The sequence below is a fragment of the Sarcophilus harrisii genome, chromosome 2 (genome assembly GCF_902635505.1).
Source record: "Sarcophilus harrisii chromosome 2, mSarHar1.11, whole genome shotgun sequence".
Lineage (NCBI taxonomy): Eukaryota > Metazoa > Chordata > Mammalia > Dasyuromorphia > Dasyuridae > Sarcophilus > Sarcophilus harrisii.
The window spans coordinates 138398711-138975426 of NC_045427.1; the positions used below are offsets into that span (position 1 = coordinate 138398711).

A 576716-nucleotide genomic window follows, 5' to 3' on the forward strand; every position below is an offset into this window, starting at 1 on the left:
CCAAAAAATGATCTTTGTACTGAAGAGGATAGACAGACACACATACCTGATATTGGGAGTTAATATTCATCAAAAGAAGCTAGTAAAATTCAGTGTCTGAGCTTGCCACCCCAAACACGGCAGAAATGATGAAACTGATGCTTGAGGCACTGCTTGTGATCCTTGGAATATTGTGAGAATTACTGAAAGGCTGTAGGTCTGGAAAGGGACAGATCTCATTTCCAAGATTAGATAAAATAGAGTTTACAAAATACAGTTCTATGAGTTTGGCCTTGATTTTGAGCAAAATTCTAGAGATATTTTTAAATTGTGTTTAAAAAATGTCTTTGATTAGTTTATTATTTTTATTTTTCCAATAAATATTTAACTTGTCTATCCCACTACCCCATTGAGCAAAACAAACAAACAAACAAAACAAAAGCAACAAACAAAATGCCTGTTAAATCCTTCAGGGCATGGTCCAAAAAAAACAAATTCCCATGTTAACCATGTGTGTTCAGGAATGTTGTCTCTTCTGTGTTTTTAGGTCATGTTTCTTGGGAGAGTGACCCATTTCACCTTCATTTGGATTCCTTATTTATTATTGTGTTGGTCACCAATCTAAGGTCTTTTGAAAATTGATTTTTTTGATGTTTGTTATTATATAAATTGTTTTCTTAATTCTGCTCACTTCACTCTGGAATAGTTTATAAAGGTCTTTGCAGTTTTCTTTGAAGCTGTCTGTTCCTCGGTAGCACAATGACATTCCATTACATTCATATTCTACAATTTGTTTATCCATTCTCCACAAAGGAGGTATCCACTTAGTTACCCACTTTGAGAAACTTTCCCTTTGCTTTCTTGGGGCCGTAGTCCCAGCTGGACCAAGTGGTGGATGCACAAGTTGACGTCTTTCTGGGCGTATTTCCAAATTGTCATCTAGAATGGCTGGAACAACTCTCAGCTCCCCAGACAGCATCAGTTCACCTGTTTTTCCTCAACTCCTCCAACATTTGTCATTTTCCTCTTCTCTCAACTGCCAGTCTGGTAGTTGTGAGGCAGAAAACTAAAGGATAATATAATTTGCTTTCTCTAATTCTTAGTGATTTACAGCATTTTTGCCACAGGACTGTTATCCTTCTTCTGAAAACTGCTTGTTCATATTCTCTGACCATTTATTTATTGGGGATTGCATTCACTGAACATCTAGGAAAAAATGGTCATGGTTTCATCAAGAGTAGATCGCTTCAGCGTCAGTTCACTTAACAATAATAGCTATCATTTAAGGTTAGTAAAAGACTGCATATTTCTTTGTCTTAAAAAAAAAAAGAGAATAGATGCCGTTATTATCCCCAGTTAACAGATGAGGAAGCTGATGTTGATGGAGGTTGTGACTTGCCCAGGGCCACACATCTAGTAAGGAGCTAAAATAATTTGAATTTATTTCTTCCAATGCCAAAGTCCAACCTAATAGAGTTTATTTTTGTTAGGTTAACAACTAGACTGCTACATCAGGAGAAGAGCGGAAAATAGACCTTAGCCAATCTGAACCCAAAGGGCAGTCGAGAATAAATCGGTGTCAACTTGAAATTCCTAGTGTGGTACTTCTAGGATCTGTCCTTGGTTCTGGGCTGTTTAATTTAATTTAATTTAATTTTTTTTGACAGTCATTTGGATGAAAGTGTAGATCTCAGGTCTCCTCTACGCCTGTAAAAACAGCCCTTCCCCCACCCTGCTTATGGAACATACCTACGGAAATTTACCATATCAGAAATTGACATCTTCATAGTCTTATGAAAATAGTTTTAACTTTTAAAAACCCTCCTAAGTAAGGGAGCTGGGCGGCGCAGCGGGGAGAGCGCCAGCCTGAATGAAGTCAGCCGGACCCGAGTGCTAACCTGTTTCAGACACTTAGCACTTCCTGGCTGTGGGACCCGGGGCAAGGGATTCTGGAGGCCCCCACCCCACATGCGGAGGCGCGGACCAGGGGGTGGGCGTTCCACGTTCCCGGAGTCCCAGACTCGGAACTGGAAGCGATTCCGTCACCCTCGCGCTCACTAGGGAAGGAGCCGATAAGGCCCCCGATAAAGCCCGATGGCAGATTAGCACCAAGTGCTGTGCTAGAAAGGCTGGAAAATGAGACGGCCACCCCGAGGCGGCGCGCGTTCTGTCTGCGGGGCGTCCGCGCCTGGGGAGGGGGGGGGGTGCGGGAGGGCGCGCTCACCACGCTGGCAGATAACACAGACTACCCAATACCAGAGGACAGGTTCCAAAAGCATCCTGGGAGATGAGAACAATGGGCCGCGTCTCACCCAAAATGCAGCTTAATAGCGCAAAGTACAAATTCCCACACAAACCAATTCATCAAGGACCAGGTCGGGTATTTGTGACTAGTTTAGCCGTTAAATTCTGCATGTTTTAGCGGACCAAGCTCAGCGGGAGGTCAATGTTGTAGCTCAACTGGGGGGAGCCAGAGCTTCCAGCGCTTAGGGCAAAGGGCCTTGGGACAAAGAACCGACTAAACTAGCCTGGAGCTCTCCGGACCCAGAAGCGGGGCCGCCATTTTGGCAAATGGCAGCTCCCCCCACCGACTCCCGCGCCCAGCCCCCAGGAGGGGGGAGGGTACTGCCCGGCCGTTACCCAACCGCCCTCACACCGGCCCACGCCGGTCGGATAACGCGCCCCGGCAGGGGGCGGGCTGACCCGGAAGCGGGATGCTTTTGTGAGCAGCGTGCCTGGAGGAGGAGCTTGGGGGGCCGAGCCGGGACCTCCTGGGCCTTCCTCCGCCGCCCGCCTTTGTCCGGTCACGTCAGTCCGGGTGTCCGTCTCTGAAGCGTTCTGGGCGCGAGGCGTGCGACGTAGCGCGCGGTCCCTGGGAAAGCGTGTGAAGCGGCTCCTCCGGTGGGTGAACGACTGCCTCAAGCGCTTCCTCTGGGCGGCGCTCTTTGCTGGGCCCCGAGGATACAAAAAAGGCGGCAAGATGGAGGTGAGAAAGGGCCGCTGTGGGCACCGAGCAGAGCAGGAGGCAGCTTTTTAAGGCCATAGAACAGCGTCCGGTTATGACGTCGAACTCCTTCAGCCACAAGGACTTCCTCCTGCCGGGGACCCTGTCTGTGGGGCGGGGGAGGGGCGGCCGGTCCCGGCTGGGGGGGAGGGGCGGCGGTGACGCTCTGGTCGCGGAGGCCTTTGGGCCTTCCTTGTGCGTCGGTGGGGGCAGGGCAACCTCGCCTCCGAGAGTGGGGCTCTGCGGCCCGCGAGGTAGGACTCAGGGCGTGTTGGGGAGGGCCGGGCCAGTCACGGGGTGTAAGAAAGGACCGGCAGGATGAGGTCCGCGGAGACCCACAGGAACTGGTGCCGAGGGAAGCGCGTGAAACCCAAAGCGCATCGGCCACGGAAACGGCGAGATTGCGCGGGGATCAGTTCCCAGTGAGATGGTTGGGGCCAGGCCCATGTTCAGTGAGGAAGAGCGCCGTCCGCACCAGAGAGAGGCCCTGGGAGCCGAGTCTGGGTCACAACCTGGAACTGTCACTCGTGTTGGCCCGCTTTTCATTTTCCTTCTCGTTGTACTTCCTTTCTGGGCGGCACGGTCCACATGGACACTTATCTAGAAGAATTGTGCATATTTAACCTATATTGGATTACTTGCTATGGGGGGGGGGGAGGAGAGAAAAAATTGGAACACAAGGTTTTGCGAGCGTGAATGATGAAAACCATCTTTGCATGTATTTGGGAAACAAAGATTAAAAAAGAAAGTGTAGCTCTCCTTGGTGACGGCTGCAGGGGCCGGGCTGGAAATAGGACCAGCGAAAGATCTGTCATAGGGAGTGATGGCGAGTATGCTGTTCCTGTCAAATGTCATTGTTACAGAAAGGGTGTCACCTTCAAAAGGAACAAATACCGGGCCCTGGGCAGAAATCTCCGTGGAGGTTTGTATGTGTAACTGGATTTGAGTTAGTCTCAATGTAAGTGAGACTAGGGGTTCTCAAGCTCTTCTTGCCCTCTCCCCACAAAGCAGTTTCTACCAGGGCTGCAGCCCGGTCTCCTGGGTCACTGTCTCTGTTTGGTATTGGAGCATCCTGCCTTCTGGCGGCAGCGCTTATTAGTCTTCTCTCACCTTTTGTCAGGGTCTGGCACATGTTATTAACTATTGTTAATTCTGTCCCGATCTCCAAACTTTCTCACGTAACATGCTCTCTCTTCTGTCTGTCTGTCTCCCTCTGTCTTCTTTCCAGGATGCCAATTAGTTAGCAAATCACATAAAATAACTGCCCTACTGTGCTAATGAAAGATATCATTGGATTTAAGCCAGAGTTCAAGTCTGGTCTCGTTCACTGAGTGACCCTGGACAAGTCACTTAGTCTCTGCCTCTGTTTCCTGAACAGTAAAATGGAGAGTCACAACATCTACCTTTCAGGATAGTAAGAATCAAACCAGGTGGTAGTATTTAAAAGTGTTTAGTGTCTGATAAATGGTATGTGCACTATAAGTACTTATTCCTTTCCCCTTCACTGAATCAATAAGCACGTATTTATTAAATACTTACAGTTTTCTAAGGTGCCAAGCTATAGGGTTACAAGTGCAAAGAAAAAAAAATCAATCCCTATTGGCAAGGATCTTATATTCTAATGGGAAAGACAAACACACACACACACACACACACACACACAGAGAGAGAGAAGAAAAGCATAAGTATAAAGTGAATACAAATATATGAAAAATATTAAAGATCTAAAAGTCAGAAGGGTCCTGAAAAGACATGTAATTCAACGCAGACCTGACAGAGAGCACCTTCTCTATAATTTCAATGACAAGCTCTCCACTCTCTACTGAAAGATCATGGGGAACCAATTGCTTCCCACTTTGAATAGCTTTAGTTAGAAGTATCCCATGGAGTAAATCTTCATGGTTAGAGCTTTGTTCTCAGCAACCAGGAAGAAACTGTCTACTCCCTCTAACACATAATGTCCTCCATCCCCCCAAGACTTCTCTTCCCCAGGGTAAGCTTTGCTAGCTTCTTCAACTGATACTTGCATGATCCAGTCTCCAGCCAGCCTACCATTTTGGCCCTCTCTGGGATGCTCTATTGCTTGTCTCTGTCTAACATGTGGCACCCAGAACTGAGCTCCCTGCTCCGTTGTGCTCTGGTACAGTAGATCTGTTATCTCCCTTGTATTAGATACTATGTTTTTCCTATCACTTAAGGTGGAATTAATTTTTTCAGTCACTTCATCTCACTGTTGAATTATGTTGACTTTGCAGCCCATTTGTCCCTTTCAAAGGCACTGTTTTTACATTGACCTTCTCTTTCTTCATTTAACCATAATTTTTTTTAACACTCAAGTATAAAACTTTACATTTATCTCTATTAAATTAAAATTAAACCCATAAAATTATATATTTCAAACTGGAAGAATCCAACATCACATCATTCTGTTGAGCTCTTTTTGTCTTGACTTGTCTGTTCTTCCACTGTATCACCCGCATACCATTAAAGACTTTCCTCTGAGTCGATACCATAAAGGAGGGTACTCTAATACCTAAGTAGCTTATACTATACATTATAACAAGGGCCTCCAGAAATAATAAATGGTTATTTGGACTTTTTTTTTTATTGTATTAGCTTACATCAATTAAGTACTTCATGTCAGTATCATAAATAAAAATAATAAAGCTGCATAATCTGGTACAGTGAAGGTGGTATAAATTGATTTGTCATTAATTGTAATAATAGCTCACATATTTTAGAGCACTTTATGACTTACAAAGTGCTTTACACATATACATAAATGTGATGTAATGCTGCTCTTCAAAAAGTCATATTCTAGGGAAGTGTTGGGGAATTAGCAATAGTGATGCCAAAAAAAATTTTTTAAAGCAATTTAAACATTTTTCTAAAATGTACTGAAGAGAAATGAAATTCAGACAGAAGGACAGATAAGCAGGACTGTTTGGAAAGTATTGTCAACTTTATTATATACTTTTAAAAAAGTCAAAGGTATGGAATGGAGATTCATGGTTTCACAGAGAATTCTCCTTTTGTGTTTAGCTATGTGTAGGCAAAAACCTATTTTTTTTTTTTTTTGGTGTTTAACCAGCGTAAATTTTTTAAAAATTATGATGTTCTAAGAATAACAAACAGGTTGGTATATCTTGACATGAGGAGAATTAGAAGTCTTGGGCAATTTTGGAGTTGGGCAATGGCAGGAGTACAGAGTTGGGAAAATATGGGCAACAAATTGGAATAAGAGATTTGGATTCTAAATGCTATCCTGGTTATGAGATATTCCCCTTTGCCACCTTTAAATGGAACGTAAGCAAAAGAAAGTCTGATGTGACGGAAAACATTGGCTGTTGGTTTAGAAGATAGCATCTAGCCTCGGCTCTGCAACTCTCACCTTTGTGATCTTGAGCAAGTCACTCAGTTTCCTCTCTGTTAAAGGAGGCAACATGGAGATCCTCCCGGACCAGACACGCCTATTCATGAAGCGGCGCTCCTTGGTGAGTTTTGTTCCACACCAGTAGGGAATGCCGACCTTTGACTAATGCAAAATACATTTGTCAGCTGAGAGCTGCAGCTGCCCTCAGGTCTGATGAGAGGTGGCCATCAGTCAGAGCCCATCTTTACGGGGTCTTGTTTATATGCATAAGTGCCTCAGAGCTGCTGTCTGAGAGAAGCACTGCCAAGCCCTGACAGAAGCTTGGCAGCCAGGAGCTGCCCTGCCCTGCAAGGAGAAGGCATCTGAATGTGCAATGGAGTCGTCTTCCCTGCTACAGAACTTCCTTTTCTGACCACTGCTTTTGCAGCTCAATGAGTTTTGTCCCGGCAGGCTAAGGGTGCTGCTTTCTCCCTGACTCTCAAACATAGAAGTGAGGCAGACTCTGTAGCCCTGAAGGTGATGGCAGGAGGAAAGGGGGGAGAGGGGAGCCCTTGTGCCTTCCTGCTGTCCTCCCTGTCCCCAGGTTTTATGGAGATGGGGTGAAGGACCACAGTTTCACACGGCCTTCCCATTCTTGCCCTCCTCAGAGAGGCTCAATAAATGTTAATCATGACCCCAACTCAAGCTACCCAGAGTCAAATTGCCCCTACACCAGTCAGCTCAGCTAGCTCCGACTTCGTTCTTTGTCTAAGATATGTCATGACCTATTGGGTGGCTGGTGCTGCATTCCAAGGGAGCTGAGGATCATGGGCTGCTCCAAGAAAGGGGAAAAAGAGGTGATGGCTGTTGCCAGCTCAGGGAGCATGTTTAAGATCTCAAGGAATTTTCCTTGGGTGGTTATTCAAGAGAAACTGCTTATCTCCTGCAACCTCATAGGTGCTTTGGGAATTGCTGTGGCTGAAAATGTCATCACCCGGTGATAAGCTCTTCCTAGCTAGCTGAGCTGGTCTTTAGACAACAGAGATTGTCATCTGACCCTTACCTGAAAGTCTTTCCAGCTGTGTAGGGCCTGTGAGAGCCTTGGAGAACTCAAGGCCACATGGGCAGTCCAGGGAGACTTTTACTAAAATAACATGTTTCTGTTGCTTCAGATATAGAGCTGATTTGGTCCTCACGACCATCCTAGAGTAGGTAATTCAGCTCTCGGCTCCTTTAGGAAAGTACTAAGTTCAAAAACTTAGCCTTCTGCATTGAGTCTGAACTCCAAATTCCAATCTCCTAATTCTCCCCAAGTGGCTTCTGTATTCCTGTAATGCCAGAGAAACTGAGGCAAGACAGAGATTAGTTTTTAATATTTTAATTGTCGAGAGTTTTAGATTAGCTAATGTTGGAATCCTTACAAAGTGTTAAGTCATTAGAGTTGATAGAGACAATAATTATCTAATAAAGTTAACTTTGTAAATCTCCCATACTTGTGAACTCCAAAGAGTACTTAAATACATTAGTGAGCTAGAGGATTTGCTAAGTACCATGCTAAATTAGATAATTATTGTCTCTATCAACTCTAATATTAAACTTAATACTTTGTGCAAGTTTTGGGCTAGCCAGCTGTATGGGACTCTTGCCCAAAGTATTCAGCAGTGAACTAAGGCAGGGAACTTCTATAGCTACAGTCTTATAGGGGAAACAAAGGCAGATAAGGGGTGTGTGTGTGTGTGTGTGTGTGTGTGTGTGTGTGTGTGAGAGAACATTGGGTGAGCAGACAAGCCCCAATTCCAGGAAAGGGCCATAACTTAGTCCTGATAGGATAAGGATCAAGATAAGAAGCTGGAGGGCAGGAGACAGTGAAGCAAGAGGTAATACTCAAGAGGAGAGGGAATTATCCTACCAAGGATGGAGATAATGCTCCTGGAGTCTATGACTCAATGATATGCCAAGGATTTTTTTGACTCAATTCTCCCAGTTCTAATGGCAAAGAAATGGGGGGGGGGGGGGGGGTGTCCTATAATAACTTGATTCAGGGCATAATATTCCTGTGTAAACAAGGACAACACAAACACACCAGAGACCCGAAGAGCTGAGACCTGCTAGAAGCTGGGGCACTATTTCCTGTGCCCTGCTTCTCCCAACCATCAGGTGGCCAAATCCTACATCACATGACACTCCTCAGCAGGTGGTGGCAACCCAGGATGAGGGGCCTTTCTGCCTTACCCAGATAATTCTTAGCTCCGGTCTCCTTGGGCATTGCTGAGGTCCTGCTTCTCTCCCTTGTTTACCGTCTGCCCACAGCGCTAATCAATCAAACTTCCCAGTGATAGATTCTGGCCAGCTCCCACAGGCTTGGCTTTGCAGAACAGCCACCTCACTATACGAATGTCTGCAGTAAGGTGTGCTCCACAGAGGGCCCTTCCTCCCCTTCTCCCAGGTGATCTCACAAACACCTGCTTCCTTGTTCCTTGAGCCCATGATCTTGTGCTGCACAAACAGTCCTGCCCCAAATGAGAACAAAGCCTATAGCGCTTGCTCTCAGGTTAGAAACCCCAGAACCCTTCTCAGGTTATCCCCATACTACCAACTGATCCCTCACTTTGGGGTCTCCTCTCTCCTTATACTCTGTTTGCTGACTGGCTGTGGAAGAGGTACAAATGTGAATTTTTTTGGGCAGGAGGGTCAAAGCAGCTGCCATCTTAGGGCAGTGCCCATGCCAACCGGGAAGGAGGGCTGGTCTGGATAAAAGGCAATTGGAGATAAGCCTGACTGATGAGTACTCCCAGTTCTAGAGCCCCTTTACAACTCACAAAGGGTTTCCTTCAAACTGAATGTGGAGTACAAGTAGTCGTATACTTTTATAGATCAGAAAAGGGAGCCTCAGAAAAGTAAGACTAGACTAATTTGTCCATAATCAGACCACAAGGAGGAGAAAAAGCTGGGACCTGAACCCAGATTTTGACTCTCTGGTCCTCATTCACTCCTCGGGTGCTAGGGATGGCTGTTCTTGGGAGGGATGGACCCCAACTCCTCCAGAGTCCGCTAGGGTTTGAGAGCCAGGCAGTGAAAGGAGAGTCTTCTCTTTCAAACAGTTATTGTCTCTGAACACACTTGGTGCGCTTTTCCAGAAAACAAACATAACAAAGCAGTTGATCATCAAGGATGAACACTGGTTGTTCTCCCTCCCCCTTTCTGTGTATTCATAACACCCAGATAGTACAGCACCACCCAAATAAATTCTGGCCAGGGTCATCATTCAGTTATACGTTTTATTCTCTAATAGGTACAATACTAAAATAAACACAAATTAAAAAAAAGTTTTATTAAAACAAAACTGTACAAAAAAGCAGTATATACTACATTTTAATTACAGAACAGTCTACTGTCCAAAAGGCACTAATCCAGAATAGGAGATACAATGATACAGGACTCATTGGAACTATTTTAATCAATACAATAGAGCACTTGTTTCCTTGTTCATTCACATCTAGAAACAAGGGCTTTTGCTACAGTCATTACACATTGTTATAAATATGAGTCCTACAGGTGAAGGTGCAGTATCACTCTCCCTAGAGCAGATTAACGCTTACAGGGGTCACTGGGGAGTTTTTTGGTGTGGATGGAATTGAGGAGTGGGATTATTAGCCTGGCCCCTTTTCTCTGGGGTGGGAGTATCCGGGCCCAGAGTGGCAGGACACTTTCATGCTTTCAAATGAAGGCTGGGAGGGGCTTTTGGTGGCATCTGCCTTTGCTCTGAACCTGGACTTTTGGATTTCTCTGGTAGTTCTTCCTGCCATTTCAACTACCTCATGTACTTTAGTGTGGGAAACTTTTGGTGCCTTTCTCTACTCCCCAGATTTCAAGAGATTTGCAGCACGGTTTTTTAGGATGACTAATATCACCTGCTCAGCCTGAGTTGTCTTTTTGGTATCCAGATAGGAAAAGGAAGTGAAATTCTGCAAAGAAAACTGTGGTCCCTTAGCAGACCAGGGTGCCCAAGCAAGGGGCCTGGGGCACCTTCTTTTGGCGGCTGACCTGCTGCTGCCGATCCAGAGCATGGGTGATGTCCTATCTCCCGTGCCTGGCGGGTGCCCCAGCCCACATGAGTTGCAAAGGCTCATGACCCTTTTGTTCTCTTGGGGTCGGTATGACAGACTCCTGCTTCAGAGGCGTTTTGAGGTGCTGCTTATTCTAGGTCAAGTTTGTCCATAGCCAATCACAAAGCGGCTGGGACTAGTTGGTTGGGTCCTCATTCTAGTTCTGCAATGAGGAATTATACATTACATAAGCAACTTTTGTTCAACAAATGGACCTTCCAGAAACTGAGCTTGGTCAAAGGGGGCCACTGACTTCGTTTTTGTGACCTCAGTAACTCTCTAAACCCCAAGTTTCATTCTGTAAAGGCCTCTGGCCCTAAGGAGGAGAGATACTGCAGCTTTCAAAACAGTGTCATACACATAGAAGACGAAGACAGGCATCTGGATGTTAACAAAAATAAGTAACAAAGAAATATGATTAAACCAAATCTCTTCTCACATCATCCTATACTACATCCTCCTTCTGCTTAGCAGAAAATTGTACGTACACAAAAATACAAATACACAATTTTGTAGAACAGTCTGATTTTAATATATTTATATATATTTATATTTATATGAGTGGCAGGTTAGTTCATTATATAGAGCTTTTTGCACTTTTGGCTCATATGCAACAAGGCTTATAAATTCAGCTTTAGCTTTCATTCAGGTTTTATAGCTTTTGAACAATTGTTTTCACATTTAAAGCAGCATCCAATTTGCAATAGGAGTTTGTGGTGGTTATAGGAAAGATCAGGTCAAGAGGTTATTTAAGGGAAAGGGGGAGATACCAGGGTAGGGAAGATATACATTCCAGTGTGTGTGGTAATGTAAAAAGGATTGTATGTGTGGACTAGAGCATACCATGTTGACCCCTTGAGGTAGACTGAACACCTTACAGCAGACTCAGACACAGGTGTGATTTGCCCTCAGGGACACATGGTGTACAAGATATGGAGAACAAAGACTAGGAGACTCCCAAATGGAAACACAAAGACAGAAAACACACAAATGGCCAAGGCAGGGGGAAGGAGGGAATTTTTTCCCCCTCGACCCTTCTGGCAATGACCCAACACAGGTCATCCTAGACTGTTTTGGTGAATGCAAAATACTTTCAGGCAATCGATCCTCAGTCATTGGGCCTACGGTGTCTCATCTGATTACAATCATTACATTGGCTTTCCATTTTCTAATTTGCTGTGCCAGCTAGTTCCTACCCCTACTATGAGACATTAAAACAAAGCCGCACATCTTTCTGCAACGAAAATTCCCTTCCCCCTCTGCTCTTTACGGAGTGTCCAAGTCCAGTTAAGTGATTTTCCTTCTTCTAATGGCATTTCCTTGTCATTTCTCCCTTATTCCCCACATTCCCACTAATGTCCAGGTCTTGTCAGTTACAACCGTCAGTTACAACTGACAAGCCACTTAGTAAAACCGATAAGAATAGCACCTGGAGACCGGACGACAAGGCCCTGACAAGTCATCCTGGCTGGCTTCAGGGGCCCAAGGATGGCCTTGTCTTTCTTATCACAATGCTATTTCTCCTCTTTCATCATTTCTTTAGCAGCCTGCCAGGTGACCTTCCATCCAAAGCAGAAATTCCCCCTGCCATATTGCCTTTATTTATCAACTTGGTGGTGTCCTATGTTTGTAAGTGATCGCACTGTCAAAGCAGAAATGCTAAGTAATGAAAATTGGTGCCTGGACAACAGTCATTGCTTTAAAAAACAAACACAAATTTTTAAAGGATTTGAATCAAGTGCAATCACAAAAAATACCTGTCATGTTCACCATGTGATAAAGGCCCCTTTACTTAAATCAAATTTAAAATATCTTTTTAGACACTTTACACACACCTTTTGAAGATGTGATTTTGATGTGAAGACCCTGCCAATGGCTGTATTTTGAGGACCACGATCCATAGAACCTTGACACTGGAAGAACCTCCAAGAGCACTCAGCCCAACCAGTACCTGAACAGGAATCCCCTCTACAATATTCCCACCAAATGGTTGTCTAGACTCAGCTTTGAGGACTCATTACCTCCTGAGCTAGCTTATCCTACTTTTGGATAACTCCAGTTGTTGGCAAGTTTTTTCTTACATGGAGCCAAACTCTGACTCTCTTCTTCAAATCTAGATAGAGAGGATGAAACAAGACAGTGAAGATTCTAGTAGCTAACAATTATAAATGAATCATGTTTAATCATCACAGTTACATGGAAATTTATCCTCTTAGATTAGCGCTGTTCTGACTGCTGTCAAAAGATAGAGACTCCACTCTGCTCTGGAGACGGTATGAATCTACCTGATTGGAGGGCTATTGGGATTTAAATGAGCAATACAAGACTCCTTAAAAGTTCTCAATGAATCAAGACCATGACCACATGAATGAAAGAAACAGCCAAACAACGACAAACAAAGCCAGCATCAAGAAGCAATGAAGTTTTTTCTCCTGCTGGCTAGACCTTGAAGTTGTTCTGCCCGCAGAACGCCAGTGACATTGGGTGGAGAGGTACTTTCCCTCCACCTGCCCAGGAGGGCTGTGCATGGGCCAGGGAAGGAGAAAGGGCCAAGGGGGAGAGGGGAGAGTCAGGCCTGATTCTCTGGTGGGCTCCAGAGTTATGTCACTTGCTTAGGCACTTAAAAAAAAACCCAACAACAAATAAAAAATATATCCTTTAAAGGTACTGAACACTGATCTTGGTTATGATCATGGAAAGGACAGGGAGCCCATGGGGAATTAGACAAGGCTATGGGCTCTTCCAGGGGAGACAACTATGATGTCCTTGGCATCTTTCAATGAAGGCATATTTCCAACTCCAATGGCTTTCTTGCATGCCTCAGAGACCCAGAAGAGAAAAATACTCTATTGACTCAGGTGATAGGTCCAGAACTCTTTCATAATTGATGATTCTCACTGGGTCTTTTTTTAGGTAGCTTACTTCTAGCCATAATGGGAACTGCATTAAGAAGCAGGATGGGCTCAAGAGTGGAATTAGGAACGATCCAATCTGGAACACTAGAAGAATCATTCATGAGAATCAGGGGTGTAAAATGGGATAACATGGGGCATCATTAGCAAAGAAAATGACCTTTCATGCAATCCAGTAAAAGTAAATATGGTGCTGAAGTAAAGTCATGAGAAAGTTCCCACATTTTGAAAATACAACTCTCCTGAAAGAAAATTATTTTTGGTACACTAATGTGCATTACTAGTAGCACAAAGAAGCAATACATGAGTTTGCTGATACTAGCACACTAAAATCCAGGTTTCCTGACCAAATGGTGCTGCTTATTTGGAAGTACAAAAAGCAGTATGCTGTCTATCTCTTTCTTGTGCGCGCACATGCACGTGCGCGCACACACACACACACACACACACACACACACACGTTCTCCTCCCATCCCCACTTAATCTGGTATATGAACAAAAAAGTTCAATGTAATGTCAAACAGCTATTGTTTACATGAATAAAGCATTGGTCTAGTCTTGTTGTTCGGGCTAATAGCATAAGTGATGATAAAGTGGAAAAATGGCCCTCCCTAGTTCCTAGTGGGCTCTAGATCCTCAAAGAAAAAGTAAAGTGTTTTAGTGATTCAAGGAAGTCACAAGATCACTACAATTTATGATATGACCTGGAGAGAGCTGATTGGGAATTGAAGCAGTTATAAAGCAAAAAATTAAATGGGCTGGGGTTGTCATCTCTTTTAAATGTCTTTTTATGGAATCCATTTGTAACTTCTTGATGAAGGTGTGTAAATGGAAGAAAGGAGAGAATTTCTCTCTCTTGAAATTCCTTGCTACCTTAGACTGTTCAAGGAATGGGGCTCTATGTAGAAAATGAAAGAGGATTTATTTTCATTATTTGTAGTTTGGGTTTTTTAGTGAGAAAACTGTCCAAATACCACTAATGGTAAGAATGATCTATTAAGTGTTTTGGGACATCTCTACACCTGTCCCTCTACTTAGCACTGGATCCAGTCAGGAACTATTCCCAACACTGCAAACAGTTAGTTGACGGTTTCCATCAGTCAACGCAAAAGCTCCTCAAAGGGTATTCAATTTCTTGGAATTCAAAAAAGGAATTAAGATTTAACTGACTTGGAGAGAAAGACAGTTAAAAGGATCACAAACTAGCTAGCTAAAAACTAAGTACTTATGTTCCTGAGAGGGAAGGAAATCCATCAGGGAGAAGGGAGATGGCAAGAAATATTCATGTACCATCACAAAATTAGATAATTCATAATTAAGACTTAGAGGTAAATTAGTACAACCTTTGAACTAGTATGTAAATCCTTCTAAAACTTCCCTGATAGATGATCAAGTCACACCTGAACATGTCAAATGACACTTCTAAGTCATCTCATTCTAATATTGCTCTAATTGTTCAATAGTTTTTTTTTTATTATTATGTTGAGCAAGAATTACTTTACTGTGACTTTTTACTCACTAACCTACAAGAATGAGAATAAAAAGGTATGTGTAATACAAACAAGGGTACATATAATACAAATAAAAGGTAAGCAAGTTTAAGGAAACTTTTAGTGAGAAAGGAATAAATAATTTTACTTACTAGCTCTAACTAGGAAGAACCAAGAATCAAAATTTTATGTTTGGGACTAAAAATCATTAGAATGTCAATGGAAGCCAGTTGCTACAAAGAATGTTGATCTGTTCATTCTTCATGATTTTATATTTTAAAAAAAATCTTCTTGGGATATAATGCCAGTTTTTGCCCTAATTCTGATATCTTGGGGAGTGGGGAAAGGAATGTCAACAGGAATATGTGGCAAAGATTTAGATATCACTAATGTGGCATATGGAAAATCTTAAGAACATTAAAATAGAGGAATGAAGAAGTAACTCATTTCCAGCTCAAGTCCTTTCTTGTGTGTTACATTCCTTTAATTAAGCACATCTTTACTTATAATCACTAGAGTATCAGATCACATTGGAAGGTTTTAACTGTAGTACCAATTCTATTTCCTTTGAACACTAAAGAGATAATCAGGGTTGTCTCACAAATCATAGAATTATTCTCCTTGGTTCAGATTTCAGAAAACCTAATCTTTTGACATGCTCTAAATGCTAATGGAGATACTTAAATACTTGCTTCTCTCTCCAAATCTGGGAAAAACTAGAAAACAATGCCTCCTCTTAGTGGTCATAAAACCATGCTGACTCCAAATGTCAGAAAGAGATGAACGATTCTGAGCACAAGTTCCTCATGTTTCTTTGGAAAAAAATAAAACAAAAGCCCCAAAGATTATAGATATGTCTCAAAACAGATGCTATCCAACTCTTTAAAATATGGGAGCTTCATGTAAGAAGCCTCTAAGGGAATGTATAGTCTGACCCATCCAAACTATTATATCTGATTAGTGTTCTAAGAATATGGTTAGGCTGAACAAGCAAATGAATAACAGCCTCCATATAATTTTACTTTAAACCTCAATATTCCCATAAATTAGAATTTCATCCAGAGATTTTTAGGCTAAATGAGAATATTTCCTCTCTAATGTAATGAGAAAGAAAAGTTTGTTAAAGAGGAAGCAACAAGATCCATCATAGCTGAGGATGTTTTATTTTCTCTAAGAGCTGGCACAGTAACTGTTTGGCCATCAGAGGTAAAGTATATAAGGTCTTATCTACTCAATAAAATCATAAAAAATATATTGGAATCAACCAGTCACTTTCTAAACAAAGATTGAATATAAGCCTTTATGAAAATTAAATGGGACCTTGGAGGCATAGAGAAGACCCTTAAACTGGCCCCTCATCAGTACCTTGTCATCACCCAAATCCTCTCGAGGTAGAAGTTTATTCCTTCAAGCCTTAGAGCAAAGCCAAAATGCAAAGATCCTTGGGAGGACAATACTCTGTAAGTTATTAGCCAACATTTCTATTTCAGGAAAAGGATAGGATTTCAAAGTGGGTTTTGGAGGAGGTGTAAAGAGAACATGTACAGACTAGATATCTGAGACTGGCAGAGAAGGGTCTAGCTTCACTCTTTTGCCCATGGCTGTTCGGTCTTGTCAGAGATAGAGGTTTCTGGTAGATTCTGGCATCATCAAGGGGTGCTAAACTTCATCGGATAAAGGCATTTTAAAGCAACTGGCAAACCAATACTATAAGAATAGAGAAACCAATTATTTGGGAGAGGATACTTTACTAATAGTGTCAAAAGATACTTTAATGAAAATCTGATGGACAAGGGATGGCTCAGAGGTTATTTTTGTACCTTTCCTAGCACAAGGCCATTACCCCTGATTCTAATCTAAGATTTAGCAAAAAGTATGGTGAACACTGTGGCTTTCAAAGGTTGTGATACATTAATTCCAGGTAATACTTTTAAGAAAAGAAAAGAAGTGGTATCCTGAAATAGAAAAAGAAGGTTGAAAATTTCTTCTGTAGGAAAGGAAGATTCAAATATAAAAAGTTAAGGACCCACAATTAGACATCAGAAATTTATTCTATTCAAAAAGAGAAACAAATTGTATTCCTTCTGTATGCTAACTAATAAAACATTTTTATGTAACTTACATTAAAATCTGTAGAGTGGCTCTACATGACTTAAGTTGTATATGTGATTTACGTCTCTTAGAAGAGATATTTTATTTAATGAATGAGTCAATTGTTAATAAATAATATTTGATGATGACAAATATAAAATTAGCTGGCCTTGGAGCATAATTTAGAAGTTCTGAAACTGGGATTTTTATCAAGATGGAAACTACTTTATGCCAAATAAACATAAGGCCCCAGCAAAAAGTAACTGGTAAGGTCTTATGTGTGGCTGTGGCTGCCTACTAGTGATTTATCTAGGGGTCCGGCTATGGATTCTGCTTATTCAAGTTATAATTAATATATATATATATGTATATATAGTTATGATATATAATTAACAAACAATTATGAAGTGACTAGAGTTGAAATTAAAAAACGAATAATTTGCAAATAATCCTAAGAGGTGAATCGGGAATTATAAAGCAAAGATACTCATTTTGGCTGAAGGAAAATGAAAATGAAATCCTCCTCTTTTAAACAAAGAGTAACATGCATACCATGTCATTATTTGAGTTGACCGAATTGCTATTCTAAGTGTTCCTGAGAACATTGGCACTAAAACAGAAGTAGGGAATGAGAAATCTGCTATTTTCAGTCCCACAAAGGACAGAAATCCTTTTAATTATGACCATGCCAATCTACATCTTGCTAAAACAGCTAATTACATGTCAAAAGGACACCCAGTTATTCATAACAATTATCGTATTTTTATGTATTCCTTCTACCCAACCAATTACCATGGTTACAGTTTGAAAAGACTTGGTCAAACTTTCTTCTGATCACACATCAATATGAACTGAAGAATAAATTAGGGCATCATCCATCCGCTATTATTTTGAAAAGGGCAAGAAAATGAAAATTTTAAAAAAGGAGAGTGTACTCCAAGATGTAAGAACAATCTTGGTGGCATACATGTACACACACATCCACGCACACACGTGTACACACATACAATCAAAATAATTTTACACTTCTGGCCAGCACTCTTCCATCCATTTTTATCATCTAATTGGCACCATGATCACCAGAAAATAGATAGGAGGTCACTGCATCAGCCTCCAGTTACCTTTCAAGTTGTTTTAAATAAATCAAAGATCTTGTCATAAAAAGGAGATGGGAAAAATACAGGGTTTCCCCTCTACAAATGTTTCTCAAATTTTATTAGAGAAAGAAGGAAGCTTAAGAGAATAAATTATATTTAATTTAGCTTCTTAGTTGACCACAGTTATATGGAGTGGCACTTAGAACAGAAGAGAAAAGATGCATAGGGCTGCAAACACATATCTTTGTCCCATTTCTATTATGCCTACTGAATATTTGGATAAGAAAAATTAAAAGCATAAAACACTTGCATACATGTATAGTCTCCCTTGAAACTTTACTATATTTGTAGGATAAAGGAGAAAAAACAAGCCAGATCACAAGAAGCTGATTTCTTAGATCGTGAGCCTTCACACTTCATTCTCTTCATTGCTCAAAAAAAAAAAAAAGAATCAAGAGGTTAATACATTGAAAGTGTACTTGTTGATTTTATTCCACAATCTCAATAAGGCCTCTCTAATGCTCTAGTTATAAACTGTATTTAAAAAAAAAACAAAAAAAAAAAAAAACAACAACCTAAGGAAATCCTTCTTCTTAAATGTTAGTCATCCCTTATTGAGCTAAAGGATGAGTAATGACTGTTGTATGTTTATGAAACATAAGACATTATAATAAAAAAGGAAGGACTCGTGGCTGAACAAGGATGCTCCCCACCTGAAAGCAACTGTCAAATTGAGGGATTATTGCCATTCATAGATGCCTCCTCTGGAAGACCTTCCATTCTCATTAGTGCACAATACCTTTAAGTGGGATAAATCAGGCATTACTAGATACTGTAAATCAAACGATAGAAAAACTGAGAAAGGGGTTTCGGATCGTGCAGCTCAGTTTGCCAAATTCTCTTTGGCGGACAACTGATCCCCAAATCCTGAGTAAACAACCTTGCAATTAAGGAGCATAAAAAGGAATGCTTTCCATGTGCAATTCCCAGCCAGGCCCCTGCTTTAAATGCCATAAACTACACAGTAGGAGCTGGTCAATGCATCAAACTTCTGGGAAAACCTGACAAACAAATCCGGCTCAGTAAAGCTATATATGGATTTGGCTGGTCTTACTTCAGCCCCATTGAAGATAGTAGTCAAATATTAACAATTACAAACAAAAATAATCCCAAATGACACAAAACCCACCATGCTCTGACACGGTATCTGGTTCACATGCAGAGCCCAAGACATACAACCAACGACAACATACAAGATCAGGACCTGCCAAGGACAACTTTGCCACGGAAAGCAGAACCAACAAGTAAAAATTATTGCCTAAGAGTTTGTTGAGACTTGTTGCGAAAGGGAAAGACAAGAGACAGAGAGACACATCTAGAGGAGTGAAAAGAAAGCTAAATGTGTCCTCTGAAAAAAACAGGAAAGCAGTTTAAGGGCATGGCAGTTTGTGAAATATGAAAAGCTCTTCTAACCAAACAAGAAGAGAACCTGGAAATCAGTGTTAATGGTTTGGTTTTTTTTGGGGGGGGAGGGGAGAAGATCATTTGTGAAGAGAGACATTTCTCTGGTTGGAGGAATGAGGCTTAAAAGAGTATGATGATACTAGAGAATAAAATGAGGAGAGAATAGTCAGACAATGAATGGACCAGCACAGGTATCTGCCCATTGGCCCGGTCTATAGGTAGACAGAGCCAAAGGGCAATTAGGACTAGAGGCAGAGCTAAGCGCTGGAGCAGGAAGGACAAAAGGGACAGGATAATATGAGTCCGACTCTAATTCTGCTTCATATCAATGCCTGCCAGGGTTAGTGTGATGGAGTATGCTGAGGGAGCCGCTAAAACCTGTCAAAGACAAATGTCAAAACTTGGAAGCTGAAAATCTTGCTGAAATCTTTTGTTTTTCCTTCAAGGTGAAAATACATCAAGCTATCTTGGCACAATACAGATGGATCAATGCTTACTGATTGATTGATAGATTGCCTGTCAATATGAATCTCTTGATGCTGTTCAGATCAGATTTCTATACTTGAGCCTAATGAACACCTCCACTACCCCACACTGAAACACAGACCATTTGAAATTTAAAAAGAATCCTCATTCAAATTCTATAGCATCAGAAATGCTTGCTATTCCTGAGTGACTTTTCAAGACACTAGGTACTTAAGATGAGGACCAAAAGATATCTTTAGATTACTGTGATTATTATTATTTTAGCCAATACATAAAACAGTTTTCATCCACAAGGAAGATAATGCTAAATTCAAATTCACAATGCTGAGTGAAGAGTTTAAGGGCTGGACACAAAAGTCCAACACAATAAACCTACTACTGTGAGATTGCCCTTGCATTGAGGATTTCATATTTCACTCTAAGTATTAAACTGTATTGGACTAAAGTGAAACACAAGTTGAAAGGGATTCCTTTGCTGCTTGCCCTGGGTCCTTCTTATTCCTTGTCCCAGACACCTGGACCTGGGATCATTTTCACTATCACCATTCAGGGAGTATACCAGAGAATGTCCTTTCACCTTTCTATAGTGCATCTATTTTGTGACATGAGGTAACTAGAAATTGTCCAGATCCTGTGGCTCAAATGGCATGCCTCTTCCCAACATAGAACAAAGAAATCTAACAACTGTTGAAAGTTTCTAGAATTGGAAGACTAAAACTTTCCTCGGGAGTTCTCCCTGGGTATAAGTAATACTGAAGCAAGCTAGGTTGTATAAGTGTTTTTCAAATAAAAGCATGGGGTCTCAGATGTGTATGCTTAGTATTGCTCCTTTGAGAGGTGGCTAGAAATTTAGTCAGGAAGGATCTTTACAAGGTTCTCAACAGGTTGCCAAAAACACGGAAACTTACTCATCTGCAGTGAGTCTACAATTCTTGAAAGAAGAGCAGATAAACAAATTGTAGCCAGGGATTTTTGGCTTCTTCCATTAGCAGAAAGGAGCAGAGACCTTAAAAACTTCCTGTAGGGGCTGAAGTACAGTATGTGGTTTGGAGAGAAAAGGCCAGTAGACCAGAAAAGGAAAAGAAGTTGGCTACCCAAAGAGCTGAAACAAACAATCTTAAAGCAATGTGATTGCTTGAATAACCCCCTTAGGAATAACAAAGTTTAAGGTCTGAACAAAATTTCTGATGGCTTTCAAAACCCTGGGAGGTGGGAGGAGTACAGCCCCCAAGTCCACAATCCAGAGTATTAGAAGTCAAATCTAACTAAGAACCTCACTGGAGATATCTACAGTAGCTTGGATAAGAAAGCAGAATTCAAATTTATGGCAAACAGAGAATCTAGATTAAGGATGAATCTAGATACAAAGGAAATCTCTAATTCAGGTGGAAATGTGACAGCTAAGAAAGGCTGGCATTGTTAATTTGTTTCAGTGTTTCTTTAGTTAACATCCTCTTCCTTTTTTTCAGTAAGAAGGAGAGGTGGCAGCATGATGTGGTGAGAAGAACATTGGTTCTAGAGTCTGGAGGACTGGCTTCAAGTCCTGGCTCTACTTAATGCCTGCCTGATTGTGGGTGTCACCTCTCTCTCTCTTTCTCTCTGGGCATCTATGTCCTCATGGATAAAATCAGAGTTGGTCTCAATAATTTCTAAGGTCTCCTTCCAGCTCCAAGGGTTTTAAAAGTCTGTGGTTTGAGCCTCCCCTTTTGTAGCACTCTTCCACAGGAGCACAGGATGACCTTTGTTAGTTATCTATCCTAAATGGAAATTTTTCCTTGATTCCAGCATGCTGCCAGAGGTAGAGAGAATTGGTGTTGCACTTCTGAGACATCCTAAACTCCCCTTTATTCTCTGAAGGATTCTTTCTCCTTCATTCTTTAAAACAATGCAACCTTTCTGATAAGCTATGGCAACCAGTGTATTTCTTTAGAAACTGCAGCTGTCTTTAACAGTTTTAGTCTGTTCCATGAAAAGAAAGAGGAAGAACAAATGATAGTACAGCCCCAACATAAAGAAGCTATCAATTATCATAATCTCCTTACAATAAATCAGAGATGTTGCTTGTCAGAGAGTGTCTTCTCTGTCCTTTTCTCTCTGACTCAAATGGAGAATAAGCATATAAAACATTCTACCCTAAATAAAAAAGCTACAATTTGTTATATTTCTTCAGTGAAAAATGAAAAGAGGGGAGAACAAAAACTCTCCCTGAAAAGAGACTTACAAACTAGGAAGGAAAACTGGTGGTGGGATCAAATGATTTAATTCCTGAGCATAAGTCATGCTACTCAAATTTGTCTTTTCAAGTAATATAAATCAAAAGAGGGAAACAGTTTTGCTTTATTTCTGTTGTCCACATCTGTGAAAAGCATATATAAATTTTCCCCCTGAAATAGAGCTCTTCAAAACCACAGATAGATGTGAACTGCATGTCTTCTGAAAGTGCTGACTCTTACTCACACTCAGCTAGCAAGACTGGCAGATGAAGAGATGATTTGGTTAGTGTGGATCTTAAAAACTTGATGATGCTCGAGAACTCCACTCAAAAGGAAAAAGAGAAGGAGAAAATAAGGGAGTTCTGTCTCTCTAGCAATGGTTTGAAGTTCAAGACATTTGTGTCAGAAGGGGGAGGGGCAGAGAAAAAAAGAGAAGAAATGGCACCTTCATTCCCTATTGGAAATAGTTCATGTGAAGAACAAAAGATCTAGAAGCCCTGCTTAACAGCTAGTCTCTTATTCCCCATTAAACAAGGTTTCATTGTATATGGACAGAAAAGGTGGAATGAGGCAGAAAATGTACAGCACTTGTGCCTACTTCAGGCACATCCTCTGCTGCTTTCTCTTACCGGCTATGACACGATGTCATTTAATCGGGACGCCAGGAGATCATTTTCAGACAATGCCAGCAGATGTAATTTTCTTCGATGCATGGATAGTTCATCATTTTACTATTAGATGACAAGGTGATTGCAGGGTGACTCGATAATGCAAGTTCACTGTTTGGTATTTTGAATTCTCAAAACGAAAAAAGGATTTATCAAATATAAATATCTTTAAAAAGTAACAAAAGTGCTACATATGTGATCAAGGAAAAAAATTCCATTAGTTACTGCTGCTTAAAGTAGATTAAACTTTACAAATATTACCACATCCATTATCAATATGGCTTCCAATTATTAATTAAATTGCCTGTGGCAGTATAACTTTCTCATACCTTTACAAGGACAGAGTAAAGAAGAACACCAAAGCAGTCACATCCCATTATATCTCCTACAATGTAAGTGGCAAATGATCCCCTGCCTTTTTCCTACTCATATTTAAGTGAGTATTTGCATTTATGAGACCCCATATAACTGTTGTAGCAAAGTCTTCTATCAAATCATCTTACTTTGTAGATTGCAGGCAAGAATTACAAAGACAAAGTTATAAGCCCATTCACTCGTGACCTTAATCCATTCCTTGAGAGCTTTTGTTTTTAAAATTTTTTTTTCTTTTTGGTGGCAAGGGAAGGGTAATGCAACTTTGATGGTGAATCCTGGATCTTTTCCGGTCAGGCACTAGTAGCTGTGCCCATAATGTATAGTGGTTCTAAGAAGTAAACTTAGCCTCCATTAGATAGTCAGCTCATTTCCCCCAATGCTCTCAGGCTGGGCTTTTAACATGGTCCCAAAGGCAGAAGGCAGTATTTTATCCACTAAGTCACACAGCTTGTGATAGGAGAAGATGTCTGTGTTGGGCATGTTAACATCAACCAAAATCTGCGAATATATTTTCCCATTGACATTCTTAGCACAGCACCCAGAGAAGTATAATCTAGCCACAGTGTGACTATAATGAGGCACGGCTTATTGCAGCTGGAAATCCATTATTCTCACACGGAGGTGGGGATTGTAGTGTTCTTTTTACTCTTTGCGGATACTCCCAAATGGTGTCTGTCAATCCTGTGCCACACTACCTCAGTTTGCATCCTTTCAGTCTTAGAGAAGGAAAGAAGGGTAGATAGACTAGTGTGACATGATATCTAAGGTTATCCGAGATTTTACATGTAGTCTAATATTTGAAAATCAAGGCCTATCTAAAATACCTGGAAGCACTTTCTTGGAATGCTAAGACAGAACAGAGCAGCAAGATTTTCGAGCCACAGGGGCTAGGAGAGGGAAGTTTGGTTGGTTGATTGATTGGTTATTAGTTACTGGGAATTAATACTGAGAGAGTATATGCAAAGGCTGAGGGCACCATGCCATCTTCACAGAACAAGACCCTAACAGCTAACTGACATACAAGAAACTGCAAAGTTATACTGTAAGAACACATATTAAGGACCGAGGAAAGTCTGCTAAGGTGCTACGTCTAAAACTAAGTTAACTTCTTGAGTTCGACCCTCCCTCTATCAGTCAGTCAGTCATCATCCAGGGCCTCTGTCTTGATCTCACTGGCTCCTTGCCGGGCCAGGGCCAATATGGTATGGTTGACTGCTGCCATTTCCACAGCTAGCGAGATGGGGTCTTGGTGGTCACTATGGCTAGTGCTGTCATCCTGTAGAGATGGGACGAGAAGGAGAACAAGGTTAATGTCCTGGCACATGTCAGCTCACAAAGGGACATGCAAGAAAGCACAAGCAGAAGATGGACATTCGGGGTCAGAAACGAAGATATGGGGGAGGGAGGAGTTGGCTCATGACAGGGTGAAAATGAACTGTATCTAAGTAGACATTGAACGGATAAAGGCGAAGGAGCACCCCAATCTGGTCTGTGAGTGGGCACGGCCTGCAGGCTACTGGGAGTTCTCTTAGTGGTCCTGAGTATAAGTGGTGAAGACTGGCATGAAACTGCCAGAGGGGGTCTGTGCTTAGGAGCTGCAAGGTGTGACTTACAGGATTGCACTAAAGCGCTTGAGCAAATGAAAGCAAGACTGAGGCCTGTAGTGTTATAGGCTAAATGTCCACCAGCCCACTGATGAACATATATTTTCAAACACAGACAAAGAGAAAATTTTATTATTGACTGTGATAGGACCCAAACCTGGAATAGGTGCATATGTAATTTTCCTGTCCTCAGTCAGTTGTCTAATAAGAATATCTGCAACCTCATTTAGAGGGGGTATTCACGCCTTCTGGTGGCACTCAACGTGCTCAGCAATAAAGCTCTCAATGGAAATTTGCATTATGGGTTTATTGCTACAGATATCGAATGACCATTTCACCCAAAGTTTTATTCTGGAGAAGTTCATGCAAAAAAGCTTTTAATAAAGGGTCAATTCCTCAGGAAATGACATATGGGAAGTAGTCTCAAGGACATTTGTAAAAAAGATAGCCATTGGCAGATGTGGGTCTGAAAACAATGGAAGATGGGACATACTAAAAACTTAGGGTTTTAGGTTAGCTTTCTTCTTCTTATAGATAAAAAAAATCAGAACAGTGTACTCAGAGCTTGATGTGCAATTTTATCTTGGACACTCAGAGAGAAGGAGTTACTGAGATGTCTTTGAGTTTGCAACTGTTTACTCCTTTAGGGATCAACACTGCTGTTCATCAAAAAAAAAAATTACATGAGATAAATTTCTTAAGCATCATTTGTACTGCAAAATGGTTGTGCTCAAGCTGAGAGGTAGAAGCTGTGAAATAAATCACAGTAAATTGATGTAGGGAAAACAGTTTTAAGCACATATTAGAACATGGACTTAGGAGTCTTTCTTTCCCAGCCATTTTGTGAACTACAGTCAAGAACTCTGTAGGTATTAACTAAACAAGAATCAGTCCTATTGCTTCTAGTAGAAGCCATAATAAGTAAAAATCTAGCTATTTAATAATGGAATAGATTTTCAGTGACCCAAAAGTTTACTGGGGCCAATTTGGAATTATGTGAGAGAAGCTATTCTATTAAAATCTGGAATGGTATACTATATATATGAATATGTGAATACCAAGATGAAACTATTTATATTTCCAAGAAATTGAGCAACACATGTCAAGGATTTTCCTACATTAATAGCTAATGGATTTATCCGATCCAGTGACTACTATTAATACATTTCCTTCAATCAATGAAGAAAAAGATAAAGGTGAAATGGAAAGTCATGCAGGTAGAAAGGATGTGTACGCCCAACATGCCAGAGAGATCTGGAAGAACCACTCATTTTTGCATGAGGGTTACCACTGCAATGGTACCACAGTGGGTGGGCCTTTGATTTGTACTCTACGTTGGTACACGTTTAGGCATGAATTACTGCTGCCCGGTTGCTCCTAATATTTTTCAAACATTAGGTGTGTGCATGTGGTGAATGGTGCAACTTGCTTGTTTGGATCAGATCCTCCTCTCTTCTTCTACCTTCTCTGCTTCTCTGCCTCCCTCAGAACTTCGTCCCTCCTCCTCCTCCCCATTGCGTACTTGCCAAGTGTCCTGTTGTATGACAATAAATCCATGTGGATGAATATTGATTTCTCACAAATTAAACAGGACAACTGAATCTCACCACTTTCCTTTTCAAATTACATGAAAATCTGACTAAACACATGGTGGGGATTGGGGGAGGGAGAGGCGGCAGGAGAATAACCCCTCCCTCCCTCCCTGTACAAAATGGGCTCACAGAATTGAGCCCATTTTGCAATCAATGACCTCTGCTCAGATGCTCACCTGCTCTGAGTAGTCATTTCCATCTACATCATCACTGTTGGAATGGCCTCCTGGACTCTGTACATCTATCCCATGACTCTCCAGGATTGCTGCTTCTTCGAAAAAAGCAAATGGATCCCTAAATTATCTGATACGTTATTTTAATTGTTTTAGATACAAAATTAGCTATGGCTGAGAATATTGCAATGTTCATCTTTAAATCACTTACTTTTAAAATTGTTAAACAATAAAAGAGGTATCTAGGTAGCTAGATTGTTCATTCACTTATTCATTCAAGATAAGAATGAAAAAATAATGTTTTTTATTCAGCAAACTCCTGCTAGTCAGCATATTACAATGAAAAAGTTGAATGCTACTTAATAGACACTTGCTAATGATTACTACTTATCCTGTTTCTGGTTCTATAAAACTTCTGTAGAGGGACAGTGATAGGCAAAATAGCTAATTAATATTGGAATGGATTTTCAGTGACTCAAAAGTTTACTCTTCAAACCTGGCCACTTCAGATTCCTTAATGCTCTACTGGGTTTGGCTGTGTACCATGAGACAAATTCTTCACAGTGCCTGAGTCACTCTCTAATGGTACTGTAAACAATTGGGTTATAAGTATGCATCATTAACTCTTTCAAAATAGTAGAAACAATATTTGGTGGCAGTAATACCTTATTTTGGAATTTAAATTGTGAAATGTTACTAACTACAAAATAAACAGTGATAAAAATGTCATTGCTTGTCCATTAAGAAATAAGATAAAGGAAAACATAATATAAACCTGTCTAAGAGATTAGAGGTATTTATTTTCAGGTATTCATAAAATCACAGGATTTATAGCAGGAAGGAACCTTAGAGATCATGTAATCCAGCAGCTTCACTTTAAAGATACTGCAATACAGACTAGTAGAATAACCAGCTAGTTATGCAACAGAACTGGTTGTTTCCAACTGGAGTCTTACTGAGTTTGCAACTATTGAGAAGGAGGAGGAAGCGGCAGCCTCTCTGATACATTACCGATATTGGCTCTTCTCTTGATCTCCTTCCTTCTGTTGGCAAACCAATTGTAGACTTTTAGGGAAGTAACTCGTTCCAGGTCAGACAGTTTTTTGCCTGTGAATGCATTTAGTATAGTAGAGATGACACAGCTCTGTAGATGGTACTGGGATTCAAGTTACTTTTTACCCCTACATCTAGTACAGATTAGGCACTTGATAAAATGATTTTGGAATGAAATATGAACATTACTCAAGATATGCTTCTTACAGGAGTACATACAAAATACACATTTCTCTAGAAAGTATTTACATAAGGGGTCAAGTACTTTTTAAGCTTTATGATACACATACAACCTATACCTGACTACTTTGCTGTCTTGGGGAATGGGGAGATAAAGAAGAGGAAAAACAAACCGGAACTCAAAATCTTACAAAAACGAATGTTAAAAATGATCTTTACGTGTAATTGAAAAAACAAAATACTATTAAAAATAAAGTGAGGGATACCTACATCCATCCAGTATCATTAAGAAAGGAGGTCTTTTATATTAAGTGAATTTTTCAGATACTGAAGAAAATCCTTTCCAGTCCCCAACTTTTGATATTACAAGCATTTTGATAATTTCATTAAAGTATATCGGTATACTTTATATACTTCACTGGCTTCTCAAGTCAAGAAAATAAAAATAATGTAAACTTTTCTTGGTAATGCAGGGTCAATTATAATCCTGAACATTCATTTTTATAATATAATACAACACATTATAAGCAAATGTGCTTTTTTAGTTTAGTTAGTTTCTTTCTTCTTCTTCTTTTTTTTTTTTTCCTATTTTCAGATGTCAAATTATGTCTGCTTCTAAAACCTACCTACTTAATTTCTAGCTTGCATCTTCTAATTTGCCACGAGGTAAATTTGTTAAAATTCTGGTCTAAGGAAAAAAACCCTAATGAAGTAAAACCAAACAAACAAACAAAAAAAAACTATGAAGGAAAATAAGTACAACTAGTATTGGAGATTTGGGAACACAGTTTTAGTTCTCATAGGTCTTTTTTGCTTAGTTTTGTTTTCTGAGCTATATTCCAAATGTATGAAGTTGTCTGAAGTCTGAATTCCAAGTAAGTTGAATATTCCTATTTTTCCTCCAATTTATCAATATTTTCAGGTTAGCATTTGTAAGTCAACAAATACAGCTGGCTGAGCTCAGCAGAGATCATTTCCACCCAAACCAAAGTAGGCATGTGCTAAGATTGATATCTTACTCTCCAATTCAATAGTATGAAAGAGCCCTCAGTGGGACAAGTAAGTAAAAGTAGGTGATGAACCTCAGAAAAGGAGAAAGAACATAATGAAGGGAGAAGGGATAATGAATTGCACATAAATAGCATGTTTATTTGAATAAGAATAAGGAAGGTAGTGCCTACAATGGAATCTCACTAAAAGAATCCTCAACTTAAAAAATAGTTATTATAAGATAGGAACTTGATGGATACTATGCTGGTTGGATATAGACTCTTTTTACCTTTACCAAAATGAAAAAGCAAAATTAGTGAATCATTAAATGTCCATGATTATTTTAAATTTATACAGAATTCTAGCTCATGCAATATTCTTAAAAGGGAATTTTACAAAATCTTTAGGAAAAACAAATATTTTCTATTTCCCAAATGTTGTTTCCATCAACTTAACAGGAATTTTTGGTATTGAAAGCCTGTAGGTCCAAGTGATGATCCTAAAAATGTTCCTTGAAGAAATTAAGACAATGGGTTGGGAGTGCTACCTTAACAGGGGTTGGGGGGTAAAGTTTAGAGGAGGATAACTTTAGTTGCCCTAATCGAAGGTCACAGCCTCACCTGGCTTCTGTATAACAGCATTGCAAGCATTGGCAATTTCTTCTCTCTTTGCCTCATCAGGATACTGATTTTCATTGAAGTAACTGCAGAAATAAACAAGAAATAAGAATACAAAGTTAAAAAAAAATTTAAAACACCAAAAGGTCCTTATCAAAGTACTGAGGTATCTTCCCAAGTTGTAATACTCCACTGGTTCTCCCCAGTGTAGGCACTTTTATCAGGAGAGGTCCAGCAACCTGTGCAATTTTTCTTAGGCTGTAATTTTTGCCCATGTTCTTCCATATGAAGGAAAATAGTGTAAAACAGCTGCTTTTAGTTACCCAGTCAGTATTACTTTTCATTAGAAAGGAATGGTGATAATGAGTGGTATTTGTTTCTTTGTGTATGTTGCGAGACACAAATAAAAGCTAAGTTATTCAATATGTGCTATGCTGTGGTACACATTAATATGAATTATACATTATATGTTAAAGTAGTACTGAGGTAAGCAGTCTGAAGTATCAGTAACAGTTCTTTTTAGCCTTTTTGAAAATTTGAAAATTTCTTTTTGAAAAGAAATTAGTATCACCCAACCAGAATGGTCTAAACAAAGAAGTTCTATGTGAATGTGTTGTGTCTAACTCTTTTTATTTATTTATTTTTTTAGTTGTGTCTAACTCATGGCTTCATTTGGGTTTGGTATTTCTTTTTCTTTTTGGCAAAGATACTGAAGTGGTTTGCCACTTCCTTCTTTAGATCACTTTACAGATGAGGAAACCGAGGCAAACCGATTTTAAATGACTAGAGGTGAATGTACTATATTTATTAAACATCTAAAATGAGAGAAGGAACATTTGCATTTTTTGTATAAGATCAAACCAAGACTATTTGCCCAAAATCACAACAATAAACCACTAATTCATGAAACTCTTTTTGCTAAATAGAACATAAATCTCAAACTACAGTCGAGGAGATAGAGAGATCCCAAGGAAATGACTCCTCTTCATTACTACTAGCCATGATGCATTCCCCCACCCCCTTTTAAGGTATAAGAATACATACCATTTATTTATTTATTTATTTTTAAATAGTACTTTTATTTTTCCCAATACATGTAAAATAGTTTTTGAATTCATTTTTGTAAGACTTTATGTTACAAATTTTTCTTCCTCCCTTTCCCAAGACATCAAGTAATCTGACAAAGGTTAATTAAATATGTACAATTCTTTTAAACATATTTCCGTATTTGTCATATTGTGCAAGAAAAATCAGACCAAGAGGGGAAAAAACATGAGAAAGAAAGCAAACAAAAAAAGGTGAAAATACTAGAGGCAATTCTTTTTGAGGATGATGTTGACATACAGAATTAGCCACATATTCAAACATCAAGAACCTCAGGAAGAACTACTCTTATAATGATGACCTGTACAACCCCTGCACAAATATTCTGTACAAGGATAAGGTAGCATGACATCACAAAAAATTGTGGATGGGAGAAGGAACTAAATGGAAGGTGTCAGGGCTCCTTGATCATGCATGACTCAGGAAGCAAATAAAAATCTAAACATTTTAGAATTCACTAATTATGAGTTTGTGATCCAAGAGTCCATATAAACTTAAATATAAACTAACTGAATACACATGACATGAGATATGGTTACAAAAGGGAAAACAACCAGGTACACAATGAAGAAAAACATCATATAGCAATATATCATATATAACAATTTACAACATATTCAGATTTCATCTATGGCAGATCTTGTAAAGGAAGTGAGACCTCACATCAGACCAATGTACTTGGTCTACCAATGTACTTCCCTCCCTCTAAATGTTCAGGTTCTTGTTTCATTATACAGGGAACTGGGGTCAATGTGAGCAGTTTTTTCAAATCAAGGGATTAAGAAATTATGTATTCTTTCAATACACCTGGAGAATTCAACAATCTGACGGACTATGTGTAAGCAAGCAGAACAGCCTGCTTCAACCTCTGCATCTTCTGCACTTTTTCCCCTTTCTAAGATCAGAAGGTCCTCAGAAGGACCTCTAATTTAAAAGCATTACAAAAGCCTCTGAAATATAATCCTGAAACAATTGAGTTATTCCTTTTCCAATTCATCTTCTTTTTTTTTTATCACATTTATTTTTTTTTAATTATAGTAACTTTTTATTGACAGAATCCATGCCAGGGTAATTTTTTTACAACATTATCCCTTGCACTCACTTCTGTTCCGATTTTTCCCTCCCACCCTCCACCCCCTCCCCTAGATGGCAAGCAGTCCTATATATGTTGAATATGTCCTAGTATATCCTAGATACAATGTATGTGTGCAGATCCAAACAGTTTTCTTGTTGCACAGGGAGAATTGGATTCAGAAGGTAGAAATAACGCGGGAAGAAAAACAAAAATGCAAACAGTTTACATTCATTTCCCAGTGTTTTTTTCTTTAGGTGTAGCTGCTTCTGTCCATCATTGATCAATTGAAACTGCAATTCATCTTCTTTATGGTGGTCTAATTTATGTTCCCAAAACACAGATGTGACCATTTCATTCCTCCAGCTAAGAAGCTTCAGTGGCTCCCTATTGTCTTTACATAAAATACATGCTCTTCTGTTGGGCATTTAAAGGCCTTCCCAAGCTGGATTGGGCTTTTCTTTTTAGGATGATCACACATTACTCCTCTGTAGACTATCTGTACTCTAAACAATCTGGTCAGTGGAACATTTACTTTCTATGACATGGCACCTTCCATCTCTCTGCCCCACTTCTGCTTCTCAGGACCTCTATCTCCACTCAAGAGTTTAGCCAGAGAGCCACACCCTATAGAAGGCTTTCCCTGATTCTCTAATTCTTATTCATCCCACCTCCACCTGCCATAATCACTTTGCATTTATTTTGTATAAATCTCATATTTACTTCTCTACGTATTGTTTATTCCTTTAAGGATCATGGCAATTTCAGTTACATATTTTTATCAGTGTGACTAATGCCAGGCACATTGTTGGTGCTAAATAAACATTTGTTGATAGATTAACTGAACCTGAAGAATGCAGCTAGCACAAAGAAAGCAATGGAGAAAAGAAAACATTAAGTGTGTTGAGATATAGTGAAGAGATCGCTTTACTTGTAATAGAAGGTTTATATTCTTCACTTTTACTGTGTCATAGACCTTTTTGGCAGTCAAGAGAAACCTATGGACTGCCTTTCAGAATTACATTCTTAAGTGAATGAAATAAAATATTTAGGATAACAAAGGAATCTAACATCGTTATCAACAATATATATATATATATAAAACAAACAAACATGGAATTTTACATACTTTAGGTTAAAAACCCCTAACATAAAGAACTGAGGAGGAGATATGGATAGAAAGGCAAAATTAGTTAGAGTGTGGAAAAGTCTTATTAACTGGGCTAAAGTGCTTAGACTTCATCCAATAGGAAATGGAGAAGTGAGGTACTTGTATTCACAGAAAGGACACAAACAAGGTGGTATTTTAGGAACATTACATTGGCAAATCTGTGTAGGTCAGATTAATGTAGAGGGAAGCTGAAGAGATGTTATGAAACTACAGTGTCAAACACCCTATTATGGCATCCATTTGTGACCTATTGTATAATTTAATATGAAATACCGAAGGGGTTACTTAAGAGGCCATATAATTAATCTAATTTTGTTTCTGAATGTATTAAAAACAATTCAAGATATTCAAAGGAAAACTAGAACCTTGCTATTTGCTTTATATCCTCAGAGGTTAAATTGTTTACATCTGACGATTAAAAGAAACTGAGGCAAAGCTTTGTCCTTTCCAAGATTTCAGAGGGAACTGGTTTCTGAAATGAAACTCCAGGCATCAGAACATACATCTGTTCAATATAAGGAAGTTTATGACTCTAGACATTTTCTAAGACAGAGGAAAGGGGGAAAACATAAATAGAAATCTACAGGTAGCAATAAAAAAAAAGTGATAAAATAAATCCCAGGGGCACTACACTTTTGTAGACAAAGGGCAGTTGTCAGTGGAATGATCAGTGAGCAAGCATCTTAAACAGGGAGAATCCAAATGATCTCTTTACCAGAAAATGACAGCAAAGAATTAAAATGAAAAGTGGCAAAATAATTTACACGAGATGAGAATCTGTAAGTTGGAAATGAATGGATATGTCCTTGAAGCACTTTCATTTCAATAACACTCAAGTCTATAAAAATTGCAGATAGCACATTCCTCCTTTTGTGCCTAGATTAGTATACAGGGATAGCAGAGGCTGCATTTGTAAGCATGAGGTGATACCACATCAATGTATATTTCCAAAGTCTCTCTTTTCCTCATCTGATTTTTTTCTCCTGAAGTAATTGCTGACTAGTTCCTAATCAATGTTTATCAGAATCAAGCCTTCTGAATTTCTAGACACTACTCACAGCCTTGAATTCCATTGTATATAGTTATACAAAAGAGCAAAGTTAACAGAGAGCCAACAATTATATGCTGAGTTGATAGTCAATTTAAGGGTAGGTTTACTTTCAGAAGACTGGTCCCTGCACAAAAGCAGGGACACTCTGACACTAAAGGATGTTAATTTGGTTTCCTAATGTCATACCACTATTTTAGTGGAAAAAGCCACCTTATCTCTCTGAATGATAAGACTATATGACCATATTTCCAGAGGATCAATCAGCTAAATTCAGAAAGGTTTATGTCTGGGTTGGTTAAAGACTGATAAAAAATTTGGACACAGCAAATGTGGTATAACAGAATCACAAGTTCTTAAACAGTGAAACTAGCAACTGTGCAAGGTTAGAAAGGGTGAAGAAAATGTCTACTATAGTTCTAGAAGGAAATGAGCCCAGGAAGCATACAAAAAAAGGATAACCATTATTAGGCAATAACATAAGACAATACTTGGAAACCTATGTACTAAATGCTTGGGAAATACAAAACTTAGTTATGACAGTCCCTGGCCTGAAGGAGCTTACAGTCTGCTAGAAAAAGACAGTAATAAATAGATCACTATAACCTACAGGATTTCAGGAAAATTTCATAAGTGCTTTGATAGGATAAAGGAAAAAGATAAGTTACCAAACAGAGGGTCAAGGAACTCTTCCTAAGGGAGATCACATTTGTACTGATGTTTAAAAGACAGGGAGTAATTGAGACAAAGATAGAATGAGGAAATTTCAGACACTGACATCTATATCCGAGTAATAACACTGAAGATAGAAACTTTATGATTTACAGCTCAGAGGAGGAAAAGTTCACAGCATGTCCAAGGAACAAAGTCAAGTTTGGCTGGAGTGTATAGACTGAGGAGATATATAATGTAAGATAAAAATCTAGGGTAGTAGGATGTGTGTGGAACTGTAGGATGATGTGTGTGGACTACACTTTGAAAGCTGTAAAGTACTCTACAAACCTAAACTATTATTAACATTACTAAATGTTGGGGGATAAAGTTACCTCAATTTTTTTTGGTAAAAATAGAAAATAAGGGAGAGCTTCATATGACAGGCAATGGAGTCTGAACTTTAGTTGGGAAGGATTGGGGAACCACAGTTCATGTTTGAGGTATTGAGAATGATGTGTAAAAAAAAAAAATTATTCCAGGTCAAGGTGAAGTTAAAAATAAAAAGAACCAGAACTTTTTTTTTTCAAGCAGAGATTTGGCTTCTCTGCTTTGGCATGACTGTATGCATACATCGTCCCTTCCCCATACCCACACCCTGTTATAAATATCCATGGGTTGAGCAAAAAAAAAAAAAAAAAAAAAAAAAAAAAAAAAAAAAAAAAAAAAAAAAAAAAAAAAAATCCTTGCATGGGCCATGTCCAAAATCCAAGTTCTTCATCACTTTATCAGAAGACAGATGGGCAGGGCAGCCTTGTTTCATCATAAGTGAAAGTGAAATTTAACAACATGAATTTTTAGGAAGTCTAATTTAATTTAGATGCTGTAATTTAAAGATGCTATATTTGGAGAGACATGATAGGGTGCAAGGCCCCATTTTGCCATTGTGTACCACTGGGCAAGTCATTTATTCATTTCTTCAGCTGTAAAATGAAGGAACTGGATTTAAACATTTCTAAGGTTCCTTATCTAGCTCTAAACTTCTGATTCTAAATCAAGATAATTCTTCATTTTCCTTTAGTCATATTTTGCACTCCAGGAACAGAAGCATACATGTTAATAACCCAAGTTTGGGAATTTGTATCTTGGGGGCTGTGATATATTTATTTTCCTCTGCATAGGAAGTTCTTATTAATAAATTTCTCCTACTGATGTTAATCTGAAATTTATAAACTTGGAGAGTTGCCATATAACTCACATAAGTCAGACGTGGGACTTGAAGCCAGATCTTCTTGATTTCAAAGGGAGTTTTCTCCATGTACTCTCTACTCTTAAGTGAAAGGTACATAGGAGCTACCTAATAAGGATTGGTTGAACTGAATTTCACCATGCCTGAGATTATGCTTCTGTTCCCCACACTTTATACTTTCCCTAAAATTTTACAAATGGAATTATTATCTTATGGATAGTTATCAAAATAAGTTCAAAGATAGGCAGGCTGTCTCAAGCCAGGCTTTGGGGATGGCTGTAAGGCTCAAATGAACTTATGCACAGAAAGCCCTTTATAAACCAAAAACTCCATTTAGCATCAATTGTCACCTGTTAGTTCACTTTTTAAATCTTTTTTTTTCTGATGGGTTTCATACAGAAACGAAGGACATGCCTCTAAGTTGTTATTATTCTTTAAGACTTAATGTTTTGTGGACTTGAGCAGGTAGATAAAATGATGGGAACCTATCATCCAGGAACTCATTGAATGAATGGTTCCAGCAGCCTAGATGATATATCCCTTGTTATGTTCCCGTGTAGTTTTAACTTCTTCCTTTTAGTCTCTATATTTTTGAACCTATCATTCTGTGTTGTTTAGAAATTAACACACAACTGAAAAGGGTCAAGGATCTGACTGGAATCCAGGTTCTCCTAGCTCCTGGGGCTAGTTCTCCATCCACCATACACAACCCATCCCTATCTTTTGACAAGTTTGTAAAAGTGATATTTATTAAAAATATTATCCTTCCATTTTTTAAATGAATAAATACCATGTTTGGGTGCTTGTGGCAAACAATTTTGTCTGTAATGATGTACAATTTGCCATATTCTCAAGATCATTTTGGGGTTTGCATCTGTAGAACAGGGATTGTCATCTGCAAATTTATAAAAGATAGCAGCCTTCTGATATAGAACTTAAACCACCTAATCATGCTTTTTTATGTATCTGGTAGATGCTAAATTTTTGCAAGCTGCAGCAATATGTTGCACAGTTTCCACCACTTTATGGCATAATTTGTATCGAGTCAATAAGTCTGTGACCTTTAAGTATAATTTTTCTGTCATTTCTGGTGACAGTGACCTGATCCTATGAATAGCTACCATAAACACTCCCATTTCTATAAACAGATAATGCCTGCCTTGGTCATTTGGTCAATGCTTTGCTGACACATTGTTGTTCCAAGTTCATGTGGATGTTGCCCATGGAGCACCTGACAGTACTTGTGGATCTTAAGTCACTTCATAGACTCCACTGAGAGAGAAAGGACTTTTCAGTTAAATTCAACAAATACAACAATAAATACTTGTTTTGTCAATCTTTATGATTGCTTTGTGAAGCAAGGCCTGTTTATTCTAAAAGCATTTCTGTAAGCTTATAACCTGCATATCATCTACTCTGAAAACACCCAACAATCCTCTTTTTCCTTTTTTAATAGAAAATGTAGTAGTATGCAATTTACTTGGGAAAAGCAATGATTTTAAAGTTTCATTTTATGAATGCTTCTCTTAACTGATCTTGACCAGATGAAACTAGATTAAAAGCTAGTTTACTCACCCTTACATTCTCTTTGAGGTGAGTTTTGGATTTCATGCCATAAATAAATGTTTATGTTTTTAATTTAGGAATGGATATTGCCCTAGAAAACATGCAAAAGTCATTACAGTAGCTGTTGGTATGGGGAAATTAAGTGTTTCAAGGATCATTCAAGCCCAAGTGAACAGGATTTGTCACACTGAAGGTGTAGGAAAAAAAAGCCAAGAATTGTCAAACTATTGTCACAAAACAGCCTAATTAATCTTCAGAAAACTAGAAAAGAATCCCGGAAATGGCTGATAGGGATGTTATTGATTCTTCTTATAGGCTTCCTGGATAACATGAGGACCAGTATGAAAGAGATGCTAATGAAGAAAATAAATGCTTGTCATTGGCAAGACAACACAAAGTCTAGAGTACTGAAAAATGGAAAAGTTTATTTTTATTTAAAAAATATTTTTCATTTCATGTTATAACAAAAACTGTTGTCAGGAGAGCATGTAAGATATGAGTTTCCTCATTAGTATGTAAAACATATACCCAGAAAAATACTTGGGAGATGTTTTTTTGCTTTCAGCAGACCTGAAAATCTTGTTCCATTGAAAAAAATGATGAACTCTGATCACTATGCTGAGAAGTAAACATTTTTCAGAAATTCTCAAATAGAGATGGAATACTGCAATGGGGCCTTGAACCATGCCATACATCATGGATAAGAAATTTATTCAAGAGATATAAATAAAAATGCTTCAATAGCCTGAGAGCTCACATGAATTTAAGGCTTGCTGAAACCCTAGGGATTATAATTAAAACTACACTTGAAAAATATGACTTGTTAACAAAAGTATGCTTATTATCCAGTGATAAAAATGTGGTTTCATGAGGAATTAAAGAGTATGTGTCTATCAAGAACAAAATGTGTAAAGCAAGTGATTTTATCAAAAAGACAAGTTTCATATGAAAAGTTTTTTTTTAATTTTATATAAGTTAATAAATATATTTTATTTTGTTTCAAGTTATTCATACCCCACTGTATTAATCCTTTCACAGCTGTTTTGGGTTGATGAGTCCTATGTTTCACTAATATTGTCTAAGTTTTGTGGGGTTTTTTGAATACTTTGAACCACTGTCACCTATTTTACTTTGCTGAAATTATGTTATTAGCAAAGATATTAATTGCTCTCAATGCATTCTTCCTATAAAACTTTCATTTCAGGATGCATCACCATGACCACCATCATCATTTTATCAATAGAGCCAGGATAAAAACTCAGGTCTCCTCATTCCTAGACTGGTAGTACTTTTTTTTTTTTCTTCATGGCATCTATCCTGACGGGAAGGCTGATTAATTGGGTACAGACTAATTCAAAGAAAATGTGTGGTCACTAAATGATTTTAGACTGAAGGGTCCTCCTCTACTACAACCTGTTAAGGAAATGGTAATTTTTTTTTTTTTAATGAAGGTTCTTTTGTTACCAGGCAATATTACAGAGACAGTGACATATTCTTACTTTTTAATTCTCTTTTTTAGATTCCAAGATAGCTCATTATTTAACCACTAACATTTGACCTTAAAATATTATTAAGTGGGAAAAGTTTTTAAAAATGTTTTTCACCTTATGATCTCACTCTTTTTCACTTTTACAGACTTCTAGTGTTATTGCTGTTCAGTTGTGTCATAACCTCTATTGATATTTTTCTAGGACAGCAGTCAACTAGCTCTGTAAGAACTACAATCCCCATATACCAAAGCACTCATAGCTATAAAAAATACTGAAGTGAAGTTCTCACCACCAATTTCTAATGGTTTGACATGAGAAATAGATTTTATTAGCATTAGATGCATGTCCATCTGTTTTGTTGCTGTACCCTAAGGACCACTAGACCTTACCATCTGGCACAGAGTTGAAATCGCCTTTATGTACTGTCTCCCTCATTAGAATGTGTGTTTTTTAAGGCCAGCAACTCTTGCATTTCCATTTGTGTCCCTAGTGCTTAGTACAGTATTTTGAACACAGTAAATGCTTAATAAAGATATTCTTTTATTCATTTTAAACCACTGTTACCATTGCTGGGAGTAAGGAGAAATCTATTATTTTCATTCTCTGAGATTTTAGCATTGTTTTCTTTAGCACCATATTTATTAATTATATTAAGGTCTCTTTTTGGTTGTTTGTTGTTTTTTCTTTGGTCTGGATGGGACTTTCTTCGACCCCCCTCTTTATTTTTTTTTTTTTTTTGATGCTATCCTTTTACATTATTTGGCACATTTTCTGCTTTTCACAAAGTGATTAAAGGGAACACAGTTCAACCATGTTTCCAAGTATTATACAACAATGTACTATGTTATGGACCATGAAATAATAGGTTGAAATATATTCACTGAAGGTCTATGAGATATATGACACTGTGGGAGATAAAAAGAACTTGTCTAACAGTACTAAGTGGTATGTGAATCTATAAGAACAATATATCAGAGCTAAGAGACACTAACATGGTCTGGAGTGGTGAGCAAAGGCTTTCTTAAAGAGATTGTTGATTTACAGACTACAACTGTGAAAGAAAAATAGTCCTCAAGCATGTGAAAGAGATAGGGCGCTCTGGTGAAAGGAAGAACACAGATAGGGCCCAGCAGCAGATATTATCCAATGGTAAACTATTGAAGAGTTTTGAATGAGTGGCATGATTATAATAAGCAACATTTTTGGAATATTAATCTAGGAGAGTATTTAGAACAATTACAGAAAGGGGGGGGGGAGAGGGAAAGAGACAGGAAGAATCAGAAATTAATTTCAGCAACCTAGGTATGAAATGACAAGTACCTGAACTAGGATAGTGGTGGTGAGAATGGAAAGAAAGGGTTTATGTGGCATACAACAGGAATAAAAGAGTAATAAAACTTCTAAATGGGAATGAGAGAGAATTAGATTTCTGAGATAAAACTGAGCATTCAGGATTGGATAACTGGAGCAATTGATAGGTATATAGCAGTCAGCAAGGGAGTCTTTTTAGAGACTGCAATGTTTATTTGTAGATATGTTAGTTTTAGACAGCAGCCCCAAAAATAGTAACTAAATTTACTAAAATTTTGAGGATAAATAGGAAATTCTGGAATTCCCACAGAAGTCAGACAAACCAAATTCTTTTTCCACTAGTTCAGAATTAATCACTATTAAATAATAAATAAGAGGTAGTGCAATAGAAAAAACACTAGAATCTGCAGTTCAAATTCAGACTCAGACATTCACAAGTTTTGTGATTCTGATTAAAACACATAATCTGAGTGTCTTTATCGGTAAAATTGAGATAATAATAGCACCTACCTGCCAGAGATGTTGTGAGGATCAAATGAGATCTCTGCAAAGCATTTAGAACAAACACTGCCTATCACATAACAGGTACTGTAAATAAATGTGATTATTATTATAACAAATTTTATACAATCTATAGATGTGGCTTAGTAGTTTACATGTTATTATTTGCCAGATGCATTTTTTTCAAAATAGTAACCTTTTGTGAAATAAACTTCATATTCTTAAAATTCTTTGATATTAAATGTGACAGAATAAATTCTGAATTGACTTACTTTAACTATTTATAAGTGGTTGAGAAACTTTTTATTCTCAGAAAATAAATGCTTTTTTGTTTAACAGCAGGCTGATATTCAGGAGGTGATAGTTTAATAACTTTTCAAACTAACCAAACTTAAAACTTGTAAAAAAAAAAAGTCCTTTTTTAACGTATTTGTTTCATTTGTAAAATCACAACTTCCGTATTGTAAGTAGCATATAATTGAGGAAATAAATTTAAAGATCCTTTTAGTTAGTTATAGTTTTATTTACATATATTTTAAAACAACTAAAATAACCCAAAAAGATGAATTAATATTTTTAAATTGAAACCATTAGCTCACAAATTTGGATCTAGAAGGAATATTAGAAATCACTGAATCTGCCTCATTTAACAGATGAGTCATATAGCTATTGTCTGAGGAATGATCTAAACTCAATTATGTCTTTCTGCCCAAAGTCATATAGCTATTGTTAGAGGAATGATCTGAACTCAATTATGTCTTCCTGCTTGAAACCCTGTGTTCAACCCACTATATAACCCACTTAGCACGTCATGGATGGATTTAAAATTTTTCCTGAAGGGTTCTCTAATCCTTGGTCATGCTCTTTTGGCTACAAATATTTTTCCTTACCCATGAGACCTGATCTACCAATTCATAAATAAAAGTACAGGAAGTAAAGCCTTTAATCCTTCTTCACCTTGACACCCATACCTATCCTCCCTAGTTTAAAAAGATTCACTTTCCATAGCCTGCTCTGATTTATTTAAAGCTTGATTATTTGCAAAGAGGGAATAAATTATCTTTAAAATAAAATGAAAGGCTTTATGATCATTTTGCTTCTTCTTACCTTTAAAATCTTTTTAATTTCTTTACAAAACTTAAATCCTTACAAAAACAGAGTTTGTTCTAGTCAATCTATGTTCCCTTAAAATATTCTACATGTGTACTATAAAGCTTTATACAGTTCAATTGGGACAAAAGTATCACCTATTTTAGAAGATTTAAGTTATCCCATATTCATCACAAAATTTCTTTAAAATCTTTAAAATTTATGTTTAATTTGTTGAAATTTCATCAGTCCTATGTTAGTGTAGTTAGTGTAATCTGTTAATACTTTGCTGCAGCATCCATTTTGTAGTATAAGGTAAATTAAAAGTCAATCACAGTGGTGATAACTGATGATTTACAGTTGCAAAGCACTTATTATCATATATATATTATCTCATCTGACTCTCACAACAATCATGTGATAGAAATAATCAAACAGTATTACTGCCATTTTATAGTTAAGAAAGGTGAGGTGTAGACAGTTTTAAATGACATGCCCATGGTTAGAAAACTACTAAATGTCTGAGATGGAGTTTGAACCCAGAGCTCTCCTGATTCCAAAATATTCTTTCTTCATGTGGAAGAAATTAAAAAAAAAAGATTGTATTCTCTGCATTTGAGGCACAACCCTGCCAGCAAAAAATTATTTATTAATATTAATTCTAAGTATTTTTGTTTGGAGGGAACAGTCTCAACAGACAGAGATATCTCTAACTCAACCTATTCTGAATTACAATTTGTAGTGTTTCTAAACAAAGTCCACAGTAAGAGAAAAACAATGTTACAGAGTTTAGGTGAATTCAAAGTCAACATGTTTGCTTCACAAAATGACAGTTAAGATGTCAGTACTTCCTAACCCATGCAATCCCTTCAAAGGTGGCAAAAGATCATCACCTTATCTACATTAAGATATTTTAGGTGGTCTGAGTCTTATACTTTTAATCCAGCTTTTAAGTAATATCTGTGAGTTTGTTCTTGAACTTTAATCCGGTCTCCCAATATGTTTTTACCAAGGGAGGAAAAGGTTTAGTGAGAACAACTGTTTTCCTAGAAATTTGATTAGGTATTGATATGGTTCTCTAATTTTGAAAAGAAAAAAAAAAACTTTAGGTTGGAGAAATATTTATTTCAAATTTTCATTTACAGAAAAAATAGTAACTTTAATGTTTCCACACACTAAAATTGCTATATTTCCTTAGCTCACCCTCGTGATTAATAACCACAAAACCTTCAATTAAAAAAAAAAAATCTGCTTTCGCATAAAGGCCAGAGATTGGATTTTGTGATTTCATTGGAATAGAAAGATCCCTAGGGAGGAACAACTGATCATCTTAAGAACGTAGCCTGTAATGGTACACCATTTCAAAGTCCGATTCTGTTTGAACAGCAAAATAACTGTTTGGACATGTATATTAATATTGTATTTAAACAATTTATACTTTAACATATTTAACATGTATTGATCAACCTGCCATCTGGGGAAGTGGATGTGGGGAAGGAGGGGAAAAATTGGACCAAAAAGTTTGACAATTGTCAATGCCGTAAAATTACCCATGCATATAACTTGTAAATAAAAAGCTATTTAAAAAAAAAAATGTAGCCTGGACCACTGAGGCATTAAGTGACACAGCCAATATGTTGTCTGAGGCAGTATGACAATCCGGATCTTCCTGCCTCCAAGACTAGTTCTCTACACATTCTATCATATTGCTTCTCTTTGCTAAAATAAGAAAAACAAATAGATTTCCTGCAGTCAAATATTTTCCAAATTCAGATCCTCTAGTCAAACAATATGGCCCTTAGAGCTTTGGATGCAACACAAAAACGTTCTCCATAGAGAATGTTAAATTTCAGACATGAACTTGGGAGAGGTAGTATAGATGGCAGAAAAAGTAGTGGCTCTTGAATTAAAAGAACCTGACTTAGAATCCTGGTTTCTCCACTTTTTACATACATGAATTTATTTGGGTAAATCATTTAACCTTTCTGGGCTTCAATTTTCTCACCTATAATATGAGGGGTTTGGAATTAGATAACCTTTTAATGTTCCTTCTGGTCCCAAATTTACTATCTTATGATACTATGAACCTTTCCTTAGGTTCAAATTCCACTTTAAATGCTTTTTCAGGAATGAGGGTGGAGGGGGGAAGTGACTGATTCTTTTAGTAAGTAAGATAGATAAGATGGAGAAATGTTAAACCAAATTTCAAGGGTAAAAGACTTGGAGAATTTGCTTTTCTTTTAACTGGGCTGCAAACTCAATGTAAGTTAACTTAGTAAGTTGATGTGGTTAGTTTCTAGCAGTGAGTACCACCTTATGGGGAGGATATTGTCAAGACAGAAAATTCAAGATGCTTGCTGAGGGTATGCAAAGCTATATAATTTGAAAATGTATTAAAGAAGATCAGTGTGTTTACCTTGAGGGAAATCAGACTCAGTGAGGACAAGAGAACTATTTTCAAGTGCTGTATGTGGAAGGCTCTCATAGGAAAGAAGACTTGAGACATGTTTTTCAAAGGTCTTAGAAGGCAGAACTAGGAACCACAGGTGAGGCTTAGAGAGTTTCTTCCTGCTATTTGCACTCAAAGTAATGGAAAACTTCCTAACAATAAGAACTGTTCAAAAGTAGAATGGGCTGATACAGTAGGTGGCAAATTCCCTTTCACTGATGATCTTCAAACATAGGTTAGATAACTAATTTTTTTGGAGATATTCTGCAGGAAACTTCTGCTCAGGTATGTGTTGGACTTGACCTCTGGAATCCTTTTCAACTCTAAAATTCTATAGATCTATGAGTATTTTTTACAAAGTGTCACACATGAGTTTATTTTGCATTCTAAAAGTTTAATTTATTTAAAGAACCAAACTGCCCTCTTAAAAAAAAATTTTTTTTTAGACAGCTGACTTATTAACGTTCAGCTATCTTCTATAGGTTTTAAGGCTCTGTAGCTTTGCAAGGACTGAGAACTGAAAAAATGATTTTAAAAAATTCAGACAAAGAGTAAAAAACTATCCTATGAACAAATAAAACGTTGACATGACAAGGAATAACTTTATTATTAACAACTTCTTACATTTATATAAAACTATATTTTACAAAGTACTTTCACATACATTATTTTCTTGGATCCTCACAACAACTCTATGAGGTAAGTAGTCACATTTTTTCTGATAAGGAAACTGGCTCAGGAAAAGTAAATGATTTGCTCATGTTTATAAAGGGAGTAAGCAGAGGATGCAAGACCTGGACCCTAGGTCTTCTAGTTCTAAATTCATTATCTTTCAATCAACCTACAATGCCATCAATCCAAATATAGTAGGCCCCCCCTATTGCTTGTATATAACATATGGAATTCAAATACACCACAGGTCAAAACTTGTCATAGAATTTAAGAATTACAGATTTTGGGAGCTGGAAGGAACTGTGGGGATTATCCAATTCAACTCTTTCATTTCTCAGATGGTGCCAAGAAGGCCCAAAGATGGGTAATCACTTCAAGGTCACAGGACTAGCTACTGGTGAAGCGGAGGCAGGAGTAAATGTCTTGACTCTTATTCCAATGTTCTTGATCACAGACCACACTACCTAGTTCATATGGTATTAGAAATTAGGACCTTAGGGGAATTGTCTTTAAGTCAGAAATAATATTTTATACTTTAAATCTAAAAAAAAAAATGTCAGTTTCTATACCAGAGAGCCTACAAACTATGAATGGACACATAAGTGTAGCAGCATCAGCAGAAGACTAACAACAGACCTAATAACACATCCCAATATAAATCAGAGCCCCCTCTGTCCTTTTGAAACATAAAATAGATAAAATTTCACATCCTAGAAATCACCTAGCTACTAATCCTATGTCTTCTGTGAGAGAGACAGAGCCAGGGGGTGGGGGAAGGGGAGGAGGGAGAAAGGAGAAGAGGGAAAGGAAGAGGGAGAAGGAGAGGGAGGAGAGAGGTCCTTGACCAATATACCCTGGGATTACTCATGCAAAACAGCATCTACATGCAAAAAAAGTCTTTATACAGAACAGTTAATCCATAGCAACACTAGCATTATAAAGAAGTTCTGGTTTAGTTGCAAGGATGGTAAGACATTTCCCATCCTTTGCATAAAAAATCCAAAGTATATCTATATATATGATATCAGTTCATTCAAGCCATGAATTATCTTTCTTGATCTCCATGATTCTTCATATTCTATATTCTTTGATTCTTTACTGACTTGTCAGATATTGGTTTAAACAAGACACTGTTAAACTATATGGTTCTATGAATGTGAATTAATTCTCTGAGGCTATGAGAAGTTTGAATACTTGGCATTTATGAAAGTCTTGGAAAAATATGCAACAAGATCTTTCATGGGCTTATGAAATAACTTAAAAGTTGCCTGTGAATTACCAGCCTAACTTATTTTGGTGGCAGTTTGATTACTGGTGTGAGTGAAGGTCTACTGAGAGAAAATCTCACTGGGCAAAATTCCCCATCAAAATATGCCACCTTCTAGTCTGAAGACTGCTTCTATGAAGGTAATGAGAAAAGGAGATGAGACAAATTCTGGGGGAATCCAAGCAAGTATTTTAAAACCTACACATACACGCCCACACACACCCCAAAACTGAATAAAAAGTTTTGGCTGAATAAATTATCCCAGTTAGTTCATAACACAGTTTGAGTTCACTCCCAAACTGCTGAAATATCCGTTCATTTACTCAGAACAAAGATTAAATAAAAGTAAAAGTTTTGCAATGTCTCTATTTCACCAAATTCTTGGTTTTCTACTCAGCCTGTCAAATGTGGATGCAAACTAGTGAAAACTATAGTCCCTTGGTAAAAACGCATTATGACTACTAGTGTGCTTCTAAACTCCTTGAAGAATACACTGATGATGCTGGTGAGCTTCTTTGATGCATCTGCTTGACTTCGACTCTCCTTCACTTCGACTGGAGAGAAGTTGCATCTTCCTCATCTCTGGTTTGTCAGGCTTCACTCACTGGTGGGAAGTTGGTCAGAAGTGGAGATTTTGTTTGGTGACCTGGAATTGGTAAGTTGCTCATTTTACACTTTGTGTATAAGTTGACACAGTTTTGGGGTGGTTATTTTTAGAGTTAAAAAATAATCTGATTTCGAGACTACTATATACAAAGATAATGCTAACCTAGTTTCTGTTGTGGTGGTGGTTGTTTTTTTTCCTTCCAAGTGGTGATTATCATATATCAAGCTATTCTCTCTTGCCTGGTTCTCCCACCCTCCTCAATGACCAAAAAAAACCAAACAAACAAACAAACAAAAAAAAAACCATGCATTAATCTGGCACTCAAGATATAATTTGTGGCCCCTAAAAAGAAATGGTCTACCTGGGAAATAAATCCAATGCCCTTGGTGTCTCATTGAACAGGCATTTCTTTTCTTTTGCCTTTTTTTTTTTTAAACCAAATGAATTAACTGGCCAAGGAAAATATAATAATAGTATTTATATAGTGCTTTTGGTTTTGCCTGTACTTTACAGATATTTTCTCCAATATAGAATATTTTCTTGGGATTCTTACTAATATTAGTCTGATCTGATCCTGACAGCAAAAAAATGAAGTAGATGTCGTACTAATTTTTTTTTCTAGCCCTAATATGGCCTAATACATTGAAAGTTCCTAAACACTGAGTCAGCTTTTAATGACATTTATTTATCACAATGACTTGGTTTTCAAGCAAAGTTTTATAGGATCGCAAGTGGATGGTAATTTTGGGATCATTTAGTCCAACCTTCTCGCAAAGACCTAGGGAAATGAAGTGGCTTTCTTAAGGTCATTCAATTAAGTAACGGAGGCAGGGCTGGAATCCAGGTTTGCTGATGCCAAATCCAGTTGTCTTTCTGATATACCAGAATGCTTTCCCCTAATTACTGTTCCATTTTTATTGATATATGATGGTTAAATAAAGCAACACCAATCAATCTATTCAAAACTTCCTTAAGAACATATTTTGGATACCAGCAAAAATTATCAGATATTTCCCAAGCTGTTCACTGTACTTTAAGTAATAACCTCTGATCAACATTTTTAGACTAGCTGCAAAATCTCACACTCATTGATGTTTTTGTTTTTGTTTTGTTTTGTTTTGTAAAAGGTTTTAGTGGGGTTTTTTCTATTTCAGTAAATTCCAAATATATCACTCTCTCAATCTCATTAAACTCTGACTTATAACAAAGGAAAAGAGCTAAGCAAAACTGACCGATAACACAGTTGTCAAATGGAGTATACAACATAATTCTGTGGTCCCTTGCATCTCTATTGTATATGTTCTCCAGGAACAAAACTGGTCAATACAATGTCTCTTTTGGCCTTTGGTATTTTTTTTTTTTTTGCATTATTATAGTAATTATGTATACTTTTCTCCTTGTTTTGCTTAATATAATCCATATCACTTCATATAAGTCTTTTCTTCTCATTACTGTCCATAACTAATCAATCACTGATTCTACCTTCACAACACTGCTTGGCATCTGTCCTGTACTTGATGAACTTAGCTTCCATTCTAGTTCAAGCCCTCAATCACCTCTTACCAAGATTATTAAAAACAATAACAACTATCAATTGGTCTTTGCCTTATTGATTTCTCCCTTTCCAATTAGTATTTCTAAAATTCAAGGTTGGCCATATGATTCTCCTATTCAAGATGATTCACTAGCTATTTCTAGGAAAGAATATAAACTTCCTCTATCTGACATTTAAAGCCCGTTATGATTTAACTTCAATCTCCTTTTTCTAGCTTATTTCACACCAGTTCTACTTGTGTACTCCCAAACTGATCTAATTGTTATTCCTTATGTAAGATATTGTCTCCCATTTCTTGGCCTTCACATAGGCTTTCCCTGATTCCTGGAATACCTGACATAAAAGAATATGTATCATTAAAATCGCACCTGAAAGAAATCTCTTCCATGACATACTCAATAACTATTCAAATAGTCTCTGCTAGAACACTTCAGTTAGATAAAACTCATTATCTTAATGGCAGTACATTCTACTTTTTAAGAGCTCTAATAGGAAGTTTTTCTTTACATCAAGTTTCAATTTGCTACTTTTCAACTTCTATGTGACTCTTTCTGGGACCCAGAGAGAATAAATCTAATCTTTTTCCCACATGACAATTCTTCAAATGAAAAACATTATCATGATCTCCATGGGTCACTCTGCTCTTCTCCAGGTTAAACATCTCTAGTGCTTCTAATCAATTTTTATATGATGTGGACTCTGGGACTTTTTCCAATTCTGATGGTCTTCTATATATTCTACAGCTCATCAATGCCTAATTTAAACTGAAGGGCTCAGAACTGAACATAGTACTTCAGATACAGGATGACCAAGGCAGAGGACAGAGAAATCATTAACTACCTATAGCAGTAAGGTATAGCTTTTTTTAATATAACCAAAGACCATATTAGTTGTTTTGGTTGCTGTTACAATACAAGTACTTATATAATAAATTTACAGTACACTAAAATTCACAACTCTTTTTCAGACAAACTGCCTTAGATCTAAGCATATTCCTCCCAATACTTCTGAAGCTGATTTTGTGAACCTAATGTAAAGTCAAAATTTATCCTTACTGAACTTATTTTTATTAGATTTAACTCAATCCTCTTGTCTGTCAAGATGACAGACTTTGTCAATAATAACTCTGTCATTAATCCATCTCTTTACTTGTTCTCCTACTGCTCATACCTCACCAAATACTATGAATTATTCCTTAACTCCTATTCAGATATTGTTGAGTGGTAAGTGGGAAATCACACAATGAAGATGATTGAATGCACTATTCCAATCTCCCACATTACCCATTCTTCTTGGAGTTTTCTTGATACTGTAATCTCCTGGTTACTTTTCTATCAGTTCCCCTGTTCCTTCTGGGTCTTGTTTATTAAACTATAATCCATATTCTGTCCCCTAATTGTGAGTAAATTCTAGGGCTCTCTCTTTGGCCTTCTTCTGTTTCTTTAGACTCCTTTGGATGCAATTATCCTTGCTACACAAATGACATCCAGGTCTAGATACCTAACCTTTACCTCTCACTTGAATTCAGCTGTACATCCATCACTAACTGTCTGTGGCCATGCCAAACTCGAAGTTCCAAAGACATATCAAAAATCAATACTGATCTTTCTCCTCAAACCCATTCTTTCTAAACTTCCCTTATTCCTTTGGGGACGAGGGACATCTATCACGACATCTATCCAGATGTTTAATCTCAAGAGTTATATTTGACTAATTGCTCTTTATCCTACAAAGTCAATTAGTTGTGTCACCAAATTTTGTTTATTCTACCTCTACAACATCTCTCAGCAATCTCCTTTTCTTTTTTTACATCACCATCACTATAATTCTGGTCCTTAATAATTATGTATTATGGCAACAGTTTTTTAATTGGTCTTTGTCTTTACCTCTTTCTCTTGAATCAATCCTCTATCATCAAATAAGCAATGCTCCTAAAGTACAAGTCTGATTAGGAAATGAGGGTATTCTGCCAGTAGCCATTCTTGATTAAACTATGCTCATTCTTTGTAATTACTTTTGCTTTCACTATTTCTTTTATGATTGACTATAGAACTTTTCCAAGAATTTAAGTCAATTTTACTGGTCTAAATTCCTCTTCCTTTTTTTTTTTTTTTTTTTTTTTGAAAATCAGGATGACACCTACCTTTCTCCATTCCTGAAGTTCCTCCCCCAATTTCTACAATCTTTCAAATAAGAGTATGTAATTCACTTTAGACAGGCTATAGACTCAAAATACTTTTTTCATTTATTCATGGCACTCAGTAAGATTTAGCCCTCTTTGCACTTGCAGGTTTCTTTTGCTACAGCTTTTTTTTTTTTTTTTAAACCTATTACTTACTTATTTATCTTGTTTTAGAATCATTTTTGTTCTGTCATTGCCAAAGCAAATGACAGAGAAAGAAAACCAAAGCAAACTAAGAATTGAGCAACTCAGTTTTCTCCTATTAATTGTTGTCATCTCATTTATGCCAAACAGCAGTCTTATTGTTTCTTGGATCCTCCTCTTTCCCCTAAAGATCATATTCTCATATGAAACTAGAATAGTCTATTTACCTTTATTATCACTATTATCCTTTATCTTGTTAAGATTTCTTCCCTGCCCCTGTAATCAGACATAAAGATAAGCCCTTCCAAACTCTACTTCTGTCTGTGTCTGTGTGTCTGCAATAATTTATAATACATAACAATTTGGACTTGTAGTATATGGTATAAGATAATTGCTTAAACATATTTTCTTCCAATTTACTTTACTAGCTAATATTTTGAAGTTGGTATGAAGATCCACAAGAAAAACTAATGCCATTCCCAAGCTTTCAACATGATGCATCTGCTTATAATGAATGTTTTGTGGACAAATAATGCCATTCTAGGAGAGTCACCATATTGATTTTTTTTTTTTGTATTATATAAGTTTCTTCTTTTTAAAACTGTTGTTCTTTTTTCCTTTTATGAGACAGTAGTTATTAAGATTTTTTTTTCCTGGTTCTGCTTATTTCCTAGAGACTGGCCACATAAGTACTTAGTAAATGCTTGCAAATTGAGTGGTTCTTGAGTTTTTTTTTTTAAGTCTTCCCAAGTTTCTTTGATGTTTTATATTTACCCTTTCTTCCAGCCCATTAATATGTCATTATATTCAAAGACCACAATTTGTTAAACTATTCCACAATCACTGGGTATCTACTTTGTTTCCAGGTTTTTGCTACCATAATAAATGCTGCTATGAATATTTTGATTTATAAGACATGTTTTTTCTTTTCTTGATTTCAGAATATGTCCCTACCTATGGGATATCTCGGTCAAAAGGTACATTTATTTTAGTGAATTATTTAGGATCATTAAAAATTGCTTTCCAGATGAGTTGATCAACTCATAGTTGCAATGTTGTATTATTTATGCCTGTCTTTTTGCATAATCCCTTCAATATTATTTCCACAGTGTTGCCATTTTTATCTATTTGCTGGATAGCAAAGAATGACTCACATTTACATAATACTTTAAGGTTTGCAACCTTCTGAGTTAAATAGTATAATTATTAGTATTCATATTTTACATATGAGGTTTTTTAGAAGTTTTTAGAAGTTAAATGATTTGGCCATGATAGTAAGTGTCAAAGGTGGGATTCAAACACAGATCTTCTGACTCAGGGTCTTGTACTCTTTCCACTAAAAATGCTATATGACAATATTCAAGCAATCAGGTAGGTATCTTTTAAGTACCAGAAAAGTCAAATGAATATATTTGAGAAAGTCATTAAAGTACCTATTCCAGGCAGTCTTATTCTATCAAAAACATAAGCTGTAATGACCCTTACCATTATGAAGTCACAGTGAAAATTCTAAAGTCCATTCATTGCAGTTTATATGTGGGCCACAAAATTAAGGTTACCAGCCAAGCCTTAATTAGCACAAATATTGAATCCTCTAACACAGTGGCATTATCTGAATGTGCATGGCACATTTCCTTGCACTAGAACTAATGACCATATTTTACATAATTATAATTTCAAATACATGCAATCACCTCAGGGGATTTATCTTCTGGCCATATAGGAATGGACTGCTTAGGAAAGATCCTAAATGTATATTATGACCACCAAGTTAGGCATTGGTATCCAAAAAAACAACAAAACTTTTATTTTAGTTTCTCAAAATGAGGAGAGGGAGTCAAATACCAGCTTGTACTTCTAATAGGACAACAATGCTTGGAGTAAGCAATGTATTGATAACTAACACACTGAAGTTCTCAAAGGACCACTTGGTATTCCTCAAAGGCCCTGGCAATGGTTCATAAGTTGGTCTTTGGTAGCATATTATATTAATAAATCAACACATATACATATCTTTAATTTTGTCAGTTGATAATTACAACAATGTATAGAATGGAGCTTCATATAACATCTCAGAGATTAATCTTAAGAGTTGGCAGGGCACTCTTATTTTAGAGAAAAGGAAATAGATGGTATCAAAGATAAAGTATTTGACTAAGATCAAATAGCTAGTAAGTGTCAGAGGCAAAATCTGAAACAAAGTCTTACCAACTTCCTAACTGGAAACAGCACTCTGTCTCATTATTATTTCTTACATTGTCTAAGCACAAAATTATAGCTATTAACTTATTTATGCTATCATTTCTTAATGTCATTAAAAGCAATAAGATTCTTTAATTTGTTCTTTTGTCTATTGGGAAGCAGACTCCTTTTTTTCATTAAGTTTTATAGATTTAAAAAAATGCTTTGTTCATTTCTCAACATGCCATCTCCCAACACTGAGTCCTTTTTTTTTTTTTTTTAACCAAATAAAAATAATTAAACAAAACTGACCACCAAAAATGACTTGAGAGGGAGAGAGAGCAAAAATCTGTGAATAGACCATTGCTTCTAACAAGAAGAGGGATGTGTATTTTTCTATCTGTTCTCTAGGAATAAGATTATTCATTGCAAGTATTCTGAATTCATTTGCTTCTTAGAATGATTTTTTTAACAGACTTCTTTTACATTATTATAATTGTATAAATTATTCTCCTGTTCTAAATTTACAAATGTGTCCCATGCTTTTTTGAAATTCCTTATATACTTTGTTTCTTACAATACAATGCTATGGCCCTACATTTTGCATTCATGGCTGTTTGTTTTCAGTTATTGAAGCAAAAATATATGGGGCTCTTTATTTCTAAACTAAGGACCAGAAAAAACTGAGAATCACTGTTGGCACTAGTGTATCATGATATCACTACAAACATGGACTGATAATGTCTCTTTTGGTTATTTTTACTTCATCAAATAGTAACATGGTTAATTTATGGGATTTAACTTTTATGGCATATATCCCATAATGGATATGAATAAAACAGAGATAACTTTACCTGTTAATAGCTAAAAAGTATTTTTTCCCCTTCCCAAATGATCTAATGAGTAGATATCTAGGTTCCTGTTGTATAAATCAAATGTTAAGAATAGTATTTGTAGTAATGAGATACATAGCTAATAATGTTCTGATTCAATAAAGAATTCTAAATCTCTTTTTAAAATATTCTACTTCTAATTCATTTCAGAGTAGCTAGGTGACAGAGTAGACAGAATGGTAGGCCTGGAATCAGGAAGATTTATCTTTCTGAGTTCAAATGGGGCCTCATGACACTAGCTATGTAACCTTGGGTAAATAACAACCCTATTAGCCACCTCCGTTTTCTCATCGGCAAAATAACTCGAGAAGGAAATGGCAAACCACTCCAGTATCTTTGCCAAGAATGCAGTCACAGTCAGACATGACTAAAAATGAATGAATAACAACAAAAGTTAGCCATTTTAGAATTCATAAAATGTATAACTCTGTGAACTTCAATCAGTTTACATATAAAAAAAGAAACTGTATCAGAAGAATGGGAAAATTCACTGTTTAAGAACAGCAGTAGTGACAGGACAATATAATTACAAAGAAGAGGTGATATAATTTAGGTCTTGCTTTCTATTATGTACCTAGTATATTAATTCATTTTAGGTCATGAAATCTTGATTTTCTTTTCTGCTTCATGGGGTAGCTTTAAAATGACACAAGGGAAATGGCAACAGCCAGGCACAGATCGCTTTCCACAATTGAATGTCATTTACTTTCTATTTCTGAGTCATTTGATTGTTTCATGTTGAAGTTATGAGGCAAACATTGCTCTTCTTTCCTATCTGACCAATGTTGTAGGTCTTCAGTTAAGTATAAAATAACTACCACTAGATATCTAATTAGCACATCAACAAAAATTTAGTTGAACTCAGAAACTGCAATTTTACTAATTAAGCCACAACTTTGCTATATAGAATAGCATGATTCAAACTTTTATATTTAATTCATTCATTAATAAGTTTTTATTAACTATTGGTCTAAATTTTTCCTGATACAATGAAACTCTAATTTTGCAATGTAAGTCAGTAAGAAAGAGGATTCATATATCAGAAATTCACTTTATTCTAAACTCTCCTCATTATGAATACTATGTTATCTCCTCAAATATTAACAACAAGGGAATGTGGTTGGGGTTTTTTTATTCCCTAAAATAACAACAGATGTTATTCTAAGTAGTCTGAATTTTTTATGTTATGAATATTGACCTAGGGGTATAGTATTTAAAAAAAGATACCATAAATATGGAGAAAATAAATTTCTCAAAAGTTTTGTTTATTATGATAATTATGCTAATTTAGACAGTGGAAAGGAAAACAACTTTTTACTACTTTAAGAGGAACAGAAATCAGTGAGGAAAACTGTAAGGTACAGATGCACCTCAGATTCACTTCCTTCTGACCTACATACTCAAAGAGTTTTAAGACATCATCCTTTGATCCAGATATGTTGTAGATTGGTATATATCTTCATGAACGTAATAAATAGAAATATCTGAGATTAAATCAAAATATAGCAGCAAATTTTATAGTAACAAAAAAAACTGGACACAAAGTAGAAGTCTATCAGAAAAGGAAGAGCTAAACAAAACACAGCATATCAATGTAAGGGAGTATTATTGCGCCAAAAAAAATGACAAGTACGAAGAGTTTAGAAAAATAAAGGAACTTATATGAATCAAAACAGAAGTAGAGAGAACCAGGAAAACAACATATACAATGACTAAAACAATGTAAACAGAATGTTGCATAATTAATATGAACCAATCTAGACTTGGAAAAGAGCTGAGAAAATGTACCTGTCCATTCTTTGAAGAGATGGAAATCTTATGGGTATGGAATGTTGCATATACTCTTAGGCTTGGTTAACATCTTGGTCAACTTTACTTTCTTTTTCCTTTTTTTTTTTTTTTTTTTTTTTAAATCCTTGTTGTAAGTAATGGCTTGTTGGGTAATTTTGTAAAAATGGTTAAACATGTAACACATGAAAAGAACTGCAAAATAGTTGAAATGGTAATTCCATATCTAGTTATTAAACTTAGAATGATAATTTAAAAAAAAAAGGAAATTGGCTTACTTCAGTGTTTCAGAGAAGCCATAATCTCATCAATGTGGATACTTGATCCAACTACACAGATCACATCTCATTCACACTTGGTTACCCTTGCTCTTTGCTTAGGAAAGCAGCAAAGTAGTCCCTTGAATTCCCCATCTATTACTTCTGGATTTTTATATGACTAGCCTCACACAGTGTCAGACACAATACGAGGCATATTGTAAGCACTTCAAAAAAATGTTTGCTGACTAATTTCATTGTATCCCTAAGGGAATTTTTATTCAACAATATATCAACAAAAATTTTATCAAGTTCCTATTATATTCAAGGCACCGGTAATACAAAGACACAAGTGAAAAAGTGTTTCTGCCCTTGAGAAGACAACATAGGCTTAAATACCTATATATAAAAATGCATGTATGTTTGGGGAATTGGGGAGAGATGAGTAGCTGAGTGAGGCTCATGATGATCAGCAAAGGCATGATTCAGCCTTCCAAGAAACTAGGGATTTTAAGCGTTTACATTAAGAACAGAGTCTGTGGCGAGCATGGGAAGCAGCCACAGAAAAGGCAGAAATTGGAGATGGGATGCTACATATGAGAAATATGGAAGAATTTGAGTTTGGATAAGTATAGTGTCCATAAGAGAGTTGAGGAAAGTTGTGGAAAACTTTAAATGACAGAGGAATTTATATATACGTTAAGGAGTTACTGGAGTTTTCTAAGCTGTGTCATACTTGCAATTTAGAAAAAGCACTTTGAGAACTTTATAGAAAAGACAAGATTTAGCAACTGACTTAATATGTAGGTTGAAAGGAGACAAAGACAACACCTAAGGTTGTAAACCTGGTTGACTAGAAGATTAATTATGCCCATGGAAAACAGAGAAGTTTAGAAAATGGTTTTTTAGGGGGTGGCTGGTGGGGTGATCATAGGGCTGAGAAGGGATAATAAGCTCTGTTTTGGGTATGTTAAATTTGAGATGCCTGGGATATCAAGTCTGAAATGTCAAATAAGCAGGTGATAATGTAGAATTAATAGTTCAGGTAACAAGCAAGGACTGAATATTTAGATTTAAAAATAAATTTTGATGATAATTAAGAAGTTAACATATGCATGGGAAACACCATACTAGAAGGACATTTAGAATAATTAATTTTAAATAATCAACAATTCAGTGTTAGTCTTATTTTCTGAAACTATCTATCAGTCAACTGTGTCAATGTGAAGATACGCAACGGTCAAGAAAACAGTTCTTGTCAACGACTAGTGCCTTCCCTTCTTGAAATACCTTCCATTTCCTCTGGATATATCTTGTATGAACCTAATTATTCACATGTTCTCTCCCTCATTAGACTTTAAGCTCCCAGAAAACTTGAAAAAAAATCCCAAGTGCTTAGAAGAATGTCCAAGACAAAGTGCTAAATAAATGATTGCTGGCTGAGTATCTGCCTACTGAAGATACATTTAATACATATAATTTATTTTTATAAAGGTGAGAAAGTGTGCTGATAGTTATAAAAGCATGTTATTTATATTTTTAAAAATATTTTTTGGGATTAGTTATAATGTGACTTTTCCCAAAAGATTTAATATATCATTCCTAAATATAGGATAATCAATTCTTCAATACTTTGAAACTTATTTTATCTTCAGGACAGATTTCTTTTACTTTTCTTTATTCCTCATTTTTGGAATCAAGTCTATTTTTAACAAGTCTGCCTGAAGCTACTACATTATAAATTAAATCTCATCTTCTATCCTTTCTGGTTTTCTGTTGTTTTTCACTTTTGTTCCTACCAAGTTGATTGCCTTATTGAACACAGACAGATCATTCAGAAATTACTCCTCTCTAATAGTAATCAACTGTTTCCCTTTTGATAAGATAGTCACCTTCATCATTTCTTTTGAGGTTTAATACTTTGCCATGTTCAAAGACTTCTGATTTCTTGAATTTTCATGGCATAACCAAAGCAGTCTACATAGCTTTGACCTTTCATCTCTTAATCATTAATAGTGTTTTCCAACATACTTTCTGCCATCCTTCCATAAGTCCACTCTTACACTGAAGTCAACAAGTATTAAGGTATATATTGACTGAATTTTGAGAATCTAAATAAATTATTCACAAAATTTCTCTACCTTTTTATTCTCTGCAACAGGGTTTGGCATACAAGACTTAATTATTTTCATGGAGTCCTCTATATCTATCCATCTGTCTGCCTGTCTATCTATCTATCTCAGAAGCACTATAAGGTACAATGAATGATTGTCTATTTTAATTGATGCTTCTTGGTCTATTTGGGTCTATGTTGAAATCAACTCTATTAAATTCTTTATTTATTTCTCCATAGAAAACCTGACAGGTCATTTTCCCATTTAATAATAACTTAATTATATTTTCTGGTTTTATTTGTAATGAGAATGCCAATATTGATGTGGTTCAGTTTAGTAATGTTGTCATGATATGGATCTCTCAATTAGTGTTTGTCATTGGTTTGAAAAGTTTGGACTTTTATAGGGATTTCAGAGGATTTTCATATGAAAATCATTAGCTTGATTCATATGTGGACTTTTTATCAGTAACTTGGGGAATTCATGAAAATTCAGAAAAAGATTAAACATACAATACTATAAATTTCTGTTTTTTCAAGAAGCAGGTCAGTCTCACTAAAGAAGAAATAATAAATTTTTAGTTTGCCCAGATTACAGAAAGAAGAAACCAAGTATTTAAATAGTAAAGAATAATGTTTCTGTTCCCTTTATCAAATGACTTTTTTATATAGAAAACCTTAAATCAAATCACTAACTCCAATTTATAAATTATAAATTATAAACTTCATCCGAACAGTCAGAACACAAACGATTAAAACATGACTTCCTTGGCTCTGGGACAGAACATTTAGGTATATCTTTATGACAGCATTACAGGAGAAGTGCTCTTTTGATATAACATAGTTATCATGTAGGAAGTTCTGTTCTTTGGGATCAGTCTTTAACTGTTAACTTTAACTGCTAAATATTTTTTGAAAGGCTTAAATCAGGAATGGGAACCTGTTTTATGAAGGGTCCATGAATCAAAGGGGAAAAAAAATCAAGTATTCTATCAAGCAAAAACAACTTAGAATCACAGATATACTCTTAGTAATGATCTTAGGGTTTCTTTTTCAAAAGAAAATGTCTGTTTTTAGATGAATAATAAATATAAAACTTTGTTACAAAAATACAAACAATTTATAAAATATCAAATATTAAAATATACTAAAAAGTATATTTCAGTTCTACATAATGAACAGTTAAGAAAAAGGGCAGAGAAGAAAAGAGTGAAAGCAGAAGAGAGTCACAGAAGGGATTGAGAGAAAGATAAGAGTCAGATGTAAACCCACTAAGTCAGGCAACAAGCATTTATTAAACACTTACCAGGTACAGAGCACTATGATAAACACTGAGAATGAAAAGAAAGACAAAAATAATCCCTGTCCTGGAGAAGCTTACACACTAATGGGGGTGGTAACATGTAATAAATATTCCTTTAAGATTTACACAGAATAATAATTTGAAGTAGAAGGCACTACTAGCCAAGGGACCAGATCAGCCCTCCTATAAAAGATGACATTTGACCCAAATAAAGTCAGAATTTTGGCATGAGGGATAACCTGTGCAAAGGCATACAGATGAGACAAGCAGTGTTGGGTATAAAGAAGTATAAGCAGGTTAGTGTAGTAGCAATGTGGAGTGTGTGCAAGAGGACTGAGAAAAAAGGAAGAAGCAGGGTATGATGATCTTTCAAAACTAAACTAAACTGTCAAGATGACTTGACATTTGACCCTAGGAAGCATTAGGGAAGCCCTCAGACCTCACTGAAGAGGGCAGGTAGTAAAGGGTAACATGATAAGACTGATCACTTTGTTGGCTTGATAAACAATGGAGAGGAACAGAGGAATACCAGTCAAAGAGAAGAGTTAAAAGCTGTCAAGGTAAGGGGTGATGAAGATGTAACCTAGGTTTGTGGTGGTCTGAGTGGAGAGAAGAGGACATACTGGAGAGATATTGGGAAGGTAGAAAACAACAGAATTTGGCAATAAATTAGATATGTTGGGTGAATGAGATTAAGGAGTAGAAAGTGTCACTGACAATGACAGCCTGAATCAGAGTAGAATGTTGTCCTCAAGGGTAAAAAAAAAAATCAAAGAAAGTTAATTGAGGAAATAAGAACTATGGTTTTGATATAGAGTTTGATAGGTTTAAAGAACAGCCAGTATGAGATACCCAAATGGCAGTGGAGTTTAGGGGAGTAAATAGGATATACTGAACATCCAGACTAGGAATTGTCTTCATAAAGATGTTAATGATTTAAATCCAAGGGAGCTGAGGGAAAAGACCAAGTAAGACAGTATAGATGCTATTCACTTCTGTCTTCTCCAGCCATTGGACAAAAGGACAAAGTTATCTAGAGCAAAGGACATTGTACAAATGAATTACTTCACAAAGTGATTTAGATAGAGAAAGAAGGAGAATTTGGCTGGTACAGATGGGAAGAAATAATTAGGGACAGGAGAAGCATTATAAGAGTTTTAAAAGCAGAGTAAGAAGAATGATGAAATGGGATAACAGTATAATCAGAAAAGGACTGAAAAGGAGGGAAGAGAAAATGTGAAGGATGATTGTGGGAAGATGGCAGGGTAGTCTGGAAAATTTCAAACTCTCCAGAATTCCTCCACAAATAGAACACATGTACACCTCAGGGTGAACATAGATTGGTGAAAAATCAAGAAAACTTGGGGCAGAACACGGGTCCTCCAGGTACAACCTGAGAAAATCTGAAGCAAGACCCCAAGCTGAGGATTAACGTATGTGAAGTACAACACCCCAGGCTAACTCCACAGAAACACCAACTGGGGATCCCCAAGGGGCAAGCTGGCTGTGGCTGAAGCTCCAGCTGGAACTACAGAAATTTTCACCTCCTGCAATTGTGAGAGGCTGGATCTGAGTCCTGAAGATTGAGGAAATTAGGAACAGGCCTGGCTGTGCTGTAGAAATGAAGCTCTGGGTGAGAAGGAACCAGCACACCGATAAGTGCAAAAGCCCTAGGGCAGGGATTCTGTGGGCACTTGAAGGAGGACTGAGCTCTTGGTTTGGGGTTCCAGGTCAGAGGGGAGAGCTGAAGGGAGGCTTGAGGCACCATCCTCTCACTCCATGATTAGAGGTGCTTATACTAATACCTCTTATTAAAAAAAACTGAATGGGCAAAGAAGAAAGAACCCCACCATTGAAACATATTATGGGAACAGGGAAGACCAGGGTTCATCTTCAGAGGAGGACACTGAAGTAAAAAGACTTTCCACCCCAAACAGTAATGTGGGGACAGCTAGGTGGTACAACCGATAGATCACCCACCCTGAAGTCAGGAGGACCTGAGTTCAAATTTGGTCTCAGATACTTAACACTTCCTGGGTGTGTGACCCTGGGCAAGTCACTTAGCCCCAAGTACCTCAGCAAAAACAACAACAAAAAAAGACCAAGAAAAAAAGAGTAATGTGAAATGGCTCCCTGCCCAGAGAAAACTTTTAGAACTCAAAAAAGAATTTAAAAATCAAATGAGACACCATGAGTAAAAACTAAAAACCACCCAAGAAAAAAAATATTATGAAAAAAGTTAACAAACTAGAAAATTCTCAAAAGAATTCTCAAAGAAGAAAATAATGCTTTGAAATATTAGAATTGGGCAAGAGGAAGTCATTGAAGCTATGAGAGACCAAGAGACAACAAAACAGATTATAAAGAATGAAAAAACAGATGTAAAATGTAAAACATAAAAAAAAAAAAAAAATAGATCATGGAGAACAAATCAAGATGAGAAAATTTAATAATTGGGGGAAAAAAAGAACCATGACACAATAATGCAAGAAATAATCCAAAAAATTTGAACATGATGGGAAAGTAAAAATAGAAAAAAGTCCACCAATCACTACTTTAAAGAAATCCTTTGTGAAAACACATCAGAATATTACTACCAAATTTCAAAAACCCTAGATCAAAGAGAAAATTTTGCAAGAAACAAGAAAAAAAACTATTCAAATACCCTGGAGCTACAATTAGAATTGTACAAGACTTATCAGCAGTCACAATAAAGGACAGCAGGTCCTGGAATCTTATCTACTGACAATCAAAAGAAATTAGGCCTGTGGCCAAAAATACATACAGCAAAATTATTTATATATTGAATGGAAAAAAAAAATGGACACTCAACAAAGTTGCAAGTTTTTTGGGCTTTCTATCAACTAAACCTGAACTTAGTAAAAAATTTAACACCTAAGAGCCATATCAAAAATCAATTTCAAGGAACTCAACATGGACAAATTGGTTTTTTTACATGGAGAATATATAGCATATATTTAAGATTGACATCAACAATAGGGTAGCGCAAAAGAAAGATTGGGTTGGCATTAAGGTAAAAATAGTAATCATGTTACAAAAATGAGGTATAGAGGAAGAATAGACACAGAGGCATTACAGAGGAGAGGAGGGCTCATAGTTCTGAAAACCTACTCACATTGGGAAAGGATTAAATAAAATATGCCATGAAGCACCATCAAAATTTATAAAGAAATAAGGGGGGGGGGAGCAAACTGGAAAGCAAAAGGTGGGGGAAGAAGAGATGGGAGGGATACAAGAGTGGAAGGTGAGGATGAAAGGGAAGGAAAAGAAATAAAGTAAAAAATATGCTTAGCAGAGAACAAAGGAACAAACTATAAGGAAGTAAAGATGGAAACTCATGAATATAATTTCTTCTACTAATACATATATATACTTTTGTGAACTGGTAATTTGTTTTTATATATTTTGAATACTCTGGGCACGTGATAATGTTCTCTTTTGTTTTGCTTTATTTTGCTTTGGATTCCTTTTCTGTTTTTCTTTTTTCTTATTGTTTTTTTTAAAAACAAATAAAAGAATGAAATTAAAAAATGTGGAGAAGCACAGAAGAGAAAAAATGAACCATGAAATAAGGGGGTAGGAGTGAATACAAGGAAGAAAGGTATACAGACTATTCTCATTTATATTTAGACATATACAGAGGAAGAATAAGAGAAGAAAGGACAAAACAAGGCTCCCTAGAATATCAAGCTTCTTTCATAACTGGACTATGAGTTTAGATCAGGGGTCCTCAAACTATGGCTGTGGGCCAGATGCAGCAGCTGAGGAGATTTATCCCCCTCACCCAGGGCTATTAAGTTTCTTTATTTAAAGGCCCACAAAACAAAGTTTTTGTTTTTACTATAGTCCGGCCCTCCAACGGTCTGAGGGACAGTGAACTGGCCCCCTATTTAAAAAGTTTGAAGATCCCTGGTTTAGAGTAATATGCCACTGGGTAGTTCTGTGACTCTAGACAAGCCACTTAATGCCTCTCATTTATAAAATGAGAAAGTTCAGGCAGGTAACTTCTTAGGGCTCTGCTAGCCCTAAAGTTTATAAAATTACGAGTTATCTGAAACTGCTATTCTCATAGTATTGATGTAGTATTCATAACTGCAGGCACTACTTGGAGCACTATAAGAATAGATAACTTGCCCCAAATGACCCAACCAGTATGTATAGGGGACAGAACAATTTCTATTTTTATGAAATGAAATCAAATAAGTCTATTGTTCACAAGATGAAACTTCTCCAAAGAACCACCAAAGCAAATGCTCAATCTAACAGAAGGGATTCATTAGGGAGATAGTATAAATGATTTCTATACTACATTATTTCAAGATACAAACTTTTAAAGATTATTTCTCATTCTGAGCTTGACAAAACCAACATAGACACTTCTATATAGAAAGTTGAAGATTGTGTATGAAAACATAAGTCTCATTATATACAGCTTTTTTTTTTTTCTTTTTAAATCCTTACTGTAGTAGAAGTGGGAGGGCAGAGGGCAGACCTTCAAAATTTGTTATGTCGCTATTTTAATCTAACGTCCTATCCAAGCGCAATCTTAGGGAAAAGAATAGGGTTCCTTGCTTCAGTTACAATTGAATTGTTGAGATGGCACTGGAATGTTATGCAACACCTACAAGGTAAAGCTTTTACTAAGGAAGACTATACCATCAGTGTTTTAAAAATAGCAGTAAAGTCTTCTAAAAGATAAAATCTTACTACAAAATACAATATATAATCATTGTGAATGTCTCAGCTAATAAACAATGTAAAAAAGTTACTAAGAAAATGATATTGGTTTTGGGAAAATGCTTAATTTTCCTAATTTATAATTCTGACAATGAGGCAATACTTCAAAGTTATTCTGATCCTCTTTTCTAGATTTCTTCTCCTTTTGTATTGTGCCAAGTACTTTCTTATCCTGAAGAAAAGTGCCATAAGGGACTAATTCCTGATTGGGAAATCTTTCAGCCAGATTATTGTTTCAGGAAAGGCCACAGCTATGTTTTAGCTTACTCCTGTTTTGAGCCTTCTCTGGTCTTATGCTTCTCACCAATCATTTCCCCTCAATCAACAGCCCTGCATTTTGCTCTCCTTTATGAACTACCCTCATGTTCACTAAAGTGTAAACTTTTTTGATTGTAGGAATTATCTAATTTACTTGTATATAAATGACCAGAGTTAGATCTGGCACAAAGTAAACACTTTATAAATGCTCTATTTAATCAGTTTCTGCAAATATTACAAGTTAAAAATTCAGGAAGGGCATGGTAATCTAGAATTCTAACCATAGTTTCCAACTTTGCTATTACTTCTTTTGTTTCTCCAATACTAAATTCGTAACAATAATAGATCATGTGCTATGAAATATTATTTAATAAGTTTAAATTAGCTGACAACACAAATTACTGCTGTTTAAATCACTTATAAATCTGATAACACAATTTTAAGAAGCACCTCCTACAAGTTAAAGATTTAAAATGTTCCATTTTTTATGGAACCTTTTTTTCTTTTGATTTCGATAGTAGCAACTTACATGTAAATCACTGAACTTTTAGAGGTCATATTATGACTTAAGGTTTGTAACAATGAAAACTAGCATTTAATCAGCATTTTAAGATATGCAAAGCACTCTATATATTATCCTCTTTGATCTTAGATCTTAGAAACTTATAATCTATTAAGATTCAAAAAGTAAAGTCTCATACCTACGCATCATAAATACTTTATATGGATATGACATACACCTTGAACTTATTGTTAATTTGCTTCACAGGAAACAGTTACCAAGGTAGTAATCATTTCAGAACCAACTTTCCATAAAAATTGCTAGGACAAAAATCAAAATCAGTATTAAATATAAGAGAAAGAAGAGAAGCTGACAATACAGATGACTGCAACAACTCTTTGAGTAAGTTTTTTTATTCTGGGGGAAAAAAGGAAAATGATTCAAAGTAATGACATTGCTTCTAAATACTATTGTTTCTTTGAGAAGTGTAACCAACTAAAAAAAACTTTTTGAGAACAAAAGTAACTATAAGTGATTTTGGTCTGAAAACTACTTGGACTGCTTAATAAAAGAATAACAAACAAGAATACTATTACTTTATAGTAGAAGCTAATTTGAAGAATACTGCCAAAGAAGGCAATGTTTGATTATAAGTATTGGCTTATAAACCAATTAGTAAAGAAAATAAATGTATGGATTGTTTAGTGTGAAACTTGTCTACGACAAATGACAATGGGAGCATCTATTGAAGAAATTAGGAAAATGGCAAAGATATATGAAGTAGAGATGATAATGATAGTGTTCTAAGGTAATAGATAGACTGATACATAGATAGACTGCACCATCACCTTTGAACATCATTATCTCTCAATATCAATGTATTGGAGTTAGAAGAAAATAACCAAACAAACAGATAAAAGGAATTTGTGCTGAATGTGGTACAATGATAAAGGCATTCAGGGATTAATTATCAGGATCCCTAAGAGTAGAGACAATTCCAAAAGAAGAGTCCCAAAGGGTTCTGCTCAGGCCTTCTTCTCTTCTACCTCTCCACTATTTCATTTGGTCCCATATATTCAATTTTCATTTCTGTGTTGATGATTCTCAAATCTATTTATACAATTCTAATCTTGATAACTGCCAGACTTATTCCTCCAAATGTCTATTAAACATCTCAAATTGGAAATCTGCTAGGCATCTTGATCTCAATACATGCCAAACTGAACTAATTATCTTCATCCCTAAATTATCACTTCTTCCTAACTTCCTTGTTCTCCATCTATTATTTACAAACATCTAGTATTATGCATTTTACATCTTCCACATATTCTACAATCCAGTGGCATTGCTTCCCTTGCTGTTCCTTAAAAAAAGACCTTGTATATTTCAAATGGCTGTCTCCCATAACTGAAATGCTCTCCCTCATCTCTACTTCCTGGTTTCCTTAAAGTCTTAGTGAAAGTGCCACCTTCTACAACAAATCTTTCCCAAACTCCTTTTAATTCTAGTGCTTTCTTTTTCTTGATTATTTTCTCTTTATTCTGTATTGTACATACTTATTTGAATGCTGCTTGCCTGGACTATGAGCACTTTAAAAGCAGGAACTATTTTTTGCTTTTCTTTGTATTTCTAGCATGTAGTTCAGTGCTTTTCACATAGCAGGCACTTAATAAATGCTTATTAATTGACACATGGTAAAATTACATAAAATACCCTGATAGATGCGATCACAGAGATAACTAATTAGCAATTCATTGAGTACTAATATAGACCAAGACATAAAACAGAAACTTATATTCAACTAAGATACATGAAAAAGGAAATAATATGCAAAAGTTCAGAGAAAGATTCTCTATCAGTGCCAATGCTTCTATATATCCTCATTTGCAAATAATACTGTACTAACTATATCAAGTCTAAGAATGCAACATAGCTACCTCAATGAGTTCCAAAGCCATTTAAAAGAGGTATTTTGACTGGTTTGCCAAGGGATTAACAAACATTTACTATTCATTTTATAACCAATAATCATATAGACATCAACTGAATTTGTTCACTGAAGTATATACATTTTGGAGAAGTGCTAAATAATGAGTGAGGCCCCAAATTAAAATGATAAGGTTAGGGTTGGATTACATTTTGGAACTATGAAGTACCTTTCAATGATTGCATGTTGCTTGTTGCCATTCTCTCAGTGATAATATAAAATTACATGGAACATGATCTCAAAATAATCTAATTCATAGCTGATTCAGAGGTAAGTCAAAACGTGCATAATAGCTATAAGCAACCCACAGCTCATTGCTAGTAACTTATATGTAAGAAGCACCATATAAGACATCATTTAAAATGTTTATGACGAAAAAGAAAGTGGCTGGGTGATTTGAAAGTAAAGAATTAGAAAAACCATGCAATCAAATATATACACTCCTATTACAATAAGCAGTTAATGGAAAAAAAAAACTATCTAAATCCTTTACAAAACAGAATGAAATAAAAACCTTTACACTACAAGTGAAAGTCAATCCTCTGTTTTTGTGGATAATTTGAAAGGTCCTACAGCACTTAGAAATCCCACAAAGTTAAAATCCAAAGAAGAATAAATACCAAGAAAAAATAGCCTCATAAAGAAGTTAAAAATAATAAAAGGGGCATTAAATCACTTTTGGGATTTTTAATCTTATAACAGTAATAAAATATAAAAATAATACCCTAAATATAAAATTATGTAGATTATAAAATTATATAAAATATTATAAAGTAAAATAGTAATAAATGGCAAGAGATGAAAAGGGAAAAATGGATACAAGGGGCACTATGAAAATAATTTACAGGGTACTATAAGATTACAATGAAAATACATATCAGAAACAGATTTTTAAGTGCAGTTTGATATCTGAATCTATGTGATGATTATAATCTGCTTTATTCCCAGAGGAAAAGTAAACAATATCATATTATCATTATAATAATCATAATTCAGCATATTTTATAATCAAAAGACTAAGGAAAGGAATGTGCCCTTGCAGGTCAAGGTTGTGATGACTAGAAAAAAAGAATAAGCAGGCTAGCAGTGCCGTTGTCTGAACCACACCTACTCTGCAGTTAAATATAGAATTTAGTTTCTGGAACTTGGTCTTATTAACCTTTAAGTATTCACTGAAAAATTTAAAAGAAAAAAAGAAAGGAAAGAGACTGAAACCAAAGCCTAACAACTAATAACCTGTCCTTGGAAAAATTCCAAAAAGCAGTAAAGACCAAGAGAATTGAATTACAGAAACCTCAAGTAACATTCTGGAAATACACTGCACAAACTCATTAGTCCCTTTCACTCTATACTTTTACTGTCACAACAACACATATATATAAAAAGCATTTGCGAATGAAGACTGTGTTTCTAACTAGGATCATATATATGTCAAGTTAACAGCAGTGGCACCAAATTTAGACCTATAATTTAATTCTGGCTTGTTACAGTACTGTGGTTGTGATGCTATTTTTAAGCTGGAAGCAGCACTTTTATCCTAAGCCCCTATTTTCAGACGTATAAAATTTTCTGGGAAAAGGCAGGCTGTTTTCTTGCTGAGAGGTAGAAATATATTGGGGAGAAAGTTCTGATCTAATTCTGTTTAGCTGCCTTAGAGATTTCTCTAGGATAGAAAACATTTTATTCTATGTGATTTTTTTTCCTCTCCAAAATTTGAGCAAAGTGAGATGGGAGCTATGTTTTATTAATCACTTTTGTTTCAAGGGCTTAGATTTAGCTCTCTTTTAATAATGACTCTATACATAAACAGGGTTCTTAATCTGAGAGCTAAGGATCTAAACTTACATAGGAAAATGATACTTTTTTAGTATCTTAGTATTTAATATTAGTATTTTCTTCAATTATGAACAGGGGAAAATTATTGAGAAGGGGTCTACAGGCTTCATTAAAATCCCAAAGGATCCATGACACACAAAAAATTAAGAATCCTTGCTTTAAGGACAAGTCAATAATATACATTAGAAGGGGTGGGAGGAGATTGACCATCCCCATGTTACATGTAACATTTCAGAAAGGAATGTATTTGTATATGATATACTTAAAGCGACTCAACCACTTTGACCACCAGAGATAGGATCAGGAACTCACCATTTGTCTCGCTACAAATAAGTTTGATTTATGCCTCCTCATCCTTTAATTCTATTACTCAGCAGAGCTGATAATCAAAAACAGAGAACCCACTACCACTGTGAAGGAAGTGACTTTAACTGCACTTAGAATCCCTGTTATTCAGTTACAGCCTCCCTTTTCTAGTTCTTTCTTACCCATTCTATACAAAACCATCTACCCCACATGCTTATCTCACACTTAACTTAGTCTTTATTGTGCTCTCTGGGATCCCTTTTGTAGAACTAAAAAACTGCCCCTCATATTTTATGAGGAGATGTAACATTAAAGAAAAGGTATCATAACCTACTTTACTGCTCCATCATGAGGACCATGGGACCTGTCCATCATTTCCATCTAATACATTTATATTTCTATCATTTCCAGCTAAAACCTAGCATAACAGCTAAAAATATTATGTCTCCCTATTAGAACATGACCTCCTTGAGAAAAGAAGTGGTCTTAAGTTTTTCTTTATATTCCTAGTGCTTATTAACATAGTGTTTTGTATAGAATAATCACATCAAATATTTCATTTACTTGTTCATTCATTTATATAAGAGCTATTCCTTTCATGCTTCTTTTCCCTTAGAATTATGAAAAACTTGCTCTCTACAGAAGACACTACAATCCTGGACCTGTGCTTTATAACAAAGAAGGCCAAAAGGAAGGATAGATATGTTTTTTGCTTCTTTCAGACTTTCTCTACATACAATTTGTGACACACAGACCTGGAAGGGTAAACATGTTTCATGGCATCTGGAAGGATGACAGAGAGTGAGGAATCCAGGATGACTTCTAGATAATGAGCTTGGGAGACTGGGAGGATGGTGTTGCCTTCGCTAGTAATAAAGCAAGTAGAGCGTGTTTAGGGGGAAAAGATAACAAGATCTGTTTTGGACATGTTTAGTTCATGATGTCTACTGGAATCCAGTTTGAGATGCCTGAAAGGCAGGTGAAGATGCAAGAATGAATGTCAGCAGGAAGATTTGAGAATCATCAGCATAAACATAAGTAATTAAATCCATAAGAACTGATGAGGCCAACAAGTATAGTCGTAGAGAGGGAAAAAATAAGAGGGCCCAGGACATACTGTAGTGAGACACCTATGATTAAAGGGTACAATCTGCATGAAGATTCAGCAAAGGAGACTGAGAAATAGCAGTTAGATGGGTAAGAGGAGAACCAGAAGAGTGATATCCTGAAAACCTACACTGATATTCTCATCAGTGTAGAGAGTGGTCAGGGAAACTGAGGACTGAAAAAAGGCTATCGGATTCGGCTGGTAACTGGAAGCACTTGCAATGGATTAAGGTCAGAACCCAGATTACAGAGAATTTAGAAGAGAACAATAGGAAAGGAAGTGGAAGCACAAATTGAAGAGGACTTTCTCAAGGAGTTTAACCATAATGGCCAAAAAATATATAGGATAATAGTTGAATAAATTGGAAAAAATTAACAGAGGGAAATTACTAACATTAATGAGGATTGGAAAAGACTTCTTGTAGATAGTGGTACTATAGTTGAAACCTGAAGCAAGTCAGATAAGGAAGGAAGCACAGATGAGGAAGGAGAAAACTCCAAGCATGGGAGATAATCAGCAAAAATTCCTGGAGTTGGGAAGATTTATATTCTCCTGTCTCCTTAAATACCTTGTCTCTATCCTAGTGGCATTCATTTCTTTCTAAAGTACAACTGGGAATTACTTTCACTATCTCTTCTTTGCTTCTACAAGCATGTTGTGCTGACTGAGTCTATCATAAATTTAAGTTACAAAAACTTAAATGGACCCCTACTGATACATCCCAGTAACTGTCCTTTGCTTTGATTAATTAAGCTTCCCAATTCCCTTAGCACCTATTTCAAACATTCTCCTTGTTCTTCAATCAATTTATATCACCTTCTCCTCTGCCCTAACATCTAGGTAAATGGTCTTTTCAAATATTTCTCTAAAAACAAAACAAAACTCAAACCTTTTCCCCTATTCTATAAACCAAATCATTTTAACACCAACTCCCTACTTTCTGCCAGGAGGGAAGGAAGGGAGAAAAAAATTTGAAACACAAGGTTTTATAAGGATGAATGTTCAAAATTATTCATGTTTTGAAAATAAAAAGCTTTAATTAAGAAAAGAAAAAAAATCTATATTTTCTAATATATTTTCCCCTTTAACCCTGTCTAAAGAGCCATACCTTATAACAAATAACATTAAAAAAAAAAAAAAAGTGTTTGGCAAAACTAACCAATACATCAAAAAAGTTCAATTTTTTTTTTTTTTGTTGTGTTCCATACTCATAGTCCCCTATTCTTAGCAAAGAAATAGGCAACTACTATATACTTTATAGTGGTAAAACTTGGTTATCATAATTTTGCAACATTCAATTTTGAAAATTTTCTGTTCTTTCCATTTACAACATGGTAGTCATTTTATATTTTGTTTTTGTGATTCTGCTTACTTCATTCTGGACCAGTTTATGTAAAACTTTTCTGCTTCCCATACTTCTCTGTACTTATAACAATCATCATTCCTTATGTTACATTAATATTCCACTTTGAGTTACCACAATTTCTTTAGTTCTTTCCCCATTAATGGACATTTATTTCATTTCTAGTTATTTGCTTCTACAAGAAATACTACTATAGTATTTTCAACCTTTATAATGTATGATTTATTCCACCAGTCAAACATATATATAAATAGAAACAAACACCACCACCCTCCCCCAATAGCACCTTACCTTCAGAAAATTATATTTTAACAAGCATATAAAACATATATACAAAATAAATTAAAAGGGGGAGGGGAGAAAACTAGAGTGATCAGGAAAGATTCATGTGAGTGTCACTTAAGAAGTTTTGAAGGAGACAGAGAATTTCAAGAGGTAGAAGTAAAGACATGCATTAGCATGAAGAATGTCCAAAACAAAAAGACAAAGACTTCATGTGAGAAACAATAAGGCCACCAGTTTTGCAGGTCTATAGACCAGCACAGAGGAAGAGGAGTGAGGTACAATTAAAGCTTAAAGAAGAGAAATGAGTGTCTTCTGGTTTAACACCTCCCACTCCTCTTTGTTATCACACCAAAGTCTCATGACGCTTTCATTCAATAGTCCCTAAAGTACTTTCCAACTCTTTTATGAACATAGATCAAGAATACACTAAGGGGCAAAGTTAAATGTTGCAGCATAAAAGTCAAATGAAAGTTTTCTGACCTTTGTAAAATTATACTGTGCTCCCAGAATTCTCTGGAATTCATAAAAAATGCTATAATTTTAGTCTAAGATCTAAATAAGGGGGTTAAAAACCCGGGTTCTGATACTCCTGATCCTCTTCCTAACATTTTCTTTTCTCTGGGTTTTTAGGACACTGATTTCTTTCTTTTCCTTTCCTTTCCTTTCTTTCTTTCTTTCTTTTTTTTTTGGTGTGATTTTCTTCCCATCTGTTAAAAATGATCCTTCTTGGCCTCTTTTGGATGCTCACCATCAACATCCTGCCTAGGACTCTGTTATGGATCCTCTATTTCTCTAAATTCTCTTGGTGATTGAATAGATTCAAATTTTATCACTATATGGATGAATAGTAAATATTCATATCCAGTCACCTCTCATTTCTCTACTCTACTCTAACATCTCCAGTTATCTATAGGACACCTATACCTGGACAGAATACTGTCATTTATTTACTATCTTGGATGTATGCATACATGCCTGTGTGTATGTATGTAGAAATACAGTTCCTTTTATTGCCAAATTCCTTAAATCTGTAGCCTATATCTAATGTAAATATTTGCTACCTATTTACTCTTAATTCTCTGAAATTTGGATGGTGCCACTATAATTCCAGAATTATTATTTTTTTCAATCTCAATGATTTGTGTATTTGTATCCTCAGAATCTAGCATGGTGTCTTGTACATATTTTCACTAAATTGACTATTTAAATGCCTCAAAGTTTTTCTAGATATGTAGTCATTAAATCTGAAAATACAAATATTTTAATATCTTCAATGCCATTATGCCTTTTAATTTCTTTTTTCACGTTACAATAGTTTTCATATCTGAATTGAGGAATGTTTAATATGTATAAGACACTATGCTAGATTCTGGGGATACAAATACACCAATAAATCAAATGAATATAAACTCCTTTAGAGCAAAGGTTGTTTTATTTTTTTTTTTTCTTTTAACTGCAAGCACTAAGCACAATAGCACAAAACAGGTACCTAATATTTGTTTGCTGATTGACCAAAACAATCTTTGTGTTCAAGATTCATTTTATTGAGGAGGGGATATAATATACACACATAAATACAGCACCAGGAAAAGTGAGGGAGGGATGAATATTAACAACCAGTGTGTATGTGTTTGGGGATGAAGGAGGGATCACAATTAGTGAACATATCCTACAGCTAGTAGCACCTGAGGTTAAATCCTGGAGGAAAAAAAAAAGAATTCCACTGTCATCACACCACTTACTTTAGTAGTGAATTGTATTAAGCCTTCAAAGTTCTATTTGCAAGGTATATAACACATGTCCATAAACTCTTTTGTCTGTCCATTTTCAGGGATGCTGACTCTACTATATAGCTTACTGTATTTCCCAATACTGTTCAACACTCCATGATCATTCCTACTTTCCTTCATGCTGCTTCCCTCACTGAAAATTCCCTCCTTTCTGTTCATCCTTCAACTTCAACTTAAATGCCAATCTCTCTATGAAGTTGTCCCTGGCTACTTTAGTTCTCTATGTTCTCCTATCACCTCAATTCCTACACAATTTATAGAATAGTATATTTAAATAAAATGTCCTGAATTCTTTTTATTTATGTTAATTATATTCCCAGAGTAAAAAATTCTTGAGGGGAAAATCAAGATTTCTTCTTTTCAAAAAACTACACACAGGAATGACAGAAACAAGCATTATTAAGATCTTATTATATGCTAAGCATTATACAAATATTGTCTCATTTGATTTTCATAACCATCTTAGGAAGTAAGTGCCACCATCACCCCAATGTTATAGTTGAAAAAACTGAGGCAGAAAGAAGTTAAATGACTCAAGGCTTCTTGACTCAAAACCCAGTTCTCTACCCACGATGTCCTCTAGCTGCCAGTAGGCAGAAATACTGAGATCAAATTGAGGAACAGACTGTAGAATGGAAATATGATGATTTTGGAATAGTATGTTTGAGGTACCAGCCCAATATTATGATTGAGATGGCTTGTAGAGAGCTGGAGATATGAGCAGATGTTTTAGAAGAGAGATCAGGAATAGAGACATCATCCCAAAGCACAAGATGGCACTTAATATTTTTTATTGGCTCAACTCAACATCCTCCTGAAAGTTTTTAGCTATTTTAAGCTATGCTAAGTTCTTCTTTTCCTAAACTGCTATGGCATTTGAAATCACTTTAACATAGTTTCACATTTTAGTGCTTTCTGAAATTTTTCATAATTGTAAGTTTTCTAAAAACAAGGACATAGATTTCTCCTGTATCCCTCAATATGCTGAGCAAATAAAAGCATTTGTTAAAATACACATGGATTTTGAATTCGCCATTTGTAATAGCAATTCTATCCCATTCCCAAGGTGCTCATCTGGAAAATGATAAGTAGTACATTCTATCTCATTTAACAGACAAAAATCCTGTTTTCATGGAATATCATTACCATCTCATGGCCTTTAAAATACTATTCCTAATAACTTTGAAAGCCATTTGGCAGTTTTTGAACTAGAGGAATAAATTATATAATTTTTGCAATTTGTTCCAATGAGCTGGATGAAATTAAACTAACTGCTAAAGATATACAACTCTTACTCTACAGGAAATATCCTCTCAGTTAAAAATACAAAAGTAGGGAAAAAAATTAAAAATATTCCCCTAAACATCCAGAGTTGAAAATTTCAAATGCATTAGCAGCATTATTAATCACTATTGCGGCTTTTATTAATGTTTTATAGCACCAATGCCAAGCATTTTCATTCAGTATTCTTCACATCAAAGCTGTATGAAGTATTTGCATTATTAACAATGTCTCCCATAGATTGCATAGATTTGCAAGGTAAAAAGTGCAATTTGACTGTAATCTGAATTTAAGTTGGTATCAAAAAAGAGGGTGGAGTGAGGATGGGGAAAGGGGACCAGATGAACTTGACTGATGCTGCAAATAACTGAAATCAAAACATGAAAACAGTTAAAATATTTTATGAATCCTGCATTACTATGGAGATGGAAGCACACATTGTTAGGAATTCTGAAAGAATTTTATGTATAATAGTTTCATTTTTTCATTTGGGGAAAATGAGATAAGATTTGAAAGTCAATCATAAGAATCTTCAGGTCTCTAAGAAATTAAGTATTATATATTACTTATGGTGAGAAGAGATATACTTCAATTCATAATCCTACTACATGAAAAGCACTATGTTTGGTATTAGGAAATATACAAATACTAGGTTTTTATCTTCAGGATTATTAAATTTGTTAGGAAGATAACATAAAAAAACAAGCAGCTAAGCATTTAATATTACATTATAGAGCAGAATTTAATTAAAGAGGCATCAGGGATAGGAAAAACGTGTATATGTGGGTTGTGAGCGTGTGTGTGTGTGTGTGTATGTATATGTATACATTAATATATCTTAACTGTAGCTTGCTTGGGAGTAGTGGGGCGGGATGAAAGGGGGAAAAAAGAATAAAGTTAATAAGGGGCACAGCAGAATACCAAAGACTAATTTACAAGGAAGAAATTACAAGGAAGGAAAAAAATGAACATTTTAGAAATATTAATATTTCTAAATTAGAAAACAACAGAGTACTATATGAAATCTGAAGAGGAAGATTATGATCTACTGTGCCTCATTTCAGTTACTAGTTTGAACTTTTTTAGGATAGAAAACTTTTTACTCCAATTTATTAGCAATAAGATATGAGTTTTTAAGTTTTTCCCTCTTTTATTTGCTTTCTTCTACTGAAGATAACAATGAACAGTGAAATAATTCCAAGGAAGCATGTAATAAAAAGAACATTGGATCTGCAGACAGAAGAGACTGAAATTTAAATACCACACATACTGAGGAAAGTCACTTAACCTCACTATATCTCATTTTCCTTGTATATAAAATAGGGATAATAACATTTATCCTAACTCATAAGATCATGGTAAAGAAATAATTTCATAAACCTTAAAGCACTACAAAAATATGAACTACTTTTATTAAGACAGCAGACAGGGAAAAAGTGATAAATGAAGGGCGTGGGTAATTTAGAAAGATATTGCAGTTGAAAGTTATATAATTTTAACTCTGCCCTTACCACATCAAGGCTGTCCTTTTGTTCTGACCTAATTCTCTATCCCATTATCCACACAAACTGTTCCAAATCTTCTTTCTTGTCAACTCTCTCACCTGGTCCCTTCTACACTTTCAGCTGAAGATATGAATTAATATTTTACTGAAAAAATAAGAGGTTATTTGTGGTGAGTTCTCTTTCTACTTCTATATGTCTCAAAATTTCTTGGCATGAACACCATTCTCTCAATCTATACTACAGAGGTGACTTTTCTCTTTGCCAATTGTTTTTTTTTTGTACTTCTGATACATGTTTGTCTATACCTCTGTTTCTGTACCATACCCCTCTCTTCCTCCCTTGCTCCCCCCCAATCATCTTTAACTTTACCCATCCTTTCTTCCTTGTTCTTTCCTTGCTGCTTTCTTTCTTTTAAATTTATTTTATTTGAAAAAAACAAAGAAAAAAAGAAAAAGAGAAAAGGAATACAAAACAAAATAAAATGAAACAAACGAGAACATTGTCATGTGCCCAACAGAACATCAGGGAGTATTCAAAATACAGAACAACAAATTACTCTGTCCAAATTACCAGATCAAGATTAAAAGAAATTATATTCATGAATGTTCATTTTTTTCCTTCCTTGTAATTTCTTCCTTGTAAATTAGTCTTTGGTATTCTGCTGTGCCCCTTATTAACTTTATTCTTTTTTCCCCCTTTCATCCCGCCCCACTACTCCCAAGCAAGCTACAGTTAAGATATATTAATGTATACATATACATACACACACACACACACACGCTCACAACCCACATATACACGTTTTTCCTATCCCTGATGCCTCTTTAATTAAATTCTGCTCTATAACTTGCATTACTATTACTTAAAGAAGACAAGAGAGGGATTCTTGGATGGGGAAAGGTGTAATGGGCTGAAGCTTGAGTTGATGCACTGAGGTCCCAAGCACATGAGGCTAAATAGTAATTGGACCACACTCTATTAATATATATGCTTGGAGAAAGAATGGCCCCCGCCCACTCTCCGTGCAAGTCCTGATGTATTGTATAGGAAATGACGACTTTGGTGGGTGGAGGCAGAGGGGCAGAGAGACTGCTGGCTGGCTTCTGGACGCAGCTGCTGACATTGCTAATATCCCTTTACCTCTGATCCCTTTTTACCTCCGATCCCCCTTTAACTCTACTGAGAATAAAGATTAAAGATTTTCTCTTAACCTGAATTCCTGACTCAGGCTGATTTTAAAATATGCAGTCATCATAGAAAGATTAAAATATTATATGCTTCCCCATCTGCCCCTCTCTCGCCCCTTACTTCTTTATAGATTTTGAAGGATGCTATACCCTTCATGATATATATGTAGTGCTGCCTATCGAACCCATTCTCAATGTGAGGTTTTCAGAATTACAAGCTCTCCTCCCCCTTCTAATGTCTCTTCTTCCTCTGTACCTCATTTGTATGACATACTATTTTTATCTTAACTCTGTTAGTCTTTCTTTTGAGCGCCTTACTGTTGATATGAATCTTAATGTATAATATACATTTCCTATATAAAAAACAAAACAATTTGTCCATGTTTAAACAGTCTGTCCATATTGAGTTCCTTAAAACTGATCTTTGATTGGCTCTTATATCTTAAATATAAGTTGTTTGTGTTGAGTTTATGTTTTGTTGAGAACTTGTAGATTTTCAAGATTTGCTGATTGAAGATCCATTTTTCTCATTTAAAATTTTTGATAATTTTGCTGGATATAATATTTTTGCCCACAGGCCTAGTTCTTCTGCTTGTCTATAGATATGATTCTAAAACCTGTGCTCTTTTATTGTAACTGCTGACAAGTCTTATAAAATTCTAATTGTAGCTCCACTTTATTTGAATTTTTTTTCCTTCTTTTTTCTTTCAAAGTTTTCTCTTTGATCTTGAGGTTTCAAAACTTGGTAATAATGTTCCCATGCGTTTTCCACAAAGGATCTCTTTGTGGAGATTTTTCTATTTCCATTTACCCCTCATGTTCCATCACTCCAGGACAATTTTCTTGGATTACTTCCTGCATTATTGTGTCAAGGTTCTCTTTTCAGTCACAACTTTCTTGTAGTCCAATTATTCTTATATTTTCTTTTCTCGATCTGTTAAATACAATATATGTATACATGTCCAAACAGTTATTTTGCTGTATAAAAAGAGTCAGACTTTGAAATAGTGTACAATTAGCCTGTGAATGAAATAAAAAATGCAGGTGGACAAAAATATAGGGATTGGGAATTCTATGTAATGGTTCTTAGTCATCTCCCAGAGTTCTTTCGCTGGGTGTAGCTGGTTCAGTTCATTACTGCTCCATTGAAACTGATTTGATTCATTGCATTGTTGAAGAGAGCCATGTCCATCAGAATTGATCATCATATAGTATTGTTGTTGAAGTATATAATGATCTTCTGCTCCTGCTCATTTCACTGAGTATCAGTTCATGTAAATCTCTCCAAAAATCTCTTCAGATTTTTCTGAAATCTGATCTGCTGGTCATTTCTTACTGAACAATAATATTCCATAATATTCATATACCACAATTTATTCAGCCATTCTCCAAATGATAGGCATCCACTCAGTTTCCAGTTTCTGGCCACTACAAACAGGGCTGCCACAAACATTCTTGCACATACAGGTCCCTTTCCCTTCTTTAAAATCTCTTTGGGATATAAGCCCAGTAGTACAGGTTCATTTTTAAATAAGAGGTATTAATGTAAGCACCTTTAATTTTGGGGTAGAGGGATGGTGCCTCAAGCTTCCCTTCAGCTCTCCCCTCCAAACAGGAACCCCAAACCAAGAAGTCCACCCTCTTGCAAATACTCGCAGCCAGCAGTGTCCCTACCTCTGCACTCACTGGGTGCTAGTTCTTTCTCATCTAGGCTATGTCTCAGCAGCACCACTGGACCTGGCATTCCTAATCAGTCAAGGTTCACTCAGTCCTTCTGGATTCAGAACTCTCTTCCACAAACAATCCTGGACATAAAAGTCTCTGTGGTTCCTGATGAGGCTCCAGCCACACAAATCGCTAGCCCACCGGGTCCCCCACTAGATATTTCTACCAAGCTTGTCTGAGGTGTTTGCACTTCAGACAGCCCAGCTTGGAGTCTGTCTTTAGATCTTCTTTGGTTGTATTGAAAGGATCTTTGTTCTTCCCCAAGTCTTTTAGATTTTTCACTAGTCTATGAGGCGCAATGGGGAGAGCATGAAATTTACCAACCTACACATTCCCAGGATTCCTCTCTTTGCTACTTTTAAACACACCCAGGTTTCTCTTCCCTTAAAAAAATTCCAACCAGGTCATACCATACCCTTAACTTATAACCCTACACCTCTCCTGTCTTTCAGTACCAAACCCAAAAAAAAGAAAAAAAAAAAAGGAAAAGGAAAAAAGTACTACATATTTTTTGGTCCCACTTCCTCTGTTCTCATTTATTTATCAACCCTTTAGATTCTGATTATATCACTCAATTAAAAACTTCTATCTTCAAAGTCACTAGCTGTCTACTAAATGTCAAATGAGCTTTTACCAACTCTTACCCTTCTTGACCTCTTTGCCACATTTGGCACAACTGATCACCTTCTCATTTAGCCTGCTCAATCTTCTTTATAACATTTGACAGTTAACTAACTGCTTTATTCTGGATATTCTCTCCTCTGGGTTTTTATGATATGTCTCTCTCGGTTACCCTACTGCCTGTCTTGACTGTTCTGGTTCCATCATCTCCTGGTTGATTATTCATGTCACAACTACAGATGCACACTAAGTTTTTGTATTGTTCTCTCAGCTATTTCTCTTTATACTTGTTCATTCAACTTATCACCTTAGTTGTGGTTTTTATCCCTTCTTGCCTAAACTTCTGCAATAGTCTCCATTCTAGTCACTCTGCCTTAAGAATTTCCCTACTGTAGTCAAGTCCTCATATTATTGCTAAAATGATTTCTTTAAGCCACAAGTTTGATCAAGTCATCCCTTAAGAAAATAAATTCTAAATCCTATCACTGCTGTTTTGTTGTTGTTGTTGAGACAGGGTCTCCCTATCTTGTCCAGGCTAGAAGTGCCACTCATGGACTAATTCTATTACTAAACAGCATGGCAGCTATATAATTTCTTCTAGCCTGTGGGGGTTTTGTCACTCATTAGATCTCCTAGTGACCCCCTGATACCAGATTTAGTGAGAAGATCTGATCAGTTTGGCCAATTACAGTTCAGAACTCAGGAAATTCATGAACTTCAGTCTCTTCAAGTAGCAGGGATTACAAATGTATACTAACTTGCCTGGTTTCCTATTGCATTTAGGAACATAAATTCCTGTTTCACTTTTAAGTTCTTTACAACTTGGTTTGAATATACCTTTCCAATTTTGATTGATTCAGATTTGGTTTTTTAATGATTTACTATGAACCAACAAAAAAAAATTCCATACATAACACCCCCCCCTTGAAATGATTTGTGTAAGGAAATCACAAATCCACTACATACAGCTTGTAATTAATAATATATATTAAGTTAAACATGGTAGCAAAAACATTTCCTTGCTTCGGTGTTCCCCTTTGAATCTCCCTATAGTCTCTATTGTGTATTTTTAAAATGTCTTTATACTCTTGTCCTTCTTTTTCCTATTTTTTTTTATAGTATCCCTATCATTACTTCCTAACAAAATATTTAAAATTTTTCAGAGGTACCCAGCCCTTACCTACCCAACATGTGGTTATAACTTAAGTAATTCTCCTCACTTCAAAATTTGTATCAGTTTACAAAAGTTTTCCTATCTCTCTCTGAATCCATCCCTTTTGTCATTTCATATAGTACAACAATATTTTATTACATTCATATGGCATAACTTGTTCAATCATTCTCAAATTGGAGGGTTTCTACTTTGTTTAAAGTTCACTGCAACACAAACTGCCATTATAAATGTATGTTGTCATACTTACAAATAAAATTATTGTATATATATAGCACTCCATTTCTTAAATCTTTTTCTTTTCACTGGCTGCTTCCAAGCCTGGAATTCATTATTTTTTCATCTCCTAAAACCCACTGTTGTTTCCTTCCTTTCCTTGACCTTTATGTAGCTCCAACTTATGCATGAAGCCTTTCTTGATCCTCAGTGGTTAGTCTTCCTACTCCTCCACAATTACCTTCTATATTTTGTATGTATTTATATGTACTGGATCATAATTACCAGACAGAAACCAAAAATCTTGAAAGGAGGAGCTTTTTCACTTTTATCTTGGTATACATAGCACCTATTATAGTGTCTGACACATAGTCGGCAATTAACAAAAATTTGCTGATTATTTAATAGATAATGAAACCTGTGAAAATAAGGAGAGCAACTTGCAAAAGGTTGGAGTTAGAATTCAAACTAAAAGTAGGTTTCTTCAATCTCAACCAAATATTTATTTTCTAAAATCAGATAATCTTTTTTTAAAAAACCTAAATTCTATATACAGTTTTAGTATGTTATACCTGTTTTCTTGGTTATATTTGTAATGCACTGTACTTTTCCACAAATTACCATGGAACTTTAAATTTATACTGCATTTTTAGTTTTCCTCTGCTCCTCTGGCTCACATATTTTGTCTTTCTCTTAAAAGAGATAATAAGGTAGAGCCGAGTATGTGAAATTAAGAAGGCATGAATATGAGTCCTAGGGGTGGGAACAAGATGACAGAGTGAAGCCAGGAAGCTGCTTGAGCTCTCCCAATTTCCCTCAACAAACCACATGAAACCAAGCCTCTGAACAGAGCCTGATGGAATGAAATCATTTTCCAGTTCAATATGAACTGAAAAACTTCAAGAAAAGCCATTCTCTTTGAGGGGAAAAAGGTGTTCAGTCCAGCTCAGACAGACTTTGGGAAAGCTGGGAAGAGGGTCTTAATCAGAATTAAGACCCTCAGTCCTGGCTCAGTAGAAATAAGTAGAAAGGGCAGCCTCTAGTCCCAGCTTAGAAGGCAAACTTTAGATACTAGGCTATTTCCTGAATAGAGCAGGCAAAGCTACCCCCAGCAAACACAAGAGGCTCCTGTGCTCAGAGCCAAGCCTCAGACATGCACAGGGAACTTGGAATAGCCCTACCCTTGCCCCAGAGGCAGAGTAAAGAACCTAAACCACAGAAAGCTATTATGGTGACAGGACAGAGCAAAACACAAACTCGGACAGAATGCCCACAGAGAAAATCTCAAAGTGTGATATGAATTGGTCTCAAGACTAAAGAGCCTTCTTGGAAGTCTCTTGGAAAACACTTTAAAAGGCAAATAAGAGAGATAGAAGAAAAAATGAGAAAAGAAATGAAAGGTATTCAACAAAGAGTCAACTACTTGGAAAAAGGAGGCAATTCCTTAAAAAAATACAACTGGCTAAATGCAAAAAAAAAAAAAAAATGCAGAAAAGAACACCTTCAAAAGTAGAATTAATCAATTGGTTAAAAAAAAGACACAAAAGGTAACTGAAGAAAATCTCACATTAAAAACTGGAACAGGGCAAATGGAAGCTAAGGACTCTATGAGACAGTAAGAATCAGTTAAACAAACTAAAAAGAATGAAAAAATGGAAAAGAATGTGAAATACCTCATTAGAAAAATAACCAACTTTGAAAACAGATCCAGAAGAGACAATTTAAAAATTAGTGGTCTACCTGAAAGCCGTGACCAAACCAAACCAAACCAAACCAAACCCTGGATAGCATTGTTCGAGATCATCAAGGAAAATTGCTTGGAAATTTTAGAAACAGAAGGGGAAATACTCTTGTCCTTCTCTTTCCTTTTATTATTATTATTTTATTTATTTATTTTTTTTTTTTTTAGCATCCCTACTTCCCTAACAAACATCTTAAATTTTTCAAAGGTACTCTGCCCCTACCCACCCAATATGTGGTTATAACTTGATCACCTTTGGAAAGAGATCCCACAAGGAAAACCCCAAGGAACACTGTTGCAAAGTTCCAAAACTATAGTCTCGAGGAAAAAATACTGCAAGCTGACAGACAATAGCAATTCAAGTATCAAGGAAAAACAGTCTGAATTATCTAGGATCTGGCACCTTCTACAGAAAAGGATCAGAGGGCCTGGAATCACATTTCTGGATGGCAAAGGACCTGGGGTTACAACCAAGAATTAACTATCCAGCAAGACTCAGGATCATTTTTTAGGGGAAAAGATGGATCTTCAATGAAATAAGAAACTTTCAACGAACATCTCTATTGAAAAAACTAGAACTAAACAGAAAATTTAATCTACAAACACAGGACTCAAGAGAAGCATAGATAAGTAAACAGGGGGAAGATGTATATTATTTAAGGGTACACTATTTACATCCTTAGATGGGAAATTAAATCCTTAGATGTCCATTGTGAATGGACTATGAAGTGATGATATCAAAGAAAAAGATATTAAAGGGTAGAAAAAGATCTGTATTAGAAGAAGAGGAAAGAGGAGGTATAATGAAACAAATTAGGTCACATGAAGAGGCACAAAAGACAATCAAGGGAAAGAAAGGAAGGAGATGAGCATTGTCTGAAGCTTGACCGCATCAGCTTTGGCCCTGAAAGGGAATAACTTAGTCATTCAGTTTAGCACAGAAATTTATCTAATCCTATAAAGAAGTAGGAGGAGAAAGAGGAAAGAAAAGGGAGGGACTTGATAGAAGGGAAGGCAGAATCACTAGGGAAAAAGGTAAGAGAAGGGAAGAGGGTGATAGAAGATAAAGTAGTGGATGGAGTGAGTCAAAAAAGAAAACAAAACACTAGTAAGGACAGGGTGGAAAGAGAGAACAAAAGTGTATACAGGGGAGAAAATAGGATGGAGGGAAATATAAACCTGGTAATCATAACTGTGAATGTGAATGGCATGAAATCTCCCATAAAAAATGGAAGGGAACAGCACAGTGGATTAAAAAAAAATCCTACAATATGTTGTTTACAAGAAACACATTTGACAGAGAGATACATACAGAGTAAAGGTAAAAGGCTGAAACAGGATTTATTATGCTTCAGCTGAAATTTAAAAAAAAAAGCAGGGATGGCAATTCTGATCTCAGATAATACAAAAGTAAAAACAGATCTAATTAAAAGACATAAAGAAGGAAAGTACATCTTGATAAAGGGTGCCCTACACAATGAAGAAGTAAATACATTAAATGTATATGCACCAAGAAGTAGAGCATACAAATTCCCAGAGACTCTATTAAGCCAGTTTATAGGAAGAAATAGACAGCAAAACTATACTAATGGGGAAATCTCATCCTTCCTCTCTCAGAATTAGAAAAATCTATCCATAAAACAAATAAGAAAGAAACTAGAGAGGTTAATAGGCTCCTAGAAAACCTAGGTATGATAGATCTCTGGAGAAAATTGGAGAGAGAAAGGAATACACATTTTTCTTGGCAGTACATGGCACCTACATAAAAACTGAACATGTATATTAGGGCACAAAAACCTCACAATCAAATGCAGAAAGGCAGAAATAGTAATTGCTTACTTTTTAGAACCCAATGCAATAAAAATTATATTCAATAAAGTACCAGGGAAAGATAGACTAAAAACCAATTAGAAGTTAAATAATCTAATTCTAAAAAATGAATGGGTCAAACAATAAATCATAGAAACACTCCATAATTTCATCTAAGAGAATGAGGCAACTACCACAACTTATGGGAAACAGCCAAAGCAGTTCTTAGGTACAATTTTAAATCTCTAAATAGCTAAATGAATACAATAGAGAAAGAAGTCAATGGATTGGGCATGGAATTAAAAAAGCTAGGAAAAGAACAAATTAAAAACTTCCAATTAAATACCAAATTAGAAATTCTGAAACTCAAAGGAGAGACTAATAAAACTGAAATTAAGAAAACTATTGAATTAATAAAACTAACAGTTAGTTTTATGAAATAAACAACAAAATAGATAAGCCTAAAGGAAAGAGAAAACCAATCACCAGCATCAAAAATGAAAAGGATGAACTTGCCACCAATGAAAAAAATTAAAGCAATAATTAGGAGCTTATTTTGCCCAACTGTATGGCAGCAAATCCAACAATCTAAATGAAATGGATGAATATTAAAAATATATATATAAATTGTTCAGATTAACAGAAGAGAAAAATAAATTACTTAAATAGTCCCATTTTAGAAAAGGAAATTGAACACGCTATTAATGAATTCTCTAAGAAAAAATCTGGCCCAGTTTCCTGCAGGGGATGAATTTCTTAGGTAACCGTGGGCTGGATACTCCTTTTTTTTTTTTTTTAAGCTGAGGCAATTGGGGTTAAGTGACTTGCCCTGGGTCACACAGATAAGAAATGTTAAGTGTCTGAGGCCAAATTTGAACTCAGGTCCTCCTGACTTCAGGGATGGTGCTCTATCCACTACACCATTTAGCTGCCCCGGGTGCCCCTTCTTCATCTGGCTGTGTCTTTTATGCCCATGATATTTCTCACTTTACCTTCAGCACCTTAATTTGTTTCTGCCATATGTCTAACAAATTTTTTAGCAATTTTTGAATCAAGAGAAGGAACTTATAACTAATTCTCCTTGAATTTCTTAATAACTGTTATTTTTGGTAAGCTTTTAGAACTTTACTGGGATATTTGTGTGGGATCAGGGTGGAAATTATGACTAAAGAGAAAAACTAAAAGCAGAATGTAATGGAAGAAATATTTTAAAATAGAACCAGATTTAAAAAAAAAAAAACAGAAGAAAGTAGCTTAACAAGTCTAAGGAGAGAGTCATGGAAAAGAATATCTGGTCATGATGACTACAAAAAAATTAAATGAAATATAAAAAATGGAATTGTAAGAAACAAAAAAAAAATGGCAAGGAGAATTAATACCTAAAAACACTAATAGCAAATTTTACCTAAGACATAACTTATAACTCTCTGAAAATTTAAACAGGACAAACGAAAAAATTATCAAAAAAGAAAAAATAAAATGAGAATACTTAAATAGCAAAAAAAGATATGATGCATTTAAAAAAAAATTATCTGGAAAACAAATGAAACAGAGATAATATCAAATTACTCAATTTACTTAGCTGCCACAATAAAAAAAAAATCATAAATGAACATTGTCAAGGATCAGGAATAAAAAGTGAAAATAGAAAAAATCCACCAGTAACCTCCTTAAATAAATTGTCAAATGAAAACTAACAGGAAAATCAGAGGAAAAGTCCAGAGATAGCAAATCAAAAAAAAGTATTGTAAACATTCAAATAACAAGAATCCTTAATCAAGATCACATAAGATTTGGAAGCTAAAAAGGGTGGCTTAATAAGACATTTTGAAAAGTAAAAAATAAAAGGTTAACAACTAAGAAGACGTTATCTAGCAAAAAAAAGTATGAATCCACAAGGACAAAAAATAGACCTTTCATGACACAAAGGATTTTCTGATATTCCTGATGAATAGTTAAAATTGACTTTATGCTTTGAAATGGAGGAGTCAAGAAAAATTTAGAAAGATACAGACAATTTTATTAACTAGAAGGGGATATAATGGGGAGATAAACTGTTTACATGTTAAAAATAATCTCCCAGTACTGTGAGCTCCACAATGGTAGGACTGTCCTTTGCCTCCTTTTGTATCTCCAGGACTACCATATAGTAGCCATCTGATTAATAGCAAAAGAAATAGACGTGTCCTCAGATAGATTCAGTATCTTCAAAGGTGATAGAAAACATTTATACGAGCAGAGAATTTGGGAGTGATTTTGATTTGTCTGATGGACTTAGGAGAATGAAACAGAATGAACCAGAGGATCATGATGCAGGATAAAGGATAGGATAGAGAGAAAAAAAATCATTCTTTCATTTAGTAAGAGTGTATGAAATGAAGAGTATACATATGTGGAGGAAGGAATGGGGAGAACGGGCTATTGTGAAACTCACATTTATCTAAAATGGACAAAAGAGGGTTGACAAACTCAAACACACATAAGCAGACACAAACATACAGACATTAATTTTGTAAAAATGCATTAAATTCAAATGGGAAATAAGTGGGGACAGGGAAAGAGAGGTTTAAGAGGGAACGCAGGACAGGAAAGTGAACAGTCATTAGCTCACAAATAAATGCAGAAAAGTAGAAATATTAAGCATAGTATTTATTGATTATAATGTATATTGAATAAACTTATATGCAATAAAAAACTTTTTTTTTAATGGTCAGTAATTTTAATTGGGTCATAACCAAGAATTCAAAGGACAATTAAAAGAATAGGTAATATATTGGCAGACTTCCAAGTTCCAGTGATTTTCATAAAGTCTTAAGCTGTTTTGGTTTCTCTGGTGAGGCAATTGTAGTTAAATGACTTACTAAAGGACACATAGGTAGTAAGCATGAGGTATCTGAGGTTGGATTTGAACTTATGTCCTCCTGACTCCAGGATCAGTGCTCTGTCCATTGTGACACCCAGCTTCCCCCAACCTTTAGCTTTTAAGTTTTCTTAAGACAAAATTTCACCTCTCATAATGTGTTACAGAATGTGGATGCACTTAATCTAATGACACTGTGATCACTACTTTGATTTCATTCTGGATCAGTTGACTCTCCTCCATTCCATTGGCTCAAAATACCTCAATAAAAGGCCTTTTAAGGAAGAATTTTAAAAAATAGACTAAATAACAAAGAATTGGTGGGCTAGAGACCAAATTATACAAAAAAAATTGAGTATTTTATTAAAGAAAATTACAACATAATAGCTCATGAAATGCAGCTAAAGTACTGAGAGGTTAAATAGTCATCTAGCAGTCTAAACTCTCTGATTTTAAAGAGTGATCAAAAAATAAGAGCAAGGAAAAACAACGAATTTGGCACAAAATTTTAAAAAAATAGAAAAATGATAAATCAAAACACCCTAAATACCAAAGTAGAAATTTTGAAAATCAAATAAGAGATTAACAAAAATGAAAAAAAAATGACTGAATTGAAAAATAAAGCTAGAACTCCAAAGCTTCTATTTTGATCCAGTTATGCATGCCACTAGTTGGCCTATAATCCAAAGAGATCAAAGAAATAGAAAAAAATGCCATATATACAAAACTATTTACAGCAGCTCTTTGGTTTTTTGTTTCTTTGTTCATTTTTTTATAGTATTAAAGAAGTAGAAACTAAAGAGGTTTTCATTTATTGGGGAATGGTTACCCAAATTATGGTATGTAAATGTAATCAAATTTTAGTAGATATTAAGAGATTAAGAAATGGATGATATCAGAGAAACCTGGAAAGATCTATATGAATGGAGAATGAGCTGAACAGAACAAAACATTTGATACAATAACAACAATATTTTAAAGAAAAACAATTTTTAAAGATCTAAAAACTCTGAATAGAATGACCACCTAATATTCCAAAGGGCTGATGATGAAACATACTAGTTACCTCTTTATAAAGATATAATACTCAAGATGCAAAATAAGATCTGTTTTTTTTTTTTTTTTTTTTTTGGACAAATGGGAATTTGTTTTGTTTTACTACACATATTTATTAAATGTGCTTTGTGGTTCTTTTTTTCCCCCCAAGACCAGCAGTGAAAGAGATAGTGTTACATCAAAGGGTGGATATGCTTGAGAGTACGGAAAAAAAGGGGTGGTGGTGGTGAAAATTGTGATTTTTAAAATGTGGACATGAGAAAAACAATGAAAGACAAATAAACATTGACTACAAGAAACATTGAAAGCTATAGGTTGCCTATAATAGATAAAAATGAGAATGACATTAACAATAGAGACTATTTGGAAAAGAAAAAAATAGGATCATGAAGTCCATGCCATATAAAGATTATTTCAGAAGCTTAGGGATATTATGTCTAGAAAAGAGAAAACTCAAGGGAGATGTGCCACCTTTCTTCAAGTATCTGAGAACTATAATGGAACAAGTATTAAGCTTATTCTCTTTGCCCCAGAAGACAGAATTAGGAAAAATGGTAGGAGCTGTAAAAAGGTAAATTCAGTCTTGACATGGGGAAAAAGGTTTCTTTTTTTTTTTTTTTTAAATAACAACTAGAACTCACACACATTCAATATTTCTATATTTCAATACACTTTATAACCCACCTAAAAATCTGAAATTTGAATGCAAATATGCCATTTTGAAGTCCTGCCTTTTTACCAATTAGTATAATTAGTGAAAATATAACACCACTCCCAACCACAAAGTACATATAATTATATAATTACATCTTTCTTTCTTTCCTTCCCTCCTCCCTTCTCCTTTCTCCCTAATCCTCTCTCTTTCCCTCCCCCCCACCCCCCCACCCCCGTCTCCCTGTCTCCCTCCCTCCCTCCCCCCTCTCTTCCTCTCCTTTTCCCTTTCGCTCTCTCATCATATCCACATTCAAGCCACACATATTTATTTGCCCCTAGATTTCTGAGACCTCTTTATTTTTTTTTTAACTAAAGCTTTTCATTTACAAACATATACATGGTAATTTTTCAACACTGACACTTGCAAAGCCTTCTGTTCCAAATTATCCCCTCCTTGAAATATTCTTAATATATACAATTCTAATGGGTACTCACATTTTACTTATCTACTGTACTACATAAATTCTATTTAATCTGTTAAGAATTTTCCCCAGTACTTAAGAAAAGCTTACTTTTATTTATTTTCTTGTTAAAATTACTTAAAAATTCCTGCTTCTACTTCTAGTCAGGGATCCTAAACTTGAACACCTGACTTCTTAAATTTTTATTTTAAATGATTTTATTTAAAATGATTCAGTGAATATTTGCTAAGCCTGTTATATTTAGACTATTCAATAACAGAGAACAGTAGTAGGCAATCCCTTCCTGAAAGAAAAGAACTATTTATTTTTGCCTTTGTATTCTCAGTGCCCACCTCATAGGAGATACAATACTAATTAATTGATTTGTATGTAGAGAATATAAAATACATGACTCCCCTCAATGAATTCATAGCCATCTACAGAAAAAAATAAAGTTACAAAATGACATATAAACATTTACAAAACAATAGCAGTAAAAATGTTATAAAATAATCTGAATACAACGGCACTGAAGGACAATGAGTAAAAGATTAATTTGGTAGGATTAATAAGATAAGCCTTTTTGAAAGCGGCAGAGTTGGAAGTGAAAGAAGCAAGAGATAGGAATTGAAAAAAGTGAAACTTTTCTAGGAGAAAATGATCTTCCTAAAAGATAATTCCAAAGAATTTCAATGTATTTATAAATTATTTCATTCAGAGCCAATTATTAATAAATTATTAATTAGAACTAAATAATATAAAAATGAAGAGAATATTTAAAATTCAGTTTAAAATGTGACATAAGAAAACAACTCAGGATAAGACCCAAAAGGAGAAAGTCATAAAAACAAAATGAAAATTAAGTAAATAAATTATGACCTAAATCCCCAAAATTCAAAAACAATTACTCATCTGTGAAAAACATTCAATTTAAGGGCCATGTAAGATTCAGATTGTAATATGACAGTACCTACAATACTAAACTATTTCTTAAATGGGACTTATATGGAAACTAGTAGATAACCTCAAGAAAAAAATAAAAGCACTTGTTGGATTCTAATCAAGGATTTAAATGCTTTTGGTAATTTCTCTTCTAAGTTTAGAAATATCTCACTCAAACTATTAAGAAGAGGACAAATGTACCTTTCCATGACAGCCAGGCACTCTTTTCTCCAAGTAAATCGGCTACCACGCCTTAGTCTGAAGGTGCCAGATGTTGCAGTGACCGGGGGAGGTGTCTGTCTCCATTCTGGGTCTTCTACTGGAATGGGAGCAGGTCTCATACTTAGAGTAGCACCTAAAATAAAAAAAAATTTTCCTTAACAGGATAAAGATTCTTTAGTCTTTAAAAACACTAAGGAAACTATGTCATGTAATCCATGAACAAATCTATCATATTCTTCTGTCCTAAATTAACATACTAACTTATAATATCTGGTTCACATTTATTTAGACTTTTAAAGGATGCAAAGTACTTTTCATAAATTATCTCACTTGATATTTATGATCACCCTGTAAAATAAGTTTTATTATTTTTCCATTTCATACATGAGGATTCTGACCTCTAATTTTATTTAAATGATATAATTTTAGATAAAAAATATTTTGGTAGGGAATTACCCCCATCTTTCCAGAGAGAAGTAAAAAATCTTAGGCAAAACAAATTGGGTAAAAAATAATCTAGATTCCTCCACAGTTTCCCAGAAGAAGTAGAATTTAAGAATATTTTGAAGGACTTTTTTCTTGAAGATGTAAGAATATCTTGAAGTAATTTTTTTAATGTTGATTGACCCATTTGGTTCTTCTTGTTTAGAATGGGTTTAATTTTACACCACCTGAATTCTGATAGTAACAGGAAGATTATATGAGGATCAACTGTGATGAATTTGGCTCTTTTCCACAGTGAGGTGATTCATTCAAGCCAATTCTAGCAAACTTGTGATGCAGAGAGCAATGCGCAAGCACAAAGAGGTCTATGGGGGACTGACTGTGGATCACAACATAATATGTTCACCTTTTTTGTTGTTATTTGCTGTTTTTTAAATTTTTTTTCTTTTTTGATGTGATTTTTCTTGTGCAGCATGATAAATGAGGAAATATATTTACAAGAATTGCACATGTTTAACCCATAATGGATTACTTGCTGTTTAAAGGAAGGGATGGGGAAAGGTAGGGAGAAGAATTTGGAAAACAAAGTTTTACAAGATGCAAAGTATCTTTGCATGTATTTTGAAAATAAAAAGCTGCTATTAAAAAGGTTTTTTAAGAAAGAAAATTTTCCTTAGTAAGCAATTTTTATTTAGTAGAAAAAATGGTAAAAAATGGTTTATGGAAATTCGTCAATATACTGTAGACTTACTTCAAATTTTTACATTTGTAACCTTTCATTTCCCTCCTCAGGTATTTTATGTTTTCAATAAATAAAAACTCATTAATAAAGAAAGTGCAACAGGAAGGGGCCATTTTTCTTGGCAAATCTTTTCTTCTGAAAGATAGCTAACTAAATGGATATGAGCTGTTTTTAAATGTCAAGTACTTTAGTAGAAATGTAAACATTTGATATAGTAATTATAAGTCATCTATAAATTCATTAAATCAGATTTGATTGGACTACTAATCAGTACTTTACTGACCAAATTCCTCCAACTATGTACTGAATATATTAAATTATGTTTTTAGAAATTATTATCCAAAATTTTCACTGTTCTCCTCCCCACCCCCCCATGGCCTGAATTTTTTTTCCTGTATATTTCTCTTGGAATGAAATTTAGGGTAGGTAAGAATTATTTCAGTCTTTGTATTTGTATTTCTAGTGTATAGCTTAGTGCCTGCTATATAGTAAATTTTTTTAAATTCTTATTTTTAAGTGTTTTTATACATTTTATTTATAGATTACTTTCACCCTGTGAGGGCTCTTATTACAAAGTAAAACAATTAAGTAAAACAAATACTATTGTAATGCCATTTAAAAGTGAAATAACTCAAATTCCACTCCACTCCCTCCACACTTCTCTAATTTTTAAAAAATTATATTAATTTAATTATATATTATAATTAATATTATAATTATATATTATATAGCATATTAATATAATTATATTTTATATAATAATATAATATTATTTGTTAATTTTATTAATATTTATATTAAATATTTGATTTTCTTCCTCCAATATTCTACCCCAATGGGGGAGGAGGGAGAGAAGAAAAATATATTTTTTTCTTTTTTTTTTTTTTTGCCTTTTTTTTTCCTAGAGCAATTGGGGTTAAGTGACTTGCTCAGGGTCACACAGCTAGGAAGTGTTAAGTGTCTATGGTCAAACTTGAACTCAGGTCCTCCTGCAGTCAGGGCTGGTGCTCTATCCACCGCGTCACCTAGCTGCCCTGAAAATTACATTTCTTGTAATAAATATGTAGAGTCAAAAAAACCAAGTTTTGTTAATAATGGCATACAAAAATATATGTCTCAAATTCACATGCTAAATTCATCACTTCTCTATAATGAATAGTATATTTCATCATCATCAGAATCATGAATAGTAGTTGTTATTGATCAAAGTTCTTAAGGCTTTTGAGGTTGTTTTTGCAGTGTTGTTATTTTATAAATTGTTCTCCAAGTTCTACCCATTTAATTTTTCACCAATAAGTACATAAAAGCCGTTAAAATCATTCATTTTTATAACAATGTTGTTATCATATACATTGGTATACTGGTTCTGCTCAATTCATTTTGCATCAATTCATTAAGTTTTTCTCTTTCTTCTTGAAATATATACTTCATTTCTTACAGAACAATAGTAGTACCACATTCACATAACAAAAATTATTCAGCCTTTCCTTGATTGTTTGAACCTCTTAGTGTCTATTTTTTGGGGGGAGAGGGGCCTACCATAAAAAGAGCTACTGTACATAATTTTAAATATGAAAGGGTCTATTCCTTTAGTTTGATCTCTTCTGGGAACAGGCTTAGTAGTGGTATTCCTGGGTCCAAGGACACAAGTCATAGGAGATGTTTAATGTGTTCACTGATTGATCAAAAGATATCTTATTATGTAATTTGGCATGTTTTTATATAATTAAGTATATGTATATTGCCTTAAACACACACACAGAGGAATGTCTTATCTCAAATGCTAAATAGCCAAGGGGTCTTCTACTGTGTACTTACTTCACTAGAACTATAAATAGTTTATGCTGCCAGTTGGGAATAATGCCTTACATACAGCACATTGCAATAAAAGTTTTATGAATTAATCTCAAAGTGCCTTGCATATTAGACAGATATATAATCAAAATTATATATTTAATTTCCTAGCCATTTATCTTTACCTCTTGTTTGGTCACGAACTCTTCAATCCATTAATAATAGTGATAATATTAACAAAAGGTAGCATTTATATAAGCACTGTAAGATTTGCAAAGTTATTTCATATAGGTTATTGTTTGATCCTCACAATAATTCTGTAGGGGTGGATGGCAGCATTATCCTCTTTTTTTTAGAAGAAACTAATTTGAGAAAGATTAAGTGACTTTCCGGGAAATAAATATATAACTGAGTTTCTGAGATCAAATTTGAACTCAGGGATTTCTGATTACATGTTGTGGTCATTCTATTCACTACACCAATTCTAAAAGGTATGTATCTCCTTCCCTATGCCTCTAATTTGTTTATGATGAAATCTTTTATATCAAAGTCTTGTATTCATTTGGAGATTTTATTGTATTATATGGTATGAATTCTTTATTTGAACTCAATACCAGCAATTCTGCTCTACCATTCTACCAGCAATTTTAACAGACTACACTACCTGTGTAATAAAAGTTTATCAAATACAATGTATATTCATTTGCTTCTGTTAAGTTGTGTACTTAACTGTACTACAGATAAACTTCTGTTTTGTTTTGCTGAGGCAATTGGGTTAAGTGACTTGCCCAGGGTCACACCTAAGAAGTGTTAAGTGTCTGAAGTGAGATTTGAACTCCTGACTGCAGGGCTGGTGCTCCACTGCTCCACCTAGCTACCCCAAAACTTTTGTTTGTTTGTTTTTTTAAACAAGCAGTTTTGATGATTACTACTTTTTGCAACAGTTTGTAATGTGGTACTTTAAAGGACACTTTCCTCACCACTTTAAAATACACACACACACACACACACACACTATATCTTTTGAGATCCTTGACTTTTTTTTCCTCTAGAAAAATTTTGTTCTGTCCCCAACCCCCAATTCTATAATGAAATCTTGTGGTAGTTTGATTGTTACGGCAATGAATAAGCAGCTAACCTATTATCATTTTTATTTTACTGGCTTAGCCCAGTCTTAAAAAAAAATTAATATTTCTTCAATTACTCCGGTAGGTCTTTATTTGTGTAAAAATTATTAAGCAATTGCATTCCTATAATTTCTATGTGTTCTTGGCTGGCAGAACAAATATTTTTAAACACTTGATAGTTATTTGAATGTTATTTCAGTTCCTGTCTTTCTCCTCTGAGCTGGGTTGGTAATATATAGAAAGATTGATTATTTGCCTGGGTTTATTTTTATCTTTTGTTGAAGTTATCATTTCAATTACCTTTTTCTGTTTTCAAATTCTAAAGTTTTTTTAAAATAGGCCATCATATCATCTACAAAAAGTGATGTTGCCTCTTCTTTACCTATATTTATTGCCTCAATTTCTTTTTCTTATCCTGTTGCCATGGTGAACATTTCAACAACTATATCAAACAATTACAGTGGCAATGGACATCTTTGCTTCTTATTCTTATTTTACTGCAAAGACCTCAACATTTTTCCACTGCAGATAATGCGTAACTCTTGGATTTAGATAAATACTGCTTATCATATGAAGGAAAGCTTTATCTATTTATATACATTTTTTTACTGTTTTTTTTTTTTAAACAAGAATGGTTATCATATTCTCTTAAAAGTTTTTTCTTTAGTCTTTTGATATAACCATTTCATTTAAATTAGGTTTCTTTTTCTGGCTATTTTATACTTTTTCTATCATTGGACTCAAATTTATATTCTTAATAGAAGTCCAACCAGGTTTTGGTGTATAATCATATAAGAACGTTGCTATGATCTATATGAAAATACTTTCTTCAATATTTTTAGGTTCAAGTTTATCAGAAATAGTGGATTACATTTTTTCTGTTTCTTCTCTTCCTACTTTAGTCATTAAGATCATATTTGTTTTTTTGTTTGTTGTTTTTTTTCAGAAGGGACCTCTAAAACTATTTAATCCAATGTTTATATGAACAAGATTCCATCTACCATAGCTTTTAAAAAGTGGTCTTCTAATCTTTATTTGAAGACTTTTAAAACTTTTCAAAAAATTTTTTTCTCTTTTTTTATCATAGCTTTTTATTTATAAGACATATGCATGGGTAATTTTTCAGCATTGACAGTTGCAAAACCTTTTGTTCCAACTTTTCCCCTCCTTCTCCTCAGCCCCTCCTCCAGATGGCAGGTTGCCCAATACATGTTAAAGTATAAGTTAAATACATATATTGTCCATACAGTTATTTTGCTGTACAAAAAGAATTGGACTTTGAAATAGTGTACAATTAGCTTGTCAAGGAAATAAAAACTACAGACAGACAAAAATAGAGGGATTGGGAATTCTATGTAGTGGTTCATAGTCATCTCCCAGAGTTTTTTCCCTGGATGTAGCTGGTTCAATTCATTACTGCTCCATTGGAACTGATTTAGTTCATCTCATTGTTGAAGAGGGCCATGTACATCAGAATTGATCATCATATAGTATTGTTGTTGAAGTATATAATGATCTCCTGGTCCTGCTCATTTCACTCAGCATCAGTTCACATAAGTCTCTGCAGGTCTTTCTGAAATCATCCTGCTGATCACTTCTTACAGAACAATAATATTCCATAACATTCATATACTACAATTTATTCAGCCATTCTCCAACTGATGGGCATCCACTCAGTTTCCAGTTTCTGGCCACTACAAAGAGGGCTGCCACAAACATTTTTGCACATGTGGGTCCCTTTCCCTTCTTTAAGATTTCTTTGGTGTATAAGCCCAGTAGTAACACTGCTGGATCAAAGGGTATGCACAGTTTGATAACTTTTTGAGCACAGTTCCAAACTGCTCTCCAGAATGTTTGGATGTGTTCACAATTCCACCAACAACGTATCAGTGTCCCAGTTTTCCCACATCCCCTCCAACATTCCACATTATAAGATCATATTTGTATCATATAAGTTATTTTGGTCTTTTATTTCCTTACTTTTTACACACAGCTTATGTGTAGCATTATAATTAACTTTTTTCATATGTTTGATAGAAATTATATATACATTTTGTCATGGGTTTTTTCCTATGGAATTTATAGTTATTTCTTTTTTTCTTTGGCAGAGTTATTTGAATTTCTAGTTCTTATTAATCTGAACATTTTATATTTATAAATCTTTCAAATTATTAATTTTGTTGGCACAATAGTTTCTAATATTTTCATTCATTTTCTCTTGTGAAAACTTCCATTTTTTTTTTAACTTTGGGAATTTGGTTTTCTTCCTACTCCACAATATAGGGAACAAGTAAATCTTTAAATCTCCAAATCTCCCAGGCCACATCCAGTATAAGGTCTTCATTTCTTTTCACCATCTTCCCTTCACTTTTCCTTTTTTCATGTATTCTACCATGTCGTAATGTAGTCCCATCAAAAAAGCAATGATTCACCTGTAGGCAAGTTGTCAATAGGTTTTGTTCATAATTCCCTCTGTTCACCTCTTTCCTGTTACCTTTATCACATTTCTACTTTTACTCCCGTTTTCTTGTGTACAGTTTGAAAGAATTTTCTTGTTGGTCTCTCTGCTGTTAAAACTCTGGCTACTTTCATTTCTGTTATTTGGGATCTTTGAGATACAAATCTCTTTAGTAAGGATTTTCCTTTCTAAAAACAGTTCAACCTCTTTTGTATTATTAGATGCCCATCCATCTTTTTTTCCTATATGGTTAAGCTCAGATTTGCAGGGTAGGCCACTCTGGGCTGCATCCCAAGTTCCCACTCTACTTTAGAACACGTTACTCCATTAGCCTGTTTTATCTAAATATACTTTAAAGGTTTTTTTCTTTATCATTGTAAAACTTACTGTTTCTGAAATAAAGCTTCAAATATAGCCCCAATATTTAGAGTCCCCTCCTTACTTAACCCAGGCTCTCTGTGATTTCTCAAAACTAAGCTGCTAATTCAGGTTTACATACTCAATACCTTCCCACCTCCCCAGCCTCCTTTGCCTTCTGAGCTTTCCTTTCAAGAGGGCAGAATGTGTACTTTCCAGTTCATAGTACTTTCCATTTGCAGCTCTACTTGGTTTTTAAGCTGCACAGAACACGATACCTCCCTCCCTGACAACTTTTCAAATTTCCTTTTATGTGTAGTTATTCCCCATTAAGCCATAAGCTCTTTAAGAGCAGGGGTTGTCATGTCTTTTTCTTATTTGTATTCCCAGTGCTTAGAATAGTACCTGACACATAGTATTTGTTAATAAATGTTTACTGAATTGACCTGAATTCTTTCAAATAAAGTTTCATTTTTCACATTCAAAAGTTCTAGAGAGTCTATACTTCCATCATTAAGGATGGTTTTCTTTTTTTTTGTTGTTCTAGAAGATCTATGATTCTTGATAAATTGTCCTTTAGTATTCTGTTTTTTATGTCTATACATCCGTATCTGAGATCACTATATTTGCTTTCACAGTGAGCATATTTTCTTTTAAATTTAATTTTTATTTTATTTTTTGCTGAGGCAACTGGGGTTAAGTGACTTGCCTAGGGTCACACAGCTAGTAAGTGTTAAGTGTCTTAGATCACATTGAACTCAGGTCCTCCTGAATTCAGAGCTGGTATTCTATCCACTGCACCACCTAGCTGCCCCTGAGCATATTTTCTTTTAATGTTAATGCTTTATTTACTTCTCTTCTTCTAGCCTGTCCTTCACTTTTACATATTTGCATCCTCAATTTATTATTCTTGTTTTTATTTCTTTGGTGAAGTACACCACTGCATTCCTGTTTTTACATTCTGCCCATTATTTTTTTCCGTGCAGCTGAAAAATTCTGTTCTCAAAATTCTCATTATATTTTTATATATATTAATATATTTATATTAATTATATATTTATATATATAAATATATTATATTTTTAAAGCATTCAGGAGCAGCATGTGTGGTTCCATGTTCTCAAATTCCACAGAGTCCTCTGTCTCTTTAAATGTTGGATCATTTCCCTTCATTTGGCAGTATTTATTCAGATGCCTGAACCTGTTGTTAACAGTTTTTTTTCTTATTGTAACTTTTTTTCTATTGTCTGTTTATATTTAAAGCTTCTAAGTTTCGTTCCTCCTGAAATCTTTGGAAATTTGCTTTTTTTCCCCTTTTATTTCCCTATCATTCACTTTCTGACTCTCTCTCCTCTGACTGTTAGATCTCAAAGCATCTTAGCCTCTTCATACATGAGGCAATTCAATTTACCAGCCTAGGTTTTTGTCCCAAATACCTTTAAAATGGTAAGAACTGGCCCCAGTTGGTTTTTTTCTTTCAGATGTGGTGGAGTATTGCTTCTCCCTGCAAATACTACTGTATCCTATCCTGATGATCCACTCCTTTTTTTCAAAAGCTCTTTAATGATTTTAATTTTTATTATTTTGTGCTCAAAAAAGAATGTGTTTAATATTTTTGATTTTCTTCGCTTGTTTATGAGGTTTATGTTCAGCACATAGTTAATTTTTTTATTCAGTAATTTTTGTATATCTATCATATTTAACTCCGTTAAGTCCTTAATTTCTTCCTTGTTTTTGGCTGGAAAGATTTGGTTTCTCTAGGTTTTAAGGAGGGATAGTATGTTTTTCTCTGTGTTCTTGTTTTGAAAGTGTAAAAGGGGAAGTTCCTTGTTTCATATAGACAAATATCAGAACTATATATCTTAAGTTTAAATGTATTTAAACTTATATATTACATATATATATATAAAATGTATAGGATTCCTTTTCCTCTTCGGACATTTTCATTGCTCAAGGAAAAACCACTTATCTTAAGAAATCCAAGCAATTGACTGCTTAATAGTATTAATCTTTAGAGACATGGAAGCTAGAAATGGCAAACCACTACAGTTGTCAAGAAAATACCAAATGGAAGCATGAATAGATAGACAAGGCCAAAATAACAGAATGACAGCAAATTTCTATATGATTCCTTATATATACTTTTTGATGTTTCTGTTAACTTTTCTATTCAACTCTAGACTTTATCAAAAATGCTTAAAAGTTCTTTATTTCATTAAATATTCATTTTCTCCCCATTAGTATTATACTCTATTTTTGTTAAGTAGATTATTCTTGCTTATATTTCTAGAACCTTTACTTTCTAGAACACCATATTCTAAGACCTGTATTCCTTTTAAGTGGTAGATGCTAAAATCTGTATGATCCTGAAAAGGCTACATGATACTTGACTTTGTTTTTTTAGATTGGTTACTGTATTTTCTTCTTGACCTGAGAGTTCTGGATTTTGGCTATAGTATTCTTTAGCGTTTTCATTTCGGGCTTTCATTCAGGTGCAGACCAGTAGATTCTTTCAATTTCTATTTTGTCCTCTAAGATATATGGGAATTTTTCATTCATAATTTCTTTAAATATAATGTGTAGACATTTTTCTTGTTCATGGCTTTCAGGTAAATCAATGATTCTTAAATTATTTCTCTATTTTCCAGGTCAATTTAAAACAATTTCAAATTTTCTTTTATTTTTTCATCTTTTAACTTTGTTTTACTATTATCTAACAGAATCATTATCTTCTATCTGGCCAATTATGATTTTTAAGGAATTATAATTATTTTCATAATTTTATTGCATAGCTCTCATCTATCTCCCCCACTACTACTCTTATTCTAGCACTAAAAAACAAAAATCAAACTTCATTAATTCTTCTAAGAATTCTTTTTTGGGGGGCACTTGTGTCTGATTCACATTATTCTTTGAGATTTTGCTTTTAGATATTTTCAAGATATTGATTTCTGTGCCATATATTGAACTTTCTTGTTTCCACAGTAGCTGTTTATGGTCAGGTTATTTTTCTTTTCTTTTATGCTCATTTTTCTAGGCTACTTCTTTAGTTTGGACTGTATGGGTTCTGTTCTCTTCTGGGGGAGAAAGAAATAATGTCTGGCTTGAGTTTCTGTCCTTTTTCTGTTGCTTTCACAGCTCAATCTGGAGATACTTAAGTTTTTAGTGTTTCCAAAATTGTCTGAAATCTGCAATTTCCTGACTAGGTTTGACACTGTTGACTTGTGTGTGGTTGAGTTTCAGGAGACTGCTATTGGTTCAACCACTGTTAACCTTCTGGGAGGATCAGCAGGTTTAGAATGACTTGGTCTTTTACCTGGTTATTCCATTGGAGGCTGTGCCATGGCATGGTAACCCAGAACTGGGTAATGGGGCATAGAGCTTTCAAATGTCATGTGTGAAAAATGGGATATATGGGATATATATATATCAGTACCAAAACACTTTTGAGGAGAAACAGGTAAAACGAGAGAGAAAATAAATGGGGGGAAATACAGTTAGCAATAGTAATTGTAGAAAGAATTTTGAAGCACATTTCTCTGATAAAGCCTCATTTATCAAACATAGAGGGAAGTGAGTCTAATTTATAAAAAAAAAAAAAAATAAGAGCCATGCCCCAAAAGCTATAAATTCATGTATATTCTTTCACCTAACAACACCACAACTTGAAGTGAATAACAAAAGACATTTAGGGGGAAAAAAGGAAAATGACCCAAATGTACAAAAATTATTCATAGCAACTCTCTTTTCAGGGAAAAAAAATTAGAAATTGAGGGGATGTCCATCAACTGGAAAATATCTCAATAAACTGTTCTTTGAAGATCATTTGCTCCCCCCACCCCCTCTCGGTTTTATTTTTATTAGGATGGCAAATCTATGTTTATTTTTTTTCTCAACTTGACTTTTATGGAAATGTTTTGCATTATTTTATGAGTGGTTTCTTAACTGTGGTGGAGATAAAGGAGAGAACCTAGAACTCAAAAACTTTAAAAAAAAATGTAAAAGAAAAAAAAAATTTTTATTTTAAATATAACAGAAAAATATTAAATAAATAAATCAAATGGCATGCATTCCTGCTCCCAGTGCTAATTAAGGGGTCCCCTGGGACCTCTTATTGTCATGGTGCTTGCTGTCCTAATATTCAGACTGTGCCTCTTTACAATTCCTAAGTATTAGAATGCACTTTTCTGCTACTGGGCTATACTCCTTGGCAGCCTCCTCTACCCAGCCCTACACTCCCTCTCTGTTCACACCACTATATATTCCTAAATTACCCTGAGCTGGAAAAATGAGTCACAATGATTTTCTTTTTTTAATTTCTCTGGTTAGATTACAATTCAGACAGGTGCATTTTCTACATTTTTTTGGGAGGAAGTATACTAGATGAATCGGGTAACACAGTTTTCTCTTATTTTGCTATCTCGATTCTACCTCAAAATTTGTCTTCTATTTTGATTTTCTGCTCTGTTTCCCACAGAAAATATTTTAAATCCTTTCTTATTGCTTCAAATCTCCCATATCTTCCTCTAACATACATCAGCTAAGGACTTCCACTCTTATTTTTTTCAGAAAATATGAGTCCATTCACAGAAAGTACCCATTTCTTCCTTAAAATATTTAAAAATTATCCACAGTGCCAGTCTCTGGTAATAGAGAAGCTCTTCTTACAAGGCTAATTGGTATATCAATATGACAGTGATTTCTGAATTGCTAAATTTGGTAGTCTTTTTTATTTCCACCATTCTTCCTGACCTCTCTGTAGCATGCTTCGCTGCAGAAAATCTTATTGGAGACCCTTTTCTTTGCTAGGTTTTCAGTATGCTACTTTTTTCAAGTTCTGTTATCCATATGGCTTCTTCTACTCAGGTTCCTTGGTTAGTTCATTATCCTTAGCATGTGTCCTCATTTCAGGTAGAGTGCCCCAGCTTTGACTGGAGGCATCTGCTCTCCTATTCTCTATATTTTATTATTTGCTAATCTCTTCAGCTCCATAGATTATCACGTTTATGTGATAACTTCCAAATATATATGTCCAGCTTTGGTCTCTTTCTTGAGTTAAATGAAAACATATCTAACTGCCCATTCTAAAGTAAATGTCCTATAGTTGTTTCAAATGAATATATGTGAAAGAGAGTTCATTATCGTTACAATAAAATCCAACCCTTTAATGATTATCCCTATTTCTTTTGAAAATACCAACATCCAAGCTTTCATTTACCCAAGTTTGCAATTTAGAATGAATTTCTAATGTCAGTTATTTCTACTCTATCTTTACTGTGTCTTCAGCATCTAGTTCCTTATCATTTTATATCTGGCTACCAGAAACTTTACCTCTTGCCTGGAGCATTGTAATGTCCTCTTAATTGATTTACCTGCCTCAACTCTTCTGATTCTAATCCTTTCTTAAAAAATACTTATCTACTTTTAAAATCCTATCAAATTGATTTTCCTTAAGTACATGTCTAACCAAGTCATTCCCCTAGTCAATAAACTTCAGTGGCTTTCTATTATCGCCTAAATTCAATTATAAATTCCTCAGTTTAACTTTTACTTTTTATTTTTTTTTTTTGTTTTTATTTTTTTTATTTTTATTTTATTTTTATTTAAAACTCTTTTACAACTTAACTGAAGCCAACCTTACTAGTCTTGCTTTATTATTCTATGGCCTAACCAACTTAGCATTCTGTTGACCCTCACTAAAAGCAGTTCAACTCTATGCTAGCAATTCCTCACACCTAAAATAGCATTCTTTATTTCATCTAAGATTCTGCTAAAACTATATTACACATCACATCTGCTGGAACTTCTTTACTAAGCTGCTATATATTTAATTGACATATGCAGCTAAGTATATAGCCTTCTGTCCCCCACTCTCTCATAAACTTGTAATCGTCTTAAGAGTTATACTTTTGTGTTTATATCCCTAAGCTCTCATGTACAGTTTGTAGGCCTCAGCTTAATAAATGCTTGTTGAATGATTGATTGATAGGAATATCCTCCTATAACCAAGTCTTTCTAGCATCTAAAGTGTATCTTTTTTTGAAACACTTATTCTCAGTACTTATGTGTTACTTATACAACTTGATTAGTAACCCTTCCTCCCCCAACCACATACACTTTCCTAAATGTCTTGCCTGGAAATGTTTCCATTAAAATTTACTTTTTATAAAGAAACATTCAGAAAATTCCATTAAAATGAAGTGATGATTTTTTTTCCCCATCCAGTTTCTATTAACTAAGAATAAACCACCAAAATGAGCAATGATTAATTAAGAGTGATTATACCTCTGAAGGGTAGGTTCATTTGACTACTATGTGCTATGCAGAGAGATGGCAAGTCTAACCCCATGTGTGTTCAAAGTGTACAAAGAAACACCAGGCTGATTATCGTAACCCTACTCCAATTGGGGACCCTAAGGAACTTGGCTTCAATCCCAATTCCTACCCTAGCTAAAGAATAAGACTAGACTGTACCCCTAAGGATATCACAGACACTCTTTTTCAGAATTATGTTCTTCTGTCAATATTCACTCTACAAAAATAAATCCAAAATTTAGGAAAAGGGTTCTGGAGTATCCTCACAGTGATTATGACTTATACCATTTTCATGAAAATGTCTAGCTAAGCCACCAAGATATCATTTGGAACCACAAATTCAACAAGAATAAAATTCTAGTTAGGAAAATATTACTTTAATATCCAAAATGCTTCTATGTAATACATTTAAATATATGTACCCACATATGTGTATTTGTATGAGTGTATGTGTATAAATGCAGCCTAGCACAGTGGGCAGAACACTGGCTTCAGAGAAAGGAAACCCTGGGTTCAAGATCTATTTTTGATAGACTGCCGGTGGGACCTCAAACAAGCCACTTAACTCTTAGTACTTTAGGCTCTAAGATAAAAAGGTACTGAAGATAAATAAAAAATAGTATTTAAATAGCATTTAAGGTTTAGCAAGTGCTTTACAAACATATAGGAGTAAAGGAGGGCAGGAAGATTCTAGGCAGAATTTGAATTGAGATTTTCCCAAGTCCAAATCCAGTATTCTATCCACTGAAACAAATACCTGGCTGCATCAGTAAAGAGAATTTTCTAATCTGAGAGATCACATATCAATGAAATCATCCATCTAGTCCCTTTCTCCACCCTATACATTTACTTACTTTTTCAAGGTCATAGTTAGATGTCTTCTAGAGATAACATCTTTTCATAAGATAAAAAAATTATATATTATCTTAGCCACAAGGGAAGAAAATATTCTAAATTCTGCCAATATGTGATTGAGAGTAAAGAAATTGTTGGAATCCTTACAAAGTGTTAACTCATTAGAGTTGATAAAGACAATAATTATCTAATTTAGCATGGTTCAGTATGATTGATCTGATCTTACGAGATGTTATGGGCCAGAACTTGAAACAAGATACTAAGTGGAATTGAGGAGACAATGTTTAAATCTAGTTTAGCATTGATTTAATCCTACAACAAATAATGGTTTCTCAGTAATATAATGATTGGTGTGTACTCAGTGAACAGCATATAAGCAAGAAATTCTCGGGGCCAAAAAGCACTCTGGGAGATTGAGAGCCAGAAGCCATCTCTCGGAGGCAAGACAGATTCATTCCATCTTCTACCTTTGTGCTGGTTGGAGGCTAAAGAAAGCAGAGACAGAGGACAAGCTGCAAGAGCTCTTGGAAGCAAGCAGAGAGAGAGGCCTCTAAGAAAGCTAACCGGGCCCAAGGAAAGAGATAAGAAATAAACGTTTGGATTTTATCAGCTGGCTGTATTTGGAGTGATTATTACTCTGAACCGAAATTAAAGCTGCCTCCAGACAACCCCCCCAAGAAACCTGCTCCCAGAGAGAACAATCATATATTATATAAAAGAAGAGAACACCACAAGAAGTAAACTAAAAAGATAACATATAAAGCTTGACATTTGACATTAATTGGAAACCAATGTATTAATTATAAAAGCTCTTCTAAAAACCTGAAAAGGAGTTTTCTTGTAACCAGTGTTTTCTTGCTTCCTTTATTATTAAAGTAGTCATTACTCACTTAAATTACCTTCAACTTGGTAAAAATGCACTGATTTGGGATAAGTGCTATTTGAAGCTAGTGGCAGAAATAAAGGTATAGGCCTGGGAGAGATTAAAGAACCAAGGGAATTACCAATTTTGAATATCAATATGATTACAATTTAAGGCATCAAGAAAACACACAGGTAGTTAATATGGAAAAATCTCTTTAGAATCTAGTCATTGAGAATTATTAAAATAGCTGATACTGGAACTCTGGTTTGGACTTTATTTAATAAATGCTGTTGACTGATGACATAAATCAAATTTATTAGATATTCTTCCTCTCTTAAGACATCTGAACAGACTGGGCCAAGAGGAGTAAAGACATAATATAGTAATTATGTTTCATGAACACTTCTAGATTCCATCACTGCTGTAATACTTAGTAATCTCTCATTCTTTGAGGTTTATATCTCATATGTGTATCATCCTACCCAAAGCCTGAACATATTTATTTACTGACCTTCAAGTCATTCTTCTACATTTCAGTAAGTGCTTAACATTCCCTACCAATCTATCTCTCTACTTGAGAATTTAGAAAATAAATATATGTAGATATCACCAAAGTCTTCTGCACTACACCTCAGCCACACACTGTGAAATGTTCTACCTTTATTTTTATCATTCCCCACAAAAATTGCAAGTAGGCAACAAACATTTATTAAATACTTATTATGTACACTTGAGGAAAACGGAGATCCAGAGTGAGTAAGTGACTTTCCTAGGGTTAGTTACAGAGATAGAAAATGGTAAAGAAAAGATCTGACTGAACTTCACCATGTACCCCCATCAAAAACAGAACTTATCATCTTAACTTTCCAATTTCTGTCCAGGGAAATATAACCTAACCAGTCACCCAGATTTAATACCTTGGAGTCATCCTCAATTTTACACTTTTTCTTCATTTCCCCTAGTCAATAAACTGGAATATCTACTTGATTCTACCTCTACAACAATTTGGGCAATTTATCCTTTCTCTATTCACTCAGTCAAGGAGTCATAATTCAGAACCTTAACACCTCTTACAATATTTCAATGGCTTCCTAATTGGTTACTGAAATCCCAAATTTTTTTCAACCTATTCTCCAAATAGCTGCCAAATTGATATTCCTAAAGCTCTGGTCTAATGATATCATTATCCTGTTCAAGAAGCTTCAGTAGTTTCTTATGGAACCTCAAAGCCCTTTATATCTATATCTAACTTGTATTTCCAAACTATTCTTCCCACTAATGATCAATATCCACATATTAAGTGCTTATTATGTGCTTAATCACTCCGGTAAACATTGGGGATACAAAAAGGGAGTAAAACTAGTCCTTGTCCTAAGGGAATTCTACTTGGAATTTTTTAAAAATCTAAATTATGTCATTTGCTTTAACAATTCTTTATAGATATTACTTTTTAATTCTAAGCATATTGGTTACTCTTCTCCATTTTATTTTTAAGTATATGTGTATTTAGTACTTCACTGCTATGGGGACTGATATAGCTCCTGTGAATTCTTATGATTTGCAAAGTAATAGTTTTGGAGATAATGATATTTTTTACAGCATTTTGGTTGTGACAGTCAATAATGGGGAAGGAATTCCTCTCTCTCTATTCAGTTCTTGAGATTTCTTTGACCTGTCCAACCCCCCAAGAAAAAAGGTCTTAGAACCTAAGAGTTGAAGGCAATGAAGAATCACTGTAAGCATCTGAGTAAGTGATATAATTAAACTTGCTGGCAATTTGTAAAATGGATTGAAGGGGAGACATACTGGAAAAAGAATATAGAGGGAAGAGGTCAGAAGATTTGTACTATGCCCTTTACAAATATCATTTAATCCTCACAACAAACCTAGGAGATAAGTGCTATCTATCTATCTATCTATCCATCCATCCATCCATCCATCCATCCATCCATCCATTGAAGTTTCCAAGATTTTAGTAAAGAATTTGATAAAAAACAATTAATTTTTGATAAGCTCTTATCCTATTCTTATGGAAAAGACAGAGACATGGTGAGGTAGGAGTGAGTATATTTAGCTTAAGTTTGCAGTACAAGCTGGATTAAAAAAACAGTAAATAAAGGTTCTCTGACAGTTTAGAAAGAGGTCTATTAAGGAACAACAGAGGTACCTCTATTTGGTCTTGTGTAGTTTAATATTTTCATCAATGACTTAGATAAAGGCAAAGTTGGAATATTTATCAAATTTATTGATGGCACTTAACTGGAAGAGATAACTGACATAGCAAATGCAGAATCAAGATCCAAACAAAATAAGATCCTAAGAGGACACAAACTCCCCATTTCTGTCAAAGACACTAATATTCAACAGTTTCTATTTTGGTAACTTAGTTTTATCTTTCATTAATCATTCTTCCTCATCTCACAAGTCTTATCAGTTGCCAGATATTACCATTTTTACCTTCATCTTTTACATCTACCCCCTTTCTCAGTACCCACCTGGCTCTTATTACCTTTTTCATTTGGTCTATAATAGTCTCTTAATTGACTTCCCTTTCTGAACTCTCTCTACATTCTAATGACACAAAGTTGTCAGGGATTTCCCTTAAGCAAAGGTCTGATCACATCATTCCATGACTCAGTAACTTCAATGATTCCCTATCATCTCTAAGATAAAAAAAAATTAAAACTTCCCTGTGTTTAAAAGTTTTAAAATGTGGTTGCAAAATATTTTCCCAGTTTCATTATACACTACGCACTTTCCCACATTCTTTGGCATTTTTGCTATTATTCCTCATAAATGGCAATTCATTCATATTTTAGTGCCATTGCATTGTCTGTCCCCTGTGGCTGAAATCTACTTTTCCCTCAACTCTGCATCACACATAATACTTCACTTTCCTTAAGATACTACTGAAATATCAAATTCTACATTAAATCTTCCCAACTGCCAGCACCTTTCATTCTTATATTTAAATAGCTTTTGGGGGGAGGGGTTTCTATTTATTTAATATAAACTTATATATTTACAAATTGTTTCTCCTGAGAGTAAGCATTTTAAGAATAGCAGTTTCAGTTTTGATCTTTGTATCATTAAAGCCTTGAACAATGTATAGCACTTAGTAGACACTTGATCAATTAATAAACATTTATTAAGTACCTACTATATTCCAGGTACTCTGTTAAGTTCTGGGGATACCCCCCAAAAAATGGGGAGGGGGGATTAGAGACCTACTCTCAAGGAACTCACAATTTAAGGGGAGGAGATGATATGAAAAACAAATGATATATAAGATAAATTGAAAATAATTAAAAGAGGGAAAAGATTAGAATTAAGATGGGTGGGGAAAGGTTACCTGTAAAAGAATGTATTTTAGCTGAGTCTTAAAAGAAGCCATAAAAGTCTATAAGAGGAGCTGAGGAGGAAAACCATTCTGAGCATGAGGGACAGCCAGATAATAAGCCCAGAGCTAGAAGATTGAAGAGCTTGTTCATGGAATCGTCAGAAGACCAGTGGCATTGAAGAGTACGTGATGGAGAGTAAGGTGTAAGAAGATTAAAAAGTACAAGAGGGCTGAACTTTGAATGCCAAACAAATCATTTTGTATTTTTTTCTGGAGATATGGAGTAGGAAGATTTCATGGCTTAAGAAAATCACTTTGGGACAGCTAGATGGGGCCGTGGATAGAGAGAGCACCAGCCCTGAAGTCAGGAGGACCCGAGTTCAAATCCAGTCAAAGGAACTTAACTTCCTGACTGGGTGACCCTGGGCAAGTCATTTAACCCTAACTGCCTTATAATAAAAAAAGAAAGAAAAGAAAATTGCTTTGGTGGCTGAATGGAGGATGTATCAGGGTGGAGAAGACAAAGCCCACTAATAGAATGTTACAACAGCCCATGCATGAGGTAATAAGGGTCTGAATTAGAATGATGGCACTGAGAAGGGAACATATTTGAAAAATGTTGCAAATATGAAATCAATGGGATTTTGCAACAAATTGGATATGGAAGTGAGAGAAAGTTGAGGATAACTACTAGTGACTGGTAAAGACGGTGTTGTCCTCTACAGTAATTGGAAAAGAGGAAAGGAGAGTTAAAATGATAACATTCATTTTGAATTTAAATTGTTTACTAAACATCCATTTTTCAAGATGTCTGGAAGGAAACTGAAGAAGCAAGACTGAAGACATTAAAAGGTTGGGGCAGGAAAGGTAGATCTGAGAATTATCAGCTTAGAGATGAATATTAGATTCATGGGGAACTTAATAAATGTCAGTTGAGTGTCCAGTTGAAGTCAGACACTACCTAAATCTAATCCTCTCAATTTAAAGAAAAGAAAAATGAGGTTCCCGGAGATTTAGTAACTTGATCTACACCACCCAAGTAGTAAGTGTAAGATGAAGGATTTGTAACCTCATTCTCTGACTTCACAAGAAGCACTCTATTATAACATACTTTATAAGATAGGTCGTTCTACTAGTCTCTTTAAATCTTCATATGAGAAAATAAGGCAAAAGAACAAGAAACAGTCTAGAATTTAAATTAGAAATAGTTATTGAACAAAAAGAAATGTTTCCAAATTTTTATCTCAGGATTAGTTAAACAGAACAGAGAGTTAGCTCAATTATTTTTCCTGCTTAGCACTGAAGGCCACCTCTTATGTGATTCTCTTCCAGATTCCCCAAAGATTGAGAAGCAGATTATATAGTCCCCAAATACATAAAAAAGTCAGATGTGCAAATTCTATGAGAATTTATGTGGGTATAATTCTTATTTGTCCTGCATGTATGATTTTGTTTTAGTAGCAAGTACTCCTATTAAAAGTGCATTTTATTGTTGCTTTTGACATTTATATAAATTGTTTCATCATCACTTTATGACAAAAGAAAAGAAAAAGAAAAAAACAAAAAACTGACATAGTAACTGTCTGGAAAGATATACAATATTTTAAGACCTCTGTCGTCTCTGTGTTTCCTTGTCATATATGTAAAGTTCCTAAAGATAAGTCTATTCCATTTTTACCTTTGTAGCTCTAATATTTAGTACAGTGACAGGTAAATTGTAATCACTTAATAAATGCTCACGTTAATTATTTGGAGAGGGGTTGTGTTCATTCTCTAAGACGATTACTGTTTTTTCAAGTAGTCAAGAGTTCCATTTTCTTTTAATGATTTTTATCTACTTTTATATTGTTATAATAGACAATTTTCTCTCTCTCTATCTCTCTACTTGAGTTCATGGTATTTTCATATTTCTCTGAATTTCTTATATTTTCAATATATTACTGAACAATAACATTATATCACATTCATCTATTGTAGCTTTTTTGATCATTCTCCTCTAGAAGGACACCTATTTTATTTCTAGTTCTTTACTAACACAAAGAGTGGGCTTTGCATACTATGCACACTCTTCTCCCCTATCTAGTTAAGTTACATGCCTAGTAGTGGGTTTTCTGGATCAAGAGATTTGGACAGTTTAGTCACTTTTCTTACATAATTCTAAACAGATACTCAAAAAGTTGCACCACTGATGAAAGGGACTCCTCATTTTACTATTCTTCTAAATTTAATTGTTATTCCTCCTGCAGCTATTTATAATTTCTAATTGTTCTTATTTTAAAATTTTTCATATTCTTTGGCCACTTAGTATTGGGAAATGACCTTTAGACATATATATTTGTCAATTACAAATGTCATGGAAATTATATTTTTATTAGTGATATTTCAAATACATCTTCCTATAATACTATTTATTTTACTTTATTATTTCTGCAAATGCTTAACTTTACATAGTCAAAACTGTCTTTTACTTTTTAGTAATCTCCATGTGACAGATATTTATATTGTAGTCATAGTTATAAAAAATATATGAACTAATTCTTCTATATTTTATATGATATCCTTTTTTTATTATAGCTTTTTATTTACAAGATATATGCAGAGGTAATTGTTCAGCATTGACAGTTGCAAAACCTTTTGTTCTAATTTTTCCCCTTTCCCCCTACCCCTTTCCCCTAGATGGCAGGTAGACTAATTAATACATGTTAAAAATGTTAATGTATATGTTAAATATAATATATGTATACATGTCCATATAGTTATTTTGCTGCACAAGAAGAATTGGACTTGGAAACAGTGTACAATTAACTTGTGAAGAAAATAAAAAATGCAGGCAGACAAAAATAAAGGGATTGGGGATTCTATATAGAGATTCACACTCATTTCCCTGAGTTCTTTCGCTAGGTGTAGCTGGTTCAATTCATTACTGTTCAATTGGAACTGATTTGTTTCATCTCATTGTTGAAGAGGGCCACGTCCATCAGAATTGATCAACATATCCATTTTTAAGTTTATTACAGCATAGAGTGAAAAATGTTGATCCAAATCCAACATATGCCAAAGTATGGAACACATATGCCAGTTTCCCCAGCAGCTATAAAAAATGATGACCATCCTCCAATCATTTATATTTATAGCTATCTCAGGCCAAGTTACTGTTCTTGCTGATTTAATCTACCTCTAATCTTCCTTTTTTTGTTTTTGTTTTTTTGTGTGTGTGCTTTTTATTTACAAGATATATGCATGGAATTTTTCAGCATTGACAATTGCCAAACCTTTTGTTCCAATTTTTTCCTCCTTCCTTTCACCCCCTCCCCTAGATGGCAGGTTGACCAATACATGTTAAATATGTTAAAGTAAAACATAAATATAATATATGTATACATGTCCATACAGTTATTTTGCTGTACAAAAAGAATCAGACTTTGAAATAGTGTACAATTAGCCTGTGAAGGAAATCAAAAATGCAAACAGACAAAAATAGAGGGATTGGGAATTCTATGTAGTGGTTCACACTCATTTCCCAGAGTTCTTTCCCTGGGTGTAGCTGATTCAATTCATTATTGCTCTATTGGAACTGATTTGGTTCATCTCATTGTTGAAGAGGGCCATGTCCATCAGAATTGATTGATATAGACTTTTTTAAGTTTATCACAGCATAGAGTGAAAAATGTTGATCCAAAACCAACATATGCCAAAGATGGGAAAACATATGCCACTTTCCTAAGCAACTATAAAAAATGATGACCATCCTCCAATCATTTATATTATTATAGTTATCTCAGGCCAAGTTAATGTTCTTGCTGATCTAATTTATCTCTAATCTTCCTTTTTTTTTTTTTTTTTAAATGCTATTGCTTTATAATATAGTTTGAAATCTGGTAATGCTATGCCTTAACATTCATAATTTTTTGTATTCCTTCCCTTGAGATTCTAGACCTTTGTTTCGTTTGTTTTTCCCCTAGTGTATCTGGTTATTAAAAAAAGCATCCTGTCAATTCAATCTCCCAAAGCATACACAAAAACTCATGTAAATTTAATTACTCCTTAAAGAAAGTTAGGGAAGTTAGGAGTCTACTTAAACAATGGTCATAGGATATGAATCTCTTATGTTGGAATGACCGGGGGAAAAAAAAACCCTAATGGAAATGTAAGAAAGAGGAGAGGAAGAATAGAAAATATTCTTACAGAAAGAAGTATGCAAAGAAAAGTTTATTATGTAGTTTGAGGTTTGGAAGTGCTATTTCCCCTTCATTCTTCTTTTCATCACTTTTCCTAAAATTCCAAAACTTTTGTTTTTCCCAAAGAATTTTGTTATTCTATCAAACTCTGAAAAGAAATCAATAAAAGCCTAAATACCTGGATGAACATTAAGGGTCATGGCTAGACTGTGCCAACATAATAAAAATGACAATACTACCAAAATTAATCTATACTTTTAATGTTAGTCAAAACAAATTACTCGTTAGTTGGAACTGTGACCTAGATCTGGGTAATGAGTGACTATTTCCAAAAGGCACTCTTTCCTGCTAATAATTAGTACCCTGTTAGTACCTTAGTTAGTTCCCTATTAGTACAGGGAACTCATTTGGACAAGGTATTCAGTCCCTTTACCTCTTACCATGGGCTGTTCTTGGTGCCACCACCATAGTCCATAAACAGTGTTGCTGCTTTTATTTCAACATGTCCCCAGCAACTCTCTACTTCAGTGTCCAGAGAGTCTTTTTCAGTCTTTCTTAGCTTCTCTGAGCTACAAAGCACTTTTATTTTATTGGCAAGGTCCATCACAAACAGTGAATATCTCCTCAATTAATTTAAGTTTACCTTTATTCTGAAAAGTGTATTTTGAATTACAAATACCCATATGTAATAAATATACACTCACACCTAAAATCTTGCATGTCTTTTGACAGGCTCACCTCCATATAGATTATATAATTGGTAGTTATCTCTTATTAGTACCACTTTTTATTGGTATTACATAGATATGCTAATTTTTATGGACTTATTTTGTAACATGATATTGTTGTAGCCATTATTAATCTCAATTTGTTTCTTTGTTGATTCTATAAGGTTTTCTAAATATAAAATCAATTCATCTGCAAGCAGGCATATTTTTTCTTTGTTGATAGTTATACATTTAACATTCTCTTGTTTTACTGTTTAAGCTAGCAGTATAGTGGTAAAGTGGAAAATCTTAAGAGTTACAAATTCTACCTCTGTTCAAAACTATTGATGTGATACTGAGTAAGTCACTTAGCCTCCCTGACCTCAGTTCACTATTTATTTTTACTTTTAGTCACCATTTGTTAAATTAAAAGTTAAAGTAGACATACTAACAGTTCTTTTTTTTCCAGCTCTAAATCTATGATTTTAAGATTGGGGAGAGGAGGCACTTTTTTGTTTGTTTGTTTTCATCCCTATTTGAACTTATAAAGCTTTAAGTGTTTTTCTACAGCACACAATGCTAATGTTTAGTTTTAAACATATGCTTTTTAGAATGCCTAAGTCATTTAGGTATTTATGAACTAATGCTATATTTTGTTAAAAGCTTTTCATTCTATTGAAATAATTAACGAAGAATTTTACTCACTTGCCATGCAGAAAGAGTTTTTAGCCAAAGACATCCCCCGTTCAAAATATAAATTCATTTATAAAATCATACGAATAAGAATTATGAGCAATGACATTTCATAAACAAAAAAGTAGTAGAATGTTAAGGGATTTAAATTTGCTAAAAGGTCATAGGCAATGAAGTAATATAAAAAAATTTAGGAGCAAGTTTCTCTGATAAAGGCTTCATTTTTCAAATACATAAGAAACTGAGTCAAATTTATAAAAATAAGAGCTATACTCCAACTGATATATGGTCAAAGGACATAATGAGGAAGTTTTTTAATGAAGAAACCCAAACTATCTATAGTCATTTGAAAAGTGCTCTAAATCACTAAAGATCAGAGAAAGATAAAACAATTATGAGGCACCACTTCGTAATATAAGAAATGACAAATGCTAGAGGGGATGAGGGGAAAATGGGTACTTCAATGAACTGGGTCAACCATTTTGGAGAACAAACTGGAAATATGCACAAAGAACTAGAAAACTGGGTCTACTCTTTAATCAATCCAGGAATATTACTATGAGGTCTGCATTCTAAAGAGAAAAAAGGAAAAGGAAAAAGAAAAGAACCTAGAAAAAAAAAATTTATTTATAGTAGCTATTTACTTCGTGGCAAAGAATTGGAAAATTGTGGGGATGTTTATCAATGGAGGAATGGCTGAACCAGTTATGGCATATAATTGTGGAGTATTATTGTGCTGTAAAAAATAAATAAGGGAGTGAGTTTCAGAAAGAAAAAAAAACATGGCAAGACTTGTATGAACAAAGTAAAGTGAGAAGAAGCAGGAGATGCAGTGCACACACACAATCCAAAAAATGCTATAATGATGATCAACTGTGAAAGACTTGGTTATTTTAAATCAACATAATGATCCAAAACAATTCCAAAGAATTCATGATTTTTAAAAAAAATTCATCTATCTCCTGAAGAAGAACTAATGAAATTAAAGTACAAATGAAGTATAATTTTCTCTTTATTTTTCTGCCTTTTTTGTGATACAGCTAACATGAATATATTTTACATGATTTAGCATATATAATTGATAACACACTGCTTTTTCTGTGGGTGGAAGAAAGGTGAAAGTAAGAATTTGGAACTCAAAATTTAAAAAGAAAAATATTAAAAGTGAATAATTTAAAAAATTTAGATGTGGAAAAGAATCATTCTAAAGGAAGAAACATCTTGCTTTTTCTTCTGATACCGTGGAATTTGATAGGTGTGCTCTTATCTTATATTAACAAGAAACAGGCCAAAATGTTATTTCCTAGTAATTTCCAATCAATGCTTTCCTCCCATTTCAATTTCTAATTCTATTTTTTTCTGTATGTTTTGTCTACCCCATTAAAATATTAGTTTCTTTAGGTAAGGTGATTTCTAGATTAGCAATAAATGCTCATTCAGTCAATCAGGAAGAAAATAAGCAGGACAACCTGAAATCATCAGGGGGAGCATGATGCTTTGCTATTACTATCTCCTTAACTACCTAAGACTTCAACTTTCATTTAGTCATTCTTAAGCAATTCTTTTCAGTTTAAAGATTATTTTCTTTGATAAAGACTTGACTGATTCTATCTTCTCCCAAGTCTTCTATTAACATCATCCCATTTATTCTCTGTAGTCTTTCTTTCATGTTCCTGCCACATATTGTGTACCAGGCTGATAAGTATGGTTTAGTTATATACTATTCCTTTTATTTTCCTTTTCTATTTTTTTTTAAAAACAAATTTAAATAATTAGGAAGATTAATTTTTATTGTACTTTAAAATCTGTTCTTTCTAATATCCCATCCATTCCAACTATTTTCTTTCATGATATTCTGTTGAAATTTTTGACGTTTCTGTTGAAAATTTCTGTTGAAATTGTTGAAATTTTGAAATGCAATATATGCTTATTTTTGTCTGAAATTATGAAAAACTATAATAGTTTAGTATATAGCTAACTTAGGGCACATAATAATCTTATAATGATGTATACTATCCACAAATAGTAGATAATATAACAATATCTTTCCAATCATTTAAGACTAACTTTATTTCTATCTAGTATTTTATAATTTTATATAAGTAACTATTTGTATTTTGGTATTCCAAGACACTGTATGTGCTTCCAATCATTTGAGGAAGGAGATAGAGGAATAAGGTAATGAAAGAGATTGATATTTGCAAAGCCAATTTCAAAAAAAAAAAAGGGAATCCATTGGTAAGAAGCATACTATATTTTTTTCCTATGCATCTATCTCCCAGTTGAAAAACAAGAGTATTAAAAAACTAATTTTGAAAATGAATGTACTATAATCAGCTTTATGAATAAGCTATTTTACATCAAATGTATCAACAATGGTATGATTAAAATTACATAATCTTTTTATTTTTAACCATTTATACATTTTATAATTAGAAAAATTACTTAGAACTAAAGAGTGGGAATTATACTAATGTGGACTTCAGCATAAAACAGAGAAAACTTTTTAATAATATTCCAAATAATATTCTAAAGCTTAGCATGGTGTTTGGAACTAAACTGCTTTTTTGATTTTGTCTGAGAACTATTTTTGAATCTTCTAGCCCAAAAGTTCCTTAGTTTTTTTTTTCTTTAAGGGGATAGAGGAAGGGGAGAAAAGTAATAAGCATAATGGAGAAAACAATATAAACAATGACTAATATAAAGAATTATAATGACCAACCTTGATTGCAGAGAAGAACCAAGAAAACTGTCTTCCTTTCATTAGAAATGTGTAAAAAGCTGCATATGTTGATAATTGCCATGATGTGTTGGTTGGCTTTGGGTTTTTTTTTTTTTAATAGAAGATTCTTTAAGTAGGGGAATAGATAATTGGAAATTAAGGTGATATAAAATCAAAAGGTCTCAATAAAACTGAGTGATTGGGAGTAATGCTTCTAAATTTCATTTATGCATTCTTTTACCAGTGTACCTTATGGTAGGGGTAGAATAAGAAGATTAATTCAGGAAAAAAATATTTTTGTAGCTACCTTTAGTCACAAAAAACACTTTTATACTTTTTATTAAAGAATCAATCTGCTGTTTCTTCACTAGAGTTTTATGACATTTTCCTTGGATTTTAGAAAACACCTTGTACAGACAGTTTTCACTTTACATAAGTAAAGTCTCACTAAGGTAAAACTGTTCTGCAGATCTCTACATAAAATGATTTTTACATAGTATAGATTTGCCCATGGACATGGGGAAGGGAAGGAAGGTGACCAATGTATTGTAGGAGAGACTTGCACATATTTCAAGGACCTATGGAGCCAAAGACAGACAAGCAGGAAGAACATGTGGGGACTAGAACCAGCCACTTATGGCACTTGGCCAGAATCAAGAAGAAGAAAACATGGGAGGAGACATGCCCAAGCACAGAGAGATAGAAGATAGATATGAGACAAAAGCAGATCAATGGAGTGGAGCAAAGGTTTCTTCTCTCCACACTGGCAGTAGCAGTATCTTTGCACATCTATTCTCCAGCTTTTACTTGGAGTTTTTTGTACACAATACCATACAGTAAAATTAACATGGGTTATTTGGAATGCAGATTTAAGAATTCTTTATATAAACTCAAATTTGCATAATATGAATTTATATAAAATGAGAACTGGCTGTATATCCAAACAGAAATTATACTAAAAGCAGAAATTTATCATCAGAGAATACACTCACCCATACATATACACATAGAATCCCATTACAAAATACTTCAAAATTTATTTCTTATTTTAAAAAGTATTTGTTTTTTAAAAAAGAACTAGTCATGGAATCTTATTATTTGTGTACTTCTAGATAAAGAAAAGAAGCACAACAACAGTGTTGTATAGTGTCGTGTCAGACTCAAATAAAAACAATCTCTACAAGTCACACAGAAAAATATCAAATTAACATCATTTGTGTTGTATTATATTTTCATTTTTAAAAATTCCCAATTATTTTTAATTTGATCCTGTACTAAGGACGGCAAGCAGTTAAGTCTGACACCACCAAGAAAGCAGGACTCATAGACTCAGAAAGATTTGAATCACGTGACACTTAACTCAGTCCCTTGAGCAACTCTATTAAGATGAAAAATTATAAAACAATTGCTTATCCGCAGGGATTGGCTTACTAGATTCTCCCAAAGAAAGTATATTAGGATCTTTCCCACTTCCCCAATCAATACAGAAAATAATAAATAATCTCTCTCTTTTTTTCCCCTAATGCCAAGCAAAATCAAATCTTTTCTCTCTCAAAACAGTGGGTAGAAAATAATGAAATTTCACAGAAACAAAAGAAGGGAAAAAAGAAACACAAAAATTGGAATAAAGAGTAAAAGGACTTGGATGTTATTCTTTCTTATCAAACATTTTAATTCCATTCTCTTTCTTCTTACTGTCTCTCATTGTCTCTGTCTCCCCCCACACTTCCACACATCCTAAAAGAAATAGGAAAAGAAAATATGCAGCTATCTTTAAGAAAGCAAATCGGCATAAAGTACTATATGAAATAATCACACAAATTAGTTTAAAAAGAAATAAATTGAAAGAATAATTATTTACCAGGGTTTGTCTTCTCAAGCTGATACCATCGATAAAATGCCCTTTTCTTCTGTTCACTCAAGTCTGATCCCTGCTGCAACAGCCAATGGGAAATCCGGCTCTGACTGATACCTATATAGGGAAACAAACAACCATTTTTTGGATGTTGTAAATTTAAAAAATAAAGTTGTTACAAGTTGATTCTGTGTGAGTGAAGAAGAGGTATGCAGGTTTAAAACAAGATGCTGTCATATGCAGAGTTCAGAGGAAAAGATTTGTACTCAAATCTAAAGAAAATCTTAGACATCACTTAGAGTTCAATCCCCTAATTTTATATTCAGGCTGAAATAGGAAAAGTAATTTGCTTAAGTTTATAGAAGAAATAAGGAGGAGACTCAGAATTCAAAACCAGATCATCTGAATTTAAAACCAGCTCTCTTCCTATACTAGATCTCAGTGGGGCAAAAATCATTCTAGCTAAGACTGTGTGGACCTCTTGACATTTAGACCCTTTTTAACTCATAAAAGGATATCTTCCTCACTTCTGCATTAAAATCACATACAAGGAAAATAGAGAATTAATTAGCAAAGATTTGATAATGGGTTCTGGAATTAAATCTGACTCACTACTGTAATGGGCTGAAGTTTGAGTTGATACACTGAGGTCTCTATTAATATACATGATTGGATAAAAAATGGTCCCTGCCCACTCTCTGTGCAAGACCTGATGTGTTGTAGAGGAAATGACGATTTTGGTGGGTGGAGGCAGAGAGAGGAACAGGAAGAGAAGCTGGGAGAGATTGGACCTGAGCTCTTTTCTCCTAGCTGCTGGTCTTGTGGCTGCTGATCCAGCTAGCTTCTTGACTCAGCTGCACACATTGCTATCGCCGATTCTCTTACACCTCCGATCCTTCTTCACTGAGAATAAAGACTGACGATTTTCCCCGAACCTGAATTCCTAACTCCTGCTGATTTTAAAATACGCGATCTTCACACACTACATATTATATATGTCACCTTTCAATTCTGTGAGCCTATTTCCTCGCCTAGAAAATAAGGAGGCTCATTTTAAGAAATAGTATCCGATATTTAATTTATCTAGCAACGAACCACACATCTTATTCTATGAACTGTTGAGGTCTGAGTTTACTTGTAGCTTATGGCTATGTTCATATAGTTCCTATATATTTTTTAGCACGTATATGCTTAAGTTTTTATTTTTTTATTTTTTTCAGGTCTTTTCTCAATGGTCTAAACCAACACTGAATAACATTGCCAAACTAGTATCATTTTAAAAAAACTTTTGATTAAATCTAGTTAAACTTTTAAAAAAATGTTCTCTAGGTTAAGTTTTTTGAAAGGATAAAATTGGGATATAATAAATAGGCATTAGACCTGTGATTTCATTGACATAATTAACTTTCATATGAAGAGGCTCTATCCTATTGCAGGTTGGCACTTTTTCTGCAACTAATTATCTTACAGATGCCACAAACATTGAGAGATTAACATGACTTGCCCAAGGTCAAACAGTCAATAAGGCAAAGAAGTTTTATACCAGATATATCAAACTGTGAAACAGTTCTCTGATCACTCTGCCATGCTAATTGTCACACATTTTAAGATAAAGTTCATATTACTGAACTCGTTATCTAATTCCTAAACCTGTCCCATGCAAAAAAAAAAAAAAAAAAAAAAAAAAAAAGTCCTCATTTCCATTAAAACCACTCTTCCAATCATCTAGATTCCAAACCTAAAAATCACCCAATATTTTTCCTGTTTGCTTCCGCTAGCATATGAAAAAAATTAACAAAATCTTATGAACTCTACCTTTAAAACTTCTCATTTTATACAATCCATTCTTTGTACTCATATAAGCACTACACAGTATCTTGTTTGAATTACTACAATATTTTCCTCATGTTTTCTTCCTCCTAATCCAAGTCATTCTTCAAACAGCTGCCAAAATCATCTTCCTAAAGTATAATTCTAACTATATCACTCTTTATATGAGCTAAAGAGTGATACATCTCAAAATTCTTCAGAAAAAAAAATCTTTTATATTCTTTAAGAGGAAAATGTGACCACCACCTGGCATTTAAAGCTCTTAATTTGGCTCTGACTATTAGTGTGGCACAAAGAAAATAAATAGTGACATTTGGAGCTAATGTATCTGTCCAATTCCTTGTTAAATTATCAGTCACTTGTGTAAACTAAGGAAATCACTTCAACTCTTTCATCTCAGTTTCCTCATTTGTAAAATAAAGAGGTTAGAAAAGGTTCCCCAAGTTCTCTCTTAGCTATACAATATCTACGAAATTATGTATTTCAATGTATTTCATATTACTTCCCTTCACATACTACATTCTCCAACAAAGTGGGCCCACTTGCTAGTCCATTTTCTACCAATGTATTCCCTCCAGATCCCAGCCTCTTAGGATTCTTGGCTTCTTCCAGGGTTTAGTTAATATATACCTATCACATAACACCTTTGCTAATCTCTCACATCATTAATATGTTTAATTAACATATTGATTTAACATAATTATCAAATTATTTTTTATTTTATTTGTTTACAAGTTGCACTCCTAAGGAAAATGGAATATTCAAATATCTACAATGTCTAGGAAAGACCACAATAAGAATTTAATAAATATATGTTGATATTAGATGTTTCTTAAATTATCTAGTAATCATCAGAACCTGGGCAAAAAATGAAGAAGAATAAGTTAAACAAGTTAATGAAGTTTACTAAGAATTATCTAATGTGGTAAAAACACTGGTAAAAAAGTCAGACAGGATATATTTGAGCTCTAATTAAGTCATTTGGATTTCTTACAATTATAAGCAAGAAAGTAACAGTGATGCATATATGCCAAAATCTGTTCCAGGGAGAAATTAGGTACAAAAATTATATAAAGAACTTGCTAAAATTCTTGGCTATGGCCTCAAACTGGGCTTGATTTATTGTTTGGGTTTTTTTTTTTTTTTTTAATTGTCATTAACTTGAAAGAGTGAATATAAATTACCATCAACCCCACCTTTCTCAAAGGGTTTAGTTGTAAAACATTTGCCAGCCCATTTCTGATTCAGGAGTAAAAGTAAGAAAGATCAGTATTTTGTTTATGAACCATAAAGAGGGGACAGCTAGTTGGTGCAGTGAATAGAGCACCATCCCTCAAGTCAGGAGCACCTGAGTTTAAATGTGTGACGCTGGGCAAGTCACTTAACCCCAACTGTCTCAAAGAAGGCTATTCCAAAGAGATAAAAAAGGGAAAAGGACCCACATGTATAAAAATGTTTTTCACAGCCCTTTTTGCAGTGGCATGATGGGCTGAAGCTCTTGAAGCTCTCATTGCACTGAGATCCCAAGCACTTGAGGCTAAATAGCAATTGGACAATACTCTATTAATATATGCTTGGAGAAAGAATGGCCCCGCCCACTCTCTGTGCAAGTTTGATGTGTTGTATAGGAGATTGTGTAGAGGATTTGGGGGGTGGAGTGTGAAAGCCAGAGGCACTTCTGGCCAGATTCTATCATGATTGCTCTAACTTCTTATCGCCATTCCCCTTCACCTCTGCAAAGAATAAAAATCAAGGATTTTCCCTTATCCTGACTTTCTGACTCTGGCTGATTTAAAATACCAGTCATCACAGTGGCAAGATACTGGAAACTGAGTGGATGCTCATGAGTTGGAGAATGACTGAATAAATCAAGGTATATGAATGTTACGGAATATTATTGTTCTATAAAAAATGATCAGCAGGATGATTTTAGAGAGGAGTATGGATCATAACACAGTATTTTCACTTTTTGTTACTGTTTGCTTGCATTTTTTTTTTCCCCTTTTTGAGCTGATTTTTCTTGTGCAGCATGATAACTTTGGAAATATGTATAGAAACAACGGCAAATGTTTAACAAAGATTACTTGCCATCTAAGGAAGAAGGTGGGGAGAACAGGGGAAAAAATTGGAACATAAGGCTCTGCAAGGATGAATGTTGAAAATTATATATATGCATATGTTTTGAAAATAAAAAGCTTTAATAATAATAAAAGAAAACTTCTAACAGTACTATCAAGCAAGATAATGAAACAGAAAAAATGAATTCACCAAAGATGTTTTCCAACAACATGAAGGACATGCAAAGGATATGAACAGACAATTCTCAGATGAAGAAATTGAAACTATTTCTAGTCATATGAAAAGATGCTCCAAGTCATTATTAATCAGAAATGCAAATTAAGACAACTCTAAGATACCACTACATACCTGTCAGATTGGCTAAGATGACAGGAAAAAATAATGATGATTGTTGGAGGGGATGTGGGAAAACTGGGACATTGATGCATTGTTGGTGGAGTTGTGAACGAATCCAACCATTCTGGAGAGTAGTTTGGAACTATGCTCAAAAAGTTATCAAACTGTGCATACCCTTTGATCCAGCAGTGTTACTACTGGGCTTATATCCCAAAGAGATTATAAAGAACGGAAAGGGACCTGTATGTGCACGAATGTTTGTGGCAGCCCTTTCCATAGTGGCTAGAAACTGGAAACTGAATGGATGTCCATCAGTTGGAGAATGGCTGAATAAATTGTGGTATATGAATATTATGGAATATTACTGTTCTGTAAGAAATGACCAACAGGATGATTTCAGAAAGGCCTGGAGAGACTTACACGAACTGATGCTGAGTGAAATGAGCAGGACCAGGAGATCATTATATACTTCAACAACAATACTATATGATGACCAGTTCTGATGGACCTGGCCATCCTCAGCACGAGATCAACCAAATCATTTCCAATGGAGCAGTAATGAACTGAACCAGCTACGCCCAGAGAAAGAACTCTGGGAGATGACTAAAAACCATTACATTGAATTCCCAATCCCTATATTTATGCACACCTGCATTTTTGATTTCCTTCACAAGCTAATTGTACAATATTTCAGAGTCTGATTCTTTTTGTACAGCAAAATAACGGTTTGGTCATGTATACTTATTGTGTTATCTAATTTATATTTTAATGTATTTAACATCTACTGGTCATCCTGCCATCTAGGGGAGGGGGTGGGGGGTAAGAGGTGAAAAATTGGAACAAGAGGTATGTCAATTGTTAATGCTGTAAAGTTACCCATGCATATAATCTGTAAATAAAAGGCTATTAAAAAAAAAAAAAAAAAAAAAAAAACATGAAGGACATGAAGAACCTAAACTGAAGGGATTTCCCAAATTTAATCAATTATTCCATGGAAGACATTCTGAGGGCAAATGATCATTTGTGGGACATTCTAAATGAGAGCCATCATCACTGGAAAGAGTTCTGTTTAACTGGCCAGAAAGGAAAATCACAAAGGTAACCTCTGTGTATATCTATGGAGATACTTATGTATAAAGACATACATATGAACAATAAAGTGGGTGCAGAAATCAAACAAAACGAGACCACTGTTGATTGAATTTTCATTTTTTCTTTTCTTTTTTTTTTTAATAAAAAGATCTGGATTCTCTCTATCCCCACAGAAATCTGTCCCACACTAAGAAAAACAAAATGTCAACACAAACATGTATAGTTAAATTAAGAAACAAATTCTGCCAATGGCCATTTCCTCAAATAAAATGTTTCCATTTATACTCTGGTTCTATCATCTCTATAAAGACATAAGACAAGATGTTTTTATTATACATTTTCTAGAATCATGGTTGATCACTGCATTGACTGGTGTTCTGAAGTTCTTCAAAGTTGTCAGCCTTCTTACTGTATTTGGATAAATTGTTCTCTATATTAGTTCATATGATTTTTTACCCCCCAGCATTAATCCACAATCTTCATATATCATAAGTAATACAAGCATTTCCCAAATATAGGTACTTTCTCACTTTCCAATTCTTTATCATATTAATAAATACTGTTACAAATATTTTAATATATTCCTTTTTCCATTAGACATTTTTGTGTACAAATCTAATGTTGGGATAATTAGATCAGAAGGGATTACACTTTAATAACTTTGGGGCATAGTTCCAAATTACTTTTCAGGATGGTTGGGCCAGTTAACTATTCTACCAAATAATTATGTTTTCCCATAGACTCTCCAGTTTTTGTCATTTTCCTTTTTGTCAATTTTGCTAATCTGATGAGTATGAAGTGGAACCTCAAAGTCATTTTAATTGACATGTCTAATAATTAGTGACTTATAGAGCACTTTTTTCATAATTTACTGAAAGTTTAGATTTCTTCCTCTAACAATTAAATAGTTATGTCCATTAGAGGCTCTTATTTTTATCTCAGAGAAACTTGGTGTATCATGATCCAATTTTCTACTATTCTTCTAATTTCAACTGCATTGGTTTTGCTTATGCAAAATCCTTTTACCCTTTATCCATAATTCAGATAGACAGTTTCTTCCTTGCTCTGCTAATTGGATTATGTTGTCAATCTTTATGTTAGTGTTAGGTAATGTTTAGACCTAGTTCTGCCAGACTGTTTTTCAGTTTTCCCAACAACTTTTTATTGAATACTGAGCTCTTATCTCAATAGTTAAGATATCAGGGTTTATAAAATAATAATTTACTATTTATTAACTATTAATTTGTTAATTATTTAAGTATTTATTAAATTGTCCCAAACATGATAATTATTTTGTAGTACAGTTTGAGATATAGTACTCCTTTTCATATTTTTTATTATATCCCATGAGATGCTAGATCTTTTGTTCTTCCATATGAATTTTGGTGGGGTTTTTTCTAGTTCTATAAATTATAGTCTGGAATGGAAGTGACTAGGTAAATTAATTTGGCCAGTACTGATAATAAACAATATTTCTTCAATTATTTACATCTATCTTTATCTTTGTAAAAATAATTTTGCAGATGTATTCATAAATTCTTGTTAAAACGACTCTAGAATATTTTATATTTTTTGTGTAGCTAAATAATATTATGGATAGAGTGCCAGGCCTGGAGTTAGGAATATGCATCTTCCTTAGATACTAATCACTTGTGTGAGCCTGGGCAAGTCACTTAACCCTAATGTTATCAGTTGCTTCATCTGTAAAATGAGCCAGAGAAGAAAATGGCAAACCACTTCAGTACCTTTACCAGAAAACCCCAATTGGGATCATAAAGAGTTTGACATGACTGAAATGACTTAAACAAAAATAGTTATTTTAAATGCAATAAATCTTTCTATCTCTTCCATTTTGCTGGCAATATATAGACATGCTGGTAATTTACCTGCATTTATTTATTCAGAAACTTTGCTGAAACTTATTTCAGTTGTTTCCTCTGTGCCTATGCCTAATATTTCAATTTCTTTTTCTTTTCATTAGTTAGTATTTCAAGTATTACATGAATAGCAAAAGTGATAATGGACATCCTTGCTTTACCCTTGATCTTACCGGAAAGGTCTCCAATTTATCCCCATTACAGATAATGGTAGCACTTAGTTTTAGACAGATAGTAATCATAAAATATTAACATATTAAGAAAAGATCCACTTACTTCTTTGTATTTTGGATTTTTTTTTTTTTTTGAAACATTAGAAGCTAATTTATCTTGTTGAAAAGTTTTTTCTACATCTTTTAATACATTATTATTTCTGCCCTTTGTTACTATTAATATGGACAATGATATTTATACTTTTCCTAATACTGAACCAAACCTGCATTACTGTGGGATGTTTGTGATATGATGCTATAGTCTCACTGCTAAAATTCACTTAAAATTTTGCATTGATATTCACAAAATAGTAGTCTATATATATGCATTTGTTGTATTACAGAGAAAGCAAGGGAGTGCCACAAAACATCTATTTCACTACTTACACTAAAGCCTTTGATGATGTGAATTCACAACAAAAAGTGGCAAGCCCTCAAAGAGATGGGAATACCAGACTGTCTTATTTGTCTCCTGAAGAACCCATACACAGGTCAGTCAAGAAGCAATGGAACAAGTGATTAATTTAAGAGGAATACAATAAGTCTGCATATTAACACTTTATTTGCTTACTTTATATACAGAATATATCTGTGAAATGCTAGGCTAGATGAATAAGAAGCCAGAAGTAAGGCTGCTGGGAGAAACACTAACAATCTAGATAAGTAGGAGATACCACTCTGATGGCAAAAAATGAATAAGATTTAAGAAGCTTCTTGATGAAGCTTGAAAGAGAGCTTGTATAAAATTAGCTTGAAGTTTAACATGAAAAAGAAGCTAAAATCTTGACAAATGGTTCTATCAATTCCTGGCAGACAGAGGGAAAAGAAATAGAAGCAGTATCTGATTTTATATTCTTGGAGTCAAAGATCACTGCAGACAGTAACTACAGTCATGAAATTAAAAAAAGGCTTGCTCCTTGAAAGGAAAGCTAAGGAAAATCTGGATTGTATACTAAAAAAGTACCACCTTGTTGACATATGTCTATGTAGTCAATTATAGTTTTTATAATAGCAATGTATAGCTATGAAAACTGGACTATAAGGAAAGCTGAGTGCCACAGAATCAATGCTTTCAATTTGTGGTACTAAAGATTTGAGAGTCCCTTGTACAGCAAATGAGATCAAATTAGTCAATATGTAAAACAATTAATTTACACTAGTCAAATACTGAAGCTGAAGTTCAAATAGTATGGTTATGTAATGAGAAGGCAGGACTCACTGGGAATGACCCTGATATTGGGAAACCATCTAAGCCAAAAGGAAAAGGGAATGGCAGAAGATGAGATGGATAGATGGTATCAGGAAAACAACTAATATGAACTTCAAAAGATAGTGGAAGGGTGTGGAGTGCTATGATCTGTGGGATCATGAAGACTCACAAACAACTAAGTGATTAACAAATATAAATGTTAGTCTTTCCTATTTTTTATCTTTCCTGGTTTATGCATCAAGATTACATTTGAAAGAAGAAATTTGGCAGGATCTCTTCTTTTAAAGATAATTTATAAGTATTCAAAATAATTACTTGGAAGAAGATTCTGAGAAGATAGCAGAGGTCATAAAGTTCCAAACTCTCCAGATGAACACCACTAATCAGACAAAACTATATCTCAGGCAGAACACAGAGAGGTAAAAATAAACTAAGATTTGGGGCAGAACGGTGGTCCTTCTGGAAAAATCAGAGAAGACCCAAAGAAAAATTTCAGGACCAAGGTTTGTCTTGTGTGAAGTGTAAACACCTCCAGGCTACTTCGGATGAAACAGTAACAGAGAACTAGGGGAGTAGCTGAGTTAGGAGGTAGTTTCAGCTCCAGACATACTTTCCACAATATAGGGAATTGGGAATCTGAGTCTGGGAAGATGAAGGGAAACTCTGCCAAGAAGGAACAACAAGTTCAGTTGTGCTGAGACACAATCCTGGGCAAGATGGAATCAGCACAGAAGCAGTGTAGCACGGACAGTGCTGGTTGCAGGTACTTAGAGAAAGGTAGAGTTCTTGGTTTAAGATTTCAGGTCAGAGGAAAGAACTGAAGGAGGATCTGAGACCAGAGACACCATTCCCTGTAGCCTATATCAGGACTAAAAGTGATTATATCAATAACCTGTAATCACTACTGTTAATACTAATGAAAATGAGCAGACAAAGGAAAAAGAACCTAACCATAGAAAGTTACCATGGGAATAGGGAAGACAGGGATACATTTTCAGAGGAGGACAATGGAATTTTTAAAAGCCTCTTCTATCCCAACGAGTAACATTAAATGGTCAGCTGCCCAAAAAGAATTCTTAGAATTAAAAAAAAAAATATAAGAAAAACAAGATTATGAAAAGAAAGCCAATCATCAAGAAAGGGAGATCCAGAATCTGAAAGAAAACGACTCCTTGGAAACTAGAATTGTGCAACAGAAAGTCAATGAAGTTTTAAGAGACCAAGAAATAATAAAACAAAATAAAAAGAATGGAAATAATATGAGAATATGAGATATGGCATAAGAAAAACAACAGATATGGAGAACAGATCAAGAAGAGAAAACATTAGAATAATTGGACTACCTGAAAACTGATTTAAAAAAAAAGAATCTAGATACAATAATATAAGAAGCAATTAAAGAAAATTCTCCTGAAATGTTAAAACAAGAGGGGAAAGTAGAAATAGAAAAAAAATTCACCATTCCCTATCAGAAGTTCTACAAGGGAAATCTATTGGAACAATCTAGCCAAATTCTGAAACCAACAGCTAGAAGAGAAAACTCAATGACCAACAAGTATTAGAATCACACAAAACCTTGCAGCAGCTACATTAAAAGACCGTGGGTCTTAAAACAGATAATAGTATCTTAGTACTGAGTAGACAAGAGACAGTAGGATTTCAATATTCTTCACCAATTGATTCTAGAAGGCAAAATAAGTGGCAAAAACAAATAATAATAAATGAATTTTTGCTGTAATGAGTATACCTTTAGTTCAAAACCTAACCATCCTTCCCCATCCAATTCCTGAAAGGGGCAATTGGAGCTTTCGGGGGCAGAGAAACAAGCCAGTCCAGCCCAGCCCACCTCCCTTATTGGCTCAACTCACTTCTGAGAGGAATCATCACTCTCCTCCCACCCCACAAGGTCAAGTTTCTTTAGTGTATCCCTTGATATGGAGGTGGAAGCTATAGTTTCATGCTTTCCACAGCCCCAGTCTGTGGTCACTGTGCAGAGGCTGGGGTTACCAGGAGTTCTGGGTCAGCCTACACCAAAGCTCCTACCCTGCTGCTTATCCTCCAGTTCTGTGCTCCTTCTAGTACTAGTATTTGGGAAGCGAAGAAATTATACACTGTAGTTACATTGTTTTACAGGAACTACTCAGTAACCTGCCCAGCAACACACAAAACATCAGCATCCTGGGCACCAATCTGACAGTCCTACACATTGCTGCCTCAGCCAAGAGAACAACCAAGTGCAATGAATGCCAAATAAGTGTCAAGTGCTGAACTAATTTTTTTTTCTTATAAAAATTTGTTGAGTGCCAAATTAACCAAATTTTAAAGCAAATGAGTGTTGAAGTACCTCTGTTATCTTGAAGTGCCAAAGAACTAGGGTTGAGGCTAAAAATGTCATATATAGCAAATTTAAGCATAATATTGAACACATCCCAAAAATGGACATTCAAGAAACTGCCAGACTGTTGGGATTATGTCGTAAAAATACTTGAACTTAAAAGAAAATTTGATGTGTAAGATGCAAAAGACATATAAAGTTAACATCAAAGACTAATTTCATGGAACTCAATAAGGAAAATTTTTATGTTTTATATGTAAAAAAATAAATGATATGTTTAAGATTGTCACTAGTAATTGGGCAGTTCATGGAAAGATCTGGGTGGAATTGAGTATGATGTAATTTTATTTTTATTTATTTTTAATTAATTTGGGGAGGAGGCTGAGCTAATGAGGTTAAGTGGCTTGCCCAAGGTCACACAGACACTTAACACTAAAGTTAAGTGTCTGAGAGATCCTATTTGAATATTTGAACTCAGGTCTTCCTGACTTCAGGACTGCTGCTCTATCTACTGTGCCACCTAGCTGCCCCTATGATATATTTTTAAAAAGCAAAATTTTAATTTTAAAAGCATGTAGGAAAAAAAAAGAATAAATATTTTATATGAATGAGGTGTGAGAGTAAAAACTGATATAAAGTGAGGAGGAGGAGAAGAGTTGGTAGTTCTGGAACTGTACTCTCATCATGAATGGATTAAAGGGGGAATGTGTGAATATCTATATCTGTATCACTATCCAGAAAGGCATAAAAGTCTTCTAAATCTATAAAAAAACAAGAAGGGAAGGGAACAGGATAAATGGGGGTTTAGAAGGGTGTATAGATTAAGGGGAATAGAATAAAGAAAAAAAAGGTAGGGGAAAAGAATAAGGGAGGGATCCTTGAAGGTAGGGTAGATTAACAGCAAAGCAAGTTAAGGGTAGAAGAGGAGTCAGCAAGGATACAAAATAAGAAATATCAGCAGCAAAATTTATTAGAGAAAAAAATCAGGGACAGTGATCAGATTTCAGACAAAGCTAACTCTAAAAAAGATTAATTGAAAGGGAAAAATGGGGAATGTCATCCATATTAATCAATATAGACTATTTAAAATAACTGGATAGCATAAAGTGGGAATATTACTGTGCATAGAAAATAATGAGTTGGTAGATTAAGAAAAATATGAAAAGATTTGGACTTATTCAAGAACAAAGTTATCTACTTTCAGAGAAACAGGACAAATTAGTGTAGTACAGCCTGACGTAAATATATATGAATGTATATGTGTATATACATGTATGATTATAAATGTGCATGTATGGGTAAGTGTATGTATGTGTATGTATGTATGTGTGTGTGTGCACGTGCCTAATTCTTGGGGGAGGAAGGAGAGAAAAAAGAATAAGTAAAAAATGTACATCAGAACACAAAAGAAACAGTAAAAGGAAGCAAAGAAAAGATGGGAAGCTCTGAACACTTCTGTGAGATGTATTACATAGGCTTTCTTGAAATAGAGATTTATTGTCTCATATTTTGAATCCTCTTATTTTTCTGTTTAAGAGGCAGTATTTTCTTTTTTTTCCTATTTTTCATTTAAATCTTAAATAAATAAATAAATTGTTCTCTGAATGTTTGAAATTTATAAATTCATCTGGCACTGAGGCATTTTTCTTTGTGAACTCATTTATAACTCATTCAATTTTTATTCTGAAATTAAATTATTTGTCCTTTATTTTTCAGTGAATATGAATACATTACATTTTTATAAATATTAATCCATTTCATTGATTGTTAATTTTATTAACATGTAATTGGATAAAATAATTCCTAAAAACTTATTTCTTCATTTTTTAATAAATTCACCTTTTTATTTTTGATTGTAGTAATAACATTGGTTTTTTAAATCCCATTAGAATTGTGGTTTTTCACAAAATAACTGTTCACTTTATTTTTTAGCTTCTATTTTTTTCCTTTCAATTTTGTTTTTTTTTTATTTTCAAGATTTCTATTTTACTGTTTAATCTGTTGGTTTTTTAAGTTGTATGATCGATTATTAATGTAGTTCTTTCTTTTACTGATGAAGGTGTTCAGAGGTATAAAATCTCTCCCAAATTTTGGTGTGTTGTCTCGTTGTCAATGACCATTTTAAATGAAATTTCTAAGTGTTTCTACAGTTGTCTTTTTAAATTTTAATTATTTCTTCATTAGTCTTTCTTTGAATAATTTTTACTACACTGTGGTCAGAAAAATGTCTTTAATATGTCTAATTTTTTATGGGTTTTTTTTTTTTAATGCTCCAATATGGGTGGGACAATGTGGGTAAAAGAGAGTAATATAAGATTATACAATGAGTTTAATGATTCCAAGTTTCTCTGGAAATAAAAGTCCAACTTTTAAACATCATGTTATAGAATAAGTCACGGAATGCCATAGTCTCCCAAAGAATTGTGTCCCCTACTGCAAGGGGCAATTTAGAAGAACAAAGTGGGTATAAGTATGCAACATTTATCAGTTAATAAATACACAAAAGAAGTGATATAATGGATGTCATTTAAAGAATGTATGACTATAAAAGAAAATAGGTCAGTTATACTGCAAGAGAGAAAGGCATAAGAAATTAACACCCTACATGTTTCATTGAATCCACTTAATTTCAAGAAATCTAAAGAAAAGTTCCTAGTGTGCTGAGTATCTGAAAAGAATTTTTCAGGAGGGCGTATAGGGTTGTATAGGAGGAAAATATGGAAAAATTGCAATCAGTACCATTGGAGAAAAATTCCCAGATTAATAATAGTAGTATGTCACTTCATAAGTAACTGTGGCAGATTTTAGAATTATGCAAAACTATCCTCATTAAAACAAGTTCCCACACCTAGAAATACTCCTTCAATATTTTCTCTATTTGAGGAACTGAATGGCCATTACAGACCAACAGATATTGTTTCAAAATACAAGACCTTAAAACACTCTCAAATAAATGTAAAGAAGCAGATTTCAACTTAGTGGCATGAATAACACATGCCTATCTTGGATCATAATAGCTATTCTAGGAATACATAAATTCATTGTTGAATTGCTAAGTTTTACAAGCCATAATGCACTCCTGAAAAAACTATTCACCTATCACAAGAGTTAACAATATGCAAATTCTCCCATGAAATTACTTCTAGTATCTAAATATCAGTAAGTGCTATAGTAAGTGCTATAATGATGTGACCATCATTATAATGTACCAATGAGTATAGGGCAAAAAATGCCAAAAAACCAAACTCAAACCCTCCCCAAAATCAACAACAAACTAGTGAACAAAAACCCCCTAATGATTTACTAACAGTAATGATTATATTTAATGCATTAAGAATAGTAATCCGGAGTTCAATGCACTTTTGTGCACTGAATGGGATAAAATAATGAAGTCAAGAACATTCACTTTCCCCACTGCCACTGCAAGGTTTTCTATCTACCTCCAACACCCAGTAATCTTTCTTCCATTTAAATTCATGATATTCTTATCTACCATCCAATCAAAATCCTGGTAGCTGGTATATACAGAATCTCCAGGTTACTTCCTTTCCTTCTTCAATGAGTTTGATACTTGGCTTACAATTTTTCTCTCTTCCTCAACTCCCACTTTAATTTTAGGAAATTTCAACATACATATTGATTTTCCCTTAAGTACTTTAAACTCCAATTTCTAAGTATTCAGTAGGTTGCCAACCCAAATAGGATCTTTATAACTAAATGTAGGGGTTGCAAAATTATGATTTATCAGTAAATGTTGATTTTTATACCTATTTAATATATAATGTAAAATTTTTCAGGCTAAAAAGGGTTATAAGTGACAAAAAAGTGTAAGAGGCCCTTCCTAAACCATTTGGTTACTTCATTACACTTCAGCCACACACAAAGATGGTCATATCCTTGATCTTGCCATTAGCCACAAATGAACTACCTCTATGTTCAAGAATTTTGAAGTCTCTCTATCAAAACATAACCTATAGGCTTTTCAATTTTCCCTTTACCTTCTCTTACATAACTCTCCAATCCCTTTACCCCTCAATTTTCTCCCAGGACAATGCCATGCACTAGCCACTTTCTCTTCTCCTTATCTTGACTCCTTGTTGAGTCTCCATAGTCTTCCTTTCTTGATCACCTAGCCCCATTTAATATCACCAATTATATCTAGCCAACTTTCAGTCTTAGTTCACTTCCATCATTCTTTACCTTCACTGTTACATGTACGCTGCTAAAAAAGATGAGTTATATATGTTACATAATCTCAATTGGGTCTTCACTGCTTCTATACAATCATTCTACTATTTATCTTCTTTCTCAACTTATTATCCCAGTTGTCATGGCTTCCTCTTCCAAAACTTTTCATTTTTCCTCAAACCCTTTCATGTCTTCCCTTCTCCATCATGGTATCATAGCTAAGAATCTGGCCTCATATTTTACAGGGGGAAAAAATGAAGTTGTTTGCCATGAACTCTTTTTTTCCTTCTTTATTTTCTTCTTCTGTCAACAGATGCCTTTTGTCAGTTTATACTCTCTTGGTGCAGCTGGATAATGGTTACCATGGCCAAAGAATTCATCACCCATGGCCAGCTTTCTGGTGATAAGTTTCTCCATATTTATCTAACCTGATATTAACAGGAAATATAGTCTGTTAATTATAATCAAAGACTACTGAATTTTCTACAATCCATCAAAACTTTTAATCAACTAGTATGATCTTTAGGGACTTATGGTTTCCTCCATGCCATAAAACATCAAGGCACAAGATGTAGAGGGCCAGAACTCTGGAGAAATATACTTGAAACAAGGTGTTAACTCAGTGGAATTGATGAGATGACGATTCTTTCCCCCTTTCCTGAGAAATCAGGGAGGGAGTGATCACCTCCTTTTTGGTGTTTTTACCGCTCTTCCTGAGAAGTCAGGAAGGATGTGACCACCTATGTTCTAAAAACAAAAGAAAACGGGAGATGTAGAGGGCCTGACCTCTGGAGAAGTATACCTGAAACAAGCTGTTAAGTCAATGGAATTGATGAGATGATGGTTCTCAGCCTTTATATACCTTAGTGCAATTATATCATTACAGTATACTGAATATGTGTGAACTAGAGAACCTTTATATACCAGCCTTTATATACCTTAGTACAATTACGTCATTACAGTATACTGAGTATGTGTGAACTAGAGAACCATCATCTCATCAATTCCACTGAGTTAATACCTTGTTTCAAATATACTTCTCCAGAGTTCAGACCCTCTACACAAGTAAAACAAATATGCAATTCAGAAGGGGCATAAAAGACATAGAATGAAGGAAATGAATACTTGGAGTAGGGATGAAAAACACTGGGGAGAAGCATATATTGAAAGTGAGGAATAGATGGAAAATGCTTCATTAGTTTCATGGATAGTTTATAATAAAAATAAGGGATTGTCCCCAGTGCATCATTAATTCTTGTGTTAAAGATTTTTGGAAAGACATTGCAAAACTGAACAGACATTGACAAGATTAGAAAGCATGAAGAGACTGTAACAGGAAAAGTAATATCTTTTGTCATTATGCATACTAAGCAATTCTATATTTGACTATGAATAAAATGTCCCTATTTTTAAAAAATCAACAAGGGGGCAGCTAGGTGGCACAGTAGATAGAGCACCAGCCCTGAATTCAGGAGGACCTGCGTTCAAATCTGGTCTCAGACATTTAACACTTCCTAAATGTGTGATGCCAGGCAAGTCACTTTACCCCAATTGCCACCTGAGCCAAAAAAAAAAAAAAAAAGCAACAAGTACTTGGGAATAAAAACTGGACCTAAGATTTCTCAGGGGTAGGGAGCTCCCAGTAAGATAACTTCTATGCCAGCATTCAAGTAAACAAACACATTCTCCGCAACTTATAGTCATAGAAAGCTGCTTAAGATGCTGATAGTTAAATGACTTACTAGGAATCACTGGCAGTATATTGAAAATTTCCCTGGTTACAAAGTCAGTCCTCTGATCTCTATGGCACATTGCTTCTCTCTTTTAGTTTTAATTATCCCTTATCTTAGAATTAAATTCTCATGAATACCGAAAAACGTGATCAAAAATTCATACAAGTTATCTGAACTGTCTACAAAATTTCAACTTAGGAAATCATTTGTGTGAGTACTAAAACTAAGGTAGTATATTTTAATAAGCTTTTATTGGTGTCTTTTGTTTTTCTGCATCATTCAATCAATAAACATTTATTAAATACTTACATGCCAGACACTGTTAAATGCTGGGGAAACACAGAGAGTGTAAAAGAGAGTCCTTGTCATCAAGAAAGTTACAATCTAAAAGGGGAGACAACATGCAAATAAATACAAAGCAAGCTATATAAAGGAAAGAAAGAATTAACAAAGAGAAGGCACTGAAATTAAAAGGAGTTGGGGAAAGTTTCCTAAATAAAATGTAATTTCAGATGGTACCTAAAGGAAGGATTAGCAGTCAGAGTGGAGAAAAGAAAACATTCCAATAATGGGGTATAGCCAGAAAAATGGCTGGATCCAAGAGACAGAAGTATCTTTTGTAAAACAGTCAAGAATCCAGTGTTACTGCACTGAAGAGTATGTTATTAGGGAGTAAGTATAAAGACTGGAAAAGTATAAAAAGGCTAGATTAAGAAAGGCTTTGAATGTCAAATAGAGTATTTTGTATTTGATCCTGGAAAGTCATTGGAAGTTCCAGTTGAACTTGCTAAATAGGCTGAATTCACTTTTGTCTGAAATCATGACTACAATTTCTAATTTTCTAGGGTCAGCTGAAAAATAATTTTTCTTCAACTCAGCACTTTAAAAGCTAGAAAATTAAGTGAAACTAATAGAGATAAATGTAAAGTTTTATACTACTTACTATCCTACAATGACTCTGTACATATCACATTTTAAAATGATGGATTTTTAACAAAAAATAATTTGTAAACCTTACAATACTACTAACATGGGAGTGATGATTTGTTTGGGGTTTTTGGATAATTAATTATTACTTCTACATATGCTTAGCAACTTTTATCACCCTCAACCATTTCTAGCTAAATTCAGGTCAGCACGGATATAAGGACAAGTATTTAAGATCCAAATACTTAAGTAGTACTAAAAGTATACACACGCATGTCACCTTATACCTTTATTCCAGAGGTAAAGGTTGAAATATGGTTTATAAATATAATGAATGATCTAGCAAGTCAAGAATAAATGAATTTAAGGGGCAGGAAACATTTGAGAACAATAAAGAAATATTGAAAGTTTTCTTTAAAAAAATACTAATAAGCTGAAGAACATCAGGAAAAAGCCAGTCAGGACCACCATATGAGACTAGTTTGAAAGAACTGTGAATATTTATTGAAAAGAAGTGAAGGCTCAGAGGGGAAATATAATGGTCTGCAAGCACATGGCAGGTTGTCATATGGAAGAAAGATTGTACTTTTCCTGTCAGCTCTTGAAGACGAAATGAGGAACAATGGGTGGAAGATGCAAAAAAAGAACATTTAGACTTTAAGTCAGGAAAATTTCCTAACAAGACCTCTCCTAAAAGGCTGTTATAGGAGGTAGTTTCCTCCTTGAACAAGAACATTCAGCAGAAGTCAAAAAAATCTTGTTTGGGTATATTATGGTGGGAATTCTTTTTAAGGAAGGGCTTGAAATAAGATATTTTCCAAATCAGAAGTTCAATGAAACAATCACAGTACTTTCTACTTTCCTCATCTGTAATTACTACAGCTTCACTCGTACCCATGCTCTACAGTCCAACCAAACTGTTATTTGTTTGATCCAACCTTATGCCAAAGCATTAAGATTCTATAATCATAGATTTAAAAGTAGGAGGAACCTCATCAGTGTCCTCTGCCCTGGTGGCATTCCCCTTTAACTGGAGGGTGCGGAGTTTCCCCCAGAATCTCTGGTTAAGGAGAGTATCTGGTCAGCAATCTCTTCATTTCCCATATAGCTAAACTCTTCTGGACTTCTCCATTATACTATGACATTGGATACCTCCCTCTAGTGCTTTTTTCAGTTACTTTTTGTGTGCTGTTTTCCCTGTTAAAATTATAAGATTCTTGAGGAAGGGACCATGTCTTACTTAACAAAATGTTTGGCACACAAAAGGCACTTACTTAATAAATGTTCACTGATTGACTGTCCTGAGTCTGATTTTTATTCTTCATTGAAGGAAGGTTGACTCTGATAAAAGAAAAGGAACCTATTAAAGTTTTGATGTCCAGCTTCCTCCCTGTTCAATTTCTATATACGAAAGTAGAGGCACTTGCCAGCTAGCTAATGGACAAATCTTAGATCAATCACCTGGAAAACAGATGAAGCCTAGTCACCTTGGTCCATTCAGTTACATATCTAAAGGTATCTCTCTCTCTCTCTCTCTCTCTTCCTTCCTACTCTCTCCATTCCAACTTCTATAAACTTTCTGCTATCTTAGACCCACTGCTTCGATTTAGGATTGTTCTAAAAATGCTGTCCCAAATAATGTCCAGGTCATGCCACCTAAACTCTAATACCCCTTCTCCCAAAAATGGAAAACCAAACACCCACCTACTGGTGTGCCCTGGGCTCTGATTGATGATTTTTAATTTTATTTTAGGCTCATCACACATGGTCTGCAGATATCCAAAAGTAGTGTAGAGTAGTGAGTCTAGGATTGGGTAAAATAAAAAGATCATTCACTCAATAATACTAAGAGAAAGAAACTAAAGGCAAAAAAAAAAAAAAAAAAAAAAGGGATAAAATTAGCCCTTAATACTAACATGTTAGTTTAGTTAGAGAGTCAACAAAAGAAGCTAAAGAATTAAGTTAATAACTTCAGGAAACTAGTAGCATATGAAATAAAAATCACAAAAAATTATTTTTTTTTTTGGGGGGGGGGGACAACAGAGCAAGTACAGTGGATAGAGAACCAGGTTTGAAGTCAGAAACTCATCTTCTGAGTTCAAATCTGACCAGACACTTATTATCTGTGTGACCCTAGACAAGTCATTTAACTGTTTCCTGTTTTCTCATCTGAAAATGAGTTAAGAGAAGGAAATGGCAAAACCTTTCCAGTAACTCTGCCAAGAAAAACTCAAAGGATGATTAAGAGTTGGATATGACTAAAAACTATTAAACAACAAATACAGCAATAGCAAAACATATGAGGAAAAAAATGGCAAAATCCTATTTAAATCTACCAAATTATAAAATACATGGATGTCAATTTATCAAACACACTCTTAGAAATCATAAATATAATCAATTAATCAAATAAATATTTATTAGGTATGTGAAAACAAAGAAACAATCAAAAATCCCTTCCTTTTAAGAGCTGACATACTAATGACAGAAACAATATGTAAATAATAAAAGTATATATGATGAAAAAAACTACCAGATAATTTTTTGGAAAATTACTAGAAATTGGGTAGATCAGGAAAGAACTCTCATAGATTTTGAAGATTGAACTGAGACTTGAAGGAAAATGGGATTTCTAAGTGACAGAGGAGAAGCAACATTCCAAGAAGGACAACCAATCAGTGCAAAGGCACAAAGACAGTCTATAAGTAATTATCATAAAAGAATTTTTCTGGTTTGGCTATTACTGCCATTTGCTTAAAATCAGGTCATATAATTAAGTGCAGAATGTAGCTGAGACCTTAGTTCTGATGATCAACTGGTTTAGTGATAAGAGAATTTCTGGCTCAGCTTTATTATATCTATTTCAGATGAACATGTCAAGTAAATAGCTGGAGCTCTGATGGGATTGATTAGTCTACAAATTCCAGTAATATCCCCAATGTTTACTGACCAATTTATTATTTTACCTTATGTAGATCTTCCCCTTCTACTACATGTTCACCATTATTTAAATTCTGCCCCTTTTTTTCCTGCCTTTTATAAATTTGCATTATACCTATCTTACCCATATGCTACTCAAGGCCCACTGGTTTTTGTATACAACAGGTCTACTCTCTGATCATATAAAAATTGTTTTTTAAAATATTTGAGTGTTGATAAGTTTGATTGACAGTGGTATCTCTTTATGAAGACTCTTAACAATGTCTGTACTAATGAATCAACCAACATTTATCTAGTACTTACTTTGTATCAGCCAATGTGTCAGAATAATGACAAATTTAAACTAGTAGATCTGAAGAATAACATAGAATAGGGTTAGAGAGGCAGGGTGAAGCAAGACTGTGAAGGGTTTTAATATCAAAAGGAATTTGTATTTGACTGTAGAGGTAACAGATAGGTCTTTGAATTTATTAAGTAGGGGAGTGAAATGTTCAGATGTGCTTTGGAATAGTTGGAATGAAACAAAGTAAAAGGAATGTGATGAGAGAGGAAAAAAACTAACTTAAGTCTTGTCCTGTATCAGAGACTAGAGCTGTGGACAGACAAGCACACTAATATAAATAAATTGATGAGACTCTCAATAACTAGATGCCATTGGCAGAGGGAAACTGGGGCACTGATGGAATTGTTCTCTTAGGCAGACAGGAAAAGATTGACAGATATCAATTTGGCTTCGTGGATTCATCCTCTGTGGAGGTCATCCAGTCAGAAATCAAAATTATGTTAAACCTTTGAGGTCCACCCTCTGTGGAGGTTGTGGGCAGCCCCACCTTGCTGTGTCTATTAGAAATCCCAGTAATGTTCAATTTCCCCTATAATCCTGCTTACAATCCATGTCATCTTTGCGAAACCCTTTTGGGTCAACATGGCACTCTTGCCTGGTGCTGTCTTTCTTTTTATCCTTCCCCTATGTCATATGGGGTCTCTCCTCTCACCCCCCACCATGCTTCATGATGTCTTTCTCCTTATAGTTAACTAACTCTTTTACGGTACTGCCAGCTAAGAACATGATCCAACCCCATCAGGTGTTTCCTTTTCCCCTCCAAAGTTATTTCCAGCTAATTGTGAATTCCACTAGGGAACTTGTCTTTTCCCTTACTATTTTTTTAAAACCCCTTTCGATGGTATGTGCTCTCCCAACTTTATTTCATATTTACCACTCCCTTCATTTCATCTCTTCATTTTGTCTGTAACCTCTTCTCCTACATAAATCTACCTTTTGCCAAAGAGAATGGCCACTGTGAATTCTTCATGACCAAACCCCAACATCTGGTGCTTTCCTAAATGACATCATCTGGTACTTGCAAACCACATCATTTGCTACACCAACCACAAGAAAGTAAAGTAAGCAAAACTAGGAAAACAACATATACAAAGATCACAAAAATGTAAATAACAACAACAATAAAAACCCTGAATATGATAATTATATTGATCAAGTTGGTCCTAAAGACTGAATGAATGAAAAAGCATTAATTAAACGGCAATCATGTGCAAAGCTCATGGATACAAATAGAAAAGCAACACAGTCACAGATTCCAAACATTACATTAAGAGGAGAGTCACCAAAAAAAGAACCTGGCTATCTTATTTCAAGAAAACTGACCAGACCTATTAGAACAAGAGGACAAAGGGAAAATAAAAAGAATTCACTAGTCATCTCCTGAAAGAAACCCCCATATGAAGACTGCCTGGGATGTCATAGTCAAAATCCAAAGTGCTTAGGTTAGAGAAAAAAATTATACAGGCCGTAAAAAAGAATTCAAGTACCAAGCAACCCAAGCCAGGATTACGCAAGATTTAACAGCTATTACTCAATGCAGTAAAGCAATGCAGAATATATGATATGATATTCGAAAAGACAAAAAATAGATGCTTACAAAAAATAACAACAATCCTGTGGGGGAAAGAGAAATTGCCAAACATTTCTTATGAAAAGATCAGAGATGAATAAAAATGTGGAAATACTAATACAGGAGTCAAGATAAATACAATGCAATAAATGTAAACAAATAAGCAAAGGGACTATACAGAGATGAAATGTTTATATTCTAATGGGGGAGGAGATACATGATTTTCTGTAGTCAGGGGTCATAGAGGGTGCTAAATAACAATAATAAAGTTGATGATGCATAAAAAGGAAAATGAGGCATAAAAAGGAAAAGAGAAGGAGAGGGAGTAGGGAGGGGGAGAGAGAGAAAAGAGAAATTCACACACTTATGTTCAGGCAGTCACACTGGGACTAAGGCTGATATAAAAATAATCTGTTGGTAATCCTCTTGATGGGGAGAAAGGGATCCTCTAAGGAAGTAAGAGAAAGAAGTAATTATTTCATATGTCAGGGACACAAGTATGGATCTATACAAATGAGGACAGAATATAGGTAGAGTATCATTTGAAAACGTCTTCTGAATTTGTCAAAGCAGGAAAGGACACACACACACACACATATACACACACACGGAGTGAGATGCATAAAAATATTCAATTCAATAAGGAAAGAGAATAGTACAGGAAAAGGAAGATAAAATAAGAGAAAGGATTAGTCATAGGCAAAATGATCCTCTGACAGTACTAACTTGAACATTTATAGATACTATAGGTCGTCTGACTCTACCATAAGTTTAAAAGATATAATACAAAAATAAGGAAAAGGAAATCATATTAAATGACAAGAGGCATAAAATATCTACCCTAAATACAAAAGGTGAAATTAAATTTGAACACTGCTCAAAACCTCAGCAAAGATACTAATAATAATTGTTTAATTTTTTTATTATTATAGCTTTTTATTTACAAGATATATGCATGGGTAATTTTTCAGCATTGACAGTTGCAAATCCTTTTGTTCCAACTTTTTCCCTCCTCCCCAACCTCTTCACCCAGATGGCAAGTTGACCAATACATGTTAAATATGTTAAGGTATAAGTTAAATACAATATATGTATACATGTCCAAACATACTAATAATAATTGTAAAATACATGAAAATGGTAATATCATTATGTTATATAGATAATAATATTTAAAACGTAGAAAAAAGAATACAATTTTAAGTAGAGAGAGGATTGAGAGCTACAAGGAAATATAATTTAGTATAATCCCTTCATCTTAAAGATAAGAAAATGGGGTCCAGAAAAGCAATTTATGCAAAGTCTAGAATTAACAGCAATTAAGACTAGAATCTCAGTCTACCATTCTTCCTGTGACACCATGGTAATTTAAGAAAATAGAAGAAATTAAAATGAACTGTAATTGTAAAGAATTCAATTATTGGAAACTTTGAAATTTTAGAGATGATAACCATTCTTCAAGAAATAGAAATATAACTAGTTTTACTCAGTGGCTGACAGACCTTAAATGAATGATTATTTGGTTTCATTATTTGAAGGGAAAGGTTATGACTTAAAGTTAAGTGATGTCTATAGTTATCCTATTGAGTTTTTCAGAAAATTGAAAAACATATCTCATCTTTAAGAGATATTAATTTATTTTCAAAAAAAAAGAAAAAAGTTTCCTCTCAAATGAGATTTGTAGTATTGCTATTTACTATTAAGACAGGGATAAGTCTTTAAGAATCTATTCAACCTAATTCTCATCACTGTTAATAGCAATTTGGAATTCTGTTGATCTACTGCAAAGGTAAAAACCTACCCCTGGAGGGAACAGCTGTGAGTAGGTGAAAAAAGCTTCAAATAACAAGCTAAGAAATTCAGTAGGCGCTATGATTATCTCCTATTTACACTGTCATTTTTCCTATCAGTAGGAGATTATTTATACAGACCCCACCCATGAACTTCTTGTTTATCTTATTTTATAAATCCTGAGTGTCTATAAAAACAAGCCACTATGTTTCTTTCTAGAGCAGGCATGATATTAGAATTTTGCACCTTAACTTTGTATTTTTTTTTTTTTTTTTAAATTGCTGCTACTTAGCATTTTCTTTTGCACTCAACCACTAGCTGGTTTTCAGTTTAATTTATAAAGCTGACTTTATTTTATTGTTTCATATCTTACCATTATTGATTTTAAAGTAAACCACAGTAGAACTATCTCTGACCACTACCCTTAAGGTTCCAAACCTAAGATTCATAAAGTTTAGAGCTAGAAGAATCCACACAGTAGGATGAGAAAATTGAGAATCTGAGAGTTTTAATGACCGAATGATCGCCATCTACATAGGAATATTCTACATAGGAACCCAGACCTGCTCTTTCCAAATCCAAGGCTTAACTGGTTGATTCCTTTATTGGCATATTTGTACAAGTAGATAGATGCTCCTATTAAAAATGATTGCAGCATATGATATCTATTTGTTCAGAGACGGTAAAATTTGCATATCCACACTGACCACACTGACAACCAAAAACAGAATTGGTTGGCTCTTCTTTGCTATCTGTGACAAATGTGTTTGAAATTGACTACTTTAAGCTGTAAAATTTTTCATAAGAAATCTAAAATCAGGTGGAATTAAATATGCTAATATGAAGCTGTTTCATAATACAATATAACAAAATCAAACTATTGAAGGAAAAAAATCTAACACTAATCTACTAAGACAAGAGAAATGGATGGATTTAGTTGCTGGGTAGAAACAATAATAATGAAGTACATATTCAGGTGCCAAAGAAAAATTTTTAGCTCCTGAAAAAAAGTATATAGGTACATATCTACATTTCTTAATTTGGATTATAAAATCTGCACCAATCTTAAAGCTATGAAACCATGGATACATAACACTGGGAAGGAAAAAATGGCAGAACTTGGTGACAAACTGTTCTCAGGTTGAAAAAGGACAATTCAAAAGACATTTCCCACAGACTTAGTCTGGGAGACTAAAGATCATGGACAGAAATGTGATCTTTACAAAAAGAAGTTGTTTTGGGATTGGGGAGAAGAGGGAGAGAATATTTAATTCTATTTGAATCAATGGGAGTTTGAGATAATAGCCAGAGTTTAATGTCCAGAACTGAAATTCAAGGGAGAGGTCAATATCTTGTCTTGACATATTCTCTAATCCATTAAATAGTTCATATACTATCCAGGGACAGAATTTTATTTCCAATTAGATAAGAAGAAGCAAGAATAGACGGGGGTGGGGGGAAGGTTACTAACATGAAGAGAAATTGAAAGAGAAAGGAAAATAAATATTTTAGAAGTATAAGCAAATCAATAGAATCAAAGGCCATGTTGATAGAACTATGATGTCCATCACTAGATAGAAAACCAGTAAATAATCTTGAATCAAAAGTGAGTAATACAGGAATGGGAAATACTAAGAATAATAAAACAAGCTCTTCTTAATAGGCTATGGTTTTAGGAAGGGACATAGAAGTCATAACAGAACGCTTTCTCCATATATGCATTTAATGTGATACTGAAGGCCAAAAGACTTGTAAAATGTTTAGTATTATCAAGAAATATAATAGCCAACATGAGGCAAATATCCTGCTGCTGAAGAAAACTATAGTGCATTTAAAAATTCTCAAACAATTCTATTTAATACAAGTCAAAAGATAGTAAAGCATGAAAGAAAACAACAAAATGTTTCAGGAGAATCGGGAATTACTATATGCAAACAGGCTAACACAATGAGTTAGAACATGATTAAAAGTTATAAAATTATGAAAGGTATTCTGAAGTTAAACACTACTAACTTAAGTTTACTAAATCTAAAAAGACAACAATTAAAAAAAGATACTACAAGTTTGAAAGTGATAAGCTGAGGACAAATAAAATATTACATCACATGGCAGATCATGAAACATTCCTCAGAAACCAAAAAAAGGTGCTTTCCATAGCCTTAGAAAAAATAAAAGATACAATCTATGTTAATTATGGAAGAAAGAGAATGTTCAGGCAGAGGAAAAGCAAGGGTCAATCTTGTAATTAGAACAACCTGGCTTCTAGTCCAATTTCTGCCAGATGCTGGCTACCTTGGCAAGTCACTTAATTTCTTAGTGTCCCCAGGACAAGAATACAAATTGCAGAACAATTGTAAATATCAACAGTCTCATATCATAGGTAAAGGCCCATATCCCCCTAAAGATAATAGGTTTCCATTTTATAAGTTATTTGTCTGTATTTATGTATGAATGTATTCTTTCACACTTTTAAACATCATTTGCATTAATATTGACCGGATCAACTCCAAAACCTCCTGTGCTAGAAATCCAAGAGAATCTAAGCATTTCTCTATGAAAGCACAGTATTTCAGTACAGAAAGAAAGTGAAAGTATGTGGAAAAAAAGGCTCAACCTTTATGTATTTTAATACAAGACCTCATGGCATACCAAGGAACAGTATTGGTTCAAAATGCTTTTTCAGACCTAGTCAATGTAATAATATTATACTGAGATTTAAAGCCACATGTGGCAATTTTTTTCTCCTAATAACTTGGAAGATGTTCCAGGATGTCTTCAAGTTTAGGGCTACAATCCAAATAACAAAGAGTAAAATCTTGTCATCCACGTGAATACTACATGCTGAACAAAGATCTTTAGATATTTTACTTCATTACTAAAGATAAAAGCAGCAAAATCCTCTGAAATATTTGAGTAAAAAGCCTGAGCACAGGCTACTATAGTCATTAACAGTAATAACAGAGAATCATACAGTGGGAAGAGTGCCTAGAAAACTAATGAATTATCCATCTCTTGACATGTCTATTCTTGAGGTAACTATAATTATAAGTTCATGCTCTGAACAAAGGAATAAGGCTTCTTGTTATGAAGTTCAAGATCTGCAAAATCCAGTTTAATGTTTCATGGTAGTTTCATTAAGTAAAGCACAATATTTAATTTTCATTAATTTAGAATCAAATAAGTGAATACTGGTACTTGTGCATACATTGTTGATTTTGGAACATGGCTTGCTAAAAGATTCGGTTGGTTTGATGGCAATCTGTTACAGTCTTACATATAACTAGAAGGCTTTATGCCTCAATTCTCTCAGCATAGTGCATTTCAAAGATAACAACTCTATATAAGGTAATCAAAATTCAGACAGGCATAAAGTATACAAATAAAAAGGAAGAAAGAAATGGGGGAAAAAACAACCAAAAGATAATGTAATATTTAAGAACTTCATAGAAATGTATTTGGAATCTACATTTAAGAAACTAAAATAATGAACTAGTTATAAAGATACTTGTAATCTTTTCTACTAAAGATCAGGCTAGGGGATCACTTGAGTATGGGAATTCTGGATTTTAGCAGGGCTAACAATAGTAAGTCTAATACCAATATGAAGAACATTCGGGAGCAGGGTCCACCAAGCTGACTAAGCAGGAACTAGTTTTAATCATGTTTAAAATGAATAGGTCAAAGCTTCCTTGACAATCAGTAGTAGCATGGGACTGATGAACTAACTCTCAAAACAAACAAACAAAAAACCAAATAAATAAAAAGGGAGAGGACATAAAAGCACAAAAGGCATTAATGATTGTAATGACACTGACCTTAACCTTTGAACAAATGTACTAAAAAGGGTTCACAGACAGTAACATAGTAAAGCCAAAAAACATACCTCCTTTCCTTGCATATCAGATTCACAAATTTAAGGGCAAAGGGATTGTAAAAACTCCTAAATTATCAGGATTAGTGTAAATGAATATAGAAAAATGAAAGCATAATTTATGACATTATATGAATCTCTAGTCAAACCACTCACAATGTTTAAAAAAAAAAAAAAAAAACCTAAAGGAACAAGTTTGATTATAGAAAATAATCTGTGATTATTACTTTGCTAAAACAACAAAACCAAATGAAAAACACTAATATAAGTCAAAAAGAAGGAAAAAAAAAAGGCGAAGTTCTATGATGTTTGAGAAAGGAATATGTTAATCAAGCCTAAGATGACAGATCTGCACTGCAATGCAGAAATATAAGCCAGAATCAAACATCTGCACCAACCCACTGAGACTAGACAAGATTCCAATATAAAGGGTCACTTCAGTTCTTACCTGTTACCTGTGCAACAACTGCTTGGGAAATCCTCCGATTGGCAAGAAAAGCTTTGATTTCCTCTTTTATCACACTACTGTCCCGCCTAAAAAAAAGAAAAAAGAAAAAAAAGACCAACATATGTTTAAGTTAAAAATAGTAATCTGAGCTAAGAATGGTAAAGATAGGAAGTGGAGACTAAATAGAGAAGAACAAAACAGAAAGAAGAGAAGGGAGAATAGACCAAACCCATAGGAGAATATAAAATTAAATCTTAGAAACATCACATTTCCAAGTTCAAAAACATAATATCTTACCTAATTCATAGTGTGTTATCCACAAAGTTTCACTTCTGAGAGTGGAAAGGTGAAAATCAAAAGATTTAGGGCAGAAAGGATGTCAGAAATCATTTAAGTCAGAGATCCTTAACTGTTTTGGGCTATGCACTTTTATGGCAGTATGACTGGAAGACAATTATGAACTACTGCTCAGAATAATAATTCTAAATGCATAAAATAAAATATACAAGACTACAAAGGAAACCAATTATATTGAATTACATTTGCCAAAATATTAAAAAATAAATGAACAGATCACAAGTTAAAAACTCTTGATCTATTCCAATTTTACTTTGGTAAAATTGAGGAAACTCACAAATAGAGAAATTAAGTGACTTGTTCATGCCAGTAAGCATCAGAAGCAGGTTTTGATTTGGCTCTATGGCCAGCATTCAGAATTAGAGTTTACATATTTGGCTTTTTCTTCATTATCACCTATTCAACGATCATTTAGAGGTTCCCTCCCCCCACACATATTCTCAATAAAGTTGTGAAACTACATTTAAATGCACCTTCCTTCATTTTAATGAAGTTATTGATGACATGACTGAATAAAAATAACTTCTTGTACATTTAAAAAACTTAAAATCTCAAGTTGGATTATGTATAAAGGAAATAAAAAATGTCTATGAACTATATAACCTTGATATAATGTAAATACAAACAAATGCTAAAGAAATAAAGATTGTATTAATTTAATTAATGGTCAGAGCTCAATGATAAAATGATGAAATAGGGATAGTTTTAAATTATATAATGAAACAACAGTTTGACTTAAATTGTTAAAAAAAAAAACCCAACAAATACACCGTATTCCACAGAAGCATGGACTATATCTAGCGACATTAGGACCATTTCCATTAATTCTTTTTCCCCCCCCTAAGGCAATTGGAGTTGTGACTTGCCCAGGGTCACACAGGTACAAAGTATTAAGTACCTGAGGTCAAATTTGAACTCAGGACCTCTTGACTTCAGGGCTGGTGCTCTATCCACTGCGCCACCTAGCTGCCCTTCATTAATTCTTAAATGAGAAAAACAATGTAGCCAATGAGAATCAATACTAAGTCAATATAAAAAGGGTTCCCAATCATTTCTTTTAAAAAAGCTACTCATTTTTCTAAGGGATAACTAACTAGAAGGAGAGGAATGGAGATGTTTCTGAATGAGGATTCTTACCAGACATGTTAAGTAGTACCCGACTTTTATCTTCTCCTCACAAATATTTACTAAGTTCCTTTCATGGCAGGCCAATGTGCTAGGAGTTGCCAAGAATATTACTACTACTATCATTGTCAGTGCTGTTGCAACCGTCTCTCCCCGCCCCATCACCAACCACCACCACCACAACTAAGAGCTCTCATTTATATAATGCCTTAATGTTTGCTAAGGTTTTTGCAAATATTATCTCATTTTATTTTCACAACAACCCTGGAAGGCAGGTGCTATTATTATCAATTGACTTGCTCATTTCACAGAGCTAAGTGTTAGAAGACAAATTTGAATTCTGGTGTTCTTGTCCCTAGGTCCAGCAAATAAATTACCTGCCCTAGGAAAAAACTTATATTCTGATGAAAGAGATAAATAGTTAACATACATTTTGATTTATTCATTATGTATATGCAGATAACCAACATACATTCATATTTATAAAGATATATGTATAAATACAAAATAAATATAAAGAAGATAATTACCCAGCTAGAGACCCAAACTACACACTACAGAAGAAGCATGGACATGTTTTGCCTTTGAGGTAAGTTTTGAGATATAATGGGTGGTACCAACTTACTGGATGAAAACTATTGATATGGGAAACTATAGGAGAAATTCAAAAATGAATTCTCTATTAATATTTAAAGTTAATCATGTTGATCTGGCTATATATATTTCACTTTTGTTTAAAAATCAAATGACTGACAGTTAAAAATTCAAAAGTATATAAATGACTGTATGTTTTAGAAAAAAATATCCAGAATGTATGAGGTTATAAAAGTTAAATAATTTGAATGCCTACTTTAGTAAAGGATACTTCAAATATCTCTATAAATCAGTATATCTGCTAAAATAGAGATGAATTCACATGTATCTATTTCTAAGTTTTAAGGTAACTAAAAGCAAGCAAATCATCTTTGTTTTCTAACACAGCTGCAAGATAACAACCAACTACTGCTCTGCAATATTTAACATGTATGCAGTTTAAATTTTTTGAATGTCTATATCTACATAACTTTGAGTTATAAAGAATACAGAGTGGGGTAATATCAAAAAATGTGTTTTGCAAGGGGGAAAATGAGCCAATTTAATCTCCCTAACTTATTTAAATCAGTCTGCTTTAAACAAAATCCATCCTGACATCAAAACATAAAGAAAAGGCAACTCTCAATAATTCAAGGGTAAAATATCCAGTCTGTGAATTATTCATAGCTTTGCAGTATGATGATGTTATCAATGCCTGCAGGAGTAGAAACAAGAGCAGGGAAGGAATTCCCCAAGATTGTTAAGGCAATAGCAGTCAAAGATCTGCTAAGACTAAATTTCTAGAAAGCTGGGGGTTGGTGAACTACTCTTTACATGACTCCTGCTCTCCCTCTAATAATTGGTGAAAATGATTTTCTTCTAGATGAATGTAAATGGCTGGGTAGTGAGCTAAAATGGAGTCTTAATGGTTTAATGGTTAATGGTTAAAGTTCTCTCTAAACTCTTTTCCATTTTTCTGTGGAGTTAACATTTTTGTTTTAACCCTCAAATTAATATTATTCCCATTCTAATCTGGTTCTCCCTGTCATCTCACACCTAATTTCCACATATTCCACTGTGATTTGACCCCCTAAACCTATTTCTTTTATCCAGTTTTCTTAACTGAAACCTGGCCATTCCCTGAAGGAACTACCTTTCCTATTCTCTTGTCAAACTTCCCACTTCTCTCTTCCTCAATTGTATCCAAATCCCCAAATGAGGAGGGGGAAGAATAAAATTTCCAACTATTGTAACATTCCCATACTCTGTAGATATTTGTAGGAAAACGGCACAGATTTAGGGCTAGATTATTTAACCCAAACTCTTGGATTTTACAGGTGAGTAAACTGAGGCTCAAAGAGGTTAGAGATATGGCCATAAACTCCAGGATAATGTGGTTCATCGCACATTCTTAGCAATATTTCACTCAATTTCCCGAAGCAGATCTTACACCCTACCTAAATTTTTCTACCCGCAATTCCCAGAAAATATCTGAAGCTTTCCTGTCTCTTACACCATGCCATTTCTAGGCCTAGAATGCATATAACCTCTTTGAAGGAAGTGACAGCCACATTCGTTGGGCTTTGTATCCTAGCACAAAGGACATGTGTAATGCTTAAAAACTGAATTAAATCCTCATCTTATTCCTTATATATCTAAGTATATCCTAAGCATTCATCATTCAGAGTTCAGATAAAAGACTACTTCCTGGTCTATATTCATGCCATATCTTTCATTGTGGCCATCACTTCACCTCTTCTCTGGAACCTATTCCCTGCACTCTGTTTAAATAGGAGAGCTTTTGCTTTATCTTGCCTAAGCCCGAGCCCCCTCCATGACTTCCACCTGGTTCTACCTCCATGCCATACTGCTTCACACTTCCATTTCCCTTATACAGTTCTTAAAGGCAAATCATATCTTGCTTATTTGTACTGTATCTCTAGGCCCTCAGCAGTTCCTGGCATTCGGTAAACATTTAAAAGCTGTGTTTATCATAAATGTAAAAATTTACTTTCATAACATCTCTTCTATACAACTCTCCTCTCCTCTTGCCATCTCTCTTTTTATCACCTCACACCTGGACTCTGGCAAGAACTTACTGGCTGGTCTTCCTTCCTCAAGTTTTCCCACTCTAGTCTATTTTCTGCTCAAATGTGTCAAAGTGATCTTCCTAAAGTCCTAACCAGGTACCACCCTCACATTCTAAATTCCAGTGGCTCCCTATTATCTCCAGGATCAATTATAAAGTCTTCTTTTTATAACCTGTTCTTTCAATAATCTTTGTAGTCTTCCTACATCTTATTATCCATTATCCCAGAGCTCTCCAAGCCTCAGCTTCATCAACTATACAATTTACTGTATTTGCTTCTTCTAAAATCCTCTGCTTTCAAACTGCTAACATACAATACACTATTTTTAATTAAAAATGAATTGCTGTGACAAATTAAAAGCTACTCTATTTGGGTTATGATATGAGCTAGAGGATATGCAGAAGCAACTCATCATTTCAACGGACACCTGTCTGATTCATGACAAAAACTTCCTGACCTTTCTGTGGAAAAAATAATCACTTCTGATCCCAAATCAATTAAGAGCAATAAATCAGGATTTGTAAAAAAGGCCTGAACTTACAAAATTCAATCTGAAATTCAATCTGATAAAACAAAGGTAACCCAGTCTTATATTTGATTAAAGAGAATGAGTGATATACCTATGATACTAATGAGAGCTCACATTTATATAATGCTTGTTTAAGGATTTCCCAAATATCTTATTTTTTCTTCAGCCACACTGGGAGGTAAGTCTCTTTATCATGAATCACATCAGATGAGAAAAATAGACAGACAGTAGTAAGTAACTTGCCTACGATCACGAAACTAGTGAGTGTCCAATCACAGTTGGATTTGAACTCTGGTTTCCTTAACTCCAGTGTTTAGTCCTCTTTCCATTGCTCTTTTCCAGTACATAGGATATCAGTCCCTTGTCTAGAAAGCATCAACGGGTTTTCTACCTCTGCTTGAATATGTATAATCAAAGGGTCATGGGATAACCAATTCCATTTGCAGAAAGCTAATTGTTAGGAAATTACTTCTTTTATTGAAAGCTGCCGTCTTCAAATTTCCACTCATGAAGAGAAAGAGCTTTAAAAACGATTATAAAGTACATCATAAAAATGGTCAGCATTACAAAACTAGGAGGGATTTATATATATCTCATGTCTCTAATTTATTCCAGTATTTTTCTACTAGACTACAATGTCTCTCTGTAACTAATTACTGTTTAACACACAAATAATGTAATTTCCTATACAAAAAAAAATTTTCCCTTTACAATATAAAACACTGCAGGGACTGCAAGTAAAAATCCTGAAAGATAATCTTTTAATTTTGTCTAAAAGAACAAAAAAAAAAAAAAAAAAAAGAAAAGAAATATTTATAAAGTATATTTTTCCTTCTTTTTCACTCTCCAATCTGCTACAATAATAGTATTTAGATTTGCTACAAGAGTAGTATTTAGATCTCATCTCTTCAATACCAAAATCTTTGAATCTGATCATACTACTCGATCATACTTCTGATCATACTACTAGATTAAAAATTATTTTTTAAAAAGCTAACTCAACCTACTGTCAAATAAAAAACTACCTTTTGTTTACATTCACATTCACATTTTCTTAGGCAGCTAAATTCCCACAGAATTGTGTTTGACTTCTTTAGCCCCACATGCAATCAAGCCCTTTTGAGTCTATTTCTGAAAGGTCTTGAATTTTGTTCTCCTTAACTATTCTCACTGTTATTATGCAGGTTTAGGACCCTTTCTTACTTGTGAAACTATAATAAATACCAATTAAATCTTCTCTGCACTTTCAATCTCAACATACATACACACCTCCCAATCATCCTATACATTTGTACAATATTCAATTCAATTCAAAAACTTCTTACTAAATATCCCTTTTGTGCTAAGAATTTGATTTTACTAATGCAAAATTGTGGTTATGTTAAGACATTCCCTTTGCACAAAATAATCTCCTCCAGCATCCAGCAATTGGAATAATTTTACTTTACTAATTAAAGGATAAATCACTATCTAAAATATGAGATATTATTTACTCCTCCTCAAAGATTAGTTACACAATTCTAAAAGTAATATGTTAAGACGTAATGTCATTTACAAAGAGTTTTATGGAAGCTCTTAAAACAATTATCAATACAATATAAATTTATCATCTTGACTAACCTCATTAATTCCTCCACTTTATCATCTACATCTAGGTCCTCTTCTGAGGCTTCAAAACTGTATGATCTCTGACCCATGCTGTTTGCATGATAACGAGTAGGAGACATCTTTCCATTTGAAGTGGACAACCTTTCATTACTTTCCCTACCATTTTGATTGGTAGTACAAGGTTGTGGGGAAGTATCATAACTGTTGCTGGGTGATGGGGACATTCCCGAATGCTGGGTCTGTGTGGAAGCAGTAGCTGTAGAGGAAGATGCTGGGACATTGTTGGTACTATTTCCATAGGAACCACCTCCATAGCTGGGCCTTCTCCCAAATTTGTCATTATGCTCTTGATCGAGACGATCCAAAGTTTCCAAAGCATGGAGAATTTCATGTTTGGTCATTCCAGTACGTCGAAGGCGCTGAAGGAGGTCTATTTGCTCTATAGTAAATCTGGGTTCATCTGTGTAGTGAGACATGGTTTCCAGCAAACTAAAGAAAAAGTAATAAATAAAAAAAAAAAATTTGTTAAGTTACTAGTCACACAAAATAACAAAGGATGCTTTAAAAAGGTGGAATACATTTTCATATAAAATTATATTTAGTTTAAAAATCTCTAAAATCTTTCATATAATAAATCAATAATATTAGAGTTTGATGTGGTTGAAAATATAACATAATGAAGTGTTAACTTTTGTTATTTTCTCCAATTTTAATATATTAATAAAAAATTCAAGTATAAAAACAAGTTTATAAACATTTCAAATGAAAGCAATTTTAAACTTCCCAGAGAATGATTTTATGCCTCAGAGACCTTTTTCAACTTTTAATTTGTAATTCTGGATGAAAAGAATAATAACTTGGATTTATAACAAAAACTTCATTTATGAAGAAAAAAAGACTCTAAACAATGTGATTCACAATACATAAAAACAACCAATACAGAAACATTAAAGAAAGACTATGAGACATAAGCAGCTTATTATGTCTTGTCTTCCAATCCATTGCGTAGATTCTTAAATATACTCTTCTTTTATGCCTTGTTCGTTATTTTTATAAAGGTTAAAAAAAAAATGGAGCTTCTAAGAACAAGAAAGAGAGTGGGAAAAAGAGTATTTCTAGCTCTTTGGAAATTACTTCCATAGCAAAAGTTTCCTTGAACCATTATTGGATATGGATGTGTGTGTGTATTCTTTTTTCTGTATACATGCAAAATATAGACTAGGCAACATATACTGCATTAAGTAGAGATTCTTTCTTTTGATTTCTTTTTTATTTTAATATTTCCCCCAGTATATTCCAAACAAAATTTAATTTTTTTTTAATTCTAGGTTTTTTTCCCTTATCCCCACCCATAATTAAGAAACGAAACACAGATCTCCCACATTAATGAAAATAAATACCCTCAAGAAAAATCAAGTTAAAAATAAAAAGAGAGACAGAGAAAGAGAGACTGCTTTAATCTATATTCATTCACAATCAGTTCCTTATCTGGGTATAGTTAGAATTTTTCATCATAAGTCCTTCAGAGTAGTCAGGGATGATTGCACTACTGAGAATAATAGCAAAGTCATTTATAGTTGGTCATATTACTTTATATACATTTCACTTTGTTTGGGTTCATAGAGGTTCCATGATTCCAGATTTTTTTTTTCTGAGAGCATCCTGCTCATCATCTCCCATAGAACAATAATACTCACAAACACATACCGCAGTTTATTGAGCCATTCCCTAATTGACAGGTATCCCCTCACTTTTCAATTTTTTTGTCCTCAGAAGAGAGATGCTATAATTTTTGTATATATAAGTCATTTTCCTTCTCTCTTCCCCATCTCCCATCATCTCTTTTGGTATGCACACCTAGTAGTGGTATTGGTAGGGCAAAGGATATGCATGAATGCGTAGCCCTTTGGACACAGATCATATCTTTTGATCATTGTACATGGTTCTTATTTTTTTTTTTTTTTTTTTGATGATTCTAATTGTAATTTTTAGCTCCATTGCTCTCTGGAATATCACATTCTAAACCTGCCTGTCTTTTAATGTTGAAGCTGCTAAATCTTGTGTTGTCCTTGGCCCCACTATACTTGAATTATTTCTTTCTGGATGTAATATTTTATAATATTTTTGCAAATATTTACAATATTTTCTCCTTGACCAGCCATGTTCTGGAATTTGGCTATAATATTCCTGGGAGTTTTCATTTGGGGATCTCTTTCAGAAGATGATCAATAGATTCTTTCAATTTCTATTTTACTCTCTGGTTCTAAAATATCAGGACAATTTTCCTTGATAATTTCCTGAAAGATTATGTCCAGGATCTTTTTTTTTTTTTGATCATGATTTTTAGATAGACCAATAATTTTAAAATTCTCTCTCCTGGATCTATTTTTTAGGTTAGTTGTTTTTCCAGTGAGATATTTCACATTTTTTTCCCTATTTTTTGGTTTTATTGTATCTTGATTTCTCACAAAATCACTAGCTTCCATTTGCTCAATTCTTTTTTATTAAAATAACTTTATTACAGAACCCAGCCAGGTAATTTTTTAAAATTATCCTTTGCACTCCTTCTGTTCCTTTTTTTCCCTCCTTCCACCCTCCCCCAAGATGGCAAGAGTCCATACATGAAATGATTAAGAGATCTTGGAACAAATATGTGTCAGAATCAACAGTTTTCTTTTGGCCCGGAAATTGGATTTTAGGGTATAAATAATGGGAAGAAGAACCAAAATGCAAGAGCACATTTCCTAGTGTTCTTTCTTTGGGTTTAGCTGTTTTCCATCCTTGATAATTGAAATGTTAGATCTTTTTGTTGAAGAAATTACTTCCATCAGAATACATCCTCATACAGTATCGTTGTTATATAAAGATTTTGGTTCCCTTTGCCTAATTAGTTCATGGTCTCAATCCTCTGTATTGCCCTCGGTCATTTCTTACAGAAAATAATATTCCATAACATTCAATACCACAATTTTAAACCATTCTCCAAGATGGGCATCCATTCATTTTCCACTTTAGCCACTACAAACAGGGTCCACAAACATTTGGAACAGGTCCCTTTCCCTTTTTAGAATCTCTTTGGGGTATAAGTAGAAAGAGACACTTTGGATCAAAGGGTATGCAAGTTTGATAACTTTTTGGGCATGTTCCAAATTGCTTCCAAAGGGGGTTTCACAATTCCACCAAAAATCAGTGTCCCTGTTTTCCCCATCCTCCAACATTCTGATTATCTTTCCTGTCATTCTGGGCAACGAGGATATGGTATCTCAGAGTTTCTTAATTTTGTTTCTTGATCAATAGTATTTGGAACACTTTTTCATATGAGTAGCAATAGTTTAATTTTATCATCGAAATTGTCCTTTGACTATCAATTGGAGAATGGCGATTTTATAAATTAGAGTCATTTCATATATTTTGGAATTGGGTCCTTTATCAGAACCTTTTGAAAAATGTTTTCCTTTATTGTTTTTAATCTTTCATTAGTTTTGTTTTACAAAACTTTTCAATTTGATATAATCAAAATTTTCAATTGTGTAGTCAATAGTGCCTCTACTTCTTTGGTCCAAATTCTTTTCCTTACAGGTCTAGAGGAAACTATCCTATTCTTCCAATTATTTATGATCTCATTTTTATGCCGATCATGAACCCATTTTGACCTTATCTTGGTTCGGTGTTAAGGGGGTCTTCCTAGTTTCTGCCATACTAATTTCCAATTTTCCAGCAATTTTGTCAAATATCCCTTATCCCAAAACTGGGGTCTTTTGGGTTTTCAAACACTAGATAAAAAGTTATTTTGTTTTGTCCTTTTAACCTAACCTATTCCATTGATCAACTAGTCTATTTCTTAGCCAATACCAGATAGTTTTAGTAACCGCTGCCTTATAATATAATTTTAGATCTGGTACAGCTAGGCCACCTTCATTGCTCAATTCTATTTTTAAGGAATTATTTTCCACAGTGAGCTTTTTTCCCCTTCTTCCTCAATTGGCTAATTTTGCTTTTTAAGGCATTTTTCTCCTCATTAGCTTTTTGTATTTCCTTTTACACCACTACTCTCAATTCTTTTCCCTTTATCTCTTACTTGATTTTCAAAATCCCTTTTGGGCTCTTCCCTGACTAAGTCTAAGTTTTATGTTTCTTGGAGGCTTTGGATGTAGGAGCTTTGACTTTGTCATCATCTTCTGGGTGTATATTTTGATCCTCCTTATCACCATAATTACTTTCAATAGTCAGAAACTTTTTCTGTTACCTGCTCATTTCCCCAGCTTATTACTCAGCTTTTAACTCTTTGTTAAAGTAGGACTCTGTTTCTAGGAGGGAGGGTACACTGTTCTGAGGTTCAGGGGTTTTTGCAGTTATTTTCTGCAAGCCTTCTAGGAACCTAATGAAAAGCATTCTTTTCTGTCCTGGAGCTATTAGAGGTTAGCCTGCCTCACTAAGCTGTAAAATTTATTGTACTAAAGCAACAGAGCCCTGCTTTGCTGATGGGGGTGGGGCTGGGGCTGCAGCAGCACTAGCTCACTTTGTGCTGGGACTACACAATGGATTCCCACCCTGTTGCCACAGACTCTCTCCAGTGATCTTCTGAGTCCTTGAGCCGAGAAGTTCAGAAACCTTGAGCATTGCTGCTGATTCAGAGATCCTGCCAGGAGTTGGGTCTAGGGCTGAGGATGTACTGGGCTCACATGCTCGTTCTACAGACCTTTTCTGTTGACCTTCCAAGTCCTCTTTGGTATCTCTGAGCTGAGAAGTCTGGAAGCCACCAGTACTACTGCTGATTCAGAGATCGACCTGGGTTCAGTCCAAGGCTGGGCTGACACTGAGCTGGTGTGGTCTGCACCTATATTGCAAGATGGACTCCCACCTTGGTTCCACAGACCTTTTAAGCTGGAAAATGTTCTAATCCGTCTTTTTGGTGGTTAGTGTCATTATTTAAAGAAATTTGGATCAGTTTGGGGGAGAGGTTGGACAAGTTCCTGTTTTTATTCCACCATCTTGGCTCTGCATACATTTAAAATTCTAGTAGTGCAGCAAAGTCTATTGTCTAAATATTATAAAATACCCCCTGCTTCCTAACTGTAGAAAGATTACAACAGAATTACTGGCATGTAAATTGGCTCATGTTAAAATTTTATATTTATTTCATGAAGAATATTCATATATGTACGTTCTGATTCTTAGTTTTCTGCTTCAGGTTCTTTTTCCCAAAAATGAAATTCCCTCAGTTCCTAAGTCTACTGGACTTTATAAAAATGTATTATGCCAAGCCAAACTGGGATTATATTTCCTTAAGTTAATTTAAAAAATGTTCCAATGAGGGTCCTTAGAATCTGGCACTTTTTTCTACTCCATGGTGGCTTCTCCAGAACACTGGTTTCAATAGGAAAACCCAAGCAGCACAATGTTCTTTTCTCCTGCCCTAGAGAGAAATAAAGTATCTTCTCCTCAATGGAAAATGAACTGATTCTGAATCGGAACAGTGTTCCTCTCTAATGCTGTGCCTTTTCAGTTAAGCAGTAGGCCTCACTCACTATACAACACAGTGGTCAACAGGGTAGGGTTTGGGATTACTTATATGGATAATAAGATTTCTGAATCAGGGGTTGAAAATTTCAATTGGCTGTGACCACTATACCTATTTTTTAGTAAGTATTTACCTCAAATACACTCCAGCCTAGTCAATCTGACCAGCTAGCTTTTGCTTAGAGAGCATTTTATTTTCAGCCTTTATGCCTTTGCATAAGGGGATCCCTATATCCCTATATACTCCCCCTCCTGAAACGAATTCAAAAAGGAGGCTGTACAGAAAAAGAAAATATTCAATTATTCACTTATTAAGCATTTATTATCTGCTGACTTGCCAGTCATTATGCTAAGTGCCAAAAGTACAAAGAAAAGTAACAACAAAAATCCCTGTGCTGAGACCCAAGAGAAAGCATCATCACAAAAACTTCAACAAAGGAAAGTATCCAATATGAGGTGTTCAAGAGTATCAAAGGTAAGAAATGTTTAGAGGATCAGAATTTAGGTCAATTAGATTTGGTAATTATATAAACGTTAGTAACTTTGGAGAACAGTTTCAGCTGAATGATACAGCTGGATGCCAGATTACAGAGGGTTTGGAGAGTAAGATAATAGTACCAAGAATAGAAAACTTTTAAAAGTTTACTTGAGATGGGGGAGAAAGAAAGTGAGATACAGGCAAACAAAGAGAGCTAGGATGTATAGGATGATAGTGGAAGTGGTAGGCCAAGGGGACCTTTTATTGGTGAATTTAGGATGAATTTTGAAATAATTTTTATTGATTAACTTGATGATGGTAAGATCAAATGATGTGTTTTAAAAATGATAAATAGTATGAATATGCATTAAAAAATCCCTCACTTTAACCTAATCATCTCTACTACTTATCATCCTATAACATATTATCATATTATACTCTCTCATCTCAGCTAAACTTGAAAAAGCCATACCATTAAAAATTTAAGTTGGAGAGTATTTTTAGATTGGACAGAAGAAACTGGTAGATAGGGAAATAAAATTATAGAAAGGAAATAACAGACTATAATCTTCTGAAGAAAAGGGGATTAAAACCCACAAAAATCACCAGGATTTCTATATGTTACTAACAAAGCACAGCAGCAAAAGATAAAAAGAGAAATTCCATTTAAAATAACTGTAGACAAAATAAAATATTTGGATCTCTACCTGCCAAGTCAAATCCAAGAACTATAGGAGCACAATTACAAAACAGTTTTCATACAAATAATGGATGTAAATAATTGGAAAAGTATCAATTGCTTGTAGGTGGTCTGAGCTAATATAATAAAAGTGGCAATTCTACCTAAATTAGTCTACTTGTTCAGTGCCATACCAAACTGTCAAAAAAATTAATTTACAGAGCTAGAAAAAATAGCAATTAAATTCCTCTGGAAAAAGAAAAGGTCAAGAATATCAAAGGACCTCATGGAGAAATAAAAAATGCAAAGGATGGTGGCCTAGCAGTACCAGATATAAAACTCTTATAAAGGAGCAGTCATCAAAACTATTTGGTAACAGCAAAAAAAAAAAAAAAAAAAAAAAAAGTAAAGTAGAAGAGGTTAGATACACATGACACAATAAACAATGTCAGAAAATCAAGATAGAACTACACCTCATTCCTATACCAAAATAAGGTCAAAAGGGGTAGATGATTTAGATGTAAAGGGTTATACTACAAATTAGGAAAGCAAAGGATAGTATATACCTAAAGGTCTTTGGAGAAGGGAGGAATTTGTGTTAAAAAAAAAAACCAAGATAACATTATGAAATGCAAAATGGATAATCTTGACTACATTAAATTAAAAAGGTTTTTGCACAAACAAAACCAATACAGCCACAGTTAGAAAGGAAGCAGAAAGGTGGAAAATAATTTTTACACAGTGTTTTTGATAATGGCCTTATTTCTAAGTTTATGGAGAACTGACTCAAATTTATAAGAATACAATCATTCTCAAATTGACAAATGGTCAAAGGATATAAACAAAATTTTTAGACAAAATTAAAAGCCATCTACAGTAATGTGAAAAAATGCTCTAAATTATGACAGATTATAGAGAAATGCAAACTAAGACAACTGTTGAGTTACCACTTCATACCTCTGACATTAGCTGAGATTACAGGAGGAATGTGGGAAAACTGGGACTCTAATGCATTGTTGGTGGAGTTGTGAAATGATCCAATCATTCTGAAGAGCATTTTAGAACTATGCTCAAAGGGCTAAAAAACTCTGCATACCATTTGATCCAGCAGTGCCACTATTGGGTCTATATCCCAAAGAAATCATAAGAGAAGAAAAAGGACTCATATGTATAAAAATGTTTGCAGCAGCTCTTTTTGTGGTGTCAAAGAATGAGTAGATGCCCATCAACTGGGAAATGACTAAATTATGGTATATGAAAATAATGGAACGTTACTGTTCCAGTAAAAAAAAATGATAAACAGACTGATTTTAGGCAAGTCTGGAAAGATTTACATGAACTGACACTGAACAAAACAAGCAGAAGCAAGAAAACATTGTATACAATAACAGCAAAATTATGTGATGATCAACTATGATATATTCTTGGTTCTTCCCAATGGTTCAGTGATCGAGGCAATCCCAATAAACTTTAGATAAAAAATGCTATCCACCTCCAGAAGAACTATGGAAACTGAATGCAAATTAGATATACCTGCTATGATCATTTTTTCTGCTTTTTTTTCCTCTTGTGGTTTTTCCCATTTGTTCTTATTTTTTTTCTCCCAACATAATACATATGGAAACATATAAGAAAGAAATGAATATACATATATAACTGAAAAAGTTGGTTTTTTTTTTTTTTTACATGTTATTTGGGAAAATAAAAACTAAGAAAAAAAGGAGGTCAGGAAGATATACATGCATGTGCACACTCACACAGAATGAAGTTTAGTATGATAGGGGAGAGACACAGACAAATAAATGGTCAGATGATAGCCCTTGCTTAAGTACTTTTCTTTCCTCAAAAGGTGGAGATTAGGCAGGAAAAAGGAACAGCAGGAAATGGAAGCTTTTTCATCTTTTCTTTTTGAAATTCTAATTGGTCCTCTAGCTAAGAGATTTGCGTGGAGACTTTTATTTGTAGGTGATTTGGACTTATTTTCTTCTTTTCAGTTAATATCTTGGTCATCCCAGGGGACACCATCATTATGGTTCCTTTTGGGGGTTTTGTTCATTCGTTCCTTCACCTTACCTGAAAATTCTAAAGTGGAACTTTTTCTCAGGGTTTAGCTATGGTCACTTGTGGCAGGATCACTTGCTAACTTTGGTTGACCTGGCTCTTTGTACCTTATCAGGAAGACAGTGCCTGTAATAGGCTGAAGCTTGAGTTGCTGCATTGAAGTCCCAAGCACGTGAGGCTGAATAGTAATTGGACCACACTCTATTAATATACATGCTTGGATAAAGAATGGCCCCTGCCCACTCTTTGTGCAAGTCCTGATGTGTTGTATAGGAAATGACGATTTTGGTGGGTGGAGGCAGAGGGGCAGGAAGAGAGGTGGGGAGAGACGACTGGCTGGCTTCTGGTCTGGTGGCTTCTGGCTTCTTGACTCAGCTGCATACATTGCTATTACAAATTCCCCTTTACCTCCGATCCTTCTTCACCTCTACTGAGAATAAAGATTGAAGATTTTTCCTTAACCTGAATTCCTGACTCCAGCTGATTTTAAAATACGTGGTCATCACAAGTGCCCTCTTCTGCTCCATGGCACTAGCTCTCAGGTCTCTTCTCCAGGTTGAAAGGGATTAATGCCACAACTGTCTTATGCTCCACAATTGTTTCTTTTAGTTAATGACAACTCCCTGTTCCATAGTTCCTATTTTTGGTTGCTTACTTGTCTGTGGTTTGAATCTGTGATCTTTGGCGGAAGAAATGACCTGGTTTCTTCTTCAATTCTGACCACTTCTCTAATCTTTGAGTAATTGTCAAGACAGCTAGGATTCCATATTTTTTGTTTTTCCTTTTAAACTATATGCCTTACATCAATTGGAGAATGGTTGGGTAAATTGTGGTATATGAATGTTATGGAATATTATTCTTCTGTAAGAAATGACCAGCAGGATGAATACAGAGAGGACTGGAGAGACTTGCAAGAACTGATGCTGAGTGAAATAAGCAGAACCAGGAAATCATTAAATACGTCAACAACGATACTGTATGAGGATGTGTTCTGATGGAAGTGGATATTTTCAACAAAGAGAAGATCTAACTCAGTTCCAATTGATCAATGATGAACGGAAGCAGCTACACCCAGAGAAGGAACACTGGGAAATGTTGCATTTTTTTCCCCCAGGTTATTTTTACCTTCTGAATCCAATTCTCCCTGTGCAATAAGAGAACTGGTCGGTTCTGAACACATACATTGTATCTAGGATATACTGTAACATATTTAACATGTATAAAACTGCTTGCCACCTAGGGGAGGGGGTAGAGGGAGGGAAGGGAAAAGTCAGAACAGAAATGAGCGCAAGGGATAATGTTATAAAAAATTATCCAGGCATATGTTCTGTCAATAAAAAGCTATAAAAAGTAAATAAAAATAAACTATATGCCTTGGTTGATTCTCTGCAGTGCTAACTATTTGAATTCTGTATCTTTTTTTTAGATGTTCACTCACAATTATTTGAATTCTAAGGTTGTTGGTACTGTAAATACATATAAAAAAATCTTGGTCAGAAGTGTTAAAAAGTGTCATTTAAACTACTTTAAATGTGTCTAAAATTTCTTTGAAAAAATTTTAATAGCTTTTTATTTTCAAAATACATGCAAAGATAATTTTCAGCATTCACCATTGCAAAACTTTGTGTTCCAAATTTTTTTCTCCTTTCCCTTTTCCTATTCCCCATAGACAGCAAATAATACAATATAGATAAAACATGTGCAATTCTTCTGTTATGTTTTACATTTATCATGCTGCATAAGAGAAATCAGATCAAAAAAGAAAAAAATTAGAAAAAAAAAAGAAAGCAAGCAAACAACAACAACAAAAAAAAATAGGTGAAAATACCATGTTGTGATCCACATTCAGTACCTATAGTCCTTCTTCTGTATCCAGAAGGCTCTCCCCATTACAAATCTATTGGAATTGGCTTGAATCACTTCATTGTTGGAAAGAACCCCATATATCAGAGTTGAACATTATATAATCTTGTTATTGTAGACAATGTTCTCTGGGTTCTACTCACTTCACTTAGCATCAGTTCATCTAAGTCTCTCCAGGCCTTTCTAAAATCATCCTGCTGATTGTTTCTTACAGAACAATAATATTTCATTACACACATGTACCATAACTTATTCAGCCATTATCAAACTGATGGGCAGCTTCTTACCACTACAAAAAGAGCTGCTACAAACATTTCTGCACATACGGGTTTTTTCCATTTTTAATGATCTCTTTGGGATACAAGGCCCAGTAGAGACATTGCTGGATCAAAGGGTATGCATAGTTTGATAGCAGTTTGGACATAGTTCCAAATTGCTCTCCAGAATGGTTGGATCAGTTCACAACTCCACCAATGTAGTTATTAGCATTTTAGTTTTCCACATCCACCCAACATTTATCATTATCTTTTCCTGTCATTTTAGTCAATCTGAGAAGTATATAGTGGTACTTCCGAGTTCTTTTAATTTACATATCTCTAATCAACAGTGATTTAGAGTATTTTTTCACATGATTAGAAATGGCTTAATTTGCATATTCAAGGAAAAAAAGCAAAATGAGAGTCAAATATCTCATGTTCTTTTATCTATTATCATGATCATATATATGCCATGAAGTGATTCTATTATTTCAACCTATTTTCTTCTGTGGCCCCCCTACCCCACTTCCTTCTTTCCTTTATTTCATACTCTAGACCAGGTTAGCATGCTCAGATATGGATGCCTTCTATTCCTTCTACCTTTTTTCAGTTTCTGGCTGTGTGTTGCCTTCCCTTATTAGAATGTAATCTTCTTGAATGCAGGGACTAGCTTTTTTTTTTGCTTCTGCATATATGTGTTTAATAAATGCTCTTTTGCTGGTCTGCTTCTAAAATCAGTTTAATCTTCTAAATACAATACTACTACAAAGGAAGTAAAAGGATTCTAAAATTATACTTTTTTTAAACGAGAAATCTCATCACTGTGGGTAGAATGAATACAACAGGAAAAGTGACATTTCAGAATGTTTCTTCTCTAGTATTTATCAGAGTCTCTTCTTCTTATCTCTTGCTTATCCAGGAAAAGGCATGATGATGTTCTCTGAGGACTTCAGTTCAAAGAGTACAGAGGTAAGTCATTCAAAGTAATAACCATTCAAAGACAGAACTTAGTTGTCCCTTTCTTCCCTCCAAAATGAATTAACAAGAATAATAATACAAGATGACCAAATGTCCCAGGAACATTGCCATTGAATGGATGACACACTCAACTATACCAGTTTCTTTACTTGATTCTCAAAGAACAGCTTAAAAAAGCTTCCTTTCATTTAATTTTAACTTCTTTTTGGTTAATCCCAGCATCCTGCAGAGTATATGGCACACTGTAGGTATTGAATTTTTTAAATTGACTGATTATTTAATGTAATAATGTTAAGATTGATGCAACTTGGTTCTTTTAATAATAGATCTACTTTCCAGTCATTAGAAGAGATAATATAAAAAATACATTTATATAAGTTAATGTTTATAAACTATCCAAAAGCTGGATTTTCAGAATTTTTTTTTAAGTCAAAACACATTTATTAAAATCTATTTAAATCTATTTGGAGAAATAATTTGTAAATAACTGTGTGTGAGTAAGATATATACAGGATAAGTTGGAGATAATCTTAGAAAGAGGTTCTGTCATTGAGAGAAAATGGAAAGGATTCTTTTTAAAAGCAAGACTTTAGTTAGGAGGTAATGTAATAAGCAAAGGAAACTAGGAGGTGGAGATGAGGAAAGAAGGAGTTCTAGGTATTTAAGACAGCCAGAGAAAACACTCATAGCTGGGAGAATGGGGGTCCTGTGCAAAGAATATCAGAGAGGGCAGTTTCAAAGAGTATATGAAGGGAAATAAAGTACAAGAAGATTAAAAGGATAGGTGGGGAACAGGTTATGAAGTTTTAAAATGCAAACTGAGGGTTTTATACTGGATTTTGAAGATAATGGAGAAAGGCTGGAGTTTATTGAATGAAAATATGGAAGGGAATATGAGCAAATGCTTATGCAAGGAAAATCATTTTGATATCTTAGTGAAGAACAAACTAGAGAAGGGAGAGGTTTGAATCAGGGAAACCAATTAATAGGCTACTATAAAATTCTAGGAGTAAGATGATGAGGGCCTGTACCAGGGCAACCAAAAACTAAAAATGTAAATGACAGGACTAGGCAACAGAGTTGATATGGGTGAGAGAGGGAACAGGAAGTCAAAAAACATATTTAGCTTTCAAGTCTGGGTAGCTAATGATTTTCTTGATAATGACAGTGAAAGTGAGAAATAAAGAATTTGGCAGAAATAGACAAGTTCAGTTTTAGATAGGCTGAATTTAAGATAGTACATATGTTTTGAGATGCCCAATATAAGCAGTTGGAGATACAAGGCGATAACAAGGAGATAACAAGTTGTATTGAAGATACAATTTTTCTAAGACAATTCAAAAAGAAGTGATTCAGTTTCTTGGTATGGTGCTGGTAGATTGTCCAAGTTTCACATACATACAATAATGAGGTCAGCACAACAGCTCTATAGACCTTCAGTTTGGTAGGTAATACCTTTTCAGTGAGGAAGAAAATGACATCAAAATCAGCTACCACACTGATGGTAAATTACTTAACTTGAAAAGGCTCCAAACCAAGACTAAAGTACAGGGAGAGTTGATGTGTAACTTTTCTTTTTATAGATGACTGTGCTTAATGAAGCCTCTCTGGCTGAAATGCATTATAAGTCAATTCTCTCTGACTTTTAGCTGACAATGAATAAATTGTACTGGTGGAACACCTTGTGGAGTTCTGAGTTTCCCCATCATTTTTGCCAAGACGATCTTCGTGTTTGCAAGTGTTCTGGCCCAAATGTGAAAATGAAAGATTATACATCAAACCTCTGAAAGCTGCCCATTTTTGCCTGCTCGACTGTTGCAAATGGAATATTGACTCAGCTTTCCTTCTAACTTAGTAACAAACAAATCTATTCTTCAGCTTGGAAAAACTCTTATTGACACTGGTAGTCCCTTCTTGGGGCTAATCCTTTTGTTGAATGTGAATGTTTAGCTATGGAAAGGATAAGTCTATGATTGGTCTTACACTTTGCCCCACCCTTCACTTTGGTCACTCTCATATCCTGTCTGTCTCTTTTCCTTACAGTGTCATGGTCTATTAAATGCCAATGTTTACTGCAAGGATGCATACATGAAGTTGTGTTGATTTTAGATAAACAAAAAACAGTGTTGGCGATGAGGAGATCATGAGATGCACAAGCCTTCAATAGTAAATGACCATTGCTGTTGCAGTTTCTGACTCCATTTTTCCCAAGGACTGCCTGCTGGCATTAAAGTCACTTAGAATTATAAGCTTGTCTTCTTTTAGAACATTGATGATAAGGGTCTCCAGGTTTACATTAAAATTTACTTTGATTTCATCAGGGTTCGTTTTAATGAAAGCATACCCACTGATGATGGGGGGCATGGCACTTTCCAGCAAGGAGCAATCGCAGTGTCATGGAAGCATACAAGCATGTGAACTACATTAGTTTTTTTTTTTTTTTTTAAATAGCTTTTTATTTACAAAACATATGCATGGGTAGTTTTTCAACACTGACCCTTGCAAAACCTTTTGTTCCAACTTTTCCCTTTCTTCCCTCACCCCCTTCCCTAGATGGCAGGTAGTGGAATACATGTTAAATATGTTAAATACAATATATGTATACATATTTATACAGTTATCTTGCTGTACAAGAAAAATCGGATTTAGAAAGAAGATAAAAATAATCTGAGAAGGAAAATAAAGATGCAAGCAGACAATAACAGAAGGAGTGGAAATGCTGTGTTGTGGTCCACACTCAGTTCCCATAGTTCTCTCTCTGGGTGTAGATGGCTCTCTTCATTACTGAACAACCGGAATTGGTCTGAATTATCTCAAGGTTGAAGAGAGCCATCTCCATTAGAATTAATCCTCATATAGTCTTGTTATTGCCGTGTATAATGATCTCCCATCTGCTCATTTCACTCAGTATCAGTTCATGTAAGTCTTTCCAGGCCCCTCTGCCTGTCATCCTGCCGGTCGTTTCATACAGAACAATAACATTCCATAACATTTATATGCCACAATTTATTCAGCCATTCTCCAAATTATGGGCATCCACTCCAGTTTCTAGTTTCTTGCCATTACAAAAAGGGCTGCTATAAACATTTTTGCATATATGGATCCCTTTCCCCTCTTTAAGATCTTTTTGGGATATAAGCAACTAGATTAGTTTTGATTGGGAAACCTATGCCAGCATCATGGTGCTCCCCATCACTGTGGTCACTCCTGGAAATTGTGTATCCAGCTCTGACTTCAAAATACTGGCTTTCATTTGCTAAGCTTGTTTCACTCAGGGCTACTACTTGGATGAGATACCTGCTGAGTTCTCTCACAACAAGAGATGTTCAAGTCTGCTGGCTTTAGTGTTGTCCATAAATGCATGTGTATGTTATATGTGCCAATGGTGAGTGATTCTCACTCACCATTCTCAATTAAGTTTTTGTACATTTTGCCACAGTAAACAGGCTAGAGAAACTTACTTAGGTTAATCAGGTGGTCTTAGGTGGTCTTTTCCAGCTTCCACTTCGAAAATTGAGTAGTATTAGTTCTTTAAAAAGATTTCTCACATACCCTGAATCCCATTGCTGCTTCAGTTTAGTTGAGATGATTACCTTGTGGCCTGGCTGTCTGGGAGCAGGATTGAAATTACTGCTCCCACTTTATTTGTACCTGTTGTTTCATAGCCTGACTGTCATCACAAGATTTGAGATAGGTAAAAATGGTAAAATAACATTGGTATATCTTCTGCTTCACATAAGTTAGATTTGTTAGGTAGAGTTGCACAAAGTCAACAGCCTTCTCTTCTAAGAGTCACTGGAGTCCAGTGGCAAGACAAAAGTCAAGACAACTGATAATGACTCAGAATGAAGTGGATGATCTTAGTGTCTTTAATATCTACTCAAGCTCTACCCACTCCATAGCTCCACTATTTTTATGGTCATTGAACACAATGTTCACATCTGATCATTCCACCAGAGGAAGTCTTTACATGCTTAGGATATATACACCCTTTTTGGGGAGCACAGTTGAGAGTTAGGTGACCAGATGGATATCAAAAGTGAAAAGCATCCCTGAAAAGGGCTTAGTAATCTTCATACCAGAGATACTAGACTTCCCTGGACATCAGTATACCCCGAACACTCAGAGAGCAGGTATAGTTGTTACTGAGAGTGTACTTAAAGGCTATTGCTATTTCTTTCTCTCTTTCTAGTTTCTTTAAATAAATTCACTAAATCATTTTGATGTCAAATAATTTGCAGTTTGATTTATCAACTTTTTGCATTAATGTATCCTTTTGTCTCAAAACTTATATTTGCACAATAAGAAAAACTAAATTTCTGTACGATACCTTTCTTCTTGCTGTCATATGCAAAAGTTCACATATACCTGAGAGGTAATACATCAAGAATTACTTTACAGAATGAAACTGATATCAATTAAGTCTGCTATCATATTTTTACTGAAAGACAAATAAGTGAAAATAGATCTATTTACTATTTACATAAGTAATAAATTTACTATTTATTATTCACATACATATACATAATATATAATATACATTATATAAATAATACATATATCATTCACATATATAAATATATATTTACAACATATATAATATGTTATACAACATATTATATGTGTATTATATATACATATATAATGTATATATTATATACATACAGGATACTAATCTGTAAGTAATCTTTTAGAAGCAGTTTCTTAAGGATAGTAACAATGAACATTATAGTGCAATCTTACTTACAATAAAAGAGTTGGCCACCTGATATTAAAATATTCTAAGATTTTAATTAGGAATTAAGAATTCCACTGAACTTACAATTGGATAGGTGCAGAGGATTTGCTACAGAGGAAATACATTTTGTACCAAACATTACTGAGAGGCTCTGTTACCATTTAGAGTACCATCAGCTGCTTGGGTCAATGAGTATACTAAAGTAAAATGCTTTCTTAGTACAGGGTATCAGATAAAGACCTCAAGAAACACAATCAAGCTATATCTAAGTGAGACTGAAGCAGAAGTTCAGATGAAAAAATGCATACAAATAATCTACTGAGTAACAAGGATTATATTCTGGTATGCATTAAAAAACCCAGCAATAAAACACCCATGCTTATTTACTCATAGTTTGTACTCCATAAACTATTTTAACTGTTTAACTAGTTTCCACTGGAAAACCTACTTCATCTTTCTTAGTCAGAAAATGGGCAAGTAAGTTGTACTAGACAATCTATAAGGTACCTTTTAAAATCAATATTCAAACTGCTATAAAATATACAAATATAGGATCGTATCAACTATCTTTAAACAAAACTTCATTCTTGTTATAGATAAATAAATGAAGCCAAAACCCAAACATGTAAATAAATTTTTAATACTTTATATGTGGATAAACACAAATTCCAAGCTTTTATGACAAGAACTTATTACTTGAAATAATTGCTGGGAAAACTAGAAAGCAGCTCAGAAAACATTAGGTATAGACTAACATCTCACTATATACTAAGATATGGTCAGAATGGATACATGATTTAGATACAAAAGATGACATCATAAGCAAATTAGGGGAACATGTTAGATCTATGAATAAGGGAAGAACTTATGACCAAATATATGGAGAGCAATATGGGATATAAAAGGGATAATTTTGATTACATTAAAATTTTTTTTGCAAGCTTCTCTAATAAAGGCCTCATTTCTCAAATATATTGAGAACTGAAGTATATTTTAGGAATACAAGTAATTTCTCCAATTGATTAATGGTCAAAGTACATAAACAAGCAATTTTCATAAGAAGAAATCAAATCTATCTGCAGTCATATGGAAAAATGTCCTAAATCACTACTGATTAGAGAAATACAAATTAAAACAACTCTAGGTATCACCCAAAACTATCAGATTAACTAATATGACAGAAAAGGATATTTTCTTTGTATTTGTATTACTGAGAAGAACATATTGCCATTAAGTTTATCATAAGCTGCTTAGGTCAATGAGTATTCATCTTGGGGAAAAGGAAAATAGCAAATATTGGAGGGGATATAGAAAAATTGGAACATTAAGGCACTGTTGATGGGAATTTTGAATTGATATAACTGGAGAACAATTTGGAACTATGCCCAAAGGATTATCAAACCATGCAATACTGTTATGTTTGTATCCTAAAGTGATTTTTTAAAAAAGGGATAAGGACCAGTATGTATAAAAATATTTATAGCAGCATTTTTTTTTTTTTTGGTGGCAGCAAAGAACTGAAGTTCAGGGAATGCCCATCAGTTGGAGAATGGCTGAATAACTTGTACTGCATGATTGTGATGGAATTCTATTTACTATAAAAAATGTTGAGCAGGATACCTTCAAAAAAACTTAGGAAGATTTAAATGAATTGATGCACAGTGAAGTGAGAAGAATATTGTACACAGAAATAGCAGTATTATATGAAATCAACTGTGAATGACTTAGCTATTCTCAGCAATACAATAATCTAAAACAATTTAAAGGACTCATGATGAAAAGTGCTATCCACCTCCAGAGAAAAAAAGCAAATCAAAGTTTACTTGATTTTTCTTTTCTTTTCTGGTCATTTTACATATTAAAGCATATTAACTTTGATTTTCTTTCTTTCTCTGGAGGTGGATAGCATCTATCTATCAAAAAAACAAAACAAATTAGTTTCTATATAAAAAAGACCAATAACTAACAATGAGTTAGTTATTGGTGTAGGGGTAGTAGAGACTTTAAGATTTTAGTAAGTACAAATTTACCTGTTAGTTACTAACACTATTATTAAGGAGAGACAAGTTGCATGGTAATATCATTAGGAAAACTAAGGAAAATCTAAGTATAACAACACCCCATGATGGCAGATTATGATACTAAAATGAAAAATTCAAACATTAGAGTCATACGACCATAGATCTAGAGCTAAAAAGTACCTCTAAAGATATCATAGTCCAACTGTCTCACTTAACAGTTAAATAATAAACTGAGACTTACCACTTAAATAACTTTCCTTACGTAACATGAATAGTAAACATAATTTAGGATTTAAATGTAGGTTTTCTGACTCTAGAGGCAGTGCTCTTTCAACTAGTTTACAACTTGATTACATAATAATACCTATTTTCTACATTTATTATTCACACTATATTCACATACCTATGCTCTATAATCATGACCAAAGCCCACTTTTTAAAAAATTTCTGACATTATAGAACTAACCTGAAACATATTTAAATTCCATTCTTAAATGTCAATGTCAAAGAAGGTCCCAATTCTCCCAAGTTTTCCTATGAAAGAGTGAAAAAGCTTACAAAAGCAAATGTAGCTTTCAACATTAATGACTAAAAATATGAAGGCATTTAAATGACATGATGCTAAAAACCAGAAGGAAATGATAATATTTTGTAGAATGTGAATATTTATAAACTAGTTAAAACCTGGAATCACTAAGTAATTTTCCAGAAACTATACAGATAAATTTTAGTTTGTGATCAGCAGAAGGAATTTATGGTTAAGTCTGCATCATTCCAAGAGGTCCCTATTCCTCTTAACTACAAATCAAGTGCCACGTGACACTGGTTGTATACTGGACAAAGATATCAACAGCATTTCTAGTGATGGTAACCTACCTATCAGTACATAATTACACTGCATTAACAAATTTCACCTCAACTCCATACGTCAAAAAAAAAAAAAAAAAAAAAAAAACTCACTGATTTTGAAACCTTGATACTAATTATTTAGCCACTTAGGTCACTTATAATATTGAGTTCATAAGAAGCAATCTGAGTGCACATAGCCAAGCTGCCCAATAGCCTTTCACTTTCAAGAAAGCTGAATTAAATGTCACTGAATATGGTACTGACATATGTCATAGAAAATAGACTTTGCTCTGTTGAGTTTGGTAGCTTTTCAACAAGCATTTATTAAGTGTCTACTCTGTGTCAGGCACCAAGGTAAGAACATGTCCTACTGTACTTGAAACTAAGCCCTTGTATTAACTCTTTTTGCTTTATTTGTGCAGTCTCTCCTCAACTCCATAAAGAAAGAATCACACTAATTAGGAAAAATTACAGGTGATGGAATAGGAATATTGTATGCGTGGGGATTATACTGTTGATGTCCTCTTTCTGTTTATCAATAATGTTAGGAAAAGTTTTATATATGGCACTGATGAATCTAGTAACAGAATATAATATCAGGATAATTTCTTTATGGGAAAGTGATATTCACTACTCTCTTCATGTACCTTTTTTCTCAGATTCTTCTTTTCTTTTCATAATGCTTCCAACTTTCTTTTCATTCCTAAGTGGCCATATGATTACTCTTAATTCATTTTAAATCACACTGATGTCCATGTGGAATAGAGTTCTGAGGATTTACCCTTTGTAAAAAGTGTTCAAGTCTTTGATCAATGCAGGTATGAGAAGTGTGAGATGGAAAAGGGAAGAACAGGTAGAAATGGGAAGGAAGATGGAATAGTAGAGCAAATGGAAAGTCAAGGATAAAGCCAAGAAGAAGGAGGACACGCAATTCTTATCTGCAGGAGGCCTACAATCTGGACAATTACAATTTTCTAAATACTTAAAATTTAAATGTAGTGTATAAATTTTGGATATATGAAAAAAACTGAAATAAGGAAAAGAATTAAGTCTGTAAAGGAAATTACAAAGAATAGAATCAGAATTTTAGAGCTGATTGGATGTGCTCTTTTAAAAAAGTTATTATTTTCCCCAGTTACATGTAAAAACCTGTTTTGGGGGGTTATACACACATGTTCATTCATTTTCTACCTATTCCCATATGAATCATGTTGGAAGAGAAAAATCAGAACAAAAGGAAAAAAAAAAACATGAGGAAAAAAAAGGTGAAAGTAGTATGTGTTGATCTACATTCAATCTCCATAGTTCTTTCTCTAGATGTGATTGGCATTTTCCATCCAAAGTTTATTGGGGGGAGGAAATGTTTATTGGGAATGCCTTGGATCACTGAACTGCTGGAGAAGTACCAAATCTATCTTAGTTGATCATCACACAATCCTACTGTTGCTGTGTACCATGTGTTCATAGAATAATAATATTCTGGATGGATGGGATTTTAAGAGATTATCTATTCCTATTCATATTTTAAATGATGAGGAAACTGGACCTAAGAAATGAATAACTTTGCCCAAATCACATAGCTACTTAGGATTTATGGCTGGAAGTAATCTGAAAAGTTTTTTCAATGCAATAACCTCATTTTACAGATAAATACAATGAAGCTCAGAGCAACAAGAACCCTTATCCAAGGTCACACAAACAGTATCAAGTGGTCTTCTGTTGACAAATCCAGAACTCTCTCTCTGACATCATATGATTAAAATCCTGATAACCATATTCCAAGCCCAGAGTTTTTTCTTATGTGGCACACTGCCAAAACCATGAAGTTTTGAAAATGAAAAGGGAAAATATTTATCTAAGATTCACTACATTGTATAACCATCTCCCCAATGCAAATAATGGATATTTTACGTGAAAAAATGGAATCAAAAAGAGATTCAACATATGGCCTAATAGAAGCTCTCTAATGAGCTAAAAGTTTTCCTTTTGCTATTTTATAAAATTCTCAGAATTCTATCTTAGGACCCTATTTAATATTAACTGGGGGTAATAATACAACTAATATGATGCCCTATTTATCTCCTGTCAAAAAAAAAAAAAAAAAAAAAAAAAGCCAACAACTACATGAATGACTAGGCTTCCATCTTTAAACCAGAGAATAAAATCATGTGTCTGAGGTGGTTTGGAAAGAAATTGAAACAAAACATGAATGTTACATATGTACTGTTCATATACTACTTGTTAAAAGGGTTTTACATCCAATTAATAGAATGTTCAAGCTACTACATAAATTCTTATATACCTACTCTTCAGAAGAGAAATTCAAACTGATTTCCAACTTAAATATGTAAATGCTAATACTCAGAAATTTATTTAGATTCAAAATATGTGAAAAAAGAAATGGAAAAAGAAGCCAAGTAAAATTGAAAATTTATCCCCTGTAATGAGAGAAGCAACTAAAGTAATAGTTTGCTTATTATTACTTCATGCTCATCAGGCAAATCATCTAAATGTTTATTCAGACTTCTGACCAGGCATGCTTCTTTAGCTAAATTAAGATTAAACAACACATATCAGTAATAACCATTTTTACCCTTCCTTAAAGAAGCACAGCAAAGTGAAAATAAAACAAATTTACAGAAAAGCATTGTGTACTTACACCACTGGAAAGGAACTGAGCATACTTTACATGAGGAGGGGAAGTCAAAATGCTTCTTGAAATCTGTCAGCGTTAATTACCATTCTGCTGTATAAAAACAGAAAATTCAGAAAGAATATTTACTCAAAAGTACTTTATATTACTTTTAAAAATTAATTACATAAGGATGATCACATTTTTAAACATAGTCAACTATACTTCAAATAAATTAGCTTGTCAAATTACACGGGAGCATTTGGTTGAAAGATTTTTAAAAATCAACTTCTAAAGACAACTTGAGTATTTAATTCTATAAATTACTCAGTCGGGAAAAAATGTCTAATATTACTTCCTTAGAATTAAAATTACTACAATTATAAGGTAGAACCAATGTTATTTAAATATGGAATTCAACACATAATACAATACTGTTTACCTATCTTAACTCAAAACTTTTGAAGATAAGAAACTTACAGAGAGATATCAAACTACAGATTTTTGAAATTTTATTCCCATCTCCCAAATCTATCATTCCCTTCTAATTTTCCCTGACTTCCAAATCGAATCATCTAGTAGACTCTAAATCATTCTTTTTCAAAGAAATTAAAAAATGGGCTCACTGTCTTATTCTTCACTTTAAATTCCTCACAGTCATCCAGTCTTGCAACTTAACTATCATGTCATCCTCAACTCTTCATTTTGCCTCCATAACATCTCTTATCACCCTCCTAGTAGAGGATCCTCTACTTCTGCATGGACTACAACAATATACCCTGCTGGCTGCTTTCTCCGCCAAATATCCCATTCTAATCGATCCTTTACTCAGATATCAAATCTCCCTAAAACATTTCAACTCTTGACGCCAGATATTTTTACTGTTTCTCATGCCTAGAATGGTCTTACCACCCCATCTCTGCTTCCTGATTTCCCTGTCAAGTTCTAATTAGTTGTATCTTCTACAAGAAGCCTTTCTTATTCCCATTTAATTCTAATGCCTTCCCTATGATAATTATTTCCAATTTATCCTTTAGACTGTGAGCTTCCTAAGGAAAGGGACTATCTTTTGCTTTTCTCTGTTTATCCCAGGTTCTTACGCACCGTAGGTACTATTGACTGCTCTCCAATGCTTGCACTCATACTCTGGCACTTCAGGGTATACAGGTCCCCTTAAACACCCTAGATTCCCAATTCATCAGTTTCTTCAACTCATCCATCTTTACTCCTGGCCAGAAGGCCATAGGAACAGTCAAGTTTTTGATCACAGCATTGCATATGACTCTGAAATTCCTCTCTCCTATCATTTTCATGGACCCTTAATTCTTTCTCTACCCAATTCTTCCCATATATTCTTGGCTTTTCCATTCTTTCTTCAGGGCTGCCTCTTATCCTTCAAAATAATAGTTATAAGGCCCAGGTTTTGCTATATCTTGTTGCTCAAAAGCCTTAAATGGCTCTCCACTAGACAATGAACAAAAGCATAAAATCTCCTGCCTACCACATTGGGGACCTCTACTTTATGACTTCAGGATTCTTTAACATCACTGCATTGCACAGTTATGATGCACTCTTATGATCCAGCTAAGCATAGTAATTTCACTGAAGGTGATAATATATCTTCTACTTTTATTTATATGCACAAGTCATTTCAATACTTCAAATGTATAGCCTCCCTCACCTCTACCCCTGAGAATCCTTATCTGTTTTCAAGATTGAATTAAAGCTTTAAAAAGTCTTTAAGCAAGATGTAAACACTTTTACGTAAACTTCCCTGTTTTTCCACTCTCCAAATTAAAATGTTATTTACTTATTTGTGTATCCATCATATCTCCACAACAGAACATCAACTCCTATAATAATAGTCCTCGTGTTTTTAAAAAGGAGCTGGAAGTGTTGGTGAATAGAATTAATATCCAACACCGAGTCTCCCTCCCCAACAAGGACATTAAGCATTATATCTACTTAAGAGATCAATGAAGGAGAATATGAATTACAAATGTTCCCAGAGTGAAGTATGGAAATGAAAAGTAGACTAATACTCATCGTACCCATTGTTACATACACTGTTAGTTCAGCCCCAACCCCACAGAAAGAAGGCAAAGCTGAATTTCTTGAAGATAAAGTGTTTTTTTTACTTACCACCACTTTAGTACAATTAATCTCTTTTTTTCTCTCTTTCCCTTTACTGCTTCCCTCTTTCAAAAAATCTTATTAGCAAAATATGCCCAATTTTCTCATTGTTAAATTGGGTTTATCTGGATGACTTCTAAGGTTCCTTCTGCTACAAACAGTCTGATTTTGATTTTATTAAGACATCACAAACCAAGAAATCTTAAAGTAAGGCATTAATCACAGACTGTAAGGACGTTATAAATCAAATACTCTTCTCCTAATGTGTATTAGTCACCAAATACTTCAGAATGAAATTCTATTCTTTCAAAAAAGAATAATCATCATCTCAATAAGTGACATTGAAAGTGAATGAATGTTTAATATGAATAAAGGCAGTAAGGCATAATGAAAAAAAAAAGTTGGATAAGCTGCATGGAATCAATGATAAATAGGAAGAACCAATACAAATCAAAATACTTATAGTATATATAGTACTTATATTGTAGTGCAGCAATGCTAAACCTTCTGGCCTAGGTGAATATGGATACAAGAAGTCAAGTCAAAAAATCTTTATTAAGTGATTACTATGTGCCAAACATGTGCAAAGCGGGGAATACAAATACAAGGAAAATTAAAAATAGGAGCTTACATTCAAATGGAGGAAGTCAACACATATCTGAGAGCTGAAAAGCTAATGGAGATATAGGAGTGAGATAGTGGAAAAGTACAGAGTCTCAGGAGCACAGCCAGAAGAAAAATGAGAGCATGACATTTCCTCAAAACAGTTACTCCAGGAGGAACTCACCAAGAGAGAAGGGGAAGATCTTAGAGCCAAGGAATATTCAGGAGTGAGAAAGCTGCTAGTAACTGGAAAACTGTGGCTTACCTCCTCAGAGATATGATTGCTGTTAGGGTTGTTATACAGCAGTCACAGTGTTACGCTTCAATCAGAATCAAAAATCAAATAGCCTACTATCAGACACTCACTGTGGTCACTAGGGAATCAAGGACAAGGAATGTAGCAAATCCTGGGTATAAGTAACATTCCAATGGGAGAAATAATAAGTACACATATACAGCAAAAACATAAAATAAATAGAAATCTACACCAAGAAGTGAAAAATAAAACAAAACAAAAAAACAAGGTAGTCTGAAAGGGATGACACTAGCAGAAAGATGGTGCCTGAATTACTCCTAAAAAGATAAAGAGTGAACTCTATGATGTAGAGGGAAAAAGGGAGAACATTCTAGACATGCTGGAAACAGGGAAGGTCAAGTTTGGCTTTATGTAGGAAGTGCAGAAACATAAGTCCAATGAATCTGCAAAGATAAGAGAGAAGGCAGGCTGTTCAATATTCTAAAAGATAACAAAAAAATGCAGTTTGGCTTTTTCCTCTAATTGCAATAGGAATGAGGATACATGGGTCCAGGGTATATAGAACTTTGTGGTTTAGCTCCTCCCAAGTATGCCCTCTAGTAGTCTTCTTTTACAGGGTAAACGAACAGTAAAAGCAAAGTGGATAATGCCCAGGATGAAGAGGAAAACCAAAAGAACAAAAGAAATGCACAGCCAAGTGACTAAGGTCTCCAGTGGTATGACAAAAAGTAAGCAGGTTAAGTTTTACCCAAAAGCCTCTAACTTTTAATACATAATATTTCTACCTAGAATGTATTGCTTTTACCTAAAAACATTTTAAAAGTGCAGTTATTATAATGTAACATGGCTGATTATTTTGAAACATCTAACTTTATCCAATTACTATTTATCTTATTTTTAAGAATATCAATTCTATGAGAAAAAAATTCATATCTTATATATGATATGCACAGTGTTTAGCACATACATACTGCTAATAAAGAAATCACTTCCGGTCTATCTAATTCACAATAGCAATAAGGGAAATATTCAAGTTTAATCATATATTCTCAGTGTACTTTAATACCTACCATCCAGTTCTATAACCACTTTACAAATGAAAAAAGATTCCTAAAAACTAAATGGCTAACCTTATATAAAAATAATTCAAATCAGTGGTAAACTGAGAAAGAGATACATATTTTCTGACTTGGATCTACTAATTTTTTGACTGCATACAAACTCAGAACCTTTCCAAATAGACTTCATCTGAAACAGTCCAGACAAAGATTTTTAAAAATTAAGTCTGTCATTTGGAATTTGAATGCCAGATGTTAGTGACTCATATCACTAGCAGTTTTAAATTACTATATGAAAAGAGAAATAACTCTGTTAAATATTATAAATTAGAGACAAGACAGGAAATGTTGAAGTCAAAAACTCTCATTTTAATATGTACATATTGCATATGATTATATACATTTAGACAGGCTAAAGTGTCTAATAATGAACAATGGTATATATAAAGGGTTCAGGGTAAAGTTAGAAACCTTTTATATTTGCATTTCCTGACTTCCGGCATTTAAATTTCATTTTTAATGGATGCTACCATATTAGTAACTTTCTTTGCTGCTTTAAGAAACACTGAACTTAAAAGGGAAAAAAAGGACAGAAACTCTACTAAACATGCTGTTTATCCATCTTTTGAGTAAAAAAAATCAACATTAATCCCACAGCTATGTATTTGCTAGTCTCTCTGTAAGTAAGTACCAGGTAAAATACTGTACGGACTCATATTACCCTGAGCCACTTAAATACTTTATAGCTTATACCACTTCAGCTATAAAACTAACTGATCGTCCTTCCTCTTCCCACCAAAAGTCCCTCAAAGCATAGTTTACAAATAGAAACTATTTATTCTTGTGAAAGTAAAGCTTACATTTTTAGATCTTTATCAAATATTTTTATCCTATTCTCCTTCTTTGAAGGTATAAGCTATTCTCTTAGTACTCAGAATATACAGCTGTTAAACGAATAAGCAAGTAGACTGCATGTCTAAGAATTGATTTTCACTTAGTTGCCTAGATTAGGAAGTTGAATCAAGTGAAGAACCCAGAATGATAAAAAAAAAAAAATCAATGAAACAGGATCATTTATGTTTGCATCCCCGTATAACAGTTGAGATGATGCTTAATGATTGCAACAACAACTAAAAAAATTCATTAAAAATATTTGCAGTTTTTATGACATTGCCAGAGACATTTGCTTTGAAAGTAGGAAGGACACAATGGAAGGAAAAAAAATCAGTACTGCAAATAATCAACGATGAAGTCCTGGGTAGCGGTTTTAAACTACATGAAATAGGGTTTTGATTAGCTAGATAGGATGGACACATGAGAGAAGCAGAAAAAGCAGGAAAAAAATAGATGATGTATATACACATCAGAAGATGGAAGAAGTGTAACAGGTAAAAGAGGAAAACGGTTCATCAAACACCACAGTTATAGCAAATATCTCAAGTTGTAGATTTACAGAAAGAGCCAGGTAACCAGTAAACACTGGAGCTACAGTTGATATTTCACCTTAATTTTGTAGACCTTATCTAGAGTTAGATAAATATCCATAAGCAACTATTCTTAGTTTGATTCCAGAGAATATCATGTCCCAACCAAATAAACTAATCAACTGCATTTTCATTATCACAGTGATGGATTCAGTTTTTAATACTCAACACTTTCTGAATATTCTCAGTAGTTTCTTTCCTGATTGGAGAGTTACAGAGTAGACCTAACCTTCTCAGAAAACATTATAAAATGCTGGAACTGAACTCTTCATGTTCCATCAGCATCTTTGCTTGATTTCAATACCATTCCACAGAAATTCATACATCCTAATGCATATTCCTAACTCCCTGCTTTTCAGCTTCCTTTTCTAGGTTCTTTTCCCTCATTAAATTATAAGCTTCTTGAGAATAAGCATGATCTTTCATTTTCTTATTTGTGTACCAAATGTTTAGTAAATTTAATGCCTTGCAGATGTCCTTGAGTTGGTTTTCAATATGTCTGCCTCTTCACAATCCCATTTAGGGTATTCTTATTAAAGATACTGCAGTGGTTTGCCATTTTCTTCTCCAGCTCATCTTACAGGTCAGGAACTGAGGCAAACAGTGCTATATTATTTATTCAAGGTCACATAACTAGTAAGTGTCTGAGGCCACATTAGAATTCAGAAAGATGTGTCTTTCATGACTTCAGGTCAGGTATTCTATCCACTGGTACCCCAATATTTAATGAATTCAACAGAATTCCAAGTTAATTCCAAATTTTTTAATCTTAATCAATCAATTAGTTTATAATAACTACCTATTATATGCTAGACACTAAAAAGAGACAAGAAAAAAAAATCTTACACTCAAGAAGCTTATAATCTAATGGAGAACACATGCAAATATACATCAAGCAAGTTATGTACAAGACAAATAGGAAAGACAAATTGGAATTAAGGAGTTTAGAAAAAACTTCCTCAAGAAGGTGAGATTTTAAGTGGCTAAACAAGTATTGGTATATGTTTTTAATGGAATACTACTGTGCTGATGAGCAGGATGGTTTCAGAAAAACCTGGCAAGAGTTACACAAAGTAAAGTGAGTTGAACCAGAAGAATATTGTACATAGGAACAACAATAATGTAATGATCACATGTGAAAGGTTTGGCTACTCTCATCAATACAATAATTCAAGACAATTCAAAAGACTCATGATAAAAAATGTTATTCACTTTTAGCAAGCAATCTAATGAATTGAGTGAAGACTTTCTTGCAACATGTCTAATACGAAAATGTTTCGTGTGACTTCACATTCATTGTCATTTCAATGGACAGGGGAAGAGCTGGAAGGAAAGAGAATTTGAAACTCAAAAAAAATATAACATGTTAAAAATAAATTAATTTTTTTAAAAAGGAAAATATAAGTGAAAATGGGGATGATAAAGGGGGTTTTATTTTGGAGGACATAAATAAGATGAGATGGGATCACTTGAAAAACATGGACTTGGTAAAGAATATGACTATTTCATATGAGAAAGGTATAAAGCATGAGAAAGTAGCAGAAGACATGAGTATGTAAAGAAGAAAAGACTGAATTCATGACGAATGGTCTCATTTTTCTATAAAATTGGAGGTAAAGTGCTCAATTAAAAGAGTAGGGAGGGGCCTAGGAGCCACTGTAGATTTGAGAAGGAATAAAAAGGTTTGGAAGGGCCATTATGGATAGTGGGATAGTGAGATAGTGAAATGTTAGTAGTATTGCTAATAGCAGCAAAAGTCTAATTGGGTTTTATAACATAAATTCATACTAAACTCAAAACAACTGAATGATTTTTCTCCACCTGCATTCAGCAGCACATGTGTAAAAGAAGTGATACAAGGCAGGAATGATGCCAGGCTGAGACCCGGTTGTGTATAATTGGTGATACAAAAAGTGGGCTAGGGAATCAAAAGAAGACAGTAAACAGGAAAAGGAGAAAGTGAGTAGTACAAGAGAAACTGGAGTGTTTAGAGATTGGAGGTCACAGTGCAGAAGAAGAGTGGGATTATATAAAGGACAGCAGAAAAAAAGTAGAAAAGTTTACAGATTACAGTAAAATAAGGATACTTCAAAAGTCTTGAACATAGAAGTGCTTTGGGGTTGAATAAAAACAACTTACTGAGAATCTCTTGGAATCCTTAGCTCATTACTAGTTTCTGTTCAGCTAGCAGATTTCTCTACAGAGACTTTTCCTGATTATCTTTTACAGTATCTGATTGGAGGGGTGAGCCATGAATTCCACAACATTAATTAAAGAAAGAAATTAAAGAAAGTCCCCCTGTGTGGGACAGTAGAGGTATAAAAACCATCAGACTCTCAAAGTAAGAAAAAGCAAAAAGGGATTTATTAGATCTCGCACGGTATCTTCCATCTGACAAGGTGTTTGTCAGCGAAGAAGTGAAAAGCATAAACTGCAAAATACCAGATAAAATAGACTGACCCCAGAAACTCCCTCCCCTCACCTTGTCTCCCATAGTTTTCAGTAGTCCAGGCTTATAATTTAATCCCAGAAATCTAACCTAGAAACAAAAGAACAAGTAATAAACTCTTAAGAGAATTCAAAGGCACTATCACTTTTCAAAGAAGTAATTAAATGCTAATTAAGAGGTGGTGGGAAACCAGGAGGGCATACACACCTGTAACTTTTAGCTATATCTCTATTTGTTATTATAAAGTCTTAAGTTACAATTATAGTTTAAGGCTATATTCCCATAAGAGTGTCTTCACTCAGTTAATTCCACACAGAGCTTACCTCAAAACATCTCGTTTCTCACTAGTCTATGTTGGGACCTATCTTATTTTCCCACTATTCCTCTTTATTAGGTACTTTCATCCTTCCCCATTTGCTTTTCAGTTTCTTTTTATGTGGGCTTTCTCCATCAGACTGTAAACTCCTTGAGGGAAGGGATTGTTTTTCATTTTTGTGTTTCTATTTTCAGAATTGAGCACAGTGCCTAGCATAAAGCAGACACTTATTTAATAAATGTCCACTGACTATTGAGACAAGGATTATCTGTGCTCTCCTCATGATTCTCTCAAAATATTCTGTCTGCATTTCATCTGAATTCATCTCTGAATTTTCACCTCTGAAAATCAAGGAAGAAAAACTAGAACTGAAAATGTCTTGATTTCAAAGAAATGAAAAAGGTAGATCCTTCAAACTTCAAACCATAGATTTGTAAAGCTGGGAAAATTGATACATTATTAGAACAGCCTGTAAGTACATCAGTAGGAGGTAATATTAAAATAAAGTGACTTATCTTTCACCTTTCCCCATATGACAAATTCCACATTAATAACCATAATAATCTCTTTTATACCTATCTACTTCAACTTATCAATATCACTCTTAAAAATTGCTATCCAGAACAAATTTCTAGTGGCAAAGCAATATTATCATCTTTATACTGGATTTTATTCTTCTATTAATAAAGTTTAAAATTGCTTTAAACTATAGTTCGTTACCTTTCATCACAGCATGGAAGTGAACTTAGGTTTTCAATCATTATGGTCAAAGAAAATAAGCTTTGACAAAAGCTACTGTACTCTACTACTCTAGATGGAAAGACTCTGAGTCCAGATTTTGGGTCTATGTCTCTTGCTCAAGGACTAGCCTAACAAAGATTAGAAAAAGACAGATGCTAATAAATGTTTTAGCCACAGCAATTCTCAAAAACCATCTATATAAAATAACAAAGGGGAAGCATATATATTGATAAAAAGAATACAGACAATGACAAAACTAAATTCTTAAGGAAAGGTCATAGTTTTTGTTTGCTTTTCGGAAAGTGTAATCATGTTACACAGGTGACATATTTATATTGTAATCAATTAAAATGCCTAAGTCTATAGCAGCTATTAAGCCACCTTGATTTTGTCCTCCAGGAGCTGAATTTTTTAAACCCAAGTAAAAAAAATGTATTTATCCCCTATTAAATTTTATCTTGGTCCATTGAGACCATTCTTCTAGTTTGTCAAAATCTTTTAAAATACTGATTCTGTCATCTATCAAATGCATTAATTCTCAGTTCTATGTCATCTATACATTAGATAAGCAGGCTTTCAATGACAAGGTCAAAACATGTATTTAAAGGTTTATGGCAAACTACTAGATAGGTCTCTAAAAGACTTAAGAACCCAAAAGGTTATATATAGGATGATGGCTAGGACTTGCTGTTTCTTTAAAGTTCAATTTTCAATTCAAAACCTTGTCTTCTAAGTCTAAAAATCTGGAACCTCAAACTGTTCACTTTTCCATGGATAATTCTGGGGGGGAAAAAACTATTTCAGGTTTATTTGCTTGACTTAAATGGGAAAAACTAATATCAGAATTGCTGTTAACTATACAGAATTATAAATAGAAGGCATTTTTTTATTAAGACACCTGCTTGAACAGAACTTTTCCACTCAAAATTCTAGAGGTACTCTGCTTAAAACTTCTTTGCCAAGCTATCCTTTTTCAACATACCAAAATAATTTTTAAAGCTTTTTATTTTAAAAACATGCACAGATAATTTTTCAACATTGTCCCTTCCATAGTCTTGTGTTTCAGATTTTCCCCTCCTTCCCCACCCCCTCCCCAGATGGCAGTAATACATGCTATACATGTTAAAATATATGTAAATCCAATATGTGTAAACATATTTATACAATTATTTTGCTGCACAAGAAAAGTAAGATCAAGTAAGATCAAAAAGGAAAGAAAATGAGCAAGTGAACAACACAAAGAGTGAAAATGCTATGTTGTGACCCACATTCAGTTCCTATAGTCCTCTCTCTGGGTGTAGATGGCTCTCATCATTACAAGATCAACTGGCATCAATCAACTCATTGTTGGAAAGTTCATCAGAATTGATCTTCTTATAATATTGATCTTGCCATGTAAATGATCTCCTGGTTCTGTTCACTTTGCTTAGCATCAGTTCAGTTGAATCTCTCCAGGCCTCTCTAAAATCATCATCCTGGATTGCTTCTTATAGAACAATAATTTTTCATAACATTCACATACCATAACTTATCTCCAACTCATGGGCATGCACTCATTTTCAGTTTCTAGCCACTACAAAGAGGGCTGCCACATTGGGTCCCTTTCCTTCCTTTAAGATGTCTTTGGAATCCAGACCTAATAGAAACACTGCTGGATCGAAGGGTATGCACCAAAATAAAAAGTAGACTTAAAAATATGTATACACATTTTGAGACCCGGGTAATTATGGAACCATCCTTTGTAGCTCTCTTTTAAAGCAACAGGCTCCTCCCTTGCTCTGAGGTTCTGGTCAGAAGACCCTAAACAAAACTACACAACAAAACCTCCCTTCCATGAGCCTCTAAAACAAGAATGAGTTCTTTGCTCAAGTTTCAGAAGAATTTTCTTTTGCAGACAGAGCATGGCTAAATGTAGGAGACTCTGGACCAATTTGTGCAATTTGAAATCCTTCTGCCATCTTTGTATATGTTTCCCACATTCTATTTATTTGTCAGAACACACACTACCTACTGCTGCCTCTTGAGGATATTATATGCTCCTTTCTGTCTCTGTCCTTTAGTGAATAAGAGACTGAGCAGGAACTGAATGAAATGGTCGTCTGGAGAGGAGAAGATGGCGGCTACATTGCCACTATGGTTGCACAAGCACAAGTTATTCTCCCTATCCTATTTGTTCTTTTCCAAAATGATGGGGAGCAAAGGGAAAGAAGGAACTTATTCCAGGGCCGGAGCAAGACTCATGGTCAACAAATTTCTCTCATTCCACCTTGGTAAAAAAGAATTGTTGGGGGTAAAAAGAAATAATCACTATTTTCCCCCTTTTCTGATACATAATTAAAAGAAAACATAAGTTATACATATATGTATTTATATATATTAATATCAACATTTACATCAAAATGTGTCATTATATAAAGAACCTCTTGGCTAGATAACAAACTTAAGAGGAGAAAAAGAACTTATCAAGAATTGACTATTTCTTCCTAAAACAACAATTTCATCAGTATCTCTATTCCCAATTTCTCTCCCTTTCAATCATCCCTAGATTTCTTTTTATTTCCCTAATTGAATAACTTATGTCAATGGATTCTAAAATTTCTACTTTTAAACTGTCCACAGGAACATTTTTTTTTACTCCAACATTGGCTTCCACTTAAAATAATTTTCTATTTTACTCAAATATAGCTAATATTTTAAAAAATTATATTATGCTTTCTCCACTGGCCCATGCTGTCTTCCAAAAGCAAAAGGGAAAACATTACAGTGCTTGTCTGTCCCCTTAATCTTTAAACCTCTATGCCTAAAACATTAGACATAGAGGAGGGTTAGAAAAACATGTAGAAGCATCATTCCTGCCTTGAAAGGAGGCCTATATTAGGGTCTTTGGCCAGCAACCTGTTCAGCCAAGGCTCTCCCAAACCTCTTTTATTCACGAGGAATGGAAAACTCATGGCAAAGCTGGTACCAAAGAGGTAGTACCAGTGTAATGTACTTAAAGAAAGCAATATGGCTCCAAGGAATGTAGGGTATAGTTGACAATTATCTGATTAGTATGCAATGTGATACTGTTATAAAAGGAAACTCTTAGAAAACTTCTAATTCCCGGACACAACTGAAATAACGTTTATAGAAATTATTGGATTAGGCTTCAGAATTTACTAGTGAAATCTTAATTTACTTGTTGAAATCCTTCTAGTGCCCCAGCAAGAAACTAGGAGTAGAAACAAGAGGAAAAATTTGGTAGACTACCTGCTTCCTGTCAGAAATGGTCAAAGAACCAAGATGCTTTCTAATTAAGCATTACTCTGTGACAAATTCTTCCTCCCTTACTAGCAAGGTAACTGAGATTGGTCACTTTTCCTCTCTTGGTCCAGTTTCCTTGTAGTGCCCTATGTCCCTATTTCACAAGGCTATTGTGAGAATCAAATGAAATGACCCATGTACAGCACTTTGTAAAACTTAAGGCATAAGATCAGTGTTATATATATTTAATATTGGTAAAATGAGAGATTGTATCTATTAAGTTTTCTTCCAGCACTCAAAATATGATCTTGTTCTCTAGATACCGATCCCTTTAACAACATTTTAGAAAAATCATAACCTTACTGGTCCTGAGTTCGCTCATCTATAAAATAAAATTAGATGAACTCTAAAGTTCCTTCCCGCTATAATGATCTATTAGTGGAACAGTTCACATCCAAAAGTTGTTTCTGATTACTCTGAATAGAAAGCCTTTAGCATTAAGATGTTTTTTAATGCCTCTTGATTTCTGATTATTACCCCTTTGGAAGGATATACTTCCAGCTAGCACAAAGCCTGTCATTTGATGGTGTACTGGAAAGCTATGACTAGTGTGTCTTGTTTTTTATCTCTTTATTTTGTCAATACATTCAGTGTCAAAAACAAAAAAAACAATAGAACCAGATAAAATAACATGGCTTTCTCTGCTCTCTTTCTCAAAAAACTAAAATATAAAATGTACCTGGCCAAGTGAGAGAAATAGGCTGAATAGATAGTTTTCTAATAGAAAGTCAGTATCTGGCAATCAAAACTGATTATTTAAAATTTATACTTAATCAAAATCATAGAGAGGTCAAACTGATTTTGGTGATTTTATTTTCCAATGTAGTTTTCAGTAATTCACTGTGGCAAAAAAAAAAAAAAAAAAAAAAAAAAAAAGGCTGACTGTATTACAAAGACATGACAGAATGTAATAAGTGGTTGAATGTGGAATATAAAAATTAAGCTTAAGAGACTAGAGATCTTAGAGATTTAGAGATTTAACAAAATAGACATAACATTTTTTGATTTTAATAAGGCATTTTATAAAGTTTACCCCAAAATTTCTGTGAAGAAGAAAGGATATGCATTATATCATAACAGTAAGATAGATCTGAATTTGAATAATCAATCAACAAGCATTAAATTAAGTTTTTACTACTTTTAGACATTAAGGTACAAAGACAAAAACTAAAGAATTTCTCTCTGTTAGGATTCACAGTATATCAGAGACTTCTTCAGTTCATAGTGTAGAGAAGATCCAATGGAAATGTCAGTCAGTAAACTTAAATTTAAGGGCTGGGAAAACAAAGAAAACCAAAAGATAATTCCTACTTTCAAGGAGGCCACATTCTAATGGAGAGACTACTTGGCAAACCACTATGTACAATTCAGTAATACAGAGCAAATCAACTAAGGGAAGGCACTAGAAGTGCTGGTAAAAAATTAAAGAGAACAGGATGCAAAATCTAAAAGGACAGAAAGACTATGGAACAATACAGTAATCAGAGATATAGATATGAAAGTCTAGCTGAAGTTTAACTTCAGCCATCATTTAATGAACAGGAAATAAAAAGAGAAAAAAACATGGAGAAAGACGGAAAGAGGTTACTCAAGGCTTTGCTGGGAACCAAGATACTTATTTATGCAGTAGCTGCTTTCCAGAGTGAAGTCTTTCAACTGCTCTAAAATATTTCTTTTCTAAGCCACTGAAAGCAATGAGATCATGTTTTTGATTAAATGCCAATATTGTTTCTTCAATCCAGACTGTTAGAGTTAAATAGAGAAAAAATGAAAAAAGAGAAAAGTTGAAGATGGGGTGTTAAGGGAAGTGGAGAGAAAAAAGGAATAGGATGAAGGTAAAAGAAAAATATCTTCATAAGCAAATGCTGGGAAATATGGAAATGACTGAATAGGAGTAATTTTTTTTTTAAGTTGAGGAGTTAGAAATGTAAAAGCTTGGTCATTTGTTCAATTGCAGAAAGAAGTGACAATAGTGATTCATTTCTTTTCTTGCAAATGGCTTCCTAATGTAGTACAAACTAACTCAACTATTCAGGTAAACGATCAAAAAAATTTTTTTTTCCTCTCTTGTTGTTTACTAGACGTTTACTAGATTTAAGCATAATCAGCCTATAAAAAGAAAAGGATTCTTGGTGGGGGACCTCCATTAATTTAGGTATTTTAAGTTCATATTCATACATTGTTTTCAGAACCACAATCTGATATCTTGTACTCAAAGAATAGCCTATAAATATATATACATATATATATGTATACACACACACACAGCTATGCATGTATGTATATATGTGTATGTATACATATTTACACACATTTATTCTGGTTATCATAACCAGAATTTATATAGAAAGACAGATATAGATATAGATTTATATAGATATAGAATTTTTAATTTTCAAAGTGTTTTAAAAATATCATCTTGTTTTACTCTCACAACACTCTTAGAAAATAAGTGCTATTATTACCATCATTTTACAAATGGAAAAACTAGGTAGACTGAGGTCAAGTAATTTTCCCAGGATCACATAACCAGTAAGTGCCTGAAGCTAATTAGAACTCAGACCTATACAAGACAATTTACAGGTAAATTCTTTTTAGTCCCTTTTATACATGTAAAATTTCTTTTCCCAAAGATACATCGCCATTTTTATAGCCAAAATCAGAATCAAAGTCCTAAGAATTCCCAATTCAGCACTTTCCCCCCCCTTTTCCCAAATTAACTGCTTCTTGTAGAGTGGATAAAAATTAGGAGTCACTATATTCCTTGGAATCCAATCTCAAAAACAACAATGTTTACTCTAGGAACTAAGTCAAACTATTTTATAAAAAGTTAATCTTTAATCTTCACATAAAAGTTGGGGAAATTAACTACTTATGAGAGCTAACATTCGAAGTACAAAAAGCAGCAAGTGGTTGAAATAAAATTCTAGACTGGAGAAACAAAAGTTAATTAACTGAAGGACTGAAACAAACATATTAAAAGGAACGCGACACATAATAACAATGAACAAAAAAAATTTTTTTTTATAAAAATAGAAATAAAAACAAAACCTTAACATTTCAGATTAACTAATTTAGATCCTAACCATATCTTTCCCTTTAGTCTTTAATAAATCTCACTTGAATATTCTGGTAAATCCTAATCTTCAAAAAAGATCTCCATTTCTCTATGGTTCTTTTTTCTCCTTTATAGAATACAACCATAGGCATCAAAGTTTACTGAACTTAATTGAGATAAAAGATAACCAAACTAATATCAACAATTAAAAAGCCATTCCCACCTTAGAATCAGACAATTTTAAGCTAGGAAAACCTTTAAGGTAATTTAGCTTTTATTTAAAGATAAAGGAAAATGAATTTCAAAGAAGTGCCTTGCTTCACTAAAGGTCACATAACTGATTAGTAGCAAACTACCTAAATCTTCTGACTCTTTAAGACTTTTACATTGATGCAATTCACATAAAAGAAAATCATTTGGCCTTATTTTCATTGTTCTTTTGGTCAATGGATAAAATGAGGTTTTATTTTCTCCTTTCCCTTATTTACAAAGGAGGGATTTGGGGAAATATTGGGAAGAATCAACTAAAAAATGAAAAGACAATTCAATATTAAATGTAAGTTCTCATTATAAGGTATTAGATATAATTATCAAATTAACTTATCTCTGAAAGATACAGGACCTATAGCAGGGGTCCTGCATTACCACCCAAGTTAGGGCTAAACTTGGCTTGATTTTGCTGAGATCTGGCAAGTATCCAGAGGCAAGAATACTGTTGTGGTTAAAGCATTAATATCCTACCAAAAAGTTCCAGTCTGTACTAGCTATTACATTTAAAACTAATATGATTCAGTTTTGATGAAATAACCAGAATTTCAAAAGAAAATATTAGGTAATAACTTATGATGATAATCACAATTCAAATGAAGTTCTAGCTTTTAAAAATGCAGTTTTAATTGACTATTCAATTTCAAAATCATCTATGCCAAAGTTCTGTCCCTTCCCCCCCAAAAATCCCAACCTTTGTATGCTGATGTACCTTTTCCTTAAGTGAACATAAATCTTCTATACTAAAATTTTATGTCACTTGACATTAATTTTAGCAGGATTGAAGGTTAGGACTTATTGTGCAAAAAAAAAAAAAAAATTTTCTTTCAGTTGTGTATGGCTCTTGATAGATTATTCTTCTCTTCTGAGGCAGTAGCCCTTGATAGAAAAAAAGGCTTCCTATCTCTGATATAAAGAAAGCTTAAATGTACAGTGGATGAATCTTAAAAGCACTCTGTTTTTAAGATATTAAGAATCTAATTTTCTTGGTGCCAAGGACAAGTGGTTCTGTGAAGCAATAGAGTTTGTCTCACTTGACATGAAATCTTTTTTTTTTTTAGTTCAGCCTTTCTAATGTGTTATTGGGAACCACTTCACTTTCTTTCATTTTTCACTTGTATAATTAGGTGGCTGAAGTACTATTCACTCTAGCCACAACTAGAAAAAGTGGAAGGAGGAAGTTTCTTGAAAAAAAAAAAAAATTGCCTAACAGCAAGTCAATTTTACTATTAAAAATTTCCTTGCCCAACTCCAGAGAGTTCTGGATTCATTCTTTAAAAGATATAGCTAATAAATACACTGCTAATAAACGAACTGGTTTGGCACACAAAAAGAAATCATCTGTACATCCAAATGATATGTATAAAAACAAAATCAGTAGTTTTTCTGTTAGGGAAACTGATCAAATGATTATGTGGCATTGGAAAGAATTTCTGGTTTTCATAGTAAGAATAATTCAAAAGCTTAAGTAGTAGACTAGGAAACAAATGCTAATCATAATATTTTCAAAATGTGGTAACTAAGCAGATATTGTTTGCTTTGAAGAGGAAAAACTCATTAGCTAAGGGTGCACATGCCAATGATTCACTTTGATAGGCTGAAGACCTAATTTTCCATCCTTTTGCATGGCATGATAATTTCTTAAATGTATCCTCTGTGTCAGGAGTTCTAGATCCAAGATACATGTACTTGTTTGTTTTTTTGTTAAGATTTAATTTTATTTCAAAATAATTAGCTTCCTCTGCAATTCTTTGCATTTGGTTATATTAATTTAAAAAAATATATTCTTAGGAGTCCACTGGCCTCTTTGGATTGCTAAAGATATCTTTGCACAAAAAAGTTTATGAACTATTTCATGCTTTCCATGCTGTTCTAGAATTTTCATATTGTCCTAAAAGGGAAAAAAAATAGATAAAATCTCTTTTTAGTCTTAAGTGAGTTTTAAAAAGTCTTTTAAAGTCTCTTTAGTCCCCTACCTCCCAACAGGAAGTAATTGGGATTAAGGACTTGCCCAGGGAATGAGGCCACATTTGAATTCAGTTTCTCTTGATTCTAAGATGGTTGCTTTATCCACTGTGCCACCTAAAGTCACTTTTATCTTAAACCAAGAAAATAGTTTCCAATTCTAAAGGAACTGGCTTAAATGTCAAGTAGTATCAGGTTAAATCTGAACAAAAAAATTTTCCCTCTTTTTTAAGGAAAATTATTTTTATACTTTTGTAATTTACTCTTGACAAATATGACTTGACATAGTAAGATTCCTCTATATAAAAGGGAAAGGACTGCATACAATTCCACAAATCAATAAAAATCCCTTGCTTTAAAAAAAAAAAAAGCACAATGAAATAAATGTTTTACATTTTTAAAAACTATCCTCTTATCTGTTTTTTCCTTCCAAGCCTTAAAATGCTTCAATGATCCTTTCTTTTCTTACTTACATCATTAACACTACTTCAGCACCTCTCCAAAAATAGTTCCATTGCCAATTAAAAAAAAAAAAATCTTCCATTGTGATAAATAAAAAGTCACAGAAAACATAATGGTCATATCTCATTCTGCAGCTCAAGTCTGTCAGAAGAAGGTGGAGGCAGCAAGCTTCATCATCAGTCCTTTGGAGTTATGTTCACAGTATTAATCAGCATTGTCTTTTAAAGTTCGTTTTCTTTATAATGCTATAAGCATTGCATTTCAGATTCCTCTAATTTTAATCTACATTAGTTCATGAAATTTTTCCATGTGTCTTTGAATTTATTATTTCATTATTTCTTAAGACATAATTTTCCATTACATTAACAAATACTACTTTCAATCATACCTCAATTAATGGATAAGCCCTTTATTTTGCTATTCTACAGTGAGAAGTGATGCTGTAAATATTTTTGCACATAGAAATCTTTTCTCTTATTTAAATCTCAAGTTTAAGCATAATAGCAATAGAGCTAAGTTAAAAATTATATCTTCTGGCAGAAATTGCCTTTCAGAACAACTAGCCAATTTCACAATACCAACACTGTATCAGTGTGCTTGGCCTCTCATGGCCCCTCCAAAAATCGTCATTTTTCTTTGTTTTCATGTTTGTCAATCTGATGGATGAGGCAGAACCTCAGAATTTCTAAAATTTATATATCTCTTGATTATTAATGGAACACCCCATCTGATTTTAAAATTAAAAAAAAAAAAAACTGCAGTGTTCAGATCATTGACATTATTTTTTAGGCTTGCCTCCAAGTCATATCTATTTAAAAATATAAATTCATTCTCAAAGAAGATTTCCTGCCATTAAGAATTCTTTTAAAAATATGCCAAAGATTATTTCAAAAATAGGAGAAATCCAAAAAAACATTTTGAACAATAGTAGGATCTGTGAAATAAATAAATAAGGAAAAAAAGAGAAAGAGAAGAGTTATTTTAAAAATGAGAAATACTGATCCAGATGTATAATTTTGAGTAAATTTGTTTAAAAACCCAAAATAAAATAATTAACACTGAGTGAGTCTCATTACCACATAGCTAACACATCATCTCTTTCATACTTCTATTATACCTATAACACTGACAGGGATACACAGTGCCTAATTAATCAGTAATGCTGAATTGAGTCACTTATCAGCTAAATTTCAGCTAAAGAATATTATCAATTTGTAAGCATTTATGGAACATCATCCAGATGTGTGATACTTTGCTATAAGACACCAGTTACAAGTAGCAAACATTTGAAACATTTGAACTTACAGAAGTAGTTTTCATATTATAAATCTTTTGGAACTACATGTCAAGGAATACAGTTTAACTACTCTAAATCTAAGTAGTAATACAACATAACACCAAATATGATTACTAAGATGGAGACTAACAATGTTTTACTTAAATACAAATAAAAACATCAAATTTGGCAAATTAGTTTAACTAACAACAATATTATAGACTATCTCAAAAAAGTATAATTTAGAAAGGCATGGGCTCATAAAAGTAAGGTACCTGATAATTTTGTTGAAATTTTTTAATATATGTCCAAATGCTAAAGTCAGGCAAGAAGACATTAGACAGGTGTAATCAGAATTTCAATAAAGTAGTTGATTCTACACTGCCTAAAACAGTGATTAACAGAATAATAAAGTAGTCTTTCAAGGCAGGGATTTTGAAACATGACTGATGGATACAAAGCAAAAATTCCTGTTCCAGTTAAAGATCAACTTAAGGTTATACAAATGCATCATTAATGCACTGCTTTATAAAGGGGAATTATTTTATCAGTCTTTGATTTAAAAAACAAACAAACAAAACCCACAGACTTAGCAAATAGGTTTCCAAAAGTTTTGTTACATATGACATCTACAATCAAAAAAAGGAAAAAGAAACTTCTTAGATAACATGACATAAAGAGAAAAAGTCAAAAGATTTCTCAGGGAATAATATAAATGAAATTAACCAGTCAGAATTCCACCAATTGATTCAATTTTCCAAGGGGAAATATAATCAGGCAAGTGTTGCTTAATATCAGAATTATCATTATCTTTTGATTTAATCATCACTGAGAGCAAATCCCACAAAACATAGAGAACTAGTGAGACAAAATTTACAGCTTTTCAATCAATAGCTAAAACTAAAATCAGAGCTATAAATGATGGTCAAGTTTGCACACTTTGGTGGCAAAATAGTTGAGTTTTCTAAAAGAAGAGAAAGGACAACTTATTTATGATAAGAAAGAAGTATAGTTGGCAACCCAAGACCCAAATTCCATTCCCAACTACTTCTACAGGCACATTCTTGGATATAATTCTACATCTTCCAATCTCAGTTTGCTAATCTATAAAATGAAATCAAAATACAAAAGACTTGCTTTCAAACTTTGGCCACAAATATTTTTTAATTTTGTGATGCTGAGCAAATCATTTTAAGTTCTCTTGAGCCTCAGGAAACTCTGAAAGACCAATCTAGTCAAGGAGAGGAAGGTTCACATAAGATTTCTGGGGTATGGACATCTTCACAAGACAATATAGGAATAATAATACCTGGATGGAGTCTATCCACAGCCCTTCTCAATAGCTCTCATGAATTTAATTGTCATGTCTAAGTTGATAATTATTTTTTTTTAATTTAATAGCCTTTTATTTACAGATTATATGTATGGGTAACTTTACAGCATTAACAATTGCCAAACCTTTTGTTCCAATTTTTCACCTCTTACCCCCCACCCCCTCCCCTAGATGGCAGGATGACCAGAAGATGTTAAATATATTAAAATATAAATTAGATACACAATAAGTATACATGACCAAACCGTTATTTTGCTGTACAAAAAGAATCAGACTCTGAAATATTGTACATTTAGCTTGTGAAGGAAATCAAAAATGCAGGTGGGCATAAATACAGGGATTGGGAATTCAATGTAATGATTTTTAGTCATCTCCCAGAGTTCTTTCTCTGGGCGTAGCTGGTTCAGTTCATTACTGCTCCATTGTAAATGATTTGGTTGATCTCCTTGCTGAGGATGGCCAGGTCAATCAGAACTGGTCATCATATAGTACTGTTGAAGTATATAATGATCTCCTGGTCCTGCTCATTTCACTCAGCATCAGTTCCTGTAAGTCTCTCCAGGCCTTTCTGAAATCATCCTATTGGTCATTTCTTACAGAACAATAATATTCCATAATATTCATATACCACAGTTTATTCAGCCATTCTCCAACTGATGGGCATCCACTTAGTTTCCAGTTTCTAGCCACTACAAAGAGGGCTGCCACAAACATTCGTGCACAAACAGGTCCCTTTCCCTTCTTTAGTATCTCTTTGGGATATAAGCCCAGTAGTAACACTGCTGGATCAAAGGGTATGCACAGTTTGATATAAGTTGATAATTCTTAATGTTTCTGTTGTTAAAAGTTCAACTGCTTCAGTAGTATCCAAATCTCCATGACCCCATTTGGGGTTTTCTTGGCAAAGATAATGGAACGGTTTACCATTTCCTTGTCCAGCTCATTTTTCAAAAGAGGACACTGAGACAAACATGATTAAGTGACTTGACAGGGTCACACACCTAGTAAGCATCTGAGGTTTAAGTAGAACTCGGCTTTTCCCAACTTCAGATCAGACACTCTACCCACTTTATCACCTCACTCTAATTTCTCTGCTAACCCAGTTTCACATCTCAAAATGTCTACTAAACATCTGAAATCGGATTTTCCATAGACATCTTAAACTCAGCATATCCCAAACTGAACGTATTATCTCTTCCCCTATTACTAAAGATGTCACTATCCTCCTAGTCAGCCAGTCTCATAAACTAGTCAGCGTCATTATTGCTTCCACATTCTCTTATCTTCTCTCCCTTCCTCCATTCCAAATCTGTAAACACGTCTTGTTTCTTCTTTAATCTTTCATACATGCCCCCTTTTCTCCTCTGACACTGTATCACTCTTGACCATCACTTCATACATGGATCACTGCAACAACATGCTGGTTACTCTTCCTGTTTTATGTGAATAATTGCAATCTATGCTCTATTTGGCTGCCAAATCAATCTTCCTAGAGCAAGGACTAGACTGTGTCATTCTCATACTCATTAACTCCATGATTCTTTACTGCCTCTAGGATGAAATTTAAAAGTCTGTTTATACTCAATGTCATTAATAACTGACCCTTTGTAATACTCTTATGCCTAATACACTATCCCAGAGACAGATAGGTAGATAGTGACAATTCCCTGAATGGTGTGCAGAGAGAAACTGAAGAATTGATCCTTGAGGCAAGCAGGTATAAGACCCTGATAGAAATCAGTTTAGTTCCATGGTCCCACTCTCTAGGGAGGTCATCCAGTCAGAAATCCAAATTATGTCAAGCTTCCAAGTCCTACCCTCTGTAGGGGTCTTGGACAGCCTCACCTTGCCATGTGCTGTCAGAAATACCAGCCATGTCCCTGAAGTTAAATTTTTCCTATAAAATCTATTTATGGCCATGTCATACTCACTGCCCACGTTTGGGTCCGTTCACTGTCACTCTGCCTTACCATATCTTTCTCCTAATATGTGGTATTCCCCTAACTCCACTATGCTTCCCAACCCCACTTCTCCTTAGAGTTTACTAACTCTTTTAGGGTGCTAAGTCCCTGTCAGGACTTAGCCTGCCAGCTAAGGACATTCTCCAACCTCATGGGGTGCTCCCTATTGTACTCCTTTGTGGGGGACAGGGATCCTTATCCAAATTAACATCAGAGACACTCAAGGTAAAAAGCAAAAAAAGTAGTTATTACAATCTCCCAAGAAAGGGCAACTCCCAACAGACAAGGTGGTATATAGAGGAGTGCAAACTGCAAAGCACAAGATTATAGAGACCTTAAATGAAGAAGCCAGCACTCTCCCCAACCCTTTTCTCCCATTGTCAGGGGGGAGTCCAGGTTTATACTCTAAACATGGAAATCTATCCCAGAAACAAAAGAATACTAGTAAATAATGAACTCTTTACTCATCAAGTACTTAAATGCTAATAGGAATAGGAGAGAAAATGTTCATCCAAGACAAATGAACACCTGCAACTGTTAGCTACAGCTCAATTTGTTATCGCAAAGGATCAAGTCACAATTAGAGCACATGTCAAATTATGAGAGGTCTGCACCCAGTTTATCCCATTCACCTTTATTTTTGTCTATAACCTTTTTCCTAAATAAATCTACCTTTTGCCAAAGAGAATGGTCATTGTAACTTCTTCACATGTCACAACTTTTGATGTCTATTATCTCCTGGTATCTACATCAGCCACATCATTTAGTTCTGTAGACAAAGTATTAGATACATAGCTAAGTGAAGTGTGACCTGGCCAATTTAACCTCTGTTTGCTTAAGTTTCCCCACAGCAAAATTTGAATAAATAATAATAGCACCTATTTCCAAGGCCATTGTGAGAATCAAATCACTCAACATATTTAAATCACTTAGCACAGTACCTAGCAATTAGGAGATACTTAATAAATGCTGATTTCCCACTCCTCATTTCACATACTCAATGAACCAGTGAAATTGTGATCTGGCTGTTCCTCACACATGACATTCCATCTCCTGACTCTGATACAGTGGACCTCATTTCTTTAGACCAAATGTACAATGTGAACAAAAAACAGTAATTTAATGTTTCTAACATACACTTTGTAGTCTGTTGCATAGATAACTGCTACTTCTATAATAAAAATCAATTTCCTTCATTTTAAAATTTCAGTAGTCTTTAGTATAATATGAAAATTTTACCTTAGGAAAATCAACATGAATGTATGTACATCTAAACCCAATTAGAATACATATTCTGTGAGTTGCAAGATAAAATTAATTATATATGCCAAATTCCATTACAACTGATTATAATGTTCATAGAAATCTTACTGAAAAATCTTTATAAACCCCATTCAACTGTGCACTTACTTTAAATAACAAAAAATTTTTTTTATTGCTTAAATTGTCTTCATACTGATAAGGAAATTTTTAAAACGGTTCTTTTTTTTAAATTTCTCTTCTAGAAGGTTTTGGAGGTGGGGTGGTCTTTGTTGTTGTTATTGTTTTTGCTTTAAAACCACAACCATAACTTCTAACCAAAGATTTCAGAGTATCAGTTTAAAGTAAACATAGGAAGAGTTTTCTTTTATTTTAAATCTTGGTTTTGACACAATGAATTCACCTTGGGCAATGAACTTGACCTTAAGTAAGCTGAGTTTTAGTTTCCTTATCAATGAAATGGGAAAAAATTGAATAGTGCAGATTTCACAGGTGGTTGAGAAGACCGACCTTTAATTAAATTTTTATTGATATTTTTTCAAAATATTTTTATTTCTAAAAGTATTTCTTGCCCTCATCTCCTCAAGTGCCATCCCTTTTATTGTTTAGTCCTTTCAGTCATATCCAACCTTTTGTGACCCCATTTGGGATTTCCTTGATAAAGACAATGAGTGGTTTGTTATTTCCTTCTCCAGCCCACTTTACAAGAGGAACGAAGGTAAACAGCATTAAGAAATCTGCCCCAGATAAAGCAACTTAAGTGTCTGAGGACAGCTTTGAACTGAGGTTAAGGTTTTCCTGTCTCCAAGACCAGTGCTTTATCAAGCTTTATTTACCAAGTGCCTTGCCATTTCTTTTAATTAAGTACAAAAGACAGAGAAAAAGCAGTGTAGCAAAATGGACAAACAAAAGGGACCTTTCAGCACAAAGATGTAACCATGTCCCTCTCTTAGTGAAAAAATTTCAGTGGTTCCCTAAAAACTTCCAAGATCAAATAAAAGAACTTTGTTTGGCTTTTAAAACCTTTCACAGGGGCAGCTAGGTGGTATTGGGGCAGCTACATGGTGTAGTAGTAAGAGCACCAGCCCTGAAGTCAGGAGGACCTGAGTTCAAATCTAACCTCAGACACTTTTAACAATTTCTACCTGAGCAACCCTGGGGCAAGTCCCTTAACCCCAATTGTCTCAGCAAAAAAACAAAACAAAACAAAAAAAAAACCTTTTACAACCTTCTTATCTTTCCAGTCTTAGGCTTTGCTCCTTTCCATTCATTCTAAAACCTAGTGACAATAATAATTATAGGATATCCATTCTAAAATTATTCTGGCAAACTCACTCATAATGCTTCTATACTACCTTCCTTGAAACTTCTTCATAAATTCCTGAGAACTAACATTCAGAATCTCAAGGCCTGCCAGTGGAAACTTCTCTATGGCCTACACCAATCTACTCACTTGGGGGGGGGGGGGGGGGGGGAAGGGGGGAATAAGCTCTACAATCTCTTGTGAAACCTATTTTCCTTGGTCACTAGCAAGGAGAAACAATTAAACAGACCTGTCAAATATGCCCAGTTTATGCCCAAGTACTTCTGAAAGAGCTGCTAATCCCCCCCATCCTGAAGCCTCCCTGGAGTAGGGGTACCTATTTAGGAAAGGACTGGCAGATGGATTTTACACACATGCCCCCCCTCAGGGGCTTCAACCTGCTTTTTGGGTTTTATTGTAACCTTTACTAATTGGATAAAAGGCTTCCCTTCTAAGACTCAGAGGTTTTTGCTAAAGGAAATCAAATCTATTTAAGATTAATTATTATTGCCATTCTCCATCTCACTCTCTATATGATGTTTAACCTCTTTTAAACACTATGGTGCTTGCACCCTAGATCATCTGAATGCTCCTTTCATTGTGTATAATGTCACTGCTTTAAACACTGCCCCCACCCCTTCAAGGAGACAAAAGCAGGGATTTGGGAAAAAACATTCTTTGGTATTTATCCTAGGAAAAGCTATCTAGCTAGATGAGAGGCATTCATGATAACCACATATTCCTCTCCCAGCCTTCATTTGGCTGGGGTTCTTGGCTATTGTCCCTATTAACTCTATTTTAAATTATTATTAAAAATTAATTATTATTTTAATTATTATTTTTTGCTCATATTTGGCTCCTGCATTTTTAACCTACTTATGAGATTTGTTTCCTCCAGGCTCCAAGCTATGAACTTCAAACTATATGTCCACCCTGAATACCATTAACGATTCTGACCCTAGGCACCCTTTTGAATGCTGCTGCCACCATCTTGCCTCCCCTTCGTTTGGACCCCAAGAGGTAAAGGGCCAGCTCTACATCCCTTATCAGCATGAAACAGCTCCAGAAGATGAGACCTCCATCCCTTTGTCCCAAATGAATTTGGGGGATGACTGCTTGAGAGGGGAAAATGATGTAACATGATTTTGTGGTCCCCTGATTTTAGGGGGAAGCTTCTGTTCTAACAATAAATTAGTAATCCTAAATCTTTTGGCTTTGGAGTCTGCCTCAGGGACTTCCCACACTCCTAATCTAAGAACAACAATCTGTCTGATTCTAAAAAGGCCAATCAATTCATTGCTGACTCAGATAGCTTCTGGTCTTAGGATAGTCCCAAGGACCAAACTCTTGAGACAATAGTGATAATCTTGTCAGTGATAACCAAATTATGGAGACCATTCTTGAGCCATAGAATTAATTGGTCAATGATAGAAAGCTGGATAAATATTTCTCCTTGCTTCTGTTTCTCTGCTGAGTACTCTAGAATTCAATCCGCTTTTGATAGCATTACAATTAAAATAAACTTTGCCCCTCAACTAAGGAAATGGTTTCAAGCTTACAAATTCTTTTTTTTTGCTTTAGGCAATTACATTTGAACTCAGGTCTTCCTGACTTCAGGGTTGGTGCTCTATCTACTGCACCACCTAGCTGCCCCTTACAAATTCTTTTGAGAAATCTCGCTACACTGGTATATGACCCCAAATTTTTGGAGTCTTCTTGTAAGGCTCCCCTACTTCTAAGACACCTCCTTCCCTCTAACTGAAGATCAAAGAATTCTTCCCAGAGCCTCCATTTATGGAGATACCCAGGATAGTCAGTTCACCATTTCCAACCTGCTGCACATCTATGTCATGTGAAAACCCCTTTTCCAAATGGATATCTTCCCTCGTAGACCTTTTGTAGAGTTTTCTGTGGTCTTCCACCATTAGTTTGTGAAAATCTAAAAAACAGGAACTGTCTTTTGCCTTTCTTTTTATCTTGAGTACTTAGCATAATACCCGAGGAATAGAGCTTAACAAATGTTTACTGAATGACACCAGCCCAGGTTAAAAACTGAGCAAGTCAAAGCTAAAGTGCCAAAAATTATTTTGACATATTTGGAATTTTTCTTGGAATATATTCCTAACAGTAAGATGTCTGGGTCAAAGAATATGAAAGTTTTAACCATACTTTCTTTGAAAAATTCCAAACTATTTTCCAGAATGGAGAATATCAATTCCAAGTTCTACCCAGAATGCAATTTAAAAGCAGTGTTTTTCAAACCTTAAGACAATACATAAATATAAATATATGAAAATACTTATTTTCACATCACTTTGCTTCTTGCTCAGGATAGTAAAAAAAAAGTTAAAGAAACGACTAGCAATGCGACAATGGTGGATTCACTAGTGAATTCTCATTTCTTTTATTTTAGGTAATACTATCAGCTAACTGACTCCATGTGCCCTTTAAAAATTTTCAACTCAATATATCAGCAATATTCTCAATACTCAGTCTATGTCACTGTTGGGCTCTATAGAAAAGTAACCTTTCCCCTCTCCCACAGATACTCTTCATACATACATAACAAACACCTTTAATTATTAATTGAGTGGGGAAAAAAAAGCGTTTCTAAATTTCAAAACTGAGACAAAAGAGGTACATAGGAACTCATATGTATATAATATCACTTTCTGTCAATATACAATAAAAAGTCGGGGAAGCAAAAAGGGAAATTATGACAGTACATATTTTTTAAATAACAAAAATCCAAATATACAATACTGCACTGGGCAATGACCCAATTTGTGTAGATATTACTTTGAATACCTGGGTAATATAGGAAAACCAAATTTGGAGAAGCCAAAAAATTGGCTCTACTTTGCAAACCTTTAACTTAAATAAAGTTATAACTCTTTGGTCCCTCCTACGTGACAACTACGAGATGGGCATTTGTTTTCCACAGTTATGAAAATTAAATTGGAAAACTGAAATCCACAAGGACATCAAGAAATAAGCAAGGCTGGAGATTTGGTTTATCTTCACCCAATAAGAATGTAAGCTGTTTGGGGGCAGGGACTGACTTTTATAGCCTGAGATTTGAAAAATATCTTCTGTTCCTTGCCCTTAACCCCGCGCCCCCCCCCCCCCCCCCTTGTTACCTTCACTCTCCTAGAATGTAAGCTCTTTGGGAACAGGGACTGGCTATGTAATGAAGAGATTAATGTCATGCAACTCCTGTAACATCCAATTAATGGGGAATCAGGGGAGGGACTTGTGCTTTGGGATAGGAAATAAAATGCTGACTTTGCAATTTCAAAGGTGTGTCTACTTGCTTAGGCACTCATTCTTGGAAGAATGTAAAAGTAATCTTTCCTGCATTTATCAGTGAGTCTGTGGAGTTTTTTTGTTTTTGTTTTTGTTTTTTTTAATATATATACTGTCTTATCTGAAAGAATATAAATTCTTTGAGGTCTGGGACTGATTAATGTCTATCTATCTCTGTATTGCCAATGCCAAGCATGGGGATGGAGGGTGATTTACACAGTAGGCATTTAATAAACATTTCTTGACCAATTCATTAGCAACTGAACAGTAGCTCAAGAACTTCAGTCAAAAATAATATCAATATGTAAAGAAATTACAACATATCTCCTACAACATGGAAATTCAGGGTTCTAAGATGACAAGATACAGTGTGGCCATTTAAATTTTCATTTAATTTGTGAAAACACTTAAAGAAATGGAAAACAAATATAAGATGCATTTAAAATGTATATTTCCCTTAAAATGTGTATTTTAATAGCAAATGGAATAATTGTTCATTTAACTAATTTTTGTCTCTTGGAAATTAAGAGGATTAAAACATTCACAGTCTGACTAATTAGACCATGAAGTAGACTGTTCAAATTATACCCTAAAATGATAGAATTAATTTCAGAGAGGACAAACAACATGGCATGATTGATATAGAGCAAGCCTGGGAATCAGCAAAATCTAAAATCAAATCCCATCTCATGCACAACTTGACTATGTGATCCTGGGTAGATCCTTCCAGAGCTCTAGGCCAAAGCTTCTTAAAATATGGGTTGTGATCCTATAAGAGGTTGCAGAACTGAATATAGAGGTTGTGAAAAATTTGGCAACAGTAAAATGTTTGTGAATGCAATGACCAAACATTAATTCAAAGTCAAACACATGATGAATTGAAGGTGTTTATGGTGGCATGGGCCTATTATTACATCGTGCAACTTCAATGCAGCCTTGGTTCTGAAAACACACCATGTGCACTTTTTTTTTTTATATCAGTCATGTGATTTATTTTTTTTTTATTATAGCTTTTTATTTACAAGATGTATGCATATGTAATTTTTCAGCATTGACAGTTGCAAATCCTTTTGTTCTAACTTTTTCCCTCCTTCCCCCCACCCCTTTCCCCAGATGGCAGGTTGACCAATACATGTTAAATATGCTAAAGTATAAGTTAAATACAATATATGTATACATGTCCAAACAGTTAATTTGCTGTATAAAAAGCTGCATAAAAAGCGTTGAACTTTGAAATATTGTACAATTAGCCTATGAAAGAAATCAAAAATGCAGGTAGACAAAAATAGAGGGATTGGGAATTATATGTAGTGGTTCATAGTCATCTCCCAGAGTTCTTTCCCTTGGTGTAGCTGGTTTAGTTCATTACTGCTCCACTGGAACTGATTTGGTTCATCTTCATTGTTGAAGAGGGCCACATCCATCAGAATTGATCATCATACAGTATTGCTGTTGAAGTATATAATGATCTTCTGCTCCTGCTCATTTCACTCAGCATCTGTTCATGTAAGTTTCTCCAGGCCTTTCTGAAATCATCCTGCTGGTCATTTTTTGTTAGAATCCTAGTGTCAACTCAACTTGAAACAAGGTAAAAACTCAAGGGAGATGTCAGAATCCTAGTGTTAACTCAATGGAATTGATACAATGCTTATTGGTTCAAGTGTTAGAGCGAATCCTTACAAGGTGATAAATCGCTAATACTAATAGACAATAATGCTTGTGTTCACACCTTTAGAGAGCTCATATAAGCAAGAAGTATTTAAGTACTCAATGGAGTTCATACGTTTGGGAGATTTCAGGGTTTAGTATGAGATATCCAAATTCACACATCCCTTAAGCCCTGCCTCCAGAAGGCAGAGTCAACCTTTTACACTCAGCATGAACAGAGCTTCAGTGAGCCACTCAAGAGAGTTACTTTGGAACACTGACTGGGGTGGGAGAGTAGTATTCTGGGAGGAAGCCCACAAGCCCTCTCTCCGAGGCAAGAGAGATTCCTTGCATCTTCCACCTTGGTGTCGGCTAGAGACTGAAGAAAGCAGAGGCAAAGGACAAAGCTGCAAGACCTCTTGGAACCAAGCAGAGAGATAGGCCTCTAAGAAAACTAACCGGGCTATATAGGAAGCAATAAAAGATCTGAACTTTTAGCACCTGGCTGCATTTGGGTGATTATTTACTCTGAACCAAAACTAAGGCGGCCCCCCAGAAAACCTCCCCAAGAAACCTGCTCCCAGAGAGAACCATCTTGTATTATTTTAAAGAACAAGAACTCCACAATTTCTTACAGAACAATAATATTCATATACCACAATTTATTCAGTCATTCTCTAATTGATGGGTATCCACTCAGTTTCCCGTTTCTGGCTACTACAAAGAGGGCTCTGGCAGAAACTCTTAATAAAGCATTGTTGTTTTGACTTGTTGAATTGTTCTTAGCCATCAGAGAAGTTTTGACTTCTGATATTCAGCTGCACATTTTCCTCCTCTGGAGTTTCCTTCCTTCTTCTCTCCCTATTGAGGGAATTATCTTACAATTCCTATACCAATTTATTGCCCATACTAAAGATTGAATTAACAGTATTTGGCAAGTTTCAATCAGGATATCTATGTCACATTCTTTAGCAGGAGCAGCTATCTACCACAGAGGGATTACTATAACATTACTTTATGGAGATTTAAGGGAAAAAAACCTTAATTTCTCTTCCTTCCCCCAAAGAGGAGAGCATAGTAAATTGTGTATTTTTATCTCCTCATTAAGAGATATACAGCTGCAGGTTAATCATCTTTGACCTTAATAATAATGATAGTTATAACTGACATTTATATAATGCTTTAATATTAGCACTGCAATCTCAACTACTATGAAAATTTTATTATTACGATCATGCATTTATTTGGCACTCAATATTTGTAAATTATTACTACCCAACCTTTCAGAACTTTCTTACAACAGATAAAGTGATTTGTAAACATGAAAGGATTATGTAAACTTCATTTGTTATTACATAAATACTTAAGTATACCCATGATTTCATCAATGAGAATGCTCCTCCATGGATAAAGATCATAATACAGATATTCCTGTTTTACCTTGATCCCATATGGGATCATATGTAATCCCATAAGTTCATTTTAAGGCTTTCACCCAATGTTTTAGAGACCTTGTTAGACCTTCTGAACCCAGGTAATTGACCTATCAGGAGAGATGAAGCAACACTAAAAAGCTAAGAAAAAAAAGGGGGGGGGGAGGGGGGAGACTCCACTCCCTCTTACCTCCAGGAGAGAAATGAGCAATTGAATACCAGGAGTAATATTAAAACTTGCCCTGATGGTTAAGTGCAATTCAAAAACTAATATTAAAAGTTTCTGCTCTTTATATAACTATTAGAACAGTCCCTGTCCTAAAGAAGTTTACATACTAATTAATCAACATTTATTAATAACTACTATGTGCCAGGTACTATACTAAGCATTTAGATACACAAAGAAAGGCAAAAACAGACCTTGTCTTTATGAAATTGATTATTGAATGATTAGTAGTTTTTATTAATTGCTTACCACTGTAATGTCTAAAGGCTTAGATTTAGAACTATTTTGTACAGCCCTTGGTAGTATACCTGATAAGAGGCTATGCATGTTACTTTGAGTGAAACCTGCTTCTTGAAGGAGATAAAGTAGATAAAATAGAGAATGGTTCAATATTGTTACAGGATGTTTTTCTTATCACCGGGTTCCTCTAGGAAATCTAGGGAATATTAAATTGGCGATATTCCAATGACATTGACTAAATTTGAGTTCTTTTAAGATGGGCTCTTGCAGACTTTTTTTTGAAAGTTAACCATTCTAACTGTGTGACCTTGGGCAAGTCATTTAACTCCAATTTCGAAGAAGAAAGGAGGAGGAGGAAGGAGACAGGGGAGGAGGAGGTTTTTAACATGAATATGGACCTATCAGTCTTATTTTAGTTGGTACCAGTTAACTTTATGTAATGGACTTCTATAACCAGACTACACAAAAAGCTATTTTGACTAAGGTATATCGCTGATCACTAAGGGGTCATTGCCCTCTATTACTGGCAATTGCTAACCTTGCCATAAATAGATTATGCTTTGATTTTTGTGCTTCACTGTCCTTAATCAGAAATTTATCATAAACCTTCAAACAACATATTCTAAATTGAGAAATAACATTTAAAGAAATAAGTACATACAAAATATACATGGAGGAGATAGAAGGTTAACAACTTAACTGGTTTGAGTGAAGAGAAAGGATTTTTACACAATTAAAGGTTATTTGAGTTGAGTCTTGAAGATAGTCAAGGAATCTAAAGGTTGAGATGAGAAAATAGAAAGAGATGGAATGTCTTATGTGAGGAACAATAAGGACACTAGTGTAGCTAGAAAGGTAGAGAAGAGTCGAGTAAAGTATAATAAAACTAGAAAGGAAAGGAGGAGCCAGGTTGTGAAAAGCTATATATATTAGTTGCAGTTAGGTGATACAGTGGATAGAGCAGATAACTTGCAATCAGGAAGATTTGAGTTTAAATTCTGTCTCTAATGCTTTGTATGATTCTGGGCAAATTACTTATGTATCACAGTTTCTTCATCTATAAAATGGGGGTAATTATAGCAACTATTTTCCCCAGTTGTTACCAAGATCAAATGAGTTAACATATAAAGAACTACGTAAATGCTAACTATTGTATTACTAAGAAAAGACTTCAAGATTGATCTTGGAGATAAAAAGAATTAGCTGAAGCATACTGAGAAAAAGGATTGGGGGAGTGGATGTGTGAAAACAATTCTATTAGAGTATTAGAAAAATAAAATGTATACAAAGAATTATGCAAGGAAGGATGACATAACTTAGGCAGTTTGGAAAGGTTTCAGGGAAAGTAAGTTGAATCTTGAAAGGAAATAGGGGTTCCCAGAGATTACAGTGGGTAGGGAGGTTACTCTAGGCATACAAAATGATCTATGATCAGGTGTAAAAAGGGAGAGAATGCTGTGAACTTCAGATCAAGTGTGCCTAGATTTTAGCAAAACATATGAGAAAGTTAACATGTTATCACTGTAGAAAAGATGGCAAGATGTAATACAACTGATGGCATCAGAATTGGTTAAGTAGTCCAATCCAAAACATGAATTAATATGGTTTAATGACAATGTGAAAGATCTCCAGTAAAGTGTCTTATGGGTCTGTGTTTGGCCTTATAATATTTAAAATCAGCAATGATTTGGATAAAGGCATAGGATCATAGATCTATAGCCTGAAAGTATCTTAGAGATCATGTAGACTAGGTTCCTCATTTTATAGATGAGGAGAGTGAGATCAAAGTTTTAACTTGCCCAAAGACACAGAGATAAATAGAGACAGTAAATGATAGAATTGAAGGATTGAAGCAATCATTACATTACCCCATATGTCAAAAACTCTTGAGTGTAGCCTGAATCAGGTTCAAATATAATTGGGAATGTTTAAGAAAATAAATTAAAAATATAACATAAAAATGCTAATTTGTTGTTTTCTAAATCAATATGCAGCCAACAGGGATCACTTCTATTTGAATTAGAGACACTGCACTATACCACACATGCACATCAATTTTATTAATAACCCTTGGCAATGACACAAATCTAGAAAGGCAACACAATGGGTCATAGAATTCAAGAACTTGATTTGCTATAAAGCTGGGTCAAATCTAGGAAGATAAAAAGTTAACTGGGATGATGTTAAAGTCTTACACTTGGGGTTTTTTGGGGTTTTTTTTTTAATGACTTCGGAAGATGTAACAAAAATGTTGGAGTAAAGGCCTGGACCTTCCTGCTCTCCCCCAAACCCTTACAAATTCCTTTAAATAATGATTGTAAACAGATTTTAGAGTATCAGAATACACAAAAAGTTGGAGTGGAACATTTTTCCAGCTAAAGACAATTTAGATGATCAGCACGAAAGGTCTGTGGTACCAGGATGAAAATCCAGTGTCCAGTCCTTGGCATAGGCCATGGCAGCCCCAGCCCAACCCTGGTTCAGGTGTAAGCAAAACAGCAACAGGCAGTAGGGCCTCTGAATCAGTGGCAGTACTGGCAGTTTCTAGACCTCTCAGTTTATAAACAACAAAACAATTTGAAAGGTCAGTAGGAAAGGTTTGTCAGTGGGAAGATGTTCTTAGGAAACTAGCAAACCAGGAATCGGTTTGGGTAGCAGTGCTGGTGCAGTTTCCAGAGACCTCAGCTGGGAGGAGATTTCTTTACTTACTAGCATTTATGAAGGACTCTTGCTTTACAGGGGTCCTCAAACTACAGCCTGCAGGCCAGATGCGGCAGCTGAGGACCATTTATCCCCCTCACCCAGGGCTATGGAGTTTCTTTATTTAAAGAAGGCCCACAAAACAAAGTTTTTGTTTTTAGTCCGGCCCTCCAACAGTCTGAGGGACAGTGAACTGGCCCCCTATTTAAAAAGTTTGAGGACCCCTGCTAGCACAATAGAACTTACAGCCACAGTGGAGTAGGAACACTACTCACAGTTTCAAGGCAGAAAAGAGGGCTTCTGGTCAGCTCCCTAAAAGGATCTCTGAAAAGAGTTTGGAACAGTACACTCTCTATCCTGGAGACCTACTTCAAAAAAAGAGTTAAAAGCTAAGTAATTGGGTGGGAAAATAAACAACAGAAAAATATTCTGATCATAGAAAGTTACTATAATGCCAAGGAATATCAAAACATATACTTAAGAGAAAGACAACAAAGTCAAAGCTCCTACATCTAAAACCTTGAAAAACAATAAGAATTAGTCTCAGGCCAGGGAAGAGCTCAAAAGGGATGCTAAAATCCAAGTAAAAGAGAGGAAAAATTGGGAGAATTAAGAGTGATGCAAAAGGAAATATAAAAAGGTAATGAGGAGAAGAATGCCTTAAAAAGCAAAATTGGTCAAATGGAAAAGGAGGTTCAAAACGTCCCTGGGGAAAATAATTCCTTGAAAATTAGAATGGAGCAAATGGAAGCTAATGACTTTATTAGAAAACAATAAAACAAAACGAAAAGAATGAGAAAAAAAGTGAAATATCTCATTTAAAAACAATCAGAAAATAAGAAATAATTTAAAAATTATTGATACTTGAAAACCACAATTAAAAAAAGAGGCTAAACATCATCTTTCAAGAAATTATCAAGGAAAACTGTTCTGATATTTTAGAATGAGAGAGTAAAATAGAAATGGAAAGAATCCACTGATCACTTCCTTGAATGAGATCACCAAATGGAAACTTCCAGAAAAATTATAGCTAAATTCCATAATTCCCAGGTCAAGGAGAAAATATTGCAAGCATCTAGAAAGAAACAATTCAGAGGAACCACGGTCAGGATAACACAAGATTTAGCAGCTTCTACATTAAAGAATCAGAGAGTTTTAAATATGATATTCTGGAGAATAATGGAGCTAGGAATACAACCAAGAATCACCTACCCAGTAAAACTGAGTACATTCCTTCAGGGAAACAGGAATCAATACTTAATAAAATAGAGAACTTTTAAGTATTGTGATGAAAAGACCAGAGCTGAATAAAAAATATGATTTTCAAACATAGGACTCAGGAGAAGCATAAGAAGTTAATCAGGAAAGGGATATCATAAGGAACTTAAATAATATTTATATGTGTTTATATTCCCACATGGGAAACTACTTGTAACTCAGAACTTTCTTATTATTATGGCAGTTAGAATTATATATGTATAAAATATATAATAAGTCTAAGTTGAATATGAAGGGATAATATTAAGGGGTGAGAGAAATATACTGGAAGAATGGGAAAGAGAGAGGTAGAATGACAAATTATTTTTCATTAAAGAGACAAGACTTTTATACTAGACAGGAAGAGAAGGAGGGGAGGGAGAATGAGTAAACCTTACTCTCATCAGAATTGGCTTACAAAGGAAATAACACAAACTAAGAATGAGTGTAGAAACCTATCTTACCCTGCAGGAAAGTAGGAAAGAAAGGGGATATGGTAGGGAAGAGAATGATGGAAGAAAGGGAGGAATGGTGGGCAGCAGCAAACACTTTCGAGGAGGATCAGGGTGAAAGGAGAGAGGAAACAGAATAAACAGGGGAAAAATACAGTTAGCAATTTTGAATCAAGTTTCTCTATTGAAGGTCTCACTTCTCAAATGTATAGGGAACTAAGTTAAATTTATGAGGGAAAAATAATAAAAGTCATTCCCCAATTGATAAATGTAAACTATGCCCCAAAAGCTCTATGATTAGACATATTACTTTGACTTTACAATACCCTAACTAGGCATGAATCCCAAAAAAGAGTCAAAAAAATTTTAAATTTTAAAATTAAAAAATTAAAAAAAAAAAACCCAACATTAATAGCAGTTCTCTTTTCTGGACAAAGAATTGGAAATTGAGGGAACCTATCAACTAGGGAATGGCTAACCAAATTGTGGTATGTAATTATGATGGAATATTATTATTATTCTACAGGAAATAATAAATAGGATCCTCTCAAAAAAAACTTGGATAGTCCACCATGAACTCAAGCAAAGAGAAATTTACTGCGTAAATAACAGCAACATTGTAGGATATGTAGCTGTGAATGACTGCTATTTTCAGCAATACAACGATCCATGACTACTCAGAAAGATTATATTGAAAAATGCTATTCATATCCAAAGGAAGAACTTAATGTATCTGAATATAGATTAAAGCACACTTTAAAAAAAAAAAAACTTATCTTTTTGAGCTGTTTTTTTTTTAAAGTGGGGGTGGGGGGGAAGGAACCTTTTTTTCCCTACAACATGACTTTTATGGAAATATTTTACATAACTTCACATATATGTTCTTAATGGTGGGGGGGAGAAAGGGAGAGAATCTGGAACTTTTAATCTGGAAGTTTTAAAGACAAATGTAAAAATCTGTTTTAGATTTAATGGAGGTAAATAAAAATATTAAATAAAAAACACACTCCCCCCCCCCCCCCCCCCCCCCCCCCCCCCCCGCAAATGACAGCAAGTACAAAATAAACCAAGTATAGTTAAGATGGAAGTTTGAAAAAAGATGTACATTTTGCAGGCCTGAAATTACAAAATAAATCAGCAACATAACGGTATACACACACAGCATTTGTGATTGGCAGATAGACAGTATAGTGGACATGGAATCAGTAAGTCCCAAGTTCATATCTAGCTGTAAACACTTACTGTATGCCTCTTAACCAGGTCATTTAATCTGTTTGCTTCAATTTCTTCATACATTAAAATGGAGAAATAGCATCTTCATCTCAGGGTTATTGTGAGGGCAAAATGACATAGCATTTGTAAAGCAGTTTGAAACCCTTAAAATGCTATTTAAATGATAATTATAAATGCTAACAATTAAGCTAATTTGATTTAGGGCAACTTTGAGAGCCATAGGTTCCAGGAATTAATAATTCCTTTGTTCACAGTTCTGGTAACCAACATGTGGAGAATTATGTCTAGTTCTAAATGCCACAGTATAGGAAGAATAATCAGTAAGCTAGATAAAGTCTATAGGTTAAGGCCATATGGAACTTGAGAAGTTTAAACTATAGAAGAGAGAACTAATATTCAAACTTTAAATGAGGAGGAAACTAGGAACCAGTTTGTTCATTTTTTATATAACAATAATATTCCACTATTTATATATACCATAACTTGTTCAACTATTCCCTAATTGATGGAAATCTATTCATTTTTCAATTCTTTGCCTATTGTCTGTTCCTATCTGATAGCTCTTTTCCAGTGGCCAAGTAAGACGGTCAAGTAAAAAACAACTTTGGAGTTCCATAAGTTGGATTTAAAAACTTCTCATATAGGGAAACGCTAAGAAATCAGAAATGTTGTTAGTGACCTCATTGTTATGGCCTAATCACTTGTGATTCCAAATATTTTTTAATAAATTTGGCTCTATGTATCCAAGTTTTTGTGTGGCAGTTCTCTCTTCATTTTCCTATCATGCTAGCAAATTTACAACATATCCCATCATTTAAGGGAGCATATGCTACTAAATAGAGGGACTAACAGAAAAGATTATTTATCTCACAAGTCTCTGAAATAAAATTTGTAACCCACAACATAGAAATAAGTCAAGATTACTTGGTCTGCTTAAGCTAATCTTTCAAAGATATACTTACTAACAAAGTACACTTTATTATAATTAAAATATTAGTAAACTATCCTACATACTAGGATTTCCTAAGTTACTACCTATTACTGCAACCTTTGAAATTCTGCTGAACTATTTTAATAAAAAGTATCTCGTACGAAACTGTATATTAAAAATTAGTGGTTATACTTGTAGGGTCAAGGCAAGGGAGAAAGTTGTCATCTTAAATTCAGAAAAAGTGGTCCTGGACCTTGAAGAAAAAAAAGAGGGAAACAGTAATTAGATTAGCATGTTCTACTTTTTTCATTGGCCATTAAGTCTGATAACTATAATATGAATAACTACTAATTGCAGTATCTCAGGTTTGGAGTTCTTATTGGCTAAAAATGTAAGCACAAACTCAGTATGCATAAATTGAGAGAGTACTTTATATTCTGAAAAGGACTTTTTGGAAAGCCATCATGAAATTCCACATTTTAAACTAATTATATTTTGCTTAGAAAATTAAAGATTATATGATAACATATTGTAATGTACATTTAAATCCCTACTCTAGTGCTTCAGTCATGGTGTGAAGGTGACCCAGAAATTTCAACAGTTATACTAGCTCTGGCAGGTTTGATCAAGCCAGAACAGGACTGATGAGAGACTTTAAATCTATCTTTTGAATATCAGCCTAGTTAAGTTTAAAGAGACTCCTCACCAGGTAAACTGCACAGTGATTAATTTTTCAAGTCACAGCAACTTTTCAAGACACCACTAAGTCATTGAGGGGTTTTCTATGTTTATCACATAACTATCAATATGCAGAGAGATCTAGCAAGTAAAGCAGTTTATAATATGATCAGAGCAGACCTACTATATTCAAAAAAAACAGTGGACCCTGAGCAGCAGTTTAGGCAACCTGATCTAGGTCTTAGTACACAAACATAACTAGTACAACACAACTTTATGTAAGGTAGAAGGGGAAGGAAGGCAAAGATGTACACATCAAAGAACAGATAGCAAAAGAGAAAGATTTATATTAGGTTTATAAATAATAAATTAGGTCTGATAACTACAATAATAAACTGGTCTGATAACTATATATTTCCAGCAAATACTGGAAATATAGCTGGAATTTACAAACCATTAACACCCAAGCTATAGCTAGTTACTTGACATGCTTATCTCAAGTAAATAGAGGTAATAAAGCTGAGCCAGAAATTTTCTTAAAACTAATCAGTTAATCACCAGAGCAATATTTTCATGTATCAGTTTAATTTTGCAGATCCTAGCTACTTAGGTAATTTGCTACCTCAAGCAAATGATGGTAATAAAGTCAAGCTAAAAAAAATTATTTTATGACAACAGTCATAAAGATGATGCTTGCAATTCTGATCTTTAAAATGACTACACGTGTAATCCATATGACATTTATTACAAGGACAGTCAAAACTACAGATAGGCAATATAATCATGCTGGAGAAGGGGAGTAATAAGGGGGTATTTAAGGGAGAAGAAAAAAAAATTTGTTAAAAATCACTATTTATAACACCAAAGAAAAATCTTGCAATTAATACTTCCAATTACTGAGAAATGGGGGTTGGAGGGAACAGGGCCTCAAAAGCATTCTCTGTTCCTTTCAAAATGAATTTCACTAGCCACTTTGGTCATTTGATAACCAGTTTGATATTTTCCATATCTATAAGTTCATTAGTGTAAGTGATAGCCTGCCAAAAAACCTTCTCTACCAATTAAGATTAGCTACTGTTCTATAATGGGGCACTGAAAGGTTGAAGGATTTACTAAGGGGTAACTCAGTATCAGTATTTTAACTTGAATGTAGAGTCTTCCTAACTCTAAAGCCTCTCTGTGTCCAAGGCTTTGCTAGCATGGAAGGTGTGGAAGTTTCCAGGGAATTCTTATTGAAGCTTTAGACTTTACTTAGGCTACACCAAATTACTGGGGAATAATAATTATAAAACATTAGAAACTAAATGTTTTGAAAATATTTTTGAAAGTATATACACAGACACACTCCTTTCTTTTTTGAACAAAAGCATCACTGTACACAGATGTGGAACACTGTATTTGGCACCAGAGATTTTCAATAAATTGAAATCTAAGGTTTGTATTTATTTTCCTCTTTTTTTTTTTTCAAATCTATTATAAGAAATGGGAAGAAGAAGGATATAGGGGAAAATATAGCTATGTAAAAACAAAAGATAATTTTTTTTAAATTAAAAGAGCCCTCTGACTACAATCTGGCATTATTTGGATTTATATAAACTAGACACACAGATCACATAAATCAAAAGTAGAACACTTTATAAATAAAATCTATATAATGGCTTATGTTTCCTTTAGCTAATTAATGTGAGGCTTAAGCAAATGTATGAAAAACAATTTTACATAAAAATCAGTAATGATTTAATTTATTCAAAAAATAATAGGAATATCTTAAATTACTACTTTTTTTTTAATTTGGGGGTGAAGATATGAGAGGTTTGTTCAGAAAGGCAGTATAATTTTTAAAGATACTTTTGAAGTCAAGGGGACTTAGGTTCAATTCTTGACTCCCCACTTTGTCTCTCACTATCTCTATGAACCTTAGATAAATCATTCAAGTTCTCTAGACCTTTTTCTGTAAGTGAAGGCATTACGTCAAATCTCTAAATCTATGAAACTCTAATTTCATTAGTAAAGAGAACCCAATTTAGAAATTCCACCTATGCATATAGACTGGTAAACAGTTTGTATTTTTCCCCACTTAAATCTTTTTATTTTTATTTTTTATTAAAGCTTTTTATTTTTAAAACATATGCATGGATAATTTTTCAACATTAACCTTACAAAACCTTGTTACAATTTTTACTCCTCTTCCTCCAATCCCTCTTCCCCTAGATAGCAAGTAATTCAATATATGTTAAACATGGTAAAAATATATTTTAAATCCAATTTATGCATACATATTTATACAATTATCTTGCTGCACAAGAAAAATTAAATCAAACCAGTTTAAAAAAATGAAAAAGAAAATAAAATGCAAGCAAACAACAACAAAAGAATGAAAATGCTATGTTGTGATCCACACTCAGTTCCCACAGTCCTCCCTCTGGGTGTAGATAGCTCTCTTCATCACAAGATCATTAGAACTGGTCTGAATTATATCATTGTTGAAAAGAATCATGTCCATCAGAATTGGACATCATATAATCTTGTTGCCATTTACTATGATCTCCTGGTTCTGCTCATTTCACTTAACATCAGTTCATGTAAGTCTTTCCAGGCCTCTCTGAAATCATCTTGCTGATCATTTCTTTCTTTCTTTTTTTAAATAGCTTATTTACAAGTTATATGCATAGGTAATTTTACAGCATTGACAATTGCCAAACCTTTTGTTCCAATTTTTCCCCTCCTTCCCCTCACCCCCTCACCCCCTCCCTTAGATGGCAGGATGACCAATAGATGTTAAATATATTAAAGTATAAATTAGATACACAATAAGTATACATGACCAAACCGTTATTTTGCTGTATAAAAAGAATCGGACTCTGAAATATTGTACAATTAGCCTGTGAAGGAAATCCAAAATGCAGGCAGGCAAAAATATAGGGATTGGGAATTCAATGTAATGGTTCATAGTCATCTCCCAGAGTTCTTTCCCTGGGTGTAGCTGGTTCAGTTCATTACTGCTCCATTGGAACTGATTTGGTTCATCTCATTGCTGAAGAGGGCCAGGTCCATCAGAAATGATCATCATATAGTATTGTTGTTGAAGTATATAATGATCTCCTGGCCCTGCTCGTTTCACTCAGCATCAGTTCCTGTAAGTCTCTCCAGGCCTTTCTGAAATCATCCCATTGGTCATTTCTTACCGAACAATAATATTCCATAATGTTCATATATCACAATTTATTCAGCCATTCTCCAACTGATGGGCATCCACTCACTCAGTTTCCAGTTTCTGGCCACTACAAAGAGGGCTGCCACAAACATTTGTGCACATACAGATCCCTTTCCCTTCTTTATGATCTCTTTGGGATATAAGCCCAGTAGTAGTAACACTGCTGGATCAAAGGGTATGCACAGTTTGATAACTTTTTGTTGCTGATCATTTCTTAAAGAACAATAATATTCCAAAAGAGTTTGTATTTTTAGAATTGTCTGAGGCACTCGTCAGTCAAGAGGCAAAGTGGAAACCCTGGTTTTCTGACTCCAAGGCCACACTTCTAGCTAATACTATTTCTCTACCAATTGCCAATCTCACATTTCCACCAATCTTTCAGACATCTCAAATTGGAAGTCTGTGGGTATCTTATTCTCAACATGTCCAAAGAGGGACGTGTTTTATAATCTTTCCCATCTCTATTACTATAGAGTGTAATATCATGTTCCTCTATCTTGGATTCTTCACTAAATTTCTCACCCCTGATATTCAAGCTCTTGAACGTGCCCCCACCCCCTTCTCTCCTCTGATACTGTCACTATAAACCCTCTTCACCTCATGCCTTGATTATTTCAATAATCTACTGGTGAGGGGTCTGCCTTCCTTGAATCTTTCTCCACTCCAAGCCATCCTCCATAATAGCCACTAAAGAGATTTTTTTAAAGCACAAGTCTGATCATGTCACATATAACCCCCTACTCAAAAAACTCCAATGCTCTATTGTCTCTAGGATCAAATACAAAATATTCTGTTTCAATGTCCTTCAAAACCTAGCCCTATCTTTCCAGTCTTCTTATACCTTATGCACTCTTGGATGAAATGACACTAGCTTACTGATTATTCCACAAGAAAACATTCCATCTCTCATCTTTGAGTGCTTTTCTCTGGCTATTCACCACTTATGCAAGGCTGTCCTTCCTTTGCTCCAATTTCTAACCTCCTAGGCACTAAGACCAACTAAAATCTTACACTTCTAAAAGAAAATTTCCCCAAAACTTCTTAGTTCTATCTCCCCTCTGTTAATTATCTCCTATTTTTATCCTCTATATAAAATAGCTTGTTTTGTATTTCTATCCATATTGTCTGCCTTGTGAGCTCCTTGGTGACTAAGTTTTGCCCTTTTTGTGTACCTGATACTTAGCAAAGTGCTTAATAATAATTAAATCAACAACAATAATAAATAATTAATAAATGTTGGCTGATTAAACTGTTTCTAAACTGTCTAATAATTTTTATGCAGTCTTAACTTTGGACCAGAAAAACATTAGAGATCATATCCTGATAAGGATCACGGAATTTCATAGATTTTAGAGTTGATACAAATAATTGACACAGGCTATTGATAATATTCAACTTGCTAATATTTGTTAAGAATTAGGTGTTAATTGACAAAGAAAAGATAGGTATTTCATAGGTCCAGAAATTCTCTTAGGAGAAATGTATTAATTTTTTGGATATATGAGTCATTCCAAAGACATGCAAGCTAATAAAAATTTTTTTTTACATAACTGATAGAAGTTCTAAGCAGCTGAATTCATCAAAGATGGCTGAAATGATGAGCCAATTTTTATTAAAAGATGGTTATTCTCCTGGTATGGAAAATTTATTTTAAATATTTCTTTCTTTCTTAATCTAACTTGAGAAACTAGTCAAAAATCTGAAAATAAAACAGAAAAGTTAATTTTTCTTTTTAAGTCTGAATAAACAAAGAAAAAGCTAACTAATGTCTTGATACCACTCAGAGTCAGAATAGAACTCAAGTTTCTACTAACTCATATGACTTTTTAACTTAGCTTTTTCTTTGGTATGATGGGAAGGCCAAAAAATTTTATAAAGATTATCGAGATCATGGGGGTACCATGCCCCAAACTCCCATGATACAGACAGGATAACTATCTCCAAATATATATATGTATGTATATGTGCCTTATCTATTCTACATGTGAAACTGAGTCTCCCAGTATTTTGTACACTGTAGGCATTCAAGAGATATTTACTTAATGAATAACTTACTACCTGTTCCATTAAGCAGAAGAGATAGTTCCAAACTTAACAAACTAACAATTCAGCCAACAGCCAACTTCATAATTCCACCAACAATGAATGTGTCTCAATTTTTCCATATCCCCTCAAATGTTTGTCATTTTCCCCTTATCTGGTGGGTAAGAAATAATATCTCAAAGTTATTTTAATTGATAATTTCTCTAATTGATAATGATTTTGACCATTTATCAACTGGGGAATAACACCCCTTTACCACATGCTTTCTTCTTGCTTAACTGGCTTCCTGGTGCTACCTTTATATAAATACGGTAAGATAGAATCATACAGGGTTCCTGAAGTTAGAATAGTTTTTTCTTAAGGTCTATGCACTTGAGCTACTTTTCCCTTAAAATATATTCAAACTATTCTTGAGATGTAGTTGGCCCAGAGGTAACAAAGGTTGAATCACTGATGGTACTAGTTTCCTGGTTCCTTAAACACAAAAGCCAGTAAATCAGGAATAAAGTGCTCTAATCCTGTCACAATGACACTGTTATTCCAAAATTACAAATGCAGAGCCAGAAAAAGCCAAGAAATCGAATCATTACAGTTTCTTTGCTGAATATTCTTTCTATGCTAAGGCTAAATAAAACTGCTATTGTTCATTGTTCTATGTTCTATGAAGTCTCATTTCATTCCACCCCCAAGTGTGAACCACCAGATGGTCCTAAAACAGTGATTTTGGTATCTCTCTCTGCCTTTATACAAATGATCTACAGTCAATAATGAATTATCTTCTTACCTTCACCATGTGGAATTCCTAAATTTCTTCAAATAGCTTGAGGGACTTTTCCTCAGTACTCCAAATAGCAACATTCTCTCCTGCTTGTGAAATTATTTTTATGTACTTTGTATTTCCTTACTTGCATATATATATATATATATATAGTATTCTTCTAATAGATTTTACTGGATCTATATTGCTTGATTGCTTTATTATTGTCTCTATATTACCAGTCTGTAGGACAATGCTTTATATATAATAAATATTCAATAAAAACATTTTTGAACTGAATTATTACTGGTAAAAACCTTTTATGGCATTGCTTTATTTTTATTGCTTCCTCTACTTTTATATTTTGTTCTATATATGAATATACATAAAAAAAATATTGTAACTATAACTATAAAATATATGTATGGCTATATAATATCAAATAGAAAAAATAAGATTCAAACCCAGATACACTAATACTGAATCTAAGGTAGTACACTCTAACTAACATATGTGTATGTATGTTTATATATTGTTTATATATATATATATAATTATATTATACACACACATATATGTGTAAATAATTCAAAAGGAGTGCATCTGGATTTAATTCTTGATTCTTCTATGACATATATTAATGATATATTTTATGTGTGGCTATATATCTTTTATTCCTATGTATAGCAAAAAAGTCCAAGAGTGAATAGTACATAGAACACTTTAAAGGAAGAAGTGAAAAAGTAGAAAGGAAAGATAAATTAAGACTTATAGTGAAATGCTTTGCATGATAGGTTGAAGAATATGAATTTAATCTAAGTTTAATCTAAATTTTATCTAATTAAACTATACTTTATCAAAACTAAAACCCATTATATCCATACATTCAAATACCTGAGGTTTTACTATTCAGCATTACTGAAAAAAAAAAAACAGGTTTAAAAATTCTTGCCTTAAAATACATGCAGCATGGTATTTACTTTATAAAAATGAAAAAGACTTTAAAATAATATTAAGTATATCTTTGGCTAATTATGACACACATTCTCTCTCCTTATTAAAAATAAACCTTTAAAAATTCTATGCTTTTTTCCTGGCTTAGCCCATCAAAGGCCTAATTGAGCTCCACAATTTAGACTATTCGAGACAATAGATTTAAACAATCTTATTTATCTAGAGAATTTTTTTTAATTAAACGTGTTACAAAAAGTTCAGTACAAATCACAGAGGATGTTTCCCCTCCCTGATTTATCATAACAACATCAATCCTAGGCAAGAGAAATTATTTAAATTTTAATTTATGTTGTCCACAGAAAACAAATGTCAGTCATAAGCTCAAATTTTCAGTTTGTGTAGAATGTATTTTACTTATGCTCAGATGGACAATATTTGTAACTTAATCATTTCATCTTACATGTTATAGTAACTATATTATAACTTGCAATTTAAAAAAATTCCTCAGTGAAACTTGTCACATGATGGCATTTAGTTAGGAAACGAAGAGGAAAATCAACAGCTCTAAGAAATGTTAAGATGAGGATAATTGTCAGTTGAGAAACACAAAGTTATTTATTATCAGCACAAATGGTAGCAAGAAGCACTCCTTTGTTCAAGAAAACTGACTTTAAAAAAACTTAGAGATACATAGTATCCTTGGACAATAAGATTACATTAAGTCAAGTCTTACAGCTTAATGACAGACTGCTACTGTGTAGATTTGAAAAAGATAACCTTTTCCCATAGGAAACAGAAATTATGCATAACGATCATATATACTGGTACTCTAGCTTTCAATTTCAAATTTCATAGATACCATGAAAAACCGAACATTTAGCAATTTACTTTACCTTATCCTAGATAACCTCATATATCTGCTGACCAGGTTTTATAATAATATATAATTTGGCTATTTTTCTCCTTTTATTTCACATACTAAGAAGACTCCCAATTGATCTGATAGTTCTGGATTAATGATATGAATATTAAGTCATAGGAGGGAGGGAGGGAAGAAGGGTGGGACAGAGGGAGGAAGGAAGGAGAGAAAAGGGGGAAAGGAGGGGAGGAGGGAGGGAGGAAGAAAACCAAATCAAATACTTTTAACAATTATTGTTAGGGAGAACATTTGTAACCAAACAAAGGACAAGAAATTTTTTAAATATATTTTTAATTACATGATTTGAAAGGTTTTTTAAAACACTAAAAAAAATTAATGCAGCTGTGGTAAATGGAAACACATCAACTGGGAATTTTGTATGTTTAACAACTATCTCTGATCTAGTTCTCATATCCAAGACATATTTATATTCCCCAAAGGTCAGAGAATGTGAACAATTTTCCAAAAATTGTTCATTTTAAACCACATGAATAATTTCTCTACATCACTAATAAGAGAAATACAAACCAAAATATCTTTTAAAGTTTTAGCTTATACCTTATACCTTGAAAATTGTCAAAGTTGACAAAGGTTAAATAAAAGTCAATCTGGAAAATGGTTTCAGAAAACAAATACACTACTGAAAGGGTCAGAGGAGAAAGGTTACACTCAGTGTACCAGGAAGTAAACAGAGGCTTTGAATCCCTGAGATCCCCAGAAGTAATTTCTGGGAGCAGACTGGGCAGAAACTCTGGCCATATTGAGATTGCTTCGTTAATGGGAGTGTCTCCTTCTCTGATTGGCTGTGTGACCTCATAGACCCTATTTAAGCTCTATGGAGGAGGAAGTCGCTCTTTTTAACCTGGTGTTCACCTGGGAATCAACAAGAGGTCAGGACAGGATGCAAACACCTGAATAAAAGACTTTAAGCTTGCACATGGCTGTTCTTGAGTGCACTCCCGGTATTTAAACTACAAATCATATGAAACCATGGCCAGAGACCTCTGAAGACCTCAGAAGGAGATAAGCTGGTTAAAATTGGTTTATACACTGCAAAAGACAGTGACCAGAGGTTTCTCTGAAGGCCTGGGAATTAGGAGAGACTGGCAATGTAAAATGCATAGTAGTACTAGGGTGTTTGCTAATGAAGTGAATGCCCACGGTCAAGCATTTTACATACTACATACAGTGTTAGTGGAGTTCTAAACAATTTAGAATTAGATTAAGTGATTAAAATGTCCCTATCTTATGACTCAGAGATTTCTCTGCTTGCCACATCTCTCAAGAAGGTTAATAATGACCCCATAGATACCAAATATTAATAGCAGCACTTATTGTGATAGCAAAAAAATGAAAACCAAAGTTGATGCCCATTAATTTGGGAATTTTCAAAAGAAACTGGTACAAGAATGAAATGAAATATTACTGCAGTGTAAGAAAGAAACTATAAAGAATATAAACAAGTTAACGATCTGATGCAAAGAAAAAGCCAGGAAAACTATCTACACACACACACACACACACACACACACACACACACACACACACCTGCAACAATGTAAGGGGAAAGAACATGTAAAGAGAAAATATGTGCAATCAACAAGAATTTATTACTGCTTATTATGTACTAGCCTTAACTATTATTTTTCTCCCTAAATCTTCCCTTCTTCCCAAATCTCTATTATTGTTGAGGGCATCACGAATCTCCCAATCACACAGGCTTACAACCTAGGAATCATCCTAGGTTTTCTTATTTAGAAAGGAAAGCACTAGAAGCTAGGAAGATCAATTATTTTCATAACGATTTCAATATAACTGATCTTTTTTGTAATCTTATGATTGTATATTATGCATGTAAAAACATTCTGAAAAGGGGGCCAGAATCTTCACTAGACTATAAAACGGATCCATGAAACAACAAATTAAAAACCTTGTATTTTTATTCACTGAATTTACTGAAAGCAGATTTGCTGAAAGTAAAAAAAATATAGAATTGCTATGATTATTACCAGTAGAGGAAATATGCACAGTCACTTAGATCTATTTCTACCTGTCAAAGATCCAGTCAAGGAACTTCCAAAGCTTTAGGCAACTACTTCTCATGCTGCTATGTTGGGCAATTATTTCCTTAGATTTCACCATAAATATGCCAGTCATAATCTCAAAAAAAAAAAAAAAAGTTTATCATGTTATATATGCTGTAATAAAAATGATGCATATTTTCCCTTGATGCCTGCACCTCTGTAAGTAATATGTATCTACTTTCTGTCTCCAGGTAAACCACACACTCTTATATTAAACATAATTCACTTCCTAATTTTAGGCAACATTCTTCATCCCAAAACATTCAACATTTTCTCTGGATACCAGTTACAAAATAAAGAGAAACAACTATTTATACATTTGCCACTGGCAAATTTTCCTATCATAAAAATATCTAGAACACTTAATTCCCCAGTACAGAATTTTGTTTAAACTGTCTATATGGACAATCAGATACGGACAACTGGGAAGATTGTGACAAAAATCAAATGGAAAATCTGTTAATAAGTAAGGAGTACTTGCTGCCAATCATAATAATCAATAACAAGAGATTAAAGAAAAACTGGTTTATTATTCTCAGAACTCAAGAGCAAAAACCAGTGACCCCTGAATTGCAAAGTTTTATGCTATATTATATAGGTTTTGGTTACATAGGCAGATGGATAAAATGAAATTTTACAAAAGCTAGAAGAGGAAAGTGATGGTTTATACAACAAAGAACAGATGTCAGACAGAAAAAGATCTCTATCAGGTAAAACAGCAAACTAGTAAGAAATACATGTGCTATATATATCTGGCATCTCAAGCTGGAATTTGCAAACTAACCCCAGAACTATATATAATGCCTCAGCTTGATTTTGTAGGCTTTTGCTAGCCTAAAAGTCAATAATAAAGTTGAATAGAAATTCTCTTATCACAAGGTATACAAGATAGCTAATTTCATACATAATTCTTCCCCAGAACCTTCACAGAGCAAACTAATTAGAATCTTTAAACTCTAGTACCTTCACAAGCCAAGGGGATGACAGTGGACCTTGGAGTTAAGGGAATGGTAAGAGATATAATATCCACACATAAGTCACTATGAAGGAATCAATATCTCCTATGCCATACATTAAGATATGTATGTATGGAGATACCCATTCAGATAAAAAACTCTATGCTGATCCCTGTGCTCAGAATGTTTTCTTTCCACTCCTTACTTAGCTTCTTAGAATCCCTGGATTTCTTTAAGATTCAGTTTTAAAGCTATTTGTTTTTGCAAGGATTCTTTATGAATCTCTCCAGCAGCTAGTAGTGCCTTCCCAATTAAGGCAATCATGTATTTAATTTTCTATCTGTCTTTTGTTAATCCCTACTGATGCATATTATTCTTCTCACTATAATGCAAGCTCCATTGAGGCAAGGATTTTTTGCTTCCATTTAGGGCTAGTGCTTAGCAAAGTTCTGGCACATTTCCTTACTAAATTCCTTTTCAATAAATTATCCCAAAGGAAGATTGCATTAATGTACCCAAAAGGCTGCATTCTGTATTTCTACTATATATGTGCATGATAATTTCCTATTATGTACTTTACTGTTGACAGGTTTTCAATTTCTTTCACATAAGTATGGCTTTACTGTTTGTAATTTAAAAAAAAAAAGAAAAAACTAAACTAAAGAAACAAATTACAGGAGAAAGACTCCATAGATCATCAGAAATACTGGGGAAAATATAAAACAGTTTGGCAAAAATTAGATTGTGACTAACTTCCTATATCATATATCCCATTAGGGAAAAAAAGTAAAATGACGTCAATATAAAAAGAGAGACCATTTTTATAAACTGGAGGAAAATGAAATCCATACTTTTCACTATGGTTAAAGGAATAATTACTAATCAAACAAATGAAAGAACAGCATAAATAATAAAATATACAATTTAAAATTACATAAAATTAAAAGGCTTTTTTGTACAAGTAAAATCAACAAGACTTAATTAAAAGAGAAAATCATTGTGAAAGAAATTATTTGAATCAAATCTCACTAAAAAAAAAAATCACATCAAAACCATACATATGATATAACTGCACATCACAAAGAGCTATCATCCAATAAATAAGTGATCAAAGGACAGTTTTCAAAAGAAAACAAGTTGCAAATTATAGAAAAACATTCATGAAATCTCTAAAAACAACAACAAAAAAAAACCCCGAATATTAAAACAACACTAAAGTTTCATTATGCAAGACACAAATGGGCAAAGATGAAAAAAGATGGAAATAATCAGTGTTGGAGGGACTTTGAGAAGACAAGTATACTGTTGGCAGAGCTATGAATTTAGTTCATATTATTTTAGAATTCAACTTTAATTTAATTAAGCAGGTGACAAAATTGTCCTTAAATTTGTCCTGATAGTTATGCTACTGGGCATTCCAAGAAGTCAAAAGCAGAAAGAGAAATCCAACACAAGCCAAAATATTCTAAGCTCCACCATTTGTGGTAGGGGTGGGGGTGTATACTGATTGGGGAATGGCTAAAAGAAACTATGGAATATCAATATAATTGAATATTATTGTACAATAAGAAATGATGAGGAATTCAGAGAAATGTGACAAGGTGTATATGAAGCAAAATGAAACATGCAGAAATATATTAATCCATGTGTATGTGTATATAAAAACAAAGCCATTCCTCAATAAATAAGTGATCAAAGGATATAAACAGTTTTGAAATGAATTTCAAACTATTAACCATGTAAGAAAATACTTTAAATCACTAATAACAACAGAAATACAAATAAAACAATCCCTAAGATTTTCCTCATACTTAGCAAATTATTGGCAGTGGTGAATAATAAACAAATCAGGATTATTCAACATTGGAGAAGCTACAGAAACTGACACGCTAATACACACAACCATTGTAAAAAGTAATTTGGCATTATGCAAATAAAATGACTAAAATGTCTATACCCTTTGACCCCTAGATTGTACTACTAGGTTTACAGCCTAAAGAAGCTATTGATGGAAGAATTTCCTTATATACATCAAAATATTTCTAGCAACATTTTTTCATGACAAAAAAGAATTTGAAATATGGTGGATGTCCACTGATTAGGAATGAATAAATAAGCCGTGTTTATGTATATATAATGGCATATTACTGTGCTATAATGATGAATACGATAAATACAGAGAAACACAGAAAGATCTAAGACATAAACTGATGCAAAATAAAATGAGCAAAGTCAGGAAAAGAATATATGCCATGACTACAATAATACAAACTGAAAGAACCATTAAAAAAATGAATGTTAGATAAGAGAAGACACACCCATGCCATCCCTTTGCAGAGTAAAGGGGCCTACAAGTGTAACAAACAGCACACAGTTTAACAGTAGTAAATGTATTAGAAAATGAAATTTAATTCTTGGCAAGAGAGAAGTAAAAACAAACTGACAGAAGCAGGCCTCTCCTGGGATCATACAGAGCATGAAAAACATACAAGTACCCAGACCAAAATACAAAAGCTCAGACCAACCATCCCATCTGCCACTGTATTCCCATACTCAAAAGATTAGCAGGGCTCACTGTTGTTCTCCAGTCATATCCAAATATTCATAAACCTACTTGGAGTTTTCTTGGCAAAAATATTGGAGTAGTTTACCATTTCCTTCCTGAGCTCATTTTACAGATGGGGAAATTGAGGCAAACAAGGTTAATTGCTCATATCACACAGGTAGAAAGTGTCTGAGATTGAATTTGGACTCATATATATATATTTTACAAATTGTAAAGGAGAAGTAGAATAATATTGGGGAAAAGAAATGAGAGCAATGCAAGAAAATTAAGTTTGGTAAAAAGAGATTCACAATCTTACTGAAGAAAACTTCATAAAAATTAGAATTTATCAAGTTGAAGTTAATTAAATGAGACACCAAGACACAATAAAATAGTCAAAAGAATGAAAAAATCGAAGAAAACATAAAATATCTCAAAAAAAAAATCAACTTGAAAATCAGTCAAGGAGAAATAATTGAAGAATTACTGAACTATCTAAACGCCATTTAAAAAATAGTCAAGATATCAAGAAATTTGATAACAAAATTTTTTGTTTGTTTCAAGAAATTGAAAGGGAAAATTGCCTAGTTATCATAGAATTAGAAGGCAAAGCAGAAATTGAAAGAATCCACCAATCTCCTGCCTTTTTGGAAGAGATTCCCAAAGTAAAAATTACAGTCAAATTCTATAGCTCCCTGGTCTAGGAGAAAACACATCAAGCAACAAGAAAGAAACCATTCAACATCACAGAACAACAGTCAAAATCACACATGGTACCATATGAAAAAATTGAAGAAAACATAAAATATCTCAAAAAAAAATCAACTTGAAAATAGGTCAAGGAGAAATAACTGAAGAATTTTTGAACTACCTGAACGCCATTTAAAAAATAGTCAAGATATCATGAAATTTGGTAACAAAATTTTTTGTTTGTTTCAAGAAACTGAAAAGAGCAAATAGGAACATTAAAACAAAGGAGGTAGGATTACAACAATAATAACATACCCAGAAAACTGAATATAATCTTAGTGGGAAAAATGGACATTTAATGAAAAAGAGAGTCTTCAACAAGCACTTCTGATGAGTAGAAAATCTGAAATCCAAACACAGGACTCAACAGAAATATAAAGTAAACATAAATGAGAATGGTAATGAGCACATTAATAAAGTTAAATTGTTTACATTCTTATATGGGAAGATGATACATTTGTAACTACTAAGAACTTTATCATTGCCAGGGTAGTTAGACTCCTAAGAAGGCATGTATGTATGTAATGTTCTGTGTTTGGTTTTCTGAGGGTCTCTGGGAGAAGCCTTCTTTTCAGCTCAGTAAACACCACAAGAGTAGCCAGGGGTTAAAGTCCACATCATTTATTGTCTCTTTGCCTGAGGCTGGGTAGCTTTCTTAGAGGCCTTCTGGAATCTTGGTTTCAGTGGAGTAATTAAGGAGGAGAGCCTACCACCAAAGTGGTGTGAGATGGGATGAATCTGTTCGAGTCCAAGGGTGTGTGCTTCAGCCTCCAGTCTGCTTGTCTTCTCTAGCTCTGTCTGAGTTGGTCCAAGCTTATATGCTCTCTTATCATAGGTGTGAATCTTGTAGAACTATATTAAGTACTAAGTACATGTACTGAACTAGAGAACTGTTAAGCACCATGCTAAACTAGATAACTATTGTCTTTATCAATTCCACAGACTTAGCACTTTGTAAGAATCCTTGTTTCAAATACAGAGTTCTGCCCATAACATACGTGAATCAATTACACTGGGATGATCTTTAAAAAAAAGAACAGAGGGTAAAAAAGAGTGCTGCACTAGAAGGAGAAAGAGACAAAAAGGGAGAAAATTATTTCATGTAAAAGAAATGTTCAAGGAAGAAGTTTTACAACGGAGCCCTACTAGTCAATTATTTTGTTTCTCAGTGCATTTAAAAGTTACCTGTTTGACGTGTGGAAGAGGAAGGAATTTATGACCAAAGAAGAACTAGAGATCATTACTGATCACAAAATAGAAAATTTTGATTACATCAAATTGAAAAGTTTTTGTACAAACAAAACTAATGCAGACAAGATTAGAAGGGAAGCAATAAACTGGGAAAACATTTTTACAGTCAAAGGTTCTGATAAAGGCCTCATTTCCAAAATATAGAGAGAATTGACTCTAATTTATAAGAAATCAAGCCATTCTCCAATTGATAAATGGTCAAAGGATATGAACAGACAATTCTCAAAGAAATTGAAACTTTCTAGCCATATGAAAAGATGCTCCAAGTCATTATTAATCAGAGAAATGCAAATTAAGATAACTCTGAGATACCACTACACACCTGTCAGACTGGCTAGAATGACAGGGAAAGATAATGCAGAATGTTGGAGGGGATGTGGGAAAACTGGGACACTAATACATTGTTGGTGGAATTGTGAATACATCCAACCATTCTGGAGAGCAGTTTGGAACTATGCTCAAATAGTTATCAAACTGTGCATACTCTTTGATCCAGCAGTGTTTCTACTGGGCTTATATCCCAAAGAGATCTTAAAGAAGGAAAGGGACCTGTATGTGCAAGAATGTTTGTGGCAGCCCTCTTTGTAGTGGCCAGAAATTGGAAACTGAGTAGATAGATGCCCATCAATTGGAGAATGGCTGAATAAATTGTAGTATACAAATGTTATGGAATATTATTGTTCTGTAAGAAATGACCAGCAGGATGATTTCAGAAAGGCCTGGAGAGACTTACAGGAACTGATGCTGAATGAAATGAGGAGGGCCAGGAGATAATTATATACTTCAACAACAAATACTATATGATGATCAATTCTGATGGACCTGGCCATCTTCAGCAATGAGAGGAACCAAATCAGTTCCAATGGAGCAGTAATGAACTGAACCAGCTACACCCAGGGAAAGAACTCTGGGAGATGACTATGAACCATTACATTGAATTCCCAATCCCTATATTTTTGCCCGCCTGCATTTTTGATTTCCTTCACAGGCTAATTGTACAATTTTTCAGAGTCTTTTGTACAGCAAAATAACGATTTGGACATGTGTACTTATTTTGTATTTAATTTGTACTTTAATATATTTAACATGTATTGGTCATCTTGCCATCTAAGGGAGGGGATGGGGGGAAGAAAGGAAAAAATTGGAACAAAAGATTTGGCAATTGTCAGTGCTGTAAAATTACCCATGCATATAACCTGTAAATAAAAAGCTATTAAAATTAAAAAAAAAAGGTTTTTAAATAAAGGAAACATTGAAATATTATTTTCTAAAAGAACATAGATCTTAATATTCTGTATTGTCACTAATAGGATATTATTACAATACATAATAAATTAAACATTTAAAAGCAAAAACAATAAAAAATAAAAGTTACCTGTTCTTATTAACTGTGTAGTAGTATTATGTCTAAAAACTTTATATACTGTAATTACAAATGTGTTATAGCTAAAAAAAAAAAAAAAAATGCTAGCCATCATCTAAGCCTTCAGCAAATGGTAATCTTTTTGCTGGTGGATGGTCTTGCCTCAATTTTGACAACTGCTGAATTAACAGAGTGGTAGGTGGTCAATTTCTTAAAATAAGAAAACAATGAAGTTTTGCCACTTCAGTGGACTCTTCCTTTCACTTGAACATATAGACGACATTATAGGAGTATTAACTGGCCTAATTTCAATATTATTGTGTTGCATGGAATAAGAAAGCCTGAGGAAAGGGAAAAAGATAAAGAATAGTGGAACAGTCAGAACACACCCAATATTTAATAAGTTTGCAGTCTTACCAGCTCCATTCATGATGCCCCAGCCAATCACAGTACTAACATTAAAGATCATTGATCATAGATCACATAACAGACATAATAATGATGAAGAAAAAAATTGAAATATTGGGATAATTACCAAAAAAAAATGACAGAGACATAGTGTGAACATATGCTGCTGGGGATAATAGACTTCTTTCTTGATGCAGGGTTGCCACAAAACTTCAATTTGTAGCAGAAAAAACAAAGTAATTCAGTATCTGCAAAACACAATCTGAGAAATGAAATCTGTATCAGAGAAAATTGCTACAACTTCCCCCAACCCCCCATTTTCCAATTTCTTTCTAATTTTGGCAGCACTTTTTGTCAAATAGTGAATTCTTGCTCCACTAGCTGGAATCTATAGGTTATTCAATATGAGGTTACAATGAGAATGTCAATATGGATACAGTTCAGATAATCCAAAAGCAATATATAAACAATGACAGTTAAATTCATAGGTAGATGATTGAAGAATTATATGATTTTTTAGTACACAATCCTTCCTCACTATCTCTTTAATTTACCATTATTTTGGGTCATTTAGCCTCTTTGTCCTCCCTCATAATTTGCCTTAATCAAAAAATTTTAAATATTGGCTGTCTGATAATGTCACTTTCAATACATGGCTAGACTGAACTTTGAGCAAAAAGACATTTCATCCAAAAGAAAAACCACAGAGAAGTTTAAACAAAGTTAAAGTCAATGCTGTTCTCTGCTCTTCAGTCTATAATCTATTAAGAAGGACACATACACAAATAATGATCATTAAATTAGAACATAAGTGTTTAACCAGTATAAAGAGCTATGTAAGTGCAAATAAATGAAAATCATTTCTGACTGGGGAAGATCTGTGGAGTTAAGGGGAAAAAAATTTATTATATTTGAAAATGAAAAATGCAAATTGTCAATTCTTTGTTTCACATAATCCCTACAAACTTCAACAAGTCAACTAGTTCCTCTCCATTTAAATACCTCAAAATAGGTGAAGATAACCTTTAACTTAATTCAAATTAATTTTAAAGGTTGCTAGCTTTTAATTTTAACTAATTACATGTTAAAATAAATTTTTCACATGGTTGAATCGATTATTTATGCTAATATTTTCACAGATTCATTCTCAACTTTCTTTAAATTACTCATTTATCATTGAAAATCTCAATTATCACCTCTTTGAAAATTAGTCATTTTGTATAGTTACTATTATTTTATATGCTATATACAAAGTGCTTAAAATGATAATTTGTGGTTAAGAACCTCCATTTTTTGAAAATCTCATTTAAAACTGTCTGCTTCACATTTTTTCAATCTATGGAGTTCATGTTCTACAACATGGAACAAGTGTTTCCATATATTTTGCATGTTTTCCTCTCAAATATTTAAATACTCTGCTATTCACTTTGAGTCTTCTTTGTCTTCTTAATTTCTAGAACAAGAGGAACTATGCCCCTCCTTTGAGCAACGTTCTATTTAATGTAGGAGATGTAATGTTCTACTACTTGCCTCTTCAAATTTTGTTTTTTAATCTATAAGTCTTCCCCCTCACATTCCTAAGATTTCCAATACAGTCTCTTTAGGAAAGTCTTTAGACTGTCTATTTCAAGCATTTGTTTCTCATAACTAAAAGTGAATTATCTAATAGATTGCTTTAGTTTTTCCTCTTTCTCACAACAATCCTAATTGGAACTGATATTACATAGTTATATATCCACCCAGGAACATTTGATATGCCTATTCCTATCTATCACAGAGGGCCAAGCTGCAATGTATTTTCTTTTCATCTGAATTGTAAAGTTATCTGTTCAGAAATGAAGCATTTGTTCTATCCAACAATTTTACTTTCCTTTACTGCCTTGGTTTTAGTTAAGCCAAAAATTCCCCATTATTACATTGTTTAATTTTCTGCTTCCATAAGCTCAATTAACCTCCTTATCTCATTCCAATAATCTTGATTATCTATTACCACATTTTTTATTATTCAAAATATCATTTCCATGAGTAAATCTACTCTTTTGCCTAAAAGTTAAAGGTGGAAAAGATTTTTAAAGTTAATCCTCCTAATTTTATTTATTTAGGAGAGCAATTCAAAAATATTTATTAAATTTCTGTATTAAAATATATTACTTTCTTAATGACCAATTTTTTATAGAAATGGTCACTTATATAATTTAGTCAACTCGATGTGATATCCTCATACACATAAAACCTTTAAAAAGCACATCAACATCAAAAATAAATCAACTGACCATATCCTGTTTAAAACATTTATAGCAATGATTAGATAAAGACATAGATAATATATTTATCAAATTTGTGAATGACACAGAGTTTGGTCAGGACAGCTTAACATGTTAGAAAACAGAATCTAAAAAGTTCTTGTAATTTATAATACTAAGCTGAACATAGCTGGATGAAATTTTAATAAGAATAAAATATATAGCCTATGTTTGAGTTCAAAAACTTAACTTAAAAAAATACATCATGAGTTTGACATGAGTATACAGCAGTTTGCTTGAAAGCTATTTGGGGATTTACAAGGAAGGACTACAAGATCATTTCTTATTAGCCAGCAACACAATTTGGCAGCCAAAAAAAAAAAAAAAAAAAAAAAAAAAAAAAGTAATATATATTTAGACTGCATTAAAGGAGAATAATATCGAGAATGAAAAAGATCTTAGTACTCCTATAATCTATCTGTATGAGACATCTGAAATATTGTGAATAATGCAAGATAGGCATTAGGAAAGATACTAATGAGCTAGAGAGCATACTGAGGAAGGCAAAGAATATGATGAACCTGAAATAATCAGTGGAAGGGTCTAAAGATTGTTAATTTGGAGAAAGCTTTAGTGCCATGAAGAGGGAGGTTATAGTAGTCTTCAAGTATTTAACACTAGTATTCAGGAGTCCTGAATTCAACTTAGGTAAACAGAGTTTCAGTTTCTTCATAAGCCTCACTGGGTCAAGCAAGGTTTGGTGGCTGATTGATTGGCTCAGAGTGAATATAAACAGCAATTGTTTTTGTTCTGTCCAGAAACTCTTGAGGGTCTTTTCCCAGATTTTTTTTTTTTTTTGACTAAGTAAAAGAAGCCATTCTCTTCCTCATTTCTTACCTAGCCTTAATCAAAAAGGTCTAATTGGGCATTTTGTCTTCTCTGTAATTATAATAAAAGCTAACATTTAGCACTTGAAAATTTGCAAAATACTAATAATATCTCAATTTATCCCCATAATAGCCCTGGGAGATAGGTGATATTATTATCCCCCTTTTTGCAGATGAAGAAACTGAAATTTTTATGTGATTTGCCCAAGGTCACACAGTAAGTGTCCAACTGGTTTTGAACTGGTGTTCCTGACTCTAGTTCCAATGCTATATCTATTGCACTATCTAGATATCTGATTTAATTACAAAACCTCAAAAGTTTTATCCAATGGTTTTTTGAGTATTATCCAAAATTATGCCTCATCTCTCCTATTATTAAAAAACCTTTACAGAATCCTGTCATACCCTCAAGTTATTGTCCTAATAACTCTTTTTTACTGACAAATTCTCAGAAAAAGCTAATTATACTCAGTGATTTGACTTTATCTCCCATTTACTTCTCCATTCCTTATAATCTGGCTTCCAAACCCAAGTAGTCAATCAAGGTTAACCAACATTTCCCAACTATTAAACAACATTTTATTTTTTCTATCTTCAAATTTGATTTCTCTGTAGCTTGTAGTATCATAGACCACTTTTTCTGGATACTCTTTCCATCTCACCATTCCAGGATCTTAATCTTTAACACTGGAAAAAACCATTGTCCTCTACTGATTATCTGTCTACATATCTGGAAATACATCTTAAGTCTATTTTATTGAATCATCATTCATGTTCTGTGCCCTAGTATCAGTATACTACTACTATGTGTTTTGCCCTGAATCCTCATCTCTCTCTAAGCGTTTTGTGATCTCATGGATTCAATTAGCATCTCTATGAGTGAAGACTATCAAATTTTCATCTTTCTACCAAGCTCCAATTATGCAAATCAACTGCCCACTGGATATCTGTACTTAGATGTCCCATAACTGAAACTCAGTATATGCCCAAAGTAAAATGTATTAGCTTCCCCAATTAAACCAACTCCTTTTCAAGACATTCCTGTTTCAGGATGATTTCAGAAAGGCCTGGAGAGACTTACACGAACTGATGCTGAGTGAAATGAGCAGGACCAGGAGATCATTATATACTTCAACAACAATACTAGATGATGACCAGTTCTGATGGATCAGGCCATCCTCAGCAACGAGATCAACCAAATCATTTCTAATGGAGCAGTAATGAACTGAACTAGCTATACCCAGAAAAAGAACTCTGGGAGATGACTAAAAACCATTACATTGAATTCCCAATCCCTATATTTATGCACACCTGCATTTTTTATTTCCTTCACAAGCTAATTGTACAATAATTCAGAGTCTGATTCTTTTTGTACAGCAAAATAATGTTTTGGTCATGTATACTTATTATGTATCTAAGTTATATTTTAATATATTTAACATCTACTGGTCATCCTGCCATTTAGGGGAGGGGGTGGGGAGGGTAAGAGGTGAAAAATTGGAACAAGAGGTTTGGCAATTGTTAATGCTGTAAAGTTACCCATGTATATATCCTGTAAATAAAAGGCTATTAAATTAAAAAAAAAAAAAAAGAAGTGAGTGCAAGGGATAATGTTGTAAAAAATTACCCTGGCATGGGATCTGTCAATAAAAAAGTTATAATAATAAAATAAAATTAAATTAAATTAAAATTAAAATTAAAAAGAAAAAAAAAAAAAAGACATTCCTGTTTCTGCCAAAGACACCCCAATGATTCCACTTATTCAGATTTACAACTACTGATTCTGCCTTGAATTTCTGCTGTCTCTCATGTGTTACATCTCAGTTGCTAAGTCCTGTGGATTTCATTGCCACAGTATCTATCATATCAATCTCTTCTTCATTCATGAAGATACTGCTCTAGTAAAAGCTCTTAATCTTCTCTTACCTAGACAACTGACACACATTCTTAATCGGCAATCTTGCATCTCTTCTCCTTTCCGATCTATGTTCCACACAGCTAACAAAAGGAATTCCTAAAGTATACTTAGAACCATGCCATTTCATCCTTCTTTGTAGAGGCCAGAAACTGGAAACTGAGTGGATGCCCATCAATTGGAAAATGGCTGAATAAAGTATGGTATATGAATAATATGGAATAGTATTATTCAGTTCCAATGGAGCAGTAATGAACTGAACCAGCTACACCCAGCGAAAGAACTTTGGGAGATGATTAAGAACCATAACATCGAATTACCAATCCCTATATTCTTGCCCGCCTGCATTTTTGATTTCCTTCACAGGCTAACTGTACAATATTTCGGAGTCCAATTCTTTTTGTACAGCAAAATAATGGTTTGGACATGTATACCTATTTTATATTTAATTTATGCTCTAATATATTTAACATGTATTGATCATCCTGCCATCTAGGGGAGGGGCTGGGGGGAAGGAGGGGAAAAATTGGAACAAAAGGTTTGGCAATTGTCAGTGCTGTAAAATTACCCATGCATATAACTTGCAAATAAAAAGCTATTAAAATTAAAAAAAAAAAAAAAAAAAAAAAGAACCATGCCATTCCCCTACTCACAAAGATTTGGTAGATCTATATTACTTCTAGAATAAAACACAATCTCCTCTGCTTGGCATTTAAAATCCTTCACAATGTGCTTCTAATCTGTTTTTTCAAGTTGACCATATGTCACTTTGCCTCAAGCATACTGTGGTTCATCCTGACATATCTTGTTCCTCTTACACATTTCATGCTTTTCATAGGCTTTTCTCCCACCTCTTCTTGCCTCTTGAAATCCCTAATAATAATAATAATAATCCCTTCATCACTCTTTCATGAGGCTTTCTCCAATCCCACCAATTATTAATGTTTATGTTTTATATCTTATCTATTTATGGGTTGTTTCCCTCTAGTAGAATGTAAGCTCCTTGAAAGAAGGGGCTATTTCTTTTTTTCTTTTAACTCCCTCTGCAAATAGCATAGTGGCCAACAAATCTACTCATATCTCTCATTTTCCAGAAACATAGTACAAGATACCATATATAGTACAAGCCTATATATACTATATTCCAGTGGCCTACTGGTACAATAATCCTAATATCAAAAAAGACTTTAAGATCAACACTTCTTTCTTTCAAATGTTCTTTTTTGAACATTGCACTCTAGAATTTTGCTAGAAATTGAAATCAAGCTGTCCTAAAATTTGAGAGCTCTATTTTTTCCCCTTCTGAAAATTAAATCACATTCTCTTAGTTCGAAGTACTTACATTGAGTACACATTATCTACAATCTTTCCAACATCATCATCAATGACTCAGTCATCATGTCTAGAGAAGTTGAATTAAACTTGTTCTGTCAACTCCAGAAGGCAAAATTAAAACAATGGACAGAAGTAACAAAAAGGCAGATTTAAACACTGACTCAATTGCCAGGAGAGTAAAACACTAAGATTTCCCACACTTACTAGGGAAGGATGAAGGAACACTATGGAATTATAGAGAGAATTCTCAGTAGGATTCAGGTTGAACTAGATAGACTCTAAGAATCTGTGACTCTGTAATTAAAATACTGCCACATGACAATCATCCAATGAACTGGGAGGGTTTTTCCTAAAGTTGAGAACATCAAAGATGGAAGTTTCTATATAAGGAAGAGGTTTCAGGTGTTAGAACCAGGGGATGTTTTAGGTTGGATCAGTGCTCACAACTGGCAATACTAGTGATAGAATCTCCCACGGGGAAGAAAAGGTAAAAATTCAATAATATTAAGACATTTAAAAAACTTAACTCACTCCCCCCTCTTGAAAGCCTTTACTATGCCATGTACATTTGGCAAGCCAGACTGGGAAACTATATTTTTGGGAGTTCTAGTCACCACTATTTAAATGATACACTCAATTCAGAGCCCTATTTTCCCCTGCTGATTCAAGGAAATCCACAAGATATTGTGATCATGTTCCCATTAAAATCTTGAAACCCAATTCACTTCTGCCAGCAATAGTTATGATAATCATGAAAAAATTATATTTTCTTGCCTTTTTTCCAAGTCACTATTTGCAATGACTTCAAATCGCTTTAATTAACTCCTCCACATGGAGATTTCACTTCTGTATAATCTGAATGAAGTAACTACTTGAGTTTAAAATAGGGTATTCATGATAGTGTTAACTCAACTGCTTTTTCTCTGGGGACCCATCAATTTTTTTTTTTTAACTTGCAACTTTGTAAAAAAATTTTGAAACAAAAAAAAAAAAAAAAAAAAAAAAAAGAACCAGGGGATGATTGAAGGAAAAAAAAAAAAAAAATACAACCAATAAACAAGCTCACTAATCTGAGGATATAATTCATGTTATTAGCAGTAAGTATGAGTAATTTGGCAGAATACTAAGTACATCACTTTTATGTTGAGTATTACAAATCAAGTTCTACTTATCTTTTCAATACGTAAGTAATTTGTATGAAAACAAACTAAATCTATTATTTTATGGTAGGTGGTGTTTCCTTAATAGGATATGGAAATAATATATCTGAATATTATTAATTCATTCAGTGAACTACTTCACCTTTCAAAGACTTTGTAAATATCTGTTTGGAGTAACTGAAAAATTATGGTATAGTAAAAAGAAAATTGAAATGAGTTTCAAAAGACCTAGGTTATACTCTTTGTTCTATTACTAAATACGACTTTGTATAAGTCACTATCTCTCTGGGAGTTAGTTTCCTCTTCTGTAAAAAAGGCAGTTAAAATCCATAATCTCTACTATCTTTTCAGCTATAAAATTCCTGGAGTAGATTTTTTTAGATGTAGCTACAAAATTAATCCTCCCTCCAAAAATCAATATTCTAAAATATGTATTGTTCTTTTTTAATATCTGAATTCTGAAAAAATGTACATTAAAGTTCTATCCAGGAATAGAAATAAATTTTCTTTTCTCAAAAGATTTTATAAAACAATTTGCAAGCACAATTATCAAGAAACATTTGATTAAAATATAATCTTCTTAAGAGAAGGGTCCATCTCACTTTTATATTTACATTCATAGAACCTCGCAAAGTGGCTGACATATGAGTTTAGTACATATTTGTTGAATAAATACAGATATAAAAATTATACTGGGTAGGATCACAAAATACATCAGGAAGAAAATTCTGAGAAAGAGTTACAAAAGTAAGAATCATAACATGAATGTTATATAACAGATATAAAAAAGGCTTCTATTATTCAGTGTATAAAACAGATTTGGAGGATTTGGATGGAGAGTCAGAAATGTTTGTTCATTCAAGTAGCTTTAGGTAATTACACTGCTTTCCTTATTGTTCTTCCTAATATATGTCATTGCTGTTAGTAAAAAACTATGTTACAAAGAAATTGATCTTTTCTACAGCAGGAAAAGTTAGCTTCTATTCTACTTAGTTTTGGTACTGATCCTAGGTATCAGAAAACAACCACTGGAAATGCTGGGTTCCATCATTTTCTGTCTTATCAATTCCCACAAAATCAGTAAAGAATTGTCTATTAAGCAAATCGCTAAAGATATGAAGGATCAGGGGATGGTTGCTAATGCAAAGACAAAGAGATAGCAGATGGAACATCCTGGGTACACAGCAACAAGTAGTCCTGCCAGACTAAAGAGTATGTGTAGGGGATAATGTCCAGCAATGCATATTAAAAAGACAGGAAGGGATCTGATAGTGAAGAGAATTAAAGGTCAAACAGAGAAGTTTATTATGTATGATCTTCAAGATAATAGAAAATCCCTAAAATTCAATGAATTTCAGTAAGAAGGTGATATAGGAAGACTTGTTCTCTAAGAAAATCACTGTAGCAGCTATGTGGAAGATGAAATGGTATAGAATGGCTTGAGACAGGAAGAATAATCAGGAAAGTATTACAGTAGTCTAGAAAAGAGATGATGAGGGCCTGAATTGGAGAGACAGCTGTGAGTGGAAAGAAAAGAAAATATATATAGGAGATATTGTAAAGGTATATATGACATGACGTAACAACTGACTGGGCTGGTTAAGTATGATGAATGTGAGGAGCTGAGAATGATACTGAGATTGTGAGATTGAGTGGTAGTGTTGCTCTCAACAATAAGAGGAAAATTAGGAAAAAGAGAGGGTAGAAAGAGTATGATAATAGATTTTTTTTTTTAACATGTTAAGTTTGAGAAATGAACTGGTTATTTGATATGACATCATCTGTGCAGAAATGGTAATCAAATCTATGGAAGCAGGAAGTGTGGAAAGGAAAGAAAAGGGGACACCTGACGGACACCTGGGCACCCTATACATAGCAGGCGTGGCATTGGTGCTGATGAGTGAAGGACAAGAGATGTCAGAAGAACAGGGACATTGATACCTAAAGGATCTCTGAACAAAAATAGGCACTTTAATAGCATGGGACATTTATTTAGTCAAGAAGCAGTTTCAAATGAAAAAGGATACAAAGAATAGTAAACATGCTAGTGTTTTCCAAACACGAAGCAGAAGTAGTTGGCTAATTATTCTACCAACAAGTAATGAATAGTCATTTATTAAGTGCCAGGTATTACAGAAAGGAAGGTCAGCTGCTTATATAATTAACTAAAGGAACTGAACCTCAACAGGTAATCTATCTTTTCAGAAATATGTCTTCCATTTAAAGAGTTATATTATAAGCAAATCAGGAGAATAAAGGATAGGCTACCTCTCAGATATGTGCAGAAGGAAGGAATATGTGGCCAAAGAACTAGAATACGGTATGAAATGCAAAACGGATAATGTTGATTATATTGAATTTAAAAGGTTTTGTACAAACAAAACCAATGCAGAACAAGATTAAGAGGGAAGCAGAAAACTGAGAAAATTTACATAGAAGGGTTCTGATAAATGCCTCATTTCTAAAATATAGAGAGAACGGATTCAAATTTATATGAATTCAAGCCATTCTTCAAATGATATGACCAATTTTCAGCTGAAAAAATTAAAACCATTTCTAGACATATGCTCTAAATCACCTCTGAGCAGAAAAATGCAAAATAAGACAACTGAGGTACCACTACACACCTGTCAAATTGGCTGGGATGACAGGAAAAGATAGTGATGAATGTTGGACGGGATGTGGGAAAATTGGGACACCAATACATTATTGTATTGTGAACTGATCATACCATTCAGGAGAGAAATTTGGAACTGTGCTCAAACGGCTATCAAACTGTACATCCCCTTTGATGCAGCAGTATCTCTACTGGGCCTATATTCCAAAGAGATCATTAAAAAAGGGAAAAGGACCCACATGTACAAAAAATGTTTGTGGCAGCCCTTTTTGTAGAGGCAAGGACCTAGAAACTGAGTATATGCCCATTAGATAATGAGCTGAATAAGTTATGGTATATGAATGTTATGGAATATTATTGTTTTATAAGAAACGCAGCAGGATTTTTCAGAAAGGTCTGCAGAAGAAAAAACTACTGCAGAGAAGAATCAAGAGATCATTGACACAATAACTGCCAAGATTATGTGATGATCAACTCTGACAGATGTGGCTCTTTTCAACAAGGTGATGATTTAGGCCAATTCTAATAGATTAGCAATAGAGAGCCACCTGCATCCAAAAAGAGGAAAATGGGGACTTAATGTGGATCACAACACAGTATTTTCACCTATTTTGTTGTGATTTGCTTGCTTTTTCTTTTCCTTCGCATTTTTTTCCTTTTTGATCTGATTTTTCTTGTGCAGCAATGATAATATGAAATATGTATAAAAAAATTGTACATGTTTATATATTAGATCACTTGCTGTCTAAGGGAGGAGATGGGAGAAGGAAGAAAGAAAAAAAAACTGGAACACAAACTATGCATTACTATGCATATATTTTAAAAATAAAAAACTTTAAAAATGTTTTCCAATTAGATTTTAGTTGCTTAGTCTTCATGTTCCAAGCAGAAATGACATAAATAATGGTATCAAGAGAAGGAATGAAGGAACTTTTTATCATGATCTACAATTACAAGAAAATATATTTATTCTGGTATTAAATGGTACACTGGATAAAGTGACATGCCTGCCATCAGAAAAACTCATCTTCTTGAATTCAAATCCTCCCTCAGACACATTACGCTGTATTACGCTAGACAAATCACTTTGAGCCCTATTTGTCTCAGTCTCCTCAAATGTAAAATGAACTGGAGAAAGAGATAGCAAAGTATTTCAGTATCTTTAACAAGAAAACCTTACAAGGAGATAAAGTTGGACACTACTCAAACTACTGAAAAATAACCCTATCAACCCCGTCCCCAAGAGGTAAAGGAATTTTAAAAATGGCATACTGAAAAATATTAAATTGAAAATTCTCTACATGTCATGTGTGTTATTATAGGAGAAAGTAAACTAAAGAGGTTGCTGTAGGCATTTTATCTAGGGGATAATAAGCATTGAAAAATATATATATATATATATATATATATTTTTAAAAAGCATGACATTCACAATGGGCTACTAATGTTTGGTCTTTCATTTGTGAAGACAACAAAAATGCCATCATTGTGTTGAGGTCAAGATACAGTGGGTCCAGACTTACACGAACTGATGCTGAGTGAAATGAGCAGGACCAGGAGATCATTATATACTTCAACAACAATAATATATGATGACCAGTTCTGATGGACCAGGCCATCCTCAGCAACGAGATCAACCAAATCATTTCCAATGGAGCAGTAATGAACTGAACCAGCTATGCCCAGAAAAAGAACTCTGGGAGATGACTAAAAACCATTACATTGAATTCCCAATCCCTATATTTATGCACACCTGCATTTTTGATTTCCTTCACAAGCTAATTGTACAATATTTCAGAGTCTGATTCTTTTTGTACAGCAAAATAACGTTTTGGTCATGTATACTTATTGTGTATCTAATTTATATTTTTATATATTTAACATCTACTGGTCATCCTGCCATCTAGGGGAGGGGGGGGGGGTAAGAGGTGAAAAATTGGAACAAGAGGTTTGGCAATTGTTAATGCTGTAAAGTTACCCATGCATATATCCTGTAAATAAAAGGCTATTAAAAAAAAAAATACAGTGGGTACTACTTTGACTGATCAAACCAATACAAGCTGGGAATGCTCTACCTCTAGTGAGATATAAATAGCATGTTTAAAGATTTGGAATGGACATGGTTTTCCATGTGCACATCTCATGTTTCTTTTGAACTACTGAAATTCTACTCTTTGCTCACAAAGCACAATGTCATTTTTGATGCAGGAATGGCAGTCTGGGTAGTCCTATGCCAGTGACTTCCGTGTCTCTCAATTAATTCCAAAGTTCCTCAAAGACGTTGAGAGTGTCCTTGTATCTTCTGACTTCTGTGTTGGCACCTGCCTTATGTGAATTCTCTATAATGTGGTCTTTTAGCAAATGTATGTCTGGCATTTGAAGAACATAGACAACCCATCAGAGCTACCCTCGCTAGAGCTGGGTTTGAATGTTTGACAACTCAGCTTGAAAAAGGACTTTTGTGTCCGGTATCTTATCTTACCAGATGATCTTCAAAATCTTAAAGAATTTAAATCGAAGCAATTCAATTTACTAGCATGGTACTGCTATACTAAAGTTTCTTAGGATGCAATAATGAGGTCAGCCAATGACTCTGTAGACCTTCAGTTCGGTAGGCAGTCATACTTCTTTTGTGCCACACTTCTTTTCAGAGCCTCTCAAACACTGAGCTAGCTCTGACAATGGTCATATCAACTTCATCACTTATGTGGATATGCCTGGAAAATATATTGTCAAGATGAGTAAGCTTGTCTACAGCATTCAGAATTCACTATTTGCTATAACCAATGGTTCCACATATGAATAGTGTTGAGAAGCTATGTTTTCTTATTGTGAATTGTTAGCCCCAAATTGGCACAAGCACCATGAAACGAATTCTTATCATTGCATCTGCACTTCAGAGGCTGCACTAAGTGCACAATCATGTGCAAACAAAAAAAGTGATGCACCAACTCTCTCTCCACTTTAAGTCTTGATTTGTAAACTTTTAAAGTTGAATAATTTACCATCAGTGTGATTGCTGACTTTGATACTAATTTCATCACAGAAAATATCTGACATCATTACAATAAAAAGGATGGGAGCAAGCACACAACCTTGCTTCACTTTATTGGAGACTGGGAAAGCACAAGAATCCATGCAAGCATACCACTATGAAAGTGATAAGACAATAATGAGAAAATTCTCCAGGCAAACAAATTTTGCAATAATTTTCAGGAAATCTTCACAAATGATTATCAAAGGCCTTGGGCAGATCAATGAACGTTGTTTACAAATCTCTGTTCTGTTCCTGCAATTTTTCTACTGTTGGGGAGGCAACACCATCTCCACCATTCCTCAGCCCTTTCTGAAAGTTACAATGGCCATCCTCCAGGAGAAGGATAAGTCTATTCAAGAGGGATCTGGCAAGAATCTTGCCAACAATAACTGATAAAGACCCCTCACATGACAGTCAAAAGACAATCAACTTCCTTGCTTTTATAGACAAGGACATCAGAGGCATTCTTGAACTGTTGGGGAATAACCTCTTTCCATATAACATAGACCAATTCAGTCAGCTTTTGTATGAACAGATCTCCCCTGCCTTGTTATATCTTAGCTGTTATAGAATTAGCAGTAGGTGCTTTGCCCATGAGATAATGGTGTTATCATAATGGCATTCAAAACCTTTCTTTAGTTGGAAGTTTAGCTACAGAAGGAATGACTTGACTTCAACTTGAGGTATATGGTCGATGGCTTCAACATTGTTTGATTAGTTGGTGGATTATACTATGAAAGTTTTCAGTCCATCTCTCCAGGATCATGTCTTTATCACTAATCAATATGGCTCCCTCAGGAGAAGACAAGATGCACCATCAGTCTTCGGCCAATAAATAGTCTTCAAAACACCACAGAAACCACTTTTGTTACTATCAGAATGAAACAATGTCATCTTCTCTCTTATTGAGCCAAGAATCCTGTATCTCTCTAAGCTTTGCTTGCATTTTACTTTTATTTTTTTGATGAAAGCTGTTTATTTTCAAAACAAAGGCATAATTTTCAACATTCACCACTGCAAAACCTTATGTTGCAAATTCTTCTATACATTTTCCCCAACTATCAGGGCGAATAAGAAAAATCAGATCAAAAAGGAAAAAAATGAGAAAGAAACCAAAATGAAGTAAACAAAAAGTGAAAATACTATGTTGTGATTCACACTCAGTCCCCACAATCCTCTCTCTCGGTTGTACCTTATTTATTTTTTCTTTCTTTCTTTCCTTCCTTTTTTCCTTCCCTCCTTCCTTCCTTCCTTTCTTTTTTCTTTCCTTCTTTCCTTCCCTCCTTCCTTCCTTCTTTTCTTCTTTCCGTCCCACCTTCCTTTCTTCCTTCCTTCCCACTTTCCTTCCTTCCTTTTTTTTTGCTGAGGCAATTGGGGTTCCGTGACTTGCCTAGGGTCACACAACTAGGAAGTATTAATTGTCTGAGGCTGGATTTGACTTCAGGGCTGGTGCTCTATTCACTGTGCCATCAAGCTACACCACACTTTCTTTTTATTTTGTTTTGTTTTGTGGTTATTATTGGGTTTGTTTTTTTTAATTATAGATAGCATTTTGTACACAAAACATATGCACAGGTTATTTTTCAACACTGATCTTTGCAAAAACTTCTGTTTCAACTTTTCCCCTCCTTCCCTCCACTCTCTCTCCTAGATGGCAGGTAGTCCCATAAATGTTAAATGTTAAAGTATATGTTAAATACAATATATGTATATATATTTATACAGTTATCTTGTTGCACAAGATCAGATTTAGAAAGAGGGTAAAAATAACCTGAGAAGAAAAAACAAAAATGCAAACATTAACAGAAAGAGTGGAAATGTTATGTTGCTGCACTTTATTTTTGATTAAGTTAAATGCTACCTTTTAAAAAAAAATTCTCTTTTAATAAAGCTTTTTATTTTCAAAACACATACAAAAACAGTTCTCAACAATGACCCCAGCAAAACCCTGCATTTCAAATTTTTTTTCTTCTCTCCCTTCCTCCCAACCCCCCAGATGGTAAGTAATCCAATATATGTTAAACATGTGCAATTCTTCTATACATATTTCCATAATTATCATGCTGCACAAAAAAAAAATCAAATCAAAAAGAAAAAATGTAAATGCAAGCAAGTAACAACATAAAAATGAAAATACTATGTTATGATCCACACTTAGCCCCCAAAATCCTCTGGGTGCAGATGACTCTTCATCACAAGTCCATCCGAACTGGTCTGAATCATCTCACTGTTTAAAAGAACCGCATCCATCAGAATTGATCATCACATAACCTTGTTGTTACTGTGTACAATATTCTTTTGGTTCTATTCACTTTACTTAGCATCAGTTCATGTAAGTCTCTTCAGGCCTTTCTGAATCATCCCTGCTGATTGTTTCTTATTGAACAATAATATTCCATTATATTCATATAACTATAACTTATACAACCATTCCCCAACTGATGAACATTTTCTCAATTTCCAGTTTTTTGCCACTACAAAAAGGGCTGTCACATTTTTGTACATGTGGGTCCTTTTTCCTTTTTTATGATCTGTTTAGGATAATACAGGCCCATTAGAAACACACTGCTGCATCAAAGGATCATGTAGAGTTTGATAGCCCTTTGGGAATAGTTCCATATTGCTCCTCAGAATGGTAGGATCAGTTCACAATACAATAATGAATTTAGTGTCCCAGTTTTCTCACATCCTCTCCAACATTAATTATCATCTTTTCCTGTCATCTTAGCCAATCTGAAAGATGTGTAGTGTTACTTAAAAGTTGTCTTAATTTGCATTTCTCTGATCAATAGTGATTTAGATAAATGCTACCTTCTTAGAAAGAGATAAACTATCTCACTGGTAAACCCTGTGGAATTCTCCTTTTTAGTTTAGCAGTTTCTGAATTTCTCCATCATTTTCACCAAACTAATCTTCATGTTTTCAAGTTTTCTGGCCTGGGTAAGTAAATGCAGTGCTATACACCAAATTTCTGAAAATGGCCTACTTCCTTTCTGCTCTTCTGTTGCCAACAATGTATTGTCCTTTGTAAGTTAGCAATGAACTGTTACTCAGATCTAATCTATTATAATTAAGTCTTCTGGTAACAGTCTTCCTTGATGACACTGCTTTTGTTGAATGAAAATATTATGAAGAGGATAAGTCTATGATCAGTTCAGCACTCTGTACCACACATTTTTGTCACTCTCACATCCTATTTCTTCTTACAATGCCATGGGCCATGTTTGCTTAGATGTTTTATTGTGATTCATGATGTTTTGTGATAGGTAAATGGAAGATAGTGTTGGTCATGAAAAGTTCATGACATGCACAAGTTTTCAGCCTAAATTACTTCTGCTATTAGTTTCCAACTCCATTCCTCCCAAGGACTCCCTGCCACGTCTAACTGTGTCTAATCTTGGTAATCTTATTAATATACCATCTGGAAGGCAAGGAATGTCCCATTTTTCTTTGGATCTACAATACCTGTCATAGTCTCTAGAGCATAATAGATACTTAACAATTGCCTGATTGCTACCAAGAACTAAAATATATGAATCATGTCTGTTCCCTAATCTTTAAGGTAACAAAACTTTGATTATATCACTATTCTACTAAAAAGTTTCCAGTGGTTTTCTCCTATGAAATGGGCATAGGTTCAAGAGTTAGAATCATGCAGGTCATCTATTCTGTTTTGCAGATGAGGGAAACAAAAACTTGAGAGGAACTATTCACTATCTGACAGGCTTTGTCTATCTTAGCCATTCCACAGTCCTACTCCCTTTTCCAAAGCCTCATATCTGCAATCCTCTATGTCTAGAAAATTATAATTTGGAGCCTTCCCCCCCCCCCCCAAGATATGTGAGATAGAAAATCAAACAAGCCTGAGAAAACCAAGTTAATTAACATTTGTTTTTGTTCAGTTTCCCTGAGGTGTACTGATGCACGAGTGTTTAAGTTCCATTCATCAAGTAGAAAGAGTATGAGGAAAATGATGCCTTAGACCTTGGGAAGAGCCTCTTGAAAAAACAATAGGGACCTTTCTCTTTTGCCATGACTTGAAGAATGCTGTGTGCTCAAGATTCTCTGGTTGTATTCCTTATGTCCATTTTTCCAATTTGATGGTGTCTCCCCAGGCTAGGAGGTAAGGGAGGTCCAATATCCTGCCCTAGTCAGAAAAATATATGCTACCCTTTTATTTCCCTTGTTTCCTCTGCCTCTACTCCCTGTTCCTTTAGGCAAAGCAAAATCTTTTGACCTTGGCCAGAGTATATACTAGCAAACTATATATAGTAACACACATACAGAGATTTCTCCTTAAAAACAAGAAGTATCTATTTCTCAAAAGCACAGGAGTAAACAATACATTGAATATGTTAGAGAAATTATAATTCAGAGTCAAATATGACAACTAATAGGTAACTACTCTGCATGAGAAACTTAAGTCCTAAAAAATCTTAAAAATACAATCACAGAGAAAATATGTGCAACTTCAGAGGAGAAAGACAATGTTATACTTTTCTTGTACCACTATAGAAAACTCTATAGTGTCCAATGCCTAGGAAATCAAAAGTCCCCCAAACAAAAGACAGAATATCAAAAAAAGAAAATCCCACTTCTATTTTTAGTACAATTTCTCTTTAGTCTTTCCACCAAAAGAGACACCTCAAACCCTGACTAGACAACTTCCATCATGGGGGAAGAAATAGGTGAGAATTTAAGATCAATGTTTCATAAGAATATAGAAAATAAGATGTCCCCACAATGATTCTGACTTAGGAAAGAGGATACAAGTTTAAATTTGTATAGGAGCTAATTGCTTCTCTTTGCACATCCTTCCATTTTTCATTCCCTCTAGAAAAATGTTGGGAGAAAGCCAAAATAAGTTGATAATATGTCAAGTCTACATTTCTTTGTGTTTTCCTAGTTAGGAATTGGACCCAAAACTCCAGGAACTGAAATATCAACAGGCCATTCATCTCTAAGGTGGACAATCTTCAATGACATCTCAGTTAATAAGAGGTATTAAGAGCATTATATGGAGAATATGGAAGGAAAGGATCATTTATCCTAAAACACACACATAGGAGCCAGAAATAAGTCATACTGGTAGGGTCCAGACAAACAGTTCTGCAATGTGGTAGCAATAGGATCTGAGTGGAAAACAAAGTCAATAGCCATGGATCAAATAAGAGATTAAGAGAATAGATGTGAAGGACAGCTAGGTGGCACAGTGAATAGAGCACCAGCCCTGAAGTCAGGAGAACGTGAGTTCAAATCTGGTCCCAGACACTTAACACTTTCTGTGTGAGCCTGGGCAAGTCACTTAATTCCAACTGCCTCGGGGAGAGAGAAAGAGAGAGACAGAGAATGAATAGAGATGCAAACAGGCTTGAGCTACTTGAAAGATGTTCACAAAATCAAAATGCCACTGCTGTTAGTCTTGCCTTTCTTATTCTAAAGAAGCTTGAGATAAGAGAAGCTTCAATATGACAGAAAAAGAAAATGACAAATGCTTAAGGGGATGTAGGAAAATTGGGACACAAATGCGCTATTGGTGGAATTGTGAACTGATCCAACCACTTTGGAGAGTAATTTAGAATTATGCCCCCAAAACAATCAAACTGTGTATATGCTTTGATCCAACAATACCACCACTACTTAGTCTGTATCTCAAGAAATATATTTTTAAGGGGATACGGGGAAGACCTACTTTTACAAAAATATTTATAACAGCTTTTTTTTGTAGTGGCAAAGAATTAGAAACTGAGATGATCATCAATGGGGGAATGGCTGAACAAGCTGTAGTAAATGCATGTAATGAAATACTAATGTTCTGTAAGAAATGACAAGCAGGCTGCTTTCAGAAAAACTTGAAAAGACTTACCTGACTTGATGTAAACTGAAGCAAACAGAACAAGGAGAACTTTCACACAGTAACAGATCAACTATGAATGACTTTGCTATTCTCAGCAATGTAATGATCCAAGACAATTTCAAAGGATTTATGTTTAAAAAAAAAAATACTATCTATTTCCAAAGAAAGAAAGGATATATATATATATAATCTGAATGTAGCTCAAAGCATTCATATATTGTATCACTCAGCTACCCAATATCTACTTGTAACTTTACCAATGGTTGGCCCAGAAAGTAACTGGAATGCATCATAGTAAGAACCGAAGTTCAAATCCCATCTTTCCTGCTTACTACCTATAGGACTCTGGACAGTTCATTCATCTTCCTAATCTTCAATTTTTTCTTCTATAAAATGAAGCCATTGGCTTACATGGCTTCTGAAGTCCCTGAAAGCTTTGGATTTTTGATCCTATAATATATGGAAATCATTTTATTTTGTTTTGTTTTTATTTTCCCCCTGAGGCAATTGAGGGTTAAGTGACTTGCCTCTGGGTCACACAGCTAGGAAATATTAAGTGTCTGAGGTCAAATTTGAACTCAGGTCCTCCTGACTTCAGATCTGGTGCTCTATACACTGCACCACCTAGCTGCCCTCATAACAAAGAATTTTTCAAAGAAAACAAAAACAAACAAAACAAAACAAAACAAAAGAAAAATTCCCTGTTATAAAGATGGTTTTCTGAAAACCATCTAATTAGATCTGATAAATGATTTACAATTTTTTTAAATGTCAATAAAATCTATTTAAAAGAATAGGTCTCCAATTAAGGGAAGTTATTACATCAAAATTAGTCAAAGAAACTTTGAATTAGATAAAATAATTAGTGGTTTTCTCTCATATAGCCAGAATTCACCAGTCTGTGACTTCCCTGCTGCTCCTGGTTCTACATTCAGGGCCAAGCAGACACATCTAGTGTTTCTGTTCTCCTTTAGACTGTAAACTCAATGAGGGGAGGAACTATGTCACTTTTCATTTTTATATCCTTGACAAAATATTATAAATGTAGCACATATTCAATAATTGTTTATTTCAGAGGTGATGTACACATAAAGTTAATTCCAAGTATAATCTAAAAGAAATTCTGAGGCCACAAGCCTTGTATTTGTTTATGATGACTTAATTTTTAACTCAACAGCTGTGTTGGCCCAAAATATGGAAAAGTATTATAATACCTTCCCAATACCTGTCCTCTCCACACAAAACACACAAACACACATTTTGAATAAATACCTCAATGCACAGAAGATGAATATTGGTAAAAGGGTAAAATATATCCCCAGGAGAAACTGGGATCAGATCATGGAAATCATGTTTACTTCTACAAATACAAATATGTCAGAAACAAAAAAGTAATTAGAATCCAAGAAAAAATACTACTATTTAACATAATTATGGTTATGAAATGAAGGATCATTCGTTAGTCTCCTCCAACAAGCTACTTGTAAGGATTAATTTTCCACTATAGTGTGCTGGAAGCATTGGCCTGATTGACAGGATCAATATTTCTATTCTGGTTCCATAACTAACACTACATGGCCTTGGCATATCACTTCATCTCTGAGCCTTCTCTACAAAATGAGTTTGGACTACAACAGATTACCTTCTAATTCCTTTACACAATTAATATCCACATTCCTATTTTGTGACTATTTGCAAACTTATCTGACAAAAAATGATATTCCTACCCTTTTTGAAAAGGCCTTCATGTGTTTTTCCTTTAGCAAGAGATATATCATTGTCATCATTATATAAAGAGATATATGCTTTGAATTATCTTCAAATGTACATATTTGACAAGTTTTTAGAAAAGCAGCCATTCTAACAATTTCAAATTTTTCCCAACTTGATGTATAGCAAAAATTGAACTAAAAGTTAATGTAATAGCTTATGTTTAAGTTAAACCAATCTATTTTATTCTTATAACCTTATATAACTGGAATTTTTTCAAAGAAAAAATATCAAGATAAGTCAAAAGTGCTACATGAGACAAGAATGGAGTAATGATAAATACAATAATCATCACTGCTACCTTTAACTCAATCAGATAGCATAGAGAAAATCATAAAAATTGCAAATTTTAGAGGTGAAAGATCATAATGGTCACCAAGTCCAACTGCCACATTTTATAGCTAACATAGAAAGGAAAAATTATTCACTTGAAGTCACACATCTAAATAATGGCAAGGCCAAGATTAGATAGAATTAAGTCTCTTATCTCCTAGTTTTAGCATGTAATTTACTAAGAATTTTAGTTAAAGGAACTTTTTTTGATATACTTCAACCGATTTCTATTATCACTGATCCAGATTCTCCCTTTATTGCAATAAATCACAATCCATATAGTCTGAATTCTATACTATCTGTATCCATACCCCTCCATAGAAGATTTATCCAAAGTGGTTCCGGTCTTGCTCAAAGGTTTTTAATATTCCATGAAAGCAGTATTCAAGCAGTCCATCATGACTTCTTATTTCTTACCCCATGATATTCCTATCTCCTCTTCCAATTATACATTTCCAGAATGACAGTCTTATGTCAGTTTCTACAAGCAAACCAAAAGTTTATATACTACAATCTATTTATGCTCATCATGCATCTCTCCATTGATTTCTGAATCAGTTTGGATTCTTTGGAGGTTGTGGTATTCCATGATTTCCAGCTATAGAGGATCACTGGAATACAGTGCTCTATGCCACCAGACTATGGTATTAAAACAGTAAGTTTTTGTTCAAAAACAATTTGAGATTATTAAGAGTTCAAAATGCAATCTAGCCCACACACTCTCTTTCTCATAATGTATTCTGGATTCAATTTGGTCAAATTTTTGACCAATAGTGTCAGTTTAAAGTAGAAATCCTAATGAACTCAATATCCATCCAATTTCATATCAAAGTCTTGAGAATAACATTTTGATTTTACTGATCGTGAAGACAATTTCTGAGTGGTTATGGATTTTGTTGAGGCATTCCTGTAGTGTTTAGGCAATAGATACATTCAACACAATATTACCCCAAACACAAATATCTGGAGGACTTCACTGTTTACAGGGTAAAGTCCTAATCTGAAGCCTCATTGTGATATCGTAATAACTTGGCTTCTCAAAGGGACAGAGCTCAAGTGCAGGCTGATTCTATCAGGCTAGAAAGTTCCAATGACAAACTATGTTTGCTATCCAAGGACAAACCTAAATAAGAATGAAGGAGTTGGTTATAGGTTAATTAGTTCTTTTGGTCATAGGCAATCCATGAAACATGAAATATGAAAAATTAGTGTAACCAATATTTAACAGCAAAGAATTACTATAATGAAAAAAGGGAAAAGATACTATTTGAGTTCTTCCTAGATTCTAATGTAAGGAATAATTTATAAGGAATATTACATAGTATTAACAATTAAAAGGAGTTCACATTTTGCCTGAAGACTATCAAAATCCTGTGATAAACTTGTTGCACCTTCCTGAAAACTTTAACCAGAGAGTATAACTAAAGGGGCTCAGATAGGTACCAAAGTGTGCAGGAAGAGGAAGGAAGAATGGGACATACAAGCCAAACCATTGTAGTCTCATGTCAGTACTCTGATTGAAAATTATATTTACTACAGTTTTTATCCCTAAAGTGTACTATATTTACTATTGAATATCATATTGGCTTTCAACCCAGAAATAACTATATTTCATGGGTGATAGATGATTTTTAATCAAGCTTATAAAGATGTTCCTTAGAATACATCGTTTCTCATACTTTCCCAAACAGAAATTATGATCTGTCATTAGAAGAATATAAGACAGTTAACAATCACTTCTATTATACAATTTTTTCCCAAAATTCTTGGAGGCTACAGTTCTTTCCATGACAACATTATGCCAACAGTTAATTTACTTTTATATGCCGTAGTTTGAAAAAACAAGTATATTATTCCACTTCAAAGAAATATTATTAAAGTTATAAGAATATTTTTTTAAATTTCTTTGAGGTTTTCCAACAAAATCATAAAAACAAGCAAAAGGTAGTCTTTTTTCTAGCATTAATCATTTTATGGAATTGTCTATTCAATTCAACTTGCAAGTGTGAATATCAGTGTGAAAATAAAATGACAATCATTGCCCTATTGACTCCAAGAATAGAATGCAATACCAATTTTTCACAATAGCAGAGTTTCCTGAGAGTACAGGATAACCAATCAATAGTTTGCATGCTGCATCAGTATTCAAGTAACATTAAAAGATCTAGAAAAAGATTTCTAATCTTGAGTCCATGTAATTCTTTATAAAATATTTTGACAAATATATTTCTGTATAATCAATTTCCTTTCTTATCCTGGACATTTTATTTTATGAATTTAAAAACATCATTCTGCATGTTCACAGGCTTAATCAGACTTTTACCAGGATTAAGGATTTTGTAAATGCTTAAACTGCATCTGATTGTGATCTCCCTGAACACAATCCTCCCCTTTTAGCTAGAATAATACATTTACAAGGAGATAGAATAAGGTAACAACAGTAGGAAATAAGACTGCAAAAGAAAACCCATAAATTATTTACAGAGTATTCCATAAATTAAGGGTGCAACAATTACTTGCAAACAATCTCATAAATTAGAGGAACATAGGATCCACTGAAAACTGTCTAATAAAATTAACTAAGAACATTTCCTGAGACTGTGTGCTAAATTAGGGGAAGATATCTAAGCCTTAATGTAACAGCACTCAATCCTGCTAACTGTTCTTAGTCTATAGACTTCAAATAAGTTCCAGACAGGGCAGAAAAACTAACAAAATAACAGCAATGGGTTATGCTAATGAAGTAATCCTAAAGTCCTGCTGGTAACTTTGAGATGATGTGGACATACTAATGAACTAAGGTAGCATAAAAAAGTATTAGTCTGTCCCACATCACCAAAAGCTTATAAAAATAAGACACCAAATTCCTGTCTCACCCATCGTCACATGCCTCCACCTGCTAAGGATCCATGCTGACCAAATGATCCTAAGATATCTCCCAGGTTACATAAGTAACCTTGTATCCCTCTGTGTTCTCCTTCCTTGCTATTCCATTGCCCTATTCTGCCTGCCTCCTTCCACTACCTCATTCCCTGTTCCCATGCCATCAACTTCAGTATCTCTTCTTTCTGTGTCATTGGCCTCTGTACTCTCTGTGTCTTCTTAAAGTGAGTGAAGTATTCCTCCATGCTTGCTGCCATTATGTCTTTCTCTGCAAGTTTCCAAAAAAACTGGGCATGGCTTGCCCTTCCTCGCAACCCAGAGGGCCTTCTTAGCAGTCCTGTTCTCACAGTCATAAACGGGAACACCAGAAGAAAACTATTCAAAGCAACCCCTACCCTTCAACAAGCAAGAACTAATACATTTCTGAATAGAAAGAAAGGGTTGATAGTTGAACCTTGTGTCTCCTTCCATACTTTTTCCCCTTTTATATGGGTCACAATAAATCAATCAATAATTCTATAAATTAACTGGCAATTCACTTTATCTAGAGGAAAACCCCAAATACATTATGTGGATCTCCTATGAGAATTTATGAGAAGACAAGACAATCATACTAAGGAAGAAAGGCCTTAGATGTGTTACTAGACAGCACAATGGAAACAAAGGAACTGCATTCAAATCCCAGTTTTGCATCACATAGCCTTCATGACTTTGGATAGTCCCCTTAATCTTTACAAACATCTATAAAATGAAAGGATTAGATTAAAAGGGTCTTTCCAGTTTCAATCATGATTTTTATGATACTATAGCCAGTTCAGGGAGATACTAGATTGTGAATTTCTTGAGGTCAAGGATGGTCTTTTGCCCCTTTTTATGTTTCTAGCTCTCAACACAAAGTCCAGTACAAAGTAGGCATTTAATAAATGCTTAATGATTGACTGAAAACCTGAATTCAAATTGTGTCTCAGACACTTAATTGTTTGATCCTAGGGCAAGTCATTTAATATGTTAGCTACAGTTTCATTAGGGGTAAAATGGGGCTAACAATAGCACTTGTATGATTATACAAGGAATAAAATATTTGTAAAGCACTTTCCAACCTTAAAATGTCATATAAATTCTAGCTATTATTATTATGACTACAATCTGAATTTACAAATGCTAAACATTATTACAAGGGTTATATTCAGTATTACTAGAGAAAACATATCCAGTTATGAGATCAGAAAACTCAGTGAAATTAAGCAAGATTTCATGTAAGTCAATTATCTAAACAGAAAGTATTGTTCGGGTCTATGAAAATTAGACAAACTACAAGTGATAGGAAAAAAAAAACACAAGCTACTTTGTTGCTAATACTGGGAGACAATTCCATCAAAGCAGAATTAGATAAAGATAATAATAAGATAAATTATTAAAACTAATGTCTGCATTACACCTTTTTCTAGTTATTTCCCACTAATTCTCACTACACCCAATAAGTATTGCATCATACTGCAAGTTCATCTTATAATAAAAAAAAAAAAAGTGAACCATTTGTGAGGAAAAGAACTTGGCACAACAGTACTGAGAACCACTTCTAGAAAGCCAACTGTCTTTCAATATTTTAATATAATTTATTTTTATATCATTTTATAATATTATTTATCCATAAGTTCTTACATGTCCCTTAATATACCATTTTAATATAATTTATCCTTTGAATATAGCTATTCAAAATGTGGTACTAATAATTATAAACCATATTTGATAAGACAGAAAAAACTACCTAACACTAAGCACACTTGAAATTTATCCTTTAATTAGTGGTTTCCCTTGCTCTCTGATGAGCCTATTGTCATCTTCGGTTCTTTCAGATTCAAAATCAAATTTTGTTCATAAACTTTATTTTTCACAGTTACACCCCAAACTGTCTTGTCAGTTACTATTTTCCAAGTCATTTGCACATACATTTATACAGTATCTTCAAATATTTTAAAGAACTTTACAAAGTGAAATAATCCATTGGAATGCTTAAAGAAAAACAGATTATAAAAAGAAAAACCTGCCTAAAAGGCTCTGATTTTCATGAGATACAACTGAGTCAGTTTTTTTATTAAACAAAATAAAAGTGGGGGAGCAAGGGAGTGGCATTACTATAAGAAACCAGCAAGAAGACTCCCTAGAGATCCCTTATGAATCACTAGTAGTCCCCAGACCCTAGTTGGTGAACCACTGGCTTAGAATTCCAATCTTGGGTTAATGAAACTAAAAGATAGCAAATCACTAACCTTCAAATCTTAGACACAAGATGATTTAAACAAAGTTTAAAGTAGAAAAGTTCAATTCCAGGTCATAATCATTGCAGTTGCATCTAAGACACTTGGATGTTTTCCCCATGAAAAAAGTCATTACATACATATACATAAATGCTCCTGCCTTTGGAATACTGGGATTATTAAAATAATTAGAACAGTAAGAAAGCTTTATCAAAGTATTCCAATAATGAATGATCAAACATGCTATTCACCTCCTGTCAGAGCGGGTTAATAGATTCAAAGTGCAGAATGAGATTTACTTTGGGACCATTGCAAACATGTAATTTTACTTTGCTTATTTAAGGGTTTATTTTGCCTTTTTTTCCCCCCTCAAGGGTCTCAGGGCTCCACATTACTTTTCCTGTTCCAAATACCATGCTATCTCTCCCAATACTAGCATGGACCTCAAACCATGGGTCTCTCAGCTCCAAAAAGCCAGGACTTGTTTTATTTTGTTGGGGCCAACAGCTTGTCACCAATTTCCAAATCCTCCTTCCCCCACCAACTTTCCCGCTTTTCCTTGTAGGTTGCTTTTCCCCATTAGAACATAAGCTTCTTGAAAGTAAAGACTCTTTCTTTGTATTTGTATCCCTGGCATTTAGCACAATGCCTAGAATAGGGTGTGTGCTTACTAAAACACTTATCTTTTTTACAAAGTTTCCCCCCTCATTTTGGGGGTAGAGGATGGGATTTGACAGGAAAGCTAGTGATAGTATGTGTGTGTGTTTAATGAATAAGACATTCAGAAGTAAACAAAGACAAGAGGAACAGTTTTTAAAGTAGCATATTGGATTACACAATTTTTTGAAAGCATAAGGAACATAATTGACATATTTGACAATTTCGTAGATAATTTTCTTTTTCTGTTCTACTTATGTAATTTTTTTTTTTTTTGGTGTTTTAAGCTGTGTATTTTTAAAAATCAATTCCAATAAAACCAAATCCAGACGACAATGAAAGGAAAATATAGGCATTTATTCACATGAAAAGTAACCAATATACCAATAATATATTTCACATGAGAGGCTAGACTTGTAATTTAAGAATTAAATACTTCTTTCCACCTAATGAAGAATAGCAGAACAGATAGAGATCTCAAATTACTTGCCAGGGTAAGTGACCCTGGGCAACTAACTTAACCTGTTTCCTCAGTTTCCTCAAGTGTAAAATGGGGATAATAACAACCCATACCTGAAAAGGTTCTAAGCATTTAGCACTGTCTGACACATAATAAGCTCTATAAATATCTTTATTCCCTTTTTTTTCCCCTCTCCTTTCCATTCTCTTCCCTTGATTCGGTACATCATAAATACCACTTGATAACAATGAAACTGACTGAACTTTTGTTAACAGTCCAAAAAAAATACTAGATGGCTCCAAATAAAAACTCATTTTTTTTAAATTTATAAAATAAATGTCTTGGGGGTTGGGGGGGATGAGGAGAAAAACAGTTAAAATATTTATAATCCTGGTCCAAAGCTTTTCCTTGGACCTATGTACTAAAAAAAAAAAAAAAACAACTTACTCTAACACCAATCTAAGGATTCATAGTGTGAAATTATTTTTTTAAAAAGCAGGCTGTAGCCAGGTCCTTCCAGTAACTAAATGCTCTTGGAAAAGGTCCAAAGTAGTGTTATAGTGAGTTTGCCATATGTTTTATTTAAAGTCAAGAAAACAAATTATCTGAAGCAATGGCTTAAGTTTAAATCTTTATCTTTCCATCAATTTATTTTCAAATAAAATTTCCTTTATTCCATCACTGAAAAAAAAAAAAAAGTTATGTGCTTGGGAACTCCTAAGTCAGCCTATCCTATAGGGATATCTGGGTGATAGTTATAATTATGATGTCTATAAACTTAATTTACAGATATTACAGGTAATTTTTTTTTAATTTCAGTAGATACTTCCCATTTTCAATAGAACAATAAATTATTGCATAATCAATTAAAAATTAAGGTTTTAAATCTGAAAGACTTCAGAACTCTGGACAATGTAGTGAACAATCATGATATTAGAAGACTAATGATGAAGCCTCCTGCCTCTTAGTGAAGAGGAGATGGACTTTTAAAATGCATACTACCATATATTTTCCCCACGGATATAACCAATGTATTTATCTGTATTACTTATCTTTATTTGTTAGGAGGAAGAGAGAGTATCCATTGGGATGGACATAAATGAATAGGTAAAGCTAAAAGTATTTTAAAAAGAATATCAAGAAAACATTTTAATAATACAAAAAGAAAACAAAAGTTAAGAAGAAAACACAAATGCCAATTCTTTTACTCTCTTATTAAACTTAAAATGCTTTTTAAACATGATGAGTTCATGTAAAATCCTTTTTGTTATTTGAATATTGATATTGATGACTGAAGTATGAAATAAAAAGTAATTTCTTAAAATAAAGTTTACAATATTAAAAGATTTCCTCCCCAGACATTTATTTGAATTTCATGTAATGTTTTGTTTTATGGTTTGTGACAATAATCACTTTTTACATAATCTACCCACTATGTGTGGTTCTAACTTTTTATGGTATACCGAATTCCTATACAACCACTTCATACGTATACAAATATGCTTGTTTATAGTACTTTTACATATTGTCTATCTGTATTTTTCTACATCATAAGAGTATTTTCTACGTGTGTGTGTGTGTGTGTGTGTGTGTATTTCAAAATTATCAAATCTAAGAACAAAATACAAACAGGGGACTATTTTAAGGAAACAGCAAACTATCAAATAAGTTTTTAATTTTTCAATAGTAGAGTAAAACACAGAATCTGGTTAACTATCATGATAATATGAACCAGAATGGATTCTTGCTCATCACTTTTACATTTTCCTATAGATTTTCCTCTTGAGTAGAAGCAATGGAAGGGGAACTTTGTGCAAGCACAAGTTCTAATCTCCAAAAGCAGTAATTGATTAAATTTAAACAGTATTTGCAAATTAAAAATGAAGACACTATGAAATCAAATGTATAGGAAATGAACAAGCAGGAAATTTAATTCTAAAAGTATGGCAAATTAAGCAGAATATACATGGAGATTAAATGGACAAATTAAATTTGAATATTTGCAATGATTTTGTAGTTGCTAAATACAAATAAGCAATTGTATTTAATATTAAATAATAATTACTATAATATAATAAATATCAATTAATAATAAACATTAATACCTATGTAAAATTGTCATAAATTGACATATTTATGATCATAAGGTTGTACACACAATGAAGACTTATTTCGAGAACATCTTAAAATAAAAAGTAATATCATGAGGGGAAAATATGAAATTTGAAAGAGACGAATTCAAATCAGTTGTGTAACTACTGTCACCTGTATGACTGATTGTAAGTGAATTCATCCAGTAAGTTTTTTGTTAAGGAAATTAATATGCATCCATTATATTTTTACATCTAATTCTGGATAAACTAATGCTGAACACTGAACTATGTATAATATTAAAAACTGAAGTTTCACTAAAAGAGAATGGAAAGAACATTAGACTTTGTCATTAACTAGCTGGGTGATCTTGGGTGAATTACTAAACCTGAGTCGCAATTTTCACATCTAAAAAAAAAAAAAAAAAAAAATAGGACTAGAAGACTTCCAAAAATTATCTTGCAACTCTAAGATTGTCACCCACAGATGCGCATGCGTGTGCCCAACACACTCTTTAAAGTTAATTTCTAAAGGCTTCTTAATGCTAGTTTGCAGCTAAAGTTCAGTAAATGTATTGCATTAAACAAGTAACAGATTGAGTTAAAACAGTGCAGATTTTCAAATTCACATATTACGGGAAACATTTTTAGATGAGATCACATGAAAATAAATGTGTTTTTCACAGTTACAGGATGAAATTTTAAGTTGGCCAGGCAACCAATGCCCTGATTTTCCACTTCTTTTTGCAGACCATATGACTTCCACATGCTGAGTGTTTTAGGCTGTAACCTGCAATGAAGATTTTACAATGTTCCAGCAATCCAGTAACTAGTGCTTAGAATGCAACAGTAACTACTTTACTTGAATAAGCATGAATTACAAATCAAGATTTCAACTCAAATACTGCACAGGAATAGAAAAGTCAGTGGGTTTTCTCTTAAAATATTGTTTTCATTCCAAAAGAAACATCAAAGCAGTAAATATATGTTAATTGAACTGGGCAACGGAAAGTATAGGGGTTAATGGATACTTCTTATTTATCTTTTCACTTACATTTTGCTTTTGCAATATAAATAATTTAATTCCCCAACACGGAAATCTCTATGGGTACTTTATATTCTGCAGTTATATAACATTTTTTCTCCAAGTGACTGAGTTTCATTTTCAGAATTATTCTAATGAACATTGATAAGATACAAGCAAAGAATTTTAGAAATCTTAGTATCTAATAACTACAATGATGGTCTTGGAAGGGATCAAAACATTCAAGAATATAAAGTTCAGATTTAGAAAACACATTAACTTTCTATGTAGGTCAACCTAAATATACACTTGTTATCTCACACATTTTCAGTTATCAGCTTATTTATTGGTGTGAGTGACCAATCTGATTTTCATATCAAAGGTAACAGAACACACTAAGAATTATATACAGTAGCTATGTGAATTCAGGTTTTTGTTGCTTCCAGGATGCCACAGTGACAACTAACAATGATCAAGAACTAGCAGAATTGGGATAGATGTATTTTAATTCCTTAATTTTTTAAACACCTGAAAAAAATTATAACAACTTCTATATTCAAGTGTCCCTCTCATAGGAAAACAAACTGTTCCCACAAGAAAAGGTTCAAGAAAGAACCTTATTTGGGAAATAGAATAAAGTGTTCAATACCCGATATCTATCAGTTAATGAAACCCTAAGAACTGTTAGAAATGTTAGTGCTTTAAAGCTATAATTTTTAAAATGCTATCCTATCATAATAAGTCAAAACTTTTTTTAAAAAAATAATTTAAATTATTTTTCCAGAGTTTTGGTTTATATACATAATTTTAATAGATGAAATAATTGAGCTTTAAAGAATAGTAATAAAGAAATTTAATGCAGGAAGCCGCAATGCTAAAGTGATAATTACCTGTGACAGGGTTGGCAGAAAAAATGATGCAGATTATTCCCCTCTAATGATGCAGGGAATAAAAAAGCCAAACAACATGCAATCTTATCAGGGAGAAAAAACAAACCAAAAACAAATAAAAAGGCACAGAAGGTATTCTCAACACTCAAGAAATGTCAGCAGCACCAAAAGCAGATGGAAAAAGAAAGAAGATAAGCAAGAAGAAAAGACCAAAGGGAGGGCAATGGTTTTGGCACCGAAGGACCCCGACAGAAATTGGCTAGTCACATCACACAGTGCTTAGCCAGACACTTCTGGACTTTTAAGCTCTGCTGTAAATCAACAATACAATCTGTTTATAATAGTCAACTTTATTTAATGCAGAATCTCTCCTTCAAAAGAAAAAAAGCATTCTTCTTCCTTGCTCACCCACACCCCAATTTCCAGCAACAGTCGAGGTGGAACAGGGTGGGGTAGCGGGAAATGCAAGCAGCATCTTTAACTTGTCCCCAAGCTTACTTGCGACTGGAGATCCTACTACAAACCCAAATAGTTCTACACACAAGAGGGGCAGTCAGTCAGCTGGTGTTTTCTGAACTATGCACCTAAGCCCCCTCCCACCTTTACTGTGCCTCCCTATAAAAACGCCCGGCAATTCTTTAAAGGAAAAAACAATATTTACAAACAACAGCAACAACAAAACCACCCTCAAGTAATTAAAAGCCCTTTTCGCTTCGGGAGGAGGCACCCCACCTACAGTTTGGGGGTGAAGGCGGACGCCTTTCGGAGGAGCCCCGACGGTGTCACCGGAACACGATTCCGGAGGAGAAGACGCGGGCTACTTTTTCATTTCCCACCTCAGCGGCGCCGCGTCGATCTGTGCTTGCCTTAGGGGTCCTCGTCCTGGGAAGCCCCCGAAGCCCGCGGCCAGCCCCGCCGTGGGGTGGGCGCGCTCCGCAGCCCAGGCCCCGATCAGCTCCGCGCTCCCCGAGCGCGCCTTTACCTCGCCGGGCACCGGCCTCCTCCGCCCGGGGCACACCTCGCGCGCCCCCTCCCCCCAACACACACACAAAGTTAAGGACACTTGAGAAAACGAAACGCACGCGCGCACGCCGACACCCCTCGAATCGCAGTCTCAGTTTCCCAAACTCCAGCAGGGAGACCCTCACCTCCAAGAGTTCCCCATCTTCCGCCTGCAGGCAAGGGCGGCAGAGTTAGAGGGGACGGGGGTAGGGGCAACCAATGCCTCTGAGTTAGTCGCCAACCTCCTCCCCCCCCCAAAAAAAAAATAATCCTGCCCCACCCCACGGTCGGGTCACTCAGCAGCCAGATACTCCCTTCGGACACTCCATCACCCCTGACAAACCCCGAGCTCCCACCCCCAAACCCTTCAGGAAAGTGAGGAGGAGGAGAGGTTCGGGGTGTCCAGCTGGAGAAAATCTCTCCACTCACCTCAGGAGCCTGGCTGAGTTCTCTCTCTCTCCGCCTCGCGGACAACCCCCTCCCCAACGTCCCAAGAAGAAGGGCTGAGGTAGGGGGGAGGGGTGTCTTCCGCACGGGGTCTTGGGCGAGAGGGGGGCTGGGGAAGGGGGTGGAGGCCGGCGTGGGAGGAGGGGAAGGGGGAGGGGAGGCCCCTATCTCCCAGTCTCCCCCTGAAAACCTCCCTTGTCTCAATCACATCAGACTGACTGTCTTTGTCTGGCTGACAACCGCCATATTGATATCAACAGCCCCGCTCCCACCTGCTGCCGCCGGGCGGCCCTGGGAGTTGTAGTTCCCTGATCCCTGGGGTAAAAGTACGGGCCGCGGCGCCAAACGGCCCCTGGGAACTACAGCTCCCGGCAAAGCCCGCGCCTTTTCTCTTCCCCATAGGGAGGAGGGAAAGGGAGAATCAGCACCAACCGGGACTACAGGTCCCACAATGCCGAGGCATCGGGTCCGGTGAGGGGACATGATATCATCCTTGGGGTGTGGAGAGGTTAGAAGAGGAGGCAATGGGAATAAATCGTAGCCGGCAGAGGGAGGAGTTCGGAGAGGAAGGGGAGGAAAGGAAAAATTGCCACAGTTCTCATCATGAAGCCTCGGGTGTACTACAGTTCCCGTGATGCTCCGGGTTTGAGGGGGGGCGGGCAGAGGAAATAGGATTGCGGGAAAAAACTCGCTATTCCGTCATGCTCTAGGACGTTTGGCGGCGGCGACGGCAGAGGCGGCGGCGGTTTAGCCGGAAGTCCCTTTTCGGGGAGTGAGGGAGTCCTGCAGTACACATAACAGCGAAGATTTCAATATGAAGCTGGTGAGTCTCCCCTCGCGGCTCCTAGGGCGAGGGTGATTTCTAGGAGTTGGAAACCCAACGGCTTCTTTTGTGAAAAGGCAGCGGTCGGGGGAATAGGGGGAGGAAAGGGAGATTTGTGATGCAGAAAGGCATTCTGGGAGGGGGCAGCCCATGTGCGGAAGGCTAGCATCCTCCAGCTTTAGCGTGCCCCAGGGACTTCCTTTTAATGCACTTTACAGGGATCCCTGGGTTGACCAGTGGCCCCTGCCGAGACCTTTCACCAGGCCAGGTCCAACCCACATGGGTCCGGTATGTCATTTTTAATATCCTTTAATGCGTAGAAAAGAACTCCAATCCTGACCACGTTGGTTCAAATATTCAGCCCCATTCATTTTTCCGATTTCGGGAATTGTAATTTGTTGTACTTAAGTTTGTTTTTTATGAAACGAGAGAAATGAACCGGATTGGATGTGTCACGGACCCTTTGGCACATAGTAGGGCCTCTGTAAGTGGTATTGACTTGGCACTCCGTCGCGCTTATCCAGTTGTTTTGAAAAAAATCAAGGCCAAGAATCTCTGGACTACGTTATCTCCCAAGATCCCTTCTGGATCTTCTTCTGGACCCTCAAGGTCCTCATCATCATGTTGAGGTGCCTGTTATCAGTCAGTCCTCATGTTGTTTAGGAGGGGAACTTTGTATGCAACACTGAACTACATGGAATGTTTAAAAAAATAAAAAAGTCCCAGCATTCCAGGAGTTTATCTTTTTGTTTCAAGGGTCAGTGCATTAGTGCTAGGCAAAGAACACATCCACCCATCAGAGAAGGGAGAGAGTGGACATTGGTCTAAGTGTGACAAGCTGTACTTTCTTTCCTAGAGGAACAGGTTAGCAATGGCATGACAACTTGCAAGAGTCCCTTCTAACAAGAATTTATTAACCATTCACCTTATACAAGGCCAGAGACAGAATGGTTAGAAAGCTAGTTTAAGAACCCAGAAACCCAGAGCTCTACTACACAATGACTTTGTTCCTTGTAGTTTTGAATTACTGATTAAGTCATGCCCAACATACTGGCTGTGTCACTCAGGGCAAGCTGTTTAATCTTTAGTATCCTACACAACTCCTTTATAGGACTGTATATCACAGAAAAAGTACCAGTCTGCATTTTAGAGGGAATATCTTTCTTTACCAATGAAATCATAGACCTGGGACTTATTCCCAACAGCCTGTGTACAAGTCACAGACAGCTTGGTGGCACAGTGAATAGAGTGCCATGTCTGAAGTCAAGAACTGCGTTCATATCTGGCTTCAGCTGGTAAGTGTGTAACTCTGACAAGTCAGTTCTGTTTGCCTCAGGCTCTTTATCTGTAAAGTGAGCTGAAGAAGGAAGGCTTCAGGATGTTTGACAAGAAAACCCCAAAAAGGAATCATGTAAAGTTAGACATGACTGAAAAAGACTAAACGAAAAGGAATATACAAGCCACTGCTAAGTGCAAGAGATATGAAGACAAAATGCAAACTTCCTGCCTTCAAAGAACTTAACATTCTCCTGGAAGTTTTAACTAGAGCATGCAAACAGATGCATGATTATTAGAGGAGGAAGAAAAATCTTAATAACTAAAGGAATTAAACGGGTCTTTTAAGGGAATTATAGACCAAATCACTGGAATAGAAATTCTGTCTTGACATAGACGTGAATGTTTAAAGTCAAAGCAATTTTTGTACACACACAATTATGTATATATATTTTGTTGTTAATTTGTGCCTGATTCTCCATGAGCCTGTTTGGAGTTTTCTTGGCTAAAGACACAGGAGTGGTTTGCCTTTTCCTTCTCCAGCTCATTTTATAATTAAGGACCTGAGACAACTGATTTGTCCAGAGTCACACAACTAGTAAGTATCTGAGACCAGATCTGCACTTACAGAGTCTTTCTAACTCCGGACCTAGCATTCTATTCAGTGTGCCATCTAACTTCATTTGTGTGTGTGTGTGTACACATATAGACATGTATATATTTCCACACACATTATTAACAATTGATATCTCATGATAGCAGCAAAAGGTATCTGGATCAAGCATAGACCACTTATCCAGGGAAAATAGTCCATTTAGGGGAAGTAGATCTTTTAAAAAAGTGATTGCATCCTCTGACTTTATTGTCCCATCTGTGAAATATAGATCTCTCACTGGAGGAATGAAAGAAGAGAAGTTCACTTTTCCTCCCACAGGAAAGCACCTCCCATCCCAGCAGCATCATATCTGGGAGCATAGAACAACTAAAGTATATATGTTGGCTTAAGCAAACCTGAGCTAAAGCTTCTGGCTCTCTCTCTCTTGTTTTATGTTCCTTCTATGAGCACAGGTGACTAAGTATCAAGCCAGAGATGGATGTATCCAGCCTTGGCAGCAACCTTTTGTGTTAGAGATTTGATGTTCCTAGGGACCTCACTTGAAGCTGACTGGCAATAGTAGAAATGTTCTATAGGAATCCTTACTATGGAAGATGACAAGTCTTGATATTGCCAGAATGCCATGACTTGAATGGATTTGACTAAGCAATGTAGAACCAAGGTGAAGGTATTATAATATCAATCCAACAATTCTTCTAAATGCTTCATTTTTGATGTATTGAGCCTCAAATTCCTGGGAGAGTATAACTAACTAGAAAAAAATCAAATAAAACCTTCAGCATATTACTGCTGCTCCCTACTGTCCCCTAGGGAAATTATGAGATGACATGCTCATCACAAAATGACCAAACTGTGGATGGCCTGCATCTTTGGAAAGAACATCCATGTGGGTGAGATCACAAATCTATTTAAAATAAAACAAAAACCCTGAGTGATCAAGAAAACATTATATTAAGTTCATTGTACTTTGTTTAGAAAGGCAGAAGAATGGTTGTTACATTTTAGTAAGATTTCCATAATAAATAAGTAAGTAAAATAAAATGTACTTGAAGTGACAAACCCTCCAAGAAAACTCATCTGGAATGACTCGTTTTCAAGGAAATCTAAATGGATTTTCCTATGTTATATATGACTTTTCTCATGAAATCATATCAGATATTTTTAGAAGTATGAACAGCTAGAAATTAAAAAAAGCAAGTTTCAGGAAAGCTTTTCTTGCTGGGGTTTTTGTTTTGGTTTTTTGTGTGTTTTTCCCTGTGGAACAAAAATGCCATTTTAGGGGAAATATTTTCTTAAATTTTCTTCCTTATTGTCTTGGTTGTCTTATCTCCAAATTGATGATTATTTGGTGCTTTTGAAATGAAATATGAAAGAATAAACAAAACAGTAGGGTTTGAAAAACATTAAATCCCAAGTCTTTTTAGGCATCTCTTTACTTCAAAGAAATTAAGTTCATCTGCAAACCTCAAGCTGCTAGTTATCTTCATAATCTTCATAACACATTTTGTGTTAGGATGGAAGCAAACTGCTCTGATTCATAATGAAACAAATAAGTATAGAATCCAGATATTAAAGTGGGTTCTAGAGCAAAAGTGTTATATTTGCAATTGCAGGCCAACACCACAAAACTTCTGAGCCTGACCCAGATATGTGATTGGAAAAGTGAATTTAACGGAACAAATTAAACTTCAAATTAAATAGGTAATGTTAATCTGTGATTTTCTAAGTCAATATGCATCCCTCAGGGATCACTTTTTATTTGAGTGTGATGCCACTGATCTAAAGTATTATTGGGACTACAGGAAAGATAAAGAGGGAATAAAAAATGGAAGTTATTATGTATGGCAATTGAGGACAAAGTCAACTTTCAGATACTGAGAGGCATTATCATGTGATAATGTCCTGGACTGGAAATTAGTTCCTAATCCTGTCTCTTAGGATTGCTATCTGTGTGACCTTGAACCAGACACTGATCTTCACTGAGCCTCTTCTCATCTAGAAGATGGGAAATAGTACTTAACACCATCTGAAGAAGAGAGAGAGACTCATGTTGCTTGAAGGAAGGCTAACCCATAACAACTCCTCCATCCTTGGACAGCTCCCTACTACTGCACCTGCCTCATCTCCAGCTTTAGGGCCAAAGAAGAGTAAGACCTTTCTCTGACTGCATGCTTTACATCTTCAGCTTCATGTTCCCTGAAGGAAAGCAGCTAGGGGCTGGCAGAACAACTTCCATCTGAGCCAGTATAAGGCAACTTCCACCTGCTGCTGTCTACCTGATTTCCTGCAACTGATATAAAAGAGCTATGGGTGCATAGAGAAGCAATCTTCCCTTTGATCTCATGCTTTTCATTGCTTGCTATGCCTGTCCAGTGAAGGAAGCGGAAAAACAGTCAGTGGAGAGCACAACTTCAGTTTCCTGCAGCTCACCATCTCCTACCTAATATCCAGCCTTCAGAAGGAAGGAGTCCTTTCCTCCCCTCATCTGATCAAGGGCCTTCCATCTCATGATTTACTTGTATTCTGCCTAATCTCCAGCCTCTTTTGGTGCAGAGTACAACCTGTCATTCATTAAATGAAATCTCATATTTGGTTCATATCTATATACTAAGAATTCCAAACTCCTGTTGGTCATCATCTAAATCCTATTCTCCATTTCTTTGCTCACTATTTCTTATTTCTATTTTAATCCTTTTAGTTAAGGTTAATCGTTAACCCTTTAATCCATCATTCCAAAGTCCCAATGTAATGCATCCCTTCCACCTCTCCTTCTACTGAGCCTAATAGAATACCTGCGCCATAGTGGAAAAACTTTTATCCTAAATCTTTTCTTCTACTCATTCCATTTTCTAGGAATCACTGAAACTTGCTGACACTGGTTCGCTAGCTACTCTTTCCAATCATGATTGCATTTTCTGCTCACCAGTTAAAACAGGGGAGTTAGAATACTTCTTGTTCCCCATTGCCACTTCCCCAAGTTCTCCCCCTCTACCTCCATCACTCAATAACGTCTCCTCTAAGTTCATTACTATTTTTATCTACTAAACAATTAGAATCCTAGTATCTGAACAGATTAAGTTAACTTGATGCTTCTTTCTCTGCCTTCCCTTATCGAACCTAGTCTTTGCACATACCAAGACCTCCAATTCCTTGAGTCCTCAACTCTCTCCCAGCTTTACCTACTCTTTTTCTCTGTTCCCCATCTTGACTTCTTGGTGAAACAGCTCAACTCAACTCTGTCCCCAAATCCCCGATCCTCTTAGATCTCTAATTGTTCCCTGCCAAACTTCAGCCCATTGTCTCACCATGCTTCTTTCTAAATGTATGTGATGAAAATCACACAATCATTCTGATGGGGCCCACCACAAATTTATGTCAACTTCAGCTGAGCCCTCATTGCTTCCTGGCAATCCTTTTCCTTTTTTTTTTTTTTTTTTTAAATCAATTCGTTATCCTTTGCACAGCAGTTCTTTCAAACCTTTTTATCTTTCAAACCTTCTGTGGCTCCCCACACGCTTCCGTTTAATCAAGAACCTTCTAATGTTATATAGAAGAAAATTGAGGCCATTCTCTGTGAAGTCCCTCTGTGAGGTCCCTCTTCTCCCCTCTTCCTCTATTACTCAGATGTCTTCTGTTACCATCTCCTCCTTTTCCCTGCCTCAAATGGTAACGTGGCCATATCACTCCATCTGCCCTCATCATTCCCCTGCTCAATAAATTCAGTAACTCCCATCACCTTCAGGACAAAATACAAAATCTTCTGTTTGGCATTTAGAGCCCTTCATAACCCAACCCCACCTTTCTTCTTGTACCTTCCTCATCACCATGTGCTCTTTGATCTAGTGACACTAGCTTCCTGGCTGTTGCTTAAACAAGACATCCCATCTGTCAGCTCTGGACATTTTCTTTGTCCCCCAGTTCTGGAAGTCTCTCATCTGTTGATCTCTTTGCCTTCCTTTAAGTTACAACTGAAATCCCAGTTTCTATAGGAAACCTTCCCAATTCCTCTTCTGATCTTTTTCCTTTTAAATTATTTCCTATTTTTTCCTGCATATATGACATGTATAGTTTTTTTTTATTTGTTCACTCCTCCATTATATAATATTATTATAAGCTCCTTGAGAATAGAGACAGTCTTCTATAAACTCTTTTTGTATACCTAGCATTTTAAGTACGTTGTTATATTGACTGTAGGAGAGAATGAAAATAAGGTATTTTAAAAGCATTTTATTTAGTTTTAAAAAGCTAAAAAATATTTTGGTAGAATCTTTGGTTTGAGAATTTGTTCCCCAGTTAGGTCTTTGTACCACCTTGTTAAAACAAGTATTTATCCTATCCAGGGCTGGCTTTTGTTATTGTTATTTTTTTATTTTCCCACTTTTTTTTTTTTTTTTTGTATCTCTTTCCCAATCAGATTTTTTTTGCTAGTGGTCTAATTATATTTTTCTTGAAGAAATTATCTACTCTGAAGCCTTTATTTTCTTGCTGTAATATAATACAGTTAAGTTTTTACTTACTGAACTTAATGTATTAGAACCTCTAAGTAACCAGAATTTTTTTTTTCTGAATTTATTTTCAAAAGAAAGTAAGCTGCATGGCACAATAGATGGAGCAATGAACCTGGAGTCAGGAAGACTTGTTGAATTCAAATGTGGCCTCTGATATTTTACTGGCATTGTGACTTCAGACAAATCACTTAATTTCTTCTTAACTCTTCTTTAGTTTTTTTGAACTATAGAAATGAATATAATAATAGCACTTCCCAGAATTGTTGAGAGAATCAAATGAGATATTTTCAAAACTTTTAGCATGATGCCAACCATAATAAAAACAGTACAAATGTTTTTTGTTATTGGCAAGACAGTCCTTGTCCCTAAAGAGCTTACAATCTAATAGGAAAAGGTATTTTATCTGAGGCACTGGTGGTCTAGAAGAGTTATTTCAGCCTGTGACACCATGATAAGTATTAAGCCCTTTCTGGTAATGGTAGCATTGATTTGTTTGCTCTTCTCAACATAAGGATTAGAAAGGCATAAGCCTAGAGGCACCAAAGGAAGATGACTAGAGGTCTGGGTGGTAAATTTATATAATAAATTGTTAGTAAAGCATGGCCCCCAAATCCAGCTTCTCATATTATCTATGTGACCATCATCGAGTCATTTAACCTGAACACAAATTAAAATGATCCCCTGAACAGGGCCACTAGATTCTGTATTTGGAATTTCTCACAAGGAAGGAATTATTAGTTTTGGGATTTTTTTTCCCAGAATTTGAATGCTTTATTTGATATTCAGAACAGAAATTGCATTTGTTCTCCATTTATTTATTTGTGAGTGATATTCAAAGTTATTTTTATTATAATGTTCAGAAGTGCTAGCAAGGCTTGTTAATATAGAAAAGGCTTCAAATTAAAATTGGGTGTTGGGTTTTGAGTTGTTGGGCTATGGACAAACCAGCTAGGTTGGTTTTATCATTGGTGGAAACTTAGCTTTTCCAAAATGTTATACTTTGCCTTCAAACATTCCTGATTTGGCAAAAAGGCTAAAAAAAAAAAGGCAAAAAGGACTTCATGAAGTCCTTGACTATTGACTGTTATGTGCTCTTTTTGTCCTTGAAGTTTAACTGTGGTGCCTTCGTTATTATTCTAACAGAATGGGAAAATTATTGGTTATATATATATATGGAAGAAACTTAAGAAATCTTCAAGTTCACCTCATCACAGAAAATATATATATTAATGATTACAACAAAAGTGAACATGGAAAGGGATAAAAACCTCATTGTGATCAATGTTAGCATCATCTTGTCAAAGTTAAATGATATCTTCCTACTTTCTGACAGTTATCAGTAAACCCACTATTTTGTCTCAAATGTACTTAGTAAGGGATTGACTTAAGTATTTGTTGTGTCCAAACAAAATATATCAATTTTTTTAAGCCAAGAAGTTGATTCAGGAGAAACTTCATTTATTATTGATTTTATAATGTTGTTAAGCTACTAAATTAAGGGAATATCTTGGTACAAGATAGCTCCTTACTAAATATTTGTTAAATTAAATATAGTTCACCTAATTTTAGCAAAACATTTAGTAAAGTTTCAAGATATTACTGTGAAGAGGTGGATACTTGTGGGTTATACAGTCATACAATTAGATGGATTCAGAATTAATTGGATGGCAGAGTGGTTATTAACAGTTCTGTGGCAGTTTGGAAGGAAACTCTCAGGTAATGCACCAAGGATGCGTCCTTGGCTTTGTGCTTTTAGTTGTTTTGTTTTTATCAGTGTCTTAGATAAAGGCATAGATAGCATCAATTTTAGAAATAAAATAAATCTGAGAGAAATTTCCTAACATGGGAAATAAACAGTGATAATTCAAAAAGATATTGACAGACTAGAGTATTCTTTGAACCATATCTTAAAATAGGAAATTTAATAGTCACAATTACTAATGACATTTTAAAGTTTGCTAAGCATAGTATCTTGTCTGAGCCTAGCAATAGTTCTGTTGTAGATTTTCTACATATTACCCCATTTATAGATGAGTAAACTGAGGATCAGGGTTTAAGTGACTTGCTGATAGTCTTCTGAATCTGTTATTGAACCTAACTCTTCCTGATTCCAACATTCTGCCCCCTACTCTACATTCATCTGAATTGTAGCAAAATGAAATAAGGTGCCTTGGGATATACTGTATTCTTCCTCAAACAGATGACTGCTTGTCAGATATGCTACAGAATAGATTTTTGATAGACTTAAGTAATCATATAAAGAGAGAGCTGGACAACTACTCAGAGGTCTTCAGTAAAACTCTTTCATTTTTGTAAAAATATTGAGGCCTAGTTTAAGGGATTTATCTAGACCAGGTAAGGATTGGATTAGGTAAAGGAAGAGCAGAGGGTTTAAGCAACTTGAGGTTATAAAAGTGTTAAAGAAGAATTAAGGTTTGACTAAACCCCACCCTTCTACTTCTAAATCCATTTTGTTTCTAATGTATATATTTTGTTATTATGTACATGTTATCTCCCTGGTAGAAAGCCTCTGGTCTCTTAAGGTCAGGGATTTTTTTTTTTTTTTTTTTTTTTTTTTTTGATTTCTTTCATTTAGCAAACAGAATAAGCAATTAATAAATGCTTATGGACAGTAATAATGAGGAAGAAAAATTAACATGAAACAGAAACAAGGGCCTCTGTAAGAAGAGGTCCAACCAATCCTGAGTTATGTTTGAGAATTTTTATCAGTTTTCATGTAAAGTTAACTAATATTTCATTTGCAACCAATCTCCCTTGAGGCAGATAAAGTTTAATTGGTTTTCTAATAGTATTGTCTGGTTAACAAATGTGATCATCACGGGGAAAAAGTCTTTGTGTTTTAGGGCATCTCTTCTACCATGAGATCTCCTTTGTTTCAGCTTCCTTCTAATCCAAAGAGGAAACTCCCCATCTTCTACATCCCCTCCCCCCCTTCTCCCCCAGTCCCTTTCTAGCAACTTCTGTGACCTGACCTTGTGCAGTATTTCATTGACAGTCTTCAGCATTTCCCTGGTACAATTAGAAACCAGCCACATGAACCCAATCAAGAACCTTTCCCCCTCTTCAAAACCCAGGGTTCTTTTTGTCATCAGCTGCCCTAGCTAGTGTAGAGGTGACAGAAAAGAATCAGATTTACAGATGGAAGAAACCTCAGAGATTATATCTAGTCCAGTGGTGTCAGACTCAAAGAGCAATGGCCACATATTGACTTAGAAAGCCAGAATTAATATTATATATGTATGTTGTATATTTATTTTTCTTAAACACTTCCCAGTTTTAATCTATTTCAGACCACTAGGCAGGGTTGAGTCTGACACCTCTTATCTAATCTTACTGTTTTTGTTTTATAGTTGTGAAAACAGAATTCCACAGAGGTTCAATGACTTACCCAATATTAATAGAGCCAGGTTTCAACCCTGTGTCTTCTGCCTACAAATCTTTTTTTTGTTTTTGTTTTTTTCTTTCTCGTGATTTTTCCCTTTTTTGATTTTTTTCACATGATTAATATAGAAATATGTTTAAAATGGTTATACATGCATAATCTATATCAGACTTCTTGATGTCTAGGGAAAGGAGAAAGGAAGGAAGGAAGTGAGAAAAAAATTTGCAATTCAAGATCCTATAAAAGTGAATGTTGAAAATTATCTTTACATATAATTGGAAACAATAAAATACGATAACGGGGGAAAATACAAATCTAGTAGACTTTCTTCTGCAATTTTACTGCTTCTTCATTGTCCTGTACCTTGATTAGGAGGAGTGACAAGAGTTTGGCAAGTTTCAAGAGTCTATCTTGTGACTATTGTTAACATCATTCCCTTTTTTCTCCCTTTCTTTATCATTCTTTTTTTCTTTTTGAAGAACATTGTACCTAAAGTTCTGACTGCCTTCTGTAGTGATATTCTTTGATTACTCAGTACCCTATCTTGATTGATTCAAGTTAAACCTTAAGATTTGCCTTCTGTTAAATTAAAACATATTATAATCACAGCCTGTTACTTTAAACATTACTGGTTTATCTGAATCTTTCATGGAAATTTCCCTCAGTCACTAAACCATTTTTAGAGAATGTGACAAAATGTATATTTTACTCTCAACTTTGCAAACAGTTTATAGTAGATTGGTTAGAGTGCCCTCGTGTGTCTACTTTGTAATACTTTAGTTCTTTGGTTATAATATTAATTTTACCATAATATCAATATAATTTGTAAGGGAATTTTTTTTCTTTCATACTTTTGTCTCTGAAGAATTCCAGGTTGTCAAGGGCTAGTTTAGTTACATCTACTTTATACTTTCTATGACACTGTACAATAAGATCTGATACTTATAATAATGAGCATAAAGTATAATAAGGTATTAAATCATTCCCCCTCAAAAAAAAAAAGAGTTAAATTCAGTTCGGTACTGAATTTGGGTAAGAATGAATACAGTCCTTAATTTTTCATTAAGCATTTAATAGCATATTTCAAATTTTTCTTAATCATATTTAAACAATCATTGAGTTAGGATGAGTAAGATTTTATCCAAATGTTCTATCCTTAGAATTAGAAGTGCCGCCATCATCATGCAAGACATGTTTTGTAAGTAGTTTTTCTAATGGTAGTGATAAAATTGCACCAGATCATCAACATGTGCTGACTTTTGAGCTCCCTCTCCCTCTTCCCCCCATTTTTTCTCTCTTGCCCTCTTCCCTCCATTCCTTCTTTCCTTCGCGTGTCTGTCTGTCTGTCTGTTTCTCTCTTTATCTCTCTCTCGCTCTCTCTGTCTCTGTCTCCTCCTTCCCCTCCCCCCAATGCTTGTGGCCAACAGTATAATCAATTTGTCATCAGGAGTATAATGTTAACATAAAAGTTCATTTGAAAAAAATACTCTTACTCAAAATGAGATTGGATTGATAGCCTCTGAGGTTCCTTCAAACTTTAGATATATGAAGCTATGGTCTTCTTGTGAAACATGTAGAAATGATTAAAGATGGAAATGAAATTTGATTATATGAAGATATTTAAGAAATTATGCAAAGATTATTTTCATTGGAAATTTAAGTTGTGTCTTAAGTAATTAGTTTTAGATTTCATTGAGAAACCGTTGGTTGGAGAATACAAATTACATTTTGCTAGGCTGAAATAATGTACTTTTGCTATCAATATCCAATTAAAATGTGATTTTTACAATTTTACTAATATAGTTACTTTTTGAGTGCAAAATTTTCCAAAGCTAAGGAAGTACAATTCCTTCATAATGCCAAAATTAATTCACTCTCCAAAAGGAAGTATCTATTTTTTTTGCATTGTTTGCTTTTAACCAATCAATCATATGCTGCTTGTTGTTTTCTGAAGTTATAGAAAAATAGTTTCCATAATTCAAAGTGCAGTCATAGAAGCTTACTCAGTGCCAAAATGCTAACAACAAAGTTCACTTATGACCTAAGGAAAGAGTTGCAAGATTTCTTTTGAAAGTAGAAATAATTTCTCCAGGTACCTTAGGGAAAAAAAACTTATGAAGACAAAACTGCTTAGCTCAAATCCAGTTGCCATGAATATTACAAACAAATCTCTTCATACCAAAAAGATTCTCGGCCCCCAATAGCATTTCAGTTAAGTAATTGTTAGTGAACCTATTATATTGGAGCCTTCATAACACAATTAAATTCAAACATTGATATTGGAGTGAGGGCTATGAGATTATATGGCAGTGACAGCAGAGAGAATTTCATTCTTATATCCACTGAGTATTGAAATCTAGCAAAATATTACATGAGGAGGTGATAAACGGTTCCAGCAGTAAAGACACTGCTATAGGAATAGGCATAGACATGTCATAGGCAAACTCCATAATATTCAAATAAAATATCTTGTTCATAAATTTTATAAAAGCTTTTATTTTCAAAATTACATAAGATCAAAGATCTATAGCTGGCAGGGTTCTTAAAGTCTAAGCATCAAACTCGGGAATATTACAAATCTCCTCAGAAATAGGCACAAGAATGAACTATAGATTGGTCATTCCATATTCTTGAAAACCCTGTTTTCTCTTTAAGACCTGTGTTCTCTTAGTGATATTCTATTGTCTCAGATGAATTAGAATTACAAGTAACCCAAGAGGAAAGAGAAAGACACATGGTGAATGTAAGCAGGTTGCAGTACATTCCCTATGATAACTTCCATGTCATAACTTTTTGTCATTTCTTGCATGAGACATTCTCTCTTCACTTCCCCCTTGTTTTATTTAAAGCTCAGGCCAACTGTCACTTCCCTCATGAGGCCTTTCCTGATTCCCAAGCTGATAATATCTTCCCTAAATTACTTGATATTTATTTTGTAATTGAATAAATGTGCTCACACTCTCTCCTGATAGAATGTAAACTTCTGATAGTCAGGAACTATTTTCATTTTTGTGTTTGTAACCCAGTACATAGGGCCTGACTCATAGATGATGCTTAAAAAGTGTTTTTTAGTCAATTGATTTCATAGGAGAAGCTATATATGTAAAAACTATTATCAAGAACATAAATCGCTGGAAAAGTAAGTGACTGCTTATATACTGAGAATCTGATACAAATAGCCTAACTAGTATACTGATACTTCCAAGGCACACAGATAAAGGAGGAAAACATAGCACAGTAAGTAGGTTGTTCAGAGAGGCTTCCTAGAAAAACAGGGGAAGGGCACTTTGGGATTGTGATACATTATGTGTACTAATGATCCTACACTAGTGAAATCACGAATCTGTTAGAATAACCAAATATTTAAAATTATATCTTGTTCTAGTCCCTCCCCCCCCCCCTTTCATCCTTCTAGTTAGTATAATAAGTTTATAAGTAATCAGTATGAAATAGCAGCAGCAGGAAATAAGATTGCAAAGGGGAAACGTACAAGTCACAGACTTCTAAAATTAAGGGAGCATAATGGTTACTTGCAAAACGTCTCATAAATTAACTAAAAGCCACATCCTGAGACTATGTGTTAGGTCAGGGGAAACCAGCCAGGCCTCACTTAGTGTAAGGGCACTTTGGTCCTGCTAACTGCTTATGGGTTTCAGTTAAGTTTTAGACCTCCACAGTAAGAGAAGCAGAACCCCACACTTGGCTGACAACTTTGAGATGGTGTGGATATGTTAAATGAACTAATCCTAAGTTATACAAATAAATGTCTGTCTCCCACTAAAACCCTATCACTCTCCCTCCCCCTCAGTATTATTCTACCTCCCAAGGGTCCATGCTTCCTGGGGACCCCCAACTTCAATCTGCAATTATTTAAGCAACTCTTCTCCTTAGTGCTCTCTTCCTCATGCTGCCTGCCTTCTTCCACTGATTGACTGATGATCCCTGTTTGGGTGCCACCTGCCTCTGTGCCTCCTGCACTATTTGTGTCTGTACTCTCTGTACCTTATAAAGTGTAATTGAAGCATTACTTCCTGTTTTCTGTTATCTTGGTCTTGCCCAGTTATTATCCAGAGAGCTATGGGCAGCATTCCTTTATTCTAATAAATTAATTGATGATTCACCATGTATTAGAATCTTTGACTAAACATGAAAAAGAAGAATTAAATATTTTAACTTTTGGAGTTATTTGCAAACTAGTTGGGTAGAATAGCATATTTATCCTGTTTGTAAAGAGGTAAATTTGTAATAATTCAAAAGATTTGAAAATATCATTAACAATGGGTAGTTCGAATGCAAAAGCAAAAAATTTTCACAGATATAATAAATCTCAAAAAGAAAAGATCAACATTAAAACAAATGACAGGTATTACTTATAAAAACACTAAGATATATAAAGAGTTCCTTAAAATATCAGATCCTATTTGCTAGATCAGAAGTGATGAGCCATTTCCACGTAAGGGGAAAAACAGCTAATGCTGTCGCAAGAAAAAATACATACTACTTGTGACAGAAGCAAGAACATGGAGAAACTTATGAACTGAAGCAGAGTGAGATAAATACAAATTTGGAGAACAATTTATGTTACGACCACAGTAACAATTTGAAAGGAAACAACTCTGAAATACCTCAAACTGACCAGAGCAGCAATTAGTGACTTCAAAAGATTAACGATGAAGTCCTTACTTTATTTTTTTTATTTTATTTTTTTATTATAGCTTTTCATTTACAAGATATATGCATGGGTAATTTTTCAGCATTGACAATTGCAAAACCTTTTGTTCCAACTTTTCCCCTCCTTCCCCCAGATGGCAGGTTGACCAATACATGTTAAATATGTTAAAGTATAAGTTTAAATACGATATATGTATACATATCCATACAGTTATTTTGTTGTGCAAAAAGAATCAGACTTTAAAATAGTGTACAATTAGCCTGTGAAGGAAATCAAAAATGCAGATGGACAAAAATAGAGGGATTGGGAATTCTATGTAATGAAGTCCTTACTTTAAAACTTCATCAAGCATTGATGAATGTCCATTGCACAAAATAGGTTTAGATTAAGAACCCTTGGATTAGAGATACTGAATGACAATAAGGCCAGTGTGTTGCTTTACTTTATTTTGCTTGCCAATACTTATTTCTTACAAGGAAAATCTCCTGCTTGGTGTTTCAGAGGAGGATAGGTTAGTGGGTAGCCTTAGATGTAAAAAAAAAAAAAAAATAGGTTACATAGAACATTTTTCAAAATAAAAGTATAAGAGAGGATACGAATTTTGTTACTATCTTGTTAAATTTGGTATATTAGTATTTTCCCATTATATGTAAAAATAATTTTTAACATTCTTTTTTTAAAAAATGTTGAGTTCCAGATTTTCTCTCCTCTCTTACCTCCCCACTCCCTGAGACAGTAAGCACTTTAATATAGGTTATGCATTTTTAATCATATAAAACATTGCCATATTAGTCATGTTGTAAAAGAAGACAGACCCAAAGGTGGGGAAAACATGGAAAAAAAATACAGAAAGTGAAAAATAGTACACTTTGATCTGCATTTAGACTCCCCTCAATACTTTCTGTGGATGGAGATAGCATTTTTCTTTAATTGCTTTTAAAAAAAAATTAATTTATGAGCCAACCATTCTGGAGAGCAATTTGGAACTATGTCCAAAGGGCTATAAAAGTATGCATATCCTTTGATCCAGCAGTGTCTCTATTGGATCTGTATTCCAAAGAGATCATAAAAAAGGAAAAAGAACCTACATGTGCAAAAATGTTTGTAGACCTTGAAACTGAGCAGATGTTTAGATGAATAAGTTTTGGTATAGGAATGTAATATAATAATTTTTCTATAAGAAATGATGAGCAGGATGATTTCATATAAGCCTGGAAAGACTTATATGAACTGATACTAAGTGAAGTGAGCACATTGTACACAAGATTAGGTGATAATTAACTGTGATGTTCTCGGCTCTTTTCAACAGTGAGGTGATCCAACATAATTCTAATAGAAGTGTATTGGAAAATGCCATCTGCATGCAGAGTGAATGGATCAAAACATATTTTCACCTTTTTTTGTTGTTTGCTTGTTTTATTTTTTTCTTTCTCCTTCCCTTTTTAATCTTCTTTTTGTACACCATGGCAAATATAGAAATATGTTTAGAAGAGATGAATATACTTAAACCTGTATCAGCTTGCTTGTCTAGGGGAGGGGAAAGGAAGGGTGAAAAATTTGGAACACAAGGATTTGCAAAGTGAATGTTGAAAACTATTGGGAAAACAAAAAAATGTATTTAAGTCCAAATTATTTAAAAATTTTTATTTTCAACTTTTTAAATAATATTTTGATTTCCATTTTTTCTCCCTTCACTTCTCCCTGAGACTATTATCAATCTGATGTAGGTTATACATGTGCAATCATATTAAACATATCTCTACATTAGTCATTTTGTGAAAGAAGAATCAGAACAAAAGGCAAAAAGCATGAGAAAGAAAAGACAACAAAAAATTGAAAATAGTATGCTTTGATCTGCCTTTAGACTCCATAGTTCTTTTTCAGGATGTAGATAGCATTTTCCATAGTGAGTCTTTTGGAATTGTCTTAGATCATTTTATTGATGTAAAAAGAAAGTCTTCAGAGTTGATCATCTGTATTGTGTTTTTACAAGAATGTTCTCTTGGTTTTGCTCACTTCACTCATCCTCAGTTCATGTAAGATGGGTAGTATTTTTCATCATGAAGTTTTTGGATCATTGTATTGCTGAGAATAACCAAATCATTCACAATTACTCATTGTGCAGAATTGTAAATGCATTCCATTGGACTCCTGCTTCTGCTCACTTCCTTTTGTATCAGTTCATATAAGTCCTTCTAAGTTTTTCTAAAATCAGCCTGCTCATAATTCCTTTATAATCATGCATGATGGCTTGTTCAGGCATTCCCCAATCGATGGGCATCCTCAATTTCCAATTCTTTGCCACTACAAAAAAAAAGCCACTAGAAATACTTTTATACGAATGGGTCCTTCCCCCCCCTTTTTTTAACTCTTTTTGGGGTACAGACCTAGTAGTGGTATTGCTAGATCAAAGAGTATGCACAGTTTTATAACCCTTTGGACATAACTCAAAATTGCTTGCCAGAATGATTGGATCAGTTCACAACTCCACCAGCAGTGCTTTTTAGCATCTCGCATTTCCATATCCCCTCCAACATTTATTGTTTCCTTTTCTGTCATATTAGTCAGTCTAGTAGGTGTGAATTGAGTACCTCAAAGTTGTTTTAGTTTGCATTTCTCTAGTCAGTAGTGACTATAAATAGCTTTGATTTCTTTGTCTGAAAACTGCCTGTCTGTGTCCTTTGAGCATTTATCAATTGGGGAATGACTTGTAATGTTATAAATTTGACTCAATTCTCTATATAGTTGAGAAATGAGTCCTTTCTCAGGAAACACTTGATGTAAAAATTGTTTGCCAGCTTTCTGCTTTCCTTTTAATCTTGGTTGCATTGGCTTTCTTTGTGTACAAACTTTTTAAATCTAGTAATGTGTCTATTTCTTGTTTGGTTTTAAATTCTGTTCTCCATAGAGCTGATAGGAAAACTATTCCTTGCTTTCCTAATTTACTTATATCACCCTTTATCCTTTATCTGTTTTGGTGATTTATAATAAGATTATATAACAGATTTTTTTTTTTTTTTAGTTTATTGTTCTTTGTTAATTGAATTATTTGTGTTTTAAATTATATTCAATAAAAGAAAACTTTTAAAAGAATGCTTTTATTAATATTTAAAGTATTTTGAAACCAGGTTATTTAAAGATACTATTATATAGTTATTAAACTAATAAGTTATAGTCATTAAACTTATTGGCAGGACAGTAGAGAAATACTTATGTTTTGTAACAAAATAAATTGATGTAATCTTTCTGGATAATAGTATATTTATGTGAGTGTGTGTGTGTGTGTGTGTGTATCTGTACCTGTTTCCATGTGACAAAAAATTACATATACCCTTTCAGCTAGTAACTCCGTTTAGAGGATTATATCCCAAGGAAATGCTTTAAGAGGAAAATAAAGTTATATATGAAGAATGTTCATAGTAGTATATTATCTTCTCTCCCTTTCTCCCCCCCCCAAAAAAAAACCAAAACACTCCAGATTTAAAACAGTAGGGAAGAAACTAAGGAAACTATGTTGTAAAAACCTAAGGAGATACATTATAACTATGAAAAATTAGTTATGTAAGTTATGATAATACATGGAAATGCTTATATGTTTGTGGAGGTTGAGAACAGCATAAGGATAATTATAATTGTGTATACATACTATGTATTCATTAACAAGATTGGAAGAGAGTTTGGAGTAATGTGAGTTTATAATATAATTATGCTCTTTTAACTATATCAAGTTGCTTTAAGTTTTCAATTTTTTGCTACACTTATATGAATGCATAAAATGTATACACGTTTTAACTTTTTACATATTAATGTATTCTTCAACTAAGTTATAATCTTCCTGAAGACAAGAATCAAGACATATTAATTCCATGCCTTGCATTGCTTAGCACAGATTATTATATAAAATAGATAGATGGATTGGATCTTTCATTTCCTCAGTTATGGGGAAGTCCCAGGTGGGGAATTGTCTCTATCTGCGTAGATAAGGCAGGATAGATGGATGACATAACAGCTAGAGTGCTAGGCCTAAAGTCAGAAAGCCTTATCATTCTGAGTTTAAATCTGGTCTCAGACACTTACTAGCTATGTAATTAACCCTGCCTCAGTTTCCTCATCTGCAACATGAACTGAAGAAGGAAATGGCAGCAAACCTATGTCTTTGCCAAGAAAACTCCAGTTGTGGTCACAAAGTCAGTAGGTTGGGATATTCTTTTGAAGTTAATAGTCTAGAGAATTGTTTAGAATCCTGAAAGATTAAGTACCCAAATCCATGCAGACAAAATTTAAACTCAGGTCTTGCTTTAAAATCACTTTCTAACTATACTATATCGCTTCTCACTACAGAAACAAAGTTTTTCATAACCATTTATTGAATTACAATTGAACTAGACTAGATTTCTTACCCTGCATTCCTAGATGACTTTTAAAACATGGATATACTGGAAATAGCATTAGACTTTTTGATTGAGGTTTTATTCTGCCACTTATTAGTTGGTTACTACTTTAGGCAAGGCTTAATCTCTGGGACTTTCAATTTACTTTCATTGAAGATAATGCCATTGTCCTCACAAGTTTTTGAAGATCAGGTAAAATAAAATGTGTTAAAAGCATTATATCACTGTCTAATGGTATGCAAACATAAACTGTTATACAGTCTTTTGAACTCAAAAACTACTTACAGAAAATTCTTATGGACAGGTCTTGGGGTGTTTAGGACTTTATTGGTTCACAAGCAGGCTATGATGATATACATACAGACCTTTAACTAAGATTGGGATAGTAGTCATGAGATACAGATCTTTCCCTGGAAGGGACCTTATTAGCCAACTAGTCCAACTCGCAATACAGATGAAAAAACTGAAGTGACCTAAGGATTTTTGTCAATGTGACATCATTTTAGACTTACACAGTGAAGATTTTCATGAACCAAATAATCATGTTTCTTTGGGGTTAACATAATGACTTTTCCTAAGTTTAAAGGAGAGTATAAAAAAACAAGACAGAAAATAAAGTATAGTGATTAGTAATTTAATAGCTAGCATTTATAGAGTACTTGAAGGTTTTCAAAGCACTTTTCAAATAGTATCTCATTTTATCCACACACCACCTCTGAGACATATGTGCTATTGTTGTTCCCATCTTAACAATGAAGAAACTGAGACAGATGTTAAGTGACTTGACCAGTCTAACACCATATGTTTCAGAAACAGGATTTGAACTCAGGTCTTGCACTATGAAATGCTCTATCAATTGAATCGCGTAGCTATGGAAAAATTAATGAAATAATTAATTATTTAAATTAATATTAATTAGCTTGTTTGGAAAATAGACTATAAAGTTTACCTCATTTTTGCTGTATGGAGTTTTTATTGCTTAGTGAAATTGTTCTCCAAAGAAAAGTGGAGAATTTCTTATTGATAGCAGAACACAATGACAAATAATTGGAAAACATTAGCTCAGTGTGCTTTTGGCATGTGAAGCTAGACATTGATGTACCATTATTTTCACTCATAATGTACTTGTCCTTACATCAAAATGAATTAATGTACAAGGCAACAAAAGAATAAAACTCTTAGACTTTTTTTGCTGAGAACCCAGGGACAGGTCCCTGTGAAGTTTGTTGTATCATGGAGAAATTTTTTTCTCTCATATACAAGTGCTTTGCAAACTGCAAAGTGCTATATACACATATCAGTTGTACCAATCTTCAAAATAAGAAAACTTATGTAAAAAGGGGAAGGCATTATTCATAAAAAATAATGATCTTATTGGCATGGCCCCCACAGTGCACTGAAGAAATGTGTCAAATTAGTGTGTTGTTTTGCATCTATAATCTTTATAATAATGGCTTCTATTGTGTATCTCAGCTGTTAGGGGTTAAACTTTAGGTATCTCATTTACTTTTGTGTTCTTTCTGCCACAAACAAGTGACTTGTACTTGCTCTTCTGCTTGATGTCCTCAGAGTGTAGGCAACTCATGTTCCCTTGCTCTTGATATCAGTAATTCACATCACAATAAGACATTTGTCCTTCTGAATCATTTTTATGAAGAATATTAAGCCATAATCTTTTATTGGTGCTTAATTAACCTACTTACCCAGAAGGTAGGTTAATCTCTTCTTTAAGGAATCTTAAGGAAAATCTCATTATGGAAAGTCACTTTTCCCATTATTTTACAAAAGGAGAATTTAGGTCTGATATGGATGTCACAATCCAGAAGCTAGGTTTAGAAGACAAATTGAAAACACTCAAAGATCATTGTGTAGTACTTTATAGTAACTATATTAGGTACTTGTAAGTGCCACGTGAGAGGTGAAAGATAAACAAAATTTAGCTATCTTATCTCAAGGCTATAACTGATAAGAAGCAAATTTTTACTCAACAAAAGATATGTCTTCTCCAAGGAACATTTAGAGCAGATACAAATATAGGATTTGTGTATTCTAAGTTGTTGGGTTATAGAGAACTGACAGTGGGGGAGGTTTTTGCAGGCACAGATAACCCATTGGGCTATGTTTTAAGATACTACCATAAGAACAAATAATTTCTGATTGTTTTATGGTTTGGAATTTTCTTGTGGTTTATTACTCACTCCATTTATTTTTTTTCTTCCAGTACTCTTTATCAGGACATCCAACTCTACCATGCAATGTGCTCAAATTCAAGTCTACTACCATCATGTTAGATTGTGGCCTGGATATGACTTCGACACTAAATTTTCTTCCCCTACCATTGGTTCAGAGGTATGTTCTGAAAGATCTGATAAGTATGCAGAACGGTTTGCTAAAAAATTTTAGCCAGAGTATAGATTTTATGGGCTCCACAAGTTTTAGCAATTTAGTTCTCTTTGTTCTCTTCTCTTTATCAAAATAACTTTCAAACATAAGAATCCCTTTTCAAGAACTTGAATTCATGGAGTTTGACTTTTAGGACCTTAACATCTTTGCAAGATTTACATAATAGTTTTTTTTTTCTTTTCTTTTTTTGTTTTTATTATAGCTTTTTATTGATAGAACATATGCATAGGTAATTTTTCAACATTGACCCTTGCAAACACTTCTATTCCAACTTTTCCTTTCCTTCCCTACACCTCCTCCCGTAGATGACAGGCAGTCTCATGCACGTTAAACATGTTAAAATATATCTTAAATACAATACATGTGTACATTTTTATACAGTTCTCTTGTTGCACAAGAAAAATCGGATTTAGAAAGGTAAATAACCTGGGAAGAAAAACAAAAATGAAAGCAGTCCACACTCCTTTCCCAGTATTATTTCACTGGGTGTAACTAGTTCTGTTCATCACTGATCAATTGGAACTAAATTGGATCCTCTCATTACCGAAGATAGCAACTTCCATCAGAATTAATCATATAGTATTATTGTTGAAGTGTATAATGATTTCCTGGTTCTGCTCATTTCCCTTAGCATCAGTTCATGTAAGTCTCTCCAACCCTCTCTTTATTCATCCTGCTAGTCATTTCTTACAGAATAATAATATTCCACAACATTCATATACCACAGTTTACCCAACCATTCTCCAATTGATGGGCATCCATTCTATTTCCAGCTTCTAGCCACTATGAAAAGAGCTTCCACAAACATTTTTGCACAAATAGGTCCCTTTCACTTTTTTAATATCTCTTTGGGATATAAGCCCAGTAGTAACACTGCTGGATCAAAGGGTAAGCACAGTTTGATAACTTTTTGAGCATAGTTCCAAATCACTCTCCAGAATGGTTGGATCCGTTCACAACTCCACCAACAATGCATCACTGTCCCAGTTTTCCCGTATCCCCTCCAACATTCATCATTATCTTTTCCTGTCATCTTAACCAATCTGACAGGTGTGTAGTGGTATTTCAGAGTTGCCTTAATTTGCATTTCTCTGATCAATAATGATTTGGAACACCCTTTCATATGAGTAGAAATAGTTTCAATTTCATCATCTGAAAATTGTCTGTTCATATCCTTTGACCATTTATCAGTTGGAGAATGGCTTGATTTCTTATAAGTTAGAGTCATTTCTCTATATATTTTGGAATTGAGGCCTTTGTCAGAACCTTTAGTTGTAAAAATGTTTTCCCAGTTTATTGCTTCCCTTCTAATCTTGTCTGCATTAGTTTTATTTGTACAAAAGCTTTTTAATTTGATATAATCAAAATTTTCTATTTTGTGATCAATAATGATCTCTAGTTCTTCTTTGGTGACAAATTCCTTCCTCCACAAGTCTGAGAGGTAAACTATCCTATGTTCTTCTAATTTATTTATAATCTAATTCTTTATGCCTAAATCATGAATCTGTTTTGATCTTATCTTGGTGTACAATGTTAAGTGTGGGTCCATATCTAGTTTCTGCCATACTAATTTCCAGTTTTCCCAGCAGTTTTTCTCAAATAGTGAATTCTTATCCCAAAAGTTGGGATCTTTGAGTTTGTCAAACACTAGATTGCTATAGTTATTGACTATTTTGTCCTGTGAGCCTAACCTATTCCACTGATCAACTAGTCTATTTCTTAGCCAATACCAAATGGTTTTGGTGACCACTGCTTTGTAACATAGTTTTAGATCTGGTACAGCTAAAGCCACCATCATTTGATTTTTTTTTTTTTTATTAGTTCCCTTGAAATTCTTGACCTTTTGTTCTTCCAGATGAATTTTGTTGTTATTTTTTCTCAGTCATTAAAATAGTTTTTTGGGAGTCTGATTGGTATAGCACTAAATAAATAGATTAGTTTAGGTAACATTGTCATCTTTATTATATTTGCTCGGCCTCTTCAAGTGCACTTAATATTTTTCCAAATGTTTAGATCTGACTTTATTTGTATGGAACGTGTTTTGTAGTTTTGCTCATAGATTCCCAAATATTTTATGCTATCAAGTGTTATTTTAAATGGACTCTCTCTTTGTATCTCTTGCTGTTTGATTTTGCTGGTGATGTATAAAAATGCTGTTTTTGTATCCTGCAACTTTGCTAAAGTTGTGGATTATTTCTAATAGTTTTTTAGTAGAATCTCTGTTGTTCTCTAAGTATATATCATATATATATCATTTGCAAAGAGTGATAATTTGGTTTCCTCATTACTTATTCTAATTCCTTTCATCTTTTTCTTAGCTCTTATTGCTGAAACTAGCATTTCTAATACTATAATGAATAGTAATGGTGATAGTGTACAACCTTGTTTCACTCCTGCTTTTACTGGGAATGGTTCCATTTTATCCCCATTACATATGATGCTTACTGACGATTTTAAATATATGCTCCTGCCTATTTTAAGGAAGAGTCCACTTATTCCTATATTCTCAAATGTTTTTAATAAGAATGGTTGTTGGATTTTATCAAATGCTTTTTCTGCATCTGTTGAGATGATCATATGGTTTTTGTTAATTTGGTTATTGATATAGTCATTTATGCTAATAGTTTTCCTGATGTTGAAACAGCCTGCATTCCTGGTATAAATCTTTCTTGGTCATGGTGTATTATCCTGGGAATGATTTTCTGTAATCTTTTTGAGAATATTTTATTTAAGATATTTGCATCAATATTCATTAGGGAGATTGGTCTATAATTTTCTTTCTCTGTTTTCAACCACTTGGTTTAGGTATCAGTACTATGTCTGTGTCATAAAAGGAATTTGGTAGGACTCCAATCCCTATTTTTTCAAAATGGTTTATATAGCATTGGAGTTAACTGTTCTTTAAATGTTTGATACAATTCACATGTAAATCCATCTGGTCCTGGGGATTTTTTCTTAGGGAGTTGATTAATAGCTTGTTCTATTTCTTTTTCTAAAATGGGACTGTTTAACCAATTTACTTCTTCCTCTGTGAATCTGAGCAAGCTATATTTTTGAAGGTATTCTTCCATTTCATTTAAGTTATCGAATTTATTGGCATAAAGTTGGGTAAAGTAACTCCTAATTATTGCTCTAATTTCATCTTCAAGTTCTCCCTTTTCATTTTTAAGACTAACAATTTGATTTTTCTCTTAACTTTTTCTAATCAAATTTACCAAGGGTTTACCTATATTGTTTTTTTATAGAACCAACTCTTAGTTTTATTTATTAATTTAGTAGTTTTTTTACTTTCAATTTTATTAATCTCTCCTTTTATTTTTTGAATTTCAAGTTTAGTGTTTGGGAATTTTTAATTTGCTCTTTTTCTAGCTTTTTTAGTTGCAAGCCTAATTCATTGATTTTCTCTTTCTCTATTTTATGCAAGTAGGTCTCTAGAGATATAAAATTTCCCTTTATTCCCACCTTGGCTGCGTCCCACACATTTTGGCATGACGTTTCATTATTGTCATTTTCTTGGGTGAAATTATTAATTGTGTTTATGATTTGCTGTTTAACCCAGTCATTCTTTAGGATGAGATTATTTAGTTTCCAATTATTTTTTGGTCTATTTTCCCCTGGCTTTTTATTGAGTATAATTTTTATTGCATCGTGATCTGAAAAGGATACATTTACTATTTCTGCCTTTCTGCATTTGAATTTGAAGTCTTTATGTCCTAATATATGGTCAGTTTTTGTATAGTTTCCATGAACTGCTGAAAAGAAAGTGTACTCCTTTCTGTCTCCATTTAATTTTCTCCAAAGATCTATCATACCTTACTTTTCTAGTATTCCATTTACCTCTTTAACTTCTTTCTTATTTTTTTTTTTTTTTTGTGGTTTGATTTATCTAGTTCTGAGAGTACAAGGTTGAGCTCTCCCACTATTATAGTTTTGCTGTCTTTAAGACTACTTTTTCAATCTCTATAAAGTCTTTATGAGAATAATCTATATACATATTGAAAGCATTCTTGGTAAAGAAACGAAAAGAAAACATTTATGTTTGTGCCACTACATTTCCCTCAATCTTCTATTTAATAGACATAATATAGAGTGGAAAACCAAATGATTATTCTTCTGTACTTGGTTCTATCCAAACTACATCTGGAACACTGTGTTTGGTTCTCTTGCATTTTAGAAATGGCTGTGAGAAACCAAATCACTTAAAAAACAAAGGTATATTTGGCACAGAAAGTGACAAAGATTTGGGTGGGGCATCATAGCTGTCTTTCTAATATTCTAAGGACTTGTGGTGTAGAAGAGGAATTAAACTTGTTCAGTTAATCTCCTGAGAGCATACTTAGGAACACTGAAAAGAAACCACAAGAACACAGAATTAGAATTATAGAAGAATCACCAGAGGAAATTTTAATCCCTGATGAGGGACTTAATTGATCCTAAAAGTGAATTTTGGAGCTCAACATTGGTTATTCTTTTATCATTTTTCATAAAAATTATGAGGAAAAATTTCCTATTACAGCTGCCCCACCAAGATTAGAAGGGAAGCACAAGCATGATAAATGTTATGTTTAGAAAAATTACACATATTTAACTTATACTGTATTACTTACCTGGGCAGGGAGGAAAGAAGAAGGGAGAAAAATTTGGAACACAAGGTTTTGCAAATGTTGAATGTTGAAAACTATCTTTGATGTATAAGAGTACAAGTCATTCCTCAATTGATAAAATAGTAAAAGGATATGAACAGAAAATTTTCAGATGAAAAAAAATTAAAGCCATTTATAGTCATATGAAAAAAATGTTCTAAAGCACTATTAATTAGGGAAATAAAAATTAAGACAACTCTGAGGTGCCACCTCACATCTCTCAGATTGGCTAAGAAAACTAGAAAAGATAATGATAAATATTGGAGGCGAGAAAATTGCAACAATAATACATTGTTGGTGAAATTATGAAATGATCCAGCCATTCTGGAGGCAATTTGGAACTATGCCCAAAGGGCTATAAATCCAGCTTTAATCCAGCAGTCTCACTACTGGGTCTGTATCCCAAAGAGATCATAAAAAAGGGAGAAGGATCCACTTGTGCAAAAAAATGTTGTAGCAACTCTTTTTGTAGTGGCAAGGAGCTGGAAACCGAATGGATACCCATCATTTGGGGAGTAACTGATTTAAGTTAAGGTATATGAGTATAATGGAATATTATTGTTCTATAAGAAATAATGAGCAGACTGATTTCAGAAAAGCCTGAAAAATCTACATTAATTGATGTTGAGTTAAGTGAGAAGAACCAGGAAATCAGCTAGATAAACTTGGCTCTTCTCAGCAATGCAATGATTCAAATTAATTTCAATAGACTTGGAATGGAAAATTACATCCAGTTACAACCAGGGAAAGAACTGTGGAGCCTGAATGTAGATTGAAGCATCATATTTTTATCTTTTTGTTGTTGTTGGGTGGGTGGGTTTTTTCCATTTTGGTCTGATTTTTCTTGTACGACATGAAAAATATGGACATATTTTTTAAATGAAAGCACATATTTAACCTATATCAGATTGTTTGCTATTTTGGGGAAAGGGGAGGTACAGGAGGAAGAGAGAAAAATTTGGAACACAAAAGTTTTACAAAAATGAATGTTGAAAGCTATCTTTACATGTATTTTAAAAATAAAATACCCTCTTCCTCCCCCCCTCCAAAAAAAATAGAGCTTCCCCAAAGTAGAATAGACTGCCTTGGTAGAGATTACAAATTTTATTATTGAACTCTTTAGGCAGAGACTGAAAAATGTTGTAGATGTTTGTGGATTTTGTGGAAGGGATGTCTGTTCAGATTTAAACAACTTCTAAGGTCCTTTCTCTCTAACATCTTATTTGAAGGAGTCTCTTCCACAATGATTGGCTACCATCCTATTTTTCTTGTATAGTCTTTTTTTTAAAACTCATTTTTTTTATTATAGCTTTTTTATATACAAAACATATGTATGGGTAATTTTTCAATATTGACCCTTGCAAAAACTTCTGTTTCAGCTTTTTCTCTCCTTCCCTTCATCCCCTCCCCTAGATGGCAGATAGTCCCATACATGTTAAATATGTTAAAGTATATATTAAATTTTCTTGTATACTCTTGACCTTGTAAATCCAGAATCATGAAAATGTGAGCTTAGAAGTATGTTTCTTCACTCCAGTAGTGTGGAAGTATTTATGCTAATCCATCCATATTATTACATAAGACATATTCTGTCTTTTTGTTGCCAAAGGCATATGGTTATCAATCTTCTGACTCCTTCAAAAAATCCTTTTTATGTCTAATATATATCTTTATATTGTATTAAGTAAATTCAAGGGAAATGACTTTCCCAAACTGTAAGATGAAACTATGGCATAAATAGAACTTGAAACTCAGCCTTCCAGATTCTCTCCTAATTTATTGTTTATAATGAGGACAGTAGAAATCCAGTAGAAATACCTGCATACAAAGCATGAATACCTTTAAAGATTGGCTTTTAAGTCACTACATAAAAAGGTAGCAACTACATTTTTTATTATTTAAAAGAAATTTTTTTTCTTATTCTACCCTAAATAAAGGAATCTGAGAATATGTTGAGAAAATTGGAGGAAAGGGCATTTTAGTAGCACACAGTGGTGACTTTATAGAAGCAGAAGTGGTAAAATCTTTCCAAATCTCTTTCTGGGAGATAAGGGAGTATTATTTTGCAGAGAAACAAGGAGTTATGGAATATAGAATAAATTGAAGGAGTTAAGGGCAGAAAGATTAAAGGTACTACTAAATGTTAAATTTATGCTTAAACAAGGATGCTGCTAGCCCTTGGGCCTAAGATAGTTCAACTTTCTATATTTTGGGATTCCCAAATAGCTGTAAGGAAGATAGGCAATAGTTGAGCTAATGCCTCAACAGGAATCCCTTCCAGGAATCCTTCTTGACAGATTTCTATTTAGAAAGCTAGGTAGCACAATGGATAGGGGGCTAAGACGTGGTCTCAAGGACTGAGTTCAAATCCTACCTCACTTAATGCTTTGTGACCCTGGACAGGTCATTTGACCTCTCTGTGCCTCAGTTTCTTGATCTGTAAAATGAAGATTACTAATAGCACCTACCTAACCTACTAATAGCACCTAAGTAATTTGTAAAGACCAAATTAGAGATCATATAAAAAGTACTTTGCAAAACTTAAACTGTAACAAATAAATGCCATGTTGTTCGTGCACAGAAGCCTTACTTAGAGCCTTGTTGCTCTTGTTTTATAGACAATCCCAACAAAGATGGTTATTGGATTTTTCACATACACACGCCTCTTCTCCCATTAAAACCAGCAGATAGTGAAAAATGGGGAAGATTATTAAAGGAAACACAATAGCAACAGCTCAGCATACCTTCACAGCTCCTGAATGCTCTGCGCTATTGTAGAGCTGTCCAATAATTGGTATTAATAATGATGACCCTTACAATCACCAAGAAAGCATTTAAGTCTAGTTGAAAAACAGCTTAGCATAGTGGATAAAGGAGTGACTTAAGACAGGTTATCAGGTTTTAAACCCTTCATATGATACATACTAACTTTGTGACTATAACTGTAGGCAAGTCCATTAAATCTAAATGCCCCCAGGCAACTTTCCAAGACTGAATGTTCTGCAAGTTGTGGTCATCCTCATCAGCAAAGAGAATATCTACACTGAAAGTTTCTTCCACAAATAAAATCCCAGAGGCAGATCTTTTAGAATTTTATTATAAAAGGAAAGTTATTTTCTAATAAATATCAGAAAGATTTCCACTCAAAATTATTAAATGAAAAGTTTGAGTGCTTAATGATGTAAATATCAGTTACTGAAAATACACTCGGGTAGATTATCTCATTTCCCTTTTGATATTATGCAAGTGAAAGACATGTTACTTGATTCTCAGGTATTAAGTTTTCTTAAAGTCAGACCAAAAGATATACATTTCTATAAATGTTTAATAACTAGCAGAGTAGAGCTAGTTTGATGCTTTCCTCTCCAAACATCAAAATAGCCATCACAGTTTCTATTTGACTGCCATTTTAGCAGTGTGACCATGTTAGTAAGGAAATTAAGATTGTCACACCTAACAAAGCTATTAAAAGACACTTAAGTAATGAATTATTCATGTGAATAAACACTTTCAGATGAAAATACTACATATCAGAAATAATAGATGTATCATTCCCCTTCAAGATAGCTTTGCTTCTTCACTGAAGTTAATCACATAAACCTTGTTTCAGTACCTCAGTGGATCTGTGATCACATCAGTGTTTTAAAGAATTGATCCCATCATCCTTATTTAAATACATATGTGGACTACAGAGTTAAAATACATGTCATCTTTTTGATGTTGTTCGCTTGCATTTTTTCTTACGCATTTTCTTTCCTTTTTGATCTGATTTTTCTTGTGCAACAAGAGAGTTGTATAAATATGTTTACACACATTGGATTTAACATATATTTTAACATATATAACATATATTAGATTGCTTGCCATCTAGGGGAAGGGGTGGGGGAAAGGAAAATCTGAAACACAAGGCTGTGCAAGGATCAAAGTTGAAAAATCCGTGCCATTTCCCCCCAAAAAAAATTTTTTTTTAAGGCAAGTAGATAAAATTATGTTGCAAAATAGTAACAAAACAGCTATCAGATTTTTTTCTCCGTGTGTTGAAGCTTGGAGAGCTGATATGTTCCATTGGCATATCTGCAACATTAGACAAATCAAGAGTGGACTTTCCCTTCTCTCCCCCCCTCCATGGGAATCTTTGAAGAGATAGAGACAAAAATCTCACAGAAGGAGAAGCAGTGGAAAGAGGACCAACTCTTGAGACAGAGAAACTTGACTACAAATCCTGCATCTGCCATCTGTAATGTTTTTGTAACCTTAGCAAGTCACTAATCTCTCACAATTTTCCTCAACTTATATTTTATATATAAAATAAATGAAGAATGAACTAGATAGATTGTAAAGTCCTTTCCAGCCATGAAGCTCATGGATAGATTGTGATTTGAATCACTAGTGAGTCTATTCATATCCATATTCATGATATCAAAGAACCATTGAAATATTAAATATTAACGGGTACAGAAAATTTCCACATTGGCTAAAGAATTCTCCATCAGACACCATTTGTACCAACTCCATTTCTTCCAAATCCATTTTCCTCAAATAGTTACATTCTCACTATTTTTCTCAAACCCAAGATAAGCATGCAGAATGAAAAAGCAGGAAGCTCTTAACTTTACTCTATCTATCTAGAAGAGCAATACACTTGCTCACATTATTTATGTGACTGTTCAGACTATTTCATATCAATCAATCACCACTTAGAATGTCACAACCCACCAAAAAAATGTCAGAGAGAATTATACTACTATTTGGTTTCTGGCTACAGAGTCCTTTTTGTCCTACATCTGTAACTCCACTTTATGTTTTCAAGTATGAAGCCTTCATTTTTTTCAGAGGTAAAGTCCTGTTTGTTATCAGTTTCTTGTGCCTGATATGTTCTTTCCCTGTGTCCTTAATCTTTAAGTTTACCTCTCATCAATACATTGTCTTTCTTTTTTAAAACCTCTTCTCTGTCCCTTCTGAGCATTAATTATAATCTTCTGTCTTATACTTCTAAACATTTATTTCACAGAGATGTATACTTCTAAACATTTATTTCACAGATAGACTAGTCCAAACTAGGACTTTGGTTTTTATGAAGAAAAAGTTGATTTTTGGAAAAACTAGTTAAACTTTATTTTATCAAACTGTAACATTGTGGATAGGTAATACTAATAACCCACACTTTTCTATTTCCAAAGCTTTCTCTTCATAAAAACCAAAGTCCTAGTTTGGAAATGCCTCCAGTGATATAGATTGGATTTATTCATCTTTTACTCTAGAAGAGTTGCTTGGGGCATAGTCAGCATTTGAAGTTATGACTTGAACCCAAGTTATCCTGCCTCTAAGGCCAGCTTTCTGTCCACATGCTGGCTTTTAGTACAGTAATTACTATGCCTATTTTACATATGAGAAACTGACGTGTCCTAGGTATGAGGAGACTTAAATCTCCTGCATGTCAGCATTAAGTTTAGACACAAATTTCCTGATTCCAAGTCCATAGTTATTCTACCATACCACTCCAAAAACAACTCTCATTTTATAAGATAGGTAAATTCAAGCCACTAAGAATAAGAGAATTAATCCTATAGAAAGTTGTAAGTTGGAAATGTAGATTGGAATAAAATGAAGGACTTTTTACTCTGAAGATTCTGTCTGCTAGACTGTTGTCTTGGTTTCATCTCTTTACTTTGTTATTTTCAGTGGCATTCTATTCATTCCCTAATCTAGTTCAAAACTGTGGCTGCTATTTGATTTTTACTTCCCATTACTGCAAAATTCTTGTAATTGTCACTGAAAAGTTTCTTTTCACCATTTTAGATAGAGTTACCAGTAATTACAGAGTGTTTTAAACTTTGAGAAAATACAGTTAGGAAAAAATCACTGCCTTTATGCTGTACTTAATCAGTTTAATCTTTTGTTTTTGTTTTTCAGTCCCAGGCTGTCTAATCTTCCTGGCTGGGCTTTAAAGGATGGAAATACTTTCTTGGACAAGGTAATGATGACTTAAGAGAATGTTATTTGCCTACAGAAAGCTGCTTGACCAGAATGGAATAAGCTGTATTTATTATAGCAGCTAGGCAGCTTTGCTGACCCTTGTCCCATACTGTCTTGACACACTAAGATCAGTGCTAAAGGTTTCATTCTTTGATGATCTTGTAAAAATACATAAATGAATGAAAGAGGCAGGGATTGGGAGGAGCTGACCTGAATTTGAATTCAACTCTGTTGTTCATAGTCTGTGTGTGGTATTCAAGCCATTCAATTCTCTCATTGTTGATTTCCTCATCTGTAAAATTAAAGGGGTAGAATAAAGATCCAAAAGTAGATAATGAAGCATTATCTTTCATTATAGCAGAGTGCAAAAATATCAGATGAGGCATTGTAGCAAAGGAGTTAAATTTTCTTTATCAACTAGACAAGATCAATCTAGAGAAGAAGAAATGACTACCAAAGTAAAATAAAAAGTTGTCAATAAAAGAAGTTTTTAAGCTAACAAAAAATAATCAATTCTATTCTAATCTATTCTCTTCATGAGGAGAATTGACTTAGATGATTAGAAGCCTCACTACCTCTGAATTCTGTGATCCTAAATCACTTACACTCTCTACATATCAGTTTCCTTCTATAGAAATGGAGATGATAATAAACATACTGCTTACCTTCTAGGATGATTGTGATGAAAGCTCTATGTAAACTTTAAAATACTTTATAAAAATAATCTATTACTGCCATATCCTAGCACTCCATATTCAGTGTTAGAGGTCCCTGGCCCCACATTAAGCACCCATAGCACCAGCACACAGTAATCACTTGATAAATGCTTGTGGACTGCTGCTTCATTTTACAGATAAAAGGGGAAAGTCAGGAAGAGTTGAAATGATTTTGACCCGTGTTGACAGAAGTAGCAGATAGTAGAGTCCAAATTCATATCCATTTCTTCTGATTCCACATTGAATATACTTTTTATTTCACAGTACAAGAGATTTTAGAAAGAAAACTGGAAATTTTAAAGCAATGAATATATGAGCTACTTTTTAAAAGGGGTATACTGTTATCAGTACAACTCAAGTGTCTTCACTTCTTTATTCAAATATTGTGCTATAAGCTCTACCTAGAAATCAAGCATTTTTTTTTCAAGTAAAGCTGTTGTTTTTTTGTTTTTTTGTTTTTTAAGTACAAAAATGTTTGTAGCAGCCCTTTTTGTAGTAGCAATGAATTGAGCGGATGTCCATCAGTTGGGCAATGGCTGAATAACTTATGATACATAAATGTAATGGAATTTTATTATTCTGTAAGAAATGATGAACAGGCTGATTTCAGAAAAGCCTGAAAAGATTTATGTTAACTGATGCTAAGTAAGCCAAGTTAGGTGCTCCAAGACAATTCCAGGACTTAAGATGGAAATGCCATCCACATTCAAAGAGAGAACTGCAGAGACAAAATGTGAATCAAAACTTAGTATTTTCATCTTTTTTGTTATTTGTTATAAGTTTGCTTAAATTTTTTTTTCTTGTGTTTTTTCCCACTTTGGTCAGATTTTTCTTGTGCAGCATGACAAATATGGAAATATGTCTAGAAGAATTGCACATAGTTAACTTATTTGAATTGCTTGCTGTCTTGGGGAAGGGGGTAGAAAGGGAGAAAAATTTGGAACACCCAGTTTTGCAAAGATGAATGTTGAAAACTATTTTTGCATTTATTTGGAAAAATAAAATACTATTTAAAAATAAATAAGATGACAATTTTCAAGATAACACTAGCAGAAGAATTCAGTCTAGCCTTCTTCAACAGCTCCACTATCTTTAAAAGACTTAACGAAATAAAAATATGTTTTTATGTTTTGAAAGATATGACTCAAATATTAGCAAAGCTATTTTTAAAACTCCCTCAAAACACTAAATCAAAAGTAGCATTCGCTTCAACATAGGAAACAGATGACAGTAACAATGAAAGTATCTTAAAATAGTGGGTTTTTTTTAATATGACATCTATCTAGTAAGTTGGTCAGTTTTCAATAATTTATCTAGCTGTATGGCTAGAAGCACAACAGAGTAGAAGGAATTTTAACTACAGAATGAACAATAAGAAAAAAAAAAAAAAGAATTCTAGAATTCTGAATCTTAGGTCATCTTCTTTTGTTGTTGGACTATAACTAAATTTCTTGAACTGAATTTTTTAAATTTATTATTTATACCATTCATTTTTAAAAAATTTTTGAGTTCCAAATTCTCTCCCTTTTTAGCCATTAGAAAGGTATGAAATATAATATCAATTATACATGTGAACTCATGCAAAACATTTCCATAATAGCCATGTTGCACCTCTCCCCTCAAAAAAAAAAATCACAAGAAAAATAAGAAAGTGAAAAAAATTATATATCAATTTGCACTTAAGAATTCAACTGCACTCCCTCTGGAGATATATAAATGTTTTTCATTATAAGTCCTGTGGATTGTTGTATTGATAAGAGTTTCACAACTGATCATTGTTACAGTATTGTTTTAATTGTTAAACGATCTCCTGGCTCTGCTCACTTCACTCTGCATTATTTCATGTATTATTTCTCTGGTTTTTCTGAAACTGTCCTTTCATCAATTCTTATATCACAGCAGTATTCCATCACAATCATATATACCACTTGTTTAGCCATTCCCTAACTGCTGTTGTCTCCTCAATTTATAATTATTTGCCACCTTAAGAAAAGCTGATATAAATATTTTTATACATATAACAATTTTCTTTTTTCTTTTATCTCTTTGAGATACAGACTTAGTAGTGATATTGTTGGGTCAAAGAGTATACACAATTGTGTAGCCCCTTGGTCATAGATTCAAACTGTTGAAATGGATTTTTCCAGAAACCATAAAATTTTATTATTGGTGAGATCTCTAGAAATAAACTCTTCAGATGGTTCAGTATTATGTTTGTTTTGCAAATGAGGGACCCAAAGTTCAAGAAAAAGTAAAAGGATTTCAGGAAAAACAGAATCATCCAAAAGTGAAATGGTCTGGCTTTAAAGGTACTGTGTGGTACGGCAAATCCAATTTACAGATACTCAGAAATATATCAAATGAAAAATAGAAATATTTATTATTAGAATCTTGGCAAGAAGCGAACTTCTCCAGATTGGACTCCAAACCAGTCTAGAGAGGTTAATTTCCATAGAGATTGAAATTAGTTATATAGTCATGACCACAAGAATAATGCTTGGAAATAACATGAACTTGTTAAATTTTGACCTGAATTTTATGATGGTCAGTTTTGCAACTGCTTACAACTGTTTAGCTTATTTCATTTCCCCAGATAACCTAAATCTCAATCTACCTTAATGATTTTATAAGAAACCATATAATCGCCTCACAAAGATATTTGTGGTAAGTAATCCATTAAACTAGGATAACCAAGGAGACTTGATTTACTTCAGGCTTCCTCAACAAATAGAGATTACCCAGTTTTGACCCGTGTTGACAGAAGTAGCAGATAGCAGATAGTAGAGTCCAAATTCATATCCATTTCTTCTGATTCCACTGGAGAATGTCTCCAGTTCACTAATTAGTTAACTTCTAAGAAGTTAAGTAAAGGTCCAGGAGATCAGATATTTCTACTAGAGAAGCAGGTTTTTTGTTCTCTTTCCCAGAGCCTTAATGATTAACAGACCCTTAAATTGGGTCTGGAATTATCAAGTGAGAGGTTTAAGTTTTGGGGTTCTCTTCAAATGACTATTCTTGGGAAATCCTCAGTTTCCCGTTACACAGTACTGAGTCCCCTTCACTTGATGTCTTAATAAACTCAATGTTAATTGATTGAAGACTGAATAATCATTTATTGGGAATTTTAATAGAAAAGATTCTTGGTCATGTTCGGATTATATCCAGTGGCCTTTGAAGTCCCTCTAGCTTTGAGATTCCCCAGTTCTGTGAAATGGTTTACTCAAAGATATAAAAAATCAACAGAGGAAAAATTAGTTTTTTCCTATATCATGCTAAGGTGGAGTTTATCTTTGTCCCAGAGACTTTCTTTTCATCTCAACCAGTTGGAAAATTAAATAAGAAGAAGGAGCTTGATTTTTTTGATAGTCAGTTGGAGTTAAGTGATATAGCTAGTAAGTGTCTGAGGCTGGATTTGAACACAAGTACTTCTGACTGTAACCACTTTGCTGACCTTTGGCTATTCTTAAAATACTGTAATTTATCAAAATTTGATTATAGAATCATGGATTTAGACCTTAAAGGTTGTCAAATCCAATCCCCTCATTTTACGGATGAGGAAATTATAGCCCAAAGAGGTTATTTTGCTCATGTATGTGTGTATATGTGTATATCCAGAAATGTATGTATGTGTGTGTTTTTAGACAAATTTGGGTGCATTGCTAAATCAAGAAATAATTTTTTACATCATACTCTGTTGTTTGATCATTCAATTATGTCTGACTCTTTGTGACCCCATGAACCATCCAAAGCACATTAGTGCTGTCCATGAGGATTTTTTGGTCAAGATATTGAATTGATTTGCTATTTTCTTCTCCATCACATTAAGGCAAATAGGGTTCAGTGATTTGCATAGAGTCACACAGTTAATAAATGTTTGAGGCCAGATTTTAACTCAGGTCTTCTTGACTCCAGATCCAGTGCTTTCTATTCATTGAGCCACCCAGCTGCATTTCCTTTAACTTTGCCCTCAGCTAAAATGCAAACTAAATAATATTGAAAAACTAAATCATGGTAAAAACTGATTTTTAAAAGTTATAACATATAGAGAATCACTAGATCTTATTTCAATGTAGCTGTCATACAAGGTAGAAAGGGTTCTTTCCTACTAAGGTTTCAGAAGGTTCCAGCACCAAGGAGAATGACTTATATGGTATATATTTGCAGTTTATTTCTTTCAAGAGTAATGTTAAAAAAAAAATTCACATGAATGTTTTGAATGACAAAGTTACCAGGGCAAAAAAGGCTAAAGGTCAAGAGACAATGCTTTGTTGTAGAAAGCAGATATTCCTTAATATGCAGTATTATTTGGAATGCAATTACAAAAGTAATTTAAGATCAGACAACATGAAACATCCATGATCTGGATTGAATCATTCCTAATATTTTGACGGAGTTCTTGAGGAGACTCTGCCATTAAGTAAAATTGCTCATTTGTTATTATTTGGCAGATACATTATAATTGGTTTCAACATCTTTGTTGGCTTAGCTACGGATTGGTTACTTGCACAGCAAGAGGGAAGGAGACTTGTCTTTATAAGATAGTAGGAGTTTTGGGTTTGTTTTTCTTTTAATCAGAGTCTTGCTAGGAGAATGAAATAATAAATTACATATGCAGAAAAATTTAGTTGATGTTCTACAAGTTAATAAATTAATAGTTTTAAATATCTAAAGTCTTTAGCTTGATGTATGACTTAACTGTTTTCAGTGAATGTTGACCCCAAATTAAAAAGTAATACTGTTTAAATAAAGTCAGCATTAATGCAAACCCCATATTTTCATTGATCTTGTGCTCCCAAGAAGGAACCGTTTTAATTGAAAAATAACTAAATACTTCCCTTATTCAGAATACTGAGCTATGCACTGGAGAAACAAAAGGTGATAAAGGTAGATGAGGAAACAAAGGACTATAAGAATTTTAAAGGAAGAGATCACTTCCAGCTAGAATTCTTCTAATTCTAAAGGAATTAGAGAACGGTCTCATGGAAGTGGACCTTGGAGCAGGTCCATAATTAAATGTTGATGACTTGTGCTATACTCAAAAAACCACAAATGCTGTATTCTGATATTCCAATAATATTTACATTAATGCTTGTTTCCTTTACAAGTAATTTCCTTAAATGTATATTCTTTTAACTTTTTTTGTTTCCCTAATTAAATATTAAGATCCATAATGGCAAAAAAAAAAAAAAAAAAAAAAAAATTTGTCTTTGACTTCATTTATATTCTCAACCAGCTCTTAAGACACTTCTACAAACAATGACCTTTAGCAAATGTTGGTGACTGACAGCCAAGTATTCTCAGTTGATCCATTAACAAATTTTCTTGTAAAAATCTAACCCAAGGTACTTGAAGGGAAACAGGTTTTACATTTCTTTGAGACATACTGTATAATTTCTGATTTTTAAGATAACCTCTTCATGTAATACAACATTCTTATTTGTTCTCTCTCTCTCTCTCTCTCTCTCCCCTTCCCCCATTTCTGGTTTGTATTTGACCTTGATATCATCAGTGCCTTTTCCAATTTTTGTTAGCAGAAACATGATAAATTTTAAAGCAATGTCAATTTTCAATTCCAGTCTATATAAATATTTCTGAATCAGATGTGTTTTTTTAACAGTATATTGTTGGATTTCATTTTAAAATCTCATTAGAAAATTCAGTACATTTCTACCATTAAATTATTGTTTATCAGAACAGATTAAAATCTTTTTATGTTTTTGTTACTGTTAATAAGTCAAGCTTAATATAACCACTAGATACAAATGCCTAAAATAGCATTATACTGTTTCTAAACAAAAGCTTTCTTTAAACTATTAGTTTTATTATTTAAATCTAAATTATTATTACAGGGTCCAGTTTATTTAGTTGTTTACTTTGGAGATGAGTGAAGATCTTTTTACTAGCTAACTGAAATAGAAACAAGAAAGAAAATAAACTTGTAATTTAGTGGAAAATACTCAAGAATGAAGGAAAGGATATGGAATAAGTAACCAAGGAAATACCTGAGCCAGCTAAAGGGTCCTAATAAATCACTTAGCTTTAAAGAACACAGGAAAATACTGATCAGTCATAAATTTCTTAGTTTGGTTTTGAGGCTCCAGGAGATTGATCTGGTCCTCATCCTGCTTGACCTCACTGATGTGTTTGACACAGATGATTGTTGCCTCCTTCTGGATATTCTCTTTTCCCTGGATTTTCATTACACTGTTCTTGTATGGTTTCCCCTTCCCCCCTTCCCCTCCCCCCCAACTTTCTGGCTGATCCTTCCCGATCTTGTCTGCTGAATCATCTATGTATTGTTTCATATGTTTAATGTGCCCCAGTACTACTCTGCCATAGAACCTCCTTTTTTTTCCTCTTTCTTTTTTGATTATCTCATCTCATTTTGATAACTCATCCAGTTATCACCAACTTTTATTATCATTAGTTCAGTCAGTTGTAGAGTTCAGCTTCCTTTTCGTGATCTTTTCATTTCTATTAAATTAACAGATAGGCAAAAAAATGTTTTTACTTTGGAAATTATCCTTAAGCTAGCTGTCTGTGTAAAATCAGACCATCAGCTCATCAGATCTGACATCAAAATTTGTTTTAAAAAAGAAGGGGAAGAGAGAAGAAGAAAGAAGGAATAATAATGAGGGGTGTGTGGGATCACTTAAATCTAACTTAAAAATGACTTTTCAGAGATCTCTCAAAGTGAAGAATAGAAGCTTTATTCAGGCACCTCATGAAGACCAGACATCCAATAAACTGAGGTCTCCAGTAAAAAGGAGGTCACCCTTTCAGAAGTCGGGGCATATTATATAGTTACAAGCCATAAGAAATCATGACAACCACCCCCTTCCCCTTATCCAGTCAATTCTCATTATCTCGATTAATGTCTGGAAGTAACATGGACTTATTAAATTTTGACCTGACTTTTATAATGGTCAGTTTAACAAGTTTTACAATTGTTTCACTTTATCCAATATGAGCACTCTATCTCCCAAATTTCCCAGGTAAATTGAATCCTTAGTTAATGATTTTATAAGAAACCATATAGTCCCCTCACAAAGAGGAGATTTGTTTAGAGGTAAGTAATCCATTAAACTAGGATAATCAAGGAGACTTGGTTTAGAGATTACCCAGTTTACAGATTCCTTAGAATGTCTCCAGTTCATTAATTAGTTAGCTTAAGTAAAGGTTCAGAAGGTCAAATATTTCTACTGGAAGAGCAAAACCTTTTGCTCCCCTTCCCAGAGTCCTAATGATTAACAGATCTGAGATGTCCTCAGTTTCCCATCACACTCAAGGGGGAAAAAAAGATAGAACATACAGTTGACATAACTTATCCATGAATTACTTAAGCAATTATTTGGAAAAATAAAATGGAAAATGGACAATAGGTATTTCATTGACACTGTTGAATGCTCCTCAGTTAGTAACTACCTAATTTAACTTGGTCAGATGGAGAGAAATAGCTGTAAAAGGTAACACCAAGTTGTCTATAAACTCATAAATAAAATAATGAGTTTTTAAACTCTGCTATATGTACATAGCCAATTGTCCAGGACTGCTTGTTTCACACCCCAAACATTGCAGGAGTTTCTAGAAGAAATTAGTAATTATTCAAAGCTTGGTGTAGTGATTGGTCTCCCATGAAAGAAAAGGCCCAGCCTTCCAATCTTGACATTTTACCAGTGTGGCTATTTGGATTGAGACATAGAACACTGCTGTCTCAAAAGAACTAAAACCAAGCATTGCATGGTGGATGTAAGCAGGCTGCAACATATAAACAGTTAGGTACTCCCAACAAAAGCTAAGAGTAAAGGACACATTATTCAGGAATTGTGTGATAGGAAAAGAAGGTGGTCTGCTCACATGGCAAGAGTAAGACATGTCATGACATCTGTCATGTCTTACAGATGGTACCTTCAAGGTTTTATCAAAAAATCAGAAAAGACAGCCAGCAATAACAAATATTGACTTGTTAACATCGGGTTGAACCCTTTTGTAATTTATGGAGAGCCATGGACGGGAGGTTAACTACATTACTAAAGAGTATTCTTAAATTGATGAACTAAAATCTATTTCAGTATCTTCTTTGAATACATATATTTATATAAATATAGTAGAATAAAATATTAATTAAATTAATAATAATTAAATAATTATTTAAAATTTTAAATTTAAAATATTTTTTAAAAATAAGTTAAAAATAAAAATAAAAACTAGTAGAAAGAAGAAAACAGGAAAAAAAGGTACAATACTTAGTCAAAAGGTATAAACGGTTTATTTTTACTTGAATAATTCACATTTGATATATGGAACAATTGAGCCTTTACAATTCCAACAGTGCCATTGGTGTACCATTATTCCCACAGGCATTCAATTATTGACTGGTCTTGTTTTTTGTCATTTTTGCCAACTTGCAGGTGATGAGATAAAACTTCATGATTTTTATTAATGATTTGGGGAATGTTTACATATGATCATTTATACTTTGTTGTTTTTTTCTTGAAAACGTTAATCCTTTGACCCTTTATCTCCTTTACTAAGAATTGGCTCTTGGTCTTAGACATTTGTGTCAATTCTGTCAAATGTGGATATAACTGATATTTGATTAAAAAAAAGATTTCATGTTTACTTTTGTCTTCTCTTCTGTCTTCATTAGTTTTCTTGATGCAGAAGCTTTTAACTTTTGTATAATAAAAATTGCTTTCTGTTTGATTACGTTTCCTTCTTGCCATTATTATATGAGATACCTAGTTCTTTGGTACTCTGACTTTTTAAGAATGCAATCTTTTCTATTCAGATTATTTGGCATTGTATAAAATACAAAGACTTTTTTCTTTTGCTTCTGGTTCTTACCTATTTAGCCTCTTCTATGAATAATTTTGATGACTGCTAATTTATAATTTTATTTACTTTGCTAATGCTGTGCCACTTTCCTTCCTGTTTTATTTTTTAATTTTTTTCTTGATATCCCAGAAGTCATTTCTTTTAGTAACTTAGTATAATGGGAAACTGAGGATTTCCCAGGAATAGTCATTTGATAATTCTGAAGAGAACCCCAAAACCTAAACCTCACACTTGATAATTCCAGACTCAATTCAAGGGTCTGTTAATCATTAAGGCTCTGGGAAGGAGAACAAAAGACCTGCTCCTCTAGTAGAAATATCTGATCTCCTGGACCTTTACTTAACTTCTTAGAAGAAGTTAACTAATTAGTGAACTGGAGACATTCTAAGGATCTGTAAACTGGTAATTTCTATTTGTTGAGGAAGCCTGAGATAAACCAAGTCTCCTTGGTTATCCTAGTTTAATGGATTACTTAACTCTAAACGAATCTCTTTGTGAGGAGATTATATGGTTTCTTATAAAATCATTAAGGTAGATTGAGATTTACTTTATCTGGGGAAATGAAATAAGGTAAACAGTTGTAAGCAGTTGCAAAACTGACCATCATAAAATTCAGGTCAAAATTTAACAAGTTCATGTTATTTCCAAGCATTATTCTTGTGGTCATGACTATATAACTAATTTCAATCTCTATGGAAATTAACCTCTCTAGACTGGTTTGAAGTCCAGTCTGATGAAGTTTGCTTCTTGCCAAGATTCTAATAATAAATACTTTTATTCTTCATTTGAGCTATCTCTGAGTATTTGTAAAATGGTTTGGCATACACATATAACTAAGTGTAATTCTCCACCATGTGACAGTTTCACCCAGAAGAGATATGTTTTCTAGCAAATCTCTTAATCCAAAGGAGTATCAACTCCTTATGGGCCATTTTTGGTCAATTCTTTCTAATCCAAAGGCTGTTTTCCTCTGCTGTGAAAACAGAAGCAAAAAAAAAAAAAAAAAAAAAAAAAAAAGAATTGAGCAGCTCTGATCTTTCTGTTGTCACCACTTGACTCTTTGAGGCCCTAGGGAAATGTTCCTTCCCTTTCTTTGTTGTTGTTCTGTCCTTCAACTCTTTGGACTCTTTGAGACCATTCATGGGGTTTTTTTGATGGAGATAGGAGCAATTTGCCATTTCCTTCTCCAGTGGATTAAGGCAAACAGAGGTTAAGTAACTTGCCCAGCATTATACTATTAATAGTGGCTGAGGCCTCCTTGCCTCCTCTATCCACTGAAGCACCCAGCTGTTTCCAGTTGTCCCTGATGCCACTTTTTTTTTAATCCCTTTTTAAAGCCTTCTTTTTCTTGCCCTTACCTTTCCTTGCCAACCTCAGCTTATTCTGAGCATTATTAGCACTAAATAATTTTTTTATAGGCCTCTTCTTGTTCAGGACAAAGACATCTACCCAGATTGACTACTCAGAGATCACTCATTAAAAGCAGAATTATTTATTAGAATCTCAAGAAGCGGACCATCCCATTCTGTGAGCCAAAGTTCACAGCAGGAGGGCCACTTCCTTGAGAGTAGTCACAGTTTTTATACATTTCAGACAATGTATAAAATTCAGACCCTCTATTTATTGTGATTGGTTACATAAGTTTCTATTCCCTTATTTGGTTAGTGGAATGCAGTAGGTAAGGTGATGTATAGCTTCTTGCCAGGTATCCTTCTTTGGACAATGGAATGTAGCCCAGGCCTTATCTAAAATCACATGACTCCAGAGAAGCTGAAACTGAGGCCTTAAGGCTTCAACTAATTTAGCTAATAGTCTCTAATTGATATGTGCTTGATCTGTAAGTTCTTCACCGTTTCCACACATTCTTATATAGTCTTACTGTTTCCTGCCTTGGTCTTTTTCTTTTTCTTTTTTTTTTTTAACTTTAGTTAGCTAGTTCTGTTTTTATAGGAATTGTTCTCTTCTGACAACTGGTTTTCTATTTGGAATTTTCAAAGCCTGAGACCTAGGGAAGTTTACATAATCTTGTAGTCTACTATTTTTTGCCTTTAATTACCTCCAGTTTACACTTGCTACCTAAGTTACCTTTTAAATAAGTAGACTTTTACTTTCTTCTCTTCTTCATTAAAGAAAATTTCCTAAGATACTGGATAAAAGTAGGACGTGTAAGAATTAGTACTAGTTTAAGAGGGTAAATATATGAAACTTATAAAGGCTTGCTTCTCTACTTAGCGTGCGTACACATACACACACATATTCAAGGAAACTTGGATAGAGAGAAACATCTTTTTCTATAATCTAAATTCCTAATATCTAAAATATTCTAATAAAAAAAATTTCTCCAACAAAAAGTAAACTTTGAAAAAATGAAATTGTTTAGCTGAAGGATGGGAACATATACTTACTTTCCCAAGTCACTGTTCATTCATGTAGGTTTGTTTTAGTGATTATGATGTGAATCCTGAAACCAGCTTATTCTCTCTCCTTGCCAGAAAATGCTAACACAATCTTCCAGAGATCTTAGTTTCCTTGACAATCTTTTTGTGTAGGATAATAGAAGGCTCCTAAATTGGGCCTCTATTGTCTTGTTTAGCATATCTGGGACCTGGGTATCCTGGTAGTTTTCACCTGGCTCCTCCTTGACTACTCCCTCTGAGCTACCAAATTTCTTCCTGGTTCCTCCCCTTATCCTAGTCTAATGTAAGGTACTATTTCATAGCAATTTTCCCACAGTGGTTCCTTCCTCCTGGTTAATTGTAAGTTCCCTTAGGGAATGGTCTTTCCCCTTGTTAAATTGACCTAATCTTGTCATGGCTGTTCCTTGTAATGAACTAATGCACTTTTGTACGTGCTCGCTCGCTCTCTCTCTTCCTCCTCTCTCCTTCCCTCCCTCCCTCTCTCTCTCTCATGCTCTTACGCTCTTCTCTCTCACTCTCGCTCTCTTTCTCTCACTTTCTTTCATTCTCTTTCCATGTAATATTCCTTTTTCATTTTGATGCTGTCTCAAAACTATTTACCACTACTTCTGGTGCTTGTTCTACCTCATTAATTAGGAGGACTCTGGACTTAGAAGTTCATTGAGTACTGAATTCTGATTTTTTTTTAATATGAAGGATCAGAAATCTGGCCTCAGTTACCCAAATTATAGTTAAAAATCTTGACTTTTCCTTGGAGATCCTAAGCGCTTCCTAAGGAAGAGCTCTTTAAATATATATAGGCGTATGTCTCCAAAGCTTATATGGGAATCAGTGCTCTCTAGAGATAGTTTTATTGCAAATAGTGGGGATGGGGATATTGACCTTGTATTTGAGAAATTGTTGGAAATAGTTGGAAAAACAGTGCAAATTTTAGACATTCAGTAGCATGTTAGCAACTTTTGGACTCAAGAGGATGAAACAAACTATAATTGTGAATGTTTTTAAGACTACTGATTTATATTAGAGTTCTATTTTTGAGCTTTTCTTTTGTCTGCTGTTAGAGATTGATTTCTTCTGTTAGAAGTGGATTTTTAAGAGCTAAGAGTGATCTGTTCAGAATTGGCATAATTCCATTTTTGTTCTTTATTGGTTATTTTTTTCCACATATGATCCTCTGCATAAGAACAGCAGGACCAGCTCACAACAGCTGGTTTCCTTTAGTGGCTTCTTTCCCCCCTGATTGCTACAGAAGAGGACTTCCACAGCCCAAGGACACATTCATCTCCTTTATCTTGTCTCAAAAATGATATATCGCTCTCTTTGATTGAATGCAACTAGCTATACTAACAAGGACACATTCTTTTTGTTTCCTATGCAACCAGTACATTTTCCTTTATAAGGATAACATTTTTCTTTGGATAATCAGCTATGTTATTGTGAGCACCCTTTTTTTCCTTTTTGTGTCAAGTAATATATAATATGAGTAGCCAAATTGTTAGTCACACATGTCCATCCACTTGCTGGTAGAGTGTGTTTCACTCTGAGTGAATAAACTGTACTACTTCAGTCTGTCTTGTGTTGGCTCTTTGGCATCAACTGGTAAGCAAACTAAAAGAAAATTCATGCAAAGTAGCAAATAAATTATTAGGATGTCCCAAACTTGTAAACATTTTAAGTTCTAAAGTGAATTTGTAAGATAGCCTTTTGGGACACAAAATCTATTTTCCTGTAACCACTATTATAAATGGTGATTTGGTAAACAGGTTTTTGTGGATTGGCCTATTTGCCCCATAATGTAGATAAAGTATTATATTTTTACAGTGAAGAAAACTCAGCTACTCTAGGTATCCTTAAAGCTTTGAGATTTCTGTTTCCGATCAAAACAAGAAAGTAATAAAATTAGATTTGAAAATTTCATGTTTAATCTTCAATTAATTTTTTCCCCCAAAGCAAAAACATGCCTCAGGTGTCTCAGTCATCATTTTGATTAGTGTATAACCACCCTGAGAACCAACATTTGGGGAGGCTACTGTAGCATGGATAATTTTGAAGGGAGTACATGGTATGTTGAAAACAAGTCCAAGATTGGCTCTTATAAGTAAAGATTATAATCCATCTTCCCACTCTTTGGTTGATTAATTAAACACCCTCACTTTTGGAGACTAATAGTTCTAAAGTCATTTCCATTGTTGACATTTAGTAACCTGTGTTGGGTCAATTAGTTTCCTGTTTTTGCCATCAGAGACCACCATCAACTCAAAATAACCTTACTGTTGTCAGAGAGAAAAGCAAAGTACAATCAGTCATTCTTATGCATGGGCTGTTTGCCATTGGTTTATTTTTTACTTGTAGAGTGCCTCTGTTCATGCCTGACTTGTGGTGTTTAACTAATTCAAAATATTGATGATGAACTTATCCAAAACAACGTCTCAACTAATCTACTAAGTAGAAGTATTATAAACAGATTTAAATACAAATTTTCCATCATGTTTTTTCACTATAAGATCTTGCTGACTAAATTAAGTAAAAACTAATTCTTCAGTTTATTCATATTAGGCTTACAAAATAAGCATAATAATAATGATTTTCCAAATAGGCTTATAAATAAAAACAAATGGCGCCAAAAATGGAAAAGAAAATACTGATAGCTTAAACTAAAACTGTTAAAACTTTAAAATACACCACAGCTTTTTGGACATTATTATCCCCATTTTTATGGATACAAAAACTAGTGCTCTGAAGAATAGAAGACAAGAAAGTAGTAACTAGTATTACTTTAAAGAAAATATTGGGTGGAGCAACTAAGTAGCACAGTGGATAGAATACCAGCCCTGAAGTCAGGAGGACCCGAGTTCAAATGTGATTTCAGGCACTTAACACTTCCTAGTTATGTGACTCTGGACAAGTCACTTAACCCCAACTGCTTCAGCAAAAAAATATATACTTTTATTGGAATATTGATCATTGTATCTTTTGACTTTTTTTGTGTGTGTGTGTGTTTTTTTTTTTTTTTAGGAACTAAAGGAATGTTCCGGTCATGTATTTGTAGATTCTGTGCCTGAGTTCTGTTTACCAGAGGTAAAGTTTGAAATTAATTTTACTACAAAATACTGTATCTCTTATAACTTTACAAGATGAAATTAAAATGTAGAGAGTAATGTTCATCATTTTTCCTGATCCCAGATAGAAATTGAACATGTATTATGACAGATTTATATAATTGCAGGTTAATATAATGGAGTTTGTACAAGTTCCAGGTTGGTCTTATTTTCTAATATAACAATTACAAAGAATAAAATCATCATTTTTATTAGTCTGATTATTGATAAATAATCCCTGGGGCCATGTTTGTTTTTAAAAGTCTTCTTATATTTTTTGTATTATAGTACTTCAGGGGACTCTTAGATACACACACACACACACACACACACACACACATATACACACACATGGGAGGGGACATTTCATTTGTCTTTCTCTAATTAGCAAATCATTTTTGAGAGTATCTAAGATCGAAAATTTTCCCACTTTTTAATCAACATACTGATGATCTTCTCCAAAAGCTAGTGCTGAACAGTAGATATGCTAGTCCCTGACAGATATCTTGTCCCCCATCCTTTCCTCCATCATTGCTTTATTGCTTCAAAAGGAATGCAACAAGAATTCAGGTGTGTTTTAGTTCCTTGTTATTCTCCCATAGCTCTAGCTAACATCTGTAGTGAAGAAATAGGCTGGACAGCATAGATTAAATTCCACCCTACTTTATGAATACTGGTCTTTGCAGAATTATACATTCTACTCTCCTCCTCTTTCCTTGGCTCTCTCTTATTTACTCACTTCATACTTCATGTTGTATCATCCTGCATCTGCCTAATTCAAGTTTTCATGGGACAATTGGGATTTCTTTAGCATCCTGATAATGGGCCTATATCGTCTTGGTGACTTGGTTTACCATCTAGCAACCTCCAGTCTGCTTTCTGCTAATTTAGCCTTCCTACAAGATTCTGTGGAAAGGCAAGAACTCCTGAGGTACCTATTCAAAGTATCATCCTAGTATCATCCTATCTCCTCCTGTAAATTCCTTGAACTAGAATACTTACTTGTAAAACATAATACAACTTCTTCTCCAGTAGCTTAAGTGGTTAAAGGATATGAACAAACTTACCATATGAAAACATTTTCCATGTCAGCAACAAAGATAAAGAAGCAAATCGTCAACATTGTAGGACTGTGGGAAGACAGGCATGCTGATATGCTGTAAATAGAGTTGTGTTGTGTTAGGGGTTTTTCCCAATCATTCTAAGAATAGTTTGACATTATGTGAGAGAAGTCACTAACCTCTTCATCCCTTTGACCAGCAATTCTGTTCATAGGCATATATTAGGTTAAAAAAAAAAAACAGAAGAAAAGATCTAATATATACCAAAGCGTTTTTGTATTACTTTTTATAGTAGGAAAAAAATGTAAACAAAGTGGCTATTCAAATTTTGGCATATAACAGAATATTATACTCTAAGAAATTATAAATGTGAGGCAGTGAGAGAAGCGTAGAAAAATTACATCATCTGGTATTGGGTAGAATATATAAAATATACACAATACTATAAATGAAATCAACATTAAAATGTAACTGAACTTGTAAATACAATGACTGGTCTTGTACTGAAGAACACATTTCGCCACTCAATAGAAAGCTAGGAAACTTTAAAAGAAAAATAAAGTTCTACATTTCAACAGATAAAGCTAAACCTAGGAATGATATTTCCAAGTGTTATTGAAAGGACAATCTTTCAGCTTTAGCAGGCTGCTGCTCAAACAACTTAATTCATTCCCCAGTCCCATCCTTTTTTTTTTCCTGCTGTGATTTCTCCTGCTCTTCTGATAAGTTTTTAACCCCATAGCTACCCTAATAAGATAAGCAGTTTACTGAGTTCCCGTGCTCAGACTTCAGCTTAGTAGGACCTCTGACATGTAGATATTTTTTCAAAATTTATTATTAATGGCCATAGATTAGTAACACCATCAACATAGAGAATGTACTGAGCCTGAGAGGAGATAGAAATATGAAAAAGATTATGAGATATATAGCATTTAGGCTGGTCTCTATGACTTACCTATTTGTGGTGGTGTTCTTCTTTTTTATAATATATGATGGTTCTCTGGGAGCAGGTTTCTGGGGAGGTTTTTCTGGAGGCAGCCTTAGTTTCAGGTCAGAGTAATAATCACTTCAAATGCAGCCAGCTGATAAAATCCAAATATTTATTTTCTCCTTCCAAGTCTTTTCTCTTTCCTTTCTTTGGTTCCGAGAGCTCTTGTTGCTAGCTTCAGCCTCTCTCTGAATCTTGGTTCTGCCCAACTGCAGAATTAGCTTCTCAATCTCCCAAACTGAGCTCTCACTCTGTCAATCTTTCGAAGTGACTTCTGGCTCTAGCTCAACTCCAACTCCTGGCTTCTTCTGAACTGACGCTCCTCCACTCTGAATCTTTTCAACTGAACTCTGCTGACTGAGTTCAACTGTTTTTATGCTCTCTCAAAGGTTGACTCCTCCTCTGAGAGTGAGATTATGGGAGGTGTGAATTCACAAAGTTACAAAGTTAACTTTGTGAATCTCCCATACTTGTGAACTCCAATGTGTGAGCTAATGTGTGAATTCTTGAAGGTGCAAACACAAGCATTGTATCAATTCCATTGAGTTAACACTAGGATTTTAACAATTATTATTTCCGCAGAAATGGAGAGGTTATTGTGAATTTATAGTGAAATCTGTTTATGAAAGCTCAACATTAATGGGAAATGATATTTAGAGTAAAAATTTATATTGGGTGTAGCTGTACTTGAGGGAATTAAAACTTTCAAAAACAACCAATCTAGTGAGCAGACAAGGCAGTTGAATAGTGAAAGTGGGAAGACAATAAATATTGTTAAGTCTCGCTGAAGACGTGCTTTCCCACTCTGAGATTGCCCTACTCTCGTGGGGAGCCAATACCCAAAACAACTATATACACACAAATTAGAGAAGAGATAATAACTGAAGATAAGTTTCAGCCGAGGAGATATTAAGATTAAAAAGGACTAGGGGGAAATTTATTGCATAGGGTAGGACATTAGTTGAGGCTTGAAGGGAGCCAGGGAATTCAGAATGTGAAGGAAAAAAAGGGTGAATATTCCATTTATGAGCCAGTGAAAATGTCTGGAGTTGAGATAGTGTTCTTATCAAGAACAGCCAGAAGACTTGTGTCATAGGATTGCAAAGCATCTAGAGAGGAGTAAAAGGTATATAAGGCTAGAAATAGAGAAGGGCTAGGTTATGAAGGACTTCAAGAGCCATCACAGTATTTTCTATTTGATCCTTGAGGGTAAGAGAGAGCCATTGAAATTTATTGAATTAAGGGATGGGATGACATGTGCTTTAGTAAGATCTTTCCCTGCTCATGGAAACTATATTCTAATTAGTATCATATCTCAGCTTGTAGACTAAGTACATTTCCTTATTAGTGATCTTGTCTTACCACATGCTAATAATATTGGGAAGTGCCTTAACCTAAGGAAAAAAGTGGTTCAGAAAAAGCTTAGACGTAGTTTGGCTTTTTGAGATATAAATTACTTCTCTATGTTCTGACAACATCATTTTTCAGTCACTTTGTGATGATCTATGCTCCTTCAGTGGATATACATCATCCTATTTCTTCCCACCCCACCTCCCCTTTATTTGCAGACCGAGCTAATAGATCTGTCTACAGTAGATGTGATCCTCATTTCAAACTATCACTGCATGATGGCGTTACCTTACATCACTGAGCACACCGGTTTTACTGGGACAGTATATGCTACAGAACCTACTGTGCAAATTGGAAGGTGAGAGCCATATACTTACAGTTTTAGCCTGTTAAAAACATTTTATCCTCAATATCAAATGTTTCATGTAGTTTTTTCCCAAGGGAGGCTTTAGTTCAGTGATGAATAACTGAAACAAAAGTATAAGCAAACACTAAAATGTTCACTGGAATTTCCCCAGAATTGATGCTAGGAGTAGTCTTCTATAACTCTTAAAGGAGAGAATACACACCTTCCTCAGGGAAATGATATTAGAGATATTAGTTAGTGTTAATAATAGTTAATAATGATATTATTAGATATCTGGTTAGTGAAATGCCAAGTCATAAAGAGAAAGTTCCAGAAGATTTGTCAGTAGACCCACAAATTAATGATAAACTTCACTGAAAGGGAATTATCAGAAAAAAATTTTTTTGGCCGGGTTGGGGGGTGGGGGAAGAGCAATCCAAGCAACATAACACACAAAATACTTCCCCTTAGGTCTTAGATTTTTACTATTAGAACAGGAGGCAGCATGATTAGGACAAAGACAAGAGTAATGATGTAGATAATTTGTTGCTACTGCTATGACAGTGAAACTTTGGGTTCTGGGGTATGAGAAGTGCTTTAAGAAGCCTTTTTACTTTGAGCATTTTCCTGCTTTTCTTCAGATCTGATGCTTCAAGCTAACAAGGTTATTTGTAATGTTCAACTATGAACTGTGGTATCATGGGAAGAATAGATAATGTGGAGGCAAAATTTCAGAATTTCATTTCTGATCTAGTCAGTACTTTGGAGCAAGTCACTTAACTTCCTTAATCTCAGAGTAATGGGCACTATATTGTCATGAACCAGCAAAGGATCTTGAAGTTATACATTATTCCTGAAGATACAGATTTTTTGTATTCCTGTAACAGTTGCCAAAACAAACCATATAATTGCTACTAAATTTTCATAAAATCTTATTGCGTCTTTTTTTCCCCCAGTGTGTCTGTTCATTTTGGTCACTATATTTAGAGAAAGAAGGAGTGATTGTGGAGAAAGTTCAGCAAGTACAGTGAACATGGAGTGGGAGACCTTTCTCAGAAGAGTCATTTTTTAGAAATAGTTAAACCCTTCAGTCTAGATGATAAGGCATTAGGAAGGAAGCATAACTGAAAATTTTAGAATAGTAGAACTAGAATCTCTTAAGACTTGAAAGAAATCGTTTTGGGAAGAAAAGTAAGTTCTGCTTTATTCAGCATAGTAATGTACTCATTTATACACACACACACACACACACACACAATAAAGATTGATAGTTCACTAAGGAAATTTAGAAATATTTGGAGAATATTAAAGAATTTAGATCCTTTGAGAATATTAGATCCTTTGAAGGTAATTATTCCCGACATAAGCTTTCCCCTTTGTGTCTCAGCAAAAACAGCCTTCTTTTTTGGATGGACATTTGGACTAACACAATAACACATTTCTTGTGTTTTTCTGTTATCCATTCAGACTTGAAGTCTTCAAAAGGCTTTCATTATTTAGGTTCTTTTACTAATTTTCAATGTTAGTTTTCACAGCACTCAGCTGTACATCAAATTATGCTAGCTCCTAATAAAATTTTAAAATCAGTGAGTATCACACAGAAGTTTAATATTTCACAAATGTCTAACTATTTTGTTTTTAACTTGAAAAATTTCCCCATCTTTGATTTTCCCTATAAATTATTCTCTTAGAATTTTCTTTTTTTTTTCTAAATAAACCTATTGAAAGTCAGGACTATTAATTATTGAGAGCATATTAGAGTAGTTATTATAACTTTTAGTAATACAAATTACCCAGCCTTGTTGTAGAGATGAATCAAAAATTAATTTTCAGATTTTTTTTTTGCACTTTTTTCATAGAATTTTGGTGCTGTAAAGGATCTTGGGAATCATTTAGCCCAAGTTTGTCATTTTCTTGCTAAAAAAAAATTGAGGTTCCTATTTAAAAGTGATGAAGTTACTTCCTAATATCAAAAAAAAAAAAAAAATCGTTTTGGTGAACTTGGTGTAAAATGTCTTCAAGTTTATATATAGTAGAGATAATGATGAAAGTCAACAAAATTCTACTAGGATATAATATTAAAGGGTAGTATTTTATTTATCCTTTTTTTTTTTTTTAAACTTATAGGCTTCTTATGGAAGAATTGGTAAATTTCATTGAAAGAGTGCCAAAGGCTCAATCTGCCTCCTTGTGGAAGAATAAGGAAGTACAAAGGTAAGAAATAGCAGAGCTTTTTTCACTTAATAATTAATCATTCAATATCGATATTTTTTAGGCAATTACTACATATAAAGTGCTTTATTAGGCACTAGGAACATAAAGACAAAAGCAACCTCTGTCAATATAATATTAGTTACACATTCAGACAGTTCATTTGTCTAGGTTATTTTGTACTTTGTACAATATTTTTTTTTTTCATCATTTAATCTTCATGCCCTTATGAGGTAGGGAACACATATATTATTACCTTTGCTTTACAATTGAGAAAGCTGAGAACCAGAGATATTAAGTAAGTTGGCATAGGCCATATCTGTGAGTGATGAGGTAAAATCAGAACCAGACAAATCTCATTATAATGCTTCCACTCTGGGACTGCCTATCTGAGGATTATTTGTCTTTACTCTCTTTTTGATGAGCACCTTCTCTTCTTCTCCCTCCCCCAATTATCCTAGCTCTGTCCAGTCTTCTAATTAGAACATATTATTGAATATGTAGGTAAATTGGTCCATTTTTTCTTTCCTTTTTTTTATTATAGCTTTTTATTTACAAAACATATGCATGGGTAATTTTCCAACACTGACCCTTGCAAAACCTTCTGTTCCAAATTTTCCCCTCCTTTCCCCAACCCCCTCCCCTAGATGACAGGTATTCCAATACATGTTAAAATATATGTTAAATCCATCTACTGGTCATCCTGCCATCTAGGGGAGGGGGTGGGGGGGTAAGAGGTGAAAAATTGGAACAAGAGGTTTGGCAATTGTTAATGCTGTAAAGTTACCCATGCATATATCCTGTAAATAAAAGGCTATTAAATAAATATATATATATATGTTAAATCCAATATAGATATACATATCCCTACAGTTATCTTGCTGCACAAGAAAAATCAGATCTAGAAAGAAAAAAAAACCTGAGAAGGAAAATAAAAATGCAAGCAAACAACAACAGAAAGAGTGAAAATGCTATGTTGTGGCCCACATTCTTTTCCCACCATCCTCTCCCAAAGTATAGATGGCTCTCTCCATTGCTGAACAATTGGAACTGGTCTGAATCAATTCATTGTTGAAGACAGCCACATAAATTGGTCCATTTTTAAAAACAGCTCACTCTGTGGACAGCTGGCAGAAGGGTTGAGTTATTCACAGGAGAAAAACACAGATATCTGTTTATTGGCAAACAGAAGATAGGAGCAAATAATGGTTAGTTTAGTTTAGTAAACACAAGGATGCTCCAGCTTTGGCAGTTGAGTTCTGTTTGAGAAGTCATCTAACTTCTCTGAATCTTAATTTCCACATAGCTGAAATATTTTATTTATTTCACAGGGTTGTTTTGAGGAAAGAACTTTATAAATTCAAGTAGTCATTGTGCTAATTTTGAAGGTTATATGGAGAGAGATAATTAACTTTAGTGAGCCAGTTTCTTAATCTGTAAAATGGTGAAATAGTCACAATAAATGCTAAAATCAGATAACATTGAAAGTACCTTACCTACTTTAAAACATTGTATAAATGCCTGCCTGTTGCTTCTGTTTTTAAGAAACAGCACAACTTTAGAGGCTGGAAGAATTGATTCAGATCTTCTTTATATTCTAACAGCATGACCATATTCAAGTCACTTAATCTCTCAATAGCTGAGCAACTCACTTAAGACAATATATTCAATATAAATTGGATATCTAAGTCAAGTGAGGGAATTGTAACTTTGGGAACTATCTATACTGATAAATTTACGGATCTTAACAGAAAAAAAAAAAAAAAAACCTGACTCATTATTATTGCTCTAGGAGACCACTCCTGAAATTCCTTTGCTGGATCTTTATCCAGATCATGCCTTCTAAGTATAGGTATCCCACAGGGTCTGTCCTAAATTAAATCCTCTTCTCCTTTTACTCTGTACTAATTCATTGGGTGTCTCATCAGCTTCCATGGATTCAACTATTATCTCTATGCTGATGATTCTTAATTCTACCCAGCTCAAACATCTCTGCTTGTCTGCAGTTTTGTATCTCCCACTGCCTTTTAGGTATTTTAAACTCAACATGTCCAAAACAGAAATCATTCTCTTAGTCCCTGAATTCCCCCAATGGTCGTGGTTGCTGTCAAGGAAGATAACACTATTGTTCCAGTCCTTCAAGATTGCTGGTAGTCATCCTGAATTCCTCCCTCTTTCTCACCCTCCATGTCCAGCTACCATCAAGTTCTGTCTTTCACTCTTGCACCATCTCAAATCTCTCATCCTCTCCTCTGACACTACTGTACTCTGGTGCAGGCCCCGCTCAGCTCACACTGGTATGTCATACTGTCTGCTGGTGAGTCTGCCTTCTTCAAGTCTATCCCCACTCCAGTCTATCCTCCTCTCAGACACCAAAATGAAACTCCTAAAGTACAAGTCTAACTCCCTACTCAGTAAAATCCAGAGTCTTTGGAGAGACTTACACGAAGTGATGCTGAGTGAAATGAGCAGGACCAGGAGATCATTATGTACTTCAACAACAATACTATATGATGACCAGTTCTGATGGACCTGGTCATCCTCAGCATTGAGATCAACCAAATCATTTCCAATGGAGCAGTAATGAACTGAACCAGCTACGCCTAGAGAAAGAACTCTGGGAGATGACTAAAAACCATTACATTGAATTCCCAATCACAATATTTATGCCCACCTGCATTTTTTATTTCCTTCACACGCTAATTGTACAATATTTCAGAGTCTGATTCTTTTTGTACAGCAAAATAACGGCTTGGTCGTGTATACTTATTGTGTATCTAATTTATATTTTAATATATTTAACATCTACTGGTCATCCTGCCATCTGGGGGAGGGGGTGGGGGGGTAAGAGGTGAAAAATTGGAACAAGAGGTTTGGCAATTGTTAATGCTGTAAAGTTACCCATGCATATAACCTGTAAATAAAAGGCTATTAAGTAAAATAAATAAATAAAAAATAAATTAAAAAATCCAGAGACTTTCTAAAGAGTCCAAGTTCTCTTTGGCATTCAGAGCCCTTCATAACCTGGCTCCTCCTATTTTACATACTTTTTGATTCAGTGACGCTGGCCTCCTGGCTGTTCCACAAATAAGACAGTCCATTTCTTGACTGCAAGTTTTCTTTGGAAGTCTCCCATGCCTGGGATGTTATCCTTCCACTGCTTAGGCTACTGACCCTCTTGGCTTCCTTTAAGTTGCAAGTAAAATCCCATCTTTTACAGAAAGACTTCCTCAACTCCCTCTTAATTCCAGTGCCTTCACACTTTTAATAATTTCTTATTACTCCTGTATATAACTTATTTTCGATATATTTGCTTTCATGTTGTCTCCCCCATTAGATTATAAGCTCCTCATGGCCTGGGACCATCTTTTGTCTCTTGTTATATACACAGCACTTGTACATAGTAGATATTTAATATGTTTTTACTGACAAACAATATATTAACTCTCTTTCCTTTCTGTGTCATCTGTAAATCTGAAAATCATGAAATCTATGTCTCCATTTATCATTGATAAAAATAAATGCTTAATAATAACTGATTGTTATGTTTAGTCTTGAGAAGACAGCTGGTAGGGGTAAATGTAATAGCTGAGTGCCCCTGTAGAAATCTCTTACATTCTCATTTCTCTATGTGGATATCTGTTGCTTCCCTTTTCCCCCTTATCTCTTGCACTTAATCTTACACCCTTTAAATTTAGAGTCTTCATATTATTATACCATAAATAACTTTGGCACCAAAAAATTTGTTTTGCAAGGTCAATATTTCCTGACTTCTGAGCCCTGGATCTGAAACATTGGACTAAGTCTCAGGAAATCCCAAATTCTAATTCTGTCTTTTTCCTTTGTGACCTTGAGGTAGGCCCCATCCATGAAATATAAAATCACTAATTTAGAAAGGAAACGTATCAAACACCGACCAGAATGAAGAATAAATCATCTACATTTTTTTTTTTACATGACTTAAGAAAAACCCTTTTGAAAAGGTTATTGAAAATAAAGACAATAGTTTTAGGATTTTTTGTTTTGTTTTGTTTTGTTTTTGGTGGCCAGAAGTCACAAATTAGGAGAAACAAGTTTGGCTGAACAGTGAAGGAATGATATATTTAGATTTAGAATTAAAGTAAAGCCATGAAAGACTTCTTTAGAAGAACTTTACTCTTTGAATTGTGAACATAAAGTGATGTTTGACTGTCAGACTTATGCTTTTGGCACGTAGGAGAATTAAGCTTGTGGAAGATTTTGTAATAGGGAATATAATGCTTCTTTAACCCACAGATAAGGCAGAGGAACATAAAGTTATTTAGAAACATGACTAGAGAAAAGAAAAAACAGGCAATAAATATCCATTCTTCTTCCTATCCTATCTTTACCTCTTTCCAATAAAATTTGGATCTTATGATAGTCAAAGCAGGACCTTTTCTTCTCCTTTTTTTTTTTAAACACCTTTTGACAATACTTAAAATATTAAAATTAAGGGGTGAGAGAGGAATGTACTGGAAGAATGGGAAAGGAAGAGCTGCTATACATAAAATTATCTCACAAATGCTTATATAATTGTCTTTGTTCATTATAGTTAAAGACTGCAACTTGAACTCTTTTGGAGAGGTAGTGCTTTCTTGATGACCCCAATCTATCTCTATCCATGTCTGACATAAGTAAAAAATGACCATCCCACTAATAGATGGTAAAACAGGTTCCTCAACCATCCTTCAGAATTCTGACATTAACCATTTTTCCTCTATTATTTTTTTCTTATTCCCTGTCTTTAGAGAAGAATCTCAAACTATGCGCGCGCGCGCGCACACACACACACACACACACACACACACACACACATGTAATTGGCACACATATTTATTGGTATCAGAAGGCATCTATCTGAGAATGAAGAGACATACACTACTCAAATTTAAGGAATCATGTTAAGACTGCTGGGGGGAAAAATTGGATACTTGGAAAGAGCATTAGAGTAATGGAAATTACCAAAATATCTCTAATTTGAAAGTGAATTTTTTTTGAGAACTTTGATGACTCTAAAAAACATAAACATTTATTTGCAAAAAGGATGTATATTATTGTTGTTGTTATTGTTATCTTTGCTTTTTTCCTTCAAGAACAGAATTTTGTTTTGTGAGTGAATCGTTTTGATGGAATAAGCTTGGTTTTTTAAAAGAAATATCCTGAAGTGTTAGAGAAGGGGATAAAATAGAGTCAAAGGAAATTGGTTCATTTTTTTTTTCTCCTTAGACATAAATGTAAGTGATTGTTGGCAAAGATTTAGAGCTAAAAGGGATCTCTGAGTGATCTAGGCTAAAAGTTTGCCATTTGATAAAGATTTGATAACTTAGAAAGAATAAAATTTCTTTGGGATCCAGAATTTAATCTTATGCTAATAGGCATAAGGAAAGATACTGAAGTGTCCTTGTGTTATGTCCCTAGAAGTGTGACATAATAGAATAAACTTTAGACTTGGGTCAGGAAACCTTGGTTGAAATCTTGGCCCTGACATTTCATAATTCTTTGACATTTGACAAATCCTTTAATATCTCTGGACCAATTTCCAACCCCTCAAGTTTATTGTGAGGAAATCATGTTGCAAATATCACATTGTAATGCCAACCTTTGGCTACCACTTCTAGTGGTCCTTCCACTTGAAAGGAACATACTTATACTCTTTGCCTTAGAGGAGACCTGGCAAGGGTTCCTTTCTCAGGAGCATAAGTTATAAGTGAGAAGTTCATCAGCCAAATATAACAGTAAATTAGAGTATTTGAATTCATAGATCACAGAAACTTGACAAATTTCCTTAAATCACTAGAGATTGATATGTATTACTATTTGATTTAGCCTAAGTTTAATATACAAAAAACTATTTCTCTCTTACTTTTTGACAGCTCTATGGCGTCTTACCTCAAGTTGATGCCACTTTTTTGAGATTTATTTAGAAGAAGTTAGCCATTTCTCTTTTCTATTCTGACATTATACTTGACTCTTTTCATTCCTATCCTGACAACTAATTTTCAAAAAGAGACAGTTTCAGGGAGGAGGGTAGGGAAGATAGGGGAAGGAAAGAAGAAACCCTTGTAATATAAAATGCCTCTGACTCACCAACCCTCAATCCAAGATTAAGTAGAAAATGTAGAAATGTGAAAAATAAAACATGTATCTTCATCTAAATGAAAACCCAGTTTAGCTCTAAAGGTGGAGATCAGCATTCTTTATCCTAGTCCAGGACCTTCTTATAGGTCTATGGTGTTAATTAATCTCTACAAATATTAATTATTTTTTTGTTCTCATATGAATTGTAGAAGTTTCCAATTATCCAAAATAAAAATGTTGCTACACACTTTTAAGTTTTAGGGAAAAGGCTATTATAGTTGGAGTTTCTCTGCTTTGGTGAAGTGATGACACAGAATAATAAAAGCTTGCAGTTATGTAGCACCTTAAAGTCTTTAAGATATGTTTAATCATTTAATTGTCACAACCAGGGTGGGGGGTGCTATTATTCTCTTCATTTTACAGATGAGGAAATGAGGCCAACAGAGAGTTGAGTGACTTGCCGAAAGAAAGGAAGAAACATTTATTAAGCAACTACTATGTGCCAGGCACTGTGCCAAGCACTTCTCAAGTATCATATCATTTGATCCTCACAGCATTCTTGAATTAGTAGGTACTATTATCTCCATTTTACAGTTAGAGAAACTAAGATAAAGCAATTCAAATGATTTGCCCAAAGACACCCAACTAATATATGTCTGAGGCAGGATTTGAATTCATTTGTTCCAGACTCAAGTTCTGACTGTGCTTTGCCAGAGCCTTAACAATGAGAATTCCTTACCATCTGAGCACACCCTCTCCTTTTACACACACACACACACACGCGCGCGCGCGCACACACACACACACCTATCTTGCAAGAACTTTTTCCTGAGTTTTTTCTGAGGTCATATTGAATTCTGAACCAAGTTTTGGTGGGGTACTCATATGAAAATTGCATCTCCGTTTTTCTCACAATGATAGTTTTAGGTCCTGTACTCCATGAGTGCTTCTGGTAAATCAGTCTTCCTTAAATACTCTATTTATCCTGGTGTGCAGTTACAGCTGATTAAAAGAGCCCTGGGTTAGAAGCTAGGCTACCTGAGTTCAAGTCCCAAGGCTATGAGGAGGCAAGCCACTTAATTAACCTCTCCATACCTTGGTTTCTTCAACTTCAAAATGAGGGAATTGGACAAGATGGCCTGTAAGGTTTCTTCAGGTTCTAAAATTCTGTGAACCAGTTAGTCAATAAGTATCAAGTACCTGACTGTGTTCCAGGCATTGTGGTAAGCTCTGTGGATACAGAGAAAGGAAAAAGTCAGACCCTACTCTTAAGGAGCTCACAGCCTATTTGAGGAAACAGCATGCAAACAACTATGTACAAACAGACTACTTACCGGATAAATTGAAGATAATAAACAAAAGAAAGGCACTGGAATTAAGGAGGGAATAATAAAGGCCTCCCATAAAAGGTAGGATTTTAGCTAAGATTAGCAGAAGCCAAGAAACAGAGATGAAGAAGAGAATTTGAGGCATGAGACAGCCAGTGACAATGCCCAAAGTCTGGAGATGGCGTGTCTTGGGGCAGCAGAAGCAAGGAGGCCAAGGTCACGGGGTGTACCGTATGTGGCCAAGTGTGAGGTTCAGGTTTGGACTTGTTGGGTTTGAAATGTCTAGAGGACAGCCACTTCAAGAGATAGGCAAGTGGAGATCAGCAGAAAGGTTAGGGCTGAATAATTGGATTTGAGAATCATCAGCATAGAGATGATAATTGAATCCATGGGAGCCAATGAGATCATCACGTGAAGTAATATAGGGGAAGAAGAGCAGACAACCCAGGACGGAGCCCTGTGAGACACTCTTGAGTTAGAGGGTATGCCACAGAAGATCCAGCAGAGGAGATGGAGAAGGAACATTGGCAGCGAACCAGGAGATAACAGTATCTGGAAACAGAAAGAAGTGAATGAATATACAAGAAAAGAGTGCAATCAGCAATGTCACAGGCTTCATCTTAAGGGATGAAAACAGGGAAGCAACCAGGAGACAAGGGAAAATTGTAGGTAGGAGAAGAGAGTAGAGATGAGAAAGAAGACAGTTTTTTGGAGAAGACGGGATGGAATGAAATGGGATCCCTTGTATCTGTAGAGAGATTTGTGAGACAAGAATAAAAGAAGAGATAGTCAATCCCCTCTTTAGTGAATTTCAATGGCTCCCTTTTGCTTTTACCATCAAAAATAAACTATTAGTTAGCTTTTAAAACCCTCCCTAACTTGGCCCTGACTTACCTCTCTAATTTTTATACTTTACTCCTTTTCTCTCTTATGGACATAGTCAAAGTGGCGTTCTTTTTATCACAGAGGATATTCCCCCTGTCTTGGCACCTTTGTGCTTGGTTTGTATGCCCTATTAGAATCGCTTGTTTTCTTCAAAACAAGCAGCACTTTCTACACAAACTTATTGGAGGTAAAGACTGGTTGGTGAACAAGGAAGGAAAGATATAAGGGAACTTCAACACATAAATAGAAATACCCAAATATTGGGGTGGGGATTATAGAAAAGAGACAACTCCAAGAAGGCTTAATTAACTGCTGAACTCTTTGAGAATTTATTAGCTTGTTGAGAATATTAAGATCTCTGCATAGATTGAAGTATTCAAAAAAAAAAAAAAATGAGCCTCAGAGGAAAAGAGTCTGTTGATAATGGTGGTAGGCAGAAAGATTTTGAAAATAGCAAGAAATATACCTACCTGTTTGTGTGCTAACACAGCACTGAGGAAGATATGTCCATGCTGAAAAAGGAAATTCAAAGTCACAAAGTTTTTACTGTGCTTCTTGCCCGTTTTCTCTGTAGTTCCTATACACCATGACTGTTAATGTGTTCTTTCCACACTATACCCCCGGTTTTAATTTCTTTCTCAAAAACCTTCAGTGGTGTTCTGTTTTTGCTAATACCAAATACAGACTTCTTAGTTGAGCATTTTTTTCCTGTCCTATTTCATATTAATCCTTTCTTTCTAGGCATGAAATGCCTGGATGTACTCCCTTTTCACTTCTACCTTTCAGAATCTGTCTCTTTTCCCAAGACTCTCAATTTGGGCACACTTTCTTCCATGTCACCTCCCCTGTTCCCTTCCATCTAAAAATGTTCTTTTTCTCTTTAAATTTTCCTAAAGCATTTTGGAATTCTCCTTTGAAAAATTTAAAAAAACAACAGATGAGGAGGAATATTTTCTAGGTCTGGGAGATACAGCCGGTGCAGTGGCACAGAGTAGTGCCTTGTTGTGTTGAAGAAATAGCAAATAGGCCACTATTGCTGGATTACAGAGTGTATGTAGAAAAGGGAAATTTAAGAGAGTACTAGGGAGCCACTGGAGTTCATTGAATGGAGGCAGAGGGCAAGGAGCACTAAGAGGGTCAGACATGTGCTTCAAGAAGATCAGAAGTAGAAAGGAATGATGAGAGACTAGAACTAAAGAGACTAGTAAAGAGGCTATTGTAGTAGTCCAGAAGAGAGGCAATAAAGACTTGGGGCACAATAAGTGGAAATAAAGAGGATGCAAGATGCTATAAAGTTCGCAGTGGCAACATATATAGCCTCACAAACCAAGTAGGCTTAGATTCAGTTCCTTCATGTGGCACATAGGGGCTTCCCATAGCTCCACTAAATTTTGCCAAAAAAGATTGGAAAAATCAGTTGATCTCATTTCTTTGTTTCTTTCTTTCTTTCCTTCTTTCCTTCTTTCTTTATTTATTTGTTTAGAGCTTGGATGCAAAATCAAAGGAAAAAAACAAACATTGTCATGTGCCCTGCAGAACATCAGGGATGATTCAAGATATGTAATAAAAAATTTCTTTTTCAAAAAGACATACATAATAATAAAATAATAAGTCTTTGTATTCATAACTATTCATCTTTGCTTTCTTGCAGATTTTTTTGTTATTATTTTGTTGTGTCTGTTCACTTTTTACTTTATTCTTTCCCCCCAACCCCAATATTACCTAAGTAGGCTACAGTTAAGCATGTGTACCCTCTCTTTTTTAATTACTTAATCTTTCTGAGGCCCAGAAAGTGCCCTAAGATTTTATTTGTTAAAAGAGAAAGGGAACAAGTACTTGTTAAGAACCAACTGTTTGTGCCAGGCCCTGTGGTAAGCAATTCCCAAATATTATCCCATTTGATCTTCATAAAAACCCTGAGAGGTCAATACTATTATCATCACCATTTTACAGATGAGGAAACTGAGGTATGCAAAAGTTAAATGAAGTGATTTGTTGAGGGTCAGTAAGTATCTGAGGTTGGATTTGAACTTAACATCCCATGTTCTTATCTACTGTGCTATTTAGCTGCCTCCTAAATTACAAGTTGTTACGAATGCATCCATTCTTTACATAGTTCTTTTTGTGTCCACTTCCCAGTTGGTTTATAAGTTCTTTAAGGACATAAACTCTGTTTTTATGTATCTTTCTGGGGGATATAGGACTGAATTGACAATCACAAATTATTTATTGATAAATAAATGAAATTTGTGATTACTATTTATGTAAGTATTCTTAACTAATAAATAAGTAAATCAGCCCAAATATTTATGCAAAGAAAAAGTTGGTTAACACCATTTTATCAGTTGACAAACTGAGACAAGGCGAATTGGAATTACTTGGCCTACATATATAGTGAGTCCCTATTGTATTATAAATAGACTCCAGACTGTTATATAGACTCCACTAATTGCCTTTTCTTTAGAACAAATTATAATTTTAATATTTCTTATCATTGCTATTAAATATTACAAATATACTCTTTTCTGTGTGCTTTTATACCAAATTTTCTTGTTCAACACAGGCCTCCATTTCAGTTCTACATCTTATTTATTCTATGACTAGAGTCTATTTTACTGTTTTTGATGAAAACAAGAGAAGGTTGTATTTTTAAGGGAAATTGATCAGACACAAAGTGATGTATGTTGTGTAACAGATACCATATTGTATATTCACAGACTGTTACCTGCTCCTCTCAAAGACGCAGTGGAAGTTTCAACTTGGAGAAGGTGCTACACAATGCAAGAAGTGAACTCTGCTCTCAGTAAAATCCAGCTTGTGGGCTATTCTCAGAAAATTGTGAGTGCTAATTTAACATCAGTGATTTATGAGCAACTAAAATCCATAATGTTCTTCTAAAGCTATAAGAATCCTTTAGTTTCCTTTCCTTGAAGTCTCTAAATCCCCAGAGGCTCCACTCTGATGCATAAAAAGTGAATAGGTAAAGCACAACTTGACAGCTACTGGATCATTTGTCACTTTCTCCTCTCTTCCCAAGGGCAGAACTCAAAGTTATTTGGTAGTGACTTCCCCTTCCTGTAACTGTCCAATTTCTTTGTTCCAATAAGGGAGGAGCTGAGTCTTTCCTGTTCCTGATACTCTTTTCTTGTATATGTTCCCATTTGATGAGATATAGAAGAGTATCTTTTCCTATCCCCCCTTAGAGCAATGAGAATTTCCTTAGAAATTTTGGAAAAACAAAAAGGAAGTGTTGAGCATAACAGAAAGCCCTAGAAAAATCTGTCAGACATTTCTTTGAAACAGTACTCAAGTGACCACATATCTCTGCCAAATTTTGCCAAGAGTCATTCACTCATAGATTTGCTGCCCAAACAAACCCTGAAGCAACATTTTAAAAGTATTGGTATTTCTTCCATCTTCTAAAGGATTATCATTTTTACTCATTGTATCATTAATCATTATGTGCATGGCATATACAAATGGATTAAACCTGAAGGACATGTAAAAAGAAGAGAATTTATACCTTTCAGTGGTGATCATGTGGATTTTTTATCATCTTTCTGGCTGGTTTATTTCATTTTATTTTTAATAGTATTTTTTTCCCCAGATAGATGAATAGTTTTCCACATACATTTTTGTAAAACTTTGTGGTCTAAATTTTTCTCCTTTCTTCCCTTACCTCCCCCTTTCCCAAGACAGCAAGTAATCTGATATAAGTTAAATGTGTACAGTCCTTTTAAACATATTTCCATATTTGTCATGGTGTACAAGAAAAATCAGACCAAAGGGGGGGGGGGGGGGGGAACTACGAGAAAGAAAAAAACAAAAAGGTGAAATTACTATGCTTCAGTACATATTTGATCTCTTTCTGGGTGTGAATGGCATATTGGAATTGTCTTAAATTACCACATTGAGAAGAGTCAAGTCCATCACAGTTGATCATCATATAATCTTGTTACTATGTGCAATATTTTCCTGGTTCTGCTCACTTCACGTAGCAGCAGTTCATGTAGTTTTTCCAGGCTTTGCTGAAATCAGTCTGCCCATCATTTCTTATAAGACAGTTATATTCCATTATCTTCATATACCATGACTTATTCAGCCATTCCCCAAATGATGGGCATCCACTTAGTTTCCAGTTCCTTCTGACTGATTTATTTTAAACTATTTTCATTTTGAAAGAGAGAAAATACAGGTACATATAATATGGTTTTTAACTTCAAAAATAATTTTATGTTGCTTTACAGGAGCTTTTTGGTGCAGTACAGGTGACTCCCCTTAGCTCTGGATATGCACTTGGAAGTTCCAACTGGATTATTCAGTCACATTATGAGAAGGTGTCTTATGTGTCTGGCTCTTCCTTGCTTACTACACATCCCCAGGTATTTTCTCTCTTCTTCCTGACAATTTAGTTGTTAAAGTTATTTATCCTAATAATGACTTTGATTGGCTTCAGAACACCAGCTATACTCTATAAACTCTTCCCATCTTCCAGTTAAACAGATGCTTTTTATGCAAAGTAGGTTATTCTCATGTATCAGATTAGAACCAAACTTAGGTGGAGGTCTGTATTAAATAGCCAAGTACAATCAGCAGAAGTATGAAAACAAAAATAGTATTTTTATCTTAGGCATTAATCATCGTCACAGTATTTATATTTTCAAAGGATTTGGTGGTTATTTTTATAAACTTTAGCTATATGAAACATAAACTGCTTTGGGAACTTTGATACTTAAAAAGAAAAAAGAGATTCTGGTACTTTGGATGGATAGACAAAAATCAAATAGGATAAAAAGGCATAATTATGTCCAAGTTATCTTAGTAGGGAAATAGCAAGAGATTACTTTGCTACTCTTAAGGAGTTCAAGTCACCAGACACAGATGAATTATATCCAAAGGTACTAAAAGAATTGGCAGATGTAATTACTAAAGTACTATCTGAATTAAAAGAGTTGTCATTAATGGTCCATTGCAAACTTAAAACCACCAGTCTAATGTAATGTCCCAGAAATCTATGCCTAACCTGATGTTATTTTATATTTTTTACAAATAACTTGTATAAAGGCATAGAGGACTTGTTTATCAACTTTATAAAGGCTAGCAGACAAGATGCATTTCTTAAATGCTTACTGTGTGTCAGGCACTAAGTACTAGGATAGAAATAGTAGTCAAAAGAAATGAAGTCCATGCTCTCTAAGAACTTACATACTAATTGGGAAAGAAAATACATGAAAAGGAGCTGAGAAGGAAGGAGGAATCCCTGTAAGAGCCTAGTGGTAAAGTTGGGAGAATCAGAATGACAGATAGAAGGGGAATGAAGCATGACCCATCTAGACTCGTCCCCAAAATAAAGGCCATTGGACAGAACTCATCAAGGGGAGTGTTATAGAATAATGTCATCTTTATAGAAGGTATTATGCTATTGAGGGATAGCTTTTACACTAATTAAGAGTTGGAATACATAAATATTTTGACAGGTTAGAATATTGGATTGTTAACTAGTAAGATAAAAATATAAATATAAAATCTCAAGTACGAAAATCGGTATCGGAGGTATGAAATGGGAGATATATACCATAGAGATCTTTAGCTCATCATATCCTAATATAACACATCTTCCTGCTCCCCCCAAATTCAACCTTCTTCCTTGTTTTCTTGTTTCTGTCAAGGGTACATTCTTTTTTCTCTCCCACAATTCTAATCAGTTATGATTCTTTCCCTCCAGTCAAACAGAATTCTCAACTCCTTTGCCCAAAAAGCTATCACAGCCCACTATGGCCTTTAAAATAAAGTACAAATTTTTTTATTTGGCATTTAAAGTCCTTCAGAATTTGGCAACAACTTAGACCCTTCCAGGCTGATTATATATTATTCCCATTTATATACTCTGTTCTGGCTAACCTGTCTTTCTCACTGTTTCCCATACACAACATGCTATCTCTCACCCCTGTACCTTTGAACAGATTGTTCTTCCTCTATACCTGAAATATATTGTTTCCTTTCTTCTGCCATTTGAAATCTCTAGCTTTCTTCAGAGCTCATCTCAAGTGCCATTTTCTACTAAAGTCCTTCTCCCCTCAAATGCTAGTAGCTCCCTTAAAAATTACTTTGTATATATCTTGTATTTTTTTTAATATGTATAGATATCATTTCCTCCCCAATAGAATAAGGTTTTTGAGGGTAGGAACTGTTGTTTTTGTGTCTATTATTGCAATGGCAATAACAAAGGAGAGAAATTTATTGTTTTCTTCAAAGTACAAAATGTGAGAATTTATTGACAAAGTATAATACAGAGAAAAATGAATCAAAAGATGAATAGGTTCATTGACCCAAAAAAAAACAAAACACCGAGACAGAGATTATTAGGAAAAGAAGATGATAAGTTTGGTGGTTCAAAATCTAAATCCAAATCCAAGCAATATTGCTGGTAGGAAATGAAGCATTAACTAGGTTACTGAGCCCTCTTTATTAAGTAGGGGCTTTGGGAATGTTTTGCTCCTCCATCAGAGGAGGAAAGACAACTGAAGGTACAGATGAGCTATGAGCCTCAAAACTGATGTATTCTCCTTGATAGGTTTCCCGATGATAAGCTTATATAGTGCTTAAAGGATTGCAAAGCACTTGATAATGTATTATCTCATTTGATCTTCTGGTACATTTTTCCTTGTAGAAAGCTTTCCACCAAAGATAGCATGCAATTTCATTAGCAGACTTCCTCAATTCCTCTTGTTTTAGTAAATATTTATTCCTATAACATTTTACAGTTGCTACAGTTGACATCAAAATTATTGATAGTTTTGAGAACTGCCAATGCCTCAAGAAATCCAGACAATCCTTGTTAAAACGAAATGATGTCTAAAAAAAAGTGACAAAGGTTGCTGAGAGTTTGGCTGCTTTTCTTAAAGGTGGTGTTTCTAGTGCCAGCGTTGCAGTCTCTGTGGTGGACAAACAGTCCTTAATGTTCTAGAAAGGACTTTGAAAGCCAGGCAGAATAGTTTTGATTTCATGTGGTTGAAAATAAGTAGCCTTTTAAGCTTTTAGAGAAGGGGGCTTATATACTGAAATGTCTACTTTTAGAAGGCAATTGGGGAATAATGTGCTATATAAATTGGAAGGGTTAAAGCCCATGTACTGAGTAGATATAGGAAGCTGTTGCAATAAGAAGGCATAATGTGAACAGAACCCACATTAGGGCAGTGGCAATAACAAAGGAGAGAAATTATTGTGTGTTCTTTAAAGTACAAACTGTGAAAATTTATTGACAAAATTTAAGACAGGGAAAAATGAATCGGGTGAATAGGTGCATTGACAAAAAGAAGAAACACGGAAACAGATTATTAGGAAAAGATGATAAGATTGGTGGTTCACTCCTAAATTTCCAATCAAAGTACTTTGGCAAGTACAAAGAGTTATCTGGTATTACTATGAAAACAACCTAAAGAAATAGATTTTAGAGTTACTAGCATAAAAGTAATAGGTAATGCCTTGGAAAAGCTCTTTAGAAATTGTGTAAGGACACAACCTTCAGAAGGTTAATTAATTTGACAGCTCTGTGGAAAATGGATTAGAGAAGAGAAGTTACTGTAAATTGAAAAAAATGGGAAAATAGTTTCTGCATAACAATTCATCTATGGAAATATATCCATTTGTAAAATTACAAATCAGTCTTGCCCAAGCTAGAAGATGAAGGAAGGCAAGCAGATAGCCAAAATATTCCACTAATATCTATGTAATAGCAGAAGAAAATTAGGAAAACTTGTACTATCTTAGATAGACTTCCCATGGTAATTGTAAGGGAGAACATGGACAAGTATTGTACTTTCTACAATATCCTTAACAGTACCTCAATGTTTCGGGGTTGATCGTTTTTTTATTGACAAATGTGATAGTGAACTATTAGATTTATAGAATAATTTTATATAGTAGATCCTGCATTTAAAACAAGATTTTCCTTTTCATTTAAGTATTTGCATAAAATATTCTTATGTGAAGCTCTTGGTGAGTGGTCATGATATGGTCATGATACCCCATTGTATTTTTTCAGAGTACCCTCCAATTCAAGCTTTTTTCCTCCCCAACTAGGGGCATTACAAGAGGGCTTATACTCATATGCCTTTGTATAATTTCTCAAGAATATTCCATGACTTCACCTATCACCTCTATGCTGGTAACTCTAAAAATCTAAATTTCTTTTTCTTTTTCTTTTTCTTTTTTTTTTTTGCTGAGGCACTTGGGGTTAAGTGACTTGCCCAGGTTCACACAGCTAGGAAGTATTAAGTGTCTGCTGCTAGATTTGAACTCAGGTCCTCCTAACTTCAGGGTTGGTGTTCTATACACTACGCCACCTGGCTGCCCCCTTAAAAATCTATTTCTTTAGGTCTGTTTTATTAGTCATCTCCAGCTTTTTGGTGCTAAAGTAGAGAATTTGAGGTAACAGTTTCGTTTGGAAAGTAGCATTAAAAGTCTTTTTTTTTTTTAATCTCTTTTTAATATTAACATTAGAAATCAGCTGATTTGACTTAATCATATATGTCATCACTATCCAAAAAAGTATTATTTTTATTGCTGTATTAGCATCTACCTGTTGATTTGTTGCTTGCAGACATTTAACTTTTGTAGGAAGAAAATATTACAGACTAAAACTGGGAAGGTTAATGTTCTTTTCAGTTTCAAGTTTGCTTTTTGTCATATGTTTCCTATCATGACAAGACATTTAATGTTGTCATTCCTGTTTATTTGCCGCTTACGCCATCTCTATGCCTTCTTTTCCTTCTCTGGATGATGTGGAAATATATATATATATATATATATATATATATATATATATATATATATATTTACTGACCCTTATTTGGAAATAGGTTCATTTATATATATATACATATTAGTCTTACCCAAACAAGGTTCCAATATGGTCATTTCAAAACCCTATCTAGAGAACTCCACTTCAGTAGAACCCAAGAGAACCAGTCATATTATACTGGGAGTGATCTCCATTCCTACAGTTGGCCTCCCTATTGGAGTTTGGCTTCTTACCTACCATGACAGATAACACTCAGTCACTACCATTTACCTCAAATCACATACACAGGAACTCTGGACACCCTGATTTTAACACTTAAAGAATTTACTCCCCTTTTCAGGCATTCATATAATGATAGAAGATGAGGAGAAAATCATTCTTTCGAAGGGTCAGCTTGTGTTATCAAAGCATTTGACAAAGTCTGTCATAATAACTTTATAAAAAGATGGTAAGCAAAAACCCAGGAAAATAGAGCACAACAAAACATGGAAAGAGAAAGATTTAAAGGGAAGGACATTATCAAGACTATCAAATGTGATAGAAGGAGCAAGAAAGATGAATACTGAGAAAAAGCCATTGGATTTGATTATAAAGTGACTGGTGTAAACTATTCTTAAGGAGTTTCACAGGCATACGGCACTGTGCTAAATACCAAGTATAAAAAGACTAAAATGAAACAGTTCCTTCCTTCAGCTTGTGGTGCATATAAGGAAATATGAAATAAATACATTGAATTGGGAGTAGAATAAAGAAATTCATATGGGTGGCCCTTGAGTTGAGCACTGAAAAATACAAGAGATTTTAAGGGACTAATGGAAGGAAAAGAGATAATTCCAAGGCCTTGGAAACAACAAATATAAAACACAGAGATGGAAAATGTGAAAGAAGTTAGCCAGTAGAGAAGACATTGAAAGGCTTTGAAAGAGGTGGAAAGAAGTGGAGAAGCAGTGGTCCTGAGATAGGAAAAAAAACGGGCAAAGGAAAAGGACGTCCTCCTCCTCTTTGACATTTACATTTTCATAGAGAAGTCTTATTTGCACTAGGTCATCATTTTCCTTCAATACCAATAAAGCAGGCCTGAGAATTAGAAGCTGTTGCTCTTTTATTGGAATCTCTTATCTCTAACATAGCTTTCCTTTCTCTTTCTGCTGCTTTTTGCATGTAAAAAATTCCTTATTTTTCTTTGGTCTCTTTCAGCCCATGGACCAAACTTCTCTCAAAAACAGTGATGTTCTCATTCTGACAGGACTCACCCAGATCCCCACAGCAAATCCTGATGGCATGGTAGGAGAATTTTGCAGCAATTTGGGTATGTAGCCATGAAAAAAATCCCAGAATAGATATTTTTAAATACTTAAAAGAATGACTATATGAACCATTTATTAAACTCTTATTGTTTCCTGAACACTCAGGATATGAATAAAAATGTGCAAGAGATCCTGCTCTTCAAGAGCTCCCATTGTAATGACAGCACATGTGGAAGGGTTTGGCTCCAAGTCATTTGGAAAGAGCACATGCTTTTTATGTAAAGCAGATGTTAATGCTTCTTCTTTAATAAAATCATGAGATGTTGAACCTTTTGGTACTTCCAAGGCTTTTGATGACAAGAACTTTTGTGTTCTGGGTCTTCAGTAGCTATGGTTAAGATCCCCATAAGAGCAGCTGCCAGGCTACATCTCCACAGAGGCTACTTCCCCAGATGATATCTGAAGGCACTGAACTGGAAGCATTGTTATTCCCAAGGCTTTTGTTTCAATAACCTGGCCTGTCCCTATCAAGATAGAGGGGAAGATGGTAGTTGTAAAAATAATGGTAGTTTGACTTCTTTGACATATATCTCAAAAAAAAAAAAGACATATATCTCTGAGGGTGCTTCATAATTCTCAGGAAGCCTCACTGCTTCAGCTGAGCTGATTTGCTGTTCTCTGGGTAGCATTTATTTGTTAATTGGTGGTGATGACTGAGCCCTGCTACTCAGGAGTTGCTTCTCTGGATAAGGAATTATGAGGGGCTGAACTGGAAGCAGCATACCTCTATGATTAACCTCTTTCTCTCAGCCCAGTATTTCCTGCATCATGTCCATTTAGTTTGGAAAAGATATTTATCCATTCTACATAATTCCATACTCTAGCCTTCATTTTCCCACCATCCCAAGTTCCTGGTCCAGACATGGATTAGGAGGTAGAATTTTTAGCATTTTCAATAATAAATTCTGCCATTGTTTGTCCATTTGTTAAATAATTAAGAATTATTAAATATTCTTATGATAGGCTTTTAAAATTAGATTTGGGGAATGTAGAAAGTAAGAAATGAGAGATCCATTCAGTAGGACTTTAGCAAACAATAGCCTATGTGGAATCATATTAGATGTGAAATCATAACAATGGTATGGTTAAAGTATTTGTTTGTTTTTTTTTAATTGTGGGTGTTTGTGTTTGTGGACATCTGTGTGTGAGTATATGTATGTGTAGTTTAAATAACCAATAGAGCATTACATTGTATTTACTACCCAGAAGGAATTTGATAGGTGTTTTTTGTTGTTGTTTTTTTTTTTGTAATAGTGACATCAACCAAACTACAAAATCTATTATCTGATACAGATAGTAATTAGATTGTTTTCCAGAAAGGAAAGCAGTCTAACTACTTTATCCATGGGAACTTATTGGTATTATCGCTAGGAAGGAAATTGGAAACAAAATTCTTTCACATTTGCTTGGCTAACAGTGCTTTCCAGAATTCTAGTTAATCCTTCTAATCACTAGTGACCATGTACCTCTTAGCCATACATATCTACAAAATGTGAAGTAAGAATCAGAGTGCAGCTTTACCCTAAGACAGTTACTTAAGTTCTCCATATCTCAATTTCCTCATCAATAAATTTAGAAACCCCTAAGGTTCCTTCTAGTTCAAAATCTATGGTACATTTTCAACTATAAATTAACCTTTTAACCCCAGTGAAGGGAGATTGATTTGACTATTTTATATTCTACTTTAAATTAGAATCTTGTAGGGGTATCTAGGTGGCGCAATGGATAAAGCATTCAGGTCAGGAAGACCTGAATTCAAATTTGACCTCAGATTTGACACTTAACACTTCCTACCAGTGTGACCCTGGGCAAGTCACTTAACCTCAGGGGGAAAAAAAGTAGACTCTTGTATGTGACTTAGTTGAATAAAAGTTAGTATAATTAATTAAGACTTTCTTGAGTACCTATTATGACTCTATGGAATTTAAAAATCTTAAAGAAAAAAAAGAAAAGAAAGAAAAGAAAAAGTAAATGGATGAGAAAGTATATTGTCCAGTTGAAGATATGTATATTTAAAATCATAAAGGTCATCACCAGGCAGAGTACAAACTCTGAGCTGGATGTAATCAACTTCCCTCTTATCTAGAACAAGGTAACTAACTCCTTGGGATCTCACTTTCCTCAGATGATATTTCCAAATTTGAAATTTTTTTAATATTTTAAGCAGATTCTGTAGCAGTTCAGAAAAGGTTGAAATAAAAAAAAAAAGAATTGTCTTCTAGTATAGGGAATAATAATTATTTACATTTAGTTATGACTTTAAGGTTTACAAAGCAAGAATTTGAAACTAGATCTCTTCACTCCAAGTTCAGTGTTGTTCCCACTATACCATACTATTACAACATACTGTCTATCCCTATAGACAAAAGAGAAAAGAAAAAGTGTTCCATTTAAGAAGCATGACCAAAGTTGGGAATGTATGTAGGATAACATGTGGACATTGAAGAGATCAGCCTAGCTAGAACAGATGGCTGTGTTTGAGAGTAATGGCCAAAGTTATAAATTGGATAGTGCCAAATTAATCAATAAGCATTTATTACATCCTAGGCACTATGTAAGCACTGGAGATACAAAGAAAGGCAAAAGACAGTTCCTGTTCCCAAGGAGCTTACAGTCTTAATGGGAGAAAAAACATTTGAACAACTATACAAACAAATTTTATATATAGGATAAATCAAAACTAATCAGAGGGAAGATACTAGCATTAACAGAAATTATAGAAGACTTCTTGTAGAGGCTAGCATTATAGCTGGAACTTAAGGATACAGGGAAACCAGGAGGCAGAGAAGAGAGTATTATTACAGGCATGAGAGACAGCCAGAACAACAGTAAGGAAATCAATATCTCTGGATCACAGTATACCTGAGGGTGAATAAGATAGGAGGAACCAGATTAAGAAGGTCTTTAAACCTCAAACAGAGGCTTTTACATTTCCTCTTGAAAGTAAGAAGGAGCCACTGAAGTTTATTAAAGGTAGAATGTAGGGAGAATAATACAGACAGAACTTTGCTTTAAGATAATCAGTTGTGAGTAGTAGATAGAATGAGTGGAGGGAGATTTTAAGCACAGAGACCAAGCTGTTGTAGCAATTCAGGAATGAGATGATTAGGACTTGGACAGTTAGCATTGTGAGAGAAAGGGAATTATAAGGAGAGATGCAAGGAAGGTAAAACTGACAGAACTTCACCACCCATTGGATATGGGGGCTATGAGAGTCAGTAGTCAAGGTGACCTCTAAATTGTGACCCTGGATGACTAGAAGAGTGATGGTACCCTTACCAATCATATGAAAGTTAGGAAGAAGGGAAGTTTTAGGAGAGAAAGAACAAATGAAGGGGGACTTTTGAGGCTAGGGGAGAGATGACGTTTGTAGGTAATAAGGAAGAAACCAGTAGATGGGGAGTAATTGAAGATAAGTGGCAGTGGGGATAATGGCATCAACAATCTGCTGGAAAATATGTGTAGAGTGGAAGTCATTTGTGTGTGTAGACCTTGGCAAGAAGAAGGGCCACTTTATCATTTGAGGTGTGAGTAATGGAGGAGATATGATAAGAAGGGGAGAAGGAACTCTTAGCAGGTAGCCTCAACTGATAGGGTGTGGGGAAGGAGAGGCATGAGAAGTTTGAGGAGGGATGAAGAGATTTGGGAAAACTTCCATGGTTTAAGATAGTGAGTCATTTAGGGAGGTGTAAAAAGGATTACCTTGTAGTAACAAGGTCCTGGTTGAGCTTGTATAACATAAATTTGTAATGGACCAAGTCAGTATAATTTTTACGATTTTTCTCCAACTTCATTCAATAATATATTAGCAGGAATAAAGGCAATGGATTTCAAAGTAATCAAGCCTGAAATTTGGCAAGATAAAAATCAGACATAGTATTAGGGATATAAGGGACTCTGGAAAAAAGGACAGTGTATAGTTGAATTAATTCTCCAAGGAATCAAAATGGAGAAGGGAGGAATGTCTGTCCAGTATAGGGTTTTTGACCTGAAGAATTTAAGAGGTAGTGGGATTGGGGGTTGTGACAAGGGCAAAGAACAGGCTTCGGGGTTGCAAGGCAGAGGGAAAGATGAAATGACAAGAATTTGAGAGTCCATGACTATGGAAGTGGAACATTTATGGATGCTGGCCAGTGGAATATTTGTGGGTTGCCATCTTTGAATATAGTTGAATGAAAAGAGGAGAAAGTGATGGGAGATGAGGAAATTAAGCCTGATGAGCTTGGCAAAGAATTATGAAGAGCAGAAGAGAATTGACTGTTGCATAAGAAGTAGGAAGTTGTTAGAGAAAATGAAGTGAAACAATAAAATGAAAATCAGATAAAACAAAAAAAGGATGAGTATCACTTAGAAAGTTTTCACACTGCCCCTTTTCTAAAATATACCTTTGTTTTCCTACTTATATTTCCTCCTGCCTTTTTTCCTTCTAGCTCTGACAGTACGGAATGGTGGTAATGTGTTGATCCCCTGTTACCCATCTGGAGTGATCTATGACCTCTTGGAATGCCTCTATCAATATATAGACTCAGCTGGTCTTTCCAATGTCCCCTTCTACTTCATCTCTCCTGTTGCCAACAGCTCCCTTGAGTTTGCCCAGATTTTTGCTGAATGGTATGTATCAATATTCATCCTCATCATGGGGTAGTACCTGTCTGTTATGGAGAATAGTGTGATGACCGCGTATTTTAAAAATCAGCTGGATTCAGCAATTCAGGTTAAGGGAAAATCTTCAGTCTTTATTCTCAGTAGAGGTGAAGAAGGATCGGAGGTGAAGGGGGATTAGCAATGTGAGTAGCTGCAACAAGATGCCAGCCAGCAGTCTCTTTCCGCTTCTCTCTCTCTGCCCCTCTGCCTCCATCCACCAAAATCATCATTTCCTATACAATACATCAGGATGTGCACAAAGAGTGGGTGGGGCCATTTTTTCTCCAAGCATATATATTAATAGAGTATGGTCCAATTACTATTTAGCCTCATGTGCTTGGGACCTCGGTGCATCAACTCGAGTTTCAGCCCATTACATCAGTTTCTCTCGGGCAAATGTGTGGTATTAATTTGACACTCAGGCCATTCCCTTGAGGGCAAGTGCTTAAAAGATTCTTGTCTGACATTTCAAACAACCATGTTAACATTTGACCAGTAGTGGCTGAATCTTCAGTCACCCCCAGACAAGTCTCACATTTAAATTCATTTATAGCTGTAGGGAACTTAGAGTTAATAACCTGAAAAATTATATTAAAAGACACCTAAATAAAAAGCAGTGTTAATGTTTTCTCTAAAGATGGTAGGATCATCACTGTCAACCATAAATAGGCTTTTTCATGTTGCTTGGAACTTGTAACATCCAGATGCTGGGGAAAATATATCTTTGTAGAAACAAACAAGCGATTTAGAGATGGGTTTTTTTTTTTTTTAAATACAAAGTGTTTTACTCTTCTTCCTTTTGAGAATGGGAAAATTAATGCTTTTCAAGAATGCTATTAAAAGTAAAAAATATATACTTAAATTGTTGGATTTTTTTTGAATCATGAAGAAAAATGAAGGAAGAAAGAGAATAGGATACAGTGATGATAGTAAAGGCAGATACACATAGAGATGAAGACAGAAAGAGGAAAATTAGAAGAAAACAGAGTAACTTGGTTGCCTAGAAAGAATAACACCTTTGTAGTAAGAATGCCTCAGTTCAAACTTTGTTTCTGCCCCCAGAAAATCTTGTTTCACCTCCCCTTCAGTAAAATAAGAGGATCATACTAGCTTACTCCAAAGTCCCTTTCAGCTCTAAGTCTATGATCTTATAATATTAAAGACAGAGCAACTCATCTGTTGCTGCTGCTTTTGTGAGACAAAAAAAAAAGGTTTATTTTTTAAATGATAAATATTGCTGGAATTTGTTGTAAAAATTATTTTAATTTCTGTACATCATCTCATTTTCTGAAAAAGGAAAAGCTAAACTTCCTGCTTGGAAAAAAAATCCAGAACATTTATTATTATTTTACAGAAAAATTCTAACAAATTATTGTGTTGGTTAACACAACCTTTTTTAACCATGATACATTTTACTTACCTGGGGTCATTTATTGATATTTACCAGTCAGTGAGTGAGATAGATTAAACCATGCTCAGGACTAGAGGTCCAGTGTGTCATGTGTACATATATGGAATTATCCTTGCATGGTGGAAAAATTTCCCTTGTATAATAAAGCATTGCCATGAAGATTTGCTGCAGCTTCAATTTGCACGTACTATTTACCAAACCATAGATACCATTTTTAAAAATGGATATATAGGTATAATTGACAATTGTGACCTTTTCTGATTATGTTGGCTCTTTCTATCCATTTGTCACTATTGAGACCTGTTTTCCTTTTTTTCTGAAAAAGAAGATACCAAAAGCCTTTGTCTTTCTACAAGCTTAGATCTTAAAACAGATGGAAGACTCATTGAACTTAATCCTCTTATTTTACTTTTCTTGTTAGTTTTCCCTCTATTTATCCCTCTATTAATGCAGTTTTCTCTGATTCTTCTCAAAAATATAATTTAGTTGTTTATTGTTTCTTCCATCTAATAGTTTCATTGCCTTTACAGTCCTTTGTAATTTGTAATTTGCCATTTGTAATCTTGCTACTATGTAGTCATGGTTTTTTCTTTATATTAGTCTTTGGTTTCCTGGCCTAATTTCCCTTTTTCTGCTTTTTCCTTTTATTCTGCTGCTATGTAGAGAACTGGATTCAGCCAACTTGTTCAGTTACTATAATTGCATAGTTTATTCTTGAATGTGCATACCTTTTCTTTTTCGGCAATTTTTAAGATTTGAACTTTTGGCCCTTCCTTCTAAGAGGTTCTTCCTATATGAGGCTGATAAAATTTGTCATCTTCTTAATGTAATTGATTTTTCTCTTTGGACGTTGATTTCATTCATTATGCTTTTTGCAGAGTTCAAATCCTGCTTCAGACACCTTTACAAGCTCTGACTCTGAACACATCATTTAACCTATGTGTGCCTTAGTTTCCTCATCTATAAGCGGGGGATAATAATGACATCTAACTTCCCAGAGTTGTAATGAGTTTGCAAAGAACTTTATGAACTTTCAAATGCTGTTTAAATGCTAACTAATAATGGTAGTCTTAGCCAAATAATGGCATGAGAATAGAGCATTAGGGCTTCTTAGGATCATTGATTTATACCTGGAAGACACTTGAGAAGTCACTGATGATCTCCATTCATTTGCCCTTCATAAAGCCTTCTTTTTTTTTTAATTCTCATGAATTTGTGGCAACTTTTGTCTCGTCCAGCTAATGAATTTTTTATCTATGCTGATGCTTCAAGGCAGAGGTAGTTCTTTCATTTATCTCCAGAGAGAACCACCAATACTTGGTCTCTTTCCCTTGAAACTCTCTAAGTCTTGAATAAAATTGTACTATATTCCCTGCAGATCCCTATATGTTTTGGAGTGCCAATAGAAGCACTAGATTGTTAACTCATTAAGAACAAGAACAATGCTTTATTTATCTTATTTATTTCATCTCTCTCATCATCTAACATAGCACTTTATATACTAGATATACTTAAGAAATATTTGATGAAAATAATATATATCAGAAAGCAAGTGAGAAAGGAAAGGAGATATTGTGGATGAATCAAATCATCAGTGACCACATAGCATTCTCACCGTTCTGCTTATTTATGAACTTAATAGAACATCTTTCCTAACAATAATAATAATTCATATTTATATGGAAATTTTAGGTCTGCAAAACTTTTCCTAGCAATGACACTACAAAAATAGGTTCTCAAGTAAGAAAACTGAGGTTTTGACTTATACAAAATCACATAGTTAATGTGTCCCAGACAGGATTTGAATTCAGATCTTGTGACTCCACATTCATTGATCTGTCTACTTCACACTAGCCTGTATAGATCAAGCTACTACAACTACTTCTTAACTTCTTTTACTTCTTAGGCTAAAAATATTACACTTATTTGCATGTTAAAAACTCCTTCCCCAAAGATAATAGTCACTAGAATTTTTGGATGTCCCATTAATAGTGTTTTGCTATATTTCTTAGAATCAGTATCCAGATGAGCACTAGTGACAAATCTGTTCAGGTTTATCTTTTAAAATACAAAGAAAAAATTCAGATAACCTTAGTCCTTCAAAGTGTCTTTAAAAATCTGGCTTGAGGAATCAATTTTTATTTTGATGAAATAGTGCTTTCTGCAAAATGAAAGCAGATTAATAATGTTGATAAAAGAGGAAAGACTGTTGGTTGGATTTATTCCCTGAGTCTGCATCTTCCATTTTGCTTTGGCCAGAATAACTGCTTATTTAAGTTAACAAACATTTATTAATAACGTTACATAATACAACACATTAAGAAACTATTTTTAAACTTTGTTATCAAAGCAGCCTATTTTTGAGAATCATTTTTAAAGCATATTATTTAAAAAAAAAAAAAGATTCAAAAAACTTTATTCTCAGTATCTGTAGCATGCCTTTGTAGATTAGTAGGATTCACTGTGAAGAAAACGTTTGTTAAACAGTGCAAAATTTCTTGTCTGAAGTGTCACCAGTAGGTGGCAACTAGTACCAAAAGAATGTCTTACCTATTACACTGACATATAACTCATTTTTTTCTTCTTTAAAAGGCTTTGTCACAACAAACAGACCAAGGTGTATCTCCCAGAACCTCCCTTTCCTCATGCAGAGGTAAGATAATAAGGATTTAATAAGGCAGGGTTGGAAGGAAATGGAGGGTAGATAATTAGGTGTGGGTAGAAATGGCAATAAACCAGATGAAAATTATAGCGTGAAAGAATTTCTATGGATTTTTCTGTGTTTTCTGTAAAGTATTATAATTAAACTTCTATTAATTTTAATATATTTGGGATGCACTCCCTCCTCATTTCTGCTTGCCAGGATCTATAACTTCTGTTGAGGTTCCTCCCAATGTCACCCCCATAAAACTTTCTGTTCTTGTTAATAATGCTTACTTCCTCTGCAGATTGCCTCCTATTTACTTTCTGGTGGGGAAGGTGGCGCTGTTTCCCCTTAGAATGAGAGCTTTTTGAGAGCAGAGATCTTTTCCCTTTTATCATTTATATCCCCAACCCTCAGCATATGTTTGTATATAGTCAGAACTTTACAGATGTTTGTTGAATTGAATTGAAATGAGATGTTATAATTCTAATATATATATATATATATATATATATATATATATATATATATATATATATTGTCCTAGTCTTAATGGTTGACTATTCTTTCCCATTAATTCATTCCATTTTCAGACCATTGAGAGTTACATTTAAGATTGTTTAATTCTATTCATAAAACTCAAAGAGTTCTAATCCTACTCAGGGTATCCCATCAAATTACTGTTTTCAATGAACTAAGAATATTTCCCCTACAGCCACCTGATATTTCCTGTGGTAAATGGTATCTCTTAAGCAGATTTTTTCTTTTAAGCAGATTTTTCTTTTTCCAGGCCTGGCATGCATTGAATTTATAAAATGATATCCAGAAAACATATAGTATTAAAAATTGTATAGTAGTTTTCAGTACCTTAAATGTGAAAGTTTCTAACAGATCAAAATATAAAATACAACTTACAGATGTAAATCGCTATATCTTAGTGTGGTTGATAATTTCTTCTACCTACATATTTTTCCAAATATATTTGAAACCAGTCTTTATTACTCGTTTTATATAATTTTTGTTGCATTTTATAAATAGAAAAGTGGAGCAGCTATTATCAAAGCATAGTGACTAGATTAAAAGACTCCCTTTGATGTCCTGATAACTTTTATTATCAGGCTTGTCAGAAGAATATTGGTAAACTAGCATAACCAGGATAGAGAAGTATTTGGGAAGCATATCGTTTTCATTCTTTCATTCCACAAACATATATTGAACAACCACTCTTTTATGCATTGCAGGAGACAATGATACAAAAGACACAGTTCCCTCTCTCAAGAGTGTGTCATCCAGTAGGTGAAATAAGATCTATATATAAAAAACAGGAATACAGATTAGAATAAAAGTCCATAAGACAAGTATAGGCAGGGCTAATAAAAGTATGGAGGAGAGAAGTGCTCTTTTTTTTGGGGGGAAGGGGGCAATATATGAAAAACAATTGAAGAAAATAGGACTATTTAACCTAAAAGAATCTTAGGAGAGACATGAGCCCTGTATTCAAATAGTTAAGAAGTAGTAAGCTGGACAGTCTTAGACAACTATTATAATTATTTTGTTTGAAAAGAAAATTGACTTTGAATTAAATAGGAAAAGAGCAGGCTGGATTGAATTTAGAAAATTATTCTGTCCTTTCAGTGACCTCAGGCTTCTTTCAAACAAATAAAAAAATCTAATAGTAATATTTTTCCAAAAATGCTATATAGCTATTTATCATGAAATACCACATTCTCTAAAGAATCAATGTTGCAGATTAGCCAATGGAAATAGGCATCTTTCTTTAGGAGATCCAGTTTGAAATGTCCAGATTGAGAAAGATAATAGGAATCGATAGATTGATTTGAAGTTATTTGCCCAGAGAAGATAATTGAACCATAGGAACTGCTAAGGTCATCACCTGAAAGACTATAGAGAGAAAAGGCCCAAGATCAGAGCTTAGAGATACATAGTTAGTTGTTCTGACTTGTATGATGATTCAGGACTGGAAATTAAGGAGACACAGTTGGATAGATAGAAGAGGATGTGAACAAAGCAATGCTTCAGAAACCTAGAAAGGAAGAATATTTAGGAGGAAAGTATGGTCCCTACTGTCAAATGTTGCCAATAGTTCAAAAAGGACAAAGATTTTAGGGGGGAAAAGGCAGATTTGGTCATTAAGAAATCATTAGAACCAATGGAGAGACCAGTTATTTTTAGGAGTTTGGCTAAGAAATGGAGGAAAGATATAGAAAAAACAATAGCTAGCAAGGATGGTAGGATCTAATAATTTTTTTTTTTTATAAGAATAGAGAGATTTTAACCTGCCATCTGGGGGAGGGGGTGGGGGAAAGGAGGGGAAAAGGAACAAAAGGTTTGGCATTTGTCAGTGCTGTAAAATTACCCATGCATATAACTTGTAAATAAGAAGCTATTTAAAAAAAAAAAAAAAAAGAGTAAAACCAGGGGAAAAAAATTAATGGAGAGATTTTGATGTGTTTACATGTAGCAGGGAAGGAACTAGTAGTTAGGGAGAAATTGAGAAATCTAGAGAAAAAGGAGGTTTGATTGTGTTGTACTTGATGAGTATGTTAACATGGGAGAGAATGGAATCAATGCTTTGTGTGGAGGAGTTGTCCTTGGTCAGGGTCAGGATCACCATTTCAGAGACGGGAGTAAAGAAAGAGAGAGCTCATGATGAGGGCTTTGATTTTCTCAATTAAAACTAAAAGGTAAAGTCCTTACCTAGGATTGAGCAGTATAGGTTTAAGAAGAATATAGAAATTTTGGAACAACTGCTGTGTGGAAAGAGATAGTAAGGAATGATTTCAAGGAGTGTTATTGATGATAATAATATTTAACATTTATATAGTGCTTTAAGGTTTACAAAGGACTTTGCAAATGTTATTTTATCTTCATAACAACCTTGGGAGTTAAATCTATTATTATCATCTCCATTTTATAGATGAAAAAACTAAGACACACAGATCATCCAGCTAAGATGTATCTAAGACTGAATTTGAACATAAAATTTCCTTATTCTAGGTCCAGCACTTTATCTGTTGTATCACTGAGTTCTCTCTAAGAGCCTAAATTATGGCCCTAACACATTTTATGGACCTATTGTTAGGCTCTATGGAAAGATATAAACAAAAGTCATACAAAATGAGAAGGTATAAATATTTATCGCCCATTAGATGGAAATCACAGGTTCATTGAAATATACATATATTCAAGTCATCTGGAAAAGAATAGACATGCATATTACTCCAGAATTTAAACTATTTCAGCTCAGTCTAAGAAAGAAGTTTATAATGACCAAAACTGCAGAAACTGATTTAGCTGGCTATCATTGAAAGCATTCAATTCGCACTATTCATTTGTAAAAGATATTATTAAAGAGATTTGTGTCACTGACAGGAGTTAAATGACCTAAGCTCCAAACCAACTTTCAGATTTTGTTCAGCATTTAGTAGAGCTTAGGAAGCAGGGAATGAAAACCCAACAATTGGTTGAAACTCTTTATTTCATTTATATATAGTGTTATTCCTTAGTGACTTCAAAGGACAAAAATAGTTGGCAAATGCACAAACCTAAGATCATGGATTAGGTATCCTAGCTAGAAAGTAGTGTTAGCTTTTTTGATTTTAAAAAAAAGACTGAATAGAAATAGTTTACCCCTTAATAAAAAATATTTTAAGAATCATTTAACAGCATTATTTATTCAATAAATAGTTATTATGGACCAACTATACCAGACTATTGTACTAGGTACCAGGGGAGATAAAAAATTTAGGTAAGCAATCTAATAGGATTAGAAAAAAACTATATATTTCTATAATACAGTTTTACTTGAGGAGTACATTAAGGATTTACAAAATAAAGTGCTGTGTGGAACCTAAAAGAGCCTCATTATGCCTTAAAAGAAGAAAACTTGATTCTGTTGTCCTTCGTAGCTAAAGATTACTGTATTATTACTCCCCACGTAACATACATTAATCTAATTGAAATTAATGTGTTGCTGCAATCCTCTCACATTGAGACTAGGTGAAGTATAGTATTTCAGTGACTGTAACAAACTAACAATTTCATTTACTTGTCAGCCACGTGGTCATGTAGTGTGTTTGACTTGGTTAATGAGATTTGTATAATTTGCTGTTGAGGGAGTGGGATGTTACATGTCAAGTGTACATTAAAGAGGCCTTTTCCAATAGCTATGTCTGTTGCCATATATCTCAGACGAGCTAGGAAAATGAGAACAAGCCTCTATTCAGCCCAAAATGTGAACTGGTGTCTCACATACCAAATACTAGATTCTTCAAAAGATGCAATGCAGAAACAAAAGCAAGTTTGTGCAGCATGGAGTACTAGTCCCCTTATGATATTTGCACCCACTTGGTTGTTCATATTTAGCCACATTCTTCCATATTATCAAACATCAAAAGTTGCTCATTTCTTTCCGGGGAAGATTGAATTCATATTCAGTGGAAATTATACTTACTGTAATTGATCAGTAAATACCAATGTGAGGTTTTACAACCACTAGTTGCGAAACAGAGCGCAGCCAAAATCCTGAAGACTTCAGGAATCATTTTAGCCATCTCAACTGTAGCTAATTACATCAGCTGCAAATGGGGTAACTAGTTTATACCACTAGACCAAAAATTTGCCTAGGTGGCCAACTGAAGATCATCCTCTACTATTTTTTAAATAATATTTTTTTCCACGAGGCTTTAACTTTAAACTTCTGCTTCAAAAGGAGGGGCCAGAGTCTTCTACTTTCCAAAGAGATGATATGTAGGCCTTCCCCTGGGTTCGTGAGAAGAGAATGACATTCCTCTACTTGCATACTTCTATTACATAGAAATACTTACATTTCATTTTCTCTTAGAAAGAAATGGAGACAGTGAATATGGACAACACGTTGTAGGAGTATGTGAAAAGGAAAAGAAATATAGATTAATGGCTTGAGTGAATAGCAAGATCAGGTGTTTGTTTTTTAAGGAAGGTAAAAATCTAGGCATATCTGTTAAATATCAGGAAAGGAGCCAGGAGCGATTGAAGATGAACAAGAGGGAATGGTGAAGGGGCTAAGCATCTTAAAGAGACAGGCGAGAGTAGGATCAAGAGGAGAAATAGGTAAATCGTCTTTGGCAAGGAAAAGGGCAACCTCTTTGTCTTAGACTAGAGCAAAGAGAGACTCTGGGGTGGAGAGGGTAGACAGTAAGATAATTAGATGGATTATGAGATATTATAAGAGAAAAGGGGAAGCTCATGATGAGGTCTTTGATTTTCTCAATTAAAACTAGAAGGTAAAGTCCTTACCTAGGATTGAGCAGTATAGGTTTAAGAATATAGAAATTTTGGAACAACTGCTGTGTGGAGGCCAATAATGAATCAGGAAGGAAGAAAATCAGTCCATCAGCTTACTAAGTGCCAGGTATTGTATCAAGTTCTTGACAATACAGAAAAATCAGAAACAGTCTTTTCCCTTGGAGTTTGCAGCCATTTGGGAGAAACAACCTATAAAACAGAATAGCTAAGATACATACAAAAAAAGATGGACAGTTACTTTAAAGAGAATAGGAGGGGCAGCTAGGTGGTGCAATGGATAGAGCATCAGCCCTGAAGTCAGGAGAACCTGAGTTTAAATCTGGCCTCAGACACTTAATACTTCCTAGTTGTGTGACTCTGGATAAGTCATCTAACCCCAATTGGCCTCAGCAAAAAAAGAGAGAGAGAGAGAGACTGGCATTAGTAGCTGAGGGGATCAAAAAGACCTCTTTGGCAAAGAACTGAGTTTTAAAGGAAGCCAGGAAAGCCACATTTCTGGAAGGGGCAGCATTTCAGGTATGGGGAATAAATCACCTCAAAAGAACAGAGATAGGAGTTAGAGTGTTGAGTTTAAGGAACATGAAATATGTCAGTATGGCTAGATAATAGAATAAAGTATAAGAAAATTAGGAAAGTAGAAAGGGACCAGGTTGTAAAGAGCTTTAAAGGCCAGATAAAGGATTTTGATATTGAGTTGGTATGGAAACACTGGAATGGGAGGAAGGACTTTAGAAAAAATCAACTGAATAGAGGGTGGGTTAAAGTGGAGAGAAATTTGAGACAGGGATACCAATTAGAAGACTATTATAGTAATACATGTAAGAGATAATGAGGGCCTGAACTTGGGATCTAATAGCTTTGTGAAGGAGATACAAATTTAAAAATCACAAGATTTGGCAACTGATTTTATGTATAGGATAAGCTGTAGAAAAGAGGCAAGGATAATGTCACAATTGTAGACCTGGGAGACTAGAAGAATGGTAATGGTCTCCTGCACAATTAAAAGAAAGTTCAGAAGAAGTGGGAAAGATAATAAATTATCTTTTGGACCATTTGATTTTGAGATGCCAATTTTCAGGTCATGTGACCAGTAAGATAGAGGAATAGGCATTTTTTCTAATCCTCTCAGATCTCTTTAAAATAAAAATTATGTGCCAAAAGATTAAGCAATTTAAATGTCTCCACAGTTTTAAGACACCAAGAACCCAAACAAACCTAAAAAATCCCATGAACTTTTTTAACATCTCTTCTCCTACAGACTCCTATTAGCAGAGCTGCACAAACTGACCCAAGTAATTTAAAAGTAGAAGTCAGCTTCACATTCTGCCCCCCCTCTGCCACAGAGATCCAACTTTTTGCTCTAAGTGACATACCAGAATGGAAGGGTTCTGTGCTGCCACCAATTCCAACCAGAAAATGGAGGATTGGAAGGGAAAGGGAATAAGAAAATGTGGGAGCATTCCACAGAGCCTGAAATAAATCAGGACACAGCTAGGGCCAGTTCTATCCCCTCAGAAGTCACTTGGAGCAGAGGGCAAGGATGTTGAACTACGAGATACAACCCTTAAGGAAACCACATCAATCTGAAAAGAGTCAGAAAGGAAACAATAAGGGAAAATAAGGAAAAGAATCAGAAAAGAAGTAATAGGTGAAAATAAGGAAAAGAGAAAGGAAATAATAGGGGAAAGTAATGGGGAAAGAGCTCAAAAGGAAAAAAAAAAAAACATTGGAACATCAATAGATAACCAGAAGGGAATAATAATCTCCAGTCAAGTAAGAGAGTTCAGGCATCTGTAATTAAGTATTGCAAGAAAAGTAAATTAATACCTGATAAAGCAGATGACCTTGTGAATTCCTTTTCTTTCTTTCTTTTTTTTTTTTTTTTTTTTTTTTTTTTTTTTTTTTTTTTTTTTTTTTTTTTGCTGAGGCAATTGAGGTTAAAGTGATTTGCCCAGGGTCACACATCTAGGAAGCATTAAGTGTCTGAGAACAGATTTGAACTCAGGTCCCCCTGACTTGAGAGCTAATGTTTTATCCACTGCACCACCACCTAGCTACCCCTGACCTTGTGAATTCCTAAGAGAAAATGGAACCACAGAAAGATGTTCATAAATGATATAAAAGAGAAATAAAAATTGTGAAATCACAATTTGTGTTCTATACAATAGAAATAGTTAGCAAAATAAATAAAAATCTGGACTCCACTGTGGCAAGTCTCACTAAAGGAACAAAAGAACATAACTGCTGGAAATATAAACATGGAACCAAAGGAACAGTCTCAAAGAAGAGGAAAATACAATAACATTTAAAGGAAGTATGCTCTCAAGCAAAACATACTATCTCTAAGACAAGATGCATTAAAATAATGAAAAATATTTTTTAAATTAAATATTGTGTCCTTGAAGGACACAAGTCAAAAAAACTGAACACCATGAAAATATAGGAACACCACAAAACACCAGAAAAAATATAGGACTACTGCCTAGAATTTTATGAATTTATGAATACAAAAGACAAAATCCATAGAACACTTTAGGAGCAAAAAAATTTTGGTGCTGCAAGCACCAGGATATATAGTGATTAAATTTTAACAATTCTACTGAAAAACAATAAATTCTTCAAGTTACCAAGAAAAAGACTTTCAGACACAAAGGAAAAGAAATTCAAATAAATCTATTATTTTTATTCATCAAAAACCATACGAAGGAATGAAAATAATGTGTTCCAAAGAAAAATGGAGCTCAGAAACACCCCAGCATAAGTCACCCTAAAAATCTGATCCTAACTGTATATGATTTTAAAAAAAGATGAATATTCAGCTAAAAAGAGGCATTCAGAGCATTCTTAGAAAGAAAATAAAATGAGCTGAAGAAATATTACTTGCTTCTCAGACACCCCAGAAACATAAGGGGTAAACCCAGTAAATAAGATCAACAAAATAATAGAGAAACCATTAAGTGATTTCTTTCTAAATATATACAGAGATAAGAATAAAAGTAAAATACAGCAGTGATGGCAGAGAAACAGGTCTGAAACAATTTATCTTAATATCACACCTACAGGTAAATTACTCTTGAAATTATTTTTGTGGGATTAAATTTAAAATGGGATGAGATATAAAAGGGTAGAAAGAAGATAATATATTATAAACTTTAATGAAGTCAAAGGCTAACAATAAAGGTAAAATAATCCTTGAACTCTCTCAGGAACTAGAGAGCCTACGGGAGAACGAGTGGACAATAGAAAGGGAAAACGCAAAAAAGGGAGAAAGGAAAGGGAAAAATCTTATTTCAGTGATAAATGGGGGTTCTACTCATGAGTGCTCCAATGGGAGAAGAGAGATTTGAAAAAGGAAAGTGGAGGTCTTGCAGGTCTGCAGGAATTCAGTGCTTAGACCAGTCATCCTTCCTCAGAAAAAGGACAATCGGAGCTCCTGAGGGCAAATGACACCCAGAAGAAATGGAAGGCATAGTCCCAGAGAGGAGATTTAAGGTATAGGGGAAAAGAGGCCAAGGATAGGGGAAATATTATTAACTGCCCAAACAGGGACATAGGAAAACTGCTGCCATAGGGCAATATCTTCTCAACAAAATAAAGGGCCATGAATGAAAGAATAAAAGTCTAAAATAAAGAAAACATCAAGGCAAATAGTATAAAAAGAATGAAAAAAATCCTTTCTAGAAAAAGACAACAGAAAGTGAAATTTTAAAAACCAATTAGCAAAACAAGGTGAAGGGGACAAGAGAAAAGAAATCTTATTTAACTTAAGGGGAAAAATGAGAGGGAAAATTAAATAACTAGGAAAAGCAAGCAGTGAAGGGACTCAGAAGCAAAGCTCCAATACTAGGAAAATGGATAGCAGAGTTGGCAGAGATTACCTGAAAGTGAGAACAGGTGGGGTTAAGATTGCCTTAAAATAAATTAAGCTAAAATAACTGAAGAAACGTATCTTTACAGAGGAAAGAGAGAGAAATCCCGGGTGGAATTTTGAGATACCCAAAGGACATGTAGTTAAAAATGCATATAGTTAGTGATGCGGGACTAGCGCTCAAGAGACAGACTAGATCTAAGATTATCTGCATAGGGATAATAATTGAACCTTTGGGAGCTGATGAAATTGCCATGTACAAGAGTATAGAAATGGAAGAGAAGAAATCCCAGGGAAAAAACCTTAGGTGACAATCATAATTAATGGGTATGTCATAAGTAAAACTCAAAAGACAGTAAGGATCAAATAGGTAGGAGAATAACCAAGAGAAAGCCGAGTCACCACAAAAGTAAAGAGGAGACAGTCTCCAATAGATAGATACTGGATGGTTTCTAATGCTATGTAGAGGTAAAGAAGGAGGAGAATCAAAAACCTTAAATAGCTTAACATCTCAGGGAGGAGGGGAAATGAAAATTTGGAACTCAAAATTTAAAAATAAAAAGAATGTTAACATTTCTTTAGTTAAGAAGAGAGAGAGAAAGATAGAAGGAAAGCTGATGATAGTGATAGGCAAGTTAGACCACACAGCAAAGAGTGTTTGACTCAGATTGAGGAAGATCTGATTTTAAATCTTGCTTTAACAGTTATTCCTAATATGATTCTAGACAAGTCACTCAACTCCCACCTGACTCTATTTTCTTATCTGCAAAATGGGATTAATAATAGTATCTACCTCATAGAATTGTAATGAAGCTTACATAAGATAATATATATAAATGTTAAAGCACTACATAAATGCTAGCTATTAGGATTTAGTGAACGCTTTTTTAGGGTCATGGAAATTTGGGTATTTATAGGGAGAGGAGAAGGAACCAGCATATTGGGAGAGATTAAAAGGTTAGAGAAGAAATGGATATGATGGTTGGAACAATGTGTTTGAGTACATATAGAGAAGTTGGCCTTGGCCAGCAAAAGGACTGTCTCCCTATGAGAGATCAGAATAAAAGCAGAGATAGTTGGGGAAAGAATCAGGGGTGGGGGCATGTCATAAGGATTGAAATGAGTGGGGGAGAAGAGGTAGCTCTACTCATATGTCCTCAATTTTAGAGGTGAAAGATGAGACAAGGTCCTTCAGAAAGTGGGAGGAAGAAGTGGCACAGAAGGCTAAGCAAACAAAGTTTTGGAACAACCTCTCTGATGAATGGGATAGAGGATCAGGGATTAGTGATAATCAATTAATCAAGGATTGATTTGTTATAATGGGAACCCTCTTGAGACTAGTTAGCATAAAATTTTAGTGGGCCCAGTGAGAGTTTATGAGTTCTTCTAGTTCTATTCAGCAGCATGTGATTAGGAAAAAGTCAACAAGTGGTAGAAATAATCCAGCTAAGGCCGCAAGGGGAGGACCACAAGGTTGGAGCCCTTATGATGTCCTGGAAGAACAGAGGAAGTATAGCATTGTGATGGGAATGTCCAAACACTGGGAATGTATATGATGTCTGTGAGTCTTGGGTTCACTTTGCTGCCTCGGGCTCTCTGAGTTTTGAAAGCCAGGCAGTAGCAGGTGGTAACCATGGTGTCGGGTGCCTAAGGGCCTGATGAACTCCTCTCAGGGACCAGCTCCTTAGCCATATCACAGGGTGCTCGATGAGGCATACCCAGATGTCCGACAAATGGAACAAATAATAGAGGCATGAAAAATTTCCAGTTCCATGGATCCACTAATGTCTGTCATTATCCTTGTTTGAGGCTTATATGTGTATTATTGCCAAAATTGAATGAGGAGCATAACACAATGAAACAAATTGCTTACAAAACCCTTTGCGTAGCATACAATCAGTAAGCAACATTTTAGGCTCTTTGGGAGAGAACTCTTACATTTTGTATGACATTAAGTGGGATAGTAGATAGGCACACTTAAGTATGATAGTGACAAATAACATGGTACATGGAAGAAAACTTTGTTTTAAATGAGCTGCTATTAACAAAAGGGCCTAATTTGGTTTTTGCCCTGAAAGCCATTCTGTATAACTTTGATGATACTTTGTTTCATAAATACATTTCCACCTACACTCCCATTCTGTAGCAGCAAATAGCAAGATTTTACATCTTTTTTCTTTTCATTATAAATTAATATATTTTCATTTTCTTTTTTCTTTTTTTTTTTTCAGCTCATTCAGACCAACAAACTGAAACACTATCCCAGTATTCATGGAGACTTCAGCAATGAATTTAAACAACCATGTGTAGTTTTCACTGGTCATCCATCCCTGCGATTTGGAGATGTTGTACATTTCATGGAACTTTGGGGAAAATCTAGTCTCAATACTGTTATATTCACAGGTAAGTAGGAAAATCACTTGTTTGTCCCATTATAATTTACAACCACCAAGGGAAAGAGTCCCAAGATAAGAGTCACTTAAATTATATACTAGCTGAGAATCATAGCAAAGGGACCTGACAAATTATTTAGTCCAACTGCTTTACAAAAAAGATAAGACGTTTCAAAGAGGCTCTAAGTTGCTTAAGGTCACATAGCTAGTTGGTTTAAAAAAAAGAGAGAGAGAAATTTTTAAACACACATACACACTTTCTCTCGCTCTCGCTCTTTCTCTCTCTCTCTTTCTTTTCTCTCTCTCTTTTCTCCTTTAATAGTTGTATTCTTTTCCTAATTTTCTATCTCAGAAAAATACTTAGCACTTCCTAGACTAAAGCTATGAACTGTCTCTATAACAGACTAATTCCAGCAATTAGAATTTTTTTTCCATGTTTGCCCATGTCTGTTCCTCTGAGGGCATCTGATAAGAATCATCTTTGAATTGTAGTAAGCTGTTTTTATTCTGGAGAGTTGAACTTCTCGGGAAAAAAAATCCCTGATAAGGGCAGATGCAGTGTTTGTTAGTAGTTAGCTACTGTGCGTAATGTTCTAACATTCTTTTTAAGACTTAAGGTATTTTAAAAGCTCAGTATTTGATCCTTCAATTGTCTTAAGACACAGGTTCTCTGACCAGAATAACAGTTCTAGGTAATTTGCCAGATACTCTTTTGCCTTGGGGAGGTGGTGCTCTCAGGAATTAAAGCAGATCCATTCTTTCCATGGCTTTACTTTGACCAAGGCAAAAGAATATCTGGCAAATCACCTAGCACTATTATTTTGCCTTGGTCAAAGTAAAATCATGGGAAGAATGGGTCTATTTTATTTTCGAGAGCACCATCTCCCCAAACTACAGTTTTACCTAGTATAGAGTGCCTGACCCATAAGTCTTCAGGTTTGACATCATGTATCACATTAGATTACTGCTGCTATTACATTACTACTTCCACATGGAGTTGGAAGAAACTCCAAAGTCTTATCTTATCTAACCCTTACTTGACCAGCCCCTATTTGAATACCTCAGGTTAGGGGGAACCCCCTCTAAAGATCATCAACTATTTTTCTAGAAAGAAATCTTTTCCTCTTTGTTCCTTTGCTGTTTGCAATTTGATAATCCCCCTATTCTTCAGTTTCTTTGCTCTACATCTCAGGCTGCCAAAGCATTGCTGGAAAGAACTAAAAAGGAGAAGTAATTTCATCTTCTATAAATTTATAGTGGACTATATAACCAGCTAGGCAATCCCTGTGGTCATATTAATATCTCTGTATGTCATTTTCCATAGCCAGTCTTCAAGATTTTTTCCTCCCTTCACATTTTTCTTCCCAGTGCTTTTCACAAATAATTTAACCTGTGAGAAAATTTCAATACTTTCTTTAAAACTTCTCAGCATTATCATAAAAGACCTCACTAAATATTATTCTTCCATCTGAACCCTTTACCCCATTTTTCTGAGTAATTAGTGCCATTTTTTCCTACTCTAGGATCTTTATCCGCCTTATGTATCTTTAATCTCTCCACTTCTTGTCACTGCTTCTCATCTGCCTAAAATTATTTTCATTTCTTCTAAAATCCTTACATTCTGGCTCCTATCCCATTTAGCCACCATTCTCTCTCTCTCCATTTATTGTTAAACTTGTCATAAAAGTGATGCCTTCGCATCCATATCATCAGTTCTCTTAGTGCTCTGGCCTGTATCCCCACCACTCTGATGCTGCAGCTCCCTCAGAAGTCAACAGCGACTCAGTCATCAAATACAGGGGTCTTTTTTCTCAGCTGTCATCCTCCTTGACCTTTTTTATTTCTTATAGGATATCCTCTGATTCTTTGGCTTTAGAGATGCCAACTTTCCTAGTTCTTCAACTTCTCTCATCCTTCCTTTGTTGTCTTTTTCTGATGATCCTTGTTCTCTTCTTGACTTCTTAAGATGAGTGTTCCTTAGCATTCTCTTCTGGCATATTTCCTTTTGACAATTTTATTCAATCCCATCCCCAGACTTCTACTTAGGACCTCTAACTGAATGAATCTAAGATGTGTCTCTCCGACTTTGACATTTTTTCTGATCTCGAAATTAACATCTCCAGTCGTTTCCTTGTTGTTGGCTTTGTCTCATATTTGCAATGTTCAAAATCTATTTTTCCATCCAAACTTGACTCTCCTCCTGCCTTCACTGTTTCCATTAGTGGTATATGCTACCATTCATCCAGTCTTCTATGTTCAAAACACTGATGCTGGTTTTGGTTCTTCAACTGGCAAAGGCTTAAGATATTTGAACTATCACAAAAAACTTCTATTCTCAACTTGCCAGCTGAAGCTTAAAAACCAACAACAAATCCTCCATTTGAAATTCAATACTGTATGTAATCTGACTTCATTCTACCTTTCCAGTCTTAATTTCAAGTTACTTCCTTCCATGTGTTCTATAATCCAGCCAAATTACATATTCTGCCTCTCTCAAAGGCTCTGTTCTTTTTTGCCTCTGTGCCTTTTGTTCACATTTTTCCTTTTTTTTATCCTTTCTTTCCCCTTTATGTTTTTTTTAATTCCTTCCCATTCTTTGAAACAATTTAAATTCCACCTACTGTCAATAACATCCTTTTCCATGTACCTCTCCTATATCACTTAATTTTGGAAATCTTGTAGTGTTTTTATTAGTTAACAGAAGGTCTGGAATATCTGTGTTCAAGTCCTGATTCAGAAATTTACTTGCTGTGCGACCTTAGGGAAGTCATTTAATCTCTCTCAGCCTGTTTTCTCATCTATGAAATGGTAATAACAAATCATAGTGTAAATACTAGCCATTTTTAGTTTATGATGTATTACTTATCCCCATTCTGGATTGTAAGCTCATTGAGGGCATAACCATGTCTGATCTCATGTTTGTCTCTTGTTACGTTTGATGGATGAATGAATGAATGATAGAATTTAATTCTGATAACAGAACTGAATTGTAGGTGAGTAGACTAAATCAAAAGTGGGATTACTTATTTATAAATTATTCATGAATAGATTATATATTCAACTTTGAATATATTGAATGCAAAGTGACATTGGAACATTTATATGGAAATGTCCTGCAGACAGATGGAGAATCAGAACTAGAGTTAATAAGAAGTCAGGGCTGGATTGAAATTTCAGAATCATATTTACGAAGATGAATATCAATGCCATAAAATGAATAAGTTCTCTCAGAAAGAGAATTAGTGTGCAGAAAATAAAACAGCCAAGACTTCGTCAAATGAAAAAAACCCACAGTTAAGAAATAGGAAGAAGAGGGATCAGAGTGTTAGGTAATAAATTATATACCCTTATAGAAGCTAAGACCTTATAGTTTGAAAGTACGAAATTACTAAATTTTAAATACACAGAAAAGTTGTGGAGAGGAAAATTGAGAAAAGCCTTTTTGAATTAGATAAGAAAAAAGTTTTGATCATCTTCAAGAGAATAATTTTCTGTAAATTGTGAGGCTGAAAGATTGAGCTCAAGGTTCATAAGAAAATGGTGACAGCAGGTATCAACCCTCATTTAAGAATAGTGGCTCTCAAAGGATTCTGGGAAGGATTAAAAAAAAGAAAAGAATGTGAACAAAAGGCACAGAGTAGGTCAGAAAATCCCAACCTCTCCAGATTTCCCTCAAAAACAGAACAAATTTGCTCCTCAGGACAAACATAGGCTGGTGAAAAACAAAGAAGAGGAGGCAGAACAGGGGTCCTCCTGGTACAACTTAAGAAGATTTAAAGATCCCTGTGTAATGTCAACAGTTGCAGATTAGTTGCAGCAAGTGGGGAGCCCTGGGGCTAGCTGGGATGACTCCAGCCACAACCACAGGAACTTTCACTTCTCAGACAGGGTGGAGAATAGGATTTAGGGAGGATGGGAGAGGAGAGGAGATCCAAGTCTAAGAAGATGAGGGAGCCTTGGCTGAATAAGATCTCCAAGGCCTAAATGGGCTGCTGGGACACTGTCTTGAGCAAGAAGGAACCAGCACACCCATGAGTGCAGAAGTTGTAGGGAAAGGATGGTACAGGAGGAGGGAGCTTTATATTTGGGATTTCAGGTCAGAGGAGATAGAGCTGAAGTGAAGCTAGAGACACTATCCCCATCCCCCACCCCCCAACTCTAGGATTAGAGATGCTTACACTAATAGTTCTCATTTTAAAATTTAAAAAAAATGGACAAAAAAGAAAGATCCCAATCATAGAAACTTACTATAAGAATAGGGAAGACCTAAAAAGCCTCTTTTCCCCCAAAGAGTACTATTAAATGGCTACTTGTTCAAAAAGAATTTCTAGAAAAAACTCAAAAAATACTTTAAAAATCAAATGAGAAAGAATGAAGAAAGACTAAAAAAAAAAAAAAATTATTAGAAAAGAAAACATACAAGAAAAACAAAAAGTGAACAGACAAAAAAGAAAGACCCCAACCATAGAAACTTACTATAAGAATAGGGAAGACCTAAAAAGCCTCTTTTCCCCCAGAGTATTATTAAATGACTACTTGTCCAAAAAGAATTTCTAGAAAAAACTCAAAAAATACTTTAAAAATCAAGTGAGAAAGAATGAAGAAAGACTTTAAAAAAAATTTTTTTATTAGAAAAGAAAACATACAAGAAAAACAAAAAAGATTGTGGGGAAAAAAAGTTAACCAACTAGAAAAGAAGTACAATGTCTTAAAGAAGAAAACAATTCTTTGAAAATTAGAATTGGACAAAGGGAAGCCATTGAAGCTATAGGAAACTAAGAAAAAACAAAACAATATATAAAGAATGAAAAAACATCAGACCTGGAGAAACACATAAAGAGAAAATATAAGAAAAATTGGTCTACTTATTTGAAATCTGTGATGAAAAAAAGAATCTTAACACAATAATTCAAGTAATCTAAAAAAAATTGTCATGGAGTGATAAAACATGAGGGAAAAGGAGAACTAGAAAAGAATCCATTAATCACCACCTCAGAGATATTATTTGTGGAAAACATGGAGAAATATTATTGCCAAATTTTGAAACCCCCAGATCAAAGTGAAAATTTTACAAAAAACAAAAAGAAGTCAAATATGCTGGAGCTACAATTAGAATTGTATAGGATTTATCAACAGCCACAATACAAGACCATAGATCCTAGAATAATATATACAAACAATCAAAACAATTAGGCCTGGTCAAAAACATCATATCTAGCAAAATTATTCATAAAATGACACAACAAAAATGAATATTCAGTGAGCTTGGAGATTTTTCAAGACTTTATCTCAAGCAAACACAAATTTAATAGAAAATTTAGCATGTAAAAGCCAATATCCAAGATTAATTTCAAGGAACTCAAATAGACAAATTATTTGATATTTACATGGAAATGTATACTGTGTGTTTAAGATTAATATTAGGAATTAGGTGGCTTAAAAGAAAGATTAGGACAGAGTTGAACATAATCTGATTGTATAAAGCAAAACTATGTAGTAAAAGGTAAAAAATAGTAATTATGTTAAAAAAGAAAGAGTTGACACAGGAACATTAGAGAAAGGAAGAGGTCTTATAATTCTGAAAACCTACTCACATCAAGAATGAGTTAAATAAAGAGCACACACATATACGTATGTATGCGCCATGAAGATTATAACACCCTTCAAAATCTGTAAAGAAATAAGGAGGAAGGAATAGTATAAGACGGAGGATAGAAGGATGTCTAGATTTATGACGTTGGGACAAGGTATGTAAATTTTTTAAAAATAACTTTATTTTCAAAATACATGCAAAGATAATTTTCATCATTTACCCTTAGAAAACCTTATGTTCCAAATTTTTCTCCTCCCTTTCCCTCAATCCTTCCCCTGGACAACAAGTAATTCAAAATATGTTAAACATGTGCAATTCTTCTATGTATATTACCTTTTTTTAATTAAAGCTTTTTATTTACAAAACATATGCATGGGTAATTTTTCAACATTGATCCTTCTATTCCAAATTTTTCCCTCCTTCCCTCACCCTCTCCCCTAGATGGCAGGTAATCTAATACATGTTAAAATATATGTTAAATCCAATATATGTATACATAGTTATACAATTATCTTGCTGCCCAAGAAAAATGAGATCAAAAAGGAAAAAAAAAATTGAGAAAACAGAATGCAAGAAAATAACAACAGAAAGAGTGAAAATGCTATGTTGTGTTCCACACTTGGTTCCCACAGTCTCTCTGGGTGCAATAGTTCTTTTCAACACAAGGTCATTGGAACTGATCTGAATCATCTCATTGTTGGAAAGAGCCCTGTCCATCAGAATTGGCCATCATACAATTTTGCTGTGCTGTGTGTAATGATCTCCTGGTTCTGCTCATTTCACTTAGCATCAATTCATGTAAATCTCGAGGCCTCTCTAAAATCATACTATTGGTCATTTCTTACAGAACAATAATATTCCATAACATTCATATACCATAATTTATTCAACCATTCTCCATTTGATGGGCATCCACTCAGTTTCCAGTTTCTTGCCACTACAAAAAGGGCTGTCACAAACATTTTTGCAAACATGGATCCCTTTTCCTCCTTTAAGATCTCTTTGGGATATAAGCCCAGTATGCACAGTTTGCTAATTTTTTGATCATAGTTCCAAATTGTTCTCCAGAATGTCTAGATTCATTGGGCAAGAGATAAAGGAAAAAAAGTGGGGTATATAAAGTTGTGGTAGTGAGATTAGGTGTAGGTTAATGGGAAAGGCATAAAGAGAGGAGAGATTAGATAAGGGAGGGAGCCATAAAATAAGGGAGAGGTCAGATAATGGCCTGTCTGGCATTGTCTGGCCTGTCAGGAACAGAAATAAAGTAGAAGAGTTAGCTGGGATAAGAAATCAGAAATATGTAGAAACACAACAAAGATCAAGAGTAGAATTCACTAGTAGGGCTAGTAATAATTGATCTTAAACAAAGTCAAGCTTAAAAGATTCAATCAAGAGAGAAATCACATTGTCAGCCATGTTATTATTTTAGATGCATGTTTACATATGTGTATCTGAGTATATGTGGGTAGGTATATGTATGTATATATGGACATATGTGGGTGGGGGTATGAATATATACATATATGTGTGTACATATAAATACATTGGGGGGGGCAAAAGGGGAAAAAAATAAAACAAATTTCTCTGCACAGCAGAGAACCAAAGAATAGCCTACAAAGAAGCAGAATTAATTTCTTCTATTATTATATATGCTTTCTTGATATGGAAATTTATTGTTATATATTTTGAATCCTCTCTGATGTTCTGCTGGGCATATGACTGTGTTTGTTTGGTTTTTTATTTTTCTTTGTTTATCTCACTTTTTTCTTAATTTTGTATTTAGTTCAATTTTTTAAAAAAATGATGGCTGTCAAAGAGAGAAATAGCACCAATACTAGAGAAGGGATCAGGAACAAAAGAAAGTCTCTTTAAGATTGCAGAGAGATCTTTTTGTACAAACAAAACTAATGCAGACAAGATTACAAGGGAAACAATAAACTGGGAAAACATTTTTACAGTCAAAGGTTCTGATAAAAGACCTCATTTCCAAAATATATAGAGAATTGACTATAATTTATAAAAAATCAAGCCATTCTCCAATTGATAAATAGTCAAAGGATAAGAACAGACAATTCTCAGACGAAGAAATTGAAACTATTTCTAGCCATATGAAAAGATGCTTCAAGTCATTATTAATCAGAAAAATGCAAATTAAGACAACTCTGAGATACTATTACATACCTGTCAGATTGGCTATGATGACAGAGAAAGGTAATGCAGAATGTTGGAGGGGATGTGGGAAAACTGGGACACTGATACATTGTTGGTGGAATTGTGAACACATCCAAACATTCTGGAGAGCAGTTTGGAACTATGCTCAAAAAGTTATCAAACTGTGCATACCCTTTGATCCAACAGTGTTACTATTGGGCTTATACACCAAAGAGATGTTAAAGAAGGGAAAGGGAGCCACATGTGCAAAAATGTTTGTGGCAGCCCTCTTTGTAGTGGGCAGAAACTGCAAACTGAATGGATGCCCCTTAATTGGAGAATGGCTGAATAAATTGTGTATATGAATGTTAGGGAATGTTATTGTTCTGTAAGAAATGACCAGCAGGATGATTTCAGAAAGGCCTAGAAAGACCTACATGAACTGATGTTGAGTGAAGTGAGCAGGACCAGGAGATCATTATATACTTCAACAACAGTACTATATGATGATCAATTCTGATGGACGTGGCTCTCTTCAACAATGAGATGAAACAAATCAGTTCCAATAGCAGTAATGAATTGAACCAGCTACACCTAGAGAAAGAACTCAGGGAAATGAGTATGAACCACTGAATTCCCAATTCCTCTATTTTTGTCCGCCTGCATTTTTTATTTCCTTCACAGGTTAATTGTACACTGTTTCAAAGTCCAATTCTTCTTGTGCAGCAAAATAACTATATGGACATGTATACATATGTTGTATTTAACATATACTTAAATATATTTAACATGTATTGGTCAACCTGCCATCTGGGGGAGGGGTTGGGAGGAAGGAGAGGAAAAATTGGAACAAAAGGTTTTGCAGCTGTCAATGCTGAAAAATTGCCCATGCATATATCTTGTAAATAAAAAGCTATAATAATTAAAAAAAAAAAAAAAGATTGCAGAGATCTATCCCTGTTTGAAACAAAGAGAAAATAACCAACAGAGAGGAAAAATTTAAACAGGCTAGTGGAAAATTGTCATGGGAGTTAGATCTTTTTGGAAATAAGGTTCCAGTGGAATTCTTAAAAAGAAGAAAGGGCATTGTTTACTCTAGTACTGGAGGGGAAAATGGGAGAATGTTTAATTTCAGTTTTATATATCTAAAGCAAATCATTTATATTTTCTGGCTACTCAAAATTATTAGTTTCATGGAAAAATTATTTTTTGATTCTTTTTGAATTTATAACTAGTTACACAGGTGAAATGTGAGATTTTTGAAATATTTTAAAAATTTAAATCACATCAACAGTTGGATACTTCCTAAATTAAATTATTCATCCCTATATATATATATTATAGAAAGATAACTGCTATGTTTCTATGTCATTGTCAATTTGCCCTTAACAGTTGAAGGTTAGCTAAACAACTAAATACTGAGAATATTAACAAGAAAATAAGAAATAATTCATGTCCTACTCATACCTATTTAACAGACTTAAGTCTCAGCAAAAAAAAAAAAAAAAAAAAAAAGCTACTGTAGAATTAGAAGTTAAAATTAACAATTATTATGTCTTTAAGATTTAATTTATTTATAGATAGTAGCTTGGTAAATTATACATATTGTATAATCACATTACAATAAATTGTGTTTCCATTAAGTCTTAAAAATTACTAATTAGTGGACTCATTTCTAAACTTACTGTTTGTCATTTATTTCAAAGCAATAACACTGACATCAAGCTTAAACTGTATCACAATGTCAGTGTACCAGATCTCATTAAAATTAGTATCTCCATAATTTAATGGAACAAATTTGCAATCACAAAATGCCAAAATGTTACAGAATTTGACAGAGACCACACTTCACTTAGTCTAAGAAAAGTTATTTTACGAAAAGCTTCCTCTAACCTTAATACTAGCATCAAAAAAAGATAATCAGATTATTTTATCCAGTGATTTTTTTTCTTATATCTATTTACAGAGTATTTTAGAAAGAATTTTTTGACACTCCACAAAATGAAACGATACCAGGACTATTCTTAATGGTTAACATAGCTCAATCATTTATGTATTTATCTATTCATTCATTCATTTTACTGAGGCAAGTTAAGTAACTTGCCTAAGATCAAACAGCTAGGAAGTGTTAAGTGTCTGAGGCCCCATTTGAACTCAGGTCCTCCTGACTTTCAGGGCTGGCGCTCTATCCACTGCACCATCTAGCTGCCCCTAGCTCAATCATTTATAAAACTAAACCTCCACATGGAAATAGATTGTGGTGAAGTACATCCTAATATTGGAACAAAGGAAAAACTAGTATTTCCATCTCTTTTTTTTTTTTTAATATCTTTTTATTGACAAAACCCATACCAGCGTAAATTTTTTACAACATTATCCCTTTAACTCACTTCTGTTCCGATTTTTCCCCTTCCTCCCTCCACTCCCTCCCCCAGATGGCAAGCAGTCCTATACATGTTAAATAGGTTACAGTAGATCTTGGATACAATATATGTGTGCAGAACCGAACAGTTCTCTTGTTGCTCAGGGAGAATTGGATTTAGAAGGTATAAATAACCCAGGAAGAAAAACAAAAATGCAAGCAGTTTACATTCATTTCCTAGTGTTCTTTCTTTGGGTGTAGCTGCTTTTGTCCATCCTTGATCCATCTCTTATTTAACCTTGTTTCTGGTCTTCAAATGCAGAAAATTCATTTCATTACTAGATTCTAACTCTCCCATTTGTACCCTAGTATTTAAGATCTCTGCTACTTAGTCGTTTAATGACCTTAAGCAAACTATTTAATTTTACCATACTTCAGTTTACTCATCTCTGAGACAGAAATTATGCCTGTCCCTAATTCATGGTATTGGGGAGATAAGATGAGATGATAGGAGTGAGAGCTCTTTGAAAAGTTAAAAGTATTTTGCAAATAGGAGTGATAAATGTCTCAATTCACCGGGGTTCTATGACTAAGCAGAAGCTGAATGAAACTCCTCTCTGACTTAGGAGAGGGTCTTTGAAAGTTGCTTTGGCAGAAAAATGCAGCAGCAGCAGCATCCTTCCTCCTGGTCACTAATCTCTAATGAGTCTCTCCAGATCTAGAAAGACTGATTCACAGACTATAGGCAGATCTGTCAGGGGTCCCAGTCATTTCTGACTCCTGATGACCTTACTTGAAACCTTTCTGGCAAAGAACCTGGAGCACTTTGCCATTTCCTTCTCCAGCTCATTCTATAGTTCTATAGCTGAGGGAGACAGGGTAAAATGACTTGTTCAGCTAGCAAGTGTCTGGGGCCACATTTGAACTCAGGAAGATGAACCTCCCTGACTTCAGACCCAGCACTTCTGCACTGCCCCCCTAGCCACTCTCAGCAGGTAATGTGTGGCCAAGTCCACCCTCAAACCTGTTGCAGCTTAGGTAAGACCTTCCAGAACTTATGCTTTACTGGCACAGATTGCACACCATGATCAAGCTGCAGAGCAGAATTTAAGTGGAAGAGTGTATGATTAACAATGATGAAATGTTATCCAGCATGTCTTAACTTTCTTTGCCAACTGTCCAAGCCAGTGCCTGATTTGCCTAAATGAAATGCCTATGACCTTGCTAAGTAAGTTTGTAGAGGATTTCCTTCCAGGTCCTGGTATTTTCTCACCCTCCCCATTTATTTGAATTCACTCAGATAGCTGGTTCAAAGCTAAATGTGAGTAGGATTATGTTCCCAAAACAGGAGGGAGAAAGGGGAGTTGCAAGACAGCCTTAGCACTGCTTGGAATCAGAAAACTTTTACTAGCTTTATGCCTTGATCTGTTGCCAGATCAAGCCACCTCTCCTATCTGGGCCTCAACTGTCTTATCCACAAAATGAGGATGACCATATTTGTGCTGGATGCATCCCAGGTTTTTTATGAAAACTAAATCTTCTGTAAGCTGTAAAGTACTTAATAAATAACTGGAGGTTTAAAAGCTGTAGAGGGTCACAGACAGTGGGGGAATTCTAGATGAGGTATAAGACCCTTCAGCCTAGAGGGAACCTGCTAACAATGCCTGGTTCGGCTCCACATCTCCCCTGAGGGCTCTCAGCCTTCCTGAGAAGTCAGGGGGCTGTGACAACCTGTGTTGTGATTGAAACAATGAATCAAGTGAAAGAATACCAGGTGGCAAACTACATACAATAGCAAGTTGTTCATCTGGTCCCACCAGGGCAGTATATACTTAATGCATGCCCAGTGTTTTTGTAACTTAAGGGTATGAGTGTATAAAAAGGGGAAAGTCCTTGGAATAAACAGACTCCCATTTTCCACCATCCTCAGAAGTCCCCCCTCATCACTTCTGCACAAGGAAGGTATATTTTAATCCACAATAGTGTGGAGGCTCTAGAAAGTTACAGTACATTTTGTCACCCCAACTTGGGGGCTCTAGAAAGCAGGACACAACAAATAGCAACAAGAATCTGGAGGTAATAGATTAGAGATTGAAATGGAACATACAGTTTCATAAATAGAACTCCCAGATGAAGGAATTCCCCCTAGCAATTCACACGTGGCACTTTCTGTGCAACTTGGGGGTCTTAGAGAATTACCTAAGAATACTGAAAAGTGATTGCTCAGGGTTCCCATAGCAAGTGTGTGTCAATGGTAGGACATAAAGCCAGGTCTTCCTGACTTTGAAGCTGCACACTGTTTCTGGAAGGGATCACCTATAATTCCTTAACCTTTCTAGTCAGGCAGTTCCAGTTGAAGTCCTTCCTACAACATTTTGATAGGCATTCAGCAAATGTCTATTGAACCACTGAGTTTAATTGTTCTTTTTATTAATGGTTTCAATGCTTTAAGTTTACCTAATGTTGTAATTCTCACAACTGCCCTATGAAGTAGATGATGGTATAAGGGTTGTTGTGCCTTTCCCTTCTTTAAGATTATAAGCACAATAGTAACACTGCTGGATCAAAGGGTATGCACAGTTTGATAACTTTTTGAGTATAGTTCCAAATTGCTCTCCAGAATGGTTGGATCCGTTCACAATTCCACCAGCAATGCATCAGAGTCACATTTTTCCCATATTCCCTCCAACATTCTGTATTATCTTTTCCTGTCATCTTAGCCAATCTGAGAGGAATATAATGGTATCTCAGAGTTGTCTTAATTTGCATTTCTCTGATCAACAACTATTTGAAGCACCTTTTTATATGACTAGAAAAAATTTCAATTTCTTCATCCAAAAATTGTCTGTTCATATCCTTTGACCATTTATCAATTGGAGAGTGGCTTGATTTCTTATAAATTGGGAGTCAATTCTCTATATATTTTGGAGATGAGGCCTTTATCAAAATCTTTAACTGTAAAAATGTTTTCCCAGTTTATTGCTTCCCTTCTAATCCTGTCCGCATTAGTTTTATTTGTACAAAAGCTTTTTAACTTAATATAACTGAAACTTTCTATTTTGTGATCAATAATGACCTCTAGTTCTTTGATCACAAATTCCTTCTTCCTCCACAGGTCAGAGAGGTAAACCATCCTATGTTCTTCTAATTTATTTATAATCTCATTCTTCATCCCTAGATCATGAACCCATTTTGATCTTATCAGTGTACGATGTTAAGTATGAGTCAATGCCTAGTTTCTGCCATACTAACTTACAATTTTCCCAGCAATTTTTGTCAAATAATGAATTCTTATCCCAAAGGCTGGGGTCTTTGGGTTTGTCAAACCCTAGATTGCTATAGTTATTGACTATTTTGTCCTGTGAGCCTAACCTATTCTATTGATCAACTAGTCTATTTCTTAGCCAATACCAAATGGTTTTGGTGACCGCTGCTTTATAATATAGTTTTAGATCAGATACAGCTAGGCCACCATTTGATTTTTTTTTTTTTTTTCATTAATTCCCTTGAAATTCTTGACCTTTTTTTCTTCCAGATGAATTTTGTTGTTATTTTTTCTAGGTCATTAAAATAGTTTCTTGGGAACATTAAAATAGTTCTGATTGATATAGCACTAAATAAATAGATTAGTTTAGATAATATTATCATTTCTATTATCTTTGTTCAGCTTATCCAGGAGCACTAAATATTTTTCCAATTGTTTAGATCTGACTTTATTTATGTGGAAAGTGTTTTGTAGTTTTGCTCATATACTTCCTGACTTTCCCTTGGCAGATAGATTCCCAAACATTTTATGCTATCAACAGTTATTTTAACTGCAATTTCTCTTTGTATCTCTTGCTGTTGGATTTTGTTAGTGATGTATACAAATGCTGATGATTTATGTGGATTTATTTTGTATCCAGCAACTTTGTTAAAGTTGTGGTTTATTTCTAATAGCTTTTTAGTAGAATCTTGAGTTTTCTAAATATACCATCATATCATCTGCAAAGAGTGATATGATAATTTGGTTTCCTCATTATCTACTCTAATTTCTTTACTTTCTTTTTCATCTCTTATTGTCGAAGCTAGCGTTTCTAATACAATATTAAATAGTAATGGTGATAGTGGGCAACCTTGTTTCAGTCCTGATTTTATTGGGAATGTTTCCATTTTATCCCCATTACATGTGATGCTTACTGATGGTTTTAAATAGATGCTACTGACTATTTTAAGGAAAAGTCCATTTATTCCTATATTCTCAAGTGTTTTTAATAGGAATGGTTGTTGGATTTTATCAAATGCTTTTTCTGCATCTATTGAGATGATCATATGGTTTTTGTTAATTTGGTTATTGATATAGTCAATTATGGTAATAGTTTTCCTAATATTGAACCAGCCCTGCATTCCTACTTTAAATCCTACTTGGTTATGGTATATTATCCTGGGGATGATTTTCTGTAATCTTTTTGCTAATATTTTATTTTAAGATTTTTGCATCGATGTTCATTCAGGATATTGGTCTATAATTTTCTTTCTCTGTTTTCATCCTACCTGGTTTAGGTATTAGTATCATGTCTGTGTCATAAAAGGAATTTAGTAGGATTCCTTTATTCCCTATTTTTTCAGATTATATAGCATTGGAGTTAATTGTTCTTTAAATGTTTGGTAGAATTCATATGTAAATCCATCTGGGGAGTTTTCTTTTAGGGAGTTGATTAAAGTTGATTAATAGCTTGTTTTTTTCTTTTTCTAAAATGGGACTATTTAACCAATTTATTTCTTCCTCTGTTAATCTGGGCAACCGTTATTTTTGAAGGTATTCATCCATTTCATTTAAGTTATCAAATTTATTGGCATAGAGGTGGGCAAAGTAACTCTTAATTATTGCTCTAATTTCTTCTTCATTTGTGGAAATTTCTCCCTTTTCATTCTTAAGACTAACAATTTGATTTTTCTCTTTCCTTTTTCTAATCAAATTTACCAAGAGTTTATCTAATTTTGATGGTTTTTTTCATAAAACCAACTCTTAGTTTTATTTATTAATTCAATAGTTTTTTACTTTCAATTTTATTGATCTCTCCTTTTATTTTTAAAATTTCAAGTTTAGTGTTTGAGGGTTTTTAATTTGCTCTTTTTCTAGATTTTTTAATTGTAAACCTAATTCATTGATTTTCTCTTTCTCTTTTATGCAAGTAAGCTTATTTCCCCTTATTACCGCCTTGCCTGCATACCACACATTTTGGTATGACATCTCATTATTGTCATTCTCACTGAAATTATTAATTATGTCTATAATTTGCTGTTTCACCCAATCATTCTTTAGGATGAGATTATTTAGTTTCCAATTACTTTTTGGTTTATTTTCCCCTGGCTTTTCATTGAATGCAATTTTTATTGCATCGTGATCTGAGAAGGATACATTTACTATTTCTGCCTTTCTGCATTTGAATTTGAGGTCTTTATGTCCTAATATATGGCCACTTTTTGTATAGGTTCCATGAACTGCTGAGAAGAAAGTGTACTCCTATCTGTCTGCATTCAGTTTTCTCCAAAGATCTATCATACCTAAGTTTTCTAGTGTTCTATTTACCTCTTTAATTTTTTTCTTATTTATTTTGTAGTTTGATTTATCTAGTGGTGAGAGTACAAAGTTGAGATCTCCCACTATTATAATTTTGCTGTCTGTTTCTTCTTGCAGCTCTCTTAACTTCTCCTTTAGGAATGTAGACGCTATACACTTGGTGCATATATGTTTACAGTATTGATATTGCTTCATTATCTATGCTACCCTTTAGCAAGATATAGTGCCCTTCTTTATCTCTTTTAATTAGATCAGTTTTTGTTTTTGCTTGAGCTGAGATGAGATGAGGATGGCTACCCCTGCTTTTTTGACTTCACCTGAAACATAATAGATTCTGCTCCAGCTTTTTACCTTTACTCTGTATGTATCACTTTTGTTCAAGTGTGTTTCCTGTAAACAACATATTGTAGGATTCTGGCTTTTAATCCAGTCTGCTATCTGCCTCTGCTTTATGGGGGAGTTTACCCCATTCACATTTATGGTTAAAACTACTAATTCTGTATTTCCTGCCATCTTAATTTCCCCAAATTATGCTTTTCTTTTTCCTTTTCCCTTTACCCCCATCCCCAGTATTAGATTTATGAGCACCACTTGCCTCACACAGCCCTCCTCTTTAGAATCCCTCCCTCCCCTTTGAAGTCCTTCCCCTTAAACCTTTTCCTTACTATTTCTATATTCCCTTCTATTTACCTTAACCCTTCCCTCTTTGCTTTTCCCATCCCACTTTTCAATGAGGTGGGGGAAGTTTCTATGTAAATCAAATATGTTTAATATTTTCTCTTTGAGCCAAATCTGATGAGAGTAAGATTCACACTATGTTCATCCTCCTCCCTTCATTTCCTCAGATATAATAGGTTTTCTTTGCCTCTTCGTGAGATGTAGTTTCCCTCTTTTTACCGCCACTTTTCCCTTTTTCTAGTACAATTTCCTTTCCACCTCTAGTTCCTTTTTTTATATTATAACAGGAAAACCAAATTACACATGTACTCTTTATACCCATAATAGTTCTCAAGAGTTCTTTGTACCTTTTTATGTTTCTCTTGAGTCCTATATTTGGAGGTCAAACTTTTTGTTTAGCTCTGATTTTTTTGTCAGAAATAAATGGAATTCACCTATTTCATTGAATGTCCATCTTCTTCCCTGGAAGAAAATGCTCAGTTTGACTGGATACGTTATTCTTAGCTGCATACCAAGTTCTTTTGCCTTTCAGAGTATCAGATTCCAGGGCCTTCGATCCTTCAATGCTGCTAGATCCTGATTGATCCTTATGATGGCTCCTCAGTATTTGAATTGTTTTTTTCTGGCTGCTTGTAGTATTTTTTCCTTGATGTGATAGTTCTGGAATTTAGCTACAATATTTCTTGGAGTTTTGATTTTGGGATCTCTCTCAGTAGGTGATCAATGAATCCTTTCAGTGTCTGTTTTTCCTTCTCTTTCTATAATATCTGGTCAGTTCTCTTTGATAATTTCCTGAAAAATAGTGTCTAGGTTCTTTTTTTCATAATATTTTTCAGGGAGTCCAATAATCCTTAGATTATGTTATCTAGATCTATTTTCCAGGTCTGTTGTTTTCCCAAATAGATATTTAACATTTTTTCTATTTTTTCTTTTTTTTTTTTCTTTCTTTCTTTCTTTTTTTTTTTTTTTTTTTTTTTTTTTTTTTTTTTTTTTTTGTTTTGTTTTGTTTTGTTTTGCTTGACTGATTCTTGGTGTCTCTTCAAGTCATTCATTTCCATTTGTTCAAGTCTGAATTTTAATGAATTATTTTCTTCATTTCCTTTTTTTTTTCCTTTTGTATTTGTCCAATTGAGTTTTTAAATGAGTTCTTTTGTTCTGTGGAATTTTTTTCCATTTTGCCAATTTTTTTTTTTTAAGAATTATTTTCTTTTTCCAATTCACAAATCCTGCTTTCCTTGGAATTGTTCACCTTTTTCAATTTATAAATTCTATTTCACAAATTCTGGTTTTCAGGGAGTTGATTTCTTTTCCACTCTATCTTTTAATGACTTGCCTTGATCCTCTTTCAAAGCTTTCCTTTCCTTTCCCCATTTTTCTTCTAGCTCTCTTTTAAGATTCTTTTTAATTTCTTCTGTGAAAGCCTTGTGTCATTGGGACCAAATCATATCCACTTTTGGATCTAGAGACAAACTGTTTTCAGTCCCCTCAGGGTTTGAAGTCAGCTCTGTTTCCATATAGAAGCTATCAATAGTTAGAACGTGCTTTGCTTTTTTGCTCATTTTGGAAAAAAACAAAACAAAAACAAAGAAACAAACTATGGTCGGCTTATGGAGGGCAATGGGGTATTTCTAAGCTGCCTCTGCAGACAACAGGAAGTAGCAATGAAGGGGCAGTGGGACAGCACTCTCTGGCTGAACTGGAACCTGATTTCAGGTCCCAAAGTCAGCAGCAGTGGAAAGACAGCTAATAGTACTGTGGCTGTGCCTGGATCATGCTAAGCCATTCTGGGTGCTGGATGGGTGTGGCCAGGTCCTGAGAGACCCTAGCTTTTGGGTTATAGTCTTTACCCCTTGTGTTTATAACTTCTATGCTGGTCTTCTGGCTTGCTGCCAGGGCAAAGTAGCCACACTGGTAAAGTTCCCCTCTCAAATTTTCTGCCAGCTGAGACCATTCCCCACCCCCCTCTGGTCTGCTCAGCATGAGCTGTTTCCTGAGCTCTCCCTGCCTGCTTGAGGTCTGTGCCTGGTCTACTTTCCCCCTTCCCCCTCTCCCCCCCACCATTCCCACCCTGCCATGGGCAAAACAGACCTTTTTTGGCAAATTTCAAGAATATCTTCAGTTGGGTAATGTGTTGTACTCCCAGTATTCATGGGTTCTGATAGTCAAGCACTAATTCTGAGGCTGAATATTGTTAAAAATACATTGAGGGAAAAAGAGTTTAGGAAGATGCGTGTGTCCTCTCCTTCATCTTGGCTCCACCCCTTGACCTCAGACTCTTAACACTTACTAGGTGTGACCCTGGAAAAATCACTTAACCCCAATTGTGGAAGGAAGGAAAGAGGAAAGAGGCAGACAGAAAGGCAGATGATATGGTTCAAGTTGATTGGCATTTTCATAAAGAGAAAAAAGGAGATGGGATCATTGAACCATAGAATTACAGCTTGAAGAAACTTTAGAGCCCACAATCCAATCTCCTTTGGAAACTGAAGAGTAGCAGTGCTAGCTACTCCATTGGTTTACACCAACAAAATGCTTTGTTGCCTCCTTTTATTTTAAAATCTTTTTTTCTTCTTTTCCCCAGAACCTGACTTCTCCTACCTAGATGCACTGGCTCCTTACCAACCTTTGGCCATGAAGTGTATCTACTGTCCTATCGATACAAGGCTCAATTTCATTCAGGTGTCAAAGCTGCTCAAGGAAGTACAGGTGATGATATGAACCTGACATTCTCTGTGCTAATAGAAGTTCTATTTCATATGGGACCAACCTTCTTGGTTGCAGAGTTGGAAGTTCTGTGTCACCTTATTTCAGAGACATCTATGAAATGTCTCAGATACTCCTAAAATTTAGAGAAGGAAGCTATCATGGCTGCTATTGAAAGATTTCATTTGAAAAGAGATATGATAAAAGAAAGTAGAGTGAATTAATATTTATTTTACCTGTATATTTTAAAACTAGATCCAAGAACCTCCTCTACAACATAACTGAAGTCATTCAGTTACCAAACATTATATGCCTACCAAGTTAATAAGAAAAATTGCTCCCTCCTTTCATTTTCTGTTTTCACTTTCATTGAATCCAAGTGAAATCCTTTTCAGTGCCTTTGCAAAACCATAATCATTACTATAATTCTGTCAAGTGACATCTCTTTGAAAAAGCTTGCATAATGTGTTCAGAACGATTGTTCCTTCTCTCTCTTTGTGTTTGTGTCTGTTTCTTTGTCTATCTCTCTCTCTCTTAGACACACACACACACACACACACACACACACACAGTCTGATGGAATCTGAAAGTCTGGATTGTCATGATCTTAAAATATGAAAGGTAACAGCTATAGTCAAATAGTTCATATACTATATATAACATAATAATAGCATAACATAACAATATTATATAATTTAATATAATACATTCATATAATGAGAAAATATAGCCAAAAGATAGGGACAGAATATAGGACAGGTTTGTGATTAAAACAGCACTGAGTTAAAAGTAATTTCATGTTATTTTGAGATTTCTTTTATAATTCTTGAAGGAATTTTCAGTAACTTAGGCCCTTCTTGTACAATTCCACTCTTACTACAAACAGACTGCCAATTTAATTTCATTTTTGTGTTACTCTGTCTTTTCCCCCTCACTTTTTTTTCTTAAAATTGTTTCTTGAAAAGTTAATGGCTCTTCTTTACTCTTGGAGTTTGTCTTGTCCTTAATTAGCTCAAGTAAGATTCCTTTATTTTATTTAAAGTTATATTTACATTAATATAAAATAATTATAAACTATTTTTAAATGAAGGTGATAGGTGATGGTATTTAAAATTATGTTATATTAAGTTATACTTAAATTATTATCTTATTAAGAGAGGGTTATTTGGTAGATAATGACACAGGAAGCTACAATCTGAATTATTAGTATTGACAAGGAGGCCTGTATTTGAAGTTGAAAGGGGACTTAGAGACATTTTGCAGATTAGAATATTGAGGCTGAGAGTAAGGCTGAGGAAACTGAGATTAAGCAACTTGCCCACAGTCACCTAGGTAATATGTTTCTGAGGTAGAATTTGAACTCAGGTCTTCCTGACTTTATGCACATGCTCTGTACACTATGCTACCTTGCTTCCTGTTAAGTAGCATTCTTCGAAAATCTACTGTAGAAAAAGTATGATGTTCTAGCTCTAAGGAGAACTACAACAGAAGTAGGAAACCTAATCTCTGCCTTAGAGAGCTTAATATTATCTGCCTTGTTAATGATTCCTAAGTGTTTATTCCCAGGATAACTGTCTTCTTCTTTCTCATCCTTCAAGGTGTTTGTCTTCACCATCTCACCTGTTTGTGTTCAGGAAATTTAATTTAATTTTATTGTTAACTTTAGAAAAATAGAAAGAAAACTTGCAAAAACATTCTCATTTAAACACAGGCTTGAAACGTTATACAAAAAATCACTATGCATATATTTCAGGAAGAGAGATGGTAGAGTAATTTGAGTCCCTCTGTGGTCATTGGTTCATATAAGAAAATTATTAAAACCCTCTTCCATTGTGTTGTTACTAAATTTTTAATTATTTAACCCATGCTATTTGAAAGTGTTTAGGCTTCTCTCTTATATAATAATGTCTGAATCAAGAGGAAAGAGGAAACCTAGTGTGATCTTCTGAAGTGGAAGAGCAAGGGGAAAAAACACCTTAGACTGAAATTAAAGTCAGATAGGAGAGTGAAAGAGAGTACCCAGAACTGTTAGTCACCATTCCAGAGATGAAAAGAAAGGAATTCAAGGAAGAAGGAAACAGGCAGGTCTAAAGGACAGAAATACCATACTCAATTGGCTTGTGGTGAGTTATAAGGGAAAACCTAGAGTTCTAGATTGTCTGAAGTGAAAGTCAAATGTGGTTCACTATTAAAGGGGCAGCTGTTGGTTACTGAACTCATTGTATGTAGGGAGATTTGTGTTTTCATTCCCCATTGCCCTGAAAAGTTTTAATTTTTTTTATTAGTTTGTAATATCTTTATGTTAATTTTAAAAAGTTTTGTATTAAAAACTTAAATTTGCTATTTAGGTGTCCAAGAGATGTCACTGCTTATTATGTGAGTCTAGCACCACCTGGTGGTAGAGAACATATCATAAAGCTGCCACCCACAGAGAGGGACTCAGGTGCTGAGCTTGAGGCTTAGTCACAGATCAGGTTAATCGTCTAACAACTGAAGCAGAGTGATAAGGAGAGAATTAGAAATGACTTTTCTTCCTGAAGGATTTTATGGAGTCTTACTGAGGTTAGGAGGGAGTTCCCAAATGTAAGTGTGACTTAAGAATATTTGCAAAGCAAAAGTAAATGCAAGTGTTACAGCACCTCAGCTTCCTGATTTTAGAGAAAGAAGTCTGGGTTAGACTTTTGAATAATACTGCACCCTCTTTGATTTCTTCTTGATTTCTGAACCATTTCCCTCCCTGCCAAGAAGCACTGTCCCCACTTTCCCAGAGAGCTGTTTTCACCCCCTATCTCATGTTCCTTTCTTCACCGCCTCTATTAGGGTCGTCTTCCTTGTTTGCCTGTGTACTTTGTATTTTTATCTCATCCCAGCAAGGTTGCTCTCTTTCCCTGGGGATTCGTTTCAGTGCCAGTTACTTAAGAATGCCAGATAATATGTCTTACTCTATCACATAACTTAGATTGTACATGAGTGGTGATAAAGGAGTGTTTGGTTAGATAGGGTTTATTTATCAGCAAAGACTTAATGGAGGAAATTTGCTAAGAGCAAAGATTCCTAAAACCTTTTGTGTATTATAAACTTCTTGGGCAGTGTGGTAAAGCCTCTAAACCCCTTCTTAGAATTACGCTTTTAAATGCATAAAACATAAAAGATCACAAAGAAGAACTTTATCTTGAAATAAAGATACACATTTTTCCCCCATCCAAATTCATGGATTCCCTCTAAAGTGTCATCCCTGATTTTAGATTCTGATTGTCCAGGATAGAATGGCTGCAACTTTCAGGTAGGGGAGATGATCCCTAGAAAGGCATAAAAGTAAAAATAAATAAGGAGCGAGGAAGTAAATTTGCTTAGATGAAACGAACTCCACTTTAAAGAGTAACAAATTGGATTTGATATTAGAGAGAACGTAGTTGTTGGAAAGCCTTGAAAGTCAGGCATAGGAATTTAAATTTGATACATTCAGCCATAAAGACAGCTTAGATTGTTGAGCAGGAAATTACATGTTGAAAATTAAAATTATTCTAACTGCTGAGTGGAACTAGATGTAAGAAAGTGAAAAGAGATACGAGGCTATCCCAAGAGTTTGTCTGTGAGAAAGTGAGGGGATCAGATGTGAGATGGAGATACGGTCACAGATTTGGCAAGACTTAAGACCAGCTCCATTCCAAGACCGTCTATTGAGTGCCTGCTCTGTGCCAGGTCCTGACTAGTGCTGGGGAGACTGAGGCAGCCCCGGGCCTGTCCCTGCCTGCCAGAGCCCATGCCTCCCTGGGGGAGGGGACATGGCCCCTAAACAGGTGGCAGTCTTCCAATAGAGCTGGGACTGATGTTAGAGGTCGCTTCATCCAACCCCTCATTTTGCAGATGAGGAAACTGAGGCCAGAGAGGAGAAGGGACTCGCACAAAGTCGCACAGGTAGTAAGTAGCTGAGCCAGCGCCCTTGTTAGACCAGGTGCAGGGGGAGGGGCTGGAGGGACCTTGGGTGGGGGCAGGTCGGGCTGGGCCGGGCTGGCCTCTGGGAGCAAGTCCACGCTAACTCACTGTCTGCTGCCTCCCCAGCCCCTCCACGTGGTGTGTCCAGAGCAGTATACCCAACCTCCTCCTGCGCAGGCCCACCGCATGGACCTCGTGATTGACTGCCAGCCCCCTGCCATGTCCTATCGGCGTGCCGAAGTGCTGGCCCTACCCTTCAAGCGACGCTATGAAAAGATCGAGATCATGCCCGAGGTGAGCACTGTACTTGGGCTTTGCACCCAAAGAACACATTGGGCAGAGATTTCTAGATTGCTCATAGTCACACTTCTGATAAAGGAGCGTTTGTCTGATAGAGATAAATATAGCTCTCGTTTTAAAAACTAGCCCCATCGTGCTTTTCAGTTGAACAGATATTTAAGTGCCAGTTGTACACAGAATATTAGGTATACAGAGACCAAAATGAAAAAGGCCCTAACCTCAAGAAATTTATAGTCTACTGGGAGATGGCACATGTATACAGACACGTCAGTACAAAATAATTTGAGAAGGTAGGAAACATTAATCATTAGGAAAATTAGAAAAAGCTTCATGCACCCAGCCAAGCCTTAAAGGATGCTAAGATTCTTGGAGGCAGAGGTGAAAAGGAAGTTCATTCCAAGTTTGGGATATCTCTTGTGCAAAAGCAGAGAAGTTGTGTAGAGGACAGAGTGTATGGTTCGTTCAGGGAATAGGATTGGTAGGACAGTTTGGGTGCAATACAGAAGTGGATAGGAGAATTATAAGAAATAACTGTTTCTACTACTACACTGCCCATAATTTTATTTTGGCCTAACCAACAGTCTTATGACTCCTAAGTGCCTTAATGTCTCCCATAAATATGAAACTTTAGGAACTTCTGTCTAGATAGGAAAAAATAGTAGTAAACTCCTATGACAGAAGAGCATAAGCTCCCAGGAAGTCATGACATGCTATACTAAGAAAATCAGGAGAATCCTGCCTTGACTTGTTCTCTTCTGGAAAGCGTCTCTAACTGTTGTACAGTATGGAGTGAAATGGGACAAATAGCTTATAAAAAAAACAATGTCTAGTCTCCTCTCTTGTTTTTTGTATTAAACCTCTAGCTTCATCAGGGTAGGGATGTCCTTGGGAAGAATTAATACTACGGAACAATATCTGCTGTGCCAATTTATAGTTTTAGCAAACTGCCTAGAGCACTGAGAGGTGAAGTGACTTACATGGGATCATATAATATCCTGTATCACGGAGATAGCCTTCCCAGAAGCTGAGTGCTAAATCACCCATCCCAGAAGCTTCTCAGTTAATTAGGAATTTCACCTATCTCTCTGTCTTTAGCCTAAGGATTACTGAGAAAGTAGCTTACTTCTCCAAATACTTTAAAAGATCTGTGATTTTGTGTAAGCCCTCCACAGCTGTAGGTTACAGTCCTGCCACACCTTAGAGGTTTTCATAAGTCGCTATGGCCAAATGGATCACTGTCTGCCCAGTGGCTTATCATGGCAAAAGATGACCCCACATATGCCTCTGGAGCACAATTTCTGGGCTGTACTCCTACTAAGCTGAAAGGCTTCAAGCCAGAGGATTTTTAAAACACTGAGTTTAGATGTGGTGGCCCATATCTTCATGGCCTCTCTTTTGAATGTATTTGGACCATGCATTTGGATCATTTTGTTGATTAGAAGTCTTTCCCAAAGGGAATTTGGACAGTTCCAGGAAATAACATGTGGCGCATCTGTGAATAAGTTTCAGCATCACCATCCTGTTTTGCTTGCTTGATGAGTAAACCTATTTGCTTCCATTAAGTACAGTTATTTGCCTGTCTTCCCACCTCTGTGACATATGGTAGGGCTGGATGATCCCCTGAGGCTGATTTTGGCAATCTTGCCCCTCTCTGCATCATTTCTGCTCTCCAGATTATTCATTACTGCTTTGTCTCTTGGCACCAAGGACAAGGGGCCAAAATGTTTTTTCCTCTTTTCAAAGTATAGTGTGTGTTATCACTTGAAATTATTTCTCTGATTGCTTTGGGAAGCACCTGCCTGAAATGAATGGGATGAAAATTTGCTGCAGCTTTTGTTTTGTTTGCTACTAAGGCACAATTATGGTGTTATTACTCAAAGGGAAATAACTTTTTTTCACAGCTTCCTTGTATAATAACCACCACCTCTGCCCCCCAAAATGTCCCTTTCTGTTCATATTAATCCCAGATGTTTAGGTAGCACCAATAAAAATCCTGGCATTTTCATTGTGCTTTTAATCTGCTAATCAGCCTATATGGAACTGACAAGTGAATGAGTCAAGAAAGCCCTTGGATTTCACGTAGTTTCTGGGATGAAAGCTAGAGTACTTTTGTTTATAGCATCTTTCCAGTCCTTTGTTCCAGGAGAGATGTCAAGTCATAAGTCTAATCTGTTTTAGGGTTCTGAAGAGTCCCAGTTTAGATCTCTATTGGAAATCAAGAATTTTCTCATGAGCAGGAAAGAGATCTCACCTGCCCAATTCCTAATGGCTCAATCCCTTCCTGGATCTTTTTTCACATTATGTACTCCCATTGTCCTTTCTTCACCTGCTAATACCCTCTGTCCAGCAGGCCATCTTATATTTCCTTCTGCTGTACTCTTGGGAACCCTGGGCATTACCATTTGTGCTAAGAACTACTGAACATGGCTGTCTAGAATAGTACTGTAGCCTTAAATCCCATAGTGTCAGACTCAGAAATGAGGGAGTACATATTAAAACCATATGTTAGTATCTTAGTGTTATCTTAGTGTTGCATTATACTTTTATTTATTTTGTCACACATTTTCCAATTACATTTTAACCTGATTTGGGGTCACAATCATGCGTTTGGCACCTCTGCTTTAATTAATCTTAATACCTCAATGGCAGAAACTAGGAAAGGACTTCTGTAACATGAGATTAGATCTGAATCTTAAAGGGAGCCAGGGAAGTGAGAAGGCATTCCAAGCATGGGAGACAACAATCAAGAGATGTGGCCAAGAGGTCATTGTTGCTGAATAGAAGAAGAGTGTAGGTAGAGGAGGAAGGTATAAGAAGGCTGGAAATGTAGGAAGAGGCCAAGTTGTGAAGGACTTTAAAGCCAAAGAGAGGATTTATATTTTATCTTAGAAGTAATAGGAAGCTACTGGAGCTCACCAAGCAAGAGGTCAAGCTTGTACTTTAGGAACATCAGTGTGGTGTCTAGGTGAAGGATAGATGGAAGGGTAGAGAGACTTGAGACAGGGAAACCCAACAATCTGCTCTACTAATAGTATGGGTGTGAATTGAGGAGGGCCTTCAGCTTGAGTGAGGTTTGTGTGAGTGCAGAGGAGTACATAATAGAGTTGTAAAAATTATGAGACTTGGCATATTGGAAATGTGGACTGTGTGCAAGTAAAGAAGCAAGGATGACTGAAATTGCATGCCTGGTTGTCTGAAAAGATGTTGATGCACACATTAATAAGAAATTTTGGAAGGTGGGAGGGGTTTAGAGAAGATAATGAGTTTTGTTTTAGATATATTGAGTTTGAGATGTCTACTAGATATCCAGTTAGAATAGAAATGCTGAGCACAGTGCTAGGCCCATAGTAAGCACTTAATAAATGTTCTTTTGATCATTCTTTAGCTGACGGAGTTCCACCAGTATGGTAGCAATTAAAAAAGAGAAAATGCATGACATGTAATTCAAAAGATGGCAATGTAGATAAAGAGTAGGAGACTAAGATTTGCTTTTCCTAAAAGTATTTTGCCCGAATTACACACAAATCATGTCATTAAGTGTGCATTTATTAGACGTTGTGCTAGCTGGGTATACAAAAACAAAAGTGAAAAAGAGCCCCTTCCCTAAAGGAACTTTCATTCTACTGGCAAGTACAACATGCAAGGAATGTTTAGGTCACATGAGAGATGAAAAAGCACAGAGGAATCAAGAAAGGCTTTACATAGCAGCTGAAACCTGAAATGAGCTTGCAATTTCCCAGTAGTTTTGGTCAAATAATGAATTCTTTGCTCAAAAGTTGGGATCTTTGGGTTGATCAAACACTAGATTGCTATAGTGCTTGACTATTTTGTCCTGTGAACCTAAGCCATTCCCTGATCAACTGATGTATTTCTTAGCCAATACCAAATGGTTTTATTGACTGTTGCTTTATAATATAATTTGAGATCAGGTACAGCTAGGTCACCTTCATTTGAATTTTGTTTTTCATTAATTCCCTTGAAATTCTCCACCTTTTGTTCTTTTAAAGTGTGGAGGAAGTAGATACATGCAAAGGGACAGCCTGTGTAATGGCTCACAGGCAAGAGGCAGAACTCCAGGTTTAGAGGAAGTTTGATGAAAACACAACATATAGGAAAGGGGAGTAATGCAGAATAAAGCACAGGCTAGAAAATTTAGTGAAAACCAGATTGCAGAAGGCTTTAAAGGGCAAGTTGAAGAGCTTGTATTTTATTGCCTAGGGAAACAAACTACTGAAGAAATCAGAGAATTTTTGAGTAAAAGGACCATCAGCAACCCAACCTATATCCAAAAGGAAACTCCATACTGACAAATGGTCATCCATCCTATGCTTTAGAGGAGGAGAAGCCATCTCCCTGCTAGCACAGCTTTTTCCATGCTCATACATCTTCTGATTGTTAGAAATTTTCCCTAACATCAAACCTGCTTATAACTTCCCTCCCCCTTGCTCCTGGTTCTGCCCTCTGGGGCCAGATAGAATTAGGTAAATCCCCTTGGCAAATAATGCCCTTCATCATAAAGTATGACCATCATGTTCCCCATAAGTCTCCTCTTCAAGACTAAACACCTCCCAGTTTCTTCCACCAGTTTTTATATGGTGTGAACTAAGGCCCTTCTTTATTCTGAGCACTGTCCATCTGATCAGCAGCATCCTCTTCTGCAGCCCCCAGAAATGAGCACAAGACTCCAGGTATGGGTGACCAGAAAAAAAGTACAAAGGGTCGTCGGCTTCTCCTGAAAGCTGGAACTCTCTCAATTCTTTGCTGCTTTGACTGTCACATCCCATGGATGACTTGTATTAAGCTTGCAGGCTACCAGATCTTTTTCAGAAAAACTTACCTGTCTCCTCAGTTTTATTGTCTCTTCCTTTTGTTGAAGTCAACTTTTTGAATCTCTTTACATATATCCCTATTGGGTTCTCTCACCCCATCAGAATTTTTCCCAATGTTCTAGTTTGTCAAGGTCTATGTAGATTCCATTTCTGCCATATAATGTGTTGGGTCTCTTAGCTCCAGTCATTGGCAAATTTAATAAGTATGCTATCCATGCCTTCATCCAAGAGATTGACTAAAATGTTCAATAGTACAAAGCCAAGGAAGAGATCAGTGGAGATCTCACTGCATGCCTCCTGCCAAAGGATAATGCTCTCCGATTTTTAGCTGGGGAAAGAACTAGAGCAGCCATATAGTCCATGCCAAACATAAGAGTTATCCAGCCTTTGCTTAAAGACTTCTAAGATCATTCTGCTTTTGGATAGTCTTCATTATTAAAGAGAGTTGTTTCTTGAGAACAAGCTTTAGGGGGCCTCTTTGCATTTTTTCCTGATTCCGGCCTCTGTGGTCAAACAGAACAAATCTAATCCCTCCTCCCTTTACATACTAGAAGTCAGCAGTCGTGTCCCATCTTTCTCCTCCACCTGTTCTTTTTTTCAGGCTAAACATGTTCTTTAACCTTTCCTTATGGATTCCATAACAAGGATCTGGTGGCCCAAGTCCTGGTGGCCCTCCTCAGAATACTCCCCCATTTATCAAGATCCTTCATCTAGAACTGAACACAATACTCTAGATGGGATCTGATGGGTCACTCAGTCAGCAATCATTAAGCACTTAGCATCTGTGTGCTGGGCACTGAGAAGCTATGCCTCTCTTCATATAACCAGGAGCTCATTAGTTTTTCTGACAGTGACAAATTTGTTTCCTTGCATTGGCTCTCTAGTTCTTGTATGTTGCCTAACGGTTAGACACCTCTGTGTAGATAATTTCAAGCTACAGGTTTAGATTTTTTCTGGGTGTCTAAACTGTCACTCTTTATTTATTGTAGGTGTTCTCTGTGATATGTATCATGAAAGATAGGTGTATGTAATAATCTCTGTTTTCCATACTTTTTAATTCTTAGCCTTTAATTTATTAATAAATTTATTATTAACCCCATTTTTAATAATAACTAACTATAATTATTAATTATTAAATAATTTTATTAATTTTTAATTTTAATTATTTAATATTATTAAATTATTATAATTATATTAATATTATAATATAATATAATAGTTATTATAAATAATTATTAAATTATAGTCCATTATTAAATTTATTAAATTATTAAATAATTTTATTTAGTTATTATTAATTTGTTATTAATTAATTAATTAATCTTTAATTCTTAGCCTTTTTTGTGCGATTTTCGAAGTGCAAGACTCCCAGGCAATAAATATTTCATACCTTTTATATCTCTCTGCTTGGGTGTGTATCTTTCTCTCTGTTTTAGGTTTTGGCCCAGAAATCCAAATCTTTTCTGAATCCCTCCCTTCAACAGTGAGGAAAATAAAACCTGTATTCCTGCAGCTTTCATTTCCTTTCCCAAGAATTCGTAATCATTGGTAATACATCTTAGGTTAGTTTTGGCAGTAACATTTATGTCCATATGATGCACTAAAAATGAATAGTTGTAAATTTTTTAGTAAGGTTCTCTATATGTCTTGATTAATAGGCCCAGGAAGACAACAGAACTCTTTTTTGTTATAATTGAATCAACAAATAGCTGCCTTGATATCTGTGAGTAAGGAATCACAGGGAGAGGGATTCTGGGTTATCTCCCAGAGTGCAAAACCTAACCCTGAACTCTCCCAAACGTGTGAACTCCATTGAGTACTTAGATACTTATGAGCTCTCTAAAGTTGTGAACACAAGCATTGTTCTATCAGTTCCACTTAGTACCTTGTTTCAAGTTCTGGCCCAAAATATCTCTTTCTACGATCAAATCAATCACACTGAACCATGCCAAATCAGATAACTATTGTCTCTATCAAATCCAATGTCTTAACACTTTGTAAAGATTCCAACATTCCAGCCGTTGATCTCTGACCCTTATTGGAATCTCCATCACCTGGGGAGCTTCTTCATTAAATCATTCTTTGGAAGATGAGCATCTTCCTCTTCAGGATAATATCCAGTTCCCCCCTCTTCCTGAAGAGCCTCAAATCTGTTTTTAAACTGCAGTTTTCCAGCTGTCCTTTTCCTTTCCTTTCTCCTGTCTTATATTATTCTGTTCACTGTTATCTTGTTTTTAAAAAAAAAAAAAAAAAAAAAAAAACTGTCTCTTAGCTTCTTTTTTTGCTTTTGAAGCTTTTGCTGTTTCCTTTGGGAACCCATTCATTGTTCCAAACAGTCTGGCATGTGGAAAGATGTTCTTCAAGTCTTCCTCAAGGAACAAGATCAGCCTACGCTTTCAACACAGTAAACCATGTGACAATGGTGGTCAAATCAAAATTACGACATTTTGATCTGCCTACAGAGTATATTGCACCAGATGAAAATGCAATTTCTTAGCCTAGTTGGAACAGTAGAATCATCGATAAATGGAGTATGTGTAAAGTTAGTGACCAAAACAGAGAACAAGAAACTATGCCACAGGGATCATTTTAAGGAACTAGGGGTGTATAGGTGGGAAAAAGATGAATTGAAATAAAGGAAATCTATTGATAAGATAAAGCTGACCAAACTTCCTCATGAGTTCTCAGTTCTCCATCAGTAGAGATTCCATGACCAGCTTTCCAGAGATATTATAGACAGTTCCTGCTTCTTCACAGTTGCACTAGACTAGAGCTTCTTAAACTTTTTCTACTCACAATTTTCACCTAACACATTTTTTAATAGGTATATAAAAACAGGTATACAAATGAAGCATTGAAGGATAATAAATCATAATTTTATATTCATAAGACCCTATATGGAGTCGTGAATCACAGTCTAAGCTAGGCACAAGATAACCCCCAAGGGTATTTCATAAAGCATTCTATCAACAGTACTATATTTAATCACAAAAACTTGTGAGATAGATAGCATGCAGTATTCTTTACTTATATTTTACATATAGGAAATCTTGAATAGATAAGTAACTTACCAGAGTCCTACAACTGGAGTTTTGCCCAATGTTTCTGACATCACATCTGATGTTGTGTATGTGGCTACATTTCTCTCTTCTGCCCTTCCCTGGACAAGCTACCTCTGATTACACATGAAGGGAGTGAGCAGTAGTTACCAGTATGACTGAATGACCTCTGTGGTCCCTTCCAACTCTGAGATTCTTTAATAGAGATTCAAGAAGAGAAAAAGGCAGGAAGGTATCAGGATGACTAATGGGGAAGTTTCTCTCATTGCTTCAGAGTTGCCATTCAGGAAGAAGTAATAGGTTTTATAAGAAGAAAAACAGAACACTACTAAATCTTAAGATGGACTTGAAAATCAAGATGTAGTTATGAAACCAGATGTTCATGAGTCCCTAGTCCTCAAATCCCCATTATGTTTGTGAGAAGTCAGATAGTCATGTAAAAGGAAGCTTGATACAGTTCAGACACCTATCTCCCCATTCTCCATCTTTTTCTCCCTGAATCTCTCAAAATATCACCATTCTTTTACTTTTTTCCTTTGTGAGGATAAGTACTATAATTAGTAATAATTATAATTAATTAACTAATAATAATATAATTATTAAGTACTTTGCAAAACTTAAAGAATTATATAAATGCTAGATGTTACAATTGTTATTTCTTAGTCATTTAGGGAAAAGTATACAGAGGGGGTTCTATTGGGAGGGAAAATCAGAATTATTCATGACGGTGACCTTTATATTCACGGTAGGAAAATGAGCAATTCATAGCCAAAAAACCATATCCTGTCCTTGGGTAGGCCTGTCCAGGGAGGCCTTTCAACAGTAGTGCTTAGGGATATTTGAAAGATAGTATAGGAATCTGTGGACCTTACTGCACACAGGATAGACTGAAAAAGCCAAGTTTTAAATCCTTCATTTTAGTTCCTGATCTGGATAGGGTAGCTCTGTGTCTTCCTACATTTCAGAATAATTCCTGGCTGAAAACTATACTATGCTTTTAGCTTGCAGATTCGTTGGTGCCCCTGGAGATTAAGCCTGGCATTTCCTTAGCAACTGTATCCGCTGTGTTGCACACTAAAGATAACAAGCATGTTCTTCAGGTACAGTATGGAGGACTGGTATCAACTGCATTGCACCGACCCCTGGATTCACATTGGTCAGGTGTGGGGGCAGAGACGATAAGGAATCCCTCTGTTTGGTATATTCATGACCTCTCTATTGCCCCCACCTTTAACTAACACAATATTCTACCAAGCTTAAAATGAAAAAAGCTCCCAGAGCAGTGGTATTTCCCTAACCAGCATAATTGTGATCCTGGGCACTTGATAAATTATATCTGAAACAAAGAGTGAGCTGCATATCAATTTCTTTCCACTTATATCTTTGGCCCACATGCCTGCATGAGATAAAAGGAGAAGGAAATTATTCATAGAGAAGACTGCAAATTATCTAAGTGTCTGTTCACAGCACAATAATTCAAACTTTCTCAAACTTCATTAAGCCAGCCAACAAACTAATAATGCTATGCACAGCCCTGTTTTAGGTATAAAGGAAACTATTTCACAGATCTGTAATTTCATCCATGTGAGTATTCCCGTCGCCAGTACATATCAGAAGTCTTCTACAAACATAGAGGTCTTGGATATCTCTTATAAAGTTGTAGTGGCAAAGAAATTAACTTCTCTCTGACTAGTCTAACAAGAAGCCTCAGTGGGAAATATCACAGAACTGAAGCTTTTACAGGATAGCAGGGAATAAGACTTGCACAAATGAAACAATTACAAAAATTTTTTTAGAAAAGAAAGGTGGTAATAAGTCAGAGACAAATAAGCTAATGAAGCTAATGTGTTCTCTTTCTCTTGATATACCTATTTGATACCCTAAACTTAGCTAAAATCTTACTCGGGCCAGCCACTCAATTTATGTACTCCAAGATCCTTCAGAGAGGGGGGTGACTAAAAATCAAAGCAGGAACACTGGGCCCACAGTATACTGGGAAAGACCACCCTCATTCTGGGGTGACTCTAGGGCTCTTGGCTCATGTTCTCAAACAGCTTTGGGAGTTTGGGACCAGTTCTATATCATTACTTTACTACTACTGCTACCATCATCACTACTACTACTACTAGCATTCACATAGCACTTTTTTTTTTTTTTTTAATAACTTTTTATTGACAGAACCCATGCCAGGGTAATTTTTTACAACATTATCCCTTGCACTCACTTCTGTTCCAATTTTTCCCCTCCCTCCCTCCACCCCCAGATGGCAAGCAATATATGTTAAATATGTCACAGTATATCCTAGATACAATATATGTGTGCAGAACCAAACAGTTCTCTTGTTGCACAGGGAGAATTGGATTCAGAAGGTAGAAGTAACCCGGGAAGAAAAGCAAAAATGCAAGCAGTTTACATTCATTTCCCAGTGTTCTTTCTTTGGTGTAGCTGCTTCTGTCCATCATTGATCAATTGAAACTAAGTTAGATCTTTTCTTTATCAAAGAAATCCACTTCCATCAGAATACATCCTCATACAGTATCGTTGTTGAGATATATAATGATCTCCTGGTTCTGCTCATTTCACTCAGCATCAGTTCATGTAAGTCTCGCCAGTCCTCTCTGTATTCATCCTGCTGGTCGTTTCTTACAGAACAATAATATTCCATAACATTCATATACCACAATTTACCCAACCATTCTCCAATTGATGGGCATCCATTCATTTTCCAGTTTCTGGCCACTACAAACGGGGCTGCCACAAACATTTTGGCACATACAGATCCCTTTCCCTTCTTTAATATCTCTTTGGGGTATAAGCCCAGTAGAAACACTGCTGGATCAAAGGGTATGCACAGTTTGATAACTTTTTGAGCATAGTTCCAAATCACTCTCCAGAATGGCTGGATGTGTTCACATTTCCACCAACAATCACATAGCACTTTGACTTTTGCAAAATGCTTTACACCTTTTATCTCCAGTGATCCTCACAATAACCTGTGTGAGGTATATGCCGCTATCATCTTCATTTTACAGAGGAGGAAACAGAGGCTCAGGGAATAAGGACTTGCCCAGAGCCACATAATTAGTAAATATGTGAAGCGAGATTTGGAGTCAAACCCTGCCTCCACTTCCAGCAGTTGTAGCTACAGTAAGTCTTGAAGGCCAATTGCTCTTCCTGGTCAGGTTAAGACCAGATGCTTTGCCACATGTAAATTCATTAGCCTGTACTGTCAACATGGGAAGCCATTATCATGATTTTGGGAACTGAATTATTTTCATGCTCTAGTCTCCTCCTAGGCCCATCCAGCCCCCGGCCAGCAAGAAGAGGAAGCGAGTGAGTGATGACATCCCAGACTGTAAACTTCTAAAGCCCCTCCTAAGTGGCTCCATCCCTGTGGACCAATTTGTTCAGACTTTGGAGAAGGTAAGAATCCAGCTCATATTTGGATGAGTCCATTGCTGCTCTTCTTTGGGTTCTCTCTCTTTTCATTATTTTAACAACCTTATGTTGGCAATTGTCAGTCTATCTACATTCTCTCCCAGTGATTGCTTATTCATTTCTACTTAGGACACTGATTTCCAAAAGTTTTCTAGGTCCCTCTACAGCCTCCATCTCTTTAAAACTGTTAACTTAAAAGAATGATGAGGGAAGGAAAGAAAGGAAGGAGAGGAAAAGTTGGAAAAGTACATAAATGATTGCTTTTAGCAAATGCTAACTGTGTACTTAGCACTTGGGGAAGTAACGTACACAAGGCAGGGCTGGCAAAGAAAGGGTATCATGGTCTGGAAGGTCACAGTGGTGGTGAGCCAGGCCACAGGGGAGGAGCCCGAGACGCCCCTGTGGGAGCAGCAACACCAGCAAGGTAGAAGTGGCGCTCGCGGAGTTGGAGAGCCCAGCGGGTGAGGCTGTGTCCAGGCCCCAAGGGAAGATGGCCAGGGAGGAGAAAGAAGTGAGGTTGGGGCTCCCCTCCACTAAGAGGCTTCCTGCCTCTCTGACCATGGACAAGGCTTCAGCCTCATCGGTAAAAAAGAGGGCTTTGTTGGAGATGGCTCTGACACTTCTGTCAGGTGTGATGAGGTCTGGCCTGGAACTCAGAACTCTCCTGCAGCAAGCTAAGCTTCAAGTGTCTAAGTGAGAAGTGATTTTTTCCATGTAGTGAGATGGGCTCACTGACTAGGGTGAAAATTTGCATTAAGAAATACTAGGAAGAGCAGTTTTAAAATCTTTCTCCTCACAATAAGTGAAAATAGCACCACTTTGATGACATTCCTTTCCCCAGTCCGGAAGACTTACCAGTCTCTTGTCTGCTTTGCTCCTTGGCAGCATGGCTTCAGCGATGTCAAAGTGGAGGACACTGCTAAAGGACACATCGTCCTCCTCCAGGAGGCCGAGACCCTTATCCAGATTGAAGAAGATTCCACCCATATCATCTGTGACAACGATGAGATGCTCAGAGTTCGGCTTCGGGACCTCGTGCTCAAATTCCTACAAAAATTCTAAATTAAGGGGATTGCACTAGATCACCTCTAAGGTCACTCCCAGCTCTAGAATTCTCTGAAAACTCGGGTCATTTCTGCCGTAGTGAGTCACTAACATGGCTTCCAACATAAGGAGAACTGAGAAAACCCAGTCCTGGGGAATCCCTGATCCCATGTCACTTTGTTGTTTGTGCCACAAGGCTCAGAAATCAGTGGAACATCTCTATATTGTCTTTCTCCTTGGTTTTTAACAAGGTCCTCTTTTATTCTCAAATCTGGCTTGAGTATTGAGGAAAATGGATGTTCCTGAGAGATGTAGTCTGGGTTTGATACACAGAAACAGTCCTCCCTGCACTTTTACCACTGCTTCAGGGAGATAGCTGCCTTTGGTTAAATTCTAGACTTTCCAGTTTGGGTTTCCAAGTAATCCAAATATAAGGCAACAGATTGTTCATTGGTTGTAGTGACCAGTGGCAAAAACTAGTGGAAAGGTAAGGTGTCTAGACCAACTTTTGTTTATTTTCAAAATTTTGCTTGGCTGGGAAAGGGGAACTCTTCTGTTTGGCATTATTTGTTTGCTTCTTTTATTGCCTTTCCCAGAGAACTGAATCAAAAGATATCTTTCCCAAAAAAAACTGAAAATAAACCACATCAATCTTTATCTTATTTTTAAGAAACCTCCTTTTAAATAAAAGGTAGTTATTTTTGCCAAAGTATACTTTGCTCTGTTGTACATATTGTTCGGTTGTTTCAGTCACGTCCATTTCTTTGTGACTCCAATTGGTATTTTCTTGGCAGAGATTTGGAGGAGTTTGCCATTTTCTTCTCCAACTCATTTTACAGATAAGGAATCTGAGACAAGATTTGAATTTGGCTCTTCTTAACTCAGGTGTGGCAACCTTATCCACTGCACCACCTAGCTGCCCCTGTTATACATATATATATTGTAGTCATTTAACCTGTCTTAGTCCAAACCTATAGTTTGGGCATAGAAGTGAAGCTTTTTTACACACACACACACACACACACACACACACACAAATTAAGCAGCCAGTGATATAATTAAAGCAAAAAATGTTTGCTATGTAGATGTTTCTATTCACACAAAGGAACCTGTTCTGGTGCAGGAAAATGGGAGCAGGGACAAAAAGGAAAGGATTCAACCAGCTGTACAGGTGCATGGAGAATGAACTCTTCGGTATGGAAGATTTCATTCCATATGGAAATTTCCAGAAAAGAGGAGGAAAAAAGTAGGGGGACTATCCTAGCATCTAAAAGAAAATGCCAAATTTTGTGATTTTTAAAAACAGAGAAAGAGAAAAAAACAACATGGAGAGTAATATTTTGGTGTCTATATGTCAAGATGTAGAGCTCAGCTTTATAAAAAGTCAACAGATTTAGTTCTGCATGTAATTATACTTCTCTGTGGCCTTAGAAATTCACTAATTTCTGTTTCCTTTTATAGCTATAGCCCATTGGAAATTAGAACTGAGCCAGGAACAATCCTCTAGTAAAACTATTATTGTGTCTGCAGCTGCCAGATTGTAGTTTCCTCCTTATTTCAATTTATTTCAGCTCAACTAGCATTTATTAAATACCTATGTGCCAGGCATTTTACTAGGTCCTGGAACTAAATGAAAACAGTTCCTGCTCTCAAAGAGCTCAAAAGGGAAGAATAACAATGTATTTAATAAGTAAATACAAAATAATAATAATAATACAAAGTACAGGAAGTTCTTCTATATCAGGATACATGGATTCCAAAAAGCAGAACTCTATGCAAGATGACACAATAAAAACCACAGAATTTATGGGGAAAATGAAATGTACAGTGCTCAAAAATTTGTCAGCAATACATAAAAAAAGATAGGAACTTAATAAAAAACAGTAACAGATTTTATACCTGTTGAATGCTTAAGAAATAAATATTGAAAAAACAGTAATGGCTATGTCTACAGCATCAGGCTGTACAATAAATTAAAGACTGCTGATATTCCAGGTCTTGGGGCAGGAGACTATAGTGGAAGGTGATGGGGTGGATTTGGGGGTGGGATGGACCAGCCCTCTGCTTATCCTCCCTACCAAAAGTACTTTATCTTTGCTCGTGGAAATAGACATTGGAAGAATTGGAGCTTGTGAGTTATTATGAAGTGAGGCAGTTTTCTGCCTTGTCAGTATTTCTTGGTAAAGAAATGAGTGATTACTCAGAAGGTAACTGGAAATTTGTGTGAAGCTAAAAATGTTCCCTAATATAGCAATTGCATTGGAAGAAATTGGTGATTTTGAAATACACATTAATTGCAAAATTGACTATAAATACAATATTATTTGGAAGGTAGGAGGGCACAAAATGGTAACAGAGGAAATGAACTGAGCTTTTGAACAGAGTTAAGGATTCCCAGAGGTGGAAGTGAGAAAACATAACATTCTTAGGATGGAAGCTATTCTGCACAAAGGCATAGGGGTGGATGTCAGAATGTCACATGTACAGGACAGTAAATAGTCCAGTTGATTTCTCTTTGCCCAGCTCTGGAAAGCGAACACTGACAAAGAGTGGGATTTGGAGTAAAAAATGTCTTTCTGCATACAGCAACAGGAGGGAGATGAGGAATATTCCTTGCTTCCCACCACTGCCATTTCTATTTGGCCATTAACACTCAACAACTTGTCCTTCTCTCTAGTTTGCTCTATCCAGAAATATTATTTCTGGTGATATTTATCTACCAGCCTCCAGATCATTCTCCTTCTTTTCTCTGGGGAGTTCAGGACCTGGTTCTGTCTTCCTCTCTGCCCCCCCACCCCACTCCCCACCATCCCCAATCCCCATTGATTTTTATCTCTTGTCCTTGAAGAGGCACAATGACATCATGATGTTGGGGTTAAAGTCCAATTGTGGCTTAGTCCAATATGAGCTTGGAAGGCTTCACTGCAGGTTGGGCTCAAATAGTCCATTTGGGATGGAGATGTCTCTAGATTGACACATCTCAAATTTCCTTTGTGCAACTGTAATTCTGCGTTGCTCATAGAACACAGTACCTTCTGGGCAGTCCTGAGTCTGCCTCTGAGAACCAATATTAAAAAGTTTTATAGAGAAACTTTCAGTGGTCCTGTACTGTGAACTCCCCAGAAAACAGTCTTAGGTAAATGTACATTTGGCATTCAGACTATGTGGCCAGCCCATCTGAGGTGCACTTCCAGCAATAGTTTAAATGCTTGGCAGTTTGGGAGAGTGGTATCTGATACCTTATCTTGCCAAATGATCCTCAAAACCTTCCTAAGATAATTCAGAACCCCTTAAATGAGGCATTTTGATAGATGCTAAAGTTCCCTGAAGTACTCTCGTCTCCCAGTTCACCAGTCTCCAATGTTAACTCATATGACTTACATCCTCACCTCAACCCTACACCCACAAAGTGTTCTACTTCCAGGATTAAGGAAGATGAAAATTCCTCCCTCAATTCCATCTCTCCCTGTAACTCACTCCTCTGAAGCCCACTCCTGAATCCCATTCTAGACCTAGCACCTTTCATAGCTTGCCTGGGTTTCCCCACCATTCCCCATCTTTACAACCTTCTAACATAATACTAGTGCTAGAAGAAATAACTTTAACCTACTGACTGGGTCCACTACAAAGTTAGCTGATTCCAAGTGTATTCCTACTGCTGAAAAATATTCTTCCCTACTTAAGTCTCTGTCATTAACCACAGAGCCTATTAAAACCTCTCCTCAATCCTCCCACATTACTCTCAAACCCCATCTCGGCAAAGAATCCTTTCTCATACTTACACCATGAAAAGAAGCCATTTGCCATGATCCCCTTTAACTCCTGCCATACTTCTTAAAACCTTTTGACAACATCCTCCATTCTCTCCTTGACTCCAATCTCTGAAAAGGCAATCTCTTTTTATAAAATGTCATTTAGTTATCAAAGAGCGAAAGAAGGGTCTCTATTTCACACAAACACAATCATGCAAAACAAACTCTCAAAATACTCATGTCTTATCATAAAAGCCTCTCAGTCATGAGGGAGCCAGCATTCTTTAACGGTCTTTTGAAATTGTGGCTAATCAGAATTTTTAACTTCAAAATTGTTCATTTTCATAATGTAAAATACAGTGTTCTTCCAGTTCTGCTTATTTCAATCTGTGTCTCTTTGAAAACATCTTTTCCCCTCATTTCTTACAGCATAATAGTATTCCCATACATTCCTTTCCCGCAATTTCTTCATCAATTCTCCAATTGAGAGCACCCTTTTGACAGTTTTTTGCCAACAGAAAAAGAGCTGCTTTAAATATTTTGGTATATTTGAGACTTTTCCTCTTTATCTCTTTGAGATATAGGCTTAACACTTTTATATCTGGGTCCAAAGACATGCACTGTTTAGTAACTTTGGGGACCTAATGCCAAATTGCTTTCCTGAATTTAGTTCTCCAACAATACATCAATGTGAATGGTTTCCCAAGTTCCCCCCACCTCAACATTCATTGTTTTCTTTAGGATCTTTGCCAAGTTGATGAGTATAAAATGAAAACTCAAAATTTAGTTTGCATTTCCATAATTAGAGATTTGGAACATTTTTTTCATATCTGTATAGATAACATGACTTTCTTTGCCTGAAAACTGCGTATTCATATCCTTAGACCATTAATCTGTTGGGGAAAATCTTACAAATTTGTCTTGAAAATGAGACCTTTCTCAGAGAAACTTGCTGCAAAGATTTTTCTAGTTGTTTCCCTTCTACTATTAACTGTATCGCTTTGGTTTTTTTGCAAAACCCTTTTTAATTTTATGTAATCAAAATTATTCATTTTCTGTGATCCTTTCTATCCCTTTTTTGATTAAGAACTTTTTCCCTGTCCATAGATCTAACAGGTAATGTCTTCCTTTTTCTTTACTGTGGTTATGATGTGATCTTTTATAACTATATCAAACATCCTTTTGGTGTGAAGTATTGATCTAAACTCAAATTTATTTCACAGTACAATCCAGTTCTTCCAGCAATCTTTTATCAAACAGTGAGTCCTTGCTCTAGTATCTGGAGAGCCCTTCTTGCCAGCCTATTTGTGGTCTTGATCCCATCCTCTCTCACCTCCTCCAACAATTTGTTCTCCAAATCATCCACTTTATTTTCCATCTTTCCCTATCTCTCTACTGCCTCCTTTCCAGATGCCTGCAAATCCAAGACTCCCCTATCCTTTAAAAAAAAAAAATTCATTTTATACTACCATCCTTTTGAGCTACCATCATCCTTTATTTATTGCTCCTCTCTTTCATAGTCAAAATAAGAATCGATGTGTGTATTTATTTAAACTTTTCTCACAAATGCAATTAAGACAACTCTGAAATACCACTACACTCCTCTCAGATTGACTAAGATGACAGGAAAAGATAATGATGAATATTGGAGGGGATGCAGGAAAACTGGGACACCGATATATTGTTGGTGGAATTGTGAACGCAGCCAACCATTGTGGAGAGCAATTTGGAACTATGCTCAAAAATTATCAAATTGTGCGTACCCTTTGACTCAGCAGTATTACTACTAGGCTTCTATCCCAAAGAGATCTTAAAGGAGAGAAAGGGACCTGTATGTGCAAGAATATTTGTGGCAACCCTCCTTGTAGTGGCAAAAACCTGGAAAGTGAGTGGATTCCCATCAATTGGAGAATGGCTGAATAAGTTATGGTATATGAATGTTATGGAATATTATTGTTCTATAAGAAACGACCAGCGGGATGATTTTAGAGAGGTCTGGAGAGACTTAGATGAACTGATGCTGAGTGAAATGAGAAGAACCTGGAGATCATTATATACTTCAACAATACTATATGAGGATCAATTCTAATGCACGTGGTTCTCTTCGGCAATGAGAGGATCCAAATCAGTTCCAACTGATAAGTATTGAACAGAACCAGCTATACCCAGCAAAAGAACACTGGGAAATTAGTGTGGGCCACAACATAGCATTTCCATTCTTTATGTTATTGTTTGCTTGCATTTTTGTTTTTCTTTTCATGTTAATTTTATCTTCTTTCTAAATCCAATTTTTCTTGTACAGCAAAATAACTATGGATATGTATACATATATTATATTTAACATATACTTTTAACATATTTAACATGTATGGGACTACCTGCCATCTAGGGGGAGGGGTGGGGGTAAGGAGAAGAAAAATTGGAATAGAAGTTTTTGCCAGGGTCAATGTTGAAAAATTACCCATACACATGTTTTGTCAATAAAAAGTTATAATTAAAATAAAATTTTGTAGAAAAATAAAATAAAATAAACTTTTCTTACTTCTCAACCCTTAGCAATCTGACTATATCATCACTCAAATGAAACTTTTCTTAAAAGTTACCAATTGCCAAACACAATGGCCTATGTTCATGTTTCATCTTCCTTACCCTCTCTGAAGTATTTGACCTTTAATTGATCTCCCTATTCTCCTAAATACACTTCTCTGAGTTCCCATAACAACTTCCTCAATTTTCCTACCTAACTGATTGCCTTCCCTCATTCTTTTTTTCAGGGTCATGAGTTCTAATATGTGTACTATCTACTTCATGTTTTATAAGCTATAAAGTTTTATGTAAATATGAGCTGGGAATGGGGAAAAGATAGACCCTCATTTAGTGGCCTAATTTCTAATTAGATATACCATGTTGTTTAGTCGTTTTTCAGTCGTGGACAAGTCTTCATGACCCCATTTGGTGTGACAAAAATACGAGAGCGTTTTGCCATTTCCTTCTCCAGATCATTTACAAATGAGGAAACTGAGGCAAACAGGGTTAAGTGACTGGCCCAGAGTCACTGGATTGGAACTCAAAAAGACAAGTCTTTTTTTACTCCAGGCCTAGAGCTGTGTGCACTGTGCCACCCCCTTTCCCTATAGCTACACTATAAGCATCTGTGATTCAATCTATCTAAAACAGAACTCATTAGCTTTCCCAAAAAACCCACCTCTCTTCCCATCTTCCCTATTTCTGCCCATTTCACCATCCAGTCTCTTAGGTTCAAAACCTCAACTTCATCCCTAACTTCACAAGCCTTCAACTTCTGTCTCCAATCAACTACCAAGTCCAGTTATCCACCCTCTATATCCACTCTCTTATCTCATTGCTGCCACCCTAGTTCTCACAAAATTAGTCAAGCAAAACAACAAAAAAAGAAAAAATAGAAGAAAATGTAAAATATCTCTTTGGAAAAAAAAAAAACAACTGACTTGGAAAATAAATCTAGGAGAGACAATCTAAGAATTATTAAAATTAATTTTATTATTCCTGAAAACCTTAGTCTCATGTAGAATACTGAAATAACCTCCCAATTTTGTTCCCTCCAATATCTCACCTCTTCAACCCCAGTCTCTATATATTCTCCCACTAGCCTGGCTCCTTGCTATTCCTCATACAAGGAATTTCATCTTCCACCAAGCTATCCTCCAAGTCTGAAATACATGCCCTCTTCACCTCCAGGAATCCCTGGCTTCTTTCAGACCTCTGCTCAAGCAGTATCTCCTGTAGAAGTTATAACCTGATACCTCCCTCCCCACCCCAGATACCAGTGCCCTCCTCCCCCAAATTACTATTTTGTATCTTTTTTTTTTTTCTGAGTGTTGTCTCCCCACCCCTCCCACTACACAGGCATTGAGAAGGAAAATAATGTATCAATTATACATGTGAAATGCAAAACATTTCATGTTAGCCATATTGCAACAAAAACAACATGAGAAAAACAAATTTGTATTCAAAATTCATCCATTCTCTTTCTGGAGATTGGACAGCACTTTTTCATATTGGAGTCTCTTTCAGGAGGTGATCAGTGAATTCTTTCAATGGCCATTTTACCTTCTGATTCTAGGACATCAGGGCAGTTTTCCTTGATGATTTCCTGAAAGAATGTCTAGGCTCTTTTTTTCATCATGTGTGAAGACCGAGTTAGCACCCTAGATACCTTAGAATCAGCCGGAGTCAGGATAAGCAAAAGTCCTTGGTCTTTAGGGGTAGAAGTGAATTGGATGGAAGCAGGATCTCCATGATCTTTTTCCTCATCTGCCGCCAAAGTGACTCTGGCTTGTCTTACCATCCCCCCTAATTCTTCCCACAATTCTTTGCATACACCAAAAGATTAAACCAGCACAGAATAGTGGGAAGGGCCATTTTCCAAGGATATGCTAATAGAGTATTGTCCAATTGGTAGTTAGCCTTAAGTCCTCGGTTGTTCGACCTCAGTGCATCAACTCAGATTTTTAGTCTTTTACAATCACGGTTTTCAGAAAGTCCATTCATCCTTAGATTGTCTCGCCTATTTTCCATGTCAGCTGCTTTTCCAAGGAGGTATTTTACATTTTCTTCTATTTTTTTCATTTTTTAAATTTTGCTTGACTAATTCTTGATATCTCATTGAGTCATTCATTTCCATTTGTTCAGTTCTAATTTTTAGTGAATTATTTCCTTCAGTTACCTTTTTAAATTCTTTTTATATCTGACCAATTGAATTTTTAAATAAGTTGTTTTGTTCTATGGATTCTTTTTTTTCCATTTCACAAATGCTATTTTTTAAGGAGTTATTTTCTTTTTCCATTTCACAAATTCTGTTTTTCAGAGATTGTTTTCTTTTTCCATTTTGTCAAATCTATTTTGTAAGGATGTTTTTTTCCATTTCACTAAATCTATTTGTAAGGAGTTTTCTTCAGATAATTTCTGTGTTTCCTTTTCCAAACCTGCTTGCAAAGTTCTCATTTCCTTTCCCCATTTTTCTTCTAGCTCTCTTTTAAGATTCTTTTTAATTTCTTCCAAGAGAGCCTTTTGAGATGGGAACCAATTTATATCACCCTTTGGGGCTTCATCTGGAGACAATCTTTTAGTGACTGCAGGGTTTGAAATCTGAACAGCACTTTTTCATTATGAGTCCTTTAGAATTGTCTTGATCATTAAATTGATCACAGTAGCTACAGTTGATCATCATTACAGCAGTGTTCTTACTATGCACAATGATCTCCTGGTTCTTCTGACTTCGATTTGCATCAATTTGTGCAGGTCTTACCATGTTTTGTTTTGTTTTTTCCTGAAGCCACTTCCCTCATCATTTCCTGTAGTACAATAATACTCCATCACAATCATATGCCACAATGTGGTCGGCCATTCCCCAACTGATAAGCATCCTTTCATTTTCCAGTTGTTTGCCACCATAAAAAGCAGCTATAAATATTTTTGTAGACAGAGGTTATTTTTCTTTTTTTTTGATCTCTTTCAGGTACAAGCCTAATAGTGGTATTACTAGATCAAGAAGTATGCACAATTTCATAGCCCTTTGGGCCTAGTTCCAGATTGTTCTCCAGAATGGTTAAACCAGTTCACTACTCTACCAACAATGCATTAATGTACCTACTTTCCCTGATTTATCTATGGTACCTTTTAGCACAATGTACTTTCCCTAATGATCTCTTTCAATTAGATCTCATTTTAATTGTTTTTACTTTGTGACTATGATTATTACCTTCTTCATTTCCACTGAAACATAATGACTCTGATTCAGCCTTTCATTTCAACGTTGTGTGTGTCTATATATAACATATTGTTGAATTCTGCTAATCCATTTGGCTATTTTTTCTATTCTATGGGTTATGGTGCCTATCTGTATTTTTTCTCATTTTGAGTCAAAATCTGCTTCCCTACAACATCTAGTCATAGCTCTCTGTTTCTATCCCCATTGTTATCCTCCCCCTAACTAATCTCATCTTCCAAAAAATAAAAAGGAGTCCCTCATGAAAAGATTAACCACTAGTGTATTATATTTGTAATAATAGCTCAGTGTGCATATGACCTAAAATAGATAAAAGAAGTAGGTATCGCTCAGCTTGGCAATTGTCTTCCCTCTTTACTGAGAAAAAAAAATAAAGATTATTCTTAGCCTGAGTGTTATTGTGATTCAAAAACCTTTCAAGGTGGAGAAGGGACAAATAAAACCTGGATTTGGGATTTATTTCAATGAAAAAACAGCACTTGGGTCATTTTTCAACAAATGTTTTTTAAAATCACTACCATATGGGGGAATTATCAAGATAAATAATAATAAGTAATGTTCTTATCTTTACACAGATAAAAATAAATGTAAATATTGTCAATGCATGGGGCAACAAGGGATGAGAGACCACCCTCAATTTAGGAACCAAGGAAGATTTCAGGGGAGGGCATTCCAGGCCCTGAGAGGGAATGTTTTCAAGGTGGGAACAACCAGGACAGTTGATTAGTAGCTGAATTCCTGTACATCCTAAGACCTAAGAAAAACTGCTTTGATTTTATAAATATAAAAAATATTCACTCAGCATCCTGCTAGTTAGGCTTCCTTTCACTACCCAGAGTCAGCTGCCTGGGTCTTATTGGCTATTTATTCTTAAGAATCACCTAACCTGGTTTTCTTAATCATTGTCACAGAATCTCAAAGTTGGAAGGTAGAAGGTGGAAGGTACCAGAGAACATGCCTTCCAGCCCATACCTTATACCATATTCAAATATATATCTAGCTATATCAAATATATACATCTACATCTAGTTGTCCACTACCTTCCTATCAATTCAACTTTGGAATAGTTTAATTATTAGTAGATTCCCCTCTCCCCATCCCCAATATCAAGCTGAAATTTGTCTCTTTTCAACGTCTACCTATTGTTCCTAGTATGACCTTCTTGGCTCAAGTAGAACAGATGTGTTCACCTTTTCAAATAATTAGTGACAACAATCTTGTCCCCTTAGGTCCTCTCCCTCCCTAACGTTATTTTGAGAAGCAGATAAGACTGGTTACAGTGCTTACAATACTACCGCTATTATTATTCCTGCTCTATTGAAGAAAGCAGGAGAGAAGAGACAGTCTGCAGCATCTTGCTGAACAGCCTTTCTGAGGCTGGCTGAGAAGCCATTTCTTCCCAAGGTCAGAAGGCAGGCACAGGGAAGGCTTCCTTAGATTTTTAAGGGACTGGAGTTGGCAATAACTTAGAAAACCAGAAATAATCTCCTAACAAAGGGATGGGAAAGTCACCAGCCCAAAGAGGATTTGGGAAGGACAGAAATCGATCTACCTGGTTTATCTCAAGTCACTGTTGGGGTGAAGAAGGGCCCCAGGAAGGTAGTGTCCGACGCTCCAAGCAGTTCTCCGGGGACTGGCACTAGAGGGCACCGGAGAGCCACACCTTGGGCCCGGGCCTGGAGCACCTGGGCTCCCTTTCTTTCCCACGAAGGAGCACTCCCTTGGGCTCAGGGCCCTCTGGGGCGCAAACAACGGCGGACGGCGGCGGAACGGAGGGAGAAACTTTTCACGTTTGGCTCGTGACTCTCTAAGCTGGAAGCGAGTGACATTGTTAAAGTGGGGCTACAGCCCAGGCTGGCTCCCCAGGCAGGGACCCGGCTGGGCCCTGCCCTCCCTTGGCAGACTTCCCAGCCTTCGCACGGGCTGTTGCTCCTTCCCTCCCCAGCTCCACCTTAAAACCTAAGGGCCACGTCCCCATGAGGCCTTTCTGGTCCCCCAGTTACCAGGGCTGCTCCCCCAAAGCCAAGTACTTTGTAGCTGCCTTTCCTGGTTGGTTGAAAAGCCTGATCTCGCCAGGAGGAAGGAAGCTCCTCTGGGGCAGTTTTGCTTTTGTCTTAGAATTCCCAGCGTAAAGAAGTGCTTGGCACACAGTAGGTACTTAATAAAATTGCTCACTTAATTGAAATTAAGGGCAGGGAATGTTTCTTCCTTGCTCCAGTGCCTCAAGTGCCATAGAGAGTAGGTCTTTAATAAATGCTGCTTTCATTGGATTGATTGAGTTGCTGCTTCCCAAGGCCCCCGGATTATTTTACTTGGTCCTTGAGACTCACCCAATACACAGTCACTACACCGAAGCAGGCCCTTAAGGAGGCCCAGAGAACCAACCCTTCATTTACTGGATTAGTAAATCCTCTTCACTGAACTCTGACCCCAACTTTGTAAACCCAACCAGTGCCCCAAGTGTCAAAATCTTTATTTGCATTGGGCAAGAGCCAGGGAAATGCAAAGGCCAAAGCAAGTCTGACCCCAACTTAAGGGCTTTTCTTCTTGTGATAACTTCTGCTTCATTTAGAATTTTCTAGCCCGCTACCTACTTTAATACCATTGGCTTGAGTCCCTCCTAATTCTCAGTTCATCAATCCCCTCCTCAAAAACTTTCACCGCCTGCCAAAAAAAGATGTTTAATGAGTCTAATGAGCTTGGTATTTGATGCTTCCTACAATCTGGCCCATTTTCATCTCATATTCCCTTTTGCCCCAACCAAACTGACTCTCACTATTCCTCTTACATGTCCTTCCATTCTTCCACCTTTCCTTATCGCATTCTCTTGTGGAGGGGGAATGACCTATCAAAGTAGACTCACCTTAGAAATATGTATTTGGAGCTACAATCTTTTGAGCTGTTGGGAGAGTCATCTGGAATAATGTGTGTGACCTGTTGAGGTTCAGAAGGGACCCCAAAAGATTGGGGGTCACAGACCGGTGTCGAGAGGTATCTCAAAACAATTTGCAGGCTTGAACCCATATCCAAGTCAGGGGGCAAAGTTTATTGTAATTGTACCGCCAATTGAAGTAGGCTAAAGTCCAAAAGAATTTAGCGAAGAATCAAGAGAAAGAAGACAAATTTATCCAGTTCTTCAGGTCACTGATATGCTGATTTCATGGCCCAGTGTTAGAATTCAGGAGTGGTCTATTCACTATTGTCTCAGGAACTATGTTATCACTGACCAGCAGATCTTGTATCTCCTCAATCAGCAATGTTTGTTGACAGATTATTAGAACAATAAGCATTCTAGGGTCAAAGTCCTCCGGATCAATAGTGTATCTTCCCTAAAATCTAAGGGAAGAAATATTATTACACTCCTAGCCCAGAAGACTTTTACAATCATTGACAGATTGCCAGAAAAATAGCACTCCAAGGTCAGGGGGGCCTCGGGATCACCTATTCCAAAGCCAGAAGATTTTAGAATCACTGACAGATTGTTAGGATAGAAGTGCCCCAAGCTCAGGGGGAGACCTTCCTACTGCTGTCTCCCCTAGAAGCTATATTCCATCAAACCTTAAAAACAAATACCCAGTGGTATCCCCTATCGGCTTTAAGCAATTCTCAAAAAAAAACTTGTTTTCTATCCTATTTACTTCCTTGTTCATTTCTTCAATGCATGGTAATGGGATTTTTTTTTTTTTTTTTTTTGGTTAAGAAAACATCTTTAATCTTGAAAGAAATAATGAGAAAAAAATCATGAATGAATTATCAGACCTAAATTTGTATTATAAAGAAATAGTCACCAAAACAGACTTTTGCAGAAAGATTTCTCTTGACAAAAAAGATGGCAAAATTAGAAGTTCATCTGGCCAGAAGTTATGTGTGACCAACAACTTATAGCATATGCCACAATAGAATCTTAGACCCAGTATAAGGTAGAGGAGACAGAAAAGGTTAAATAAATAATTTTGACTACATAAAGAGTTTTTAAATAAAACAATCGATGATAGATGAATAAGAGACACAATAGAGTGGGGGAAATTTGTATAAAGTATTGCAGATGGAGTCATGCTCAATTTATGTGTATTGGATGCAAATATTAATGCAAATGGCAATTTTAAATTTTGGGATTTTTTAATAGTTTTTTTTTATGTTTCAAAATGCAGTAGGATTACTTTCTAGTCCATGCTAGAGATATCCCAAATATATCTCATCATTCATCTTGAAAGATAGGATGTACCAGGCAAATCAAACCATCATATGACCACTATCTTCCCTCATACTCTGATAGAGACCCTGAACTCAAGAACCTTGGAAACAGCAACGTCCCCCATTTTAGCCCCTACCACTATGGGGTTAACCACTGTAGAGAAGAGGCCCACCACCAGCAACAACCACTGACAGAAGGCCACGAGTGGGCAGATAAGCCCTGAGAACCATGGGAATGGCGGCACCCCTGCCCCCACACCATGATCTCACTCCCCCCAGTTCTCCTAGCTGTGGGAGGAAGGGGCCAGTCCACCCCCTTACTACCAACTCACTGCCAGGCAAAAGGCAGGTAGAACATCCCCAGAGAGCCGGGGGCAACCTGGGTGACCACCCCTCCTTGGCTACCATCTCCCCTCAAATCCCCAGGGAGCCCTCCAAGCCCTGCAGCCCAGAGCCTTGGGAATAGCCAAGCTTCCAGACCAGCCATCCTAGGAAGCAGCTCCCTTGGAGAGCCACTGGCAAAGGCTCCTACAGGTGCTACAGCCCAGCTAATGAACATCCAGGAAGGAAAAAAAATTATTGCCCCTGAAGTCCTTGACACTATTCACAGCATTATTCAACATCAAAAAGTGATATGGTTTTATCAGTGGGAAAGACATGAAAGAAGAGACATTGCCCTTTGCTTTGCAGCCATGCCCTAAGGACCCCGGGGACGTTGCCTCTGAGTTATTTCCGAAACCTTCTGTGTGTTGGCTCCTTCATCACAAAATGAGAGCTGGGACTATCAAGTTTCTGCTTTAGCCCCAGTGCTCAGCCGTAGTGTTTTACACTAATAAGTGACTTTTTTCTTTCATTCATAAGAGGTTTCCCCTTTGAGATACAGTTTTGTAGATAGGGGCAGAAATAGGAAAAGTTGTGAAATATTGAAGAACAAAAATGCAGTTTAAAGATTTAAATTTAAAGGTAATGTTGAGAAGTCCTGATCCCTAGAACTAGTTGGGTAACTTGAGATAAATGTTAAGTTACCTAATTATGATACAGATGGCAAGAAAGTGAATTCTGGTTTATTGCTGTGAGACGGAAGCATCATGTCCATGAAGAGACTCGGCTTTGAGGAGCGCTCGATCCATCTCGGAAGGAAATGAGTCCTTTGCAATTTTCAGATGAAGAAATTGAAACTATTTTAGGCCACATTATTGATTGATCAGAGAAATGCAAATTAAGACAACTCTGAGATACCACTCCACACCTGTCAGATTGGCTAGAATGAGAGGGAAAGATAATGCAGAATGTTGGAGGGGATGTGGGAAAACAGGGACACTGATACATTGTTGGTGGAATTGTGAATACATCCAACCATTTGGGATAGCAATCTGGAACTATGCTCAAAAAGTTATCAAACTGTGCATACCCTTTGATCCAGCAGTATCTCTACTGGGCTTATAGCCCAAAGAGATACTAAAGAAGGGAAAGGGACCTGTATGGGCCAAAATGTTTGTGGCAGCCCTGTTTGTAGTGGCCAGAAACTGGAAAATGAATGGATGCCCATCAATTGGAGAATGGTTGGGTAAATTGTGGTATACGAATGTTATGGAATATTATTGTTCTGTAAGAAATGATCAGCAGGATGAATACAGAGAAACCTGGAGAGATTTACATGAAATAATGCTGAGTGAAATGAGCAGAACCAGGCGATCATCATATACAGCAACAAGACGATATGATGATCACTTCTGATGGACGGGGCTCTCTTCAGTAATGAAGTGATGCAAACTGGTTCCATTTGTTCAATGATGAAGAGAACCAGCTACACGCAGAGAGAGGACTATGGGAAATGTGTGGATCACAACCTTTTTTGTTGTTTGCTTTCCTTTTGTTTTCTTTCTCATTATCTTTCCGTTTTGATTTGATTTTTCTTGTGCAGCATGATCATTGTGGAAAAATGTACGTTAGAATTGCACATGTTTAACATAGATAGGATTGCTTACCATCTGGGGGAGGGGATGGGAGAAGTTAGGGAGAAAAAATTTCGAACACAAGGTTTTACAAGGACAAATGTTGAAAATTATTATGACTGTTTTGAAAATAAAAAGCTTTTTAAAAAATATCCTATTTCTTCCCAGCAGAGATATACAAACTACAAATAGAACTCAAGGATCCTGGCCTGTCAATGGTTTTCTCTAGAATCAGCCAACAGGAAGAGCAGCGCTACAGCACGTCGGACAAAGATGCAGGAGGCGCGTAACAAGACTGGCTGGTCCAAAAATAGTCAATATTGATAAAATCCTCCTGATTGAAGGCAGTCCCCATTGCCCAGGGAGTTAGAGAGCCTAGCCCAAGGGGTCACACTTGCCCTGGTGGGGATCCTCAAGGCCAGCCGCCGTCGCCGGAGCCCGACCTCATCTCTCAGTCTGTGTCGCCGCTTGTCCCGTGGCACGGTTGTGACTGACCGCAGCACGCCAGCGCTGTCCGTGGGGTTTTCTTGTCCAGTTTGCCATTTTCTTCTCAAATGAATCAAGATAAAGCGACTTGCCCAGTTTGCCCAGTTAAGGGCCGGGGCCAACTTCAAACTCAGGACTTCTTGACTCCAAGCCCATTGAGAGCCTCGAGGCTGAGGGATCAGTGCAATGGTGTGCACACGTACTTGGGTTTCATGTCATGTCTCATGCAGCCAGATGAACCAGAGAGTAGAGCTGGGCCAGGAATGAAGAAAACAAGCCGGAATTTTGCCTTGGGAATCAGCTGTGTGACCCTGGGTACATCACTCAGCCTGACTGCCTCAGTTCCCTTACCTATAAAATGGGAGTAAAAACGGCAGTTACTGGATTAAATGAGATAAGACTGTGAAGTGCTTGTTAGGGAGCCTGGCACACAGGTATTTAATAAACACTCGTTCCCTTTCCCTTCTCATCATGTAATTATACTTGGAAAAGCTTGTTCCCAACATTTGGTAGCATTACACACTGGTCTCAGGGGTACCTATGTCAAGTTTGGGGCACCCGGGGTCCTTACGGAAGACTAGGACATCCGAGGAGGGGCGTCACCACGGCCTTTCAGGGCTGCAGAGCCCAGTTCTCACCTGTGGCTCCAAGCAGCTGCAGCATGCTCTGCGGCCACACCCCAGGGGAGCCAGAGGTAAACTGGATGGAGGTAATGGACAGAACTAGGTGTCCAGCCCCCGCGTGGGAGGCGGGATGGGTGGCTGAGAACAATCTGGGCAACGGTTGTGAAAGTAGCTGAAAAAAAGGTGCTGGGAAGTCATCATCCCACAGGTCCCTGGTCCCCTTCAAAAATGAAGACCAAATATGTCCCATTTTAAATCTCTGACCCCATGTTTATTCCCAGGGTTTCTTACACTTGTGGAGTCTGTGTCAACTTGGAAGGTTCCTAGCAGAAAACCCCAAGGATCTTCTTGGCTCTTGTGGAGTCTGTGTCAACTTGGAAGGTTCCTAGCAGAAAACCCCAAGGATCTTCTTGGCTCTAAGTTGTTCAGCATTTTTATTAGATTTAAATTGATTTACATCAAAGGCATAGGAGGCAATGCTTTTGCCCGGAGTCAGCAAGAATTCCCAACTCAATCCCAGGGGCTGCGCTTCCCGGATGAAAGGTTTTTTCTTTTGCCCTGTCCAGAGAAAAGCAGGATCATATATTCAGAGCTAGATGGGACCTCGATGGTCATCTTAGTTCAACTCAATTTTAGAAATGACAAAACAGACCAGGAGAAATAGTGACTGACTTACCTTAGGAAGGTCATAGACAGTAAGCAGCAGAGGGGATGAGCTGAACCCAAACCCTCAGGCTCCAAATCCATTCCCACTCTGTAGAGGACCCTGCCCATTATTCCCTCTCAACTTTTTTCCCCAGTCCCTTTCAGAAATAATTGTAAACCCAAACACATCCTCAATGTCTCTAGCTCAGGCTTTTTCTGGCCTTAATTCCTGGCTTCCGAAGACCCCCCACAGGACCTCCAGATGTGCAGGTATTGCTAGGAAAGACACAATGGAGCTGGATGTAAATAACTAAGGGTATTTGCAGCTTTTGTCAAGGTGAAAACTGAGGAGACCCTTTGTAAACAAAGCATGTGTTTTCACATGCACACCTATCTTTCAATGTGCCCTCAAACTCAGATTTTATTTCTGAGTAAAACAGACCCCCTCACCCCAGGAGGGCTCTTCTGGGATCACTCAGTCCAGAAGGGATGGCCCTGGGCCTCCTAAGTGGCTGTGAGCCCCGCTGATCTGCCCCGTCTGCCAGCCCCATTGGCTGCCCACTGCCAAACCCACAATGCTGTCCCGGTCTGTTCCTTCCATTAGTGACCCCAGACTCTCCATCGTTCTTCTCAGGTATCACGTCCTCCAGCTGACCCCAAAGGGGCACACACACCCTGTTTTCTCTGTTGAGGCAAATCAGACACGATCACCAGGCTACTTGAATTAAATTCTCCATTTATTTTGTCCTTTAACAAAATCCAACAGAGGATCATTGTGCTCATGATTGTGGAAGGGCGAGGGTGGAAAAGGGGTCTTCCCTCTCCCTTTAAAAGTGTCATTTCAAACCGGGAGTACTCCTTGAGCAGTGGCCCATGAGTGTCATGGGGAGTCAGACCAGAAAAAGGACCACCCCCCTTAACTGTCCCTCTGGTGAGGCTCAGGGAGAAGTCCGTGGAGGCAGTCCTGACCAGTCAGGAGGAGATCCATGAGAGAGAGAGGAACCAAAGCTTGGAATGGCACCGGGAGCACCGGAGCTCGGGAGAACTGCCCCGGCCCTGCTTGGCCTCTCACACGGCGCAAGAAGCAAACTGCCCATGGTACTTAGGCTGTTCCCGGGGCGGATGCAGGACCAACCTGGGCTGTCTCGAGCAGCAGAGCTGAGGAAATCTGTACCAGAGAAGTCCAGACGCTCCTTCTGTCCAGGCAAGATGGGTACTGGGGCATCCCCAGGCCCCAAGTTTTCTTACTCTAAAAAAAAACCTCTTCTTGAGTCTCTGACCCTAAAGGAATACATGACTCGAGGTCTGAAACAATGCAAAAAGCCAACACTGACCTGTCACTCAGGCAGCTCGTAGCACATGGGGCTGTGTTAGTGGAGCTCTTCAGGCTCGTTGGAGCCTTTTGGATCTGGACCTCGGGCCTTGGCTTCCCTCTAACTTGTTTCAGTCCCATCCTCCCTTCTCCTCCCCCACCAAAAAAGGCAGCACACAAAAATTCTCATGGCAGCCCTTACACCCTCGGCCTCCAAAGGCTGCCTGGGGATTCGGAGTATGACCTGTCAAAATGGATCTCTCTCTTAAAGGCAATCCTCATGGCCCAGGTGATTCCTTGTTTATAAACCAACGCACAAGCTCCTCCAGGGTAAAAAGTAGCAGCCACGTATCACAAAACTCAATCTACCTTCTCCAGCTTTCCCAAGGCAGGAAAGCCATAGCTTGGGGGATTAAGAAAAGAAATCAGGGAAAGAAGAAATGGGGCGTGTGGAACAGGATTATGAAGCTGACATCACTCCTGGCTGGGCAGGGAGATGAGATTCCCAAAGTTGGTAAATGATTTTGTTCAGATGGAAAAGGCAAGAGAAGAGAGGCTCTGGGGTGGACCTGTGGAGGGGAGCACTGAAACCCTAGGAGCATCCCTGTCAAGGTGGTAGGTGCTCAAAGGCACTGGTCCGCAGCTGCCTCTGAAAAGAGCTGTCTGAAACTAAGGCAGCTCAAGATTACATTGGGGAGGCTGGAGAGAGAGTGAGAGAGAGTGAGAGTGAGAGTGAGAGTGAGAGTGAGAGTGAGAGAGAGAGAGAGAGAATGAGAATGAATGAGAACAGACACAGAAAGATTGTGTGTATATGAGAGACACAGAGAACAGAGAGAAAAAGACAGACAGACAGAAGAGAGAGAAAGGAGAGAAGACAGAGGAGAGAGACGGACAGACACATAAAGAGATTGTGTATGTATATAAGAGGCAGAGTCAAGAGACAGAGAGGAGAGAGAGAGAGAGAAAAGGAGGGATGAAGAGAACAAGGGAGGGAGAGGGGAAGGGAAAGGGAAAGAAAGATGGAGGGGGGAGAGACTATGTACCCCAGTTGCAGCAAGACACTTCAGGAGGTTACAGCAAGTACATATGGACAGAGGTGGAAGCAAGAGACAGAGATGGGAAACTAGTTTAAGGCATGTGAATGACTGGAGGACTGAGCCAAATCCAAGCTTCCTGTCAGCTGCCATAGGCCATGTGGGCTGGATATAGTGTTAGATATTAACAGTAAGTTGCGTCCCTAAGAAGTTGTGTCCAGCTCCCAAACCACTCAGACTGGCTTATTTCAGGCTTAGCCCCAGGCCTGGACTTGAGGGCTGGCGGCAGTAACATGGGGGTCTTCATCACTACTTTGGAAAACCTGAGGAAGAGGGGGAGGGAGGCCAGGACGGGTATAAGGCAGCCCTTGGGATCTCATACTGATCCAAAATGTACCCCATTTCTTCTTAGGGTTCCTTCCGAACTTCACGGGCCTTGGGACCAACTAGGTCTTCTTCAGAGTCCAAAGAATACAAATTATTTGAAGGCCTCAAGGCCTGATAATTGAGGATCTACGTCAGGACCAATTTCACCAGGGTATCTGTCCCACTTCTCACTGAGGGACAACCCGGCCAGCCGGGGTACAGAAAGGAGGCTCACTACTTAAGCTAGCTGAGCCATCCTAGAAGCCCCTTCAGATGCACCTGGCAGCTGAAACAACTAGTTTTCCCTTTCTCTCATCCAAAAATGCAAGACTGCAGGTGATTTGAAGGCAACGGACAACAAAGGACAGGGGTTCCAGACACTGAGGCAGAAGGGCTGGCTCCACTGGGCTGCAGGCGCCTGCTCCTCCCCGGGTTCAGTCTTAGCTTAGAAAGTGGAAAGGGAGGAGAAGGGGCAGATGGGGATGGGCCCGGGCATGGGCTGTGATGAGGAAAACGCCATTCCCTAACTTGTTTCAACACAGACATCCCTAGGGAATGAGGGAGGATGCCTGAGGTGGGGAGACAGGATGCGAGGTTGGGAGCCAACTCCATCCCAGCTAAGAAGAGGAGGTCTCTGAAGCCTGCAACCTCTCACGCAGTGAGACAGGCAAAAAATTCAGTCCCCAAGAGAGATCTGTGGGTGTGGGTGTGTCTGTGTGCAAACATACATACATATGTATGTGTGTGTATATGTGTGTGTATAAAAGCCTTGCGAGGCAAACCTGAAACACTTTCTCTTTAAATAATAACAATGGTTATTATTATTATAATAAAAACCACAAACCAGTCGTCTGGGCTAATGTACTCAGTAGTGAGTGACTACCCCGCGTCCCCTTGGTCCTCAGTAGAAGCTGCTAAATATCTTGGTGGAACCCTGGCACCTCCTGACCAAAGCTCCGGCAGAGAGCAGCCCAGAATCAGCGAGCGCCCGGGCAAGGCCGGCATCCAGGCTGAGCCTTCCCCCCTCGCCAGCCTCCTTCCTCAGCAGTGGCCACACTGAACCACCCCGCTGGTGGCCCTCCACAAGGCTTCCTACACCTCCGGCCTGCAGGTGCCTCCTTCCACGCGATCTCGTCACCAAACCCCGAGGTGCCTCTAAATGAACTTGAAGCACTTGGTCTTGTCATGGGGCAGGCGGGTCTTGAAGAGCACGGAGTCCACCCTAAACTGTGTGTACAGCAGAGGCATGTAGCCGTACACCTTGACAAAGAAGTTGATGCACTTGTGCCGCTCGTGGAAATGGGAGTCATCATGGGACAGCGCCTGGGGGCACCCTGGGCATCGGAATGTCCAGCGGGAAGTCACCTGGGGCAAAAGAGGAGATTAGATTCCAGGTTAGAGCACCCCTCCTCACCGGTTTTCTTCCAGTGCTTTTTCCCACCCTGGGTGCTCTCTGGTAGGGTCTGCCATGGAGTGGGCGCTGCCCTCTGACAGCACAGGCGAGGACCCGAGTCAGAGCCTTCCCCGAATCCTGGATCTGTCCCTTGCTTACGGGACTTAGCCCAGTGCCTGGCACAAGGGAGGTGCCAACTGCAACTCGGGAGGCAGCGGACAGCCCACGCCAGGCTGGGAGTTCAGGGTCGACCTGTCCCTCGTGGGTAACCCTTACCAGGTCCAGTATCTCGGGCTCTGGGACAACCTGCCAGAAATAGAAGCTGGGGAGAAGGAGCCTGCCCATCCCCAAGGGATCACAAGGCCCCCAAAACACACACAAACTCAGCTTTCTAATATTTCTGTAGCATTTTGGAAATTTCTTTCAAAAGCCTTCTCCCCAATGACCTCATAATGGAGGTGCTATTACTATCCCTCTCCCCATTCCACAGATAAAACCCAAGTTTCTCCTGCCTTTGTTCACCCTTTTCACTGCTTCTCACCTCAGTTTCTTTCTTTATCCATAAGCTAACAGTCTCCTCACTCATCTAGCACCAGGATCTGTGGAAGTCGACTTTGCAGGGTAACAATATTACAATGTATTAACTTAGGGGTCCTCAAATTACAGCCACGGGCCAGATGCAGCAGCTGAGGACGATTATCCACCTCACCCAGGACTATGAAGTTTATTTAAAGGCCCACAAAACAAAGTTTTTACTATAGTCCGGCCCTCCAACAGTCTGAGAGACAGTGAACTGTCCCCCTATTTAAAAAGTTTGAGGACCCTTGTATTAACTTTTCACTTACAAAACTCCGGCATATTTGATTCTCCCATAGCTAACAAGTATTCTATAAAAGCAGGCCATCATCATCATCATTTCTGCTAGCCAACAAGGTCACTCTCTCTCGAGAGCCTGCTGCAAGGAGCCAAATCCAGCGGCTTGCTTCTGATTTGGAAATTGGCTGCGCTGCCTGTCTCTGCAGAAAACCCCCTTCCCAGAGTTCACCTCCAAACTCAGCAGCAGCTTATGGAAGGACCCCCCAAGCCCAAGCTATCAGGTGAGCTGTGGGGGGCTTCACTGGCCCTCCTGCAGTTCCCTCAATTAGAAAAGGAACTCCAGCACTGAAGAACAGCCTCAAGCATGCAATGCGTCCATCCTGCGTTTCCCTCTCAGCCTGCCAGCATTTAACCAGAGGCAAAAAGCTATTCAATGCACATGACCCCACTAGACCCAAAAAGCTCTTTAGATGAGTAGTTTTCCCTGGAGGTTCTGGGATCACTGTCCATTTCCAGGAAATGTGAGACTGTTTAGTTTAACAATGTTTTGTACAATTCTTAGCTGATGAAGGGAGTGACAGGAAAGATGCCGTCAGTCCATCACGCTCCTCTTCCCTTTTCTAGCAACCTATTACTTGCTCAAAATCAGTCTTTTCTTTTTAGGCTTCCTGTTTGAGTCATCTGATGTTCCATCCTAGGGCCCTTTTAGGCTATTAACTGCTAAAGTTTTAATGAAAGTAGCCATTGTAGCAACAGTGCAACTAGGTAACACTGGCCCCATACCTCAGATGGAAGGCTATGGCAAAGGAGGAAGGCAGCCCAGCTGGGAAAGACCTAATCTCATTACTTTGAGACAAAGTACGCTGTGAAAGAGACAAAACTAAGAACTACCTGATACCTGGCACTGGAATGGAAGGGAAAGGGCTGACTTCTGGTGCTCACACTCATTTACTAGGGACAGGATGTGAGATGTCTAACTAAGGTCGTGCTGCAGAGCCGGCACATCCCTCTCTCTCTGAAATCATTCTGGTTACAAACAAACGCATGCCTTCAACAAGTTTCTCTATTTCTTCATATTTAAAATGGGCCTAAGAATATCTGTCCCTATCTACCAATAGATTAGAAGTCCAGGAAGCACTTTGTAAACTGCAAGGAAAGCACTATTACATCTTTCTAATAACAAGCCCCATCCCCATTCATATATTCACATTTTAAGGCTTACAAAGTACACGACTTAATAACACTCACGTGAGATAAAACAGTACAAGTGCCATTATCCCCATCATAGAGACAGAAAGTCCTCAAGAATCACATAAGCCACTTCTGAATAGATTTCTCAACAGAGATAGATGGACTAACACATGAAAAAAGAACAGAACAAACGTTTATACAGCACCCGCTATGTGCCAAGCGCTGGGCTAAGTGCTTTACAAATACTGTCTCATACAATCCTCACAACAACGCTGGGAGGTAAATGCTGTTATGATCCCCATCTTATCGATGGAGTTAAGTGACTTGCCCAGAGTCACATAATTATCAAGTGTGTGAGACTGGGTCTGAATTCAGCTCTTCCTGGTCAGGCAAATGCAAAACAGAAGACATTTTAAAGATGCAGCACATTTATACATTACACATTTGTGTCCTTGAAGAGTGCTATGAATAATCACAGGGATATTAGGGGGGCAGGAGTAGATGAAGCCCTGGATTTGGGGTTGAGCCAGACCTGGAACCAAATCACAGCTTGGACCACTGTCACCTCTTTCTCCCTCTTCACCTCCCATAATTGTCGTGAGTCTAACTTGAGCATACTTTACACATGGCAGCTAATATTCCCCCACACCTGCTACAGACATCCAGTGGAGAGGGGTGACAAACAGGCATGAAGGGATTATGACAAATCTTGCGATTCAATGGTCACACTGATTTTCTAGCCTATTACTCAGCAATGGGAGTAGCTGAGTGAAATCTCCTTCACTAGGTTATTTTTATTGTGATAGTGATGCTTCAGGAGTCGGTTTTCTTTTTCCCCTTCTGATTTCACAACTGTCACGCAACCATGAAAAGAAGAAAAATTCTTATTTAACTAAACTGTTTTCATTTTATAAATACTTACATTTCTTTGGAAATTTTACTTTTTGCATGAGCTCATTAATATTCATTAACAATGAATGTTAACCTAATTTGCTCGATTCTTATATTGAAATGGTAAGCTGAAATTCTTTTTGTAAAAAAATCCATATAAGTCCATCAATATTTGGAGCCAAACCCTGGGCCAAGTTATTATGACACAAAAAAGCATGGTAGGCCATTATCTTTTAAACCATCAAGAAAATTTCTCTAGACTGTGTGTATATATCAGGGCCAAAGCCCAGGAATTAGTGATATAAGGAAAAACCAAAGGAAGAAAGGAAAAAGGGCAGTATTATTATCCAGCCATTTTCTTATCTTTCCAGTAAGGAATTTTGCCTCCAAACAAAGTAAAAAGTAAAAGGCTACCATTCACATGCTCATGTCAGGTCTACGAGGGCACTCTGAAATTTTCACTTTTCAAGGGAAAGATTCTGGTAACCCAAGAGGAAACTAAGTGTTAACTGCACAGTGTGGGGCCAGGAGACAAGAACCCATTGATGGATTCTATCATGATACACGTACATATATCTATATTACAGCTAAGCACAGAATCGTGGCATCAATCTTGAGTCTACGTCCCAACACAGGGTTGTAAAAACAGAAATCAATATGTAAATTTGACAAGAATGAAGGTTAGGGGAGCAAGCCATGGCGAGAATACGGACGTGCACTGGAGAGGGGAGGCCAAGGACACCAAGCTGTTCTCAAGCTTAGAGAAGGATGCAACCACAAGAAACCAACTGCTGCGCCCAACCTCCTCTTGCTCAGTCTGACCCAGGCAGAGAACTGAAATTCTGCTTGCCTAGAAATCCTGTTCTACCACTGAAATAACCCCAATACTATAAATCAGTGTTCTTTATAATGAAGTGAAAAACAATGTTAGCTTAGCATCAGCCTTAGGATTCAATATTTATGTCTGTATAAGAAAATACTGACTTAGCTTGGGCTCCTTTTTGGAAATGTGAGCTACAGGAGATTCACATATAAGTGCACTGACTAAGGGGGCATAATGCATTGATTTAGGACAGAACTTACAATGGCTGGCATTTAACACCAAGCTTAAAAGTTTGCAAAGAGTTTTATGTAAACTATCTCATGTTAAGTCTCACAATGACCTCATGAGATGGGTGCTAATGTTGTTTTTGTTATTGTTATTATATTATCTCCTTTTTCTAGATGAGGAAAACTGAAGCCAGCAGAGGTCAAGGGACATATTCAGGGTGGCAAAGCCAGTAAGCATCTGAGGAGAGATTTCAGTTCAAGTCTTCTTGATTCCAAGTTTCGTGTACTGTTCACTGCACTATCTTGCTGCTTTGAAATACAGGAATGAATACTCTTGATGAGAAGTATACACATGGACTCTCTTCAACAATGAGATGAACCAAATCAGTTCCATTTGTTCGACAATGAAGAGAACCAGCTATACCCAGGGAAAGAACTATGGGAAATGAGTGTGAACCACAACATAGCATTTCCACTCCCTCTGGTTTTGTCCGCTTGCATTTTTGATTTCCTTCTCAGGTTATTTTTACCTTATTTCTAAGTCCGATTTTTCTTGTGCAGCAAAATAACTGTATGGATAGTCTATCTGCCATCTGGGGAAGGAAATGGGGGTGAAGGAGGAGAAAAGTTGGAACAGAAAGTTTTGCAAGGGTCAATGTTGAAAAATTACCCATGCATATATCTTGTAAATAAAAGGCTATTTTTTTTTAAAAATCATACACATGACACTTATCAATCTGCAGATTTTTCTACCCTAAAGGAGACAGGCTACTTAGTCTTCCTTTAATTGAAATGCTGGTAACTCTCTAGACTATAAATTACAGATATCCTGTAATCTGCCTGGATGAAAGGAGTACCTATATTGCCAAAATCATAAGCTCCTGATGTGCCATCATGGAAACAGGCAACTTACTAGGGAAGCAACTAACCAGACAGGAGAGTAAATCCAGGGCAAAAATTCATATTAGAAAGTCCAAGAGGGAGGAGGTCATAAGCTCCAAAGTCTACTCTCAAAGACATGACCTTTGGGAACTCTTAGGTAATAAGCATGGCATGTTGAAAAGGAATATTCAAAGCCAAGAGACTTTGCCCAGCCTCATACACTGAACAATGAGGCTAGGGATTTAAAAAACAAGAAATCTTTTACTTATCTCTGTGACTCCAGCAGTCCACTGACTCCAGCCAAACTTTTTTCAAACTCTAGTTTTACCAGCTACTACATGATAAATGGGAAAGACTGGAGTCACCAAGATCATCATTTAAATAAATTTCACTGGTCAGTAGTATACTATAAAACTAATGCTTAGGGAAGCAGATGTGATGATAGCTGATAGAGAGAATAAAGAAAAAGAGCACCAATCGAAGCTACAAAGAGGTTGCAATAGAAGAAATTTCCTACTCTTCCAATTTTCTAAAAACAAAGTTAGTCATCCCATTCTGGGAAATGCATCACAGGCTACAAGCTCAAGCCTGATATTTGCACTCTCTGCTTCCCATGTGAAAAGTCCTTCCTTGAAAGCTTGGGGCTTTATAAGGCTAGTCAAACCCCTGGATTACCCTTTTCTAGGCTGGCTCATCTGGAGATGCTCTGGGCATCACAAGTTACTTTTTCCCCAGAATAAAACAGTATCAAATTTAATGAGGGCCTGTGTACATCATGTTGGAAGCATGACAGCTTTATCTTTTTGAGCAGTGTTTTACAACTAGAATGGAAGATGGTATAAAAGAAGGAGAAATAATGAAGGACTGACAGAATGAACATGGAAGAGTCCAAAAAACTTGCTGTTACTGCAATCTTGGGCATAATCTCCCCACCCTCTGCCTTCGTTCTCCAAGAACCTCTGACAATTTATTAGATGAATCGAGAGAGAGCTGAAGCCTGACAACCCCCGAGTCTGCTAAGAGGCAGGAATCAGAAAGACCATCAGGAGAGTAGAGAGAACACCAGGGACAGAGTCGGGAGGAATCAAGTTTAAATGCCCTCCAGCTCTACCATTGACTAGCTCCGTCACTTCCCTCTCAGAGCCTCAGATCCCCAGTCTAACAAAAAGGTGACAATAATATCTGTACAGCCCACCATGGGGAGTCACTGCAAATAGCAAATTAAATAACACATATAGTATGGAGCAATTTTAAAAGCATCATAATAAACATCAAATGTTGTTAAGAATAGAAAAAAAAAATCAAACAATTTTCAAAAGTGATAAAGAAATAGGAAAAATCCTAGAGGAATATGGCAATAGAGCAACAAGATATTTAAGGATATAGCTTTTCAATGGAGTGCACAGAGTTGTGTTTTTGTGAGGTCAAGAAGAGGCAGATGCTCCCCTTATATTGGCAACTTACCCATTCACATAAAATCTTAGCTTACTCTTTCTTCATTCAATATGGAATTAAAAACCAATATTCTGCATAACTGGCCAAACAGAAATGGTAACCAGCTATGAGCAAGTTGTTTTTGCAAGACTGGACTAAAAATCCACACCAGGCCAAGTTTCCTGACTTTTGAGACAGCCAAGAGGAAATCTACGGGGACCACTCATACATTTGTCCTCTGGTTCTTCTTCAGAATATCTTACCTTGATGGGGGGTTTCCGGGTGATGTGAGAGACAAGGAAGTTCATGGCAATATCCTCACAGTTGATATACTCATCCACCATATCCCGGATGGCTTGGGGCATCACATAGGAGTACAGGTAGGCATAATACTATTGGGGAATAAATTAAAGACTCCTTAAGAGGTTATGCAACTTTTTAAGTTAGCACTTCATTTTTGTATAGCAAAAACACATTAGGTTCTCTGCCTTCAAGAAGCTTATTATCTACACAGAGAAAGTATATATAAGAAAAATTAAAGGACAAACGCTAAATAATAGTTCAAAAACAGTCAATTACTCTCATGACATGGTTTATAGACCCTTCACCAATCTTATCACCCTCTTATAGATGTGTTTCTTTTTTTGTTAATTTCACTAATAAAATATGGCAGAAGGAATCCAATATGATGCTCTAAGCTTAGCATTGTTGATTTTCTGTGTGTAGCATGATCTTCCCTCCCCCTTGGCAATCTGGTGAAACCTAAGAATTCTTTCTCAAAATAATGTTTTTTTAGATGCATAAAAGAAAATGCATAAAGAAACAATAAAAGTGAGTTGCAAAGAAAAAAGAAAAAAAAAAAAAGAAAATGCATAGCACTTTAACAAAAACAAAACAAAACACAATTCTTTTGAAAAATGGTTATCTATCTATTTGTCTAAAGTTATAGATCCCAGGTTATAACCCCCTGTTCTTAGGTGTGATCAAAACAAAATTCAGTGAGACTACCAACTCCCTTTGATTTTTACATTATGCTTTGATGCAATTTAATTCAACAAACATTTAATAAGTACCTACTATTGGCAAAGCACCAGAGAAGATGAAGGGGTGGGAAATTGTGATAAAATGTTTAGATAGAGATTACTGAGATTGCAATAAAGAACATGAAGACTGCATTAATTTTCTTTAACAACCCTATCATCTTTGTAATCAGCTAGCACTCCCAGGAAACTACAACTGTAGTAAACTAGATCTTCCCATCCAGTTGTTATATATTGACTCTTTAGTGGAAAGTGTCTAAATAAGTCAATGGTGAAGCTAAGGAAAGAATCTTAAGAACTTGGATTTTCTGTGTCTTCTACCTAACAAGAGCTTGTTTAACTACTTTTCTCTACAGTTTCTACAGGCATTTCAGTTTCTTAGAATCAAATTCTCAGTCAGATCTGTCATCTATTTAGGCTATCTAACTCTAACAGCAACATTTAGACTACCAACTCTTATCTACTCTAACAGTAACGGGGATATGTGGAATTCCAAGTTCAAAAAAGCAGGGATGCACCCCAAAATACAACATATTGTCTAAAAACTAATTACAAACTTGTTATCTGTAAAGTTATCAAAACTTTTTTGGAACCAATTTTCAATCTATACCACATCACCGTCAGATAACAAGTTCTGAAAGCAACTTTCTGCCAGAAGGCAGTAAACTCCACTAATTTTAGAATAGTGGAATTATTAGGTAGACAACTCTATGATCAACTTTTCTAGATTATATAAAATTAAATGAAATCTCTTGGCCTTCATTTTTCTGAATGTGAAAATATCTCAACTTTTAAAAAATAAATAAAATATCTAAACTTTAAAATCTTTTTTATTCTGCCTCATAATATATACTACATTATTTTGGCTAATCTTTTCTGGTTCACTGCTAGATTCAGTGAATCCTGCTTAAACTACGATTGCCTTAAGAAATTGTATGCAATTTTTGTAGCAATGTAGGATAACAGCTGATATTTGATTTCTTATGTTCTTTCTGATGGTTTTACTGGTCTTTTTGGCCTTGGCAGCACACACTTGGCAAATTTCTTCAAAGAACAGTCAATAATGATTCCAACCCCCTTTTCTGAGTCACAACTGTTAGCTGGGAGTGCCTCATCCTATAAATATAACTCATGATTTTTACATGCATACCACTTGCCCAAAATGAAGATTATGCCTCACTTTTCCACCCATTCTGAAAACCTCATGAGATCTTCCTACATTTGCTCTTCATCAACTTGGTGTTTTCCAAAGCCCCAGAAAGACTTTGTGTAGAGTATACCAAAAAAAAAAAAAAAAAATTTGTACTCCCCCTTCTTTTTCACATCATTTACAAAATATTGAACAAAATTTGCCCCAATATAAAATTATGCTAAGTGATTTAAATGTTCATATCCTTGGACCCAGAAATCTTATGGCTACACATATATTTCAAGGAGGTCAAATACAGAAAGAAAAACCTCACATAAACAAAAATCATAGTAGTAAATAACTGGAAACAAGATGTCCACTGACTGCAAAATGACTAAATAAACAGGGGATGTAATGAAATATTACTGTGCCATAAGAATCAATTAACATTTAATTTACTTATTCAATGCCATACACCAATCAAACTACCAAAGAATTATTTTATAGAGCTACAAAAAATTTACAATTTATCTGGAAGAAGAAAAAGTCAAGAATATCAAGGGAATCAATGAAAAAAAAAAAATGAAAGGAGCTTAGCAGAACCAGATCTCAAACTATACTAACAAAACAATCTGGAACTGGGTAAGAAATAAGAGTAGTTGATTAATGGAATCGATTAGATTCATAATATGCAAAAGGAAACGAGCACCATAACTTAGTATTTGATAAATTCAAAGATCTCAATTATTGGTGCAAGAACTCATCATTTTCACAAAAACTGCTGGGAAAAGCAAGTAGAAACTAGGAAGAGACCAACATCTCATACTTCATAACAAGATAAACTCAAAATGGGTACATAATTTAGACATAATGGGGAATATCATAAATAAATTAGGGGAACATGAGAAAAAAATTACCTGTCAGATCTATGAATAACATGACATGATCAAACAAGATCAGAGGGTATAAATAGGTTTTTAAAAAAACATTAAAAGAACTCTAAGGTACTACCTCACATGCACAAGACTGGTTAATGAGACAAAAAGGAAAACACAAAAACTGTAGGGGATGTGAAAAAAATAGGTACGCTAATGCACTGTTGGAACTATGAACTGGTCCTACTATTCTGGAGAAAAATATGAAACTACTATCAAAGAGCTAAAAAACTGCATACACTCTGACCCAGCAATACCATTATTAGGTTTGTATCTCAAAGAGATCAAAGAGAAAAGGAAGACGACCTATATGTAAAAAAATTTATAGCAGCTCTTTTTATAAGAGTAAAGAATCAGAAAGTAGGAAGATTCCCGTCATTTTGAAAATGATTAATCTAGGGGTAACTAGATGGAGCTGTGGGATAGAGCACCAGTCCTAGAGTCAGGAAGACCTGGGTTCAAATAGAGGATCAGATACTTAACACTTTCTTTCTTTGTGATTCTAGGCAAGTCACTTAATCCCAATTGCCTTGCAAAGAAAAAAGAAAATTTTAAGAAATGATTAATCTAGTTGTGGTATATGATATGATAAAATACTGTTGTGATGTAAGAAATGACAAGGGAACTGGTTTTCAGAAAAAATTAAGTAGATTTATATGAACAAATACAAAGTGAAATGAGTAGGATTAGAAGAACACTGTAAAAAAAATAGCAGTAATGTAATGATAATCAACTGTCAAAGACTTAGCTATTCTAATCAATACAATAATCTACAACTATTCCAAAAGATGTACAACAAAAACTATTATGCACCATTAGAGAAAGTGGACTCTAAATACAGATTGAAACATTTTCCCCCACTTTCTTTATTTTTCTTACTTTCCCTCATATACAATATGGCAATGTGGAAATATATTTAGCATGAATTCATATATATATGGGTATATCTCTTACCTTCTCAATTGGTGAGGGAAAGAAAGAATTTGGAACAGAAAATAAATTTATTTTTTAAAAAAAGAAACATTTTGCATGAAGAATACAAAATCATGGAAAGACTTATATGAACTGATATATGGTAAAATAAACAGAATCAGGAAAACAATAGCTATAATGACAACAAGGTATAATGAAACACACACACACACACACACACACACACACACACACAGAAAAAAAATTAAAGATTGTGCAATTATAATGAGCAAGTTTGGTTCTGAAGTAAAGAATATAAGAACACACCTCCGTTCTTTGCAGATTTCAAAATTATCATGAGCAAGGATTACTGTAGTAAAACTTCACAGATATGTTGATTAGTTTTGCTGACCTATTTTTCATTCTTTTTTTTTTAAAAAAGAAAAGGCTTTTGGAGAGCAGAAGGAAGAGAGAGATTTAGAAATAGGGTAATAGTAAAAAAAAAAAAAAAAAGAAAGAAAGAAAAGAAATAATGCATTCATTTTAGGAAGAAAAAAAAAAAAAACCACTGTTTAATTAAGCTTGTCCCCAAAGAAAAAAGAAAACTTTTTTTTAAAGCAAAAGTGGAAAGCTAGAGTAGCAATGTATACACTGTGAAACCTAGTTAATGTGGTTAGTTTTGCATGACTTTTTTTTCTTTCTTGCTTATTCTTTGATATAAAAGATGGCTCTCTAGGGAAGATATATATATATATATATATATATATATATATATATATATATATATATATATATATATATATATTTGGAGATAAAAGCAATGTAAAAACAAAACACATCAATAAAAAATTTTTAAATGGATTTCAATAACAGTGCCTACTAGACACTTCTTCATGTATATAAGTGCCTATTTATCCCTATCCTTTGCTTTCTACCTATAAGTCAATATTCTGACAAAGTAATTCCATGTTATCTTTTTAAAAATAACCTTTAGTATGCTACTTGATCAGATTTTTTTTAAAATCCTAATTAAATTGTATTTGCTGGCTCCTCCTTGATTATGTTTATTTGTATACTACAAAAACCACTTTAATTTTAGACATGATTTTTCTCAAGGCTTTGTGTTCAATGATTCTATCATTTATTATAGATTCCACCAACTTGCCTCATATAGAATTAAACCTCCCTGGCCCTAAGGTTCTCAGGGATCACTTTGGTAGAGGGGATTCCACTAATTATCATCTATAAAAATAAACAGACTATTTAAAACTCCTGGCTATGTGATATTTGGATCCTAACAATTTATCTACTTTCAGCCTCAATGATAAACGTTGAGAATTAAATCAACTCTTGCCTACCTCATCTTGTACTTAAAACAACAACAACAACAACAACAACAACAACAAAAACTATTTGGGAATTTCCCTATTGCACCTCTTTGTAAAGTTTAAGCAACAAATTTCATTTCATCTCTCAGTCAGATAAAGCAACTTGTCTTTTAGAACCTTTCCTTTTTTTCAGTGTTTCTGCCTTCCTAGGTACTTCTAGAGAGGTCAGCAACGTATTAATTAATCCTGTGCTAGAATGTCATTACATTCCCATGTGTGTTTTCATTTTAACAAAACAAAGAAGAAAAGTCTTCAGGAGCCAAGGAATTGACTTCTAATATGGAATCAGCTACATCATGCAATAGACAAGACCCTTTGTAAGGGTCTATTTTTTGAATAGAAGACCGTTACAAAAACCCTTTAAATCATATTACATAGACAATTATCACTTTATAGTAATTCCTGTTTTTGCTATCAATTCTTTTGATAGCAGATAGAAAGTAAAAGACAGAACTTTTACATGTGATCACTCTGATTAAAATAAAGTACATTTTTAAGATGGGGGAATGAGGAGAATTTAATAAAAATATTCCATTTGGCAGACTACTATAGTTGGTTCCCCCTTCATCAATGTTTCCTTACCTTGTGAAAGAAGGCAGCACCTGTCAGCACCATGGATAGCTCACAGGAATAGTTGGAGTTGTAGAGCCACGACTGATGTGGGATATCCCAAGCATGGTATCGACCAGGGAAACCCACAATACGATCTCGAGCTTCTCTCCATACCCTATAAAAAAGGCCATAGACAGCAAAGTTCAATGCCTTGGGAGGTCTATGAAATATTTTAACCTTATTGTTTGCTGAACAAGCACATTAGCTGTTTCATCCAATCTATGTTCTAATTCTTATATTCCCAATATTTTCTTTCTTAGTTTGCTACATTTCTCCTGGTATCTGACATCTGTGTCAAATTCAGAATTTAATCTCATAGGAACAGAATGAAATCTAAATGGGTTAGAGAGCTGCATAATACAACAGAAAAGGAGCACTCCTCTAAAGTCCAGAGAGCTTGTGTTCAAATATCTCTTCTGATCCTTATGTGTGACCTGGGACCTCAGTTCCATCTGTAAAATGAAGGGACTGGACTGGCTGACTTCTGAGCTTCTTTCCAGTGGTAGAGCTATGAATATTCATAAGTGTGTTCACTAAGAATGTTCATTAACAAGGGAAAAAATTCTCTAGTAGTAGATGATTTTAACTATGTTATCAGTGTAGCTGATAACTGCCAATATGAGAAGCTGCTGTGCCAATATGAGTCAGAGGCCAGACAATCACATTTTGGGGAATATAAGTAGAAAAAAGGCATGACTCCCACTTCTCAGGGACGTATCTGCTATAGTATCAAGGCAAAAAACTGTAAAATCACAGGAAAATATTTGCCAGGGTGCTACATCATATAGGAAAGCCTCCTGAACCAGGTAGTTACATACTATGGGAAAAGCCAGTTTTTTGCCCTCAGCTCAGTGAAAAGCTATAGCGTACATGACAACTCATTAAGATTGTCATATAGTAATGACAAGTCATTACTAGACAAATGATGAATCAGAGAATTAACTCTCTATTAAGAGCATTTGGGAGGTTTTAAATTATCATATTAGTTTTGCAACAAAGTAGACCAAAGGAAGTTTGTTTTCTGGTCTCAAATCTATGACAGTGGAATTCTGTATAGTTTCTTGGGAAGATATAAATGACTTCCCTTCTCCACTGAAAAATATTAATAATTAAGTTGATCAAACTGGCTTTGCTGCCCCAAATCATAAAGGTCACTCTTTTTCCTGTCAAGACCATATCCACAGACTTTCATATTTCCATCTTTTACAAAAGGTAATTCTTGTTTAGCTGCACAAGCTAAATTGTTAAGAGGCTGAGTTCAAGGGTTGCCCAAGAGATTCTCTTGCCCAACAGAAGTTGTTGGTGCATGCCAGCCATACAGTGAAAACGTGGCAACTGTTCTTTTCCTTCTCTTCTGTTGGTTGATTCAGGTGGAGTATTACAGGAGACAGTTTTTTTTTTTCAGGATAGAAGATAGTTTGAATAGGAAAACCAACTAGAATTTTAAAGAGAAAGGGTGGCAAAGGTCAGGAAAAAATTAATATGGTCAAAGTTGAGTCCAAATCCTTGAGGGTTCTTAATGGCGAACCATTACTGTAACCAGATAGTTATGTGATATCGAGTCAGCATCTGACAACCAGAAATCTCAATTCTTATATTTGACAAGGTCAAAGGTCACACATGGGGCCTTTGTCTCCACTGTCACATCAGAAGACTTTTAAAAAAGCACTATCAATCATTTTTAAAGATAGGAAAAACAATCAATTGCATAAATCATTTATTCTTTTGGTTGAGGGAAGAAATAGAAACTCTCTAGAACACCATGCTCCTCTTCACCCTGCTGCAGGGTCTATACTGTATCATAGGGGTCCATTCAAAGATATCACTTCCAAAGATGGAGGACCACACTTGCCCCCCAAATTTCCCCATATTGCTTAAACCCAGAAGGACACTGGAGAAGCCATGCTGGCTGTTTTCTATATTGATACAGGATGGGCAGTTCACAATATGTGAGGATTTATTAAATGGCTGGTGAAGGAATGAACACTTGCTTCAATAAGATACTAAGAGGCAGCTAAGGGAAAAGTAGAAGACCGATATCTAAACTGACAAAAATTTAATTTATCAATGGAGTTTTGGGGCCACCTCTCTCCTTTAAGGATAATTACTAGGCAACATTTTATTCTAAATCTAATTCCCAAATCCTTAAAGAAAAAGTTAAATAAATGTTTATTAAATATGCAAATGAATAAGTGATATAAACTCAAAGAGACTGGGAAAGGAGGAGGCCTAAAGCTAGGAAGATTGCTCCAGGGAAGAAATTTTTGCACAACAAAAAACTGACTTTCTGAGATCTGTTTGTAGATGGTGATATGCTTTTGAGTCGAGTGTCCAGGTTCTGGGACCTCATTTTAACTTTGAATATCTGTGTCCCGTTTCCCCCCCCCCCCCCCGGAATTTTGTCATATACTCTCTGCTGCTCAGATGCCATCCAGCCTCTCACCGAAAGCCAAACATGATCTCATCGTGTCGGAGGTGAGCATCATCATCAATGGACAGGATGGCCTCAGTCTCAATTTCATTCCACGGTAAGAAGCGATTGTTCAAGCTGTTCTTTTCAGTGCGGACCACCTAAAAGGAGGAGGAGGAAGGAGCACAAAGTTATCAAGTGTAACACATGGAAATCAGAAGAATTTATACCAGATGAAAATAACTGAAGAACTAAATTTACTACCATCTACAAAACTAATACACAAGTCTTAGGAAGAAAATTGCTTTTATAATTCAGCAACTTTGTAGAGTTTAATCTTATGGTTGTAATCTCATTTTTATTTGCTAATCTGTTTTGTGAAGCAAATCACAAAGTGGATTGTTTTTATACAGTAGAAAAATAAAATCCAAAATCATTTAACATGAAAATAGCAGAGTTCAGATTAGGAATTCTAGTTCTTGAGTAACCAGTCACAATGCTATCCAACTTAATTTGACATCCCTAGAATTATTTTATCCTAGAACTAATGCCTAGAATATTATTAAATAATTTCTATCTGCAAAATTAATTCTACATAGCCACTGTCAAATTCGACAGATTCTTCTTAACTTAGGGCATCTTAAATCCAATTTTGAAAGGTATTTCGGTGTTGTTAGAAGAGACAGAAACCTTCTACTTACTAAAACTGACATGGATCACTTAGTTACCTAGGATGACACATTCACTATACTATGCACCTAACATGGAGTAAATAAATAGCCTTAATCAGCTTTCCAAGAAGTTCTGAAGTAGTAGTATAGTACTACTACAGTGGTATAATACAAGGATAGTAGCATATGGTATGTAATCTATTGATGAAAACATGTCAATAATCTGATGGAATTGCAATGAGGCAGCAAGAACATAGCTCAGAGACTTATCCACACTACACCAAGGCTAGCAAGAGTTGGAGCTGGGACACCAACTCAGACCTATTTTGTTCAAGACACTCATCACTAAATCAAGCAGCACAACCAATCCCCATCATCATCACAATCATCTAGATTGCAACATTTTGTTTTTATCTCTAACTATCCTAGGTTTGGTGACTAATATCTATTTTACTTTTCTAAATGAGGCACTGCCAATACTGTTGCTATTAGGATAAACTAGTTTTGAATCTCATCTGAGCTCACTACAACCCAACATAGTGAAGAGCCAACTTAGCTACTTTATTAGCTCCTTCCCATTAAGTTAATTCCACTGCCATCCCAAGCATAGACAAGAAACTTCTTTTCAAGGACTATCATCTCTTACCAAAAGTTAAACAGCTTCTTAGATATTCAGAAAATCCCACTCCAAGGACTAGGGACCAAATGTTCCCCAAAATGTTTTAATTTCTCCTCTTGAAACATGCACATCTTGGTTTGAAATACAAGAGAAACCTATCATAAGACAGTTTAATGGTTAAATGGATTCCAGACCCTATTAACTACTCTATTACATTCACTTCAAATCCCAAAAGTTCATTATGATACAACCAATATATTAGATAGTAGTCCTATCTTATATCCCCTGATAGTATTCTGCTGCAATTCAATTGTGAGATAATTCTGAGGAGTTATATACCTTATTTTATCTTCACAGAACTTTATAATGAACCAATTAATCGAATTAGTTAGAAATCACATTATCCTGAAAACCTATAAACAAAAAGATTTTCAAGTTCAATTCTCAAAGCCTTGAGGTGCCATTTTATTTTTGCCACAATAACTTAACTGAAGAAAATTAAATAACCAAGTTCTTTCTCCATAGCTGTCTAACTCTCCTTTCTCTCTGCCTCCCAAAATATGTCACTATAAAGTTTTTCATATAATTGTTAACATCTGAATTAGACAAAAATGAAATTGAAGAAAATCAAAAGATGGTTGACTATTGATTATTCACATGTGTCTAACCTTGTGAAATATCTACAGCAAACTTAATATTTCAGGCTGGTTTCTCTCTGTCACCAGCACACCCTCTAGACTACCTATCTCAATCATTAATTACTAAAAAAGGAAGAGAAAAAATTAGCCTGCAGAAGACTAGTATATAAAAGAAAGGGTCCAAGCTTGCTAAGAAAGTGTGCCAATAGCTAGGCTGGCACTGGTAGAAAGTCCCTCCCATCTGACAAATTATGGAGAAACAGGGATGAAGTCCAGACCCCAAAGTGGCCTTTCTCCAACTACATCCTTTCTAACAATAGGATTTGAGAGACAATTGGATTACTGCTGCTAAGGTGTGGTGCTGAGGCTGAGGCCTCACTGTCTGGTGGGTCTCAACCTCCTGGTAGCAATAAAACCAAAGCATTTCGCAGCGGCACCCAACCAATTCAAACGGCTGACCAATTGCCAAAGGAACGATGAGACTTGCAAGAAGCTAACATCATCTCTGCTGCTGCAGAGCAGCCAAACGCCTTGGGAAGTCTCCAGGACCATCTATTAGCCTTCAATAAAAAGTGTGAGACAAAACCAAGCTAAGCTACACACACTTCCTCAGGACACACAAAGTATGGCCAACTTCCCATGTTTCTCTGTGACTCCAAAAAAAAAAAAAAGGACAATAGATATCTACTGGTTCAAACATATATAAAGTTCACATGTGCAACCCACTTCAGAATGAAAGGCTTTTGATATTCAGGATCATCAGGGGCAAGATCAACCCAGAGACTTCTCTCAAGCCTTCAAAGCTGCATATGGATATTACCACGACATCTCTATGGAATGCTCCATTCACAGGGAAAGAGGAGAATTCAAAGGGAATGGAAGAACATCAACGAAATTATTATTTAACAAAGTTTTAATTCTTCAGTATGAAGAATTAAAAAGGCCAATTCAAAGACAAAATCTTTGTGATGAAAGACTTGGCATCTAAGTTCAGATCCAGGCTAAGAAACTATCAGAAAGAAGATCCTGTCTCAGGGCACTCCCTAATGCTGAAGCATTGTGGGTTTAAATTTGTTTGGAGAGCTTTTTGGCTGGCTTTAATTTTTAAGAAGGGGAAAGGTTATCTATGCACATTTTTTGAAAGTAAAAAGTTTTTTAAAAAGACAGCAAGACAGTATAGTGGATAGAAAGTTCAAATCGAGCCCCCAGATACTTACTAGCTAAGTGATGCTGGGCAAGTAATTTAACCTCTAACTGCCTGTTTCCTAAACTATAAAATTATCCCTATAATAATAGGGATAGCAACAAATCCTACTTTGTGATGATCACACATGATGATACCTGTGGAGTTCTTAGCAGAGTACCTGCCCTGGCATATAGTAAGTGCTACATATTATCTTTTTTTCCTCCAGACCGTTCAGTGAATCAAAGAATACATAGTACACATAATCATAGGTTCTGGAACAAGAAGATTTCGAAGTAAAGGATTACACCTAATTCTGGAGGCAGGATGCTTCAACATTCCATTGAGATGAGCTAGGGTGAGAGGTCTGCTGTTCTAGGAACAATGCTAAAAGGTTAGGTGCTGGGACAGTGGTCTTGGTGCTAAGAGAAGAACTCATCTGCCTATATGTGTGGTGGCTGTGAAGTGACATTTTTGAACTGATACAGCAGATTAGATTCAGATTACTGAACCTGCTTTTGGACCACATAATATGTAAAAATGCATTTCAAAAAATCCATAGAATTCAAAGGAAACCAATTATAATGAAATAGATAACAAAATAATAAAAACTGTAAAAACGAGTTCAATACACCAAGTTGAGAACTATTGTCTCAGAAGTCCATTATTAGAAGAAATACTGATAAACTGGGAGTTCTGGGTAGTGGGACTATAATTAATTGAGGTTTTAAATGGTAAAACATTATTTATCTTTGTACTGTTTCATAAATGTCTTCATGTGTCTTATCATCCTAGCTAGACAATTAGATGCCTGAAGGCAGAGACTGTACTTTTTACTTCCCTCCATCTTCCACAGTACCTTGCATAAAGAAACATTATATCTTTAAGAAAGGGGAAAAAAACCACTCATATCATCTCATAATTACCAATAGTACTTTATAAGTTTGCATAGTACTTTATAAGTTTTGCAAAGTGCTTTCTTCATAACCATCCTATGATATAGGTAATACAAGCACAGTTATCCCAATTTTACCAAAGAGGAAAATCAACCAAGTATTTCTTAAGCAGCTACTCCAAGCTAGAGACATTGCCAGCCACTGGTATTTTGAAACATTCTTGTTGCAGACCTATGTGGCCTTCTGTCCTGTATCTTCAGAACAAAATTCTAGCTCTTTACCACCACCACCACCACCACCACCACCACTACCACCAGGTGAACGGGATTTGGATTTGGAAGTGATCTTGTTCCAGAACCTAAAGTCATGTATATAGGCTCTGGGGATGCAAAGATAAAAGAAAAAAAAAGTTCCCGTTCTCAAGAACAGTCTATGAGGATACAACATGAACATTGATAAAATATATACAAAATAAAGTAATAGGAGATTAGGAGATTCACTAAAAACTGGAAGAACAAGGAAAGACATTTTGAAGGAGGTAGCAACTGAGATGGGCTTTGAAGACAGTCAGGATCTAAGAGAGGTGAGGAATGAGAACATTTGAGATTGTGCAGCAGAAGCAGGAGATGGAACACTGTGTATGAAGAACAACAAGGAGGTCAGACTGGCTGAAGTGTAGAATATATATGACAGAGCAATGTATATTAATTACTCTGTTAACAGAAGCTGGAGCTATATTGGAAAGAGCTTTAGCCACTGAAATTTTCAAAGCAGGGGAATGACATGATGAAATCTATGCTGTGAGAACATTAATTTGTGAACACAGGAGGAAGGGAGAAGATAGGTGCAAGAACATTATAGTTATAGCCCAGGTGAAAAATGTTGAGGACTTGGACTAGAGTGGTTGTGGTATAACAGCAAAGAAATGAACAAATGGATCTGAAACCTTATCTATATGGGTATTTCCCTGCAACAATGAAGATCACAATCCATCTGTACCTTCTATGTGCTGGAGGCCTTCTTCAAGGACTCGGAACATTCCATGAATGTCAAATGCAAAGTTGTAACAGCCCCGTCTGCTTCTCACATCACACATTCCTGGAATGACAGCTTGTAAACTATTTCTATCATACAATCACTCCTGGTGACATATACCAGTCTCCTAGCTCCCACCCTGTGGCTCTCCCTTGTTCATAAGGTCACTAACAATTTTGATTCTTCCTAGATCTTACTTCATTTTCCACAGCCAAACAGCATCATTGGAAAAATACCGATGATAAAAATGTGTGTATGCATGCACACACAGAGAAACTATTAGGCTGATCTCTTCTGAATCTCAGGGGAATTTCTAGTATTTTAAGATTTTTGCACTCAGCACAAAATTATTTGCAAATTGGAGTATCTGAGAGATCCCATAATCTCTAGAGAATCCTTGATCTATTTTAACACCCTACAGGGTATAAATCTTTGGTGAATATCTCCATCTTTTATCCTCCTTGGATAGCAGTAGTAAAAGGACTGCTGAACAAAGTAATTTCTGTAAATGCAACTACCAAGCAATCACTTGTGAGCCTCAGTCTCTGAGAGGGGTGCCTTGGCCCCAATCATACACCTAGGAAGTGAAAAGATATGAATGGAGGCTTCTTCCAACTCCAAGGCCTATGCGCTTTCCATCACATCATGCTGCTACTATTTGACTAATTACTATAAATAAGAATACAGGTAACAAGCTGCTACCAAAAAAAAGAAAAAGAAAAAGATAATCATTTCAAAGCCAATGTAAATAATGTTTTAATTATTTGTTGTATGGAGACTTCTAAGTACCAAGTGCCTGCCAGAGCTACATGCTTCTTTCTTTAAAATAGTCAGTTGTAGGCCTGAGTGTGGGAGGGTAAAATTGGCCAAGACTCGGGTGGTGAAAGGTCAGGCTGCAGCTGTCCATACAGCTGCTCCCTCCAGGGGAGAAAGAGGAAAAAAACAGCTACATTTCTTACTATCACAGTATAAAAACAAGTCTGTTAAAAGCAATTTGGTGGGACTGCTTTGTGAGCCATTAAGAAATGGAAATTAGGCTGGATTTCATCCATGGACTACAGATTGCTTAATTCTGCATTAAAGGATGGAATAGCCACAGGATATTGGAATTCACTATTATCTTCAGGGAAGGGAATAAGCAATTCAACCACAAAAGCAAAGTACAGAACATTTAAAATGAACACAATGGTTGGACTACTGATTCAATTAGGGTTCCTAAAGAGAAAAAAATAAAAAAGTTCACTAAAGTTCTTTTTTAATTCTCTAAGTTTATAAAACAAACTACATGATGCAAAGATAAATAAAATAATCCCTACTATGGAGGAGCTTGTCATTCATGGGTTGCTCTTGCCTACTTCAATTATAATTAAGAAAATAGTGAGCTGGGGCAATTGAAATTACAACAATAACATCACCAAGTTGACCTGAAAGAGTTGACCTGTGGCATGCTAAATAAGGTTAGGAGTTAAGAAAACAGATACAAGCTAATTTCACACACACACACACACACACACACACACACACACACACACACACATTCCTCCAATTAAACTTAAAAAATTTAAAAATGTTAAAACATTTTTAACCTTTCTTTTTAATTCTGAGGTCCAAATCCTAACCCTCCTTCTGTCCCTCCCTTCTCCCTTCCTAAGATGGTAAGCAATCAGATATAGGTTTTAAATAATCAAAAGTATAGATTAAATAGCTAGGTCATGTAATGGATAGAGCACACTAAACTTGGAGTCAGAAGACCTGAGTTTGAATCTCTGCCTCCAGACAAACAAGTGTATAACTCTGGCTGAATTATGGAACCTCTCTCCACTATAGTCTCCTCATTAATAAAATAGGGATAACATCATCAACTTCACAGGATAGTTGTAAGAGAAATATGAGATACTCTATGCAAAGCACTTTGGAAACGATAAAGTGTTAGAAAAATGTTATCTTATTATTGTCCTAAAAATGAGAAAAAAAACAAAAAGAAAGTGAAAATACAAAAAACAATTTTTCTGAAAATGTACCCTAAATCAATGGGTTAGATACAAACCATGCTCATGAATCACTTGCTCATGGAGATAACTAATCCAGAAGGACAAAGGGGCTGAATGATTCTTTTTTTTTTAAGGATATGCAAATTAACAACTAAGAGAAAAAGAACAGTAAGTTTTGAGTTTTTAAAATTACTATACAATCATCATTAATAGTTGCTGTTGTTCAGTCACAATTGACTTTCCATGGCTCCATTTGGGCTTTTCTTGGCAAAGATACTGGGGTGATCTGTCATTTCTTCTACAGCTCATTTTACATGAGGAAACTGAGATAAAGAGAGTTAAGTAATTTGCCCAGGGTCACCCGCAAGTAATAAGCACTTGAAGCCAGATTTGAATTCAGGAAGATGAGTCTTTCTGACTCCCAGCCCACTACTCTATCCACTGAGACACCTATATTATTCCTATTTAACACTATTGGATGCATCATTCTCACACTTGAGAAAAAAATCTTGTCTATATAGTCGACTCTGGAAATAAATACAGCAATTTGGATTCCCATTCCCACCCCACCCCATCCTCAACTCTATTCACCTGTGCTAATGTCATAGTAATAATGTATCAGCACCAAGCACATGGTAGTCATTAATAAATATTTATTAAATGAATGGGAAGTATTTAATAGTAACTTTAAAAAGAAAAACCACCGCTACTGTCCAGATAAAAAAATACGATCCATCATTCAATTTAACAGTAAATGTTATTCATTTTAAAAGTATTACCAAAATTTTTATTTACCTTGACCAGATTTCCAAAACAAGTAGCATTACTTTCATGACTATGTAATACTGCAAGTTACAAAAAACCATAATGAGCTCACTATTTCTACTTTGTAGCAAATCCCCCTATCCTTGTGTAACCCTATCCTTCACAACCAGACACAAGCCAGGCCCCTAGGCTCATTTATCCTTCTCTACTGGTAGATAAGCCAAGACAACACAAACAAGAAAGGCTATTGCTAATCCAAATATCTATAATATAACCAAAAGAAAAAGGAAAGATTCTCTGCAGATCAGGGACTGCATTGCTGGCTCAAAGTGACTTATAACTCCAGTTTTTTAAAACATTTCTAAAAAAGGAAACCTAAAGATACAGACGTCTGGATCAGAAACAAAACTAAAGACTAGAGAAGAATATCACAGAGGAAACGAAGCCCAGAATTCATCACCTTAATGACTTTCAAGCAACATCAGCATAAACTCACTTTTGGTGCTATGCAAATGAGATATTTTGCAAGTTTCAATCTTTGAAAATTTCTACTGTCTAACTAGTCCACTAACAACCTCTAAATAATGTCCAAATCAATAAATCTATTTTGTTTGCCTGCCTACAAGTTAAATACCATTCACTCAATCCCTTTAAAACTGAGGTCTAAAGACCTCAATCCTATAAATGTCATGCAACATAGCAAGAATCCCATACCTCTTTCACTAAATTACAACACACTACTTAGAACCAAAGAATTATGAGAATAGATCAAAAGGAACCTCTTTTCTTTTGATCCAGGTTGAGCCTCATAGTAAGACTCATGCCCTCCCTGCCACTCAAGACATACTTCATAAACATTTCTTAAACTGAACACTGGATAGGAAATTGTAAGCAGGCTGAGAGATACTGCAATATGACCGATTTTTATCAGTCTAATACACTACTCAAAAGAAACCAAGGAATGCAGAAATGGGAAATGTCTTGCTAAAGGTCACAGTGAGAAGAAGTAGCAGCAAAGCTGGGCCTTAGCTTAAAGTTATATGAGCAGGAACAGGAGATGACATGCAAGGCCCTTCAAACGCTAGCCCCAACCTGTTTCAGCCTAAAGTACTCTTCTTCACATACAGTATATTCTAAACTAGAAGACAAAACTTTAAGAATTCTTAAGTGATGAATTTAAAATGCAAAGAAACATTTTCAGGTATGGACAATATGAGATTTTGCTTTAGCAGACTATTCGTGTTTATGATGAGGGCTTTGCATATCAGTTTTGTAGCTGTTCAATGGAGGAGGAAGGTCAGAATGGGAGAGAGATTATAATAGATACATGGACAAATAATTTTGAAAAAAATTTCCAAGGTAGCTAGACGTAACAGTGGATAGAACACCAGCCCTGGTATCAGGAGGAACTGACCTCAAATTCAGTCTCAGATATTTAATACTTCCTAGCTCTGTGACCCTGAACAAGTCACTTAATCCCAACTGCCTTCCCCCCACTCACACTCACTCACACTCACTCTCTCTCTCACTCTCTCTCTCTCTCTCTCTCTCTCTCACACACACACACACACACACACATTCTGTTATTAAAGTCTAGCTCAAAGCCCCCATCCTCCCTGAAATATTCTGATTCTCAATGATTATCGTTTTTACCAAAACTCTCATTCCCTTCTTGTTAGTCTTCAACTCACTAACCATATTCTAACTTGCAAACTAGTTACTCATGTTCATATCTCACTTCACACTTATCTATAAATTCCATAAGGGCAGGATCACAGTCTCATCTCTGTATTCCCCAGTACCTAATATAGTGATATGGAAGTTGGTTTTTAATTAATGTTGAATTATACTGAATAGAAATATAGTATGAAAAAATCGTATGAGAGAAAAGGAAAAGCACTTTTAAAAAATGAATTATCTGGAATAGCAAGGATATAGACAGTGGTACAGGGATTAAGAAATAAAAGGAGTAGGGATCAATGAACTTCAGAAATCTCAGGAAAAAAGAATATTAAGACTACCAGGCTATTTCAAGGAAAGAAAATAAATATGTTGGAGAAAATAAATATAAAAACAGAAAGGATTATAAATTTTCAAGCTAGAAAGGATCTTTGAGATGATAAAAGATTAGTATTCTTATTACTTTCTATATCCCACTTATAATTTCACATGGAAGCCTATGGCATTAAAGAGCAGTACATGTTTTGGTTTATATAAAAGATGTCAAGTGAAAGATTAAGGATAAAGTTCTTACACAAGTCTCAGTGAATTGATAAGATGGCCTTAGGTAACAGTACAGGAAATAATATATTAGGTTATAAGTTCCAGCATCACTTAATTACTGAATTAGATGTACCAAATGTAATGAAAATGAAAATTTTGTAGCCTGTGTTTCCACCAGGCCACCTTGTCTCCAAGCAAGATTCAAGAGTATAGGACATAGAAGCCTTTGAAATCAAATGTAAATTATTTGTTTGCTAGGAGAATAAACATAGAATTATTTGGAGCCTGATTATGCCATTATTAAAATTACCCCATATATTTAGAGGATATACACTAAAGTTTTTCCAAATATCCAAAACTCTATATTCAAAATTATAAATTTAATTGACCACAAGAACACATTAGTTGATAAATTGCTAAGATTTACCTCTTAGTTTCTTAATGCTTATTGCCAGCTTTTAGGAAGAGAGAAACCAGAAAATATATCTTTGTGTCTTTATGTCTGAGGTAGTATGGAAACCCACTTGCCCTTACTAAGACTTAATCTCCTCACTCCTAAAAATGAACCTACAGTGCTCAGGTTGTTATGAGGATCAAATAAGATCATGAATAATTAACACTTTATGAACCCTAAAGCACCAAGCATCAGTTGTTTTCATTATCATTACATTTGGAACATGAAACTTGGGGATTCAAAGCTTGGGTAATGGATTTCTCTCAAATCTCTTGTCTATAACAAGCTATTTAGCCATGAATAAGTCCTTTAATGTCTCTGAGCTTTAGTTTCCTTAAATGTAAAATTAGAAAACTGTAGGATATGATCACTGAAACTGATTTTAAATTCAGAATAGTCAAGACTTTGTAGTCAACAAAAAATATAGTATTTAAACAACATCAAATTTAGTTCCAGATTGAATAATTTTCAGCAATTCCCCGAGATCTTACCAAGGATTTCTGGTGCAACTTGCTAAATTTCTTGCTGAGAAATTTCTTGCTTACTGTCTTGTTCTTTGTTCCCCTTATTCCTATTCATCCCACTTGTTAAGTGAAAAGAGACACAGTTCTAAACTACCTGACAATAAACAGTAAAATTAAATCAAGAACAAATCCTTATAGGATTTTAGTCACAAGAAATTTAGGCCTTTCCCTTTCAAGTGTGATACAGAAATCTCTCAATTCTAAATTAGTTTCTCATTTCTTCTTGAAATATTTTGGTGACTGAAAAGGGAAATCACCTGGTCTTGAATAAACAGGAATTATAATCATCAGGAGAGTTCCGAGTTGTCTTAATCATTATTTTAAATCTAGTCAAAAGGACTGACAATTGTCTGGAAAGCAATGAAACCCTTACTATTTTATGACTTAGAAGCAATTCAGGTTTAGATATCCATGATAAAGATGAAGTTTGATTTTGGAAACTACTTAATCAGTTCTCAATTCCCTCTGTTCCACTCTATTTCCACTACTAACACCCCAGTATATCAAATTACAACTGCCCCAGTCTATTACAATTGTCCTCCACCTTTACTCTCTCTTCCTCCCAATCTAACCTTCATGTCATTGTCAGAATAATCTTCCTGAACAAAGATCTGCTTTATATAGTTACTCAAAAATCTTCAGTGGTTCAACAGGGTTTATTCAATAAAGTTGCTAACTCTTTTGTCTTGAATTAAGGCCTTCCAGGGTCTGGCACTGTCCTCCCTTTATGGTTTTAACTCAAATTACTCTCCTCCATTTACTTTAATGTTCATTCCGAAATGGTCTTCTCTCCATCCTCTGACTTCGCTTGCTTAATTATGCATTACTCCCCTCCTCACACTCAACAGTCTGTCAAACTGACTTTCTCTCTGTTCCTCACAAACAACTTATACCATCTTCCTTGTGTACAACTTTTCACTCACCATCTCCCATGATTCAAATGCAATCTCTCGACCATCTTCTCAAAGAATTCCTCATTTCCTTCAAAATTCTGCTCGAGCACAATGCTCTATACAAAGCCTTTCCTGATTTTAACCACATGGCAGCTCCTTCTCTTCCTATCTTGTATTTATTTTGTATTGTTCTATATAAATTTATACAGTACATATCATGTTCCTTAGAATTCAAGTGACCTGAGTCCAGGGACTGTTTCACTTTGTCATTGTGTATCCCTATCCCCAGACATATAGGAGATGGCTAATAAATATTTGACCAAATTGCTATTAGTTTCTTTACCTAAGCTGACAATGTTCTTATGCCCCCCCCAAAAAAAAAAATTCCCCTTTTAACCAGATTTCCTAGTAGTGTATAAAAGTCCACATTCATAGAGGAGCCTTCCCTGATCTTTCCTAGTCAATTACAAAGTTCCTCAGCTTACCCAAAAGGCTATAAAACTGTGCATACTCTTTAATCCAGCAGGGCCACTTCTGGGTCTGTATCCCAAAACAATCATAAAATAGGGGAAAGGACTCACATGTGCAAAAATGTTTGTAGCAGTTTTTTGTGGTGGCAAAAAACTGGAAAATGGGTCGATGCCCACCAATTAAGGAATGGCTGAATGAGTTATGGGATATGAATGTTATGCAATATTATTTTTCTATAAGAAATTATCAGCAGGCTAATTTAAGAAGAGCTTGGAAAGACTTACATGAATTGATGTTGAGTGAAGTGAATAGACCTAGGAAAATACTGTACACAACAGCAAGACTATGTGATGATCAATTATGACAGACTTAGGTCTTCTCAGCAATTCAGTGATCCAAGGCATTCCAATAAATTTTGGATGGAAAATACCATCCACATCCAGAGAGAGAACCATGGCGATTAAAGCATACTATTTTAATCTTTTTTCCTTTTGTTCTGATTTTTTCTTGCATAAATGACATGTTAAAAATGAATGTACACATATAATCTATATCAGATTGCTTACTGGTTATGGAGAGGGAGAAAGTAAAATAAGGAGTAAAAAAATGAATGTTGAAAACCATCTTTACATGGAATTGGAAAAACAATATACTATTAAAATTAAAAAAAAAAAACCTTCCTCCATGACTTCTTTGATAAAGCATTCTTTTGCATCCCTAATGCAATAATCAAGTAATGATAAAAAATTATAGCTATTTGTCTTTGGTATTATTTTATCCCCACTACATTATAAGCTCCATGAAGGTAAGGATCATATCTCATCTAGACTCTGTACTTCCCTTATTGACTAGAATTGCATTCTGTACAAAAAAAGGCCCATAATAAATGGTTCTTGAATTAAATAAATCTGCTTATATTCTAGACCAAAAGTCATATAGATATAAAATTGTATTTTATATGTACAGCTTTTTGCTTATGGTTAATTAAGTTTATAATAAATGGGAAAAAAACTAAATTATTAAAATGAATAAAATTTCTCTAAGATATTTTTAACTTCTTGGAAAGAGGATCTAAAGCCCTGGACAAATCACATAGGAAGAAGATAGAATGATCTTGCTGCCAGCATAATTGTAAAAAATCATTAAAAGTCCAAAGCAAGATCATCTTGAGGAGTAAAAAGAATTGTTCCTCTTCAGATATGTACATACATAAACATATACATACTGCCACACACACAATTGTATTATAAATGAAGACAACATAGTTCCTTATTATGTGTTGCCCTCACCAACTAGAATTGAAAGAAAGAATTGTCTTTTTTGATTATAATAGCATTCACAGCCCTTGAAACAGTGTCTGGCACACAGAAAATTGTTTCTCCATCTGTGTATAAACATATAAATTTATACACACACATGTAAAAGATGTTTCAAACACTTCCTTTTAAGAATTAGACAGATTTAACATATCAAACTCCACTTTTGTCATGCTAAACCAAGAACTTCCAACTGTTTCCCCCATAAACTAGTCCTATTTCCCCAGCCCATCTCACTCTAAATTACCCTTTGCTGTAGCCAGACTAGAATTTTTACTAAACATGCACTACCACCCTTACCCCCAAACCTTTCATCTCAGTACTCCTGACTGACAGTGTGGTACAGTGGGAAGAGTATGGATTATAAATCAGAGGGCTTGGATTGGAATCCTGGGTCACTTTTTCCTCTCTGGGCCTCAATATCTCAGCTGTAAATCTGTGTTTCCATGGTGCTTGACAATCCCCTCAGCTTCTTCCTAGTCTTACCTCAGCATATGACCATTGCCTAAAATTCCAGCTAACTGGGATCTCAGCCCTTCCAGACTGCCCATAGCACATAAAATCACAGAAAGACCAACTTTCTAATCCAATTCTTTTATCTTACAAACAAAGAAGCCAAGGCCCAGGAAAATTCACATTTATATTATTTTCCCTGCACCTGACTTATTAAATGTACTGCCTTATTATATTTATTCTTTTGTATGTCAGTTCTAATTCCTCAATAAACCTAAGTAACGTGGGGGCAGGATCATCTCCTATCCTGAGCAACATGAATTGGTTACAAGGAGTGGAACCAATAAAGGTTTCCTGAACTAAAGTTGGAACAAGTAGCTATACTAGATGTGTGTCTTTCTCCCAGTGCCTCAGTCAGAAAAAGGACAGATGTCAAAGGAGGCATCTCACCAACCAACTCCCTACCATCTTGACTTAAAAGGTCAATTATTGGAAAGGAGTGGTTTTAGCAAAAAAAAAAAAAATTATTGAATAATCATAAACATCACCATTGCGGTTTACACTTAAGCTCTTTCTTAAGAATTAACATTAAAAATCTTAAGGTAGCAGTCTATTAGTCAACAAGCATTTACTAAGAAGTTTCGATTTATCTAGCATTTTACCAAGTATAACAGGCAGGTCAGAAATGAAGAAGGATGTTAATATAGAGGCCAGTGCCAGAAACTCTTCTATGAACTTCACTAATGTCCTACCATCTGCAAGAAACCTTTTTCAGTCCTCCTTAATCTTCCCATCTTTCTTCTCAGAGTACCTCCAATTTATCCTGAATAGCTCATCTTTATACATAGCTGTCTCCTCCATTAGACTATGAGCTCCTTCAGAGCAGGATTATTTTCTCTTTCTTTGTATCCCTAGCACTTAGCATAGTGTCTGATACATAAAAGATGCAAAACAAGTGCTAGCTGACCAACTGAATGAATTAGTAATTTTTTGTCATTTGCTCTGAAAGACATGATCAATCAGGTTCTATAACTAGGCCTGTAGGCAGAGTGGATACCACCAGCAGAACGAAGTAGAGCATGGGTTATGCAGAGAACGAATAAAAGGATGAATGTGGAACTAAAAAGAAGCATTCACAAAAGAACTAAATATTAATAGATGGGGAAAAGATCAGAGCTTTAGGGCTAAAAGAGAATGGGTGATAACAGTACACATGCCTCATTTTAGAGATAAGAAAATTGAAAGGAGAGAGGGGAAATGAATTGCCCATGATCATGAGTAGTAAAAAGGTCAGAACTGGAGTACAAATCCCCTGGCTCCAAATCCAGTAACCCTCTCGGCCTGCCTCCATATACTCATACTCTTTCTGTTCATGTCTTTATTCAGTCTGTTTCTCTTTCTCTGTTTCACTCTGTCGGTCTCTCTCATAGATGTGACAGCAGAAAAGAGATTATAGGTCAAAAATAAGCCTCATGGAGTTGTACCACTGTTTCATACTGGTTTATCTCAAATTCAGCTAGGGCCAAAAAAGAGCATAAAATTTAGGAAATGAATTGAGATTGGAGGGGGCAGGAAAGATAAACATGCTCCAAACCCAATCAGAGAAAGAAAGTCATGTGAATGCTCCAGTCAGGTGAGCAGAGGTAACCATAAAATGAAGGCCAAGGCAAACTGGACTAAGAATGCATTTTAATCTAGCTCACGTTTGCTGGATTATGAAGGAAGAAAAAAATCCTAACAGGGAAAGTGATCAAGAACAATTCAAACTCATATATTCCTCATAACAACCCTCTCAGGGAGAGGCAGTATACATCCTGTCTTTACAGAAGAAGAAAATGAGGTTTTGAGACATTGAGTGACTCTGCCAAGAAGACCCAGAGAGCAGACACTAGGCTCCTGCCCAGACAACAATGCAGGGTTCCTTCTGTTTCACCACAGCATGTGAGTGAAGTCATATCAATATCCACCTTCCCCACAGTCCATGTCTTGCATTGGCTATCTCAGGTTTCTCCATGTCAGCAATAATACAAAATTCAATAGAGGTGAAGTTTAAATTGGAAGGGGTCAAAAAATGACACTGTCATTAAGAAATGTCAGATGTTCTTGGATGTCTAATAAAGAAAATTGCTGACATATCTAGGGACAACATCAAGGGGCCAGAAGTTTTTTTTCTCTTTCTTTAGGTTCTGGTTTTATGTTAAGTGTAACTGGGTAGCAATGTCTTCAGCCTGCAAACAGTTGCATTATTTCTCTCTCTTTTTTTTAAGAGTTAGAGAGGAAAAAAAAATCACATAATAATCTGAACTGAATAAGCTTTTCAGAATGGCCACCTCTCTGGCAAGAGTCAGCATTCCTCTGAAGCATTGTGCTTATTGGAAGGGGTTCAACAGGGATCAAAGAGTACCACTTACTTCCCAACAGAGTTAAAGGAAAGGATTAGTTCTGATGAGTTATTTGGTGGTTTCTATTCATTGTTGACCTTCATTCATCAGTTTTTCCACCCCTAGGGACTCAGCAAAGTTAAAGAACCAAGAAAAACTATATGCTGCTTAGTTGCTCCCCCATTTGTAAAACATTTATCTTCAGAGACAAAACCCTCCCTAAGTTTCAATCACATTCATGAAATTCTAATCAATAACAGATGACACAATTTGGAAGTAAGGCTGTGGAAGATGCAAGCTGTTTATAAAAATTCCCTGATGCACTTGATAAATTATAGAGTCAAAGACTTCTAAAGTAGTACACAGAACTCTAAAGCATGTTCAGGACCTAAACAATAAAATACAAAGCAGCTAGAAGCAACAGTTACAAAACTGAAAGAAATGAGGACTGATGGTTATTGTAGAATAGAGGAAGACTAGAAGAGTTAGAAAATACTGGCTGTAAGATTTAAGGAAAGTGGGTAGAAAATTAAAGGATACTTGTAAATTTAAGTGAGCTATTAAAGTTGCTCCTGGCAGCAATTTCTCTGGATTGAGATGGCTGTTTCCTTACTCTTTCATTATCTATCCCATTACTCCCTGAACCACTTAATAAATATGGTATTATTTTTCTGTATACCACACTTGTCTCTTTTCACCTCAAAAAAGTATGATGGGAAGGAACAGTGGATTAAGTATCAAAAGACTCAAGAGCTTGAACTTGAGCTACTTTCTAGCTACAACCAGTAATAACCTTTACAAGAAAGTTAATCCAGGTCTCAAGTTTCATCATCTCCAAAATGGAAATAATAACATTTGCACTGCTTATCTCTCAGGTTTGCTGTGAGACTCAAATGAGATAATGTATGTAAAGCATTCTGTAACCATAAAATAGTCAATGTAAGCTCCTGCTCATCCTCTGGATGCAAAACACATACAATTTTACCTATAATTGATTTACCAATAATTGATTGAGCTATAATTGTAATGTATAGTTCTTCTCAAGTTACATTTATTGAGTATCTAGTATGTATTAACGATCGCATAGAAAATCCAACCCAAGAGCTCTCAGTTTTTTTAGGAGCTTACCTTTTAAAGAAGACAAGATAGGTAAATAAGCATTCCTTTCCTAAATTGCAGATTATATTCCTAGGGAAGTTAATGGAGTTGGTGATACATTGATGGAGTTTATGATTTGCTGGAATCATCCAAGGTAAGTAAATTTTGAGAAAATTTAATTGAAATGGAAATGTTTAAGTTGGCTTGTTTTGGGAGATGAGAAATGACATTCTCCTAGGTTATATGTATGGACTGTTCTTAATTTAATTTTATTTCTTTGAGAAAAAGTATATATTACAATAATAGCTACAAAAAGATGTAGCAAAAAGAGTGCTGAATGTTGGTCAGACAACTTGTATTCAAATCCCAATCTGAATTGCTGTTCAGTTGTTTTCTCAGGGATATTATAGCTCTACTTGGAGTTTCCTTGGCAGAAATAGTGGAATGGTTTTGCCATTTCCTTCCCTAGCTCATTTTATAAAAGATAAAACTGAGGCAAACAAGGGTAAGTGAAATGCCTGGGGAAGCATCTGAGGCCAGATTTAAACTCAGGAAGATGAGCCCAGACCTGACACTCTATCCAGGGCATCACCTGGATATCCCTGTATAATGTCATAGGACAAATCATTTGCTTGCTGTGAGGTTTACTTTCTTCATCTAAAAAATTTAGATAACAATATTATTTCTCCGACCAAACAAATTAGGAGAGCACTTTCTAATCCTTAAAGCCCTATCTATAATATATGCACATACATATGGTTTTATTGTTATTATAGCATCTAAGATTATTTTAAAAGCCTAAGAATTAGAAATTCTGGAAATTTGATAGAAAAAACTATATTACTTTGTGACTGAAAAATTGGGAGACATCAACTATTAAGCATGATAAGGTCATTCAATAACATGTTAATAAAAACAAAAGAGGTTGTTAGGAGAAACATGTTAGATTAAGTTCTCAGTCTCTCTTGGCTGCTGGTTCTAACTGTACTATAGGGAAAATTTCCTCTAGTCTGATGACACACGATAATAAAACTGGGATTTTGTATGCCATCTAATTCTTTTTGCAAATCAGGAAACTGAGGCTCGGACAATTTATGCATTAAGTAGCAGAAGCAGGCAAAACCAGGCCAATTCCAAATCCACTATCTACCATATTATATACCTTATATTTGGGAGGTCAGACACAGAAGACCTTTCCTCCCATATACCTGCAGCCAAACTTAAGAAGATCTATAGGTAGGAGAAATAGAACTAATGTTTGTGTATCTTCCTACAAAATAAAATTGCATTCATCCTAAAATTATGCCAATTTGTACTGAATTGATGAAGTTTTTGTGTCTTTTTATAATTTTCTAAACTAGTTTGAATTCATCCCGTTATCATTTTTTAAAAAACATAATTGACTATTACCTGTATAAGGCCCCCCAATTTAAGAATGAAAATGAATTTGTTTTTAGGAAGTTTGAAGGACAATTAGAAACTGTAAGAAGTCTCTGTTGCAACAATCTACAGACTTCTACTAATCTTGTCCTGGACAAGCCTTAAAAACAGAAATTCAAAACTTCAAACTCTTTTTCATGAAAAGCTATGCTTTTAAACAGCATTTCTACAACATGAGTAAAAATTCATTAATGAATGAGTCTGGGAAAAAAAAGGAAGATCTATCAATATCAAATCTACAGATCTTTGGGAAAACTAGAATAGGAAATAAGCATGTGCAACATATGAAAGATAAGTAGAGGTGAAATCTATAAAATGTTAAAGAGGGAAGTAACATGAACAAGGGACACTGAGGAATGGGGATAAGGCAGTTCTTATAGGTCCAAAGAAATCAGATAACAGTGTCAAAGGGGCCTATTTCTCTATTACCATAATGGGAACGCCAATGTCAGGCCACAGGAGATCTTCTGATGGGAGCTTTGGGGAGTTCCATACAACCACCACTTTATTCAGGTAAGGGAGACCATTCAATCTCTCTAAGGAGTTCATGAGCACCTCCTCTCGTTCATAAGTCAACATCACTACTGTGAACTGCTCTCTTGGAACATTGCCTCCAAGAGCTGCCTGGAACTCCTTGCCAGAGCCTCCTGCTCCTCCACCAATGGGTCTGAATCCAGTGCCAGAGCCAAGAAATTTGGCCTCTGAAGGCAGAACAGGGTCAAAAGGTGTGTGTGGGAAAAGATGGAAAGGCCCTGGGGCTGAGTTCCAGTTGCGATAAAGATCAGTGGCAGTCAAAGTAAAGTTGCGGAGGTATTTAGGAGAAGCATAGGGTGGTTCTGTTTCCACTGGCCCCAGGTCCAGATCCCCATTATCTGCCATGTTGGGGTCAGTACCTGCCGCTTTGCCTGAGCGATGGGGAATCTCAACTGCTACTTCTTCCCGGATGGGAGCAGCTGGGATCTGGATGCGAGTCCTAACCACAGCCAGAACCGTGTTAAAGATACTGTCAGCGGTGGAGAAGTAGGTTTCCCAGAGGAAGCGCCCTTGGCGCCTCATGGCCAGCAAATCGCTGTCTGAGAGGCTCCGCAGCAAGAAGTGAACCTCCGTGACACGCGGCTTGGGCACCACCAGGGCCGCCTCATTCCACCGTAGTACATCCTGGTAGGGAAGTTGCACCTGCTCCCCGAGCACCACGGGAATAGCTCCGACTTCCAGGGCCTCAAAGAGCCTCGTGGCACATCCGGCAGAGATCACTAAGTGGGGATCCCCTGGGGTGATAATCAAAGCAAAGGTGGAAAGTTTTAGCAATTCTAGGCGGTCCTCCCTCTCCCCACAGAGGGCCCACTCAGTGGGCAGGCTAGGTTTAGGTTGATTCTTACAGGTAAACTCTGCCAGCACCTGATCGAGCTTGCTGTCCTGCACTGCTTTCAGGGTGGCAATGATTCGGTCATCATAGTCAGCAGGGGGGTCACCTTCCATCTCCTCTTCAAAAGAACGGGCCTCCTGCAGACTAGACCGAAGTGACTCAATTTTCTCCCCTTGGAAGCTAAAGAGATACTTCCGCTTGACTGGCACCTGTGGAGGGATCTCCAAGAAGTTGGGCTCCGACATGGCATGGACTAGTGGTGATATGACTATATCAAAGCCGGATCGGTACTGAGCAGCGTAGAAGGTGGACTGGGCCACCATAGCTCGACCAGTACTGACATTATACAGTAAATTCTGCGTATTCGACTTCCACGACAGGCTGATGAGGAGATGGTTGTGTCCGTCTGTCCGCCAATAGGGCAGAGAATACAACTGTTGCTCCAGTTCAGCAGGCCGCAGACCCAACGGTTCTTGCATTTCTCCCACCAGGATCACATAGAGGCAGGCAATATCGGCATTCTCTGTGACATAGATGTTGGTTCGTGCTGTGGCCTGAAAGGCCTGCTTGACCAGGGGGTCCAGATAGCTGCCAAAGGCCAACTGGTCACTATCATAGACATAGACCGGGAATCCAGAAGTGAGTGGACAGCGAGAGTAATCAAAGCAATTGTGTAGCCTGCAACTACGCAACAGTTTAGGGGGAGGCAGGCCCACATCATCTTTTTCTGGTAATAGTCTGATGGGCAGGGAAAGTTTGGGCTGATTTTGAGCCATCAGCTCTTTGTAGGAATGTTCAGTCTGGCTGATAACATTCTTGAGCTGGAGAAGATCTTGTTTGGCATTCTCAATACTCTTTTTACAGGCTTCGATCTTCAAGTTGAGCTTGGCAATTTCACTGTTCAGCTCCTGCCTTTTGGCTTCAAGCTGCAAGAGCTCTTCACTGACTGACTCACGGATGCGGCAGAGGTCTAGCACGTGCTTCACTTCACATAACTCATTGCCGGCTCGTGGCCCAAAGATGCGTTTGCCTGCCTCGTCCGCCTCATCCAAGGTGGTGAGATAGTAGTGAGCAATGAGGGGGAAGAAAACCAAAATGATAAAGAGCGTAAAACTGAGCCAGGTGAGCCGGATGCGATTGGACCACCGCAGCATCCAGGTCTGGCCTCCATTCCCCACGCCCCCATTCCGCAACATGGTATAGCCTGTCATAAGTCTCTGCGTCACGCTTGCCCCCTCTGATCACGTTGGGTCAGTCGCCATAACCACATATGTTTCCACTTAATAATTCTACCTCTTTCTCACTCCTCTCCCTAAAATTTAGTGCACTGTCTCTACAAGGCACCAAGTAAAATGGAAATTTCATTTTCCTCAGCTGTAATGGAAATGGTCTCTGACCCTCCTCCTGCAGGTTTGAAGCTGTGGCTGTCGATCAAGGAACATGCCCTCAATCTCTGTCAGACAGGCAGAAGTGTCATGTCGCCACTGTGAGGAAAGAGAGGCTTCTGCTGACGGTACCAAGGGGAAGCACCCCAGAACCAGACAGCCCTGCTCAGCAGCCATGGCTCCTGGGTCTTGATGCTGCCGACTGGAGAACAGGCATAGTTAGCATGCACAGCTGGATGGATCATGAGCAAAGCCCTGCTTCGGTCTTGTCACTGCTGCCGTCAGGAGGTAGTCAGGCCTGAAAAGGAGAAAAATCATGATTAGCCTTACAGAAAACACATTGAAATAACCGTTCTAAGCCTGTCTTGCACATTTCCATAAAGAACAGAATGAGAAATCTGAGCACAGCTTGGAAGCACTACAAGTCTAATGTTTTGTGGTGTTGGTGGTGGTGTTTAAATTTATAATTGGGAATTACAATAATGAGAGTTCCTTCTCCTCTAAAAAGACAAGACAAACAAAAAAAAATCCTACAATCTCCACTGTTTTCTTTTTACCCAAAACAACAAAAACTCTACCCTTAATTGATTCTAGAGCATTAATACAGAACTACAAGAAAGATCATTTTCTTTTAGAATGCAAAGAAACGTCACACATTCTGTTATCCCAGACCTGAGTTTTGTTTCTTGGCAAATATAATGTCCTTTCTCTATAACCAAAGTTGCTTCAAATCTTCCCTAACCCAAAGAACAATGGAAAAAGCATAGCATTTGGGAGAAAAGAACATGGGATCAATTCCAGCTCTGTTACTTATTACCCTATGAACTCTGGACCATAGTTTATTCATCTGCAAAAAGAAGGGATTGGAGAATATCAACACTAATGTTCCTTCAAGTCCTAAATGGAATGATACTAAAAATAACGTACTGAGAAGGCTACTTAAGGGACCATAATTACTTGTCAAGTTTAGAGTTTAGCAGACCCATTCACAAAGTAGCAAGAATAGAATCTAACATAAGAGGGAGGCTTAGTTCTGGATAGGCCTTGGCAAAGACATACTAAGGTACCTAACTCAGCCCCTTGGCATCATAATTCAGAGGATCAATTAGAATGACATACGAAACAGCATCAGAACTAACCCTGACTGAGAATAATCCAAGGTCAAATTAGATCTTCTGGAGGTATATATTTATACCCCAAAGATAGGCTATAACTGAATTAGCCTTTAGGGTAATAGCTTAATTTCCCTATAATTTTCCACTGTCCGCCCATGTAAATATAAAGAACTACAAAAATAAAAGGGAATGCTGCAAAAATTATAAGAAACAAGCATAATTCCAAAAAGTAGATATTTTAAAAATATCCTGTTCCCTTTCTTTTATAGAAATGAGAGAGCCACAACTGTGGAGCACTGCAAATATTGTCAGATGTTTTCAATGGACTGATAGATTTTTTACCAATTATTTTTCCTCTTCCCCACACCCCCAACAGTATTTGCTATATGAGATAGCTCTGTGGGAGAAGTAAAGAGGAAGAATATTGGGAGAAATTCTAAAGAAAGGGGGAAAAAAGCCATAAATAAAACTTAAGAAAAAAGATGTCTGATGTTTATTCAAAAATAGAATGGGATCACTTGTGCATGCAGAGTTTGACTTCAACAAGGAAAACCTTGAAGTTGCAATAGGAAGTAAGAACTCTTCCAATTCCCCAACTACGAAGACTAAGTCAGCAGGCAGAGCAAAGGACTAACTCGAGCTTTCCCAAATTCCCCTCCAAACTTAAAAGTAATAACTCAAAATAAATGCTAGATTGGCAGAACCAATAAAAGGCCGAAGTGAAACAGTTTTCCTTTGCAAGACAACTTAGAAGATCAGCAGAAAAGATCTGTCTCATTGGGTAAGAACAGAGTACAGTTCAGTAGGGGCTGTGCCCTAAAAAGTCAACAACAAGCCTTTGGGGCAAATGAATCAGCAACAGTATCTTCCTGAGCCCACAGAGGTAAGGGTTAAGTAGGACAAAAAGTACCCCTTGGCTGGCACAGGTAGCAGCACTCTGTTACACCATCCAAGCAAGGAGCACTAGCCTCCAGAGCGTGTGCCCACAGGGAAGCAGGAACCCTGGCCACAGTTCCAAGATAAGAGTTCTTGTGGTCATCTACAGACCAGAACACAAGCAGGGAGAGCAGTGACCTCTCCTTAGATCATACCACTTTGGAAGAACTGAAAATGTATAGATCTCCAGTACTAACTCTGAAAACAGCTGCATAAAAAACCTGAAGCTTGGGATAGTAGCCGCACCCACTGGGAGCAGAGCCAACTTCCACATAAAGTTAAAAGTCAAAAAATAGGCTGGTAAAATGAACAAATGTCAACCAAAAAAAATTAATAATAACCTGATTATATAACATTATTATGGTGATGAGAAAATCAAAACAAATTCAAAAGGAAATAACAAAGTAAAAACAGCTACATTCAAAGCCTCAGAAGAATATGTGAATTGGTTTCAAACCCACCCAGGCCAAAAATTCCTAAAAGAGCTCAAAAAGAATTTTAAAAATCAAACAAGAGGAAAATTTGGGAAAAGAAATTTGACAGTGATACAAGAAAATCATGAAAAAAGAGCCGGTGACTTGGTAAAGGAGGCATTAAAAACTACTGAAAAGAACACCACCCAAAAAAAAAAAAAAAAATAGATCAAATGTTTTTTGGGTTTTTTTTTTAAAAAAGGCACAAAATCCACTAAAGAAAAGAACTTCTTGAGGGCAGATAGGTGGTACAGTGGATAGAGCACGAGCCCTGAAGTCATGAGGACCTGAGTTCACTTCCTAGCTGTGTGACCCTGGGCAAAGTCACTTAACCCAGGGAGAGAGGGAGGGAGGGAGAGAGAGAGGGAGGGAGTTCTTAAAAAAAAAAAAAAGAATTGGCCAGAAGATAAAAAGAAGTACAAAAATTCACTGAAGAAAATAATTCTTTAAAAATTTGAAATGGACAAGTAGAAACTAATGACTTCATGACATATAAAGAAACAATTTTTAAAAATCAAAAGAATGAGAATAGAAGAGCATATAAAATATCTCACTGGAAAAAAACAATTGACCTGGAAAATACATCCAGAAGAGACAATTAATTCCAGAATCATTAGACTGAAATACATAATCAAAAGGAGGCCCTGGACCTGGATAGCATCTGTCAAGAAATTATCAAGGAAAACTGAGGGTCAAATCAAAATGGAATGAATCCACTGATCAACTCCTTGAAAGACATCCCAAAATGACAACTCCTAGCAATATTGCAGCCAAATTTCCAAGCTCCCAGATCAAAGAAAAAATATTGCAAACATCCAAAAATAAATAATTCAAATATTATGGAGCCACAGAAAGGATAATCCAAGATTTAGCAGCTTCCTCCTACATTAAAGGATTAGAGTAGTTGGAGTATATTCCAGAGGGCAAAGGAGCTAGGATTAAAACCAAGAAACATCTAGCAAGCAAAAATACGTATAATCCTTAAAGGGGAAAAATAGTCACTTAATGAAAAAGGATGTTCAAGCATTCCTGAGGAAAAGACCAAAGCTGAATAGAAAATATGACTTTCAAATACAAAATGTAAGAGAAGCATAAAAAGGCAATAGGAAAGAGAAATCATAAGGGATTCAATAAGGTTAAACTGTTTATATTCCCATATAGGATACTTGTAATTCTTATGAACTATATCATTATTAAAACAGTTAAAAGAAGTATACACAGACAGAAGATATGAGTTGAGTTGAAATCTTAAAAAATTAAATTAAATTAAGGGATGAGAAAGAATGCACTGGGAAAAGGGAGAAGGGAGAGGTAGAATGGGTGTAAGTTATCTAACATAAAAGAAGTATGAAAGACTTAAAGAAGGGGGAGGGGGAGGTGAAGTAATGGCTTGAAATTTTGCTCTCACTAGAATTGACTCAAAGAAAGAATCGTGGGGAGGATTCTAGGAAGATGGCAGAATAGGTTGATAAATTTCAAGCTCTCCTAATTTCCCCCACAAACAGAACAAATTTGCGCTTCAGGGCGAGCACTGACTGGTGAAAAATCAAGAAGACTTGGGGCAGAAGAAGGATCCTCCTAATCCAACTGGAGAAGATATGAAGAAAGACCTTGGGATGGGGATTAATCTGTCTGAAGTGCACACCTCCAGGTCTGCTCCACCTCCAGATGAGCTCCACAGAGGTTAGGTGAAATAGCTGGAGCCTCAGCAGGAACCACAGAGACTTCACCTTCCAGATTATTTGAGTTGGGGTTTGAGTCCAGGAAGACAAAATGAGCCTCGGCTGATCACCAGACCCAGCTATGCTGCTGAGATGGACCTTAGCAAGAAGGAACCAGCACCCAGTGAGTACAGAAGCATCAGGGCAGGGACACTGCTGGCTGTGGGCACTTGCAGGAGAGTGGGGCTTTTGGTTTGGGGTTCTAGGTCATAGGGAAGAGCTGAAGGGAAGCTTGAGATACCATTCCCTCCCACCCCATGATAAGAAGTGCTTACACTAATATCTCATTAAAAACAAAATTTAATCCGCAAAGAATAAAGAACCCACCACTGAAACATATTATGGGAACAGGGAAGACAGGGTTCATCTTCAAAAGAGGACACTTTAGTTAAAATTTTTTTTTAAATTTATATTAAAAAAAAAAAAGCTTTTACCCCAAAGAGTAATATGAAATGGCTCCCTGCCCAGAGAGAACTTATAGAACTTGAAAAAGAATTTAAAAATCAAATGAAAGATAACTGAGGAAAACTAAAAATAAATAAATAAATAAAATCCAAGATCAGCAAGAACATTATAAAAAATAAACCAATTAGAAAAGGAGGTATAAAATCTCAAAGATGAAAATAATGTTTTGAAAACTGGAATCAGACAAGGGGAAACTAGTGAAGCTATGAGAGACCAAGAAATAATAAAACAGATCATAAAGAATGAGAAAATTGAACAGAATGTCAAACATAAAAAAACAGATCTGAAGAACAGAAAATGCATAGGAATATTATTCCCAAATATAAAAAACCCAAGATCAAAGAGAAAATTTTGCAAGAAAGAAGAAAAAACAATTCAAATACGCTGAAGCTACAATTAGAAGTGTACAAGATTTAGCAGCTACAATGAAGATCACAGGTCCTGGAATCATATCTACTGACAATCAAAAAAACTTTAAGCCTATGGCCAAAAATATCACATCCAACAAAATTATCTATAATTCTGAATGAGAAAAAATGGACCTTAATGACTTGCAGATTTTTAGGACTTTCTACCAACCAAACCCGAACTTAACAGAAAATTTTATACATAAAAGCCAATATCAAAGATCAATTTTAAGGAACTCAACATGGAAAAACTATTCAAACATGGACAAATTGTTTACATGGGAAATGTATACTATATGTTCAAGATTCACATCAACAATGGGGTAGCTCAAAAGAAAGATTGATGAGTTAAGGTAAAAATAATAATCATGTTATAAAAATGAAGTATAGAGGAAGAGATACAAAGTGTTTCATTAGAGGGGGGAAGAGGGCTTGTAGTTCTGAAAACTTTCTTACATCAGGAATGGGTTCAATAGGCAACACTACATATATATCATGAAGGGTATAGAACCCTTCAAAATCTATAAATAAATAAGGGGGAAAAGAAAGGGCAATGGGAAAGGAAAAGATGAGGGAAGAAAACAAGGGAGGGATCCTTGGGTGGAGGGAGATTAATAGCAAGAGAGCAGAATTTAATTTAAGAGTCAGCAGAGATAGGAAAGATGTGTGTGTGTGTGTGTGTGTGTGTGTGTGTGTGTGTGGAGTGAGTATATGTGAATGTGTGTATGTATATATATATATATATCTACATGTGTACACATAAATATATCTTTTCTTAACTGTAGCTTATTTGGGGGTTTGGGGAGATGAAAGGGAGGAAAAAAGAATAAAATAAACAAGATGTGCAGCAGAGATCCAAAGAACAATTTACAAGGAAATAAAGGAAAAATGGACATTCATGAATATAATTTCTTCTACTAATATACTTTCTTCATTTAGTAATTTGCTGTTATATATTTTGAATCCTCCCTGACGCTCTGTTGGGCACATGACAATGTTCTCTTTTGTTTTGCTTTATTTTGTTTTGTACTCCTTTTCTGTTTTTCTTTTTTCTTATTTTGTTTTTTCAAATAAAATAAATTAAAGAAAAAAAACAAAACAACAAAGAACAGCATACACACTCAACTGGATACAGAAATCTACTTACCTTACAGGGAATTGAGAGAGGAAGAAAATATGAGAAGGGGGGGAGGGGGATGATATAGGAGATAGCTAATAGAAGGGAAAGAGGATTGGGCAGGCAGTAGGTCAGAAGCAAAACACTTTTGAGGACAAGGTGAAAGGACAGAGAGAAAAGGCTAAACAGGAAGAGATAGAATGAAGGAAAATACATAATCAGTAATCATAAAAGAAAAAATTTTTATAGCAGGTTTCTCTGATAAAGATCTTATTTTTCAAATATATAATGAGTCAAATTGATGAGAATACAAGTAATTTCCCAATTGACAATGGTTAAAGGAGAAGAACAGGTAGTTAATTCAATACTAAAATTATACAAAAAAAATGTTCTATATCACTTGACTAAAGATATGCAGATTAAAAAAATTCTGAAACATCACCTCACACATATCACATTGGCTGATATGACAGACAAGAAATGACAAATATTGGTAGGTATGTGGGAAAATTGGGAAACTAATGCATTGTTAATGGAGTTGAAAATCAATTCAACCATTCATTTGGAATTGTGTCCAAAGGGCACAACAGAGGCTTATTTCATCTTCTTGTACACAAATGTACCCAGCAGTGTCACTATTGGATCTATATCCCAAAGAGATCATAAAAGAGGGAAAAGGACCTATATATGCAAAAATGTCTTTTTGTAATGACAAGGAATTGGAAACTGACAGGATCCTCATAAAATGGGGAACCGTTGAATAAGTTATGGTATATAAATGTGAGGGAATAGTATTCCCTATATTGTGTTACAAGAAATGAAAAGCAGTATACTTTCAGAAAAACCTGTAAAGACTTATATGACCTAAAAGCAAAGTGAAGGGAGCAGAGAACCAAGAGAACATTGCACAAAGTAACAATGATCAACTGTGAATGACTTAGTTGTTTTCAGCAATACGATGATCCATGACAATTCTATAGGACTTACTAAAAAAAAATGCTATTTACCTGAGGTAATCTGAATGTAGCTTGAAACAAACTTTTTAAAACTTTATTTGTGCTTTCTTTCATTATAAGACCAATATGGAAATATGGTCTACTGACTATGTGCATATATATGTACACACACACACATCTCAATTTCAACTCCTACAACTTATATCACTAATGTACCTCAGCCTCCCATAAGAATGGTCACACCTTAGATTTCAGCAACACCTTTAACTATACTACCTTGCTATAGAAAAACCAAAATGTTGTGACTTTGTGGTATTAGAATCACTGTTCTGCTTTCTTATTAATTTAAGTTTTCTCCTTTGCTCTGAATAGGTATTAGATCTTTATACTAGCCATACATAGGTCATGAAGAGAAGACAGAAGACATGATAGCAATGCAAGAATATGATGTAATAATGACACTAGCTCATTTTTACTTTACCATCAATTTCTGGATTTTTTCCTCCTCAGACTTAGGAAGAATCATCCTTGGCCACACAATCTCATGGAGTAGCAAGCTCTAGAACATGGTCACCTGGTTTGAAAGAAAAGAGAAAAGTGAACAGTTAGAAAAATGCATGGCCAGTATATGGCTATGCATATAGTCCAGTAAAACTGTGTGCTGGGAAGAACACTGAGTTTAGCATCAGGATAGCTGAGTTTGGGGCCTGGATCCCCATATTTATTATCCCTACTCTTCAGAGCCACAATTTTCTCACTCGTAAAATGGGGATAACAGTGTTTTTTCAAACTCAGTCTATATCACCTTATACATAGTTATGGCTTTATAATCCATACAGTGCTAATAAATGTGAACTATTATTTGAGAAGAATCCCATTGCTATATATTATATAAAGGTTTCCTTTACATAAACTTCAAGCACAAGGAAAACTTTATTACAATGCAAAGTAATCACACAGAAACAGTCCAAATCTGACACAAGAGTCACTTGGTAACAGTAACTCCCCTTAACTGCCAACAATTCCTGCTGCCAGACTTGAATTGAGAGAAAAAAGGAGAGACTTCTGTTGGGTAACTAGTCCAGCAGTTCTGAGACACTTGCCTTAATCTTTCTGCTCATGTAACAACCATCACCCCCCAGTGCTGCTATCATCATCCCCAATACCAACACCAGAGCATTTAGAGAACTCTTTCAGCTTAAGTTTATGCTTTTCAAACATTGTTTTCCTTTGATCCTCATTAACAATCCTAAGGGTGGAGGGATAGCTAGGTAGCTCAGTAGGTAGAGTGCCATTCAGTTCCCACTCTCATCCACCTTAGCCCAGGCCTTCGATATCTCATGCCTAAATTACTGTAACAACCTTCTCTGACATGTCATACCCTTGTTCACAAACTTGCAATAGCTATCATTAGCTCCCACATAAAATCCAAAAATCTTGTACTTCACTTGTAACCTTCAATAATCTGACTCTGTCCTACATTTTCAATCTTACTAATCTCTTACTAATCCTTAACAAATATTCCCTTCTTATGCAAATATTGTCAAAATCTTCCAAAATATACTACCCAAACTTTGACATGTATACCAATGGTGATTTCCATGCCTAAGGTACTCTCCTTTTTCTCCTCAGATATCTTTTAGGGCCTACCTCTAGGCAAACCTCTTCCAGTAAGGCTTTTTCAACTAGTCTTGCTCATTATTTCCTGCTATATTAAATGTTAACTTGTAAAATGGTAACTTTCTAGAACAAAATAACAGAATTTGAAAGTTGGAAGACATTTTAGCAGTCAAAACCTCCAAATTGCGGGTACCCAAAACCTCTCTGCCTATTCCATTTTTGGAAGCTCTGATTGATAGAAAGCTTTCCTGTGTCAATAATCCTCTTGGCAACTTTTACTCATTCTCCTGGTTCCCAGAACAAATCTAATCTCACTTCCATATTCTTCAAATACTGAAGATAATTAACCTGTCCGACCTAAGCCTTCTTTTTTCCAAGCTTTGATGTCCCCAGTTTCTTCAAATAATCTTCATTTGACAGATCCAAGGCCCATCTCCATCCTTGAGACCCTTCTTATACATTCTACAACTTAACAATGTACTTTTGTTTTTTCCCCCAGTTTTTGAAAGGAAAATGTATTTAACAACTTTCACTTAGTGCAATACACCTAAAAGAAAATCACAATATAATGAAAGATTTAAATTAAGGCCTCAAAATTTAATACAAACACCAAGACCAAATCCTAAAGTATCTATCTGTTCAATGTACTTTTAAAATGAAGATGCCAGAAGTGATCCTGGACAAGTCACTCTGTTGCCTCAGTTTCCTCATCTGTAAAATAAGCTGGAAAAGGAAATGACAAACCTCTCCAGTATCTTTGCCAGGAAAACCCCACATGGGTTCACAAGGAGTCAGACATGACATGACTAAAACAACTGAATAATCACTATATGACAAGGAGTCAGACATGACATGACTAAAACAACTGAATAATCACTATATGGTCAAAACTGAACATAATTCTCCAGATATAGTCTGAAGAGGAAATTTGAACTGAGTTCTTCCTAATTCTGAGGCCAAAATATAGCCTGATGATTAAGAGTACTAGACCTGGAATTTCTGAAGAAGGGATCAAATTTCTGCCTATACGGCCCTGAACAAGTCATCCAACCTCTCTGACCCCCAGAAGATAAAGGCGCTTCCTTTTGCTTAGCGCAAAGGAATATATGGAGAGCCTGGATTCACTGAGCCAGGTTTTGTCCAAGTGTTCTGTTTCCATGCTTCTATTCCTAACAGATCTTAAAAGGACTGAAGAGGCACAAATAGAATGTAAAGCTGAGAAATGTTCTCCCCAGTCCATCCTTTCCTCTGGCCAGGAAGTAGCTAATAATCTCCAACTATTATCTTTATCCTCAACCATACTGGCAGAAGCAGCAGCAACTCCATATTTCCAAGGAGCTTCTGCCACAGACTCGGATTTTGCTCACAGAAAACAGGGGTTGATTTGTCTTGAGCCGTCTCACCCACAGCATCCGTGCTAGGAGCCAAATGGGAGGAAAAGAGGAAGCACTATAACAGGAATGATGCTATCTTCATACTATGTGTTCCTTCCAAGGCCAGAGACTCATCACAAAATGAAGTATCAAATTAGGATCTCAAAGCAAATTAATGTTAGTGAAAGAGAGTATTTCTTTGTGAAATTTGGGTTAGCACATTCCACTCAGATTCTCACTGCATCTTGAGGAGATAAAGACTCAAAGAGTTAAGAACTCTTAAGAGGCCAGAGCGGTGCCCAAATAAACATTCCACAAATAGACAATTCATATATACATCAGGGATTCCCAATTTGAGACATGCAGATTCCCAGAGAGTCTTATCAAATGACATGGGGAATATTTAGCAACTGATTTGATGATCCCTTTGGAATTAAATAATTAATTTCTGATGCACACATGGGGGCAGCTAAATAGTACACAGAACAAAATTCCTAGCCTAGAACCTGAAGACTTGCCTCACTGAGTTCACATCTGACCTCAGATATTTAAGACTTAATAGCTTCATGAGTCTAGGCAAGTCACTCTATCCTGTTTGCCTCAGTTTTCTCATCTATAAAAATGAGCTGGACAGGAAAATGATAGACCATTCTCTTAGGCAAGAAAATCTCAAATGGGCTTACAATGGAGAAAATGAATGAACAACAACAACAAAATACATAAGAACACTAAATATTAGACTTATTTCATTTTAAATTAAATAGGGCAAGAAAAGATTTTCTGTGTTTTAAGGGATACAGAACTTACAAAGCTTAAAATATATAAACCTCATAGGACTTTAATGTATTCTAGGAAGAAAAGAAACATAAGAGTATGGGAACCAGAATGCTCGTGTGTATTTTTAAACAGCTGAAACAAGACTGAGAGTAAAAATATATGAACAGAGTACATGAGAATATAAACACTTGGGAATAATCCCCTCAGCTTGCAGTATGGAAGAAGACAAGTCTCCAATTGGTGAGCAGGGAACTTCTCCATCATAAAGTAAGTGATTCTCATTCTGTTGCAGGAGAAAGCAGGAAATGAAAGGACCACAGTCAGGGAGCCTGATGGTCCACTGATAATTCTAGCTTAGAGAATGCTCAGAGAGATGAATAGCAGCAAGCACAAAGATGTGAGTCCCCTTGACAGAGAGTCATGGGACCAGGTTTTGTTCCTGGAAGTGGGGGTCAGGAGAAAAGACTGGTGTAACAGGTGTTATGAATGAAATGGGGTAAAATTTATAAATAAGAGAATAAAGAAAAACATTGTAAAAGATAAGAGTACAAGAAGTATTTTCTAGCTACACCTTCAACCTGAGGTACAGGACATTTCCCTTGATGGTTCGATGATCCAGGAGAGGTTTGGAAATAGTAATTATCTTCCTTCTTGACACAGTGAAGCAGAAACAAAGAGGCCTAGGAGTTCACATTTTGCTCTTTTTTCTCCTCAAGTAGGGGATATAGATCCCTAGTATCCATTGAGGTAGCTGAATCACATCCACTTCCCAGGACTGTCTGCTTGAGCTGAAGGCCTGCTTAGCAAAGACCTAATGGCAAACAGCCCTCAGGAGCCTTGGCCTCCACCTGCTAGTATTTTCTACCTTTCTGGTCACCAGGGACGAGCTGATGTGGGATCCATTTCTGATGTCCATTCTGAATCGGGTATGCATCCCTATCATGCCAAGGAGGGACACTCTCTCAGCTCTGGGACAACACTGACCCATGCCTTCCCAGGATGCTCCACATTCTGTAGCAGATCCAGATTAGGTCTGGGGCCTGCTTCCTGCAACTCTAGTAGGAGATCCTGAAGGGTTTGCTCTTGCCTTATCCTTTCAAGATGTTGGGATTGCTTCTTGCTTAGGAAGAGGTACAATTTTTAACATAATCCTGTAATCATCCAATGCCAATCGACAGCAGTTATCTCCTCCTGGGCAAGAGGTTTCAGCTTCCTCCAAGCACTTCTCCAAGCATCTCCAAATGTGCAGGAGCTTCTTCCCGTGATTGTGAGCAGCCTCTTCTACAGGAGGGAGCGCATGAGCTGTGCTCTGGGATTTGACCACATCTGGCCCAAAGTGACAACTGCTCATCTTCACGCAGGAGCTCAGACTTCCTTGTGAGTGACCTGCTGCCTCTGCCCTATGATTCTCTGCAGTTTGCCCAAGTCAGGCAACTTGGCTAGGAACTCCCTGAGGGATGGGAATGCTCCGACCTGGGATACTTGCCTGCACTCAGGATGCGAGAAAGCTTCAGCTCCTGCTCTCCAATCAAGGAGAGACGCGCTCTACAAAAGTTGGATTCACATCCAACAGTGACTGGGCTCAGGGAATCCACTCCTACAGATGCTACAGTGATCTCACTCTGCACTTCCTGTAGCATTTCCAATAGCAGCAGCCATTCTTTCTCCAATTGCTTTTTTTCTACAGCAGCTGAGATGAAGAGATTTCGATTTCCTTTCTGTCCAAGGCAGTGCTTCTGAGCAGAACACTACTCTCCTTTTATTGATCTGAGAAAGGGGAAGAAGCAATGGAATAGAAGCAAATCACTAGTGATTTTTCTTTTTTTATCATCTCTTCTGTTTGCCTTATTTTCTTTATCTGTAAAATGAGGATAATAATAGCACCTACATCACAGGATTGTTGTGAGGCTCTAATGAGATAATTGTAAAGTGCTTAGCACAATTCTTGTCATAGAGAAAGCATTATATAAATGTTTGTTGTTTTCAAAAGGGGATAGAAGACAAAGAGAGGAAAAAATATAAGAGACTACATTGAGGGAAATATGCAATTAATAATCATAATAGCAAAAGTGAATGGGATTAATTCACCCACAAAATGAAAGACAGTAGAAGATTAGAAAGAACAATACAATAATGTATTGTTAAAAGGAATACAAATGAAATATAAAGATTCACACTGAGTTAAAATGAAAGTCTAGAACCTAATTTTTTAATGTTCCAGGTAAAGTGGAAAAACCCAGGGTAGCTTCATAATCTCAGAAAAAATACTGAAGAAATAGAGTTAAAAAAAAAAAAAAAAAAAAAAACACAAAAAGGGAAACTATGTTTTTCAGCAAGGTGGGGCAGTGGATAGTGAGCAAGACCTGGTATAAAATCTGAACTCACATATAACCTTATTAACTGGCTGCCTCAGGCTGGGGCTTCTTAAATTTCTTCCACTCATAACCCCTTTTGACCCAACAAATTTTTACTCTACCCTGGTTATAAAGGTATATAAAATAGGTATATAAATAAGACACTTACTGATAATAAATTATAATTTCAGTTATGAGACCCCCACATGGGGTCATGACCCATATGGAAGAAGCTTTGCCCTAGGCAAGATACTTAACTTTGATTTGCCTCAGATTTCTCATCTAAAAATAATAATAATTGCACATAATCCCAACATTGTTGTAGTAATAAAATAAGCATTTGTAAAGCATTTTACAAACTTTAAAACTCCCTATAAATGCTGGCCATTATATAAATGCTAGCAATTATACTTAAAGACATCATAAACAATGAAATAATTATCCTCACATATTCTCTGATTCAAAATTGAGATTCTATTCTATTAATATTTTAATTAATTTAGTAAATACACACAGAGTACTTAAGAGGGAAAGTTAAATTAGGAGAAATAGATAAAAACTAAATAGGGACATCAATGTACCTCTCAGTCTTAGACAAATGTAATGATAAGAAAAATAACAATAAACTAAGGAATCTGAATAAGGCTCTAGAAAAATTACCTATATATTTTTCACTCTTTTTGTTGTTATTTGCTTGCATTTTATTTTGCTTCTCTTTTTTAATAACTGTTCTGATTTTATTTTTCTTGTGTGGCACAATAATTGTATAAATATGTATGCATATATTAGATTTAACATATATTTCTACCATGTTTAACATATATTGGACTACTCCCCATCTAGGGGAGAGTGTGGGGGAAGGGAGGGAAAATAGAACACAAGGTTTTGCAAGGGCTAATGTCCACACATATGTTTTTAAAAATAAAAAGCTTTAAATAAAGGGTGGTAAATTAGCTATAGGAACTCTCTGACAATTACTAAAACACAATTGAAAAAGAAAGTATATGTGTTTCTCAACTGTATATGCCACATTTTAAAAAGTTTACCATGTGCTTGCTAGAATATGAAAATGTCATAAGTAAATATTAAACATCCTGTCCTGATAATAACCCAAAAATAACAATTAAAGGCATCTGAAGAAATAACTCAAACTTAAATGGACACAAAAGTGATTTAATACTTAAGAGTCAAAGAACAAATCACAGAAATGCAAAATAATTACAAGAGAAATGACAACATGAGACAATATCAAAGTCAGGATCATAGGATTATAGATTTAGAGTTAAAAAATACTTTGAAAATCATCAAATTAAACTCTTTTGTTTTACCAGTAAGAAAACTGAGGTCCCAAGATATTAACTGACATACTCATGATTCCACAGCTAACAAGTATTGAGTCGATTTAAATATAGATCTTCCTGATACTGAATCCAACACTATCCATTTTTAATCATCATGCTTTCTTACGGGAAATTTTACATCTCTTGAACTTTTCAACTAAACAAAAAGAGAAAAAGAATAGTTCAATGAATTAGACATACAATTAAAAAAAAAAACACAAAACAGGAAAGTAGCAAGTCCAAAAACTTCAACTAAATCCAATGTAGAACTCATAAAAATCAAAGGAGAAAATAATAAAACTAAAAGAAGAAAATCTGAATCAGTAAATAGAATTTAAAAAACAGGTTTGGGGGAATAAAACAAAAAATAATCTTTTGTAAGAACAATCAAATCAAATTACCAATGTCAAAAATGAAAAGGAATTCAAAACAAAGAGGAAATAAAGAAAATTATTAGAAACTATTTTTTCCAATTATATGCCAATAAATAACAAATGAAGTGGAATAATATGTACCCAAACGAATACCCAAATTAACAGAAGAACAAACCTTTAAATAACCTTATTTCAGGAGGGAAAATGAACAAGTCTTAAATGAATTCCCAAAGGAAAAAACATCAGAATCAGAAGAATTCATAAATAAATTATGCCACACATTCAATAAGCAATTAAATCCAATATTACATAGACCATTTGCAAAAACAGTATAGTCTATTCAAATTCTTATTTTGATACAAAAAGAAAATCCAACCAGATTATTGCTATCCAACCAGAAAAAGACAAAGAAAAGCAAAGTATAGACTAATATCCCTAATGAACATCAAGGCAAAAAATAATGAATATTAGCTAAGAGGCTATAACAACACTGACCAAAGATTATACATTATGCTCAGTTTGAATTTGTTAGAAATTAATATTGGTTCAATATTAAGAAATTTATAAACATTATAGAGAATATCTAATAAAAATCAAAATAATGAATGTCAATTACTGCAGAACTGTTCTGAAAGACTATACAATAAAAGAGTATACTATGATTTATATGACTTGCTGAAATAAAATTTATCATTTTGTTTAATCTTTGAAAAACTTTACTTCTTTCTTCATATTATCTAAGCAGTAGCACAATAATCTGTCCAAAATTAAAAGCTGTCTTTATAAGATGTGGTGAATAACTTATGATACAAGACAAACTGTCATCACAGATAAAAATGTCCTTGTATTCTAAGTACAAGTCACTTATTGGAACTTTGAATGCCTTTTTCAAATTCTACTTGAAAAAAAAAAAGAATAAACAACAAAAAATTTTTAAGGTAAACACATAGATTACGAATTTCCAGAAGAAGAAATTAACCAAAAAACAAAGAGATAAAATAGGATGTAAATACTTTCACTAGTCAATATGCAGATACAATCCTTAAGGTTATATAATATGTACTTCACTGTTTTTTTAATTGTTACTGCTGATAAATTGGAAATCCCTGAATTTTTAAAAGTGTGTTTAATGTTACTTTACTGGATTTTGCTCTGAAAAAGAAATGAGAATTTTTCTACTTAAGTTTTTAAAATAACTTCCTTCTACACTCTATGCACTCTTAATTAGACAACTTTCTCCCCTTTCCTCTTCTCTCTCACTCAACCTGTGCACACACACACACGCACAGGCACACACACACCCCTAACTATACACCAGGAGGGGCAGCTAAGTGGACAGCTAGACTCCAGGACTAGAGTCAGTAAGATTCATCTCCTGAGTTCAAATCTGAGCTCAATCATTTCCTAGCTATGTGATCCTGGACAAGTCACTCAATCAATCCTGTTTGCCTCAATTACCTAATCTATTTAAAAAGAAAAATGAACTGGAGAAGAAACGGCAAAAAAACCAAAATAGGATCATTAAGAATCAGATGGGACTGAAACAACTGAACAGTAACGTGCCAGGTACTAAGCTAAATGAAGGAATACAAAAAAAGACAAAAATCAGTCCCTATTCTCAAGGATCTCAACCAGAAAATCCAACTCTTGCCTCTCACAACACTGTAGAAATGTCTTAAGACAGACATTGCTCTAACCAGCTCCAAGTCACAGGTTTATTTCAATATTTCCAAGGATCTAGTAGATTGCTATATTGTGGGCAGTTAGCTAGCAGAGAAGATAGCACTGGACCTGGAGTCATTTGAGTTCAAATTCTGCCTCAAATAAGGTAAGTCATTTAATTTCTGTCTCTGTTTCTTCATCTTTAGATGGAATAATAACACTTGTCTCACATGGTCCTGATGAGGATAACATACATAAAAGTACTTTGCAGACATTAATATACTGTGTAAATGCTAACTATTATTATTGTTATTACTCCTTACAATTGTGCAGATGACAACTCAACCTAATTAGCTCAGCCTTTGCAACTCTGGTCCAAGTTCATCCAAAACAATCCTCCCTCTCCCCCATCTCTGCTCTACCCAATAATGCTGAGATCCTTTCTCTAGAACCTTTAAGGGATATTAATCAGGCACCAAAAGCAACCCATAGGCAGTCCCATATTATCCCTTGCTCTTGTTACATGATCAGCCTGCTTATTTTTCCAGTCATACATCTTTTGAATTATATTTTTTATTATGCCACTTCTTGAAGATATCATTTGTATTATACTACTTATATTCATTATACATATTTTCACTGCAGTTTTGATTTCACAGAGACAGTGCTATTCCATGATTCACTACAATATGGCAGCACTGGAAGAATTGTTGTTCAGTGATTTTCAAAAATGTGCATTTTCATTTCATGACCCCATTTGAGATTTTCTTGGCAAAAATGGAGAAATGGGTGCTTACCATTTCCTTCTCCAGATGATTTTACAGATAACTAAATTGAGGCAAACAAAGTTTAATGACTTACCCAGAATCACACAGCTAGTAAGTTTCTGAGGCAGGACTTGATTTCAGGAAAGTGGAGTCTTCCTGATTCCAGGCCCAGCACTTGCTCCATTGCACAATCTAGCAACTCATTGCATACTAGTGTTCAAAAAATGGACTGAAATTTCAAAAAGAAGTTTGGGGTTACCTGAAAGCATTACATAGTTTTCAAATGCACCAGGACACTCTTCAGCTTTTTTATTTCTAAGCTCAGTTCACTCTTTATCTGAAATGTCTATAAGATATATATGTTGATGGACTAGCTCTATGGGTTTTCCATTCAATAATGTATCATAGTTTGGGAATTAGCTATTCTTTCTCCACTTGACTTTCCCTGTATCAACAAAAGTCCTACTGATTCCTTCTTTACCATAGCAAATAAGGAGCCCTGGGTTCTTGAAGGTTATGCCAAGGATGTCCAATCTTTGAAAGGTTCTCACACACAGAGAAGACAAAGTAAAGTCTTGGCAAGAGACAAGAGACTGCACCTGCTTTCTAAAGACCAGCCTGGCTAACTACAAAGAAATCTATGCTGACCAACAGTTGGTCAATACTTATTAACAATGATAGCCCATGAAAGAAATATACAGAATGGTCCTCCTTCCACTTCCATAGTTAATGCTGATAGAATGTCAGAAAAGCAACAGAAAGGGCTAAGAATTATGGCTTTTTAAACTACATATAAAAACTATTTAATCTTTTGTTCTCTAAATATAAGAGGCAGGAACCCCCCCCCCCCCCAAAAAAAAAAAAACTATATGAAAAGGAATGGAGAGTACATGATGTGACCAGGCTACAACCTATCACAAATGAGATACCTGAAGAAGAGTTGAGGTAAAAAATAACATCAGAGAAATGTTTGGATGGAAAAGAGATAGAATGATCACATGATGAGAACAAGGGATAAGAGGTGGACACCCTTATTGCTACACTGGATCAAATCCAGGACCAAAGTCAATAAGACCTGAGTTTAAATCTGGCCTCAGAGACCTGCTAGTTGGGAGACCCTGGGCAACTCACCTAAATCATTACTGAATACTGAGCTATTGCTCAGTATTGCATTGGAGTCTTGGTCTCCTAAGGTCCCACAGGGCAACAATTGGTCCTTTTTTAAACTTTATGTCTATCTCAGTGCTTGGGGCACTGTACAAATGTGGCAACCAAAGTCAACACCAGTTTCAAATATGCAATTATTTGCAAGCTTTTATGGAGGAAGAAGAGGTGAAGATGATGGCCACCAGATCCCTTCCTGCTCTGAATTTATAATGCTATGACTGTAACTGTCCAAGAAGCAACTGAGGAAAACTGAGGTTGCAGAAAGTTGGCATGACATGAAATTGAGCCAGATCATCCCAAGAATATTCAATAAAAAAATGGAAGACCAATAAAGAGAAAAAAAGTAAAAGTGGTTTTTTAAGATTTTTACAACAAGCAAATGTTCTCTATCAACTACAGTAGAACCAACATATTTGAACGCTAAGAAGAAACAACCCTAAAGAAAACAAGCCTCATGAGGCTCAGTCACTTGACAAGAACTCAGGGAAGATGGTATGTCAGCTTCATGACCCAGACTCCTATGGCATCATTCCGTTTAAGAACAGCTGACCCAGAACAAGGATATGCCAGACTAGGTATGTGTTAGTAATAACTCTAACTTGCAAAGTACCAAAGAATAAAATTTCAAGATCTCTGAAAGAGAAAATACTGAAAGTGAAAAACCACAGATGTTGCTGAATACAACATAATGCTCTTGGAATCAAAGCTGAATTTGGAATCAGAAAACCTGGGTTTCAGCTCTTGCTCTCCTATGTTCCTTCCAGGCTAATCTATGATATTACAACCCAAGAAAAAGGCACTACTAGAAAAAGAAAAAACTACTAGCTAAACAACCCATATGCCCACTTTCTTATCTCAGCAGAAATTCTGTGAGAGTAATCTTAATATATCTCAAGGACATCCAGGGTAAAAATATGAGACAAGAAGAATCAAGCTTTCTAAAATGTTATCTATAGCAGACCATATCTTTACTGTCATCCAACTGAAACTGTTTAGACTACAAGTTCCCACAACAGTTATTGTTTATTGACATCTGTGGCAGAGTCAATACAGAGATGACTGAAAAACAACTCACCAACAACAAAAGAGCAAGACCTTCCATAATGTCTGCTCTCTATAGTTCTATACCTCTGTTTATTAGACATATGAAGACATAGTTTTACTCCTTAGAATTTTGAAATAACAAGTGCTACCCTCCACATGCTAAATGAATCAGAATGGCTTCCAAGTATATATACATGCATACACAAATTTATATATAACTGCATTAATAAGGCCTTTATGCCCTTGTAAGGATCTTTGTGTACTAGAAGTTTATTGCTCTTCCCCTATAAAATTTTTGGTAGTATCTCATACATAAAAATTTTCCCAATAGGGGAAAAATAATCTCTTTAAGATCCTAAAGTTCTTAGGCCTTTGTTTCTTCACTTAAATGAATAAACCAAAGCTATTATTTTAGTACTCTAATTGAACCCCCAGGAAATACTACCTATATCAACTGGCAGGAATCCAAAAAGTGTTCATTCTTTAGCTTTTTGCAACTACCTTAAAACCAGTAGAAGTCTCCTCCCCTTGTCCCAATAATAATGTAGCTGCATATATAAAATATCCATAACACCTTGCAGGTACTTGCAGGTAGGACCGCATGTCCCTTGTCATAAAGAAAGTAGCTCTTAAAACTTAAGTGCTATGTAAATATAATAATTATTATTCATCCTTTAAGACAGTTCAAGTCCTATTTCCTCCATGATGTTTTTCCTAACTGAATTTTGCCCTAGTGATTTCTTCCTTCTCTGGATTCCTACAGAATTCTGTCTTTAGTGTGATAGATTTCAAAGCTAGAGGGAATTTCAGGTAACAGCTGCTAAGAGGTTAACCATTTTGTCTAACATCACAGAGTTAGGTTGCCATGTACAAAAGATAAAAGTTTTGAAGGGAATGTCTAGAATCCTAGGCCTAGACTCATTAAGACCTAAATTTGAACCCAACTTATATAGTTACTTGCTAGGTAATTCAATTTCTTTGCCAAGTTTTTTCAAACTAAAATGAGAGAACAATCAATCCACTTACCTGGGAGTCGTGAGAATCAAATGAAACACTATGTGGAAAGCAGTATTTCATATTTACTACAGGTTGTTATTATTCTACACTATTCATTTATATACATTTCCAGATAGAATGTAAATTTCTGCAGGATGACGGGGACCCTGTCTTAGACCTCTTGTTTAAGCCATCCTGGTGACCTAGTAAGTTCTCAAGCAATTTTGACTAACATCCCAACTCTGAACAAGTATTCTACTTGAAAATGGTGCACAAGACAGTGAAATAAATGTTTTTCTAAGTTAAAAAAAATGAAAGACCACACAACAGAAATCACCTACCATGAGGTGACTTGGAAATTGTGGCTGATAGCACTAGCCTTCTTGCCTCTCAAATTTCATCCCCAAAAATGTAACAAATTTTAGTTTGAATTCATGAACATCATAAGAAAGTCTTTTTAAAAGTATAAGATATCCTGGAAAAAGTAGAATTGGATAAGTAACAAATTTTTCTGCTTCAGCCATCCCAGGGACAGGATATTCTGGCCAGCTGACAGTTCACATGCATTCCTTCTGCCTAGGGAGATATATTCTCGTAAATTCTTATACTGGAGAAAGTTATTTATAGACTGATGATAATACCTCTTAAGACAATCCAACTCCCTTTACTCTGATTCTCTAGTCATCAAGAAACTCACTTATCTTAATTTGATTCCCCAATTAGATGTTTCTATTAGAAAAGGAATGTGCTGACTGGCTGACAAGAATTTTAGGTCCACTTGGGTGTTATTTCTAAGGTCAAGTTAATAAACTAGAATTCTGATTTACAAAACACTGTGATTTTGAGTGTAGCAAAACAAACTCACCAGAATACAAATTCCTTGAAGAGAGGAATTATTTTTAATTTGCATCCTCAAACTTAGCAAAATGCCTGGAACACAATATGTATTTAGAAATCTTAAACAAACAATTCCAATCAAGTCTGGGGCTTGTGATGACTCTGCCAAAATATAGATGGATAATTTGGACAAACCAGATGTTTTTGTCTTTTACCATCTTGAATATCAGACTTCTTATCAAAGATTATTACAAGCACTTTTTACTTCAACAACTAGCGTGCCATTCAGGAAATATCTTGGAACACAGGAACAAGTCTTTTATTTCTTTCTCTCTTACAATTCTACTATAATCTCTGGCACAGAGTAGAGTCTCAGGAAATATTTGCTGTCTCAATACATTAGGTAAGATAACAAGCATTTATTAAGAGTGGACCATGTTGTACCAGGCACTTTCCTCACCAGTATCATCATCACAGCTAACAATTATATAATACCTGCCAGAAGCCAGGCCCTATATTAAGAGCTTTACAATTACCTCCACAGTTGATCCTCAAAACTGCCCTAAGAGGTAGATATTATTAGCCCCATTTTAAAGCTGAACAAAGTGATGACAATAGAAGAGAGTTAAATGTCACAGCTGGAGTCTGAGGTAGAATTTGAACTAAGGCTGTATTCACTGTGCCACTGGCTGCTAAGCAAGGGGACAGGAATATAAGCAAAGAGAAAGACACAAGGAGCTGACATTTTAATGGGGGAAGACATCACAAAAAGGGCTGAAAAAGAAGGGGAAAGAGGGGGACCAAGAAGTGGTGCAGAAGTCTAGAAGGTCAGAATAGCTAGGAGGGAAATGAAGGTCAGTCAGCCTATCTCCAAAATGGAGGGGGGCTCCGGAAGAACTCACTGGAGGAATGAGAGCTGTATCAAAGGAATGCCCCTACCCAAGAAAGCTCCAGGTACTAAGGGAGGATCCAGAATGGATGAGGAAGTTCAGAAAGTCAGAAGCATAGAAGGGAGGGTAATGCAGATCTGGCTAGCCTGGGCCCCTCCCCCAAGATGGAGATTGTGGATAATCTCTCCCAGAAACCCATTCACATTATCCTTTGGCACTCAGGTATTTTTATACAACCATATTTATTTTCACAGATATTTTGCTCCCAAAAAGAGAGGTGATATTCCTTCAAGCATTCAAGAATCGTGGCAGCAGATAAAACTGCAAACAACTTCTCCCATAACTAAATACATACCTATCAATCCCCACAGGCTCCTAGCTGATCACATTTTCAAGGGAAATTGATAACCATTTAAAGGCAATAAGATTTCACCAGAAACTGAAGTGTTCCAGCTTCTAAAACCTTCCTAACCAGTACCAAGGTTCATCAAAGATAGTTAACATTTTTCCATTATTGTTTTCATTTCTACAACAGAGACAAAATTTAGTTTTCTTCAGATAATATCAAAAGGATAATGAAATATCCCAATTATTCTTCTTCTTCTGCATCAATTTAGCTACAGAGAAAACAGAAAAAAACAGGAAAACAACTTCAAATGTAATATTATTATGAATTCAAAAAAGTAAGGAGAACATTGTAATAATCCAAGCAGGAAGTAATTCATTCTATATAAACTCACCTAGGCCCCCACAAGCCAATCAATGCTTTTAGATCCTACTGTGTATATGGCAAAACTTCTGTCCTGTCTGTTATAACAAATGCCAGCCTTCTACTTACCTGAGAAAAATGAGGTCACCCAACAAAAGCTCCCTTCCTCATAGGATCACAGACTTAAGAACTGGAAGGAACCTTGAAGACCATTAAAGAACAACCTTCTCGTTATACAAAAAAGGAAACTGAGGCCCAGAGAGGATGGGGTTCAAAGGCAAGTTTTCCAGTCTCCAGGGAGCACCACTGCCCCACGAGTGGTTCTCTAGCAGCCCTAGACCTTGAAATAATAATTTCATTCTTCCCCCAAATCATAAAAGCACCATCCCTAACCTTTCACTCTAATCCCTTTGACACAGCCCCAGATCCATTTCTTCAGGCATCAGATGTCTAGGATTTTAAGCACAGATTTTTTTTTTTTTTAATAGCCTTTTATTTACAGGATATATACATAGGTAACTTTACAGCATTAACAATTGCCAAACCTCTTGTTCCAATTTTTCACCTCTTACCCCCCCACCCCTTCCCCTAAATGTCAGGATGACCAGTAGATGTTAAAATATATTAAAATATAACTTAGATACACAATAAGTATACATGACCAAAACATTATTTTGCTGTACAAAAAGAATCAGACTCTGAATTATTGTACAATTAGCTTGTGAAGGAAATCAAAAATGCAGGTGTGCATAACTATAGGGATTGGGAATTCAATGTAATGGTTTTTAGTCATCTCCCAGAGTTCTTTTTCTGGGTATAGCTAGTTCAGTTCATTACTGCTCCATTAGAAATGATTTGGTTGATCTCGTTGCTGAGGATGGCCTGATCCATCAGAACTGGTCATCATCTAGTATTGTTGTTGAAGTATATAATGATCTCCTGGTCCTGCTCATTTCACTCAGCATCAGTTCGTGTAAGTCTCTCCAGGCCTTTCTGAAATCATCCTGTTGGTCATTTCTTACAGAACAGTAATATTCCATAATTTTCATATACCACAATTTATTCAGCCATTCTCCAACTGATGGACATCCATTCAGTTTCCAGTTTCTAGCCACTACAAAAAGGGCTGCCACAAACATTCGTGCACATACAGGTCCCTTTCCCTTCTTTATAATCTCTTTGGGATATAATCCCAGTAGTAACACTGCTGGATCAAAGGGTATGCACAGTTTGATAACTTTTTGAGCATAGATCCAAACTACTCTCCAAAATGGTTGGATTCGTTCACAACTCCACCAACAATGAATCAATGTCCCAGTTTTCCCACATCCCCTCCAACAATCATCATTATTTTTTCCTGTCATCTTAGCCAATCTGACAGGTGTGTAGTGGTATCTTAGAGTTGTCTTAATTTGCATTTCTCTGATTAATAATGACTTGGAGCATCTTTTCATATGACTAGAAATAGTTTCAATTTCTTCATCTGAGAATTGTCTGTTCATATCCTTTGACCATTTTTCAATTGGAGAATGGTTAAGCACAGATTTTGATCCCTTCTCAAGCCTCCCTGTTCAAGTGCACCTCATCTCTTGGCTTCAGAAATGATGAAGCCCTTGGCTTCAGGGCTGTTCCTAGTACCTGAAATACTTCTATCCCCTCTACTTCCTGGCTTCCCTGGCTTCCTTTAAGCCCCCAAATAAAAATCCCACTTTCTACAGGAAACCTTTCCTGGTACCTCCTAATTCTAGTGTTCTTCCCTTTGTTGATTATTTCATATTTATTCTGTATATAACTTGTTTTGACATAGTTATTTGCATGTCACCTTTCCCATTAGATTGAGTTTCTCAAGAGCAGGGACTGCCTTTCCTTTCTTTATGTCCTTAGATCAAAATGGATATTTACAAAAAGCAATTAGCACAATTATCTGGTACCTAGTAGGCATTATGTAATGCTTTTCCATTCTTTCTAAACCCCAGTAACTAACAAAGTGCCTGGTACACAGTAGGCACTTAAATGCTTATAGAATGACTGAACAAATGATGTCAATATTTTCTTAAAAGAAAAAAAGGAAACTGTTCCTTCCTTTGCTCTGACACTAAACTATCCTAGTTCTTCTGTTCTATTTCTTTATATGACTATTTCCCTTTCCTCTTCTCTAATAACTGTATTCACCAAAGTCCTTTCCTTAGCATACTTTATTTCCCAACAGCTTTATATATTACGTTTATGATGATTTATATTCTCTCTGATTCTAGTCCCATATTGCCAACTGCCTATTAGTCATCATCATCTAACTTTCCCACTAACACTTCAAATTCAACATGCCTAAAATCAAACTCATCCCTCTTCCCCCCAAACCCGATTCCTCTTCTTGATCCATCTGCCTATTCTATTCATATCATGTTCCTCAGTCACTCCTTTCATAGTCTCACGACTCCCCTTGCCACATCCTATGTCCCTTCAATTACCAAGGGCTAACAACTTGACTTACAAAGTACAGCACACATTCCCCTTTCTAAAATCCCATTATTGTTGTTCGGTTGTTTCAGTCATGTCCCTACTTTTGGCCCCATTTGGAGCTTTCTTGGCAAAGATAGTGGAGTGGTTTGTTGTTTCCTTCTCCAGCTCATTTTGCAGATTAGGAAACTGAGGCTAAGTTAAGTGACTTGCCCACAGTCATAAGTAGCTGAGGCCAGAAATAAACTCAGAAAGCTGTATCTTCCTAGCCAGCACATTATCCAACCAGCCAGCCACTGCTGAATTGTTTCCCTCCAGACCCATGCCTTCAATGGGTAATGCCTTCAGCTTACCCCCACAGCCTCTCCCTCTGCTATACAGTTCCCTAAAACACAGCTTCCTATTCAGAAGCCTTCAATGGCTCTCAGAAAATACCAAATTAAATCCATAATATCTGTCCTACCAATTGAGACCCGTCAAATTCTAACCTTACCTTTATTGACATCTCATACTTCTCTCCTACAAATTCTAATCGCCATCAAACTTTCTCCAAATGTGTTTTTTGTTTTTCTGCCTCAGTATCTTCCCTCATTTTTCCCTGCATCATAACATAGGGAAACCACATATTTAAACATTTTGTCATACAAAAAGGATCTAAATCTAGTCCTGTTATTAGAACTCTGTGCAAAATTATGACTGGCAATATATCCTTCACTTTGCTTTGTAGATCTTTTAGTATTTCACAGGCTATAGTCAGTTTACTGATATATAAATAGAGGCAGCAAGGTGATTCAGTAAGTCTCTCAGTTTTCTACTCTGTAAAATGAGGATAATAACAGCATCTACCTCCTGAGGCTATTGTGGAAATAAAATAGATACTATTTGTAAAATTCTGTAAATACTATTATTAGCTTCAAATATTAACATTACAATAAATTATGAATTGCATTGAGAATTATAAATTGATAATGACAAGAAATATAAACATCAAGGGAAAAAAATGAAGCTTTAAATCAAGAGTAGAGTAAGATTTTATATTCTTAAAGGTGAAAACAGACTTTCATCTTTTAGAAATATATAAAAAGCATTTTTCTCAGTATTCTAGCCTGAAACCTTTGATTTAATCTCAATGATAAACTTTGTCAGTCTTTCTTTAACTACCAATTCTCAAAGTTTGCACTATCCAACTAATTTCTAAACCACCCCTTTCTCCATCTGCCCAGGAAGGACTACTCCCCTAAATTATTAGAACAAGAGAGAAGGAAGAAGTCTTTGATTACTTTACTTAGTGAATGTATCTCGAGTTCAACTTTGACCCTTTAAAATGAATCCTTGAAGGAGAAGTAGAATTGAAAAATTAAAATTGAAAAATGATTCTCCAAGGGTGAACAAAAGTTAAATGACTATTGTTCTGTCAGAGGAAACAAATGGGTTACCTAAACTTTGAACCCCAAACCAAACAATTTCCTTCCACATAAGGCAAGATGGACAAAGCTTTTTATCTCAATCCTGTCTAAAGCAGAAATAATATAATACTTCCAGCATAAACCTAACAAAATACTCTTAGAATTCTCAGTTTCAAAGTTCTGAAAACTCTTATTCATGAAACTTTTCCTGATTTCTCCTAGCTGCCAGTGTTTTTCCTAAATAATTACCCCATATTTATGATGTGTGATATGTTTATATGCATGCTTTCTCTAATATGTTCCTGGCAACAGAAACAGTTTCATTTTTGTCTGCGCCACACAGGTACCCAATACAGTATCTGACACTGAATAGATATTTAATAAATGCTTATTGATTGATGGACTAAAGTTGGGAGAGTGTCATTACCAGGATTTGGCCAACAGATAATAGACTGTTTTAGCATAGCAACTCATGAAATTATTTAATTAAAAGTGACAGGGATTCCAGTGAAAAAGGTACCCATATTTGATAAAAATCACTTATCTTATAATTTTGAAACATAAAGGTAGTGAATCAAAAAGTTTGGCCACTCTGCCTAAAACCTTAAAAGTGGAAAGAGAAAGTTTTCTCAATCCTTAAATTATATATTGAGAAATGTCCATATTATTTTTCACAGGTGGCTTGTACCAAGCAAACCACAAAATCCATAAAAGAAATTCTGTCAACAATGATCTCTTTTATCCCCTTTATTATCCTTGTGAATGAGTAGACAATTGGTAATAACACTTCCACCTAGAAAATGAACAAACAGGCTACAGATTAAACAAAGGTTAATTAGCCCAGGCAATGCCAGGAATTTAAACTCAGCTGTGCTATTTCTGGTCTAGTTCTCCACTTATTTTTCTTAAACCTCCCTCTTCTATTTTATTGACAAGTAAATTTTTCAAACATGTTCTCACAGTTCAATAATTACAAAAACTCAAACTTAAATTTAAAAAGTAAAAACCAGCTCTGCCCCACTCCTTAAAACTGTAATGAGCCAGCTCCAAAGGAGCCCCTTTATGGAAAACCTGAGGAAAGGACCAATACTGTCCATCAGATACTTATAATGTCATTAGAACACTCAGTTTCAAATAAAAACAAGGGTACTATATATAGTGTTAGGAAGGGGAAAGCAAATAACAATGATGTAACATTATCAGTTATTAATTATTAAAATGAAATCTTCAATAAGTGACATCCATGTTGGGGCAGAAGGTAATAGATCAATGGAAAAACGGGTCACACCAGCCATGGGATTTATTACAAGCTTTTAATGAGACATCACTAAATGGAAAATATGGAAGTGAGATTAGATCAACCACACAAAACCCTATTACTGCACATGGGTTATAGGAGTGCCCTGTGTATCTTTCTACATGATCCACACTTGATACTTATCATGGGGTCTCCATGCAGGTGAAAAGATGATGAATGGAAAAAGCTGTTCCTTCATTTTTAAGTTCCTCTCATTTGACCCTTGTAAGAAACCAAGAACACAGAAGTTTCATCCCTTTGGGTATTCATATACACACGTAACATATATATATATGTGTGTGTATATATATATATATATATATATATATATATACACATACATATGTTTGCATATATGCATCTATATACATATATGTATATACCTATATGTGTGGTTCCCATTTAGTGAATATATTGTGACCTATAATTTGTTACTCCTTCAATAACTTGGGACTATCTTCTCATCTGATGGAACTTCACCAAAAATTTCATCCCCCACAACTAACATGATAATGAGTTCCACCAAACTTATAGAGGCTGTACCTCCAACATTAAGTATGGTACATCACAGTACATTACCAGGTGCATTCTCAAATTCTACACCATTATACATATACAACCCTTAATAAAGCACTGCAAAACGATTTCAGTAGAGGGTTTTTTCTGAAACCTTACCAAAATCACCACAAGCAAATCCTGTGTTGAAAGGAGGTATCTACTCACTTGACAAGCTAGTTAGTAGTCTCTTATCCCATCTCCTTACCAAAAAACAAACAGGAGCAGCTAGGTGGTGCAGTGGATAGAGAACCAGCTCTGAAGTCAGAAAAACCTGAGTTCAAAAATGATCTCAGATACTTAACACATCCTAGCTGTGTGACCCTTAACCCCAATTGACTCAGCCAAAAAAAAATTTTAAAAAGAAGCAAATGAAGGTAGTCTACCTGTTTCAGATCTAAAACTATATTATAAAGCAGTGGCCATCAAAAACATTTGGTACTAGTTATGAAATAGACTAGTTGATCAGTGCAATAGGTTAGACTCACAGGACAAAAACAGTCAATAATCATAGCAATCGTGTTTGACAAACCCAAAGACTCCAACTCTTGGAGTAAGAACTCACTATTTGACAAAAACTGGGAAAATTAGAAACTAATATGAAAGAAATTGGGGCTTGATCCACCTAATACCACATGCCAAGATAAGATCTAAATGGGTTCATGATCTAGACATAAAGAATGATATTATAAACAAATTAGAAGAACATAGGATAGCTTACCTCTCATACCTGTGGAGGAAGGAATTTGTGACCAAAGAAGAACTAGAGATCATTATTGATCACAAAATAGATAACTTTGATTATTTAAGTTAAAAAATTTTTGTACAAACAAAACTAATGCAGACAAGATTAGAAAGGAAGCATAAACTGGGAAAACGTTTTTATAGTGAAGGGTTCTGATAAAGGACTCATCTCTAAAATATATAGAGAATTGACTCAAATTGATGTGAAATCAAGCCATTCTCCAATTGATAAATGGTCAAAGGATATGAACAGGCAATTTTCAGATAAAGAAGTTGAAACCATTTCTAGTCTTATGAAAAGGTGTTCCAAATCACTATTGATCAGAAAAATGCAAATTAAGGCTACTCTGAGATACCATTACACATCTCTCAGATTGGCTAAAATGACAGGAAAAGAAATGTTGGAGGGGATGTGGGAACGCTGGGACACTGACACATTGTTGGTAGAACTGTGAATGGATCCAACCATTCTGGAGAACAATTTGGAACTATGCTCAAAAAGGTATCAAACTGTGTATACCCTTTGACCCAGCAGTGTTTCTACTGGGCTTATATCCCAAAGAGATCTCAAAGAAGGGAAAAGGACCTGTATGTGCAAGAATGTGGCAGCCCTCTTTGTAGTGGCAAGAAACTAGAAACTGAATGCATACCCATTGGTTGGAGAATGGTTGAGTAAGTTATGGTATATGAATGTTACGGAATATTATTGGTCTTTAAGAAACAATTAGCAGGATGATTTCAGAAAGACCTGGAGAGATTTACATGAATTGATGCTGAGTGAAATGAGCAGAACCAGGAGATTATCATACCCAGCAACAAGACTATATACAATGATCAATTCTGATGGACGTGGCTTTCTTCAACAATGAGATAATTCAAACCAATTCCAATTGTTCAGTGATGAAGCGAGCCATCTACACCCAGAGAGAGAACTATGGGAACTGAGTGTGGACTACAACATAGCATTCAGCATTCTCACTCTCTGTTATTTACTTGCATTTTGATTTATCAGGTTTTTTTGTTTTTTTCCTTTTTGATCCAATTTTTCTTGTGCAGCAAAATAACTATATATATGTAAACATATATTTTAACATATTTAACATGTATTGGACTACCTGCCATCTGAGGGATGGGGTGGGGAGGAGGGGAAAATTTGGAACAAAAGGTTTAAGGGTCAGTATTGAAAAAATTACCCATGCATATGTTTTATAAATAAAAAGCTTTTTAAAAAATGTAAATTCATTAAAGAACTTAAATGTTTCTATGATTCCCATCATTATTCTCAGTCTTCAGTGTTACAGCTGATGGCTTAAATCTCTTTAATCTTCAATTCTATTTCCATTGCAGTTCAACCAAGAATCAATAAAGGCACACATACTATTCCTGCAAACTATATTACCACCCAGATCTGTAACTTAATCCTGTCAGTTCCAGCCTAGAAGTTCACTATCTTTCCCACTTCCATCCACTACTAAGAGCCTATCAGTTGGCCTCCTATTTCAGGTAGTCCCAGACATACTTTACTTCCTATTATTTTCCTCAACAAAGTGCAAGCAAGCCCTTTTCTTTTCAGTCATTTTTCAGTCTTATCTGCCTCTTTGTGATCCCATTTGGGGTTTTCTTGGCAAAGATAATTTATAATTTTCTTCTACAGTTCATTTTCCAGATGAGGAAATTGAGGAAAACAGAGTTAAGTGACTTGCCCAGAATCACACCGCTTACTATGAGGTTGGATTTGAACTAGAGAAGATGAGTCTTCCTGACTCTGGGCTAGCTTTTATCTACATGTCACCCTCTCACCCCTTTCTAATTTGCATCTGTGGAACCATAATAAAATCAATATTACTTTTATTCATGGAAAGGCTATGCCAACCTATTCCCTTAAGGGGCCCATACCACTTGAACTCCCCAAATCAAAATATTGAACACCCCCTAGCCCTCTTTATGTGGAGTCTGTTCTCAGAAGGTAAACTCCTGGAGGGATGGAGCCATCTTTTTTGTTTTGTTTGGCACATATTAAGCACTTAGTACTTTTTGATTCTTTCATCTGGTTATTCCCATCCTCAAATTCCTAAAACTGTTCTGCCATTTACTTTTAGTAAGTAACTTCTTCCCCATTCCACCTTACTTAATGAAAAGATCTAAAGCTACCAAACACAAGTTTCCTTATTTACCCATTGGATCTCTCTGCAACACCCTTCTCAAAAGTCAACAAACAGCAACTTTCCCCCCCATTCTTCCTTCTCTTTGATCTCTTAGCATAAGACCCTCCTTAAAAACTCTCCCTTCCTTTAACTTCTGTAATACTGAATTGTCCTGGTTTCCTTGTAATTTCAACCACTCAAGAAACTCTGATTCATCTCTCTTCTTCCTGCACCCTAAACTACCAACACCCAATAAAGTCAGTTTTTAACCCTCTTATTAGTCTCTCTGCAAGCTCACTTCTCTCTATATTTTTCCTCCCTCAAGAAACTGGACCTCTTTAGTTTGGCCAACTCACGTGCAATTATGAAGAAGGCAGACAATCACATTTTAATAAGGGAGACCAAAAACAATGCATATACAAGATAAATACTCTGTAAGTGGAAGGCCAGGGAAGGTATGCTACAGGAAAGGCCTCATATCTCCTCTACACTGATAAATCATTTGTTTCCTTAGCAGACCTAAGAACCAAGATAAAAGAATACCATAAGCAGAAGAGCAGCATCAGCTCTCCAGATAGAAATAACTATCATTGTAAATGAATTAATTGACATTTAGATATATGAATCAGACTTCTATAAATTAGCCTAGGTCCTAATACCTAACAAATCTATTAGGTCCTCTTCACACAAGCACTCATTCTATCCTTAAATGTCTTCAAATCACATTTTTCAATAAGTGCTCTTAGCAGGTCTCGCTTAACCACTTATTACATTAGAAAGACTAATATTGTAAAAGTAATTTTCTAATCTACAAGAAGCAATAATTTCTCTGAAAAGTTTAAAAGCACATACCAAAAGGCTTTTTTTTTTTTTTTGCTTTATATGCAAAATATAGATCCAAATGGTTTGCCACCCATTTTTCTCTCAATTCTCACATGAACACCAACTTGTTTGGTAATTTATGCATTCTAATTTTCCCGAACTTATTTTAAAATAATTCTTATGAAGATATCTATTCCTACTACAAAGGTCTATCTATCCTCCAGCCTTGTAGAAGTAAATAAGACCTAATTAAGGTTTAACAAGCAAATTAGGGCACACAGACAACTGATAGCAGAGTATGAGTCCATAATGCCAGCTCACTCTGAATTTTCTTATCATTAACTACAAAACACTCAGTAAATTTCTGAGTGGGGAGGGGAAGTGTTGATTTTGAGGGGCTTGATGGAGAATAAGATGAGAAGTTTGATAACTCTCATAGAATTTCATAGCTAGAAGAAAACTTAAGAAATTACCTAGTCTTCTACAGTTCACAAAGTACCCAGATGATCACTAGCAAGTCCCATGAGAAAAGTCTCCAGTCATGCTAATGTTTTTGCCATCATACTCACTGTTTCTTGGCCCAAATAAAAAGCTTAGACTGGTAGAGCAGCCATAGGTTCAACTACTTTCTGGGGAATCAAATCCTGAATTCAAGTCTGTTAATCCTGAAGTTAAAATGCATCTTTCAAAACATTTCCTTGTTAACCTAATGAATTTATTTTCTTCTTCTAAACCTTGACAGTCCTCTGTACTTTGTATTTCATTTTCCAATTTGCACTTTCTTTGGATTACTATTTCCTATTAGTATGGTCTCTGAGAGGCTCTTAACTGAGCTTAACCAGATTTGTAAATAGACACATAAACACCTAACATCTATTCTCTACCAAAAGTCAATATGAAAGGAAGACTAAGAGCTCTGTAAGGAGGATTTGGTGTAAAAGCTACACAAATCAGTAATGTCCTCCCTGATTCCTTGTCCAGCACTGTGCTCCGTGTTTCATACTCAAATCTGTATACATGTTTTAGGTACCTTCTTATGTAAAAGGTATTGGGGCTAAAGTTCTACATTAAGCAGTAGTGTATCTCTGAAGTTTATTACCTGGTCATTCAGTTATACTTTTAAAAGTCAGTACCTAAAAAGCACACTTTAAGTTTGACTCAAAAAACACAAAAATTTTGCTAAAGGTAGCTAGAAGATCCAATGAATAGAGTACTGTACCTGGAGTTGGAAAGTTCTGAGTTCAAATACAGCCTCAGCCACTTACTAGCTATGTGACCTTGGGAAAGTCTGTCTGCCTCATTTTCTCAACTGTAAAATGGGTTCAGTACTAGCATACATCACCCAAAGTTGTTGTGTACGAACCTTAAAGCTCTATACAAATATTAACTATTATGACTAGGACATAGTTGAAAATCAGCTTGGCAAAGCAGATAGTGAACTAGTCTGAATCAGAAAGCCCTCGGTTCAATTATTGCCTCGGACTCATAATGATTGTGTTACCAGAGGTTAACTGGTCACTTAACTTCTAAGTGTCCTTAGCAACTCCAAAAACAGAGCTTGGTCCCTGATATGGTTCATGAACTTTCAAAAAAGGACTGATAATTGTGTTTCGATATAACTGGTTTCCTATTTTATGCATCTTAAATACATTATTTTGAGGAGTCCATGATCCATGACACAAAATAATGTTAAGAACTTCTAATCTGAGAGTATAAATTAAAGATAAGCTGCCCTGTGAGTTTCTATTTAATTCTTTACACAAATAAAAATCATAGGTTCAGACCCACAAAAAAAGAAATCAGATTATATGAGCGTAGACCCAGACACGGATCCCTATAATAAGAACTTGCTTCAGATTCCAAAGATGCATGGACAGACATCCAAAGTATGGTCATTCGAGTAATAGTCAATCAGAGAAAAATCTACCTTTTCAGAACTCATTACGCAGTGTTCTACATAATCAGATTTTTATCGACAGAAGGAACAAGTAACTGACTATATGCTATTTGAAGAATACATAATGCTTGCTAGTTTACTGTAAGTGCTAAAAAGCTTGGGAAGAGATCAGCTAAGCTTTTCAGAATCCTTTGTTCTAGCTAATTGTACAATAATTCAGAGTCTGATTCTTTTTGTACAGCAAAATAATGTTTTGGTCATGTATACTTATTGTGTATCTAAGTTATATTTTAATATATTTAACATCTACTGGTCATCCTGCCATCTAGGGGAAGGGGTGGGGGGGGGGGTAAGAGGTGAAAAATTGGAACAAGAGGTTTGGCAATTGTTAATGCTGTAAAGTTACCCATGTATAAATCCTGTAAATAAAAGGCTATTAAATTTAAAAAAAAAAAAAAAAAAAGAATCCTTTGTTCTACCAGAAAACACTGGGAGAGGGAAGGGGGCTGGGAAGAAGGGGCAGCCTGTGAACTGAGCCTGGACTTTAAATGGCTGAATTGAAGGTACCTATTCTAAGCATGGGGAACAGCTTCTTTGAATGGACAGGGATTGAAGAAGGAGTGTCAAATTCACACAATTGCTAATAGTCCACTTTAACTAAAACATTGACTATTTGAAAGGTAGTAATAGAAAATAATGCAGGAAAGGTAAAATGGAGTCATATTTAGTACTTAACACCAGAGACCATAGGTTTGTGAATAGAAAAGGTTGAATCCTAGCACTGAGAAGATTACTTTGACAGCAAGGTGATGGCTGGATTGGAGAAAGGAAGTCCAGAAGCAATCTTATTTTCCTCTTTCTCCTCAACATGTACCATCTGTTTCTGTCAGACAAACTTCATATACCCTACCCTGATCCCTTCTGCCCAACGAATGACACATTCTACCTTAAATGACTTCTCCCCATCCTCCCCAAACTATCCTTGAAAGCACAAATCTTATTCTCTACAAATATTCTCCAACTCATCCTGATCTTTCCTGTCTCTCTCAATTCCTGTTGTATTTATCACAAAGATGTTGTATTCTATCACATCATTTAGCATTTAGTTATTATCTATTTCATTAGGCATTCAATAAACACAGCTAGCAATTATATAGCCCTTTAAGATTTGTAAAGCACTTAAATTTTAGAAATAATGTGTGACAAAGTATATTCTATTGTAAGAATATAAAAATGAAGACTCTGAACTAAAAGAGCTTAAAAAAAAAGTTCCTCTGACCACAATGCTTTACAATTATATTATTTAAATAAATATTTTAATCCTTAGAAAAGGAACCATAAAATTTTATTCAGTAAATGCAGCAGATTAAGTTGAATTTAAATAAAAACCCACCACAACATTATGGAATCTCCATTTAACAATCTTATATTTGGCCCCTGAAATGTTGTTTCTCCAAACAAATTAACAATGTAAGAGTTTATGCCTATACTCACTCATACCCCCTCCTTCCCTTTCTCCCTCCCTCCCTCCCTCCCCCCCATTCTATCACATCATTTAGCACACACACACACACACTGCCCTACAGATAAAAACTAAAATTCAGTACTTTGGAACAGGATTTAACTTGCATAATAAATGTGCCATTACCCTTCCTAAGACTTGAAAACTTGGCAAGATTTGGACAGGACTGAGAAGTCGTAAAGTCTTTCCACTCAGGAGGAACAACACACAGAAGAGGAAATGGAAAAGGCATGTTTGGAGACAGTAAATAAATCAGTATGACCTAAACAGAGATTTCAAACAGAATTGGATAAAGTCAGAAAAAGGAATAGGAACGAGAACATGAACAGCCTTGAATGCCAGGCCAAGGAAACTGTACTATAGCCACAATTTAAATATAGATACTTTGGTTCAACTTAACCTGCTGCATTTGCTGAATAAATTTTTTGGTCCCTTTTCTCAGGATTAAAATTTATCAAGTTTAATATTTCATATCTTATTTATAACAATCCAAATATAACTCCAAGTTAGGTTTGAGATGCTCTTTATATATACATGACTACCAATTGACAATGCTTCTGTGTGCTCCAAATTGAAGAAAAAATGCTATCCAATTGCAATATATATCAAAACATAAATGTACACATGATTCTTCTAGAAACACACAGAAATAAATATAATTGCAACTAGTTTTGATTGTCAAGCACCCAATCTGTTATTTAGTACCTCAGCAAATCAACAAAGCAAGAAAAAAAAAAAAACCCTGAAAATACTGGCACTACAAGAAAAGCCAAAGATGCCAAATGCCATTTATGTACACAGTTGTGAAGATGATACTCTAGTGGTATTTGACCACCAGAATCACAAAAATTAAGTGACAATGTTTCGTGGGCAATATTAGTTGATAATTATTTTTTGTAGACTGTCCAGAAAATCATATAATCTCAAATTCTATACTTCACTTTTGCACTAAAGCAGCAAGGGACAGGAAAACCAACTGTCTTCGTAGAAGATGAATATTCATTCTCCGATATTCTCTCCTAGTTGCCTCACTCTGTCAGGAAGGTGATGCCAAGTTCTCAACACAGTGTAAGTTGGGACAGGTTCTATCATGAAGGAAAGGCAGCCGTAACTTGGGATGGGCAACAGATGGTTTGTCTCTCATCTGAGAACCAGGCGACTTTAGTTTTAAAAAATCAACTTCACAATTATCACTTGAAGGAGGCATGTTTAACTAGCAGTTCTGAAAAAGATCTGGGGGTTCTGGTAATCTACAAGCTCTACATGAATTAGCAATGTAATATGGCAACCCATGGGTTCTTAGTCACAATTACCAGGAATGGGAAATTGATGTTCCCTCTGCACATATCCCAATCAGACCACATATGGAGGGCTATGTTCAGATCCACAGTTTTGAAATGACATCAGCAAGCCAAACAATGTGAGGAGAAGATAAACAAGATGGTAGAAGGGCTGTTGACTGTACTGGAAACTTACAGCCTAGAGAAGATCATAGATTTAGAGCTAGAAAGAACTTGAGAAGTCATCAAGTCCAACCTTCTTCATTATACAATTGGGACACTGAAGCCTATAGAAGGTGAGTGGCCAATCTAAAGTCATCCACGTAGTGTCTGAGCCCAGGGCTTTCTGCCCTCAGACAGACAACTCCAATCAAGTATTCTGAGAAGGATCAAATCTGTTGTTTTGCTCCATAGAGCAGAATCAGGCCGATTAAGTTGTCATTGAAAAGAAATAAATTTATACTCAAGGAAGCAATCAGAAAAATCCATAACTAGAATGGATTGCTTCAAAAGGGAAAGGGTTCCCCCTTCTTGGAAGACTTCATGCAGAGGATAAATGACTACTTGGGAAGAATGAAATAGTAAAGGTTCCTTTCAGGAAAGGACTGGACTTTCCCTTCCAACTCTAAAACTCTATGAGTTTGTGATGAAGCTCATCAGCAGGCTGGCTTTAGCATATGAATTTCTCAGCCACAGGAACTCACAGAGATCATCTAGGGGTGCCAAAGTAATTACTCTTCAAGCACAAGTCTAATCATGTCACTCCTCCACTCCCGTGAATAGCTCCCTATTGCCCCTAGCATCTCATCCACAAACTCTTTTCAAGTCCTTCAAACCTAGTTCCAGCCCACTTTTTAAAAAAAGTATTTTAACTAATGACAGAGAGATGCAATACAGTACAAAAGAATTTAAAAAAAAAACTATACAAAAACACTGAATTCTGCTATAGTTATTGTTTTAAGTATATAATAAATTTATTCAAGTAATAATGTATTTTACTGTAATATGTTTTGGGTCTCTTTTTGGTTTTGTTTAGATGTTCTAATTACAACTTACAGCTATTATCGTCTTTTTTCTTTTCTTTTCTTTTTTTGTATTGTTTCACAATGCTTTCCTTCGTCTGAGATGCCACTCAAGCACCATCTTCTGTATCAAGCCTTTCCCAATTTCCCAGACTGTGAGGATCCTCCCTTCTTTGCTCCTTAACTATCCTATACTTAATACTCTATGTGTGTACATATTTATCAAGTTTATATTTATGCTCTCTGTATTTTTTAATATACTTGTTGAATCTCCTTTTTAAATGCAAGCTGAGTGTAGGGATCATTTCATTCTTTGTACTTATAGAATCAGCACTCAGCACAATTCCTAACTGTTCTGCAAGTGTTGAACACTTGTTCAATGATTAATTATTCGTTATATACTATGGGGCGAGTGTAACAGCAATGAGCAAAGCCTGAGTTCTAAGTAGTCAATCTAAGAGAAATGAAAGGCAGGGAAAGGTGGAGAGGGAAAAGACAATCCAGTACTACCTATTAATGGTGATTAAAGAAGGGAAAATGAGTAAAGGTCGAGAGACGCATAGAAGTGAAAAGAGAATATGATGGATTTCAAAGCTTAAAATATCATGAGATAATAGACAATTGCAAGAAATCACAATAATCAGCTCAGTGGGTAAATGGGAGGAAAAATAAAAGGAGATTCTGATGATGGTCATTGTCATCATCAGCCAAAAAAAAGGGTATCTTATATACATGGTAAAATGAGGACCTATTAATAATAAAGGATAATTCTCATTTTGATATAACCAAAAGATAAGCCAAGAAGCACTTGGGGCATGAGAGAAGGTCCTTCTTTAAAGAGATAGAGGACGATGGTTGTGATGCTGAAAATACTGTCAAGATTGTTTTCCTTTGTTACATAAAAAGGTTTGCTGGATATTGGTGATATATGAAGAAATGACAGTGTGATAAAAATAACTAGCAGTTAACAATAACAGTATTTCCATGGTGCTTTAAGGTTTGCAAAGTGCTTTACATATATCTTATTTTATTCTGACAACCACCCAGGAGATAAATGTTATTATTATTTCCATTATATAGTTGAGGAAACTGAGGCAAATAGGTTAATTGATCTGCCCAGTGTCACATTATAAGGAATGTCTGAAACTGCATTTGAATTCAAACCTCCAGGTCCAAGGTTCTATCTATTTCACCTAAAATACATCATTAATATTTTTGGAAATTAGCTTTTAGGAAAGCTGAGCTAAAATAATAAACTTCCACTTTCTATCATAATATGTGTTCCAAAAGATTCATGTGCTACATTAAATAGCAAGAGCAAATTAGAAGGGAAAACATTTCTAGAAGGTAAAGGAATAAACCATGGTAACCCTGGGGGCTTCAAACTTTCCAAAAGACTAGGGAATTCTTACAGAGAAATAATTGCTAGTATTCAGACTATGACTTCCTAAGAGGGCCTCGTTCTACAGGAATTGTGTGCCTATAAGTAGTCAAAGCCTCCCAGGAAATCTCTATTCTTAGAAGTGAAGATAACCCTTCACATCAAGGCAACAACTTACAAGAAGGCTTAGCCCTAAAAAAAAAAAAAAAAAGTTCCTCCTGGCAGACAGGACCTCTTATGACACATTTATTTTTAGTGGGAAGGAGGGGCAGGAATAACTGCCATCAAGGATATATAACCAAGCATCTCAGTCCCAAGAGAACTCAGCAGGCAGGGACTCCCAGGAAATATGGATATGTCTGCTCACATGAAGAAAGCATGCTCTCATACTCTGGGGCAAGATGGCAGATTAGACCAGTTTTGTTTGTTTTTGTTGGCCTGCAGATCTTCCCCCCAAAATTGAATATAATCTTTCAGGCAGAGAAATGGGTATTTAATAAAACAGAAGACTTTAAAGCATTCCTGATGAAAAGACCAGGGTTGAATAGGAAAATCTGACATTCAAACAAAAGATTCAAGATAAACATAAAAAGGTAAACATAAAAGAATAAACAAAAAAGACTCAATAAAATTAAATTTTATATTCCTACGTGAGGAGATATAACTTCTAGGAATTTTATCCTAAGTAACATGTAACTCCTATGAATTTTATCATTATTAGGGCAGGTATAAGGAATTTAAATAGGTAGAGAGCATGGGTGTGAATCAATTATGTTGAGATGATCTCTCCCCCCAAAAAAAAAATTATGAAGAGGTGAAAAAGAGGGATGCTATGATTCTTACAAGGTGCTAAGTCACTGGAATTGATAAGCACTCTGGGAGATTCACAAGTCAGAAGCCCACAATCCTACTCTTGGAGGAGGAGTTGGGATTCATTCCAACTTACACCCTTGTGCTGGCTGGAGAGATTCGTAAGAAGAGAGGCTGAAGCTGGAAGAGACAAAGGACTAGCAGCAAGAGCTCTCAGAACCAAGGAGAGAGATAGGCCTCTAAGAAAACTAACTGGGCTATTTTGAAGGAGACAATAAAGGATCTCAACTTTTAACTTCTGGCTGCATTTGTGATGATTATTACTTAGAACTGAAATGAAGGCTGCCTCCAGAAGCCTCTTAAGAAACCTATACCCGGAGAACATTATATTTTAGAGAAAAGAACATTACAGAGGGATAAGATATATTGGGAGAAAAAGGAAAGGAGAAGTAGAATGAAGAAAATTTTCTTACATAAAAGAGGTACACAAAGAAAAGCTTTTACAGGAAAGGAAAGGAAAAGGAAAAGGAAAAGGAAAAGGAAAAGGAAAAGGAAAGGGCTGACAGGTAATGCTTGAACTTTACTCTCATTCAAATTGATCAAAGAAGGAAGAATATATATATTACCCAATAAGGAGATAAGGGCACAAGATAAGAGAGGGAGGTAAGGGCTAAGGGAGACAAAGATTATAAGAAGGTAGACTGGGGATGCAGTGGTCAAAAGCAAGACAGACTTTTGAAAAATAACAGAACAAAAAGAGAGAAGAGAAAGAGAGAAAAATAGAACAAAGGGAAACGTACAGCGAGTAATCCTAACTGTGAATGTGAACAGGATGATCCAACACATAGAAACAAAATGGCAGAATAGACTGGAAACCAGGATCTAACATCATGTTGTGTACAAGAGACTGCACAAGAGACACCTGAGACAGAAAAACAATTGAAATTAAGGGCTCAAACAAAGTCTATTATGTTTCAACTGAAGTGAAGAAAACAGAGGTGCCAATCATGATCTCAGACAAAGCAAAAGCAAAAATAAACCTAACTGTAAGAGATAATTAGGGAAACGACATTTTACTAAAAGGTACTTTGAAAAAATGAATATCAAAAAATTTTACAAGTTTCTCTGATAAAGGTCTCATTTCTCAAATATATAAAGAAATGAATCAGATTTATAAAGATAGGAGTCATTTCCAAACTGATAAATGATTAAAGGATATGAAGAGGCAGTTTTCAGAAGAAGAAATCAAAGCTATCAATAAGCATTTTTAAAATGCTCTAAATCACTATCGATTAGAAAAAAGCAAATTAAAACAATTCTGAAGTACCATCTCACACCTATCAGAAATGGCAAATGTTAGAGGGGATGGGAGAAAATGGGTAGTTTAAGAAACTATTGGCAGTGTAGTAAACTGGATTGACCATTGTGGAGACCAATGTGGAACCATATCCAAAAGGCTCTAAAACTGTGCATAACCTTTGACCCAGCAATACCACCACTGTACCCTAAAGAGATCTAAGAAGGAAAAGGACCTATATGTATAATAAAATTTATAGTAGCTCTTTTTTTGGTGGCAAAAAATTATAATTTGAAAGGCTTTTCTTCAATTGGGAAATGGCTGAACAAGTTGTGGCATATGATTCTAATAGAATATTATTGTGCTATAGAAAATCATGATGGGGGGATAGTTTCAGAAAAACATTTCAAGACCTATGAGGACTAAGACAAAATGAAGCAAGAAGAACCAGGAGATCATGCTATACAGTAACAGCAATGTTACAATGATTATACAAAATAATTCCAGGGGACTCTTGGTTTATTATTTATCCACATAAAAAATGGCACTTGACAAATATTCTAATTTAAGTTCACAAATGGTTCCAAACTGAACATCTCTCAGATGAGAATTACCACTGATTTTGCTATGGTCTCCAAATCAAATTTACAATTGTATACTACTAAAACTCTCTCCATAATATATCATTAATGGCCACCATACTACTATGCTATCAGATTTCTGGCCTATTCCCTGGATAAATCTGGGAAGTACTGGTAATATTATAGGGTTGCGAACCTAAATGGAACAGAACCACCAACATCTTATCTTGAACATTTCTTGTACTCAAAAATAATTCAGATTGAGGACGATGAATGCCCATTTGGGTAGCTTGGCACAATGAGCCTTTACAGTTGACTATTGACATATGCAGGCCACAAGGAAGCAGATATTGCCCCTAAACATACATAAGCACACACTCAAAGAAGAAAACAAATAAATTTGTGCCTTGGCAAATTATAATAGATACATGACTGAGTATTATTAGTAAAGAAAATTAATAGATAAATGAATATATTTTTAAAAATCATATATTAAGCAATATGTGCCAAACACAGTAGATGATGATAAATGAGGTAAGAAAAAAATCGGTAAAGCAGCAACTAGATGTTAATAATTAATAAAATATCATTGAGCTATTTACAAACTACCAATCAGTCAAGAAGAAAAGCATACAAAAGATATGGCATTTGGGCTTGTACTGATCATTCCAAGGTTACACACCATAGAAACTGGTAAATGGCTTAGGAAAGTGAGACATAACCCACAACAGTCTACCTCTAGAATATTCTTTACCTATGCTTTCACAAGGCAACTTGCTACATTAGAAATATGCTACATTTAACATTATAATGTGAATTCATAGGAAGAGAGAACAATATAAAACAGAGCTGTCCCCTAACCCACACTTACTTTATTATTTTTAAGGATTATAAGGGAGGGAGGGAGAAATTCTTCTCAATCTATTATCACCAAAGATATGCTGGGATGACAGGAAAAAGGTATGAAGGAATGGCCCATTTGGAAAAGGACAAAGGTCCAAAGAAGATACAATTTCTACCTTTCTTGAATTCCCATGCTTTACTATGTCTAGCTAGTTCTATCAAGTCTCTGAAGCTAGCCCTATTTCATTTACATCCATCCACTGACACATCTGTGTATAATGACTAAGAGCTGGGAAATCAGAGATAAGGTTGTAGATTTTCAAAGGAACTTTAGCTAGCAAACCAAAAAGAAACATAAAGAAATACACACACACACACACACACACACACACACACACACACACACAGAGGCAGCCTTGAATTTCGGTCATCTTTCAAATACTCATTTATAAAAAGGAAAAGCACCTTCTCATATACTTGGTAATGAAGTTCACAGACTGATTCACAAAAGTTTATTTAACACCTACACTTACAGACCCTCAGTTTGAAACGAGCTTAAAAGTTGATGCAGGAATCCTTACTACATTACTGAGCAAGTGGTCATCTTACTTACCATCCCTTGTGTTTCTCTAAAGACTGGGAAGTTGCTACTGGCTTGAAAGACTTTTTGGAATAATTATAATTGCTAAGCAGTTAGATTCCCCCCCTCCCCCATATAAATCAAAATTTGCCTCCCTGGACTTATTATACCTATCAATCCCAACACCCTCTTCTAGGGACAAATAAAACAAAGCTAATTCCTCTCTCTCTTCCATGGGATAGCCTCTCAAATATTTGAAGACTCTGTCCAGGCTAACCACCCCAGCCTTCAAGTAATTGTGGCAGGGCATGTTTTCACTTCCCTTTATAACCCTGGTTGGTCAAACTCAACCATGGTTCTAAAGGGTCTTCAAGGAAGCACAATACCCATCTCCAGACACAAAGGTTATGGGTAGGTAGAAAGAACAGAAAACATACACATTTTTGTACATGCCAACTTTATGAATTCATTATAATGGACAGCTTATTTGTCACATGGATTTTTCTTTCTTTTTACTCGCATTTTAAGTGAGGTATGGGGGGAAGCAATAGTGATGCTTTAGGAAAAACTATAAAGAACATATTTTTTTAAATGCACAGAAGAGAATAGAGGGAGTTCAAAAAAAGTAGAAACAAGGCAATTTTTGAAATTGTACTCATGCACATACACACACTTTTTAAAAAGGCAAGCAGTAAGAAATGGAGATGCAGAGTTTCATACAGAATCTTTTTTGTTTGTGTTCTACTGTCTGTATACAAATGTTCCTTTCTTGGTATTTAAGTTTAGAATAAAAAGTGTTTCACTTTCCCTTTTCCCTCCATTCCCTCACCAAAAATCTAATCCTGCTGGAAGGATTTTTGTCTGGTGCAGTAGATGGATGGATTTGAAATCAAAGGACTTAGATTTAAATCACAGCTCAGACTCTCTGTGTGACTTTGGGCAGGTCACTTCTCTCTGAGCTTCGGTTCTCTCTCTGTAAAATGAGAGAGTTGAGTAAAATATCCTCCAAGGTACCCTACAGCTCCAAATCCACAATCCCATGATCCTCTGGCCTTGTTCAAGCTGGTCAATATCCTGTCTAAAATGTAGCACTCATACCTAACAATATATTTAGACCTTAATTTATACCTTATTATATATACAATGCTCTTATGAATGCAGCCTAAGATCTCATTAGCTTTTTTGGATGTTGTGTCACATAGTTGTCAGATCCGTCTCATATAAACTGTTGTTTTCTAGTTTTATCATTCTCATCCTGTTAACTGTGTAGTTGATGGTATCCCTATTAAATTTGTTCTGGTAAGATTCTGTCTATTGTTCCAGCCTGTTGGGATCTTTCTGGCTCTCTGCAAACCGTAGAAGAACAGAGAAAGGACAAAAATGGTAGTCAAAAACACAAATCAACTCAAAATTTCATGTCATCTGCTTTTCTTTTAATAACATTTGCATGAAAGAACATGTCAAACTGTACCAATAATTTTCAGACACGGGCAAGTTATAGATTTGTTTTGTTTAACTGTACTCATTTGTTACAAGGAAGAATTCAATTGGAGGAAAGGAACAATAATTAAAAAAAAAAAGGGAAAGAGCATCAATAAATATTTAGAAAGAAAAAATTCTCTAACTGAATTATGGCACAAAAATTATTATAGTATAATAAAAGCAACATAAGAGGGTTTATTTAACATGTAGAAATAGCACTAGACTTGCCATGACAAGACCTTGATTCTACTTCTGGCTATTCCACTAACTAGGTGAAGGTGGGCAAGAGATTTAACCCCCTAAGAGCCAATTAGAAAACAGACATTACATTTCTACAGCACTTTAAGATTTTTTAAGACACTTTATAAACAATCTCAAATGCGACTCAAAATGAAACAAATACTTGCTGTATCTACCCTGGAAAGGTTGGATGAGAAAATCACTTAAAAAACTGTAAAGTATTTATAATGGTGAACTATTACTATAAAGAATCTCACTACCACAGATAACAATGTTTCTTTGGGAAAACAATTCTAACCTGGCAGTCCAAGAATATGTATCTCCCACCTCCTCAATAGTCTTGTCACCTAGGCTCAGGAAGGGGTGATAATCAAGCAGTTCTACTAACTAGTGACTACAGGCAAGTCTTCTCATCCCTCTACCCCTCAAGACAAAGGGGTTGGCCTAGATGATTTCTAAGATCCCTTCTAACATTAATATCTCACTCTCTCCTTTAAAAAGGACTATATTTCAATTCTCTATGAACAATGCTAGATTTTTTGGATGTCTGTCTGACTCAGAATTCTTAAATGAGATGGTGGTCACCGATATGTGTTGGCTGTAACAGGAAGTGCTCTGACCAAAGCTGAGGGTGCTGGTACCTGAAGATTCTTCTATTGTATTGAAGCACCGACCACTACTGCATTGGTGTGATTTTGAAGAAAGCTCTCCAATGAGGCAGCATAATATAGCAGAAAAAACTAAACTGAGAGTCAAGATAGTGGTCCTAATCTTAAGAGCTTCCAGCTCTCTAATTCTAGGTAAGTCAATCCCTCCTCTATAGAACTCAATTTCCTTATCTATAAAATAAAAAGACAAGATCTTCTTCAAAGTCCCTTTGGGTGCTAAAGATCTATTACGGAAAGCAGTAGTAACTAAAGCAATCATTCCCCTCAATCCCTGGTGCCCCCACTCACCTGACTAGGAACAAGAAGTAGTAAGCTTAAGCAAAATTTAATTACTCGAGAAAAAAGTAGAAATAGCATGGGCTCCACACACAATGAGAGAAATAAATTTGGGGAGCCAAGCCTTTAAAATTACATGGGACGTAAAGAGGAGAAATAAACAAAACAATATGAAAAAAGAACGGCAGAAGAATTTTCCTAAGTAAATCACCGATTAAAGGTGGGAGGTTAACCCCCCCCCCCAAAAAAAAAAAGGACACACGCTTTTGAGTATTGATCTTTCTCTTTCACAAAAAGGTAAGCATCTCTATCAAGGGGCATCTGAGGATCCCAAAATAGGCTCGCTATCTCCAGGAATGTTAAAACAAAACAAACCACAGAAACCAGGTGAGAGCGGAAACACAATAATCCTAGTTTTTCAATAGCCAAACTCGAACTGGTCCTACCATCTAAAGGGGGAACATGGGCTGGGAAAGAAAAACACCCCGCATCCATCCGCAGCCCCTTTCTCCCTGACTGACCTCCAATGGGCAACGAATTTCCAAGGCTGGCTGCAGTCCTCAGTGGAACGACAGACAGGCTGGTTAAGATCTACAGTGACCACCAGCCTGCTGCAGCCCCTTTCCAATCACAGTGAGAGACATTCCTCCTCCTCCTCCTCCTCCCACTTTTCCTTCAAGTCCCCCGCTAAAATCCCATCTACTACAGGAAGCCTTTGCCAATCCCTCTTAATCCTAGTGCCTTCCCTCTGTTGATTAGTTAGAATTGATCCTGCGTATGACTTGTTTGCACATAATTGTTCGCATGTGGTCACCCCCACTAGACCGCGAACTCCTAGAGAGCAGGGACCGTCTTAAAAAAAAAAAAAAAAAAACCCAAAACAAACAAACGCCCCCAAAATCTTTCTTCGCTCCCCCAGCGCGTGTTCCGTGCACAGTAGGGGCTTCGCTTCACAGATGTTTAGTGACTGACTACTACTCCCTCTCTACCCCAACCCCGCCTTTCCCAGGGATCGACCCCAGCTACAAACACCAGAGCCCCAGTTCCAAGGGAGCAGCCCTAGGCTCCTAGGACAGGAAGTGGGGCTAGGAAAGATGCCCATCACTCGCCCGAGAGAGGTCAGGCTTCCGATGCCCCCTCCCCCCCCCCCAGAAAAGGGAGGAATAAAGGTGGGAAAGAACCAGCAGAAAGGCAGCCGCTCGGGAGAAGGGGTGCTGGAAGGCAGGAGGAGACGGCGGGGCCGAGAGGGCACAGCGTGTACTGGAAGAGGCATGGGAGGGCTGTCCGGCGGCGCCCCTTCTCGGCGGGGAGGATGCTGGAGGGAGGCTGCTCGATAGGTACCGGGGGGGGGGGCCGCTTTCCAGGACAGCATTAGCAGCTGGACGGGGCGAGGGCGAGGGCGAGGGGGGGAGGGGGAACCTTTCGAACGACCCAACTCGGGCTCAGAGGGGTGGGCGGGGACTGAAAGGCACCGCAGACCGGCCCGGCCCCCGTGTCCTCCTCGGGCCCATGAGGCTCGGGAGCAGGCCCGGTCGGAGGAGGCTGCCGGCCAGGGCTGGGCGGCGGCAGAGGCAGCAGCAGCCGCCTCCCCGCTAGGGCTCCGCGGATCTCGGGATCCGCTTCGCTCCGGCATGGTCCCGTCCGCCCCCTACCTTCGGCGCCCCGAAGTTCGTCACCGCGGACCGAGGGAGGATTCGGGGCCTCCGGCAGGGGCCATTGGCCCGTAGCCCCCAGCTCCGGGGAGCTCCCGTTGCCGCCGCCGCCCGGAGCTCGGAGCTCGGCCGGTTCCCCAGCCCCCGGCGAGAACCGCTGCCGCCTGCGCAAGGCTCGGGTTCCCAAAAGCCGGCTCTCGCCGCCTCCCGCTTACCTACGTCCCAGGCCGCGCCGGATCCCTCACTCCCCCTGCCGGCAGCCCGGACGTCGGCCATTTCCGACGGAGACGGCGGGATTTGCCGAAGTGCTCCAGGCCGGAAACGGCCGAGCGAGGGGGAGGGGGAGGGGGGGCGGTGTTCGGCACTTTCCGGAAGGAGCCGGTGAGGGATCCGCGCGATCCTCGAGCGAGCGGCAGCACCTGGAGTCCGGAACCCTTCCTGAGTGTGCGGCCCTTTACACGATGAGCCCCCGAGGGCAGGGGCGGCCCTGGACCTCTCTTTGTATCCCCGAAGCTTAGCCGGGCGCCGGCTACCCCTTAATAAACATTCCTCGGACGGAGACTCACCAAGTTGTGTGAGTTACGTTACGGCGCCTCAGCTTCTTAATCCGTCAAAGAAACCGAGTTCAGTCGCTTCCTGCGGGAGCTGCGTCCGACGCCCCACAGCGCTATAACCAAAAAGACCCGAGTTCTAGGGCGACACCGATGGTGTCACCGTCCGAGTCGCTCACAGCGCGCCTGTTGGCGCTCCGGGTCTGAATCCCTGTGATACCGTCAGGGCTTAAGGTCACACACGCTCCGTTTGGCCTCGTGTGTCAGTTAGAGAGGCGCGACCAGTCGCTTAACTGCCCCGTGCCTCTGTTTCTTCCCTGGCAAAGTGAGAACGGCAGCACCTGCCGCCCCGGGTTACGGGACAGCGGGGGGCATTTTTGAAGTTCGTCGTGAAATGTTACCTTGCAGAAATAGTAGCGAAGCGGAGGAGCGTGACGGAGTGGATAGAATACAATGGAACGATGGGGGGGGGGGGGCGCGCGGGGGGGAGGGGCCAGCCGCTTAACCTTTCTGTGCTTTAGTTTCTTTATCTGTACAACGGGGGCGGGGGGCACCACGAACCCTCCCGAGTTCTAAATCCATGTTCCTATATTGCTAGGACGTGCAGTAGGAAAAAACGGGGTTCCGTAAGAAGGGAAAGAGGCTCTCCCCTCAGACAAAGCTGTCCTCCGCTAAAAAGAAACCCAGTCCTCCTTGGGTAAAACGCCCTTCTAGGTAGGGGAAGGGGGAGGGTAGGGATGGCCGCTTGATGACTGGAAGAGTTTCCAGACATTTAAAATCAGATTGCCTTTTGCAAACGAACAGCGTTGGTGTTTCTACATTTCCAAATCCAGAAGAACTACGGGTGAGTCCAACCAAAATGAAGCAGCCGCACACAGTCTAGCCCAATAAAAGGGGAAAGGATACGGTTTTTGGAGAGTGAGATGATTCGACACACCTCCAATCCCAGAAGTGATGTTTATGTATTTCATTCCAGGCTCTGCTCTAAAAGGGAGGACGTGTCTGGGAGGGGGAGGGGAGATAGTGAGGAGGAGCCAACCTTCATGACCTGGTTATCCCACAGATAGAAGTCAAAGCTTTGTTTAGGATAGCTTGAATCTCTGCACCAAGGAAGTAAATCAGGGGTTTAAATTAGACCAAATGAGTAATAGATACAAGCAAGCGAAAACCAAGTTCTCCAAGAGTAAGACTGTTTCCTAAGTACTATAATGTTTTAACATATCAAAACACACCGATGTATCAAGGAAAGCCTTACTAGGTCTCCAAATCTTAGCTTTTGAGCTGAAAGGGAACTAAGAGACCATCAAGTTCATCCTGTTTCATTTTACAGATTATTTCTCTATTGTATTTAATAATTTATTATTGAATTAGGACCAAAGTTTTTCCCCTTTTCTAGGTTCTCATCCAAAAATCCCACTCTAGTGCCCATCAATTGGAGAACGGTTGGGTAAATTGTGGTATGTGAATGTTATGGAATATTATTGTTCTGTAAGAAATGACCAGCAGGATGAATACAGAGAAGTTTGGAGAGAATTACATGAACTGATGCTAAGTGAAATGAGCAGAACCAGGAGATCATTATATACCTCAACAGCAATACTGTATGAAGATGTAATCTGTTGGAAATGGATTTCTTTGACAAAGAGACCTAATTCAGATTCAATTGATCAATGATGGACAGAAGCAGCTACACCCAAAGAAAGAACACTGGGAAATGAATGTAAACTGCATTTTTGTTTTTCTTCCTGGGTTATTTTTACCTTCTGAATCCAATTCTCCCTGTGCAACAAGAAAACTGTTTGGATCTGCACACATACATTGTATCTAGGATATACTAGGACATATGCAACATATATAGGACTGCTTGCCATCTAGGGGAAGGGGTGGAGGATGGGAGGAAAAAATCGGAACAGAAGTGAGTGCAAGGGATAATGTTGTAAAAAATTACCCTGGCATGGGTTCTGTCAATAAAAAGTTTCTATAATAAAAAAAAAAAAAATCCCACTCTAATCAGGCAGTAAAAGAAATTCTAAATTCAGATGAATGACTGGATTCTTGCTCATAGTTTGTTTTTGTTTTTTTTTTTTTTACTTTTACTCAGACAAGTCTGGAGAAATGTGCATTCTCCCTTTTGTCAGACAGGTGATATGGAAAATGATATATCTTTTTGACCAAGTTTTGGGTGGTCCAAGTCACATCCCAAGACCTTCATTAGAATGAATCCACATCTCATTATAAATTCATTTTCTCATAGTTAACCAGAGTTGATTGCCACCCTTAGGAACACCCACTCTTCCAAGAGCAGTATAAACTAAACTGTGAGCCCACTGCCATGAAAGGTCTTTGACATTCAAGAGTGCTACTGACCTCTTTTATTAATAAAATGCTAGCATTATTAATAAAATGACTAATTACCTCAAAACTATGTTTCTTCAGCTTTTTAAAGCATCACCACAGGAAGCCCCGCTTGAGTTCATTTGAGTATTAAGGATGGCTTCTAATGTATTAGAAGGCAGAGAAAACATTGAGATTAGATAATTCCCTTCAAAATTTAGCTGAATTTAAATCTCAGGGCAGTTGTTCATCCTTTATTTTCAAAGAAGACTAATGATATCAAAGAGTGTTTTCTTGACTTGTATATAAATTGAAGTGTTGTATAAAGTAATCAGCTTCACTCTTTCTTCCAGTCATCAACATCCAAGGGCAAAATAAGTCACTTTTCTTTTTAGTCTCACAGTCATAGCATACCATGAATAACCAGATTTCATGAGTTTGAAGGAGAGTCAGAGGCCCTCCTGGCCACTCCATATCTAAATAAAAATCATTCTACAGAGTCCCCTACAAATAGTCATCTAGTTTTCACTTGAAGATGGATGTCTAGTGAGTGGGAACCCACAGTTTCCTGAGGAAGCCAGTTCTACTTTTGGACAACTCTAATTGTTGGGAAGTTTTTTCCATTCATCAAGCCTAAATTTGACTCTCCTCAGAACTTTCCATTATTGCCCCTAGGTCCTGTTCTTGGGGCTAAGCAAAAATCAAGCCCTTCCCCACATGACAGCCCTTCAAATATTTGAAAATGGTTATAGTTCTTCTGAAAACTTGTCTTCTTATCTAGAGGACAAACATCCCCATTTCCACATATAGCATATGTACTCTCTCATCCTTCTTGTCCTCTTCCTGTGGACAGTTTTCAACTTATAAATGTCTTTCCTAAAATGTGATGCTCTACACTGCATACAAAACTCCAGGAATAGTTGGTTGGTTGGTTGGTTGGTTGGCTGATTGGTTGATTGGTTGTTGTCCTTTGTTTTCAAAAAGGGCCAAAATGACATCCCTACATTAGAGTAAAGTTACAGTGTGTTCTACTGTGGCTGATCAGACCAATATGAGCTTAGAATTCTCTACCACAGGTCAGGCACAAATAGTTCATGTGAACATTTGGGGTGGATTTTCTAAATTTGTGCATATCAAATTTCTTTTGAGCTACTTCAGTTCTGCTCTACTCAGAGCACATCATCCCTCTCTGACATAACATGGGTCTGGTGAATTAAAGTCTTACATTCAAGAAACTATCCTAACTAGCATTTATTAAGCACTTACTATGTGCCTAGCATTGTGCTATTACTTCATTTGATCCTCAAAAGGGTTCTGGAAATTAGGTACTATTGTTATTTTACAATTTAGGAACTGAATAACTTGTTAAATGTTAAATAACTTGCCCAAGACCAAGCAATTAATAAGTATCTGAGAACAGATTCAGACTCAGGTCTTCCCTGATTCAAGATCCAGGGCTTTTTTTAATCTACTGGATAGCCTCCCCATCTCAAATTTGAGTCTAAAGGTAGAATTTGAACTCAAATCTTTTGACACCAAATAAGGTCATGATAGTGTCCCTGTATTTTGCCCTTCTCTGACCTCATCTAGAATATTGTGTTCAGTTCTAGGCACTACACTCTAAGAACATTGGTAAGCCAGAGAACATTCTAGTCAATCAATCCTGTAAAACCAGTATCATGGTGGGCTCTAGGGATAGAAATACAAGAAATAAAATAATCCCTATTCCAAAGGAGCTGATACTGTACCTAGGTATATAAACATATAAGAAAAATTATACAGAGAATAAATTTTAAAATGGCTAAATACAAGCTATCCTGAGAGGAAAGACTATGAGGATATTGATGGACCTTATTATATCATGGTAAGTTGAAGAAACTAGAAAAGGAAAGACCCAGGGCCACAAGATAACTGTCTTCAAGTTTTTGAAGAGCTTTCACCTTCCTAGTCAATTAAAGTCAACAAACATTTATTAAGCACTTTCTGTGTGTCAGATATTGTGCTAAGTACTAGGAATACAAACAAAGGTTGAAAACAATTTCTATCTTCAAAGAGCTCCCAGAAGACATGTAAACAATTATGAGCAAACAAGACATATATAGGATGAATAGGAGGGAGATAAGTTCAGAGGAAAAGCACTAAAATTAAAGGGGACTAGGAAAGAGTTCTTTCAGGTCAGATTTTAGTCTAGATTTGAAGGAAGCCAGGAGGTAGAGATAAGGAAGGAGAAAATTCAAGGCACAGGGGACGGCCATTGAAAATGTACATAGTTGGAAGATGGAGTATCTTATTCAAGAAATATAACCTCTTTAATGATAGTTGTCTCACTTTTATATTTGTATCCCTGGCACCTAGGATAGTGTTTGGCCCAAAGAAGGTATTTAATAAACATTTCTTGATTAATTGACCTCATCAATTTGTGCATTCCTTCCAAAGATAAAAATTGCAACCCACACATGCCTGCCCATACATATTGCACAACTCTTGTCCATATGTCACAAGGGTGTTGCTCAACATTTATTTTCATATTGGCAAAGCCAACTAAAAACAACAAAATTTAATGTTGTTCAAACTGTTTAAAGATAGACCCATACATGTATACTTATTGTGTATCTAATTTATATTTTAATGTACTTAACATCTACTGGTCATCCTGCCATCTGGGGGAGGGGGTGGGGGGGTAAGAGGTGAAAAATTGGAACAAGAGGTTTGGCAATTGTTAATGCTGTAAAGTTATCCATGCATATACCCTGTAAATAAAAGGCTATTAAATTAAAATAAAATAAAATAAAGATAGACACATATCAGACTGTTAGCAGAACTCCAGATTTATGCAGTCTTTTTTCAAAGCAATTTGTTACAAAATTTTTGTATGAGTATGTAACTCAGTTTTCTTTTTAGGACCAGAGGCTAAAGATGTAATTAAAATTTGTTTGTTTTTTATTTGTTTTGTTTTTTGACTGTTCAAATATTTATTGATCATCCCCTTTATCTTATCTTCAATATCTTTATTCATTGGCTTTTCCTGATGCCCCATTTCCCTAAGCAATCTCTCTCTCTCTTTCTCTCTCTCTCTCTCTCTCTCTCTCTCTCTCTCTCTCTCTCTCTCTCTCTCTATATATATATATATATATATATATATATATATATACTCTCTTTCAAACTCCCTTCAAATTCAAAGATTATCTATAGTCTTTTTCCTCAATTTCCTCACTTCCCATTTGCTTCTCTACAATTCCCAATCTGTTTTAGGACCCTATCACATAAATGAAATTGATCCCTATGTGATAACAAATGATCCCTTACCTGCTAAATCTAAAAACTTTCCCTCAGTCCTAACTCTTCTTGGCCTTTTGGGCACCATTTGAGACTTTTGAACATCTTTTTCCCTTTGCATTTTTGTGATACTATTATCTCCCAATAGACTTCTTATTTGTCTGACCCCCTCCTCAATCTCTCTTGCTGCATAATCATTCTTATTGTCATCTTTTTTTCATGGATGCTCCCTAAATTGTGTCCAAACCTTCATTTTTCTCTTTACTCTATCAGTGGTCTCATCAATTCTCATGGATGCAATTATTCCTAAGTCTACATTTCATCCCTCATATCTCTACCAAACCTGGGTTCCATGTCCTGAAATGCCTAGAATCCAATTGCATAGGGATAAGTACCTCAACTCAAAATATCCAAAACAGATGTCATTTTCTTCCCCAACCATCTACAACCATAACTCTTTTATATTCCTTATCCTTGTAGTTACAATGGTTCAAAACTCAGGGTTATTCTTAATTATTTTCTCTTTTTCCCATCACATATTCAATCATTTGTCAAGTCTTATCAATCCCACTTTCAGAGTGCCACTCCCATCCATTCCCCTTTTTCTTCACTCACATAACGACCAACCTAATTCAGTCCTTCATCACCAATGAACTAGACTACTGCAATGACTTCTTAATTGGTCTTCATACTCAAGTCCCTACCCTTACCAGTCTGTTCTCCATGCAGCTGCCAACATACAGGTCTGATCTTGTCACACCCCTGCTCTAAAAGTCCCTTGACTTCTTATCATTTCTAGGATCAAAAATAAATTCCTAGCATTTTAAGCTCTTAGAAGTCTGGCATTCTAGGCTGATTTTATATTACTCCCACTCGTGGACTCTATAGTCTAGTTAGTGCTTTCTAAATACAATATTCCATTTTCTGTCTCCATGCCATGCTCCAAATAGTCTTCCTCTTTAACGTCATCTATTGGAGCCACGACCTCTCTTCCAAGATTTAGCTCAAGCATCAATTTTCTATATGAGGACCTTTTTTATTATTCCTTCCCACAAAAATATCACTTTGAATGTGTGTTTATATGTATGTATGTATGTATATATACGTCCATTGATATAGATTTATCATTTATGTACACATTTCCTCCCAGCAAAACTAAGCTCTTTAAGAGTAGGAATTAGTACCAGCCCTGAAGTCAGGAGGACCTGAATTCAAATTTGGCCTCAGACCTTAACACTTCCTAGTTGTGTGACCCTGGGCAAGTCACTTAACCTCAATTGTCTCAGAAAAAAAATTAGGAATTATTCTATTTTGGTCATTATTTTCTCAGGAAATAGCAAAATCCTGGGCATATAGTAGGCCCAGGGCAAATGTTTACTGAATTGAATTGTTGAAGAACAGCTATATTTATTTTATTTATTACTCAAATGAATGGAATAATCCATATGTCCAGCAATTAAAAGAACAAATTGCAATATATGAACATAATGGAATATTATTACACCCTAAAAGATATGAAAAATACAGAGATGATAAAACATGTGAAGCAATTTGATATGAAGAAAGTAAAATCAGGATATACAGAATATACTGATTACAACTACTCTCCCTCTCTTTTCTTCCTTCTTTTCCCTTCCTCTCTTCTTCCTTCCTTGTGTCTCTCTCTGTGTCTCTGCTTCTGTCTCAATCTAGGACTCCTCATCTCACCTAGATTGAATGCTGTAGCTGCTCCTGTGTCTGAGTCCATTACTAATTAGCATGGGATCTTTGACTTGCTCTGGTTTTCCCCACTTTAGACAGCTTAGTAAATACCGGCCCCCAGAGGATCATCTTTAGGCCTACAGCAGCTCCTGACCTAAAACAATCTACAAGCTTTGGCCTCCCTGGTGACAGAGATTACAAGTGTGAGCCAGCATTCCTGGCACTTTAAAAAATTATTTATTCATTCATTCATTTATTGCTTAAAGTGCCATATTTATGAAACCAACTAGTGATGTTAGGTAGGTTATTCAATAATGACTGGCATTTATGTAGCATTTTAGGGTTTGCAAAGCACTTTATACTGTTCTCTCATTTTATGCTTACAAATCTTGGAAGTAGGTGCCATTAGTGTTCTCCTTTTACTCTACCTAGTTGTCTCTTTGATTCTTTATTGGATCCTCAATCTCTGATAAGGCAGGTCATAACCCTTTCATGCCTTCTCGTCCTATATGATGATTGTGGTCCATGTCCTTTTATAAATCCTCCACAGGAGATTGATTCAACCTGCTAGGAGTCTTCTGCTACAGGTTTTGATACTAAGTGGACAGCACTAGAACACACATGCTATCAATCCCCCATTCTGGATTCATTTGACAAAAGACTTGACATCCCCCAGTCTCACTTCTTTACTGATCACATATTTTTTCTAATGTGTCATCTTAACTCCTCACTGTCTCTCAGTCCTCCTGTTCAATCTGTTGTCAAGGTTTGTCAGCTTCATCTTTGCAACATCTCTCCAATATGCCCTACTTCTCTCCTCTGATGCTGTACCCTAGTGCAAACCTGCATCACCTCACATTTGGATGTACCAACCTGCTGGTAAGTCTCCCTACCTCAGGTCTCTTCCCACTACAACCCTTCATCCAAAGAACAGGTTCAACCACATCAATCTCATTAGATAAACTATAGGTCAGAAATTACCTATAAACTATATATACTATATATAAACTATAGGTCAGGATCAGATGCGTTTTGGGGGGCATTCAAAATCCTTCATAATCTAGTTACCTCTTAATCTTTCCTATAATATCTACCCTACCTATACTCTCTGATCCAGTGTTACTGAACTCCTAGCTGGTCCACAAACATGACACTTCATATTTCAGCTCTGGGCATTTTCTCTGGCTGTTCTTTGGAAGCCCCTCCCTTCTCATCTTCACTTCCTGACTCCTCTGGCTTCCTTCAAGTCCCAAAGAAAACCCTATCTTCTACAAGAAGTCTTTCCAATCCCTCTTAATTCTAGTGCCTTCCCTCTTGTGGTGCCTTATCTTGTACAGAGTGTTTGCACATTTTATGTGCTTGTTAGCTTTCCCCATTAGACTTTGGACGCCTTGAAGGCAAGAAAGGTTTTTTTGTCCTATACATTTTTGAAAAGGAACATATATGAAACTGCAAATCTCCCTTATGGAGAGCATCTTTTAAAATATGTAATACCAGAGAAATGACTGTGGGGACTGAGTGTGGCTTAACACACCGTATTTCCATTTTTGTTGTTGTTTGCTTGCATTCTGTTTTCTTTCTCATTTTTTCCCTTTTTGATCTGATTTTTCTTGTGCAGTATGATAATTATAGAAATATGTACAGAAGAATTGCACATGTTTAACATATATTGGTTTACTTGCCATCTAGGGGATGGAGTAGGGGAAAGGGAAGGAGAAAAAATTTGGAACAAAAGGTTTTGTAAGGTTGAATGTTGAAAATTATCTATGCATATGTTTTGAAAATAAAATGCTTTAATAAAAAAATAAAAATAAATAAGTAAATAAATCTAACTTGAAATATAACTATCTATGAAATCTATTTATGCAGAAAAAACTTGACAAAATACAGTATCAATACCTATTTAAAAGAATACTGTTGATCATAAGAATAAATGGAAATTTCTTTAAAATTAAAAAAATAAAATATTAATAAATTAAATATATAATTCTCAAAACTATTATAGTTATCTGTTATTCCTTCTGTTCTTTTTTCCCCCAGGGGATATATTGAGGAGAAAACCTTGTCCCTGTCCTCACCACCTCTCCTTTCACAAATAGAAATAAAAAGAGAGAAAGAAACAAAATATAACATTATATATATATATAACTATGTGTGTATATAATATATAAATATAACTATGTGTATATATATATACATATATATATATATATAGTTTATAACAAATATGAGTGATCAAAACAAATTTCCACATTAGCCATATCCACAAATGTATGTCTCATTCTGGATCCTGAGAACATTTCCTTTCCATAAAGAAATAAGTAGCCAGCTTCTTCATTAGTCTTTTGGAATAGTGTTTGGTTATTTCATTAATCAAAATGTGTAAGTCTTTCAAAGTTTATTTTCTTCTTGACATTATCATTATATAATTTGTCCAGATTCTGCTTATTTCACCCTGAATCAGTTCACACCAGCCTTCTGAATTTCTCTAAAACTGTCCCTTTCAACATTTCTTAAGAAACAATGGTAGTTCATTATATTCAAAATCAAGTAGTTCTAGATGAAAAGTAAGTGACTATATTGTGCAATATTAAAAACATTGTGATCTCCTGGTTCAGGATTCCTCTAAATGTTATTTCAAATTATCTTGGGATCACGAGATACATGACAGAGAAGGGGAAAGAAAATGGTGGTTCTGGACAGGACTGTGCTGGATCGGATATTTCACTTTGTAAGTTAAATTAATAACTTAAACCAGTGAAACCAACAAAAATTACTTCTGGAAAACTTGTACCTAAAACACAGAGTTTAGTGTTAATATTTTTTTCTTCAACATTATTGACATCTTTTTGCTATTTTTAAAAATTATTTTTCTGAATAGTATTTTATTTTTCAATTACATATAAAGATAATTGGGTTGTTTGTTGTTGTTGTTTTGGTTTTTTTGTTTTGTTGGGGGTCTTTTTGGCTGAGACAATTGGGTTAAGTGACTTGCCCTGGGTTACATAGCCAGAAAGTATTAAGTGTCTAAAGTCACATTTGAACTTAAGTCCTCCTGACTTCAGGGCTGATGCTCTATTTCCTACATCAATTAGCTGCCCCAAAGATAGGGTTTTTTTTTTTAACATTAATTTTTGTGAGATTTTGAGTTTGAACTTTTTTTTCAACCTCCTTCACTTATCTCCCCTTCCCCAAGATAGCAAACAAGCTGATATTGACTACTTATTTATTGGGGAATGATTTGAAAAAATAATACTTTTAAAATCACAAAACTGCCTACAGATGTTATAACTGAAAGGCCCAGTTTTAAACTTTTTTTTTTCTTAGAAGTTCTTGAGTTACCAATTAATCATGCAATAAATTTCTATTACTTTTAAAGAAACAATGGAAATTTCCCAAATGATCATACTAACTCAAATCAATATAACTTGTCAATATTTTCTGATTTAATATGTAGAAATTCCATGTATGTGGAAAGACAATTATACATAATATCAAATATATAATTTCTTTACAAACAGAAAATATATCTATTAATCCATGGCAAAAATATTGTTTTTAGACAAAATTTTCTCCGTTCTTTAATTTTGCTCAAAATTTAATCCCAGAAATGTACTGGTTTATATAATGAAAGCCTAATGCTAAATTATGTGATTCTAGATAAGTAGCTTAAAATCTCTGAACTTCAGTTTATTCATCTATAAAATGGGGTTAATACTTATACGACCTATACCTCAAAGGACTGTTATTAGGTTCAAATGAATTAATTTATATGCATAAAAACACATCAAAAAATGAGTAAGAGTGTTATATAATTCAAGTATATTATTACTATATGATTAATTATAATAATTATAACAATTACCATGAGTCAACTGCAATGCCAAAAGCACTGCAAATAAAAATGGTATAAGTGTCTATGATAATCATGTAATCTATTCAGTCACCAAATAGGTCATATAGTTTCAGTCTGTTTCATGACCACAGAAATACCTTCTTACTATCATTTCCAACACAATTATTTGTTTTTTGTTTTTGAAGAGGACCACTGACATTATGGATGATGTCTTGGTTCATGTGTGAATTGAATTTAAGTGAAACAGAGTTGAACGAAGTCATCAGCTTCACTTTCTCTTCCAGTGACAAGACAAAAGTCAAGATGATCAGTGATGGCCCAGCCTGCAGTGGATGACCTTGGGGTCTTAGATGTCTGACCAAGCTCTAAGAATTTCACAGTGACTGCTTTAGTAACTTTCATGGCCATTGGAACAAATTGCCCTCATCTGCCCCTACCACAAGGGAAAGTGTTCACATGCTTGAGGTAGACATCTCTCTAATTCATTGATGGGTAAGAGACCTGTTAGTTACCCTCAATCTGGTTTGGCCCCTCTGCCAAGACTGTTTAACAAGTTGTGGCCACTGTGGATGTTATAGCTTCTTGGAGTCACTGGTGAGAAATGGGGGAAAGATCCACACCAAAGGTAGATGAACATCCCTGAAAAAGGATGAGGTATAACCAACAATACCATAAATTAAAACTACAGGTCAAAAGTACCTAGTGCACAGTACCTCACACATGGTAGGATTTCAATCAATTTTTTCTTGTATTATATTGCATATTTCTTCATGAAAGACAACCTTTTTTCACATATAAAATGAAAAATCACTACTCTATATTTGTCAATATTATTTTCTATTGTAAATGAACAGAGGAAGAAATGGAGAAAAGAAAGCAATTCCCAATTATCTGTGATCAAAAGGTCTAGGCTAAAAATTAAAACACTTCTAAAAACAAGTTTTGGCAATGTTTATCTAATTATTTTCATCTGAATGCAATTTTTTGTTTTGTGAGGACTTTTTCATTAGCATAAAATTTTATTATACTTATTTTTTATATTTGATTTTTATATTTTTCAATTAAATTTAAACAAAAAATTTTAACTTTTTAAGTTTTGATTTCCATATTCTCTACCTCCTTCTGTCTCCTCTCCCTCTTTGAGAAGCAAGCAATTTGATATAGTTTATAGATGTGCAGTCAGGCAAAACATGTTCATATTAGCCATAGTGAGGATTTTTTAAAATGTAGCATTATTAATGAAAGAATCAGATTATTCTCTCATACTTTTGTCAAACATTGTAGCTGCATCTTTGTGAGGATGGGCAGATATTATGCACCAATTCCAGACTGTTGCATAAATCTCTATAGCTGTCTTTAAAGAAATTTTCTTTGCACTCCTTGTTTCTAGAAGGAAAATATCTTCTGTTTATTTGTTTCAATTTTATTTCATACACCTCTGTTTTAAACACCTCAGGAAAACTCCAGTCACAGCTATAATTAAAATTTACCAATCCTTCCAAATTGATTGTAAGAAATTTCAGATTTTGTTTGAGGGCTCTGAAGGATACAGAAATGTAAGCTTGGATAATACAAGGCGGAGCCCATCTTTATGCTCTGTAAGGGCTAAAATACCAGGGAGTAATATCCCAGGAGTACTGTCAAACAGCCAGAGGGCAAGTGCTGGTGAACTCTAACCATAGTATAGAAATCACAACTTGAGCAATGATGATCAAAGTCACTTTCTGGAAATTTTCCTGCTTCCTTGCAATGAATGTATGCCCTGTGCTGCTTAGTTAGCTTGACTAATTCATATGTGGCTCATCATTTTTTTAGGCATTTATGCCCAGAAGCTACTTATAATACATAGATTTGGCAAAAGTTTGGGAGTGGAGGAAGGGAAAAGCAACTAGCCTCAGCACAACTGAAAGGCTTTGTGGGTTTTGTGGGTATGAACAGATTACAAGAAAACAAAAGGCTGTCTACTTTTAAATTTTTGTCTTAATTTTTTCAATTAATTAAAAAATATTTTCTTTCCTCCTACTTTCCTTCCTTCCTTCTACAGGAATTAAGAAAAACAAAACAAGACCTTTGAAGCAAATATACATAGTCAAGAAAAACAAATTCCCACATTATGTGTCTCAATATACATCCTGAGTTAATTACCTCTTTGTCAGGAGATGACTAACATGCTTCATCATTGGTCTTCTGGAAAAGGAATTGGTTAATGCATTGATCAGAGTTCTTAAACCTTTCAAAGTTGTTTGTTATTATCGTTCTCTTGATTCTGCTCACTTTATTATGTATCAGTTCCTCTTCATCATTTCTTAGGCTGCAATAATGTTCCATTTTATCTGTATATCAGAATTTGTTCAGTCATTCCATAGTTGATAGTACATTCTCAGTTTCCCATTCTTTGTGCCACCACAAAAATAGTTACTATATCTTTTTTTACATATAGGACTATATATTTCAAAGAAATCTATTTACTTCCAACAAAACAGTAATTTTTAGTGTGGCAATTGGAATTATTAAGTGACTTGCCTAGTGTGTCTGAGGCTAGATTTGAACTCAAGTCATACTGTCTTCAGAGTCAGCACTCTATCCATCACACCATACCATACCATCTAGCTGCCCCCAACAAAACTATTATAAAAAGGCCTCATAAGATTCAGCAGGACCAGACTTTAAGCTATATTATAAAGTAAAACCATGGGTGAAGTGTAAAATGGATAATTACAAGTATTTTAAAATAAAAGTTTCTAATAAAACTAGTGTAGCTAAGAATAGAAGGAAAGCAGAAAATTGAGGCGAGGGAGAGAACGTTCATAGACAGTCTCTCGGGTAGGATATGATTGCATTGGAATACTGCTGTGATATAAGAAATAATGAATTGGTTGATTTAGAAAAACATGGAAAGACTTAGACCTATAAAAGAAGATGCTATCTACTTCTAGAAAAAGAAATGAAAAATATAAACATATATAGTGCAGTTGTATATATATGTATATGTGTGTATAGATATCTATGTACATATATTCATATTTAATTGTAAATTTCTCTAGAACATGAGGGAGGGGAGAGAAGGGAGAAAAAAGTTAAAAGTACACATTAGAGAATAAAAGAAATCCTAGAGGGAAGAAAAAAAAAAGAGCTTTGAAAACAGTGTATAGTATTTATTACATAGGTTTTCTTGAAATGGAAATTTATTGTTTTACATTGAATCTTCTTTTATGTTCTGCTATGTATGTGGAAATGTTTTTTTCCTTTTTTTCCTTTAGTGCCTTGAGTAATATATGCAAAATACTACAAAGTCTATAAGGAATTCAGTGAGCATAAAAGCACAATAATATCATATTTACTGGCAAATTTCCCCCCTTGAGTATTTCTTCCTTCAGCTAAAAGGAAAGAGGAGGAAGGTTTTTGGTATAATTTCCCTTCTGGAAACTTGCTGTGCTTGTCAGCAGGGATCTCCCCAGAAGGTTTGGGAAGAGCTCCTTAACAGGCAGGAAATAGCCAATCAGAGCAGTTATTCACTGTTCGTGTTTTTATGTTGCACTGGGGATTCTTTTTCAGGTGTCAATTTGACTAAATGGACCCTGGGGTCCTCTCCAACTCTTAATATTCTGTGATATTTAAGAAAAAGTTTAGTGTAACTTGAAGATGATTTATTAACCTTCCAATTTCCAGCTCAGATTCACAGACATTTTTCATCCCAGAATGATTATAAATGCTATCTTGGTTATCTTTTACAATCTCTTCCAATACAGATATAATGAAGAAATGAAAGGTTGTGCTATGTGGTTCCATATGAAGGCACTTTTTATGAGCCAAATAGAAGTCCCAGAAGGTGACACTAAACTAGACATAATTGAGCCAGATGGTCCATCTGCCTTGTTTAAATCATAACCAAAGTACACGATCATCTAAATCTTAATCACCCATTCCCATAACTTGCTCAACCTCCATGCCAATGGTAAATGAAAAAGCTACACTGACATAGGCTATCTCACAATAGTGGTGGCAGAGAACCACAGACAGACTTTCCCACCATTACTCAGCTACCTTCTCCTACTGACCTTTTAGTCCCATTTCCCTCTTAGTGGACCCTCCATTTTTAGAAAGGGCTCATTATCAATCATGTTCTTTCTACCACCATCCTGAAGGTGAATGCTTCCCCTCTCCCCTTTGCAGCTCCCTTAATTGTTTTATTTCCTCTTAGCAACTCAGCTACTAGGTAGTAGGGCCTGTCCTTTTGTTTGTATTTGTATTTGTATCCCCAGCACGAGTAGTATTAGGCCCGAAATAAGCATTTAGTAAATGCTTGTTGGTTTAACTTGAAAGAAGGAAAGGACATTTTTAGCAACTCCTCCTCCTTTCCTACGTCACCAACTGAGTTTCATAGGAGTAAGCACCTGACAATCCTGCCAACTCTGACTTCGGCACATCTGAGACAAGAGGGAAGGGCTAAAAGGCGTGGTCAGGCATATGACATAAGCTCATCAATGCCAAATCTGTCAGTGTTCTCTGCCCAAGACTCTTGCAGCATAGTCCAACTTCCCCAGACATGTACAAACCAAGAACAGAGAAGTAGACAAAAGCAACTTGACTAGAATAAATGCCTACAGCCATATTGTTCTACCAAAATGAAAGTCCAATTACCAAACGGAAGGATTATGGTAGTGATGAGGTGAAGAAGGCCCCAGTCTGTAGTAGCAGGGAATAGCATTATTGGGAGAAACCTTGAATTTTACTCTCCAGAAGCCTCCAAGAGGCAAGCAGGGAAAAGCATTGGTAGAATCTTAATTAGACCTTTTAATAACCTAAAGTGGACTTGTATGGCAGTCTGTACCTGGTTGAATTCCTAGCAGAATTTCTGGGAAGTGACAAAATCATCATGATCCCACAGTTACTGAATCCAATCAGAAGGTCAAGTTATACTGTCAATCCCCAAGGTTATTTTTCCCTATAAAGAACCCCACTTTCTTGCTAACTCCTTTTAGGGTTAGGCTACTTTCTAAGTGGCACAATGGCTAACTCCTTTTAGGGTAAACCTGCCAGTCAATGGCATAATCCCCTGCTAACTTCATTAGGACTTAAGTCTACCTTAATGTCATTTCCCCTGTCATTAATGGCTAACTTCCTTTTGGAACTTAACAACTAATAATAAAATCTTTGCCTCTTGATTTGGAGATGGTCTAAGCCTACAAATTCTTTTGCGATATCTTGTGATACTGGCCCAAAATCCCAATATATTTTTGAGATCCAATCTTGCTCCTCAACATTTGGTGGATTATACAGGGAAAGTCCTAAAACACCAATAAGTTTTTTGGAGTTCAATGTGTCTGCACACTCATACCCCATCAGTAGTACATGTAACCCACTTACCTTCATAACTCAATTTCATTGCCTCCTTATTTGGGACAATTTGTGGTGACCTAGAGTAAAAAAAAAAAATACAATTAGTTGGAATAAAGTTGGAAAAAGAAAGTAGGGTGGGAAAGGCAAAGGGCACATTTACAAAAAATTAATATCTAATTTGGAAGGGTCCTTAATGCCATGAAATGTTACACATACCTGAACAAAAATCTTTTCCACAACATATACCAAACGTTATCTTTTTTTTGTTCAAAGACTTCCAAGGAAAGGATACCCCATATATACTGAGGCTGCAGCCCCTATTACTATGATATAAATCTAATTGTTAGGAAATTTTTTTTGACATCAAGTTTGCCTCAGATGTTTCTATCTACTGCTCTTACTTAATTCAGGCTTCTGGGTCCAAGCAGAACAGATTTAGCCCTTCTTCCATTTTACAGACCTTCAAATACTCGAAGAAAAATAGCCAGTGTCCTTCCCCATTTCCCTGCCTCTTCCCCTCTTCTCCAGGATAAACACTCCAAATTCCTTCAAGCCATTTTTATATAGCGTAATATAGAACAGGAGTTCTTAACCTTTTTGGTGTCATAGACCATTTAGAAGTGTGGTGAGCCTATGGGCTGCTTCTAAGAATGTTTTAAAATACATGATATAAAATACATATGATCACAAAAGAAACAAGTATATTGAAATACAATTATCAAAACATGGTGTCTCTTGATACATCATTGGTGGAATTGTGAACACATCAGCCATTCTGGAGAGCAGTTTGGAATTATGCCCAAAAAGTTATCAAACTGTGCATCCCCTTTGATCCAGTAGTGTTACTACTGGGCTTATATCCCAAAGAGATCTTAAAGAAGGGAAAGGGACCTGTATGTGGCAAAATGTTTGTGGCAGCCCTGTTTGTAGTGGCTAAAAACTGGAAAATGAATGGATGCCCATCAGTTGAAGAATGACTGAATAAACTGTGGTATATGAATATTATGGAATATTATTGTTCTGTAAGAAATGACCAGCAGGATGATTTCAGAAAGGCCTGGAGAGACTTACATGAACTGATGCTGAGTGAAATGAGCAGAACCAGGAGATCATTATATACTTCAACAACAATACTACATGATGATCAATTCTGATGGATGTGGCCATCTTCAGCAATGAGATGAACCAAATCAGTTCCAATAGAGCAGTAATGAAGTGAACCAGCTACATCCAGCAAAAGAGCTCTGGGAAATGACTGTGAACCACTACATAGAATTCCCAATCCCTCTATTTTTGTCCACCTGCATTTTTGATTTCCTTCACAGGCTAACTGTACAATATTTCAGAGTCTGATTCTTTTTGTATAGCAAAATAACTGTTTGGACATGTATACATATATTGTATTTAACTTATACTTTAACATATTTAACATGTATTGGTCAACCTGCCATCTGGGGCAGGGAGTGGGGGGAAGGAGGGGAAAAGTTGGAACAAAAGGTTTTGTAGCTGTCGATGCTGAAAAATTACCCATGCATATATCTTGTAAATAAAAAGCTATAATAAAAAAAAAAAGGTCTCTCATCCTGTTCTTATCATTATTATTCTTCCTAGAATGTGGTACCCAAACTGAACACAATATTCTGAACCATGATCCATATTGCACCAGGAATTCATATTGAATTTAAAGTCTAATAACTCCCCAGATCTTTTTCAGACAAAGTTTCTAGCCACACCTAAGCAATTAACTGGCATATTATAGAGATGGCTCAGACCTCAGAGGCAGTCTAATTCAACAGATCAGGAAACTGAAGACCCAGAGGTTAAAGTATTTGCCTAAAGTCACACAGGTAGGCAAGAATCAGAGGCAGGAATTTATCCTGCAGAATCTATTATTTTCTCTATTTAACATGCTGCTCCCCCGTGTCCCACCCCTCCCCACATCTGCTGAGAATTCAAAACCTCAAAATACCACAGAGGTAAAATGACTTGCTCAAAGTCATTCAGCTAGTTCATGGGCAGAATTCAGCAAGCACTCACATAAATTTCATCTCATTCATCAGATGAGATGATTGTTAAAGGAAACAACTGTGAATGGACTGGAATGGACTGGACTTTCGCACTCTCCAAAAGGTCCCTTAAGATCCTTGTATTTTAAGAGGCAGCATTGGTATAATGGATTGAACAGGTCAGAAACTCTAGGTGCAAGTCCCATTTGTGACATTTGCTAGCTTTGTATATATAGGAAAATCAGTTTCCTTACCTGAAAAATGGGGATAATAACAAATGTACTACTATTAGAGTCTAGGCAAATCTCTGTTTTTCTCTAGCCTAATTTTCCTCAAGCAAATGATCTATGCCTTAAGCACAAAACCTTGCCTTATGCCTTAGATCTTCTCTTTTTTTGGCAGCTGGTAATAAAATCGATAATACATTGGACCTAGAATCAGGAAGACCAGAATTAAAATTTGGCCTCAGACTCTAATTGTATAACCTTGGGTAAGTCCCTTAAATGCTATTTGCCTTAATTTTCTCAAATGAAAATAATAGCACTTACCTTGAAGGTTTGCTCTGAGGATCAAAGAAGATCATATTTGTAAAAAGTGCTTAGTATAGTGCCTGGCACATAGTAGGTGCTATTTAAATACCTTTTCTCTTCCTTCCCTTCTCTTCTGGCTTGCTCCTTTTCTGAGCATCTTGATGAGGGGAAAGATTCCAATCTTTGATTCCCAACCCCCTTAGCTAATGTAAATTACCCTTTGACTCACAAATCCTGGTCCCTTTGAATTCCAATAGAAGGTCCGAACCTATCCCAGCCCCACCCGGATCTGAGCCAACTTTGGGGCTACACCCCAAAGCCCCTCGAGCTAAGTCTCCGACTTAAAAGGACCACACTGGGAACCCCTCTTTGCAGAGATTCCAAACATGGTCGCCATGTGAGTACCCTCTGTCCACTGGACCCTCTGTCCACTGGACCCTCTGTCCAGTGCCCTCCTTAACTCTACCTTCACCTAACTCCTACTTCTAAACTCAATAATAAACCTCTTTTATTAATCTAGCTCTCTGGGCTAATAAATGCTTTTATTGGGAATCCGCGCTGCTTCTAGACCCCATATACCGCCGTATCCTTGCGCCGAATCTAAGGGGGTTGCAGGGGAACTCTGTTTGACTCCCTGTACCCCAAACCTGCCACTAGACCTTAACTAAGCCCTAATTGCATTTAGGTACCCCAAATGTAGACCTCAACACGTGGTCTACACCTCAACATTCGGTTCCTAACCTCAACAATCTCATCCCTCCCCCAGCAAGATTTTCCTATTCTAGACTAGAAACTTCCAGATAATTGTGTCCTTTTCTCCCAGCCTCTGAATTTTTGGAGAGAAAACAAAGAGATAAGTCAAAACAGGCCTTTTCACCTCCAGGTAAACACCTAAGCTAGCCCCAGCAGAGTTGACATAGGAGTTTCCCTAAATCACAAATCCAAGAGTCATACTGAAAGTATAATGAAGGAACAAAGTCATACTAAATCTTGGGAACAGCCTCTTACATGACAGTGAAGGATCCCTGACCATCTTCATTTCCAAGGCTTCCAGGCTATATCCTTTCCCAGTCCTGTAGTTCTCAGTGAAGAATGAAAGAGGGGGTCCCAAAGCACTTTTCCTTGTACTCCAGGATCTTTTCCCCATTGCTGTCCTCCCCACCCCCCCACCCCCCACCTACAGGTGCTCCTTTGGGTATCTGTAATTAAACCACAAAGTCTCATATGTAAATTCACCAAATTAAAGAATCCACTATTTTCTGCATTAATTAGCCCATATGATTGTTCTACAAAGCCACTTTAACAATTGGCCTCCACAATTATATACTTCATAGTATTATGCAGTAATAAGCCATTAATCCCTACATAATTGTGAACCATTATTATCATTGTTAATAGTGGGCATCGAATTACTCTTGTTACTTTAGATAGTGAAAGAAAAAAAAAAAGTACTTGGCTCCACCCCTCACCCAATACCTTCTTTGAATTGCATTTTAATTGGATGCTCTTGGACCCTAAAGGGAAGAATCAATCAATTATCCATTTGAACAATGTTTCTGTACCTTTTCTTTTTAAAATGATCATTATTATTCAGTGTTCCTTTATACAAGGAATCCTGTGATAAATTCCTACTTAACTTTAATTCCAGGAAAAATCTGTTCCTCTCAGACTGATGTTTTAGCAAGCAACAAAACAAGCCAGGGTGTGGAGTACTTCTTCCTTAGATGCTTGAAAAAGAAAGGGAGTAGCCTGTAGACCCAAGGAAACATTAATCTCTGGCAAGATCCCCAGTTAAGATAAGTACAGAAAGGTACAGAAATTAGCCTTAGTTTACCTAGCATTATTTCCAGCCTATAACAGGCTGGTGGTAATTCAAATGGACACTGAGGTTCTACAGAGTCAGAGCTAGGAGTCCATCTACACAGTGCTATAATGTCATACGAAAGAAAGCAGGCAAGTAATGATAGGCTCATTCCTCATGCAATTAGCCAAGGTATCAAAGAATCCCAGATCCTAAGTCTAATATGAGAATTTTTGTTGTTTACTTGGGGCTTCTCAGACCTAAAATGTCCAAACTAGAACTAACTTTCCTTTATTTGCAATCCCTCTCTTCTGCCCAACTTTCCCTAATACTGTCAAAGGCATTGCTATTTTAGTCACCCTGGCCTACTACTCAGAGTCCCTCACCCTAAATATCTAATTTATTGTCAAATATTGTTATCTCTACCTTCATGACATTGCTTGTATGTGTTGCCTTGTCTTTGATCACCCAGCTATCACCTTAGTTCAGGCCCTGTCATTTCTGGCTCAGACAAGTACAATACTCTTATTTTTTTTTTAATTTTCATAATAGCTTTTTATTTTCAAATTACATCAAAGATAATTTTCAACATTCACCTTTGTAAAACCTTGTGTTCCAAGTTTTTCTCCCTCCTTTCCCTCATCCCCTTCTTCTCTAGACAAGTGATCCAATACAGGTTAAAAATGTATAATTTTTCTAAACATTTCCACATTTATTATGTTGCACAAGAAAAGTCAGATCAAAAAGGGAAAAATGAGAAAAAAGCAAGCAAACAATAACAAAAAGGGGAAAATATCATGTTGTCATCCATATTCATTCCCCACTTCTGGATGCAGATGGCTTCCAATATCCTTCTAATTGGTCTCCCTGCCTCAAGTCGCTTTCCTCTCCAAGTCTTCATTAAACTATTAAAGTGATTTTTAAAGGGTTTGTGGCCCCTATTACTTCCCCATTCAACAAATTTCAGTGACATCTTATCACTTCCAAAAGCACATATCAACATATTTGTTATTTAAAGCTCTTCACCACTCAGGTTCTTTTTAGCTTTCAAGATCTCCTTCTGCTTGACTCCCTTCTATACCTTAAGATAATTTCACTGGCCAACTTGTTGATCTTTGTAAGTGATATTCCATTTCCAACATATTTTGCATTGACTTTGAAATGGATCCCACTGCTTCCTCTGTTTCCTTGACTCCCTTCAAGATCAACTCAAATCTCACCTTTTGCTGCAAACTTTTCCCAGTCCCCCAACTATTTCCCCTATTGAATGTGAGCTCCATGAGGGCAGGAACTGTGATTCTCTCTTTATCTTTCTTTATATTTTCAGTAACGAGCACAGTCCCTAGCACAGAATAGTAAAAATTAGGTGGTGCAGACAGCATTGGGTCTGGAATCAAAAAGACCTGAGTTTAAATGCAGCTTCAGACACTTTCTGTGTGACTCTGGCTAAGTCACTTAACTTTTGCAATTGTAAGTTGGGTATCATAATAATACCTACCCTACAGAGTTGTAAAAACTAAATGAGATGTTACCCATCAAAAGCCCCATAGTTAAGAACCCTTGAAGAAGCATTTGTAATATCAGTTAGGGATTCATTGAGGATATCTTGTCTCTCAGTTAGAATCAAACAGGGGAATGGGGGAAATTAATTTTTCTCTTATATTTAATAATTAATTATTGTGTTAGTATGAGAATTGGGTAAGGGTTTACTTTCCACAGTTACATTAAAAAAAAAAAACAGAGAAATGAAACTTAAATCAGAGAAACAACACTGAAAACATAAGAAATGAAGCCTAAAGGTTAGGCTGATGTGAGACAAAGGAAACAAAACTTATAGAGAGAAACCATTTACTACTGGTAGATGAAGAAGGGGTATATACACACCCAAGAAAATATGGGTAAGGTTGCTGAAATGTGGGGAATGGGAGTTACAATTAGGGGAAAGATTGCCAAAATAGGGGATCTATGACCAAGTAAGGTGACTGCCAATGGGAGATATAAGCAGAGGTAAGTATTTATGCTCATGTGGGGAAATTAGGTGCTTCAGATAGGCCGTAACCACTGTAGTACCCATCCAATGGAGGAAACAGGAGTGGGATTTGCATTTTGGGGACAGGGAATAAAAGACTGTGCTCCTATACTTCAAGGGTATGCCTACTAGCTGGATACCCACTCTTGCAAAAATGTAAATAAAATTCTTTTCCTAGATTCATCAGCTAGTCAGTGGAGTTCTTGGTAAGAATCTTGTTTCTTACCTTAGGACCAAGGTTTTTCCCCTTTTCATCTTCCTTATCCAGAAACTTATCAGCAATAGGGAATATCTCTCCTAGATTTAACTACACCAAGATCTAATCAGTCATTAAAAGAAATTCTAAATTTGATCTAATGAGTGTATTCCTGCTTATAATATTTTCTCAGACAAGTCTGAGAAAAAGGTAGAATTCTCCCTAAAATCAAGACAAATGATATGGAAATTGAAATCTCTTTGACCAAGATTTGAGTGACCTGAATTATATACTTTACATTCCATTTGATTAGCCAATCAGAGTTGAATAGGAACCCCCTCAGAAATATCTCTTTAAAAAAAAAAAAAAAGAAAAAAGAAATATCTCTCTTTGAAGGACATATAAACTATGACACACCCCACACATACACACACACATACTGTCAATAGGGATCTTAGGCCTGAGAGAAATATCTAGTTCTGAGAGTGCAAGGTTGAGATCTCCCACTATTACAGTCCTGCTGTCTATTTCTTCTTGCAGTTCTCTTAACTTCTCCTTTAGAAATTTAGATGCTATACCACTTGGTGCATATATGTTTAGTATTGATATTGCTTTATTATCTATGTTACCCTTTAGCAAGATATAGTGCCCTTCCTTATCTCTTTTAATTAGATCAATTTTTGCTTTTGCTTGATCTGTGATCAGGATGGTTACCCCTGCTTTTTTGGCTTCACCTGAAGCATAGTAGATTCCACTCCAACCTTTTACCTTTATTCTGCTTCAAGTGTGTTTCCTGTAAACAACATATTGTAGGATTCTGGCTTTTAATCCAGTCTGCTATCTGCCTCTGCTTTATGGGGGAGTTTATCCCATTCCCATTTATGGTTAAAACTACTAATTCTGAATTTCCTGCCATCTTATTATCCCCAAATTATGCTTTTCTCTTTCCTTTCCCCTTACTTTCTTCCCCAGTATTAGACTTATTAGCACCACTTGCCTCACTCAGAACTTCCTCTTTAGAATTCCTCCCTCCCCTTTGAAGTCCCTCCCCTTTTCTTAAACCTTTCCCTTACTTTTTCTATATTCCCTTCTATTTATCCTAACCTTTCCCTTTTTGTTTTTCCCCTCACACTTTTCAATGAAATGGGAGAAGTTTCTATGTAAACCAAATATGTCTAATATTTCCTCTTTGAGCCAAATCTGATGAGAGTTAAGATTCACACTATGTTCATCCCCTTCCCTTCATTCCCTCAGATATAATAGGTTTCCTTTGCCTCTTTGTAAGATGTAGTTTCCCTCTTTTTACCTCCACTTTTCCCTTTTTCTGGTACAATTTCCTTTTCACTTCTAGTTCCTTTTTCATAACAGTAAAACCAAATTATACATGTACTCTTTATGTATAGCTATAACAGAAATACAGTTCTCCAGAGTTCTTTTTATTATTTTATGCTTCTCTTGAGTCCTATATTTGGAGGTCAAATTTTTTGTTTAGCTCTGGTTTTTTCATCAGGAATAAATGTAATTCACCTATTTCATTGAATGTCCATCTTCTTCCCTGGAAAAAAATGCTCATTTTGGCTGGGTAAGTTATTCTTGGTTGCATACCAAATTCTTTTGCCTTTCAAAATATCAGATTCCAGGGCCTTCCATCCTTCAATGCTGCTAGATCCTGAGTGATCCTTATGGTGGCTCCTCAGTATTTGAATTGTTTTTTTCTAGCTGCTTGTAGTATTTTTTCTTTGGTATGATAGTTCTGGAATTTAGCCACAATGTTTCTTGGAGATTTGATTTTGGGCTCTCTCTCAGTAGGTGATTGATGAATTCTTTCAATGTCTATTTTGTCTTCTGTTTCTATAACATCTGGGCAGTTCTCTTTGATGATTTCCTGAAAAATAGTGTCTAGGCTTTTTTTTTCATCATGATTTTCAGGGAGTCCAATAATCCTTAGATTGTCTTTCCTAGATCTATTTTCTAGGTCGGTTGTTTTCCCAAGTAGGTATTTAACATTTTTTCTATGTTTCCATTTTTTTGGTTTGCTTGACTGATTTTTGGTGTCTCCTGCAGTCATTCATTTCCATTTGTTCAAGTCTGATTTTTAATGAATTATTTTCTTCTTGGCAATTGTTAATGCTGTAAAGTTACCCATGTATATATCCTGTAAATAAAAGGCTATTAAATAAAAAAATTTAAAAAAAAAAAAAACAATTGACAAACCTCTTGTTCCAATTTTTCACCTCTTACCCCCCACCCCCTCCCCCTGATGGCAGGATGACCAGTAGATGTTAAACATATTAAAATATAAATTATATACACAATAAGTATACATGACCAAACCGTTATTTTGCTGTACAAAAAGAATCAGACTCTGAAATATTGTACAATTATCTTGTGAAGGAAATCAAAAATGCAGGTGGGCATAAATATAGGGATTGGGAATTCAATGTAATGGTTTTTAGTCATCTCCCAGAGTTCTTTCTCTGGGCGTAGCTGGTTCAGTTCATTACTGCTCCATTGGAAATGATTTGGTTGATCTCGTTGCTGAGGATGGCCAGGTCCATCAGAACTGGTCATCATATAGTTTTGTTGAAGTATATAATGATCTCCTGGTCCTGCTCATTTCACTCAGCATCAGTTCGTGTAAGTCTCTCCAGGCCTTTCTGAAATCATCCTGTTGGTCATTTCTTACAGAACAATAATATTCCATAATATTCATATACCACAATTTATTCAGCCATTCTCCATTTGATGGGCATCCATTCAGTTTCCAGTTTCTAGCCACTACAAAAAGGGTTGCCACAAACATTCGTGCACATACAGGTCCCTTTCCGTTCTTTATAATCTCTTTGGGATATAAGCCCAGTAGTAACACTGCTGGATCAAAGGGTATGCACAGTTTGATAACTTTTTGAGCATAGTTCCAAACTACTCTCCAGAGTGGTTGGATTCGTTCACAACTCCACCAACAATGCATCAATGTCCCAGTTTTCCCATCACCCTCAACAATCATCATTATTTTTTCCTGTCATCTTAGCCAATCTGACAGGTGTGTAGCGGTATCTTAGAGTTGTCTTAATTTGCATTTCTCTGATTAATAATGACTTGGAGCATCTTTTCATATGACTAGAAATAGTTTCAATTTCTTCATCTGAGAATTGTCTAAAACAGACCTTTTCTGGGGAATTTCGAGATTATCTTTTGTTGGTAATGTGTTGTACTCCAAATATTCATGAGTTTTGACAGTCAAGCACTAATTCTGAGGCTGAATATTGTTAAAATAGATTGAGGGAAAAGGAGAGTTTAGAAAGACGAGTGTGTCCTCTCCACCATCGTGGCTTTGCCCCCTCCATTACTCTTTATATAACCACTATTTATTGGTCACTTATATGAAATGAACCATTATTAGGTAAGTATAATAACCAAGATACTTGACCTCAGAGAGGAAAAAAGATACTTTCCTTCCTTTTTAGAGATGAGGGACAATGGAGTATATAACAGTGTATCACTTGATTGTTGTTTGGTTATTTTGAATTTTTTTTTGTACTTCACCTCTCAATCCCAACTCATTCTTTTAAAAAAAATTGTTACCAGGTTTCTGGGTTATGCCTGACTCTTGGTCAGTTCCTTGTACATTGTGATAGATATTAGAATAAGATGCTTATAGATCAATCAACAGTTTACATAAAATTGAATAGTTTTTGCATAAGCAAAAACAATAAAGTTAGAATTAGAAGTGAATGTGTTTATCAGTGTGTAAATATAGTTAAAACTTCTTTTTTGATTTAACTGAAAACTATTAAGAAATAAATATTTCTCTATTTTAGACCCCTTTTTAGACTTTTCCCTTTAGGAAAAGGCATGAAAAGTCAAGACAAAAGGATTAAAGGAAGAAACCAACCCAAACAGTTAAGACCATTGACTTCCCCACCCCCTTGAAGTGATTTAGTGACCTTAGTTTAATTCTTTGGTGACCCACCAAAGGGCAGGGTTCTTTTTTCCATTCAAGGATCAAAATATTGATCTCAGAGAAGGAACCCTGTCAATTTGAGAAGAGTAATCCAGGAAGAAATCCAATAGTTTAGGTAGTTTTCAGCTTAAGTGATGATTACTATTTGGGAATAGTAACTTCAAACTGTGTTTTAATATATTATAATCATTTCCTGGTTTAAAATTTCTATTTAAATTCATACTGCCTAGGAATAGAGAAAATTGTATGAAAACACAGGGGCAACTATGCCAGCTTGGACATTTCTCCAAGTTAGAAATGCTTGGATATATAAGAATGGTAAATTAATTTTTAAAAATTTGGCAGATAAATTTAAAACATAGAATACAGTATCAATATTTCTTCCATAACAGAAAGAAGAGACTTTGTAGCAAATTTCTCTGAAGGTTTGTTAACCACGATATGGAAAGAATTTATGAGATATCAAACTGAAAGGCCCCTCCTGCCCAATAGATTGATTATCAAAGAGTGTAAACAGGTTCTTTTAAAACATAATAATGTTACACAAGTAAACAGTGTTAAACAATACTCTAGATCATAGAAAGGCCTGGAGAGACTTAGATGAACTGATGCTGAGCAAAATGAGCAGGACCAGGAGATCATTATATACTTCAACAACAATACTACATGATGATCAATTCTGATGGATGTGCCCATCTTCAGCAATGAGATGAACCAAATTAGTTCCAATAGAGCAGTAATGAATTGAACCAGCTACACCCAGCGAAAGACCTCGGGGAGATGACTATGAACCACTACATGGAATTCCCAATCCCTCTATTTTTGTCCACCTGCATTTTTGATTTCCTTCACAGGCTAATAGTACAGTATTTCAAAGTCCGATTCTTTTTGTACAGCAAAATAACTGTTTGGACATGTATACTTATATTGTATTTAATTTATACTTTAACATATTTAACATTTATTGGTCAACCTGCCACTTGGGGGAGGGGTTGGGGGAAGGAGGGGAAAATTTGGAACAAAAGGTTTGGAAATTATCAATGCTGTAAAATTATCCATGCATATAACTTGTAAATAAAAACCATAATAAAAAAAAACAATACTCTAGATCATTTAACTAATCTAGTTAGAAGTTTCACCTCTCCCTCTATCTTCAAGTTTAAACTGGATTTAGGTAATGATCATAAGAAGAAGGAGCTTTAATTAGTCAAAGTATTTCATGTGTTCACCTTTGACCAGTGAGAAAGAATTCTTGAAGAAAGTGATCAAAGACGGATTGGAAGGATTGAATTATTTAAGAAGCCTGCACCCCACCTCCTGTCTTTTTCTTGTATGTGGCTTCTTTGTACATAATTCTTTCCACATCAGCCCTCTTTATAGTGGCTAGAAACTGGAAAATGGATGGATGCCCATCAACTGGAGAATGGTTGGGTAAGTTGCAGTATATGAATGCTAAGGAATATTATTGTTCTGTAAGAAATGACCAACAAGATGATTTCAGAAAGTCCTGGAGAGACTTACATGAACTGATGCTGAGTGAAATGAGCAGGACCAGGAGATCATTATATACTTCAACAATAATACTATATGATGATCAATTCTGATGGACTTGGCTCTCTTCAACAATGAGATGAATTAAATCAGTTCCATTTGTTCAATAATGAAGAGAACCAGATACACTCAGCAAAAGAACTATGGGAAATGAGTATGAACCACATCATAGCATTTCCACTCATTCTGTTTTTGTCTACTTACATTTTTTATTTCCTTCTTAGATTATTTTTACCTTATTTCTATTTACCTTATTTCTAAGTCTGATTTTTCTTATGCAGCAAAATAACTCTGTGTGTGTGTGTGTGTGTGTGTGTGTGTGTGTAGTATTTAACATATACATTAACATATTTAATATGTATTGGTCTATCTGCCATCTGGGAGAGAAGGTGGGGGGAAGAAGGGGAACAATTGGAACAAAAGGTTTTGCAATTTTCAATGTTGAAAAATTACCTATGCATATATCTTGTAAATAAACAGCTATAATAAATAATAATAAAGGAAAGGAAAGAAAAAAAAAAAAAGAAAAACTCTCATCAGTGAAAAAAAAAAAATTGTTTCCACATTATCTTCCACTTTAGATTGTAAATTCCTTAGAGCCAGGACTGTTTTGTCTTTTGTATACTCAGACCTTAGCACAATGAGTGGAACATAGTGTTGTTTACCTGTGTCATGGCCAACTCTTCTTGACTCCATTTGGGATTTTCTTGGCAGATATACTGGAGTGCTTTGCCATTTCCTTCTCTGGCTCATTTTACAGATGAGTAACTGAGGCATACAGTAAATGACTTGCTCAAGATCACACAGCTAGTAAGTGTCTGAGTCCAGATTTGAACTTAGCTGATTGACTCCAAACCCAATGTTTTCTTCTGAACTTCCTTCAGTTCTTTTTTATTCATTTAAAAAAAATGTTTCGATGCTTCTTTCTCTCTTTTTCCCTCTCCTTCTTTTCTTTCCTCATCTCTCTTTACTATTGCTAACCTCTCCTCCCCAAAATAAAAAAAAAAAAAACCTCTTGTAACAAATTGTTGTTTTTTGGTTGTTTCAGTTGTGTTCAATTCTTTGTGACCTTATGGTGGGATTTTCTTGGTAAAGATACTGGAGTGGTTTGCTATTTCCTTCTCTAGCTTATTTTTCATATAAGAAACTGATGCAAACAAGGTTAAATGACTGGTCCAGATAGCTACTGAGTGTCTGTTGTAATAAATAAATATAGTCAAACATATGTAGGAGCCATGTCCTCAAATGCATGTCTCTTTTTGTACCTTGAATCTCTTACTTCTCTATTAGGGTGTAGATAACCTGAGTCACCATAGGTGCTAAGAGACAATCTGGCAGTACAAAGTAAAAGTTATTAAAATGATCATCATTGGGAACATAGACTGAAAGTGTCATCAAAAACACAAAAAGTTGCAAAGGTTTTTAAAGCAGCAATATATGTAATTTTCAAAAGCTGGGAGAAAATATAAACAACACAAGGGGAATGGTCACATAAATTGTTAAATAATGGTTAAATAAGTTGTTGAACATGCACAATGCATTGTGCATGTATAAATGCAATTAATATTAAGAGAGATGAGGTATACAAAAAAAATTAAAAGATCAAAGTGAAAGAAGAAAAATAGACTATATACTTAACTATAATCATGTCAGAGAGAAAATTATTGCAAAGATTTTACGAAGATGAAAATGTAGGCATATGAATCAGTGTTTTTATTTTCTCTTTGTTATTCTTTTGGGGGTATTAATATAAACTATATGTGTGTGCATCTCGAGTGAGAAAGAGAAGGATATGGGGAAGGAAAAGTAGAAAAAGGAATAGAAAGAGATGGAAAAGAAGAAAGAGAAGAAGGAAAAGAGGGAAAAGAGAGAAGGAGGAGAAAAAAGGAAGAAGATATGATGATGATGATGATAATGATGATGAAGACTGGCTCTTTACTATGCATCTATATAATTACTTTTTCATTCATTCAACAGATATTTATTAAATGCCTACTATAAGCCTGGCATTGTGCTAAGTACTACAGCTCCCGTCTTCTCCCAGTTCTTGGTACCGTTTATGTTTTGTCTTTTCTCATTAGGATGTAAGTTCCTAGAAGGCAGAAACTCCCTTGTTCATGTGTATTTGTATTCATTGTGCTTAGCAGAATAAGTTTATAGGAAACACTTAATAAATGCTCTGTTTATCTTAATTAAGGTCACACAAAAAGGACTGTTTTTTAGCTGCCATCACATTGATGACTCAATGAATTGGTAGTCCGTTGGAAGCCCTTTGTTTATTTCAAGTAGATTACTTTCTGTTCATATCATGGATAATAAATTTAGAAGTTAAAAGGAAACTTAGAGAGTTTCAACTGACAGCTGAACAAAGTCCAAGTCCAAAACTCCAAGAGAGGTTAAGGGATTTGCCCAATATTATATAGATAGTAGGTACCACAGGTAGGATTCAAATCCAAATCTTTTGATTCTAGAATCAAAACTCTATTCATTACTATGGTACTTCTTCCCTCTCCCATACTCAGTCATATAAGGATGATATGTATTTAAATTTGATTTGTATGTATGTGTATATGTGTATATATATATATATATATATATATAAATTTGCTTTATTGCTTTTGTATATGTGCATATATATGTGTGTGTCTATATATAGACAAACATTTTATATCCATAGTTTATATTTATATATAGCAATGTTCCCTCCTCAAGAATTCTATCCTTATAACTAACTTGTGAGGTTCATAGAAATATTATCTTCATTTAAAATAAAAAGAAAGTGATGCTCAGGGTAGTTAAATCTTAGCTAAGCTAAAATAAAAGCCTTTTACAGCATGTAAATGATAGAGCCAGAAGACAGATCGACACTGAAGTCTTCAGACTCCAAAGTAAGTGGTTTTTTTCCTACTATGCCACAGCTTACTTTGCAGATATCCCTCTATCTGCATTTTTATAGGTTTATCTGTCTATCCATCTCTCTCCCCCAGCCCCCTACATAAACACTCCTTAAGCCACCTTGTCCTATTAATTAGTCTCTAATCTATTTTTTTATGCAGATATTGCATAGCTCTGTGAACTCAGGAACCCATACCCAAACCCAAACATACACATATTTCCCAGTCTGTACTTGTCCACATAAACTCCAGTGCCTCTTTCATCCGATAAAGCAGTGATTCTGGACCATACCAGTTTGTGTGCCCAAAAGAAAGGAAAGCACTCAATTCATTATTATGCATATGGAAATACTCAATGGCTTCTTTGTAAGATCAGTCTGCAAATTGACTGCTCTCCCAGCAGAGCATCTCATGGAAACCATGCAGACAGTTTTCTTTGTAGTCTATGGTGCATACTGTATTGAGAAATATGGCAGAGGTATTCAACATGCTACCCTGGCCATATCAAACACTGATTCCAGACTAAAATGTTATTGCAAAATATTTAACAAAATGAATAAAAATGAAATAGAACACAAGTAATGTTAATATGTAGTTTTCTAAGTCAATATGTGCTCAAAACATAAACATATTCAAAATATATCCAAACTAAATACAAAGTCATTTCTTTGAGAGAAGGGAGTTGAACACCATTAACTAAGAGGAAGGAAAGGATTCTGTAGGAGGTTACACTGGAAAGAAGAAAATAAGCATTTATTAGGTACCTACAATGTGCGAAGCACTGTGATAAGAACTTTACAATTGTTGTCTCATTTAGTTTTCATCTCTATTTTAAGATGAGGAAACTGAAGCAGACAGAAGTAAAATGATTTGCCCAATCGTTTTTCAATTGTATCTAACTTCTTGACCCCATTTGACATTTTCTTGGCAAAGAATGATTTGTCATTTCCTTCTCCAGCTTATCTTACAGGTGAGGAAACTGAGGCAAACCAGGTTAAATGACTTGTCCAGAGTCACTGCTAATTAGTGTCTGAAAATGGATTTGACTCAGCTCTTTCTGACTCTAGATCTGTAATACTGTCTATTCCACCACATAGCTGCTTCATTAGAGTCATGCCTTGAAGGAATCCTTGGGATTCTAAGAAACAAAAGTGAAAGAGAACATTTCAGGGATGGAATTATAAAGTAGGTTATTAAGTAGGCAAGTCAATCTGTTTGGGACACAGAATATGTGAAGACAACATCCTATTAGTCTGGAAATACAGGCTGATTCTAGAATGTGAAGGGCTCCAAATACTAGCTTGAGGAGTTTTTATTTTATTTCTCATTCAACAGAGAGCCCCCAAAGCCTCCTAGCAGGGGAGTGATTTTGTCCTTATATTCTGAGACTATTCATTGGGAAATTATGTGGAGGATGACTTGGGGATAGGGTGGGGCAGAGATTGGAGAAAATAGAATTTGGAGACAGGAAGACCAGCTGGGAGCCTATTGCAACAGTTCAAGTGAGACGTGATGAGCCCTAGAATAAGGATGCTGGTTATGTGAGTGGGGCAAAAGGGAAAGCACCAACAAAGATTCCAGCCAAGCCAAGCTCTCTTAAGGGTCACGCCAGCAAAATGAATAAGAGTGAAAAATGAAGCAAAGATTTGATAACATACCAAGAGAAAACATGAATAAGTTTCTCCTTCCAATTCAGGATTACCCAAGAAGTCTGAAAGCAGTCTGATCATTTGGCTGTTCAGGAAAACTTGATGACAGCAAAAATCTTCACTGAACAGGGCAGAAAGTCAGTGGGATCTTGAGTCCAGGCCTGATTGGAACAGCTATTCCTGAGAAGCCCAGAGGAGGTCCTTCAGGAAACATAAAGCCAGAAGTAGTTGAGGTGACCTTTTCTGTTTCTGTCAGGAATTGACTAGGAGATAAGCATGCAGCTACACATGGAGATGGAGACTGTTTGATGAGCACATTGGACCATCTGGAGTTAGAGGGAGAAAGCAGGAGTGAAGGTAGAGAGTCCCAGAATAGAGTTGCAGAAGAATATATAAAGAAACCTATCCATTCCATCCAGATGCATAGCTGTTACAAGAGAAGAGGACAGCATCCATTTGGCAGCAGGGGAGTCCTCTTGAACTGGCTACCACATTCCAAAGTAAGAGAAAAGGCAGAATGACCATGGTTTTAAAAAAAGTTCCAATCTAGAAAATGAAGCTAAAGACATGAGTCAACAGAAGAAATCTTCCAATTCAATAGAACAATTTTCTTTATTAAGATAAACTCAAGAGCTAAATCTAAAAGATGAAAGTAATGGCATAATAAGTACAGTTAGATTAGCAGCCTAGTAAAGTTAAGGAAGGTTTGAGTTCAAATCCCATCTCAGACACTATAACTGGATGGTTATAGGCAAGTCCCTTCACCAGTCTTAGTCTGTTTCCTCGTTTGTAACATAGAAGAGAGATAATACCACCACATACCTCAAAGAATTGTTGTGAGCACCAAATGAGTTATATGTACTTTGCAAATCTTGAAGCGCTAAAAGAAAAAAAAAGAATGAATTGATCACAAGAACTCCAAGAATGGATGGAAAATAGGAAACAAGAGATTAAAACATGAAATCAGAACTTGAGGAAAAAATTGAAAGGAGAATAAACAATTTAGAATATCAAGTGGAAAATCTTATCCAAGTAATGAATAATAGAATGATACAGAAAATCCAGTGATTCAATGACACAAACAAAAATAATAATAAAAACAAAGTCACAAGACTGAAAAAGTAGAACACTCAAGGTATCTATTATCTAAAACAACTTACCTGGGAGATAAGACAATGAGTTATAATTTAAGAACCATTCAGTCCTTTTTCTCAGTTCTATCCAATTCTTCATAACCCCTTTTGGGATTTTCTTGACAAAGTCACTCGAATGCTTTGCCATTTCCTAGTCTCACTCATTTTACAGATGAAGAAACTGAGGCAAACAGTGTTAAGTGACTTGCCTAGGTTAACACAGCTAATAAGTGTTAGAGGACAGATTTAAACTCAGGCCTTCCTCATTCCAGACCCACGAATCCATCCATTCCATGACCTAACATCTAATTGTAGAATTCTTATAATATCCTTGGCTTTTATATACCTATATCCATTGACAATATACCATAATATACCATAAATACAGTGTTTCTGGAAAAAACAAGATTCTCCCTGCACTCAAAGTACAGGCAATAAAGCAAAGAGCCCAAAGTGCTTTCCAAAAAAGCTGAGACAGCTCCTTATTTGAGCATTAATGAATTGGAACAGTGGTCACTGCAAAGGACGAATGATTTATGGTTGAGAAGCTAATCAGGGACAGAGAATGTGAGGGTGAGGGTCAGAGAAAAGGGGACTTCTAATTTCTCACTGGCAAAGTGATGATCACAAGCTCAGTGACAGTGTGGAGATAATCTATTCTTTTGAAGCAATGCTGCTGATAAATGGTATTCAAGTACAGTGGCACTTAAAATTGAGAGGATCCAAGCAAACTTTGGCCTACCCAGTAATACTAAGAAGAAGACTACAATTATTGCAAATATAATGAGGAAAAGTTTACCTCAATTATTTTTGCCTTTTTTTCATTTGCTACCTGTATTGGAGGCAATTATTATTTTTTAAATTTAGTTTAATTTTCCTATTAACAAAAATATTTTTCTCTCAATCTTCTATCAAAAAAAAAAAGCAAAACCCTTGTTAAAAAAATAGCATAGTCAATGCAGCAGTATTATAATCAATACTTAAAGTATTGAAATATTACTGCTAAAAAGCTTAGATGAACATCATCACATTATTTAAAGAGTTAATTTTTTTAAGCAAGAAAGAGTTAAAAAGCTGTGTTTTGTATTAAGAAAATATGTATTTTCTTTTCAAATGATGAAAAACATGTTGTCTGTACTGGCTCCAAACTATTTTTATTTCTAAATTAATCAAGGATAGAAATATTACACAGTGAACTGTTACAAAACTGAAATTGTGTAACAACAAATGTTGCACAACTGAAATTAAAGCTAATAAAAATCCAAAAAGGATGGAAGAGTTTAGCTCTAAGGGATGCTTTATAATGTGTTGTTACAGTATTTCCATATCTAAAATAATTTTAAAACATCATTAAGGTAAGATGAGGGGAGCTAGGTGTTTTCATGGTTAGAGTGCAAGATCAGGAAACAGGAAGACTCATCTTCCCAAGTTCAAATCTGGCCTCAAATACTTAATTAGCTATATGACCTTGTACTTGTCACTTTACTCTTTTTGCCTCAGTTTTGTCATCTGTCAAATGAACTGGAGAAGGGAATGGCAAATTACTCTAGTATCTTCTCCAGGAAAACTATAAATGGGTTCACAAAGAGTGACTGAAATCAATATAACAATAAACAGCAAGGTAAGAAACTCAGAAACTCCAATAATGTAATTAGATTAGAAATATTGTAGGGAAGTGCAATATTTACACAGATATAAAAAACAACCAAGTCTTTGCCCTCAAGGAGCTAACAAAAAAATCCCTCTCCCTTTAGTCTGATTCCCAGCTCACTGGGCCATGCTCTGACTAATAATTCAGTTTCCCAGCTATTTTAACACCAGAAATGGGGGTACATAATTATCTGTTCCACTATAAATTGATTAATTAGCTTCCAAATTTTAAGTCAGTCTCTTGGAGTTCGCTTGGTGTAAATCTGTTTCACAGAGCCTCTGGATAGAGGAACAAATCCAATTAAGTTTCTTGAACTATGAAACTAAAGGACCAGGCCAGACTTCACCTAAAGTGACCTCTGAGGGTACAATATTATACCAACCTAAGAGCTCAGTGGGATTTTTTCTTTCTTCAACACCATATTTTAGCTTGCTATGTTGTTTAGTCATTTTTATTTTTTTATTTTCTTTTTAATTTATGGAATAAAAAAAACATTTCCACAACAGTACAATAAAAAAGATCATTGTATGTGAAACTGCCAATCTACTATGCACAACTTGTTGTTCTTTTCAAATATAAAACAAAATCATGTAAATTTCTTTTTTTTTCTTCCCTTCCTTTCTTTCCTCTCTTCTCCCCCCATCTCCATGGCTAGTATTAGACAGAAATATATTTTTTTGTAAAATTATTCTTTACATACTTATATTTATCATTTCCCCCCTCTGGATACAAATAATATCTTTCTTCATATGTCCTTTATAATTATTTTAAGCATTTGTGATAGACAAATATAACTTTTCCAATCAAAGTCATTCTTCTTTTGTATGTATTGTATTTTTATTTATTTTGCTAAATATTTCCCAATTATATTTTAATCTGGTTTGGGCTGAAAGTTGGCTGAGTGTGAAATCCTTGCTATAGTAGATAAAGAGAAGCAAAGTCATTCTCTTTTTTTTTTCTAGTAAATTTATTTCTTTTTAATACACATTTCTTTATGAATCATGTTGGGAAAGAAAAATCAGAGCAAAAGAAAAAAAGCATGGGAGAGATTAAAACACATACACACACACACACACACACACAAAGAAGTGGATGTAGCATGTGCTGATTTACATTTAGTCTCCTTAGTTCTTTTTTTGGACGCAGATGGCATTTTCTGTCCAAAGTCTATTTGGATTGCTTTGGATCACTGAACACTGAGAAGAATCAAGTCTTTCATAACTGATCATTGCACATTCTTGCTGCTATTGTGTATAATGCATTCCTGGTTTTGCTTCTTTCGCTCAGCATCAGTTCATATAAATCTTTCCAGGTCTTTCTAAAATCAGCTTGTTCATAATTTTTTAATAATATTCCATTAACTTCATATGCCACAACTTGTTTAACCATTCCATAATTGACTGACATTTACTCAATTTCCAATTCTTTGCTACCACAAAAAGAGCAGCTACAAACATTTTCACACATGTGGGTCCTTTTCCCTTCTCTAAGATTTCCTTGGGCAATATGGCAGAGAGTAAACACATCTTTATCTGAGCTCTTCCTGGCATCCCTCATATTAATATCAGATCAAGCCTCTGACCTGATTTGGAATGACAAAACCCACAGCTATTTGGAGCATAACAAAGTTCCAGCAGAAGATATTCTGGAAAAACTTCATAAAAGGTCTGTTTCAATTGGGCAGAGTGGGGAGGACAAGGGCAGAGGTGACAGCACAGAGACCCAGAGAAGTGTGGTGTCTGCTTGCCTAGGAATCCACTAGGAGACTCTGAGTCAAAATACAGCAGCACTGGCTACTCTGTCCTGGTTAGAAACTAATGGATCAGCAGATTAGTTATGAGACATCCAACACAAATACAAAAAGCAAATAGTGAGCCCCTGAACCCCAGAATAATAAGGGGCTTGACCATGCCCACTCAACACTAGAAGTTAGTCAGCAGCATTGGCTCAGAGCATCATAAAGCCATTGTTACCTGTAGAGGAACCTTGGATCAATCTCTCCTTTGCCCTAAGACCAGGCCTCAACCTTTAAAAAATGAGCAAAAAGAACTCTGACCATAGATAGCTTTTATGGAGACAAGAGAACAGATCTCAAATCCTAAGGATACGAAAGGCAAATCATCTCCAGATGAAGCCCTAAAGAGAGATATGAGTCATTTCCCATCTTACAAGGCTCTCTTGGAAGAATTTTAAAAGGATCTTAAAAGAGAGTTAGAAGAAAAAATGGGGAAAAGGAAATGAGATCTTTGCAAGAAAGTTTGGAAAAGGAAACATAAATTATCTGAAGAAAACTCCTTAAAAATAGATTTAGTGAAATGAAAAAAAAATCATATAATTTCTTACAAAATAGATCTGACAAAATGGAAAAGGCAAATACCTTCTTACAAAATAGATTTGACAAAATGGCAAAAGCATATAACTCCTTACAAAATATATTTGAAAAATATTTCCTTGGGATACAGACACAGTACTGCAGGTCAAAGGGTATGCACAGTTTTATAGCCCTTTGGGCATAGTTCCAAATTACTTTCCAAAATGATTGGATCATTTCACAATTCCACCAACAATGCATTAGTGTCCCAGTTTTCCCATATCCTCTCTAATATTTATCATTTTCTTTTCCTGTCATCTGAGTCAATCTGAGAGATATGAGGTAATACTTCAGGGTTGTCTTAATTTGCATTTCTCTAATCAATATAGTAATTATATAACTATAGATGGCTTTAATTTCATCATCTGAAAATTGTCTGTTCATAACCTTTGATCATTAATCAATTGGGGAATGATATATTCTTATAAATTTGACAGTTTTTAATGTATTTTTAGAAATGAAACTTTTATCAGAAATGCTGGCTGTAAAGATTTTTTCCCAGCTTTGTACTTCCCTTTTATTCTTGTTTCTGTTGGTTTTATTTGTGCAAAACCTTTTTAATTTAATGTAATCAAAGTTGTCCATTTTTGTCCATTTTGTCTTTCATAATGTTCTCTAGTTCTTTTTTAGTCAAAGTCATTCTTAAAACAATATTGCTATTATTGCATACAATACTCTCCAAGTTCTGCTCATTTTATTCTTCATTATGTCATGCAGGTCTTTGCATATTTTTCTAAAATCATTGAACTCATCATTTCTTGTAGCATAGTAGTATTCTATCACAATCATATACCACAATTTGTTCAGCCATTCCCCAATTGATGGGCATCCCTGAAATTTTTAATACTTTGCCATCACAAAGACAGCTGCTATAAGCATTTTAGAAGATATAGGTTCTTTTTTTCCCCCTCTAATCATTTTTTGGAAATAGACCAAAGTAATGATATTGCTGGGTCAAAGAAAAATTATAAGTAGTTTACTAACTCTTTGGGCATAATTTCAGATTGCTATTTCACCAATAGTGAATCAGTTCCCCAATTTTCCACATCTCTTCCAACATCTGTCACTTTTCCCTTCTATCATTTTAATCCATCTGGTAGGTGTAAAATGATATCTCAAGGTTGTTTTAATCTGCATGTCTCTAATCAATAATTATTTAAAGATTTTTAAAATTATTATATGATTTCAAATTGTTTTGATTTTTTTCATTGGAAAAAAACTACCTGTTCATAGCTTTTGACTATCAATTTATCAATTGGGGAATGGCTTGAATTCTTATAGATTTGACAAGAATTCTTTATATATTTTAGATATGTGACCTTTATTTGATAAACTTTCTTTAAATTTCCCCCTAACTTTCTGTTTTCCTTCTAATTTAAGCCACACTTGTTTTATTTGTACAAAAACTTTTCAATTAAAAGTAATAAATAAAAATTATCCATTTTACACCTACTCTGCATGACCTCATTTTGAGGTTTCCTTGGCAAAGATCCTGGAATGATTTGCTATTTCCTTCTCCAGCTCATTTTACGAAGGAGGAAATTGGGGCAAAAAGGGTTAAGTAACTTCCTCAAGATCACAAAGCTAGCAAGTGTCTGAGGCTAGATTTGAATTCAAAAGATGAGTTTTCCTGACTCCAGGCCCATCATTCACTAATGAATAATTATGATGATGATAACAACTTATAATATATAATGATTTAAGACTGACCCGGTAGATAGAAGTTTAACCCTATAATCAGAAAAACAAATAAAAATCCTCTTTTGAAACAAACTATAAGACTATAGACAAATGACTTCAATTTTCAAGGCCCCAAAATTTAGTGCAAAACATTGCCTTGTCAGATACTGGCAGCTCTGTAAGGTGGCGCTATAACTTTTATCCCAATTTTACAGATAAGGAAAAGGTTAAGTCATTTTTCAGAGTGTCCTCTTGGCCTGATTTCAACACTAGTGCTCTATATGCTATGCTAACCTATGTTAGAACATCCCAACTACTTCATAAAAGAAGCCAGAAAGAAGTTAAATGTCTCAGACAATGCCCAAAGTAAGTTCTTAAATCCTAAACTGAGTTGAATAGGTGGCTTACTGGATAAAGTAATAAAAGAAGACTCATCTTACTGATTTCAAATCCAGCCTCAGACACTTGTTATCTGGGTGATTCTGGACCCTTAACCCTGTTTGCCTGTTTTCTCATCTGTAAAAATGAGCTGGACAAGGATAGAGCTACTCCAATATCATTGACAAGAAAACCCCAAATGGGATCACAAAGAGTAGGATACAACTGAACAGCAACAATACTGAATTCAAAGGAGCTCAAGAAACCAGAACTGAAATCTTGGAGAACATAGAACCAAGCTAAGGAAGATGTGATAGAAAGGCTTAACACTATCAACTACTTCTGGTTTTGTTCGTATCCTTTGGATACAAAGGAGAATTAATATATATTTTCTTTTCAAAGGGGTGCTTAGACCCACCCCAAAAGAACAGACCACTCATGTTGGGAAAAACAAAGATTCTCTACTGTCTCCAAATGATGGTGGGGAAAAACCCAAACTAAATTTCTACCTTTATCAGTCTCTCTTTCCAGCAAAATATTATTTGCAATTTTATGTGTTTAGAATTTGGTGAGTTGCTTAGTTCCTAAAGATCTAGCACATTCACAATTCACACATATTCTAAATAAAACCTAATTTTCTCCCCAGTGCCAACTATCTGTTTCCCTCCAAGATGTGCTGCCTAGCCATCTCTGGAACAGCATATTACCCAAGGGCTTTAATAAGTTGTAATAATTTATTTACAAAGTGCTTTGACAGACAATAATAACTCCTATTTACATCAGCCTTTAGGGTTTACAAAGTACTTTCCTAAATACTATGAGACAGATATGTTATCTCTATATTATAAGATGAGGGAACTGAGTCTCAATAGGAAAAAGTAACTTACACTCTTAACCAAAGAGGCTGAGACTAGACAAGCAGCATTTGAGCTCATTCAATTCTGACTCCAAAGCAATTTGGAACTATATCCAAAGGGCCATAAAACTGTGCATATTCTTTGATCCAGCAGCGCCACTTCTGGGTTTGTATCCCTTAAGAGATCATAAAAGAGGGAAAAGGATCCATATGTGCAAAAATGTTTGTAACAGCCCTTTTTATAGTGTCAAGAAACTGGAAATTGAGCAAATACCCAATAGTTGGGGAATGGCTGAATGAAATGCAGTACATGAATGTAATGAAATATTACTATTCTCTAAGAAATGATGAGCAAGCTGATTTCAGAAAAACCTAAAAAGACTTGTATGAACTGATAATGAGTAAAGTGAGCAGAACCAGAAGAATATTGTATACAGTAACAGGAAAATTATGTGATCAACTGTGATAGACTTGGCTCTTCTCAGCAATGCAGTGATTCAAGACAGTTCTTGTAGACTTGGGATAAAAAATGCCACTTGCATGCAGAGAGGGAACTATGGGGACTGAATATGGATTGAAGCATATCACTTCACCTTTTTTGTTTGTGTATTTGTTTGCTTTTCTTTCTCATGCTTTTTTCCCCCCTTTTGGTCTGATTTTTCTTGTATAACATGACAAATATATAAATATATTTAAAAGGACTGTACACATCTATATCAGATTGCTTGCTGATTTGGAGGAGGGGGAGATTCAGGGGGGGAAAGAGAAAAAGTTTGGAACAAAAAGTCTTACAAAAACAATTGTTGAAAACTATCTTTTCATGTATTTGGAAAAGTAAAATACCTCCGAGTATCGATTCTGACTCCAGGACTTTTTGATTCCACTTCAATACCTTCAGCTGCAAAAATGGCAACTCAGCAGAGGATGATGGGAAGAGAAGAAGAGGCAAACTTCATAAGCATCTGTGTTTCCGAAGTGGAAAAACTCCAGGTTTTTTTTTAAACTAGCAAGAAGATATGACTAGTGACAAGTAAGAAAGAACTGGGCAGGGTTAAAGAAGATAAGAAAGAAAAGGGAGGTTAAGGAATAAGAACAAATTCTATCACTTTCATTTGTTTAGGCAGTCAAATGGCAGAGTGAATAAAGTGCTGAATTTATAGCATCTGTTTCCTTATCTGTAAAATGAGGTTTAATAATAGCACCTACTTTATACAGTGTGATTTGGGGACTATTTCACATAGGAGATCTCCCTATATGTTATATAGGAAACACTCTGTAAAACTTAGAAGTGCATATATATGCTAAGTATTATTATTGTTGTTATTAAGTTAATAAACCATATTTGACATATGAACCATAAAGAAATTATCCCCTGGGAGAGGGTAGAAAAGAGGTAAGTTAACAACTTTTTGATGATGATTATATCCAGCCATATAATCATATATGATATGATTATTTAATAGCCAACATAATCAATTTTTCATCTACCTACATTAGGGGTCCTCAAACTTTTTAAATAGGGGCCCAGTTCATTGTCCCTCAGACTGTTGAAGGGCCAGACTATAGTAAAAACAAAAACTATGAAGAAATTCCTATGCATGCTACATATATCTTATTTTGAAGTGAAGAAACAAAATGGGAACAAATACAATATTTAAAATGAAGTAAAGTTAAATCAACAAACTTACCAATATTTCAATGGGAACTATGGGTGTGCTTTTGGCTAATGAGATCCACATTTCAATGTCAATAGAAAATGGGTTACAGAAAAGCTGTATTTCCTGTTCATGGAGATGAAGCTCTTTAAATCTAAATTGGAACTCCTTTTGCAATTTTTCCGGTGAATCCACACATGTTTGGGGTTTGGGAATGCAATCAGCAGTTTTTCCACTAACAGATTTTGAGTTGTGGGGAGATGGCAGAAGTTTTCCTCTTTCACTTGTTTGATGAGGAGGCCTAATTTTACTTCAAATGCTTTGACATGTGATTGCATATCACAGATGAGCTTCCCCTTCCTTGAAGTTGCATATTAAAATTGTTGAGTAGCTCTGTTATATCTGTCAGAAAGGCAAGGTGCCATTTCCATTCTGCATCATTGAGCTCTGGTACTTCTTTGCTTTTTGAAAGCAGAAAAGTTGTAATCTGTGGAAGTAAGTCATAGAAACGTTTCAAAACTCTCCCTTGACTCAGCCAATGGACTTCTGTGTGATATAGAACATCTTCATATTCAACATTTAGCACAGATAGAAATTCCTGAAATTGTCTGTGATTTAGTGCATTAGCTCTAATGAAGTTAATACAAGATACCATAATTTTCATAACAGAGTCCCACTTCAGTGATTTACTACACAGTGCTTGTTGGTGTATGGTTATTGGATGAAAATTGTTATGTTTGTCCATCTCTTAGTTAATGCGAGCAATTACTCCTTTCTTAGACCCCACCATGCTAGGAGCACCATCAGCTGTCACGCTGGCTAGTTTAGCCCAGTCCAGCTCCAAACCATTCATAGTTTGGCAAACCTTTTCATAGATATCCTGTCTTGTAGTTGTTCCTTTGATGCTTTGCAGTGCAGCAAGCTCTTCTATGACTTCAAAATAATAATTCGTCCCACAAAAAAAAATTAGAAGTTGTGCAGAATCATGAACATCATTGCTTTTGTCGAATGCCAAGGAAAAAATTTTTTATGGAGTTTTGCAAATGCTGATGCAGATTGTCTCCCATTTCTTCAATCCTCTGTTTAATTGTAGGTCCTGAAAGACTCACTGTACTAAATAAATCAGCCTTCTCTGGACACATCTCTGGCAACAGAAAGAAGACATTCTCCCTCCACAAATGGTCTGCCAGTGCATGCTATTAGCTTGGCAACTTGAAAACTTGCTCACAGTGATGAAATATTTAGCTGTTTCTGCTTCACAAAAGTATTTTGCTGAGTTGTATTTTTCAATTTTATGGGGTTTTTTTAAACTGTTTTGAAACACAGTTTCAATGTATTTTTCAGTTTTAATATTTTATCTTTTCTCACTTCTCCAACCAATCATATTTATCTTTATGTTGAGTTTCATAGTGTCGACACAAATTATATTTTTTGAACACAGAATAATGTCTGGCATATCAGACATACAGCTCTTTCCTTGTACTGCATGAAAAAGTAATCATAAGTCCACTGTTCTTTGAATATCCTACACTCCGAGTCAATTTTTCTTTTTCTTGACATCATTATTTCCTAGGGATTCCAAGTTGTTATTAGTAAAATTCATATATATATATATATATATATATATATATATATATATATATATATACAGTGCTACACAAGCAACATGCTAGCAATAACTTTGCCCATACAGAGACATACAGACTGTAATGCCCAACTTCCTCCAAGCTGCCTCTGCACTGTGATGCCTCCATTTCCCACACTCTCTCTCCTGCTCTTCGCGCTCCTGCTTCCAACCTTCACTGCTGCAGGGAATTCCCCCTGCAGCGGTCGTGACATGAGCAGCATGCACTGTACGCCATGCCTATCTGTTGTGGTGGCTGCCGTTACTATACAAGGCCATGGGCTGTCAGTTCTCTGTCTTCTGCATCTCTCTCCTTTCCCCACACTACACACCCCAGTCTGGGAACTCACCTCACCTTGGTATCGCCCCACACTCTGTCTCCGCTGCCTCAGCCCAGTGTCAGAAGTGTGTGTTGCTAACACAAGTTTAGGTCAAACATCACTTCCAGTCTGATTTTGCCATAACCCAGCAGGCCACATAAACGTCCTCAGCAGGCCACATCTGGCCCACAGGCCGTAGTTTGAGGACCCCTGACCTACATTAATAGATGATGGGAGTGGCATGTATAATCTAAACATTATTTCTACTTGTCTTTGGAATGGATTTTGTTGTCTTTCCATGAATAATAGTATGACTAACTTGAAATTTCAAATTAAGACCACAGGATTTAGAGATGGAATCAATTTAAGATGTCCTAATACCTGACTAGAAACTTATCTAGGAACTAGGTGGTGCACTTACTAGCTATGTGGTGCACTTACTAACCTGGGGAATTCACTTAAGTCTGTTTATCTCAGTTTCCCCCTTTGTAAAATGAGCTGGAGAAGGAAATGCTAAACTACTGCAGTATCTTTGCCAAGAAAACCCCAAATGGGGTGACAAAGAATCAGGTAGGACTGAAAATAACTGAACAATATAAAATTCATCGAGCTTCATCTCAGTTGCTGATTAAAATATTTCTTTTGCTTCCCTCTTCCATGCCATGACAGATAGCACAGTATCATCTCTCAATCTTAGGTAACATGTTGAGTTTTCTCTTTTCTTTGTGGCAATCATTCATTTCTTGTCTATATTTGGAGAGGTAATTAAGTGTATGGGTTTAAAGGCCTCTTAGATATAAGCACTTGGGGAAATATAATTAAGAAGGAATTTTCAATTGATCTTTATTCATTATAACCATTTAAAGTTAAAACAAAGACTATTATATAAGTTGGATATTAACTTTAAGTTGGATAATACCAATATGTGCCCCAAATAAAATCTAAAATAAAACAAAACCTTCAATCTACATAATAACTATATCAATTATTTTAAAATGCATCTCTATTAAACTTTACTCATTAAATCTTTTCATTCAATAGCCTCATAACTTTTTTTTTTTTTTTTTTGCTGAGGCAATTAGGGTTAAGTGACTTGTCCAGGGTCATAGCCAGGAAAAGTGTTAAATGTCTGAGACCAGATTTGAACTCAGATTCTCCTTACTTCGGAGCTGCTGCTTTATCCACTGCTCTACCTAGCTGCCCCTGCCATATAACTTGCAATAATGGATGTGACCCATTATAAATCTTTTGGTCGCCTGTCTTTTATTCATGTTATGGGAGACACCTTTTCAAGATTCACTTTTGCAATACCAGCAGCAGATGAGACAGCCCGAGTGGTCACTGAATTCCTTAAGCATTTGCAATTATGAGTGTGCCACAAGCAGTTAAAACAGACAATGGTCCTGCATATATTTCTAAACATTTTGCACACTTTTGTGCACAGTATCAGATTTTATACACCAATGGCATACCTTTTAATCCTCAAGGACAGGCAATTAAGACATTAAGACACTCCTCCAAAAACAAAAGAAAGGGGGAGCCACAGGTAACCCTAGAGAACTTTTAAGTCTAGGTCTTTATATGATTAACTTCTTGATTTTTGACAAAGATGCACTGGCTCCGGCAGACAGGTTTTATAACCCACTGGAAGGGCAATGTCCAGTGTGAGCAGCTCCACTATCTTTTTTAGATAATCGCCAGGTGATATGGAGAGGCCCAGAAAGTGGTAAATGGAAGGCACCAGATAGGTTAACTGCATGGGGGAGAGGGTTTGCTTGTATTTCTACAGATGGAGAAGGAATCAGATGGGTGCCAATGAGCCGTATTCACCTGTGTTTGGAGAGAGAAGGAGCAGACCCTTGAAACAAAGGAGAAAACCCAAGAAACATCTGGTGGTTCCATCGTTGACTGTGCCCACCACTGAAAGAACATGGCAGTTATGGCGTTTGACTAATGAACATCAAAAATTATTGGGCTTCAAAACCCTCAGGAATCATTGGAATCCCTGAGACATCATTGTTGTAGGACTTGAAAACCCTCAGAAACCATTGGATTCTCTCAGACATGATAAGATTGTTGTAGGACTTCATAACCCTCAGGAATCATTGGATTCTCTGAGACATGATAAGATTGTTGTAGGACTTCATAACCCTCAGGAATCATTGGATTCTCTGAGACATGATAAGATTGTTGTAGGACTTCAAAGCCCTCATGAATCATTGGAATCCCTGAGACATGATAAGATTGTTGTAGGACTTCATACCCTCAGGTATCATTGGATTCTCTGAGACATGATAAGACTGTTGTAAGACTTCAAAACCCTCAGGAATCATTGGATTTTCTGAGAAATGATAAGACTGTTGCGGGATTTCAAAATCTGCAGGAATCATTGGATTCCCTAACATATAAAAAGACTGTTGCAGGACTTCAAAAACTTGCAGGGATCATTGGGTTCTCTGACATGTGAAGCAATGGAGAATAGATTGGTTTGGGACTATCTCTTGGCTGCTGAAGGAGGCATATGTGTGACGTTGTTTACATACCATCCTTCTAGGACTTCTGAAAATCTTTTTCAATACCATGTTAATTTATATTGTTTGTTATATCACTACTTGCGTGTACAATTCATGTTTGTTGCACCACATTGAGCCTGTACCAGCTGTGGGGAGAGTCATCATTAATAGACTGTGCTTTATTGCTATGTGCTTGTGTAATACTTCCCATGCTAATGAGTTTGTGCATACCTATTTCTAGTAAGACCTTTCAGCCCAGAAATCTGCTAACAATATCTAGCTTGACTCCCCATTTCCCTTTGGTGTTTTTCATCTCCCTTCCTGAGAAGTCAGGGATGGTGTGACCACTTGTGTTCTAAAACAAAAGAAAGTGGGAGACATAAAGGGCTGAAACTCTGAGTTGATGCACTGGGGTCAGACAACCTAACGCTTAAGGCTAATTACTGATTGGACAATAATCTATTAGCATATGCTTGGAAAATGGCCCTTCCCACTATTCTGTGCTGATTCAATCTTTTGGTGTATACAGAAAATTGTGGGAAGGATTAGGAGGTGAAGTAAGACAAACCAGAGTCACTTTGGTGGTAGATGAAGAGAAGGAAGGTCGCAGAGATCCTGCATCCATTCCCTTTACTTCTACCCCTAAAGACCAAGAATAAAGACTAAGGATTTCTGCTTATACTGACTCCGGCTGATTCTAAGGCATCCAGGGTGCTAACTCAGTCTTCACATTAATATATGAAAACTATCTTTACATATAATTGTAAAAATAAAATACTATTATCCAACAACAATAATAAAAAGGACAGGATAGTGGATAGAGTGCTAAAAATTAGGAAGACCCTCCTTCTAATTCTACTTTAGTCACTTACTAAATATATGAGCTTGGTTAAATCCCTTACAGTATCAGTTTTTGTTATTGTTCAATTATTTAGTTCTGTTGACTCTTCATGACTCTGTGGGTTATATTATTCATGGAGTTTTCTTGGCAAAGAAATTAGTTTGCCATTTTCTTTTTCATTGGATAAAGTTAAACAGTAACATGCTCAGTGTCATATAGCAAATAAATGTAGGTGGCCATATTTGAACTCAATTCTTCCTGACTCCTGATAGAACCAATGTTCTATCCACTGAACCACCTAGCTCCTTTAGTTTCCTCAATTTTAAAATGGAGGTAATAACACCTAGCTCACAGGATTATTGTATTAAGTGAGATAATGTGAAAAGGATTTTGCAAACACTAAAAAGATAAAATATAGAATAAGTTATGATATATGACAATGGAATATTATTGTTCTATGAGAAATTTTGCAAACACTAAAAAGATAAAATAGAGAATACATTATGGTATATGAAAATGGAATATTATGGTTCTATAAGAAATGATCAGCAGGATGATTTCAGAAAGGTGTGGAGAGACACACATGGACTGATGCTAAGTGAAGTGAGCAGAAGAAAGAGAACATTGTACACAGCAACAGCAAGATTTTGTGTTGATAGATTCTAATGGATGTGGCTCTTTTTAACAATGAGATGATTTAGGCCAGTTCCAATGGTCTTGTGATGAAGAGAGCCATATACCACCAGAGAGAGGACTATGGGGACTGGGTGTGGATCACAACCTAGCATTTTCACCATTTTTGTTGGTGTTTTGCTTGCTTTTTGTTTCTTTCTCATTTTTTCCTTTTTGATCTGATTTTTCTTGTGCAGCATGATTATTGTTGAAATATGTATAGAAGATCTGCACGTTTGACATATATTGGATTACTTGCTGTCTAGGGGAGAGGATGGGGGAAAAGAGGGAGAAAAATTTTAGATCATGAGGTTTTACAACGGTGAATGTTGAAAATTATCTTTGCATTTTGAAAAAAAAAAAACCTATTATCCTGGAAAAAGAAAAAAAGATAAAATAAATCTTAATGAGATAAATATATTAATAGTAGCTCTTAATATGGCTCAATCCTCAATGGCTTTCTTTTCCAAATCAAATGATTTCCATTCATCTCTGATTAACTCCAGGAGGACTTTTTTTTATTGTAGGACACATTTCTTATGCTCCCCCAATGGAAGTCAGCTTGCCTGTGTCTGCGGAGTTCAGATAAGTAACAATAGTAGCTAACAGGTACTGAGGAATTACAATGAATTCTGCCTACATCGTGTCACTTTTAACACCATAGTACAAATTGCCTAAATATTATGAACTTCATTTTTATAAAAAAGGCAATTGAACTGGGGCAGCTAGATGGAATAGTGGATAGAGCATTGGCCCTGAAGTTAGGAGGACCTGAATTCAAATCCATTAGACACTTACTCCTAACTGGTTATATGATCCTGGGTAAGTCATTTAACCCCAACTGCCTCAAAAAAAAAAGGAAGCAATTGAATCTCCAAGAAATGAAGGAATTCACCTGGGATCACAGTGGGTCAGTAGCCCAGCCAACTCTCTTCAGATTTTCTTACTCCAAATTTTAATCTTTATACCACATTATACCTCATTGCCTCTCACCTGTTCTCCAACTTTCCTGATGTCCCTTCTGCCAAAGTTTACTTTTTAGACATTTATAAATTTTTAGAAAATATTGTGCCTGGGAATCCCAGAACAAGAACATCGCAAAGTATGTGGAAAAAGTGTCAAATACTTTCCGGGCATGTGGCTGTTGGGAGGCTACCAAACTGGTATTGCTAGCCAAATGGAATATTCTCATCTATTTCCTAGGACCTGGGCATAGCCCATCAGCTTAGTAGAAATCATGCTTGGCCCAGTCTTTCTGTTTTTTGTTTTTTTGAGGGTTTTTTGTCTTCTTGGGTGGGATGAGGGGTGGAAAGTACTGAGGTGAGAAAGACTGGATCCTGTGCATGTGTGAGACAGAGAACTTTGTGCCAGGATGGTTACTATGGAAAAGATCTCAACAGACAACCATTTTTCAAAATTTCTCTCATATTTAATCATTTTGAAGGCTGCCTCCCTTATTGTGTACCCCAAGACTTCTGATCTCCCCCACCCCAAGTTAAATAAACAGCTGAATCAACTATGCAGAGAGAGAGGAACAAAGAACTAGAAATGATTTTGTTTCTTCCAAAGCCGGGATGGACAGGGAAGGAGAGATAGAGAAAGAAGGACTTCCAGATTCAGAACAAGAGCAAAAAAAAAGCCCCAGAAAATGGAAAAACAAGTAGTGTTTGATTATACTCTCTAGAGCTAAATCAGAAGCTTCTTGGAGAGGGAAGAAGCCTTATCTAAATGTCACCAATCTTAAAAAAACAGGGGGCCATACAACTATAAAAAAAATCCTTTTTGCCGAGGAAGGCAGAGCAAAACCCTCTTCCCTTGCCAGAGGACCAGGTAGGGAAGGTGCCCATGGGTGGTAAGACCCCCAAGGAAGCTGCATGTCTAGGTGGTAGAGTCCACTACAGCATCTTCTCAGTCCCCCACGGGCTAACCCTCAGCTTTCACACTTGGCAGCAACAGCAGCAGAAGCAACATTCCTAATTCCAAAGATACAGAGGTTCAGAACTAGGGCCAGGGTGTATGATGGGAAACTCAAACCCCCCCCCCCCGCCCCTCAAATTAAGCCAAAGTGAAGAAACCCTGGCCCCTAGTGGGCAAGGAAAGCAAGTCCAAAATGGGGACCTGCAAGTTTGGAAAGAAATTTAGAGAAAATTGCAGAAGTAGTAGAGAAGGGAAAAAATCAGGCAAACTATGGCTTATTGGGGCTTAGGGTTAAATTAGTTCTGCTCTTTAGAGCTCCTAAGGGGAAAATAAACCCAAAGCTTTGACAGATGCTGTTTTGTTAGCAATTAGAAAATAGAAAAAAATTCAATTCAATAAGCATTTAGTAATTGCTTACTGTGGGGCAAGTACTGTGCTGTATGCTCTGAGGATAAAAATATAATTGTAACTGAAACAATCCCTACTCACAAGGAGCCTGCTACGAAGGGAAGAAACATTTATACAGACAAGTAAACATAAATAGAAGATACAAGGTGACATGAGATAGGGGGATAGAGCACTAAAAATGGGAAGATTCTCATCAAACAAAAAATCAACAAGCATTTTGAGCATTTACTATATCCCAGACAAATGTACTGTCTCTTTGTTCCTCAAACACTACAAATACTCCGTTTCCCCATCTTTGCACCTTTTCATTGGCAGGCCTTTATGCTTGAAACACATTCCTGCTATATAGAACCATTCTCTTACTTCAAGAAGCAACTTGAATTTTCTACTTTAAAAATTTTACTTATTAGATTATTTATTAGTCTGCATTCTCTCCTTATGTTCTCAAGAAAGCAAGAAAAACAAAAGCTGTTTTACAAACATAGTGAAGCAAAACAAATGTATAATTTGATCATGTCAGGTATACATATGTACAGTATATATGCATATGTGTATGTATATCTATATAGTGTATGTATTTGTGTATGTATGTATCTGCATGTATATATGTGTGTGTACCCACGTGCCACCTTCAACATGAAGCCTTTCCTGATCCCCAAATTGATAAGTGCCCTTATTCTCAAACTACCTTATATTTAATTATTTTTTATTTATTCTCTTTTCTTAGGGAAGCTGAGTGGCTCAGTAGATAGAATACCAAGTATGAAGTCAGGAAAACTGATTTTCCTGAGTTCAAATCTGGCCTTAGATACTTTGTATCTGTGACTCTGGCCAAGTCACTTAACCCCATTTTCCTCAGTTCCTTAATTGTAAAATGAAACGAAGAAGGAAATGGCAAACTACTCCACTATCTTTGCCAAGAAAACCCCATATGGGTCACAAAGAGTTAAACATGACAGGAAAACAAATTCTCATATATATACTTATATATGTCTTTGTATATTACATTACATTAGAATGTAAGTCCTTTAATACTATTTTATTTTTTCCAATTACATGTAAAGATAGTTTTCAATATTCGTTTTTGTAACATTTTGAGTTCCAATTTTTTTTCTCCCTCTCTCCCTTATTTCCCCCTTCTTAAAACAGCAAGCAATCTGATATAGGTTATATGTACAATCCTTTTAAACATATTTCCATATAGTCATGTGAAAGAAAAATGTCCCATTTTTCCACCTCTGGTCTCTCTTTCCCTTTCACTCTTTTGTGCACTGTTTAGGCTACATAGATATACAGTACTGGATTCTAGGTGCCACACTTTAAGAAGGAGCATCCAGAGGACTAGAATGGTGAATGGCTTAAAGATCATGTCATATGAATTGAGAACTGGAGAATGTTTAGACTAGAGAAAACACAGGGTGGAACATGACATATGACTCCATTTTTTGAAGGGGATGTCCCATGGAAGAAAGATGATTTTTATTCTGATTAATCCCAGAGGGAAGGAGTAATGACTAGGTGTTATAAAGAGGCAGCTATTAAACTTGATGATGGGTAGCCAGAGGGGAAAATTGCCTAGAGCTTCATTTTCCATGATCCTTGGGAGCCAGAAAGCCTAACTAAGTGGGAGATATTCTTGGAACTCTATTATCCCAGGTAGGTCTTGAGGCAAGGCAATTGCTTTGTAATTTGAAGACTGATTGGTGGAGAGTCTTTGGAGAGGTGGGAGCTTTAACAATCAGGATATTTGGTAGAAGAGTTAAAGGGAGGAACTATCTTGTCTTCCTTGGTATCCCAAGCACTTAACAGAATGTCTGGTACGGAGCAGGTCTTTAATAAATGCTTGTGGACTGATGGATCACTCCCACCTCCCTACCCAGCCTGAGACAAAGAGGATGAGCTGGGCAATGATAATTGAGATGAGAATTGTCACAGAACAAGATCCATCACCACAAATCCAGAAAGTCTTAGCAGACCCCTAAAGGCAATAAGATTTCACCATGGTTAAAAAGCTGGGCCTGGAGCTAGGAAGACAAGTTCAAATTCAGTCTTAGATATTGTATAACCCTATGCAAGTCACTTAACCCTGTCTGTCTCAGTTTTTGCAACTGTAAAATGGACACAATAAAATACCACCTATCTTACAGGATTGTTGTGAGGATCAAATAAGATAATATTTATAAAATTCTTAGCACATTTCTTGGCATATAATAATATTTCCTTAATAAATGGTCGTTCCTTTCCTTCTCCTTTCCTATCCTGATGAATCTGGAATTAGATGAGCTTAGATGAATGCCTGTGCATGAGAATTGTTTGCACTGTCACTTCTGGAAGCAAAGAATGAGAGACTGAGCAAGACAGTCTAAGCTATTTCCCACCAAATGTTTGAGTCTCCTAAAGATAATAGCTCTAAAGTTAGAAGGAATCACAGAAATCAGCTGGCCTCATCCCTTTATTTTATAGAGGAGAAAATGGAGACCCCATGAAAGTGACTACTAGCCCAAGAACATATACATAGTGTTAAAATTAGTATTCAAATCTGAGTTCTATGTGCTAAATCTGTATCTTTCTAACTGTTCTTGGAAAAAATTATATCCCTTCCCCCCCCTTTTTTTTTCCTTCAAGACACATTTTCTTCTTGAAAATTTCCCTGATCTGCTCAACTACCAATGATCTTCTTCCTTAATTATCTTACATTTAATCATTTTGTATTTTTTCTGCATTTACTTATGTATGGGTTTTAAAATTTGTTTTTCCATTAGAATGATAAGCCCCTTGAAAGTTAGGATTATTTCATTATTGATATTTACATTCATAGTGTCTAACACAGTGTCTGGTACATAGTAGGTGCTTTAATGGAGGCTTAATGGTTTATTTATTGATTTCTCCCTCTTATTTTATCTTGCTATTTCAAATAAATAACATAATTTACTACTTTATTTAAGGATCCTGAAATTTCATTTGGCAGATATACTGGATGGGTTACCCTCCACATTGAACTTGAATATCAATGAGACAGTTAGTGGGTTATCACTTTAAGGAGAAAAGTGAAACAAGCTGGCTTAAGAAAGTTCCCCCTCACTAAAGAGCTTTAAGCAAAAACTGGATAATCATTTGTGGATCATGTAGAAGGAATTTTCATTCCAGTGTGGATTAAATTTAATGGTCTTTAGGGCCCCTTGTTACTTTTCCATCTGGACTCCTTCATCTACCCCTCACCCTCCCAAAACATCAGTGTGTAGACAAGTGTGTACACCACTGGCAGAGTATGAAGGAAATGATCCAAGAATGCCAAGCTTCTTTTCTTACAAAGGAGCCAAGATGGTGAGGTCATGAGTGACAGAAAAAGATGCCTCCAGCAGGAAATGAACAGAGAACCAGTTCTGTAACTGACCCAGAATCACCCTTGACATTCCCTGGAAAATATGGTCTTCAAAGCTTAAGTGTTTAGAAAATGAGAAGTATTTTCCAGATGACAACAGGGAAGAGGAGTAATGTAATAGACATAAATAAAGAGGATTTTTAAAAATTGAGACAAGCTTTTATGATTGTATGAAACTTTTCACCAATGGGTCTTGAAATAGCAGACTAAGAAGATCAGGTACCCTAAATTCTAGGTCAGCTTCCTTGCTTCCTGCAAAGGGAATATAACTTATATACTATTTAAGTGATTTCAACCAGGATGTGATTAAAAACTTTTCTTACCAGAAAATAAGAAGTGAAATATAATTCAACACATTAGAATACTAGAATGTTAAGAGTTCACTTAGTTGATGTCCCCTCTTTTTACAGGTAATGGGATCATAGATACTGTGGATATAAATATCAAGGATGAACTAATCCAAACATTCAAGGGTACTATTTTTCTAATGGGAAAAAAATTTAAAAACCTATATAAAAATAAATGCAAAATAAATCTAATTGATATGTTTAAAACATCAAAGGCATCTTCTTCATTTTAAAGATGAGGAAACTGATGTATGCAATTAGTGAAGCAACTTGTTCAAGGAGATGGAGTTAGTTAGTGGCCAGGACTAGAATTCTAGTCTCTGAATTACTCTTTTCCTCCCTCACCCTTAACATTATAGGGAATCTCTTAGGGGGGAAATAAAAGGTCATCAAGGTTTGGCAAACTGCAGGAGAACAAAGGAATAAAAGATTCAAGAACAGATCATAGTATTAGAATATAGAGTATAGTATAGAGTTGAACTGATTCACCAAAGAGTCAAGATTAACAAAGGAGGAAGAGTGTCCAGAACAAGGATGATGACTTGGGAAAGTTCTTTAGGAGCAGAGAGATTAGAGGTCACAGTGAGGATAAAGAGTAACTTTAGGATGCATGAGATATAAGGAATTATGGAAGGATAAAAGATTATGACCGGATGAAATAAGTTCTGAATTTCTGAACATGGGGGAAAAAAAGAAAAGAAACAGGATTATTGAGAAGCAAACTTAAGTCTTTCATGTGTTTAGTTTGAATTACATTGGACATGGAATCAGAAACCCAAATTCATGTCTTATTTCTGCCATTTACTAGTGATGTATCCATAAATGATTGTGTTTAAACTCTCTGAGTTTCAGTTTCTCTTTAATAATAATAGCTAGTTTATCATGTCTACTGTATATAGTGTGCTGGGCACTACATTAAGTGCTTTGCATATATTATTTCATTGATCCTGTGAGAGACAACCTAAATTTCCACAGAACCATTAAGTTTCAATTCCTCCAAAAACTTGAGCAGATAAATTTCCACAGAATGTTGTAATTTTCAAGATAATGTAAGATTGTTAAGGACCATGCCTAAGTGCACTGTAAGGGACAGGTCAATTATCTGAAAGCCTCCACAGCTATGAACATCTGGAGGAGTTGCAATGCACCCTTTACTGACACAGGTATTGCTTGTGGACTGGGAAAAAAACTGGAGGCAGAGGGAAGAGGAGAGAGATCAGAGAACAGCAACTGCCTCTCAGTCTCCTTCAATTACCCTCATCCAGCTCATAAGAAGAAATAACAATTCCAGGTACTGGTGTCTGGATTCTGGAAAATGCAAGAGCAGAAGATAACATAAGTATCTCTGACCAATGAGCTTTCAGAAGAAGAGAGTCACTTGGCTCCAAACTTTTGATAAAGATGTTAGGCTATTCTGCATCCAGAAAGAAGACTATGGGGACTGAATGAAGATCACAACATGGTATTTTCACCTTTTGTTGTTGTTGTTTGCTTCCTTTTTTTTTTTTTTCTTCCTCGTTTTTTTCCCTTTTTAATCTGATTTTTCTTGTGCAGCATGATAAATGGGGAAATATGTATAGAATTGCACATGTTTAACATATATTGTATTACTTGCTGTCTAGGAGAGGGAAAGGAAGGAAGGGAAGCAGAAAAATTTGGAACACAAGATTTTTCAAGGGTGAATGTTGAAAACTATCTTTACATATATTTTGAAAATAAAAAGCTTTTCTTTATTGTTCTTGCTTAATAAGCCTCAGGCATATAAATTGACACAGCCCGAATGGAATTAGAACCTCATTAACAGAACATGGGGTGTATGACAAGGGTGGGGAAACATGTTTAGGAGTAGCATGTAAGAAATGATGTAACCCTAAGGGCAATTAACCAAGCCATTTTTGGGAAGAAGGGAACTTCAATGAACTAACAGGATAAAGCTTGTCTACTTCTGTACTTGGTGCTCCCTCTTCTCATTTAGAAGGGTAAAACCCACTTCTGACCAGAAACATCCAATTCCTCTGTACTTTCTTTCTTAATAAAATTTGTCACCTGACTTTTGGATTCTGCCTTTTTTCTTACAATCTTCATAACAAACCTAGATAATAGGTGCTAATATTATCTTTATTTTATAATTTCCTCAACTGAGGCAAATAGAAATTAAGTGACTGCACATTAATAAGTTGTCTGAGGCAGAATTTGGGCTCCAAGTCCAGAGCTCCAAGCCCTCTCTTGAAGGCAAGAGAGATTCATTCCATCTTTGTGCTGTCTGGAGGCTGAAGAAAACAGAGGCAAAGGACAAAGCTGCAAGAGCTCTTAGAACCAAGCAGAGAGATAGGCCTCTGAGCTAACCGGGATATATTGAAGGACACAATAAAAGATCTAAACTTTTATCAGCTGGCTGCGATTTTGGGTGATTATTTACTTTTTAACTGAAACTAAAGCTGCCTGCAGAAAACCTCCCCAAGAAACCCTCTCCCCCAGAGAGAATTATTATTATTTTAAAGAACAAAAACACCCACTGTACCACCTTTTCTGTAAATGAATATAATAATTTGATTCAGTAAATCTTTATTAAGCACCACTCTGTCTGCCCCTCAGATTCTCCATAAAACATATGCCGGGAGCCCCAAGTGCACAGACTTGAGGAAGCCTTTAAACTATGATGGTACAAGACATTGTGCTAGGAACCGGGGGATATGAAGATGAAACAACCTTAGTCCTTGGCTCTCAGAGCCTCCACCTTAATAGGAGCAGATCTGAAGAAAGTGAATTGGTAAACTTTGAGGAAAGTGAACTCATTATCAGCTAGGAAGAAAGAACAGGTCAGGAAAGATTTCCAGAAAAAGGTTGCACTTGGGTTTGACTTTGAAAGAAAGACCTAGTAATACTACCTAACTCATAAGTGTGTTTGAAAGCATATAAAATTTAAAGTATCAAATAAAAAATATAGGTGTGAGCTAAGAGACTTGGAGAACAGATCTCTTGTGCTGAATCAAAGAGAAGTTAGCCATATATCAGAAGAGAAACCATCCAGGAAAACCTGAAAGTCAAGGACAAATTGTTGAGAAGTGCTAATGAATACACCCCCAAGATTCAATGTTGAGCTAAAAAAGAATGGAAATTGCTATTAAATTCTACCTTTGTTTTTAGAGTACTATTTTTCCTCCATAAAAGAGAGTACATCTAGAATGTCTTCTTGAAAAAACTGCTGTTGTTATCTAACTGTTTTAAATTTTTGTTACTATGATGTGGAAAAGCCATAACTGCAGAGCTCTGAGGGATTGAAAAGAAAGACCATCACCAGAATTTCAGTGTCCATTTGAGATCATTTGACCTTAGTACTACTCCCACCTGGTGGCAGCATATTGAAATTGCAGGTTTGTCTTTTATTTTTTTTTGAGAGATGAATTTTTCTAATCCAACACATTTATTAAGTATCTGTTGTATGTCTACTGGGGGAATACAATATGCTAATGAGGAGGATTTTATTGATAATTATCAGAAGAATCTAGTATTTATATAGTACTTACTTTGTTCCAGATACAGGAGTAAGTGTTTTACAAAGTTTACCTCATTTGATTTTGGAAAAAAAAAAACAAAAAAAAAACAGGGAGGTAAGAAGTGTTATTAGCTTTATTTTATAGATGAAGAAATTGAGGCAAACAGAGTTTACAAGTGACTCGCCAAATCTGGAGCTGAACTCAAATTTTCTTGAGTCCAAGTCCAGTGCTCTGTCCACTGCCTACCTGGAAAAGTAAAACACATGATCATTTGAAGAGAAGGCAGGAATCACTAACAATTATTGGGAGTGGGAAAGGTTTCCCATAGGAGATGATATTAGACAAAGCCAAAAAGGAAGATTAGGATTTAGAGAAGCATGGATAAGGAAGGAGAAAATACTAAGCATAAAGGATGGCTCATGCTAATGTGGGAATTCAGGGAACACCTAACACCTGGAAAATAGAATAAGTGAAAAGGAATAACATAAAATAAGTCCGGAAGGGTAAGTTGGAATGATACTGTAGAAGTCCTTAAATGCTAGAATAAGGAGTTTCTATTTTAATATAGGTGCAAGGAAGGCTGTCTTATTTTGTATTTTTTTTCATTGATTACATGTAAAAACAATTTTTGACATTCATTTTTAAATTTCTGAGTTCCAAATCTTCTTCTTCCCTTCCCATACCCCTAATTGAGAAAAAAAACAATTTGATATAGATCATGTGTAATCATGCAAAACATATTTCCATAATTATGTTGTAAAAGAAAGCATAGACCCTCACCAAAAAAAAAAACCCAAGAAAAATAAAGTTTTTTTTAAAAAGTATGCTTTGATCTTCATTCATACTTCATCAGTTCTTTCTCTGGATATAGACAGCATTTTTCATCACAAATCCTTCTGAGTTGACTTGGCTCACTGCATTGCTGAAAACAGCTAAGTCATTCACAGTTGATTATCTTAGAATATTGCACATCTGTGCAATATTATCATAGTTCTACTCATTTCATTTTGCATTAGTTTATGTAAAATTTGTCTTTCCAGGCTTTTCTGAGGGCATTCTAGTCATCATTTTTTAAACTACAATAGTATTTCATCACAATCATGTACCACAACTTGTTCAGCCATTTCCCAACTGATGGGCATCCCCTCAATTTCCAATTCTTTGCCATCAGAAAAGAGTGCTATAAATATTTTTTATACATGTAGAGCTTTTTTTTTTAATTTCCTTTGGGGTACAAACTTAGTAATGGCATTTCTAGGTCAAAGACTTTGCATGTTTTTATAGCCCTTTGGACAGAGTTCCAAATTGCTCTACATAATGGTTGAATCAGTTCACAAATTGTGGAGGCAGTCTTAATAAGACTGAGAAACTGATGTCAGGTTCACCCCCACTCCACCAGAATTGATATATGAAACTGCATAATAATTTTCATGGGGGTAGTGTTTGTTGCTAAGGATACCTAAACTAATCCAAATATCAAAGGAGCATAAGGGAATTCTCCCTAAAGATGAGCAGTGTGTGTGTGTGTGTGTGTGTGTGTGTGTGTGTTTTACAGAGAAAAAATTTTAATCTACAGATTGTTTTTATGCTGACTGTGTGCACATATGAGCCTGACTATGAAAAAGTTAAAATAGCTCTTGGGCTAGTCATGGGCAGTCTCTTAAAAGAACGATAATATTCTCTTTAAGAAAGAAGTCCTTAAAAAGAGAGACAGAAAGAAGCTCTAACAGTAGCAGGAGTTCTCTGGCAGATGGCAGCACTATCTTATTGGCAAAGATCTGAGTAGCAGGTGAGAGCAGATTTCTAGGGAAACATCAAGTGTCACCTTTGGAAGGAGATTATAGAAACAGAGAGAGTGAGCTTGCAGCAAGACTGAGGAACTGGAAAGATATTTCAGCTGACTGTTCATCCTTCATTTTTGAAGAGGACCAATGATACAATAAATGTTGGAGTAAAATAGTGAATGATGGGTGATGTCTTGACTTGTGGTGATACATTTCAGCTGATATATAACCCTAGGTTATCTATAACGTATATATATATATATATATGTTATCTAGGAGGATGTTAACTCTCTTAATGACAGCATGGAGAATTTATGAGGAAATTGTCTTTTTTTGCCAACAGAATTTCCCTTATTCTGTTATGTTAAATGTCTTTTGCTTTAAAACAACGATAACAAAAAACAACAGCTTCGCAACTAATGGAATATCGAGGATGAAGAAAAGGAAAACAACAAAGTTGATTTTAAGGTTTCCATCTCTCTGCCTTTCCTGGGTACCACTCAATATATGTGTTTCCTCTAGGAGAGAGGAGAAACTGTCTCACTTTTGTATTTGTAACCATGCAGACTACCCACAATGTTGTCATACATTAGCCCATTTTAAGTATTTTTCCCCCCATTTATTTATTCTTCAGTGACAGGTAAAGATATGAGGTGATGGTGTAAAAGAACAAAGTCTACAATGACTATAATAATATAAATTAAAAGATTACTAAAAAGAATTTAAAATTTGTGTAAATGAAACCAACAATGGTGCTACAAGAGAGGTGAGAGACCACTAGGACAGAATGCTGTGTACATTATCTGCTTCATTATTTTTCTTAACAGGTTTTCTCCCCAAAAGTATCTGTGTGAGGTAAAAACATGTACACTATAGTCAGGATGTAGTGGTGGGCAGAAAGGTCTCTCCTCTGATCAAATAGACCTTATTTTGATCCTGGGAGACATAATCCAAATGTTGAAAGGGGGAAAGGTCAGCAAGTGTAGGTCTCATGTGTAAGGTCTGCTCAAAATCCTTTATCAATAAACATTCATCAAATGTTTATTATGTGCCAGGCTGTGTTAAGTACTAGAGATACAAAAAAAGGCAAAAGACAAAGCCACAATCTAATGGAATAATGATGAAAAGAGCTAGGATTTACAGAGTGCTTTAAGATTTACAAAATGCTTTATGAATATTATCTAATTTTATATTCACAAAAATCATGAGAGGTATTATTACCTTCATTTTACAGATAAACAGATGAGATAGACAGGACTACATGACTTGTCCAATGTCACACAGCTATTATCTGAGATTCGATTTGTACTCAAATCTTTCTGATTCTGTCATCAATTATCTTTGTACTGAGCTGTTGCTCAGGCACTAAACACTAATTGAAAGTTAATGTGTCATGCCTACAAGATACATATCCCTCAGAAAAGAGCCAGAATATATACCCAACAAACTTCATGGTAGCTAGATAGCACAGTGACTAGAATGATGATGGGTCAGAAAGATCTGAGTTCAAATCCAGCTTCAGAGATTTACCAGAAGCACAGAAATAAAGCCATCAGAAAGCATTACATATAATGGGATAAGCTAGACATATTCCCAATCATCAGGGGTGGAACAAGGATGCCCCTTATCACCACTGTTATTCATTATTGTAATAGAAATGTTAGCTTTAACAAGACAAGAAAAATAAATTAAAGAAACTAGAACAGGTAATGAGGAAACAAAACTATCAATCTTTGCAGATGATATGGTATATTTAGAGAATCCAGTAAAAAGTACTTGAAACAATTAATAACTTTAGCAAAGTTGTAGGATATTAAATAAACCCACAAAAATCATTTACATTTCTATATATTATCTACAAAGCCAAGGAATAGAAAGAGAAATCCTTGGCTAAGATGATAGAAAAAGATAATGATAAATGTTGAAGGGGATATGGGAAATCTGGAACTCTAATACATTGTTGGTGGAATTGTGAAATGATCCAACCATTCTGGAGAGCAATTTGGAACTATACCCACAGGGTTATCAAACTGTACATACTCTTTGATCCAGCAGTTTCCCTACTAGGTTTGTGTCCCAAAGAGATCACAAAAGAGGGAAAAGGACCCACATGTGCAAAAATGTTTGTAGCAGCTCTTTTTGTAGTGGCAAGGAAATGGAAATTGAGTGGATGCCTATCACTTGGGGAATAGCTGAATAAATTATGGTACATGAAGGTAATGGAATATTATTGTTCTATAAGAAATGATGATGAGCAGGCTGCTTTCAGAACAGCCTGGAAAGACTTACATGAACTGATGCTAAGTGAAATGAGTAGAGCTAAGAGAACATTGTATGCAGTATCAACAAAATTATGTGATAATCAACTGTGATAGACTTGATTCTTCTCAACAATGCAACAATTAAGGCAATTCTAATAGATTTGGGATGGAAAGAGCCATTCACATCCAGAGAGAGAACTATGGAGACTGAATGTGGATTGAAGCATAATATTTTCATCTTTTTTTGTTTATTTGTTTTTTTCTTTCTTATAGTTTTTTCTCCTTTAGGTTTGATTTTTCTTGCACAACATGACAAATATGGGAATATGTTTAAAAGGATTGCACATATTTAACCTATATCAGATTGTTTGCTGTTTGGGGGAAGAGGGAGGGAAGGAATGTAGAAAGGAACACAAAGTCTTACAAAATTGAATCTTGAAAACTATCTTTACATGTATTTGGAAAAATTAAATACTACTAAATTTTTTTTAAAAAAAGAAAGAAATCTTATTTTAAAATAACAGTATACAATATGAAATATTTGGCCATTTACCTGCCAAGACAAATTCAGATACAATTATAGACATTTGCTAGCTCTATGACCCTGAGTAAATCATTTAACTTGTCTATGACAGTTTCCTCAACTGTAAAATGGGAATGGGGCAGCTAGATGGCACAGGCAATAGAGTATCAGGGCCTTGAGTCAATGAGACTCATCTTCCTGAGTTCAAATCCAAACTCTCTTTCTAGCTGTGAGATCTTGTGATCACTTAACTCTCTTTTCCTCTGTTTCTCATCTGTAAAATGACACTAGAGTTTCTTCAATGTCTCTGCGAAAACCCCAAGTATGATTATAAAGAGTCAGACATGACTGAAAAACAAGAACCAAAAAAATGGGGATAATTGGCACCTATCACCCATTTGATAATCAAATGAGATAATATGGTACTTTACTTAACACAATATCTGGTAGGAATTTGTATATATAGTCTGGTATATAGTAGGAATTTAATAAATGCTTATACTTTTCCCTTCCTCCTCTTTCAACAGAGGCATCCCTAATTCAGTAGGTCAAGAATCCACTGGCAGAGAAGAATAGCAATTTCTCCATCAGGTTTTCTGGCATTTAGGTAAATTCTGGGCATCAAAGGAGAGGGAAGGACAGCCTGCTAGAAGATTGTACTGCTACGTCTGAGATTAGAGAAAAGCATTCCTCTCTCCTAGCTGGCAGGTAGTCCTTAAAGTCCTTAAAGTCCTTAAAGTCCTTAAATCATCCTCAAAGCAACTTTGTAATGGTTTCATGAGACCCTCAGTTTTTGGGGAAAAAAGTGATGGTGTTGAAATTGTTGCTATCACTATCTAAGTATGACCATATACTTTGGAAATTAAGTTTTATTTGTTAGAATTAGAGAAGGCATGTGGTTTAAACTTGTAATCTTTCCTTTTGATGTAATGGATCTAAAGATTTTTTTTTTTATTGAACTTCCTATTAATTCAATACCCTAACTCAAAAGCAGTTGCCTTGCCTTTCTCACTATATAACTATTAATTTGCACAATGAGTTTATTTTTAATAGAATTTTATTTTTCCCTGACTATATGGCAAGACAACTTTTAGAATTCATTTTTATAAGATTCTAGTTTCAAATGTTTCCTTCCCTCCTCTCCTCTCTTCCAAAAAATAGCAGACAATTTGATATGAGCTATATATGTGTTATCAAGAAAAACATATTTCCATATTAGTCGCACTTATGAAAGAAGAAACAGATCAAAAGGAAAAAAAAACACGAAAAAGAATTAAGTGAAAAACTGCTTCAATCTGTTAAAAAAAAAAAAAAAAGAATTCCTCTGATTACTCCTGCCAGAGACAAGAAATAACAATAAAATTTATTTTAAAAAATATCAAGGAGATTTTTCAGGTATGAGATAAACAGAAAAAAGGAGATGATTTTTTTCAGTACTATAGGAGGCAAGGAGCAGGTAGGTGGTGCAATAATTAGAATCCCAGGCCTGGAATCAGGAAGATTCAACTTCCTGAGTTCAAATCTGACCTCAGACACTTAGCTGTATGACTTTGAGCAAGTCCCTTAGTACTCCTATTTGCCTCAGTTTCCTCATCTGTAAAATGAGCTGCAGGAGGAAATGTGTCTTTGTGAAGAAAACTCTAAATGGAGTCAATGGATACATTGGATACAATTGAAACGAATGAACAGCAACAATAATGGGAGATAAGGTCTTCTGAAAACCTTGTTATGAAATGATATTAAGTATTATGGTAGTCTCTAAACTACCACATTCCTTCAATAACGAGAAGGGAAATAAATCATGCACATGTATTATTTTTCAGTCTGTGTGGAAGTCAACGGGAAAATATGAAATATTTTATAGCTCTTCTAAAACCACCTCTTCCCTTTAGCTCCTCTTGTCCTTACACACCAGCCACAAATTTTCCCACATATTCCCTAGAACCCTTCCCTTTCTTCTTTTTCAAGTACTTTCCTCCTGTGCTCCTTTTCCTTCAAACTTAACCCAAGTCTCAACCCCCTCATTAGAGGTCTTTCTCCTCATTGGTGGAGAGCAATTCCCTGAGCCTGTGGAAAGGGCTGAGTTGTTGAGAGTGGGGCAAAGGAAAGCTTTTCCGTTTTCTCTAGACCTTCTTTGAGTCTGAGAGTTTTCAAACTGTCTTCTAGTTGAGATACCCTTTCAACTTCAGGTGCTTTGAGCTCCCAGAGAGAAGATGGAAGATAGCCATTCCACTTCAGCCTGCTGAAGGAAAAGACTCTGAGAAGACATGAGAGGAACTTAAGAGTCTCCATTGTGTCCCTGTGCCCAGCTTGTGGTTGTCCTGATCTATATCTCACCACTGGACCCAGGTAGCTCTGGAGGAGAGAGTGAAACAGGTGATCTTGCCCAGCCCTCCTTCACTTCAGTCTAATTCACTTGCATGTCATGGGATCACCCCCCTGATATCATGGTCCGCTTCTAGAACAAAGGACAAACATGTTGTTTTGTCTGGTATACATACATTCTCCTATATATGCTTTCTCTGATTTCCATTTTGCTGAGGAAGTGGATAAATGGCTTATTTGATAATTGCTACATCTTCATTTGGTATTTGGTGAGAAAGTGATCAATCTTGGATATAAAGATTGGGGACCTGCTTCCTCCCAATAATGAACAATTAATAGAAATTAGGATTAAACCTGAAACTCATTTCCTAGGATAATAAAATTTATGGGAGAAGATAGATATAATTCTACCCCTTCTGTACCTACTCTGCTCTGTCCTAGTCTTTGGCCCCCAACTTCTGCTTCCCCTCCTGCAGGAAACAGTCGCTCTTGAAAAAGAATTGAGGGAAAAAAGGCTCTTCTATCTCCCTTTGAACCACATAATGACTTCTTCCTCCTCCAGCTATTTTGTGGGGATCAGTCCTTGCAATATGTAGGGCCTCATTACACTTGAATTTTTCTATTCACCACCCTGCTTCTTGACGACGAGATACTTCAGGTCTTAGTAGTCCCCATAAATCCAAGAAAAGAATCGCTAGTGGATTCTTCAGATCCCTCTGGGATCTTTTGTTCTCTAGAAAATCTGGGTTAATGCCAAAGTTTAAATCAGGAAACTAAGCGAGTTTTATTCCCTTTTCTCCTCCATACTAGTTTAGTTGCTTCCTCTTGTTGCAGTAGTAACATAGCATATGATGGGCAGGACTGGCATATGATTTTGGAAAAATCTGAGATACAAGCAGACAGCACAGCATATGGAGACAATCTCACCTTGTGCTATGAAAAGATCTGGACCTTTCTTTCAGAATTCCCTCAGCTCTGGAGCTACAGGGATTGTGGGCAGGCTAAGGAAAACAGTGGAATTAGGAGTATGTTCTTTAATCATCTCCTGAACCTGACCTTCTTACTGCCCTCCTTCTCCATATCAGTTTTAAAGGAAATTCGTTGTGAAAAAGCTTTTTAGCGTGGTCTTGCCTTTGCTATTTCAATTCACTAAAGACATCTGGTTTATCCTCCCTTTCTCCTTTCTTCTCCCTCTCCCCTGTTACTTTCACCCTACTTCCTTCCTTGTTTCTGGACCTCTCATTTTACCTTTTCCTCTCTCTGCCTGGACTTCTTTTCATTTCCCTCCCCAGGACTGGGAGGGGAAAATGTGGGAAAAGATAAAGATGTGGCCAATTTGATTCCTGTCCGAGTCTTTATTTAGTGTTCCATCTAACATGCTATGGGCCTTTTTTTCCACTTACTTTTGACATTATACGGATATAAGTAAACCCCACACATTGCCTATCAGTTATCCCTTACACTCTCCATGTGACTGTTCCATCTCTTTTTTCCCATTAATATTTCATTCTTGATGACAGAAAGATACTCTGCTAACTTTTTTTTTCTGAATGTGAAGGAATTGAGTTGGAAATTTTCTAATATTTGATAAAGCTTGGGGGAGGTATATCTCCTTTTAATGGATACAGATATGCCTTCTCTGAGGAGACTGATGGCATCACTTTTAAGTCTTAGTAATTAGGAAAAAATTAAAAGACTTGGGCTGTTATGGATCCAGGGAAGATAAATGGTTTGACTAAGGCTATTAGCAAGCTCTAAAAGGGTGATGGCATGCCCAGGTTGGCCGTTTCAAAGAACATAAATAAGAGATCAGAAATTTGTTCCCTACCACCAAGGGACTGAGCCACCAGGCAGAAGATCAAATCCTTCTAGCAAATTAATTTCCTTAAGAGGGAAGACCAACCCCTTAATAACATTATAAGGCTAATGCTGATATAGGTCTTTGAGAACAAGATGGGACTCATCAAATGTCAGTAGTTTACATTTCTTACCATCTGAAATGTTTCCCTTCCAAAAAGAATCTAAATTGCAGTATGCTAAAATGAGTCTCCCAGTCAGGAGAAGTGGGCTACAATTCATCTTTTCCATTGTTTTAATTTTCTCTGCAGTGGGAGGGAAAAAAAAGGTGCTCTCATACTTAATATGTAGTGTTATCTTGAATGCTTGCATAGGAAATAGGGATTTTTTTCATCTATAGCTATGAGATCTAGACATGAACTATACTCTAAAGCAGGAGTTTTTAACTTGGAATCTATATACTCTCAAAGGATCTGTAGATAGATTTTCTGGAGCTTGTGAATTCTGATAGGAAAATACATTTTAATTTTCACTAACCTTTAATTTCTACATAATAAAATATATTTTCATTTATACATCTAAAAATGGTATTCTGAGGAGAGTTTCAAAGGATTCAACAGACTGCCAAAGAAACCCATGATACAAAAAGGTTAAGAACCCTTGGTCTAAAGTTTAATGGAAATTTTGTTCTAAAAGTTTTTCCATTTTTCCAGTTAATTTGCCTAGCTTGTCATTTCAAAAACTGTAAACAAACCTCAATAAGAGTTTCAATGGAAATTTGATATGCTTGGTGTTTTCTCTTTGGAAAGATGAACAATCCTGAATAACTACTTTATAATCAGCTCTCTGAAAATAATAATAATAATAATAATAATAATAATAATAATAATAATAAACTGATTGAAAATTTAAAGAACATGTAATGTTCCCTCTGGGTTATTCCCAAATTCATTTTTTCAGGCTAGACTTTCTAAGGTACATTCTGAATTTGCACTGCCATAGCTTACAAACCCTCCCAAGAGTGCTTACTTTTAATGGTCAGCCAGAGGTCACCATTAGCCCAAAGCAAAGGCATTTATTGAGATGGCAATCTCAAGTGTAAGAACTGTGGCTAGAAAATATTTCCTATACTTCCCCTTTTCTCTACCAGGTACAAACCACCAGCGGGAAGATTGGAGTACACATACAGTAAGCTAGTGAAGAGCCTTATACTGACAGACCGTGTGTGACCCAGTCAGCTCATTCTTCTGGCACTGTAGGGCATCTATCTTCCTGCTGCTTTCCTTGAGCACAGCTTGTAGAAGGTCACATCTCACCTGGCCTCTCCTCTCCAAAGCTCAGTTCCTGTAGTTCAGATTGACTGTCTTCCCAACTCCCAAAGCTCCTACTCAGAGTTTGCCTTTGTCTTGATTCACCCTTTGGAGGGAATGTTTTAGTTTTGAAAGGCCACCAGGGACATGGGTGCCCATGAACCAATAGCTGGTTGCCCTATAATTTCAACCAACTCAATTAAAGAACTTCACAGAGCCTAAAGCAGTTATAAATGTTAGCACTTACACTTCACTTAAAACCTTAACATCTGGTTGTCTCTGACATCTGCCCATTTCGTTTTGCAAATTATTTTGCGATATGTTGGGGGAGAAACCAGTTGATCAAGAGACTCCAGATAAATTCCCCCAAAATATTTATTGAAAATACTGTGCTTATAACATTTTTAAGGTATCATTTTCTCCATACAGAAATTTGCGAAATATTTGCTGATAGAAGAAAAGAACTATGGGACATTATGGCCACATTTATGTGTTATGATTAGACAAAAGATGTATATGAAGGGAATGATGGAGTAGAGCAGCATGAAATTGGGATAGACCAGCTTGAACATGTGGAGGGGTGCCGTGTTGGGGGGGGAGTTATGTGTGGGTAGAGAATAACATGAGTGGGAGACTCTAGAAGAGAAACACATGGCTAGCAGCTTTGGTGTCTGGAAATTACTGCTGGCATATTTGAAATTCCGAGGAAAGATTTCAGAAAATCCTGTAATTTCTGACAAGCCCAATTTAATAGAAAAGAGATGTCATTTCCTGGTAAAATCCAAAATCAACAAAGGCTGATTCAACTTCAGGTAAAGGCAAAAGAGGGTCCTACAATGTAATTTATACCTTGACCTCTCCAGGCACTGTTCCCAGATACTTTCCTAGAAGCCAAAGCTGAGTGAATCTGTTTTGACTGCCTTTTCCTCCTTTAAACTCATGTAGGCAGAGTCACAAGTAGCACGGGGGTAAATGAGGCTTTGGATAGGGTGCTAAGATCTGGGTAGTGCAGGGAAATAGATTTCTTGGGCACACATACTGCTGTTGTCTCATAGATTTCCATGGTACAAAGTGCAATCCCTCCTAATTCTGTTGCCAAGCATCTCCTCTCCTGGGCCACTTTCTTCCCTAACTCCATGGGAATGGGGGCTTCCTTTTCTTGGGGATAGGCGACCCTATTTCTAACATGAGTGCACAGGGAATGGAACTGTGCTGTATGTCACTGCCCCACTCTTCACCCTCATGAAATTGTCTCACTCTCTTGCAGTGACCCTGCCCAGACTTTCTACCTCCTAATTCTCCTGACTATTGCCATCACACTGCCTCCTTATTATTCCTTCCCTATATACCTTAGAACCACATGCTGACTGACATTGAGAAGTTAAGCCTTGGGTGAAAACCTTCGTATACTTAACTTACTGTAAAACAGAATTTCTTATATCTCAGATTTATTTTATATAGCTGAAGCTTCTGTTGTTTTTATGCAAGCTTATTTTTAACTTTGGCTTGGATTTTATGTATGCTAGTTATCCATTTAAAAAAATGTTTTAATTACTCACTCAAGAATGGAATCCCTTCTCTAATCTCATTTATCCTTTTTGATCAGATTCAGAAACTGGAAAGATAAATATTTATTTATTATTATTAAGAATAGTTCACACTTATAGTTTAAAAAGCATTTTATGTACTTAAAAAAGATTACAATCTTATTTTATTACAGGTGATCTGCAGGTAAAAAAGCTAGAAATATTATTAAAACACTTCAATTTCATAAATATATCTTTAACAGAGAAGCAATTCTTAACCCATATATAAGATAAAATATTATTTTTCCCCTGAGGAAATTGGGGTTAAGTGACTTGCCCAAGGTCACACAGTCAGGCTGTGTTAAGTGTCTGAGGACAGATTTGAACTCAGGTTTTCCTGATTTCAGGGCTGGTGCTCTATCCACTACACTAACTAGCTGCCCCTAGATAAAATATTCTAAAGTTTTGAGAAGCAGTTATGTTCCTGAGATCCATTTCATAGATGGATAAGGCATATTAATCTTGCATATTAGCTTTTTTCTAATTTTTATGTTTTTCTATGACATAAGGGAAAAATAACCAGAATTCAAAATGTGCAGTTCTTACATTATTTTCACACTAGCCACTTCTTAAAAAAGGATAGATTGTAATAAATTACTTGTGCTTAATAGTTTGTAATAATCTATGATTAGCATACTAATAAGTTTTCTTTTATGTGGTCATTGAATGGTTAGATTGTCTCCTACACTTCAGGATTGCTTTCAAATGCATTTGTAAAATAGCAAAGTGAAACCACATGTTTGAGCCTGACAACAACCTTGTAGAGGCTTTTATTATTCCCATCTTACAGACGAAGAAGCTGAAGTTCAGAGTAGTTAAAGTTATCCCACACAGCTGGTAAATGTAGGAAGCAGAGATTGAGGAACCTATTCCTTCCTAATTCCAAATCCAGGACTCTATGTATCCACTGTAGCTCAAGATTACCTGGATCTATTGACTAGAATTTTGTTTGGGGGGAGCGAGGAGAGAGAAACTCTAAAAGTGGAATCCGGACCTGGGATGCCACAGCCAAAGTCTTGACTTCTCAGAAGCTACTTTTAATAGAATTTGTGACAGAGGAAGAGAGAGATGAGGCAAGAGAAAGACACGTATGTGGTATAAACACTCTCAAGGACTAGATGTATGGAGTGGAAAGGCATGTGTGTGGGGGGGAGATAATAGTAGGAAAAATGTGATAAAGTAAGGGGCTTAATTTAGGGGCTGGAAAAGAAGAGATACCTTAGGGAACTGATCCAGTTGACAGAATTTGGGAGGGGAGAGAGGTGAAAACTAAGAATGTGGAAGATATATAGGGTGGAAAAAATGTGAAGCAAGGAAATAATAATAATAATAGCTAATATATCTCTATCTTTAAGGCTTGCAAAGCATATTTACATATTTGATCCCATTTTATCCTCACAACAACCTTCTGAGATGGGTGTTTTGTCCCCATTTTATAGATATAGATAGGAAAACTGATACCATTTTATAGAGATAGGAAAATTGATGTTGAAAAAGGCTGAGTGATGTGTGCAATGTCATCCAGCTATTAAGGATCGGAGAAAGGATTTGAAGTTCATTGTTATTGACGCCAAGTCCATGTTCTATCCAGTACTTTCTTCAAAGGGGAGCAATTTAGGAAAGAGCTGCTGGGTAAAGGATAGAAGGGAAAGAAAAGAGTAAGACAACTAAGCTCTCCAAAAGCTGCTGCTGCTTCTTTACTAATTTTTTTTTTTTTGAGAGGGGTGAGGCAATTAAGGTTGAGTGACTTGCCCAAGGTCACATAGCTAGGAAATGTTAAGGTTGAATTTGACCGCAGGTCCTACTAATTTAGGGCCAATGTACCATCTAACTACCTCCCCTTCAAAGCTTCTTAAACTGGTTCACGACCCAAGAATTTGAGGATTGCAAAATTATGATTTATTATCAGCACATTTTTGTTTTGCATATCCATTTTATATGCCTATATATTCCAGGACACGTAAAAATTTCTCAAGTGAAAAAGGCTGGGAGTAGAAAGTTTAAGAAGTCCTGCTCTAGACAAAGGATGTCAGCGAAATAATTTTATGGCATTCCCCATCTGGCTTTTCATGTCCTGTCTAGGGATTTCTGTATAACTTGCTGTCATGACTCCCCATAAGGAAAGCAAAGGGAAGCGATTTCTTTGCTTTGCAAGGACCCTTATTTCCTGATCCCTTTCACTTTGCTCTAATATATCTGCATAAGTGCATGACAAAAATATTCAGGATTTTTTTTTTAATGGGGGAAAATATTAAATGGTGGAAATCCAGACAACCGAATGACATTCTTGATGGGAGATGGGAGGAGGCAGAAATCAAGAAAAAAAAAAAAAAACTATCCAGTGTACAACAAACTATGTCTGGTTGAGAAACAGGCTTCTTTTTACTGTGAATTTGGCACAGGTTTAAAGGATTAAGGATTGGTTTCCAGGTTCCCCCTGCAATCACAGCTCTTTTCTCCTCCACAGGCCCTTCCACACCCTTTTCAACCCCAACCCTTAGGGTTACAACTCTTAATTCCAATCTACACAGGCTTTCCAGCTTCCAACCCAACCCTTTGGCTTCTTTTAATCCCTTTTGGTCCCCGGAAGAGGAAAGTGCTTTCTTATTTGACTTCCATGCTTGCTTGCCCTCTTTGACTTCTGGGTCACTGAAGCCATCTGCCTCAGCAGTTTGGGTAATACCCCTGGGGCTGTGCCCCGGGGATCCTTTTTGATTTCTGCCTCCACATTTTGGCTTTTACTCTGGGGCACTTTTCACTAGCAGCTGTCCCCTCTTCCCCGCCCCTCTTCTTAAGTTTTCTCAAATCCTCTGAACTCTATACAACCCTTTTGTTGTAACCCTTTGGGTTTCACCTTAGCTCAAAACTTGTATTCTTATCACTTTCACTAGATTCAAGGATTCACAATGAACATTTTCATAGTGAAGACAGTATCTGATCCTAAATAGTCTGACTGCTCACTTCTGATTTTAAAATACTCAATTTTAAAAATCCATCTATAATTATATTAAAATGTGGGCCCTGGTCTCAGATTGCCCTTCAATTCGCAATGGATTTTGGGGGAAGAGGACATTTTTGCTACCAGAAACAGAAAGAGGATTAGACCCAGTGGATGAATTATTAGAGGAGGGGGAGAAATGGAGAGAGCCACGTGAGTGTGGAGAGGAATGTGGAACAAGGAACATAAGGCAGAGACAGATGGTGGAAAATAAATATGGGGGAGAGAGAGAGAGGTGAACAGAGTTAGACGAGGCAGGCATAGAAAACTAGAGTGGGAAGAGAAATGTGGGAAGGAGAGAAAGGTGGGTGAAGAAAGAGAACAATATGAAAGGGGAAGAACGAATTGTCTCTGATTTACAGGATGGTTCTATTTTTTCACCTTTTTATTTTGACTGCCTTCTTGTGCAGGAGGACATTCCTAATCCTGAGTTCCTCCTAAAATCCGAAGGGCTTCATGAGAAGAAATCCTAGCTGCCCAAAAAAGCTTCAAGGAATAATAATTATTATCAGGATAATGTAAGTATTCTTACTGGTAACAAGACTTGTTATTATATGGTACTTTAAAACAAAGTGCTTTATGTTATTACAGTTTATACTCATAGCAGCATTAAGAAGTAAGAGGTATTATTCCATTTTTAATCATCATAATAAGATTAGTTAACATTTATATAGTTCCTACTATGTGCCAGGCACTGGACTAAATGCTTTATAATCGTTACATCATTTGATCCTTACAACAACCCAGATTGGTAAGTGCTATTATTATTCTCATTTTACAACTGGGGAAACTGTGACAGACAGCTACTGCCCAGGGTCGTAGAAATATCTGAGGCAGTTTTTGAACTCAGGTCTTCCTAAATCCAGGAGTCTAGGAACACTTTTTTTTTGGGGGGGGGGGTGACAATTGGGCTTAAGTGACTTGCCCAGGGTCACACAGCTAGGAAGTGTTAAATGTTTAAGATCAAATTTGAACTCCGGTCCTCCTGACTTCAAGGGTGGTGCTCTATCCACTGCGCCACCTAGCTGCTTCTAGCCTGAGCCTTTTATTCCACCCCAGCTTTGAATTATTCAAACCATGGAGGTCTAAAAGGAAGGGAATTGACTCTTGGCAACTCTAAATGCAAAATTCTCTTTTGGGAGAGTCTGAAAAGTATTACCCTGTTAAGAGTCATATAGTGTTATCCTATAAGAGTGAAGGACTAGAGGAAGGAACGGGGCTCAACAGAAATTGATGGAGTTCTGTTCAGTTTATTATAATAATCAATCAATCAATCAATTTTTATTAAAAACCTGAACACATTGTGCTAAGCTCCGAGTTACAAAGCCAAAATCAAAAAACAGTTGCTGGAGAAATAGCTCATGCCTAGGTAAGTAAACAAAACAAATTCAAGAGAAATAGGATGTTAACAACTGGGGAGATCAGGAAAAATAATGGTACCTAAGGGAAATAGGGAATCTAAGAGGGAGGCAGGGCAATGCATTTGGGACAGGGAAAGGGCTTGGATCTATATGTGAAGAAGGGATGAGAAACTACAAGCAGATTGGTTTGATTAGAGCAGAAAGAGTATGTAAAAGGAAGAGAGTACAATGAAATAAGACTGGAAAAAGAAATGCCTAGAGGACCTTAAGTGCCAGGGTAAGGATTTTATATTTTATAGTAGAAATAATAGGAAGTCACTGAAATTTTTTATTAGGGCAGTAGCCCACTCAGAATTTCAAAAATAGAAATAATAGCACCTACCTTTACAGAGTTGATGCAATATATGTAAAGGCACTTCGTAGGAGCCTAAAATGCTACATAAATGATTTCTACTATTATGAGTCTATTGGAATAATATTAATTTAGTAGCTATGTGGAGGATGACACTTCAGATTGAGGGGCAGGATACACGTGGGAACAGATAGTCAAAAGTGATCTATTGGAACCCTCAAAATGTCAGGAAGAAATGCTTCCAATTCTCACCGCAGTAAAAACTCAGAGAAGGACATGGACAGAATGATGAGCAGGCATGGATAGGTTTTGATCTCCCTCAGTAGAGGGAATATTCAAATAGATTAAATCACAGGTCTATTTTAACATTTGAGTATTTGAAAGAAATATCAAGAAGAAACTGGAAATGAAAAAATAAGGGGTGGGTGGGGAAGGAAATAAGAGATTATTGCAATACTCCAGGTGAGGCTGATGAGGGCTTGGACTGGGGCAGAGGTTATGAAGGAAAGAGTACAGAAGTAAGAGATGTGGAGATTAAAATCAACAAGATTTATCAACTGACATTGGGAGGGAGAGTGAAGAACCGGGGATGGCTTCCAAAGTTAGGAACTTGAGTAATAGGAAGGATGGTGAGGTTCTTAACAGAAAGGGAAAAATTTGGAGAAGAAATTAACTTGGGAGGGTACAGAGAAGATCATAAGGCTATTCTGGTTATATTGAACTCTACCTCACTTAAATACAATTCATTCAAAAGTCAAGACATCATCCTGTGATGTCACTAGTCCTTGAACTACCTGGGCTTTCAAGGTAGTGACGCTTAGGCAGATGGTAATTTAGGACTGGAATTCAGGGAAAAGATTAGAGGTGACTAATAGATTTGACTATCATCTGCTGTAAAGAAACAATGAAATACATCGGAGTTGATGAAATCTTGAGGAAAAGAAGGGAAGAAAGTATAAGTCTGAGTCTTGTAGTATGCCCACAACTAGCAGCTATGTGTTGTTGTGGATAAAGCACTGGATTTAGAATCAGGAAGATCTGAGTTCAAATCCTCCCTGACACTTACTAGCTATATGAGCCTGGGCAAATGATTTAGTTTCTCTCAGACTGGTGCTGCGAGAAAATATCAAAAGCACCATTCATGGATTATTTTAAGTCACAAATGCGTAACCTTTAAAGCAATATGAAAATGTTAAAATGTGAAGTAAATGCTAGTTATTATTATTATTCATATTATATAGTTTGAGGGCCTGTCATCAGTGAATTAGGGGGATGTCTACCCCAGGCATCCGAAGACTTGCCCAACAGAATGGTAGATGAGATCATTTTGTAACAGTGGACGTAAAGATAGCTGAAGCAGGATCTGTGAAGTGTTCAGAGCTTAGTCAGATTTCCAAGCCAACAAAGTCAGCCATTGCATCCTGGGCCATCCCCAGCTGTCCCGACTTGTCTTAGTACTGGACTTGGATGACTCTGGAAGACAGAATGAGGCTAATGACATTGTGCAATTTTGTCTCAATGACAGAAGTCAAAGAGTAAAAAAAGTGTATGAAGGA

The 576716-nt window shown here is 35.6% G+C and overlaps 3 protein-coding genes across 18 annotated transcripts; 1 reads left to right on the top strand and 2 right to left on the bottom strand.

The window, feature by feature from the left end:
* Nucleotides 1–9646: 9646 nt before the first annotated feature.
* On the bottom strand, nucleotides 9647–266067 carry HMBOX1 (homeobox containing 1). Of its 9 annotated transcripts, XM_031950924.1 has the most exons (13): nucleotides 265768–266067; nucleotides 176373–176459; nucleotides 173331–173398; nucleotides 170436–170473; nucleotides 154282–154758; nucleotides 147988–148073; nucleotides 119212–119322; nucleotides 90733–90886; nucleotides 29450–29532; nucleotides 27618–27713; nucleotides 26610–26704; nucleotides 26304–26375; nucleotides 9647–24513 (listed from the first exon to the last, which is right to left on the bottom strand). In XM_031950924.1, the coding sequence occupies exons 5-13, from the start codon at nucleotides 154743–154745 to the stop codon at nucleotides 24376–24378; spliced, it is 1299 nt and encodes a 432-aa protein (XP_031806784.1). In that variant the 5' UTR covers nucleotides 154746–154758; nucleotides 170436–170473; nucleotides 173331–173398; nucleotides 176373–176459; nucleotides 265768–266067; the 3' UTR covers nucleotides 9647–24375. The 9 variants fall into 9 exon arrangements, with proteins under 9 accessions (XP_031806784.1, XP_031806783.1, XP_031806780.1 ...); XM_031950923.1 differs by lacking the exon at nucleotides 170436–170473; XM_031950920.1 differs by lacking the exons at nucleotides 170436–170473; nucleotides 173331–173398 and having other exon boundaries at nucleotides 176373–176456; nucleotides 265768–266066.
* A 100-nt stretch (nucleotides 266068–266167) lies between these two features.
* INTS9 (integrator complex subunit 9) lies at nucleotides 266168–394579 on the top strand. Of its 5 annotated transcripts, XM_031950918.1 has the most exons (20): nucleotides 266206–266293; nucleotides 266496–266608; nucleotides 270113–270200; nucleotides 287695–287822; nucleotides 298433–298493; nucleotides 313482–313544; nucleotides 317182–317321; nucleotides 319437–319523; nucleotides 330550–330670; nucleotides 332080–332214; nucleotides 337833–337944; nucleotides 342373–342553; nucleotides 346590–346650; nucleotides 358048–358219; nucleotides 377138–377262; nucleotides 381127–381180; nucleotides 381322–381489; nucleotides 390385–390483; nucleotides 392669–392806; nucleotides 393707–394579. In XM_031950918.1, the coding sequence occupies exons 4-20, from the start codon at nucleotides 287758–287760 to the stop codon at nucleotides 393881–393883; spliced, it is 1959 nt and encodes a 652-aa protein (XP_031806778.1). In that variant the 5' UTR covers nucleotides 266206–266293; nucleotides 266496–266608; nucleotides 270113–270200; nucleotides 287695–287757; the 3' UTR covers nucleotides 393884–394579. The 5 variants fall into 5 exon arrangements, with proteins under 5 accessions (XP_031806775.1, XP_031806778.1, XP_031806774.1 ...); XM_031950915.1 differs by lacking the exon at nucleotides 270113–270200 and having other exon boundaries at nucleotides 266168–266256; nucleotides 393707–393883; XM_031950914.1 differs by lacking the exon at nucleotides 270113–270200.
* An 18960-nt stretch (nucleotides 394580–413539) lies between these two features.
* On the bottom strand, nucleotides 413540–500938 carry EXTL3 (exostosin like glycosyltransferase 3). Of its 4 annotated transcripts, none has more exons than XM_023494801.2 (7): nucleotides 500507–500938; nucleotides 459556–459648; nucleotides 449563–452182; nucleotides 430116–430243; nucleotides 427643–427787; nucleotides 421920–422048; nucleotides 413540–415364 (listed from the first exon to the last, which is right to left on the bottom strand). In XM_023494801.2, exons 3-7 carry the CDS (start codon nucleotides 451708–451710, stop codon nucleotides 415155–415157), a joined length of 2760 nt encoding a protein of 919 aa, XP_023350569.1. In that variant the 5' UTR covers nucleotides 451711–452182; nucleotides 459556–459648; nucleotides 500507–500938; the 3' UTR covers nucleotides 413540–415154. The 4 variants fall into 4 exon arrangements, with proteins under 4 accessions (XP_023350569.1, XP_023350568.1, XP_003758124.1 ...); XM_023494800.2 differs by lacking the exon at nucleotides 500507–500938 and adding an exon at nucleotides 500156–500232; XM_003758076.4 differs by lacking the exon at nucleotides 500507–500938 and adding an exon at nucleotides 499941–500163.
* Nucleotides 500939–576716: the final 75778 nt, after the last annotated feature.

Excerpts from the sequence above, each read along its gene's own strand:
- HMBOX1 (XM_031950920.1), bottom strand. The coding sequence starts at position 176,395 with ATGCTCAGTTCCTTTCCAGTGGT. Across the intron at positions 26,376-26,609 it reads GAAATGACTACTCAGAGCAG|GACACTTGGCAAGTACGCAA; the intron begins GTGAGCATCTGA and ends GTCATACAACAG. Across the intron at positions 24,514-26,303 it reads GAGGCAGAGAAGCAGAGAAG|GATGACAGCACTAGCCATAG; the intron begins GTAGAAGAAGAG and ends CCATCTCTACAG.
- EXTL3 (XM_023494801.2), bottom strand. The coding sequence starts at position 451,710 with ATGACAGGCTATACCATGTTGCGGAATGGGGGCGTGGGGAATGGAGGC. Across the intron at positions 430,244-449,562 it reads ACATTGGCGTTCCCATTATG|GTGGTCCGCACTGAAAAGAA; the intron begins GTAATAGAGAAA and ends TCCTCCTTTTAG. Across the intron at positions 422,049-427,642 it reads GTGCTGCCTTCTTTCACAAG|TATTATGCCTACCTGTACTC; the intron begins GTAAGGAAACAT and ends ATTCCCCAATAG.
- INTS9 (XM_031950915.1), top strand. Across the intron at positions 298,494-313,481 it reads GAAATACTTTCTTGGACAAG|GAACTAAAGGAATGTTCCGG; the intron begins GTAATGATGACT and ends TTTTTTTTTTAG. Across the intron at positions 317,322-319,436 it reads CCTACTGTGCAAATTGGAAG|GCTTCTTATGGAAGAATTGG; the intron begins GTGAGAGCCATA and ends TTAAACTTATAG.